General features: G+C 37.3%; 12 protein-coding genes and 1 long non-coding RNA gene across 68 annotated transcripts in view; 10 read left to right on the top strand and 3 right to left on the bottom strand.

Moving 5' to 3' along the window:
• Window positions 1-51671, top strand: part of LOC125782176 (uncharacterized) — a 63814-nt gene extending 12143 nt beyond the window's left edge. The window contains exon 3 of the long non-coding RNA XR_007424746.1: window positions 51580-51671. This is a non-coding gene — a long non-coding RNA (uncharacterized LOC125782176). The remainder of the gene's footprint in view (window positions 1-51579) is intronic.
• On the bottom strand, window positions 41352-175771 carry adgrl2a (adhesion G protein-coupled receptor L2a). Of its 46 annotated transcripts, none has more exons than XM_049465359.1 (26): window positions 174941-175771; window positions 144442-144620; window positions 119685-119898; window positions 104495-104604; window positions 97722-98522; window positions 76261-76557; window positions 75802-75905; window positions 75084-75269; window positions 74023-74061; window positions 70754-70937; window positions 69628-69750; window positions 66397-66602; window positions 65549-65722; window positions 65097-65306; window positions 60632-60852; window positions 59521-59587; window positions 54948-55039; window positions 53738-53782; window positions 52383-52409; window positions 51568-51736; window positions 50551-50679; window positions 49800-49896; window positions 46911-47039; window positions 46072-46089; window positions 44256-44294; window positions 43454-43593 (listed from the first exon to the last, which is right to left on the bottom strand). In XM_049465359.1, the coding sequence occupies exons 2-25, from the start codon at window positions 144578-144580 to the stop codon at window positions 44257-44259; spliced, it is 3819 nt and encodes a 1272-aa protein (XP_049321316.1). In that variant the 5' UTR covers window positions 144581-144620; window positions 174941-175771; the 3' UTR covers window positions 43454-43593; window position 44256. The 46 variants fall into 46 exon arrangements, 45 of the variants coding, with proteins under 45 accessions (XP_007233223.3, XP_049321294.1, XP_049321295.1 ...); XM_049465358.1 differs by having other exon boundaries at window positions 43471-43593; window positions 44242-44294; XM_049465357.1 differs by having other exon boundaries at window positions 43493-43593; window positions 46038-46089.
• A 97622-nt stretch (window positions 175772-273393) lies between these two features.
• Window positions 273394-295710, top strand: adgrl4 (adhesion G protein-coupled receptor L4). Its single transcript, XM_007233157.4, has 16 exons — window positions 273394-273502; window positions 273820-273969; window positions 276086-276235; window positions 276389-276538; window positions 277678-277748; window positions 280458-280625; window positions 280888-281071; window positions 282155-282271; window positions 282371-282570; window positions 282744-282923; window positions 292213-292416; window positions 292645-292865; window positions 293077-293143; window positions 293301-293392; window positions 294244-294412; window positions 294507-295710. The coding sequence occupies exons 1-16, from the start codon at window positions 273457-273459 to the stop codon at window positions 294567-294569; spliced, it is 2232 nt and encodes a 743-aa protein (XP_007233219.3). The 5' UTR covers window positions 273394-273456; the 3' UTR covers window positions 294570-295710.
• A 1646-nt stretch (window positions 295711-297356) lies between these two features.
• Window positions 297357-319662, top strand: vtg3 (vitellogenin 3, phosvitinless). The gene is made up of 26 exons (XM_007233156.4): window positions 297357-297469; window positions 297721-297741; window positions 298827-298978; window positions 299357-299608; window positions 299732-299893; window positions 301250-301398; window positions 302454-302604; window positions 302693-302850; window positions 302962-303127; window positions 304421-304546; window positions 304634-304852; window positions 307246-307463; window positions 308755-308852; window positions 309454-309578; window positions 310346-310444; window positions 312282-312401; window positions 312547-312730; window positions 313148-313235; window positions 313383-313568; window positions 314936-315074; window positions 315178-315346; window positions 315464-315567; window positions 316960-317169; window positions 318315-318460; window positions 318698-318836; window positions 319388-319662. Exons 1-26 carry the CDS (start codon window positions 297391-297393, stop codon window positions 319460-319462), a joined length of 3735 nt encoding a protein of 1244 aa, XP_007233218.3. The 5' UTR covers window positions 297357-297390; the 3' UTR covers window positions 319463-319662.
• A 2210-nt stretch (window positions 319663-321872) lies between these two features.
• On the top strand, window positions 321873-326762 carry si:dkey-197i20.6 (IFI30 lysosomal thiol reductase). The gene is made up of 7 exons (XM_007233155.4): window positions 321873-322053; window positions 324696-324884; window positions 324982-325050; window positions 325144-325233; window positions 325328-325480; window positions 325680-325748; window positions 325832-326762. The coding sequence occupies exons 1-7, from the start codon at window positions 321916-321918 to the stop codon at window positions 325889-325891; spliced, it is 768 nt and encodes a 255-aa protein (XP_007233217.1). The 5' UTR covers window positions 321873-321915; the 3' UTR covers window positions 325892-326762.
• Window positions 326763-327422: 660 nt separating this feature from the next.
• mpv17l2 (MPV17 mitochondrial inner membrane protein like 2) lies at window positions 327423-334549 on the top strand. Its single transcript, XM_007233154.4, has 5 exons — window positions 327423-327855; window positions 329360-329521; window positions 329644-329720; window positions 330286-330414; window positions 331660-334549. Exons 1-5 carry the CDS (start codon window positions 327669-327671, stop codon window positions 331756-331758), a joined length of 654 nt encoding a protein of 217 aa, XP_007233216.1. The 5' UTR covers window positions 327423-327668; the 3' UTR covers window positions 331759-334549.
• Window positions 334550-337447: 2898 nt separating this feature from the next.
• LOC103046488 (serine-rich adhesin for platelets) lies at window positions 337448-342673 on the top strand. The gene is made up of 4 exons (XM_007233153.4): window positions 337448-337943; window positions 340191-340622; window positions 342126-342280; window positions 342406-342673. The coding sequence occupies exons 1-4, from the start codon at window positions 337883-337885 to the stop codon at window positions 342451-342453; spliced, it is 696 nt and encodes a 231-aa protein (XP_007233215.3). The 5' UTR covers window positions 337448-337882; the 3' UTR covers window positions 342454-342673.
• Window positions 342674-345823: 3150 nt separating this feature from the next.
• LOC103044346 (cAMP-specific 3',5'-cyclic phosphodiesterase 4D) lies at window positions 345824-486087 on the top strand. 9 transcript variants are annotated; one of them, XM_007233143.4, is made up of 18 exons: window positions 345824-346017; window positions 349577-349646; window positions 371379-371590; window positions 459115-459303; window positions 460775-460816; window positions 462663-462699; window positions 463792-463865; window positions 464029-464078; window positions 465854-465966; window positions 472524-472617; window positions 477732-477904; window positions 478070-478168; window positions 478269-478433; window positions 478522-478621; window positions 479328-479482; window positions 480112-480234; window positions 480338-480520; window positions 481369-486087. In XM_007233143.4, exons 2-18 carry the CDS (start codon window positions 349626-349628, stop codon window positions 481798-481800), a joined length of 2262 nt encoding a protein of 753 aa, XP_007233205.3. In that variant the 5' UTR covers window positions 345824-346017; window positions 349577-349625; the 3' UTR covers window positions 481801-486087. The 9 variants fall into 9 exon arrangements, with proteins under 9 accessions (XP_007233205.3, XP_007233209.3, XP_007233207.3 ...); XM_007233147.4 differs by lacking the exon at window positions 460775-460816; XM_007233145.4 differs by lacking the exons at window positions 345824-346017; window positions 349577-349646; window positions 371379-371590 and adding an exon at window positions 379030-379687.
• Window positions 486088-488431: 2344 nt separating this feature from the next.
• Window positions 488432-536107, top strand: rab3ab (RAB3A, member RAS oncogene family, b). The gene is made up of 5 exons (XM_007233142.4): window positions 488432-488538; window positions 500098-500325; window positions 504146-504264; window positions 533158-533282; window positions 533488-536107. Exons 2-5 carry the CDS (start codon window positions 500098-500100, stop codon window positions 533676-533678), a joined length of 663 nt encoding a protein of 220 aa, XP_007233204.1. The 5' UTR covers window positions 488432-488538; the 3' UTR covers window positions 533679-536107.
• A 1321-nt stretch (window positions 536108-537428) lies between these two features.
• Window positions 537429-540057, bottom strand: lsm4 (LSM4 homolog, U6 small nuclear RNA and mRNA degradation associated). Its single transcript, XM_007233141.4, has 5 exons — window positions 539894-540057; window positions 538744-538785; window positions 538412-538510; window positions 538134-538317; window positions 537429-538015 (listed from the first exon to the last, which is right to left on the bottom strand). Exons 1-5 carry the CDS (start codon window positions 539894-539896, stop codon window positions 537915-537917), a joined length of 429 nt encoding a protein of 142 aa, XP_007233203.1. The 5' UTR covers window positions 539897-540057; the 3' UTR covers window positions 537429-537914.
• A 602-nt stretch (window positions 540058-540659) lies between these two features.
• On the bottom strand, window positions 540660-545557 carry ddx49 (DEAD (Asp-Glu-Ala-Asp) box polypeptide 49). The gene is made up of 13 exons (XM_007233140.4): window positions 545168-545557; window positions 544338-544461; window positions 544100-544185; window positions 543808-543929; window positions 543499-543686; window positions 542423-542563; window positions 542243-542318; window positions 542053-542129; window positions 541848-541945; window positions 541687-541761; window positions 541301-541389; window positions 541134-541205; window positions 540660-540978 (listed from the first exon to the last, which is right to left on the bottom strand). Exons 1-13 carry the CDS (start codon window positions 545280-545282, stop codon window positions 540814-540816), a joined length of 1428 nt encoding a protein of 475 aa, XP_007233202.2. The 5' UTR covers window positions 545283-545557; the 3' UTR covers window positions 540660-540813.
• Window positions 545558-547319: 1762 nt separating this feature from the next.
• Window positions 547320-557495, top strand: klhl26 (kelch-like family member 26). Its single transcript, XM_007233139.4, has 3 exons — window positions 547320-547762; window positions 550527-550712; window positions 551086-557495. The coding sequence occupies exons 1-3, from the start codon at window positions 547713-547715 to the stop codon at window positions 552665-552667; spliced, it is 1818 nt and encodes a 605-aa protein (XP_007233201.3). The 5' UTR covers window positions 547320-547712; the 3' UTR covers window positions 552668-557495.
• A 2216-nt stretch (window positions 557496-559711) lies between these two features.
• Window positions 559712-575887, top strand: crtc1b (CREB regulated transcription coactivator 1b). 3 transcript variants are annotated; one of them, XM_049465803.1, is made up of 12 exons: window positions 559712-559897; window positions 560761-560877; window positions 561689-561816; window positions 563102-563161; window positions 563264-563358; window positions 563456-563561; window positions 564126-564501; window positions 565294-565506; window positions 565792-565878; window positions 568173-568259; window positions 569079-569265; window positions 570464-575887. In XM_049465803.1, the coding sequence occupies exons 1-12, from the start codon at window positions 559772-559774 to the stop codon at window positions 570673-570675; spliced, it is 1794 nt and encodes a 597-aa protein (XP_049321760.1). In that variant the 5' UTR covers window positions 559712-559771; the 3' UTR covers window positions 570676-575887. The 3 variants fall into 3 exon arrangements, with proteins under 3 accessions (XP_049321760.1, XP_049321759.1, XP_049321762.1); XM_049465802.1 differs by having other exon boundaries at window positions 565789-565878; XM_049465805.1 differs by lacking the exon at window positions 565792-565878.
• The last annotated feature ends 829 nt before the right edge of the window (window positions 575888-576716 follow it).

Genomic DNA, 576716 nt, shown 5'->3' with positions numbered 1-576716 from the left:
AGAGAACGATTTATTAAAACTGAGGGAATTATTTATTAAATCAACAGAACAATTTTTTAAACTAAGGTAATTATTTATTAAATTAACAGAACGATTTATTGGAATTATTTATTAAATAAAGAGAACGATTTATTAAAACTGAGGGAATTATTTATTAAATCAACAGAATGATTTTTTAAACAAAGGTAATTATTTATTAAATTAACAGAACGATTTATTGGAATTATTTATTAAATAAAGAGAACGATTTATTAAAACAGAGGGAATTATTTATTAAAGTAACAGAGTAATTTATTAAAACTGATGGACTTATTTATTAAAATAACAATCATTTATTAAAACTGAGGGAATTATGTATTAAAGTAACATAATAATTTATTAAAACTCAGGGAATTATTTATTAAAATAACAGAAAAAATTATTAAAACTGAGGGAATTATTTATTAAAATAACAGAATAATTTTTTAAAACTGTATGTTGCTGCACACTGCGGAGGGTCCCGGCCGCGGAGAGCGTTCGGCGCGGCAGCGGAGGGTCCCGGCTGCGGAGAGCGCTCGGCGCGGCAGCGGAGGGTCCCGGCCGCGGAGAGCGCTCGGCGCGGCAGCGGAGGGTCCCGGCCGCGGAGAACGCGCGGCCGTGGCAGCGGAGGGTCCCGGCCGCGGAGAACGCGCGGCCGCGGCAGCGGAGGGGCTCGACAGCGGTGAGCCGATACTTTCCAAAATAATTCCCTTAATTTAAAAATATATATATCCATAATTTGAAAATCTCTCGCACTCGCCACCATCTTGTTTTTTTCTGAAACGAGCTGGAGGAGCCAGCCGCAATGCATTTTGGGATGCAGTACACCACGAAGACAGCTCTCCATGTACACTGCGGAATCGGAGCGGAGTAGTACACCATCCGGGTACCTGTAGTGCACTACAGATTCTCAGTTTGGTCGCATACTGCGTACTGCATACTAGCTTTAGGCAGATTTAGTACGCGAGTAGTATGTAGTATGCCATTTCGAATACAGCCACTGTGTACATTCCATAGTGTAGGTAAATCTCAGAGCGCAGCCATCTTAGATTTAAGTTACAATAAGTCAACTGTCAGCTACAAACGAATCGGTAGGATAGTTGACTAGATAGCAAAATTGTTTTCTTGGAAATGCATCAATTCCAGCTGTTGCTGAAAATATCTGGTTCCTGCCGATATTAGAATGCAAAGAACCAATAACATATCACATAAACATTGCTCAAAATGTTTTACTTTTTACATTTATTGTGATTTAAATTTAAGATGGCGGCCCCCAGAGGTTTATCTATGCTATGGGATGTAAAACATTGGCTTTTAATAAACTACTTCTGCAGTTTTAAAGTTCTAAATGCCTCATTTTAAATATTAGGGCTCTCTATGAAGTGTGGAGCTGCTTTGAGCCTGGATAACAGTGAAAAAAGTGATTTATATGCAGGGGCAAAATATGCCCCATCTCACTCATTCTAAAAGCCTGTTTTGGCAAAGTGCACAAAATACTAGATCTCAGAAGACTCTGGGAGAACAGAGGTGGACTATTCAACAAAGGTAAGTACTTATTATCATATTTAATTACACCCTAAGTCCATTTCACACCGGAGTTCTCCTTTAAATGCTATGCATGAAGGTAGTTTGTGGTACAGATTTCATTCTGTACTTATCAAATGCAACAGCAGCACTGAGAAATCTCAATATTGATGAAAAAGAGCATGCTTATTTTATATCAGTTAAAAGGTTGAAATGAATCAAGTTGTTTCATATTAGAGATGTTTTTATGAACATTTTATTAACTGTACAACTATCCGTCCAAGCCAAGAACCATTTAACAACCTTTAATGTCAAGAGAGTGGTTCACCTTATCTTCAAGTTCACATCTATGCGTCCATAAACCACATTCATTTTCGCATTCATGCTCTGTTAAAAGTTAAACCACAGACTGCTGAGGAAAACACATAAGCCGTGAACTCAGCGCACATCTGCTTTACAGAAGCAGCAAAGTCAGGGGAGCGAGAATGGGCCGCTTTGTTCATCTCTGATGCACAGTTTTCCTACATGCCTACAGTTGAAAGTCAGAGACTTAAAGAAAAGATTGTGGCCTATTTAACGCTGAGCCGGATTTACTCATCATATTTGATCAAAGATTTTCAGTCAAAGCACAGAATATAAACCATCTGCAACAAATAAAACACATGCATATTCAAACACACACACACAAATCTAGTGGCCTTCTGAGTGTGTGCGCTGATCATAGCCAACAGTTTTTATTCATTACAGCAGCATATTTATCTCCCCCCTGAGTAAAATGTAACTTACATGTGAAGTATAATTAAAAATCCAGTTCTTTCTGTTTACCCTCGCAGTTTCTAAATACAGCATTTATGCTTTGGCAAAAGCATGTGGAGGCAGTGCGTTTTAAAACCTTATCTAACGACAATACAGCAGAAATGATTTGTGATGTCCTTATATGATCCAGTGTATATGATATATATAGTCTAAAGTCAGTGCAGTGTTTTTCCGGAAAATCTTACTGCACTTCATGCTTTCCTCTGCTGACAACTTTTATGGAGGTTCGGATTTCACTTTCCAGCAGGTACTTGATAGTATCTACTGCTCACCATATATTATCTGCTGTGCACCTGCTTATTAGTATTAAATGCTTACAATTTTTCCCCCAACAAAAATACACTGCTTTATATGCAGCAATGAGTAGCATTTTCAGATAATAAAAAAGAGAACAAGACACATTTCTCCAATTTTATTTGTTTGTTTGAAGCCAACTCATGTTTCTTCCGTAATATGTAAAGCTCTTACCTCAATGCTTTCTAGTTTTCACTAGCAAAGACTTGAAATATTAATATTGCTACATCCAAGTGTGGGTTTAATAGCAGAAATTCATATTTCCTTTTTGTCAATGACCTTATAACCTCATCCAAGAAAGAATGTTCAAAAAATGTACTGTACAGTTTCTGAATATTTATCTTTAATACAGGGGCAATGAAAAAGGCCATTTTAAAATGCATTTACATTCACTATTAATAAATCAATCTTGGATCTAATTAGAAAACTCACTATGCTTAATAAAACCACTAGCTGCCAACTCTACAGTCAAAATACAGTCAGGTCAATAAGTGTTTAGACCCTGATTCAATTTTCTAAAATGTTACTCTTTACAGCAGCAGAAAGGTTTGGAAGTGAAGTTCAGCTTTATTATTAAGAGCTTAACAAAAAAATGCATCAATTCTAATAAATCTAATAAATGTGGACAAACTAACAAAGAAAAGCAGTATTTTACAAACTTTAATGCAAACCCTTTGTATTCCGTGACTAAACCGTATTCGGTGTAATCTTTGGACAAAAATGCACAAACGTTTTGTTCCTTGGCATTTTTTTCTCCTATATTTGTCCTGCTATCAGTATACCAACAATATACACATTTGACTCTGTACCATTGTTAGCCATGAATGCCTTTGTCATAACACTGCTTCCACCATGTTTAACAGATGTGGCCTGCTTTCATGTGCTTTCTGTTCTTTCTTATACTTATATTTGCTCCTCTCATCCAAAAATATTGTTATATAATTGATATTTTGTCTACTTATGTGTTTAAGCCTCTGAAAATTGTGTAACTGGGTTACATTTTTTTAATGCGGAACAGTTGAATGCAAAAGAGTTTTTTTTATTCATTTGATGCAATTTGATGCAAAATTGGAAGCCAGTCTGGAACTCATAAACATCACCAAATGCTGAGTTTTCTCTTTTGAGATGCATTGCCTGACCTTTTAATTAATTTATCCTGATACCTCAGTAGCAGTTCCATTGGTAGCCATAAGACCCATGTCATAATGCTACCTTCACCATGTTTAAAAGATTATCATCACTTCTATCAACCTCTATCAAACTTCCAGACATGTTATCTTCCTAATTTGTTCTGAAATAATAAAAAAAGAAACCTGCAGCTGGTCATAAAACAGCTCGGTAGTTAGTTAGTTATTTTTGAGCCTGTAAAACTGGGGGACTAAATTGATGGTAGTAAAAAAAAATGTTAAATGCAGTATTTTTTGTTTTTTTCACTTGAACATCATTGCCTTCTTGATTGCTTCACATTAAATCGATGTGTGGTGGTGCACAGTCACATAAATTACAGCAATTACAAAGTTACACAATGCTTCACGTCCAAATAGCAATGGACCTAATGGTAAATTCTAGACGCATAGTAGGGTACTTTAATCACAGTGCAAAAACTGAATTTAGACATCGCTACACACAAAGAAAAAGGCAAATTATTTGAACAAAATACACAAAGCAGAAAATAAAATGTCATTATGATAATGCTACTCCACAGAAATAAAACTTACTTAATAGCAGGCTTCCTTTAATGAGTGCCGGGTGTAATATATTCATGAAACTCTTCCTTCCAGAAGGTATTACGCACCGCAGTGTTTACCTTCAGGGACGCGGATGAAATGGATTAATAAACTGACCTTAATGTGCTGTTGCGCTATTTCTTCAGGGGATTCTTCTCAAACATGGAGGCAAGTAGGGAGACAAATCCAACAGCAAAAACGTGTTGTTTGGCAAAACGAATACAGTGGATTTAGGCAGGCTCAGTCATGGCTGTTTTATGTGGGGTAATTAGGCGTCAAAGTGACTACTAAGCTGCAAGTATCTCTCTTGAAAACATACTACCACTAGAAGAAGAAAACACAAAGTTTATCCAATAAAGCAACAACATATACCTAGATACATAGGAGCAGGGTGAAGTCCCACCTGCGCTAGGTGCTGCCTCCTGTAGCCAGGTATGCTGGAGGCATGAGTGACCTCCAGGTATGTCCAGGGAGGTACGAGAAGCAGGAATCCCTTTATTCTTCTCTTCTGTAATGTGATAGCCAAGTTAATTAGGAATCTGCAGAGTTACCACTGGGTTCCCAACCTATATTTGCATCTTTTTGGTATGCATTACAAGTTGAGTGCACTAGTTTAATCTTTGTCCTTCTCCAAAGTTATTGCAGTTTGTTGGCAGTTAGAACACTTACAAGTTTATTTAAATAGTTTCTTAAACTTAGCTCACTGCATCAGGCACAGAAATGACTGTTCACATTCTTCATCATTTTAACAAAAAACATAAGGAAAGAATTGGATATTTTGAAACTTTTGGAACGTTCTTTCCCAGCCAACATGAGGGTGGAACGTGGGGAAGTTTTCTCGCCACTCCAACAACTGCTTCGTTTTCAGAATTGTCCCACCAGGTGCTTGTTCTTCCAGGCCTGGTCCAGAATCTTCGTTCACAGTTTGTATTTTTGTGCCTCCGCTGTGTTGGGTAATGTGAGAGTAACATTAAATTAAGCTGTAAACATGTTATTAATCTGCAAATCGCAGAGAGAACAGAACCAATCCAGGTACTGTCCATGTTTCAGGCTCATTCTGAACAAGCTAAGCTAATATAAACAAAAAGCAGACTTTGTCAGACTTGCTGTGTGACATCTGCGTTTTCAGAAAGCTTTGTTTTCCCCGTTCACACGGCTCCACTGGTAGCAGAGTTTTTACAAATCTCCACTTTAAAAGTTTTCAAAAAGCTCTGTTTTCGGTGACCGCTGTTTTTGTGTGGACGGAAGGTCAAAGCGGAGACAAAAATGTCCTGATTCGTGTGGATGGGGCTTTATTCATGAAAAAAAGCTCCAATCACTCTAGGAGCTCTAAGCAGTGTGAGGTGGTCATTAAGGTCAGTGTAAGAACTATACTGTGCTAATACCCACTTTAATTGTCTGACAATGCAAATTACAGAACTAATTACATTAACAGTGCTTGACAGATTTTCTTATCTTGAGAAACTTAGTTTAATTATATCAGAGGCTGGCAAAACCTGTGAAAAGGTCATGCTCCTTCAAATGCTTTGGGTCGTTGGAGGCCTCCCACACCATGAACAGCACATTATACAAGGAATAATACATCAAAGCAATTACTCTTATCCTTTATAGACATTACACACACACACACACACACACACACACACACATATATACATATATATGAATTAGGGATGTCCCAATCACTTTTTTGCCTCAGTCATTTGATTTTGAGTATCTGATTTCCAGTCTAATATATGGCCACATATACAGTCATACAGGATCTTTGACTTGAACAATTAATAATAGATCTTATAGCAAGTGTAGTCTATTGCCACTGACCACTTCTTCTCTGCTGAATTTGGCGCAACCTATATCATTCATTTCTGAAAATCACCGTCAGTCTGTTGTTACCCCCTGGCTGCATTAGGAAAATGTGTAGATCATATATTTAGATTAACTGCTTGACCTCTTTGTTTTAGGCTGTAAGAGCAAGCAGCATTTTCTGATTCTCTGTTGTCTGCATGCTAAACTATATATATATATATATATATATATATATATATATATATATATATATATATATATATATATATATATACATTTCAGTATTACACAGATTGGAAATTAGCTAAAAATAAATAAATTTATTTATTTATTTTTTTATTTTTTAGCTAATTTCCAGTCTGTTGCTGAAATGAAACTAAACACAAGTCTATATTATTCACCTTACCATACAATTCAAAGTAGAATTATAGTGCGAAGCAGTTGCTGTAACATCAATTTAGGTTTTCAATATACATGCCTTAAAAAATAGGTTAGGTTACCCTAAATTATTTTAATAACTTCAAATTATCCAAGCATACAGTGGACTTGGAACTGCATATTGTACATATAGAATGTTTGGGATAGTATTGATGGTTGTGTCTGTATTTTCTGCTTTTTGATTCGTTTAATTTGGTCAGAAAACCTTTACTGAACAACGATGAACAGCAAGGTTAAAAATCCAAGTGCAATATCAAAAGAGTAGAGTGTATATAGAGACTTCTCTGCTGATGTGCACTTAAGCACTTACAATACCTTGTTAATATCCCAGTTACAAAGCTACCAAATCAAATTTAATGCCATGCACAGTGTGAGTTTGTTTGTATTAGGTAACCTTTTAGTTCCTCAGTTGGACTGGAACTGAATTGGTGGCCAAAGCTTGTCCTTTGTTTTTCCCTCTCGATGCCATAAGGCTTCCCGTCTTAAGCTCCTGGACTTATTAGAACAGCTTTGACCTCATTATCCAATCTGAGCCCAGCTGTATTTTGGTTTTTAATATCAGCAAGAAGCAAGAGAGAGAGAAAGAGTGAGAGAGAGAGAGAGAGAGAGAGAGAGAGAGAGAGAGAGAGAGATGAGAGAAAGAGGGGAGGATCTCTCCACTGGAGAACTGGAGAATATCTCTAGTACTGAAGATGTACAGCTGTGAGGGTCTACAGGAGCCTGTGAGGAACTCGCTGGTCCTCCAGGTGTTCTGTTCTGTTCCTTTCAGCAGGTGTGTCGAGTATTCTCTCCTGCTTCAGCTCAGCATTCTCCTCATCACTTCCAACACAAAACCTAGAATTTACTGACCACCTCCAATGATGAACTCATTAGTGTTATGAAGAAAAGGGGAAGGAGAAGAAAAAGCAGCACCTGCGTTTTTCAGGAAGATTTTGCTGATCTGCTCTCTGTAGGGTAGAATCACGGCAGGTGGCTTGGATTCGAATGTGCTGGAACGCAAACGTCCTTAACATGAGAAAAGATTAGTCACAAAGACTAGTTATTACGAGTCATTTGTTTCATAAACCAGAGGAATTTGCACTAGAGCAAGACTGTAGATCTCTGTGTAGTTTAAAGCTCTACTATTACAAAATAACACTGTAAAATCAAATTAGTTGACCCTACTTTGAAAAATAAGTCAAGTGCAATGGGTGTTGTATGTTGTATAAACAAATTATTTCTACTAACCTTTAACTAAATGTCTATTAAATGCAACTGAACTCCAAGGTATAAGTAAATTATTCTGTATTAAATCTTAGCCAGCATCCATCTCTATCCCAAACTCTAATCGTAACATTTTTAGGGTTAAAGTTTAGGTTCAGATTTGGGTCATGGTTAGGTTTTAGGGTTGATTTCATGATTGAGGTTAGGCTTAGGCCGTTTCTCAATACGGAGTACACAAGTTCAGAACAGATTTGGTAAGTTCGGCTCGAGAGTGCATACTCCCAAGGATGGGAGGATGCGGGACTTTTATTCTGTAATTGAAAAAGCTGCGTTCTTGATGACGTCACCCTCTTGGGGGAGAGGAAAGCGTTGTTACGAAAACATAGGAGCACATTTTCAGATAGCCACATATGTGAAGTTTAAACCCCTACATTCTCGTCTAAAAATAACTTTTATCACACAGCTGTGCTATTTTCAAAACGTGTACCTTAGAGGTATGTACTTTCTCCTCCGCTGGTACTGCTGCATGGTGCATTGTGGGTTATCGGACTGTAAGAAGTTCACACAAGTCACTATGTTACATTCAGCTTAGGATTCATCTAATGGAAAGATGCGACTCAGGTTTACTGAATGCCAGCAGTTGGTGGAGCAATGGAGACTTCAGAAGGGGAAACTCAGACCTTGAGATGTTCATAAACTCATAGTAAAAACAAAGAAACGCAGAAGTGAGGTTTCAGAGACTGAGTATGCTGTCTCTCTCTGACTGAACATAACATAACTGCATCACACCCGCCCAGTTTAAATGATGCTTTCGCATGCTCTGCAATTACCCATTCTTACCAGAGAGGGCCCTATATCCCAAAACTTACGGACATCAGCTTTAAGATTTTATTCTTTTAACCTGAAAGTAGTAGCAATTTGAAAGGAGCATGAAATGATATGGTGCCAGGAGATTTTATTCATTAATGTTGCAGTATTCAAACATAAGGCATGCCCGGAGTCTACACATTGAACTGAACATTCAACAGCTCAATTCACAATATTATACTACTATTTGAAACACAGTACAAGCACAAGCTTCCACAATATGGTAGCCAGTCTTGTACTAATGATTTGTTTTAGATTATCTGAATTCAAAATAAGAATAAGAATTAATTGATTCTAGATGTTAGAAATAACTAAACCTGAAACATCAGTTCAGTTATCAGTTATGAGAGACCGATTTTACAGTGCATATACATGTCTCTTACTTTCTCAAACACAGGAGCTACAGGAGCTGTAGGAGATTTCACTAAAGCTTAAGAGTATCAGTGCAGAAATGGATTTTTGGTGAAACTTGAATCTAGTTGTGTCGTGCAGGTCCACATCCATAAGCCCATTGTAAACTACAGTAATAGGCCTTTGATTGAGGATTAGCTAATCCTGTTCTTCTTAAAGCTTATCCTGTCCTGGACCCCCGAGGAGTACAATAAAATGTAGGCGAGTCTGTCATTGTATTCCTACGTTGATCACTGTTCGGATCTAAGCTAAGTGGTATTAGCCAACCAGTTGTCATCTCATCCCGGATAATCCAAGTTTGGGATGGATTTCTCCTCGCTGCAACGGCTGACTCGTCCTCGCCAGTTATGAACTCCGCGATCTGTTCCGTAACTCCGCTCTGCTCTGTTTAGCCCACCGAACGCCGTGCTGTAAATATACGCCCGTGTCATGAAGGATTATAATATTAGCAGTACAAATTGCGCTGTTCAGAAATAACTGCCACGTTTTAATGAATAAGCCCAAAATTGCTTTCATGCCTTTGTATAAATAATGTATAAAATCAGATGTTAGTGGCACCAGTAGTTTACTAAAGATTTATTGATTTAATCTGTTCACGTAATTGGTGTTAACCATTGCTAATTAGCAATGGTTCCTGGTGTGATGGGGTCAATCAATCAATAGTTTAGCCTTAAATGAGGATGTTTGGTAGGTTCAGTGTGTTGCTTGCTGTGCTTTGTGGGAACAAAATCAGCTCGGAAGTGAAGAATCACAGTCGGTCAGTCATAAAGCTGTTTATTTGAGTGTAGTGTTTTTTAAAAATTTAACCATGATTACAATTCAAGAGTATGTGTACTTCAAAATTGTGCATACATAATGTTTAAGAAGAACTGTACCTGACATATTAAAATATTTTCATTACATTTCAATTGTATGATGTAGGGGTGTGCCATATCGCATCGTATACAATAATATCGCCAAGATTTTTGAATATCGTGAACGATATTACACCCTGGAATATCGTGCCATTGCCCACCCTTAATTATCACATCTGCGACTACTTTTTTGTGTTTTTTGCAAAAGAAAAATTCACACTGTCCAGTATCATTTATTTTACTTTAATCTTGGATATATGGAGATATTTGGAGTGCATTGTTATTAGTATCATGACATTCTGGATCATTGACTTTAACTGTTACAAATCTGAAAAAAAATATTGTATTTTTTTTTTTTTTTTTTTTTTTTATATATCTCGGGTTAGGGGTGTGCCATATCATATCGTATGCAAGAATAAAATGTAATGTTAATTTTTTTGAAGTAGTGTATTCTTGAAATATTTTTTTAATTCAGTGTATTGTCATATCGCCAACAGTATCGTTATCGCAAAAATACCATGAAATATCATATTATTTTAGGGCCATATCACCCACCCCTAGTATGATGCTTAAGTTAAATGCTTAATGAAATGAAAACTTAACATTTTTATCACTGTTAGAACATTAAAAATGATGACTTATTAATAGTGCTTTTCACTTTTTCACTCTTTTCACTACTTTCTGCAGCATCAGCATGAATAATTATTCTTTTTGTGAAGTGTGAAGTTGGAGACTGGACTGTGATGTAAAATAGGCTTAAGTATAATGTGCTTCCCACCACTCCCACATTCTTTAAAATGAAGGAGAAAAAAGAAGCTCTTCCTGTTAATCTTGTATTCATAATGAATTGGATGCATTTATAATACCTAATAAAGCATTCATACAGTATATGGCATGATAAGCTTATATGATTACTCGGGTACTTACGGAACACATTATAAACTAGAAGAAACTAAAAGATGACTTTATAAAGACAGATTTCTAAATGCCTTATATTAGGATGTTTAGTTTTTCTGTAAATAGATATTAAGAAACATTCTTTTAAAGCTTCGTACTTGTACTTATGGGTTATTTACTATACAACCATATCACGGTGCATTATACAGTATTCTGTATGCTATATAATGCATTATAAATGCATTCATAGTGCATTATGTTTGAAGGATTAATAAGATCTGCTAAGCTAAGTCTGTTTAAAATGAACACATTTTGTTATATGGAAGCATTACTGAAAGTCCTACCAGGAGTAGTTTCTTTAGCCCGACTCAATGTCCAACGTGAACTGGTTAAGCCGAGATTTCCCACCAATTTACTTGGGCTCTGTCGTGTCCAGCTCCCAAACATGGTCTGCGTTGTAGGTCTGTTATTTAATGCTATTTTTTGGCTATAATAATCACAGTATTGCAGACTAACAAATCACACTGATTTAAAGGTCTCACACCATCGTTTTTTTCTTCATTTTAAAATGTCTAGTTGTGGTCTCTAGTATGAATTTCTTTCTGAAGAAAAACAGGATTTCGGCTCATGCTCATTAATATTCATACATGCGAACATCACTGCAGCAGAGAACACTATCTGCTCCTCCACAGTCAATTTTACAGCTCTAAAAGTCAGGACAAAATGTTTTTAGAGATACAGTCTTAGTTGTAAAGATATAGCACTGAGTGCTAGATAGAGTTAACCCCTTAAACTCTCCCAACGGCCGAGTGGCTCTACCCCCAACCCTCTGAATTGCATTTAAAAAAGGTCAGTTTTTATGCTCTGCCCTCCAAAAAAAAAATCTTGTTTAAATCGGGCTCGGGCTCATAATGACAGTTTATAGGACAGGTGTCCACCTGCCTTTAAAATAACATGACTAACACACTTACTTTGCTGCTTTTGTATTATTTTGGCTTTTTTATTCCTTCTAACCTCACCACCACCTACAGATATGCCCCTGACAAATAAAGCAGGATCTATGAGGGTTCAGACTGGGCTAAATCATATTTAGATTATTATGTTTCTTCTTGCATTCTTGTTTTAGAAGTGTCTGATGTTATATCTTTATATTTAATGTGTAGCCATTTCGACAGAAATTCAAAATGTAGTAAAGTAATAATATCGTAATGTTAATGAAACAAATCAGACAGTGGAATATGAAATATTGCTTTGGGTTAATTTATAAAAATAGGATTGACATTATTCAAACCCAGTCAATAACCAGAGTACTAAAGCAGTAGTGTATAAAACATACACTAGACATTAACAAATCCAGACAAGAACCCAAAATGGGAGCCAAGGGTAAGAAACCTGTAGGAGAACAAAGGGATGTGTGAAGACATGACTGAGGCAGAGGGAGAACCTGAGAAGACAATAATATAATCATTACTGTACATAAAATAACTCTCAGAGAATGCATCAAGCAACATGAACAAAAATACCTGCATTTTAATAAATATCATTCATACCATTCAAAAATGCTCTATTTATTTTTGACCACAAAGAACAAATATCAGTGCAATAAAAGTGAAATCTCTTGTATTTGTGATATAGTCTGGTTATGATGAAGCTATACGGGAGGATATGGATGTCTTTTTATTGTTTCTATGGGAGGCTTAGTTGTAACACTGTGCTGAAACTAATTCCACTGTGAGGAGACTGTACTTTAAGACTGAGTGTGAGTTATTAATATGCTTCAATGCTTTATTACAGCCACCAAGAGGGAAATTTAAAATAATAAGTAAGTTATGTGAATTAAATGCACAACTCAGTAAACAAACCACCTTGAGTCAGAAAAAGTGCATCGTTTCTTACATTTACTTGTTTTTTAATTGTAGAAAGTATGAACCCAGTATATTTCATGTTTTATCTGGTCAGTTTAAGTTCATTTGTGTATGTCATTTTATGTAATTTATGTTATTATGGGCTGCAGCTTTTAAGGCAGAACGGAAAAATGAAATAAAAGCTAATCAAAGATAATTTCAGCTCCCCTTCACAGAGAGATTAAGAAATGAACAATAATAATTCATTTCTGCACCGTGTTCCCTCTTTCTGAAGACAGACAATGCTCTAAAGTTAACTAGTTAACCAGCAGCTAGTTGTCCAAGTTCTTAGGGTGAAGGATTTTCCCCTTTCCCCTTATAACTCTGTTCCAAGGGGAAGAGATACACTTGAAAAGAATGGATAGGGGTAAGCGGTAGGGCCAAGGGGTGAAATGGGATTGGGTCTTACCCTTTGCATAGATGCAGACCCTACAGTGTAGCCTATGCCATAGCTTAATGTGCACCTCTCTAGAAATGAGACTGTTTCATCATAAAATTTTAATGGTCTTTGTGACTGCACTTGAGGATACTTTTAAAGTTTTTTTTTGTTTTTTTTTTTCAGATTTACTGTCCTTCATTTCTTAGTTTTTTTTTCTTTACTTGAGTAGTTATTTGCCATACTATGAATTAAAACATTCCTCTGTACATTCCTATTCACTTTATACCTGTAACTCTGCCTCTTCATGACTTTACAACTGATGCTCTCAAACACATTTAAAAGGACAAGAAATTCAAGCAATTAACTCTTAACAAGTTCAGAACAGCTGTTAATTGAAAGCTATTCTAGGCGACTACCTTGAATCTTAAAACATGTCTGCATTAATATGGACAGAATTTAAAGCATTACTATAATAATGTAATGGGAGAACAGGGCAGGAGCACATTATAAAAAAAAAAAAAAGGAATCAACTCCAGTAAATGTCCATGTTACATTTTACCCTGTGTTAGTAGACTCAGCTCTATCCTGCATTTCACTAAACGTAAAGTGTAAGAGACATAAGAATCTATATTTGCCTTTATGTTCTATATTTTATAATCTTTCGCTTAGGTCCAGGATTTGTGTACTTTGCCATTACAAGAGCTTCATGTATTGCTTACGTTTTTTTGTGGAAATAGAGAACTAGAACCGAAGTACTGAAGCTGGACTCCCTTTAAAAGGAGCTACGCTGTTTTCATCTTAAGCAGTTCTGGTATCTCTGGTTCTCTGAGTAAGCCAGTAGAGAGCGAAATAAGATCAACTCCAACCTCCACACAATCAATTCATCCCAGCTATCCCAGGACAAACATCAAACACATTGATTGAACACACTGCTCCAGCGAACGTGATGTGATCAACACTCACTATTGTATATGGTGTCATCGATTCCTCAAATCACTACAAGCTCAAGAGAAGACACCAATCCCTCCAACAGCAAAGTCTTTAGAGGCGATGCTGAATGCCGTTTGACATTAACTATCAGCGGCTTACCGTGCTGAAGTATTTACAGGCAGGCAGGCAGTGGGAAAAGCAGAAGAAAGAAAGTGAATTTCTGTGTGTTTTGAATGCAGGGAATTCTACTGAGCTTGACATCTAGCATTGTGTTTTTCAGATATGCAGTTTACTTAAGAGGAATTCTACTGCTCAGAACTTCTCCATGTAAAAAAAAACAAGGCCTTTATAGTGATTTGATGTAAATTGGTTCATAATGACTAGGCCTTCATTACAGTAGCGCTGATTAGAACCAGAGATTGCCATGTCTACAAAGCAAATGCAGTTAATTTATCTACTGTTTTAAAACAACCTGTAAATCTACACAGATCAAGTATAACATTATGACCACCTACATTTTATCAGATGCACAGACACTTTGCATTTCTAGAATTACAGACTGTAGTCTGTTTATCGGCATACCTTATACCTTATACAGCGCACCTTATGTATGAATGTATCAGACAGGTTGTAAGGAGCAGTAAAGCCACTCCACTTAAGTACAGCGCTATACAGGAGTTTCAGTTTAGTTCTTCAGTACGAGGCTCAAGACTGGAGCAGTATTAACATAAGCTTCTAACCGCGCTAAGCGCTAGCTCTTTTGACGTTCAGAGGGGAGTATTATTGGCCTGTAGCCTCCTAACCCTGACTAGCACTGCTGAAACAGCATACTCATTAGTTAGCTCTTTCACCACCTAGGGGCGAGCCAGGGTTAACTTGCTGCTAACCCTGGCTAGCACTGCTTAACATTACCTGCTAACCATGCTAAGCGCTAGTTAGCTCTTTCGCTGTTCAGCGGTATGCCAGACCGTTCACAGGTGAGTGTATCAGACTGTACCTTTCCTGTATACAGTGTTAAAACAAGCTATGTGGGACGAACCAATAGCTAATATCGCCCTGTGTTACCGGAAATCTGGAAATATAAGCTAACTTTAGATGAACGAAAGCATTTTGCTCACCCAAATAAACAGTTTACATGATAAAAATCCGTGTAGATTAACATCCAGTGCTCCTTTAACTTTAAAAATAATGCAGTTTATAATCTGGTGCCACTTGTGCATGAAAATAGACTAGAAAATAGATAAATAGATGTTTATTGATAGTGCGCCTTATAATATGGTGCACCTTATAGTGCAAAAAATACGAAACTTTATCATCACACTTATATTTCATCCTGTGCTTTAATGATCAGGACCACAATAGAGCAGCACAGTATTATTTTTGTGGTTGATAATTTTTAATACTGCAATGACACTTACATGGTGGAACAAGTACAAGTGTATCAGATGCAGCAGTGCTGCTGGAGTTTTTAAACCCTGTGTTCACATACTGTCTTCTCTATTAGACACTCCTGCTTTATAGCTGACAGAAGCTCTGAATCTGTTGCTGCAATGTTCGGGCTTGTCATCCGCTAGTCCTTCATCAGTGGTCACTGGACACTGCTGGATGGATATTCCTGGTTGGAGGACTATAAGCAATGTCTCGGGCATTAGAAGCCTATTATCTAGATCTTTGTGTTATGTCATAGTTTGGAGTGATTTTATTTATTTTTTTATACCTGATTTTACATTACCCTCAAGGAGCACTTTATTAGGATCACCTTGCTATTAATGGATAGGGCCTACAGTACCTTTACTCTCAAAACACCGTCAATTCTTAATGAACTGGATTCCACAAGATGTTGGAAGCATTTTTGTTTGTTTTGATATTCTGGTACATGGTCCACAATAGCATCACGTATTTCTGGCATGTCTTTTAGTAGCACTGAATGGCACAATTTTTTCTTTGATTCATGTCCCAAAGATTGTTCTATTGAGACACCTTTGGCTTTGTGACATTAATGTGGACCTAGCTGATAAAAGAAGGGTAAACCATGACCATGAAGGGATGGGCAGGGTCAGCAACAACATTCAGGCTCTGCTAACAATCAATCAGTGATTTGGCTTGTATTAATGGACCCAAAGTGTGCCAATAAAACAATACCCACACCTTTAGACAATCTTCACCAGCCTGGACTGTTGACTGTTGGCAGGTTAAGTCCATGGATTTATGCTGATGGGGCCAAATTCTGACCTTGTTGTCTGTTTATCTCAGTGGAATTTGAGAATAATGAGAGCAGGAATGGTTAAAGAAATGTGAAAAGTGTTTAGAACATTGATGTATGGATTCACAGTGTGTGCCATGCAAATGGCACATCCATTTCTTGCAGTGAAGCCAAGGCGCAGCAGAACAGATTCAAATCCCATCCTGTCCTATTTTTTTCTTTAATAACTGGTACTAAATTGAACAATTTGTGCCACTAATGGGCCACTGTGTTCTGACACCTGACTCCTGGCTAAAGAAAAGGTGGAAAATCTGTGCTAGCTGGCTCTCCAGTCTGTCAATTGAGTATCCCTGCGGTGAAGATTTGCAGCAGAGAGTCATCATTCTGAAGGAGGAGAATGGGGGGGAGGCATGAGGTGAATGCAGTTATTGGAGCTGTTACACACATTATTGGGGCAATCTCTGAGCCGATTGGCAACAAGACAGTCTGACAACATAAACATAGCCGTATGAACCGCTATGGCAGGATGTATATTTCTGTATGTCACAGGAAGGATCTGCTACAAACTTGTTTTTTTTGTTCTGAACAATTAGATACAAAAATTGTCTTCTGTGTGAGCATTCATAGTGGTTAAAAACAATAGAGAAAGTTATACCTCATATACTTGATGGAGAATTAGTAGCTAAAGCCCCATTCATGCCTGGCATTAACATGCATCTGAGAAGATCTGATCACAAATAATGGCCAAAATGCAGAGCAGTTCACATCTGGCATTTTAAACCTGTGACTGCTCATGATTTCTACTGGGGGAGGCACCAGCTACTAGTACCGTCTTTGTCCATTAGGTTAAAGTAAAATGTGAAATACTAAGCCAACCGCTGCAGACAGGGGACAGTGTGGTCTTGTGGTTATTACACACAGTATGTTCTGGCAGGGCCAGTGATGCGATTTGATTCGTTTGGCATTCAGGCTACAATTCAGACCTGTCACGATAAGCTTTTTTTGTGGACGATATATTGTCCCAGAAATTGTTGCGATACACTATATGTTTGTAATTTTAAGACTATTAAATATCACTGACATAATGATAACAGAATAGCACAAAAAACATAATTATACACTTTTTAAAGACAAAAATTCAAATAATCATTTATTATAATTAGTTTGGGAATTATATACTTATTTCTTCACCTACATTAGTTCACACTGTGTGTATGGAGTCACAGTTATCGAAGCTTGATTGGCTAAAATACTGTTTACTGTTATATGTGTGAACAAACATACAAATAAACACAATAGATAATATTACAATTATTAAAAATTATTGAGGTCATGTTCATTTATTTTACTATAAATCGATATTGCAATTATTGTGACAGGCCTAGCTACAATAATAATGAGGTTCTACACATCTCTACCCAGCTCCAAACATAGTTTGAGGGATCAGATTACAATCCATTCTCGAGAGATGCACTGTACCCCATTCACTTCTGTACATTTGATCACCCAGGATACATGTTTATTCCAGGTGTGAACAGGGTCTAAAGGTATACAGTGTACACTAGGGTTGCAGCGGTAACCGGTTTCACGGTATACCATGGTATTAAAATGCACGGTTATCATACCGTGTGTGTTTGCTTATTACCGGTAAAACGCAAGCCAGCGGAGAAACTCACCCGCGCATGCGCAACTCTGCTCCGCTTCAGCTACTCAGCACACAGCGGTGAGAACAGCAGAAAGTGCATCAGACTAAACAAATCTCCGTCCGCCTAAAAAAAGGCTAAACTAAAATCAGCAGTGTGGGACTATTTCAGAGACCCGCCGAACGCACCCGAGGATGGGTATCCGATTTATAATCAATGTGGCCGTAAAGTCACAGCTAAAGGTGGACATACGTCAAACCTGTTCCCCCATCTCCAAGAACACCACCCCGCTGTGCAGCGCAAAGTATGTGTTTAGTTTATAATTTTAATCTGAACATAAATAAAATCTCTTTGTAGTCGTGCACAACCCATGCGGTAAGCGCCCGCAAAAGCGCTGAGTTATCCGAAATTTGGGCACGCAGGTACAGGCGTGAAGTGCGTGCTACGACGGATTCACGTGTCTGTGTAAAGGTGCTCGCCGGACTGGATGTGAAAGACGCCATTCATTTACATGCGTTCATTTTCTAATTCTGACGTGCCTGTTTTTCATATGTTAAAACCAGACTCGGTGTGAAAGCCTTAAAATAGAAATCTCTATTGTGAGGATCATGTCAGAAATAAATCCCCTCTTTCTGCAGTATCTGCTTATATACCAACGCAGTAAAACGGACGTTTACAACAGTTGTTGATCAGACACTGACCCAGGCTCAGTTTATCAGATATTAAATAATTTAAACTTAAATAATTGTACTGAGTAGTTTAAACACAGGATCTTTACTTCTTAGAGGACATGTAATGTGTGACACGTGTGTGTGTGTGTGTGTGTGTGTGTGTGTGTGTGTGTGTGTGTGTGTGTGTGTGTGTGTGTGTATATATATATATATATATATATATTTTTTTTTTTTTATATATACACCCTTAATGACCTTAAGAGTAGTGGAAAAACCTGGTTTCCTTCACCTAATGGTGTACAGTTTATTTTTTTTAAGGAGACATTATCTATATAGTTGTTCCAGGTTTCTACAATAAATAGTTAATTGAACAAAAAACCTTTGTTGTAATTTCTTTAAGGGTCAGTTTAATAATATATGTAACAAACTGTGATACCGTGATAACCGTGATACCGCGGTATTTTCTGAGACGGTTATCATACCGTGAAAATCTCATACCGTTGCAACCCTAGTGTACACCAGTGTGGACTTTTGGTGAAGTAAAACATGATAAAAAGTACTTAGCTTTGATGAATTGCACACCTCCGTTCACCCACAACGTTCTGAGATCCTGGAATTTTAACAGTTTGTCCAAACACCCTACATAGACTCCGCATAATGTAGCAGCAACATCTGGAGTAATGGTGGCGCTCAAAGCTGAAGCTCGTGATATAGGACGTAGACAGTGTTGTTTAATAAGCTTCTTGTGCACTTTTTAAGTTATTAATGCCTTGTTTAAATGTCGGGGCTCTTCGAGGATCACGGAACGCTCTGGAGGTGTGCTATTCATCAAAGGTAAGTACTTTTTATCATGTTTTACTACACCAGTGGTCCATTTTAGTTCGCCTTTAACCCTACCATAACCATAGTACATTGTGGAACTTGTTTCAGCAATAACCCCCCCCCCCCCCCCCCCCTTTAATTCTGTTTTGAGTATCACCATAATGTGAAAAGCAGCAGCATGAATGTAGCAACACAGTTTTCTCACTTCTTTTTCAGATGTATGGCAGTCAGGTTATCTGTATTTCATAAAACAGCACCAGTTTACTGGATCTGTAGTCTGATTAAAAAAAAAACTAATCTTTTTGCAAATTTTTGGGGGTACTTTTAGTTCTATATGTACAAATTAAGAGATTATCAGATGCCCCTCCCCCTAGAAAATTATATATGAAGAACTTTTACATAATACTGTTTGACTGTAAATATAGTAAAAGCCTGGTCTCTGACTTTTGCACTACATAATAAATCGACTTTTGTTTGACCAAAAGTTTAAATTCGTTTAAGAAGTTTAAGATCTTCCTAATTGCCTGTTCAATGTAGTCAAACATGGTTCAAAACGTGTGGTGTCTAAAGTTTCCTCTTCCTATTTTTTAGTTTTCCACTGAAGTTACAAAGCCTATGTAGCTTATATGCAATGAAAGATTATCATAGATAAAGCTTCATCAATTATCATCCTTTTGCCTTAAACCACACATCATCAAGTTCTCAAATAATCCCAAATACATGTGTTTATATGATCATCGATCAAGTGACATAGCAAACTAAACTGTGTGGGAGGGCGTTCGTCACTTTTCCCACTGCAGATTTTATTTTATTTTCCCAAGTGTGCTGAAGCTGAGTGTTCCACGCTGGATTAAACGGACTGACGGGCCACAACATTCATTTTCAGGTTTAATATTTGCCATACAATCGCATTTTATGCAACTGAGAGATGCCTACATCTGTTTTCATACACAAGACGCTACGTCATACAACTGCGAGCAGAGCAGGACCATCTGTTGTGAATGTTCTCCTAATCTACATGTCATATTGGGGTACGAGAAACGAGCGTGCTTAGCTAGAGCCATCGTTACAGCACGCATCCGTAACTTCCTGACGGAGTAGCTACAGGCCATTATCTCTGCTTTAATTCTTTCCATTGCTGGTATTTTCAGTGCAAGGGGGAGTTTTAAATAAACACACCATCTTCCTCAGAGCAGAGAGAGCCAAATCTCTGAAGGAGGCCTGAAGACATTTATTTCCTAAATTCTGTACATACGCATTTTTTTTTGTAGCTCGCCTTTGTGAGACGAGTGTTTTTGCGGTTTACTGTACAGATGCTGAAACAATACCATCCACCATCTGGAAATGTGCAGTTTAGGATTTTGCACTTCATTTGAGGTAATAATGGGCAGGCCTCCAAATGCACTCGAAAGGAAGTAATATTCATGTTATTTCTTCCATGAACCCAACAATTTTAGTCTGTTCCAAACCAGCATTGTGTAGAAGAGCAGAGCGAGGCAGTACCTAACTCTGCTATTATTTCGGGTTTGTTTAAGCGAATGAGCTGCAATGCCGTTCAGAGCAATTTTGCGACCTGTTAATTCCAAGCACGACGAGACTTGATTGGCACATGAATCATTAATACGACCTCCGCCGACCTCTTTAGCGCTCACCAAATCTTGTAGGCTGGTTTGTGTGTTAAAGCAGGAGGAGCAGCACTGTTTATAACTTGGAAGAGAAGTGCTTACTCGTCTTTGTGGGTTTGTGGTCAACAGCCATTTGGCAGAGGTAAAAGTCCCCTAGAGACTAATAACTCCCAGTTCAGGACTCAGAGGCAGACTCACCGTCCCAGTCCTCCATTATATTAAGCTCACTGTATTTGTGAGGGAAGAATCCTCCTTTTCCCCAGTTCCATTTCACTCCCTCATATTTAGCTCTGGATTTCTGTTTTGGGGGTTCATTCATTATGTTTAGCTGGTTCAGTTCCAGATCTGGGCTTTTCTGCGACTCACACCTCTCAGTTTTGAGCTTGGTACTTTTCTTTAGACCAAAATTAGCCAAATAACAGGAGAACCTGAGAGACTAGCTGTTAGACATACTCTGCAGGTTAGAAGTCATACTGTAGCTTTTTGACCTGATTCTAATGTTGTTGTGGTCAGTTCAAGATCTGGACAGGGTTTCACAGCTGTACAATACAGTTTGAGGGCAGAACAAACTGGCCGAAACAAGTGTATTGTTCCGAAATTCCATGTTATTTTTGGGTGATTTTCACCCACACAATTTTTTCTTGTGATTTTTATTGTGTTGCTGCTGTCATTGAGTTGCATGGGACTTTGGGTAGCTTCAGGGTGCTCATTGATGTCATTAATGTTATGGTTGATTCCCTCCTCCCATCTTTAGTTTTTTTTCAAGAGGCATGCATTTGGGTGATTTTCATCCGTTAGTGATGGAGAGTAACATATCTTATGGGTGTAATTTACCTGATGTTAGTGTTTGTGTGTTTAAATCAGACGCTCACATGTTCCAGGAATGGGTGGACCAAAGACCAAGTTCCCAGCAGCATTATTTATTTTTGATTACCTGATTTTCCAATATTTTTTCAGATTTGTATAGGGTCATGCATGGTACCTTTTTATTCTATGTGATGTATGTTGTAAAATTAAAGAAGGGTTCCAAAACTTGTCATACAGTGTGGCCCCAACAATAGTGATTGTGCTACTAATTTTAACGTTAATGTTCTTGGGTTAAAGAGGAAATCTCAGTATTTTTTAAAGATAATTAATGTTTTCTAGTGGCACACAGGAAGTGATGTATAAACTGTAGTTTTCTACAAAGTTGGGGCTGACCCTGCAACATTGAGTTTTAAAAAGTGCAGTGGTCATTTTATGGACGATATGGTGATATTTTTGAGCTTTCTTTCTCTTTATTCTACAGAGCTATTAGTTTTTTTTTATTATTATTTTCATATACATGCAAGACCTATAAATACCTACAATAAAATGAATATAATACTATAACACAACCACTACATTTATTTCTGCCTCACAGGAAGGTGTATTTTACATTTTATAGAGAACTTATAGAGAAGAAAAGAGATATATTGTATTTTGTTGCTGTTGCACAAACGTTTATATACAGCTCAGGCAAAAAAATTAGTTTATTTAATTTTACCAAATTAAAAACCTCTAAAAGAAAATCAAGAGGAAGATGTATGATCACAAGCCATCAAACCAAGCTGAACTGCTTGAATTTTTGCACCATGAGTGGAATAAAGCTATCCAAAAGCAGTGTGTAAGACTGGTGGAGGAGAACATGCCAAGATGCATGAAAACTGTGATTAAAAAACAGGGTTATTCCACCAAATATTGATTTCTGAACTCTTAAAACTTTATGAATATGAACTTGTTTTCTTTGCATTATTTGAGGTCTGAAAGCTCTGTATCTTTTTTGTTATTTCAGACATTTCTCATTTTTTGTTAATAAATGCTCTAAAATATTGTTATTTGGAATTTGGGAGAAGTGTTTGTAGTTTATAGAATAAAACAACGATGTTCATTTTACTCAAACATAAACCTATAAATAGCAAAATCATAGAAACTGATTCAGAAACTGAAGTGGTCTCTTATTTTTTCCTGAGCTGTATTTGTTTATTTAATTTTAAAAAGCTTTACTTTGTATAGTATAAACAATTCAGATGAATAGACCAATAAAATATATAACCATTAGATGTGAAGGAAAATTCCTTCAGTTTTCAAAGTCGTTTTGGAGAAGGTTGTTTACAGAAATATTCAGGCTGAAGTACATCCAGGCCACAGTCAGCTTTTATTCTTACTTCTACCTGAGTCATTATTTCATTGAATAAAAAAAAAAAAACATTTATTTATAGAATTTTAGATTTGAGTCTGATCTACCCTCCTCTGATAAAGCATTTACCTTCTTCTTTAATCATCAAGCATCTGCATCCTGTTCATTTTCCCCAGAGTCCATCACACTGCATAGGAAGGCAGACGAATAAATGAAAGTGATTATAAATAGAAGCGTGTTACATGAGGACAGGTCTACCTTTACACTACCGTACGTCTGTATAAAGAGACAAGCTTCTCCCTGATAGTCACAAAGCACTAAAAGCCTCAGAGATATGTAAACTGATACAACATGAATCAGATTTGATGAATTAGATGAATATGTAGACTCTCAAGTCTAGATCCTTCGCTAATGGCGAGCTTTAAATGACTAGAAAGAGACAGACTGGTATAGTGTTCCCTTATCACAGCATAGCACAGTCATACTATACACATACACACATTGTGAAACACAGTGAAAAAGTGTTTATCTGAGTTCAATCAAATTGAAAAAAACTTGTTACAGTGTAGTCATTTTTAATTGTTTGTTTTGACATCAATTTTCTCATTTTGCATTCTTCTTTGTGGATAACGGTAATTTATGTAAACTAATAAAACTACATATATATATATATATACGTATATATATATATATATATATATATATATATATATACGTATATATATATATATATATATATATATATATATATATATATTAGGGGTGTCACGATCTCGATATTTTATCGAAATCGAATCGAAATGAGGTCACGATCTCGAGTATCGAAGTCAAAAAGAGGATCGACGATCCCTTCCCCGCGCGCGCTACGCAAATGGCGCGGCACCAACACAGCACATCCTATTCATTTAAATAGAGATAGCCACTGCATGAGCGCAGTCGGCGGGAGTGTGATCCCTGTTTTTTATCTGTCCAACGGGGGAGGGGGGGCGGGGGTTGGGCGCGCAGGTTTTGTATCTGTATCTAACGGAGGGGTGGGTGCGCGCAGGTGAGAGCGTGTGAACTCGCTGAAATGCGTGTGTCAGTGTGACTTGAGAACACTGACTATAGATCACAGTGAGGTGGATTAAAAATCTTAAACTTATAATTGACTACACCTGTTGCTTTCCATTGAATTAAAAAAACATCTTTCTCGCAGATAAAGTAAACACAAGCGTGTTTCTGACTAAAATAAAAGCTTTTCAGGAGAGATATAAGTTATGTGTAAATATTTATAAGACAATACCCACATCACTTATCTAACCAGCCTGTACTGATTTCTGCCCCCCAATAATGCTTTCAATAACCTCTTGTAACCCCTGGGAGCCAGGGGTTACACTCTAATAGCCTTTAATAGTCTTCAGTAGCCTTTAAAATACTTACCTGGCGGCCGTGGTGTGTCCACTAAACTCCGTAGTTATAAACATCCTGAGGTTAGCAGCGCGCTAACTGACCTGTTTATAATGTAATCCGAGCAGTGCCTCCGTGTCGGCTGTTCTAACCTGCTGCTGTTAGCTGCTTGGGCTGAAAGATGAACTGTAGTGAGCTGTATTATCCGGTTAGTGGGGTTAAAACCTTTATTTGTTTACAGAAACAGTAAAAACGGACTGGCTGAGCTCTGTAGCCCGTGGCTGGGCTGTACTGAAGTAGTGACTGAGTGAAGAGAGCGGGGCTTGTGCTGCTGCTGCTAGTGGTTGGATGAAGAACTGCAGCTTCATGTAATGAGCAGTTTCACCAGCCATCCACACACAGCTCTGATAAACTGCTTGTTTTAATAGTGCACACTGTTGCTACCAAAAAAAGTCACTAGATGGCATTACCATATATATCTTAATAAATAATAATAATAATATTTATAATATTTATAATAATAATAATAATAAATATATTATTTAAATTTTATGAGGCATAAAATAATAACAAGAAAAAAAAACAAGAAAATCGAGAATCGAATCAAATCGTGACCCTCAAATCGAAAATGAAATCGAATCGAGGATTTAGAGAATCGTGACACCCCTAATATATATATATATATATATGTGTATATGTATATGTATGTATATGTAATCAAGAGCACTTTAAATAATTCAAATAACTCGTTATTACCCTGCACTTAGACAATTACACCACCCAGGAACATATGTAAATAATTAATAGATGTTAAAAAACATTATGTAATCTAATATTTTTCAGGAAAACACATTATTTTAATTAATGTTTAACATATAGCAAATACTATAAATATACTATAAATATATTTTATACTACTGCTAAAACATACAGAAGTTATTAAAATTGTTCTATTGTTCTTACAAAATAAGTTTAAGTTTCTTCAGTGTTTCCGTAAAAGTGCTTAAATGGTTTAGAAAACATTGTGTATTTCCACTATAACTTAAGAACCATCTAAATCTGAATTAAAGTAATTTTCTCTATGAACTATTTTAGTTGTTTACCTATTTCTTTTTTTTATGGTTCTTTGTAGAAAAACAACAAAAGTCTAGCTACTCTTAATTAGTTTAGCTAAATATTTAATGCAGTAACAAAGATTGTACTGGAATAAGATGCACATTTTAACCATTTAAATGAATAATAAAAAAAAGGAAACACTATAGTTAAATTAGATTCCGATATGCAGGTTTGTTTGCCGTTTTTTTTTTTTTTTTTACCGTCCACTCATTTACCATTAAAGCTAAGTCGTTTTAACGTTCGACCCATTGCATCACATTAGCATTCAATTTTCCTATTGAAGATTGTCAGATCTTTATGTTGCTTCATTAATGCTAAATCTCTCCATTTAACTTTTACTCAGCAGATTCTGATATATAAAATAATTAAAACTATAAACTACATTTTTTAAACAAGATTTTAAATAAAATGTATTAATTGACTAATACAATACTGAAATTTTTAAAACCATTGACACCACTAATATAAATATCATTTTATACATTTCAGTCTTACATTTGTTCTTTTCTGTACATTTAAATATCCAGTCTTTAAAAGAATGTACAATGTAAATATTCCCATTAGATCCAGAATTCAGCAGTTTTAATGAGCCCCATCTCCACAGTGACACACATTCTTCCTTTTCCTTTGTTCTGGGGTCATTTGGTTCCCCCCCCCCACGAAGAGCAAAAAAAAAAAAAAAAAAACACGGCCACAAATTTCACATCCACACATTTGTAAGTGCGAACACGAAGGCGGCGCACCCTTCACACGCCCGCGCTGATCCAAAATATCTGCTGGAGAAGCCGCAAGGCTGCAGGAAAAGCCGGAGAGTAATCTCCTCAGGAGAGGCCACTGCGGTGCCGCTATCGTCCCTGTTTCATAAATTCATGTTGTCACCTTCTCTTCTTTCATGGTTCAGCAGGTTCTCTCCCTCCATTCTTGCCCATAAATCCAAAGCGAGTTGCTCTGCTGCTCATTGCGCTCCTCCCCAGAGAGTGGACAGCCTGGCAGAGGCCCAGCGCTCACCCACACTGCGAGCGAGCGAATCGGGGAGCCACCAGCCAGATGGCCCCTCTCGCTTTGATGGGCAAACTTCTTAGCATAGCTGTTAGCTTTCATCAACAGCACTGCGGCTGATTAAAACTCAGACTGTCGGAGTTTGTTATGGTGGGAAAACTGATTAAAATCTTCTAAAAAGTACAATTCTGCCCTACAGCTTTTGTTTCCGATAAAGAACTATAGCCGCGCACGAGGAAAGGTCTCATTAAATTTCCTCCCCCTTTAGCGCCACCGTTTTTGTGTGTGTGTGTGTGTTGCACCGCTGTTTTAACATGCATTAGCTCCCATATATTACAATTACACTGTGTGGTTTTTTATGGTCATTGCTGTGGCGTCTACAAAGGAATATTGCTGCATAAGTATTTTGCTTTTTGTTTTATTCATTTTTTGAGCTGCACACCAGGGGACTGCGCATTCAATTTGTTAGTCAAATTTGATTAATTTTCGCCATATAATGAAACAGCTCGCTATTATAGTGGGATGTTTAAGGCAATTGAGGCACTAGACCTGAGCTGCGTTGGCTCATTGCATCCACTAAGTGTGTGTATTGTATCTCGCTTGAATTTTTTTCTCTCTCTCTTTTTTTTTTTCCTCTTTCCCGAGCAGCGCTGCACATTGGCTAATGCACAGGGACAAAGCAGCAGCAGTGCTCAGACATTCAAAGCAAATGTTTAAACTGATCTTTTGTTGTGGACGGGGGGATGCAGACCGAGGCCAGTTTGATTGTTTTTATCCATGCAAAGCAGCTTAAATGGCAGCCGAAATGATGAAGGTTTGCCCTGCAGATATTCAAACTAATCAGTGGAAATCCTGGATGAAAACAACAAAGAACTGTGTACAGCATTCAGGGTCTCCCAACTGCTCTACATTCAGTAGCAAATAATAATAACAACAATGATAATATCAAAAATAATAATATTATCCACCATCCATCCTCCCAGGGTACCAATATCTGATGATGAAGGAGAGTACACAACCTATAAACCCATAAATAAGATGTGGAAACAAGTTGTTACCTCTATAAATAAGTACAATACCAATGCAAACATAATTAATTCAATACTTTTCCATAATGTTTAAACAAGGCAAGCTTTCTAACCCAAATCCATATAAAATATATGCACCACAATAAATTTTAATTATGAAAACAGACTGAATGACAAAAATATCCTTACAATAGAATTGAAATACACTTCATTTACTTGGATACAGTAAAGACTACAGTAAAAATCTGAATTTGAAAACCTTAATTTTATTTTCTGAATGTATGTGGGAGGAATACACTGCACTGTTTCTGTAACACTGTGTTTTAACCCACAGTGGCTGTACTTTTAACCTGGCTTTCTCTTACTGCATATTATTTATGAGATTTAAAATATGCAACTTTATTACATTAAAAGTAATAGTGGGCAGAATTCCATTCACAAAAATTATATAAGTAGTAATAAAAAAATAAAACTTTCACAGCACAACAAATCTAAAACGATGACAGACAGTAAAAAAAAGGTAAATCCAGAGAAATACAAACTGTATCTATGTAATTAGTATTCATGGGGTGTAAAAATGAAAAAAAAAAAAAAATTGCGTCAACAAAAGAATACACTCCAAATTCATTCAGAATTTTGGAGACTTTGGAGGGTATCTAAAAATACTCGCAAAACTGGAGGCTAAAAAGGTAAATTATAATTGAATAAAAAAAAATTTACTTCCCAAGTTAAGATTAAGCAATATCCAGAAATACACTTTGCTTCATGCTAAAATTTGATGTCGATGCCAATGACGATGGAATTTCTATATCATGCATCCATGCACGCTATTAAATAAATATCATCTAGGTGGTACAAATAGTTCCTTGAGTAATGTGCAGCATGTTTTGGTTCACTAAAGAATTACATGTAATAAGTATCTATGAGTGTGAAGAACCTATTAAAAGTACTACTTATGGTAGTAATATTAGTAACTACCAAAAATAATGATAAACAAGAAATTATAGACATTCTCTCTTTTTATAGAACTTGAAACTGCAAATGAAAACTTTTGTTTAAAAAAAAAAACAGATTTTCTTTGTAAAGAAAAAAAAGCCATGCTTTCCAGGCTTTGTGTGAGCGTGGGACACTGTAAGAGCTATGTGTAGGAGTTCCCGCAAGCCTTCCACTCACCCCATCCACCCTGTTAGGAGATGGAAGTGCTTTTTTATGTTGAGAGGTTAACATTTGCCAAATAATCAATCAGACACGGTGATTCCAGTGCTTCAACCTGAACCAGCTTCATAGCAGCGTTTCACCCCAAACCTCCCCAGTGAGAGAAAGCAGATGTGAAGCGTCTTTTCCAGTTTGCAGTGCTCTTCCTCCGAGTCGACTTCGATTTACTCGCTTCCACTATTTATAGTGCGCTGTTTTCCCCATCACTGTCTGGCCTGCATTTTTCTCTGGGTGGATCATCATCAGAGAGCTATAATCACACAATCATGCTTTTATTTTTCAAGTTCAGAAAAAAAAGTCTCTTCTAATTACACACACACACACACACACACACACACACACACATCCTGCGGGATTTCCTCCAGAGAACATAATCAGATAATGGCTTCAGAAGACGCTGTATGTTTATACACCACTGATTAATCAGGGATCTTTAATTGCTGGATCTGCTCTGCGGCTCCAGCTCAGTTAGCGTCCAGCTCGGTAGGCCTGGAGTGGAAATGAAACACAGAGACAGAGCAGATGATGACCCACGGACAGAACAGAACAGAACCACGGGTACAGACCGTAACATGCCCCAGCTTTTAGAGAACTGCAAACCAGAGAACAGTGCCTCAAAACACATCGTTAGGTCTTTACTGTGGGTACAAGCAGCATACTGGAATATGAAGAGATCTTCAGGGGTTTGATAGTAAACGTATTGGTTATATGTCAAAGAATAAGAGTAACACTTAATTTAAAGAGCACATACAGTATATTGGTGCTTCATAACACTGATAAAAATATTTGATATTTATGAATAGTTCTCTAAATTCTCAAATAATGAGAAAAAAAAAACGTATAGACTGTCATTTTAAATAGAATCCTTTTTTGCTAACATTGATGAATTATAAGACACCTGTCAACTGTCGTCACTTTCTGCTCTATATCATCTTTATCTAATAAAAGAATTTTTTTCTTACATTTTTATTTATTTTATTTTTTATCCCATTTTCTCCAGTTTACCCACTCATTAGGACCCTATCACTAGTAATTCCCTAATAAAAGGAGGGCAATACATGTGAAGTCAGACACCGCCTATTTTCGAACTGATGCAGCATTACTGAGTGGCATTACACCACACTCATGCTTCTGATACATCAGCTCACAGATGCCTTGTGCTGAGCGACATCACCCTTCAGAGTGATGAGAGGAAAGAGCGCCATCTACCCACCCGGATAGAGCAAGGCCAATTGTGCTCTCTCAGGGCTCTGGTAGCTGATGGCAAGCTACATGAATGGGATTTGAACTGGCGATCTCCTGATCATAGTGGGAGATAACTCAGGATATTTATTTTCATATTAGTAATAGTACATGTCATTTTACAAAATAAGTAAAAACATTTTACATTTCTAAGGAAGTTGAGATAAAAGATTTTATTCTAAGTCATTTTGGAACAGTTCCATTGGTCCATTCATCATTAAATTATGACACAATGTGAAGGACAGCTGACCTTTAAATACTGACAAAATGCTGTTTTTCTTTGAACAGTGAATAATGTCTAATTATAAATTAAATGTTACAAATCACAAACTATCAAATCATTATCACTACTCATCACCACATGATGGAAAAACTGAAGCAGTCTTAGAGCAATAGAAGTAGTAGTGTTGTCCAGAGAGCTCTCTTTTCTACTTTACACCACATAAATTGCGAGTGTTTTTGCACAGTTTACCTGTGGGATGTGCTGGAACAAGTCTGGTTCGCAGAGGCTAGAGCTTGCAATTTACAGCACTTTTAAAAGATTTTAAAGGATCTGCTGTTTTTGTCTGTGTGCCAGATTCCACAGACCACCTTTAGAGGTTGGGTGGTGTGACATTTTGCACATTTTTGCTCCCCAGTGTGTAGAATATTACCATATATATAATTTATTATTAATTTAATAGTATACATTCTTTGTTATTGTGAGAAAAGAAGTAGAAAAGTAGAAACCTATGATATACATTTTAAACTCCTCAAATTTAGCAGCCATGGGCTCCTCTAAGTGGTTGTCCAGCACTCTGGACATTCAAATAACTGATATCCAGAAAAACAGATGTAGCAGGAGAAATGAATAATAAGACACCTCAAAAGCCTCAACAGAAACAAAAGCTGAAGGTTCCAGTCCCCTCCAATCAACACAGTACTGGAACTTCTCAAGAACTGATATGCACTTACACACCACATACCTGCAATACTGCTTATACCCACACTATTATGCCCACTTTAACTCCCCCTACAACTGTGACCTTTAACAAAACCTGTATGCACTTGTTCACTTTTAACAGTCTTAAGCTTTTAAATCTTGAAATGTTTATACAGGTTATGTTTATACTGGTACTGTCACTCCCTCTTTAATCCCCTCTAACTCTCACTCTTATACTGCATTATTGTCTTGTCTCTTGTATATCTATATCTCTGACCTTGTTTAGTATCTATTTCTTTCTTAAACAGCTCTGCAAAAAAATAAGAAACCACTTAAAAATGATGAGTGTGTTTGATTTTACCAAATTAAAAACCTCTGAAATATAATCAAAAGGAAGATGGATGATCACAAGCCATCAAACCAAGCTGTACTGCTTGAATAAAGCTATCCAAAAGCAGTGTGTAAGACTGGTGGAGGAGAACATGCCAAGACGCATAAAAACTGTGATTAAAATTCAGGGATATTCCACCAAATATTAATTTCTGAACTCTTAAAACTTTATGAATATGAACTTGTTTTCATTATTCGCATTGTTTGAGGTCTGAAAGCTCTGCATTTTCTGCATATAAATGCTCTAAATGACAATGTTTTTGTTTGGAATTTGGAAGAAATGTCTGTAGTTTATAGAATAAAACAACCATGTCTGTTTTACTCAAACATATACCTATAAATAGCAAAATCAGAGAAACTGATTAATAAATTGTATTATTTATTTCATTTAGTTGTACTTTAGTCAACTATTGTTTTTTTTTTTTATTTCTGTAATTTTGGGGAGGAGAGTAACACAGTTTCAATTCTCTGTATGTCCTGTACATATGCAGTATTGACGATAAAACTACTTGACTTGATGTATTTAATAGTGCCAAGGACTGTTTACAAAAAAAAAATGTTTACAAGCCCTGATGCTTGTCAAGGAGGGGGTTAATAAGTGCGGAATATGCAAGGTGTTTAAACTTTTGCTTTGGTAAACATTAATAAACAACCATGATTTTCTCAAAAAACTCAGCAAAATAAAAATCTGTAAGTGTTACTTTTTTTTAGAAACTAAACTATGAACTTCAAATACAAAACAAAAAAAAAAGAGAAAATTGATTTTGATCCTTAATGATGCCAAATTCAAGACTAGATTCACCTAAAAAAGGATGGATAACAAACTTAGGACTAATACTCGTCTCTTTAACACCATGTCACATAGAGGCTAATTTTTTGTAAACACAAAAATATTAATGGTGTCTGATTAATAAACTGGGATGTTGCATCATTTTTTTTTATTGGACCCTGTTCCAATTTCTGTGTTGTACAGATGCATTAAAATCAGGCTGACAGCAAATGAAAAATCAGGCTGAAAACAAATGAACATGAATATGGTGGTTGAACAGCTCCTTTTGCAGATCACAAAAATGTGACTGGTAAAGGAAATATGTGGTGGAGTAAAGCTGAGAGGCTAAAGAAAGACCTACTTTTCAGTTACTTTGTCGTTTCTTTTAAAAATGGTGTAGGTCCAACGAACTAAACTGTGGAAAAAACTTTAGCTTCCCTTATTAATGAGCACTATTGCAGGAGAGGCAAAAAAGAGCAAAAACAGACAGGGAGAAAAGGGAAGAGTGAAAATGTATTTATAGAGATATATGAAGTGTGTTGCCTGTTTACAGAGCACAAAAGGCAAATAAAGCCATGTTTAAAAAATGCATCAATCTACCAAGCAAATCTTGAACTTGGTGTTTGAGTTATATTGTGTGCATACAGTATGAATACTCGTTAGTTTACAAGCAGTTTTTAAGTTTTTAAGGATCCTGCACTACCACAGGGTAGTCCCCATTTAACAAACATTACCCTTCCTGTGCTGAAAGCAGCTCATATGTATTCTGACCTGACGATACATGGCATGTGTTACAAATTGCAATAGTGAGACGTTTGGCGAATTTAAACGTAATAATGAATGAGAAATTAGAGTGGGCCATCTTAAATTGAGTGAAATGGTCTGTAACAGGTTAAGGTACGCTTTTGTGCCTTGCTGAACCCAATGAAACATTCCTCAAATGAAAAAGAAACCATTAACCATTGTGCCACACATTTGGCACCGTAAATGGCTTCCATTAGAGGAAATTAGTCAGTCGTACTCCTGTCCTGTTTTAATTTTGGACTTATGCAGCTGCAGTATTTACAAGAGCCAGTCCGGCTCACGTTCTGTCACACGCTTATTAAAAACCTGACGAGGGTCTTAACGTAAACCCTAAGAAAATGAAGATGGTATTTTTGATGGCACATGAGGAGTGTTGAGAAGGATTTGACTTTAGATTCTAAACTTACTTATAAGTGAATTTCTTGATCCAACCAGGGCTGCTTTCCACTCTGTTTATTCTGAAACAGATTTTAGGACACACAAATCTTCAAATCTTTCAGTGAATGGTTGCAGGAGTGGCATACTTTATTTATTTATTTATTTATTTTTTTATTCAAGCAGTTCAACTTGGTTTGATGGCTTGTGATCATACCCCATACCATACATATATATATATACATTTTATTAACTGTTAATTTCAACTATGTTAAAAAGGCTTTTATATGGTATGAGATCTCTTTTTGATGGAGAGCATTTTTTAAATGAATGTTAGGATGTAACGTTAGGAGGTTTTGATAAATGTATTATGTAAATTCATACAACATGCCATTTTTGTGGTTTGTGGTTTGATTTTACCTCAAAATGTCATCTCAATTTTTTTGTACTATAGTGATTTTATATTTTCAGAACTGGAGACTTTAAAAGAAAAATAACAATATTTTTTTTACCAACCCCAAAAAGAAATCCTAATGGTTTTAAAAATCACAAAAAATTTAATCTAATCTAATCAAAGATTTTTTTCAGCATTATAATGAAATCCACACATTTGATTATAACTGCGCTTTCGTATCCTGCATACGTCCTTAAAAAACTCAATAACCAAAGCGCACTGTATTGAGTATTGAGGAACATCTGTGTGGTAAAATTCACAATAATCAGTATCTGTATAATTTCTTATAATTTGCCCTTACCGTCTCTATTGAAGCCTCCAGTACTACATTTAGCACATTGTCATGTACAGTATCAGTCAATTCTCATTTAATGACCCTTCTTTCTGTTTGTGTTATTTTACATTGTACACTTAATATTAAAGGCATTAAAGCTATACGGAAGCACATGAAGAATTATTCTCTAAACAAAAAGTATGAACAAACCAAAATATGTTTTATGCTTTAGATTCTTCTAAGTACCACCTGGAATATTTTTCTCAGCATCTTGAAGGAGTTCCTGGAAGTGCTGAACAAAAGTTGCTGCTTTTCCTTCATGCTGTGAAGCTCCAGCTTTTTTGTTTGTTTGTGTCCATTAATTGTTTTCATCCATTTTAATATTAATCTACAACGTAGAAAATAAATTAAAGACATGAATAGAAACAGAATATGAAGATGCGTCCAAACTATTGACTGGTACTGTATGTAAATAGTAACATGTATAGTGCAGCTGATTATCTACACAAACACATCCCCAAACAGCAAGAACATCTCTATACAGTGTGTTTGTTAAAATGTAGATATTTAGCAGAACAAATAAAATCTGCTGAAATGAAAGTGTATTTTGCAGAAGTTACCACAATAATAATCAGAATTACTGTATAAAACTGTTCATCACAGTAGATAAAAAAGAACATCTTCAGCACTGACACAATCACCACAGTCCTTTCACTGCATTAACATTCAGTGCAGCTTCACAACAGGCCACAATGTGCAGGAAATAAAGTCAAACACGTCATCACTCGGGGCCACTTTGTCAACATCCTTCACTACAGTCTTTATTGAATATATTTGAATTTACAGCTTAAACCCTGAGGGCCGGAATATGGAGCCGCGCTTCAATTGTTTACTCTCATAACTACTCAATACACATTGATGCTGATGAATAATAACATATCAGTGCTGTCCAAAGAAAATCATGCATCTCCAAACCAGCATCTTTTTTTTTTTTTTTACCTTTTTATTGAAGTTTTGGAGCATTTCTATCAGTATGTTCTTCATGGTATTTTGATGCAGTGTGAAAGACACCTGCTGTGTTCTAATGGTGTAGTACACTAAAAATCATTCACTTTAATGGAGATGCATGGTTTTCATTTGACAGCAGTGATGCACTTTAAAAAATGAAGGTGCTACTAATGGTTCTTTAAGGGATAATACCAAAGAACAACTTTGGTTCCATGATGAACCATGAGGATGAAGTGTGAAGAACCTTTACCGTACCAGCCAAAGTTTGAACACCTTAAATTCAGTGTTTTTTCATCATTAAAAATGTTCTGCATTGTAGATTAATACTAAATTGATCCAAAGTATAAAAGAAGAGTTAATTACCTAATTTCTTGCCTCTTAATGTGTTTGTGAGCATCAGTTGTAAAGTTGTGAAGAGGTAGAGTTGGTATACAGTGAATAGCTCTATTTAAGTAATGTTCTAATCCGTATTATGGCAAGAACTCCCCCAACTAAATAAAGAAAATAATTACTTTAAGAAATGAAGGTCAGTCAATTTGGAAAAAAAAAAAAAAAATCAAGAACTTTGAGTGTATCCATGAGCATATACTATCAAAAACGTTATGATGAAACTGGCTCTCATCAGGACCGCCCCAGGAAAGTAAGAGCTTGAGAGTAAGAGTAAGAGTTTCCTCTGTTGCACAGGATCAGGTGGTAATCAGGTTTACCAGATTCAGAAACTGCAAGTTAACAGAACCCAAGATAAATAAACTAAACTCCTTTTGTGAAGCATCCTTTTGTGAGATCTTAACACTTAAGTTTACTACATGATTCCTTATGTGTTCCTTTATAGTCTGAATGACTTTGTTCATTTAAAAAATCCCTTTTACCAGAAAGCTCCTTTATGGAAGCAAATGTAGTTAGTATGTCAAAAACAGCCACTGTACAGTAATATATTATTATTTCACTGGATTTTTCCAGTCATTTTGGAGCATTTTTATTGGTCAAATCAAAGAACATCACACAATGTATAGGAGCAGGGGCTTCTGGAAGGTGTGTAAGGAAAGACCCCGCAGTTCTCTTTTAAGTGTGTGAACGTGTTGGTAGATGCTCCATGTGCAGCAGTTGAAACAGCTGCAGTGTCAGGCTGCATATTCTGTACATCAGTAGATCACGTGCTTCTGTCAGAGTACAGGAACAAAGCTGATCATTCACCAGCAGCTCCATACCTCTCCTAACCTTCACAATAACACCCACATCCTTTACTCTACGCTGTACGTCAGTTTTAAATCTTATGTGTGTCTCTCTGTACCTTAGCCATCGTGAAGTATGATGTGATTATGTTTTCTATAGGGTTAATTACTTCTAGTAAAGGGCTGCTATGTTAAGGTGTTTAAAGACAAATTAGATTTTAATAAGTTATCACATTTCAAATGCACACCTTACATTTTACTCTTACAGTAGTGACAATAATTAATATGAAATGTTTTTTAGCAGAACTGGTCTTAGTACTGTAATTTAGGCTCCCATGATTATAACTACTGCTGTGTAAGTTGTATAATGGATTGATGGCTCGATGATGTATAGATGGATGGATGATAAGTGATTAATCGATGATTATTGGTGGTGGGTGATTGATAGTGGATGAATGATCGGTGTTGGATGATTGATGGTGGATATGATTAATGTACGAGGATTGGTGATTATTGGTGATTTATTAGGGATAGATGCTTGATGGTGGATGGTGGTGATTGGTGAGAGATGCTTGATGGTGATTATTGGACGATGATTGATGATGGATGATTGGTGATGGATGGATGGATGATTAAAGGATCATAGCTGCAAGATTAATGATGGATGGGTGGATGGATTGGTGATGGATGGTGATTGATGGGCCATTAGTGATAAATGGATTTAATGAATGATGGCTGGATGATTTAATGAATGGTGGCTGGATGATTGATGCAGAAATGGTTGGATGGATACATTTTTGAGTTGGTGATTGATTGATTGATGTTACTACGACTAATCCTGCCTAATTATAACAGTACAAAATAACATGCCAACATGTTATTATAACTATCAATTATGAAATACATTAATAAATAATTTAATTTACGAAAAAAAAAAAAATATTTGATGGCAATATTAGTTTTTAAAATTTATCTTTCAAATTTACCATTGAAAAATGGTAATGACATTTTTATCATTTATCTTACTGCACTGTTTGGTCACTATTACAATTATTAATATTATTATTTTATTTAGTGATTCTGTCTCAATCACTGTTGATCTACTCTACATATTATTACTGCATGTACTGAAGCTGTGAAGCTGAGCTTCTGCAGCAGCATTATGTGCTTGAGTTAAGAGCATGTGGATTTCTGCTTCTCTGTATTACAGTCAGTGTAAATACAGTAACACTCTGCGTGCACTGTATGCTCATAAATCATATGGCTGTTTAATTTACTGAAGCAATAAGAATACAACAGGAGAAATCAAAGCAACAATAAAGAGATAATCAGTCTTTCAAAGCAGAAGAAAAGGAGAAACGGACACACTGACCACTGAGATAAAGCACGAGAGCGAGAACTGTACACGCAGTAGACCTGCTAGACTTTCTCTATTCAGCTTATGACGCTCTGCTCTAATGAGGCCATTTCATCCAGCTGGATGGACGACAGTGTTCTCGGGCTGAAACGCCATAGACTAATTATAAATCTCTACCAAAACAACAGTAGTCTCAGCCAGCACACGCTGAAATAGCGCTAGTGAAATGATGACTCACTGCATATAGTGCAGTTGGTAATATTGAGATAACAGAATGGTAAGTATAGGCCAGAGCACTGAGCTATTTGTGGAGTTAAGAGCTTCTTTCAACCTTAACCGGTCTACAGCATGGAGATACAGTGCTGTGAGTAACTGTACACAAGCGTTCATAATAGTGTATAGTCGTATATTACAGAAATACAACACAACACACACACACACACACACACACACACAAAAATATGGGTCAATATCAATATAGCATGCTATGTGTCGCAGCATAATGTTAAATTTATATTTGATGCAAACACTGTAACTATGCATTTTTTTTCTCCCGGGTCCGAGTCATTTGATTTTGAGTATCTGCCGATACAGAGTCTCAATTCGACAATTTGGAAATGCAAAAAAAAAAAAAAAAAAAAAAAAAAACATCCAAACTGTCCTTTGTCCTTTATCAAAGCTTACCAATTTTATAACAAAATAAAAAGTACTAAATAGCCATATAACCGTTTTCCATTTAAATATGCATCTTTTCTGAAATAAACAATAAACTAAAAAGGCACAGAACAACAATTATGTGATTAATCATAATTAAGATCATGTTTTATTTATTTTGTCTTCTTTAAACGCTGGCATCTTTGTATTTTTGGGAGGGAGACAGTAATTATAGTGTGGTGTGGTTTGGGCCGGGCAGATTAGATTTAGACTAGACCTTTTTTTTTTTTTTTTTTTTTTTTTTTGGAAAACCATGAACAATTCAAAATGTTTGCAACCCTAGATCAACTACGTTTTTAATCAAAAGCCAATTTCCACCCTGTCATTGTCCTATCCATTTGAAGCTTTATAAACTTGGACCCATGCATGACAGGAAATTATAAAAATATTAAGCTTGGAAAACATGATTTTTTGTGTAATCTGAAGTCTTCTAAATATGAGTACCGGTAGTCAAAATCATTTCAATTCAATTTCAATTTCAGTGACAGTTAGGCCTGTCACAATAAGATTTTTTTGTGGAAGATATATCATCCCAGAAATTATTGCGATAAACTGTATTATTCACTATAATAATAGAATTCCATAACAAAGCATTCGTACCCTTTTAAACCTTTCAACAACTGTGTAATTTGGGAAATATATATATTTTTTTCTTCTTCGCCTACTGCAGTCACTGCACACACAGTTATTGGAGCATTGGTCTTTTTATGACTGGCTTAAAATAATCCTCGCTGTTATATATGCGTATATACAAGTCCCCCTCTTTGTATCTACACTCATTATCCATTTATTATTATTAGTGTGTGTGTGTGTAATAGTGTGTATTGCACTGGTAGTAGTGGATCAGATGCAGCAGTGCTGCTGGAGTTTTTAAATACTGTTCATTCACTCTACACTATCACACACTCCTACCTACCTGCCACTATATAAGTATATAGTCACTCATGTACATATACAGTAAACGCATCTGTTTCTGAATAGTTTCAGAATAGAATAGATGTTGAAAAACTGTATTAACCAGTAAAAAAAAAAATAAACAAGTCACGCAGAGGCAACCAATTAATTTCCCACAATGCACCCTCATTTCAGCCACGGAGACGAGGTGTAGGACAGCTTTATTAAAGCTGATCCCGGGTTCAGAAGATATTAAATTTTAAAGCAGATCTATAGTGTGGAAGCAGCTTGATGGGGTTAAAGCTTACGCCGCTGTGAGGAGAAATAATACGGAAGACACCTTTGAATATTAAATCCACATCACAAGGTGACCTGTCACGAGTCAGGATGCAGTGGAGTTATTGCCTATGTAAGATAAAGCACTTGTTATTTCTAGTTATCAGCACAGCACCAACAGCTCAAACCCAACAGCAGCCTTTATCAGACAGGAATCAGTCCGTCACACAGCCGTTTAAACAGCAGAACAAGAGCCTCCGCATCGCTTCAAATCTGCATTCTCTCCTCCAGCAATTAAACTTTAGGAAAAACACAGCGGAAAAGTTTTCACACGGAAATTCCAGTGCAGGAACTCCAGGGTCATTACTGACCAATGCTGTATGACAATTTCTCAGCCAAAGCTCCTCCGGAATGTTAACGAGAAACAACAATACTTCAGAGACGTTTATTATATTTATCGCCGGCTCTCGCCGTCACCCCGCACTCTTGCTATCAGCAAGGCGATGCACAATCAATATTCAGCTGCAAAAGTAGACCTGCATTCAAGGTTATACCCTGCTCTCCATCCTTATCAATTAAAGACGCCGGCCCACGTCCCTCTTCACTCCACAAATGGAGATTTTCAGCTCTCAGGGTTTGTTTTTTGTTTATTTACAAAATATGATCAGCAGATACATAAAAAAGGGTAAAACAGAAGTGTAGAAATACAGCACAATATTAATCATTCATTTCCTGTCCGTTTAGGAATAATCAAGGAATAATTATAAATGAATGGAATATTAATTAGCCGTGTACACATTTGTTTTGATCAAAACTGTGTGTGTGTGTGTGTGTGTGTGTGTGTGATTGTGTGTCTTGAGCCCCACCCATTAAATCAGTTGCCATGTAGGTCTTCTGGTTGAGAACCTCAGACAGTACACTGCAGGAAGTCAGGGCTGGCATTTCTGAATTAAAATCTGGAGCACTACAAAAATTATATATTTGCAAGTGAACTCAATGTTGCTCTAATTTTTGCATAATTTTAAATTTAGTAGGTGTATGAGTTTTTTTATCTATATTGTTACATATAGTAATTTGCATTCATGCAAAAAAAAAAAAAAATCCATGGTTGGCAATGTCCTCTTATTATTTGGTTTGTTTTTATATTTTTTACTGTCTAGTAAGGGTATGTAGGTTTTATTTGCCAATGTAAACACAATTGCATTACTACAGAGTTCAGAAGGTAGAATTATGCTGAAATATGGATTCACAGTTTTTCACACAATGACGGATCACAGTAAGTGATGGATGGATTTGGTGGAACGCAGTAGATGAATCTGAGCTGGAATGTTTTGGGTCACCGGGCAGTTGACATGGCCGGCATTGCGAAGCGGTTACTTTTATTTTATTTACTTATTCCTAAACAAGCTGCACAAAGTGGGTTTTTAGCAAAGAACACCAATAAAAGCAATTATTAGTGATCAAAAGCTTGACAGCTCTCTAAGCAGCCACCTAAGACGATTCGGCAAAACAAATTGGCTTTTAATTGTTTACCATCTCCATTTATGATCAGATTACAATAAAGGCCATACAGCGCCTTTCGATGGGCTTCTGGATGTGCTGAGAACCTCCTTAAAGACTTCACCAATTGAGATAAACACACTGTGATAGCGTTGTCAAAATAATAGGCCACTTAATTAGTCTGAATTAACTCACTTCTCGCTCTATACACCCACACACAGAGACACACACACATCGATTGTGACAAGTTGTGCAAATAAAAACTCTTTGTGATAGCCAAAAATTCACATTTATTTATTGTTAAACAAGTGTTGAACTTTACATTATTTTTATGGGCTCCTTAATAACATGGTAATGCGAAGAAGAATGAACCAGTGCAGTAATGTATTCACAAAAAGAGTTCCAAAGTATCACTGCTGTTGAGTTTTTATTTATTTTTTTGCTCTTTTTTTTCCTTTTTCTGAGAATAATTTAATAAATAAATATCTGAACCTAGCTGGAAGAACGTGTCCGGGAAAACAAAAAATAAGGAAAAGCCTTGTACAATGTTTGGCTGTGGTCTTGAGTGACTTTCATGCCTGTATAGCGATTCACTAGGAATCTTTTTTAAACACGGCCAGAAAATCCTAATTTCATACTAAAGCCCGACGCTTTGGTGCAGCAAACTCATTTTCATGAACAAGACAGAATTTGATGTCAGCAACCTTCAATCTTAACTCTTCCAACACACACCACAATGAATGAAGTGTAAGAATAAACACAACTGTTCTGTTATATATGTGCAGTTTCCACACAATAGTCTCTCTCCAAAAGGTCTTAATTAAAGTCTTAATTAAAATGTATCCTTTTTATACTTATGGTTGCGTTTTGTACACCAGAAATACAACAAAATATATATTTTTATGCCATTACCTTTGATGGTTTTTCATTTTTTCTTTTTACTGTACATCTGAGAAAAGATAAGGCCTGGGGTTTGATTGCTAATGGTTATACAGCACAATCCAATCAATCTTCATTGTAAAGAAGGGGCCTTAAATCCAGGGCAGGCGATTCCTAAAGCAACGAGTCCCGTTAGGAATTGCTCCGTACAATCTTAGTACACATATGTGTCCTTAGGTCCTGGAGACTCCACTTTGTATATAATACAAAATTGGATTTTAAATATCGTGAACATATGTACAAATTCTGACACAAACATTTGTATGCTCTGAAATGAGAAATACTTTTTTTTTTTTGGTACATTTTTCCATTTTTTTTTATGTGAAATCATTCCATTGTTACGAGTCGAGTCGTTTAACAGCAGCAGCACTATTGGATGATGAAGACTTGTCAAACCCCGCCTCCGATCGACATTATATTTACAGTCGGGTCGGCAACAATTCAAATCGAGCGGAATCGCGCTGCGATCCAGACGAGCTCTTCCTGCCTTGTTCATCATCTTTGGGGGTGCAGGTGGGCACCAGATAGAGGGACCTACTTAATTTTTTTGGGAGGGGGAATAAAGTGAAAGGAAGAGTGTGACATGAAACATTCATTCTTCTACTACAAATACCCACATTCACTCCACCCCTCCAGTACATGTCCTCCTGTTGAGTGGCGCTGATTGTTTTTTTGGAAGAAAAAAAAAAAATCTGTTGATTTGTTTTAAAATGAAAAGTTTTTTTTTGTATTTTTAAAGGCTTGTGACTAGTTGCATTTGTCCTTCTCGTACATCTCCCTCAGGGATGCTGTCCTCTTTAGTAATGGGGGGGATTATGTAACCGTCACTGCTCCCCCTGCTTATCTGATAGTAGGCGTGGAGCTGCTGGCTGCTAGCCCCTAAGTTGGGCATGCTCTTGTAGTAAACGTCCTCGCTTTCGCTTTGTTTGGAAGGCGAGAGGTCCTCGGGCATGTCCGGAACATTCTCGACCGACGGCGAGTCTGTCAGGTTGGGAAGGCTGGCGTACAGCGAGTCTCTGGGCGACTGCAGGCTGTCCTCGGCCTGGAGCTGGGCGGGGAGCTGGGTGGCGTAGCTGTGGGGTGGCAGCAGGGCAGCGGGCTCGGGCCTCCCTCTCTCCTGCGTGTGGTACAGGAGCGAGTGAGTCCGCTGGGGGATCAGGGGGGCCTCCAGTTCGCGGGGGTGGTGGGGGTTGTGGGTGTGGTGATGAAACTGGGGCTGCAAGCTCAAACCCCCTACTATATGATTGCTCTCAGTGCCCAAATGCACGAGAGAGGACGTTTCGGCTACGATGACGTTGTCCTGGCCACTGCCATCAGCTCCCGTCGCCTTTTTGGTGTTGATGCGCGACTCGGAGCGGTGGCTTTTGCCACAGGCCCTGAGGTTGTTGTGCACCAGCTCCGAGATGATCATCTTCTCAAAGGCAGCGTCGTCTAAACCAAGGCCACAGTCCACCACCTGCACGCTGTCGCCGTAGTCGCCGTTCCGAAGCGAGTAGCTGTTGTTGAAGTTACCATTTAGCGGTAGTGTATCCATTGCACTTGTATCCCTGGCATTGGTCATTGAGTGTCCTACAACAAGAGAACATGTGAGGAGGAGTACATTAGTTACTACTGGCCCTGCTGAGACAGATATGGTAAAGAACAAAGAAATAAAAGTAATAAGTTTAATGTTGTTTAGGATCTATAGGGTGAGATATACTATGTGTATATGGTGTATAGTAAATACAATGGCAGAAAGAGATTAAATTATTTATTAATTAATGGATCCAGTGGTTTGGCAAACTGTTCTAAATGGATGTTAGATGTACGTATAATCTAATCAACATAAAATCAAGTGGGCACAAGTTCATATTAAATATTTTCTAGATATCCTAAACAACATCAAAAGAATTAGTCAGAAAATCACAAACAGAACATCACAAACATCACAGATGTGGAGCCACAGGTGGGCAAAGCTACAATGTTAACATAATTCATCAGTCTTCCAGCTCATTTTAGAAGGAAGAGGAGGAGGAGGGAGGTAGGGTGAAAGTAGACTTGGTAAGAGTGAGGGAGCGAAGGAGGAGGTGAGAGGAGAGAGGCAGGAGAGTACGATGTGCAAAAAGAGAACAAAACACGAATAAAGAAATGAAACACAGCCAACTCTCACTACGAGGAAGCCAACAAGCAACCATCCGACAGAACAGCACAACAGACAGGCAAGTGGAAATGACTCACTTTAGACAACTCACATCATGTCTGTCTGTTCAGGCTATCTGGCCTAAGAGTAGCTGATGTACCAAAGAAAACAGAAAAAAAGAAAAGAAAAAAACAAAAAAAACAAAAGCACAAATGATTTTAGTGTAAAAACACGATGAGTCATTACCGACAGAAAGAAAAGAAGAAAGAAAGGTAACGGAAAGGAAAGTAAAAACTTTTTACAAACTCAGAGTAAGCAAGGGTTCAGCAAATGAAATCAGACTGACTGCTTTTACCTGTTTCTCTCCTCATTAAAAGTCACTGTTTTGGTTGTTTTTTTTGCAGCTGGGATTTTAAGGCTCTTGTAAATTTAGTTTGCATATGTGTGTACGCTGGTGCTTTGGAAGCAGATAGAGGTTAAACTTAAGCCTACAGGTTTTTTTTTAACTGTTCTCTAAACAGCAGAAGCAGCCTAGAAGAACACAGTTGGGATGGGTCAGATAAAGTGATTCTTGGAATCTCTTCAAATGGATGGGGGTCATGGAAATGACGAACAAAGAAGTGAAATGGTATTTGTAGGGCCCAGCAGGGGGCTGGAAAACATTCTAAAGAAATATTTCTGGAAAAAGGTAAGAGATGATTAAGCTGACTGACGTGGAATGGGTGATGGTTTGGGGATGAAATGTGAAAGCAATAGATTTTATGTATTCTACAGTAACATGCAAACAAATACTGACATGCAGACAAATGAAGAAAAGGTTAAAAAAGAACAGTTAGGGAAAATGGTTGAAATGGAATGGATTGTTAAACTAAAGAAACAAAAGAAAAACAAAGATTCTAAGCAGCTGCTAGAGTGATATTCAGAGCCTTACTATTATCAGTGTTATCAGAAATCATCGCTCTATTTAGGCTAACAGCTGAGAGGCTGCAGAGGATAAGAATTATGGCTGAGTAATAAAATGGATTATTAGTTTAGATTTACTGAGGTAATGGATATAATGACAAGTGACTATTATAACTAGAAAAATAGAAATGTACTGTATTTACTGCAACACATCCATCCATTTTATTTACTGATAGCAGTGAAACAGTAGCAGTGTTTGGAAAATCTTTTTATGCTTTTAAAAATCAATTTAATTTTAATAAGGAGAGAAGATTGAAAAGATTAAGGCAACAGCATATTTGACTTTGTTGTTAACACTGTGAATGCTCTGTAACCTGCTCTAAGTCTTTCTTCACACAGCAGGTAATAGTGGCCAAAATGTGATATTTGTGGAGCAGTGTGAACAGAACAAAACGTATTGAATCTAACATTCAGATCGGAGCAATTTCAATTTGTGGTATTGAAAACCGATCCAATTGTATTCGGTAATGCGACTCTGTCTAAACAGCCTGATTAGAATTAATGCCACTTTTGCATTAAGGAGAAAGAAAAAAAGGCTGTGAGTTGACTGAAAAGTGGACAACAGCAGCCTGAACTGCTTCATAGCTCCTGTATTCTGTCAATGATGAACTGAAACTTCACATGAAGTACTGCTTTTTTTCATATTGTACACTTTTCAGACAAATGAGAGAAAAAAAAGATACTGTGTAACAGCCTAAAATAAACATCAGATTTGATGAGAAGATTGTATTTGGGCCACTTTTACCTGCTGTATAAATGTAGCCTAAATGAACCGTTCTGTTTATTGTTTTTGAACCACTTGCTCACTAAATATTGATGGCCTTAGATTATGTTGGCAGTTAGGTTTGGTTCCTTTTTTCTTTCTTTCTTTTTTTCTTTCTTTCGTTCTTTGTCTTTTGTTGCTGAGAAAATCATGCTGAAAAAAATTTACATTTGATAGGCAAAGTTAAGTTTTACTCCCATACTTGTCTCTCTGTAGGTCACTAGAGGGATGCAGCAAGAAGGGAAAAAGCAGAGCAAATAGATAGTAAGGTTTCATATCAATTTCCAAAATGTCACAATATTTGAATGTCATACCCTGTGGCATGATTAGGATTATTAACATCATTAAATTATATCAAGTATGTCACATACATCGAATTTTAATTGTGTTTTAGGATGAATCTGAGTGGAAGAAGTAAAAGTGGCTTCATTCCAACAGAATGAATTTGTGTCTATTGAGTCCTTCCAATGAATAATCACATACTGTATCAACATTTCCCCTTCTGAGAGAAATCAGTTATCCTTAATTTGGCCGATGGTTTTACTACAAAAACTGTGCTTTATTCAGACATTTGATAGATTTCTCCAGCAAAAAGGGGACATGGTTGATATATGGTTATTTATTGGAATAACTATGAAAAATAATACATTTTAAATTTGATATTAGCATCATAAGGTTTCAAAATAACTAATACGTTTACTTGCTAACATCCACTTACTATCCAGTGAGATACAACATACATACATAAATATCAAAAGCATGGACAATAAAGCAGAGGAATTAACTAATATTAAATACAACAATAAAACAAGTACATGTAGTATCACTCTCTCAGCCGAAACACATATATATATTTATATATATATATAAATAAATAATATCTCAAGATCTGTGAGTTGTGTATGCTGAGACTGAGAGAGTAATACTAGACTGCACTCAGCTCTCAATCAGCACAGAATAAACACATGAGTGAGAAATCTAAGAACAGAGTGGAGAAAAGTGTGTAGTTGTTGTTGGACTGCAGTGGTTTAGTAAGCGCACCTGGAGAGTTAAAGACAGGAGCCGTAGGAGTGTTACATACGACCGTTTCGGCCAGTAAGGTATTGTAAGGGTTGTTAGTGCCTTGGGGCCGTAGAAGAGGGTTTGTTAGTAGATAATTGCCCGTCATTCCTGGATCAGCAAGACAGAAGAGGAGAGATGAGTTCACAGAATGTGTACAATGATATATATATATATATAAGCTCAAATCCTAATTTAATAATGATGCAAATGCTGGACTTTCCTCCTTTCCCAGGAAGTGTTAGGAATTTTAGTTTTTTCCTACATTAAATTTAACATTTGGAGATGTTAAATAGTCTTGCTGTAACACACACAAAAAAAAAACAAACAAAGGAAAAAATTCAATTAATGTCAGTGTAAAAAGAATATCCTCCAATCATTTTGAAACATTTCTATTGGCTCATTCAAAATAAATGTAAGGAAACAGTTGTCTAGAATGTCAAAATAAAATGAAAGCTATGTTTTGGGGTGATTTTACTCTTATTATAATTTTTGTTATTGTTACAGGTTAATCTATTTGCGTCTACAAACGTACCAGCACATCAAATTATTATTTTTTTTTATACTTCTACTGTAATGTTATTTTGCGACTGTGCAAATGAAAACTGCCTGTGGCCATTTTTAATTTGTGGTTTGTTTTCTAAAAAGCTATTGTTACAGACCGACTGATCTGCAACAAGCAACTTTTTTTTTTACAAACAAAAATCCAGCAATTAAAAATTAAGTATGTTTGTCTGTCTGTATAACTTTGTATCTCTAAACTGGCAATCTTGAGAAAAAAAATGTTTTACTGGGGGGCAGTTTGAATGGAAATTATTGCTCATTATTTTGAAGCATTTCTATGGGTTAATTTATTACAAAAGTAAAGAACAAATGGCCAGATTTACTGTATTTCTAAATAAATTAAGAAACATTAAAAACAGAAGTGGTTTTGTGTGCGCGTCTAGATTTTATATGAAACTGAACAATGTACTCTCATGATTAGAAATTCACTGCTAGTTAAACCTGCCTCTGGAGTGTGACCTGAAGTCTCATCTCATTCTACATTTATAGCTCCATAACTGTATGCAAGTCTGTAAGATGACAAACTATTTTTTTAAACCACATTTATACACATTATATTATATATATATATATATATATATATATATATATATATATATATTTACAAAGATACTAACAAACAATGAGAAACACATCAAATCAAATCTAATGCACCAACACATTCATTGACCCCAGAGGATTAATAACAACTGTGCTACTAGGATGCATTTTTTACAGATTAATCAATATCAATTTGCCAATTAAGCTGTTAGGGACCTACAATCTGCATATAAAACATTATAAAGTACAATTTTTTTTTTTTTTTTTTAAGTATGCTTATCTGGACAAAAGACAACATTGAGTAAACATATATTATTTTGAGTATTCCAGACTGTATATTCAGTATTTAAAATGTAGTCAATTTTACTCATACCACTGACGCGTTAGGTATAAATAGTAAAATAAAAGTATAAATAAAGCCGGTCTATAATAAAGACAGATCCCTCCTAAAGTGTGTGTTGTCTCAGTCAGTACAGAGGGAACAGAAGCATGAAGAAGAGAGGAAAAGAATGTCAGCTCTCCTGACTTATGCATGCATGAAGTGCCGCTTTAGCATTTTAGAGCAAGCCAAAGCAATGACTCTGAATAACACAACCTTACCACTGGGGTCAGCTAGAGTTGAACATCATCTTCTCATCATCATACATTTGTGCCCGGGCTAAATAATAAATGACATTTTTTTCTAAATCCTTCAAATAGCATCCACTAGGTCACCTTACATCCTGACTAATTGATGTGCCTGTGTATGTCAGGCGCACAAGAACATCTTAGCTTAAAAATGTGCTGCTCTACTGCTGTACCTGGTTTTAGTGCAGACACAAAGACAGACTCACACATATACATACAGTCACAGACACTTGTATATATGTTTGTGTGTATGATATATGGAAAAATAATTGCAATGGCATTCTATGCTGCTATTAAAAACAGTTTATACTGCTTTTGTTGAAGCAACTGTCTCTAAACTTTCCAGGAAAGGACAGCATTGGTGTGATTGTGTTTTTAGTGTTACTGAGGTCAGGATGTACTGGATGGAGGATGTTCCATAACTCCAGGAACTACGGTTCTACTGCTCCACAGCTTATTATGCATGACAATAGATAACAGGTTCATGTTTGTTTAGCTTGTCCAGACAGTCCTTTTGTGTTAGAAATACTTTAATTCATTGATCCCAGAGGGAAATTACAGTTAGCAACACTTCTCTACATAAATTAGTGTCCACAAATATTTGGCCAACATTTTGAGCATTTTTTTAAATTTTCAATATTGTGGAGCAGTGGAACAGTGTTCTCTGGAATGATAGCGCTCCACCATCCAGTATTTTTGGGATGTGTAGAGGACGGGGGTTGCGGACGATGAGGTGGGGTGACGATGCTCCAAATCTAGAAGAAAGCTTTCCCTGGCAGTAGACAGTTACTCCACCAAAAGCAGGATAAAATATTAAATTCCATGGATAGATATATATGACAGAAATAAACCACATTTTCATAAAAAAAATAAAATAATAATAATACAATTGTATTAACATGAGTGACCAAGGGCATAACCTATAATGCATTGGAGGCGGAAAAAAGGAAGAAAAAAATGAAGCAAAGGCTCTGAATGAATAAGGGCCATATAACCATAAAATGATTTAATTTGGCCCAGAGTTAGTGATTTTTTTATACTCATGAAATGTATGCCTCATTATGTGTTTAATAAAAAAAAATGAAAAGAGCTTAAAAGGCTGAAATTCTTCTCATGTAGCATCAGTAGTTTCTGACTGACCTTGGTTGAGGGTTGATGTGCTGTTGATGTCCCCTGAGATAAAGGAGGATTCAGATTGCTTTCTTACAGTGTCGTTCCACATCCTCCTGATTCGGCTCTGTTAGATTCACAAAGGGCAGCAATTAAGGGCCGATTCACGCCGTTAACAGTGGGAGAAAATCCTCTGTAACTACACTGTGTTCAATTATTTATCATAAACCTGACACGTGGCCCTGTGTTTACTTTATTTTATTATTTATTCTTTTTCTTCTATTTCTATTTAAATTCTTATTATTTTTTACGTATAACATTTCCCAATGTATGTATAAAATTTGATGACTTGATCGACTGGACCCTAATTCAGTTCCTTTAATTCATTTCTGGGAGATTTTGCTACCATACTGCCATTACTGGGACATTAATATGAACAGTATGAATGCATAATGTGAGCAGATAAAAGCCAACAACAACCTGTGCAAATCACCAGTAATCACCAACAGAAAACAACAGAGTGGCAATAAAGTCCCAAGCAGTGAAACATTCAGGAAACATCAGGAGGAAGGACTGTAAACGTGAGAAGTGGAGCAGATCTCGGAGCTGCCATGCTGAAGAACTGGGCATGCCACAGTGAAAGAGCAGTAACTTGCATATACATACACAAAACATTTTCTATTAGGATTCAGACAGAGTGATTTACAGTAGATCATCATAAAAGCACAGAGGAGGAAGCTGGGTCAGCTCTCTTCCTCCAGGTGCAGAGCAGCGAGTGTACCTGAGTGCCGGAGGAGTAGCGTGCGCTCGTCCTTGTTGTTGCAGTCTTTGTAGCGCTGTGGGAGCTCTCGGTTGGCAAGCCGCCGCAGCAGTATGTGTGGCGGAAACATTTGCTGTACTCTCTGCGAACCTGCGATTCAAAGCATGTTTTGGCTTCTTTGAGTTCCGGTGCACGTCTTGCTTTTAAATTAAATCTACAGTATATATTTCTAAACAGCGTTCCAAACAAGGGGAAAAATAAATATTATATATTACACTTTACACATAAATAGATACACAATAAGAACAATGGGAAAGGAATAGAAGAATATTGTGGACTTTGGTTTAGAGGTGAGCAATATGACATTAATTGTATTGATATGTTTCCTGTTTGGAATCAAATATGTCATTAATTTGTTCTAATTTTGAATGTGGTACGATTTTAGATTTAGCCATTATAAACAAAAGCAAAATATGTTTAGAGGTTTTGCTCCAATTTTAATTCAGATAAGTATTTTAAGAATAACAAACTGATTAACAAATGTTATTTCTTAGCATATATCTTTATATGTATTTTTAAAATCTTAAAATGTAAATACAACTTAAAAAAAAACATTATAAAGAAGCCTTAATTATTACTGATATTGTCCAGATTTGGCAGCTATTTTCTAATCATTTAAAAAAAAATTTTTTTTTTTTTTTTAGTGTCCAAGATTTCTCGGAAAATATTTAGCAGGAAAAATATTCAGTTGTAAAATACTAAAACAATTTTATATGCGACCAAAATGGATTCATGTTTGTTTAATTGAAAACAAAGGGTTTTTAATGTTACTGTAAATCCGCAAAGATAAATTAAATAATTAAAATTATTCTTAATTTCAGAACAAATTCACTGCTCTCACACAAAAAAAGGATCTCAAAATGCCAACGTCACAGAAAAATAGAAAATTTAAATTACATTTTTTTGGCATGAGGAACAGAAAATCTGGTGTAAATTTGTGATGTTCAAGTTTTCATTTGCACAAAGCGTAAATCTGACCTTTTTCTGCAGCAGGCAGTAGAAGATGAAGATGAACATTCCCTGGAAGGTGTTGAAGATGGTGAAGAGATAAGCTAGCACCACTGAGGTCTCACTGATGAAGAACAAACCGAAGGACCAGGTCAGGCTCACGAGACACAGCAGGGCGAACGCTCCAAGAGTCCAGGACCTTTAAAAGCAGACACACAACAGCAACACTGAGCCGGGGGGGGCTCTTTATAATAAAGAGCAGGTCCTTGTCATTTGGAAGCTGAGGCTGGGAGAGATGATTTAAAGTATTGAATACGAGTTTGGAATAAAAAGATAAGAAAATTAATCTGCAAAGATCATGTCTATTAGGCTTTTTGGAGAAATTGTGGAGCATAATTTGAATGTTTCAGGGGGGGTTGCTGCATGCCACAGTACTAAGTGGAGAAATGCTTGTGTAAATGCTTGATTTTGGGCTGCATTCAGAAGAGAAGGTGAAAAGAAGGAGTATTGGAGAATTGGAATCTGTTCAAATAGGTCCAGTACACTTGAGGAGGCGCAGACAACACGTCTCAGCTAGCTAAGGAACCAAAGAGATAGAGTTAGAGGAAAGAAAAAAGGAGAAAAAGAGAGGAGGTGGTGTGTGAAGGTCCGGGGGAGCCTTCGGACACCAGCGCTGACGGATAGAACAGCACGGAGATAACAAACAAACATGGAGAATGGGCACTCTAAACACAGGAATGTGGGAGCTGGAGGGTCAGAGGGACGACTGACGAGAGCGGTAAGAATGATGGAAGGGAAAACTACGAGGCCGAGAGAGGAACGGGCGTCTAATCTAACGGTCTTACTTGATAAATGGTTTATTATCTTCATAGCTAGAGAGCGCGGTAAGCAGGGGAGAGAGACAAAATCAGGTCAGACAGATCACAGCTTTGATTAGCATGCAGTCCAGTTAAAAGAATGAACGAATGAAAGAAACAGAAAGAAAGAAGGAAGGAAAGAAAGAAATACTCTGAGGCTGAAATTAAGATGTTCAGATTTATCTGGATGAAGCTGGCAGGATCAGGAGAAAAGTTTCTCATTATTATAACAGTATTTTCTATTCTGTACTCTGCATACATCATACTGTACACAAATATGAAACATATGCCATGTCAAAGCCCAGAGCAGTGTATTTGTGTATTGTGATAAAGCTGATAATGGCCATACTTGGCTCTGTAGCTCCTACTTCCTTTTTTCAACAGGAACAGCAAATCAGAAACACATTTAGTTTATACAGTAAATACAGTCCTCTGACAAAAAGGGTAAATAAAAAGTCATTTGAACATAAACTGCTTTTTTTTTTCCTTTCACTTTTTCCACCACATTAAATTATCTGGATATACAGGGGCATTATGGCTGGGCAATACGGCAAAACAGCAACCTTACAATATATTCTAGATTTTTAGTTGCTTAAAGATAATTCTGATATTTATTTAAACAACATAAAAGCCACAAATAAGCTTCCAAGAATGCCCACAATAGATGTCTGCACCTACAAACTTCTGCAAAATCAGTGAGAGACACTATAATAATGCATTCTGAAATGAGGGCTGTATAATATATTGAAAATATCAACTAACTGATACAAGATTTATCTGTGTGCAACTCAATAAAAATATGTACATAGATCACATTCATATAAAAATGGATCAGTTTCCAAAGTTGGAGTTTTGTCTTTAGTAAATTGTCATAATAACATTGGAATTAAAGGAAAAGCATAAGAACTCAAACAATTCAATACTCTGTAGTTTGCCAACTAAAATGGTCTTAAACATAAGAAAATTGCACTCTTTTTGTTATCATTTAAAAATATACAGTACATAATTATAAGCTACATACACACAGACACTATTTCAATATACAGCAAACAAATAATGACATTTTAACACTAAAATCATAACTTTATTAAGGATTTATCATGTTAAATTGTATATGGCAATTTCTATTAAGCATGTTAAGATATGAGTATTTCAGCCCTGAAATATACTAAAATATTGAAAATGTGTTTGAAAATCAGATCCCCGTTAGGGATTTTTTTTTTTTTTTTTTAAATCCATCGTAATACATTTTAACATCAAATAAAATTTAAAATGCTGCAGTGGTAAAGTTTTATGACTGACCCCTCCCCCTACAGATTGTGATATATGGTGAGAGAGCTTACCCAGGCAAATCGGTATTATAGTAGCCATCACAAACGCGATAATTACTGGTTTGGGTAAAAGAAGAGAGTGAGAGGAGAAGAGAAGAAGGAGATAAAGAGAGAAAAGAGGGAGAAACATGGAAAACAGGAAGAGAAGAAACGAGATGCCACAGATTAGCTCTATCCACATGCAACATGCAAACACTGAATCAATCCAGTCAGTGCAGACGGTGGTGGGCTGCCGTCCCCCAGCCTGTAATGTCAAGTAGAAAACAATGGGACACCCAACAGCACACACACACACACACACACTCACTCACACACACACACTCACACTTAAATGATAAAAAGGGCTTTAGTTTAGAGTTTTATTCATTTTAAATGTGAATGTTAAAGATAAATTGTACTGTTTTTCCTAGTTTTATTATAGTAGAATAATAACTCAATATTTAGTTTTATTCTTGCTCTGGTAATGTGTGTACCTCTTGTCAAAATTAAATAATAACTACAATCAAATTTTTGGAATTATAGTACTGTAAAAAAATAAACAAATCTGTCTAGTCATGAGCGATAATTACTAAACAGACACAGGGAGGGGGAATTCTTTTAAAACATAATGCGTTCCTATTCAGAAGGCCAGGAGGCAAGCAGAGCTCGCTAGACACATATGTTCTCTTTTCTGCTATTAAAAGAGGCTCTGTTTTTTTCTGTCTCCAAACGAAACACATGGAAATGCTTTCTCTCCTAAGCTGCTCTGCCTACACACACACATCCACAGCTCTTCCAACCAGCCAGAGCCTTATTCTATGCTGTAGGGAGACTCTGAATACGTGGAGCCGTGCCAAGAGGAATTCTGTGGTCACTGTAACAGTAGAGGCTAAAAAGGAACTGTCACAAAGTGGATGCTGTCATCATTATGTGATGTTTTGGCCATATAATTGCTATTTTCACAAAAGGACACAAAAAGAAGGAATAAATAAATACATCTTGACCATTATAATCTGCAGCCCATTTGCATTCCTTTGCTAAGTGAACCTTTTGGCAAATAAAATAAATTTCAGATCTGTCTTTTCTACAATAAAACAAAGCAAAAAAACAGCCAGTTTTTCTATTTTAAAGCCATTTTAAAATGTTTTAATGATACTAAATTGAACTAGAACTGCATAGAAAACAGTGCCCACATATGAGCAGGTGAGCGGATATTCAAAAGACTCGTAACGACTTCACTTACTTTATGTTTTCCAACCTGCTGGAGTCAGGTTTCAATGAAGTGGAGTGCTTCACCATTTTGTACATTGTGATGACCAGGAAGATGAGATTAAGCTGTCGAAAAAGGATAATGCCTTTGTTAATAAATGAAGATATATGGCAAAAAATATACAAAACAAATTAAAATGAAAACAAATGAACAGATTAGTGAGAGTGAGAAGAGAGAAAAAGAAGTTATTATATTAGTTATATTCTTGAAAGAGAGAACTCTAAACTTTTCAGACAGAGCCAAATACAAAAGCTTCTACATTGCGATGGGCAAAGCCAAGCAGACCGGAGCCAACGCTGGTATCATTCTATATTGATAAGGAGCATGAAAAATGGATCAAACTCCAGCACAGATAAACACAGGGCTGTTAAGAGAAAAGACAAAACAGTCTATCGAATGATGGGTCAAATAAAATGAAATAATGATGCATGTACATATTCTGGGCTCTAGTTGAGAAAAGGGCACAGCAAGCACCAGCATGTAAAAGAAAGCTTTTAATGCAAAATGCAGGACTAACACACTCTCCACTCTTTCTCCACTTATACACACACAACTGTAGGGATGGCTCGGTTATTGGTTTAAATGCTGTTTGCAATATAAAATTTTAAATTCAAAATCTAATTATAATAATTTTTATATGAAGTCATAGGGACAGTAAATGGTCAACTCCAAGCGTCTCCCTGTAAAGCATGCACAAGGACAACTTGTTAGAACTTAAGTCTTTGAAACTCATTGTTGAGGAAGCGGACTGTTGATTTTTTGACATTATACTCAATGACTATAGAATTCTAGCACAGGTCTAGTGCCTCTGCTGGCTGGTTGCAGTATTGGCTCCACCAATCCCCATGTTTCAATTACAAAACGGACAATTTCTCATTGATCTACCAAATTTTAAGGGTTGGGAATATTAATGCTACGTTTATGCAATTTATGCTTTTCTTCTGTATATTGAAACAACACTAAAGTTTATACCAAAAAACTTCAATTTTTGAACTCTTCATGCCCTCCTATCTTCACACACACACTTCAGAATAGTTCACTTTTTCTGGGCAAGTATGCCAGTGTGAAAATGCTGAGGCTGCAGGATCTTTTTATAATAATTTGGTGCGATGAACCCTCTTTCAGACACGGCAGCATATTCATAATCTAGTCTGCCAGTGTAAAAGAACTTCAGCTCGCTCCTGTTTGTAGGACGGTCAACCTGACTTTTGTTCCTGTCATCTGGTCATGCGTCTTAGTTGTTTTCTAGCCTGCCATCAAAAAGCACAGCTAATCAATACACCCCCATACATGCACAGCATCAGCTGCTGGGGCTGCGTGTTTAGGGGAAATGATGAAAGAATGAAAGGGAGGGATGAGACGATAACGACAAAAAGATTGCCATGATGTTGCGTTTTGTTTGGCGGGGCCCGGCGGACTCTGCGGCTCTGGCGTGACTCGGGCGCTTTCAAACGCCTCTCACACAGCCTGGAGTGGTGACACGGATCTGATGAGACAGGGGAGGAGGGGAGTGTGTGTGTGTGTGTGTGTGTGATGTTGGCAAAAGAAACCCAGCCAAGCACACTGCTACCCCACCCCCGCTCCTCACAGCCACCAACTCACTTTCCCTGGTAGGCTCCCTGGGGCCTCTGCTACCTTTGTGAGAGCTGTTCCTGACTTAGCCCCCCCATACACTCTTTCTCTCACTCTCTCTCTCTCCCTACATCCTTCTTTCTCTCTCCCTTTCTCTCTCTCCCTACATCCTTCTTTCTCTCTCCCTTTCTCTCTCTCTTTCCACAGCTATCCATGCAGAAGGCCCTGGGCTCTTACTCTGTGGACTGTGCAGAAAGCTTTTTACCACACTGTGGGAGTCGGGGGTGCGCGCTCGCATGCTGAACTCCGGATGAACCGGATGAAATATTAAAGGTGCAGATGGAGCTGTCCTGGATGATGCAAACTGCTCGTGACGTGTCATGATCCGAGCTTGCAAGGCATACTAATGTCTTGAGACCACTCATTACTTCCATGTCCTTCTTTTTCATGGAGCTAATGCCCTGCTGTGCCCCGGAGAAGGGCAACCTCTGGCTTGCCTGCGAGCCTCCGAGAGCTACCAGACTTTTTTTATTTGTTTGTTTTTCCTAAAAGTGCCAAAAGGGATTCTTCTTGGTCTTTTAAGAATTTTGTTTACAAACTCAATGGAAAGCACTAAAATAAAAGGGTCTTTGGGGAACAAAAAGTGTTTTTTCTATAGTATGCACCTCAGAATCCTATAGGGTACCTTTATTTTTTGAATCGTGGCAAAACTGCATTAAGGAGAAGAAAGGGTGCCAATAGGTATGTGATGATCTGCTTCAAAGGGTCCTATTTTAAAGGCAATACACCTCTACAGGGACTAGAAAAGCTAGATAAGGGTGTGCATTTCTTCTTAGCCCTAATTATACCCAGTGGCTCATAGGACAAGGACCCACGATCTCCACTCATCTTTACTGTTGGGCTTCTTCTCAATGGTGTTCCAGTTCATTCCATTTCACCTTCTATAGTTCAGCTTTTGCGTTTACTTTTTACTATTTTATACATTTACTCAAGATACCATTTGAATCTTTTTTTTTTGCTAAATGATATACCCTAAAATTTGGGTATATTTAGAAACCCTTAGTGAACTTTTTGTGGCAATTTTCTTGCAATAGAATACAATAATTTAAGAAAAGTGTAAAGAAAATAAGAGAGATGGTGAGAGAGATACATTGCTCTTCACAGGAAAAAGACCACCCTAGGCCTTTGCGTGAGTTTCGCTAGGCTAGTTCACTTTATTTCCCCCTTTCTTCTGTTAAAATTAGGCTGCTGCGACTGTAACACTTTGAATAATGAGATCTCTTTCTGCGTCCCCCTCCTCTACCTCCGTTCCTCACTGACAAGGACAAAGCCAATTTGCTGAGAAACCAGGGTCATGGGTTTAGGGGGAAAACCTTGGTCCCGCTGGTTCCCCCGAGAGCATGCAGCCATTGTGCTTCATCTCGCATTGTCAATTGTGGAAACGGGGCTGGAGAGCGGCGAGCCCTGCTCGCTGTCCAGCCGGAGCCTTCAACAATAAATCAGCTTCATAAAGGGGCATGCTCCTTATGTTGCAGATGACTAGAACATGGATTCTGATTATCAGAGCCACCGCAAACACATACATCAAACGAGCCGGAGACTTCAGGGCTACGGAGCTGCGCGCGTCCTCCCGTACACCTCCACGAAGAGACACTGCGCTGACCTTTCTGCTGAGGGTGACTTCTAATGTGCGGCTGCTTACTGGAGCCTATATCTTTGTGGTTGCCACCGCTTGCCACTTTTTTTTTCCTCCTCTTTTTTTCGTTCTCTCCTTCCTTCCCTGCCTCTTGTTGAACATTCGATAATTCTCAGTGCATGCGGCCCAAGGTCTCGCTCGCCACTGTAAGACAAACAGCACTTTCCATTACCGTAATCTCAACGTTTGACAAACGTTCCAGGAGGTCATGTCGTCTGCGGATAATAAACTCGGCCCTGGCCAAACATTTCTCCACCTTCTTCTCCTCTCCTCTTCATTTTCAGGAGGACGGGCTTCGACCGCTTTCTCATCCGCCAGGAATGGAGATTAGAGGGCAAACCAATAGATAGCGGAGAGCCGTCTCCAAAGGCACCGGGCTCCTGTGAATGCCACCTGCTAGATTCTCGTCTCCCTTCTTCTTCTTCTCTCTTTTTTTCCCCTCTCTCTTTCTATCTATCTTCCTTTACTTCTTTCTCTCTCTCTGCTGGTCTTCTCCAACTCCCTCCAGGCCTCTTCCTTCTGTGCCTCACCAATCTACTTGGAGGCAGTGAGGTCATAACCAGTAAATAATTGCATGGTCCAACGGCAGCTGTGTCAATATGATACGCCATATGTCCTTCACCTGTACGCTCCTCAAAACCAGCTCCTCCACCGCTGCCGGATGCACCACAGAGGAGACGGTTATCAGCTATTTTCTTAAAAAGTCACGTTTCCAGGAAGAAAAAAATAGCAAAAAAAAAAAAAAAAAAAATCACTGCCAACTGCTTATACTGAATACTGGTGGCCTAAAGTAACCCGGGCCTGTCCTTCACTACAACACATGGATCATTATTTGAGGACACGTTGCGGTTTAATCCTCGGCTGAACGTCACAGAACAATTATTTCTTATTTCTTACAAAACAAACATGAACAAAAAGAAAAATTATTCAGAGCCAACGCTTCTCCTCTCCTCTACAAGCTGCATTGACTGGGTTTGCTGAGTCTGAACTGATCTGAGCAGAAATCGAAGGGCTACAATCTGTTGAATCAAGCTGGGGAAATAACAAAGGCGGCCTGGCTTGATGTTTTCACACTGCGGCGCTTCTTGTCGCAGCATCTGTCCTTGGCTTGGAGAAGTCAATTACAGCTTAAACTATAAGGCATATCACTTTGGCCAGTTCTGGAGGCAAATATCTCTCTCTTTGTGCCTTTTCCCTCTCTTTTCTTCCCACTCGCAGAGAAAATGCGGCAGCAGATTGCACGTGAGAGCACGGAGCCAAGAGCTGAAGTGAACATACCATAATGATGAAGGTAACAGGTCCAATGAAGCTCCAAATGAAGTGGTTGTCCACTCTCAGCCAGCATCTGTAGAGGAGACGGAAACAAAGTCATTAAAAACAGAAGCGCCCAACTTGTTATAAATGGGAGTATTTAGCCAACAAAGTTCTGTCTTGATAAGGATAACACACACAGAGCAGCAGAGACAGAATGCTACCCCTGACTGAAGCAGCAGCATAGCGTCTGGTGTGGATCACGTTACGATGTTGTAGGCCGGCCCAGCCAGTATATACATTACTGTTAAATGCAGCTCAGAGATGGTAATTGTCTGTAAAAGTATCCAGGTGCTCTTGTCTGTGACCTCCGGCAGGAAATATTGATTATCTAAATTAGTGCAAACTTACACCGTGCTAATAGAAACCACAGAAGACATTACACACACACACTATAACAGCAGTGTAACAATGACGACAAAGCCCATTTTTTTCTACATCTGCCTATACATTTACATTACTGTTTTTTTTTCAGTCAGTCATATTGTCAGATAAAGCAAAAGCTTGGAGATTGTAGGAAGTTAGTCTGACCTGTTTAACCCTGTGTTAAATGTGCTCTACCAAACGGCTGAGCAGAAGTTAGTCACTGTATTCTATTAAAGAAGACACTAAAGATGTCTACTGATACTAAATAATTTTTCTGCTTCTTTTTTTAGTGAGGACGTTAAAGAGTAAAGGCACACATTAACACGCAATGTAAAGACAATCCCACCTTCAGAGTCCAGCCTGAGCTAAAACACCATCATTAATCTGCGTAAAAGCCTTTTTTCCAGCCTGGCCCTCGTCTTTGTTAGAGCGCATTCTACAAACAAGAGGTCGCCAGAGGCTCTTTCAACCCAACACACTAACAGAGTGATGAAAACCACAGTCACTTCAGGTGTTCTCTGAAGACCTACAGAGTACATGTGACTGCACATGTGAGTGTGTGTGTGTTTAAGGCACTCTGCTCACTAGAGAGTCATTTTAAAGCTTTAAAGCTTCCAGTGTGCAGGAGACCGATTTTAAACAATAGCAACCCAACCTAAAATGCAGCACCTACAAAAAAAAAAAAAAAAAGAAGAAGAAAATGTTCACTTACGCCTTTGTAGTCCCGTAGCTCTTGTAGTCTACGACCGCAGAGACACCCACAACAATGGCAGGGACCAGATAGCCGGAGATGTAGTAATATTTCTTCCGCGAGTATTCACTCTCAAACACCTCCACCAGCATGAGATAGAGCTGAACTCCTTCCAAGCACATCCAAGCGAAAGAAGCCAGGAAGAAATAATGCAAGATCCCAGCGATGATCGAACAGCCGATCTGTTAAACAGACAGACAACAAACTCAGTATGATGGATGTGGACTTTTACAGGAAAATAAAATAGAAACATGCCTTAAATATGAATAAAATCATCTAGGCAAATTTTAAAATGGTAAAAAATAAGAGCATTTTTGCAATTATTGAAACATTAAGGATGTTATGTACACACAAATTGGTTGTGGACAAAACTGTCAGGTGGAGTTCTCAGAAGTGTAACGTTTAATATCTTCTTCTACAATGTCACAGTCACCCTATTAACTGTAACCAACATATATTTATTAATATAATATGTGTAGTTATTTCTTTGTGTGTAGCTATTGCAATATTTAGATGCACACTCTTTGAAAGCTTAAAGATACAAAAGGAACAGAGCAGCACCACTAAAAATTATCATATGGGCCACTGTAGTGAATAACTTAAATAAAACTAAATATGGGCATGATGAATAAGAGACTTATGGCTGACTTTTTAACACAATTTTATATACATTATAACGTGTTGTTTTAATAAATTGCTTAACCTCCATGCCAACGTTATAAGAAAAATAAAAATATACAACTTTTAAAACGGTCAAATGTATTTTCTTATGTAAAGGTATTCAAATGAGTCTTAAAAGTACATAATCAGATTTCATACTGGTTAAATTGTTCAGTATATAAGTATATTGTGTTACACATTTGGTTTTTATTAACAGGAGATTCAGGCAAACTACTACACATTGCTTTAAAATTTTGCTTTAAAATATTCTCTAAAAACACAGTTATAATGTTTTTAAACATATTTTAGCTCGGAAAAGGTTCCACAAAAATGTATTCACAAGACCTGGTTGTGTTTCATTTATTAAAACAAATAAATGCTAAGCAAAATAGGAGTGAAGGAGTTACATTATCTCAGCATTCATGTTGTTAATGCAGACTAAATTATACAGCATTCATCATTCATGCTTTATTATGGCTATACTATAATTATCTAATAATATGTGTGAGCTTATTGCCAGACTTTATCCGTAGCAGATCGCTATGTGCTGGCTCATTTAGTTCAATTTACTATTGACCACAACTGTAAGAGAACCTAGCCACATAAGGCGGGGGTAAAAGGGGGGTGCGTGCTTTTTAATTGCTCAGCGTCTTCTATGTATAATATTAAATTAGTCTATCAATAATCAGTAGAAAAGCTTATTTGAACTGTATCCGTGGAGCCAGGAAGTGATCTAGATGATGTGTTGTGGTTATATATGAGCACAAACAACAAATCGTAAAACAAAACCACTGCTGGCTACTGGAAACAGAAGTTCTGCTGGGGTTTACTGCAGATAGAGTTTTGGAATCAGAGCTTCGCTGTAGAAAAAAAAAAAAAAAAAAACTTCAGATGTGGAGTCTGTTTTACGCACTTGATTTGACGTGCATGTTTAAAAGAAATAGAAAAATCAAGCCTATAAAGGATATTGAATTTATTGTTTAGCCTACACTGTACCAGTGTAGTTTTACACAATTTAATACATATAACCAAGAATGGCAATCACTGGGGCCCAATCACTACACCAAGAGAGACCAAGGTTCATTTTAAAGCATCAGTCTGTAAGTTTTGGTGATATAGGAAATAGAAATATATGGAAATGGAGGAGCTACTGAACGTGATGTCATGTGACCAAGAAAGCCTAAAACCTCATTGTTCCTTCTGTTTTTTAATTGCAGTCCAGATGCAAGAGTTTTATCACTTAGTAAAAGTGTGAAATATTTTTCCACAGACGTCCCCCTGAGAAACTAGTCCTGTCCAGATACTTTATTAACTATATTAGATGTTAATCTGATAATTGAGGCAGAACACTCATAAATTACAACATGTTGTCCTTACTTTACTCAGGAATATGACTGCCTTCAATTTAATATAAAAATAAGGGACTGCTGCTTTGACAAATAAATGTGGCGAATTAAAAAAAAATAATAAAATAAAATAACTAAATCTCTTCAGAGGACTTCTTGAACTGCAAAGATGTATTCTACATTTGGACTGAGCTGACCTTATGACTTACGATTTTCAATAAGTCTTTTACAAAAAAAAAAAAAAATCATAACTTGTAACAAAAGGCAAATGTGTAAGTTCTTTGATATAAAAATAAATAACTGTTCAGCTATTCATTCACTGCCTATACATGCCACAGTTTTAATCTATAATAATAAATGATTTTGAATCCTCCTTCCACACACTGGCCTTTTTCCCCTTGAGGCCTTGTACTGTAGGTACAAGGACAATGTTTAACAGATGTGTGTAAAGAAAAAAAGTTCTTTTTTTTGTTGCAAAAAGTATTATTTTTCTAGACCCAGAGATGTCAAAAGAAAATGGGTCTGCTATCAGAATTTGGGCATGTAGTAGTAGGAATACTCTTCAGCATTTCCTCCCAAGTCATATAGAAACCGTAAACATATGTTGTTGATTTTGTTGTTGAACACATCAGAGGCGCTCCCAGTGGTCGGCTGATTAGAAATTACATTACTCAGACTGCAAGACAGTGGAGAGCCAGACGTGTCTGTCCAGTGATTGACCACTACTAAGTCTATCAAAAAATCTGCTTAAAACTGTTTGGGTGTTTGCTATGCTTGTCCCATCAAGTTGTTCCATCACCCTCAGGCATGTGTCTGCAGGCCAACACAAAGAGGCAGTATGAAAAATGTAACTATACTTGAATGCAATGTTGGAAGGTTGTTCAATTTTTAATCAGTTCAGCTGAGCCAATGAAGCCTCACACTTACTAGGACTCCATAATGATCCTGACACTCAGAGAGAGACAGGACAGACACATGCCGCCTCCTCCTCCTCTGATACACATGAGGTCAGGAAATCAGCTACCACTTTCTTTTAAACTTAAACACCAGCCCAACCTGCTCAGAGAAAAGTGCCATATCTCCAGTTCTGATACAACAGCTTTTAAAACCAGCATCACAATGGAAACGATAAAGCACTTAGAAAGTTGTGCTCTCTCGGACTCCGGCTGCTGATGGAAAAGCAACATGCCCTCGGACTCGAACTTGTTATCCTCGGGTCAAAGTGTCTGTGTCTTTTTCTTATTCTGCAGAGGTACTTGCATTCCAAGACAATCAGCCAGTGCTCATGTTCAACTATAATAAAATGTTTTTTAATTATCATACTATTAGTCTAGCAAATATTTTGAGACCAATTTCAAGAGTGGTGAAAACACCAATAACTAGTTTACAAAAGGATCTGCAGATTAGTCAAATTAGTTTTAAAAAATCCATTACACAAAGGTACAGTATATTGTCCTGAAAAAATTAGTGTAACTGTTATCCCCATGTTTGTTTTTTAGTCTTTTTTTCCCTCCTTTTACCTATTTCTTTCTATCTGATTGTTTTCAGGTGGACACTGTGTCATGGTTAACATCTTTTTCTACGTGTGATTGGTTGTCTGAGTTGGTGTGGGCTATAAGAGGTTTTGGAGTCCTTGTCATGAAGTGGTTTTTGACTCAGCCCTACTCTGCTTTGCTCTGCTGGCTGCCTTCCAAGTGTTAGACCAGGGATTTTTTTGTATTATATATATATATATATATATATATATATATATTATATATATATATATATATATATATATATATATATATATATATATATATATTGGGATGTTTAATAGTTTCTTTGTTCTTTGGAAAATAAGGATTTTTTTATGGGTTATCTGCTATTATGGTTTGATTCTTTGGGTTTAGTTTATGGATTAGATTAGGCAAGTTATTTCTTGTGGGTCTTTATTGTGGGTTACTCTTAAGATATATTTCTTTTCTTCGTTTGTGTTCTCAACCTATTCACTGGTGGAATAACTTGAATCTGTTTACAAGTGTAGAGCATCAAACAAATGTTTAAATTGGTAAATGATCTTTCTTTTTTACGTTATGTTACGACTTAGAGGTTTTTCTTTGCTCGGCTGTGTCTTACTTTTAAGAGATGTGTAAAAGTAATACGTCTGCCTATTTACTACATCATCAGTGCAAAGAAAAAAATCTATTACACATAAATATTTTTTTTTTTTATATGAGGGCTAAATCCTGCAAACCCTGCAACTCTACAACTGTACTATACAAATGAAGTATGACTAAGCATCTGATTAAACTGCTGCTTGCTGCTTTCTACATTATGCACGACTTTCCCTCAGATACAAAGCAAGGTTTAATTTTCTTGGGGATTGGGAAATTGCAGTAACCCAATCACAAAATCAATAGCTCTATCGCTATGCTTACCCTGGGTTCTGTCATATCGATGCCAATTAGGAAGATGAGTTCAGCGATGAAGAGGTTTATGCAGAAGTTCTTGTGGATCGTGTTCCTGTCGCTTTGCAGTCCTCGGAAGAAGCAGAAAGTGAATATGCACATGCCAAGGCAGATGAGCGAGACCACGATGCCCACTCGCGTGATGACCGTGAGCAGCAACTTGTGCACTCCGTCTGGACCCTGGTGAACGAGACGGTGGAGCGAGAAAAGAAAAAAAATAAAACATTAATTTATCAGTAGAAGTAGAAGATAAATGGCTTTCCAAGCCAATGATAGATCATGTCTGTCACAACCATCTGTTGTAGCTGTTTGTTGCTAAGGGCTACAAAACACAGTCTGCTTTCGTTTACGTTCAACAAATAAAGACGGAATGGATTAGAGGGACCGTATTACGAATCTGATGTGCATTCTGCGTTTCTTACCAGTACTTCTTGATGAGCCATGAGAACGGCAAAGTTGGTGAGATGGCTGCAGGAGCAGGTTGTGTGGGTTTTGTTGGAATCAATGAGCCTGCAACCTTGCGTGGACCAGTATCCCATCATGCTTCTCTCAGAGTAATTCCAAAAGGAGCAGTTTGAGTTGAAGTAGTGTTGCATCTGTGCGAGAACAAAAAGAGAAGACAAATTCATAATCCACACCTAAATTGCACGGCATTCATTCTTCCCCTCGACAAGCTAATGATGCAGCACCCCTAGTAGGAAACACTAAACACTCAGTGTGCAGTCCCATTGCTAAACAACTGCGAAATCTAGCATGGGACCATTGATTATATGAGGTGCTAATAAGGAGTATAATGGTTTGAAGGCATGTCTGTGAAAATCACACAATTACTTTGATAGAGAGCAAAAATCAAGCTGCGGCTCTTCTGGGAGCACTTCTGACAACTTTAAAAGACAGAAGATAATTGGTCCTCCGGTAATTTCATCCCACATTGTACGGCTAATCTGGGAGTTAATTTTCCAATGGAAAAAAGGGAGGAAATTGCATCATTTACATCCTAATGTCGACGAACGAATTAGTATTCATTAAGAATTCCGTCTAGACCCCCTAATAATCACCAGTTCATTCTTAGTTAATTTCATGTTCGATGGCTTAAACAAACTCCTCTATGACCTTGCAGGCTATTGTGGAAAGAGAGAAAGTTTACGCTCCCCTTATCTTTTCAGACTAGCTCCCGTCTCCCACTGTGCTTATAGCTTGTGTGCTTGTGTGTGTGTGTGTGTGTGTGTGTGTGTGTGTGTGTGTGTGTGTGTTTATCAGCAGGACTCACGTCAATGTGCTCCAGTGTAAAAATCACTGGCTCCGTTATGAAGACTCGACTGGACTCCTTGTTGATTGAGGCGGCGATGACGTCTGAGTTCACCGCCACAGAGAGGTTACGGCCGTTCCCCTCGTTGGCCAGTTTGATTGTTGCGTTCTCTGTGCTCAGGAATTGGCCCAAATTTTTGTACAGAGCAAAAACCAACTTTGCCACACCTGTAAAAACAAAAGAAACCAAAATGTATTAGTCTTGTAACTACATTACTGTCATAAATAATAATATAGAACCTTGTGCGATGCCACAACATAGACAACAAACAGGTTTACAGCAGTTTCTACATTAGGATTAATAACTAATTCACTATAAATATCTAGAGTGTAAGGTAAGGTATAAATACGCTCTATTAATGGATTTTATGACTTAAATAATTGAATATCTTTCAAATATAATCTTCTTTTAATTGCAGTTGATTACTGAATGAATAGAGCTCCATGCTCTGATAGCAAGCAAGCAATGAGTCTGCTCACTGAAGCCAATCAAAAAAACGTCTAAGAGACTAAAGACCTGGTATTCATTAATTAATTAATTATCTATCTGTATAACAGTGAGCTGAATGTAGGATGGTGTTCTCTGCTGCTGTAGCAGAATGCCAATCAGGAGCTCCTACAGTGGAATTAGAATAAGTCTGCAAAACTGGAGCGCAAAATTATCCCAGATAATTAAGAGAATTTAAGATAACACAAGAGGGAAGCTGTGAGACGAATGAATGCCCGTGGCATCACAAATGGATGCAGCGCTTAAGCAAAATCTGCTGATAGCCAGGAGCACCCGCCAAACCCCCCCGCCATTATGCAGAGTCATTTTCACTATTGCTGCATTAGTATTATGTATTATGACTAAGGGGTCTTTAGCCAGTCTCGCCTGAAACCCTTCTTTAGAGACGGCGTCAGGCTCATGTATATGTCTGAAATCAATACAATGGTGTGTACTGTTCCCGCCGGACAAAAATAAATGGACTGTCCAGCACTTTGCTCAAATAGAAACATTTCATATCTGCCTGGTCATTCAGATAAAGCTTAAAGAATGTCTACCATTAACCATGAAAAACCTAGGGGTGGGCGATAATGCTCCAAAATAATATCACAATATTTCAGATCATTTTTTTAAAGCAATAAGTTATATTTTTGGCAATATAACAAAAAAATTAACAATGTTTATTCGCTTTAAGAATGTACTACTGTAACAAAATAAAATGCTAAGTTTTATTTAGTATACTTTCCAAAAAGTAGCAACAAAAACAAATCTATAGACAGTAACTTACTAAAACTCAAGACTTGCAAAGAAAGTTTGGATCCCCCGCCAGGACCAATACACCGAGCTACACCAGTAATAGTTAAACTCGCTCTGGGTAAGAGCTTCTACCAAATGCATGAGCCGTAAATGTGAATGTAAATGGCTGCCTCCTAAATTGAAATTGCGTTGTGGCAAAGCTTAAGGTTTACACCCACAGGGCTTACTTGGCATCTGTGAAACAAATCTGCATCACTTAATCTGTCTTTTATTATTAAACCTCTTTTTCCCCCACTCTAAACCTCTCTGTGTACAGATCAGAGTGGCAAAAATAATCTGAAGTGGTTATAAAGATAGTTGGGAGGATTAATATTATTAATGTCATTACTGTTCATGTCCTTATTATATCATAAAAAATATTTGTTGCCATGTGTATGTGTATTTTGGTGCTATGTTGCTGTGTTTTTGATATGTGGTTGCTATAGTATGTCAGGTGGCTTCTACTGGGATGCTAGGCCATTGCTAGGTGTTTTTAATGGTTTGCTAAGTGGTTTCTATGGTATCCCATGATGTTGCTGTGCTACAGTTTTGCTATGTTGTTTTTAGGTAGTTCGTATGGTGTTGCAAGGTGGTTGCTAGCTTATAGCCAAGAGGATGCTGTCGTGCCTCATGTATCTGTAGCTGTTTTTTTTTAGGTGTTTTCTGTAGTTGGTTTCTTTGGTCTGTATCAGTTGATGAGTTTGTTTACCTGGAGCGTTTTCTTCCTCGTTTGGTTTGTTTACACACAGGCACAAACCTAGATGCACCAAAATGCACCCTAATAAATCAAGCGAGAACACTGTCTCCTCTGACTATGTTCCAGACCAGCACATATATATGTGCAGTTTAAAGCTGCTTTAACATTGTAGGCTGACAATTAGCTGCTGTCCTTTCAAACAGTGTTTTCAATGGGATGTCCATGCAGTAAATTGCATGAATGTGAGCAGTGAACACTGCACATACACAGCATTCAGTGAAAACACAGCTTAGCATGGAGCAGCAGGAGAGCCTGCGTTAGTTCATAGCTGTAGTAATTATCTGGGTAATAGATCAGTTAAACTGAACCTGAACAGCCATCTATCTCTAACCTGAGGAGGATATTTGATATTCGGGTTGCATCTAGGTCGGACCTCTTTCGCAACACAAAAGTCTGTTTTAACCAGACAAAATAGTGCTGGTGTAAAAACGCCCTCAGTATAATTTGTACCATTGTAACATAAGAAGGTTTCACAAATGTTTGAATGAAAAAGAAAGAGCAAAAGTAGTGTTTGGAGATGTTCTGCGTTTCAGTTAGATTTCATTGAGACTTTGTTCCAACACATTTATTGAATTGATTATTTTTGGTAGTGTTAACAAAATTGTGTTATTGACAGTGTGAATAAAAATGATCTATTAACATTCTTTTTAAAGTCTCACAGCCGGAAGGTCAGTCCTGTAGGCAACACACACCAACATTCACTGCAATTTGAGTGTTGTTTCCACAGTGCAGAGCAGTCTGTGTGTGTTTCTCTTCATGACCATTTACGATAGCTCATTCATCTGCTCTGCCAATGCCAGAAAAGCTTCATGGAGGTATTACTAGGACATGGTGATCCAGCACCCTTCAGGTAATGTTTAAACGCTGTGTTTTTGCAGCATGAAATAATCATCTGAAAAGCAGGAACCTGAACCGGCTCACACGTTATGCACTGAAAGCTACATATGTCAAAGCTGCAGGTTCAGATTCATGGACCACAGGCTATAGTGAAAGAGCAATTTGACAGTTGCCACCTTCGCCATGGTTACAGCAGGAGAACAAAGCAGTGGCAGTTAACACTCCTCACGCTCTATAAACACTTCTACTTCTACTTCTGACTGAGAAGTGTGTGTGAGTGTGTGTGTGTGTGTGCGCATGTGAGCGCTGGGGCTTACCGTTCCGACTGTTCAGCTTAACAGTATTGGCGGACAGCTGGATAGATATGCCGCTCTTGCTGCTCTGTGGAAACTTGAAATCCTGCACCTGGCCATCTGTGCTCAGCACGTACACATCAAGGACTGGATGAAGAGAAAGAGAAACAGAGAGATAGAGAGAGAGCGAGAGAAAGAATGAATTAAAGGTGGCCTACAGTGTCAAACTGCATGTGGCGTAACTAAATAATAAGAGTGAGGTACATAGAACTGATGAGCCATGAATTTCAAAAATGAACATTGAGCCAAACCAAAATTTACTGAAGAACAACAGTGCAATTTCAAAACCCTAAAACTGTTGCATAACAATCTCAACAACAGTTTTTATGCACCCAAAATGTACATAATTACATTAACTGAAGAGCTGGCTGAACAGTAAAACATTACAACAATTTGTCAGAAAATACAAAAATGGTGTTGCTGATACTGGAGAGCAGCAAATCACCTTCAGAATCTTATAAATAGGGTTATACAGATTTTTTTTATTTATTATGAGCCAGTGACCTCCACAGAAGGGGGGGGGGGGGGGGGGGTGGGGTTAGAACTCTGTAGAAATGGGAGAGAGCAGGAATCTGTGAAAGACTAAAAGCTGAAGTTAAATGATTGACTCTTATCGTCTTATCTCTTTTTTCCATCCTTCACTGCCTTAAAAACAAACTGGACTGCCTTAACTAATCCAAACTGGAGCTAAACACATATTAAAAGGGAAATCTGACTTGTTTTTAATACTATGAATCAAAACAGCCAGGAAATATTCTGTTTTCCCCTACGAGCTTTCTCGTGGGAAAGAAAAAAAAACAGTGTGTTGTTTAATTCTGAGTAAAAATAGCATAGTGGTAAATTGGCTTGTAAAGCAGCATCTGAGCATTTTTCACCCCCAGCAAAAAAAGTCACATGCTTACTATTATACACTTCAAACAACCATTTAACATGCTTATTAGATGCCTTAATTGGAATCTAGAATGATGGTATACTGAACTGACATTTTTTTTTAGGCTGTTTGCATTCATTGTATACTGTATATGCTGAGGTACTGTGTTTAAACACTACCCTCTCACCCACCCCTGCATCCTTTATTAGCCTTACTCACTTATATTGCTAGCTGGCACTTTCACAATGGCCGGTTCCATAAGATTGTCAGCAAGGACGAAAGCTCCTTCTTCCAGAGTATCCAGTAACATGGTTGCAGCGTGCGTCTGCTCTGTGCTGTTCATGTCTCGCCAGGACTTCAGAGCCTCAGGACGGAGGAGGTTGTCGACCGTATCCACGATAGCCTGCAGCCGGAAGGAACAGCAGTGTCAGCACTTATGACAATCACACGGTCAGAGGTCAAACCTCTCAGTTTATGTCTGCAGCGGTCAGCTTACGACCATGAAAACAAACAAACACACCTCCACAATGTGAGCTTTGTGTTTTTCTGCTTTCTTTCAATCAATCAAATCATTTTGGAGTGATTGTCATAACAGCACATTTCATTCAGGCGCAAGCAAAGACGTATACAGTGCAGTCCATAAGTACACAGTTAAATACACAGTGACACAGTGAGTGTTGTTCTTCTGGCTCTGCACTCCAACACACTGGATCTGAAATCAAACTGTGATGTGATGAGGTTAAATTCAAGGATATTTATGCACCAAGCTATTTATGCATGACCCTTCCCCCTAAATTAAGGGACCATAAGTAATTAGACAAAGTATCTGAGTCTGAATAATACCTGAATAATAAGTTTGGTAAAGAGATGCAAATGTTGCTTGAATTCTGTGAGCCACACACATCATTAAATGCTTCCAGGATGATGCTCTGCCAAGCCTGCAATCCATATATATATTTAGCTTCTGCTTACTTTGTGGTCTTTTTTGCCATCCGTTGACTTTAGTAAGTAAAATGAATACTCAATAGGGTTCTAGTCATATGATTGACATTGATAGTTAAATAGCTTTCAGTCTATGATCCTCAAACAACAAAAATCTTTGTTGTATTGATACTAAAGAGGGACAGACCAATCAGTGTTTTGGGGGCTAATTTAATCTCCGAACATCTTTTAGCTCAACTAGACGAGGGTGTGTCTGGATGGCACACTACCCTTTCCTAGAAAACTGGTAATGTGTGTGTCGACAAACAGGGCTTATTTGATTCGCCTCTCAAGAAAATAAAATGTACCATCTAGTGATAAATCATTAGGATTTTACTGCCCTCTCTGCAGAGCATCTACCACCAGAGTCTGCAGGAGAGCTGCCTCCACCCTTAAAGACTCTACCCACGCACAGCGTGGACTCCTTCCTGTGAGCTCTTTGAATTCAAAACACAATTTTGGACACAGTTCCTTTCTTTACAATTCCAATTAAATTCTGCTGTACTTTTTATTGTGCTTACATGCACTCTCAAGAGGGTTATCCAGTTAGTGGTCTTAAAAGCCTTAATTTTTTTTCCACCAGGAAACAAGTTAGTTTTATATGTTCTACTAATACATGAGCTTGAATGAAGTGCCATTCAGTAGCTTTTGAACCAACAATAAAATTGTATCAGTAAATCTTTTGAATTTCTGCACTGATTACTATTAAAATGTGGTCTGATCACTATCGTAAGTTACAATATAGACAAATGCAGTGTAATTAGACAGATTGTTGTACTTTTAAATGTACTGCACTGAACACATTCATTATACATTCAAAGTGCTGGTTTCTTTAACCATGCATAGTGAAAAAGAGGCCTTGCTACCTCTCATTCAGGACTTCCTTTTGTTTTCTTAATTTGTAGACAATTTGTCTAACTGTGGACTAAAGTACACATATGACTTTAACAATGTTTGCATGTTACCTATACCTTATACTATGTTAGACTATAGTTCTAACTTAACAATAAGAAAAGATAATGATCAGACAACATTGTATAAGTGACATGTAATCAACACAGAAAGCTAAATAATTCTAAAGGGTTCAGGATCAGAGTTGTTAAAGGCGTTTCTGTGTAGACTTCACTATTCATCCTGCTTCTGCAATCAATTAAGACAAATGGAGCAGGTCCACTGGCAGCCATACATACTGGTGCTTTATGTTTCACAGATGAGGTGCTTTGCTTTGGGTCATGGGCAGCTCATTTCTCTTTCTACACTTCCATCCTTCCATCATTTGAGAAGAGGTTTATCTTCATCTTATCCATCCACAGAAGTTTGTCCAATAACTCTACAGGCTTTTATGGATCTTTTATAGAACAGTTTGAGGCTTTCAGTTCTTTTTATGGTAGTTGAATGTCTTCTTTTCTTATTGAAATGGTTCACAATCTGTGGTATAGTCACATCACATTTGAAGCATAGCACACTACTATAATTCACTACTGTGGTCATCTGTGGATGGTGAGGTTGTTTGTTGCTAACCCTACAATGAATTTTGTGGCAGTGGTGGCTCAGGGGTAAGAACATCAGGCTGCTATCAATGATCAGTTTGTGGGTTTGAAGCAGAGATTGGACAAGCTTTTCTTATTCCTAATTACTTATGGTCACCATAATGAACAACAAAAGTGTGTCATTGTCCAACTACTTACAGACTGCACTGTCATTTAATAAGTATGTCTTTTATTTAATTAAGTTCTCTCCTGACCCCACAGTCCAAGCCAAACCATACTGGACAAATCTACATGCACACAGTCTTACATTCCAGAATTAGCCCCCCCCCCTCACCGATTACATGGACTGTATCCTTTAAGATCCATCTATAATGCTCTACTGATTTAGACAGCTCTGATGTCTACTGTAGTCGAAGACGTTCCACAAGCACAGCCCACAGCTTAAAAAGAAAGTAACGCTTTTATGATCTTGCTTCAGCACTGAAAGAGATCTTGCGTCACACTTATTGCAGCCATTCACATTCAGCCTCCAGAAAGAACGAAAGGCCAACATTACAACAAGCTGCAAACCAGGAAAATCAGGAACATCAAACGCCGGCACGGACATTAGCGTGGGACAAAATGTTATAACTATTAACAAAAAGAAAAAAGAAAAAAAAGACGACGAAATAAATTAACTGAAATAAAAAGAAGAATCAAATAGAGAAAGGGGGGTAAAAACTGGATCAGGCTGCAATAAGATTAGTAACAGCAAACAAATCCAAGCCACCCAATACAGCATACTGTACGTGGCAAGAGCATGGAGGGCACTGGCAGATAGATCAAAATGCAGGGAGTGATGGAGAGAATGAGAGGCTATATAAAATGGGAGGAGCACAGGAGCATGCCGCTGAGCAGAGGCAAGGAAAGAGGTTGGAAAAAAATATATATAAATATATATATGTATAAATAAATATAAAAGGTGGGGAGGGAGTGTGTAGAGAACACAGTGATAACGGTAGCATGGCTCAAGTATACCTTCATATACGCCCTGCATGTCCTTTCTCGCTTTTGAAGCTTTGTCATTAGAAAGAAGACAAAAAAGAGAGATGAAGAACAGAAAGAGACAATTAGAAAAAAATGTCGAGGCTCTGGCACTGCACATGGGCTTTCAGCAGCGAAGCCGTCGGGTCTTCTTTATTTAAACACAAATTAAAGCTGATGTCCGAACTGTGGTGTCTGGACAGAACAACCAGATTCAATCGATACAATGCAGACTCATAATAACAGCAGCAGCCAAATTTCTGCAGCTTACTTTAGATTAAAACCCCTGGCAAAGGGTGCAGCTGCTGAATCAGCTCCATGTGTTTAATCCTGATCTCGAAAAAGAATAAAGCCGAGGGGTGTAAAAATGCATTAATCTGAATGCGGCGATTCAACGGCATACATTTCAGATGTGGGATGGAATGTTAAAGCTTGATTATAACCAATTATATACACTCATTTCTTTTTTTTTTCTTCAGAGCATAATCTTTTAGATGTAAGTGTGTCAATCAAGCAGTATTGTTGTACGTCAAGCAGTTCATGTATACATTATATAGCCAAATGTTTGTGGACACCTGCTCATACAATACTCAATCAATATTTTATGTGTTTGTGTCTCCAGTGTAAGGAGTAGGCTTTAGACTTGCTTTACGGCATTTATAACATGTTAGGTACTAATGATGGTAGATTTAGATTTAGTTTTAGAACAGAAATGCAACTCCAGCTCATCCCAACATTTTTGGATGGAGCTCCATCACTCCATCACAGAGAATGAGGATCCACTGCTCCACAGCCCAATTTCTACCTCACATGCTCATACTTGGTTTTGTTTTGGGCCTGATGTGCATCTTAAAGTAGCTGAACATATTCACTATAATGGATATCCACAAACTTTTGGACAGTGTATTTGAGTGTGACAAGAGTTTTTAAGAATTTTACCAAAATGAATAACTCAAATAAAGACAATCATTTACTAAAGAACATTCTGATGAAATGCCAGACGAAACACAAAGCCTTAACCCTTATAAAGGCAGAGCAATAATTGAGATTTATACCTTGTTAAAGCTCCGTCCAGTGGAGTCCTTCTCGCTAGGCCTCAGCTCCTGCAGCTGAGCATCCAGAATGTCCACCAGCTGCTCCATGAGCCTCATGGTGGAGCTAATGTCACCGGGGAAGATGGGCCCTTTGGTGTGCTTGGCCAGCTCGTTGGCCAGGTTGGCTGCGTTCTCCCCGCTCCGGATCTGAAAGATCGAGCAAATTAGCCTCTCAGCAGGCGTCCGAAAAATATCATTCTGCGTCCATGGGCCTCTCGCCCCTAATTATGACATCTTCATGCTGTGAGGAAATATGCTTCGGTAACAGCACCCACGAGCAGCCGCTTAGTAATTAAAAACTGATAACGCTTCCTGAGCGCATTAGACAAGCCGTTTTCCCCCCCTCCCGCTTCGAATAAAAGTTAATTTTGCGGGTGCACAAGGTGAGGGTGGTCCATTGTGTCTAATGGCGGCCAATTCTAACCTCAACCACGAGCACGCGTTAGCCCTTTAAAGAGCACACATTCAGAACAGCATTATCAGATCAAGCAGCGGGGCGCCCTATTGGATAGCTCAGGGCTACATTTCTCAATCTCAGCCAATGATGGCGGCAAGCATGGACCTCAAAATTCGACACTGGGGACTGTTTTATATTCATGGCAGTGAGCTCAGCAAACTGTCTGCTGAGCTATTAGGCACATTTGTATTGCTGGTAATGTGAAGTCGGGCCGACACAAACCTTCTGAGCTACTTGATTGACCCAGTGGGAGGTGCAGTTGCTTAGATCAGGGCCTTTCGGGTGCCAAGCCCCAGTGGAGAGCACACACAGGTAGGAGGCAGTGCCTGAGAGGAAGAAAAAAAAAAAAAAAAGATTCAGACTAATTTTATGCATTTTACACATCACTGATGATCTATATGGAACATTTTATACAAACTTTATATCAAACTTGTTTTTTTTTATGTTCTTTATGTAATTGACTGTCTTTCTTTTAATGACGATACAACAACATTCCCCAACACATGACACATTAATTCCTCGAAAACTATCCCGTTTAACATTCCCAAACGAATAGCAAAGATCACCTCCAGGGATTTAGCAGGCTGCTACCACACGCAGCGCCGCAGCTACAGCAGGTTCAGAGCCCTAAGGACACACATCCAAGATAGTGTCTGTATCTGGTGAGGTAAACATGCTTACCTCTGGTTCCTTTGGGGCAAGGCCGCTCCACGAGCATGCCCCTTTGGGTCTGCGGCCAGAGGATGTCCCTGCGCTCCACACTGTCGCAGAAGCGCTCAGGAGGAGGGAAGGAGTCCAGGGACGGAGGAGTAGTGGTCCGAGGTGGAGCTGCCGGGAGTTTTGGGGGTTTGTTACCAACTCTGGTCCCTGTAGTGGTTATGGTTGTCACCAGGCCTTTCTGTTGGGTTGTTGTCGTCGTCGTCGTAGTCGTCGTGTGAGGCTGCACTGGTGCCGAGGTGGCTTCTGAGATGGGCGGTGCTAACAAGAAAGGAAGGTAAATTTAGCTCACGCTGGCCTGTTTCTTTTTTTCCCCCCCACTCAAGCTAATGCTATTCCCATTGCCAACAAATCACAAATCTGTTTTGATTTAAAATTAAATTGTGGAATATATATATATATAGAGAGAGAGAGACAGCAATAGGCAGACAGTGTTTTTCGTGACCTACATATTATTATAGGCACTGTGGAAGTGGCATAAAAAAGAAAGAAAGAATGAGTAAACAGTGCTTGTCTGCTATATTCAGGCACGATCAATTAGCTTTTGACAAAACCTGAGCACCTGAGCTGAATGTTGTTTTGCTGAACATGTTAAACAACAGATATGCTGATACTAACATCCTCCTCTTTCCTGTTTTAAAAACGACATATAACTAATGTGATGCCGTGGGCACAAACAAGCACATGACATACACATACACACACACACGCTTTCATATGTTGTTCCGGGAAATTAACAGAGCAGTGACCAAGGTTTTTTATGTAGTATGTATATTACGTTTAAACCAGAGTAGGAATGAAACAAATATTTGGCAACTAAAGATTTTTGTATGAAAATGGTAAAAAAAAAATCACTTTCTGTAAAAAGACTAAATATACCAAACATTAATCGGAAAAAAAAGTCATGCCAATGTGTTTTTTTTCATGTATGTTTTTTTTTTCAGTAGCAGTGGCAGGCCCACCCTTCAAACCCTGCCCTCACCCCCACCCATCACCCTGCTGGTATTGTATGTATTGTGCACTGCTGTATATAGTATAGCTACAGTGCCAGGAGGGGCAACAGGGTACATACAGCCAACAAACTGCGGGTTTAAGTTCATTTTTACGATACACTTAGATAAAGAAAACAAAAGCATTTAGGATCATCTATCACTAAATAAAATAAAAAAAATAAAATAAAGAATTCAGGATCACAGACTGCTCCCCAGCTTAAAGATACAAGCTGTAGAGGGCTTGTAACTGTAGGTTCAAACTGAATAAATGAAAACCTTCAGTCTTCAGTACTTTGCCTTTGAGCAAACTTTCAGTTCAGTTTTTGGTGCATCTCCAATCCTCACTGCCAGACATGCTTTCAAGCTTTAATTCAAGTGGTTTCACAAAAATGCTGCATTATCATTAAGAAATTACAGTCATTTTTATAATCCATTATACACAGTACTTCTATTTTCACAGGGTCAGACTTAATTGGGCCCACACTAGCATAATTACAAATAAAAGCATTATTTTAACACTTTGATGCAACTCATGGACACCACTGAATGCTGAGTCTCCTCCCATGAGATGCTAAGCAAGACCTTTACTGCAGCCTTTACTGCTTGTTTGTTGGTCTTTGTGATCTTAGTTTTGTCTTCAGTAGGTATAAGGCATGCTTAATTGGGTTCAGGTCAGGTGACAGACTCAGCTGTTTAAGATCATTTCATTTATTTGCTGTAGGATCCTCTTGGGTTGCTTTTGCTGGATGTTTTCGATCTGTACACACTGGTGGTGACCCAGATTAATTCTGCATTGGCAGTCATACTCAACTGTGTCATAACACCGCCTTCACCATGTTTGACAAATGATGCTTCGGATCATGAATCCTTCCCTCCCGTACTATATCCATATCTTCTGTTCTCATCATGCTGGTGCAAGTCAATTCTCAGAATCTCTCTAAAGAATCTTGTTCCAGTGCTGGACCGGGCTTTTGTTTTTGTAGATGTTTTCCAGCTAAATCTTGTCTGTTCTTGAACGTTATCAATGAGTTATCTTGCAGAAAACACTCAGTACCTACATTCATGCGTACTGTCTACTGATTTTAGATGCTGACAACGATACACCAACCTCCTTCCTTATCTACAGTGTTTTACATGATAAAATTGTAACTGTAAACATCAACTTTATTTGTCTTTTATGGTTGTTTTTTTTTGGGCGGGCTTTCAGTGTTGCTGAGATGAAAAGGTAACAAATTGTTGATTGGCCTCTCTGATGAGGGCCTTCTTCGTTTGCAAGGTCTTTGGACATAAAGATGGAGGAACTATATCAAAACAGCTGCAATTTATAAACTATGAATGCATTATTTTTGTAAACTAGTGGGTTTTAACCTGTGAGTAATTTGGCTACTAGCCAAAATTAGGAATTTATTTTTGGTTTTATCTGTTTTACAATGTAAAATACCTTTCAATATATATGGTAGGGCTGTGTATTGGCAAGAACCACACAATTCAATATGTATCGAAAAATAGATATTGTGATTACAATTAGCAAGCTTGACATTTAGCAATGCCATAGTTAATATTAGTGATTAGCATTAATTCTGAGTGAACGTTTTCTGTCTTATTCTAAGAGTTGTACCAATCACAGATAAATGAATAAAAAGAGAGTCTTTCGCAACAAAACACCTTTAGGCAATTTAAGCCTATTAATTAATTTGATGGGCTACACTGATTGTTGTGCTGCATTTGTTTAGATATAAAACAGTCGATTAAATTTCATGTGGGCTGTGGAACGTTTAGTAGTGGGATAAGTGGGCTGCGAGTTGCAAAAGGTTGCAAACCTTCTTGAAGTACAGCTGAAACTACATTTCCACTAATGGAGGTCCACTTAAATTCTGAAAATTCTGTCTAAACAGAGGCTAAAACATAATGAAAGCAACATCAAGCAGTGATTTGTAAAATATTACTTACGATTATTATTATTATTATTATTATATTTATTTATTTATTATTACATGTAGAATATAAGATAGATCAATAGATAGATATATAGATAGATAGTGCTAGTGGCAAAACCAGCAAAAACAGGTGGCAATATTAACCTCACTCAAGCACAAAGCAGTATGGATGGCTCTGTCCCAGTTGTATGCCAGCTTCTTTGCACAGAACTGGGCAGAGGAAAAGATGTGATGGCACATCACTTGTCTCAGATCTCAGAGGAAGCCAGACTGTGTATGCCAGACTGACTGGTGCCTTACAATAGGGGTGAGGACTTGAGAAAGCTGGTGGAAACTGGTGGAATGAAGACTCCAACTAAAGTATATATATATATATATATATATATATATATATATTTATATAATGAGGACAAAAACTATTTAATACAATAGTAAAATAAATATAAACAAATCAAAACCAAAATATCCCACATCCTGAAAACAAAGCCTAACCAAACAGCCTAAATTACACAAATAGCACTGAATAAAAACGTTAAGCTGTAGAATCGCAGCATGCCGGCGAGCGGAGGAACACATCTGAACTGTGTCTGCTGCTTTCAACTGGAAAACAAGACTCTGATGGAAACAGCTTGGTCTGGCAGCCTGCTGATAATAGCCCCATGGAGTGTGTGCGAGATTCCAGCGCAGTGTGCGTGCGAGAGAGCTTTCTCTTTGAGGTTGGTCATGACCTACTGTGAATTAGTCTCAACTGACCGGTGGAGAGCTCCGCTGCTGCCCAGCGTGGATCTGGGCCGGGACCCGCGGAAAGCGGCTCCGGAGACTCCACCATCAAACGCTGATGTTTCACCTGATCGGATGTTTAGACACTCTGTCTGCCATGCTCAACTGTTCTCTCCTGATAATCCATTTCTTTTCCTCGCGCTCGACATGTGTAGATTCTCTGCTTGTCATGCTGGGTGAAATAGCGCAGGGCTCTTGGTTGGAGCAGCAATTGAAAAACCTCTGCCATACATCACGCTGCACAATAAGCTATGAGTGCATGTAATGCATGTTGAAAGGCACTGGCTGAAACACAGTGGAAGTGGAGCGGTGGAGCAGTGGGTAAAGGTGGCCAAGTAAAACAGAAAATGTAAATATCTACAGTACTGGTGTGAATAACAGAGCGACACTGTTCCACTTATATACCATTATAAACGTATCTTAAACGACTATGACTATAATTCCCTTCACGTAAAAGATATTACATATTACAGTCATTAACAGCGAGTCTGTTTCAGTTCACTTCTGAATCAGACTGTAAACTGAGTCTGCAGCTATCTGACCATTTAAGTATTATGTTAGATTAGAATAAGAATGATACAGAAATCAGTACATTAATAAATCTAACAAAAAGAAGTGGATTTTAGCTTATTGATTACATTTTTCAAAACCGGTGTTCTTAGGTTGCTTCATCTGAGTATGAGTGAAAACATCATGCTAGACCACGGTACTAGAAATAAGCGAGCAGCATTTGACACAGCACCCTTGAGATGATTATAAAACACTGCATTGTAGTGAGCAAAAATCCAATTATTTAAATAATATGACCTTAATGGTCATATATTACTGTGTGAAATTCTGTTTTTGAGCACTTTGTTTTGTTCTTTTTTTTATTATTTACTAAATACTTTCAAAATTAAGAGCAATTATATTCAACAAACCTGAACTTAATATTTTTCCCCTTGTTAAATTCTATTTGATTACCCAAAGTTACCCAAACTCAGATTGTGTTTTGCAGTAATCAAATTATAAACTCACTCACAGTTTCAGCAAAAACCCTGAAAGAAATGAAGTAAAATCAAATCAAATAAACGTTTGTGTGCCCTGGTGCTAAAATTAAGCTCTTTTCAAGAACAGGATCAACAAATGTCTCTTTCAGGTGCATTCGGAAAGCCCGAGGCAATTGAACAAAATTACAACCTACTTTGTACCACAATATAATAGACATGAAAACTGCAATTTTGTGAGGCGCGCTTTGCAGGGCAAATCATAAGTGTGTTGACCTTCAAGGTGTAGCGCCGCCTGACTCCGGGGAGAGTCCAGCCCCTGGGATTCTGATTCAGACCCAGTTGTGCCATGCGCTCGCTGTTCAGTGCTGCTGTGTTCAAGAACGCAACCGGCACCATTATTTCTCGGGAGAAAAAGTAAGTACTGTTGCCAAGTAACTTGCTTGCCAATGGAATGGCTGCAGAGCCTCGTGGTACAGTCAAGTGCTTAGCATTCTCCTTCAACAATGTTGTGGGAAGTAGCTGGTAGACTTAAATTCACTAGTAAAGATAGGAGTTTACACAGGAGGCCTACTCCTCTCATAGAAAGCACTAAATAAAAATATAAATAATAAAATAATCAATGTATGGTACACTTCTTTCCTTAGTAGTCTTATTTTTAAGAGGGTTAGCATGCAACTCCACATCTTGTACAACTTGTCTCAAATAAAAGTTACAGTTCCCTGAAAATATTCAGTGCATCCCCAACTGAGGCATGTAACCTTGGTGTAGCTGTAACTAGTTATCTTTCTCTTCTTCTTCTTGGCTCATAATCCATCATTTCCCTTCATCCGTGGAGGCCACCCAGGCACTCGTTGAGTCTCGTCATCTCCAGAGACTCATCTACTACTAAGTTGCTACTGGCTGGTCTTCCTACGCATGTCATCAGGCTTCTGCAACTCATCAAGAATGAAGCAGCAGGACTCTCTCTCTCTTTCAAATCTTTAACTATCTAAAAGTTTAGATATGCAACTCTAGTAGCTTTAGACAACAGATATAAAACCATGACTCTGGCTTGCAAAGCCTTCTTACTGGATGGCAAGGGTCAAACCCTGATCTGTACCAAGAGCCATTTGTGCTCTGTGCTACAAGTACACCTTAGAGTTGAGCAGTTTCCCAGATTACTGTTGCCACTTTTGAAGCTCCCCAGTTGACTAACATAGTGATCCACCAGCCACAATTATTTCCTTTGGGGGCTTTCCCCACTAGAGCCTCCTCCTCTTGTGGCTTTACCAGTAAGCTGATTGGCTCTCCCTTGAAATTCAGGACTTTATGCTAAACAGACTATATACCCAGCCATAGAAAAGCTCCCAGTTATACTTCAACCAGCTGGTGGTTGCCTCAAAATTTTAAAAAGTTTATAATCGGTTTTAAAGCACTCAAATTATTAATATTGAAAGCACCCCAACGGGCTTTATCCCCATTCTGGATGCCAATTTTTATTTTTATTTTTTTTTCCAGACCTGGAACACTGGTCAAAAAAGTGTTAGACAGGAGCCCTGTATCAAAAGCACGTAATAAAGCGCTAATACCTATTAAAGCTTCTAAGTTCTGTCTTCTTCTTCTCCACAGGTTTTTGCATAGTTGCTAATCTCTGTGTTGCTAGCAATATAGTCTATGTATGGCTCAATTCTGGCAGTGTCAAAGCTCATACATTTTCTAAAATTTATAGTTCATAAATAATAGCTTAGAATGTTCTAAATAAAAGACTAAGCTTAAACATTTGCTTCAGGTAAATGCCATAAATGTGAATCTGATTACATCGACAGCAGCATTCAAAAGACCCACTCCAACCATCGCAAATGACATTCAATTCCTAGACATCCATTTAACTGCCTTTCTGGAAGATCTATCAAGTATTTTGCAAATGTTTAAAGGTGTAGGTCCAAAGACAAAGATCTGGAAGGCCTCTGAATGTGTCAACCAAAGAGACGGAAAGACAGTGGAGACGCATTGCTACAGTGTTAATAGAAATACCACCCCAAAAACCTGAGGCGAGCCTCAGGAAGGAATGTAGAGCACAAAGTGTTAGCCAAAGTAAGCAACACTTACTTAGAACTCTCCTTTAACTACGATTCAAAAGCCTACAGGAATGTAGAGCAAAGTGAACTTGAAACTGAAGCCCCCTCGAAACAGTCGGCTTCTCCAGATTTCCAACTGGCTTAAAGTTGCTTATGTGGAGTTAGTCGCAACAATCACAGCTATTATGAGTTCCGCGATGATGTCTGGATTCATTCCATTCCATTCCATTATGCCCTGGTGGAACTGAGAGGGACGTGTGGAACTGGAGGGGGCGTAAAGGAGGGAGGCAGTAGGCTGAATATTGCCTTGTCACGTCCGTGCTTCTTTGATTCGCAAGTCGAAAATGACTGTGTTTGAAAAACACCCCCTTCCCCACATCGCAGGCCTGATTTCACCGCAGTGGTAGTACTTACCCAGGTGCCACTGCCGCCTAGAAATCGAGGCTATTGTGGGGGAGGCATATCATAATCTTTCAAATGTCTACTTCGCATTTGTGAGTCATGGCTAATTTGCTATGCTGTATGAGCAATGTATGAATAAGAGCACTTTTATATTTCTGTCTCCCACCTGTTTAAAAAACATCTGCTAAGAATTTCCATCTGCAGACAATGCCTCTGTCTGGGAACCGGGCGATAGCCTCTGGAATTGCGAAATATTGCCTATTTTCTGTCACTGAGAAAAAAGCATGTATGACTTTGGTGGTTTTGTCCGCCCACATGTCTGCTTGCTGTGTGGTCGCTCCTCATCTGTACGAGCATCAGAAACCATCTTGCACGTTTTGCACTGGGAATCTGGAGCAACGGAGAGTCTGCCATATGCTGTTGTCAAGGGAATTCTGTGTTCTGCATTGTTAACAAGCGATTCCAGTTAAATTGCTTCAGATTGGTTTGAGGCGTTAATAAAATTATGTATGAAAAAAGTATGAATACATATTTAATACAATGATGTATTTGAAGCACAGTAGTTATGCAATAAAAGGCATTTGTGCACACTGGGATACATTATTATACTACAGCATTAACATTCCCAGTCTCCAGTGCTCAATGTAGGCTTGTGTGACTTCTTAGACAAATGATATACATGCTACAGCAGGTATACGAAGCTGATAATGGGGGTAATATTGTGTTCATATAGTACAGCAACAAACTGACCCAGGTCCCAGTTCAATTATTATTTATAGCTGCAATATAAGATCAATTTGAGGCTGGAATTTCATTGATTTCCTGCTTTGACACTGTCTTATATTAAAATATTAGCTGCATCCCAAAGCTGCAGCTGAGGTGGGTTGTATTTCTAGGTCACAGAAGGCTGCTGAAATGAGAAAAATGAGAAAAAAATTCATTGATATACAGTCGAGAAATGCAGCCACCGATTTTTGCTAAAAGCAACTGATGTATTGTTCACTGTTTTCAGTTACCCACAATTTAGAAACATATTTTGCAAATATAAAACATAGGAAACAAAGCTTGCAAAGCTCCACAGATTATTTTAAAATAAAGTTCTTATAATTATATTTCATTTCCATGACAAAATGAAAAAGCTCTGATATTGCAGGCCGCTGTCACAAGAGGTGGGACCTTTCTAGTGACATCACCACTAAGGATGTAAAAAATAAATTGATAAAATTTTGTTTTGCAATACTGTATACATTTTCGAAAACACAGTACGAATTTACATGTAAAAATTGGTGTCAGAAGTGGTTCACGGCATGTTGTGTTCAAATTCTAGGGAGTGTTTTATTCTGTTGTTAGATCCCACTGTTCTTACTGCATAAAAGGTACATTTTCTTTTACTCAAGACTTTATAAATACGAAAGTCTGTTTTTATATTAAGACAGGTTTAATAAAATATGATTTAATCAATCGCAACATATTTCCCTGCTTACAGTATTACAATATATTGCGAGCGCGGTATCATGATAGATTTTGTATCTAACCCTATTTACCACAAAGTCTTGTTTGATTGCTGTTCCATATGTGTTGCAAGTAGACTTCTGTATGTCTTCTTCATAGGATAGAATCACCCTACCTCAACTGTAGCCTAGGTTTTGGAACGCAGCTATATATATATATATATATATATATATATATATATATATATATATATATATATATATATATATATATATATATAAATAAAAAGGTATAGACATTTTGCTATCCCTCTTAAGTACAGGCTGGGTGTTGCAAACCACTTAAGGGATCCACTGGGTGTTGAATATTATTGTAAACACTATTCATACATCACTAACGTATTCTCCGGTATTAATTTACCCACTCTTACAGAACATAAACATTGTTCTTATGCTCGGCAGACCCGGAACGCAGAAATTAATATGTCTCCAGAACGGGGGAGCCCAAAGGGAACCTTCAATTAGCTGTCAAGAAGGAAGAGACGGGAAAAGAAATCTTGCGCGGGAAGAGTTATAACAGATATATTCATAAGCAGCCGCAGTGACAGACACTCGCGCAGCACCCTCCAAAACCCCCTAAAGTTACTTTAATAAGCCGAGAATCACCACGGGGTATAGGAGGCTTTGATTCATTGGGAACATAAAGGCAATAATCTACGACGTGAAAAAGGGGAGGCTGTTGTGTGTTGTCAGCACAGAAGGAGAGAGGGATTGGGCTTGAGTGCTGCAGTCTTTCGCGCTCTCCCTCTCTCTCTCCCTCTCTCGTCTCTCTCACTTTCCCTCCTTCTCTCTCTCTCCCTCTCTCAGTGTGAAAAATGAAAAGTGACAGCCAGTGTATATTCTACATTACGCTTAATGGTCGCACTTATGATGTGCAGAGCTCGCTTGTTCACATGAGTAATGCGCGGCCCGTTAGCTGCTCCTTGTTGTGTTGAGAAACTGCAGCCAAAGGCATGCCGGCTAGGCTAGGGTGGGGTGGAGGAGGGGGGGAGACGGTGGGAGGCTGGAAAAGGTGCACGGCAAGATCAATGCCGGGGGTAATTTGCGAAGGAGACGTTTGCATCTGTAGGAGTGACACAGGGTCCTTCAGCTGCCGCTGAGTAGATTATCAAGCTCCGCGCTGCCGCTAAGGACGTCTTCTCTGATTAGCGCCTCTTCTACACTACAATGAGGCAGCGTTTTACACACTGATCTTCATCAGGGCTGAAATATAGCTCCCATGTGGTAATCAGCCGCTAATGGAAAGTGCAACAGAAGTGGAAACAAAGGGAGTAAAACAGAACACAGCTCTAACAATATACCAGACTCTTTTTTCTTTTGAGGGAGGGCGTCAAAAAGAAAAAGCTCAACCTCTGTACAATTACTTAAAAATCACAGCGTGACATGCAAAACATGCACAATCCTTCCACAGCATAATGATGGCAGTGAATATATACAACAACTTCCTTGCAGTAAAGTAATGACTCTTTAGAACAAGTTAAAACTTAAATTTAAACAGCTCCTAGTGAGTCTTTCAGGGGAATTTCACTTTAAAGTCAAGAAACACATTTTGTCTGGAAAGCACTGTAGCAAATTATGGCATCCTGGTATCCCAGAGTGATGCTATATATGCTACAAGGCCTGCAGAGAGCTTAAAAACGGCAGGTTCACATTAATCTACTGTCAGTTCAGTGTCAGTTATGTCTGTTTAGTTAGCAGCTACCTCTTCACAAACTGTTGAAGCTTTTTTCTTTCCAGTTGAAAGATACATGCTGTACAGTGCTAGGATAGTAGCAATGTTAGCTTGGTAACATTAACATTCTGGCTTTAGTCTCTTTTCTAGCTTTTATGTTTTTTTTTAATGTAGCACTGCAATTTAGTGAGCACACTAACTAACTAACTTTCCAACTGCATGTCCTGTCACCATCAAATACTAGGGGTGTAACAAAGCATTGGGGGTGAGAGGGCTCATCGTGGTTGCTGCACAAATTTTTTTTTTTACTTTTGTTGGCCGGGAGAGACGACAAACCCTCTGTCCAGCTAAAAAGGAGTGACAGATTTCCAATAGTAGCAGAGTGAAAAGTAAGATGTTTAAAATTTTTAATGCAGTCAAATTAAAGTAAACAGTCACCAAAAACTGATTAAGTGAGAAATAAAACGGCACCATATTTTGTCTACATTTAGAACAGTAATGGGAGCACTTACACACATTGTTTAAACACTTTGAAGTCTCCTTATTTTTGTGTAAAATTTGTGAGAAAATTGGATTGTGAATCCAGAATCATAATTTTATTATTGCACCCCTAAAAAAAATCATTATGTGAATTATGTCTCCACGTATTTCACACTGATTGGTTTGTAGAAGAGCAAGTGTAAATCAGCTGCCAAAACTGACCAAACTGAAAAGTAAAAAAAAAAAACGGGCCCAAATAAGATGGGCGCGAAATAATCCTATTGTGGATAACCGAATAATTCATACTAAGATAGTATATATAAAATATATATAAATATATTAAGTATATGAATTGTTTTGCAGGAAAGAAGCACTGTTGGTTAAATAAGACAAATAAAAGACTAAATAATTGTTACAGAACAATGACTAAAATCAATTCAAATACATTTAGGTGCTTTCAATTAAAGCAATAGTGGGAAAAAAAAGCGCCAAAATCAATAAAACCTGTACAAAACTGTGCTAAATACTTGGCCTTCATATTTAAATGTTTAATGTTTGCTTGGATTAGGCCAAAACATATTTAATTTCAGTGTATTTATATTTTTAACACATCTGCACTGCGAGAAGTGTTGACTAAAAGTGCTCCACTTTCTGGGTGTCACTTTGGAAGGCTTCATTTACAGTGGGAGAATTTAATAAGACGCCTTGCATCAGGGTCCCTCAACACGTTAAGTGTTACCAATTAAGCTTCTGAGGGCCAACCGCAGGGGGGGAAAAAAAAGTATGGAAATCTGTATTCATTAGAGGCTGCACGTTAAAGACAGCAACGGTAGGAGGAGAAGGAACGGCAACGAGCTCAGGCTCCACAGCTTTGACCTGCACAACTGGGGCTTTTTCTAAACATGAGTAAAAGCACTGCAATATCATTGGGCTAAATTGCCAATTATCATGATTAGTGCCAGACTAATTTCAATAATGAGGGAGAAAAATGAGATTAAGCAACAAGCTGTGCATCGCGCATGTATGTGTGTGTGTGTGTGCTTTTGCTGCCCTGATTCCAGAGATTAGATGGCATCGTTACAAGGCCTTGCGTTGAAGACCTTCATCTAGATGACACCAATGATAGCAGTGATATTATTGTCACCAGATACTGAGCTGTAAGCAGAGCAGTAGGTGTTTAAATGAAGATGCTTTGAGCAATTATCTTATTAATAATCTAAAATTAATTCATTTTAGAATTTGGGTGCTAGAATTAGTGCTATGTTCAGGGTGGGATTTGAGGTCATTTATTAGCAGTTTAACAAATCCTGAATGTTCACAGATTAGAGCTGGTGCTACAAGAGGCATCTCAAGAGGGTACTCCAGAAAGCCTCTGCGAATGTAGTGCATGCACAAAAATACTGAATATTAATTATAATATTAAATATAAATTATAGCTTAAAAAACTTCATACATAACATTACATTAAGCTGATAGACCCTGCGTGCAAGCTCACGCCTGATATAGTACAATATAGTACTAGCACTCTCAAGACTACAGTATCATACTTTTCAATTTCACAGGCCCTACCATAGAACCCTGTGGAACTCCACAATTCTCAGAAGCTCCTCCATTAGGATTAATAATAAGATGTAGTTCACTATCCAGCTTTGCACTTCTGTTATTTCCCTATGTTATTACTCTTAGTAGGTCTACTGTACGGACCACAACATTTATTCAGTTGCCCACACAGTAGCTCCAGTAGATAGTATTTAAAAATCTTAGTTTGATCTTGGTGGTTCATGGGCTGCATCCAGAAAACCCAAAAGTTGCTCAGTTTTCCTAATAATCCTTGTCCTCTCGCTCTGCCACGCCCACAGAGCACACATTTTTTCATTAATAATTTGGTAATATATTATTTTTTTGAATTGTGCATGTGTAAACACAATACAACTTGTATTTATTATAATATTAAACACTTACACTTACTTGAGAACCACTGACTTGGATCATAAGGACAGGAATCATTAGCATTAGCATAACCACTGGATTTGCGTATTCTGTATTTTAAGAGGGAGAAGCCAGAACTGAGCCTGTAAGCAGCTCAGCGGCTCAATATCTCAATATAACATCGAGGCAATTATTATTATTATTATGATTACATTATTATCCTATCATGATTTAGTAATATGCTCTGTTGTGGTGATATCAGCCAGCGCGTCCGGGTCAGCCTCAGCAGCATTAATCAGGTCAACTGGACAGAATGAGGCGGAGTGTAAAATCCACAAAAAAAGCCTGACAGTGCCGACAGCAGGCCAGCTGACTGAGCGGCGTATTTTCGCTGTCTGCGCTCTCTGCGTGTCTCACATCCCAAACAGAATAGCCAAGTGAGCTCAGTCTTCGTTTGAATGGGTTTTGCACAGGCGCCGCTCGCTTGCTCGCCCGTGCGGGTAAGTCAGCAAATTTTCCCACACCTTCAGGCTATATCTAGCTCACGCTGAGAGAGGAGGAAAAAAACCTGTTCCCAGACATCAGAGAGATTCCGTCCAAACGTTTGGAGTCCATTGGCGATGCTCCGTCAGTACTCTGAAGCTGGATGAAGCGGTACGTTTCGCAACGTTTCGAAGATGAGCCTCGGAAAGAAACGCTCCATCCAGTCCAGAGAACCAACCGAGCAACTAAGCAAGCAGTGGATATAGGGTCATAAAGTGAAGCTCTGCAGAAACGCTGGATTTCACCCAAGCAAGCACAGCTTGACTCCAAACATATCAATAAGCAATGTATACTGAATGAAAGCTCAGCGTTTGATAAAACATTCAGCGCTCGTCTCAGCTCCACCTGCCTGGTAGTTAAATGGTGCAGCAGTTCTACTCTTTAACAACCCAACACAACAACATATGACAAGCTATTGCCACTGGTCTCACAGCAAACGATGCATAATGCAGCATGCTGTTTCCTTAACAGTTGAGTCATTCATACATTTATGAATGACAAGCGTAGTGGAACAGCAGATTCAGGAAGAATTTGTTCCACCTGTGAGATACAGTATATTCTATTCTGTGGGTGGAACCTACAGCATGCAGTATAATACTAAGCAGAAGCAGCAGAAAGCAGGCCTCTTAGCATTTTCACAGTTAGCTGATTGCCAAGACTGAGCTAACTGCAGAGGAGGTAATAAATAAAAACGTACTGTACAAGAAGGGCCATAAAAATCATCGCACATTAGATACAAGCGCATTAAACTTTATTTATTATGTTTAATCCATTATAAAATGGATGATCTTGATCTCACAGTTCATAAGCACTGATTGTACTGTGAAGAGGAGATGAATAAAAACAAATTGGACTGTAGCGACTAGTGCCTAGTGCTCATTACAGCTGTTTGTCAAGTCCTTACCAAAATAACGTGTTGATTATTGTTGTCTTTTATGATTTATTTATTCATTTCACCTGCTAATCCTGACTCCCCTGGAAAGGCCAAATCACATACAGTGCTAACAAAATAGAAGTGATTGTTCTTCTCCATGAAGACGTATATACATGCGATCTGTCCTTACATCTAGATTTTAATGACGAAATGAGGACCTTATTTGACAATCTAATTTTCATGAGAACAAAATAAAAATGAATAATTGAAAACCAGATCTACGGCAAAATTAATTACACTGTCAATTAATAAAAAAAAATCCGAAATTGTCGATGACTGATGATTGAGAAATTATTAGTAATATATTTTATTTTTTACCTGTGATCGGAATATATAACCCTAACTAGGGGTGGGAATCGTTTACTATCTCACGATTCGATTCGATTCCGATTTTGGGGGCCACGATTCGATTCAAAATCGATTTTTGATTCAAAACGATTTGAATTATAAAAATTTCTGCTTCTGGCTTATGAATCTTATTGAAAAAAAACCCTCCATAATATACACTGGTCCTGGAGCAGGTAATGTGTTACAAAAACAATAAAATGTGCAGGAATGTGGGTCCTCAGTGACAGAGGAATCACTGGGATATCACAATGACGTTAATGAACAATAAATAAATAATAAATAACACTGCTTTATTACCAGGCTACTAGCGGTGGTGTGTAGGTGACGCTGCTGGGCTGATGTGATGATAGCAGTGGAGCGCTAAAGTTCAGGAGCAGCTGCTGATTAACTAGTTAATTTAAGGTCGTTGTATTTCTTCAGAAAGGGGGCAGGAGGTGGAGAAATTAATTCATATGGTCCATTCCTTAATTCCTCTGTGATGAGGAGCTGAAATTAGCTCTGATTAGCTTATTGTATTTTTCCGTTCCGCCTTAAATGCTGCAGCCCGCTGCCACCTGTAGCGTTATTTAAGGTGGAACTGGAAAGTTAGCTAGTTAGCTAGCTAACAGTTACTGAAACTAACTACTAGCGATCTTTTTTATGCTTGTTATGAAGCATTCTGCCATAAAACATTGAAACTACACGTTAATCTAATGTAATATAGTGCTTGTTCTGCCATCTTACCGGTGATTCTCAAACACCTACGCTCTGTGTGTGTCTGGAAGATCTCCGTTTGAAAGGACAAGCGCTATCCCCAGGGTTGCCAGGTCCAACAAAAATACCCAGCCCAAAATCAGTCTAAAACCCGCCCCTCAGAATCGATTTTGGGACATTTTAAATCGATTCTGAATCGTAGTAAATGAGAATCAAGATTCTTATGTGAATCGATTTTTTGGCACACCTCTAACCCTAACGTTTCAAATAGGCTGCACCACACAGCATCCTTATGACCGGAAAGGTGCACACGCTCCCTCTTACTGGAAGAAAAATGATTTATGGCTTATGGAACAAGTTTAGCTATGCTAAATATCTTTATATTTTACACCTTAACTGCTAATAAAAAAACTGCTAATATTAGTGGTGTCAGTTGATAAAAAAAAAGGATCATATTAATGTCAATAGAATTGTGTGATAAATCATAATTTATCACAGCTTTTCTATTTTAAGACTAAGCTTTTGATAATGGGTACTTCAATTTGAATAAAGGAATCAGTGGTAGAAACACTTAGATTTGTATTATTGGTGCCAATCCCTTCATAAAAATCATTTATATATTAATCACAATATTCTGTGACTGAATCATGTACAAAATCATGATTATCATGCTGGGACTGTATGTTTGGGAGGGGGGCAGTGATAATGATGTAGTGTGATATACACCTGGCAGTATATATCCTTTTTTTAACTATAATATCTCAGGGTAATTTTAATGTTTTTAAGCTAGCTATTATGCAATGTGCTACTTAAGAGTTACTGAGTTTAAATGTGAGATTTACTGGAGAATATAACCGCGAGTGTAGCTCCATATTCCACACATTTAACAGTTTAAAAAGAGGAAACGTTCTATTAGCTGTGTGTGTGTGTGTTTGTGTGTGCATGACCATGCTAGTGAGAGAGCAAAAGAGATGGAGAGAGTATAAACTTCACTATAAATAGATGGTAACAGTGAGCATTGCTGTGTTATATCACTAAATAAAAATGCTAATACGTCACCAAGCTCTGTCAATTTTGTCAAGTGATTAATTTGCGTTGAAAAAATATGCATTTAAAGTTTCCAGCTCCAGAGACTGCACTTGGATTAAAGGTAGCAGTGTAATTTTTTTTCTAAGCCTTAAAACAGAACCAGAATCAGCTTTGTGTAGTTGACTCTGGTCCCTCATATCAGATGGGAGCATGACCAGCCCGTAACAAAACAAAAGCATAGAAACACAAGTGCAATTGTTTGTGTTTTATCTGCCTGATCCCACATTTGCACTATGCTCATTCTCTCTTGTGTGACGCTGGTTTCATCAAAAAGGAGTCTGCCTGAACAGGACTATAGTGCAGCGCTGATTAAATCAGTGCCACGCCGGCCACCAAGCTCCAGCAGCCTGGACTCTGACTGTCGCGGGGGCCCAGACGTGAATCTCAAAGCTGCTCGGCGCTGTTTGTCTCCTGGCATGTGCGGGAGAGGGGGAAGTGTTTACAGGGGAGCTGAGGTGCACTATCAGCCGCTGCAGAAACGCTCACCCACATGCATAGGTACACACTGCTTGCCGGGAGAAACAACACTGATAATTTTCCACACCGTTACATCCCTGGCCTTCTTCTGGACGCTGCGCCTTACGGGATGTTCCCGAATGTGTGTGTGTATATGTGTGTGTGTGCAGCCGAGACAAACACAGCTATCTTTGCTGTTAGTTTCTTTTTTTTCACACCTTGATCTCTTATCCCACATTACCAGGGCCCTCCTGTATTAGGATGTTCCCCCAATTACAATGCACAGGAGCACGGATGGCTACAGCCTGATCCTCCCTCTCCAATGCCTGCCTGCATTTCAGTTCCCCCAGTCCTGCGTCTCTCTCTTCCTCTGCCCCTCTTCATCATTTACCAACCGCTACCTCTAGTATAGTCGTCTATACTGCTGGGATCACACTTACAAAAGGTAGAGGGTAAAGCTAGTAATCCAAGCAGCTGTCTCAAAGCACAGACGTGTAAATGCACAGCTTCCAGAAGATAATCTAACAATTCACCGCCACATGACAACAATGGCTACAAATTAAGGTGAAGGCAACTGAACACCACTGTCTATAATTCTTAAACAAATCTTAAAGGCACCACAGAATGCGTTTATTTAATAATACTATATAATAGTATGTGGGTGACGATGGTTAAAAATGCCTAGATGCTGTTTTACGAGTCTATTTACAACCCTTTCATTTTACAAAGCTCCAGCTTCATTGGCTGGTTTACAGCACTGTTAAAACAGACTGTGCTGTGGTCCTTTTATAAGATACATTTATATGCAGCCTGATAATCCATTAACATTTCAACAAATAGCTCAATAGACCTCCATGTATACGCCATTCTGAATACTTCTAAGTTCTAAGTTAGCTTATGTTGAGCAATTCTGAAGTCTATCAGCAATCGAAATCTGATCAAACCAATTTGAGCAAAGAGTGCACGTAGTTGTGTAGGTGATGGAGGCCATAGTCCTAATACTTAGACCTAATACTTTGACCTGCCAGGCTCTGATCTCTATGATGGGGAGAGAGTACAATACTCCAACGGGAAGGTTAAACCTCTTCAAAATCACTGATAAAATTTGATAAAACTACAAGTAGATTGGGAGGGTCATCAGAGTAGGCCTAAGGTTGGTTTGATGTGCTAAGTTAATTGTATCTAGCTTTTTTTTTATCTGTAAACAGATGCCATGTTGAGAATTGTGAGCACTTATATTCATTCATTTTAAAAAGCAGGCAGGCTCCTCGGAAGCAACGTTCATAAATGTATCAATGTGCACAAGCGTACGGTTCAAGTTTCAGGGGCAGATTCCTTCACGTTACAAACGATACAGGTGATACAGAAAGAAAAATTGATTCAAGAAGAAAGCCAATATCTGATCTAAGCAAGAAGAAATATAGAAAAAAACCAAATGATTAATGAGGCTTGAAACGTGAATACAGCCTCTAATAATACCAGGGAGAATTATGTTATTCATTGTGCGATTATGTTACACAATGAAATTTTTTAGGCTGGTTCTTATGTTCTTATGATTTCAAACCATTTGTAAGTGCTGTGCCAAAGGCTTATAAATACCAAACGTCTGCATTTTTGTCTCTGCATTGTAATCCGAGAAATAGAAATAAATATTTCCCTGGAACTTTCTGCACTGGCAAAGAAGCAACTTCAAACAATTTGCTCATGGGTGAGGAGAGGTGAAAAGCTGGAGCGAGTACACGCATACTCCACTGTGTGCATACTGATCCGTCAATTCCTATGGGGAGAGAGTGAAAGCCAGCAGTGTCTGGGAGTTAGTTACAGTAAAGCCCAGCTATATAGCGGGGAATGACCCTGCATTAGACCCCGATTAAAAACACCCCAGTCTGTCAGTACTGCATACAGACAATACATAAAAAAAAAGAAGAAAAAGTCTTGAGTCTTGATAATCTGTGTAAGGCTGCCTGACTTCCATGCCTTGGAGAAGCCTTACTGAAGTATTACCAGCGCCTGAGCGCTGAGGGTGAGTCAGGATTATGGTAATTACAGCTATTATATTTTCAATGTAAAGAATATCTGACACATAGTCCAGTTCAGGGCCCTCATCTCAGCTCTTGACAGTTAAATTAAAAACATACTCTGCCGCTCTGACCTTCCCGATTGACCGCTCTCTCTTCTACGTCCTCTTCGCACAGGCGCAGCAATAGCAGGGGCGCAAGGGTAGCGAGGACTGTTTGTTTAAGGGCTGATAGTCGACGGGGACTCAACTCCGTACCGTCGGGAAGGACCTATTGTTGCTCTGAGGAAGCCTGTGTACCTGTCCAGACAGGCATGTCTCCACCGATGGCTCCACAGAGGACACGTCCTCCTTTCTCGGAGGGAGCGAAGTTGGTTACACCGGCCCCCTCGAGCCCGAGCGCAGGGGAGGCTGGGAGCGTCTAAAGAAAATCCCCAGACGCAGATCTCTTATGATATGCTAACTGAGCCTGTGATGTTGTTTACCGCCGAGCCCGGCAGCTTCCCGCCGAGCAGCGAGCGAGCTTCCGGGACACATCAAACACATATTAAAATCGAAAATTAAAAATCACTCACCCGTGACATTTGACACACAGAACACGGATAATACTGGAGGAATGCCATCGCGCTGCGCCATTGTTCACACAGCGCGCCTGCCATTCCAAACAACAATTCAGGCTTTCGGAATCTCAGTGCTTACCAGGGATGTGAAATTCGGAATCGGAATCGACAATCGATTGGGACACACATTTCAGAAAAGAAAAACGCCTAGGATTTTTTTTTGACTTCTGCTTTTCTTTACTTCTCCTTTGTCAGGTGAAATAATGTAGTTTTACTGCCAGCAGGGATAAAATACTGCCTTTGCTACTGCTCCACAAACAGAGGTTAAAAAAGAGAAAGAAAGATGGAGAAAGAAAGAGAGGTAGGGAAGAAAAAAAAAAGGAGAAAAAAGGAGACGCACACTGAATTCTGAATGCCCCTTTCTAATCACATGATCCCACTGTAACTCCCTCTTTCTCAAACTGCCAAAAATAGTACAAAGTCTAATCTACCGAGGCGAGGTAAAAGTGAAAATACAAATGTAGATTAAGCCTGCAAAAAGGCCCAAAAATGATTCAATAAAAATAAAGCAGACCTCCACTCAGGGAAGGACTGGACTGGATTGGAGAAACTGGAGGCAGTGGTGGCTCAGTGGGTTTAGAGTACCAGGTTATTGACTGATGACTAGGTTGTGGGTTCAATACCCAGGTTCGACAAGCTGCCTTGAGCAAGGCTCTTAACCCTCACTACCCCCTACTAATGGGAGCCATAGTGATGGATGGCTGCCCACCGCTCCGGGTCAGTGTGCTCCCTCCCTGTACTACTGGTGTGTGAGTGCGTGTGTGTTCACTGCACAGATGGGTTGAAGGTGGATTAAGAACAACGGTTCTTGTTGCATTGTGTAAAGGAGCTGTGAGAAAGAATCTTTATGTGTAACCTTTATATGTTACCTTTATTACACGGACATCGCTTTTAGATGTTTGCTTGTATGATTCTTCTATTGCAATGCTCAATTAACCTTTTGAAAAACCTTTATTCTCAAGAGTGTAGACGTGGTAGATGGGTCTGGTGACACACACAGCCCATGATTCACAATTCCGTATTTTTATGTACGACTCATTTGACCAAGGTGTGAAGTGTGGGGCTGCTGTCTCTGCTGAAAAAAAAAATCTGCAATATAAACTATGCAGCACTTGTCATGCAAATATTCGGTGCATCTCTACTATCCATGTCTCTGCATAAACTACTATTGAGACTTGAGTTGAAAGGAGGAAGCAGTGTAGTGTGTGACTGAAGTAAGTTGCTGGCTGGTACTGGTGGATTTGCAGACTTTGGCGTTACGCAATGAAACTAAATTAAATATCAATCATTTTTTCAATAACCTTTTAATGCTATCTTAATGAAAAATATTACTAGCAGCAGAACGTGTACCAAAAAATTTACCGAAGTAATAGTGCCTCTACTGTACGAATTACAAAATCACAAAACTGTTCAAAACCAAGGTCCTCCATAACCAAAGGTCTCCCACACCCAGTTTGTTTGCCAAGTTCCTCACAAAAATCCCATTTTGAAATTTTATGACACTATCTTTTTCATTAAGTTCAATGTTTTGAAGCAAAAGTTCATACTGGTCTAAAAGATCCTCAGTCCACAATTCATCATTAGCACAGATATGTGCCCGAACAGCAGTGGGTTTTGGGATGGGTGCTGCATTGCATTGCAATGCTTTGATTAGAGTTTCAGCTCAGAACTGAATGTTTTACATTTATTTCATCATGCTTTCCTCGAAAAGGTTTATAAGCTGAAATGCCTTTTTAAAAATTCTGCAGCAGCCATTAAAAATTAAAAGACAAAATAAATAAAAACTTCCAGTAAAAAAAAAAGTTTGAAGCTCTGCATATTACTTGGCTCTATAACTGTATATCATTATACTGCTTAATAGAACAAGACTACTTACAAGCTGATGAGCTGATTTTGTTCAGTCTAACTAAATGTTGAGTGTATAATAAAAATAATAGAGAACTCAAAATCAAAAGGCATACAGAAATCATTCTTACCGTGAGCCGGATCGGGCGGTCCGAAGGCCAGGTTGTAGCGTAGGATGTAAAAGTTATTCCACACATAGAGCTGGTTGTCTCTAGGGTTGTACTCCACGGCTGCGATGTACTGGTACTGGTTTGGGAAGTTAATATCCACGAACTCACCGTGGCTCTGCTTGGTGTTGTATATGTAGTCAATGACGCCTTTACTGACTTCGTTTTCGTTGTCCTCGTAAGAGGACCTCACCACGTACAGGACGCCACAGATCATGAAGGCATTTGAGGCCGAGCGTTTGTCGTAGGCCGTCTCCCACGTGGCCTCGAAGCGGAGAGTATAGGGGTTCAGCTGACTCAGCACCATCATGCCATTGTTCTGCTCAGTGGCGTAGATCACCCACAGGCCGTTCTCATCCACCGCCAGGTCAATGTCCGTCTTCCCGCCCCACTTGTAAGGCGAGGTGTCGTGGTAGTTGGCGTTGTTGATGATGGCCTCGCCGCTCTTGATTCGAGTCCGGAGGTCAAATTTGACTATGTTGCGCGTTCTCTCCTTGTTAAAAAACACAGCTCCGTCATACACCACAAACCCGGTCCCGTCCACTCGATGTGGCAGTTTATACGTGGTGGTTTGCCGCGAGTTCTGGAAGTCGTCGAGCGAGGAGTACTCGATGAGCGTGTCAGTTCGGTACGGAGTCCACGGCATAAAGTAAACTTTGTCGCCGGCCTGAAGGGGGTCTTTGCACCAGGCCCCGGCTTGCTGCTCCGCCTCAAAGAGAAAGGAAGGATCTCCAACAGCTTTCAGAGTTCCAGGACAAACAAAAACTAGTGACAGGGAAGAGTAGAACAGAGAACAGTCAAAAGTAAGCAAACGCAGAGCGGACGTATTGTAATTAGAAGGCCAAGCGGCCGGTCTTGTGTGTCAGACTAGGGTCGGCTCGATAATTGGGCAGTCTGAGAGGACAGGGGACAAAAAAACAAAAAAACAAACACACAGTAGTGGCTAAGAAACTACAGCTATTCAGCATTCACAAGCAATAAAAGGGAGGTTTATTGTTTTAGTGCGAAGAATCTGGATCTGAAAGTAATTAAAGCTAAAACACAACATAAAAAAAGTAGTAGTAGTTTTTTCGTGTCTGAAACCAAAGGCTCCCTGCCGACCGGACATACTGTATGCCGAAGGGGAACGAGGGGGGTATTAACCATTAAACAGCAACGAAAAATCGAAGAAAGAAAATAAAGGAAAAAAGAAAACAACCAATCTGTCCTGCAAATAAAAGAAGCCAACTAAAACAGATTTGGTACAAAAAAAAACAAGGAGACAGGGAGAATTCCAATAGCAGCATACAACCAGCTTTGCAAAAACGTGAATACGGAGACATTTGGCATTTACACGGCCTTTATGCTATACCTGAGAGAGGCTTTCTTTGTGACTAAACTGTGCAAATGTCACAACCATTAAGATTTAAAGCAACATTAAGTTGTAGAGGTGTTATGTTGTTCTTTTTATGCTTTTTCTTTTCTTCCCTGAACACAGACACAATAATCAAACGTGAACAGTAAGAGCAGTAAGTGGCAGGGTCGGGAAAGGGCAGAGAAAGAAAGAGCAAGAGAGAGAGATAGATAGAGAAAGAATGAAAGAGAGCGTAAAAAAGACAGAGCGTAAAGAAGAGAGGAGAAGAGAAGAGAAAAGGGGGAGAGAAAACGTCAGTGAATTTTATAGGCCAAAGAGAAAACCTGTTACCATGGCATGCTATGGAAAGGGGGATTGGAAAGCCAGGCAATAAGAGACCAGAGTGCCAAACAGAAGAGCACCCAAGGGTACGGGGGAAGAGGGCAGAGAAGGGAGAGGGGATATGGGAGAGAGAAGGGGAGGGGGAGGTGGGGAGAAGCCCCTACAGACTCCAGCCTCAACATCACAGCTAACATTTAAGTTGCAAGTGTCTTATCATGTCTTTATAATGAGTCCTTCTCCCATTGCTGCAGTTTTACTGACCTTTACTGATTCAAGAGGACTTTTTCCTACAGCCTGCTAAGATCAGAAAGGCAAGAGTGGGGATAGGAAGGTTTTTACGACCATATGCCACAAAAGGAAAGAAAAACGAAAAGAATAGAAAGGAAAAGAAAAGAAATAAAAAACAAACTAAAAAAAACAAAACAAGAAAAAGAGCTACGGGGAGTTTAGATTGTGTCAGTTATTTACCTTTTTGCTCCACTTCTATTTTAAGCGTTGGAAGAGAGAATGAAAGGGGTGCAAGGGGGAAAAAGAGATTAACATGAATTAACTATCATGTCCATGAACACATGCAGTTAACATGTCATGAGATAAAGGATAATATATCCCTAGTTAGAAAAAGATAAAGATAATTAGGTTAGAAGCAGAGGCAACTCTTTGAGCTGAGAAGAGAAGCAGGTTAGAGGTTGAATTAAAAAAGAAAATTAAATTGATTCTGGTGTAAACAGGGCTTGAGCAGCTTAGCATTCAACAGGTAGGTACATTTTTCCATAGAGAACTCCAGGGAATATACACACACGAATGGTTTAAGGTTAGCAATAGCAGTGTTGCTGATATGGGGGGGGAGAGAGAGAGAGAGACACTGTTTCTACTGCAACCTCTTTCCATAGGCCCACAGGTGGCTGATGTTTGTTTATAGTCTACCACTCTATAAATAATGTTGACACATTTACTGTAAAGGTAAATACAGAACAGAATTTAGAATTTTTTAAATAAATAAAAACATAAAAAGCCAGACATTCTTCATGTTTGATCATTACTTTAATTCAAAAGTGCATAATGATCGAAACTGCACTCTGAAAAAACATAGTGCATCCAACAAGAACAAATCATTTCATACTTTTATACGTAACTGACTGGTCTAATGTCTTATCCCACAACTTCTGCTATGTCACAAAGATGCCAAATCCTTTTCTGTTTGCTTGAACAATTAGAGTCAGACTGGTCATGACCATTATCACCCACTGTGCTGTCCACCATGTGTGGTAATGCCTTCTATTATGCATTCCTGGTACATGTGACAAAGTCCTTTACAAAAAGTAATGGCTCATTCATCAGGCACTGTCTACAATCAGGCTTTGATTCACTTTAATTCCAATTTGACAATAACGTTTACTTGAATGAGCAAGTTGGCCAGTGCTCAGCCCCACTCACAAGATAACACCTCAATTTATTCAGGTGTGGACATTCCCAAGCTTTCCCCTGAGATAACAATTTACATACTGCTATACATAGTGTATTCTACTATGTGCAGTGGCTCAGAAACTTCTTTGCCAGCTGATATGAATCTAGTGGGTCTATGGGAAGAGGATTTGAACAAAAGCTCTAAAATATAAAGTATTTATTTCAATTGAAAATTCTTGGGTTCATAGGACATTTAACTGCTCTATGCATAACTGGACCTACACAAGATTAAACAAAATAATTTAATAAATCAATGAATAATCAATTTAAATTAAATAGCAAATGCAAGCAAAATTAGGCTATAGGACAATAGCTGAAAAATACCAGACAATTTCAAAATAAATCAATTTGTTTGGGTACAATGCTGATGTAGCACTGAGAGCCAGCAAGCAAATGGCCGATAAATAGCACTAGATAAGCTTTAACATATAATCATTGTGTTTAGGATATAGTTACACAATTTAAAATTGCATACACACAATCAGTGCTGCTCAACATTTCCCACACTTTCAATTACTGACCTCATTGACTGTGTATGTGGTAAGCACACAAAAAGACCCAATCAGGAATTTTCCCTGCTTAGTTTGTTAGTTTAAGGAATCAGGAACATTTTAAATAGAGTCAATACATGTTACATTAATGGTATTTGAAGGCTTATTTTGCTTTAAGCATTAAGACTGGCATGTAGTCATTCCTGATTTGATCTTTAATGCAATTTATTATGAAACAATTTACATTTAAATGATGTTCAAACTTTCATTTTAACTGAATGTGATTTGAAAGTATAAACCAGTGTGTGCCAACATAAGAGTATAAGGAAATCATTATACAGCATTGCATTTCTGGGACAGCAGAACTCCAGTTTCCTAAAAAGTCAAACACAATGTGGTCAAGCAGAATAAATGGACAGCGTTGTGGACATCCAGAAATTGAGAAATAATCTGGAAAGGATCAATATCCTAATATTAAAGCAGGTGTTAAAAAGGAGAAAAACGTTAGCAGTGACCTACAAGTTAAACAAGAGAGTTATTAAAAGAAAAAAGTCAGTGAATCAGATTCTGGATGATGGAGGTTTCTGAGGACACGGAAACATAATTAAAAAACATCATGGCAACAGCAAATAAATCATCCTAACAAATCCATTTCAAACTGATGAGTTTCACTTGAAGGTTGAGGTAAAGGCATACATTCAATACAAAGGTAGAATGATTGCACAACATACATCTTTAAAATGATTTCTGAAAATCTACACTGTGGTCAAATAAGACATACATTAACTTAATTAGAATATTAAGTTAGTGGTCCTTAAAATCCCAAATGTCTTTAAACATGCTTTAGACTTCCTGCTGGTGGGTGATCATGACTGACTACAGCTGGTAACTGTGCTCTCCATACACTTTACTGTGAAGAGTAGATTAAAAGCAGTTAAAGAGAATCTTTATGTCAGTTTGCATCTGATCACATGGACAAAAAAATTAACTGGACGTAATTTATATGGCTGGAAAAATGAGGCAAAGATTGAATAATTTAGCTAAAATAATCAGAGTTATATTTAGATATTTAGAGAAGGTACAGGGAGACAGTCAACTCTAATGGTAAGAACAATTTACTAACTGTTAAACATGGTGGTGGTAGCACTATGCTCTGGAGAATCAGGGTGTTCTAAGAATACAGTGATCCTAAACACTTATTCAACGTAGTTGTACACTGAATCAACACCTTGACCTGAGCAGCATATGTGTACTTTTCTTAGAAGTCAGGTTTTAATTGTGGTCTTATAATTCACCCATGAGAGATGTCTAATATTTAACTTGAATTCAGTTTGTTGATGGTTTTCAAAAGCATCTGGATGAGGTGGTAACTCGGTTAAGGACATTAATACAAATATTAAGTGATTAAGTGTGCTGTATGTCTATACTTGACTATTACTTGTGCTGATTTCAGGAAAAAAAATCTTGTGAATCAATTTTTCTTTGTTTTATTAAAGATTTATGTTGCACTCATTCTCCCCTAGAAGAAGAACATACATCCCAATATTAAGGTTCATGTAACATCCATGTCCATAATTAATGCATGTAAAGGTCTGGCCACAGCTGTACGCTCACTACTGTACTCTCCTCTCTTTTGTCTAAGTTTATTAGGACAAAGTTGTGAAAGCAGCAAGGAAAAAATTACAGCTCGGAGCTATGGGGTTTACTGTCAAACACTGATGTATTTTTTAGATGGGTTTTGTGCTCCTCACTAGGGTTCTGTAGGTGGGTAATATCTTTAACGGACAGTAATGCCTCCAACAGAACAGAGATATTCTCCTGGTAGATGAGAGAAGTCAGCTGGAGAATAATACAACTATCTAATTGCCTAATGGAGCAAAACAATCTATACTGGTAATGTAATGAAAAATCCTAAAATAGAATGAAATTGTTTGGGCGACTTTGTTCATCTTGTACTTGTGCGCCATTTGTCTTTTTCCAGATACCCAGATTACAGTGCTATGGTTAAGGCACTACAGGGAGGTAACACTGTCTGGTTATAAGTAATACATTAGATTTGCGCTGCCTGTCAGGCTGCATTTTTTCACTGGGCCTCTTAATATGTTTTTTAGAGGTCATCAGCAGCCGCAGATGCTTGCGCTCAGCCTGCGCTTTGCTATGCAAAGAATGGGTCTAATGAGAACATTCCTTGGCTTTCATGTGCGGTGTGTATTAAGGTAATTAATTCTTCAATTCACAAGCCTGCTAGATGCTAAACTACTAGTAAATAATGCTCATCTGGCTAATGAGGAGCACTTCTGACACCAGCCAAATGAAAGAGGCTACAAAAAAAAAAAGAAAGCAGTAGGCAATGTCTAATATACACCTCAATCAAGCATAACATTATGATCATCTCCTTGTTTCTACAGCGATTATAATTTTTTCTTTTGCTAGCCCACTGATCATCATATAGGAGCACTTTGCAGATCTGAAATTACAAAATCTAATTCTGTATCTGTTTCTCTGCATATGTTCGTCAATGAGTGATAATTTCTACTACGGAATCAGACACAGCAGTGCTACTGTTTTCACCTACTGTCCACTCTATTGGACACGCCTACCTAGCTGGTCATTCTCAAGCCCACAGATTGATGTCCAGCAGTAAGAGTTGAGGTGTTTAAAAACTCCAGCAGCACTGCTGTGTCTGATCCACTTATACAGCACCATAAAGCACAACACATGAATGAAACTGTTTTGAGGAATAGAGTGTAAGGAAGATAATAAAGTATACAGATAAATAAAGAACTACAATGTGTTTCTATATATGATATGATTGGTAGAGTTGTGAGGAAACAAGAATCATGACGTTATGCTTGATTGGTGTACGTGTGATGTATTTCTTTAGCAAGGCTGGTAAAAAATAATGTGGCAATAATTAAATAAATATACTGAAGTACTAAAGTGTTTCCTTATAACCAGTAAACACATTCGCCAGACACACTTTATAAAATGTAATTTTTTTATAGTGGATCCTTCAGTGGAAAAAGACTAAATGAACAGAACAAGTCAACCAAAGCACGATGGATGAATCTGTACATCAATAATATGATAATATGGCTCATACTTACTATAGGGGACACACTCATACTGGACCTCAAGGTATTTGTAAGTTCCCGGGCAAGGGTCAGGGAAGACATCTGATCCAGTAATGACAATGCACTGGGTTCGATTATTGCACCTGAAAGGGGAAGAAATGGAGAAGAGAGAAAGAAAGAAAGAAATAAAGAACGTGAGTGAATTAGAAAGAAAAAAAAAGAGGGAAAAAAATAAAATTACACACACAAGATTATTTTGAGCAGAGAGAGAGAGAGAGAGAGAGAGAGAGAGAGTTCACAGTGTGCACCTTTGCAGAGCACCAACTGTCAGCTGTCAATAATGCAATTGTGCTTGTTGTAGCGAGGATCAATATGAAACACACAGTGGCGTTGGAGTAAAAGGCCGGCTGATTTCTTATTTTAAAAGAAAAGGAAAAAGAAAAAAAAAAAAAAACACACGCTTTTTCCTGCTGCTGTTCAGGAGCAGATGAAAGAGGCTGAAAATTAGCGGAGTGCACAGATGCCACGCCGGCCCTTTTCAGCGACTCTAAGACAGAGATAAACAACCTAATCTATGAGTGTTCATACCCGCCAGCGCATGAGTTATAAGCATCTTATGTATACATCCTTGGGGCTATGCTGATTGGGCCTATGATGGATTCAGTCGCCTTATATGCCATTTCACTCTGCTGAATTTTTCACCCTTTGTCATGGCCTGTGTAATGGATTGTGTGCTTGCCCAGGGTCGATCAGTTTTCTTTTGGCTCTGAACAGGAACAAAATTTACTGGGGGGAAATAAAAAAAAATAAAAATATACAAAACAAACAAAAACAAAAACAAGAAAAATACAATTATGCATTCTAATTACAGATATTCATAAGTTTCAGAGCTGCTTACTTGCTTACAACGTAAATAAAGCTGCTGATTGATTAATCACAGCACTGTGTGCACTGTTAAATGTAGATCCCTTCCTTGAATATTAATCTGATATGAAAAGAACCACGCTGGGTGCTCAGTGTGTCTGGCTTCCTGTGTATATGTCTGTCTCTTTATTTTCTTTCTTTTTTTGTTCTTTTCTTTCCGCCACCATGGTGAAAACTTTTTTTTTTTTTTCCCCTCATGCACTTTCTGTGCTTTGACTCTTTCTTTGACTTTTTTTTTCCTCCCTCTCCTCTATTTGCTGTCGTGCAGGCTCAGCCAATATGCTCCAGACAGTGAATAAATCTTAACCCCCCTCCTTCTTCTCCTCCCCCACCTGACTCCGCCCTACCCTTGACATCCTCTCACTTCTTCGGCCTTCCTGATGTCACAGATGGTTATCGTGGCCGCAAACCAACGGCGGCCATATTTACGCCACCACACTGGGGCAGTTCATCCCCCTGATGAGACTTAGCATTTTTATCTGTCGTCTGTTGCCTTTAATCAATAGCTCTGTCCGTGGGCAAGTGCCTACTCTTTCAATTGATCGCTGAAAATCTATCTGCAGTACATTGGAGCATTTCTTCCCCCTGCTTTCTACGCTCTGTGTGTGTGTGTGTGTGTGTGTGTGTGTGTGTGTGTGTGTGTGTGTGTGTGTTCACAGGAACAGTTCAGAAAGCAAGTGGACTACACTAAAAACTATAGTTTTAGCACATTTTCTATTAAATAAATAGATTTTTCTCCAAATCACACATTACCTCTAAAATAATATCACAATATTAAAGTACTTTTTCGTTAACACTATTCTAGGCGATATGACAAACAACTGAAAAATACTGAAATAAATCAGCAACGGATACTTCTATATGTTGAACACCAGATACTATGTGGTGAGCACCAGGTACTATATAATGAGCACAGTGAACCATGCTTTTTCCTAGTATTAAGTGATCTACTAGGTACTATGTAGTGAGCACCAGATACTATGTAGTGAGCACCAGAGTCTATGTAGTGAGCCCCATATTCTTCCTAGTGAGCACCAGATTCTATGTAGTAAGCACCAGCTTTTAAGGGGTGACCACTAATACTATGTGGTAAGCACCAGATACTAAATGGTGTGCACCAGATACTATGTGGTGAGCACCAGATACTACGTAGCGAGCACTAGATACTTTGTAGCGAGCACAAGATTCCATGGGGGCCAGTAAACTTATATATTAATAAATATATAATAAGTATAAATTAATAAAGTAACATATTTAAGCAATATAAAAGAAAAATAATGTAATTTAACAAACAAAATACACCACAACACTAAGGTGCAGAATAATTAGTAAATGTATATAAACATACTTTATATATATATATATATATATATATATATATATATATATATATATATATATATATATATAAAATACAAATATTTATAGACAAAAATACTCCTATATAAATGACTATAAGGCAGGCTGCTTTCAATACAGAATTTTACCACAGTCATAAGATACTTTTTTATTGGTTCAAAATAATAACGATAATATAATGTATGATACAGTATGGCGAACCCAAAGAACACACGCATTGCCTACTAAAACAAAATCCACAGAAACTGATAGAAACAAAAAGGACACTCTTGCAAGAAGCAGCAGCAGCGGGTGGCTGAATTAGCCTACCAGGATCTTTTTCTCTTTTTTTTTTTTGACCTGGCCTGAGGGCAACATTTTTCTCCACGGTTCTTTCTCTTTACCTCAGCAACTAGCTGTGACAATTAATTTGTCTTATTTCCAGTATTTTAATATATATATTTACAGTGGGAGGGAGGGAGATGTTTTCCCAGGCAGGAGAATGTGAGGTGGCTGGCCTTCCCCTCCCGTGCTTCATACAACTACACAGCCACAGCTGTGCATTCCTGACCATCACACGATGGGGGACGATGGCGGTGCGCGCGCCGCACACTCGCACACTCGCACACACCATCTTGGGAAAATTCCCTAAGTCCCTTATATGGAGTTGTGCCTTTATTAACAGTCCTCACATGTGATAACAGATGAAAATATCAGCATATTCCCCTCATATAACTGAAATATCGTGCTTAAATTACAGCACACAGCGCTAGAGCTTGAAATAATGTGCCAACTGGCTCTTTTTTCGTTTAATTTGTAGCTCTATTAAAAGGGACTCGTGGTGCATTGTATGTCCTACATTTCATTCAGTCCCACTGTCTATGCATTTGCATAATTGAATATGCGAATAAAATATAGGTAGCTGTGCTGGTGGGCAAAAATTGACTCAGATAGGGGACGGATAGTGAATTGCTTGTAGTTATAATGTTGCAAAGGACTGTTAGTTAGGTTTACAGGGTTTTGCTGGCTGTAATGCTTTTATAATGTAATATAGAGGAAAAATAATAATTCTACCACAAATGTTTAACCGTCTGAATGTATAACGGATACACTCTTATGAATAAAGGTCATAAAAAGGATTCTTTGAGACATCTCATTGACAAAATACCTATTAACATGTCCCATGGCTTTTGCCATTCCCCATGGAAGATCAACAATGCTTCCTTAACCGTGTGGGGTCTCGTGCACCGAAAGCGGATATGATTTCTGCTAGAAACGCTCATCTTTTTGAATGGACAATTCGAGCCGGATGCCGCTGTTCACAATCATTACTTAAATACTCATTCCTGCCCACTGTGGGTGCTAATGCCTATGACATACCCCCATTATACGTGCAACACTGCGAAGGTCTGTAAAACTAAATGTCCTCACTTGAACTTTGTTAAATTATGTCGTCTTGCCATGGCCCTGTGGGCAAGTTTTCAGCCTCACTCACAAGAAAATACCTCACAATTTATGTGCTTAATAAAAGTGTGGGCATTCCCACGCTGTCCCCTGGGGTAAGATGGCCACATGATTTTTTTTTTCTACTTTTCCCATCTTTGTAGATTCCGACAAAGAGATTATGACAAATGTGCACATTATGTTGTGTTTATATTGTGGATTTAATAATTAGCAGTTTTAAAAATCCAAATGATTTCATTTGGTGCTTTACCAATAGTTTCATTCATGACATTATCATACCGGTCACAACTTTAAAAATCCTTTAAAGAAAACACATGTAACTGCTAATAGTAACTTGATAGCCCTTTCCTTCTGAGGCCTTCTTTTATTCTTCTTTTATTTCGAGAATCAGCGTAAGATATTCAGAAGCTAATCCTCCCATATTTGACCTTTAAGGAGAGCTAAGCACGGGGCTCTGCCCGAGCAGCTTGAGAGCGCAGCAGAGAGTTGATGAAAATCTTCCTCCAAAATAGAGCCTTGGCTGGCAGGTGTTTACAGAGAAGATGAGACCGTCTTACAGATGACAGTGTATGTCTAACACACACCTCCTCTTGTCACCAGGGCTGCTCTGATGTTCTCAGAGTTAAGCATTTAGGAATTGAGGAATGTGCACTGAATGTTGAGTTCAGTTTGTGGAAAAACAAAAGAAAAAGGGCCATTTTGATGGTGTATGATTTTTTTATGTAAGGATTCAGTTGGTGTAATGATTCTCTTCAATAGGATTTTTCACATTTTAATCATTTTCTGACTTTACCACAACAACTTTAAAGCTGATTGGTTGGATTATCTGTGTTAAAAGTAAGAAAAAAAAAACTCAAAAAGTGCAGGACAGTGGGCCTTCAGGGTTAAGAAACATTGCTCTACACATACTACACCTATAATGTTAGACCATAGTGAAAACCAAGGTTCATTATTTTCTTCATTGATTTGATTTGGTCCATGTAGTTTAGATTTCACACTGCTCAAATCGGCAAGCTTCCCTTCTAGGTGTTGTGCCATATTCTGCCTCCCTGCAACTCCCTGCGACTCCCTTTAAGTCAATCTCTAAATCAATAAATCCCCAAACCCTACAGACTTTTGCTTTAATGGGTGACTACAAACAACTGCCTCAGAATTATTGTTTTTACACTGCAAACAAAACAGACAGTGATTGATTTGATCCAGACTGAGACTACCTCTTTTGGGTTAGACCAAGCAAGGTAGGTGTGAAAGCATCCTGTGACTTTCTTCAGGGGAACAGCTGGAAAAACGAAAAAAAAGTGCACCTCCCTGAATGTAGAACAAGGTCACAGGAAGCATGAATTTTTCAAATTGCAGTAGTAGAATGTAATATTAATAAAACACTGCTGCAAATTCTACTAACAGGAAAAATCCATTAATTATTGCATTAATTTGATCTAATTAGTACCATTTTCACCACAGGTAGTGCTCTGCGCAGCTTCAGGGGCCTGGGGTTAGGGGTTCAATCCTCGCTCTTGCCACTGCCTAGACTGGAGTTCATGTGGGTTTCCTCCGGGTACTCCATTTTCCTCACACCTTCCAAAAACACATGTTAGGTGAACTGGCTGTGTTAAATTGGACCAAGGCGTGAGTGTGCGAGTGTATAAGTGTGTGTGGTGCCCTGTGATAGACAACCCTGACCGGGGGTATGCCTTGCACCAGTGATTGCATGAGGGCTCTAGAGTAGACCCACCACAACCCTGACCATGGGGTCTTCCTGGATTGCACCCAGTGATTGCTGGTGGGCTCATGAGTAGACCCACCACAATCCTCACCAGGAGGTCTTCTAGCTTTGCGCCCAGTGATTGCCAAAGGGCTCCAGAGTAGACCCACTATGACCCTTATCAGGGGGTCTTTCTGCCTAGCGCTAGGGCTGTCCCTAACGATTATTTTTTAAACGATTATTCTAACGATTATTTTTTTCGATTAGTCGACTAATCTATTCATTGAGAAACATATTTAAATAATTATTTTACGTTTTAAAGCAAACGATAAATTACTATATTTATATATAACAACAACAACAACAACAACAACAACAACAACAACAACAACACAAGCCTACTAAACCAAACCCCACACTTATAATCACTTACATGTACAGCACGTTGTTTAGATCTATAACGCTAAAAATGGATAAGCTCCCATACACCACAACCGTGTGTTGCACTGTTTTCTGTGACCGCTAGATTTTGTGACCACTGGCAAGTAGTTCTCAGCAGACCGGTGCACTGGCCGATTCGAAACGTGTTCGTTTCTAATGTTTACCCCGACTGGCCAAAACGGTTCAGTTTAGGGCTGAGGGTAAGGTGTAGGTATAGAAAGCTTCCGTTTTGCCAATGAACGCTCATAACCGTGAGCACTGGTCACAAAATTCCGACGGTGACAGAAAACGGTGTGACACCGCAGCGCCGACGGCGCTAGCTAAAATAACTTAAGGCAGCTAGCTTAGCTAAACACCTGAACTTATGAATAATGCTACTGTTTCTGGAAACTGCGAAATGCCATGCACAAATATAAACCAAAAATGTATAATTTCTGCCTGTGGCAGGTTTAAAACCTTTGGTAGACAGCCTTAAGTCTTTTTAAGGACACCCGCGGAGACCCTGATGTAAACGGTAACTTACTGTGTGACCCTGTTGACATAGTGCTCCTGGATGTTTGCGCTTCAAGTGCTCCTTTTGCACGTATGGCAGAGGACCACATTGTTGCCCTTTTGCGTGAAATGCTCCCAAACTTTAGATGCCCGCTGGCGTTTTTTTGTAGCTGGAGATTGCTCTCCGGAGTCCAAGCTCTCTAGAGCTTAGATTCTCTGCCCGAACCCGACATGACCCGAGGCCCGCCCGTAAATCCGACCCGGGCTCCAGAAAATAGTCCGAGATGTAGGCGTCTGTTTTTTAATTATATTTTTATTTTTTAAAAAAAATAACGAAAACTGAAAGTGAAACTAAACTAATTTATTTATAAGCTCTGTTTTCACTACCGCAGTTCTACAGCGGGGGTGTTGTGCCGATTCTGTCCGCGAAGCGGGAGTCAGATTCAGCAGAGAGTCGGATTCGGCACAAACGCGGCGGCACCTCGCGGTCCGCGGTGTCAGTTGTAAGCGCTCGCGCTAGCCGCAAAATACGGCAGAAAACACTGAGGGAGCTGCAGAATTATGAATGGGACTAGAATATGAGCACGAGGAGATCAAAGAGAACCTTCACCTGTGAGTAGCTCTCACCAGAACACGCAAATCTCTCTCTCTCTCTCTCTCTCTCTCTCTCTCTCTCTCTCTCTGTCTCTCGCACGTGAACTCCTCCGCGTTTGACTTGCAGAACTGTGTTTAGCTGTTCTTAAAAATCATTTTAATTAAATAATAGTTCTATGCTTCTATGTTACCGTGTTAATTAACATAATTCTGATCATATTTCGCTCATTAAAACAGCCCGAAAACAGCCAGTTGGAATTTTTGGGCCCGATCTAACCTCTAATGCTCTCCACAGGCGCCGCCGTGTTTACGACGCGCCGACGCACGTTATGCAAATCGATGTATTTTTGTAATCGATGACGTCGATTATGTCGACGCGTCGCCCCAGCCCTACCTAGCGCACAATGATTGCATGAGGGTTCTAGAGCAAACCCACCGTGACCCTGAATGGGGCATCCCTGCCTTGCATCCAGTGATTGCTGGTGGACTCAAAAGAAGACCAACCACAATCATGACCAAGGGGTCTTCCTGTAACTGCAGTAGAGCTCTATAGCAGACGCAACACGACCTAGACTAGGCAGTATTCCTGCCTTGCATCCAGTGGAAACTGCTGTTTTGATTGGTTAAAACTCTTCTAGTCAGAGCCAGAAGAAAATCATGGCGGTGGAGGCAAATAGGTCAATTTTCAAAAAGTATGCTAGACCCAACGGAGTCATTGAACTGATCCATATGCTTTTACATCTAATAGAATATTCTTAAGTTTTTTCACATAAATGCACATGCTGTCCTGCTCTTGTCAGAGGTGACCTTTCTTTTCTCATAACCCCAAAGCCTACTGGGAAAAAGCATATCGTACTCTGTCAACACAAGTGCAGAAGCGAGGATGCCTTCTTAACCTTCTTTTTTATTATATTAGGTCAACATACAGCCTATAAAAGTGCCACAAGGCCATTTAAGATCATTCCATTTTTTTATTTTAAAAAGCACTTGGGTTGCTTTCACTGTGTATCGATGGTCATTATCCACCCGTACACTGAGGCACCATCCTATCAAAATGGAGCATTTGACAGAATATGAGAGAAAAGTATAGATCTATACACTTTAGAATACTTCAAAAATCGCATCAACAACAAACACTACTGATCCAGGTTCATTGGCAGACATAACTTTTTATGCTGCAACACTGCCTCCATGTTTGACAGATGATGTGAACAAAGAAATAATACATTTCTTCTCCATATTTAAATTAATTTTGGTTTTAATTTTATTTTGGCCATAATTGTAAGTGAAAATGCACTTAGGACATATTTAAAACACACACAAATACAAAGTCTAAGATGTATTTGAGCCATAATAGAGAAATGTAAAAACAAAGTCAACCAACCGAAGACGCAATTTACCTCTGTGTAAATGGATTAAAATCTATTGTGGACACAAAATGAGAAAGTGTGCCGCTGTCCAAATACTTATAAACCTGCCTATATAAAAAAAACATGCATAAAATATGCTATGTCACAAACCTGTGAGCTGAGCTAATGCTCAATTAGATATACAAAAAAAGAACACTGTCAAAATGCACTCAAGCATAGGCTTGCCTTGGAGGCTGCATTTGGGTGCCCAGTGAAGTGCTGTAAACAGGCAGCACGACAACGCAATGCTCAGATTTTACTTCAATTCTTTAATGTGGGTAGAATATACAGGCTACGTGTGATATTTTAAGATCTTGTATCTTGAGGAAAGAGGAAAGGAAAGAAAGGACGGCGGAAATGTCCCGGCAATTTTTTCTCTCCACAGTAATTTAAAGAATGTTATGAGATGCTCTCAGAAAGGATTTGTTGATGAAAATAACTGTTTGTTGGGTAGAACCATCTAGTAATGTGGAAAGAAATAAAAGTTTCATTAAACCTACAATTTCTAATTACTATAATATGCCTGGGGTAACTGCTCTGAACCAAGGCTTAAATAATCTAACAGTGGCAACTTTCCACTGCAAGGCCAAACAATTTTGAGTATGGAGGTCTTTGCAGGTCTTTGCATTATTTAGGGCTTACAAGCCGGACTGAGTCAGGTTTTCTTACCACAGTTAACTAACTGCACAACACTGTTTCAGTGTTATTTCCCACCACAAAAACTTTATTACACTACCCATTGAGCACAGTGAGGCCTGCAGACAGCATGCGCTAATGCCACAGCAGTGATTCTGGACAAGGGCGTTAGCGAAGTGGGACAAGGCCGGTAGCCAGTATTCTAATACCATGGTAGCCATGTTGGATAAAGCTGATGGCCAGAATGAAAATTCACAGTCATTTATTTTGCGTTTACTTACTTACAATTCTCTGTTTCCCAATCTAGCATACTAACTTAGCATGCTAATTTGCTAACTGTAAGAAATCAGGGCAGGAATTCTATTTTTCCTAGAATTGGGACAAATCTTCATACACCCCATTCAGCTTTAAATCAGTCTTCAAAAAGAGGGCAGTTGATGTAGCATCTAATTATTATTGTCCATTCCTTAAATCCTATATGATAGAAAGCTGGAATTATATTTTACTAGGTTTCCTTTTATTTGATTTTCCTGTTACACCTTAAATCCTGGAGCCCCTGCTTTCTGTTGCACTATTTAAGGTGGAATGGAAAGTTAGCTAGCTAGTGATTCGCAGTTTTGTATGTGCCTAAGTCTCAGTTTGAAGGATGTTGTACCCCTAACACTTTCCTCTACCCCTCAAACCTAACCAGAATCAGAACACCCCTACCCTTAGACATGCTCACAAGGAGTAGGGCTAAGTGGTTAGGCCACAGGGTGAACAGGGATTGGGCCTTGATGACAGCAACTGTGGCATAATTACCGGTATTATAATACCCTGTCTTATATGATATCTTTATATATCTTTATGATCCTGATCTAGCAACACAGCAAATGGAAAAAGGAACCATAACCAGGAATGTCTATTGGTTCCACACAGGTCCAGAACAATACAGCGTGGCCTTAGTAACCACTGTGTGGATACTTTGAAGCTCTTTCTCTGCAGCGATGCATCATGTACTGATTAGAAATCAAGGAAGCACCTGGGAAGAGCCTCTTGATTTCACAAACAAGTGCGGTTCTTGCTTCTGGAAGAATCTTAACCTGGAAGAGCTTAAATAAGTACTATAATAGCCCATGTGCCCAGAAGCAGCGAGGCCAGACTGGGTGCCATCATGCGCATTTTAAATGCAGGGGTCTCCTGAGAGACGTTCAAGTATTTATGTTACTAATACAAATAGAGCTGCATTCTTCTCACATGCCATAGCAGGAAGACACCCCTGCCATTGATGAGCATGTTTCTCTAAACAGCATAATTAACAGAGCATTTCATGAGGGACAAGAATGAGGATGTAATGTGGGGAATCCAAGGACAGTTGCGCTCCCTTCAATTAACATCATTTTCAATGCAATGTAGCAAGCTAAAATCTTTAAAACTAAATATTACCAAATTTCCATATCCACTCAGAGCCCATTTGCGCTCTGTATTTAGAAAATATGATGTTTTTTTCTATTCCTTTTTTCAGGGACTCAAGTTGACTATATATTTTATTGCCCTCAAATCAGGGAAGTGAGATATATAAGATCTAAAACCTTGCTTTTGCTTTATGATTTTAGATTTTTTATATTTATCAATCAGAATTATCAGTCTCTTTATTTACTTTATTTAACATGACTCTGTCCAATTGAAATCTAAAGCAATCTCCAATAAGAGTTCAAACCCCTCCGCAAGTACTCCCACGCTGATCCCGAGCCTGAGGTTTATCCACACAGAATCGAAGAGCCAGGCACTAAAAATTAGCCTGCATCTATTATTAATGCACACTAATCAAGCGTCATGATGAATGATTATGATGTTGGTGGTGATTCATTACTCGGCCCACAGAAATAACAACATGAAAAGTGCAAAACAATGCAGTTTCACATCTGGGCTTGCGCAAACCTAAGGAGGCATATCCCTTTGAAAAGTTTCCCGTGTAGATTAGCACCCACTTGAGACGGCTAATTGCCTGCAGCTGAAGGGCCTAATTGAGCCGCTGCAGTTTTCGGGCCTATTTTCATACAAATCATGGCACACGTATAATAAGCTGAGCGGAAATACAAACAACCCGCGCTGCCGAGACCTACAAAACACATCAAAGGCCGTCTCGTGCAGAACTTCCTGTTTGCCAGCGCCACGCAAGAAAAGAGGAATTGCAAGGCTCCAGATGTATCCCAGTCACTCAACCGGCAAAGCGGATACATGAAAAAGCAGAATTCTGAGCAGTGTTTAAGGGCACGGGTGAAATTAACATGCAGATATCAAGCGGCGGAGGGGGGATGCTCGCTCTGTGTTTTTGGGACTGAGGGCGTTCCAGTCAATAACCTGATAGCTTGATTAGAAATGAAGCAAAAGAGAGAGAAAGTGAGAAAAGACATAGCTTTTAGATTACAGAAGAATGAGTGCTGCTGTATCACTGTATGAATGCCGAAATGACATCAGTGTTGTTAGGTTTAGGTCTATTCACACACACAAGGTTTCAAATGTCAGGTTTTAAACCTGAATGGCTGAGATGCTGCATTCTTTATTTATTTGTGTGACTAAATTTTTATCTAAATTGTATACAGGCATTAAAAACCAGACCGACCAATCAGAGACCCAGCCCAAGCAAATGAGCAACAAGATGACTGCAGACCAGCAAAGAGCAAAAAGCCTTTGCAACAAGCAACAGACTATAAAAATGTGTCAGCAGTAGGGCTTCATTTCTGATTTATACAAGTAAATTCTGATACTGATATAAATATAAAAAAACATTAAAAACCTGTCTAGAAGCCTATATAGGCCTGTCACAATAATTACATTATATACATATTGACAATAAATAGACATAACCTCCATAACATTTGATAATTGTTTTATTATTTATTGTGTTTATTTGTACGTTATTCACATGTATAAAAGTGAATAGTATTTTTGCCAGTCATGCACACAGTGTGCAGTGATTGCAAAGTAAATTATAATTAATTACAATTGTGTTGTTTTTAAAAGGGTATAATTGCTTTGCTATGCTGTTCTACTATCATTATTTTAGGTGCATTTAAATTATTTTAAAATTACAATAACGTCATTTATCACAATAATTTCTAGGACAATATATCGTCCACAAAAAAAAAAAAAATGTTATCCTGAACTTCTTAAGCTTCATATAATGCATGACAGATGCTCTAAGTGTGTATAGAAATATTATAGATTGTGTTTAAAAATCATATCACCCTTATTAAAACCTTTTTTATTGCGATACAGATCTTGATATCCAGCTCTAGTCAGAAGATAAAGATAATATATGGCAGCCTATAGCTGAAAGACTGGAAAATGGCATTGAGGACAGTGTACAGAGACTGTGTACAGCTGTTTATCTTTAATTTATTTAGGTGTATTCTAGTCTGAACATAAAGATCCAGAAATCACAGCTTCTCTCGCTAATTAATGCTCTTGTCCTTGCGTTCTTTTCTTTTGTAGTTGATGATGTTTGAAAGACATGCTGAAATTTCTGTGACATGTTTATTAGCAAGAGAAGGGCACATTATGGGAACAATGAAGTAGAAAGAAACACACATCTGGTGTGAAGGTCCCACTATGTTAAAAAGGGCACCTGTGGCATGAATAGACCTTTACAGGTAAACCTCCAATTTTGTTGTATGTGCTGTGATGTTTTTCACCCAGCTTAGAGCTTAAAGAGTTATTATTAAATAAATAAGTTTGCAACCTTCACAGATCAAGCCTTGTGGACTTCAGGAGGACTCACACACTGCACACCCCTCTGTTCATCAACGGAACTGCTGTGGAGAGGGTGAGCAGCACCAAGTTCCTGGGTGTGCACGTCACAGAGGACCTCTCCTGGAGCACCAACTCAGCGTCACTGGCCAGGAAGGCAAATCAGCGTCTCTACTTTCTCCACAAGCTGAGAAGAGCTGGAGCCCCCACCCCCATCATGACCACCTTCTACAGAGGGGCCATCGAGAGCATACTGACCAGCTGTTTCACCGTGTGGTACAGGGCCTGCACAGCATCCTGCCGCAGGACCCTCCAGCGCATCGTGAGAGCAGCTGAGAAGATTGTTGGCACCTCTCTCCCCTCCCTTCAGGACTTGTACAGCTCCCCCCTCACACGGAAAGCCCTCCGTCTGGCAGGAGATCCCTCTCACCCACTACACAGCTTCTTCAGCCTGCTGCCATCAGGGAGGAGACTGCGGAGTCTCGGGGCGAGGACCAGCAGACTGTGAGACAGCCCCATCCATCAGGCTGTGAGGATGCTGAACTCTCTTCCTGCTCTACCCCCCATCCCAATCCTGCCCCCAGCACACACTCACTCAGCATCCTGACCCCCCCACTAATAAAGTACTGAAACTCTGCACTACAATGCACAAAGTACTGGTCCCTTCCAAACGGACTTGCACTACACAACACCTGCACTACTGATATACTTGCACTGTCAATACGCACTTTAATTCCACTTAATTAAACTGTGAACTTTAAGGACTTACGCACCCATTCACTTTACCAGCCTTAAGCTATATACCATATACCGTATTTGCACTACTGTTATTTACTATTTTTACTGTCATTCCATCTCGATCACCATCAATATTGCACTATTGTCTTACGTATGTTTATTGTGTCTTGCTGTATTGAACATATAGTGTCTCCCACTCTTTTATGTTATAATTATATATCTATTTTTACTTATTTACTTATATTTATATATCTATTCCTCCCCCACACCACTGCACCTTGTTTTTGTCTCATGTATGTCTATTTGTGTCCCTGCTGTATTGTACACATAGTGTCTCCCATTCTCCTTTATTATATCTATTATCTGTACTTGCTGTAAAATTGGGAAGGAGAGTAACGTAATTTCAATTCTCTGTATGTCCTGTACATATTAGAGGTGTGCCAAAAAATCGATTCACATAAGAATCTTGATTCTCATTTACTACGATTCAGAATCGATTTAAAATGTCCCAAAATCGATTCTGAGGGGCGGGTTTTAGACTGATTTTGGGCTGGGTATTTTTGTTGGACCTGGCAACCCTGGGGATAGCGCTTGTCCTTTCAAACGGAGATCTTCCAGACACACACAGAGCGTAGGTGTTTGAGAATCACCGGTAAGATGGCAGAACAAGCACTATATTACATTAGATTAACATGTAGTTTCAATGTTTTATGGCAGAATGCTTCATAACAAGCATAAAAAAGATCGCTAGTAGTTAGTTTCAGTAACTGTTAGCTAGCTAACTAGCTAACTTTCCAGTTCCACCTTAAATAACGCTACAGGTGGCAGCGGGCTGCAGCATTTAAGGCGGAACGGAAAAATACAATAAGCTAATCAGAGCTAATTTCAGCTCCTCATCACAGAGGAATTAAGGAATGGACCATATGAATTAATTTCTCCACCTCCTGCCCCCTTTCTGAAGAAATACAACGACCTTAAATTAACTAGTTAATCAGCAGCTGCTCCTGAACTTTAGCGCTCCACTGCTATCATCACATCAGCCCAGCAGCGTCACCTACACACCACCGCTAGTAGCCTGGTAATAAAGCAGTGTTATTTATTATTTATTTATTGTTCATTAACGTCATTGTGATATCCCAGTGATTCCTCTGTCACTGAGGACCCACATTCCTGCACATTTTATTGTTTTTGTAACACATTACCTGCTCCAGGACCAGTGTATATTATGGAGGGTTTTTTTTCAATAAGATTCATAAGCCAGAAGCAGAAATTTTTATAATTCAAATCGTTTTGAATCAAAAATCGATTTTGAATCGAATCGTGGCCCCCAAAATCGGAATCGAATCGAATCGTGAGATAGTAAACGATTCCCACCCCTAGTACATATGCAGTATTGACAATAAAACTACTTGACTTGACTTGACTTGAATTCTCCTTGATCTTGAGGGAGACTGGTTACCAGGATTAATAGGTGGGATCGTAAGCAGTATTCTGTTTGTGTTTGTGTTAGGCTTTTTAAACTCTATAACATACTGTACCTACCCTCTACCAACAAGTTTTTTTTCCCCGATGAGCTTACTGACATTTGTATTTCCTATAAATTCAGTAGCATGACACAATCCAGCCCTCCTCCACCACCTATACACAGTAAATGGTGCAAGTGGTGCACAGTGCAAGCCTGTGATGACACAGCACTGCGAGTGAGCTTGTAGCTGCTGTTCACTTCAGTGAAGGGTGTCTGCACTCAACCCACCTTTGGGACATTATCTTGTATGCATCAGGGAGGTAGCAGTTGATGTTTTCCATCTGGAAGGGGTCAGCGTCACAGATCTTGTCATCCGTCCGCCCATAATTAGCACTCTCGATCATGATGACATCACTTCCCGGACAGCGCAGGTCAATGGGGTAACCCTCGCAAGACAGCTCCCGTCTGACCAGACCAAACGGCAGGGCTGCCCGAGAGAACCCTGTGGGAGATTAAAAGAGAAAAAGAAGAGAGGGAGAGAATGAGTGAGTGAGTGTGTAAGGGAGAAAGAAAGAGAGAGAGAGAAGACATCAAAGACAGAAATATAACTACTCTGACAAGAAGTAGCACTGGGAAATTGGGAGGGGGAGACAAACTGGACATTATTTCAAAGGCTGCCAAACTGACACTGAGAAAAACGAGACGTGTGGAGATGTGAGGCACGGGAGTGTTTGTTTAGGACTCTAGAAGATTCTACAGAAGAATGGAAAAATATAAACCTTTCGGGAAGTTAAAGAAAGCTAAATCAATATTTAATAAATCTATCTGTGGCAGTTAATAAGCGTGTTTTCTAAAATGCTTTATACACAAGAGAACTGAATCAGGCTATCACGTAAATCGTAAATGCGCTATGATTATCAGAATGATGTATTTTGCATTATCTTGCATTATGACTGTGCCAGAAATATGAAATCAGTCTTCGGAGGAAACCTTATGTATTAGAATGTTGCAGTATTTTGTAGGTTTGATAAAAAAAATAAAATAAATAAAAACATGCATACATAAAAGCATCAAAGCAGCAATGGGTAATTCTATCCATTTTACAGCTCTGCCAATGCGAGAGTAGTCAAGTGCACGGCTGGAGTGAAAGGGGGGGTGGGGGGAGAGGAGAAAAAAAAGAAAAACAGGAGGAAGGGAGGGAGGTGGTTGAGCATGGGGAAAAGAAAAAAAAAATCAATACTTTTGCTTTGTGTTCTGCAAATGTGAGCAGTGCCAAATAGCTGTGCTTAGGGGGTGAAGCAAACTACTCTCAACAAATGATTTGGAGGGCATTTTTCTTCCAGCGCTGTTAATGTCAAACACGAAGGGGCCAATTTTAGATAAACAGAGATCTTTATCCTGAAAATTTTCTCTATATGCGGAATTTCTCTCGCTAATTACACGCCACCAGGAAAAGTATGCCCATTAAGAACACGCAGGTATTAACTGTATGCTGGTTCCAGCTACACAACTGATGTTTCTGGTTTGTTTTCTTAAAATCAAAGAAAAATATGAGAAATAAGGTTGTCGGAGTCCTGGTGTGCTGAGGCTCGGATCATAACTTTAGCTTTCTATGGATTGATAGACTATAAAGAATAAGAGAAAAAAAAAAGAACACCACACACAATAGAACAAATAAATGACTGCAAATGAATGACAATGACAATGGCAAATACCAGGCTAATTATCACAAAATATGTCTGCTGCTGGCCATGTCAGCTCGATCACGTTTAAATCGCAGCATGTTGCTACTGAAGTGGATGACAGGTGATGGGTTTCATCACCAAAGGGAGCCTCTGCCTGATAGTTTTGAGGAGAGAAAAGAAAACCCAGCATGAACTGGTTTCATGAAACAATGAACCGTCTGCAGTCTGCAGCCAGCAACAAGTTTTGATTTCCTATTTTTAAATCCATTCGGTCCATCCATATTTAGTAGCTGTCCCTCGGTATGCCTCTCTTTTAACAAAAAAGGCAGCATTTTTATTGGGGTTATATAGGGATATTCATGATGGTGGGAAAAAGTTGTGTGTTTTAACATGAGAGTTATGCAAAATAATATGTTGCAATCCATTTATATATTATTCAAATTAAAGAAATAATATTTTATTTCTCTAAATGCCAGAGTATAATAGAGTACAGAGTATAATTCTGCCCAACTCTACTCAAACCTACAGGTATCCAAAGAATCCGTGTACCTCATCAAAAGACAAAGGGGTAATTTTACTGCCATTGTGTCAGATAACACTAAATATGACCTGTTTAGTAGCTTGAATGTGATTGCAGATTGACTATTCTCTCTGGTTAATTTACATGTTAATTTACATGGGTTTACATGTCATAATTCAGTCCATATTTGGCTTGCTCTGAGCAGGTAACATGGTACATGGTCCTAGCTACTAAATTTAAACTGATTAGAACGGTTCACAGATTATCCATAATTCATTACATCACTACAGAGTATATACACATTATAAAGTATGTGGAGTATGGTTAGAAAAAAAACATTCACAAATGTACAGAAGAACAGACAAATGATTTTATCTCAGCAATTAAGAGTGTTTTGCATGAAAAAAAACTCCAGATCACATTGAAATGAATACAGGAAAAAAAATAAAAAATACAATAATAATACATTTCTCATTTTAAGGACAGTAGCTGATATCTTGAGATGAGATACTTTGGACAACAAAACTCAGGCTTTAGATTTCTACTGCTTTAATTTTATTCAATTCAAATCACCAACTGACTTACCAAAAAAAAACTTAAGTAATAGATTCACATGAAGAGTTCATCTATCTAAATATATCTCATATGTATCCATGCGTGTATGAGTCCCTGCATCTATCATCCCTGCTTCTATATAAATTCATGTCACACTAAACTAAAGGAAACTAAAGGCAAAAATTCAGTCAAAATCTGTTGCAGCAGATTTGCCAGATGGCTTGATATTCAAATAAGCTGCATGTACAGTACCTATTAGCTTGGAATATTTCCTTTAATTCACCCCTTCAAACAAACAGGCAAATGGTTGTGACACTCACTTTGCCTATTCAGAGAGGCACCGCTGTGACGTTCTTTAATTATACAGCCAAAAAGGCGGCCGAGGCTGCGAGCAGAGCGCTTTTTATCCAGCCATTTCCTGCGTAGATTTTCTGACACGCCGGGATGTTTTCAGCTGTATCAAAGTATACTGACAGCAAAATGGGTTCAAATGACTTTAAAAAGTCCGCTCAATCGAAATGAGTTTCTGGATGACTGAGTCAACAATCAGGCGAGGGTGGGGGGTGGCGGGGGGAGGAGAATTTGTACTGCTTGCTGCTGTTGTTGTCTTCTTCTCTTTCTTTTTATTTTTTTATTCCTTTCTGACTTTTTTTTTTCTGCATTTCTCATGCGACCGCTCTGCACTAAGACACGGGGGAAAAGAGTTGAGGATTGATGGGCATTCTTCACCTCGTCTTGAAGCCGTCAAAAAGTGTTAGCTAAAATAAATAAATAAATAAATAAATAAGTTCTGTGGGACCTTTATGGGGAGCCTAAATTCATTAGAGATTTCTACGGGCTTGCCAAAACAAACCCTGAGTATGAAAACACTACTATCTACTGTAGGAAGAGACCTGACATTCTATACAGTGTTAGTGTTGGTCTGTTTCCAGTTCAGGCCTAAATTCAGTTCAGAGTCAGCAGTTCTCCTGGGGAGGGCATGCGCGCACACACACAAAACACACGACTACCCAAACAATCAATGCTATCTTTAAATTTCAATGCAGCGTGCAGTAGGATTCACAGCAGAGCAGTTCTCTATTTCTCTCTCTCTCTCTCTTTTTTCCTGCTCAGGTAGAGTAGCAATCCCCTCGGCTGATTGCTTTAGCACTTGAAATCATTACACATTTGCTGTTTCTTCCTGGCCTGTATGTGACCGAACTCTTGTTGAACTCAATAGAGAGGTCGGGCGGACCATCATCCGAGAATCAATGCGACTGCAGTGCTGGTGGTGGTGTCCGTTTGACTGGACCACATTAGCTTTCGCTGCCCTACTTTTTTTTTTTTTTTTTTTTTTTTGCTGGTAGAACTGTACGCAGCCTTTCGGACAGGAAAGGCATCAGCAGCACGATCCGCTTCCCTCCTGCCAAAACCACCCATATACTTCATCTGGAGAACCCTGCTAAAGCACTTACGTTTCAGAGCAGTTTGCGGTTCTGCCATATGGCACGGGGCTTTATCGTCCCACACTTCTATTCTTTCATTTCGGCCCTTTAAAGGCAACCAGAACATGTCGAGGGCGTGGGACGGAGGGGAGCAGCCACTTTTTTACAGCTTGAAATTAATGAGTAACTGCGCCATTCCTCTGCGGTCTATGATGACAGGGTTTTAACGCACGATGCCCTTCCTGTTCATGTGCCTGGAAATGAAATGGAAATAAGTGCTCGTTGTCTGGGCCTCAACATGGCCACCAAAGCAGTTCATAGATCATGCTGTCGGGGCCTGTTTCATAAACAACTTTCCAAAAGCCCGACCATTGATTAGGCCCGGGGATGAACTACTTTCTCAGCCTGACATAGGCTGATCTTTCAGGACAGAGGACATGGTCACGCAAAAATCGATACGGGATATCCCAAGTATACCTGCTCTAAATAAACAGAACATGAAATATAACAATTGGTATTTACTGATTAGCAGTTTTTGGTCAAGTTAATTAATTTTATCTTTAGTGGATTGGGTTGGTGTGCGCATCATTTTTAGTTTAAATTGGTTTAACATCAGTAGAGCTTGAACTGTACTTTATGTCAAACTAAAAAAATAATCATCACCAAACTATCAACTTTACAAGAAAAGGAAACAAACTTTAGTTTTTTTCAATTGAAGTCAATCTAAAAATATTTAATTGCAAATAATTTAGAAGCATTAATTTATAAGCTATTGACATAATGTAAAGAACAACCTTCAGATTTATAATATTTAAAAAAGACCATGAAGTTTAAATTTCCTCTAAATGCAGTGTATAGAGGCACAATAATCGTGACCGGCAGTGTCTGGCTAAAATTGTCTCTCTGTCAGAAATTACATCTTAATTCAATGCAGGGTAGTGCAGCCTTCATCTTCCACAGAACATAACAAAAGTCAATAAAATGCAACTCTATACACTACTTAAGTTTTCTCTATCGGACTTTGCTTTAGTGACAGAGGGAGGACTTTCTGCCCTCCGAGATCGGTCCTTCAGTTTTCTGCTTTTATAATACAATTCATCACGTTCTGACACTGAGATATACCTCCACAATCATCTCTTTTCTCAAACTGTAACTTCAAAAAACTTTTTCCCATCACCCCCAGCCTTTACAGCATGCCTAAAGGGGTTAACAAAAGACCTTTCTAACAAAGTTTGAGAAGAAAACAAGCAGGTTTAGACCACTGCCCATCAATCTGACCACATTGAATAATCTAGGGTTTTGGCTGAATAAGGCAGGAGCTTGAACAAGGACGTTAAATGTGAATTCAACAAGAAGCAGAGCTCTTGGATTGTTCAATGGTTTTATTTGTGCTTTTATTTGTTTGGTAAACAAATTTGCCACTATCTTCCAATTCAAATTTGAACATCTGCTGCCGCTAAAGAAAAAAAATGAATACTAGCATCCATACACGTGTGACCTTCTTTTATTTTCTTAATATAATTGACTTCTTCTTCATTATTACTATTATTATGTTTTTCATCAAGTCAGGCATGGTCATGGGGGGTGTGAAAAGAGCCTTGTGAACTGCATTAACACCTCAATGACATGACGCAAATGTGCTCGCCACAAAAATGCACAGTTTTAATGAAGGACCTCTGGACCCAATCTGGACCCAAAGAGAGACTCGGCCTTCACTAAGGCGCGACATGAAAAGAGAGCACCAAGGAATAAATTGCTCTTTGTGCCGCTGTGAGTTGACGCACTGCACAATATGAATGTACCTGGGTCAAACTGTTTGTGAAACTCAGTGTTCGTCTGTTTGAATCCGGGTTTTGATCAAAACACGTTTCGTGCTGACACCTCACTTACATTGTCTCATTCTTGCAGTCCTTGAGAAGAAGGAACATCCTTTATGCTGTCTGGAATAGTTTGTCCGTTTCATCTGGTTTCCTGATGAGTTACAGCACTCTTTGATTTTTAAATCAGCTACTCTTACGTCAACCATAACATTATGACATCCTTCTTGTTTCTATACCCACTGCCTATTTTCTTTTTAGCTCAACTGAGCAAACAGGAGCACTCTATAGTCCTTCTGTTTCTCATTATACGTTATTATGCTCATTTCACCCTATTTTTCAATGGTCAGGACCCCACAGCAACAAGACCACCACAGGACATGTACCGTATCAATTGGGTGGTGGTTCATTCTCAGCACTGGAGTGACACGGTGGCATGGCGGTGTATCAGAGTGGACACAGTGTTTAAAAACTACAGCAGCACTGCTGTGTCTGATCCACTCGTGCCAGAGCAACACACACTATTTGACACTGTTGGACACTATTTGAATCTATTGCTGCACAGTTTATGTTGATAATCCTCTAGCCCTACATCAGTGCTCACAGGATGCAGCACACGGGACACTGGCCATAGGACACAACACTGGGATGTTTACAAACTCCAGCAGCAATGCTGTGTCTGATCCACACATGATGTTATGGTTTACTGATCAGTGTATGAGTGATACTCGATTACACAACAGTTCAGATAACTTTTTTTTTTTTTTAATTGTTCTTTAAGAAAGTCACAATTTGTCTAAAACCAATAAAAAAAATTAAGTTTTTGTTTTTAGCTATGTTTTTTATGACTATAAAGCTGGAAGTGCAAAATATGAAAAACACTTCCACAAAGAGTTCTTCTCAGAATTCTTTGACTGAAACAAAACTATCTACTGTTTCAGGCTGAGAAAACCTATGTCAGACTCTATATTTAAATACGTACTTTCGTAATTTCAATTTCCTTATTTCAAGAACTGTGATTAAAACAGTAACTTGATTAACCAAAATAATTTGATTAACCTCCCAGATCTAACTTAAAACCTTTGATTTTAAATCAGTGAAACTCTCTCTCACACTCTAGTTTTTAAGAACTCTCTCCAGTGACTCTAAAACCCACTAAAACGTAGCAGGGAAGCAAGCCAGGCTTGCCAAAAGTTAATCAAGCCTTTAGAAAGCGAGCAGCCCCCCGACTCTTTCCTCTCCTTCTAAGTAAATAACGGCAGTTCGGATCATAGGCGGTAAATAATATATTACAGAGAATGCTGGATTCCATCACCATAGCAACCTGTCTGGCCAACGCCATAATCGCCGTGATCTCCCCCGCACCCCCGCCTCCTCCTGCCCCATCCTGGCCTTGTTGACACCAAGCCTTATCAGGCATTCTGGTCAGTCACCACGAGGGTCACTTTTCAATTCCTTTCAGGCAGATAGGTAGCCAACTCTGAACTCCAGCGAGCAGGCCCCACGCCGGCACACAATGGAAGCCTTTCAGAGGCGGCCTTTATCAGTCGCCCCACTGTACACGACTCCGCAAATCTGCTCAATGCAACTCCGAGAGGGGGAGACCCTTTTAATCACGGTTCAAATGCACAAATGACTTCTTGGTCCCACTTTACTCCACAGTGCTCTGTTCCCCGTGTAAATATTTGTGTAAATACAGGCTGCTATTGTGCCACTGCAACTCGGCACTGTAAAACGAGAACTGTGATACTTGTGTTTTTAATTACGCAGGATTAGGGTAAGGGGCAAAATAATGTCTCAGCTTCGTCTGGAGCAACGTTGGAACGGATAGTTTCAGAAGCAGCGAGCTCTGAACTTCTTCAAACTGGAAATGCTGTTTTGCTAGTGCTGTCAATGTGAATGCATTAATGCAGACGCTTAATCTGGAAACTTGTATTTGCTTACAAACAGATGATAATCATGTTACCAAGTTTACAGTACTTGGTGACGTATTCGCGATTTTAGGTAGCCACGTAAACACTGCGTCACTATTGTCGAGTTACTACACCTCCCTTTCTTGCTTGCTCTCTCCCTCTTTCTCCATCACTCTCTCTCACACACATCTACACACACATTCTGCTCCTGTTAATTTGGAAGGTTTCCTCTCCTAAAGCTTTCCGTTAAATTTTCACTCAGCATGGTAAAACATTCTAATTTCAAAAAGAATCAAAACGAAAAAAAAAACTTAAATTAAAAAAAAAAAAAAATCATGATTTAAATAACGATTTAATCACAGAATATTGTTGAGATTAAACAACTGACACCACTAATTCAAATACAATTACATTTTGCCAATCACGCATTAATTTTTTATTTAATCTTTTACACATCCATTACTAAACACTTAAGTGTTTAGAAGTCCTAAGAACAGCAACAAGTGAGAATACACACAATTAAATACTCTCCTGTGTTGTGATTTATCAGATATATTCTTTCGTTTCTCCACACTGAGAATGTATATTTATTTGTACTAAAGCTGCTTCTGAATATGGTACAGAGTGGCACAATAAGTAGGGGTTGTAGCGCGAGTTCCAGCTCAGTGGCTGCTGCAGTCCCATGATTCTACTCTAATTCACTTTTCACCTTTGGGGTGACATTGGCCCATTCGGAAAGCAGTAGCCGGGCAAAAATGCTAATTTGACGAGGACGGAGCCCGGGTCTCTGCGGCGCAATAATATTTTAATCTCCTCAACGAGGCAAATCAATTGGAAAGTGACCATCTGCCAGGATATGACTATCACTGAAGTGGAGGTAATGAACATACAGGGAGTGATTAAGATCATCATCATCGGTAGCAGCATCCTGTTGTAATCTGCCTCACACACACACACACACACACACACACACACACACACGCATACACACATGAGAAGAAAAAAGAAAAAAAAAGAAAGAAAAACTGCTGAGGTGCTAGATGACAAACAAACATATGACCTGAAAGGAATATGCACTTTTGGAGAAAGTAGCCTGGTCGTGCAAAAAAAAAAAATCCTGCTCAATGGATTTTTTTTCTCTTAGAACTATGCATTTTTTCATTGCTCAGCAAGTGCTTTTTAGTATATGAGGACTTAAAATAAAAAAATAAACACAGAATAAAAACAGAATAAAACAGAATAAAAGGTATTAGTTCTGGAGAAAAAAAATGTAGAAAATGTATTAAAGTTTCTAAGCTCTGGTGTGAAACTGCTTTGACTGATCTGGGAATAGCCCAATGTATGGAGGTTTTTTACTAGATTATCTAAGCCTGACACTGCATTCTCTCCCCATTGAAGCTCCGGAAAGCATCCAGGACACTCATGACGATTGTCAAGCCCAGTTAACGCAGCTCGGATTGGGCTTTGTCCTGACAGTGGCATACAGCTGCTTGTAAATGAGCTAGCACTGCTAGCGCTGACTGCTATTGTTCTGCTCCCGCGGCTGACAAGGTTGCTTGCTGAGGGGATTTCGGAGCGGGAATAGGGAAGCGTGGCATACCGAATCGGGAATCAGCGCAAAGCAACAGGGAAAACGCAGCTTGAGTCCTCCAGGTTTTTTTTTTTTCTTTTTGAGCTCCTTCAGTCTTTTTATGTTGGCCACCGGCGCTAAAATGGAAGGAATTCTATTCTATGGAAGTCTATGGAGGCAAAGAGACCCTAAGTTTCTGTTCCCCCCACTGAGCTGATTCCATAATCCTGCAATATCCTTTACAATAGCATGTTGTCTTAAGAAGTCAGAGAGAATTTCACAAGAGAGGGAAGAAGAAAGAGGAGAAAATATTGGGAGTATCAACGCAAATATTCGCTACTGGAGAGAAGGCTGGAAGGTTTGAGGCTATTTCGAGTTCTTTGGTGGGATGTTCCCTCGAAGCTTACTGAACTAACACGAGGACACGACCCTCAGCTTGGGTCGGTGCAAACATCTGAGGCATCCGTGTCCCAAATCTTTATTAGCCAGGGGGTCAACAGCAATATAACCTGCCTTTTTGTGTTCACAGGATAGTTATTTCAGTTTCATACAAATTCTGAATGCGGTACTCTAAATGAACATAATACAAATATAGAAGAATGTTAACCTTCATTTTGAAGCACTTTTTGTACAGTTTACACAGTTTTCTCTGATATGAAGGGTTAATCCATGTCCATTACCCACAGTCCTGCTTGGTTCTTTTAAATGTAAAAAACAATTTTAAATATGTAATTTACACATTTCAATTACCCATTTAGCTATTTTCATTACAATATCAAGCCATTTAAATATGTTCAATAATTCCCTGTACACTCCTTGACATCACAACATTCATACTGTTTTCTCTACAAAGGGCTGAAAGCACATGATGCATGTTTAGCAACAAAAGTAATAATGTTAAATTGTACTTAATATGTATCATAGTGCTGGCAATATATTGATATTTTATCATAATCAATTTTCTTACTGTATTAACAATATGTTTTTAATCTTTTTTAAAGCTTTAATAGGAGTATGGAGGATGTCATCGGTGAGAATTGTAGTTAAATAGATGATATATATGATGATTGTCTGTTTATTGTCTTTAAATATCGTAAAATAATATTTCTACCATATCCCCCAGCTCTATCAGCATGTTTTGGTACACAGTCACAATGCATCAGCAGTGGCAAATTCTTAAAAGCTGGTACTCAAAAACTCTTACACGCATAAAACAGGGATTTTTGATGCAAATCATCCAATTAAAGTGAAATTTTAAAAACGGTCAGTAATGAAAAGTACTGTTGGCTCAGTGTTTTTTATAATAACCAAAATATCATCATATTGTCCAGCTCCACGAAAAGTCAAGAGTCTAAAACAGAATTTAAAAAGTTATGAGATGCCAAAAGGCACAGAACTTCACTAACGACCCCAAAGACATGTTGCAACCTCCATTAAATAAATGCTAAACAAGCTTGGCTTTCTTCCACATGTTCCTCGACTTCTGTAAACAAGAAAGACTGTCTGAAGCTTGTCTGGAAGGATCACGATAATCACACAGTGTTTTATGAACTGGCCAACGCAGCACAGTGCCTGTCCTTTGGCCCTTCGACTGACTTCGATGGACACTATAAAACAGGAGATAGGAGCATAAGCAGCGTCTAGCTGATGTCTGATGTTCGGTAGACAGGAGGAGGCATGTGCTGTCTGATACTCAGACAGAGCCTGGTGTGGTTGCTGGCTCCAAAATTCATTGGTATTCATGACCACGGTCTGCCCCAGTTCATTTACATCTTTCTCCTCCATAGCAACAGCGGGTGGGCTATCAGGAGCATCTTTGATACAGGTGCGTGCCGGTAAAAAGAAAAAAAAAAAAGACATTGTGTAATTTAGCTCCAGATAGATATTATAAAAATCTACCCCACTGTTTCTGCCTTTTCACTGCTGAGGTGGGTTCTTTTAAAGCCTAGCTTTAGCCCGTCAAAGAATGTTTAGATAGTACCTGTGAGCCACGGCACCCCCCGTATCCAACCCACCACCACCACAACCCTCACCCCCCCTCCCATACAACCCCCTCACCCACCTCCTCCACCACTTCCACTCCCTCCTGCAAAAGCACACAAAGACAAATTACTGTGTACATTACTGGCATAATGGGAACACTGTCTATCTACACTGGTATCAAAAGAACCTTATCACATTGAGGGCAAGACATTCCAAACCACTGCTGTGGGCCGGAACTGTCGGCATAACGATGATAAACCACCACACAATGCGCTGTGTAAACCAAACGCAAGCAAGCAAACAAACAAATAAACAAACAAACAAAAAAACCCTTAATACATAAAATATGTACCACACTACACAATCCACTCAAAGTCAACCGACAGCGGCCTGCGAGTCCCGTGACCTCTCCTGATAGCAGACACGTCCGCATGTGTGTGTAACCTTTAAGCCTAATTAAACACAATACACCACAGCAAGGTCATACAGTGTGTTTTAATGACGCGCTACTGAAGGAGAATCACCGCCACAGACAGCTGACTGCTTTCCCACACTGCATCCAACTCTACAGCCCAAAGGGCTCTTTTGGAGAGATGTTAATAGCCAGGCATAAACAATATTATATACCGATACACTATATTGCCAAAAGTATTCACTCACCTATCCATATAAAATTATTAAAAGAATGATTTCCTCCCAGAAACTCAGTGAATTCCAGCATGGTACTAAATATTCCACAGTCACCCGTCAGTGGTTTCATAATAGAAAACAGAAGCAACTGGGAACAAAAGCAAATGAGCAACAAAGTGGTGGGTCATTCAAAATCAGATCAAATCAAATCCGAAGCACTTATTGCTAAGAGGTCGCCAAATTCAATCACTACAAACTTCACGTGGCCTTTAGCATAGCTCAAAAAGAATATGTATTAGAGCTTCATTGAATGGGTTTCCGTTACAGAGCAGCTGAATCCAAGCCTTAAATGACCAAATGGAAGCAGGCAAGCTGACACTTTTGGCAGTGTACAGTGTACTCTATGTACATATGTTTGTGAACACCCTTTCTAATTAATGCATGCAATGCCACTTCTGGGACTGAGTTGGATATGGAGTCAAGACTGGTCTGGAAGAGGTGGTGATTCATCATTCAACATCCTGACCTCTGACCAGTGCTTTTGTGGCTAACTGCAATCAAATCCACACAGCAAATCTTCACAATCTCGTCAGAAGAATTCACTGGACAGTAGAGACTCTCTATTCACTCTCGAACAAAACGCAGGATCAGCTATTTTTAAATAGTTTTTTTGGCTTAATCTGGAACAATCTGATGGAATTCTTGTATTTTTTTATATCTCAGTACGGGGTATGCCATATCATATTGTATGCAATAATAAATTTTTATTTTCATTGTGTTGCAGTAGTATACTCTTGAAATAATCGTTTTAATTCAGTGTAATTCAGTGTGTTTTGTCATATCATCAAGAGCACAATTATCGCAAAAATACCATGAAATATCATATTATTTTAGGGCCATATCGCCCACTCCAAATGCACATACAGAAATCCCAATGTAGAAAGTCCAAAGGACATTAAAGCATGATAATAAATAGTCATAAACTCTTACTATAGACTTGACAGAGAGGGAAACTGACGAGTTACAACATCACCATAAATCACTGTAATCATAAATCACTACAGTTCCCACAATACAACTCTAACAACTTACAGCTTAAGGTCTCTAGTGAGAACAGTGAGAGAGGTGAAGAATAAACAGAGATATAAATGAGTGTATGAGCAGAGTCACTCTCTCTACACGTGGCAGAGAGAGAAACAGGGACTTAAGCTACCATAACAGTCTTAAACCACAACAGTTTCTACAATACTATGCAAATCAAAAAATTAATGCTCAATGTCTCAAGTGAGAAAATTGAGAGTCGGATTTGAGATAAAGAATAAACAGAGATATAAACGAGAGTGAGCAGAGCCACACACACTATGTTGCAGCAAGAAAAAGAGATAAGGGTCATCATAAAGAGTCTTAAACTATTACACTTCCCACAATACAATGAAAGTCTAAGGACTTAAAAATGTCTAGTGAGAGCAGTGAGAGGGAAAGATAAGAGAAATATAAATGTGTACAAGCAGAACGAGTCCCTCTCTCTAAACACAGCAGCAAGAGACAAATAAACATTAGTTAATATTATTATAGCTGTATTTTGTCCCCCACAGTGTGTATATCCTCTTTTCTCAAATACAGAAAATAGAGCTACGTTCTGTTAACTTTATTTTTCATTCTGGTCAATTAAAAAAAAAAAAAATTTTAAAAGCTTCTCAGAAATTCATTAAGAAAAAAAAAATCTAGTTTTACAGTTAATTTACATTTACACTGCAGAGTGATTATTTTCGCCAGCAACTATTACGTTTATAGAGTCATTATTTTGCTGATGAACAGTATATCAGTCACTGACAGAATGAGGTCATCCGACTAAAACAAAGACGATGTTAATGATTAGGGATCTGCAGCAGTCCAATAAACCAATAAACCACTCCATGCTCCACTAATCAATAGGGAAGTATTCCACATATATCATTATCGATAAGCACAAAGGCTTACTGGGTTTTCTCTTTCTTTCTCTCATTCTCTCTCTTCATGTGCGCATGTGTGTGTGTGTGTGTGTGTGTGTGTGTGTGTGTGTGTGTGTGTGCGCGTAAGAGCAACGCGCCCTTTCATGTCAATACCTCGATGACACATTACTCAGACACTGCTTTGCCTGACCTCCACCTGGCATTTAAACTCCCTGACCAGTGCGCTGTTTGCTCTGGCCGACACAGTCGAACGAGCTCAATCATTTAAGCAACAGAAGCCGCGCTGAGCTTTTGGCCCCTCTGGAAAGGGCTTCATGTAGAAATTAAGTTTCATTTAAAGTATTAAAGAGATACTTCACCCAAAAATGACCTTAACGGTGCTCTATTCTCCTCTTATTAGGCTAGTCATTTGTCTGCATTTGAAAGTGTGTGTTAGAGAGATGCATTAAGCACGAGTAAAGTAGAACATTTAAGCTAATGTTCAGTGCTAAAGCAGCAGTATAATTGTAATTTGGTTTTTAGATTTCTAAGGCAGACTGTGCCATTATATGCGCAAAAAGTAATCATATTGGATGTGTGTTATGATTTTTTTTTTATACTAGTGCATCTCAAAAAAATAAAATATAAAAAAAGGTTCATATTCAGTCAGTAATTTAGTTCAAAATGTGAAACATATATTATATAGATGTATTACACACAGAGTGACCTACTTTAATCATATATTTATTTTATTGTTGATGATTATGGCTTACAGCCAAGGAAAACCCGAAAAATAGTTTCTAAGAAAATTCTAATATTATATAAGACACACAAGTACTTTTGGCAGTGTGGGCAGTGTGCCAAATCCTGCTGGAAATTGAAATCCGCATTTCCATTAAAGTTGTCAGCAGAGGGAAGCATGAAGTGCTGTAAGATTTTGCACTCACTGCACTGACTTTAGACTTGATAGAACACAGTACACCAACACCAACAGATGACAACATGACTCCCCAAACCATTTCTGATCATCAGTAAATTTAATATTTCATTTGGAAATCAAGGGACCAAAGTCTGGAGGAAGAGTGGAGAGACACAGTCCAAGCTGCTTGAGGTCTAGTGTGAAGTTTCCACAATCAGTGATGGTTTGGAGAGCCAAGTCATCTCTCAATTTATCATGATGTATTCCAACACTATAAGCAATATCAAACATTGAGATTGTTTAAATTAAATAATAATAAAAAAAAATTAAAAAACTGCTACCCAATTCTGAATTATAATTATTTTAGTCTCACTCATAAAATTGGAAATGTTACTGTACATTACTGAAATCTTACAAAACTGAATTTAAGAATCTAATTTTGAGAACAATTAATTCTTAGCAACAGAAACAAAATACCTGCAAGGGAAACGACTTGACCTACTTGTTGCCATAAAAAGTGAAAGCTGCGATGGCACTTTAAAAAATAAGTCTCTGTGCTTTGTTGGCCACTTCCCGACGACTAAGTACATCAGGATTCAAGAGATTGAGATCTCAGGAGAATACAGTAAAGATGTGGGCAACACTGTAGCACATTTACTGTAGATATATATAGGTATATGCCATCAAATATGACAAATTAACATGAAAACGTAAGGAAAAAAAAAAGTGTGTGAAGTGTCTGTGACGCAAAAGACTAAATCTCAAATCTACAAACCATATACAAATGCAAGCATAAATGTGAAATTGCATGTTTTCGCTTGTTTTATTCTCTTTTTTCTTTGTTGCTTTTTCGCCGTCAGACTTCCTGATACCAATCGGATATGCTAATGAAATGGATCTTCTGGGTTGCGTGTGTGAAAATTGCCTTTGTGAAACTTGTATTGGTTCTACATTTGCATGTTTTCTATATTTGGCTATAGCATAGAGGCTGCTTTTTTTTTCTTTTCAATCAAGTACTAAATCTGCAAACCCAATCTCAAAGGATTTAGCTAGCGAGAGCCTTGCCCATTTCTAGTTACCTCCATTTCATCTGTCGAGGATGCGCAGGGTCTGTTGCAAGGTGCTGTCAGATTGAAATGAGCAAAGGTGCTTTCTGCGAGGCCGTTCCGGAATTGTATTTGACATAAAAAAAAGTCTAAAGAAGCTATAAAAAATGCAGAACAATCAAAAACTTGAAGGAAAACTTTGCCTGGTAATAACAGAGCTACAGGGATTGTGGGCGAGCGGAGGTGTTTGGCCAGATTTTAGGGCGCTCTGCTTTGGCTCTAAAAATGAGTTCTTTTCATTAATGATTGACATTCTGTTATCATGGCGGATATTGAGTGTGCGCCACCCCATAGGGTGTACACTTCAACCTCATTCATGTTCCAATGCAGCCCTACGGTCTTGCTGCGTCGGACTCGGACAATCGGCGGCTCACAGAGGTGAAATGACTCACTGGGTCAGCCACTGACTCGCAGCGTGAGGTCATTGTGATCCGCCGCTTGTGTTCAGGGACACACTCGGCCAATTCCGATCCGAAGAAAAATAAACCCCTTCTCGCTTCCCCTGCTTCCTTCCACTCTGAGAACTCCAGCACGCAGGGACGCCTGAACGCTAGCTCTGCAAGGCAATAGCGCTTAATGCTGCTGTTATTGTTTCTTCCGTGAGACACAAGCAAAGAATTCAGGATAAATATTTACCTGGAATTAAGCAAAGCTGCATCGTCTCAACGAAAGCTACGCATCCCGAACAACACGGATTATCCTGACTGCACGCAGCCAGGGTCAGCTTCGGTTTCCTGATCTGGAATGGCGCCACTGCATCTGTCCCAGACAGAGTAAGCATGCTACCAATGCCACTGACCTGACAACTACAATAATATACGAGCTCAACCTGAGCTAAATCATGTCAAAATAATATTGTGTAAACAAAACAGTACAAGCTGGCCTGAGGTTAGATGAAAAAACACAAATAAATCCTACAAACTCATTTGAAATTCAATTATAGTTGAAGTTTTAAAGCTGTAGAAGTGCTAAAAAAAAGTTTGACAAATAGATATTAGGCCTTTTATTTATATATATATATTATATATTATATATATATATATATATATATATATATATATATATATAAAAGAATTGATAAAACAGTGCTGGGAGATACTGTTGAGAATCATGCTGTTTATGAACAGCAGCACTGTTTATTGAGCCAGATACTTAACTCACAAACACAAGCTTTCTTTTATTTACTTGAAAAAGAATTGATAAAACAGTGCTGGAAGATACAGTTGGAAATCCTGCTGTTTATGAACAAATTATGAAACAGTACAAATTCCTCATTTCACTATGGTAAAGGTCAGGTTTAGAATAAAGGTTAAGAATAGGTTTAGACATAGGTTAACATAGATTAAGTGTGTAGATTCAAGTAATCAGATTACATTTTGCATTGGTAATTTTTGCTTTGTTAACATTAGGTTTAACAAGTTAAATTCCAAATATGCCAATTCTTAGAGAAGTTGCCTGTAGAGTAATCTCTGACACAAAATTTCGCACTTCCTCTGGAGTCCTTAAACAAAACAATAAAAAAAAAAAATTAAAAATGGAAACATTTTACTGTAAGATCATGTTAAATTGAATATAGTGCTGCACGTTCTGAATAGAAATGACTGTATTAAACATTTCTGAGTTTCGTAAATCTGGCATTACTACCAATTCTGTGAGTGAGTTGTGTACATGTTTTAGTGCTAACATATTTTTGCCACATGGCCCACCCTCAGCGTTTACAGGAAACTTGGTTTCAAGCCGTTTTACTGACAAGACACTTTGAATCCAACACATCTAATTAAAATTGGCCTAACGTGATGTTTCACGCAGAGCAACAATACAACAACATACATCTTCAGTGATCTGATAGTATATCAGAAGATCTACCAGTTAGCAAGCTTGCTTTCCTGCTGAGTGCAGACAATCATGATGCTAATTAATTAACACTAGCTTCCTATATTTAAACCTCAAGCCTCAACATCTGCCAGGCTCAGCTTGATATGTTACTTTAACACACTCCAGTTTATAAGTAATGGATGTACAGTATATATATGACGTGAGCCTCTCAGGATCTGCACAGCAGCTGCGTTACACAAACAGATCCTGATGAGTCTGCTGCGTTTGGAGCATTTTAACTACATGCCACTTTATTCAGAATTGCTACTTCCTGTCGGTGTGGAGCATTAGCTAATTAAGATACAATTTTGCTGACAGAAAAAGCAAAAAGCTTGAGTTGCAACTCGCACAGTAGCATGCAAAAGTTTGAGGAGCTATGGTAAAATATCTGTTTCTGTAAATAGCTAAGCGAGTGAAACATGATCGTCAGTTCTTAATGTTTAAAAGTACTTTGTTACCTCGAACCTCAAAAGAATGAGGAAGATTTTAAAATTACAAGTAGAACGACACTTTCAAAAACCATTCGTAACTAGCGTAGTATTAGAAGTAGCGTTTAACATGTGTCAAGCAACATTCCAGACGTCTTGGTGTGTATTTGTAGAGGTTCCTAATGGCGTCAAGTGATAATCTGCTCAAATAATTATGCAGTTTTTGCAGATCTTATGGTAAAGTATTAATATCTCGCCCAATAACATCCCAAATATTTCAATCAGGGATGGTTCTGGAGATGCAGTTGAACAAGGCCTAGCATCTGCGTGTTCAAGTCAAGCTCTTAAGATGTGTACGAGCATGGTCCTTCTGAAATAGTGCACCATAGTGTGCACTCAGAAAAGGTATAACTACGGGTTGCAGGACCTCGTTTCTGCACCCTTGGACTGTCAAAGTTACTGCAATAAAGGCAAAAGTAGATTTAGCATCATACAAAATTTAACGTCACCCCATAACACCAGGCCACAAGTCCTTTGGAATCTGGACTCACACCACTTGCTCTCTGATTATGTTTGAAAATGGGATTTGTTAAACGTTATATGCATTGTTACCATTACAAACCTCGCTCTGTCTGCTTGTTGGCAGCAAGTAATCCCTAAACAAAGACTGACTGCGAAAAATGACAAACTGCCAAAGCATGTGAACTCCTGCCGAGCTGTATAATGAAATTTGGACAATTTCAGTTTTTGAAATTACCGTTTCGTCGCGAAAAGCCACGCTTGAAGTTCTCGGCCAAATGCGTTGTTTCCTGATCATTACGATTGAAAGAAACTTTTGTCTCTAATTTATCTGAGTAATCACAAATCCATCAATAGTCCTTTTTTCTGAATACTTCAAAGAGCAAATAAATGCACAGGCTTCCCAGAATCACATGCAAATGACGCTGAGGCCGATGTGACCCTAATACGGCAAGTCCTAATCACCTTAAAATTCCACAATATTAAAGCAGCAAACAGGAAACTGCTTCTGGTTACCCTCTGACCTTCTAATACATGGTCTCTTTCTCTCTGCGTTCTCGCCAACCTCCCCCACAGCCCAAAAGTCAATACCTTCAATACTATTTCTGGCTTTTGCTTAGCCGTGGAACACAACTGTGGCTCTCAGTTCTACACAAAGCCAAGCCCCCCTAAAGGCCTCAGTCTTCAGACTGGGGGAACTGATCAGATCTGTTAGGTTTCCTTCAAAGTTACACAGAAAACACACAGCTACTGCACGGTGTAGCTGCCTGACTGCCTGCCTGCATTCAGACTAGTCGAGTCTATCTTTGTAAGACTGAAAAAATAAACAAAACAAAGGTCTAAACAAAGGAGGAACGAAGATTCTTATCATGGTGGAAATTCATCTTTGAGATGAAATTCTCTCACAGAGCACACATTCTGCCAACCGGGCCTTTTATGGCCACATTACAGTTAGCCTGCATGGTATGTGAAAAGCAAAACAAAACAATAAAGGTTTCATGGCTCACTTCTGTTGGGATGTCGTCTGTGGCGAAATGGGAGGCAGATAAGACAAATCTTCTTGTTCTCCATAGACTTACTGATGGTGTGGTCTGCTGCTATCCTACACTGTTGTGCTGATCACTTGGGATACGCTTGTTAGATGGCCACGAACCGGCCCGAGCAGGAACAAGACAAGACAAAGCATAAAAGACAGAAGATAGATACAAAAAAAAAAAAACACAAAAGAGGCCAGGGTAGGAAGGAGACATATGGGTAGATGACTAAAACATCAAAATCACTTCAGTTCAGTTTCCATCCAGGAAATGAGAGAGTGTCCTCATTCTAACCCTGCTGTGAGTCATTAAACTCTTTATCCAATTAATTACACTGGGTATTTTTTTTTTATAAATAGACACATTTTCGGAGTTCTTATACCTAAACCGTAGTCATGATAATTTTGTTATGTTTTTAACAGACAATATATATATATATATATATGACCTTGATTATTTTTGTTGACCTTGATACTACTCAATATGTTTGCTTGCATATATATTTCAGCAGGGAGGTACTAGGTCTATGTGAGAATTTATGATGTAATAAGATGCTACAATGCAGTGACCAACAGTTTTGCCATTGTTTTTTTTTTGTTTTTTTTTTACTGCTGCTGTTGTCTTTCACACTGTTTGTTTAAACCATATATAGTCTACATTGGTAGCTTGTATTCCAATGCAAGACAAATACACTTTTTTAAACCGATTTTACCATGAAACACGTGTCCCCTGTGAACCAATAAAGTAAAAGGTTCCAGAAGGGTTCTGGCTTGTCAAATGCCCAAAAGAAAACTTAAAATGTGTTAAATAAGTATACACAGTGAAAGTCTATCACTTAGCTCAGTGCAGTGAGTATCAAAACACAACAGAACTAGCAAACACTACTGAGAGCACAAAATCCAAAGAAGTCACAACGTGATTCATAAACCCCAATACGAGAGGAGCGTGATCGAGCCAGTATGCCAAATAAGTTATATAAAAAAAATGGGTTTATTTCTTTATATTTTACTTCTGGAGGGTATTGTTTTGTTTTCTAATTCCAATGTTTAAATATTCTTATTTCTTATCTTATTATATTGTTAACATATCAGTGGTTAAAAAAGAAAAAGGCAAAGGCAACTAGAATCATTTAGCACAATATTTACGGAAACAAAAATAGTTATCATGATTGGCCTAGTCACTTAACCTCTCCAGACCACACTGACTAGTAAACACTACAAAATGAACACAACAGCGAAACTAAAATCTTTCTTAAAAAAAAAAAAAAAAACTGTTAATTCTACCCTTAATCCACCCCATACTCAGCATCAACCACTGCTGGAGCAGCTGCCAAGAAACCATAAAATGCAAATTAGTCTTGGCTAGGTTACAGTAGTTTCCGCCAGTTTCCACTGATACCCATTTGTTTCTATATCCATAAACCTGTTTGGCCGAGGCCTCCCAGCGCCGACTTCCAAGTCCCTACTCAGCACGTTCTGAAAATAGACAAATCATTAATACAGACCAAATCGATAGGCAGTATCATCGTAGTCTCACGAGGGATACGGTCTCAGACAAACATCCCTAAGTTATAAGTAGCAGTGATGGGCCTCGTTTGATTTTTTTTTTTTCCTCCCATCTCTTTTTATTTTTTTGCATGACAAACACAAACCAAGAGCCAGCTGTGATGGACCTTAATCCATTAAATCCCCCCCACACTAAACGGCAAATCCTAATGAGGATTTGAAGCGCTCTGCTGGGTGGGGGCTTGTGGCCACGGTCGCACCTTTGCCAGAGGCCTGCTCTGCTCCGCTGTGCTCTGCTCTTCGTCCCATTGTCCTCTTATCAGCCTTATCAAGGAGGAGTGACTGTTGATGAAAGACCTGAGCTGCATCGAGGACCGATGGCGTATTGACCCAGCGGCAGCTTAGCACTATGGGAAGTCAGATCCTTCGGCCCGATACAAAATCCCTGTGTGACACGGGGTGGAAAACAAAAAGAAAAGCTAAAGGAAAGGAGGAGGAAAAAAAAAAGCAAAGGAGCCCACAGAGGCTGTTTACTGTGAAGGACAGAACAAAAGGAGTGTGCTGTGTCTGTGTGTTTAATAAAGGCGTGCTGCCTTAGCTCTTAAGTCTGGCTGAAAGGCAGACAGGACAGGACTCCAGACTATTCACTTAACTTCATTACGGACTTTAAGTCACCGGGTTTACGTTACGTTTATGCTGATTGGTCTCGGAGAGAAGATTTCCCAGAAACGACAGGAACGTGGGGCACTTCATTAACGAGCATTACCACACAGACCAGATTTTACAGTATGTCAGAGGAAGATGAGGCTTTTAAGTTGTAGGCTTGCCCACACACGTTTAACTTCACACAACGATCTGTTTACACAGTAGAGCCCAAATTGCAACTTGACCAACCCCCGCCCACACAGGAAAAAAAACAAACAAAAGAAAACATTGCAATATTCCATTGTCCTGCTATATATACAAAGATTAGAGATTCACAAGATCAAAAAAAAGTTGCTTTGTGATATATACTGCAACTTGGGCTGTACAATATAAAAAAAATAATAATAAAATAAATAAAAAAACTGACACTGCGATTATTGTTTGTTCCACAATATATATACACCGCAATTTGAACTGCATGATACTGGCAAAAACTGACATTGTGATATTTTGCTGCTATGGAAATATAGTGATTCGCTCTGCATGATATTGAAATAAACAAATATTGCAATGTGTGTTTTTGTTGTTCTGTGGGATATATTGTCATTACAACTGCACAACATTGGAATATAAACGGACATTGGGATATTTTGTTGTTCTGTGGGATATATTGTGATCCAAGCTGCACAATACTGGGAATAAATTGACACTGCAATATTTTTTTTTATTTTCTCTGAGATACACTGCAAGTAGAGCTGCACAATACTGGAAAAAAACTGACACTGCAATATCCTATTGTTCAGTGACATATATTGCAAAAGCACTTCATTAACGAGCATTACCACGCAAACACGATTTTACGGCATGTCAGAGGAAGACAGGGCTTTTAAGTTAAGTTGTAGGCTTGCCCACACACGTTTAACTTCACACGCCGATTTGTTTTCACAGTAGGCCCCAAATTGCAACTTGACTCCCCCGAGCAATGCGGCGCAATCTGTAATGACTGTACTAAATATGCATTCAGAAGGAGTGATGGGTAGAGGACGGGGGGAAAAAAACCCAGCCAGAGCCTGATTTTATCATTTTGTTTTGCCTCCCCAGCAGGAATATTCCCATGTTCCAGACTAAACCCAAGGGGAGGACAAAATGCACACGATGAGGCGACGCAGGATTTGAAAGCATGATTTTCCTCGCCTCGTCCTTTCATAAAATATATACCCGACACCTGAGCAGATATAGGCGTGACTGTCAATCCAACCCAGAGCAGGAAGTTACTCTCTAATTCTGTATGAGCAGAGTTTCATTTATAAGTATAGGAGAATCCAACGTATAAAGAGACTGAAAGAGAGAGGGAGAGAGAAAGAGAGAGAGAGAGTTGGGATTTGCTACTGTACTCCCTCTGACATGTTCAACCGTTAATCACCACGTATTCAGCAGGACCTTCTTTCAAGAGGCAGCGAGATAGACACCTAATTTCAATCGAAATCTTCAAGTAAAGAGGAAAAGAACCTGTCAGAATCAGAGCTCCCATTTAAAGGACCCTTCTAAGGCTCTGGAGGTTCTTTTCAGAAATCCTAGCTTGCAATTAGAGACTTCACGTCATTTTACAAAAGGTGACATTTTTCAACAGCAGGGCGAGGAGAAATCATGAACTGGAATTTATATTCAAATGACTCAGGCGATCGTTCCTTATTAAATTATTTAATAAAACAGTAAGTCTGTCACTTTAAAACACTCATCAGATATACTGTTGGAATGCTGTATGATTTTTGTTCAAGATTCAAGATTAGCCCTCAGCTGTAGCCTGCAAGATACTGGAATGTCAGTATGCACATTATATATAGGGCTGCACAATACTGGGAAAAAATTGGTTGGTAATATTCAATATTCCTCCTGCCATTCACAATATTCAAAACTTTCAAGACATTGCGATGCTCTATTGTTCTGCGATACATATTGTGATAAAAGGTGCACAATATAAAAAAAAACAGATATTATATATTGTAACATTTAAAAATGCAGGGATTTTAAACAGATTTCTCCAGACGTTAATAGTCTTAATAATGAACTCTTAAGATAAAATCTGCTTCTGTTGGATATGACATGGAAATGGCTTTAATTACCTTGCCCAACCTTACTATTGCACATACTAAAACAATATACTGTGCAGCCCCAATATAAAGCAATTCATGAAAGCTAAACATGCTTAACTGACCTTAACTTAACAAAATGCTATTAATCTGCAGCCTTTTTTCAGACACTGAAAGGAGTCAGACTCATTGCTTTCACAAGGTGAAAAATCTTAGCCTGAAAGGAAAGCCATGAATGCAAATAAATTACATTCAAGTGTACAGACAGCAGTCAGCCTGGCAAAAATTAAATAAGAAAGATGATATGCAACGTTTCTAGGGATCCATTGGGGAGGGGGGATAACCCTGAAGCAATTAATCTTTCCAAGCTTCCGCAGAAGCACAAAACTTCCAGCCATTTATGGCTATAGCAGTAACCCATTTAATTCAATTATAAAATGCATTAAAAAGATATTACAGCCAGGGCGGAGTGTAATGAAGCATGTTTACTTGGGGATATTGTTTATAATGAACAGTTGTTGGTCTTAGCCTTATAGTTAGGAGAGGACATCTGAGCAAATATAGGAACATGAGATAACTCAAACAAGTAGATGAGTCAGATATTCGATCGTACTTTGAATTTAATTGAGAAATTGAAAAGCAGTGCACGTTCAATGCTAATGAAGCCACATTTCAGAACAGGTAGAGTTCTGAACTTTCCAAAAAGTTTTTGTTCGTTCAAGATTTCAAGAGTTAAGCTAAATCTATATCTGCAATTGTCCATTTTACCCTTAAATATAGCAAGGGTCATTGCTTTGCCCTGACAAAAACAACCCTTCCGCCTTCACTGCAGGAATTCTCTGCCTTGTTTACCTATGTCCAAATGAGGGATTCAATATGATTGAGTAGGTTCTTACCTTCAGTGCATTGTATAGCAGCCAAAGCAAACATCAGGCAGCAGAGGGTTGGGAGGCTCCATGCTGAGCAGGCCATTGTGCTTGGCTTGGACACTCTCCTCATGTTTGTCCGGAAGTCACTGCAGTCACAACAGTCCATGAGATCCGCTCTCAAAGATGCTCATCATTGGGATATGCACCTGAAATAGCAAGAGCAGTGAAACGTCAGTGCTGGGGATACACCTTTAGGGCCTTAAAAAATCTATATTTTACAAAGGGTATGAGAAAATTATTTAATTTTGAGTTTACATGTAAACATTCTGTTTGTCATTTCCAATACCATACATACATTTTCTGCATCATCCGATCCCCATTAATGAGAATTAATATTCCATATACCTCACCATTTGGGAAATACTTAAAGCAACAGGACTGACTTAAATATAGCATTACTAACATTGTAAAAAAAAAAATTACCCAATCCAGCAAATCTTTTAATATCAGGACTGATGTCCAATCAGATCAACGCATTCCAACTGATGTACATCAGATCCTACTGTTCTGATTGGATACAAAGTAACAATTATATGTGTATTATTGTGTGCTTTTATTCTACGAAAACCGCTCTGGATAAAAAAAAATAGAGGCCATTTAAAAATGATGAGTTTCTTTGATTTTACCAAATTAAAAACCTCTGGACTATAATCAAGAGGAAGATGGATGATCACAACCATTGAACCAAGCTGAACTGCTTAAATCTTTGGCATTATTGGCATAAAGTTATCCAAAAGCAGTATGTAAGACTAGTGGAGGAGAACATGCCAAGATGATGCATGAAAACTGTGATTAAAAACCAGGGTTATTTCACCAAATACTGACTCTTAAAAATGTATGAATATGAACTTGTTTTCTTTGCATTATTTGAGGTCTGAATGCTCTGCATCTCTTTTTGCTATTTCTGCCATTTCTCATTTTGTGCATTTAAATGCTCTAAATGACGTTTATTTGGATTTTGGGAGAAATGTTGTCTGTGGTTTATAGAATAAAACAACAATGTTCATTTTAGTCAAACATATATCTATAAATAGCAAAATCAGAGAAACTAAATCAGAAACTGAAGTGGTCTCAAATGTATCCAGAGCCATATATAGTAATATGCCAAACTGTTTGCAATATTTTATCTTTTTTTAACTAAAATTTGCTGCAAAATCCACACACCCTACAAACAACTAAGCATAATTCTGAAGATGAAAAGTCCAGCAGGGTAAACTCACATGGCTAAAAGCTCAGAGGTTTCACCCCTCTGTGTGAACAGCTGACTGGCCTGACAAATTTAACACATCTCCAATGTGCAACAAGAAAGCAACTAAGCCAATGGCTAATGTAACTCAACGTAAACAGTAGCCATCCTTCATGCTCTGTTCATCCATACCTCTTCACACCTCTCCTGCCCGCCGCCGTCCTCCTGCCATTCACCAAAACAGACGGCCCTACATCCATCAAGCAGAGCGGCCGCTAAGCGGCAAGGCCCCCGACTGAAGCTACTCAGGCATGTATCTCTCTCTTCTTAACTGTTTTCCTCCGTCCGCATGTTTACACCTCCCGCCTGCTCCGTTGCTCCCCGCTCATAAACCGTTCTCACACCCCTCACTGGGGAGCCCAGTCACTCCAGTAACAAGTCACTTAGGAGCCCATTAAAAGACTGCACACATGCACACACCCCTTTGTGCTTTCTGTTTAAGACACACTGAAGCATGTCCATCCTATTCATCATGTATGATTCAGATATAAATATTAACTATACACACGTCTGTGGGAGGAAAACAAAAAGAAACAAAATTTACTTAATTAAAGAAACCTTTCGCATTTAACCATATAAGCTTTAATACACACTGAACTGAGCGCAAACAATGCAATTTTTATGTAAATCAAATGAACTGGACTTACTGTATTTAAAAAGTTGACATTACTCAAACAGTGTCCTTGAATCTGAACTTTAACTCATTTTTCTTTTTAAAACCTGGCTTTAAAATCTTTTCTTTTTTTTTTAACCAGCTCTGGGGGAAAAAAGAGGCCATTTAAAAATGATGGTTTCTTTGATTTTACCAAATTTAAAACCTCAGGAATATAATCAAGCAGAAGATGGATGATCCCAAGCCATCAAACCAAGCTGAACTGCTTGAATTTTTACACCAGAAGAGCAGGCATAAAGTTATCCAAAACAGATGCAAACAGATGGTCCCAGGAGCAAATGGGAAAGATGTTTTCACTAGTCAAGAGTGAACTACCCAAATATAAGGCACACCACAAAACAATATAACAGAGTCTGAAGTTTTGTTTATTAAAAGGTTTAAAGTTTTATGATAGCTTTATAACTTTAAACACATTCATTTCATAAGCAGGGCAGTGAGCCTGTACAGTGTTGGTTTCATTTTGTTAATTTCCTGCTATTGAAAATATGCAGGAGTTGTTGAGATTCTTCAGAAATGCTGGAAGAAAATGAGCTCAGTACCAATAGCATATTAATCAAGGTAACATTGCTTTTAGCTAAGAAATGCTGCAAATTCTTTAAGTTGAGAAGAATCCAGGAAGGTATGAGCAGATACTGTGCGCTGTTGCACTGTCATTAGTGCTTCAGCTGCTTGAATGCATCATGAAAAGCACAAAACCTCTCAGACCTTGACTGTACATGTCAAGAGCGGCAAGGGTGCCTTGAAACTCCAGGGTTCTGTTAAAGATGTTCTCAAGGTTTCTGGCAGCAAGAAACTTTTTCTTACCTTGAACCCACAAACTCTAAGAACCTATAAGGAGGTTCATACTTCCGCTTTCGTTTACGCCATTTACAGGATGTACAGTTGGCTGATGCTCTTATCTACAGCTTCTTATATTGGAAACGTGTAACGCAAGGAGGTGGAATGTGGTGTTAGGAGTTGTGGAGCATGATGAGCTTGCCTGAGCAGGGAATCAAACCTGAGCAGGTTGTTAAAGAGAAAGAGATGCCATTATCTGTTACGCTACAATTAGAGATATACTAATCAATCATCTTTCAGCTTCACAAGCTGATTGCAGATATCAAACAGGTACAGAGCTGAAGGCCACATTAACCTTTTTAAGCAAAGATAGTAATGCATCATTGATCAGAGCTTCTGTAATGTTCTGTATTGTCTTAAGACATTTTTCTTTTAAGAAATCAACCACATTTAAAATGCTTAAATTCCTAATCAGAACTGGACTGCAGAGCTCAGAGTCTTCTTAGTGGTGTTTGAAAGGTCTGCTGTGTCCTATAACTACTGCAATGGGCTGAGTTATATAACTACTAACCAGATACACCTTTTGAGAGTATAAGGCTTTACCCCTGCTTGCAGTCAAATATGGGAAAAGAAAAAAAAAAAGTACATATTTCTACTCCGGCTTTAATGGGGTTCTGCAGCCATGAGTGAGGTCCATACTGCCTTCTAGCAGTTGATTGAGAAACTAAAGCATCTATGTGTCCTCTTGCGAAGCTGCCACAACTTGCAAAATATGTATCATATAATATGACCAGATTTTAAGATTGGTTAAATTATCAGCTGAGCAACAATCACACACTTAAAAACTTCAATAGCTAATTAATCAATATTTATTTTACTGTTTCTGGATAGAAAAGAAAGGGCTCCTCATTGTCCTTTAGTTTTTTTGTCCTTACTCCTTTATTTTTTGTATTTTTTTTCCTATTCTGGTGTGCTTGTACACATAACCACTTGACTGATTGATTGTAAGAGTCCTTGGGTATTAAATAAGCTTTATATAAATTAAATGTTTTATTACTTACGATCCATACTCAGAAAAGCATACTGTGACTTGTTAGACATAAAAAAAGAAATTATAAAATATTTAACTGTAAATGTAATCAATCATATAATCAAATTATTTTCAAATCATTTGTTTTTATCACTTGCATGCCTTTCTTTTAAAAAAAAAAAGCTACAGAAACTATTGATTTAGATGCATTAAGGTTTAGGTCTGGATGCATAAAATGTGGGGTTGGTTCAAATATCATTTCCTATATTTCACCCCTTCTGTTATATCAGTCCTGCCAATAGAACAGTTAACAAATTACACACTGTGATGTTCCACTGAAAAATTAGCAATAAACCTACATCTTAAAAGGGTTAATAAAACCCCTCCTCAGACTGGCCTTCATGCTGGCGGGATAATTTGCAGAGGGAAAATAAATATATTAAGGGTGAGGGCTGATCCCCTGTGCAGGCAGATGGGTGTTGGGCTAAATCAACGACAACAGCTCGCTACCTTCATATCTTTGTGTCACGCTGTGAGCGGTTAACATGCTGATCAGTCTGAGGCACCGAAGGCGCAGACGAAGGCGGTCTGCCTGACTCCCACTCTCCTCATTAAACGCACCAAGGTCTCTCTTCTCAGCTGGAGACCTTATCTTCCTAAGCTGCGGCGAAGACCCGCCGATCAACACCTGTTAAGTGCTTCAAACGAAACGGCGCCGATCGAACCCCCAGCCCGAGCGCAGCGGGGAGGCTTGCTATTGCGTTTGTGTACGTTTTGTCGAATCACGCTAAATTATAACGGCTAACTTGCGCGTACAAAAGGACCGGGGCCTTTGAAGTCTGGTGTTAGCATATCCTCGTACAAGAGTGCTCCGACGTGTGGAGAGATTTTAATTCGCATGTTGCGATATGACAGTTGTGTCGGCTTCGTATATATAAAAGCGGCACAAGCAGATGTTTAAGTACTATGAAAGATAGAAAGCCAGAGGGGCACGGGAGCCAGAGGCTGCCAAACAGCTGTGCACATCCATGCAGCTGCTCTTTAAAAGCCAGAAGAAGAAGAAGAAGAAGAAAAAATGAAAAAGACGAAGCAGCAGCATCCGCAGCAGAAGAAGCTAAAGAAGAAGCAGAAGAAGAAGGCTGCAGACAGGTTTATCATCATCAAACACGTGAAAATGACAAATGAGGGGATCCGCTAAAGATCATTTGTTACTCCTGTACAAAAGCAGGGGTTGCTGGGAAAGAAAGGAGGCATTAAAATCACAGTTGAAAGGACAGTTTGAAATGTTAATGCCACAATGGGGAAACAAGGCCCAGATGTGAAAGAATGTGGCATTCTTTTGAGCGACTCACTCTCTCACTCGGGCGAGGGTGGGCCACCAGAGGATAAAGGAAGAGGCAGGCCATTCAGGGCAACGAGGCATTGAATAATAGGCTGGGGGACAACAGGAGTGGGGGGCACAGATGGGAGGTTGAAGAGTTTACAATGCAAGATTGACAGCTTGCAAGTCTTGCTTGACCTCTGAATTAACCCCCAAGCTTTCAATGAACTAAAAGAATGAGCTGTGTTATTGATTGGTCGAGAATATGACAAGTGTATAAAACAGAAGAAGTTAAGAAAAGATGCACGCTGAACTGTAAAAAAAAAAAAAAAAACCCACTCAAACGTAAAGAGAAGGAGGAGTTTGGGGCACACACTCAAAGATTATCAGAGTGACGCTTGCCTTCGATCACTCTGAGAACCAAGAACATCATACCTTGCTGACATCCTCAGTTGCTCTGTTCCAAGCTAAATAATCTTTCGGATTCACAGCTACATTACCCGAGGAAAAACCTTCTCCACACAGGAGACAGCATAAATCAGGCTGGTTTTTACCTCCAGTGGTTGGATTATTGGGTCAGTGATCAGATGACATTAGTGTCCCACTGAGCCAGATATCGGAGAGGAAAATCAATCAATGACCTCGCATGGGCCAGCTGATGTAGCTCAACACATGGTGGTATGACTAACCCTCAGTGCTGCATCTGAGTGCTGCTGAACTGGGGGGGCGGTCAATTAGAGAGGTCCCTGTGCCATTACCAATGCCCTATGATGCGGAGAACATGGACGAAATTGAGAATTACGGAACTAAGAGTTCAAATGGATTTTAGATATAAAGACAAAAATATGGGAAAAATATAATGAAAACAGAAATAAAAGAAAACAAAAAAGGGAATTCACAGCCAAATAAGATGGAATTCATAAGGCCCTACATGACAGACTGCTTTATACTGAAGTAGGACATGCTTTTTTTTTTGGGTTAGGTGAACTCATATCAGACTAATTAACTTAAGTAATGCATCATTCAAATGGAAAGACAAAATGTGACAAAACAAAAAGTTATGAATGGGGAAAGAAGATCCAAAAAAGAAGGAAAAAAAAAATCATGGCTTAATGTTCACGACTAATGAACTTATGCATTTCTCATCATTTAAGAAAATCAGAAAAAAAAATTAATTTGATTTCCAAAGGGCTCAAAATTAGTCTTTTTTGTGTATTTTGGGGGACTGGTGGAGGTTAACATATAGAAGAAAAATATTCAAGAAATATATTCAATTCGATTATCTTTCAGATATTACAACAAATGTGCTAGGAAAACCAAACAATGAGGGTAAAAAAAAATAGAAAGCATATAAAATGTGAAACCGATATCATGAGATCCTGTATTGTGTAATACAGGATCTCATTAGATCTGTTTTACATTTTCTATGCTGGAAAATAAAATAAAAAAGCTTTTCTGGTTGGTAGGGAGAGGAGTTGGGGGTGGGGTTAGCACATATCAGAGCATTACTGTTAACCATTACTGCTAATGTTACCACTCAAAAGCCCATGAGCTTAAATCCCTGAACACTTCACACAAACAAACTACGGCTTAATTTTCAGGACTACTTAGTAGGGAAATGTATCATTCAGATATAAACACAAACATGCGGCCAAAAATAAATAAATATATAAATAATCAACTGCAACTTGTGAAAACAATAAAGCAGGTTAAATAGGACCCTACATGTTGGATTAAGGTGTGCATTTTTTTATTAGTGGGGAGGGGAGGTAGGGTGGGATTAACACATCAGATCAGAGTTCAACAACATTTATAAATGTTTTAACCCAAAACCCAATGAGAAAACGCTCCACACAAACAAACTATGGCTTAATTTTTAAGAGTAATTAACTTAATGTATCATTCTAATGTCACACTTGCACAATTAAGCTTCCCTTTGATGTAAGATGTTTTACTAATGGCCCAAGCTAAAAATCTATCAATTTTACTGCCCCCTCCATTCATCAACTTCGTCAGCAGTCCCTGCTGGTCTGAACATAATGGCACAGAACAAAGCCATGACTCTGGGATCCAGCTTCGCAAAAATAAAGTAATCTGCAGGACGTTACTGAAATACACACTTTAATTTCAGTGTTAACACAGTTAAAGAGCGGAGAGAGACACAAAGCACAAGAGTGCATCCTACACCCATATCATAGAATGTTTATCCACTTGTCCCTCATTTGCTATGATCTATAATCGACATGCATGAAGAGCTCTAAACTCAAACAGACTTGAAAATGTAGACTGCGCTTCAGAGGTTACAGAGGAAGGTAATCATTTCTCTTCACTGAGTTTCTCTTTTCGCATTCTATTTGTCACCCTTCTCTACCTCCTTCTACTCCTCCCTCGTTTCTATAAATAGACATGCAGTTTTACACATCAATTAGAATAATCAATAATCAAGCCTCTTTATTGTGAATGATAAACCCGATGATAACATTTGTATTAAGCTGCAATCATCATCATCATCCTCCTCCTCCTCCTCTCTGCCACTGGGGCTAAAATACAAATTTAAGAAGTGGAAGACGAGAAGTATTTCCTAATAAATCCAGCATGAAGTAATTTTCATATTTCTTCTAATATTTTCACTGCACAATATGTTTAAAATGCATATTAAATGCATTTAATACACACTCTAGAAATATCCCAGCTCTCTAAGGCCCGGAATCGGCATTACCACTTTCACTTTGGTTCAAGATTCCGAAAATATGACGCGATACACTACTTACTATATATATCTATATACGGCTTTCAGAAATGCTGAAATATTTAAGACTCCTCATTTCCCCTTATTTTGATATACACCTTTCTATTTTCACAGATAAAGGACATGCACAGCCCAGTAATCACCAGAGTAACACCAGGAAAATCCTATTAAAACGGCAAGGTGGCTATACCTGTCTCTCAGTGGGGATTATAATGGGCCCGATTTGCGAGGGTAACTAAGTTTTAATACAGCCTTCACATATTGTTAACAGTAATTTTGATGTTTTAGTGGACGAGAAGTGGATTATCTCCAAATGAAATTTGGAAATGTCATTTCCATTAACTGATAGCGTCAAATTCCTCCTTTCAGGTTGCAGACGATAAGGAGGATCCCGCCACAGCCATTTAATGGTGGCTTTGCCGAGCACTCCTCAGCTCTGGCGTTAATGGGTTGACATTAATACAGCTAGATAAATAAGAAGGGCAGAGGAAAAAAAACTCTAAGGACCACCATTATATAGGTATCTCACGCAGATAGTACCTGTCAATCAGCGTAAAAGGAGTCCTTGACACTCTACGGTTCTCCTTCAATTTGTGCCGATAGATAGGCGGAACGTTCTACTTCCACCACTGCGCGAAGAGATGTTACTTTACCCTTCCTTTGCATCTCTGTATCTCTGCATCTCTGCATTCTGCACGATTCTGGAGCGCTTTTGTAACGTGATAAGAGCGAACCCCAAGTGAAGGGTCAGGAGATGTCAGGACCAAAAAGAGAAGAAATCTGCAGCAGCAGTGCTGAGGGGGTGGGGTGGGTTGGTGCTCTCTCTCCGAAGCCTCATCATCTCAATTTCAACAAAATGCATCAATTTTTAATTCACTCTAAAGCAATGAAAGCGCTGTTGCTGTCAAAGTGGAGCAAAAGCACGACTGGAAATGAGTGTGTGTCTGTCTGTGTGTATATGCATGAGGGTGTGTGCGTGTGTGTGCGTGTCCTCAGACACGGTCTCATCTGTCATTTGGAGTTCATCTGTCCTGATGCATTTGCATTTAACTCTCCACTCTTGCACTCCGCTCCCTCTCCACTTTACACACTTATTTCTCTCTAGTCTCCATAATAACAAGAGTCGTAGACCTCTGCGTCCTCTTTTCAAACATGCAGTACGTCAAGTGTGTCAAAGTACCTGTATGAAACTTAAATATCTGATGTATTAAAATATTTATTTTTTGGAATTTAAGAACAGTTGAGTTGCAATGGTCAAAAAAGATTCAGTGCTGCAGCTTTAAAAATACAGTAAAAAAAGTAAAAGCACTAAATCCAGTGAAATACCTTCTTCATAATGAAACATGCAGTTAGAGAAAGTTCTACAAGTACGCAAGTGCTGACAATAGGCCCAGAATACCTCACATAATGCAAGATAAATTAGTGTAATTTGTCTCTATAAAGCACAGTATTATAATTTTGCCCAGATCTACCTTTAAGGAATCGTTCGGTGAAAAATGAGAAACATGATCTATCACTTCACCTAGATCAGCCAAGAGGTGTTCGGTAGCTGAAGTTAGCTTTTTAAAGTTCAAAGCAGGAGATACTTTTGTAATACTGCTATATTTTCCCTTGAACTTTATGAATTTAACGCCTCAAAAGTGGGACTAAGCAATATCATGATCATCACATTAGGTCATGTTAGGATGTTCTTAGATGTTTGGAATACTGTCCATCTACATGCTTAATTAGTCCTGAAAAACTGGATTCAGTTCTGTGCTGTGTGTGAACTGTTTTATTACCAGAAATGGGCGATTTAAATTAGATTTTTTTTCCCTTAATGTGATGCAGATAAGATTTTTTTTTTTCAGATTTATCAGACACTTTTATATGTGGTTTTGGATAGGTAGACTGTATAGGTATCTGATTTGTGCAATATTTGAGTGTGAACACTCTTTAATCTATACACATTAGTCAATGCATTCAAATATAGGCATGTGTGCTGTTTCAGGGACTGCTTTGATCACAGTGCAGAGAGCTACAGTTCACTTACATTTATAAATGTAAACAGTCAAAATGGCCAAATGTTGTGGTTGGTTGTTCAACTGAATTAGGATTTTAAAAAAATGTGCTATCCATTTAACATTAATGACTGAAAAACTGTTTAATAATAAAGTAAATTAATAATAAAGAAAAATGAAATGCACAGCTCTTCTAGGTTTCTGTTTTTTTTCTGCAAAGTCACGACTTTTCCGTCCTAAAATAACACAAAAAACAAACACCTGGCTGTGTGGGTTTGTATGTGTGCATGCATGTTACACACACACAGTACACACATTAAGCAAGTGAGCAAACTATGGATGCTCGAAAATTAATTGCTCCAGTGGGCAGACACGTAATGCCTCTCAGAATGCCACAGACAAGAATGAGCAGCTGTGCCGGAGAAAAGCCTCTGTCCCTCTATTAAGCATCCGATCATCAATTATTCAGCATCATCGTGAGGCATTATTCAACAGGACGATTAATTTTTTAAGACAGAAGGAGGCAACACAAAACATAAAAAAGGGAATATGCTTTATGAAAAGAAAGAGGCGACATTCGGGACGGAGGTGGTGCGAGCAATAAATAGAAGGTTGATGGGTGTTTAGGGAAATGTTGCTGCTGCTGCTGCTGCTGCTGTTTGTTAGCTCTGTGCAATCCCCACCTAGGGCTTTTAAAGGAACAAGATCATGTGAACAATGATCACAAGGGTTCTGGCTTAAGTCACTAAATTCAAAATTAACAGCCTGCAGATTAATTGCAGGTTAAAGTAGGAAGTCCCAGATTTATTCTCAAGTGTTTTTCTGCCGCATGCATACAACAAACCAACAGATTTTGATTTCTTTCCTTGATTTTTTTTTGGCCATCTTTAATGAGTTTTTTCAGACGTGAACAAAAGAAGCTGTGATGTCTCGGTGTGAGATGGAGAGCATGCACTCGACAGCAAATCATTTGAAAATCTGGAGACAAAGGGAAAGGGTGTAGTCTGCTCCCGGAGAGAAATCAGTTGTCAGGTCTAAATCTCTCCTGACAACACAACCAGCAGTTAATGCCGCTTGCTAAATCAGACGATACCATATTGACCTTTTTCAAAGGCGCCGACCAAACTCGGAGGCCGTTAGCTCCCGGCTTCAAAACTCTTGCATGCACAAACTTTCACGATGCTAATAAACAACAACAGAAGCCGTCAGAAAGCTCTGTCTATCCATCTTCTCTATATTCTCCTAATCACTGCTGGATGTAGATGCTGTCTGCGCAGGACTTCAGGTTTATTTGCTCAATGTCTAAATGATTACGGTGTAACCGCTTGAGAGCTTTATGTAAGAGGTCTTTAGATGTTCTGTGTTTTGATGTGATTGAGAGCACACAGTCCTTACGGCTTGTTTTAGTCTATAAAACCTGAAAGAAACTTTTCTATCATTATGCAGTTCAATATTTAAAGGTTTCAATGCTTAAAAAAGCTGTTTGGATGTCTGGTCACTTTATTCCTATTAAAGCAAAAGTCCTTAAGATTTTTTCTTTTAAATCGAAAGTAGTACTGTTCCTGTCTGGTAGGTCCCAGGACCTTTTTCTGGCTATAGCTAATGGTGCTGATACAAGATCTACTGCAACCATGGCAGAACAGAAAACTTAAGTCTTAATCTGAATATTCACACAAGTTTAAACCATCTAAATCCAGAATTATAACTGAAGAAAGCTGACAAGACAAACCAGAGCGCAACAATTATCGCTAAAATTGCCCAATTCATCTGCTGTGAAAGAACAGGGCACCACAGTGCACGTTTAAAAAATACTTTTAGGATGTTTAGTGCAATAACCCATTCTTACCAAAAACGTACATACTGTCACTTTAAGCATCAGGATTATATCTGAATCAGGCCAAGCCACACACAAACATAAGCATAAACACACCAAGAACTCATTTAAAAGCCACAAACATCATTCAGCAACCTAAACTTCACTGTACAACCAAAACACCTAAAATTATTCCCACACAACAAGCTAATCTACATATTCCTGTAATCTGTGATGCAGCTGACTACCACTGACAACCCAAAAGTAAGGGAAAAAGTCAGGGTATTGCAAAATGTTAGCTAGCTGGCTTGGGAGACGTTGTATGCTAAAATTGTAGGCTACTTAACAGGCAAGCAACTCTGCCAGTTAAAATCTTATCTTGATACAATCCAAATACTAGTCACTTGAAGTACCTGTCTTTAAATTGGGTGTAAATTATAGTTTCTACTTAAATTTATGTTCAAGTAGCTTTTTAATAAAATAAATAAAAAAGCTAAATCATATTTGGCATACAAAATAAGTATACTGTATGTAAGCAGTGTTGGCCTAGTACCAAGACCATGCTCTAATTCATCAGTGCATCTGGGTTTAGGACAATTCTAAGTATTGCATATAACTGCCCCTTCAAAGCAGCACTAAACCAAATGGTAATACCATATTTATTGTACCATTCTTTTATCAAAATATGTTTTTTGGGCATTTTGTCATCTTAGAAAATAATTTAAGAATATTAACCATTGACTTTTTCCTTCTGACCAATGACTGAAATGATTAAGAAATGCCAAAGTTTTATGTTCTTTCAGATGTTAACTGAGGAATGAAATCACAGAAATACAAAAGGGGGGTCAGCTCAATTCAATGTGGGGGTGGGAGAGAGGGAGGCTGTTAGCAGGGTAGCTTTTCTCACATGCAGCACATCCTGTACTGTTTATCATGACAATGATGTCTAAGGTGAAGTGTCTTTTTGACTCAGGTTTAGCCTGTAGTTTCTATAGCTTTTCTATGGGAAAACATATCCAATTGTAAGTAAGGCAAGCCTGGCAATGGAGTTTCTTCCTGTTCTAAGTTTTACAGTTTGATATACTTCTCCTGTGTCTGGTGTGTTTCAGCATTTGTGCAGCTTTTGGTATAGTTTACAATCCAATTTAACTTGATGGGATTAGTTTGTATCTTCCACATACTTTTTAATTCAGGCTGCGTCACTTTTATCACGCTACAATTGCACCATGCCACCTTCTTTCTCCTCAATGCTCATAATCTGCTGCAAGAATTTCACAGAGAATAATTTCAAGTGAATTAGCGCCCAGATGTGATTGTTTAGCCAAGTGGATCAGAGATTAAATCCATTGGTGCAAAAATTTGATTCATAATTCCCGTATTAACTCTGACTCATTCGCCTCTGAGAAAAAGTCTCATAAGTCCCTGCAGCTGAGACTTGACCAAGTTTGAACCGCCGCATCCCTCACAAGCATGAAAAGTGAGTCTGCAGACACTAATTTTCTTAATGCTCGTCTAAACAATGCAAATCAAAGAGCGTTAAATGGGAGTTCAGTATAGTAAAAGAAACTGGGTTACAGGAGCAGACACTAAAGGCCCACTTTAGTCTTTCAGGGAGATCCAGTTTCATTGTGTGTGGTGATCTCTTTCTCTGAGGTCTTTAGGCTCAAGACGGAGGGGGGTGGAGGAGGAAGCCGGCACAGTGTTTCTGCCTGGATCGTTAGCTTCATTAACATGTGTTAACCAATGCTGCCATCAGTGTAATTGAGATGCAAACGGTCCCGCATTGGATTACTGCATGGGGCAACCAAGACTGGGCCTGCTGGCCTAGTTCTGGGAGCAATTGTTGGAGGGAGAACTGCTGGAGAGAAGGCCATTCATTGCCACACCGCCGATTGCCTTCCAGAATATGCGAAGCATTAGCAATTTAGAGGAGATTCTATAGAGAAATCTATTCTTCTCTATTCATCCCTTAGTAGGCTTCTTTTAATACCATAGCCTTACATTTCAATATACAATCAACACACTGCCATTCCTTTTGGGAATGGGAACTCCTGGAACTACCCACAGACAGCTGTTAAAGCTTCCAGGCCCAGGCCACAGCTGTAAAGCTGAACTAGATACAGATATGTCTGGTGTGCTGAATAGATTGACCACTACAGATATCAGCTGGCACATTCTGCGGCGTTTCGCATGTACTACAGTACTATACATGCAATACGGATTAGGCTGGGGCTCCGGAACGCTTTTTAAACAGTGTAGTCACGTAAGTGACCTCCATTCAGGGGAAACGACCTCCCTTCAATGGACCATGAATCTATCCAAGAATCAAAGTGTGAGCATTGCAGAGGAATCATTCCAAATGTAAATGGATTACCGGTAACACTGTCGTCTTCTGCCACCCACCACAACTGAGCCACAAACCCAAGAATCTCTCCCCTTCTCTCCTTCTTCCCTTTCTCCCAGTTCCTCCTGCTCCTGCTACCGCTGTTCCTACCCCTCCTCTCTCTCCTCAGCTCGGATCTGGAGTCGTGCTTGCTTATTTGTGATAGCCCCCCGCCATTCAGCGCAATTCACCACAATCTGACTCAAGTCTGGGTATCACAGGCAGATACAGGGGATGACAGCGTGCCTGACTGAAAATAGGAATCAATTCAGACAGGGTTTTAAAGCCAACCCAAAATCGGAAAGCAAGAAATGTTCAGAAATAAAAAGAATTCTCTTAAAAAAATAAAATTAGATGAGCGTATATAAAATAAATGATCAATATAGACGGTACCAGGGCTGTGCAATGGTTTAAGAACTTACAGGATACAATACAAAACACAAATCACATGGATACAGATGTAACAATTCAATACAATCGCAAAATATTGCGATACTGTAAGCAAATCAATATCTTGTGATACTGTTTAAATCAAATTTTAGGGAAAGTGGCATACTATAGAAACACTATTCTTAAAAAAAATCGGAACAAAAAAATGTTCAGTGAACATAACTGAATTAAATCACTCCTGACACCAATGTCTACATTTAAACTAATAATTAATATTATAATTATTATAATAATAATATAATAATAATATAAATATAATAATTATAATAATCAATATACTGCTAGATATTAATATTTATTACCACCCCAGTTTTAATTTTCACACCTTTCATCCAAGCTATCTTTGTTTATTTGTCTGCACAAAAAAAGATAACGCAATGATGTAACATAAAGGAGAGCCGTAATGCTTCCACAATGCCTCAGTGTACACGACCGTAAGCTTGCTCCTTCCAACCAAGACATCATCTCATCTGTGCTGTAGCTTCTTATATGTTATTGAGGACAAGAAAGCATTTGGAGAAACAGAATGCATTAAGCTCAAGCCATACAAGATTATCCAATTGTAAGACTAATATGGGTTTAGCTAAGGTAATTGCTTAGATGGGGCCTAGGATTCTTCCCATGCTGGGAAAACATGCAGGCCGCCTGGTAGCATGTCCAATTGGAAAAAAACAAACGTGTAACATCATCCCACAAAACACGAAGAGACAGGAAATCCAGGTTCCCTATGCATTCGGTGACATAATCTATGAATTTTATTATGTCTCGCCAACAATTACAGTGTGTGCGTTGGACACACACACACACACACACACACACACACACACACACACACACACACACACACGTGTAGACACTAGTACACATACACACTATTTTGCAACAAAGCAGTGTTTCTATCAGATGCTATCGAGCGTGTTTCCATCTCTCCCTTAATTGCACTAAAGTAACCAGACACACAACTGGGGGACCTTGGGAGCTGGGAGAAACATTCCGGAGAGATCTTATCAGGACACACACACACACACACAAAAACAGAAAGGCGGAAATGCAGCTAAAAGCAGCCGGCCTGGAGGTTGAGGGCCGGACCAAGCTTGCCGGCCAGCCCAGGGCCCTGCCGAGCTCATGCACGATGGCAGTGAGTTCTGGAGCTGTCTGCTGCCAGTTCAGGCCAGACTCCCTGCTAATCAGCTCCGGGTGATGACTGATGAAAACGCCATCAGCAACAAGCACAAAGAGACGACAAGCAAAAATACGTCTGACACACTGACATCAGAATGACTTATGGACAGTACGAGCTGTGTGAGGAAATTACTGGTGTGACAAATAAATCCTCTCTGATAAATGCACCCAAAAGAGCCATCTGGATCAAACTATTGATTCTTTATAAATTTAATATATATGTTACTTTTGTAGGAATCGCATTTTGGCAAGGACGCCGAACAACAAGTCTCCGAGACACGTCTAATTTTAGGTTCTGCTGTTTACTTCAATACAGCCCACAATAATGGGTGCATAAAAAATATAGGAATCAATAGAATCAATTAATGACATAGATTCAGAAAAGATGGCTACATCAGTTGAAAACATTCACAAAATAGCATGTTTTAAAAAAAGGGCACCACCATTAGAAGCACATTTAATGTAGTAAGTGATAGAGTATAGAAGTGTGTGATTTGGGACTCTGGCATGGATTTGTCCAATGAGCACATTGCCCTACACTATATCTTATTTATATTTTTCTCTGCACAACACTGATACAAAAAATAAATATTTGCCACTGAGTAAATTAATACATTTTACATACAGTGATAAACTCATTTTAAATTATAACCATAATTATAAATAGTTAAGTAAAAAATAATATTTATTTTCAGGTAAAGAGTTGCTCTGACAAAAAAGGAGGTTACCTGTTAGACATTTTTGGTTCCAGAATAATATATTATAATAATATTAAAAGAAAAATTTTGTTTGATTATTATGGTTAAATAGAAAACCGACTATTTAAAATATTGTATATATTTTTAAAAAGGGTACAATAGACATTTCAATAAGAGCTTTCTGAAAATACAGTACAGATGAGCCCAATACTACAAGCCATTACTGTCTGTGTACTAATGATGGGAAAGTCTCTTGTGTGATCTTTCTGGAAATTAACCTAAATTACGATGTTTAAGCGCAACACTTATTTCTGACATTCTGACAGAATTAATTCTCAAGATGCAAAAAGGACCAGAGAAAAAAAAAAAACAACTAAAATATGACTGACAGCATCCTCCTTGTTTTTGGCACTGATAAAAAAAAGACGTGTCTACATGAAAAGTTGAGGAAAATTCATTGCATAGTAATATTAAAATGTACTAGTAAGATTAAAAATAGATTTATGGTATTTAATTAATAGAAATGCATTACCAGATATGCTATATTTAAAATTTTACTGTAATACTTTAAATAAGTTCTTATATATTCACTTCTCCCTTTTTTTTCTTAATTATGTTTGTTCAAACAAATGTGACCATAGCTATGGTCTACGATTATAAGAACTATCTACTGCAGGGCTTTTGGCTTGCAGCAAAGCAGTTTGAAAAAATAGCTCCCAGCACTCCAAAACCTCTAAAGGGAGGAGTGTGAAGTTTCAGTCACCCGGTGGTGAAAAGAACAGCAGCAGCAGTAGCAAGAATCAGCTGACTTGGTTGCACTTCCATCACAACAATGCAGTATTGGCAACAAGCTAAAGGAATGGACCATTTAAAGGCTTTAGACTGTCGTTGTGAATGTTTAATATTTTTTTCTTCCTGTAGCATCTCCACCGTGCGTGTCTGCTATATAAAGCGCCAATTAACAAGCCTTCCCAGAGGGCCTGCGATAAGAAATGCACTATGAATCCTATAGTCATCCTTCAAAAGCTGCGAATCAGCCGGGCTGTTGAGATGGATTTTTATCTCCCAGTCTGTAAAGTTAATGGTGCCCCTCTCATATCGTGCCTCTTATATTATAACCAGAGGGGCCTGCTTGAGTCCTGGTGGCTGACGATGGTCACGTATGCCTACAAGAGGTCTACTACTCTGGCCGGGCTCGGGAGCAAGCGGGCTTGTCAGTTCATGATTAATCCTGTACTCTGCATGAGGAGACATTATAGTGGAACTCAAATGGGACTACGCTTCACCTCAGGGCTGGCAGGGGCTGATTTAAACAGCTCTATCTAGAATGACATTTGTCCTCTGCTTCCCGGCACTTTCGTCCTAGAAATTCCTCCGAGTCGAGTGCGTGGCCGGCGCCCCGTCAGCCCCCCCGGCCTGCTTCTGCCACGAGGATGGTGTCTCTCTCTCTCTCTTTTTCTCCTGGAGAACGACAGCAGGTGCAGGAATGCCAGTTGTCCAGTCCGTGCTCACTCAGGCTACTACGGTCAAGATGAGAATCACAGAGGTAGCCATTCACTGGAACCCATTTACAGCCTTGCCCCCCAGACAATGCATCTTTGTCGGCAGCAGCTTTTTCTCAGGCCTTGCGTTTATGAGTCAGCCGCAGGATACAAGATACGAAAAATAAGAGAGAGGAAAAAAAAGGAAAAAAAAAAAAAAAAAGACAACCTAGCGTTTAGATAAATCTAATGCTCATCTGGTTTGTTGGAGAAAGAGCAATAAATATAAGAGCTGTCACTTTTTTATTTATTTATTTCTGCACTGGCTGTATGACCAATCTCGTTGAACGAGCAGACGAGCAAGATGACGCGCAAGACGAGAAGATGAGAAGACGACGCTAGGAAAGCATTAGCGCTGACAAGCGCCCTTCCAGCCAAATGAACAGGTTAGCCGTGACAGCATGTGCAACACATGGAACAGTTCCCTATCGAGAAGATCAGCACTAGGCTGAGGAGTAATGACTGCTCCTCTCGCGTAATTAACTTCGAGCTGCAACCTCGTTGTTGGCCGGAATTAAATTCCTCAGACTTATGTAAAGCGGCAGTGCACCAGCGAGGCTGATCAATGGAGACGTCTCTGTGGGCCAGATTTCAGCCTACCCTCAGGTGTTTGCAGCAGACTACTTATTATCTAATCAGGAGAAGAAGAAAAAACACTGCATTACTGTGTCCTGAGAGTAAATACTAGTTTGCCTGGGCCATGCCAAACAGTGAAGAAGGCATGCTATACTGTCTAAAATTCAGAAAACGCCTTTAAGATCAGGGTCTGATGATATTGACGCAGAGTAAAAATGGCATTCACTGACAATCTAATGAAGCCTCCTGACAACACCGCCTATGCCCTGTTATGCTGTTGAGGTCACCACCAGTTGCTGTTGCTGCTATTGTAGAGAGAACGTTTGAGTTTGGAAACCTGACCTTATTTATAATAAAGCTGCACAAACATATAAACAAAACAACCACACGGGTCCAGATTTAAGAGTGCTGGCTACTGAGTTGAGTACATTTACAAACACCTGCCCAGGTCCATGAGGAGTAAATCAAACCAACCAAACAACAGAGGTCATTGTTGTCTCTTCCCTATAGTGTGAAATGTATATCCATGTGTTGGAAATAAAAATCATCAAAATGCAAAAATGAGGACTTTTTGTTAGTGTGGGAATTATCCACATCAACAGGTTCCATAATGCATTATTTAAAAATACATAAAAAAAAAACACAGATTTGCTTATAGAGTAACCCCCATTTCACTATAACCGTCTGTTTCACATTATTGGCATATTGTATTGCATTTTAATGCAGGCAATATGTTTAGTTTAAACGTTCCAGTGAAAGCTTGTCATCTGTGGAATAAGTGCAAGGGCTATAAGGTTAATTCACGCTCCCTTGCGGTGTAAAGAAACCTCCCCCAGCAGCTGCACCGTCACAGGGTTGACGCCAGCTCACACAGAAAGATGTGCAAAGCTTGAAAGAAAGCGCCAGCTAACGCTAGTTCTGTAGTGCATTATGTATAACGCTAAGCAGCGCCCTTTCCTTACACACCATACGCACCAGCTGCACGTCGTTCACATTGGGCTATTCAGACATTGCAGCCATGAAAGTCTAAATTTCTGAAATGCATAAAGGTGTTGTTTCACAGGAAGCAAGGTCCATGCTTGATGAGCAGCTCAAGCCCTTTCCCACAGCTTGGATTACTCATTTGCTGCCGTCTTATCTATAGAGAGGATGAGCCTTCAGATAAATCGAGCCTCTGGAGTGCTGAGAAAACAAAGCTTCTGATTACAGCAGAAAGATCAGCCACATCTGCCCTAATAAACATTAGCAGGAACTCAAAAAAAAAAAAAAAAAAAGCTGAAAATTCAGCGCGTGACCTGAGGGAAAGTAGGCTATGGCATCGTTGGTGGCAGCTGCATAAGTACCAAAATTATTAAGTGTAGAGTATAAAGAGAAAAGGAAAATAAAACATAACTTAGTAAATTTAGTTTACTTTAAAGTTGTGAGATGATAAAATAAGTGTTAATCTTAAATATACTGTTCTATACACGTCTGCACTCTTCATTTCTCTAAATTCCTTTAATGCAAACTATATACCACTCACCTCATTTAAGGACAAATGTACAGACTTACAACTCCAGATTCACAACAAAGCTAAAAAAAAAAAAAAAAAAAAAAAAAGTGTGCATGTACATTTTCCTTCACTTTTACTCACATCTGTCAAGGACAGCATTGCGGGGGGAAAATTACACTGCAGACCATCTCCCCCTCACCATCCCAAAATAACAGGTCTGTCTTGTTGAAAATGGGGCTTTTAAGTGTGGATGTGATGCGCCGTGGTGTAATCCGGCAGAGACACAACCTCTTCTCCCTGGCAGCCGTCTGCAAATTCTCACTGCCACCCTGGCCTCCCTCTCTCCTTCTCTCGCTTGCTCTCTCTCCCTGCCTCGCTTGCTCACTCATTCTCTCCCTTCTTCGCTCGCTCTCTCCTCTCCCTGAGCTGCCATAGCCTGGCCGCGCTCTCTGTTTACTTTGAGCCTCGGCTCCTTGCTTCTCCTCTGTGATAGAGAAATTGAATTTTTTTTTCTTCCCCCTCCCTGAATCCTGAATGATGTAGCTTCGGAAAGATAAGACATGTCCTGTTCGTATACACAAAGTTGTGTGTTCACGGAAATTTTGGAAGGAAAATGTGTCAATGTGCTTCATTTACATTTAAATCAAATCAGCACCTGGGTCTGAAAATTAATGTTTTTTATCTGATTTGATTTCAGCAAAATGAACACGCACTAAATTATAATTTGATAGCTAAAATTTGTTATATAAAATACTACTTCTATATATACATGTTTTTTAATCTAGAAATCATATTACTTAGTTTAAAGTTTCTCCTATTGTTGTTAATATATATGTTTTAATCAATGTAATACAAAAATATTATATTAACAAAACGTTTTTTAATTAGGTAAATAAGACACACCACCTACTTCTACATCAGCCAAATAAAAACACATGTAGTAGCAGATTTGTAAACACTTTCCTTTTGCAAACACACTTCTCTCCCTTTCAAATCCATCCTACGCTGCTCTACTCCAGCAGCTAATTAAAGTGGCAGCCCGTGCCCCTCTCTCTCTCTTTCTGCATCATTTGTGAAAGGTAAGGCATCTATCTCACTGCCACAGAAGCTTTAGAGAAGTGGAAACAAATGTTTGGCAAACTGGCAGAAAGGGCACTGCCAGGACCTGAGTGTTCCGCTGATTAGCAATCGTAAAATAAAACTAGTCATAAAAAAGCAGGTATTCAGCCCACCAAAGGCCACAGCCTTAAGCATGTCGCATAAAACACGTCTGCAGCCTTCACAGAGCAGAGAGGGAAAAAAAAGACGTCTTGTTTATTTCCTTTAAAATGGTGAGTAGTTATCGGCACAGCATGGGTTCAAAACACTGTGTAAACACACGGCTGCATAAAACCGGGCTAAAAAGAAATGGTCTGATTTGAGATTATTGCTTTGCACTGCGCATGGCTGAGCTGTGAGCAAGGGACATTGATTCTGTTTAATCCCCTTTTCCCCCACTTTCGCGTCTAGGCCGTTCCCTTTCCTGCTCCATCATTGCGCCTTCGCTTTACTTCAGCACTGAATGAGCGATGGCACATTAGAATCAGGTGAAGAACCCCTTCTCAAACAATGTGCCACATGACTACTGACTGGTACAAGTTTTTGTACAATACATTTATGAAGGAACCATAGAGCAAAGCATACATTAAACAGGATGGCGCCTGAATGAGCAATGTGCGTCAGAGTAGGCTTACTGGCACTGAGTCATTACTATTGAGGTTGATGCACTGGGTATTACTGAGTGAAGTAAAAGTCTCTATGCTTTCTTCGTAAATCTCATGTAAAAAAAAAAATCCACAAAAAAATAAGTGCAGTGAGCTTTCACGTCACTCTGTCCTGGGTTCACTTCTTAGTCAATGTGTGATGTGGAATATTTCACCAAAAGCTTTGGATCCCCAGTGTATTTATTCACTTGATTTACAGCAGACCGCCTCAATGCTCATATGAGCTTGCGGAGAACATAAAACGCCAAGCTACATTTTTTTTTTATTTGGAACATATGCTATATGATATGATTATCTTTACATGTTAAATACAGAAACATAGTCAGAAACAAAAAGCTTTATGACAAAAATTGCAAATTTTAAAAACAAAGCAAACAAAACATACAATACAATAAAAAGTGGCATATTGTTAACCTAAAAAAAATTATACAGCTTTGACTTAAAGCCCAATAATTTCAGTCCCAGTCTCAGCAATACTGTTATACTGGTATACTCAAATTAGGATAATTGTATCCACGTACAAATCTTGTTGCTACAACCAGAAAACTACACTCACAAAACCACTCAAAAGTTTCACAGTAGATCATTTACATTTAATTTTTTTGGATAATGTAAGATTAGGACATAAAGCATGTCACCACTCTAGACCCAACAAAGGCCTTTAGGATTTTAGCGGTTAAAGTGAAACACGCCTGGACAATCTCTACAATACAAACAAACAACTCCTCCCATCGATTTCTTATTTTTTGCTTCTACCAAACTTACAAACAGACCAGCTTTTATTTTTGTGTTTTTCTCTCTTTTTTTCCTCTTTCTTTAAGAAAAGCATCAAAAGAAGAAGAGAGCCAAGGAAAAAAATCCCTTTGAACCAAATGGGATGGGATAGTGTTTTCACACACCAACACAAAGAAGCAGAGAGACGGACGACATGCACCCCCTCCTCCCTTTCCGCCCCCTCCCACTCCATAGGCCCCAGCTAAAACTAATGGGCGCAGGGCTGAAGGTTCTCCTATTGAAATGGTTTCTCAGGCCACTTTGAAATGCTAATAGTGCAGCTTCAAACAGGGGCCATTCACACATACATGAACTCAAAATATTTTTTGGGCCTAAGCGTGTCTGCAAAAAAAGCCAAGCGCTGTGAAATATGAGCAGGCCCAAAATTTCACTTTATGACAAAAATGCTATAGATACCATGTGGTACCACTTAGAAGGTGCCCAAGTGAAAACTTTTGTAGATGGTTGGGAATTTAAATTTTGTTAGGTAAGTAGGTAGTAAACTAGCGAGATGTCTGGGGGTTGGGTTAGATATTCCTTAAGCTAAAAGTATAGTTGTGTAGGGTGATGAAATTAAATATTGTAAAATAATAATAAAAAATAGAATACAGCTTTTTTTTCCCTTTAACAAGCTGGCAAAGTGAAACATGATATTACCGGTACTAGTCTGAATAATAATGAATATACTTAACAAAAAAAAAATACCACAAACCTGTATAGCAAAGTTTCTTCCTCAGATAGATGTGCTTCATCAGATCACACCGCACAGCAGCAGCACGCCTGCACACCGTCTGCCAGGGCTTAGCCTATATATCACACTAGAGTTTCGCCTTGAAGTCTCTCTCACGCCTTGTATATTGAACTCCAAAGCCCACCCTACTGCTTTTAACGTCAATATAGCTTTTATAGCCATAATCTACTGCCAGTTGTTAGCTAACTGTTTGAAATATGCTGCTTGACCCCCAGCCTCGGACACACACCGGCCTTTCAGCGAGACTCACCTCACAGGCTGTATTTAGCAGTCGGCCCGGGCACGGCGGTGCTCCTCAATAATGTAAAAGGTACGTTAACTCTAGGTTAGCTGGATAACGTATAGTTTACAGAGTTAACACCCCTTTAGTGCCCACATTTTTTTTACAGAGATTTTAACGTCTTAAACTGGCCTTATTTGTATGTTTTAACGTATCAACAACTGTTTAAACGCAGCTTAATATGTTTTAATGTGCAGTTATGCTAGTCGAGAGTTTCCAACCGTTTAAAGATTTTTTAAACCCCTTAGTTGTAATTAAGTTAGTTTAAATGTGAACCAAGGTTGACATTCCTAACTAAGCTCGCACACTTATTTCTTACTTCATGTTTTAGTGTATAGTTTAGTGCTAGTCGAGAGTTTTCAGCCGTTTAAAGGCTTTTAAAAACCACCTTAGCTTAAACTAAACTTCCCTAGGTAGGTAAGCTCACACACTTATTTCTTACTTTATTTTTTAAATAGTTTTGAACACTTTAACCAGAGTTTTGTCTGTATTTTTTATTTTTAACGTATTTTAACTGATTAAACCGAATACATTTTAGTTTAGTGATAGTCGAGATTTTTTTAACCATTTAAAAGTCGTTTAAAACCCACCCTGGCCATTGTACTTAGTTAATTAGCTTTAATGTTAACCTATAAGGTAGCTTTTCTAGCTAACCTCACACACTTATTTCTTACTTTCTCATTTTCCAAAAATATTTAAATACTTTAACCAGATACTTAATTATTTTTAACTCTTCTACTTTTTATTGCGCATTAGCTTGATAGTTAACTAGTTAGTTAGATAGCTAAGCTAGCGAATATATTTATTTTGGTTAGTGCTAACCGAGAGTTTTCGACCGTTTAGCCAGCTAAAGCGTTTAGCTGTTTTAATTAGAATGGTAACCTAGGTAATTACTTAGCGTTAGCTTTTTAGCTAACCAAAGCAGGTAACGTTAAACACAAAAGTCAAAAAACGAAAAGCCCAAACTCAACTAACTGACGCTGTTTAACGATGCTTACCCAGTTTTCACACAAAAATAAACTTGCCACAGGTCGCCACAAGTCGGGTCATTGACTAACCTAAGACCGAAAACCAACCTGTGTGAAAATAACGTTAATACATCCTAACTTGCGCTACCCTACATTTAAATGACGTTGTAGCTAAACCCTAGTTCTGTGGGTTTAAATTCAAACGCTGAATGTAACTAATAGATTCCATTAATAGTGTGTTTTGTGTGTGAACGTGTCTGAGGAGCGGGCAAAAGAGAGGAGGTGGTAGCAGACTAAAGCCAAGCCATTCACATCTGGCTGTGTTTTGATTAACCATTTCTCAATTAGCCGTGCTAGCATGGCCCTCTTCATCATTTTAGCTAGCTATAGCTAATTAACTTTACTCCAAACAGAGCGGGTTTGTTCATTTACAGTAATGTTAACTGAAACGTAGTTGAAGTCACGAGGCTGAAGTTGGTTTGATATTCGCAGCTCCAGATTCGTTTGGCTCGATATTCGCAGCCTCGTATTCTCCGGCTGAAGTTGGTTTGATATTCGCAGCTGCCGCTTCACTGAAGCACCGTGAACTAAAGGGAGCGTTCACAAACACCCGCTGTTTATATTAAACACCTCACAGATCAACACTGAAGGAGATAGACTGAAGAAAAGCAGTACAGCTGTTTATTAACAATGTAAATATACAATATCTTATTAAATGTAATTTTGTATATTGTAAAATATTTATTTTAATTACTGAATTTATAATTATATATTACAATAAATAATTAAATATATATTTAATAAAATTATATTTTAAAAGCCATTGCGCTCAAAAAATATGAGGCAGATGTTCAAGTGTGATTTTGAAGAACTTTTTCATGTTGGGCCAGAACAAATACACATGATCTGAAGAGTACTAGTCTTCTTCTTTAAGGAAAACCTGGAAGTAGCCTGGCCCGAGCTGATTTTATACTTTAAAATGAACTGGCAAATTTTGAAAGACTTTTTCATCTTGGGCCAGAACACATACACATCAGATGAAGAGAACTACTCTCCCACTTTAAGAAAAACCTGGAATTAGCCTGGCCCGAGCTGATTTTATACTTTAAAATGAACTGGCAACATAGCATACCGATCCATAATGCACAATTTTTTTTATGTAAAGCTGATGTTCTAGTGTGATTTTGAAGGACTTTTTAATCTTGGGCCAGAACAAATACACATGATCTAAAGAGTACTAGTCTTCTACTTTAAGGAAAACCTGGAATTAGCCTGGCCCAAGCTGATTTTATACTTTAAAATGAATTGGCAACATGGTATAACGAGCCATTTTGCACAAAAAAGCCACTGTTCCAGTACAATTTTGAAGAATTTTTTAATCTTGGGCCAGAACAAATACACATGATCTGAAGAGTACTAGTCTTCTACTTTAAGAAAAACCTGGAATTAGCCTGGCCCAAGCTGATTTTATACTTTAAAATTAACTGGCAACATGGAATACCGATCAATAAAGCACAATTTTTTTATGTAAAGCTGATGTTCCAGTGTGATTTTGAAGGACTTTTTCATCTTGGGCCAGAACAAATACACATGATCTGAAGAGTACTAGTCTTCTACTTTAAGGAAAACCTGGAATTAGCCTGGCCCGAGCTGATTTTATACTTTAAAATTAACTGGCAACATGGCATACCGATCCATAAGGCAGAAAAAAGTTTAATTTAAAGCTGATGTTCTAGTGTGATTTTGAAGGACTTTTTAATCTTGGGCCAGACCAAAGACACATGATCTGAAGAGTACTAGTCTTCTACTTTAAGAAAAACCTGGAATTAGCCTGGCCCAAGCTGATTTTATACTTTAAAATTAACTGGCAACATGGAATACCGATCCATAAAGCACAATTTTTTTATGTAAAGCTGATGTTCCAGTGTGATTTTGAAGGACTTTTTCATCTTGGGCCAGAACAAATACACATGATCTGAAGAGTACTAGTCTTCTACTTTAAGGAAAACCTGGAATTAGCCTGGCCCGAGCTGATTTTATACTTTAAAATTAACTGGCAACATGGAATACCGATCCATAATGCACAAAAAAATTGAATATAAAGCTGATGTTCTAGTGTGATTTTGAAGGACTTTTTAATCTTGGGCCAGACCAAATACACATGATCTGAAGAGAACTAGTCTTCTACTTTAAGAAAAACCTGGAATTAGCCTGGCCCGAGCTGATTTTATACTGCACAATTAATTGGCAACATGGCAGCACAAAAAATATATAATTTAAAGCTGATATTCCAGTATGATTTTGGACTTTTTTTTCAGACCAAATACTCATGAGATGAAGAGTTCTGGTATTCTCAAAATCAATGCTTTATATTCATTATTTCTGTGCAAAATGGCTTTCATGTCATGTTGCCAATTCATTTTAAAGGATAAAATCAGATTGGGCCAGGCTAATTCCAGGTTTTCCTTTAAGAAGAAGACTAGTACTCTTTAGATCATGTGTATTTGGTCTGGCCCAATATTAAAAAGTCCTTCAAAATCACACTAGAACATCAGCTTTAAATTAAACTTTTTTGTGCCTTATGGATCGGTATGCCATGTTGCCAGTTAATTTCAAAGTATAAAATCTGCTTGGGCCAGGCTATTTCCAGGTTTTTCTTAAAGTAGAAGGCTAGTACTCTTCAGATCATGTGTATTTGGTCTGGCCCAAGATTAAAAAGTCCTTCAAAATCACACTAGAACATCAGCTTTACATAAAAAAAACTGCATTATGGATCGGTATGCTATGTTGCCAGTTCATTTTAAAGTATAAAATCAGCTCGGGCCAGGCTATTTCCAGGCTTTCCTTAAAGTAGAAGACTAGCACTCTTTAGGTCATGTGTATTTGGTCTGGCCCAATATGAAAAAGTCTTTCAAAATCACACTGGAACATCAGCTTTACACAAAAACAAATTGTGCATTATGGCTCGTTATACCATGTTGCCAGTTCATTTTAAAGTATAAAATCAGCTCTGGCCAGGCTAATTCCAGGTTTTCCTTAAAGTAGAAGACTAGTACTCTTTGGATCATATGTATTTGGTCTGGCCCAAGATTAAAAAGTCCTTCAAAATCACACTAGAACATCAGCTTTATATTAAATTTTTTTTGTGCATTATGGATCGGTATTCCATGTTGCCAGTTCATTTTAAAGTATAAAATCAGCTTGGGCCAGGCTAATTCCAGGTTTTCCTTAATGTAGAAGACTAGTACTCTTCAGATGATGTGTTTTTGGTCTGGCCCAAGATTAAAAATTCTTTCAAAATCACACTGGAACATCAGCTTTATATTAAATTTTTTTGTGCATTATGGATCGGTAGGCCATGTTGCCAGTTAATTTTAAAGTATAAAATCAGCTCGGGCCAGGCTAATTCCAGGTTTTCCTTAAAGTAGAAGACTAGTACTCTTCAGATCTTGTGTATTTGTTCTGGCCCAAGATGAAAAAGTCTTTCAAAATCACACTGGAACATCAGCTTTACATAAAAAAAATTGTGCATTATGGATCGGTATTCCATGTTGCCAGTTAATTTTAAAGTATAAAATCAGCTCGGGCCAGGCTAATTCCAGGTTTTCCTTAAAGTAGAAGACTAATACTCTTTAGATCATGTGTATTTGGTCTGGCCCAAGATTAAAAAGTCCTTCAAAATCACACTAGAACATCAGCTTTATATTCAATTTTTTTGTGCATTATGGATCGGTATTCCATGTTGCCAGTTCATTTTAAAGTATAAAATCAGCTCGGGCCAGGCTAATTCCAGGTTTTCCTTAAAGTAGAAGACTAGTACTATTCAGATGATGTGTATTTGGTCTGGCCCAAGATTAAAAATTCTTTCAAAATCACACTGGAACATCAGCTTTATATTAAGTTTTTTTTGTGCATTATGGATCGGTATTCCATGTTGCCAGTTCATTTTAAAGTATAAAATCAGCTCGGGCCAGGCTAATTCCAGGTTTTCCTTAAAGTAGAAGACTAGTACTCTTTAGATCATGTGTATTTGTTCTGGCCCAAGATTAAAAAGTCCTTTAAAATCACACTAGAACATCAGCTTTATATTCAATTTTTTTGTGCATTATGGATCGGTATGCCATGTTGCCAGTTAATTTTAAAGTATAAAATCAGCTCGGGCCAGGCTAATTCCAGGTTTTCCTTAAAGTATAAGACTAGTACTCTTCAGATCTTGTGTATTTGTTCTGGCCCAAGATGAAAAAGTCCTTCAAAATCACACTGGAACATCAGCTTTACATAAAAAAATTGTGCTTTATGGATCGGTATTCCATGTTGCCAGTTAATTTTAAAGTATAAAATCAGCTCGGGCCAGGCTAATTCCAGGTTTTCCTTAAAGTAGAAGACTAGTACTCTTTAGATCATGTGTATTTGTTCTGGCCCAAGATTAAAAAGTCCTTCAAAATCACACTAGAACATCAGCTTTATATTCAATTTTTTTGTGCATTATGGATCGGTATGCCATGTTGCCAGTTAATTTTAAAGTATAAAATCAGCTCGGGCCAGGCTAATTCCAGGTTTTCCTTAAAGTAGAAGACTAGTACTCTTCAGATCTTGTGTATCTGTTCTGGCCCAAGATGAAAAAGTCCTTCAAAATCACACTGGAACATCAGCTTTACATAAAAAAAATTGTGCTTTATGGATCGGTATTCCATGTTGCCAGTTAATTTTAAAGTATAAAATCAGCTCCGGCCAGGCTAATTCCAGGTTTTCCTTAAAGTAGAAGACTAGTACTCTCTAGATCATGTGTATTTGGTCTGGCCCAACATTAAAAAGTCCTTCAAAATCACACTAGAACATCAGCTTTATATTCATTTTTTTTGTGCATTATGGATCGGTATTCCATGTTGCCAGTTCATTTTAAAGTATAAAATCAGCTCGGGCCAGGCTAATTCCAGGTTTTCCTTAAATTAGAAGAATAGAACTCTTCAGATCATGTGTATTTGTTCTGGCCCAACATGAAAAAGTTCTTCAAAATCACACTTGAACATCTGCCTTATATTTTTTGAGAGCAATGGCTTTTAAAATATAATTTTATTAAATATATATTTTTATTATTTATTATAATATATAATTATAAATTCAGTAATTAAATATTTTACAATATACAATTGGCTCCGGACAAGATAATGCCAGGTTTTCTTGAAAGTAGGAGGCTAAATCTCTATTTCAGATATTTTTGACTCAGGAAATGAATGAATTACACTAGAACAGCAAATTCATGTTGTAAGTAAAACTGGAGAAAATAAGTGATGGAAGGTCGTGTATATAAAATTACATTTAATAATATATTGTATATTTACATTGTTCATTAACAGCTGTACTGCTTTTCTTCATTCTATCTCCTTCAGTGTTGATCTGTGAGGTGTTTAATATAAACAGCGGGTGTTTGTGAACGCTCCCTTTAGTTCACGGTGGTTCAGTGAAGCGGCAGCTGCGAATATCAAACCAACTTCAGCCGGAGAATACGAGGCTGCGAATATCGAGCCAAACGAATCTGGAGCTGCGAATATCAAACCAACTTCAGCCTCGTGTTGAAGTCTTTATCTCGCTGACTAACGCTAGGTTAAGTTTGCACTAAGAGTTTAAGGCAGTGAGGGTGGCTGATTCGTTTTCAGGGGTGCGAAAAGTTTAATGTTAATGTTATTTAACGTGAGTTAAACGAAAAAAGTCCAGGTTTGAGATTGATATAATTAATGATCTAACAGTTAAGTTCAAGTTAGCTTAATGCCCCAGCTTTGTTAAATATAGTTAGCTAGTTACCTACTACGTTAGCTAGCTAAGGCAAGCACAGAGGAAAAGTTTCAGCGTCCTGAGTCAAACTTGGAGACACGAGGGCTCACTCCGTCGTGGTCACAGGGCTAATACTAACCAAGCCAAGTTCAACTTGCCTCGGGGAAGGACTAAAGCTAAGAAGAAAAACACGCAGAATAAAATAACTCTGAGCGAATGCTCCTTACCTCTGTGAGAGACCGGGTCAGTTTGAAGAAAATGAGAAAGGGAATGTGGAATGGGGAGGACGGTGGAGGCTAAAGGAGCTCCTCCGCGGCTCGAAGCGCGACCGGCGGCGTTGAGATGGAAGCTCCGAGGCTGTGGAAACTAACATGCTCCTCGGCTCGCCTGGGACAGAGAGCGCCTTCGCGGCTGGGGGTTTGCGGTGCTCTCGCTCTCCAATTCTTCTTCACATGTTCGGCCAGAAGCGTCCCAGCAGTCCCACAGCAGTTGACTTTGGACTTGTGAGCTTTGGTTATTAAAAAATAAAGCGCTCGCCCGCGGCTTTACTCCCTTCTTCTTCCTTTCTTGTGTTTTAGACTGGAGGAAAAAACGCAGAGAAGTAAAGCTAGCTAAAAAGCAAGCAAGAGATGAGCATGAGCGGAGGTTGGTGCAAGTGGTGGGACCCGTGAGTCAGAGTCAAGAGAGAAAAAGAGAACAAGCTCCGGCTCGTTTTTTCTCAAGGAAAAATAGATAAAAAAAAAAAAGAAAGGAACGAAGAAACAAAAAAGCCTTTTCTCTTTTCTCTTCCTTCTCAATCCAGGTTCGAGCTTCTCCGAGGCGACACGAGTCTCTGGAAGAGCCGGCGTGTTTCAAGCAGTGGGTCGTGTAAGGCAAGTCCTGCTGTCGGCGCTGAGAGAGAGGCAGCCTGAGTTAGCATAGGAGCGAGCGGCGGGCAGGCGGGCTTTCCAAAGCAAAGGTAAGATAGGATAGCTAAGAGCTAGTGCACAGAGTGGATGGATGGAGAGCGATGTCTGCTCGCAGAGGTAGCTATCGGCAAAACCCGACCTGGATCTCTGCTCCAGCTGGATCCGGACTACTTGAGGGGAGGTGTGTGTGTGTGTGTGTATGTGAGAGTGAGTATGTAAGGGGAGGGAGTGGAGAGGGGGGTTAGAGAAAACTAATCATATAAACATATTAGCATGTACAGCAAGAGCAAAGCTGTGCTTTTTAGCCGCGACTGTTGCAAAAGAAGATTACAGAGAGCAGGGTAGGAAAGGCGAAGTAGATTATCTATAAATATATGCCACTATTGGCTATTTTCCACTCCATTTGAACGGCTACATGCCCTTCTTTGGGGCATTGGAGACTCAATCCCTCTCACAGTAGGCAGTCCAGTCTATTCAGCCAATGACTGCAGACATTTTCTTGCTGTAACTCTAGCATACATCAAAAAGAAGAGGCAGAAAAAAGTGCAGATTGCTTTTTTCCCCCTCTCTCTCTTTCACTCACTCACTAACTCTCAGTAATGCTTTCTTTCTCTCTCCCTCTCTCTCTCTCTCTTTCTTTCTCTCAACTTGACCTCAATCAGAAACAGAAAGACTGAAGCCGCACCACTGCGCATGGAGCCGATGGAGCAAAACAGCGAAAAAAGGCTAACGCCACTCATCTCTTTCAAGAATGCCGTTTTCCATATTGCCATTTTTTTCAGAAAAAAACGTACCATTATTCAATTTGCCTGATGCGCCACAGACGCAAGGGCTCTCCATACAACGCAGGGCCTTAGACTGTTTTAAAAACTTCCCAGGCCATAATAAGAGGCGGCAGTAAGCTAGCAAAAGTACGCTAGCCAACTAGCTAGTTGTTGTTTAATTTCTTCATACGTTTTAAGATGCAGGCATGCAGAGAAGGGTGCTGCTGCTGCTATACACCTGGCTTCAATATACTGTGTCTTTTGAGCGCTGAGGAGAAATATAAATTTGAGTTACTCACCAGGTGAAGGTTAGAGGATGAGTGGGCACGCTTGTGTTTTTCCAAGCATAATTTTACATAATAATCAATCCATTTTCTTTTTGAGACAAAAGAGAAAACAGATGTAATAAAGGTCGCCCAATGGCAAATATTCAGGCCTTCCCCAAGAACTTGTGATGGCTATGTATTAGCGTAGCTTCAAGTAAAAACACATGTGGAGTGTTCTCAGAGCACCAACCTCTGGAGGGGTTAACTGCTGCAGCGGCGTTTAATTGGGTCTCTCAGCTATACTATGACACAAATTATTCTCCACGTAATAACATTATCACAGCACCCCACTTCTTGCCATTGCCTGACATTTGTGTGAGTGTGTGCATGTGCAATTGTGTGTTTGCCAATAAAAATAGTCAATGCATTCACTGGATTTAATCAGTGTAATCAATCAACTGATTTTCCAGATTAGCCCTCATGGGAATTAAATCAGTCATTAATTAATTTGTTAATTCTCTTATTAATTAACTAATTAATTAGCTAAATATCAGTTACTTTTAAGGCGATTTTATAAGAAAATTCTGTGGAAAACCTTCACCCTGCTACTCCAGACATTATGTGAAATCTTAAAAAAAAACATAATTTTTATATTTATAGAAGTAAAAGGAATTGAATTTGTTTTTTTGTTTTTTTAATTACAGTTCTGATTAAAGTATAATACCAGAGAGATCTGGAACAGATTTTGGTAAACGCCTTGATCAACCTTGTAAAATAATCAAAGGAAGTTGAATTTTTGTTTCTCTTTGTTTGGAGTGTTTTTCGTTTCTGTGCTGTTTTCCTGGATTTATGTAGGATTTAGAGCAACTTGATTGAATTCAGGCCTAAATCCTTCAGTGAAAATGGAGACCGGCCAGAGTGCTGGAAACAGACAATGGAAGACGATGACTACTTTAAACATTTTTGCAGACATTTACTGGCAACATTGCGGGCCTGTTGGAGAGAAGCCCAACATTTTCATCAAAAGTTCATATTGTTCATTCATGTTCAGTTCATTCATTTAAACATGGAGTGAAAAACCATGCAGCTGCCAGGCACATGCAAGCTTCCAGTACACACACAACACACACACACACACACACACACACGTGTGCAAGTATTTTCTACAGAACACAGCAGAAACAATAGTAACTCACTTGACTGTTTTTTTTTACGTTTTCCATTTCTACACTATTTTCTTTTCTGCTTTCACTCAAGCAATAGTGTGTTTAAAACCACTGCCAAAAATACATTTATTTTGTAATAAAAAAAGGCTTTTGGTCATAATTTATCTACATATGTTTTTGGAATATGATTTAATATATGGCTTTATTTCCAACAGTGCATTTTTCTGCAACTTAACTGACCTTTTGTGAAAGCGAAAAAAAAATCGCTCATGGCAACAGATAAGCTCAAATCCTCAGCTAACAGTATTTTAATATCTACTAACAGAAAAATCAATAAACAGCGGTAAGTGCTACTAACATATTACCTACACAGCACCGATACAGGCATAGTAGACAATCTTTAAGTAATATACCTTTATAAATTAATTCATTTTAATTTTCACTTTTTCACAGAATTTTCTATTCTTTACATTGTGTCAAATTGTTTTTTTTTTTGCCTTATTTTGCATACTTGTAATGAGCACTTTGGGGAAATTGGGGGTAAACATAGATGATTAATGTTATGGAGAAATATAGAGTTTCAAATACAGTAAATTTAATAAAATACAGAGATTTTAGCGCCGTAGGATTATCTAAACCTTCTGTTCATACAAAAATACATCAACTGTCAGTTTGAAATATCAAATAAATATTTAAAAATATTTTGTACATAACTAATATATATAACTAATATTATTGTACGCCCGTTTTTTTATATCCAAAATTCAGGGCATACCTTTTATAGGAAGGCATAAGTTAAACACATATCTACATGCCAGCCTATGACCTCTTTTGAATTCTTATGCTCTTTTAGATTCCTTACAGACGTTCACCAAATATTTTGACCTTTTCATAAAAACAATAAATATATTCAAAAATACGAATTTGAAATTAAGGAAATATTAAATCATTTTGGGTATTTTTTAAAAAGAAATTTTCACAGACACCAGTACAAATTGGATATTAACGTGCATTCCTAATTTTTGAATAATAAAATAAAAAAATACTTATTCTACAGAAGAAAAAAAATAAAATAGTGTCTAAGCAGATCTTAAAGAAATGGATATTCTTCCTCTTACACTCCAAAAAAGTAAGTACAAAAACAAACCTAATATACGACCTTTATTTTTATGTTATAATTCTCCTATTCTCTGAAGCCAGCAAAAAAAAAAAAGAGCCCCAGCAGCTAATTCTGCTTTGACAGGTCCATAATTTCAAGAAGTCAAAAGCAATAATCGCACTGCTTTGATCCTTTAGTCAATCAGGTGTACACATCCCAGCCATGGCTATAGCCAGCCTTCATCTTTCTTTCAGTGCTCGCTCTTCTATAGAGGAATCTAGGAGAAAGGCAGTGCACATTTCAGTAAATTAAATTCAGTGTGACTGCGCTGATATTTCATCTCCCAGACTGCCTTCTACACTTGGGTGTGTACGCTCAGGGAGGACGTTCCATTAATTGCATTTTCAGCCACAAAAAAAAAGATGCAGCTGGAAGTCCCTTGATATGTCAAATATAATAGTGACATTTAAAAAGAGAAAGGCTGTTTAAATGAGGAAGATGCCTTTTATTATTCTGAGAGGAAAATAACGTGCTAATTTTATTTCTTTTTAATTTTCAACATAATACGTCTAGCTTATTATCGGGGAAATCACTTGTCGGTGCGCTTGTAATGGGCTGTTAAATATAGATCTGAGACAGGAATCTATATACAAGTCATAAAACAGTTATTTAGTATTGTTTTAAACTTCACATAATCATACCAGTCTTCAGATGTTTAAACCTCATATTAAATATCAGTGTTTGGCGAGCGGAGCCCGAGTCACACTCGCAGGCCTCAGAGGAACTCCTGATTCAACAGCCTTTATGACCACATTGGTTTCTGGATTACACAAACGTCAAATATCTTGACCGTTAAGAGAGCAGACTATGCAAACAAATGCCATTCCACAAAATGTCTCCCGGTGCACCTTATTTTCTTTAACAGTTTGTGTGTGTGTGTGTGTGTGTGTGTGTACGGCTTGTGCTGCATGGCTTGACATTCTCTCCTGCTCATGCTCTCTCTCTGAAATAAGATATCTGCTAAAACAAATATCTGTGAAACAAATCCAACCAGTGGTAAATGGTTTAGCAACTGTTATTAAGGTCACTGTAATTAAAACTAGATGTTAAGTCTGAATCCAGGGGCTCCATGCACTGACGGCCACAACCAAGTGGAAACAGATGTGCTGTAGTTGTATCCCATCAAGAGAAATGATATACGGTGACCCATAATACAGAGCAGCAGCGGCCAGCAACTCCACTTCACTTTGCTTTGTAGTGACGTGCTCCAGCCAAGGTAGATCTAGACGCTTAAATCAAAACAAGATTGGGGCTAGAATTAGGACCATTTCTTATTTTTTTTTTTTTGCATATACTGACTTGACTCCAAATCTGGAGCATTTAAAAGCTTTAAAGTGCCCATACGCTACATTTTTATTGTATTTTTCTCTTGATTGTTTCACTGACGTACACTCACACTGGCAAAAATACAGTTATAGTTGATTTCCAACCTTTATTCATTACATATAGTTAAATGATTTTTTTTGTTACTGTGCTGTAACACTGGTATATGCTAGACAGTTCTTGTTTGTTTAGCTTATCATTTCCATGCTTATTCAGAGAGCAGTACAGCCATAAATTATTTGTGGATGATGAGAGAAACCTAACAGCTGTAGCATGAATACTGAAACAATATGTTCGTATATTTCTGTTATATACCTCTAAAATTATGACTTTACAGAAAACTGCAAAAATGGTCGTAGCCTTGAAGGGATGTAAATGTAAAAAATGTGTGTTTAGATATTGCATATTTATTTCCAGAAATGTAAATGTAAAAAATGTATGTACCCATCATATGGGCCCTATAACTGCTCTGAAAAAAAAAAGACGTTCGTAGTTTCAGCAATATTAAAAAGCACAGACCTATATACAGCTCTGGGGGGAAAAAAAGAGACCACTTCAGTTTTGGAATCAGTTTCTCTGATTTTGCTATTTATAGGTAAATGTTTGAGTAAAATGAACATAGTTGTTTTATTCTATAAACTACAGACAACATGTCTCCCAAATTCAAAAAAATAAATAACATCATTTAGAGCATTTATTTGCAGAAAATGAAAAAATAGCTGAAATAAAATAAAAATAAAAAAACAGAGCTTTCAGACCTCCAATAATGCAAATAAAACAAGTTCATATTCATGAAGTTTTAAGAGTTCAGAAATCAATATCTGGTGGAATAAACCTTGTTTTTTATTCACAGATTTTAAGCAGTAAAAATTTAAGCAGTTCAGATTGGTTTGATGGCTTGTGATCATCTATGTTCCTCTTGATTATATTTCAGAGAATTTCAATTTGGTAAAATCAAAGAAACTGAATAGTAATTGAATTGTAAAAAAAATATATATATTCATAAAAGTGTTGTAAAAGAGAGCTGTAGAAATATTATATCACAATATTTTGACACAATAAATGACATTTTCAGAATACACAATATTTATCACAGTATTTTGACTGAGACGTACAGCAAAATGCAAAAACTGCTTTACTCAGTATAAAACAGAACTAATTATGCCATTTTAATACATTGTGGTCAGTGTTCTTAAAGCACAGATAATCAAAAATAATTATAACAGAATTTATTATAATATTATAAAATACATGTCACACTAAAATAAAAATTCATATAAAATAAATGTCACACTATGTATTTTTTTCACACTGTGTTATCCCTTAAAATAATAGTCAAGATTAGTATATGTAAATGGCCTATATTCCTATTAAGTAGCCTCTACTGTGTCTCATTTAAAAAACAGATAAAAAAAACAAGCTTTATGTAACCTCAGTGTGAATGTGCAGGGCTAGAATGCTGCATACTAAATAGGTGGATGTACATGAATGGTACTGTAGGTCTGCAATGTTTACAGGCCTCATCAAACCACTACAGGGCCTATTTTAAGGTCCTTTCAGGTAACCAAAAGTGCTTGTTTGTGCAGGGGAGTATTTAAATGCTTTTACAGACAAAAACATCACATCGCAACCAAACAAAATAAATCAGCAAGCCAACCAGCATCAATTTCTGTGTTTTATCCAGTCTGAAACATATTTGTGCAATATTAGCAAAAGCCACATCAGGGAACCCAACTTCGTATGTGTGCACCCGCCTTCTAAAACCACACTGTGAACAAACACTGTCTCAGAGCCATTACCTCATTTGAGTGTCCTAATGTTCTTGTCTAAACAACATAATGGGCCTGGTTTAAACAGCTAAGTATCTTGTGCTCAAACTCCCTGAGCTGTTTATACAAGCCGCTAAAAACCGAAAAGCACAACTTCCTTGAAAATTCATGTGTTTATAAATTCGCTTTACGAAGAACACATATCTGTAATAGCATCACGGTGGGACCTTCAGTGACATGCTAGGTGGAACTGAATATTGTAAAATCCACAGTAATTCACAATATTCACCTAGAAAAAGATGGAGGACCTAAAAAAAACAGTACCTACATGGCCTAGAGAATCATTGTGTTCTATCCATATACTGTCCATAAACATAGTACACCAGTATAAACGATATGGCTCCCAGTGCTTCTTTATAATGTACTGTCAGTGGAAAGGCTCTTGCACACAATCAGCTCAAGCAGAATAAAAGCACTTTGTAGGCCCAGAAAATGCACCATCACACTGTTCGGCTCAAGGCCATAACCTTAATGGTCAAGTGCATTTCACAGCAGCTTATGCTAACCCTTGAGTTGATTCAAATTAAGATCACTATGCAAGACCATGGCCTTGTCACCATATAGCTACAGCTTAGGTATTCATTAGATACATACTACACTGTATATCTATACCTAGAGGAGGAATCTAGCAAGCAATACAGCACATTCCAGTTCATTGACTGGTGCTTAAGGTTCTCCATTAATGTGACATCTCTCTAATACGGTATCTTTACACACCATAAAACAAACGTGAGCATTCTCTCGTACAGATTCATTAGATAAAACCTGAAGTACAGAAACGTCAGCTAATAATGGTTAACCTACCTCTTTAGTGTCTTCACCTGATTTATTTTTTTTTTTGAGTGTTTTTATCATATTTCAAAAAGATAGCGCTCATTATTATCTAACATTGAAAATGCTTCAGGAAAGGAACAAAAAACTCGAAGAGGATCTGATTAGAAATGAACATACTTTCTGTCCTTCAGCGCAAACTGCAGCCAGAAAAGGTGCGTCACCTCTGTAACGGAGGAGCGGCTAATCAATAGTTTTATATTAATTAAGGCAAATGCTATAATAAGAGGAGAGGAAAATGTGAAAAGTCCCCTCAGAGGTCAATAATCTTATGAAATGCATAATTGCCTGAATTTTTAATTGAGAGGGGGAGAGAGAAAAAAGTTCTTTCATGGTCACACATAATTGTAAGTGCGCTCTCTCCAGTCCGGCAGTGTATTCTTATTAATTCCGCTAATTTAAAAGGAACTTCTTTGGTCTGGTATAAAAGAGTGCAATTATTAAAGTTTTTAAATACATATAGCTTATTTCCATAAAACATTATTGTTCTAAATATATTCAGCGGCTGTTCAGCAAGGCATAAAGTGGACAAAATGAATGCACAGCTTTAGTTGCTCAAACTAATCTTAACTAGACGTCGTATTTGGCCTCGCGAGACAACAGAGCAAGCGAAGCGAAGAAACTCAAATCTCGTGATTGTGCCGTTACAATATTTTTGTATTTACTTTAATAGCAGTTACAGAATGAAGGCACTTTCTTATTAATCCTGGTCCAGTGCTGGGGCCTCCAAGTGATGAAGAACACGTAGGTGTACTGCATTCAAAAGGCTTTGCTCACTGGCTGTGAGAAAAAGACTGCACCTAAATATGTTTGCTTTGAAGCTTTGAATGCAACCGAGGTTGTAACACAGTGCTTTTAAGCAAACCCTCATGTGAATGGGATGAATGGGCTGTATGTGAAGCAGCAGCTATAAATATATATAATTAGGCATAATACTGTCTGAGCCTGTAATGCAATTAAGACCAGTAATACACCAAAATAATACACAAAACGGACTTGTCTTGCCCAGACGTTCAGTCACTCAGAGCTAGAAGGTGTCTAAGGCCTTGATTTTGTATAACTCATTTGTTCCAACACATTCAAGCACATCTCAGATTTTAAAAAAACTATGGCTTTGTTCATAGCATTGAGTTCTTGTTGTTATGACTTTTAAGAACAGAAATTACGATACCTGCCATTTAATCAATCCTAAACGTCTTCCTATTCCCATAGTGTCACGCCTCAGCCAGCCAGCGTCTCAGCAGCTGTCCTCTGGTGCTTTTCTGGGAACCAAGGCACTGCTTGGTTTAACACCTCCACTAAAGAGAGATAGAGACAGAGCCGCAGTGTGTGAGAAAAAGAGGGAGAAAGAGAAACATTTCCACAGCAAGACAGCTAACTGGCATTTTGATTCATTTGAAGATTTGCCCTGAAAGTACCACCTACCAGCCAGCATGTTGTAAACACAGCCAGAGGATATAACTTGAGCAAAAGGAGAGTGACCTCTGTATGGTTCAGAGCCCGAAATCATACAGACCTTCAATTTTCCCACAAAAGACATCCCTGCTGCTCGAGCTTCACAGTCGCCACACCAACTCCATTAGGGAGATTGGATTATAGGAGCTGCTCACTGTGCACTGGAGCCTTCGCCTCACCCAGTCTGATTTTAATGTTAATTCTACCATTGTACCACGACAATGGACACAATGCACAAGAGATACCCTTGTCAACAAAATCCCAAATAGCGACGTGCACTAAACAGACTCCCCTTTGGAATGGAAATAATCCTCAACTGGAATTTTGCACCCATTTCTCTGTCAAACTTTGTTAACCCATATGATGCACAGGAGAAAACTGAGCACGCTCACAATTTTTGGCTGTATTTCTGTGCCTGCGGCCTGGTTTGAACCGTACTTACTACTGTACTATGACGGGAAACCCCAAGTGTTTCAAAACAGCAGGGCTGGTGAATGTATCCCTATCATAAAAGTGGCTTACGCAGTGCTAAACCCCACGTCCGTGTCTTTTAGTACACTATCGGTCGCCCGTTCAGTGGCGGTTCCCTCAGTAAGCTGCTCTAAGGCTACAGTGTAAGTCACTTGATTGAGTTCCGCCCCTGGAGAGGGCCTGCTTGTTTAGGAGCTGATGCGTGAAACAGTGGGACTTCTACAACGGGACCTACCAGCAGGAACTCAACGCAGAACCTGAATAAACAAATCAGGCATCTGGCATTTGAAGCAATTAGTACGTGTTTTCCAAAGGTTGGGAACGTCATTTATAAATGTTGGCTTCTCAGAAGACTAACACCGCTCTAGTGTTTTCCTCAGACGGGCTGATGCGCCGGCGCTTCTTCTTTTGGCTCAAAACACAGAAGCTGGTGCAGAATGAAGCTGGTGATGTCAGTAGTCACCTGCACGTCACTCATTGGTGGAAATCCTTCCATATGTAGGGCACCAATCGCGAGGCAGAAGCAGCAAACAAAGTATCCAATTGCATCACTCTTCTCTCCTCCCTCTCAGCCTCAGAGAAATTTCTGAGCTGAAGCTTCATATTAATGCTAGTAGTCCTGAATCCCTTCCCCCCAAACCCTCCAACCCCTCGACCCCACCCCCAAATCAAGAACTGTAGACAGTTTTGAAGTGTGTCTTGCCCGGAGTATATTATTCCACTGCTTCACCAAACAGCTTTCAAAATGAAATCACTCACCGAGTTTCGCCTATAGATTTGATGGAGGGCACCATTGCTTTATAATCTGGCCAGCAAATAAAATATTTCATGTCATATCACAGAGATAACATTTCAAATGGAGTGCATGGCTATAGGCTTAATAATGGCTTAGACACTTCCATGATTTTCCTCTTTTAATTTTCACTTTTTTCCCCCCTATTGCTACGTCAGTCACGGTTATGAACATCTTCAAGGGTTCTCTACTTAAATAATTAACAAGCCCTCGGAGTTTAGCACAGTGGCTAGCTACGCATTCACTGATCTCTTACTGCAGTGAGCTTTTTTTTTTAATGCTATACATATTTTTCCTAGGTTTTTGCACTGTGCTTTCAGCCAGGAATATAAATATATTTTTTCAGGTGTTATAATGAATAATCTAGTTCATCAATATTTAGCACAATAGCTCATTTTCCCTTCCTTTCCAAAACATGTGGTTTTAATTAGCAATTTAGCAGACATTATGCTCACCACTCATTCACCTACATAATCCTGATGCAGCATTCTGGTGCTCTTTTCCAATTTACAGCTTCAGATTTTATAATTACACTATTAGCATATTCTCAATATTTAGCACAATAGCTGATTTACCCTTCTTTTGCAACATTCTTAGCTTTCTTTAGATTTCTTAAGCTTTTTAACAAAAAAAAAATCAGGCTTTCACCAGCCAGTTAAAGTGCATTGGTGCTGTATTTTTGGACCATTCCTGGTTGTTATATAAATATTAACACACTTTCAGGTGGACTAATTAGGCTAGGTGTGCTAAATATTAAAGAATTACAATTTTTATTCTTGCTTTCCAACATTTTTAGCTTCAGTTAGCAAATTTCAGCTGGCTAACTACACACTATTCACCAGCTAATTGCAGTACCTTGAGGCAGTTTTTTACTGCTGCTTTATTAATCATACATGCAAATGATTCTATAGGTGTTGTGATTAACTAGCATCAATATTTAGCATGATGGTTAATTTTTCCTTGCTTTTCCAAACTTTAATTAGCAGCAAAGCAGATATTCAATACATATACCTATCATACCTATTTTCTTGCTTTTAAATGTTTGTATATTTTGTACATCTATATTAATGTCTTTTGATTAGCAATACCTTTATATATAGCACAACAGCTCATATTTTCCTTACTCTCCAAAATGTGTGGCATTAATTAGAAAATTTTGCAGACATTAAGCTCACTACACATTCACCTACACCTATTACTGAAGCAGCACTTAAACATGCAGCTTTTTATAACAAAAGAATGCTGGTTTTCTTTGAAATTAAGGACACTTAACCATTCAGTCCCAATATATTTTGCCTTTATTTGAGTAATTTAACAGTAATATTTACCAGTTGTAGTTCTTCTTTGCTTATTGTTTGCTAATTTTATAGTTGTTTTGTGTCAATCAAAAACATGAACATGTTTTAAAGGTGTTATAATAAATGAATTAAAAATGAATATCCTCCAATATAGCTTCAGTTAGCAGTTTTTAAATGGCTACCTATAATAAACATTATTCATCTAATTGCAGTACCTTGAGGCTGTGTTTTTTCACCTTGTAGTTTTTGCTGTTGTTTTGTGAATCATAAATGCAAATTATATTGTAGGTGTCATAATTAACTAGCATCAATACTACCATAATATTTCATTTTTTCTCGCTTTTCCAAACTTGAATTAGCAGCTTGGCAGACACATTACGCTAAGAACATATACTGACATATTCAGTTTTATGCTGTAGTCGGCTTTAATGCTGTTTTTCTGTCAATATTTATCAAAAGTTTGAGAGATTACCAGTCTCTACATATGTAGCATGTTCAACAGCTTATTTCCCTATTATTTCTTAAATTCTCGTATTTAATTATTAATGTTGCAGATACTCTAACTCAACTTAACTCCAGCTGCAGTACTTTGAGGCAGTGATTTCCAATTATCCTAATGCTCATTTGAAGAAAAAAAAAAGGAACATCTTCTTCAGATGTTATAATCATCCTAAATAATGAGCAGATCCTCAATATTGAGCACAATAACTCATTTCCTTTCCAAAACTTTCCTTGACTTTAATTAGCAATTTAGCAGCCAATGAGTAGCTACACATTCACCTACATATCCCGTTGCAGTAATTACTCTGATGACATAAGCCGAGTTGCCCATTTTCTGAGAGGATATTCTCTGGTCGCTGGCCGCTGGGCAGTCTTGTTGAAAGGCTTGGTTGCACCTCTGAGTGACTGCTTGTCAGCGAAGCACTCTGGTTTCAGACAGAAGCCAAGCTCAGGTGACTGGAAGCCCATACGCTCACGAAGCCTCCACACAGATCCCTGGAGTCCAACCACTTTTCCCCGCCATCATTCAGCTGCAGAATGGATCTGCCTTCTCTCAATAGCTCCGCTCTCGTTTCTTTGGGCAGTCGCCGGGGCCCGGCATTATTCATCACGCTGTGCAATTAGATCAAGAGCCCGTGTCCCCAAATGTTTAGGCGTGAACTAACAGACTATTGTCCTGCTGTCAAGATTCACTCATCAAAAATTGGGGTTCGAACAAAGGGCTGGTGTAGCAGGCCATGTTGCACGCACTGCTGATGACACAAATAATGGCACTCGCTCATGACCGCAATCATTTTAATAACTTTCTCCTTTATTATTCACTCTTTCGAAGTAGATTACATTATACAGTAATATCGGTAAAGATAATGAGCAAACCTACCTAATCTACCTCCGTCCTCGCCACCTCGTTAAGCATTAGGCATAAATAAGACATAAATTGCATGCAACATGCTGAATTCTTTAACAATAATTGAGTGCATAAACGGTAAACACCTTGTAACTTGGAAACATCCAAAAATAGCATGGCGCGCTGTAGCAGAGGCAGTGTGGATAGATGTGGGATGAGGGTGCATGACACCATTTTAGCCCACAATTGATCAGTCACACTCTCATCCCTGAGAATGTGGAACGCTTTTCCATTCCACTTCCATCCTCCTCAGGCAAGGAAGCCTTCAAAACACAGCAGGCTTGTTTGAGGAACGTAGAAGACTTCAAGAAGATCCTGTGTATATCATACACGTGAAGCAATATTCAGTGAGTAATGGTTTAAATATCAAGCCTGGGTGAAATCCGAACAGACCTGTGATATAAGTTAGCGCAGCGCTGTGAAATAAAGCAGAGAAACAAAGCGGAGCATGATCTCACTTTGTTATTTTAGTAGCTGTGTTTCCATTGCAGTAGAAAAATGTATGATGATAAATATGGTTTAAAATGTATAGGTAGAAGTGAAGCTATCTATATTATATTATACCCTATTGCTTACTACTGATAGTACAGTAAACAAACTGGTCTTCTGAAATTCTCAGGAAATTCTTTATTTATATTCTTAAGTACATCTGTTTTTTTATATATAGGAACCTTTAGCATTTTACTGCGTGCACTACAATTAGCTAAAAGCTAACCATCATTGGCTGTGCCAGGTGGTCAAACTAAGCTCATATAAGCAAAAGTGCACCTTGTAAGCGCTACTGCATCGTCAGCATACATCATCATTTTCTCCTAATTACCTTTATTCAAGCCTCCCTTTACTGAGAATCGTACCTTCAAGGCTATTCTGCAGTTCACATGAGGCTAACAGGCTAACTCATACACCTTCATGCTTGTCTAGCCATCTCTTCTGAAACGTGCTGAAAAGCGTGTCTCGATTGTTGATGTCACGCCTAAATTCACCTGTTTTTACCCCATCGTGGCGTTTACAGAGCAAAAAGCAGAGGCTTTTTTTTCCGTTCCAGTTTTTGTTTTCTCCCTTTGTCTGCAGTCATCTTTGTTCTTGCCTATGAAAGCCTAGCAAGACTAGCAAGGCTCCCTTAGGCGGCTAAAAAAGAGCTTTAATCTCAGCGGATAATTATCATAAAGACACTCTGACTCTTAACTCTGCTTTTAAGACAAAGATAGCAGCGAAAAAAAAGCAGAACGCAGTAACAGGGAGGCAAATTTTAAACGGTGAGGCCATAGCATTTCCAGAGAGCTGCCTGTGTGTTTGTGTGTGTTTTTTTTTTTTTAAAGAGCTGAGAATCAAAGTACCTGCCAGAGCCCCACTATGCTAACCGCTAGCTTGGCTGCTCCCCTACTGCTTTTGAGCTAGATCTTTAGAGCTGCTACTTCAGATACAGCAAGAAAACCACCACAAAACATGAGTTTTTTTCTTTTTTTTTTTTTACAACAAATGCTCACACTCACACTCTACGAAAAGGTTTGAGGAAGGTAGTGCTGGTCGAATGAACATGGAATAAACAATAGCAAAACAATTTCTGTTGTCCGAATTTCTGTTCTTTTTAATACAGTCAAACAAACAAAAAAAACCTTGGTTGTTGTTTTTGCTGCTGCTGATGCTGTTGTTGTCTAGCTATTACCTCAAGCATATGGCTGATTGGATCCAAGTAAAGGCTGCACCCTGCAGATATGTTACAAACCCATAGTGGATAGTTTGATGCTTTGTTGCTTACCCCTCACTTTTACACTTGATTCCACCATCATTAGGACTGGTTCTTTTTCACAGGCCCAGTACACTACTGCTACTCTCCCCATATCTAGTTCTTGTGTACGCTTCTTCTTGGGTACTGTTAGCAGTGCACTCTTTATTAAGCCTCATCACAAACACCTCAGCTCATGTTTAACACATCTTCTTAAATAGGGAAGGAGAAAAGAACAAAGAAGAAGGGCAAATGCTCACTACAGCATATTCCCCACACACTTATCTCCTAATATATCTATCTATCTGTCTTCTAACACTGTGTGCAGATTGGCCCATGAGGCAAGACAACAGAGACCAAACAACATGAGAGCACAGGAGCAAAACAACGAGAGCTACTCTCAAGCAAAGCATGTGAAATATTTAAATGAAAAGTGTTTGAGTTTTTTTTCTAGCACATAAGCTGATAGAAAAGCCTCTCTGTTGGCACCAGACTGTCTGACACAAACTCAAATTGATTCCTAATTGAGTTTGTATGGATTTTGTATCCGGCTTTTGTTGGTTACATTAAGACCTGACTAGTCTCATTTTACTACGGCCTGCGAGGATGAAAGGCAGCCGGGATGCACGACAGTGCCTCGCATTATGAGTATTGAAACTGTTGAAATAAAAGCAAATTCCTGTGACTATTTCCCAATTGTGAGTGTATTATTATTATTGAATCAAGTGGAATTTAGAGGCATCAAACTGTGTATTATGGCTGCATGATTCTGAAGCTAACTAGTCAATAAAAGTGCACTTATTAAAAAGAATATATTACGAAACAACAGCAATTCCACATGCTGGCAGGAAGATAAAAGGAAGAGGAGTCTAAAACGCTGCATCTAAGACGCGCGTGTGAGTGCTGGCGAATGACATTTCTCATTTCTGAGCTGGGGGAAATGTGTGTGTGGGAGGTGGAAAGCAGGGGATTGGAAGAGTAAGGGCAAACACAGATGTGCTCCCATCTTGAGGGACATGGTGGAGCACAGGGGCGAACGTGAACGTGAAGGCTGGAAAGGGACCAAACTGTGTCCACGCCGGGCTGCTGCTGCAAGGGGGATTAGCCGCGGTGGCCCCATACACAGCGAAAGGAGCTCTGATGTGCAGGAAAGTGTGCCAAAGGGGGGTTAGAGTGCACAGACCACATGCACAGTCAAACGTCTGGGAAAGTCCAGTCTGCAAAAGGAGCACTGCTGTCTGGATAGAAAGTTGAGATCAGAGAATGAGGCTGACGGATAACGGAATTTAACAGACCATGTCTGATGGAGGTCACAAAGCCATACATCACTCTGCTCAGCCTATACCTTTGTGGTTGTATGTCATTCACATAGTAATAATGTATTGCAGGTTATTAGGAAGCATGATCATATCTGCTCTAGTCAAGTCGAGAGATACTTGGGGTTCAGTTCATTTTGATTTGATATAATTGTAGAATTCATATGCTCAACTGCATGCACATCCTGTATCTATTTGTGTTTAACAAACCATCGTTGGCCATCAGTCTATTTTCCATTTCATTTGGAAAATCAAGGGAATAAAAAAGGAAGGAAGAGTGGAGAAGCAAACAGTCAAAGCTGCTTGAGGTCCAGTGTGAAGTTTCCACAATCAGTGATTGTTTGGAGAGACAGGTCATCTGCTGGTGTTGATCCACTGTGGACTTTTTTAAGTTTTTTAAGTCCAAAGTCAGTACAGTGTTATCACGGAAAATCTAACTGCTGACAACTTTTAAGGAGATGCAGATTTAATTTTCCAGCAGGACTTGGCACACCGCCAAAAGTACCAATTTGCCTTATATAAAATTCTAATTGTTTGAGACACATTTAAAATAAATAAACGCTTAAAAAAGATTACACTGTGTGTAATAAATCTGTGTAATATATGAGTTTCACATTTTGAACTCAATTACTGAAATAAATTAACTTTTCAATGATATTCTAATTTGAGATGCACTAGTACAGGATTTATGGGTAAGAGGGAATGAAATAGGAAGAATCAAATAAAGGTGTGCAGTAAGACTTTAAAAAGAGACTCCTAACACCCAGTTGGGCCTCCTCTAGCCTGGACACAAGATGAGATATGGTTGGGCATGGCAGCATACAGAACATTACAGTACATTCTGCTGTATATGGAATCCTGCAAAACATTCGTCAACAGACATTGCAGCTGGGTCTGTAGAGTCTGCACACTCATAGGTTACCAAAGCTGGTATCCGACTGTCATATGCCAATGCTCCCCAGATCATTACACCAGCAAGGCCTGTATACTCGCTCTGAACTGTTGCTGGAAAATAACTTAAATTCATCGCTACAGATGATTCAGTTCGAGTTGGTAGTTCAAGTCCAAGTTTCTCATTCATGACACAAGAGCAAACAGACAACTTGAACTTTGTTGAGACCACCATTCTGCTTTTCTTAGTCCAAATAATGCACACCCTCACAAAATTCGGTAAACCAGGAATTGTAGAAGCATGTCTCTCACCAAGAGCTACACTTCTCAAAAGTAGCTTCTGCAAGACTTTTTTATAGGGCAGTGGGGGAAGCACTTTAATGCCCTCTTGTGGCAAGACCTAATGTGTAGTCAGACCACATCTGTAATTGTTTACACATCAGCCTGAGAGGTAAATGCGAGGTTTTGCAAAATATAAGTCACTCAGAAAACTTTTACCAGGGTCTCAGACCTTAATTAGCTTGTTAGGGCTCTGACTTGTTCCGGTAATACACGTTTCTCAAACCTTTCCCAACATTTAGCTCTGCCTAGCAGTCTGAAAATAAAATTAATACATGATAGCATGTTTTCGTGTATCTATTTCCTCGGTTCCTAATGTAATTAGGAAATGTCAGTTAACAGGAACAGTGGCAGCCAAGTTGAAAACCCTTTCTGAGAAAACTACTTGTAGGGCCGCTAAAAAGACATATAAAACCCCTATTTGGCTGCAAAAAAAGACCTTGAGAGAGATTTAGCAGACTCTGGAGCAGTGGTGCACTGTTCTACTCTGATGTGACACCTGCACAAATATGATCTCTGTGGGGAAGTCATCCTAAGAAAACTTTTTGCTAGATTCTCACAACAGACTACAGCATCAGAACTTTTCCAAGGAACATTTAAAATCTGGTGCATTTCGGAGCAAGAAAAGATACGTTAGACCCTCAAACTAGCAGTGCATGTGAGATGACCCAAGGATTTTATAGCACTAGAAGTCTTTTCTCTGGAAGAATGGGCACAAGTCCCATAAACAAGAATAAAAACCCCTGAGCTTGCAACAAGAAGCATTTACAAGCTGTGACACCTGCCAAAGGGAGGGTTACTGCTACTGTTTTATTGTATTGCATCAGAATGTTTTAACTGTTTAGAAATTATTTGTTTATATGTTTAAAAAAAAAAAGAATGTCCTGAGACCTGCTGAATTAGAAGGGAAATGACACTCTTGTTCCTTACTATTGTCATTTAAAATAATAAGTTCAATATTCAATAATAGTGCGATTTTTAATACGATGCACCTTATAGTTAAATCTGTTTTCCATTCATCCCTTTGGCTTATGACTGCATAAAAAACTTCAATATGAAAAGAGTCAGAGTACAGCATTTACTTTATCTTAAACTCGTTTTGGCCTGTCTTTGGCCATAAATGAAGGAATACAGTAATATATTATGCAGTACAGAAAAGGAAAATGCAATGTGTTTAAGTACGTTTTTATTAAAATATATCTTAAATCTAAACTTTGCTTGGTCACAAAAAGGCACTGGAAGTCATATCCACTTCCATTAAGATCCTTCTAATGGATTTTTTTTTTTTTTTTTGCATTTAGTGTTTCGTGCTCATGATCATTTAAATAGACATCAGTGTAATTACCTTAATTAATGATTTATTTTAACAGATTGCTGTACCTAGAGTATTTTCACCTAAACTGAGGTCTTGTTAGAAAAACTGAAAATTGGACATTAGAGCCATAGTAAATGATTGTGCTTTTACTTTCAGTATTTAAATACATTTGAAGGCAAATTATTTTGTGCTTGTGAAAAGGAAGTATACTTAAAGACATTAAAAGTATGTTTAAATTGGATAAAGAATACTAAAAGTGTTTTTTTTTTTCAATTTAATCTACTTTATGAAAATAGACATTAAATATACTTTCTCTGTGTTTCCATAAAATTTATTTTTAAGCAATTATTTTGTGTTAATAGAAAAACTATATAGTGGCATTAAATACTGGTTAAAGTGCACTTTAGTGTATTTTTGTTCCCAGTAGCATTAAGGTGTACAAAATATGTGCATCAATATGCAAAGTAGTACATTCACAATACATTTCAAGTGTACTTAAAAGGGTGTTTAAAAAAACAATCTACTTAAGTAAATAAAAAAGCACTCAAAAGTAATGTTAATGTTAATGTTTTATGTTGTTTAAATATAGCTTAATTACAGCTGAAATATACTTACGTTGCCATAGTTGCCTCCAAAATATTACTATTTTCTTTTAAAGTATGTACTTTTCCATGTTAAGTATACTTTTTAAAATATATACTTAATACACTTTTATTTTACTAGGGTTTACACAGCTCTAAAGAGAGGATTTTTTCAACTTTAACTGGAGTAACATTTAACATTTCATCTTGAGTATCATCTCTATTTTAACTCAAACAGCTACATGGTTTGTGGACTTCATCCATTAGGCTACTGCTCGCTTAGTGATTCACATCTACAGAAAATTGGACTGGCAGTAGTCCTGCTGCTTTTTTTCAGGATTTTCTAGGATTCTACAGCATGCTACAGACTAGTGAGTTTGGAGAGCGATGTGACGATGATGCAGGGATTGGTCTGAGTTGGCAATATTCCTGTGCAAATGTGGGACCTCCCTCGCTCCCAACACTACTCCCGCCTAGGGCTTAACAGCACAGAGCTGCAGCAAAGTACCCACACCAAGAAACCTCCCTGAAATAAGATGTTTAAAGTGACCAAAGAGGCCATATCTCTAAAGAAATGTTATATAACAGTGGAGAAAGTGTGTTTCGTGATTTACGCATTAGCATTTAATTATCTGTAGGTTTGTTTGTTTGTTCTGGATTTATTTATTTGAATGAAAAGGCTGCAGCAGTGATTGATGCACGCTGCATGTCTAAAGGTGCAATACTTGAAAAGCAGGGTTAGATTCTTTCCAGTAATTTATACACAGTACAATGACCATCTGTAAAGTCCAGCAGAATTAATAAAGTCTCCTTAGTTTATTAGAATGTCCAATTATTTGGATCAAAGGGAGGGAGACAGTTGTCTGTATAGCTAATTTAAATGTCTATTCAGCGGGTCAGCTCAGGAGGTGAAAGTAATTTAACACACTCTATAGAAACTTCAGCTTCATTTCTGAATAGGCCAACATATTTTGTGTTTATTGGTTTCCGCCATTTATGTGATAAAGCGCAGACCGCTTGGTGGACTTTAGTGATGAAGAGAAATAACTGAAAATTCCTGTCCTATTAATTTATTGAGGATTAATTAGTCTCCCCCTCACTTCTGGAAAATGACTTGAAAAATAAGATGGTAATTCCTGTGATAAAACGAGAGGAAGGAGTGTGGCATTTAGCAGGGGAAATACCACACGTAGAGTGGATAATTACAGTAAAGTGTCTCTGAAATAAAGAATCACGCCACACAGAGAAAACCCTCCACATTTTTCTTTCCTATCACAGAGAATCTCCCCGACACACACACACACACCCACCATACATTACACATCCATACACACAGAGACAATGCACCTAAAGGTTATTATCAGCCTGTTATTTTAACACTCATTCACTGTTAACGTTTCACTGTTTTTCTGCAGATACAGATTTACTTTAAAATCATTATTGTTTTTGCAAATCAAACAAGGTCTAAAATATATAGCCTACATGAAATGTAATATAAATGGACAAGATGTGTAATATGTGTGTGTTTAACATGTGTACACTGTGTCCTTAATGTATATTTGTAATGTATGTATATGTATTTTTTTAAAGACAATTAAAATGAAATGTTATAAAAAATTTGTAAAAAAAATTTAATAAAATATTAAAATAATTATTATGAATAGAAAATATGAAAATGTCATTGATAGAGAAAGTGTGAAAGTGTTTATTGTTTTTGAACATAAACTTTAAAACACTTTGAATCTCTAAAAACTGTTTTATTTTATATTTTGAACATATTTAAAAAAAGAAAATTGAAAAAGAATATTGTTGTGTCTTTGAAAAAAGTTTAAAAAACTGATTGTATTCAATGTGCTTATTATTTATTTAATTTATACATTTATTTCTTAATTATATTTTACATTAGATTTTGACCTTATTTAACCCCCAAATATTTGATGGAGAATTATTTAAAAATATAACAATAATTATTTTTTTTTTCGACAAAATCGCTGAAAATTAATTTTAAAACTTTTAAAATAAAAATAAATAAATAAATAAAAATAAAAGTCCTTAATCTTTAAAATATTTTAAAAGGTTTCAATGTAAAATATTTGCGAACAAACTTTGGAAAAATTACATTTAAATAAAATTTAGGAAAAATTGTTTTCTTTTTTTTAATGCAGTAAGCAAAATATCATTGTTGCCCCCAGCACCTGTCAGAGAGCATGAATTTGGGAGTGCTTTGGGAGGCAGATAAAGCAGGGTGGGTGTTACAGCTGTTGGGTAAAACAGAGATGGTTAGCGTGTCCTTATTTACAGCCCCCGGCTCCATCCTTCAGGGGCATCAGTGACAATGACAGAATGCTCACCAGCTGCAGCCATAAAAGGGCCTCTCCAGTGGCCGGCGAGCTGCAGAGACAGGAGGCCAGACTCTGCTGCTGTGGAAGAAGAGTCCTCTCCTGCTTCCTCTCTCTGATCAATTCCTCCAGCAGCACTTCTTAGCCGTTTTTGCTTCGCCAATCACAGGGCACGGCGGGGGAAGAGGATATGAGGAGAGGAAGCAATTTGAGAAGGTTTGGAGTACAGCCAGAGTCTCCGGTTAGAGCTCTGCTGGTGTGGCTGCTTTCACCGCTGCCGGGCCACCGCACATCTGAGCGCGACCAGGCACTAATTACAGCCTGATGATCAGAGACTGCCTGTGACAACTCGTCAACTGACCTCCCGTCAGCTCCTGCTGTCACTGGCTGCGTCCGCAGCACTGGAGGATAGGGAGCGCGGTCAGGTGCCAATGTGTTAATAGTGTGAATATGAATTAACAGCATGCTTCAGAACGCCAAGACACATGGTATCAAATCAACTGATGCTGGTGTTTGTTTGTGAATGAGAAGCTTAGAGTGTATTATTACTGTATTACTGTAATTAATCTGTACATTTACTCTAATTAAATATAATTAGGACCCCTGTATGATTATTTGTATTGCCATTTCATCAAATTGCTCCTTTATTATTTTATGTAAGATAAGCCCAGGTATACTATTGATGTAATCTGTACTATACATAAAGGTTGAATGGTTTGGGCTGTGTGTGTGTGTGGGGAGATATATGTATTTAATTCTTTTTGAGGACCAAATATCCAAAATATGATATGTGGAAACATTACAGTAACTAGGATATCGGACCAGTCACAGTCAGTCATTACATTACAGCTATAATATTACTCAACTAAATGGAAACATCCTATAAAGATAGTTTTACAAGACAGTCTGTTTGTCTGTTTGTGTGTGTGTCAAGACACACCATAACAAATGAACAATTTCTGGTGTTTTGTGGTAAATGAGAAGGGTTAAGTATTTTAATTCTCTATTATTGTAAATAAACTGTATATTTACTCTGATCAAATGTAATTAGTACTCATGCATGTTTATTTTATTATATTAAATTGCTATTTTATTATTATTATTATTATTATTATTATTATTATTATTATTATTATTATTATATACTTATATATATTAATGTCACTATACTGAGTTACATGGGTCAGTCTGTGTGTGTGTGTGTGTGTGTGTGTGTGTGTGTGTGTGTGTGTGTGTGTGTGTGTGTGTGTAAATTTGTAGGTGTGTGTGTGTGGGGGGGGGGGGGGGGTGTATTTAGTTCTTTTTGGGAACCGAACATCCAATATGTGATAACATGTGAAAACATAACAGTTTAACAATATGGTGACCAGGACATCGAGCCAATCACGGTCAGTCATTACATCAAAGCTTTAATTTTACAAAATTAAATGGAATCCTCCAATAAAGATAGTTTTACAAGCCTGTCTGGCAAGTGTGTGTATGTGTGTATGTATGTATGTATGAGCTGAGAATGCCAATACACACAGTAACAAATTATTGAACTGTTGTGTTTATTTGTAAATGAGAAGTGTTGAGCACATTAATACTGTATTAATGTAAACAGTGATTTTACTGTTATTAGAGACCCCTGTATTGGCATTTAAACATGTTGCTATTTCACTGTTATTGTGTATTGTGTGCAGTATGCTCAACTTTACTCAGGGCTCAACAATGTGGCCAACTAAGTATTTATATTATTATTATTTTTTTTTAATCAATACATTATAATATCAATATCACAATATGAACAAAATAAAAGCAACAGAAAAAAACATAATTAATGTTAGTAATAAAATAAGTGAAATATTAAAAAAAACATATCACTATTATAAAAAAATATAGATCACAATAAATATTGATATTGATTTATTGTCCAGTCCTAGGTCTACTTTTGATATACTTTGTACTGTTTGAACTTGAATGGGTCAGGGATTGTGTGTATGTGTGTGTATGTGTGGGGGAGTAGGTGGGTGCATCAGCATGGGTGAGGAGATACATGTATTTAGATTTTTATGAGGACCATAAAGTCATATCAAATATGTGATAATATGCGAAAACATAACAGTTTGAGCAAGTCTAAATGGAGCAATGCTGAATCACTGTGTTCATATTTTTATGAATAATTTTACTCCACTCTATTAACTGAAAATAGTTTTTGAACCAGAAAAACATCACAGCTGCACTATTACTCAATTAAACAGAAACATCCTACAAAAATAGTTTTACAAGCAGGTGTGGCATGTGTCTGCATGTGTGTGTGTATAGAGCATATAACTCTCTGGTCTGTATTTCCTTCCAGACTGCACTGCAGTGGTCAGCGCCAGCTGCCATGCCCACCCCTCCCATCCTTTTAGGCTCGCTACTCCAGGGGAAAAGATTTATCAGCGCTTGTTAAACTGAAATACAGAACTTTACTAAGGAAAACACAGCAAACAGAGTTCATACAGTTCTAGATAGTACTGAAAATATATTTTTTAACCAGCAATAGACCTGATAGTGGAATTCATTTTGATGCAAAATACATTTTCCACTTTTTGTACTTTTTGCTAAAGCTTGTCCCTTTAACCATGCAAAGAGTTTTAAAAGACTATTTAAGCACACTGGTCTCTGAGATGTCACAGTTCTATATAGAACTATCGCTGTAATGAAGAACCAGAGTGCAGAGCACTATTTCAACTTGTTTTACATACACAATGGGACCTTAAGGGTCTTGAAAAACTTTGAGAATGTCACTCTTTTCTCTAAAACAGTGTGTTGTGTGTCGAGTGACCAGAAGATTGTTGCTATGAAGAGCATAAAGGTTGCTTACATTTTTTAACATTTTAAAAAAGCTTTACAACACATTTCTTTACATAAAGAAAATCTATTAAAATATCTACAAAAAGAGAAAAAAATAAAACAAATTGTTTTAGGGGAAAAATATTTGAAACAATGACAGAAATATATATTTTTAATCTTTTAAACAAATCTACAAAAATAGATTCATACAGTTCTGGAAAAAATTAAGAGACCTGAATCAGTTTATCTGATTTTGTTATTTATAGGTATATGTTTTTGTAAAATGAACATTGTTGTTTTATTCTACAAACTACTGACAATATTTCTTACAAATTCCAAATAAAAATATTGTCATTTAGAGCATTTATTTGGAGAAAAAGAGAAATGGCTGAAATAACAAAAAAGATACAGAGCTTTTAGACGTCAAATAATGCAAAGAAAAAAATTTTATATTCATAAAGTTTTAAGAGTTCAGAAATCAATATTTGGTGGAATAACCCTGGTTTTTAATCACAGTTTTCATGCATCGTGGCATGTTCTCCTCCACCAGTCTTACACACTGTTTTGGGATAGATTTATGACACTCCTGGTGCAAAAATTCAAGCAGTTCTGTTTGGTTTGATGGCTTGTGGTTATCCATCTTTCACTTGATTATATTCCAGAGGTTTTTATTTTGGGAAAATCAAAGAAACTTGTCATGTTTAAGCGATCTCCAGGTAAACATACAGTGCACCGCATACAGGGCTTCTGTAATGTGAACTGTCTCTCAAAATTTAACCACATTAAAAAAAAGCTGTGAAACTCTGAACACTAATGAGTCTTGCACAGAAGTACTGTAATCCTTAATTTGAGAACTTAAAGGCTAAACGGCTCGTAGGATTGGCTTAAAAGTGTGTTTCTTGGTTGGAAATCGTCTGATACCGATACATGGCTGATCAATCTTTCCTTCTATACAGAGCAGATACTGCATTCTCCTATAACAGCCTCAGTGTGGATGTGTAGCCAATAGTAGTTGGTATTTTACATGAACTGGAAAAATGAGGAGGAGGAGAAAGAGGATGAAGAGCCCCCCACCAGTACCTTCCACATCAAAGGCTTATTATTCAATAACTACCTGGAAAAACAATGCAAAATAATGAGTTTATTCTTAATGGGCTTGTATCACAGGAAAACAAATCTTCCTCTCTGTTTTGATGTAGTATGCAAATATTATTACCACTCACTCTCCAGTCCATCCAGCCCTTTTACGGCCACTAAGCTGCAAAAACAGCCTGTTCAGAATTAATTTCTTTGTCTGATGTTATGATTGGCAGCATATTTACATATTGTGGCTGTCTCACAAAATCCTCTTCACAATCACAATCACAAGAAGGAAAGACCTATTTTATCTTTTAACGGAAATCAATTAAAATTTTCTATTGGTCCATTCATCATATAATTTTGATACATTTACAAATTTACATGCTGCCTGATGATCAGAGCTATAAAAGGAAAACCAAGTATACACATCAGTCAAAATAGACTGGTCTGATTGAGGTATTTCAAAAATGTTTTATTTTTATTTCTATCTGGTTATAAAATCATAAAAATTGAAAAATGACATACAGGAATGATTTTAAACAGAAATAAAATTTTAATAAATTTCTAAAACATTTTTGTGCAACATCATTGCAACTTTTTGTTATTTAAAAAGAAATAGAAAAAAATGGCAAAACTTCAATTTTTGGTCATCTCAACACCCCCAAAATGTTTGGTGCATTTCTATTGGGCTATTCATTCCATACAGTTTTGACACATTAAGCCACGTTTTACTTGTAGTCTGATAATCTGTTAATAATCTGATGATCTTCGTTAATAGCTCAATCAGAAAAGAAAACATTCAAGTATACACCTCAGTCAAAATAGACTGATTCCATTCCAAACTATCAGATGATGAATCAAAGTGTGTAATCATTTAAACAATCTGTTAATTAAAAAATTAACGGCTACTTAAACAGATTTTTTTGAAAATCCTTCACATAGAATTGAAAAAAAAAATAGTATATTTCTTAAAATTGTTAAATATATTTGCTTAAAACATATTTTTTTTGCAAAATCATTTAACATTTTTTTAAAGTTGAACACAACCAGAACGTCTTGCCCAATACTTTTCAGAAAACACTGGTAATTTGGGAGTATTTCTATTTGTGTATTCATCATATAATTTTAACACATGAGCCACATTTACATGCAGCCTGATAACAATCCATTAATTAACTATAATCTCTATTAATAGATCAATTGGAATAGAATGTGTCCAAGTATACATCTCAGTGTGACTGAGATCATTCCCAAAACAGATTGTATCAGACTGAATGAGGTGGATCATCTTTTAAATAATCCATTAATTAGAAGAATAACTGCAGTGTAAGATCTGAAGCAGATTTGTTTTGGGGAATCCTTAAAATAGCATTGGAAAAAAACAGCTTTGAAATAGAATCTGATTTGAAATTGAAACTTTTTTTGGGGGGGGGGGGGGGGGGGAATCATATAATGTTTATATCATTTTGACATATAAGCCAGATTTACAATTTGCATGCAGCCTGATTCTAATCTGTTAATAATATGATCATTATTAAGAGCTTAATCAGAATTAAATGCATCCAAGTATACAGTGATTGACTGGTCTGATTGAAGACTTTCACAATACAGTTTGTATCAGATTGAATGACGTAGATGATCCTTTAAATAACACATTAATTAAACAGAAGGCTAGAACACTACTAATAGTCTTTTATTATAAACAGTGGTGGGAGTCATTATTAGTGCTGCTGCAGGTTCTTATGGATGGAAAGTGTTTATATAGGATATTTTTATATAATAACCATGGACAAACGATATATAATAGTAGTAACCATAGCAATAATAATACCATTAGCATGTGCCTGTAATATGCAATATTGGACCATACTACATGTGTGTATTTATAAACTTATATCGAAAATGTTCCAAGGAACCCTTTATATTTTTACATTCCACAAAGACATGAACATAAAGACAGTGAAGATCCAGCACATCTTTCTTTCCTGAGAGCTTTTAATCCCAACCAATTATCCATTTATCTATTTATCCATTTCTGCCTTCACCCAGTGCTTTGTGCCCCAACTTTGATGAGATGTGACACTCTTACTTCGCTCCACTAAAAATAAATCAGGCCAATGATCAGCTGACAGAATTACAGCTTTCAGCAGCCGACCTATTAGCATAGCAGAAGCTGTGCCTACGCAGTGCTCACCCCGCGCTGCGAGACCTGCCTGGATTAGAGATTAAAGTGCCGGAGACGCCGCAGCTCTTTGTGTGATAGTGTACAATATTAGGCTGTGTGTGTTTAATATAAACAAAGGCTAAAACTGCAGGCCACGCCCCCTTATTAGCCACTGAGCCCTTGTGAGCCTATTTTAAATACCATTTATTGCCATTTGACTCAGAGAGACAGTCAGTTTGTTTCACTTGATGCTTTTATAAGGTAAAAGCCACAATCAGAATCATTCAGAATCATCACAACTGATAGGAAGTTATTTAAAATCAACAATACTATAACAAAATATACTAAAACTGGATGTATGGGTCTAAACGTACACTTATTTAAGTGTAAGTTTAAGTAGAATCTATAAATTGGTTAAAAAAGGTTTCTTTACACTCACACAGACTTTTTTTATTACAAAAGTGACTCTTCTATGACATCATTCAAGGAACCATTTGAATCACCATTATTTTTAAGAGATTGTATCCATTAGTACAGTTCCCAATGCACAACTGATGAGGTTACCAAGCTACATTTTTTTTTATTTTCTTTCTTCATTCTTAAAGAAAATGTCCTATACTGCATAGTTTCTGGATAAAACATTTAATTGGTATTTTATTTTGAAAAACTACATTACTTAAAGCAGCCACGCTTAATATATTGTCTTTTAAACTGAAAGAAGTAGTGTTTCTGAGTGGTGGAAAGAAAAAAAATAATATAATAAATATAAATAAAAGTCTTTCCTGCAAAGCCACATATATTCATTCTAGGTCCCTGATACAAGAGCTACTGTGAACATGATATCAGAGATATCAAACACAGTCTTTATCTGCTCATTTATACATCACTAAACAAAACAAACACAGAATTAGAACTGAAAAGAGCTGATGAGATGAAACAGAGCACAATGGAGTCCTTGCTAAAATCACCTGATTCAAGTGCTCTGAAAGAAGACCTCACCACAATGCAGGTTTTAAAAGTACTTTTTAGCATGCTCTGTGCAGTTTTACATTTATACATACAGTTGCTTACTTAAAAATATATATTGTTTCAAAAAGATTGTTTGATATAGTATGCAAAAAATATTCTTCACTCTCTAGTCCATAGACACAGAAACTCGGCTTCAAAAACAGTTATTAAATTTGTCTTGTGTGTGAAATTATAGAAATCTCTACAAATGTAAATATCTGCAAATTCATACTACAGAGTAAAACCCTGCCTATTTGTTTCAACTGAGGTGTGCTCAGTTCTAGTTTGTGTCCCAAATGCATACTAATTGGCAATTCTGGCAAGAGTACATGATGTGGCATACAAAATACTGGCATAGAAGTTCTATCGCTTCCTGCCAGTACAAAATAGGTTAGTATGTTATAACTGTATTTTCACATACTAACCTGTAAACCCTGCACTATTAAAAATAATATAAAGTGTATACATTATAGTATTAGTGTGTAGTCTGCAATTGGGACACAGCCCAGGCTCCTGAGATCAAGGAACCTGGCTATTTCAGGCCCAATACACACACACACACCTGCCTCGAATATTGAGATGCTGCTGCTGAAGGCCTGGATAGTACCTGGATCAAGTGTTTTAGATTAGGGTTGGCCTTAAACTTTGAAGGACTATAAACAACCAGGACCAGGACTGGGAACAATGTTACATGGCAGTTTTGGTAAATAAACATATATAAGTTTGTCAGGCATGTTCAAGAAGAAAACATGTCCTTAAAAAGCAGCAGTGAGAAGAATTTTCTCCTTCAAATACCAGCTTCAATATTACTGTGATGCTCCACTGACTGTGATAATAGCAATTCAATCGCTGCAAATTCAGGTTCAGCACTATGTATTTGGGCTACAGTACTATGTAACTCTGGTGAAGCAGGCATAAAAAAACACTTGTAAGGACAGTTTAATGATGTGTAACTCAAGTCATGTGTGTGTACAATTATGTAGTTATATTACCACCGCAGTCAACATGAGGTATCTCTCAACTTGTCCAGAAATGCATGTGTACAGCGTGTCCTTGCTGTGGCTCCAAACAGAAACTACCTACCCTAAGCCAAACCCATCAAAGAATGACAGAACAAACATATTTTACATACCGTATTTTTTGCACTACAAGGCACGCTGTATTATAAGGTGAATGTCTATTTTCTTATATTTGCACTGAATTATAAGGCAGATTTTAAGAGAGACTATAAGGCACTTTTAATTCAACAGGTCTCGCCACTGGATGGTGGTGGAGGGGAGCTAACTTAGTTAAGTAAAGCTAGGCTAAGTAAACAAAACTGTAATAAAAAAAAACGTTCTTTTAAAGTCAAATGAGCGCTGGACGTTGGGAGGTAAATAGCGAGCACATTTAACAAGTAATGCTTATGCCACTCCAGCAGTGTTAGTCGAGGGTTAGAGGATAGCGGCTAATGCTAATGCTACTTGAGACCTGGTGCTGGATAACTAAACTGAAACTCCTAAATAACACTGCAATTTGGCTTCTTTAGGATTTTTGGTGCACCTTATAGTGAAAAAATACAGACCATTTCTTAAATTGTTTTAAGGGGGCACCCTCTGCTTAAATTTGAAAAAGGCTACAAAATGGGAGGGGTAGTTTAGGAGGGGCACTGGGTGATGTATGAATTTAGGGGGAGAGCTGATTGGATGAGCTGTAGCAGCAGCAGTGTGCCTCTGACTCAGATGGTTGGACATCAGCAGGGGGGCCGTATTATTATGATTTTTGTATGATCTGCAAAGTACACAGACACATCCATGCCTACAGCACAGTTAAACCTGAGAGGGTGCTACAGAGGCAGAAATGACCAAAATAAAAGCCTTTTTTAAAGGTTAGGAAATGTTTTTTTTTTTTTTTTCAGCAGGACTAAAAAAGGTTTTATTACTTCAAAGGAACACATTTAATGGTTTAGAGGCTTTTTAAAATAACATTTTTAACATTTTATGAAAAGAAACTATATAGTAGTACTAGTATAAAATTACTTTTTAATGCTGCCTATTTTGTTACTCATTGTTTTGCCTATTTGGCCATAAGTCAATCAAAACCTATGCTTTTTGGCCCTGACATGACTAAAGTCTAGCCACCTGTTCAATGGCATTGTTATAATAAAGTCCCATTTTCCTAATGTAAGAGTGTGCAGTGAAAGAACGCTTTCAGCTCTATGTTGTTTGGGAAGTTTGTTTGTGCATATTAATCATTAACTGATGGTAAAGACAAGAAGAGCAGAGAACAAAAGGCGAGGCCTGCGAGCGAGCTGAAGGGTGATGGAGAAGCCAGCTCTTCTTGCTTGTTTGGTATTCAAAGTGGATAAAACGTGTCCACTCATCAAGACAGAATTATCGGGTCATTAAGCTTCTTTCCACTTTCAATATTATTTCCTGTTTTCATATTTGCCGAGCGCAGTGATGACACCATTGAACACACTCATTAGCCGGCGAGTCTTGAAGACGTGTCCCTGTAATTATTAGGTGTGCAGATGATTGCGTTGGAATTGAAATGTTTATTCCAGCTGACTAGTCCAACAACAGGCAAACTTGTGCTGTTTTTCCATTAGACCTTACGCCCCTCCACATGGAAATGAGAGCACGCCGGCCAAATTACCAGTTCCGTCCGCTTGATTTTTGTGTGGACAAAGTGCCCCGTTCTGGAGCCATCATTCCAGACAGTTCATTCTGTACCGTTCCTCTTTTTTTTAGGGAGGGGCAGTCAGTCAGAGGCGGGAACAAAGCCGATAGTGAAGCTCTGAAAGGCAGATACTGTATCCTGCAATACAGTGACAATGGGTGTCAGCATGACTTAGCTAAGGGAGGATATTCAGCCCATTCAGTACGAGACCGAGTTCTCTCCCTAGCAACTGAGGGTACCAAGAGAGAGTGAGAGAGAGAGAGAAATAAAAAAAGAGTGAGAGAGGGGCAGGGAGAGAGTCAGCAATAAGGATTGGCCTTGGATTAGAAAAAAAAAAAAGAAAAAGAAATAAAAGCTTAAAACCAAAATCACATATTTGATAATAAAACCCAATTGATTTTAGCTTGGTTATAGTTAAAAGCTTTATCCGCCGCCCACGTGTGCCTGCAATGACGAGAAAATAATAATAATAACAATTAATCCCATAGAAAAGCAAGAAATAATGGGATATATGTATTAATCTGTACTTTTCGTACCTAACCTATCTTTATTACAAAAAACCCATTTGCTACAGTGTTAGTGAATTCTAAAGACATTTCTGACATGAAAGCAAAATACTGCTGAAAGCTAAACAGATCTTTCTCATTGCTTGTAGGAATGTAACAAGGGCTTTAACTATTAAGCTATTTTTTATTTATTTTATTCATATATTGTTTGATATAGAAAGAGCAGACATGGTAAATAATGCAACAAACCAAATATAGCCTGAATTTCACTTGTAAAATGTAAGTTTGGAAGGTTTCTTTTCAGAAATAACCATGTATATCAATATATTTCCATATATAAATAATATGCAAAGAAAAAAAAATGTACACATGCATTCATAGTAAATTAAACTATAAATTTTACAGCATGTTAGCCCCGCCCGTTCACACTGGAGCTACAGTACAGGATTTTTTTTTTAAGACAGGGCACCAGGAGAAAATCAGAGCCTATTTACATATGACTGCTTTATAGCAAATATCTCTGCTTATATCTCCAAATTAAATATAGAACAGAGAAGAAAAATCAATAGAAGTCAATGGAAAAATATTATTGTATTATTGTATTGCTAAGGCAATTGGAGTCTTTATTATGAAATTGTGGCAGAATGTTACAACCAAATATAAGATTCGAAGTCGAATACAGACAAATTTATTGGAGATCAAGTTTTGTCTGTAAATAAACTGTTTGTTTATTTATTTCAAGGGATTCTTTTTATGGTTCAAAAACCCACACATATATTAAATTAAATTGAATTAAGTTGTGTGTAACCCCTCTTCCCCACCCCAGTCAAGTTAATAGCATTGTTGATTTTTTAATAATTAATGTGAAACTTAAAATTAAATATACAGTAAATGGAGCGAAAATAGCATAAACATGTCAAATATAAAACCTTGTTTACATCTGGTCTCTCTATTACATCTGAATAAGACAAAGCCATATTGTAAGAAGTAGCATTCATAATGGTACCATTGTCCTATTATATATTCACTCTAAAATATTTTACAGAATGGTAAAGGTTTGTTGGAAGTAATTGCTTTCAACGTGAACCAAATTTTATAAATGAACAAAATAATATACTTAGTTCCACCCAGCTATTTCATATTAATCTGCATTAAAATACTCTGTGCAATTACACCATTTTACCAGAGATTAGTCTGAGATGGTCTGAGATTTTTCGACACCCAACAATAACAGACTTATTGTTCAAATATTGACTGCAAAGGCCAAAAACAGTTAATATAATTGCATCAGGAGTAGATGTTTACTCAATTTTGCAAAAAAATAAAATAAAATAATAATAACTGTATTTTAGGAAGGTGAAAATTTGTTACCTGTAGAGTACATGTTTTTTCCTCTTATTTTTGGCAACTTAAAATAAATATGAAACCTGTGCATTAAAAAAAAACTACTAAAAATGTACTAGCCTTCAAATATCCCACAGAACACCCTATTAAGATTACACAATATGGCTCTTTTTAACCTTAAATGTCTTTATCGTAACTCAGCTTTCAGTTTATAGCACATGACTTTGTAAGACTGATACCATATTTAAATATAAAGACAAGCTGTCAAATGAAAGCGTGCCAGACATCCAACGGCTCCACGTTCAGGATGTGCAGCAGGTTTAAAGTTTTACAGCCCATGACAAAGCTGCCATGAATCATGTCCCCAAAAGCTCAATGACCTTGTTTCATCCTCAAATGTGAGCAATGAATCTAACTGGCCCTCTCTAAATCTATATTTCTTCACAAAGGCCCCTGGAAGGGAGGTAAAGGATAAACCTCAAGACATGGCAAATTATACCTTTCAGCTTAATTCGACATGCCAGGAGATACATCAGCTGGCCTGTGCTCACACTGCTAGTTCTCGCTCAGAATATATATTTTTTCTTTTTTTGAACGACGACAAGAAACAGCAAAATTACTGCATGTTTTCTGTGAACTATGAAATTCCATCTCTCATGCTGGTGATCACGAGGACATATCAGTGGCATGTAGCAGGTCTCACTGGATTTCACTGTTAAAACAATGTTCTGGTACTTCTGGAATATTATTCGTATTCTGTATTATTGTATTATTTTTTTTTAGATATTTCTGATACTCAAAAACTGATGTAATTTGGCACAGAAATCAAACGCCGCAAAAATGAAAAAGTTCATTAGAACATGGTCTTGGGCGTGGTCCCCCAAACGTCTGCAATGGCCAGGATAAACTTTGTTCAATGTACACCAACTTTGGCACGCTCATTGACCTCCTCATAAAGAACAAGGATCACTTGGATTTATCTGACTCTGCCCATCAGGAAGTCAGACATTTTGGCAGGAATTTGCAAAAAAAAAAAAAAAGGGGGGTTATGACACATGAAACTTAACAGACTAACTTGTCTAAAGCCGCCATTTGAAATTAAATTGGAATTTAGTATATTTGTATTTTATCAGCTCTCTAGCGCCACCCATTTTATATGACAATAATGGAATGCTTGTATCCTCTTGAAAATTATTGGCACATTCAAGAAGTCCTCAAAACGGTTTATTTTATTTTTTTTTTTTACTTTTTTTTTCATGTGTAGCTAGAAAACTCTATAGCATCCCTATTTGGTTCGGCTAATAAATTAGCTGTGGTCATCTCAGAATTTCTCTAAAATTCTGGAATTTTGGTAGGAACATAGATATTACAATGCAGCACATATTAGCCATGGGTTTGATTAACTGTACTGTAGGAAGAATGTATTGGGAGCTCTGTAGCTCTGAGGACAGATCTGCACACTCTTGATATTTTATTCTTAGTGTCTTCATGAGGAAGAGTCAACTAGAATAGTTTTCTCAGCACTCTGAAGAAGTTTCTGGAGGTGCTGAACAGTAGTTGCTGCTTTTCCTTCACTCTAAAGCTTCAGCTCATCCCATATAACCTCAAATCACTCATCTCAGTTAGGTTTTATTCAGGAAGCAACTTCAGTAATTCAAATTGGAGGGCTTAGTAGTTTTAAAGAGTTTAGAGCGCCAACGTTTCAATATAAATATTGATGTGCGACACAAAACAAAAATAATACAATATATCAATGTTTTCTCTCACTCTTACCAGCCAGCATCACAATGAGAGTGATGAAATGAGAAAGTGCCCCCTAGACCCCCCGACCCACCCCCGATACAGCGTGGCCAGTTCTGCTCTCTCGGCTCTGGCTGCTGATGGCAAAGCAGCACGGAAACCAGGATTCAAATCTGCGATCCTCAAGCCATACAAATTATAATACTGAGTAAAAGCATCTGTAATAACCAACTGTTGGGAAAGCAGCTCTCCAACTGGGTTTTGTTATTCCCAGCTCAAGAAACTGGATAGGATGGTTATGTTATGTTATGTTTTAGAGACGTTTTAAGGTTACTTGTATTGACACTTTTTGTCGTCACATTCCTGACGCCTTTCCACACTCGAAGCTGAAAAATGCTCAAAAATCTTCCCACACCAGAGCTGTGGAATGCAGCCTTGAAACCAAGTCCATTGGTCTTAATCTTCCACACTTTCTGGTTGAAAATCTTTCAGGCAGTCTTAAGCAATAACACTTCTACAGCATTAGCCTTGAGTAACATGTCTTCACCTGTCACAGTGATCACTGTGAGCACTGCACGTTTCCCACATGATAGAGGTGTTGCTGCTGCTCACAGACTTGAGTGTACCTCTTGGTGAGAGATCGATACCTGCTAGAACTGCTTCTACAACGGATTTGAAGGTTACAGCTTAGGAAAAAAAAGAGACCACTTAAAAATTATGAGTTTCTTTGATTTTACCAAATTGGAAACCTCTGCAATAACCAAGCTAAACTGCTTGAAGTTTTGCACCAGGAGTGGCATAAAGTTATTCAAAAGCAGTGTGTAAGACTGGTGGAGTTAAACATGCCAAGCTGCATGAAAACTGTGATTAAAAACCAGGGTTACTCCACCAAATATTGATTTCTGAACTCCTAAATTTTTTACTACTCTAAATGACAATATTTTTACTTGGAATTTGGGAGAAATGTTGTCCGTAGTTTACAGAATAAAATAATGTTCATTTTACTGATTCAGAAAATGAAGCGACTCTTCCAGGTTCTGTTTGGGATCAGTTGACAGTCCAGTTCAAGTATAGAGGATTCAGGGTGAGTGTTTCAGTAATGTCTTTACTGTGGAGCAACACATGGCCCCAACTGCTGGTGTGAAATAATTAAATAAAGATCTTGGGATTCATTATATATGACAGTTGATCACCCCTAGTAAAGATAAAAGCAACACTAACAATTTCACCAGGATAATGCTCGCCCACACACGAGAAAGCATTTCTCAGGAATGTCTCCACCAGATTGCAACACTTCCTTGGCCTGCCTGGTCCCCAGATTTCTGCCAATTTAATTTTTTTTGGACCAGCTTGAAAGTCAGCTTCAGCTACCTTTGAGTATAAAACAGGATCTACAGGCCGAGCTGCAACATTTATGGGCAAATGTGCCACAGGATGCCATACAGGACCTGTGTGCCTAGAGGTGGGCCAACAGGATATCAGTGCCTCCTTATAATTGTACTGTTTTTAATTTCAACATTCCAACATCAAAGTCATCAAGTGATGCTTTTGTTTTGGTTACACAATAATGGCACTGAATTCCTCTGAAAAGACGAAAAACATAAGAAACAGAAGACGAGTGTTTTGTTTGCAGACTTGTATGAATTTTAACATTCTCTCAGAAAAAAAACACCAGCAAGGTCACTGCTTTCCTCAGATATAACATACAAAAAAGAACATTTGCTTCTTTGTGAAATTATTTATTTGCCTCAATAAAACATTACTTTTTAATGTCCACGTTGATTGTATTGCAAAATATCAAAAGTGGACATGCTCTAATAATGTTTCCGTTTGTATCCACAACATTGAATTTTTTATTTCTGCAGAATAGTACCTTAAGAAGTTAGATTTATGATCTGTTTTAAACTATTGATCTCGAGCGCCCGTCAACTTTTTACCCAGCTTTCCTCAACCTCAGCCTTCCAGACGTTCTCCTGAGACCTCACTGTTTCGTTCAGTAATGAGCCTCTTCAAATGCAGCCAAATAAATAACCAATCGAGCTGTTGGAGAACAGTTTCTGACAGGCGTGCTTCTGCTTTGCTGTGCAGTAACAGTGAGCGGGTGAACACAGCCGCTCGCAGAGCGAGTCGGAGAGAGCGTGGCTTGAGAACGGGGCAAAAGCGCAGCTACAGGAGCCTGCGAAGCGGACTGGCCTTTTGGTTCTCTGGAATAAATTGGTACCATATGGTGCGATGACAGGTTCGCTCAATCTTCTGTGTACCTGAACAGCACATTAATCATTTTGGGGGGTGGATATTCTTTCCCCTTTCATCGCGCAGGAATTTCCAAATAGGCCCGGCTTAATTCCTTCACACATGGACGAAATTTGTATACAGGCAGAGTGTACCTTCAGCCGGGCCGGCTATAGCTCAGACTTCAGCCCGAGTCATTTTTCATATTTCAATCCAATCTACATCTACATGAAACAGTTTTACATTTGCTGGATTACAGGCTGATATTTATTTTTATAAGATTTTTTTTTTAACACAAGCTCTTTTCTAAATTAAAAATACAGAGAATTTTCAGAGAGAGAGAAAGAGAGAGAGAGAGAGAGAATAAGAGAGAGAGAGCAAGAGAGAAAGAGTTAGAGAGAGAGAAAAAGAGAGAGAAAGAAAGAGATTTCACCTACCCAACACCCAGCCACGCACAAGTTCTTTCCTCTCCTCTGCTGCCACTTAACCCAGCCCACCACACAAAGCCCTCCGAGCAGTGGATGATGAATTAGTCGTATCTTATTTCTTGAGCGTCCTGATAGTGATTTGCCTTGATTATTTTTTCTTCACCGGCCACATTAAAATGTTTGTGTCCCCACTGGATGAAGGGAATGTTCAGCAGGGCCACATATGGAGTCAGATGGCTGGGAGCGTTAGGGAAAACGAGGAGTAGCAGCACCCCCTTCATGCCAAAGGTAAAACGTCCCGGCTTTACACTCTGCGCTCTTAAAAATACATGCTTCCTAAATGGCTCTTGGCTTGAGTGTATGGTTTTAAAAGGTTGCCACACTTACACAGCTCATTTACAACGGTGTAAATATATAAAAATAGCCTTTAGGGAAAAAGTGCCGGCAGAAAGTGGTTCCTTTTGAGCAGTAAAAGTAATAAGTAAACCAAATAATAAAAAAAAAAACACGGGTTCTCTAATAAAACCAATGTTTCTATATAAAACACAAGTAAAGAAAGAATTTTAGGCACTTATATGCTTTAATTGGATGTTGTTATGCAGGAAAATATATATTTTTAAGTTCTATAAAACAGGTTCAACTATTGCTCTGGGTTAAAGACAAATATTTTTATATTTTAAAATCACATATAGAATTATAATCGCTGAACCCGATTTAAATGCCCTGATAAAAAGGTTCTTTATAGCATCAAAAAATGGTTTAGCAATTATAATCTGTCGAAGAAATGTTTTGCAATTTTTGAAATGGAATAGTATTTGGTATTATTTGTAGACAAATAATGGAGACAAACAATTGTGGAAATTGAGTCAAAGGTCCAAAACTCCAAATGCATCTTCTAGCACCAAAATAAAGATTTCTGTAAGTAATTTGGATAAAAAAAATAGATTATCAGATTATATAGACTCACAAATATAGAATTAAATTAAATGTTCGAAGCATCACTTGAACCTCAATAAAAAAGGTCTATATAGCACCAAAACAGGTTCAACTATTGCCACGGGTCCAAATGTTTTTTTCCATTTTTTCAACACACCACTAAAGAAAATATTCTTTATAGCACCAAAAAGGTTCAACTTTTGCCACAAGTCAAATAAGCATTTTAGATTTTTTTCTGAGTTTGTACAGTATATAAACTTACAATTCTGAAATTATTTTTGCTGCAGTATGAAACCAAAGCCAAAGGTCTAAATCTCCACTTGTATCTCGCAACACCAAAATAATTAACCCATTGATACGGTCCAAAGAACCATTCCTGCTAAGAAGCCAAACTATATATGAACTTAAAATTGTTAAACTATTTTTGGTTCTATATAGAACCAAAGCCAAGGGTCAACATATTCCCTGTTAAAAAAGGTTCTATAGCACCAAAAATGCGATTGGCATGTGTCAAACATTTTTTTTTTTACAGTACACAAAAAATACAGTATATAGACTTTTGCAGACAATTTATAGACAATTGTTAAACTCTTTTGGTGTTATATAGACCTAAAGCCAACAGTCCAAAATTTCACTTCTTCTAGCACCAAAACTAAGAACTCTATATATTATATCTATATAATCTATATATTATATCTATATAATATAATCTATATAATCTTTAAGAGTGTAAAGATTATATAGACTTATACATGTGGAACTATTTCCACATCAGGGCTACACAAAACCTATACAGAAGCCAATGATCAAAGCATCACTTGTACTTTATATTTTTAACTTTAAAGGGTTCTTCATAGCATTAAACATTATTGCCACAGGTCCAAGAACTATTTTTACCACTTACAAGGTGCTCTGTAGAACCAAGGCCAAACGTTCAACACACCATTGGACCTTCTGTTCAAAGAAAAAAATATTCTATATAGCACTAAAAAGGTTCAACTACTGCCACAAGTTAAATAAGAATTTTTGACATTTTTTGAGTTCACACGGTATATAGACGTACAGTTCCAAAACCAAAGCCAAAGGTCCAAAATGTTAACCCACTGCTAAACATTGGGTTCAAATAAACATTTTAGCCAAGAGGTACAAACTATATGTACTTAAATTGTGGAACTATTTTGGTTTTATATAGAACCAAATCAAAGGGTCAAAAACTCCACTTGTATCCCCTGTTTTTAAACAAATAGCTGCCATACAGAATTAATAAAGGATCCACTACTGCTATAGGTCAAATAACCATTGTTGTGGTTCAAAGGTACTTTTATTTAGACTTAAAATTGTGAGACAATTTTAAGTGGATTGGATTTATTTTTGGTGCTATATACAACCACAGCCAAAGACACAAATCTCCACTTGTTCCCCTTGTTGAAGATTTGGTGTATATAGCTATTTGCATGCGTCAAAAAACTATTTAGCCATTTTTTTAATTTAAATTATACAATATGTACCCCAACATTGGTGGAATAGGACCAAAGCAAGACATTCAAACACTACTTACTGTATTTGTCCTATATAACACCAAATATGGTTACTTTTCATGGCAGGGCTTTCATCCAAGCAGGGCCGGGCAATTGTTAAAAAAATATATAAAAAAAAAAATGTGCTTGATATTCATTTGACAAACATTTGAGCGATTCTCGATTATGAATTCATAACAACTTCAGTTTTTTTCCCCATGTATATATACAGCTCTGGAAAAAAATAAGAGAAGTTGTTTTATTCTATAAACTACGGACAACATTTCTCCTACATTCCATATAAAAATATTGTCATTTAAAGCATTTATTGGCAGATGCAGATGCAGAGCTTTCAGACCTCAAATAATGCAAAGAAAACAAGTTAATATTCAGAAAGTAACATTTAACATTTCAGAAATCAAAATTTGGTGGAATAACCCTGGTTTTTAATCACAGTTTTCATGCATCTTGGCATGTTCTCCTCCACCAGTCTTACCCACTGCTTTCGGATAACCTTATGCCACTCCTGGTGCAAAAATTCAAGCAGTTCAGCTTGGTTTGATGGCTTGTGATCATCCATCTTCCTGTTGATTAAATTTCAGAGGTTTATAATTTGGTAAAATCAAAGAAATTCTTCATTTTCAAGTGGTCTCTTATTTTTTTCCCCGAGCTCTTTGTATATACACACACACAAGCTGCATTTGCTTTATATAAATAAATAAAAACCTATAATAGCCTTCAGAAATATATGAAGGAATTTGTTCTGTCCCTCCCAAAATCAAGCTATGATTTTTCAGGTATTTCCCGGAGAGATTGCACGAAAGCGAGCGTGCACAAGCGTAAATATATTCCCCTCTCAGATGGTATGTTATCAGAGAAGTAAAGCAGGAGTCACAGAGACGGCGGGCGGCTAAATACAAGATCCTTAAATATTTCTGCCTCAGCCCAGCGTCTGAATGGCAGCTGTAACAATCCGATGCATGCATTAGATTCTCCAGCCTCCCTTGCGCTCACTATAATAATCCTCTCAAGAGACGCCGAGACAACTTTAACCTTGCCTTTCCTTCCCCACCACCACCAAGACATACTGCACGCCTGTAGTTTTTTAAAGATTGACAGCTAGCCCTTCTCAAGAGGAAAAACTCACACTCTTACACACACACGCGTGCATACACATACACACACACGTGCATACACATACACACAGTGTACGAGTGTACGGTTGTAAGCGAACACCCCGCTGCTGAAATATGTTCTCATTATTGCAATCAGGTTACACAGCCAGCTGAGCACATAAGTGAGCTGCTTAGCCTCATTCTGAAGAGGACGATCACGCACGTTAATTGACGTGCAGCAGCAGCAGCAGCGTCGCTTTGTGTCACCGCTCAGATATGTGATGCTCTTTTATTTTTCTTTTTTTTGCTGTTGGGGATTGGCCAGCGCTCTCATTCTCCAACCAATAACCTGACTGGTTTCTTAAGGTTAAAGTTGTTACTTAAGTGATCTCCATTGTTGCTATAGTGATTTACAGATGGACTGATGACTTTAAAATAGGAGAAAGTTAACTTTGTACTGTAAAAGTACCAGAAACCTTTGCAAGAACACTTTATTTGGACAGACCCAAAGGTGTCAAAAGTACTTACATTCATTTCTCAGGTTTAAAATACATCAACTTCTCAAGCTTTTTACTCAAGTAAAAGTGTAATGGTACTTGTTTCAAAACTACTTGAAGTATAAAAGTAAAAGTAAAGTAATGTAAGGTGAAAAAAATAGACATTAAGGACAAACGCTTAGGCTGTGCCACATTAGCCTTTAGTGCACTACCCAAACACATTTTTTATAAGCCGTAATGAATATAATGTTATATTTAAATGTTAAAGTTGATACATTCTGGATGCACTTTTATAATTACTTGTGAAAATTCACACACATTATGCCACTTGTGAAAGTACACTCACCACCCTATAACACACAAGTCAGAATGGACGTTGACACGTGTGTAATCACATAACCTTTAAAACTGTAATAATTCAATATTCATGTTAATATGTTATTATCCGTTAATCCAAAAATTAACATTTTTGTGTAGAAATAAAGCATCAATTTAACCAGTGTTTCTATTTCTATATTAGAATGCAACTAATCTTCAAAATTCACAGAATTTCACAAATGTATTCCTTGTTCCGCAACTCTGACATGATGTTTGACGTCCCTTACATGTTCGCTGAAATCTGCCTCTTTGTGAGGAGCTCCTGATAGAGCAGGTGAAAGCAGAAGAAAGCAGAGATAAGCCCCTCCTTCCTCTCGGCCCTGTAAAGACAGTGAGGGCAGAGACAGCGAGAGGGACGAGGAGCCCACACTACAAATGGAATGACTCCATGTGCTACGAAAGTCCTGGTTTTACTCTCTCTTTTTCTCCTCCTCTGCCGCAAACGTACGGGAGATTCATGGGCGCCCGGCTCGGGCTCTGAATAAAACATAACTCTTGATAATTGGCTGGGGCAATGTTTTCTTTTCCCCCCTCTCGCCCTCATTGATAATTTTCTCCTGGAGCCTCGGCCCCCTTTTTCCTCCGCCAGATCAAAGTCACTGTCACACGCCTCCAGTTGAGAGATGTGCAGCCATGTCTACCCCGCAATATTTTATTCCTCAATGCACGATTAAAGAACACAGACTGGGTGGTGTGGAGGATGCGGGGGAGGGAGGGTGGGATGATATCTCATTTGAATGTTTTATTTATTTATTTTTTAACTGTTTTTTAGTTGAATGTTGTATGTGCTGAGCAAGCTTCTCAGTTGGCCGACCAGTAGGACCAATGAGAGCAGGGTCTAGGGCTAGCTGAAAAGAAGCCAGCTCCAAAAAACTAATTACTGGAGAATTTTACTGGAGAAAAAAAAAAAAGTTATATTTTAGTTAAAGTCCTCGTAAAAAAAAAAGAAAAAAAAAATTGTAATCTTTTGATACAAGTTGATACTGATTCACATTATTCACACACGCCAATATGTCAAAGGTAAAAAAAAAAGGCATATTTACATTTTAAATCATGATACTGACAATTTTTATATTATTTATGTAAGAATATATTATATTCCACTTTCTATTAGCAAGGGGGAAAAAACAACATTTATTTTATGTATGTATTTATATTTATTTATTTTATTCATTTATTATTGATTTAACAAATCAATAATAGATATAAAAAATATAAAATATTCAAAAAGCAACAAGAAAACAAAAAAGAGTAATACTAACATGTTTCAATGAATGTAAATGTAACTTGTACATATAGTTATTAAATATTATGTTTGGGCAATATGGCCTTAAAATAATATGATACTTCAGGTTATTTTTGTTATAATTATATTCTTGCAAGTACTATTTTGTATTCGTTTTTAACATTTTTAAACTTTCAGTAGAAACAGAAAAAAATTCAACTTTTGTCTATTTCCTAAATAATGGTAACATATCAAGACTGTGGACATTAATTTTTTGTTTTTTTTTTTACAAATAAAAACAATGTAACATTTTCCACTTTTATCTTGTGGAAAGACGCATCTTTTCTTTTCAGGGAAAATAAAAATAAAAGCATTTCTCTCTCTATAGGGAAGTCCTGCGACCGGCAGGTTTTTTCAATTTGTACGCGGTGTGTTCTGAAGCAGACGGCACATCTTATGGGCTCACTAAAGTGTACACTCCTGCGGTCCCCGGGGCCCGGCGGCACTGGTGCAGAAGAAGTGAACTGCAGAGGAACCCACTGTTTAGCAAACATTCCTACTGTGAAGAGGAATTAATAATTCAGAGCCATGGACCAAGGCAACCTCATTTCACTGCTCCACAAAAGCCTGGTCATCAGCCCGACACCGCCGTACACGCGCCTACCCCGTCTCCGTCCTCGCTCTGCAGTCAAATCTGTTAATTTTACATTGATTACACGAGTCCAGCTTGCCAGGAGGCTGTGTCGCGTGTTGAGAGTTAGCCGTGTATGTCCTAAAGCAGATGGTTCACCTGTGCCACTGCCGGAGCGCCGTTCTCTATAATGCTTTCAGACAGAGAGGTGCCTTTTAGCTCATATTACACCAAACAACTGGGACCTTGTGGAAGACGGGGAGAGAGAAAAACTAAAGACATATGCCCTTATTACTGAATTTTATTTATTATTTCAGTAGCTCAGTAGCTGTTTATAAGTATATAGATATAAAAGAAAATCACTGCTTTTTCCCAACTGCGCAGTAAACTAAACGGGGGGTGTTCTGTCTATTATAACTGTATATGTTTTTTGTTTTTTTTTTGTCCTTAGACAAATAACACTTTTTTTTATTTGGCAAGTAGTAAAAAGAGTAGCTAAAGAGCAGCTAAACATATAAAAGCACAATGGTACTCTTTGTTTCATAACGTAAAAAAAAAATAATTGTGTGTTTCACTTTAAGTGACTGCCATTTCTTTTCTTTTTTTTGCTCAAATGAGCAGATCAGCATGTAGCTAACTGTTATTAGGAATCGCCAAATAAATTAAATGTAAAAAATAAAATCAAAATAAAATAATAAGATCTCCAAAGATATTAAACCTTGCACTAACATATTGACAAAGCAATTGTCTAAAGGTGAAAATAAAAAAAATTAATCATTGCTGTCTCTACTAAGCAGAGTGCTACTAAAAAATGTCAGTTCAGGGGAACTGTGGAGGCCAAAATCAGATCTGTAGGACCAATAAAGAAAACTGCTCATATGCTGCTGTAAGGCTGATTAATCAAACCCCCCTTATGACTGTCAGAAACCTGCATGATATTTTAGCTGAATCAAGAGGGTGGTGCACTGTTGCACTGTTGTGCAGAGCTGCTTATGCAAACATAGTCTTTATCACAGGTTGAAAAGAAGAAACCTCGACTGTGATTTGTTACGATCCCTCTAGATACACCTAGATATGCCACAATTACAGTAATATAGTTAAAATATACATTTTTGAAATAAACAAACAAAATAGCTATATTTTTTAAAATTAATACTTTTTATTTTAGGAATAGTGCAGTACAACACATACGAAACACAACAGCATCCCTAACAGTATGCACAAGCATGTGCAAATATAACAATAGCATATAACAGTTACCCCTGATTCCCATTTCCCTTCACCCTTGCCTCCCACACCTACCCCACCCCAATTCCCCCCAATTTCCCCATTCCACTCATCCCTTCCTAATTGTCATCATAGGGAGAATGAAATTAATAATAATCAAAATAGCTATATTTTATAAAAACAACACCTGATACTGTGTATATATTTTTATACAGCTCTGAAGAAAAATTGAGACCACTTCAGTTTCTAAATCAGTTTCTCTGATTTTGCTAATTATAGCTATATGTTTGAGTGAACATATTGTCATTTAGAGAATTTATTTACAGAAAATGGGAAATAACTGAAAACAGAGCTTTCAGACCTCAAATAATGCAAAGAAAACATTTATAAAGTTTAAAGAGTCCTCCACCAGTCTTTATAACTGCTTTTGAATAACTTTATGCCACTCCTGGTGCAAAAAAATCAAGCAGTTCAGTTTGTTTTGATGGATGTGATCATCCATCTTCCTCTTGATTATATTCCAGAGGTTTTCAATTTGGTAAAATTAGAAAACCTAAAGTGGTCTCTTATTTTTTTCCAGAGCTGTTTATGTAATACGTGTACTGTATCAGCTGCATATCATCTGTATAACAAATCTACTACTATTACTACTGAACCTGTATATTACTGTGTTCAATCCACTATATCTAATCTATGGTATGATTATAAGTATGTGTCTAATGCACTGTGCGCTCTCTCCCTCTTTCTTTCTTGTTTCTGTGCTCTCACTCATTTGAAAAATTCCAACTGCCCTTTATATTATTTTATGCACAGTTAATGATGAACGAAGCACCAAAAATGGTACAAAATAATTAGGAAAATACACTTAGTTGAGAGCCCCTTTTCCGTCTATGAAGATATATGTTTTTTTGCTAGTGCCCCCACAGTACACTATATTTTTTTCTACACAGATTAGTAATAATACACAAAATCATATCAGTATCTTACATAACCCAGTGTTTTTAATATGAAAGTGAGCTGATGAAGAAATTATGCAGCGGGTAGCAGTCCCATCAGGTGTGGAATAATGCAGTGCACCTCAGCGTGCCCGGTGACAGAGAACAGACAGGACTAGTGGCCCATTTTCCTCATGTCAGACAGCGCCATATGGCAGCCGCTCACTTGTGCTTCTTAGTTGCATTTGAAACTGGATTTGTATGCAGGCATAATGGTGATCAGCGTTAATTAAAAACACTGGGGGAGAAGAGGAGGGTAGTAAGTTCATAGAGTGAACACTACAAAAACATAGTCCCAAAGGCCTTGATGCTTAATGTAAGGCAAGTCCTTGAAGGCAAAGCGAGTATCAAGGACAGCAAACTTTCTGACTTGCTGTCACGACGGACTTTAAATAGCACAAAAGCGGAGCTTTATCGCTTGGGTATAACTTTAGTTGGGCTCTTGATAGCAATGTGCACCAAATCCACTTAGGTGGGAACAGAATATGCTAATTTTGCATGCAAAACCACCAAAGTGATCAATGATTGCTTGAGTTTGCAGAATCTTTACTTCCGCAACAACTTAACAAGGTCATAGTGGTTTTAAGAAAAAAATTTTTCATGTTTAGTTTAGTGTGTAAACAATTAATGCAATAATTTCAAGTAACATTCAAACATCAATTCATGCATCGTAAATTAAGTTATTTTGTTATGTCACGTGAAACAAATCTGTATTTTGTCACTGTCCGATGAAAAACATGTATCCCCAAAACAGCAACTTGACAGAAGAGAGAAAAGTCTTTTTAACTCTGTAAAAAGAGTTTATGTCAGGTCAGAGTTTCTATTTTGACACAGTTTTATTTTGAACAGTCTTTGTGTACAAATTATGTAATAAAGTACAAATCAGCAAAATGAGATACTTGTTTTTTATTGAACAGCGAAGTTATTCAGCATATCATCACTATCCAATGAAAAACAAGTATCTCTGAAACAGCAAATTTAAAGAAGAGAGAAAAAACCTTCCAAACTTTCAACGTTGGAAGTCAATGTAAAAAAATAATTAATTTCAAATAATTTTGAAGTCTTTCTATTGGTCCACTCATCAGGACATTTTGGCATGGTGTAAGGGACAGATTCTGTGTTCGAATTATGTAGTAAAAAAATGGAGCTGCTTGTTTTTTATTGGACAGCAGCCATATCCAAGTATATATAAAGGATGTTTTAGTCTGGAGAGCTTTTTGCAAAGACACAAGCCATTCAGAACAGAAGTCATTAACAGGGGCACTCTAAAACTATTTTTAGAGATTAAGACAAGTCAGAGTTAAAGCAGCATTCATTGTGCGCTGAGAGTAGAGTGTGAAAAACGTGACTCTAGAGCTCACCAAGCTCACAGATGCCTCACAGATCCCTAACAAACATTGAACAAACATCCAATAGGTTTCATTTCCAAACCTATTTGTGGGTCCAGTAGGGTGCTGAATGTACAATGACTAGCTCACATCCATATTCTTCTTTTCTATGAAAAACATGACTTGTTATTGCATGTGTTTTCATGATGATACGTATTTACAGTGAACAACAGACTTACTTCATGTTCCTCCTGGTTAAAGATTTTGTAATGACCTTATTCAGTTGTGTAAAACCACAATCACTAACATTTCCCAAGTAAAAGACAACAACTTGCCTAAAAAAGAGGTTCCTGAGGACATTGGGGGATGAGACATTAAATCTCACCAGTATGGAAGAGATTACAAAACAACTTCTAAAGAGTTTGGCCTCCATCATTCCACTGTGAGGCAGATGATCTACTAATGGAGAAAATTTAACCCCACTGAAACACACACAATGCATTTAAACACAATAACCTTATCTCAACTGTAAAACATGGGGGTGGTAGTATCACGATATGGGACTGCTTTGCTGCCTTGAATCCAGGACAGGTGCCATTTTTGATGGACCTATGCATGGGTGGAACATGGGCTAGGTGGGTTACAAGTGAGGACAGGCTCTAAGTGGGTTGTTGACAGTTTTACAGTTTTATAGCAAAATTTACAGAAGCATTTATGGGTATCTGATATGAACTGAAGCTTGATAACCTTGATAATGCAGCAAGACCCTAGCATTACCCTAGCAAACAAATAAGTGTACAAAAAGAGGTTAAAGCAGTATAAATTCTATATTTTGGTATAGACAAGTCCAAATCCAAACTTTAACCTAGTATAAACATTGTGGAAAGACCTAAAGAGAAAGTTCCACAGTTTGCTATGATGATGCAAGGTGGTTGCCATGGTTTGCCAGCTGGATGCTATGGTGTTACTAGGTAGTTTGGTACTTAGGTGTTTGCTGTGTTTTTAAGGTTGCCATGGTGTCCGAAGTGGTTACTGTGGTGACCCAAATTAACTGTTAGCAGCTTGATATGGTATCCCAGGTGGTTGATATTGTGTGTCAAGTGGTTACTCAGGTATTGCTATATGGTAGCTGTGGTACTTATTTTAATGGTTGGGTGTTACAAGTGCATTTGTATAATCAGTTCATTTAAAGTGTACAAAAAAAATCAGAAGAAAAAAACTTAATCTGCACATATTTACAGAACAATAAGACCAAAGAAGTGAGAATGATGTCTATATCTTGAAAATTGCAGGATAATGTGTGCAGCGAAAAACTGGCAGAAAAATAAGAATTCTGATTCTAAATCAGATAATGTAACTATACAATGCAATTATACCCTGGTGTTGTTATCATACCAAAATACAGTAATTAATCCTGGCGCTAAGAAGTAGAAGTACTGTTTCAGTTCCATAAAGAGACAAAAATATATATTTTATTGTGAAGAACTTTTAAACTGACCCAGAACCTTTTTACTTCCACATGCTGAAATGTGCACTCAGTCTGTGGAATAGTTTGAGGGTGCACCCTGACAAGCCAAAATTTCGCACTGTGAGATGTGACACTGTGGGTGGAGGAATGATGGAGAAATGCCCGCTCAAATTTTGGGAAATGGAATGTCCCATCCATCTGGCACCCCCATTAGACCTCATTCAAAATCTGATCATTCACATTGTAATCCACCGCATTCTGAACAGCGTTTAACTTAACTCACTTACAAGATAATACCTCATGACCTACGGGATCTCAAGCTGCATGCTGAGGTAACACTTAATGATCAATTTATATCCCATGACTTTTGGGATTTGAGTGTACATATTAAAATGCATACAGTACCAGTCGAAAGTCTGAACACAAGTTAAATTTACGGTGAAACTGGCTCTCATCAGGACCCGTTTTAGAAACCGCAAGTTAACAGCTTATCAGATAAGAGCCCACCTAAATGTTTCACAAGGTTTTTGGTTTGTTTAACACTTTTAATTCTACTAGTTGATTCCTTACGTGTTCCTTCATAATCTGGATGACTTCAGTATTCATTTACATTGTAAATCAGATCATCAGATGCACTTCACCATGAATCAGTAGTGGATAATACAGTATGAAGCTCTACAACCTGTCATATTCACTGTAATTTGTTGTAAATGGTCATGTTTTAAAAAGTGTGACAGAGATAAATGGAATGGGTTTACCCGTCACAGCTTACCTTACCATTTAATTCATATTAGATCCACTCCTTATAATCTCCTTATGCTTCCTACACATTCTACTCTATGTATGTAGACTGCCATGACTGTATTTACATACATAAAAACAACAAATATACAACACCCATTTAATGTTATAGTATCATTAGTACGTGCAGCTTCTCTACCAGTAAGACTGATCTTTAGGATTCCAAGCATATTAGAATGATCTAATATAGAAAAAATATATACAGCTCTGTAAAAAATTAAGAGACCCCTTCAGTTTCGGAATTATTTTCTCTGATTTTGCTATTTATAGGTATATGTAAAATGTATGTTAAGTAAAATGAACATGTTTTATTCTATAAACTACGGTCAACATTTTTCCCAATTGATGAATAAAAATATTGTCATTTAGACCATTTATTTGCAGAAAATTAAAAATCGATGACATTTTAAAAAAGATGCAGAGCTTTCAGACCTCAAATAATGCAAAGAAAACAAGTTCAATATTCATGAACTTCAAAAATCAATAGTTGGTGTAATAACCCTGTTTTTTATCACAGTTTTGTCATGCATCTTGGCATGTTCTACTCCACCAGTTTTACACACTGCTTTTGGATAACTTTATGCCACTCCTGGTGCAAAAATTCAAGGAGTTCAGCTTGATTTGATGGATTGTGATCATACATCTTTCTCTTGATTATATTATAGAGGTTTTTAGTTTGGTAAAATCAAAGAAACTTATCATTTTTAGGTGGGCTCTTATTTTTTCCAGATCTGTATAAAATAACATAAAACAAAAAATAGATAAAAGCTTTATATTTCTGGTAGCAGTATTTGTCTATACTCACAGACTTAGTCCGATACATCTATTAAGAGCAGTCACTCTTCTGAGTTCTTTCTTGGTGTCTGAATGCCAGGGGCAGCCAAGAGGCACCTAAATTTTTAACCGAACCCTTTTGTACTCAAACAAGTTAAATATTAACCAGCTCTTCATATGAGAAAGTTTTCTCCTTTCTCTTTTTTTGCCTCTTTTTTTCCTCTATTAATTGCGGATTCACCATTGCTCAAGCAGCGTGAAATCCTTTTTGACTTCTTTCCATTTGCCTGGAGGTTAGATCAGTTTTTAAAACATCTCGGCACAAGGAGACCATGGCTAACAGGTAATCTGTCTAATTACAGCGTCGGAGGGGTCGCCCGGTTAAATATTTAAGAACCTCCATAACCTCTATTTCACCCTCCCTGTGTAGGGCTGCTCCAGAGCCCCAGCGCTCACTCTGCCTCCATTAGCTCATGCCTTCATGCCCAGAGGAACTTGACCGTGGTGACAGGCAGCGTGGGGATTGCTGCTGCTGCCGCCGAGCTGAACGCCTGCACTCTCTCCAGCCTTGCTCTGCAGCGGCAAACAAACACCACACACACACAAACACGCACACACGCGCGCACACTGTCTCCACCAGTAGTATGGCAAAAACCAAGCCTTATGTTCTGCTAGATAAGTCATTAAGTAAACAGCTATTTAATTCACCTCGGGTGTGAATGCAACACATTTTTCAAATTTTTTGCTTTGTTTAAACATTATTTACTGATAGAATATATCGGTACATCTACACACAGCTTCAAACAAGTCACTTTAGAATTAGGTATAAAATGCATGTGAATCAACTGTAGAAATAGAGCTGGACAATATGGCCAAAAATGTAAATCATATTGTTTATTATGTATCGATATAATATAATTCTAATATTGATTTAAACAAACAAAAAAAAAACAGAAAAACGTGCAGAACAATGGATGCATGTACTTATTCACGAATAAAATTGCCAATTCGTGCAATGCGCTCTGTAATTAATCTCAATTAGTGATAAATGTTGTAAAAAATTATACTAAAATATTATAAGAATCATATAATTATTATTAAAACATTATATATATATAGTATTGTATAAATATTGTCACACCGAACAAAAACATTTTACTATTTTTTTAAATTACATTAATAATTACTAAATTTTACACATAATTTATTACCAAAAAACTATAACTAAATGACAGCATGTGACCTGCACACAGTGATGTAATTTCCTCTGGCAAGAAACAAAAAGAACACAGCAGGATATGTCAAACTTCTGAGCTCATTAATTTGTATATAATATTAATATATATTGCAAAAGTATATTAATTATTTGTCAGATTTATTATTGCGATATGTTGTAAATCCCTCATTGATTTTTTGATAAATGATAATGTGGCGACAATGCAAAAAATTCTGTATTTAGACATGATAGAAAATATCAATTCTGTAAATGGTTCAAATGGTTTAACAATAATATATAATAATGATGAAATAAGGAAAATGAAGCTGTATACCCCTCCACCATGAATGGATTAAAGATATGTTTTAGGCCCCAAACCTACTGTTTCTCCAAACTATAGTACACCAAAATCTCAGGCACAATATCCCTAATTATTTCTTGTAATAACTTAATAAATCAGTAAGATTTAATAAGACATTAAATGCTTCAGATTCAGAGTCTGCTTCCATTCACCACCAGTGAGAACAATTCTAATGGAGCGTTTCAGATTACACCGCTGTGTGTAATCCTACATTTACATTTATGGCATTTGGCTGAGGCTCTTATATTCAGAGCGACTAACATTTAAATCATGTTACACAGGTAGGTGTATCATTTAGCATTAGTAGTGTTGCATAATGTAGCACACAGCATGGTGCGTTCACCTAGACAGCTGTGTTACCCAGAATGCTAAACCAACCTCACTACGTGATCTACCTAATCAAAACCTAGAACCACTCACTTCACAGACCTTAGTCCTAGCTCTCATATACAGGACTTTCCTCTTTATTAAAAAAAAAAAAAGACACCCTGCTGTCAGGCATAGTAAACATCATGCCAGAGAATGCTCTTTATGGTGCTCTTTCAATGACAATCGTGATTTCTTTGACAAATAGGAAAACCTCTGTTCTTCAACATAGTGTATGAGTACCATATTTTTTATGGACTATAAGGCATAATGGATTATAAGGCACACTATCAATAAGAGTCTATTTTCTGGTCTATTTTAATACATAAGGCACACTGGATAATAAGTCAGATTTAGCAAAAATACTAAGAATGCCTACATTAAAGTGAGCAAGGGTGTCGCAATGTTTCTCTTCTAATGGGGAAGCTGGGGGAAGCGCCTAAGCAAACAAAACTGTAATTCTTAAAAGAAAATAAGTCAAACGAGTGCTGGATGTTAATGTACATAGATTTCTCTCCTAAAAACGTTTTATGTGGGTGATTAATGTGCTTTTGTTTGTTCACAGTAAGCTTAGACATTAAAAAGTTTGTGTATGGGTGAGTTTTCAGTGAAGTTTCTTTAGCACTAACGGGGTTGAGCAGCATTAGCATTAGCTGCTAACCACAGTGATAGCAGGACGCAAATGCTGCCTGATAGCGGTACACTGAGGAACCCTGAGTGTTCCGGTAACCCAGGGTGTTATCAGCTAGCAGGTTTGTCTCTTGTAACTTGTTTAAGTTGGCAAACACATAGACTACAATATACTAACCTCTGAATGGGGAAAGTGCTACTGTTGCAGCTGGTAGCTAATGCTAATACTGCTGCACACAGCTTTAGTGCAGGAGAAACTTCACTGAAAACTCACCCTAATAACTCTCTACTTCAGCAGAGTGGCTTAATACCTAACTGATAGAATTCATACATAAAGAGCGCCGGATTATAAGGCACACTGTCAAGTTTTGGAAAAATGAAATGATTTTAAGCGCGCCTTATAGTCCAAAAAATACAGTAACTGTATATTTATGTGTAAATATGTAAGACATATTGTTGCCAATATTAAAACAAGTACATTTGTGCTTACATACAACACTGCACAAAATTGCCTTGTGTAAACAAAAGAGATAACGCCACACACTTGAAGATTACAAGCTAGAAACTTGTATAAAAACACTGAAAAATCACTATATACTTCAAATACATAAGTGATTATCGATTAGGATTTTTAGTGCTTACATTTTTTGTTTGTTTTTAAAAATAATAAGCAGCCCCCTTCAACCTTACATGCAGCGTTTATATATAAAACACTGTGTAACATGACCTCCATGTATTTCAGGTAAGGAAAAGTGTAAAATATGAAAATCACTGCCACATAAAAGAATTCTTTACAGGTTTCTGATTGAAGCAAATGTCTATCTAAAGTTGTTCACAAATAATTGTTACAATCCCAGACCTCTGTTTTACCTGTATACAGGAGAAAACAGTAAACTGTGTTTCTTAATATCTTTACCCTAGAAGCTGTTTTGAAAAAGGTCTACTTTTATGAACCCATAAAGCAGTATGTATGTGTGTGTGGTCAAAAGGCCAAAACACATAAATAGATACATTTTCCAATCTGTCCATCTACCAAACCTTGCCCTTATGGTCCTAACCATAACCTTACAGGCTGTAGAAAACTGAACACGCTGCATAATGAAGCATCGAAATTAGTGCAACATAACAGATGGTCTGTTTACACTGATAACGTTAAGGTAAAGAGAACTGACAACATTTCTTGGAGTCTAGATTATTTATTATCTAATATGTTCAGTTTGTTGATCAGCCTCTCCTCATCCATCACCCGGGAGGGAGTTCCTTGCAAGCAAGACGTGATGTCAATAAGCTGTACAGAGCAAGCCTGCTCAACATAGACAGTTTCTTTTAAAATATAGGAATTCTTGCACCTTATGTGAAGTACAAGTCACAGGTCATATATTACTGATTTTCATTGTTTAGTTTTTAATGTAATTTAATGTGATCATGAAAAAATATATATGTGTAATGTGCCATGATGCCTGCTTTAAACCACCATTAAAAACAATGGTTTAAATATTTAAGAGTTGAAAGCAAACTGAGTTTTATCAAACAGTTGAGGCTGTGTGAACAGAAATGATGTTCTGGTTGTAAAATTTCAATCAACATCTCACATGTTTGATAGAAAAAGAAGATATGTTAATATTACAGGTATCTGAAAGCAAGCAGTGAAAAGGTTAATTTCATGTAAATTATTATGTAACTTACAATTTAAATAATGATGTAACTAATAACTACATATAAAATACTTATGTAATATCAATCAAATTCAGTGCAACCTTCAGACGTCTAAGGGTTAACTTTATATGCAACTACAGGTTAACCTCAAGACATATTATTTTATAACTGCTACTGTATAAATGACACTAATACATGCTGGTTCCACATATATGGGCTAAACAGCCACATATATTCCTGTTTAATTCTTAAGGTTATAAATCATAATCGATTGAATATTACATTCTGAATCAAGATACACCCCACCAGACAGTGAGTAATAAACTCAAAATGAGACACGGCCCCTTTTCTCCTTTTTTCATTTTTTCTTAATAGCAATATGATATAAGCGCTTCAATCAGCACGGCCAGAACACTGAATATGGAGTTTGAAATACAGACGCTTTAATTTATGAGGTGGCGAGCTGTCCTCAGACAAGCTTTTTATGTTTCATCCAAGAGAAATTTGCCACTGCTAGGGATTATTCCATTTGCTGAGATACAGACAGGTTACAGAAATATTCATGCTTTAAATACCATCGAGTCTGCCATATCCCAAACTTTATCTCGGCGGGTTTGAAATGAGAGATGACCCCCTGAACGTGCGGAAATCAATCATCCTGACAGACACACCACTTATTCTTTATTACCCCCATATCAAAACCACTGAATTATTGCGCAGGGCCTTTTTTCCTTTTCTTTTAATGTTGACTTGAGAAATATTTTCATTATGATCCGTCTAATCATATTTTTCATCACTGAGGGAAGGAAAATTAGTCGTTGTGTCTTCACAGCTTACCCTTACTTACAGCTCCGCCAGGGAAACAAAGAAATGTGCAAAGAATTCGTAACAGCCTTGATGATGTTGTGAATACAAAGCCTTTAAAACAAAAGGTTCTGGCTGTCTGAGCTCGGTTTAAACCACAGCCCGAGCTCATTCACTCATCAATAGAATATTATACTCTTTTCCAAACAATACCAGCGCTATGTCTTTTTACATGAAACATAAATATTCTTTAATGGTTCTTGGTTTGTAACTGCAGTTCTTGCAGAAACCTTTGATTAATGCGTACCACTCTAACAAATCTTTTTTTCATTTGTTATATATACTGTACATCCATTCCTGCATTTCAGGCCTGCAACAAACTTCAAACACTTTTGGGACAGAGACGATTTAAGGCAAGTAATCAAGCATTTTTTTTTAATTGACGTGATTTCAAACAGGGGTTGCAATCACTATTTGATTAACAACAGTTTCTACGAAAAGTCTACAGAGACTTTATGGAGCAAAGATGGAAGATCCACAGTGTGTAAGAAATAAATGAGAAATTTAAACAATGTGCTGAAATATTTCTGTTTTTCAGTCATTCAACAGCAATTGATAGAAAAATGAAAAGTGAAAATCATTCAATCATTCAATGGAAGCCTTAACCATGTTCAGAATAAGGGGTGGGACAAAACTTGTCATTAGGCCTGTCAAGATAGCATTTTTTTGTGGACGATATATCATCTCAGAAATTATTGCGATAAACGATATTATTGTCATTTTAAGACAATTTAAATTTAAATGTCACCGACTTAATGATAATAGTTTAGCATAGCAAAGCATTTATACACTTCTAAATACAACAACATTTTAAGTAATTATAGTTTTCTTTACCTAGTGCAGTCCACACTTTTTTAACAGCATGACTGGCCAAAATACTGTTTTCTGTTATATATGTCAACAAACATTCAAATAAAGACAATAGACGATATCACGGATATCAAATTTTATTGAGGTAGTGTCCATTTACTGTTTGATAATTCGATAATGTAATTATTGTGAAAGGCCTACTTGTCATCCCAACATATCGGATAAAGTTTTGGTTTGCAATTCATTATTAATACTGAAACTGTATTATTGAAACTACCTAAGACTCGCCCCAAATTTGACTAATAATAAAGTTACTGCTTTACTACTAAAGGTACTGTTTTTTTACTCCACAATACCTCAGTGAAAATATTATTTGTCAAATTCTGTGAAACTGACACCAATAAGTACACTTCTAGTATTTGCTTCTTTAGGAGAATTGTATCCTCTTCAGTTACACAGATATATTGTGAAGTATTGTGATAATATTGTACCCTGTGCTTTCCAGTTATTCAAAAGTGATATCTACTACTCCAGACTTAAAAGCATCAGAAATGTATTTTCTCCAATGGAAACATTTTCTGTTGTCAGACGAATCAGTATTCCAGATCTTGGAAGAAATGGATGCTGTGTGCTCCAGACTAATAAACAGCAAAAGTCCAAAAGCTATGGTCTGTCATGGTATGTCGTTGACACTATGACACTTTTATGATGGCAGCATGAATGTAGAAATGTAGAACGTAGAAAAGAACCTTAGAGGAACATAATATACATTGCCTTGAAAATATGACATTTTGAATGACCAGGATCATTTATGCATTTTTTGACAAGACATTGCAAACACACAAGCTGCACACATTACAAAATCATGCAGACAAAGCTGCAGACAAAGAGGGTACAAGTACTGGACTGACCTGCCTGCAGTGCTTACCTGTCCCCAACAGACATTGTGTTAAGTTTTAAGAAAGGCAGCATTAACAAGTGGAAAATGCTTTACCGTCCCAACTTTTTTTTTTGTAATGTGTTGCAGGCCTGAAATCCAGAAATGGATGTATTATAACAAATACATGTTTTTTTCCCTAAGAATAAGTGTGACAGCATCCGAGCCAACTAAATCCATAATGTGTGAAGTTATGAACATCTTAAATAGCCTTAAAATAATGATTCCTAAATGGTTCTTGGTTTGAATGTACAGTATTGCAGGGAAAGAAAAAAAACTGACATTATGTTCAGGGTCACCACGATTGTTCACTTGTCGTCGCTGTCCAATGAAATACAAGTATCTCATTTATACAATTTGAGGTTTACTACATAACTTAAACTCACAACTGTCATTTACACTTTCTTAATAAATAAACCAATAGAAAATGTCAAAAATGACCTGAAATAAACTTTTTTTACATAGACCTCCTGAAATGGTTCTTTTATAGAATCGCTGCAAGAAACCTTGCTTTGACAGCATTATTTGTAAGTGTGTGTGTAAAAGCAGCATAGTAAAGTAGAGTAGAGCTTAATAGTAGACCTATACGTCCAGAATACATGGGATTTCAATAGAGTACAACAGTAAAGCAGTGACGACTGCGGTTCTCCAAGGCTTTTTGGCTCTGTGAGCAGGAGAACTAAAAAAGAGGACAAAAATGTTTTTTGGGCTGCTGGTGAAAGCCTGTCAGGCAAAATTCCCTCCAAGAGCATATCACCTCCCAAATCCGCTTAGACAAGGGTGCAACAAGCCGTCTGAGGACGCTGTCAATCAAACTCGGGACGTTACCTCTTCAGGGGAGTTCCATTTCACTGTCACACTCGGGATCCTTTACAAAACACACTGTTTACTGAGGGGAGACTTTCACTGTCCTCCATAGTCGAACGGAGAGATATTTGCGTTTCAAAGCCTTATTCTCTCCCCATCTCTCTCTCTCTCTCTTTCTCTCTTTGCACTGACCATATTCTCCCCAGTGTTAGAAGAAAAAGAATGAATGAAATACAAAAATATGAAGATTGGAAACTGCTGAAGAATAAATATGGTTTGCAGAGGGTTTCGAGGCTGTGACGGATTTCTATTACTGCGGGTAAATAAATTGAAATCTGCAAACGTGAAGAACTTTGGAATGGACGCTCATAAAACTAGAGTTATCGCCACGTTCTTTGCCCAAGGTGTGTTATTTTTAATGGTTTCCTCAATTATTTAGAATCCCAATAATATTGGAGATTAAAGTCTTAATAAGACATTAGATTAATAATAGATTGCTGGAGAGAGTGTATAACAGAATTTCCACAAGAGAAATCCTTCCAATCTCGCAGATCTCTGTCAGTAAAACAGAAAAGGAGCAGAACTGTGTGAAAAAGTCTTAATTTCAATGCCCTATTGCCATTTGGAGATTATGAGCCAAACCTCTACGAAGGTATTTGGGACACAGTATTAGATTCAGCTCATGAAAGAACTCAACATGTTTGAGTGTAGAGAATCCGAGCCGTTCGAGTGCCAGATGCCAACGGAAGCAGGGCCTGGCTCCGAATCAATGCAACCGACTCTCAGTCCACTATTTCTAACCAGAAATAATGATTTTTACATGAACCTATAATGTGCGGAGGGCACGGAGCAGATGGTCAGATGAAAATTGATGATAGGTTTAGGAGTCATTAGTAATATTCTCTCCAGCAAGAGAACTGCTGAGCAGTACAAAGACGAAGGCAATTTGCTTCGCTTGCGATCCGCTGGCTTAAGGTGAGTTTCTCCCGGCGTCTCGCTGTTCTGGACACCTCAGTTATGCGATCGGAATAAGCGAGTTTTACTGGACTTGCTGTGGATAACATCTGTAGTTTGATCAGCAACATTAACCCCCTACAAATCACTGCTTGCCATCCATTACCAGCAGACAGGGCTCGGGGTGGAGAGTCCACTAAAGCTGGGCTGAGCTCGCCACCTCAGGGTTCGAGCTTCAAAGCAGATCCGAGCAGAAGACTCGCAGCCAGTTCTCTCGAGATTAGCAAGGGGGGAGGGGGAGGGCTAACAGCATGCAGAGAATTCTGGGTATTCTGGGGAAGGTGGAATCCCAAAGTTGAGTTAAAATTACAGTAGGGCAGTTTTCTCAAGGATTTCAAACAAAGACCAGAAACAATCTGAGGGAATCTGAGAGAATCTGAGACATTCGGAAACATTCTGTTGCCAGTGCAGATTCTACTGTACTGCATTCACATTCATACGAAAAAAAGCAGGATTTGGATTAGAATTGTATTCAAATTTGATTCAGACATTACTGTTGGGCATTTATTCTGACACAGGCTCTGAAACAGACTCAAACCTGTCTATACATCTATACAGGTACATTGGTCAAATATTATGAAAACGTTCAGCACATGCTAACAGCTGATATTTTAAATAATTGTAAATATAATGTTAAAGTATAAAATGGAAAAATATGCTATTATGTGTAACTGGTTGTGTTAATAGAGAGCTGCAACACTTATTTCTATTAAATCTGATCTGAACTAAAATGCAGATTACAGTATTGCATTTATATGTAATCAAATGTCAGTTGAGATTTTGCCTCTCAATGTTTTTTCTGTCAAAAATAATATATACATAATTATGTAATTGCAGATGAATAGTATGGCAAAAATATAAAATGCAATTGGTTGTACTGTTTAGCATTAGAAATGTTTATTTTCTAATTGTATTTGTTAATAATATTATTATACATTTAATGATTTTTTTACATTGTGAATTTAATATTGAATAAATTAAATCTATACAGGAACACATGAGGAATTATTTTGTAAACAAAATGTGTTAAAAAACAGAATATGTTTTATACTTTAGATTCTTCTAAGTACCACATTTAGCTTTGAGGACAGAGCTGCACACTCTTGGTATTTTTTTTCTCTTTGAAAGATGCTTCCAAAGCATCTTCAAGGAGTTTCTGGAGGTGCTGAACAATAGTTGCTACTTTTTCTTCAGGCTGTGAAGCTCCAGCCCATCCCAAAATCACCTCAAAATCACCCATCTCAGATGAACAGGTTTAGGACAGGGAAACACACTTTTTGGTGTACTATGTAATTTCATATGTATCCCTTAATTGTGTTCATGTCTTTAATATTATTAATCTACATCTAGAAAACACATCAAGTAAAGGACTAATGAGAACGTGTGTAAAAACATTTGACTGGTACTGTGTGTCCATTAGTTCAATTGTATTTCAAAACTATAAACAGATATACAAAAAGATACAACTTTAAAAGCAAATGTACTAAAGGAAGGGTGCTGTGGTGGTAATATTAGAGGTATGCTTTCAATATTATTAATTACAGAACATACAGTAACTATTTATCATTCATTCCCTGTTCTGCTAATGCCAAACTTTTAAGTGGGTGGGTGGGGGCGATATGACCTTAAATCAGTAACACGGTTATTTGCTTCAATAATTTTACCTCGTTTACGATTAATGAGCGCTTATTTTAATAAATGGAAATGCTGCATTTTCTCTAGCTGCTCTAGTTGACTCTAGTTGGCTCTGTGTTTAAATTCTCCTCCATGCGGTTTTCTCTCTTGTCTCAGACTGACAACACAAGCGGCTGTATGTTTTTAACAGGACAGTACATGAACACCCAGCGCAGAAAAAAAAAAAAAAAAAAAAAATCAATAATCCACACGAACATAATTACATCAGGTAAAATTTCTATTTTCTATTTTAATTAATTTTTGATTATTTGTGCCGCTTTATGCCAATTTCTATGCCTTCTTTTGATTCCAAGCTTTTTATTTGATTGTTAAAGTAAATAATCAAATACTTCCCTATGCCCTAAGTAAGTGCATTTAAAATTTATTTAAGGTATATTCTCGACCAGGCTGTCTTTTAATGCCATATACAAGCTTATACCTTTAATATATTAATATACTTTAAAACTCATTTAAAAGAGAAATATTACACATCTTTTTACACAAGTTAGAATGGGTCTGGGCTATACAAAACATGGTCATGAGGTACTTTGCACAAAATTTCTCACACATAAAGATATCTCACTAGCTCTATATCAGGCTGTTTTTGTCTCTTTCAGAATGAGCCATTTAAAGGCTTTGTCACTTTTATGCAAATAAGTTTTTACCACTTGTGCTAAATGGCAAAACACGAACAAGCTAGTTAATGCTTAACTACAATAAACATACAAAACACTTTTTATGATTTAAAAGTACTTACATCTCTCTTATCTGCTGATTTTCCACAGACAATATGTACAGATCCCTCAGTCAGACAAAGTCTGCTGTCTAATCCTGCTGTGTGCTGTCCAAGGTTCTCTTCAACTGATTTAGCGGGTGGGGCTATGGTGGGGGGGGGGGGGGGGGGGGTTTACAGGTGAGAGGTGGTGCCAGGTGGTTCTATGCACTCTTTTACAATAAGATTCACAGAAAACGGATGGATGGATTTTATACAGAGAGTGTTTAGGGTGGCAGCTGAGACGCAAGTGGAAATACAAATGCACGCAAAAAGAGAGCTTTGCATAAGATGTCCCCTTTAAGGTACACAACTGGACCTTCTTGAAAATCTTCATTGTTTGAGACATTGATTAAAAAAGTACCAGTATAATACCTTTATTTTATATTATTTTCTTAAAAGACTGTTCACATTAAAATGCATTATATAATGCGCTATAAAAACATTTGTTTTGTTTCTACATGCTGGGCCACCTATAAACTTATTAAAATTATACAGTAAAGTGTTTATGTGAATGTTTTAAAGTGATATTTGAACATTATGTGAACAGACTCACTAGCATAGATTGACTGGTTGGATGCTGGTTGATTATTATTTTGCCACATTGGTGAAAGAGCATTTCAAAAGTGCCACACTTGCCTATATATGATTAATGTGTTGGGGAGCAGTGTTTAATGGCAGATTAGGCATGGTTCTGCGTGGGCTCATCTATTTTCTACATCTCATTATTTCCTCAATGACGGCTGAACAAGATGTGAGTTTATTTGTGTGATCTAAATGGGTTATTGATTCATTTTGCGATGGGCGAGTGTCCTCGCAACTCTCTGCTGCATACTGAGGGGAGAGAAAGTGATCACGATCTCACTGATAGAGAGATGTTCACTTACAGGAGCATCTGAAGAATGCAGACTCTGTGCAGAATTATTTCACATTGAGTCACGAATTGTGGAGGAAATTCTTCAGTAGTGTATTCAGCAGCTCTGTAGTTTTATTAAGTAGTTAACACACAGGTACGTCCCGGGAGTGCTTTGTCCCCGTAGTGCTAAACACAGAGTTTCTTCTGCCTGTAACCCACTTCTCTCTACAAGAATACTAAAAGTTCCAACAGAATAAGAACCTGGTCTATGATAGTCTAGTGCCATCTACTGTTACTGTGTACATTACCATTCTGATCCACTTGTTCAATGGGAGGGACACTGTACCTCAGCGTATTGCAGTATAATTGAAACCTAATACACGTAACTGCTGAACTCATTTGTAATTATTATTACTGAAATCACCAGCGAGGCCTTTCGCAAGGTTTATACAGGAGATAACATTGAGCTAAGAATATGCCCACTAGCTGAGATTTATGGGACAAAAAGTTCATCAACATTGTAAATTAAAAGCCATTATCTCTATAGCTGTTTGCTCCTTTTAAACAGATGTTTAAGCTTATGTCATTTTGGGAAGATTTTTTTTTTTGAGACTTTTTTTAACCCACTTTTTTCCCCTCATTATCCCTTCATCCTCCATTCTGTGCTCTGTGGCTCTTTTTTCTAAATCTAAGACAAATGTTTATACACTAAGTTTTAGGACACACACATATTTTCCCTTTACTTTTTTCCATTTAAGCTCTTCAGGGCCAGTCAATAACCGGAAATGGAACAAAATCCAGTGTACAAAATTTTGCAGTTAACTGCCAGTGCCTTTAAGCAAAACAAAAGGAACTAAAACTGAAAAAATATATATAATTTTAGTGTTGTGAAAAAAACATATATATAAAATATATGAGTATATTGTAAAAAAAAATCTGACAAAGGAGAGGGGTAATTTTTAGTAAACAAGTAATTGTTTAACTGCTTAAAAATGTCAATTTTCAAAGCCTTTGACTGTCATAAATCAGTGCTTGAGCAGACTGTGTTATTGAACTCTATACTGCAGCATTTGCGCACTTAGACTTTAAAAATAACAACTAGAAACAGACACAGCAACACACAACTCTAATTATTAAAATATAAGTATTTTCTTTAGAGAAATTGCAGATAAAGCCAGAGAGAAGTGAGTACTGTTTAATACATATTCAAAAGACTATTGGAAACTAGAGAAACTGGCACAGGAAGTGGTCTGGCTGACCCACATGGCAACACCTTAAGCTCAGTTTACCATTAGACTAAGTCTCTCTAAGTTTCTCTGGACTACTTAAAAATAGGGGTGTTCTAAATCTATTCTAAGTCTATATGTTTAAGTATTCTGAAGTAAGGATGGCCAATAGGTATAATGCTACTGTATGTTATTATTATTATTATTATTATTATTATTATTATTATTAAACCATAAATAATTTCACAGAATAAATTAAGCATCATCAGTAGGGTGAGCGACATGGATCAAAATAATACCACAATGGTTTAGGATATTGTACTGTTGCAATACAATAACACTGAAAAATACTGTATTAATTTCAAAATATACTACTGCAATTAAATAAATAATGAAGTGCACAAACCATACAGCAAACTTTAATTGATTACGACATCATCCTAGACCTAGGTTATGCAGCAAAATAAAACAGATTTAATATAGAGTCCCTATAAACGAGTACAATCAGCTATAACCAGCATAAAATGCATAGTAACAAATTTATGATTGGATGTCAGCCCATTATGAACGACATCATCATAGAGCTGTGCAATACATCAACAGGTTTCGTAATCAGATATCAAAAGATGTCAGAATATATATATTTTTTTCTTGTGTGTGTTTTTACTACTCCTACGCCACTGAACAACTGCAGGTACCTCAAAAATATGGATTTAGGTCAATTATAAAGTGCCTGCAAAGAACAGCAGCCAGTTATAGTAACTGCACAAACCACATAGTTAAAAACGACCTGACTGGATGTCAGCCTGGTATGACACCGTTCTAATGCTGACAATACATCTAACACGAAGAGTCTGTGAACATCTATAATCAGGATTAATCAAAAACGAACAGTAGAAAAATTGATCTGCTATATATATATATATGAGTGCTGGCTTATGTTTAATCAAAATATTAAACTGACATCTACTTAATGTATATATTTTTATAGATATATTTCTATATTCTTTAACAGCTAACCACTCAAAACAAGCAAAAAGTAAATGATCTAGACCACATTCAATCAAAACCAGAAGTACAGCAGCAACAGTTGGAAAGCTAAAGGCATCACATTCTAAATATTTCACTTTTTAATTCTGAGCTCCACAGTTGAGTTCTGCACAGCTGGTGTTCAGAGTGCTACAGCTTAATTGCTAAAAGCTGTGAATATTTAAAATTTATAGAAGCTCTGCACGACGATGCATTTCCACGTTAGCCTTGGGAAGGTTAATGTGGCATCCAGCCCCGCCCTCAATCGTTACCAGCGATCTGCTGCTCAATATCAGCAATTGGTATAGTCCTCAAAAAAAACATCTCTATCAGTAACTATATAAAACGCACATTAACAAGTTGCTAATTGGATATCAGCCCGTTATTTCATCATCCAAGGGCTAAGGAATGCTGCAATGTGTGTGAAACATAAATATACATTATATCAGAATATTAAAATTGTGTATATAAAAGCTTCTAGCACACCAGTGAAAAACTGCATGTACAGTAACGAGTTGCTGATTTAATGTCAGCCCATTATTAAGTCATCCTAGGGCTGGGCAGTACACCAACTTGCATCGTAAGTAAGTTAAATTATGTAAAAATATTAATACATAATGCAGAAATTGTACAGTAATAAATATCCTGAATAAATAAAAAAAAGTTGCAAAAAAGTCTGCATACCAACTTATTCACATTAATAGACACATGCAAAAAAGTACATAAAACACAAATAAAAAAATAATTATGAGCAACAAAATTTCTAATTTATCTATTTTTTATTCATGCCCATTTATTGTACAGTAAATCAATAATGTAATTAATGTCACAGACCAATTTTATCAATTTAAAAACATTTATAAAATATAAACTGAAACTGAGCTAGTATTATTATTAGCTTTTAAAAGAGGTAAACGTCTCTTTAAGAGAATAAACAGCTAGCTAATGGCCTGAAACGGCTTTCACCGGCGTGGGCAGCGTTGCCTGTAATCAGCCGCAGGCTACATGGCAACCAAAGGTCAATGTACTGTAGCTTTTACTGGTCATGGAATATTCTTAAACGTATGGAGCTTTCCTTTACTGACCACAAGCAGCCAGCTGCTGCAGCAGCAGCACAAAAGCCACACTGTTATCCAACCTCTCACATAACTGAACATGCTCAAATTCACGCATAAGAAAATTTACACTTGACAAGTCTCCAAAGGCAAAGGTGTAAAAAGTACCTCAAGCACAAAATAATCAATAAAGTCAGCCCCGTACACATACAAGGGAATTCCAGCATAGCAATAGCCATCAGTCATACGTTGTATTGTAGATTCAGGTACAAATTTGCATGTCATTATCACAGATTAACATACATTAACATACATTTCACTTTCACTCCATTTGGCAAGGGGCAGAGCTTGGAAAGCCTTACAAATTCCAGCATTCTTATGCCCTCAGTGAATCCTGCAGTCGGGACTCCTGCTCTTTGTGCACTTCAAACGTCGTCAGGTGTTTTTTTATATTCCAAATTTTGTTGCTGACAAGGCGGTGATTCTGAATTTAGATCAGCTGTTAAACTTATTACAGAAACATGTTATCGAGGGCAGCGGTATCAGTGGGTGTGTTTGAATTATAAAAAAAAAAACAAAAAAAAACAGAAGAACTTTACCTGGATAATACGTTCCCATGTGGTAATGGTAATTTTGCTCTATTTTCCGCAATGTTTCTCCAGTGTCTCATTCAATAGATAAACTGTATAAAGAAACAAAAAACTCAAGCCATAAATCATACTAACATCCTCTGCTTTTACATATTTAATGTGGTTGTTGCAGATTCATTTCAAGAATCATATATTTATTTTTAAAGCAACTCTACTACTTTTTCCTTATTAAACTAGTATATTGCATACTTTAACTTGCAAATATAATACAGAAATGATTACCCTTTTCTTATTCTTGATGTTTCAAATTTGAAAAGAATAAAGTAAATGAGGTGTTGAATTGAGGTATTATTCTTCTACACTATTCAGGTTAAGAATCTGTGGTTTCTAAGCAATTATTATTGAGTTATAGTTGATAACTACTTGAGAACTAATTAGCTACGAGATCAAACTACAACAAAAGTATATTTCTTTTTAGAGGAGCTAAAAATATATATAAAAATAATTATGGGTGTGTTTCCCAAAATGCTCAGAATACTTTAAGTACTTAAAAAACCTAATACTAAAGATCATTCTTAAAATAACAAGAATTTCAAAAAACTCCACGTAAATAATGTAGTACTAAGCTAAGTATGCCATTAATAAAAATAATATATGTATTTTTTTGCTTATATACACAATACTTTGCTATATTACTGTACTAAGCCAATGCTAGTTAAAGAGATATGGGAGTGAGAGCTTTTCTGGTTCTTCTCTGGATTGGGAAACTCTTTGGTCCAATTTAAGCCATACTTAAAAAAAAATAAATTCATTATAAAAGTATACATAGGGCTTACACACCGCAGTACAGGAGATATCAAATGAAACTTATTTCTAGTTATTTCTGTAATATCTGTAATCAGCACCTGGGACATTCATTCACACATTTTGGGTATGTACCAAAGTAGCAGATATATGGATTTCTACAGTAGACACACTATCTAAACTACTCAATCTAATAATACCACTCATGCTACATTTACTCTATGCCCTCTAAATTATTTTTCAGAACTTCAATTCTCTTTAATAAAATTAAGAACATTAATGGCAGGTTTTACAGCAACCAAGAAAACTGTTTTTTTTTTTACTTTAGATTTCCCTAAACTTTCAGTTATGCTAATTGCTGTCTTACACCCAGCCAACAGTCCATTTTCATGTGCATGTATCGTTTAAATAGCAAAGCGCTTGTGATTATATCTACACCGATTGGTGTACAGATCACGTACATTTCGGGTTGATTTCTAGCTTGGCAATGGAACACACAAGTGTCTCACTGTCTGAAAACAACCTAGACAACAGTCAACAGTCAGATGTTCATTGCTATCTTGGCAGTGAATTGTCAACACAGGTGCGTGCCCAGCATGCGTACACCCCTGCTTGTTATGCACACATTCAACAATCAACAATAAACAGAATACCAAATAAAATTACATTATTCTACATCAACACAAAATATAGGTAATTGTCTTTTTTTTTTGTTATGGCTTTTATTAGTGTTTGCTAATTCATGAGTGAAATTCATTAATCATATTTGCTAATTGGTTGACCAATTGCTTTAATACCTCCCACGCCTGCTTTACCTCAGAGATATTTGGTGAATTCTTGCTGTTCTGATGAGAAGGATACGCCACTGAAATAGCAATGTGCCAAAGTCCAAGAGCACCTGGTTCTTAAAGGGAATAGCAAGTGGCTCGTTGATTGGTTTATTTTATGTTACACCCAAACACACCCATCATTATTAATTAAGATACTTAGTACATGCCTTTTGCGTGTTTTAAGCCGCACAAGGTGTATTTTCTTCTTGTTGTAACGATAGTAAAGACACACTAAGATGTCCTTAATCAAGCTGCACGGCTGACGGGTCACCTAAAGCTTGCTAAATTAGGGACCTTGTGGTTAAAATGCCATTCTGTCTCAGATACAATAGTTATGTTCTCAGACAGATGTCTCACATCATCTGTGCGACTGGTACAACACAAGACTTTGTCACTTTGCTTTGGTGGTCTGCTATCTCTTTAGAACATTCAGCAGATCTATCTTCTCACTGCAAGACTCTGCCCAAGGCAATATATATATATATATATATATATATATATATATATATATATATATATATATATATATATATATATATATATATAAAAAGAGTGTGTGTATTGTACAGTGTATGGAATCAGATATAGGCCTTCAGATGAAGAGAGCTGATACTTTCAACCACTTTAAACAGTCCTCAGTCCTGCTGAGCTTTCCCAGATATAACCACTATCTGCAACCAAGGCTATTGGAGTTAAATTCTTTAAAGAACAGGTAAGTTTATCTATGAACGAAGATGTTCCGCTCACATTTCTGTTCCCATTACAGCCTGTATCCTGCAGTAAATGTGTCCAGCTTGCTGGAAGTGACAAAAACATCTTTATAATGAATCAGAATTTGTCATAGGGCAGTGAGATGCAGTTTAAAACAAGCACTGCCACCGGCTACAATTTACTGAGTTTCAGTGCAGGAATACAGTAGAGACTCAGACTGAATGAATGATAGTTACAGTAAGTCATCAGGATGCTTCTGGGTTTTGGTTGGCAGCTGTTGACACCTGAATCTCAGAGCCGGCCTCTGGTGCACTGTGTCTAAAGCTGTCTGACCCCTAGTTTGACTCCACTCTTCACCTAATACCGCATGAACGCTATGAAGGTCCTCAGTGCTTCTGACAGCTGCTTACATTGCTAGAAGAACCATTTTGCTTTTCTGAAGAACCTTTCATAGTAGAATATTAAAGAACAGCACTTGTGAATGGTAGGCCTGTGATTATAATTACATTATCGGCACACAAAATAATACAATATACAGCTCTGGAAAAAATAAGAGACCACTTAAAAATTATGAGTTTCTTTGATTTTACCAACTTGAAACCTCTGAAATATAATCAAGAGGAAGATGGATGATCACAAGCCATCAAACCAAGCTGAACTGATTGTATTTTTGTACCAAGAGTAAAAGCAAAAAGTTATCCAAAAGCATTGTGTAAGACTGGTGGAAGAGAGCATGCCAAAATGCATGAAAACTGTGATTAAAAACAAGGTTATTCCACCCAATATTGATTTCTGAACTCTTAAAACTTTATGAATATGAACTTTTCTTTGCATTATTTGAGGTCTGAAAGCTCTGCATCTTTATTTGTTATTTCAGCCATTTCTCATTTTCTGCAAATAAATGCTCTAAATGACTTTTTTTATTGGAATTTGGGAGAAATGTTGTCCGTAGTTTACAGAATAAAATAACGTTCATTTTACTCAAACTTATACCTGTAAATAGCAAAATCAGAGAAAGAGATTCAGAAACTGAAGTGGTCTGAAGCTGTATTTACATAAACTTAATTATGTACACATTGTGTACATTTTTTTTTTTATATTCGGATGACTTAATAATCTTCTACTTAAAAAACAGTGTAATTTCATTATTATGCTTAATAGTAATTAGTAATAGTAATTCATTTGTATTGTCCTAAAACAGCAAAATATTCATATTGAGTATGATATGATAAATTTAAAGAAATTAAGAAATTAAGTTTTTAAAATGATGCCTTTCACTACAGTCACTGCAAGACAGTTCATGAAAATACTGAACATTTAGCTGCAAAATCAGCTGAATTTAAATTAATATTTTTGGGATGTCACAAAAATCAATAGATTTCCATATGGCAGCTTACTGCAACTGATCCCTACCCATTTACATTAAAGTAATAATAATTGTTTTAATCATTACTGCTTTTTAAATGAGGCAGAATATACCCTTTTCACACCTTTTCTGATTTTTACAGCAGGAAATTCGTCACAGTAGAGAAAATACTGCTGCGACAGAGGCGCGTACGAATGCCATCATTGAGGTAATCATCAGTGTTTACGATGTAATGTGAGTAGTGGAAAGCTTAGAGAAACAAATTAATTAATGCAGTTAAATTTAAGACAATAAAAAAATATTGAGATCTACAAAACAAAGAGCACAAACCTGGAAAACAGGCTGCAAACGAACAACAATACACAGCAGAGAACAAAGGCAAACACTGACAAGTATAGCAAAGAACATGCAGTAGAAATACGGTATGATATTTTGCTTTCTTTTTCTTATGTCAACAATTAAAGTATCTGAAAAGTCAACTTTCAACTTTTCAACAATTACATCCTTCTACAACACTTCCACTCAGTGAATACAAACAGCAAACACTTTATTCAATGAGGGGAATAAGATCAAAAAGCAGAAAAATGGTTTTGCAGAGTTTTTAATCACAACAAACTCTACTGTGATGTCTCAATGCCTATTAGGTGCAAGGTGTAACAATATGCAAGTCTTTTATATTCTAATTTTGCAAATATTTTATGTTTTCTCTATGTTTCTCAATTTACAACATATTCCTCCACAAAAAAGAGAAAGTGTTGAATGAGGGAGATTCAGCACGAAGTCCAACAGATTGATTAGAAGCCATTTAGATATGTGATGTAAAAAAAAACTAATTTAATACATAAATGCAGTAAATGAGTTTTCATACCTAGACTTCCACATTGAGGCCAAGAACCGTTTTCTCTTTAAGACTGTTTTGTTTTAAAAAACTTCAAAATCATGTGAATTTCAATATCACCGTCCATCATACAGGCTGAGTGAAACATAAAAAGATCCATTCTGTCATTCTTACTACGATGAGTCAAACACAAGTCAAGCAAAGAACCAATTCTGTCTAGTGAGCAAAACATAGCTGATGAAATCGCTTGACATAGCTGAGTACGATAAGAAAGCAACACTGAGATGTTTGCAGAGATAATGTCTTCTATGTGAATGAATTAATAAGACAAAATGCTGCAACAAAACATACAAATATCAGTGTCTAGAAAACAAAGAAAAGCAGCGGGATAATGGCTTGGTCTGTTTGTGTTATTGTCTTTGTCAATTCAAAGCTACAAAGTCTATATTAAATAAAAGAACCTGATCCAGTTTTCTTAAAGTTAGCGGCTTCTACTACAAAGAACACTTAATATCAACTGAATGTACTGTTATAGTCAAGTCCACTTTTGGTTTTGAGACTGGTCTTAAGACCATTAATGAATTGTCTCAGCCTTGTCTTAAATGCAAATGAATGTACAATGGTTTAAAAACTATTGCTTTTGATTGGAAAACTATTGATTTTTTCCTCCTTTTATTTTAATATGATGAAAAAAATCTTAATTTCTGCCACTCTTGGTCTTGGGAACGAATCAACAGTTGTTATTTTTTAAACCATCCATTGTAGGTTTTTACAGAAATCAATAGAGGCTATATAAAGCATTTACCAAGAGATATTTTAGAGACCCAAACATGATTTTCCTACAAGGAATTACCCTATAAAATTGTATTTGGGGAGCCAAAATAGGTTTCTATTTCTATAGGGCTCTAAAAGTTATTATATATGTGAAGTTTATTTGGAGATTCAAAAATAGGTATTCAACAAAAAAATAATCTATTGTTCCAAACTCTTTATGGAAACCAAAAGTGATTTTTTTCTACAAAGAAACATCAATTGAAAGTAATTTGCCTTTTCAATTATTTATTTTATGATCAACTTTTTATTTACATTTTATACTTTTAACAACAGTGATAGGGGAGGGTGTAGCAAATGGTGCATACAGTAAAATGGACACAGACAATATTTAAATTACATATAAAAGGATTACAAAGGGAACAATAAAATAACAGACAAAGACAAATCAGAAAAGAGCATAATAGATTCATGTAAATTCTTCCAATTCTTGACTGTTGAAAATTTAGCTTTGTTATTTTTGGCTGTTAATAATTCCATTCAAACTATATACTTGAAAACTAGAGACTATGTAAATAAAAGATCAGGAGAATCCAAAGTTGCTAAATGGTTTTCCTGGTGGCTGTAAAACCTGCCATTAACATTCTGTGTTTTATTAAAGAGAATTGAAGATTAAATAGTTATCATATAGAATACATACAGTAAATGTGGCATGAGTGGCTTGCTTAGCTCAAGTAATTTAGATAGTAAGGCTAGTGTAGAAATTCATATATCTGCTAATTTTGGACATTCCCAATATTTTTAAATGGACATTTCAGGTGCTAAATATCAGATAATACAGAAATTACTTGAAATAAGTTTAATTTAATATCTCCTATACTGCATAGCGTAAGCCGTATGTATAATTTTGTGATTTTGTGATTTAAGAAGTTTGGCTTAAGTTGGATTAAACAGTTTCCCAATTCAGAGAAGAGCCAGTATTGGAAAGCTCTCAGTCCCAGAGTTGTTCAACTATGAATGGCTTATTACAGTAATCTACCAAAGCATTGTATGTAAACAATAATCTGCCCTGAAGATTACCCACAAGCCTCCACACAATATTTTAAGAGTACTGCCCAATTGTTTGTCATAGACTAGAAGTGCAGACTGAAGTTATTTTGGTTTTACTGCACACCTTTATTTTTAGGAATCTTCCCTGAACTTCCTTCCTCATTAACATTTGGAAAAGAACGCCCTCATGCACGGAAAGCCTATATCAGTGAGGTGGAGCCAAACCTCTGCATGCAACATTAACCTGTGCAGACTGTTTCACCAGATCAACGCGTGTGATTAATGTTATGTGTGCGCTTGTTTCATTAATGATGGACGGCGACGATGAAATGGCGTTTTAATGTGATTTATACATCATTTCATTAGCTATGAGTTATGTCCTAATAACTCTCCCTGGACAAATCCTTCAACGTTATTTTAGCAAATAAACAGCATAAGCACAGAGCCGTGAGCAGAGCAGAAGCACTGAACTGTCAGCGAATGGGACGCCAGCATTACGGCCCCCTCAGGGCTGTTTAAAGGCTTGAAGGTGATTTTATTTAGGGACTCTTAAGGTCAAATCCTGAATCGAGGGGTTAAGTCAATTAAAAAGAGCTTTTTTGTGCAGTGTCAGGGAAAATGCGCTGGTTCCTTAGCTGTGAAAGGTGGGTAACAGGACTGGTGACAGGTGCACATTTGTGGCTTTGGCCTGGACAAGATATATGCATAAAAATGATTGGAATTAGACTGCTTATAATTATTCCTATTTTCACTAGTGTCCTTCAGAAAGGGCACATCCTCACACCCCTCTCTCTCTCTTCACCAGCTCCATTTGGTCAGTCTCTTGTTTCTTGGACGAATTATGCCTTTCGGGAAAAGGGGTCATGGAATAAAAGGGTCCTGAAAACTCATTTAAAAACTTCCTTTTTGAATGGCAAGACAAAATTCACTAAAAGCATAGTTGTAACTTGAGTCAGCACAATGTCATGGTGTAAGCAAAAACAATAGCGGAGTGTCCCGACTATAAACGGCCTGCTCCCGTGAGGCAATTGCGGATCATCTGCGTTTGAGGTTTCACCTTATCACTCTGGTATCAGATGTAGTGGTTTCTGGGAGTGCAGTAGGGACCTTATTGAGGTGACTTGTGGCGGTTGTATGTGGCAGCAGAGCCAAGGGACACTGGCCTTCGGCAGATTTTGATTTACATTCCATCATGCTGGATATTCCTGCGCCTTTCCCCAAATAGTCCTCTTTCCAAAATATATTTAAACATATTCACATTTTCAAATATCCATATGCAGTATACTCCTTATTCCAAAACATATTCCAAAATATTCCCCATCCCAGATAGATATTCTAAAAAATACACTCTGTTACAAATACATATTTCCACCTACATTCCTAAACATTTGCTATCCACTAAACACACTTCAGATTACTCCCCAACTAAACTGGCATTCCCAAAAAAATAAATAAATAAATAAAAAATAAAAAAATAAAATAAAAAAAATCCAGCTACAGCTGCATCTTAACCTCTGTTTTTGGAACAATATGATGAGTTCATTTGCAAAAACTGGTGCTGTTCTTTAAACATACCTTTGTCTGCTTTTTTTTGTCTGCAAATTACATTTTCTTATATTGTCCCATAAATAATTGCGATAAACAATATTATTGTCATTTTATGACAATAAGCATATCATACCACTTTTTGCTTATATAATAGCAAAAAAAGAATTACATTCTTTAAAGTACAATAACGTTTTATTATTAAGCATATTAAGATAAGTTTTAAGAATATAAAGACATGAGAATTAGAATATGAACATTATAAGTATCTATATAAAAATATAAATAAACAGTCATTAAATCAGTCTCTTTATGTTAATGAACTCACCTTGTGAGCAATATCTAGATCCACAAAAATGATTGAGGCCATATCCATATACCATTAGGTAACTTAACTCTGTAAATATTAGGACAGGCCTACTTATACCTACAAATTTCGAAATATTCCTCATCCAAAATATAATATAAATATATTGCCGAATGTTTCCTTTTTAATATCCCTAAATGTATCATCAAATTACCCTTTTTCTCTAATTTCAAATATATATTCTTGAATATTTCTTATTCCAACATACACACAGCACATTCATAAATATTTCCAATTAAACCCTGTTACAAATAAATACTCCTAGATATTTTCATACCTAGACATTTTCAAACGTTCCTGTTTACAAGAGACATTCCAAAATACCCCCAAAATATTCCCATCATGATATTTTCAAAGAATTCATATCGAAAAATCAATATTCCCAAAGATTCCTTACTCAAAAAGGATATTCCCCAAGATTCCTTAGGATATTGCCAAATGTTTTCTCATTTAACACTCACTAAATAAAAGAAACCCTAATACCAAATATATATTGCTAACTTATATATCTCCAAACATATATATCCATAAATATACCTTATTCTAAAACACTTTCCTAAATATTCCCCATCGCAGATACATATTCTAAAAATACACCCTGTTATGATTAAATATTCCCACACAGGCATTCCCAAACGTTTCCTATGGACATCAGACATTCTTTTGTTTCTTCTTTGTTTAATAAATAGCGATTGTAGTAAAATAACAAAATGGTCAGCAGTCCATTTGTAGTGGTGTGTGTCTTTTGTTTTCACATTCACGACCACAAAGTATTCATGAGAGAGCCCATTTAATCCCTCTCAGGTTACAATTACATAAGGCACAAGACATCCATTATGGCCACTATCCTGTCTCCACCGCAAATGATCTCCATACAAGCAGTCTCTAATGGCAAGCTGTCAGAAGTATGTTTCAAACCATTTAGCGATTTAGGGGGAATCTGAGCAAACAGAAATAAATCACGTTCGCCCCCTCAGCTGGCCAGTCTGCCGGAGAAGCCGGGGTAAGTAACAGTCTCTCATTTGAAAATAGCAAATGTCTTTGCCTAGAGGAAAAGAAAGAAGAATGAAAAGGAAAACAAGCTAAGAAACGTTATGTGATCATTTTAGCTTTTTTACAGGCGGACAAACATAGATTAAAAGCCGTGGCTTTGCAGACAGACATTTACTGCAATGTTTTGAATGTAGACCTATGTTAGACAAGACTATTTGTTTATTTGTTTATTTATTTTAAATTGTGTGTTTCCTGTCTTTGTTTTGTCTTAATAGGCCTTTATAAATCGTTAAAATACAGATTTAGACAGACAAAGCCAGACAGAATCAGTTTAAATGTTTCTGAACATGAAAGAGATAAAGTATTTTTACTTTTAACAACTACAATAAATTATTTGACTTTTTTTTATGAAATCTCTATTTTAAATGTGGTGTAGGCCAAGACTGTGCTCCATATATCTCCATATATCCAGGAAAGCAAAATGAATAAATCTGTCTCTAGTAGATAAATATGGGATGTCAGAACAGTGTAAATATTTATTTAGCTAAAATCAGTTAAAAAATAGTATCCTGATGTGATAATTAGGGGTGGGTAATATCATTCATGATATTCAAAAATGTTGGTGATATTATTGCATACGATACAATATTGCACATCCCTAGTTGTTGTATAATTAATATTAAGATATATTAAGAAATTATATTTTATTGTCCTTTAAATGGGTTGTTTGTACTATTATGCTATTATTGTGTCAATATATTAGTAGCTTTAAAAATAATAGCAAGATGGAAATAATATAATAATAATAATTACAACTACATATCATCCGAAAAAAGCTATGGTTACAGCAACATATTGTGAAGATATCTTGCATGAATCACACTTCAGTTGTACTTTTTTAATAAATTCCTAAATGTTCCAGTAATTAATTCTTATGTTTTTTGCACCTAAATACCAGTATTGTCAGTATTATCACATACTATATGTAAATTTAACTATTCAATACCAATCCCAAGCCCAATTAAAGTCCATTTGCATTTTACACACGATAAACCTGAACTCTATCTAATTCCAGATCGAGTTTCCTTCCCCCTGAAGGCGAACATCAGCACAGGCCTTCTCTAACATACAGTGTTGGAGCACGTCGAGCGCATATACGTATACCGCTGATTAGCTAAATGCTAATGTTCTCCACAAAACATGCACTGAAATAGAAGTCAATCAGAGTTAATGGTGCCTGTGCTGCACTGTTTGAAGCCCCGGCGAGGCTACTGGAGCGCTGAGCTGAGCTCTGAGCTGAGCGCTGAGCTGAGCGCTGGCTGTGGTTGGAGTGAATGAAAGAGGGAGAGCGGTTTTGCTGTTGCAGGCCGAACGGCAGATTCAGGCAGGATTTGGGGGAGAAGTGGAGCTAAAAGAATTTGTCCACTCCCCACCAGGCTGGATCTGTTCAATCACTCACGCAAAGTGGATTAGCTTGTGTTCGGCTAAGACACAGTTTAAAAGTTCCACAGATAATTTGCTGTAATAAGCATTAACTCGGCGGTTGCTAACAGAAGACGGGAGAGAAAGGAGGTAAAGGCAGTGGTAGGACGGAGAGGAGCGCATCGCTCGGGAGGATAATGAATAAATTAGACACGCAGCAGGCTCACGCTTTGCCAGAAAATTCACACACCACTCGGGGAACTGCAGGGGCACCGAATCACTTTTCTCTCACTAGCGCGGAGGCTAATCAGAAGCGGCATGCTTGCTACAGTGTCGCTGCCACCCTGCTCGCATATGGATTCGCTTGCAAACTGGATAGATAGGCCTCGGATCACATCAGCGTTCCCTTTCTCACATCCCCATTAAGTTTTTTTTTTTTTTTTCGTATGACATCACACAGTCATTGAATACTAGATCCATTAATCAATGCTAATATTCCAATTCCCCAAAGTGATAAATGGCCAATAGTAGAGCAGTTAAAGTCTGGACTAATGACCTGCCTTGACTGTCAATGGACTAATTCATTATTACAAAGGAGCATGGCAGACAAATGATCGCTTCACCTGACTCACGGACATGGTGAAGGCCCCCTTCTCCCGCCACAGCCCGTCAGGGCCTGCTCCAATTGCTAGCACTTTCCGTATAGTACAAAGTATAAAGAAATAAGAGAATAATCGCCCGAGTGGAGCCTTACCTGCACCGAAGTCTTGCACTTTTTCTAAACTGCTCTCGCTTTTCTACTGACTGCGTCTGCGGCCAAAGCACTCATTGGTTAGCATGTTTGTCTGCGGGGTATTTTGCTATGTGGCCAGAACTGACACACTCTTAAGGGTCCATTGTGAATAGAGAGGGGCAGCATAATAGACACTCCAACATAACAAAGACTGATAATCCTGTCTGCCCCAACTGCTCCCATGCTGCTGGCAGACATTTTAAGGGCAGTTAAGTTGCTGTGAGGCGACACTGAATGAACTGCGGGCGGAGAGAGACACCCAAAAAGCCATTATCTATGGCAAGCGGCGTCAATTCGCATCAATTAGGGCCCGTCCGAAGTGTCAGCGGTGAGGCTTCAAATTAATAATTAAATAAATAAGGCCGACCACAAGTGGCTACTATATAGCCTTTTAGTCATCCGAGTCCCCCCTCAGTGTATTGGCACAAAAAGCCTTAAAGCCTTCAGCAAAACAATAGAGGGCCATCTGCAAACCTCACACCGCCAACTCAGGATAACCGCACCACCTTAGCAGCCTCTAATTCAGAATTTAGCCGGAAAAGGAAGATTTATTACACTCTTTCAGCTTTTTTTTCTTCCACTGAAGAAGCGCAGAGCTTGCTAGAAATCTGATCTTATTCTCTTACACAAGGATCAAAGAGCTTGTTCGTGGATTGTTGTTAAAGGAAAAGCACACTGGAGTCACGGTTAATAGTCACTAGGGCATGACGACAGCTTTTGCAAATGATTAGAAGGTCTAAACACTAATACAGACTTCTAAATAAGGATTGTGAGAGGATTGTGCATTAAACACTACATTTTTATGCAATTTACAGTATATTTTACAGTAGCTTCTTATTTTTATTATTTCGCTGCATAGCCCATCCCACAGTTTTCAAGATGAATATGAATACCATTCTAATTCCAGATCGTTTGGTCTAATTTTATCATTTAGGACTGTACACAGCTTTTAAATACTCACACCTGTTCTGTTCACCTGCTACACTCGGTTTCATTCCCTTTTTATCACCCTACAGAATGTCTTTTTGCTCGCATGATAAACGTTTTGGGCATACAGTACTATCTTATGGCAGGTCCATAAGATCCTCATGCATTTACTTAGGTACTATTCACTACCTGTCACTATTGCACATGGCCAAGCAAGTCAGAGTTTCTGTGCCCTGACAGTCACTAAACTTATTTCTATTTTACATATTCCTCCGGTTCAAGTAAATGAGCTTTAATCCACAGTCCTATGGGCTCTATACACTCTTCTACTTGTATTTGTTTCAACCCTCTATCCTCACTGCTATTCAGGCTCTTTTATTTTTGCACAGGCCAAACACAAAGAGGAGAAACACATGAAAAATAAATGATTCTTTACAGTGGTGTAAAGGAGAGGTTACAAAGACTTTGTTAATTGTAATTTGTAATTTTTGGTTATCTATATATATTTTTCCTGGAGTAAATATTATTCAGATTACTTTTGACTTGTAATATTTACATTTTTATACAATTATCTGTACTTTCTTTTTTATATTTTAATATAAATAATATAATATAATAATATATTATATTTAATTTAAATATTTAATATAATATATGTTGGTCCTATTTAATTTATCCTTTTTTTTAATTATGGCTTCTCATAATTTAAAAAAAAAAAAAGAAAAAAAATTCAGACACTCTATTGGTTTAAATACAATCACGTCACACTAGTCTGGACTGAGACCAGAGTTTAAAAATGTTACACAAGTAGCTCTGGTAAAATAAAATACTGTACACTTTTAATATTGGTAATGGTTAAGTAGAACTAAATCTTCTTAGGTCAAAAGGTACAATATGTTGCATCATGTAGCAAATCCAGGTCCATAACCTGTGGTGATCAGTTTCTGTGATGTTTTCTCTGGTTTTCAGAGGTACTAACCACATCACCACCACTGTGACTAACTCTACGTTTTTTAGAATGAAGCATATCACATCAAAATACTTTGACTTTGTTTACGCCTTGACAATGAAACTGTTTTCTACTTTAATGTGGACCTTGCTCACAGACTTTGAGGAAACCTCACTTGGCTAGCTACTTGCTCATAAAGTCCAGCTTTCTGCCACAAGCCAATTCAATTAGTACGTTGCCTGCCAGGCCACAATCTCACAATTGCCCACAACTGACGTGGCACAGCCACAGCAAAATCTGGCCCTTCGTGTACAAACCTCCTGTTCAGACTGCCATACTAGATTACTTTATTGCCAGTTTAAAGCAGTGGTATGCCAGTAATTCAATTTCTGCTCTCATTCTAAATGTAGCTGATCAGCCAAGACATGTCTGGACATGTCTGAAGTTGCTGGCTAATGTGGTCAGAGCAATCTTCGTGTTATGGAAATTTGCTAAACAACCAGAAGTGGATTTCCCAAAATGTTCTTAGAGCTTATTCTTAAATTTACAAGCATTTCTCAAAACCCTTTATATCTGACATAGACTACTTTTAATTTTAAATATAAGTACTGACATATATGTACGTTCTTGTTAACTTGAAGTTCACCTGCAGCTCTGTCAAAATTTATTATAATAAAAAGGACTGACACACTGGTTCTTTGCATGGAAACAGCACCTCGTTATATCGTTGCAGTCCATTGAAAAACTTATTAGATTAGATTTAAACTTATTGATCCCACATCAGGGAAATTCATTCGTTTCACTTGTATCTCTTTATAAAAAAGCAACTTTACATGAGAGAGTTAAAACCTTCTGAACTTTTAATGGAAGTCAATGTAAAAGAGTTTATTTCAGGTCATTATAAAGAATTTCTATTTAACCCATTCATTGACCGAAACCTTTTATAACTGACATAGTACTAACATATAAATTTATAAGTAGTCTGATATAATTGTATGTTCTTGTTTACTACAAGTTCTTCTGCAGTTCTGTCTAAATTTACGACACACTGGTTCTGTGTATGACAACAGCACCTCATGATATTGTTGCAGTCCAATGAAAAACATGCATTAGATTAGATTAGATCCCACATCAGAAAAAATTACTTGTTTCACTTGTATCTCTTTATAAAAAAATAAAAATTACAGGAGAGAGTCAAAACCGTATTAACTTTAAATGGAAGTCAATGTAAAAGAGTTAATTTCAGGTCATAGAGAATTTCTATTGACCCATTCTTTAAAAAAACTTTTCAGAGTATAAAGGAGAGTGTGTTTTTTCCATATATGCAGTTCAATAAAAATCAAGATACTTTTTCTTTGGATGTCGACAATATATACAAAAACAATAATTCATAAAAATTAATAATCATTCTTAAAAAAAAAATTGCATTGTGTAGATAGATAGATAGATAGATAGATAGATAGATAGATAGATAGATAGATAGATAGATAGATAGATAGATAGATAGATAGATAGATAGATAGATAGATAGATAGATAGATAGATAGATAGATAGATAGATAGATAGATAGATAGATAGATACTTTATTGATCCCCGGGGGGAAATTCTTGGCATCCAGCAGCAGGTTACACAATACACAAGGTTAAAAAAGATAAAATATAAAATATAAAGATACATATAAATACAATCAAATAAGAAATAGAATATACAGTGTAAATGTACAGTCTTCGTGTGTGTGTGTGTAATGGAGATGGAGAATGGAGGTAGTGCAGTTGAACACAATAGACAGTGAACACCAGTTGATGTGCATAATGTGAGGATAACATAACGTGTACCCTACGTCCAATACCAACACAAATCAAACAAATGTACTGGCCTAAATTAGCGAGTGTAGTTAGTGAGTTCCTAGTATTACATGGACTTCAGCTGTATGTATCATGGCGCAGTGGTTCATGTTACAGCCTCCCAACATAAAGATGTCTTTCTGAGCATAAATATATATAGTGTTTTGTTTTATTCGGTGGTTTATATCATCTGACTCATGTGAAACAAATACTTTAACTTTATTGATTTTCATAGAAGATGTACATAATATATACATGTACTTAATTAAATTAAATGCTGTCAGTTTAAAAGAAGTAGTTCATTTTGTAGCACTACAGGCACTTATGTTTCTTTTTTTCACTTCTTTTTTTTCTTTATTTGTTGAACTTCCTTGATCTTTAAAAATACATTTATTTTTTATTTTTACATTTGAGTTTGTTTTGGGAAAAATTCCTTTTGCACTGCCAGTATGCACTGCCACTGAACAGATGGAGGTTTAGGCTTATTAATATACAATATGCAGGAAACACAACTGTAATTATTTTCATGTTTATAAAAAAAAAAAAACGGAAAACAGTGGTTCAGATTTTACCTGGCAGAAATAAAGAACAGATGCATAGTCACAACATTAAGGAACATTTTAATTATAGAGATCTGTTTATACTAGGGGCACCGAGGCTGGAGTAGCATTAGCATTAGCCACTAAGTGCTAGCTCTTTTGAGGTTCAGAGGTGAGTATTTTCGGCCTGTAGCCTGCTGCTAACACCAGCTAGCCCTGCTGGAGCAGCATTAGCATTAGCCATTATGCTAGCCACTCACTGCGCTAAGCACTACCTCTTTTGCTGGTCAGAGGTGAGTATACTGGACTGTAGCCTGCGCGCTTATGTTAAAACAAGCTACATGGGACGAACTGCTAGTGGTAGCAGTTAGCCTTAGTGGAACTCCTTAGTGAAAATCTGGAAATTTAGCTTACTGTGTATAATAAATAGATGCACTTTACTCACCCAAATAAACAGTTTTCAGGAGAAACTTGCCCAAGACCTGCTGAATTAGAAGGAAAACATGGCGGCACCCTTGTTCCTTAATAGTGTTGCTTAATATGTCTTATAATCCGATGTGCCTTAGAGTGCGACAAATATGGTATGCTGATTTTTAGGGAAGTTTTTGTTAACCATCACAGTTGAATCTTCCACTCTTTTTCTTAGCTTCTCAAACACTATGCATTATTCTGTCCCCATGTGTTTCTGTTTGATCCTGGACACAGTTCTTCCATCTGCCCCCACCCCTCACCCGCCAACAATGCAGGTGCCATGTGGGGTATCCCAGTGAGTCAGTGTTTTTTGGACCCAGTCTCCTGGCTCATGGCCTTGCAGGTCGTGCTCTCTGCTGCCGTCTGGCAGTTACCGGCCCTCAGTGGGACGAGTGTGTCCAATGCTGGGTTGTTGTGCTGTAAGATCTGGCCACATGCTGCCCTTTATGAACAAAGCAGTGGCCAACTGACTTTTACACTAATCCCAGGTGCAGCCAATCAGCCAGGATGAAGTTTGACTTCTTTAGATCTGCACTGTAGATACATGTGGAGTCAGTGTAGTGAGCAGAACACACTGTCCTACAATTATTTAATAACAGTGACTTATATAACATCTTTAAAAACATTTACAGTACACTGTGGTAAGACAGTGCTGTTAATTCCGTTGTTGTATTAGGTCAACGCTGATGTTAAGAGAACAGGGTGACCAATGGTCTATTTACAGTGCAGCAGCGCCTGTAGGTATTTTTTTTTATTACTGGCTTTGTAAATGTAGGCATCAACCAATGCAGATTATCTTAATACAGCATTAATTAATCAGTCTATCATTATATAACTATCAGCATGAATGCAATCACAATGCTTTTATAAGCAAAATCCAACAGCACCTTAACACTGTAGCACTTTAACTACAGTTTGGCTTATAACTTTAATAAGTTACAATCCACATTACATCTGAATTCCATTAAAGTGTTAAGTCATCTAAAACAGAGTTACATGTGATTGTTTTGTTTTTGTTTATGTTTTTTTTAAGAAAATTCAGGCTTCAAATGAGTAAAATTACTACTTAACTAAGCTTTCTGTCGTTTTTATAGATCTCACACTGAGTCAGAAACTACCAAAAAGCTTTGTGTAAGAACTGATGGGGCAATCAAAATAGAAGCAACATTATTATTTAATATTAAAGACTAAGTGCAAAACTAAAGAAGTGAACCTCTTTGATGATCTGCAACATATAAGAAAACTGAAAGTAACATTTTTTGTTCTCAGTTTTAAAAGAATCATTTAAGGTTTTCTCATTCCTGTACGGTCGGAGTACAGTGGAGGAGCTCCTCTTACTGAGTTTGTTCATGGCTACACCTGTCTTATCTCTGTCTTTCCCCACCACTGATCTGGGAAGAGTGCTGAAAGAATAACTGACAGCATGTTTGAAGCAGGTTAAGAAAGATGAATGTTTCTGTGTGTACTTTGTAACTGTATAACTACAGAGCCATTACCACTCAGCCATGCTGACTTATGCTGCTATACGCTGACAACTACATGCACACATATATGTGTGTGTGTGTGTGTTTCTGTTTTCATAAATTTAGACATAGTCATGGGAGAATCGTTGATGGGTTTTTTGAAGAAGATACAAGTGCTTTTATATTTGTACATTTATCCAAATAGTACCTATAGACAAGTACTACCAACGGAATAAGATTCTCTGAAGCAAACAAACATGAACCTACATACACGAGAGAATGAAAAGGCAAAAGGTGTATAAAGGTGTTCTCTAAAACAAATGTGCTCCATCCAGTACTTTCGGGAATTTGTTGGGAAGCTTGGGATGAGTTAGGGTGGTGATCATTCAATCATCTTGGCCTTGTGTCACTGAATGCAATCAAATATTCACAGCAATGTTTCAAAATCTGGTTAAATGTATTCCTTGAACAGTAGAGACAGTTACTCCAACATTTCTGATTTGTACACCTTTTCTATCGCTAAATAAAGCTTTAATGTGACCATGATGCTATAGACAAAAACATTTTTTTAGCTTAGCCATGCACCAACAAAATACAGCACAAGCAAATCCTGAACTAAACTGAAGTTTAAGCTTGAAACCCTACGAATGTCACTGAGCTGAAACAGATCTGCTGAGAGGAGTGGGCCAAAACTGATCCAAGGCATTGTAAAACACTAATTAGTTTGGTTGCAGTTATTACTGCTCAGGAGGGGGTAACCAGCTATTGAACTGAAGGGGGCAATTACTTTTTCACACAGGTGGAGAGGGGGTACTGTACATTAGAGTAATATTGTTTATTGTTTAGAATAATTTATACATACATTAACTGTCAAAAGTTTAGACACATCATAAATTCAGTGTTTTTTTAGTCATTTGTAAAAAATGTTCTGTAGATTAATATTAAAGTCAACATGTTTTATATTTTAGATTTTTCAAACCTGAATCTCTTTCTTAGATGACAGCTTTGCACATCTTGGCTGGATTTTTTAGTCAGCTTTATGAGGTAGAGTCACCTGGAGTTGATTTCTTGCCTCTTAATGTGTGTGAGAGCAAAAGTTTGGAAACACCTTCTTATTCAATGTTTTTATTTTTATTTTAATCCTGGCTATGAAGAAATACATAAGGAATCATGTAGGAACTTAAAATTGCTAAACAAACCTGGGGTGCTGTTAAACTTGCAGTTTCTGAGGCTGGGAACTCTGAAACTCTTATTCTGTACAACAGAGGGAACTCTTGATATTCCTTTCCTTGGGCGGGCTTGATGAGAGCCAGTTTCATAATTAAAAAAAAAAAAATCAGATTAACTGACCTTCATATCTTAAAGTATTTTTTTTCTTTACTTAGTTGAGTAATTCTTTTCATAATATGGATTACTCAAATAGAGCAATTCACCTTATTTTAACTCTTCATAACTTTACAACTTATGCTCTCAAACACAAAGAGGACAAGCAATTCAAGTAATTAACTATTGACAGAAAGCCTGAATTCCAGGTAACTCTACCTCATAAAGCTGACTGAGAAAATCCAGCCATGGCGTGCAAAGCTGTCATTTTATGTCAATTATTTATTTTTAAATAACTTTATATGTTTTCCTTCGTAGGTTGGATGACTTTATTAAGAATCTACAATGCAGAACATTTTAAGCTAATAAAAATACCCTTAATTTAAGATGTGTCCAAACTTTTGACTCACACTGTGTTCACTTATATTAAAACAAATGTTTCCATTCTATTATAAACTTGACTTTTGGATGTAAGAGGCTTTTGTGTGACAAACGCTCTTCATATGACAGCACATTTATACTGCATAAAAACATGTATTTTTGTGCATCTACATAAAACAGTGCACATATTAACACTTCTAAATAAATCAATACTGAGTCAGTAATGACAAAATGGACGCAGTATAAATGTTTCCACTTTCCACTTTCTCTCATGCCATTAAACTCAGGAAGTGGACATTAGTGGACACCTCCAATTAATGCACGCTTTTACCAGTTTTTAAAAACATCCTGCTAATTACATTGTGTCACTTTTGTCAGAAATATGTCCAGACTGACAATTTGCATGATTCTCCTGCTTGTTTCTGCTTCAAAATACACAACCTGCTTTTTTCAGCATTTACGCACCGCTGGTCAGAGTGCATTAGGTCAGTGTGCTTTCTCTAAGTAGCGTTCTCTGTGCAGGCTATTAAATGTTGGATCTTTTTTTTTTTGCAGACAGATTCCTCAACAGAACAACACTGACATTTTCCCTCACCTGTAATTTGTTTAACTCATTAAATAAAGGCACAGGCAGTAATGAAGGGGAAAAACACATGCAAATGGAAACTATATTAGCGCCTGATTACAAAACTCATTTAAAAAAAAAAAAAAACATAAAACAAAGAGAATTGTCACAATATAAGAAAACCAATTACCACTCATATTTACATTTACATCTGTGCATGGCATTTAACAGAGGCTCTTATCCAAAGTGACTAAAAAGTGCTTAGTATTTCACACAGAACATTAAAAGCCCATTTCTTTGGAGGTACGTAGATGAAGATAAACTCTAAAAAATAATTTTATATTTAAGTCAGATGAACTAATATTATTGTTACGTGAACTTACCAGCCAACACAATAATATGTACAATTAAAAGAACTTAACCTGTAAACATTTAAATAAAAAGAAAATGTTTCTAGAAGTGTTTTAATTAAGCCACATTGAAGGTTTTCAGGCATAAATGTGCTGTCAAGGCATCTCATTCAGACTTTGACTAGGCCACTTCTAAAACCTTATTTTTTTCCTTTTAACCCATTCCGACGTGGACTTGTTTGTGAGCTTGAGGTCACAAACAAATGGCCGGACATGGTCCTTTAGGATTGTCTGGTTAACAACAGAATTCCTGGTTCCATCTATTATAGCAAGTTGTCCAGGCTCTGAAACAAGAAAGCAGCCCCTTACTATCACACTACCACCACTTTTGGTTCTACTTTTGTCAGGTCAGTTCACAGAATATTTACTGAAAGTCCTGGGAATCATGAAGATGTTTCTGGCAAATGTGACATGGGCCATTGTGTTTTTTTTGGGGTCAGCAGTTTTTTTGCTATGGAACTCTCCCATAGATACCATTTTCGATCAGTCTCTTTCTTATTATTGAATCATTAACACTGAGACCTACAGTTCTTTAAATGTTGTTCTGGGTTCTTTTGGGACCTCCAGGATGAGCTGTCCATGCCCTTTTGGAATAATTTCGGTCAGCCGGCCACTCCTGGAAAGGTTCACCAGTGTTCCATGTTTTCTCTCTTTGGGAATAATAGCTCTCTGGTGTCCCAACGCCTTAGAAACGACTTTGTAACCTTTTCCAGACTGATAGACAATTGATGACTTTTAATGTTTTCTCATCTGTTTCTTTAGATTTGGGCATAATGTGTTGCTTTTTGAGACCTTTTAGATGCTTCATGTTGCCAGTAATCAGGCCTGGTTGTGACCAGTAGTGAAATTGAACTCAGCTTTCCAAAAAGTATGATTTATTACTGTTAATTTATGGGGGCAACTTTTTCACAAAGGGCTTAGATTGGTTTGAATACTTAAGTATCATTTAAAAAGTGATTTTTATATTTACTGTTTATGTTTGTCTGATATTAAAGTTTGTTTGATAATCGGAAAATTGTAAGTATGAAAAAATAAAAAAACAAAAGAAATCTGTTAGGGGGCAAATACTTTTTCACACCACTGTATGCTGTAACCCCAGTAACAACACAGTAATAGTAACTAATGCACTTGAGCACTCTGGGAGCACTTGAGTGCTGTAGTGCATATGAATCAGTCTTTGATCAGAAAGCAGGGCAGTGTGGGCAGTGCGGATCGAGAAAGAAAGAAATAGAGAGAGATAGACAGAAAAAAAGAAAGAGTAGACGATAATTTGTCCAACGAGGTGCCATCCGATATAATGAATTCTGTCTGTATTTGAGCGCTGGCCAGTCAAGAGCACTTTTTAGCCTTGTCAGAGGACGGACCCCTCGCGTTAAATGTTTAAATACAAGCCGAGCATGTTCAGAGTCGACCCACCGTGGATGGAGATGTAGATGAATGATTTAAAGGGTGGAAAAAGAAAGCCAGGAGGGCCAGGCGAGCTGCCCAGAGAAAGTCCTCCTTTAGCCACAGGTTTCACAGCTTCACACACTGTCAATACCGTTCACACTCATACTCAGACAGGATATCGCACTATAAACTGCATACAGACACAAATATGAGAAGAAAAGAGAAAGTGTCGAAAAGTGTTGTACAGGTTTCTACTGAAGGTATAGAGGAAGCAACCTGTTGAAGCTGTCAGTATAAAAATAAAATAAAAAAAATTACAAAAATAAATTTAAAAAATTATATAATACTACATGTATAGGCCCATCACTATAATTGAGTTATTGAGTTTTATTGTGTTTGTTAGCCGGGAGAGCCCACTTTGGTATGAATATGTTTCATTTAATTTTATTTTACTTAAACAGCAATGTTACATTATTTTTTAAGGACACTTACACATCTTTAGATTCCAATTTTAGATTCTGGTTAAACTTAATTATTATAAAAAAAACATGGGCTATATTATCATTATGTGCAGTATTTTAATGAAAGAAAAACATTGTTTATCGCAACAATTTCTTGGACAATATTTCATACAAACCTATAAATATCTATATAATACTACTTCTACCACTACTACTACCACTAATAATATTAATAATAATAATAATAATAATAATAATAATAATAATAAGCAACCATAATACAGATAGTAGTTTATTTTGTTGGTGTATTTCATATTATTTTTAGGAAAAATTAAAAATGATAATTTGTAAAACTATTATGTGCTCACTAGTGTGTGTGTGTGTGTGTGTGTGTGTGTGTGTGTGTGTGTGTGTCTACACTGGATGGATTAAAGCCAGGGGTTACATTTCATCTTTGGCTAAAAACAAGTATTGTAAAAATGGTTGCTATGTCTTTTTTATTATACTCATTATTATTACTATTATTTTTATTCCTAAGTGTTGAGAAGTTGATAACTATTAATAAATGTACAATTACAGCATACAACCACCTACTGTATATGTTAAATCTTAACATTTATAATTAAAATGATAAAATGATAAAAGTAAAACATTTTATTTTTGCATGATTAATTACTTTCATTATTTTTTTGTTATTTAAAAACATACTAGTATAATAATACTAGTACAGTAGTAACAATAATTATAATAATAATAATAATATTATTATTATTAGAGAGTTATTAAATGCTTATTGGTGCGGTGGCACTAGTAGTGGATGAAGAGAGAATAAAGAAGCACAGGAGGCAGATGCTGAGTGATTGTGGGTCAGGGTATTTACATAAACATGCTCTGTTTTATTAAATGAAGATAAAAACAGGAAAGAGCCTGGGGAGCCTATTATCTAGTCGTCCCCAGCGAGAGCTGCACTCGGCGGGCACCACAATCACTGCAGAATGCTAATGCTGCTGAAGGACTACAGCAGCCTCTACTGGATGCAATAGGTCTATAAAGGTCCCACAAGCTGGGGAGTACTGTAGTCCAGCTCAAGATTTACCATCATATATCCCATCTGTCTGCAAGCCTGTGCCCTACTTACACTATACAACACAGTCCTACAGTAAAAGTCCCTGATGCCTTATTAATATACCTGCGAAGTAAATATTATAAATATACATGTGCAGAAAATTCGGGTGAAGTGAAATCGTGCCATCAGTGGTCCCTGTTCTGCATTATTCTAATTTTTCTCTCCTTTTTTTCACGGAAGGAAGTTAATTGAGTTCCACTGTACACATTCATTACAGCTGACTAAAAACAAATGAGGCGTTTTATGAGGGAAGACACTGTGGCAAATGTTTTCATAGGCAGGCAGGGGGAAAAAAAGTCCAAGAATCTGTTTTCTATTACACAAATTGATCTAATTTTCAGCGCTGGCATCTGCAAGCTGTTGACCTGACCTATAAAAGGTCAGCAGAAAATGGAATTACAGAAGCGCCTCCAAATTCAAAGATTGTGAATTGTGCATGTAGGTGGATGCGATGCGGGGGCTAATGGTTTCACCTTTAGAGCACAGAAACGAATCACACTAAAGGTCAAATGATATCATGTTGGTGTGCGTTTTTTACTCAGTTCAGGCAGTAAGCAGCACAGGGCTAGCCTCTGCTTAGCACGTCTGTCTGATCCGGCCATCCTATAGACGGTGAATGCACGAGTGCTGCTGTGAAATCAGTTTGTCAAGCACGGAAATTGTTGGTTTAGCTGTTAGTGGAGTGGTTGGAGAGCCAGTATAATACACGCGGAGAGAAATAGAAACAGGTTGGTTCTTATGAGTATAAGATAACTGCCTAACTGCCAATGATAGGATGATAAGTGTTTCTTAGTGGAAGTAGACACTTCTTGGATTACAGTGCCCCATCCAAGAGCATGAGGTCACAGAATGTTCTGATGAGTATGAAAATGATAATGATAATAAACCAATTGAAATTTTACTAAATATTTATTTATTTATTTATACAAATGTCTCCACCATCACCACTTCAAAAACAACTAATTAAAGGCATGTATTATGGAAGAGTTCTGTGTATACACTTCATTAAAACACATTATATTGGGTTTATAAATAATATGTAATCAGTTACGTCTTGTTAGAACAAAACCGAATGCAGTCATTTTTCAGGATAAGGAAATATTTATCTTAAACATAACAGGACTAAAAAAAACTACAAAACTATTTACATGCCTGTTTCTTAACAGTGACTGCATACATTATTTCATATTCAGTAAAATTACACAGTTGTATATGAAGTCAGTTTACATGAATCATAAACCAAAATTAAGATAATTAAATATCAGATAATAAATGGATTTTTTTAATGAATTAATAATGCTTTTTAATCCACTTCTAGTTAGTTTTATTATGCATGCAGACACACACTGGCATGCCAAAAATCATGAGATAGCAGTACTTAAATTAATAAATAAGTATTGCTTCAGGAGACAGTGAGAGAAGTTATTATATTAGAATATATATATATATATATATATATATATATATATATATATATATATATATATATATATATATATATAAGAAAGTGAAACATTTGTCATGGACGCCCAGGGTTTACTGATGCACGCAGAGAGTAAAAACTATAGCCCAACTGGGCCAATTCTATACAAGAACTCTTGAAGCACAAACCGCTCAAAAAGTTCATGTTGTTACGTCTTGTTGAGTCCATACACACTAAGAAAAGTAAGTACAGATTTGTACCTAAAAGGGTAGAAAGCTTGTCGCTGGGGCTGTACCTTTTATTGAGGTACAAAAAAGTACCTTTCAGTGAAAGTCCTTTTTTGTACCCATGGTTCATCAACTAATTATGGCTCAAAAACTTGATGATCCAAAATTGTCTGGCTTTCAAATAAAAATGTGCAAATAATATAGATATTGTTTATTAGTTCAGTGATACAGAATACTGAATGTACCCTTTGGCTGGTTAAATGGTACAAATCTGTACTTATTGCTGTTAGAAATTACTTTGTACTTCAGAGGGAACAAATCTGACCCTGTAAAGACCAATATTGTACCTTTGAGGGTACAATTGTGAAGAGTGTACCTCTGAGTACAAAAAAGTACTCATATCGTACCTCTGTTTTTTAGAGTGTACCATTACTGGTCGGAACTGTTTAGATGGCATCTACCAAAATATTACGCAGGAAGTTTTAATGTAATTTCTGATTAGTGTATGTGTATAGCATCCCTGAATGAAGTGTGTGTGTGTGTGTGTGTGTGTGTGTGTGTGGTCATAAAAGTACCCCAGGCGAGCAAATGATGCATTTGTCCCAACTTGCTGCACCTGAGGTATGTGCAAATTTAGGAGGAAAGTGGTTCACAAAATGGAAATACTGCACTTAAACGGCGCAGGGAATATGGATTAGATCAGTCAAGTGTGCTGAAGTTCAGTCAAGACAAATATATTTATGAGGCACTGAGGCAGGATGGCTTCTCATTTGTAAATCACAGACTGGTCTTTGGGCATTGACTATTCTTTCAACTTTACAGTTTACTTTTGAGATTTATTTTAATGCCAGTGTGCTATAAAGAATCCCCTGACTTTATACTGAAACGACTCCAGTGTACACTGTGCATCGTAAAACTGCACCATGTCAATTGTTTCTCTTATAAAACATTTGTTATTAGGTAATACTTGTCTAAAGAAAGTGTTTGATAAGCTTGGAATAGCAAACATTTAATTTCATATCATATTATCTCTGAAATTTTAGGGACAAAAGTTAGATTTATTCATATTTCAGTTAAAATTGTGAGCTGTGTTAGAAAATCGGTTTGATGCAAAAGCTCTTAGTTTTAGGGATTTTCTAAACAAGAAAAAAAGAGCATAAGATAATAAACAACTAAACTAAAAATAACTAAAATAAAGCAAAATACTGAAAGACAGGTGTAAGTGGCAATTGCGGGGCCCAATCACATATGACTTTATATTCTGATGCGTTATCACTCTCAGCCTTCCATTTCATTTCTCAAATATTTCCCCCCTGTTGACTATTCTAGGTCCTTTACATTATATTGAATTTTATGGACATTTCAAATTCAAATTCATATTGGAAAAATGTGACATCACGTTGTTGTTTTTTTTCTACGATATATATCGCAATATTAAACAATGAACTCTCTCACGACAGAGATCCAGACCGACCGAGAGCTGAGTCAACGCTGAGTCAACGCTGAGTCAGCCAAGCACTCAAAACCCGAGGAAAACAACAATAATCAAGCATTTAAATTGCCTTTTAAAAGGTAAAAATAAGCATTTTTCTGGGATTAAAAGCGTGATTCTGGCTGTAACTGGAAATATCTGCACAAAACTGTGCAGAACTGAGGTGCACAGCTTTAAACAGGCTTGTCTGCACTGCGTTTACATCTGCTATTAGCCTCACGGGGGTCTTTCTACATTGACCATTTAGAAGATACCAGGTTTGTACATGCCGCAAACATTAAATTAAGTGTAAACATTATTTTGACATAAAATATAATACAAACACTACATATACTACAATTGTCAAGAGTGAGTAAGTTTTAAACACACTATTAAGATTTTTATAAACAAAAATGTGTAGAATTGACTTTTTTTTGCACACTCCAACATGCCTTAATTAACACCATCTGCATTAAAGACAATGCACACAGCCACAGGCCCACATGTGTAAATACGCAAACAATATGTCTCACAATTTACAACCACAAGGTGGCAGACAGATAACTTCTAAAGGAAATCGTTAAACTAAGTTTTTATGCCACATTCTTCTTCACACTGCAGTTTTTGTTTGCTGGAATGATTTTCCGCATCTTCAGGTGTTTTTCAGTGCAGCCTGCAGTAAAAGAGGAAAAGAAGCCCTTTAATGTGTCCTGTCTTTACTGCCATCACCCCTGAGACTCTTTAGCTTCGGCTCTTAAGGGAAGAGGGTGTAATTACTGCGAGAGCACAGCGTGATACACTCTCAGGCCAGATAGGAAATCTGCCGGTCAAGTGTTCCCCTCTTATTGTTCTAAAGCCCAAGGAAGCAGGCCACTCCCAGACTTTAGCCTGCTTTCAGAAACTTTCAGAGGGAGAAGAAACTACACTTAACTTTCAGTTCAGTCCAGAGCCTACCAAGCACTGAAGGAGCTTTTACATGGTATTGATTAAAATATGTGTACCATATTAATTCTACATAATTATTGGATAAATGCAGTTGGTCTGTTGCTGTTTTGTAGTCTATTTATTATGTACAGCACCAGTCAAAAGTTGGGACACAACTTCTCATTTAATATTTTCATCCAGACTATGTAGAAACACAGTAGGAATCATGTAGTAACTTAAAAGTGTTCAACAAACCAAAATACCGTGAACTCTGATGAACTTATCCTATGCAATAGAGATAACTCTTGGTCTTCCTTTCCTGGGGTGATCCTGATGAAAGCCAGTTACTTTAAAACTTTATTGATGGTCTTTAACCTGTGCTGGAGGATACATTTAAAGTTCTTAAAATGTTTCGGATTTACAGACCTTTACTTATTTTTTTCTTTACTTTACTTGCCATAATATTGATTAAAACATTACACTAATAGGGCTATTTACTGAATACCTTTTCACAACACAACTGATGCTCTCAAACACATTAAAAGGGCAAGAAATTGAATTAATTAATTCTTCTACTTTGAAGAATCTAATATATAAAACATATACTGGTTTGTTTAGCACTTTTTTTGTTCATTAAATAATGCTTTTCTTCATAGTTTGGATGACTTGTATTAATCTACAGAACATTTTTAAATAATAATGAGACACTGATTTTAATATGTGTCCAAACTTTTGACTGGTATTGTACATGTAGAATTTATATACTTTGATTTAGTACATTTATTTCCTTGATTTAATTCATTGGGCAGGATTTGGACCTGGCAACCTTTCTGCAGCTTGTGGTAACTCACTGTCTGCTTTCTCTCCATCAATCACCTGGAATAGTTTTCTATTGCTGCATACAGAGCAGTGCTGTATGTGGGATTTAAACATGAGGAATATGTGTAAATGTATAATGAGCTGATGTACAGTGAGCATGGCTGTTGTCTTGTCCCTTATCTGAGGTGTTTACATTTTTGGAGACAAGGAGAGCGAGCCACATTTCCCCTCCCACAGGGTGTAGTCTGTTCCATCACACATCAATATGTTTTACAATCGATGTTGTCGATTATCTTGACTAAACAAAGCAGCCCTACTTAGAAATGGTTCATATTTTTAGATGCATATTCTACACTGCAAATAAAGATTAACAAACAGTTGTTCAGCTTAAATGTAAGGTTCATCTGAATCACTGAAATCAGGCAGGGGTTCTTTAACCTTTTAAAAACCCTGGTGTTTCCCGTTTTTTTTTTTCCTCACTAGTATACCTTAGGAACAGCTCAGGTACCTTGTGTTGCTTTCCATGTAGTTACTGAACAGCAATCCTTATGGGTTTTCTTAAAAATTTTCTTCTTTCATATCTCTTTAAAGAACTATCCATTAAACATTCCTTTAGGGAGCAAAATGTTCTGCTGCTGCATCGCTCCAATGAACCCTTTTTTTTGGCAACAGCGCACATGAGCTATCTAGACTCCGTCAAAACGATTGACTAAACAGCACATAATACCCCTCCTTCACTTCACAATGAAAGATAAACTATTTAGATTAAATAATTTGTTATTGCTATGCATGGGGGGTTATTTTCCAAATGAAGAATATATTAAGGAAACTACATTAAAACAATTTAAGGAACCTCAGTTTGAGAAACAATCACCACGTCAGTCGCCGCATAAAAAAAAATCCTCTGTGAATATACTGTTGGCCTGACGCTTTCAAAGTTATCCAGAGCTTTCATCTCTTTTTTCTTGGCTTGTCAGAAGCGGAGGTTTTCCCCTGGTGGAGGGTATGGAGTCATGGTTTCTTTATTGAAAGTGTGGTGGGCGGCTGGGCCAGTCCTGCTCTGTTGCTTATCTGCTCAGGCACATTTCTTAGAGAAACACTGAGCGCACACACACGCAGTTAAAAATATAGCCCTGCTCCGTACCCCACTAACACCAACACAGCGCTGATAGACACGTCCAGTAATTCTGGACCTTTTGCTTGGCACGAGTCCGGGCCTCTTTTACACAAAGAATAATATATCAACAGCTTGTAGACATCAGCACTGGCTTCAAAATACTGCAGATACTGCAAACAAGCTGGCACAAGTGACAGAATGTAGATTTCTTTGGAACTTTCAAAAGAAAATAATATTTGACTACATTTCATGTCATAACAGAGGTGCATAAATGTTTCTATGCTAACTTTCCATCTATTTTTTAGAAAGACACGAAAGTCAAACAATTTTTCACAGCTTTTTGTGCCTTTTTAAACTGAAGCAGTGTGTACAAATGCATAGCAGCACACTCTGGGTAAAGCTATCAGAGTAGCCCAGCTTTACCCATGCTTTAACTTAAAGTAACCAGTGGCTAATTGGCAAACGGTGCGGCCAACAACAAATCATAAAGTACCCTCATTATTACAAGTCAGTTTTCTTCAATAAAGACAGAGCCACATTTTAAGAAAAGTGCCAATTGTATAATTCATAACTATTTGAGAATAATTAATTAAATGAGCTATTCTAGCTACCCTCTGAGTCCTGCATCAAAGCTGCCCAGCTGAGTTTTGTCCAGTAGCTACAGCATGACTCAAACATTTTCTTCAAAAGGCCACCGTGCTGAAGGCAGGACGCGAGGGCTTTTCTCAGGCTAGTGTGCTTTCTGGTGATAGCATTTTCCCCACAAGTGTATAATTTTCAGAGCCACTTAGCACCGCCCTGAAACTCTGCAGCTTTCACTCCGGCTCTTATTCAGTCTGCTCCTGATCTGTCCTAAACCGTTTGGTCATATGGGTGTTGTTAATGGATGTTAAGCAAACCTCTCTATAAGAGCCTGGATCCGTCACTGGTGGTTGTTGTGATTTGTCACACATATCATTGATTCACTTGGTTGTTGTTATTTGCCAAAAAACTCTTCTGAGCATATGAACTGCTCTGTACGCAGCAATAAAAAACCCTTGAAAAAAAAGCCATTGAGAAACTACCAAGAGTAACTGCTTACAAAAATCTAAAGTTCAAAACATATTCTGGTTTGTTTAATACATTTAGTTTACAAAATAACTTCATGTTCACCTGTGGAGCTTTAATGTCTTCAATACTAAATGCGAAATAACACTAAAATAATACAAAAAAACAAATTGAATGTAAAAACATGTACAAACTTTTCATTCGTACTGTACATATTTTCAAATTACCGCACCTGTCCACTTTCGCTGACTGTACAACACCTGTCTGCCATGTACTTGAAGAAGAACTAACAAAACAAACCAGTATTTGACTTTGTAGTGTAGACAAAAACCTCAACTCAAAGTTGAGTATACTCAAGTATCCATGATACATGCTTATAAGATGCAACTTATGTCTGAAACAATAATATAAAAAAGATGTATTAGAAAACCATGCAAGTCCAGCAATTGCTGTGGCTGGAAAAGATGCAAGAATGTATGTAGACACCGCAACGCTTCATCACTTCTTGTTAGTACAAAATGATTGATTTAGACTGAGATGTACATTAAGTTTAGATTTAGGCTAAGGTTTGGGTTACGTTTAAGTTTAGGTTAAGGTATTGGTTAAATTTGGATTTAGGTTTAGGTTTGGGTTACATTTAGGTTTTGGTTTATTTGAGGTGTTGAGTATTTAGTGAAAGTCTAGGTCTAGGTTGAGTTGTAGGTTATGTTTAGGCTAAGGTCAACGTTATGCTTAGGTTAAGTTTAAGCTTAGGTAGAAACTTTGCAACTAAACCAGCCCAACAACATCACACATCCACCACCATTCTTCACTATTAAGGAAATAATCTTTTTTCATCACCTAATAGATACTGGAACCAACTGCAAATGTTCCAATGTTCTTGAATGGCATTTCCTGTTGGGGTGTGTTGAAAACACACACTTTCTTCTGGCAAGTCATCCACAGAGTTACCAATACTTTCATTGTTCAACAGTGGTTTATGAAGAAAGTGTATGTTCTTGAATATTCTTCACTGTCCTCAAAGGCAAAAGACATGCATCATCTTATTGGCAGATTCATCAGGCACTAAATGTTTTCATTTCTTATTAAATCCTTTAAAATTTTAACGTTTCTAATAGCATATTAGATGTTACTGATTCTTATAGCTAAATTATTTAAGAATAATTCAGTCAAGCTGCATCATTTTCTATGTAACTACTACATTACCATATTATTTAGCATCACATTTTTATTGTCAACTACAAGTAAATATTTTAATGGTAGCATTAAATAACAGCGTCTCTGTTTGGGTGTGCTGTTGGGATCTTGCCCTTGGTGTGTCCCTTCACCATGTTTGTGAGAGCTGATTGAGGACTCCAACAGGAAGGGTCAGGTTTGGAGAAACAGGAAACTGATGAAAGGAAGCGATGTACGTCACACAGGCACAGCGCTGCTGGTAAAAGTGATCCAGTTTCTCCGCGCAAATGGAGTTCTTCCTCAACTCACCGATGAAACTCATACTTTTTGCAGGTAGGATACCTTTTACATGGACTCCGACAGTCCTTTATACCTTACAGAAGACCTGTGGGCGATGGTCAATGTTTTCCAATTGTCAGTAGAATAATGTAATTCCCCTACAGTTAAACAGGCTCTTCTAAATTTTATTTTCTTTTTTTCTTATCATTTCTTTTTGCTTTTTTTTGTATTTTGGACTCGGTCCAACTTTTTAAAAATCGCATTTCATTTTCGCAATGTCATTTTCAGCCATATATAAATATTTATATTTCTTTAAAATGTAAATGTATAAAAATCACAACAACACATCATCCATACTCTTTCTTTTTAAGTGTGGCTTTCAACTGTGCTGGATCCATGCAAATTATCTGACATTTGCAAGTCCTGTCACCAGCACGCAAGCTGTCGGTCAATGAATGGCTCCAGTAAAGCATGTTACTGCAACCATGGGTATTCTGGTGATGGGCGCAATGACTGCAGAGGTACGTGTGCCTTGAGCATTATTTTAAAAAAAAGGTCCTCAATCTATTGCAGCAAATAATTTAACAATATTTAAAAGTGTACTAAAAAGCAGTGTTTTTTGTAAAAATAGGTTGTCAGTACAGCCTCTGTATTCCTGGAAGCTAAATTCCTCTGTTTCACTATGATTGATTATTTAATTGTTTAGTGACACCCGCCCTCTTCCCTCCACTTTCAACCATGTGTTTTACTCATTAAAAGTTAAACACAAGTACATTAGCGTCTATGAAATCTGAAATCAAATCAATGGTAAGAAAACTTATTCTAAAATATGTGATTGTTTTTTTCTAAAATAAACAAATCAATCAGTGAATATGATTAGTGTTACCAAAATAAAATTACATATTTGCTTATTATTGGTTAAAATTAGACTGTCCAAAATAATGCTACAGAGCAGTATCAGAATGACAGGCTCTCATCTAAAGTATTCTTTACTTCTCACTATACAAAAAGGAATGTGTGATTGGTCTGAAAACTTTATTTAAAATGTGTACTATATACAATATGTATGTACATGTATACAGTAAGGATGTGCCATATCATATTGTACACTATATGTTACTATAATTTTGAAACGATCATTTGTTTATTACTGTTTTCAAAATACATTTATTTATAAATGTAAATAACATTATATAAAATAAATCTATACATTTTGTAGTATTTTGTTGCAGCAGTTTTTTCTTATTATTAAAATATTTTATCATATTGTATAGAATATTGTATGTCAAATATACCATTAAAAACTGATATTATTGTAGGGTCATATCACCCAACACTAATATATATTGTACATGTCCATATCGTCGCTGTCCAATGAAAAACAAGTATCTCCAAAACAGCAACAGGAGAGAGAAAAAAGCTAAACTTTCAAGGGAATTTTAGTTTATTTCAGGTAATTTTGAAGTTTTTTTATTGGTCTGTTCATCAAAATAAATTTTGGCACAATGTAAGAAGAAAGTTTGCCTGTTTAAATTATGTAGTAAACTAAAAATTGACAAAATGGGCAAAACAAAATGGAGATACTTGTTTTTTCACTGGACAGCAATGATATAAAATATGTATATGTTTATAAATAAACTAATACAATTCAACATAAAATCAATGTCATCCACTCTGATTACTAAAGATTACTCAGCATCCATGATTTTTATTTTCTTCTGTAAGATGAAACATCATGTGTTGTAAATTGCACTGAGAAAACTAGCTTTCTCCAGCAGATTAGATTGTAAGAGGAGCTTTTCAGACACATTTCCTGAGTGGCTGATAACCCCGGCGTGTCTGGGAATACAGCAGCTCGACTAAGAATACCCCTTTTCCTCAGTGAGAGAGAGGACAGTGCGGCAACTTCACACAGCAGCACATGAAAGAGCTGACAACTACAGCCATCTACAGCAGAGTAATCAGACAGGGCTTATTTTACTCTGATCATTTCACCTGGACTGCCATGGATATCTACTGATTATAGTATTGTGTCAAGTAGTTATAGCTAAAAATATAGATCAAATTTTATAATTATTAAAGTAATATTATAAGATCCATTACCTTTTTTGTAAATTTCTTGTTTAATTGAATTTACTGATTGTCTTCTATGTATATTCTATAGGCAGATCATTTTGCTTTTGTCAGTAACTAATGCTTGAAACAAGCCAATCTATAACTTGAAATAAAACACTTTAAGCAGCTTTAATTACTTAAAACAAGGAAAATACATTTAATAATCTGATAATATATTTACATATACATATAAAATGAGAAATTTCAGATATTTACAGTACACTTAAGAGGATTTTACTTGATAATCTATAATGTTTTGCAGTTCAATTAAAAAAAGATAATTTAAGTAATTATTAGATTAAGGTGAATTGTTAAGTATTTTATGAGCAAAAAAAAAGGATTTTTTAATTAATCAATTTCTCTTCTGGCTTAAGTTTCTGTACTGTACTACAATAGTATCAAATTTGATATGTATTTGATATGTGCTAATTGGTGCCTCAACTAATTACACCACACAAACGAGCCCCTGCAGATTAACACAAAGGTTCTGTTGTCTCACATACATTTCTTCACACCTTACAGACGACAACGAGTGTGCAAACGTTACGAACATCTGTGGTGAGAACGCCGTGTGCAACAACACAGAGGGAAGCTACGACTGTACCTGCAATACTGGCTATAAATCAACCGGAAAAGTGAATTTTCAAACTAACGATGGAACCCACTGCACTGGTGAGGCGTCCCATTCATTTTGCAGGACTGCTATTTTTTTTAGACATCACATATTTCAGATATTCAGTGCGAGCTGGTTTGTACACCATTCGCATTTAGATAAGCTCCAGCGGGGTTTCCGTGTCATTAACACTGCTCTCATGTGTACCGCAGATATTGATGAGTGTGAGGACGGTCAGATATGCGGCTTGTACTCCAAATGCCACAATACAAATGGAGCTTTCTACTGCTCGTGCCTGAGAGATTACACAGCGTCATCAGGAGCCGGCAGGTTTCTGCCGACGAGTGGTATAGAGTGCAAAGGTGAATACAGCTGACACATATACACACACACACACACATACACACACAAGGTAATACAATCTCCAATAAAACTGGGTCTTTACAGTAGTACATGAAAGCCTACTTAAGGAAATGTAAAGTTTTATCCTCAACCTAATTTGTCCTACAATATGTCACTGACAGCACATTTACATACATAATACTACGTATATACTGTATGGCCTCTGTCACGAAAATCTTGTATCTCATTGTAATCAAAATTACATTGTGACTAACAGAAAGATATAAAAGATACCATTTATGTAATGTCTCTGTATAAATAGTATGGAATACACACTTATACAATACACACTTATACAATACACAAATATGGCTAATATGGTTACATTTTGCACTAAGGGCAGTATAACAGTATTTGCAACAGTAATCTTAATACTTGTAAATAATAATGAATTGAGACATTTGTTTAAAAACTTTGTAGTGAGGGGGGGCGCCAAGTGGTCCAGCCGTCTAAGGCGCTGCCACTATGATCAAGGCATCTGTAAGCTGATATATCGGAACTGTGCATTGGCTGGAACGCTGGCTACTTGAAAATGTATAATGTAATCGATTAATGTTCGAAAAGAACATTATTGTTGTAATTTTGACACAACATCAGGAATGAACAGTATAATATATAATATATAATGACATACTGTAAGACAAAAGATAAAAGAAAAAAATACATATTTCCGGCACACTTTTATAAGTGTGTGCAAAAAATAATAGATATTTTTAAAATGCCTGAGAGAGTAACAGAACATCTAGAATTAAGGTATGGCAAATATATCTAAAATAGTAATAAAATTTTTCAGTTATAGGTGTTATCTGATTGAAGAAAATAACTCTATGTATGACACCACTCAATTAATTCTTAATTTTACCAAGATGCTCAAAACATTGAATACAACCTATATGAATACCAAGTGGTGTGAAATTTACAATAGTCTACTTAAATCTACACTGAAGTTCTTGTTGTGTATAAAGACAAAAATAGCTTAACACAATGAGTGATTCTACCATTTTGAACAATGCGATCTAATTTACAGTATAAAACAGATTTAAAAAATGTATTTGGTAAATACAAAATATTTCAAATGTTTCAATATGATCTTTTTCAGAGGACCCAAAAAAGGACTGTCATCTTAACAGGGACTGTATTTCACAGGCTGTTAATACAACAGTAAAAAATGTAAGTATTGCTATACTATTCTACATACATCATGCTAACCAATCAATAGGACTGTTGAATGAAAAGTACTAAAATAAACATTTTAACTGGTACAGGTTCTATAAATTATGTGGAGATTCTTCAAACTTAAAACTGCTTATTCACAGTTGTACATCTCGGGTACTACATTAGATACAAAGGTTCTGTAAATTCTCATAATGTTAATGCACTTTAGTACAGGGTAACAAATTAATCATCATTACATTAAGGCCAGACACTGATTCTATAATAGGTACACAATGTGTGTGTGTGTGCGCATATTTTGTTTGTACAGTATCCTCTCATATGGGCATGTGATGTCCAGCTCAGTCGGATGTTTTTAAGCTCACCTTACTCAGAGTGGACCTTTAACATATTTGCCTTGGACCCTGGGTGGTCACACTGTACTCAGGAAACAGCTGTAAATGAAATTGTACAGTAAGAGCTTCCATGGTGACCATGTGATCTCTGGGAAGTAGAACCTATTTACCCGGGCAGGTGTGAGGTATGAAGGTAACACAGGGTCAGGAAAGAAGCAGGAGCAGAATGGAAAATGCTATTTAAGGAATTTATAAGGGAAATGCTGTATAAGGAACCTCTATTTTTTATACAGAACATGATAATTGTTGATTATCACGATAACATAATTTGGTTGGCCATTTTAAACTCTTACATTCAAGTTAATAATTTTGTAAAGATATAATAATATTCTCAGCTCACAATTTAATATATTAAGAATAGTGGAATTAGATATTTATTAATATTCCCAATATTTTGAACAAGTTTTTATTGAAGTGAAATGATGTGTCTGTGTATATCTGGAATTAACCTGTGTTTTTGTTTGGAGCTTAAAAGTTGAATCTGCATTTGACTATTTGAGAATTTGAATTTATTTTACCTGACTTCCAATAAACTAGACATATTTAAAGGTGTACTTCATTTATGGGATTTGAATGTATGTGTCTGAAAATGTATGAATCCGGTTTTTAGTATATAAATTAAGATCAACACAAATACAGAACTGTTAAAATCAAATGTATGAATTAAACACCAACAAATATTAAGTTCATTATCTAACATATTTAAATACACAAAATGAAGATTCAAACATATATGTCAGCTTTTAAGTGGTATATTTTTAATGACTGGGTCATGTTCAGATTTGTTTTGCATGAAATGGCAGACATAAACATCCACAAGATGGTTTTTGAATTTATTATGATCGGATAGTTATATGATCACATTCAGAGGTGGATTCTGTAAATAGAATGTGTTTTATAAAACACATGTTAGTACCAGAAGTAAACAGGTCCTAGTTGATGCATAATCTACTAATGAGACAAGAGCTGGACGCACTATAATATAATATAATCAGTATATTTTGAAGCGATGAATGGTTGTGGTACTGTACATGAAGTACTGCTACCTCTGTGTCACTGTATGATTCAGAATGCAGTGTTATTCTGCGCTGGGGATTGTACTCTGGATTTGTAAAGTGTAGAAGAGAGAATGGTGCTCTCTGCTGGTGCATTCATGAAATCAGGCGTTTTCTTTTATCTATGTTCTCTTCTTTCCCTTGTTCTTACTGATTTATTGACACATATCTTTTGCTAAACAGTGATTTGTTGTGTTGGGATTTGGTTTATACTGCTTTGTCTGTAAAGTAGTTAGTTAAGCTGGTTACGCTTTGAGTTGGACATGTGACTTATGTTGGACAGAATGTTTTGGTTATACTGCATGTTTGTATGTTGGTGTATATATTGTGATTTTGTAAAGTTTTGATTAGGCAGTAATTTTTGGTCAGTCATTTTTGATACAATAATTTGGCTATGCCGTGGATTAATATAGTATTTTAATGTTTGTTATAAATATGACAATTAGTTAATTAGTTGGCTTGGTTATGTTGTGTTCTGGTTCATATAATTATTTTTCTTCTTATTATTATTATTATCTATTAATCTTGTTCAATTTTTTATGAATTATTTAATTGTCTGAAGAAGTGCTTGATTTGACATATATTATGTATATAAGGTAACTTATACCTATAAATACACTGGTGCCTGTCGTTTTTGCTATTGTGCCTTTGAAATTTGTAGATTACTATAGCAGAAAGTAAGTCAGCTACTCAGGACATGCGTTTGTCCACGTACATACAGATCTTGCATAATGGAATGACCTTGAGGTCAGAAGGAAATGCTGCGTCATCCATACTGTCCCCTTGTGCTATTGTGCTCCAGGTCATTCAGGACAAAAGCGTCTTTAAGTGCTGCAGTTTTATAAAGATGTGGTTTATTTTATGATCTTGGAATATACTGTAGTATTGTTTTAGCTGAAACCAAAACCAGAACAAACTACAAAAACATTTAACTGAATACCAAACACGTTTTTCAATTAAAAAATATTTACTGACCACTAAATATATTTGATCACTTGTAAATCAGTGTAAATTCTGAGGGTTTGTTTTCCATTTATTTGGCCAAACACCATCAGGTCTTTTCCATTTTATGACAAAAAATTTGGTTGCTAAATATTTGTTGCATCCCTAACAAAATATAATACAACCAAACATTTAGAATTTTGTTCAGCTTAGTTGTAAAAATGATACACACATTTAATCAATTGCTGTTATTAATATTTAATCCCAGGTCAGAATAGTATCTAAAGCCCTTTCAATCTGTTTTATCCCTGTAGATAATTAACCTGCCAGATCCACAACAACAAATGGAGGAGATAAGGAAGCAAACATTAGGTGAACTCGCCCCAGTTGCTGTCATCTCTTACATCGAAGCCATGGCCATCTCCACCTCACTTTTCTCAAATCAGACTCAGAAAGAAAGTGCCATAAACACAACTATCAGGGTAACTGCTCAATATTCTTATTTATCAACACACACTACATTTTTTTACTTGGCTGTATTATCAATATGTTTGGATACATTTATTTAACCATTTATTTATTTTTAGAGAGGGAAAAAAAACTGCAAGATTTTAATGCATATTATGTAACAGTATCTTATTCCAAGAGAGTTTAGAGCATTGCTAATGGTTCAATTTATTCTGGAAACACACTAACCAGTCACATAGTTACTGCTGGTTACATGACTTAAATGTTCTTGTGCAGAGTTTGGTGGAGAGTGTGAATAACCTCGCTGAGAAGGACGAAAAGGTGGCATGGGACAGAATGAGTGAGGATGTAAAGGACTATTGCATCACTAAGCTCCTGCACACGGCTGAGCAGGGGGCACTGACTCTGTCTAAAGCCTACAAACAGGCAGTCGAGGTGGAGGTCAGCACCACAGATGTAGGTAAGACAAATGGCAAGGGGTCTGCGGTTTAATATCTCTAACATCTCTTAAACTCTGAGATCTGGTGTGTAGGTCCACGCGTCCTGAACTCCTCACTCTTATAACTACAGAAGTTTGCAAATGGCTGGAAACAAATCAGAACTCGGCACTTACTTGAAAAAATAACTGAATATTCTGAACTCTTTCTCTTAAACCCCCTTAGAAGAAAATAAATCAGTGCCAGCATATAATTACACAAAGTACTGGAGAGAAATGAGAACAGCATGAGGTTCCAATCTAATAAGAAAGGTTTCTGCACTAAAATGATTCTGAGATAAGAGAGAGAACTATGACATCTTATTTCTTTCATATACAAGTAGAATTCTGATAAAAACAGGATCAAAAATACTGCATCTCCCATTTATTTTCAGTGAGAGGCAATTGGACAGACAGGCATTAAGACTTTCACTGTAATGAAGTAAAATATAATAATATGTAATACTTTTATGCAATACAGTTTCTTAACAAGAAAGCAGTGTTGTCAATTTTCTGCATATTATATGTCTAAATCTTAAAAAATTCTAATCAAGCACTACATAAAAAGGATTCGTGTTTGATAAGAAACTTATGACACTGATACTGAAAATCCTAATTGTAATTGTGATAGAAAATATTTAAGCAAATCTGCAACTTTTTCTGCTTTTTCATTTTAAAATCAATATTTTCCTGAATACAAATCAAACAGTTCATGTCCCACAAACCCTTTGTTTTATCACGGTTGTCTAGTTTTTATGTATATGTAGAAGTATCTACATGCAGAATTTGGGTTGATTCCTCTTACTGATCTATTAAAATTATTACGGACAGGCAGCTTCTCAAAGTGTCCTGTAGTAGTTTTCAAAGCTCTCAAAGTTTTAAGAATGTAAATAACTTGTGTATGACCTACACTTGTAGCCCGGATACGAGCCAAGGACTGTTAAGGGGTTCAAAAATAACACTAGTAATTACTTCATTTTCTAAATAATGTACACTGCATCTTCATTCGAAAAAGTAAAGCTTGGAAAGGTTTTCATTTATTCTTTTCCTGTATTTTTCTTTTAAAAGATCTCAAACTCTTTAAATTCGACCCTCGCAAACAACGTAAGCCCAGAGTCTCAGTTTCCATCGGAGGAGATTCCATTTCATTGAAGGCCAGATACAGCAGAGAGCAAAGTAAAAATGGTAAGAATACAGAGCTCCTGATTACGTCTCTGCTTGATCTCTCATATGACCCACAAGCCCAAGAGATGTTAGAACATGCATTTATGTTTTATGCATTAGGGAGCGTCTCTGTGATATTCCTCCACTACGACAGCATTGGGCCTCTGCTAAAACCCACTTCTGACCCTGGCGTGACAGACTACAGTCGCTATGCAGCAGCTGGGGAGATCACGGTAAACTCTCCTGTAATAGCTGCTGCTGTAACTCCACCCAGTGCTTTCCCCTTGGAGCGTGTGACCTTCACACTGAAACACAGTGAGGTATGTTCAGACCTGACCTTTCACAACCTCTGTGTTTAAACTTATGCTTACAATGGATGCAATTAGGAAATATAGGACCTGTGAAGGCCTCTGCATTAGTGATTAACTGAGTCTCTTAAAGAATATGCACAATATTCAAAGCTTACATTAATTTTCACCTTTTTTCCATTAAGCCCATAGACCCGGAAAACGATGAAACTAAATGTGCATTCTGGGACTACTCACCCACCAAAATGAGGGGTCACTGGTCCCTGGAAGGTTGTGAGCGTACTTCCGCCAACAGGAGCCACACCACGTGCTCCTGCAATCATCTGACACACTTCGCCATACTCATGTCCTCTGGCCGGGCCAATGTGAGTTTGCACAACACCTGTCAACAAATAATGACAAAGTTTGATTGACCGATATGAAATGTCTCCAACAGTAATTATTTATTTCTTTATATGAGCCGTATATCATCGCTGCCTAATAAAAAACAAGCTGTCCCTTACATTATCAAATTTTCTTAATGAAAGGACAAATAGAAAATCTCCAAAATTACCTGTTTTTGCGGTGTGCAAATATTTATGTATTTTCATATGTAGATTTACTGTATTTGTGTATCAGTGTAATGAGTACTTTTATTTGTGACAAAAAGTGTAATGTTAATTTAGCATTGGAGCTGTAATACATTTATAGGTAGGCAATGTTTTATTTTAAATAATGTTTTAGGATATCTAATCAAACACTTTCCCAATAAACAACATTTAATGCAATATTTTGAGAAGCAGCCAATATGCAAATTCTACCCCATGCAGAATACTAAGACTGTTAGCCAAAACATTGCTAAACACTATCCAAATAAACATGACTACATACAGTATAGTAATTGTAATAAGGTCTGCAGCTGCTCAGTGTATTAACTGAAAAAGTATATTAGGCATCACAAAAGTATCACAAAATGATAAAATATTACCATATTACCAATTTTTGGGACACTCTTACAGATATGTTACTCATATCAGTTCCAAAAGGAACCAATTAGTAAGCTAACGCACTTGATTATTATGCTTTGAGAGGAACTTACAAACGAGCACACATACACCACAAAAATAATGGACATATCAAAGTCTTTTTAAAGGCTTATTTAATCTTAAACTTCCACGTGAAAAGCAAAACAAAAACCAGATATGCTACACACACACACAACATCTGCTTTCAGTTTTATTGCAGTATTTTTACTGTGACAGAAAGCTTTTTTGCCTGTTGTTTATAAACAAAATCCTTCAGATAGCATTTGTGGGGGGGTTGGTCTCGGGGTCTTCCCCCATAAAACGTTTAATGAATTCATACCTGTCAAGTCTCCCGTTTTGGCCGGGAAACTACCGTATTTTACTCCTCGTTCCCGCCGTCCTCCCGTATTAGTACTTTCCCGTAAATTTCCCGTATTATATTGAAATTTAAAAAACTTTATTATTAAGGATACGGGGCACTGACCGCGGTGTGCCTCTAAACCAATCGTGGTGCCGGTTCAAGGAGAAAGTCCCGCCTTTCAGAAGAAACAGCCAATCAGCGGAGCGCAGAGGAGGGTCAGTGTGGGAAAGACCCAAACTGAACTGATCAGGGGTGGAGTGATCAAAAGAAAGAAGTATCAATTAAAGATTAGTAATTGTGTAGGCCCCTTAGGACTAATTTTTGCTGTCCTTTTAGTAAAACCTCATAATACTATTTTTAGGTCACCAACAGTCATTTTGCAGAATTTCTGCATCCTTTGTTCAATTTAAAGGGTTTTTAATTTGGCTGTATTAAAAGAATGACATATGTAGGAATGTCCACAACATTTCGGTGTCAACAGAGGTAGACCTATCAGATTCTGATAATCTAATTGTAGTCTGTAAGTGGTTCACATGTGGTTATTTTAGATTTTTTGTAAACCTGTCTTAAAATGTAAGGTATACTGAACCTCGGTTGGGCTGGTGGGACGCCTTTAAGCGGACGGATGAAAATATCCCTTATTTTTAAATCCAAAACTTGACAGGTATGTGAATTAGATGCCATTTCCTGCATTGTGGTGTTTGTAACAGGTTGTTAAACACATTACTTACCTACAAAGGTGACTTAGCGTTAATTTAGTGACTATTTTAGATTCATTTACAGCTTTCTTATCAGCAGCTCCAGCTCTGTGCAGCTCACCCTGTCTGTGTATTTATACAGCTAAGCTCAGCTAAGCAACGTTTTAAAAACACATTTTAACACACAAGCAGCTACACGTGATACTTTAGCTTTTACAAAGCGTACATGTATGTGTATTTGTGTGTGTCCACAGCAACACGGTTTACCTCATTAAAGAAGCTTCAAGTGTTATACAGGTGGTTTAAATGTCCGTTCCGACACATTTTGGACAGGTTTAAACATGTTTTGGGCACGTGCCAGGCTGCGTGACGACGTGATTTAATCTGCCTCTCTCTGTTGCTCCCAACGCAGCTCCTGGCCCCGCCCACTATTCAGGCTTTTGATTTAGAGGCAACTGAACCAATTAATCACCTTGCACTAATTAAAAAGATATTGCAAAAAGAAAAAGTGGATAAATATTTTAAGCATATGCTCTTCGTATATATATTGCTCTATATTTTTAACAGGTTGTTAAACACCTCATTTATCTACAAAAGTGACTTAGTATTGATTTAGTATTAGTAACTATTTTAGAGTCATTCACGGCTCTCTTATCAGCACAGAGTTGCCAGGTTCGCGTTTTTCCCGCCAAATTGGGTTTGTTTGAAAATCCAGTTGCGGGTGAAAATTTAGGGGTGGCGGTGTGCGTTTTTTTGGACTACTTTAAAGTGGGTTTTGCCTCGGACCTTGCATGAACACGGCGGGCAAACGTTAATTTAATTAATTAGAACAAAACAGAAGAGCATAACCATGTATGGAAGGACATCATGAAAAGGAGGGAGGGAGGAAGGAGAGAGAGAGAGAGATCACAATGTAACCGAACATCACAAGGAGCTGAAAAAAATGTTAAAGAGGAGAGAAGAGAGGTCAGAAGGGGCAAGAACAGAAAAGAGTAAATAGAAGAGTAATTTTTTTTGCTAATTATGTTGTTGTTTTTGACTGGGATATAAGACATATTTTGAGCTAGTTTAAGCTTCTGAAGGGCGAGTTTTAGACTGACTTTGGGTTGGATATTTTTGTTGGACCTGGCAACCCTGTATCAGCAGCTCTAGCTCTGTGCGGCTTACTGGGCTCTTCTGAAACACTGTTAGTGTATTTAGTTACACTACCAAGCTTAGCTAAGAAACGTTTAAAACACATTTTAACACACAAGCAGCTACACATCATAATTTTGACCTACTGAGCTAGAATTCATATTGTGGCGAACTGGCCTAATGGACGACACTCTGGAGACTCTTGCATCTTTTTCTCTATAGATTTATTCCTCTCCATCCACACAAAAAAGTAAATTCATACAGCACAACCTCGAACGACCAGAGGAAAAAGAACACTCTCCAGATTTCTCCCGCTCTCTCCCTCTCCCCCAGTTCCGAACCCCGCCCCTCCCCATTCACTCTCTATCCTGGTTGGCTGGCACCTGTTCTCTACATGGCGCCCCCCTTAACCCTGAAGATCCCAGTGGCGACGCCACACAGCCCCCCCCCCAAGAGTCGAACGCCCCCGTCGACTACCAATAATAACACAGTACAAAACCCCCACACATTAGTACAGAACAAACGCAAAACATCATAAACAGGGATTAACACACAAAATCCCTCAAACGCCCAGGTGGCCTCCTGGTTCGTTGGGGTCGGCCATTCTCAGTCCCAGCCGTGGCACAGTCCTCGGTAGCAGGTGTTTGTGTTGTCAGTGACGGCGGCGGCGGCGGCGACGGCCGCGGTGAAGGTGACCGGCTCCCGTTCAGTCCACTGTTACTCAGCTTAGGGCGGTACGGCGCTAGGCGGTCGCGGTGCACAATCATCCTCCGCCTACCCCGGCGGATCCTGTACACTACGTCTCCCAACCGGCCCAAAACCCTGCACGGTCCCACCCACGCTGATTGTAGCTTTGGGCATAGTCCCTTCCTTCTCTGTGGGTTGTAAAACCACACGTCGGCGCCCACTACCAGCGGCCCACCCACGCAACGCGTGTCATACGCCCGTTTTTGCTTCGCCCCTGCTGCCCCCTGGTTCGCCCTGGCCAAGTTGTGCACTCTGTGCAGTTTAATGCGCAAGTCGGCCACAAATTCGGGCCCTGGTTCGCAGGCGCCTTCCCCCTCAGGTGGCGCCCCAAACGCCAGATCAACCGGCGTGCGCAGCTCTCGCCCAAACATCAACATCGCGGGGGTAAACCCTGTTGTTTCCTGTACGGCAGAACGGCAGGCTAACAGGACTGTGGGCAGATGCGCATCCCAATCACGCTGGTGTTTACTAGTGACCATAGCTAGTTGGGTGGCCAGAGTCTTATTAAAGCGCTCCACCAACCCATCGCCCTGCGGGTGTAGTGGAGTGGTACGCGTTTTCTCTATCCCCAGTAGCCTACATGTCTCTTTCATCACCTCTGATTCAAAATTTCGCCCCTGGTCGCTGTGCAATGTTTCCGGAACCCCAAAACGACAAAAAAATTCATCCACCAGTTTGGTTGCCGTGGTAACAGCACTCTGGTCCTGTACTGCGTACGCCTCCGGCCATTTAGTGAAATAATCGATAGCTACCAATACGAACCGATTACCCGCCTCAGACAACGGGAATGGACCCATTACGTCGACCGCCACCCTGTCCATCGGACACCCGGATTGCATCGGCACTAACGGAGCTCTCGGTGCTCGCGCGGGCCCCTTTTTCGCAGCGCAAACATCGCAGCAGTGCACGAAGAGTTCTACATCATTACGGCACCCTGGCCAGTAAAAGCGTTGGCATAAGCGTTTAAGTGTTTTCGTCACCCCAAAGTGCCCCACGCCGGTCGCACCATGAACCGCGCGCAGTACTTCATCTCTCAGGTCCCTTGGGACCACGTACTGGGTGACGTCACCCCTGTCAGTGGGATCCTCCCACTCCCGGCATAGCACGCCGCGAACAAGCCGCAAACTACCCCAATTAGAACGTAGCGCTTTAGCCACGGGACCTTTAATCGCTACATCAGCCCAATCCGGCGTCGAGGACGCCTCCAGAGCTCGGACCGCCCACTCCATCTCCGGATCCCCTCTCTGCGCTGCCACGAACCGCTCTAATGGCACGTAGGTCTCCTCGCCTTGTTCCCCGGTTTGGAACACCGCCGCGCAATGCCCCTGCTCCACACAAATAGCCTCCACGCGCGAGCAATGTTTACACCCCACGCTCTCGCATGGCCTACGTGATAGCGCGTCCGCGTTGCCATGGCTCCGCCCCGGCCGGTGCGCAATTTGAAAGTCAAACTCCTGTAACCTCTCAATCCATCTCGCCAACTGTCCCTCTGGCTCGCGAAAGCTCATGAGCCACTGTAACGAGGCGTGGTCTGAACGCAGCAGGAATGGGACGCCATACACATACGGTCGGAAGTGTTCTAGACCGGCCACAACCGCTAACAACTCTCTGCGTGTTACGCAGTAGTTCCGCTCCGCTTTATCCAAACACCTGCTAAAATACGAGATAACGCGTTCAGCCCCGTCGTGAATTTGTGACAGGACTGCCCCAATGCCGTGATCGCTCGCATCCGCATCGACCACAAACTGCTCGTTCAGTTTAGGGTACGCCAGAATTGGCGTATCACACAAGCGCTTCTTTAGCAGCCCAAAAGCATGATCAGCTTCGCTCGACCACTTGAATTTAGTGCCGCCCTTCGTCAGCTGATGCAGCGGCACAGCAATCTCGGCGAATCCCCTCACAAATCTTCTATAATATGACGCTAGCCCCAAAAAGCTACGTAACTGTTTCAAATTACACGGCGTTGGCCAATCTCTTACGGCTTTAGTTTTCTCCGGGTCTGTCGCAATCCCCGCCTCGCTCACTACGTGCCCTAAGTAGTTCACTTTGTTTTGCAGTAAATTACACTTAGCCGGGTTCAGCTTCAAATTAGCCGCAGTAATCAGACTCAATACTAGCTCCAAATTTGCCAGAGCCGAGTCAAAGGTCGGTGCGTGGACCAACAAATCATCCAGGTACACTACGCAGGTGTACTTGGGGATACCCTCTAACACGCGCTCCATCAAGCGTTCGAATGTCGCCGCAGCGTTGCACAGCCCGAACGGCAGAACTCGAAACTGCCACAGTTCAGTCCCGATCGTGAAAGCAGTTTTTTCCTTGTCCGACTCGGCTAAGGGAATTTGCCAATATCCGCTACGCAAATCGAGTGTACTAAACCATGCTGACCCAGACATTTGTTCCAAAGAGTCGTCAATACGCGGCAGTGGGTATGAATCTAGTTTAGTGACCGCGTTTAGTTTCCTGTAATCCACGCAAAAACGCCATGACCCATCTTTCTTCTTCGTTAGCACGACCGGGGAAGCCCACGGACTTTTGGACGGCTCGATTACACCCGCTTCAGCCATTTCGCGAATTTTCTCCCGCGCCTCAGTGCGTTTAGCGAATGCGAACCGGTACGGACGCTGGCGTACGGGTGTGGCTTCACCCGTCACTATTTTGTGCTCTGCTAGGTTTGTAACCGTGCAGTCGCGCTCAGACGCCGCGAACGCTCCCCTGAATTTGTCCAACAGAGCCCATAATTGCGCGCCCTGCTCCCCCGACAGATGCTTAACGCTCCTGTCCCACAGCTCGCGCAGCGGGTCGTATTCAGAAATCGCCCGCTGATTAACCCCCGGATTGCTATCGGCCAGGACCTCCCTTACGTTCACCACTTCCCCATTAAATGACACTGTGCCCCGGCTACAGTCGATTAGCGCACCGTTCTGCTTCAAGAAGTCCAAACCCAATATGCACTCGTCCCCGATCTCAGCTATAAGAAACTCGTGTGTGAAGGAACTATGCCCGAGTCTAAACTCAGTAAATACCCGCCCCTTCAGCCGTATAGCCTCACCCGTAACTGTGACCACGGACGTGTCCCCATTCCCCTCGATAGCGCACTCGCATCCCACGCTAGGAGCCACATCTGGTCTAAGTAGTGACACCGATGACCCCGTATCAAGTAAAGCGCTTACCGTGATCTCGCCAAATGAACAGTCAATGAATTGTCCTGCATGGTTCTTGACACGAGCAGAAGACAACGAGGAAAAAACATTTCTGTCCTGGGCCGCGCCGCTCCTCACCGGCCGGCCCCGCATCCGTTTCCCGGGGCTTGACAAACAGCAGCCCTGTGTCCCCTCAGACCACAGTTCCAGCAGACTCTTGAGCTCTCTCTCGCAATCGCGGCTCCCGTCGCTCCACCCCCAGATTGCCCCCCAGCTCTCCATGGTCCAGGGCGCCCCGACAGGATCTGCTCCGCACGTTCCGCCTCCGCTACAGCTGCCTCTATGGATACCGGATCCGCCAGCCGTACGTGCGTTTGTAGCTCCGCCGGTCTCAGCGCGTTCAAGAATTGGTCCCGAGCCAGCCTTGCCTGGACTCCCCCCGGGAAGTCTGGGTAGGCCTGCCTCACCAGCAACGAGATCTCTGATGCGAGTACTGGAAGTCGTTCACCGCTCTGCCGTCGCCGTTCCGGCAGCAGGTGTTTTGCGATGGCCTCTGGGGGTTGGCGGCTGAAGCGCGCCCTCAGTGCTGCTTTCAGGGCGCTCAGATTCAGCCTGTCCGACGGCGGCAGCTCCACCAGTACACCCAGCGCAGCGTCCTGCAAAGCTAGGCAGAGGTTGGCGGCGGTTTCGTGCTCGGACCATCCGGATAGCTCCGACACGATGTCTAATTGGGCTTCGAAGCCTGCCCAGTCGGCACCTCCGTTAAAGCTCGGTAGCCGCCAGCCTTGTGTCTTGTGTGCATTCGTGGCCAGCGCCGCTGTTGTTTGTATAGCATCGCCTCCCACATCTGTCCCGCTCCCCAGCGCATGGGTCGACCGCACCCCTATTTGGTCGGGTGGTGCAGCTGCGCAGCTTGGCGCCGTCGTCTGCTCAGCTCTCGATCTCGCGCCGGGTGGGAGCCTTGTGCCACATGGCGCCGGATCCTTCCCCGGCGCACGTGGCCCTCTTGCCTCACGCTTTGTTCTCTGCGTGCTTGTGTCCCGCGTTTCTCCTTCGTCGATCCCGTCAGCGACTGCATAACTTTGGCCCTCCGCCCTCACGCGGTGCTTCCTCCTGTATCCCAGTTCGTCCTCCAGCCGCCGAATTTCGGCTTTCACGAGTTCGGTTAGCTCCACTTCTGACACCACTGTGGCGAACTGGCCTAATGGACGACACTCTGGAGACTCTTGCATCTTTTTCTCTATAGATTTATTCCTCTCCATCCACACAAAAAAGTAAATTCATACAGCACAACCTCGAACGACCAGAGGAAAAAGAACACTCTCCAGATTTCTCCCGCTCTCTCCCTCTCCCCCAGTTCCGAACCCCGCCCCTCCCCATTCACTCTCTATCCTGGTTGGCTGGCACCTGTTCTCTACATGGCGCCCCCCTTAACCCTGAAGATCCCAGTGGCGACGCCACAATATGTTTGCTAGCTTCCAACAACAGTGCCTAAAGTTTTATTACATTTTACAAAGTGTGTGTGTGCGCGCACAGCAACACAATTTACCTTATAAAAGGAGCTTTAAAGTGTTATACAGGTGGTTTAAATGTCCGTTGGCCACATTTTGAACATGTTTTGGGCACCTGCCCGGCTGCAGGACGACGTGATTTACTCTACCTCTCCCTACAGCTTCTAGCCCCGCCCACTATTCAAACTTTTGATTGACAGGCAACTGAACCAATACAAACAAACAAATAAACTATTGTACAAATAAAAAATAACTTATATAATTCTTTCTAAAACTTTTTTTAAATAACAGGATTCAACAGGGCAACATAATATTTTATGTAAAATGTTGTGGGATCCAAATGAATAATTATGAAATGAGAAGGGGACACACCCCCCTCAGATTTAACTGTGGTAACGCAGAGCTAGTTCAAACTAGAGGCGTGTATGGTTTACATAACCGTACTTACAGCTGTATTGCTGTATTTTTAGTGCGGTTGTGGCAGTCTTGACAATATAAATTTGTCTATTTGCATAACGTGCATCAACATGTCAGAAACATGCGCGCCCGCTGAAAAGATAAAAAGGGTTGTGTCCCAAACTGCATACTAGCACACTAAATGCCATTCTGCAGCTAGGAACCTCTGACCAAAAAAGAGCCACCTGGAATCTTTTGAAGACCTTACACCAACGATTAAGCGATTTTACACTTTTTACTAATTTTACTAATTTTAGTGTCGGGATAAAATGGCGTACGTGTCGCCTACATGTACCCTATAGCGTAGCCGACACTGCAGCTCAAACACCTGAAGAGGTGTGTCCCAATAGTTTTGTCCTTGGGTACATATCATAAACTTATTAAATCAGATTTCTTTTTCTCACATTCATTGCATTAAGCCCAACAGAAAAGATTACATGCTTAAAAATAATAAAAATAAAAATTATAAAACAGTATTTATTTATTTATAATTTTATTTTTTGGCTTTTGTTTCCTAGGTTAGTGATATAATTAAGGACACATTGTGCTACACATAATGTACTGCTGTGTCTGAATTTAATCTGTGTTTCTTGCCCTCTTCAGCTTGCAGCTCACTATAACGTGCTGACCCGCATCACCCAGCTGGGCATGGTGATCTCCATCATCTGTCTCTTCATGTGCATCTTCACCTTCTGGTTCTTCAGCGAGATCCAAAGCACCAGGACCACCATCCACAAGAACCTGTGCTGCAGCCTTTTCATGGCAGAGTTTATCTTTCTGGTTGGGATAAATATGTACACACACAAAGTAAGCATGCCCAGTTCTGTCAAGATTCTGTAAAATTGTAAAAACGTTAATGTAAATTGTTTAATAGTACAAAACTAAAAAAGGTATTACAATATCACATTGACAATTGTGGGAGAAAATATTTATTTAGGATCTTCTTTTGTATGATATACTGTATTTATAATTGACATGTGCCACGTGGTTGTATAAAAGCAACAGTGAATTTTTTGTGTGTGCTCTGCATTGCAGTTGTTTTGCTCAGTGGTCGCTGGCTTGCTGCATTACTTCTTCCTGGCTGCTTTCGCCTGGATGTGTATTGAGGGTATACACCTGTACCTGATTGTTGTTGGAGTCATCTACAACAAAGGCTTTCTGCATCGCAACTTCTACGTCTTTGGCTACGGAAGTCCTGCAGTGGTTGTTGCAATTTCTGCAACTCTCGGCTACAAATACTACGGTACAAGTACAGTGTAAGTATAGCTGTAGTTCTAATCATACTGCAATCATAACCTTAAAGATGCCATTTTCAGCAACATTCAGCAAGATTTTTGTAGCAATGTTCAAATAATAAAGCAAGAAAAAGAAATTTTTATGTACATGTCACATGTCAATATTTTTTTTCTATATATTTTTAATGCTTAATACACTGCTACAATACAATTTTTGTTGTTGTTTTTAAAGGTGTTGGCTAAGCACAGAAAAAAGTTTCATCTGGAGTTTCATCGGACCTGCATGTCTGATTATTCTGGTAAGACTTAATTAAAGTAATATTAATATTTTTTATTTGTTGAATTAAAAAAAAAAAAAAAACTTTATTAACTTAGCTTGGTGCAAATATATACTTGCATTTTTGTTGCAAAATTATGGCTTCATGCTGTAATATTTTCTCTCATTGTCACATTCAGGTTAATTTGTTGGCTTTCGCAGTTATCATCTATAAAGTCTATCGTCATACAGCAGTAAAGAAACCTGAGATCAGCCACTATGAAAATATCAGGTGAGATTTCTTGCTTAGATAATTATATCCAAATTAAACATTCTTAAACAAACTTCTTTTACTAGTGGTGTCATGAAATACAATTTTTGTGAGGAGGAACATGCTTGTAGCTTCTGCTTATAATCTAACAATCTGTAAATAAAATATCTACCTTACTCAGATTGTCCATGGCAAGTCTTTAGTCTTAATTTATCTCTCCTTCCTGACTTTAATTATCAGGGAGGTGGGACTCACTTCCTCCTTCATAAGACCTCCTCACTGTCCTCAGTCTCCTCCTGAATAATCACAGGCTGATGGCATGTTTTGAGCTAGAAGATGACATTTACCTGCTCATAACATCCACTAAGCTTTTTTGGACATAATTTTGCAGGTCTTCACAAAATGAATAGACCAACAGAAATGGTCCAAAATTGTTTGAAATAAAACCTTTTTGCTTGACTTTTATTGAAAATAAATACGTTTTTTTTTCTAGCGCAAAGATGCCATTTAAGGATTAACATACAGTATTTCGTCACTGTCCAAAGAAAAACAAGTATCTTAATTTTTGTGGAGTTTTAGTATATTGCATAATCTGAACATACAAACTGTCCATTACACTGTAATGTATTGATGAATAGAACCAATAGAAATTCTCCAAAATTACCTGTAATAAACTCTTTTTACACTGACTTCCATTAAAAGTTATGTAGGTTTTATCTTTTTTCCTGGAAAGTTGTCATTTTGGAGATACTTTTTTTTCATTGGACAGTGATAATTTGCTAATATATACCATTTGAGAAGCATAGTTTAATTGGTTAATAAATTATAATTATTATATAATAATTTGATATGAATTTCATTCTTAACTCCAGGTCTTGTGCTAGAGGAGCTCTGGCCCTCTTGTTCGTTCTTGGAGCTACATGGACTTTGGGCGTGGTGCACATTCTCAATGAGACGACTCTCACAGCCTATCTCTTCACGTTTGCCAACGCCTTCCAAGGAATGTTCATCTTCATCTTCCTCTGTGTTTTGTCCAGAAAGGTAAATAGTCCTTTTGAATCACACAGTTCTTTTTATTATAGTTGTTATTATCATTTTTTTTATTAACATCACCTTTGAAATTTCTCCTGAACAGATTCAAGAAGAATACTACAGACTGTTCAAGAACGTTCCGTGCTGTTTTGAATGCCTGAGATGAAGAAAACACAATATCAGCAGCTTCCACTGCAACAGCATACTGAAAATGTTTATATGAATCAGAACGCTACACTTTGTAAATAAGAAAATCACAATTAGTTATTGTCTAAAAGACGAGATATTGGGGAATAGGTTTCTGGAAAAACAAAAGAATAGTTTGTATAGAGTAGCACATAGCATATAGAGTTGCTCCAAATATTTATTTTTAAGAATTAAAATGCAAAAACATGTTCATGTAAATGTAAAAATAACTACTTTTAGTATAGAAGAGATGCAACATAGATACGGTTTGATCAGTTCCAAGTTAAACAAGCACTAAAACATGATTTTAAAAGAATGATTCTGAGACTGACATATTGAAGAGTAGTAATTGGTTTACCTATGTCATTTATTCTAATGGCTTGGTTCATATACAATCTATGAAAATGTCTTTGCTTCAGTATAGTTTTGATGAATTCTTGATACTTTTTAAGTTACATAACTCAACTGATCATTATATGAATAATTGTTAATATTCACTGTGGGCACTTATGAAGGTTAGCTGCTGTGCACAGTACCATGATGTGCTTAAGTAAAATGTCGTTTTTCCTTTTTATACTCAAAAATAGTACTGTACCGCTATTTAAAACACAAAAAAAATCTACTTTATTTGCAGTAACTAGAGTTACATGTAATTATTTGTCTTCTGTATGTACTGTATAACTTTAGTGTTTCTCTATCCTGATCCTGGAGGCACCCTGCCCTGCACATTTTAGTGCTTTTCCTGCTTTAACACACCCACTGCAACTGAACTGATTTGGTAATTCACTGATTAGTTGAATCAGGTGTGCCTCCAACACACTGGTATATTTCATTAACTGTCATTAATTGACTTATGAGTAGTTTAGATATTCTTCATTTACACTACAAAGATTTAAAAAATGATTCATTAGTTTGGTGTCAATTGGTTGCAGACAATGTCTGATGGCTTTGCAGTAGCTAATGAAGCATTAGAAATTATTTTTTTACTTGTTAATTTGTATTTTTAAGCTCCAAATGTCTTTTTGTCTTTAATTACTCAATTCAAGTAGTTTGGCTTGTCTTTTTGTTTTGGATGTGTTTATAATTGATTCAAATAAATGCATTCAAGAACATGACTGATACACTGCTATTCAAAAGTGTGGAATTACATTTCAAATTCATTTTCTCAAATATTTACATTGTATTGTACAATATAAATGCAAAACAAAACATTTAGAAACATAAGATTATTTTCATTTCTCTGTATTCATATTTAATCAATACTTTATATGTATATAAAGATATTCATTATTCAGGACACATTCTAACACACTGTTCTCTTCAATTATTTAAGAGATGTTTATGAATGTCATGACTTTGCTTGTTAAGGCTTATCCTGTAGTAACTGTAGACGAAAACTAAGGTCTTCATACACACCCCCTTTGTTTTTTATATAATTTTATGCAAAAGACAGTAAGTATCTTATATTACTTACTCTGTAAATGCCTTTTTGCAGTGTCCACATATCTGCTATAAGAGGTCTAATGATTTTTTTAATTATTCTGAATGTACTTAATGCACAATATAATTATATATAATTATTTGTACACTGGGATCCAATCTTTGATCAGCTACAATATTGTCAGACGTTCAGGTCCTCCTTCTCTCGCTATTAAATCCTTACATTACATCTCTCATAATCCACTTTTACATTATGTCACAGTGACAAGCCCCCCCCCCCCCTTTGGGGTTTGGGGTTAATGCTGCAGTTGTTCTGCAGGTCTGGGTGAATACTGACCAGATTATTTCTTTAATGATTCAGGGAGCATGAGATCCTCATTTTCACACATGGATTGTTCACGACAGAGTCCAGATCTTAACCTCATTGAGAATCTTTGGGATGTGCTGGAGAAGACTTTGAGCAGTGGTCAGACTCTGCCATTATCAATGCTAGAAGATCTTGGTGAAAAATTAATGCAACAATGAATTGAAATAAATCTTATCGAAACAATGCCACAGCGAGTGTGTGACCTTTTTTTGGGGGGCCAGGCAGAGTATATAGATGTTTTAATACAGACTGAGCTGTAGACCTGATATACAACTACAGTGTGTGAGGAGGTAATACAGCAAGCTTTATTTTAAATTGTTTTAAAAAGATTTGGCGTAAAAAACAAATCTAATCTTAATAAAGAATGAAGAGCTTTTCACCCCTATTTTATTTGTTTGCTCCCGACCTTCAAGCAATCTGAGTGTGCCACAGTTTATTGCTAATTATCACTGTAGTTAATACAACAAATACAGCACAGAATTCAGCTATATGTTTCTATTTTTGCTCCAGAAACAAAATAAAAATGTTGTTAAAATTGTGCACATAAATCAGAATCAATATCATTTTGATTTTAGTAAAAATCTATCTAATATTAGTCTGAATGTCAAACATCCACTGATCTCTTCATATATGTGTGTGTGTGTGTTTATTTTTCATTGAGGGCGCTGTATTTGCAGGACGCACTGACATTGTCCGTGGTCACAGTGGACCCACACCTTTGTCCTCTCCTCATTTCCACAGGCTCAGCAGGAACATGGACTTGGTGTGCAGCCATCTTTTCCCTTGCTTTGGCCTCCTAATAACTGTAAATACTGCTCCAGTCACACTTCTCCAAGCAAACTGTAAACTCTCTCTGAAGCTATAAACACCCCACAGTGCCGCCGCACGCTGTAGTGTAGGGAGAGGGAGATTGCGTCAGGTCATTTCACCTCCCTGATTCTGCCCACGAGAGATAACACGGGCAGGAGAGGGAGGATTGACCTCTATATATAAGATGATGCCCAAGCATGTGATTGCACTCCAGCCGTTCATCATGCGCTGGCTCCTCTGCTCTCTCTTTGTGGCCTGGGCTGGTATGTATCTCATATAGATAAGAGTGCATCTTATTTACTTAACATAATGCATGATAAAGACTACATCACCACTAATGGAGCACAATGCATGTCAACACTATCGGAACACTACAATGCAACAGTGTGATAGTCAGTGATAGTCTTGGCGGAGAAATAAGTGCATTTAGTCACAGCAGTGTTTTTACTATGCAGTGAATTGAGCTTAGTGTTGGATAAAGCTGATTAACTATGTTTTTTATTTCTTCTTTTAGCAAGTGAGACTATAAATTATGGTAAGTGATGGTAATGCTCTAATAAATCCAAATAAAATAAAACTGTTAAATGATTTCCCTCATTCTCCTCCTCCTATTACTACTATTAATAATAATAATTTATTGTAGGGCTGTAAATTAAAATGTAACTAATTAATCATACAATTTGCTCCGATGAATCAAAATTAATTGAATTTTCCTTCTTAACATTGAATTTGATTTTTGTGTTAATAATCAAATTTTAAATGTAAAAAAATAAACTATGTAAGAACATCACAACGTGATTATACAGTATTGTAATTGAAATACGTTTGTTTAATTGTTTTTTTTTTTTATTTGAGCACAGTTTGTCCTTTGTGATCTATGTTCATGTACCAGTCTAAAAATATTGCAAAATATGAAAAAGAAAAAAGGAAAGATTCTCCTTAGGCTTCAGATTATTGAATCGTATTCTCTCTGTAGTAAGAGTTCAGCTTCCTCCTCATTCACATTCCAAAAAAGAGATGGAGGGGAAGTGAGAGTTAATTATTAGATTTAATCCATATAACCGTGTAAATAAATGCAATCTGTCTACTGAAATCAGCTGTATCAATGTCATGTTAGCATTAATGTTTAAATCATTAAAAATTGTCACCAGGCTCTGTAAAAAGAGTAAATTCTGGCAGTTGGCCATAGCTAGTAAAATTAGTAATGTGCATAAAAACACATTAACGATACAGTAGTTTATTGTATTCTAGTATTAAACTTTTTTGTATGGTCTCTTATTTCCTTATAAAAGCACAGACAATGCTAGTGTACATTAATGGCCTTTATGGTCCAGCTATGTACTTTATAAATAAGTTAAATAAGTTTTAAAGTTTTGTTAGCTTTACCTTAACTAAAAAAAGAACTTCAATTGAATATTGTACACTTCCCTTCACAAACTAAAGTGCACTCCTTAAAGTCAACTGCCACTCCATTGACTCTGTTTGTACATTAAACATGATAATACCTTTGTTTAATACCTTTTCCTTCCAAGTGTGTATATTTATTAATCTGTATCTGTGAGTTTGTATGTATTTAGATTTGTTTATAGTGCTATTATCAATGTTACTGCATCATTTTAGAGCCCACTCTGAACTTCAGGAAAACATACGAGTATAAATACGAAGGCGTGGTGAATGTTGGACGTGGTATCGCAGACCTGGCCGAGGCTGGAGTCAAACTGCAGTGCACTTTCAGAATCACTGGAGTCTCATTACAGACTTTTCTCCTTCAGGTGTGCTCAACTTTCTAAATATATACATTGTATTTATTTTTAAATGTATTATGTATAATAAATAAATAAATTTAGTGGTTTATACTTCCCATTTAGCTGGTTGTGAATTATTATATTACATTACATTATAATTGGCAGACGCTTTTATCCAAAGCAACTCACAAATAAGGATATACATTAGTAGTAGAAGGGAAGGGAAATGAGGTTAGTAGCAGATTGTTAGAGGTGTTAAGAGAGTAAGTGGTCTTTAAAGAGCTCGGTCTTCAAGAGTTTCTTAAAGGTGGCGAGATCTGCTCATGATCTGGTAGTAGTAGGTAGCTTGTTCCACCATTGAGGAATTATCCTAATTGTCTCTAAGCGATCTTATTTATTTCGCAGATCTCCGATGTGGAATTTGCAGAGCTGAATGGAATTGTGGGAGAAAGCGACTTTCAAGTCTCACCGAGTCTCTCCAAACACCTAACAGCTGAACTCAACAGACCGTTCACGTTTGAATACTCGAAAGGACAAGTCGTGGACATTAAGACAGGACCTGAAGTTTCTAACACCATTGTGAACATAGTGAGGGGCATTCTGGAATTCCTGCATGTCACAGTAAAAACCACTCAGCGAGTTTATGAGCTTAATGAGGTATCCAACCTTAAATTTCTCTTTTAATCTGGTCTTTACTCACCTGACAGTGTCAGCTTCACTGTGCCTCTGGAGTGTGCTACTCAGAGTAAGAAATGTAGTGTTTTTAATGCTTTTTCTCAGTTGGGGATTCATGGAGTGTGCCACAGTGCGTATGCTGTTGAAGAGAACACCGCAGACAAAGAGTTATATGTGACCCAAGTGGTCGACATCAGCAATTGCATCCAAAAAGCTGCAGTGTACAGTGGGATGACGTTGGCTGAGGAAAGTAAAAACAGCAAACAGGTTTGTATATCTTTTGTCAGCTTATGTGCAATAATTTACATTCTTTTGTATGTTCTTAATTCTCAGTTAAGCCCATGATTGTACACGTACAACAACCAGCCATACAATAGAATGGTTTGCGGCCTTCGCATGCCATCATAACAGCTTTGACCTTGAGGGATGGAATCTACATTAATTTGTAGCTAATTCTTTGGGTAGATTATATCACAGGAATGTGTCAATCTGTCACCAATCCATAAAGTTCAATCCAAAAATTGCAAAAAAGAGATTGGAATTTTTTCTTCCTAACAAGCGATGATGCTTTAAGCCACAAGCATGACTGGGAATACGATGTTCCTTTTGATTTAATAGGTTTATAAACTCTTAGTGCTTTTTATACTTATAATGATGAGCTGTTTGGTACCACTTTAAAATAAGACTACCTTTATCAAGGGTTAATATACAGTTTATAAAGGAGTTCATTAATGGATATTAATAAGGTTGCAAATACTTAAAAATATATTAATAAGCAGTTCATAAATATATAAGAGCACATAAATAAAAACAGATTGAATAAAATATTGATTCCACATTCATTTATACTGTCAAACCTCAGATCTTTCTAGACACATATCTTTACTTTGTGTTTATCATCAATCAGCATTAAAACTGTCATATTAATATATTTCTAATTATGTTTAGCTATTTACTATAAGTTAAATGACGGTTGAATAAGGTTGAATTAAATTAAGTAAACAACACATCACTGTTGCCTTTTTAATTGATGTGTTGTCACTGCTTATCAAAGGTTTTTAAGCCATTTACAACTTAACCAATAACAATTATTAATCTAATTTATAAACCATTTATAACCCCTAATAAGTGGTACCAACTGTTTTAACACATAAGAGTCAAGCTTGTGTGAAGCAATGACACAATGGTGCTGCTTTTCAACTCGGCAATGCTACATCAGCAGCAGTTTAAAAACTCAATTCAATTCAATTTTATTTATAAAGCGCTTTTTACAACCAAAGTTAGTAGTTATTTTTCTGGCTTTTAACACATATATTTCAAGGGCTGACTGTTCTCTTATTCTTAGCCTAAAGCTTTTGTAACATGATAATCAAGGTTATTCACTTCTGCTCTTAGTGGGTTTAATGTCAGGACTGATTGGTGTATCACAACAAAAGCTTGCATCTCCATAATGGAAACATAATAGAACAAGGCTAATTCTCTTTGTCTGTTTTCATTAGTTGTATTTAAAAAAGAAAATAAAAATAGTCATATGGTTTTGTCCTGACTGTGAAGAATAGTAGAACATCACATATCACATGTTGTTTTTTATGTTATAAATATTCTGCCTATTTGTGCTTTCAGAGAGGTGAAAATGTCATTGCCACAGTGAAGTATGCATATACAGTCAATTCTACAGACACTGGGGGTGTAATTACGAAAGCCTCTGCTGAAGAAAGGCACCACTTTTCTCCATTTAATGTAAAGGGAGGTAACACTAAAGTAAAGGCCACGTAAGTCTAATTCTTTCTAATTCATCGTGTTTTTTTTTGTGTTTTTTTTTTTTACATATTTTCAACATACTGTATATCTGAATGTAGAATAGATAAGATAAGCAACTAAGTATCTGTTTATAGCTGTACATGTTAAAGGGCGAATATCACGAAATATATGTTTTGTTGAAGTTTACATACCATTCATTCCAACCTGATCTCAGTAAGAATTAATTTATATGTAATTAAATAAACATTTCAAGATGTGTGTACAATGTTTACTAAATATAGTGCATAAGCACCAATTACTGATCCATCCCAGACACTTAAAAAAAGTTAACTTAATCCAAATCTATAACTTAATCTAAGCCTAAACTTAAACTACTTTGCTTAAACCTAATTCTAACTGTATAACCTAAAGTTAAACTTAACTTACATAATTAACCTAACCTAACATAACCTGAACTTAGTCAAAATCTTACCCAAACCCTGTTAATTGTATTTTTGGATGCTCCATAAAAAGTTGTCACTGTTTTATTAATTCTTCATCAAGTACATGGCAAACAGGTCGCGTGTATTCAGCATAAAACTATAATTCTGACTTCATTTCTTCAGTAATTGTGCAGAAATTCAGCCAACAGAATGTATTCACTTGTGGAACTTGTCCTGGACTGCTTTTTAAAGTATACATAATACGGGAAAGACAGTCAGAACCATAAAAAGACAGTTTTCAGACCATAAAAGCATTGTAACAAAAACAGCTTAATGATAAAGATAGACTGAAAAATGGTCAAATGAAAATAAATGAATATTATGACTATTTTGGTACATAAATCCACACAAATGTAATGAAACCATTTAAAATCCATGTAAAATGCAGGATATGGGCCTGTTAGCAAACATGTATTAGCATGTAATTTTTTTTATTTAAATATTTTTATTAACTTTATTCTAATAAAAAAAAACATTTTGATTTTCATTACACATAATACAGTCAAGAACTGCAAGTGTACTACTTTAAATGTATCATTAATAATTACATTCAATTATAAATTTTCTTCTATTTCTCCTCACAGACGGAACATAGTGCTACTGAAAGTGATGAACACTATTGGGAAACCTGTGACAGGCCACGTGAAAAGCCGTGGTAATTTAATGTATAAGGTGGAGAAAGGTTTAGGCCCAATGCCAGTTCTGCTGATAAATGTAACCAACCCAGTATCCAAGGTTAGTCTTGTGGATTCAGAGCTATAGTCAGACATTAGAAAAAAAAACATCAGTTATTTTCTCTAATTTTCCTTTCTGATTTCTACAGATTTCTGACCTAATCAAACATTTGGCTGAAGATAACATCTACCATGTGAACAGTGCCACAAGCTCTAATATTCTAGCTCTGATTCAACTGCTCCGAAAAACAACATATGACAACCTGGAGCTGCTGTGGGCACAACTATCAGGAAATGCTGAGCACAGGTATTCATTTACAGCTGGTCTTGGTAGCAGGAGAGACAGAATTAAAGACACAAGGTAAACAATGATTCTGGAAGCTTCATATATTACTTTTAGTCATTTGTTCTTGGCTAGGAGGTGGTTCCTGGACACAGTTGTAGAGGTGACAGATGAGAGGGTCCTCAAGTTCCTAAGGAGCAGATTCAAAGCTGAAGATATCTCTGCAAATGAAGCTGGACAGGCAATATTATTGGCATTCAACCATCTATCAGCTGAACCTGAATTAGCTGAAATGGCAAAGGTAAGGATTTCAGGGAAACGATGCAAATTAAAAATTAGATCATGATCCAGAAACCAGAATTATAATCACAATGATGTCGTGACCAATTATGGTCAGAGGTTCAATAAAACATAACTAACCACACAGAAAGAATATGGCTTTGCTTCCTCTGTTAAAAAAATAACAGAAACACATGAATGTACAAATTAGCAAATTATAAATTATGCACTGAATAATTTTTTTTTTTGTCTGAAATATAAAGCATTCGTCCAAAGGCAGATGGCTTAAAACTGATTCACTTTATCAAAACTTACTTTTTCCTGAATAATTTTGGTTACCAAATATGTGCAGATTATTGTTTAGAACAGTCGCAGAGTGAGAAACATGATTTTTTTTCGTTGTTGTTTGTTTAAATAAACATGCAGATAATTTGAGTCTAGGTAAGCGGCGTTCTTTTTTAACCTAAAAATACTTTGAGCATCCAAATGTTTTTTTTTTTTTTTTTGTGTTGTTGGAGTGCTATATCGAAACATTGGGCCCTAATTCTTCAATAGGCGCATCACAATCCTTGTTGCTATCTTACACCCCCCGCCAACAGTCTATTTCCACACTGTGTTGTTAAAATAGCAACAGAGCTTGTGTACATATCTACACTGATGGGTGTGGTGGTCTGGAAGTGAGATGTGTTCAGGTAAATTTTGTGTGTATTGCTATCTTGGCAATGTAAAACACATGTGACAGGTGCACCACTGACTGAATTCAAATGTCAGATGTTCATTGCTATCTTGGCAGTGAATTGCATTCGCAACACATGTACACCCCTTCTTGTTATGCACACATGCATAAGCAGCAGTGCACAACCCCATAGTGCATGCCATTATACAAAATAACAAAATATAGGTCATTGTCATAAAACATTTGTTAGTGTACTTAGTGTACTTTCATTTGTTGGTGTACTTTTCCTGACGTTACGATAGCAAAGACATATTGAAATGCAATAAAAAAAGGATGCAGGATGCCAAACGTTCACATCTAATGTGGCAACACACGTGTGACCTAATATTAGGACAGTGGTACTAATATTATATCTGATTGGTGTACGTGCAATTACATAAACATCACAATACTGGTAGCTTTTAAGGGTCCACCAATTGGCATGAAACGTGGTCTAGGAGAGCCACTGGGATGCAGTTATTTACATTGATGCATAACATAACATATTAGTCTAATTTCTTTTTGGATTTTTTTTTATTGTTTAGACCATTTAATCATTTAAACAGAGTTTTCAACTGATCTTATGCTTTTCCACTTCAGGAGTTCTTGACCATCCACTTCAGCAAGTCCCATTTTCTGCTGTGGAACACCGTGGTCTTATCATACGGTTCTCTGCTGTACAGAATGTGTGCTGGTGTGAACTCATGTCCAGTCTCCACAGTGCAGGTATGAAATAAATTAAATCCAAATTAAATCACGTCACTTTATGAGTCTTATTTTACCTTTCTACTCATTTTTGTTCATCTTTTGCAGCCACTGCTTGATATGGCCACTAACGGGCTAAATAAGAACAGTGAAGCAGAGATGGTGCTCGCTCTGAAGGCTCTGGGAAATGCAGGTCATTCTTTGAGCATTAAGACCATATTGAAGTTCCTCCCTGGCTTCTCTGTAAAGGCTGATAGTCTCTCCACCAGAGTGCAGAGTGAAGCTGTGCAGTCCCTCAGACACCTCGCCGTCAGAGACCCCAACAGCGTGAGAAACAGCACACGTCTTTTTGCTTCTTTTTTTATAATAATACTGAAGTCATCCAGACTATGAGGAAACACATAAAGAATCATGTAGTAAATATAAAAGTGTTAAACAAACCAAAATACTCTGCAAAGCCTTTAGTTAGCTCTTATCTGGGGAGCTGTAAACTTTTGTTTTTTGAGGCTGTTAACTTTGATAAACTTATCCTGTGCAACAGAGATAACTCTTAGTCTTCCTTTGCTACACTGTAAACCCACAATTAGTTTAAAACTGAAACAAAAGAAGTCTGTATTATGTAAAATTTCCAAACATTACTCAAATATTATATGTATGTATACATTCAAATGGAGTCCTTTGAGTTGAGTCAGTTTATAATAACTGAGTTTAGTCTTTTGGTACAAACTATTTGCATTTTAGTTGTGTCCTCCATTTTCTGACACTCACCATCCATGTGTAGTCATTCCCCCCAGAGCTACCATTGGTAAACTTGTAGATCGTATATTACAATGAACTGTCTGGCCTCTAAATTGACCTTTTCTAGACATACAGTGTGAATATTTATAAAACAAATATTTAAGTAAAATGGATTTCAAAAGAAAAGTAAGAAGAAATCAACATGTTTATTTATTTGGAACACAAGATATTTAGTAGAATTGTTGGGCAAATTAATTGGTATAGCAAAAAAAGTTAAATCAACTTCCCTTTTGCTTGTAATAACTTGATGTTTTAATACAGGCTAACTCAAGTTTTCATTGTCCATTATTTAAAAAACTGAGCAAACCGGTTGCCTACCCTTGGTCTTACAGTGTGGGGTGGTCCTGATAAGAGCCAGTTTAATCATTTTTTAAGTTTTTTGCAAATGCCCATGAGTTCTTATCATTACTTTTGTTTTATTTTACTATATTTTTCTCCCCAATTTAGCTTTTCCAACCCACCCATTTACTACGCCTCCCTTTATCACTGGTAATGCTTCTTACACTAGGAAGGCGAGGGAAAAAACATGTCTCCTCCCATACATTTGAAGCCAGCCACCGCCTCATTTCAAATTTCTACTATTTCTACTATTTATACTATTTCTATTTTGCAGAATCACTAGGCAGCCAATGTGCTTGCCATACCCACCCAGAGAGAGTATGAATATTAGTGCTATCTCAGAGTCTTGCTGCCGAGAGTGAAAAGTGAACTATGAAGTGAACTGATGAGCCACGTAAAGTCCCCTGAAAAAAATAATCTTTAATCTTGACATCACAACATGACAGCACAGAAAAATCAAATTCTGGACTTTAGTAGAGACATATGCTCAATGGGGTGCAGGTGTGCATTATTTATTTATTTATTTATTTATTTATTTATTTTTAGCAAAAAAGTCCAATGACAAATGTTCAATTTATAAGCATACTGATTAATCTAGGCTGGACAGAAGAAAGAACCCAGAAGAAAGGAGCCATTTAAGCAGGCAGGTGTGAACATATTGATGAAGCCATGGATAATTAAGTTGTGGTAATTATATAAGCCGTGGCCATAGGACCGAGATAATTAAGTCGTCCTCGCACTTTACTAAATTACAGCTACACATTAGGATCTCATTCCAACACTGTAATAAGTTGTGGGCCTATTTTATTATATTAAGACTGGATGTCATCAGCACGGCAATGTAATGTATACATTTAATTAAAGTATATATTTAATGTATTACTGATATCAGTGTGGATGTGTAAGATTAGACTCACTGATTCCCTCAGCCCAAGGCACTATTAGGGAGAGAAGGTTTATAAACATCTGGAATCTTTTAACTCTGTAGTTTAACTAGTCTTGCTGTCTTTAAATCAGATTAGCTTCTAATAGGCCTGACACTTTGATTACATTTTTTTGGATAATATATTGGCCTTGAAATTATTGAAATGAATAATATTAATGTCACTTTAAGACCACTTTTTTCACACTGATATAATGATAAAATACGTACACAGTAGTGGAGCTCCACACTATTATTATTATTATTTTTTTTACAATATTCAGATGTTGGAATTGGACTATACAATGTTTAAAACAAATTTAAAGAAAAATGACAAAGTAAATATATAGGTCAGCAGAGGTAATTTCCATATATTGTACAATAAGTCTTATTTTAATGTTATTAATCTGGCAGGCCTACTACAATACATGCACACTGATATTCAAGCATCTTTGACATATTTCTCTTTATTGCAAGGCAAAAAGGCGTCATTTAAATTCACATTTATATCATCGAATATTTCTTAAATATCAAACAAAACAGGTTGAATTGGTTAATAAATGTATTAATTACCCATGCCTGCAGAGAAAGAATGAATCCATTGCTTGACCCATGCAAACTAAAGCACAAATATAAATATATATATCTTCTCCTCTTTCAGGTGCAGGACATTGTCCTGACCATCTTCGCTGACAGGACTCTTCCTGCTGAAATCCGAATGATGGCTTCTACAATCCTGCTGGAGACAAAGCCTCCTGTAGCTCTGATCTCAGCAGTGGCAGAGCTGCTTCTGCAGGAGAAAGACCTTCAGGTGGGGAGCTTTATTTACTCTCAACTCAGAGCCATCTCACGATCCCGCACCCCCGACAATCAGTACTTGTAAGTACAGCAACATTCTTTTTACACATATACAATAATTTAATACATAAAACTAACGGTAAGGAAATTTGTGTTTGATAGATTATTTATTTGTTGGAACAATGCTTCTTCGCAATAAATCTTATACCGCTGAAAAGCCTGTTTAATTTTTGTTTTAATGGTCCCACATTTGTAAGGAACATGCATTTAAGGGATGAGCAATAGAGCTGTCCATTTTACTGCATTATATAGGGTGAGCCATGGATAGATGGATGGATGGATGGATGGATGGATGGATGCTTTATTTATCCCGAACATAGATAGATTTTTTTTTTTCCCGAAGGAAATTTAGGCATCCAGCAGCAACAACACAATACAATAAGAAACATATTCAAACATAAAATAAAAAAATAAATAAAAAACCCCAGAAGAATAGAAAATATATATATATATAAGTGTTTAACAATCGTTCTATACACGGTAAGAATCTGTCTGTAAACAGAGCAGTGCAGTAGATGTTGCTAATGGTCATTAAATAACCAGTAGCTCTAAATTAAAGGCCAAGTTCCATTTAACGGCGATGTCAGAGACAGACTGTGAGCTAAGCGTTCTATAAAGATGACACTCCAAGAACATTGTCAAACACCAAACGAGTCAATGGCAGAATAAGCTGCTCGGCATTGGCAGAGAGGATTTGGCCAATATTTCATGGGTGCAACCAACATACTGCTCTGCTACTTATCCTACAAATTCATGTTTAGATGTATTTCCAATGAGCATTGTTCCAACATGGAAATAATCTAGCAATGGAAAAAAGAGCATGGGAAAATGACTATACTTTTAATAATCATTACAGTAGCCAATGTCAGTGGTGTCTTATTACTGTAGTGATGTTTGACAATGATCAATAGTTTTTATTTACCTGTCGTCATTATTTAATGGAAGTTCTCATCCACCTTGCACCAACTATCAGGCCTCACTCAAACCCTAATAATTCATGTAGCCTCATCATGTGTATGCTGGTCAGTGTTCAGCCTCACTCATAAGATAACACCTCACATCAACTTTTACAGGTCTATACAGGAACTAAACCTAAGTTTACATACTGCTGCCCCATGACATATGGCATGTCTTTGTTAAATCTTTGCAATTTTTCTGAGGCTATTATATACTAACTGTATGTATCATTTTATTTTTACATCAACATAAACAGACCAAATATAATCTCTGTTAATATCCAGTTAAGCTTCAAGCTTCTTCACTCTTCATAACTTTATATCATATTAACTCTTTTAAAACCATCTCTCAAAAGGTCCACAGCGTGTAACATCGCAGTGAAAGTACTTGCTCAGAAATTTGGTCGCCTAAGCTATCGATACAGCAAGGCTCTACGCTTGGACTGGTTTCATGGTGAGTTAAAAGTTGTAGTTAATATAAATTCCATTACATATGTCCAAAATGTTCCTTTCTAATGAATGAATTCAGTTTATTTATGCTGCACCCATAGCTATCAAATATATAAAATTCCAGCAAGTGTAATTTTGTGTAATCTCAATAGAAAAGCACTGACAACAGAATGAGATGCTCTCCAGTTCCCAGTGTCAAGCAGGGCCTAGAGGGCTCCCACTGGGCTGTGGAGCAGACTTGGAATGGCACTTCTGATCCATAACTAAACATTCAATATAAGTACCTGACCTCACTAATGCTCTTGTGGCTGAATGCAATAAAAAGCTCACAGTAATGCTGTGTCAGTTTGTCCCACAAGAGAAAAGGCTGTTACTGCGGCAAAAACTGCAATAATCTCTTTATTATTGCTTTTGTTTTCATAAGAAACGTTGGATAAGCAAGTATCTACAAACTCATATATTGTATACTTGCCAACACTAAGGTTAAAAAGTAAAAAGTAGACTCAGGTTTTTTTCCCTACTGTCAGCATTATTTACTTATTTACATATTATATTAGTAATTGCAGTAGTTCTTGCATAAGAATGTATTGTGCTTGATCTTTCAGATGACTTCTTGACTGGCACATCAAGTGAGCTTCATTTGTTGAGAAATGGCACAGGTGCAATTCCCACACAGATCATTTCTAAAGGAAAACTTCACTTCATTGGAAGGATACTGCAACTTGTTGAGGTAACTAGACACCAGAAAGAGATTGAAATATAGTATGATTACCAATTCACACAAAAAAACACCATGTATTACTGCAATATTCAGCGCAAGGTGCTTTGCGATGCTTGTTGCTATCTTTCACCCCATCAACAGTCTATTTTCACACCTTGCACCCCCCCCCCCCCATTAAAATAGTGGCAGAGTTTAGGAATATATATCTACACTGATTGGTCATGGTGGTCTGGAAGTCAGGTGTGTTCAGGTAAATTTCTGGCATGTTTCTGTCTTGGCGGCAGGAAATACAGGTGCACCACTAACTAATTGAAACCTTGACAACAGTCAACAGTCAGTCGACCAATCATATCTTAGCCATTGATTAATAGACATGACTCTAGCACAACTGCCAACAAGACATTTTGCCCAGGTGACAGCCTTTAAAAAGGGGCACACCTTTGGACAGAAAGAAGCAGATCTAGGATATCTGTCAGCCAATCACTATTACGCCCTGCCTGGTTATACATTTTCCCCCATAAGCATATTTTTTCGCTCTTAAATTATAATCACCTAATAATAATTCACATGTACAAAACTGTATTATTTTCAGTAAGTGTATTTCATGATGAATTTTCTGAATTTTATGTATTTTCTATGTTTAATGTTTTGCCTGATTCTTTGTCCTGTGATCATGTTTCTGTAAAGCAGCTTTGTGCCAACACCAGTTGTAACAAGTGCTATGATTTGATTTGATTTGATGAGCTTATGTTGACTAAACATCACTCTTTTTGCAGGTTGGTGTTCATACTGAGGGTTTGAAAGAGCTGTTTGCTGACATACCTGGCAGTACCGGACATTTTGGAAAGGCTGATTTTACTGCAATTATGAGAAAAGTAAGTAACCGTATTGATATTTTTACATTTACTGAAAATGAATGTAACATTTTTCTTTGTTTTTAGTTTTTTTTTCTACATTACACTCATTTATAAGATATTGTATTGAATGTCAGTTACTGTATTACTCTATATACAGTATGTAGGGGCCAGGGCAAGGTCTGGCCCAGACAGCATTGTAAAGAAAAGGGGTTTTAACCTTTTTAAATGTGGTCCGACTTAAGCAACATCCCACATCCTTCTTCCTCTTACAGTGACCACTTGAATAACATGAGTAATGCCATTAACAAGCTTTAATGTACAACTATACAATGCAATTTATTGATTTTAACACATTTACTCACTTATTTATACTACAAAAAGGTAATTATTACATAACTATCTTATTCACGGCAATAGTTGAACATGCCTCTAGTCGTAAATCATCTTCCACTGGCAATAAGCAATAAGCGCATGAGCTATGCTTGCTTTTAATGTAGGTAAGTGCAGAAAATGTGGCTTTGCAAAGCCAAGTAGATGCAAAAAGCAGAAGTCCATCACTTGCTAGGTTCCCCAGTTTAGTATACTCTGCCTTGACTGGCAGCCGAATCTCTGGAAGTGGTGTTGAATCAAAAAACGGCCTTCAGTGATCGGTCACTTGATGACTGCTAGCACCCTGCACTGGTGATGAAGGGATTACGCACCCAGTCGTGCTGATCCTTTCTTTTGATGCTCAGGAAAATATTTCCTGAAGTGGTTTGGAGATGGAGATGGAGAGCGATTTGCTTTTTCGTAGCATCTCAGCTCATTTCAAGTTGATTTTCGGTTATGAATTCCTCCAAGCTACGGAACACGTCCAGGCTTCCCCCTCATCTTGGCTCCTCCATCGTGCCGGTTTCCTCAGGAACCCATCGATTTTGTCAGATGCTGTTAGCAAATAAGATTTGGGGTCCTGAAGAGGCGAATTAAAGGTATTACATCTGTTGAAAACGTCTGACAGGTTTGCAAGATCTGTGAGTCGCTTCGAGCTGCTCAAATATTCAGCATAAACAGATGCAAAATCAACAAGCCAAATCCATGATTCATCTCATGATGAAAATATCTGGTGAAGAACTTTTCCTCTAAAAGCCAACACTCTTTTCCTGTACAAATTGTTATTTGCAGCAGTAGAGATTTATGTACTGAATCAAGAGTCTCTCTTTCAGTTGACACTTTACTACTTTGTTTGTTATCTTAGTAGTATAATAGCTTGACTAAGTGTGTTATTAGAGAGTGAAATTTCCTCAGTTGCTCCATAAATACAGTACCAGTCAAAAGTTTGGACACACCTTTATATTTAATGTTTTTAGTTTTTTTTCCCTACATTGTAATTTAATACTGAAGTCAGTGTTAAACAAACCAAAATACTCTGTGAAGCGTTTAGGTGGCTCTTCTCATTTAACCATTTAAGGTGGAACTGACATTTTACTGAAGTTGAAAAGCTTAGCACTTGGAAGATGCAGACACACAGAGGCAGTATTATAAATGTGAACATAAATATAAATCTCATAATTGGGGGTCCCACAGGTTAAAATCACCTGTAAACAGATAATAACTGTGGGTTATGTTGTTTTTTTATTTACTTTATTAACATAAAAGTATTTTAAACAAAAATGCAGTGTTTTATTTAGTGTTTTATGCTTAGTGAAGTTGAGGTAGTATTAATTTGATAATTACAGTACAAATAAAGACAAATTTAAGACTGTCATTGTAATTATATTTAGAAAAATAATTAGTATTTTTTTATATATAATTTGTGTCTTTCTGCCTGACTGCTGTTGATTGTGATCCCCTGACATTTCTTTCCTCTCATTTAAAGCTCTTAGACTGGAAGTCTCTCCCCCGAAATAAACCTCTCCTGTCTGCATATTTGAGGATTTTTGGACAAGAAGTCTCCTTTCTGGATTTGAATCAAGATGTAGTTCAACTAATAATAAAGGTAAACTTATTTTACTTTTAAATTTCTTATCTCTTCAATAAGCAGTATCGTGTTTTAGGTGTGCCGTATTATTGATGTAAGGTTTGTGTGCTTCTATTTTGAGGTGAAAAATAAAATGTGTTTTTCTTTCTCTCTAAACATGAAGTCTTTGACCGCAAGCAAAGAAAACACAATCTGGAAAATTATTCAGAATCTACAAAAGGGGATATCATGGCGCTGGACAAAGCCTTATCTTTTGCTGGAAACTCGATTCATGCAGCCAACTTGCCTCGGCCTGCCAGTCGAAATGAGCAAATACTATACTGCACTGAAAGCCATTACTGCAAACGGTAAAACACGCTTATATTCCACCTTATTACTGTTTATAACGTTGCAAATGACAACTGCATATTTATATATAAACATTTTGTTGAGCCAGGCTACTAATTTTTGTAAACAAACCTCCTACTATCAATATATTCTCATAAAAAATACATATATATATATATATATATATATATATGTATTTTTTTTATATATATATTTCTATCCAATATTAGTTATTACTGCCTACTTTTACTTAATCTAAAATCAACTGGAAAGTTTACCAAGAGTTCATCTGTGTACTTCTTACTATTTTAATTACATTTATTACATTTTCACTTTTTTAAAACTCAAATGTAAATAATAACACATCTAAAGTTTTTTTATTTATTTATTTATGATGTAAAACAAATATTAAAACCTCTTACATTTGCCCCTTGTAGCAAAAGCTGTTATTAACACACCTCCAAAAGAAAACCTGCGTGAACTGCTACACGCAGATATTTCCCTGCAAACTGATGGATTTTCTGGGTAAAGTATTTTCATATGTATGTATAGTTACAGTATTAAAAGGTTTTTTTTTTGTTTGTTTGCTAAAGGCAGTGGTTGAGTCTGAGTCTAAATGAGTTCGGTATATATTAACAATGTAGGAATGAAAGCCTTGATCTCTTGTTTCAGAGCAACACAGGACTTTATTGTATTTAACGGGATAAACACAGACCTGTTTCAGTGCGGCCTCCAGCTGAACAGTAGGACCGTCACAGCTTTACCTTGGAAGATTGAGTTGAAAAAGAAAGCCAAAGAATGGAATTTTGAAGTGAACCTCGATCCGTGCAAAAACGCCACAGAGCTTTTATCAGTTAAGTATGTGATCTGATTTTATTAACTACTGTTTAGACCTTGTGCACACTTGACATTAATATAAAAGTAGCTACAAAAAAACAAAATACAGTAATTGCATTCATTTCTGCTTTGCTGACCCCATGGGGGTACATTGGGATGCTTTGGCGCATGGGTGGATGGCAAAACTGCACAATGTTTTTTGTGCTTTTCCTGCTCACACACATCTGATTTAGCTGACCTTTTGCTAAACTGTTAATTGCTAGGTTTAATAGGTGTGTTTCAGCAGGAAATTGAATTCCGACACATGTCCCTATATGCACAGTCCACTGGGCACTGGGCTCCATTAACACCTGCACTTTTTATCAAGTTGTATCAAACTGCACACACACATTGAAACACATTCCCAGCTTACAGCAGGGTTCTTCACTTTTGTTTTGGTCATGGTGGGCCAGTGCCCAGTACAGGTTTAATCCACTTGTTTAGTGCTGTGTTAATTTGGCATGTTTTATCACCAAAAGCACCAAACAGTGTTGGATTCCAGATATTCTAGTACTGGATCTGTGGAACATGTCTAAAAAAAAGTAATAACTCACACATTTCTGAAGCTAATATTTCTTTGTAACATTTATAAAACCTAATGGAATACCATTAAAAAACAAAACATCATATTCCCCTCAAAACTAAAAGATAATAGAGATATGTTACCAGCAGTGTTGAATTAATTGGAATATGTGTTATATTGTCCTTTATATTGACATAATTTAAATGCCACCCGAAGTTTTAAAGTAAGCTTCATTCAACAAATTTTCATTTGGGGATACGAGTGGTCCAGCGGGCTAAACGCTGCCACTATGATCAGGAGATCGCTGTTTCGAATCCCGTTCATGCAGCTTGCAATCTGCTGCCGGAGCCCTGAGAAACACAATTGGCTTTTCCCACATCACTACAAAGGGTGATGTCACTCAGCACAAGGCGTCTGTGAGCTGATGTATCAGAACCGAGTCGCTGCTCTTTCCTCCGAGTGCGCTGTGATGCTATTTGGCAACGATGTATCGGCAGCAGTTAAAAAAGAGGCGGTGTCTGACTTCACATGTATCAGAGGAGGTATGTGTTAGTCTTCACCCACCTGGTGTTGGGGCATCACTAGTGATAGGAGGAGTCCTAAAGAGTGGGTTGAGTAATTGGCCGTGTAAATTGGAAAGAAAATGGGATAAAATTTTGAAATAAATAAAAAAATAATAATTAGTTTTCCAATAAATCTATAGGAACATGCTTCTAAATCAAAGCTTGATTATCTACTGTGACTGAGATGCAGTATATGGAACTATGGTTGGAAAATGCTGGAATGTTCCTTTAAAACCTCTATGCCCTCTTGTTTTCCCAAACAGTTCCAACATATATGCTGTGTCAAGAAATATTGAAGAACCATCGTCAGCCAAAATGACTCCCATGATGCCAGAGAACACAAATACAAAGCAGAGTTTCCCAAAATATGAGAAAGTACCAGATCGATTCATGTTTTCTCAGGTATAACACAAACTCACCACAGCACTAAATAATGTAGAAGAAGATCTGCTGTAGCTTTCTGTAGCTTCTGAACATCAACTCATCATATGATTCTGTGGTTCAGGTTGAAGACTCAGAGATCATTCACCCAAAACTCCAGTTCTGCTCTGAATCCATTGTTTTTGGAACTGCATTCTGCACTCGAGCTGAAGCTAAACGAGCACATTACCTTCAAGAATATCCTCTGTATTACTTCTTGGGATTTACAGAGGTTTCCTTTCACCTAGAGCCAGGTATTACAATTTACATTTCAAAAAGAAATCATGTGTATCTATAAAAATGTCGAAAATTTGTTTTTTCATTAACTCAAAATTGTTGCTGTTTTATGATTAATGGATTTTTTTTTCCAGTCATGTCAATTAACGCCATTGAAAAGATTCAAGTCCAGATCAGAGTTGGCAGGAATAAACTCAAACCAAAGCAGAGTCAGATGATCACTCCTACACTAACTGAGGTAATGTAGCAGTTTTCAGTATTCAACAATTGTGTGCTTTATTATATATACTTTTCAATATACACTACATTGCCAATAGTATCCAGACAACCATCCAAATGACTGAATTCAGCTGTTCCAATTACTTTCATGGCCACAGGTTTACAAAACCAAGTATCTAGGCATGCAACAGCTTCTACTAACATTAGTGAAAGAATGGGTCATTTTCTGGAGCTCAGCACCTATGTAACAAGTCCATTTTCCTCACTACTAAAGATTCCACAGTCAACTGTCAGTGCTATTGTACCAAAGTGGAATCATCTGGGAATGAAAGCAACTCGCTTTATCAGTGTAAATGAAAGAGCATAAGAGCGTAGTGCTGAAGCGCATAGAGGAGTCAATCACTACAGACCTCTAAACATGTGATCTTTAGATTAACTCAAGAACAGTAAAATATAGAGCTTTATAGAATGGGTTTTCATGGCCGAACAGCCCCATACAAGCCAAATGCAATGCAATGAGCGAATACTTTTGGCAATATAGTGTATTAGTTAATTAAAACAGTAGTTAGATATAGTATATTTATTTAACTATTTAGAAAACAAACACATCCCACAGCTCCAGGCCTGGATCAACTCAACCTCAGGTAACCACTAGCCATGTGTAAACTCTTATGATCATGAACAACAATAATATATATTTTTTTAAAAATCAAGATTGTAAGCTATGTGGGATATGACAATCAATACAGATAGGACTGTTTAGGCAAACCATTTAGTTTTCTGGGACAAAAGCTCATAAGTTAGAAAGCATGCGGAGTTTATACAACAGGATAAGTACGAATGTTGGCTGGGTGTTTGCATTTGCAAGTATGTTTCTGGCCTAATTTTATGAAATTAAGTGCTTTTACTCCAATAGTGATTATGTCTTATTAAAAGAAATATTTGTTTTATATTTTACATTTTAATTTAACTTTTGAAGACAATAAAAAAAATACAGTGTTATCATTTTTCAGTTATTGTTCCCTTTTCAAAGAAATCAATTATTCTTAAATAGTTGTGGTTTATAATTTGGTTTATAATTATAATTAGAGTTATATTTATTAATTTAGAAATGCACTTAAAATAAAAACAACTTTGAACAGCAAAGGAAATGACTGATTTCTCAAAAAAGGGAGAAATGGTTGATACTAAGAAAACCTTTCATTTATTTATGTAAGCATTTTTTTTAAGTTTACAGTATATAGATGAAAATATCTTCCTTGTACATGTGGTTCATTGAAGTACTGTGTATTTTTAGCTCTGTACTCTTTACCACCTTTACTTCAGTAATCATACTTTTACTGAAGGACACTCTCCTGTGTACTTTTTCCACCCTGAGCCGTACCTGTATTTCTGCATCCTTATTCTAAAGGGTATGATTGCTGCTCCTGATCCTGTGATCTCTGTAAAATTACTGGCCATCAGTCCTAATGAGAAGCTGCTGGGCTATGAGGTCGCTGCCTATTACACTCTGGCCAGGCAGAGGAATGACATGGAACTGATCATTTCTGAGGTGGCTGAGGAGGGAAACTGGAAAATATGTGCTGATCTGAGTGTTGATAGGACTCAAGAGGAAGCCAAGGTACAAGTTCTCACCACTAATGACCTAAAAAAAAAACAGTTTCTATATATATTTATTCGTTTTTTATGAATTGAAAATATGTTATTATGTCAAGTTTCATTTTAGTAGTTATTTAGAGCAGTGCCATGGAAGAACCATTCGGTGAATGGACATTCAGTTTTATACTTTTAGGAGTGCATAATATGTGGGAGTGTAAGGACCTATTAAGACATGAAGAACCTCCATATAACGTAAAGCAGAGCTCACCAACTCTCATTGTTTTGATCTACCATCAGCCAACATCCATTAACTGCTGATGTAATTGTTATATTCTAATTAAACTTTTCCAGATGCTTGAGCTTGAGCTGTTAACATGGTTAAATGTATTAAATTTGACCATCCAATAACATCCACATAAAGATCCATATATTTTAGCAACACCTGACTATTGTTGCTCTGAGAAATGGTTCAGTTATGAAGGTGGGGCAGTTGTGTCGATTTTTCCTCTACAAAATCTTAAGAGCAGACATTTGGACATTTGTGTGGATGTTTCTAATTTAGCAACTTCAACCACAGATGCAGCGGCCATTATTTAGTGGAAAAGTAGTGGATATACGGTTCAGGAAAAAAATAAGAGACCATTTAAAAATAATGAGTTTCTTTGATTTTACCAAATTGAAAACCTCTGGAATATAATCAAGAGGAAGATGGATGATCACAAGCCATCGATCCAAGCTGAACTGCTTGAATTTTTGCATTAGGAGTGGCATAAAGTTATCCAAAAGCAGTGTGTAAGACTGGTGGAGGAGAACATGCCAAGACGCATGAAAACTGTGAATTAAAACCAGGGTTATTCTACCAAATATTGATTTCTGAACAGCCATTTTTCATTTTCTGCAAAAAAATGCTCTAAATGACAATATTTTTATTTGGAATTTGGGATAAATGTTGTCCGTAGTTTATAGAATAAAGCAACAACACTCAAACATATACCTATAAATAGCAAAATCAGAGAAACTGATTCAGAAACTGAAGTGGTCTCTTAATTTATTCCAGAGCTGGATAGGGTTCTTCAATGGTTACCCTATAATACTCATAATGAGAAATATGAACGTATAATTTTTCGCAGTGTACTTCATGCTAACTCTCATGCACATTTGTTTTAGGGCCACTTCAAATGGGGGGCGGAGTGTCAGTCTTATGAAATAGGACTGAATATTTCTGGAGCTGGTTTAACTGACACAAAGCCTTCTATCAACGCAGGAGTGAACTGGAGAGAGGTCCCCTCATTTATACAAGTAATTGGTAAAAGGTAATTTAGTTAGACCAAGAAATTGCTCTAAAATGAAGTAGGTCATTTAAGTTGCACCCTAACATAATACTGAAGGCAATGACAAAATATAATAGAAGACAGTAGAAGTGGGGGTAAATAGTTGCCATTTATTTCTTTATTAAGTCAGATTTTCATACATATTTGTTGGTTAATATGTGACTAAAATTATAAACTGTTTGTTTTTACATCAGATCTTTTTTATGCACTTCTCTTTAGGATGCGGGAATACTTCCCAGGTGTTTCCTATGTTATGGGCTTCTCCCAGAAGCATGAGAAAAACACTGATCATGAGGTTTCAGTCGATTTTGTGGCCTCGTCTCAGGAGGGGTTTGATGTTAAAGTAAAAACTCCAAAGGTAAGAGCAGAATGCAGAACGTATTTATATTTTAAAAACTAAACCAAACCTTTGCATATGACTGATGCACCATGTTCCTTTGGAAGGCTGACGCTTCCAGAACTGAATATGGGTGTGACTTCAGCCACTTGTCTAACCTAAAGAACTGAAATAAAAAAAACAACAAAAAACAAAGATTTTAAGTGCAACATTTGGTTGTTTTTTAACCAGACACTTCTGGTTCATAATAATTACCATCCATTGCACAGATTACTGTGGGTGGTAATGCTTTTCTGGCACACATGTGACACTGGGAATAAAAGAATGTTAAATGCCTGCACAACTTCAGACATTAAACATCCCATTCATCCGTCTATCACCCTTTATCAGGCCTCTCCCAAACACCCTGGGTTCCCTGGGTTAATATGTTTTGATCAATTTATATACTGCTATTTCATGACTTTTGGCATGTCAGTGTATCTCCATTCACCATGAGTTTTTATGCTATTTAAAATTCCTAGGAACGAGAACTGTCAAATTTTTTAACACGCTTTGTTTTTTGTCTCAAACAGCTGACTGTGTATCGGCAAGGAATCCCCTCTCCATTCGAACTGGTGGTAGATGAAAGTGACGACAGTGACGACTAAATAAAATAATTAATAAATGAATAAATATAGTCAATCTCTATTATATTAGGTTTGCAGTATAGCTTGAGCATGACACTGTAACTGAGTGACTGGTATCAGTGTTCAGTGTTCCTCTGGTGCATTTCATTTCCAATCTAGGAATGTAATGCTGCCCAAACTGTAATTAAAAAATGTTTTCAAATAAATGGTTTGTCAGTTTATTTTGTCTTTCTTTTTTAAGCCTAAACTTTCTATTTGTCAATTTGCTATTCCTTATTGTTTTCAGTTTATTTAATTTAATTTAAACTAGTTTAAATCAGATTTGTAATGTAATTCAGATTTGATTGTCTGGCCTGTGATTTAAAACCTACATGCTATAAGCTTCAGCATGGGCTCAACTGCTATTTACAAGCTTTCCCACTAGATGGAGGCAGATTTTAAGGTGGATTTTCTAACAAATTCTGGTATGTGTTAAGATTAGAGGTATTGTCACATGTGATGATGATGATTTACATTAAACATTTTATTGTGTCCTTGGCTAACAGAATAATAAAAAATGTGGATTTGGGGGATGTAATTATGTGGAAATATGGATATAATCTGTGAGAGAACCTAAAAAAATTGTGTTTCACAGACACAACAGAGAAACAAAGTAAAAAAAAAAAAGACTTTCCAAATTAATCATTTAGCAAATCAAATCAACCAGTTTGCATATCCAGTTAAGGTAATTCTAGGTATGAACTAGCAAGCATATCACATAAAAGTAACTGTAACCCAATATACAGCAACTAGAGTACATCAGGTTTACTGTGCTAAATAAAGCATGGCAAATATATATCCGTCCCTTTAAATGCAGCCTTGTGTGTACATGTATGTATGTGTTATTGTAAACTGTAACGTTTATAGCTACTTACGAATTTATATAGTTGTAGCTAAATAATGCACGATGAGTTCATTAATAAGGCTTAGCAATGTCCGCTATGGTAGAAATGGTATGTAAAGTCTAAATAGGTTCACAAATTTGCAAAACAGAAGGTAAAAAAAAAAATAATTTGGCTTTGGACTTCTTTCTAAAAGTTGGTTTGACTATGTAATACATATTTCAATTTAGTAATTCACGTTTAAAATACAGATAACATCTTAACATAACTTATATTCACTTGTTTGAGTAATTTAGTTTAACTTCGCTATTATTTAAGTTCCTGGGGGATAGATTGGGATAGATTCCTGTGAGTGAAATGTTGAGTATGAGTTTTTACACATAAGCAAAACTCATCCATGCAGCAAATGGAAACTTATTAACTTTTATAGCCATCAACACTGAGGCTGGCCAGTCAACCACTGCATAAAATATACCACAATACACAAGAGAAGGTAGTCTGGGGGCTACACACTGATGTAAATAAATAGTTACAGGAGCCAATGGGAAAGATGTAAGCTGATAACTTCTGGTCATATTTTCCTTTTGTGTGCCTGACATTGCTGTGTGTGTTGTTTACTATGAGGTGCATGACCTTGATTGGCCACCTTTTTTCATAACTTATATTTGGTGATAATTGCTAGCTAAAAAAAATTGATTTGTGGTATGAGTACCCTTTTTTTGTTCTGTTTAGATAATGTGGTTTAAGGAATAGTGCTGGACAAGATTGCTCTTGTTCCTGAGAATTCCCAGGCAGCTAAGTGTGTTGCAGCTGTGTAAAGATGGCACTAGCCACTTGAGACATGCTGTAGTACCTTGTTTTATTTATTTTTTTTTTAGCGATTACTTGTGTAAAGTTGCTGTATCACTTGTTGGTTTTTATTAGTACAGAGTTATATTCATTTTTTTTTTACTTTGCTGCACAGGACACCCCTGTATAACAAAGTACATTTGGTTTTGCTGTTGGTAGCTTTAGGGTTGTGGTGTTTTTTTTTTTTTTATCAATCCCAAACCAATGACGGGGAAAAAGTAGCAATGTGGTGTGAGTTGTAGGGTCTTCCTTTTTTAGTTCATATCAGATTTTTTTTTTCTGATTTCATCTAGTGTACCATCCTGGGATGCTTTAAGTACCAGCAGTGGTAGCTGCCCCACAGTTTGAGAACCACTGGTTGACAAACATGACCAGCAAGACTAAGCTAACAATAGCTTTTTAACTACCATGATCATCAAAGACCAACTTAAACCATCTGAAACCTGGTCTTTATCTGGATTTCTTTTAGCAGAGTTGTTATACAATCATCTGAGAAAGGAGAGCAAGCAAGAAACCCATTACAGACAGCAAACATTGCTTAGCTGACTGATTATATTTAGGCTAAATAAATAGATTTTTCTTCCAACATATGCTCACTCAGTTGAAACAGATGTTTTGATGTTCGTATGCTGTCGCAACTCTAGGTCAGAGAAGAAGTCAGTGAAAGGGAGGAGTTTAAGGCCAAGAGATGCTTCGCCCTCTGCAGTCTCTCTCAGATCTGGTGGGGATGAAACCAGCATCAGCATGATCTCTCTAAGCTGTGTGTTGCTTTTCTTATTCTTTACTTATGAGAAATGTGATGGAAAGTCTCATCCAAAGCCTTCGTGTGGTTATCCCCCTTCACAATGGTGCAGGACTCTGGAAATTGCAGTGGAGTGTGGGGTAAGTTTTAAAGCCAAGACAAGAGATTTTTTGTTATGTTTGTGTTGAGACATCTAGTTTCTTTTATAATACATATTCAAATATCACCTTGTGACAAAATGCAACACATTTACAAAGTGATTTTTATTGATCGTAACATTTAAAACCTTAAAATAATGCATTAAAATTGTGTTAAGTTACACGCTGCTTCGATATGGTGCTAAATGTATGTAGTCATGTATAGGAATAGCTTAAAACTAGATTCCGTTTATCTGGCATTAGGCCATTTTTAATGACATTTACCCTTTTTTGGTTTTGAAAATATACTTTGGAGTGGTGATCTAAAGAATCAGAGTCAGATACAGTACAACTGCACTGACCAGCTCTGAATCATCAAACATTTCAAAGACTCTTTTGTACGCTCAAATGAGTGTCATGCCTTTAAAACTGAAAACAAACTGCTCCTAATTTGACAGAGGCATGTGGTGCACAAGTATGCATGAAACAAATCAGACTCTTAGGTCAAAGCGCATGTACCTCAACTCCCTTCATTCAAATGTTGGCTCTACAAGCAAAGAACATTTAAGGGATGTTCAGCAATGTTTTTTAAATGTTCTAGAAGGGTCAACCTCTAACATTACAGAAATAATGTTCCAAGAATGTTCTTAAATTGTGGAATGTCAAGGGTTTGCATTAAAGTGTGATAATCCAAATATTTCCAGCTAAGCAAAAAAAAAAAAAAAAAAAAAAAAAAACTAAATACATAAAATCACATTAGTTGCAACATTTAGGTATTTATGCAAAATTTGAATATTTCTGAAAACAGATACAGAAGTTTTTAAAAAAGATTTTTTGATAAGATCATTCAAACTGCTTTTTAAAAATATTTAAATCTTTAGAAACTGAAGCTAACAACTTCTCAAAGACTTAAATCTACTTGAAAACTAACCTTAAATTACTAATCTAAAATGACTTGAGTTAAATCCTTCAAAACTGATTCAAACTAATTTTAAAAACATAAGATTTCACTTTTCAAGACCAGAACACTTCAATGAGGACTCAGCAAAGTACATTTTTAAACAACGAAAGCCTCTTAACAAATGAAAGTCTCATTTTACTGCAATATGTCAAAATAACTATCAAGTATGGTAGATAAGATTTTGCTTATTTGCTTATACAGACTTAGTCTTACCTAAAATTCACATTATTTTAACTCGAAACAAAGCACAAAAAAATGTAAAATTAAAAAATAAAATAAAATACCAGCCAGGTTTTCTTATGTCCATATTTAAGATAATCAGGTACTCTTACTTCAAGGATTCTATAAAACTAATTAAAACCCATAGACAATTTTTTTTTTTTTTTTGCTTATTGTTCATTTTTATATATTTTGCCTATTTTGTTCATTGAATTTTTCACAGTGTAGAGCTAAGGTCAAATTAACAGATACATTAAATGTTAATAAGGAGTTTAAATATGAAGCTGATTCAGAGCTTGCAGGAGTAAAGCTGAAAGTGAAGACACTGACAGATAAAACAATTTATTAAATAAAATAAAAGGTAAAGAAAAGCCAGAATAGAGGAACATCAGTTAGTCAGCTAGTTTTGTCTCACTTATAAACAGTCTTACCCATGAGAGAGAACAGTGATGGTTCCTAAACCCGAGGCGAAACGGCGAAAGAAAAGCTAAAGGGGAGGACAACTGATACACAAAGTGAGTAATAAAGAGGATTAAAACCACTGTACGGCAAACAAGCTTAATTAATTTACAACTAACCCGTGTCACGAAACTCACGAGCAACGCGCGAAAGAGTCAAACACTTCCCCCCACGCAGCTTTAAATCAGAGACTCCGCCCCTTTTGACACGTCTCTGCGCTTGATTGGTGAAGGTCCAATAACGTGCTTGATGGTAATTGAGCTCTTACATTCAGGAAAGATAGATGGATGGATGGATGGATAGATAGATAATTAGATTTGGCCTTTTTACTCTTTCCATTTTATGTAATGCAGTACTGTACTGCATTAATATCCCCAGCAGTGTGGTTCTAAACATACAAAAAGCATTATAACTCCCTTTTTACTCTTTCCATTTTATATAATGCAGTTTTGCACAAATTGGGGAAAAATATAGGTTGGAAGAAAGTATTGGATAGCTCAACAGGTAGCTTGCTAGCATGCTAACCGGCCACGCCAATACACACCATTGAGAACAGCCTGGAACACAACCACAAGAGACAAATGTGGGGCGACACAAGCGACTTGTCACTTGCCAGTGTGAACGCAGGGTTCGGGGTAGGCAGTAGTTCTTAGTGGTAAAAGGATAATCGGAAAACAATAATTTAGTATACACAAAAATTGAGAGCACATTAGACATCAGTAGTTTAATACAACACAGTTGCAGGCACCTTATTTACACAATTAGCTAACCCAAAACGGAAAAAAAAAAAATTTATTGTACATAAGAAGTCAGGATTTATTTTCCTGTGGGCTGTTATGCCTTAACATTATGAACAGGTGGGACATGAGGAGGAAAAGATCGAGATCCCCTGGCTTACTAGCCAAGATATGTTCTCATCTCATCATACCATCATACCATTTATATATCACAAATGTGTATTTTCAATGTGTCCCTACAATGTGCTTTGTTGTTTGTTTGTTTTTAGGTTCAGAAGCAGTGCATGGAGCTGGACGCCACCAGGCCGGACCCCTCCGTGGCTCCTGTAGAAGTGACTGTGTACTATGAAAGCCTGTGTCCAGGCTGTAGATCCTTTCTGACAGAACAGCTCTTTCCTACCTGGACAATGCTCAAAGATATCATGACAGTCCACCTAGTACCCTACGGCAATGCAGAGGTACAAATCAAATCTTTTATTATCTAAAATCAATCATATTTGAAGAATTACTTATGCTTAAACTCTTCATCTGTTCAATAACTGCTGTATTCTTTAGGAAATTCCTGGTCAGAATTCCTTCCTATGCCAGCACGGTGAGCCAGGGTGCAAAGCTAATGTTTTTGAGGTAATCTGTCTTAGTTTACATCATAGTTTTATTTGAATGATAATTGGATGTGCGTTAGTTAACATGCTCATTGTCATTATCTTATCTCGGCAGGCCTGCATCTTAAATGTGACTGGCCAAGCAGCCTTCCCAGTTATTTACTGCATGGCGTCCTCATCAGATGTGATAAACGCAGCTTTGCCTGTGAGTATCCTTTTAAAATAAATGGTCATTATTATGGCTTTTTAATAGATAAAAGTACAGAAAACCTAAAGGGGACCTAAATGGCTGTCTCTAGTGCTTGCAGCTGAATGCTCCATCTGTGGAATGGGAGGCCATACAGTCCTGTGTGATCGGAGGCCTGGGCCACAGTCTAATGCATGAGAATGGTGTAAAGACTCGGTCTCTGAAGCCGGCCCATAAATACGTTCCTTGGGTCACTTTCAATGGGGTAAGTGTCGTGATGGAGCATCATCTAATATCAGAATTTGCTGATATCAAAAATACAATCAAACTCACAGGTATATTGTGAATTTAGTGTAAAATCTTCCCAGAAGAGTGGAGACTGATACTTCAGTAAACTGTGTGCAGAAGGGGCTTCTATAGCATCTTGTAACATGCTTATATAAGAAATTAGATTTTTTTTTCAGGTGTACAAAGATGACTGGGAAGATAAGGCAATGTCTTCTCTCTTCAACCTTGTCTGCATGCTGTATGAAGTAAGATCACATTTCTGTGGAATGTATAACAAGTAAGAAAACAAAAATTGATTGCTAATCAGCTTGACTTTCTTCTCTTAAAGGGAATTAAGCCCCCCGTCTGCACTGGAGCTCTGATGAAGTTAAACCGAAGCTTCTGTTAAACCTTTGTTATAATGTATACTATAATGTACAATATACTGATTATTGTATGCACTAAAAGTAACTGTACACCTGTAGTAAGAACATAAGAATGGCTTTTACATTGACTTTTTTCTAGTTCTTATTCAATTCTTACACAAATAAAATAACTTTATATACATTAACATTTCATTTAGATTGTGTATGGTGTATTTAATATTTATACATATTTATACATGTTCTATAATGTAACTCACTTACAAATAAACTTCTTATTAAAACATTTTGTAAACATTTTTTTTCTTCAAATCACGATCACATCAAATGTTTTCATATTTGGGATTTTTTTTATTTACAATGTATAAAGAATTTAAATATGGGTTATTTTATGCCAAAAACAAACCTGAGTCTCAATTAATTACTAAACTCTAATACTAAAATAAATATAATATATACTTTATCATTAATTAACAGTGCACTATTGGCAAATAAGTACATACAGAGATTAAGCCTAGTAGTAGACTATATTGTAATTTCAATGGAAAAGTCCAAGATTTAGGTTTAATCCCTGTCTGAGAAATTGCCCCAAAATGTAAACATTAACGTATTAACCCAATATTATTCAACTTTTTACAAAAGTGTTTTTGGTTTACATTGTATTGTGTGATAATGTGTCTACTTAAAATTTAACGTTCCTTATTTTATATTTTAGTATATCTTATATGGGGAATCCTAACAAAAAGGACAATTTTTGTATTTTATTTTGGTATGTGTGTATTGTCTTGTAATCCTTCATTCTTGGTTGGTTCTTGTGTGGTTTCTCTTTTCCCCATATTTTTTGTACTGTAATTTGTGGCTATTAAAAAATGAAAAATAAAAAGAAATACAGTTGTGCATTATGGATATTTGAGTATACTCTTTTATATACTTTTTTCTGGTACATAGTACATATTAAAAAATTGTTTGTTAGTATTACGAATTGTTTTTCCCCATCTAGCTTAAAACATTGACATTTTTAATTAAAACAACACGACTTAAATACGTAAAAGAATAATATAATTAACAGAAATAATAATAAGTATAAGAATACTACAATGTAACAAATAGCTAAAATAATAAGATTATTGACAAAAAGGCTTCACCACATTAATTTACAAAAATGCTAGTTAATCTGCATCACTGGCTTACTTTAAAAAACATTTTATTGTCTTACTTTACAATCAAAAACGACATTTACCACTCCAAGGTGCAGACCAAACATAACCCATTAATTTGACATGTTTTATTAAAACAACGCGACTGAAATCAATTATAGAATAATAAGAATCAAAGAAAAAAAAGGTTTATTTAAAAAGTTATACGATCCTTTAAAAAAAAAGAAAAAAACGGAGAGGGAATTACGCTACATTTGAGAATATAAAATATGGCTAAAATAATACGATTTTTTACCACACTCATTCACAATAATAAAAGTTAACATACTTCATTGTTCTGCGTGCTGGAAAACAGTAAATCAACTTTTATTTTGAAACTGTAATAAAAGTCCCTGAAGGTTTCGGTTTCCTCTCTAGTCGGCTGTAACGTGACCATGCCTTTGCTACAGGCTGTTAGTGAAATGGCTCAGAGGTGACATTTCTTATTTTGAATGACTGCTAAAGTAAGGTTCAGAATATCGCTGATCCCCTCAGACTGCTGTATTTTCCCCGTTAGCGGTTCAGCTGATGATTAGAGTGTTGTCGCCGTTGATTCTCTACACTGTCGCTACTTCTAGCTTAGCTAACTCTAGCTAACCGGTACGCCATGATTCCTCGGAGTAAAGACTTACTGGTGCGGATCTCTTTCTACTGGAAACCTCTGTTCTCCGGTAAATATCTGATAGTGACCAACATCGTGAGCAGTGGTGGGATGCTGGCCTTGGGGGACTGTATTCAGCAGAGCAGAGAAAAGCAACGCACGCCGGAGAAAAGCTGGGAATGGCAGCGCACAGGTAACCTAGATGCTCTGATTGTAACACAACATGAGTGACAGTTGATTAGTTAGCCTAGTTAAGGGGTATCCAAACTACGGCCCGCGGGCCATTTGCGGCCAGTTTCCTTTTTTGGAGCGGCCCGCGAGGTATTTTAGAAATAGAATGAAAGTTGGCCCGCTGTTAAGCAGGTTTTTATAATGTGAGATTCAAAGTTTTAACGCTAGGTGTCAGAAACGGGCCAAAGAGTCTAAAAGCGGAGAGGGTGCGCATTTCTAGCGCAAAAAAACGGCCAAAGAGTCTAAAAGCGGAGAGAGTGCGCATTTGTAGCACAGAAAAACGGGCCAAAGAGTCTAAAAGCGGAGAGGGTGCGCATTTCTAGCTCAGAAAAACGGACCAAAGAGTCTAAAAGCGGAGAGAGTGCGCATTACTAGCGCAGAAAAACGGGCCAAAGAGTCTAAAAGTTGCCTTATTTAAGGAGTTTAATATTAAGAGACATCATGAAATTAAACATCAATTTGAAAAATCTTAGTTTACACAACATTGTCAAAGATAAAGATAGTAAGTCAAGTAAAATGGTGGTGTGTAAATGAAATAATCAGGAAAAAAGTATTATTTAAAGTGGTATATTTCATTATTTGTTTTATTACAGAGAGTGGCCCGTGACTTCAAATATATTTCTCCTTCTGGACCCCAACAAAAAAGTTTGGACACCCCTGGCCTAGTTAGTTAACTAGTTACCTCAGCAGAGACGCAACGCTAGTTTAGGCAAGCTAGTTAGCTAGTTAAGCTAGGTTAGCCATTTTAGTTAACCTAGTTAAACTTGGGTGTAGCTTAGTGTAGTTTAGTATAGTAAGGATTTGGTTGTAGCTAACGTAACAGGTAAAGAAAAAAAAGATGTCAGGTCACAAAGTTCTGTAACAGTAAAGTAACAGCACTGAACCGAGCTGTTTAGCTAGTGAACTGAAATGGACTCGTTCAGCCACCATTGAGGGTCTGCGTGATGTCACCCATTAAATTATTTTAACCTAATAGCTCAATAACAATATCAGCACAAACGGTTATTTTGCTGCACAAACCAACCTAAACTCAGCACTAACGAACAAACGAAACCACTTAGTTGCGATTTGGCCACAAAGACGAGGTGTTACATAACAGATAAGAAAATAGTTTAAATTCTCAATGAGGGTAACAGCACATATAATGGTTTATATCTAATAGTTAATATATTAATTAAGTTTATATATAATAGAGCACAAAGACTGTTTTTTGCTGCACAAACCAACACAAACCTGGCACCAACTAATGAAAATATTTATTGAATATATGAGGGGCCAGCTTCACTGATATGTTCATGAATATGAATTCATGTTCATGTTAAAAAGATCCTACAACATAAACAGGCCTTAGAAAATTAATAGAAATGTTTATAAACTTTTTTTTTCTTTGCAGAGCAAAACGCAAACATGCTTTGTAACTTAAATAACCCTCTGCTATTGTATTGGACTATTGCTGTATTCTACAGGTCGCATGGCGGCAGTGGGATGTTCTATGGGACCTTTCCTTCACTTCTGGTATGAATGGCTGGACAAGGCTTATGCTGGAAGAATGGTGAAAACTGTTGCCAAGAAAGTCCTGATAGACCAGCTTATTGCATCACCACTTCTTGGAGCATGGTACTTTATAGGTACGGCTGGGACTCTTTGCATAATACTGGTTCTAAATAATTTTTTTTTTTTTTTATCAAAATCATGAATCTAACTGTGGGCATACCCTGTTGGTTTGGGGTTTTGCACTTTGTAATTTCAGGCATGGGCATCATGGAGGGCCATGGCGCAGTCAAAGGTTGCACTGAATTTAAAGAAAAGTTCTGGGAATTCTACAAGGTAATGTGTAAAACAGTTACAATTATTTTTTAATACTTGTATATTTAGTAATTGTGCATATTCTTTACAAACTTCCCAACTAATGAAAATGTGGTCAGCATTGTTTGCTGTGTCGTGTGGTTAGCGGTGTTTGTTAATTCTTTGAGTTTCTGAAGCTCACTGTACTATGTTGACTGAAACACTCTCATAAGGGGTATTTGGTTAGTGGTTTTAAAAGTCTTTACTTTGCTTCCTCACAAGAAACGTTAGTTTTACACATTCTGCAAACGTGAGTTTAAGTTAGGTTTGGTAAAAACTACAAACCTGGCTAATACAGTTTACAAAGTGGAGTACATCATTGGCTCTAATAGGCTTCAGCTGTAGCCATATGCAAGCTCTGTAGCAGTTGAATAAGAAACTGATTTATACATAAACCATTTCTAGTTTTTGACCTTAAGAATTATTTATAAATTAATAATGTTTTTCTTTCTCTTTCTCTATTTCTCTCTCTCTTTCTCTCACTTTTTCTCTTTTTCTTTTTTTTCTCTCTTTCTCTCTTTCTCTCTTTCTCTCTTTCTTTCTTTAGGCGGACTGGTGTGTCTGGCCCACTGCACAGATGATTAATTTCTACTTCTTGCCGGCGAAGTTTCGGGTTTTGTATGTAAATACAATTACATTAGGGTGGGATACCTACCTCTCCTATCTCAAACACAGAGTAAGTCTCATGTGGTACCATTTCTTGTATCTAACTACTTTCTTTAAAGTTAAATTGTTTTAAATGATTGTTTGTTTGTTTTTAAGTAATGCTATAAAGAAACACTTTGATTCCATTAAAATGATTATTGTAATATGCCAGGAACCTTTTAACCTTTTCACTTAATGCAGGGCTTTTTTATTAACAATTTAAATGTTATTCAAACATCTGTAGACATGTTCTTTTTTTTTATCAAAACAAAGTGGTTCTTCTATGTGTCACCATTAGAGATGGGACCGATCCGATACAATATCGGTATCGGGGCCGATATTGACGTAATCCGACGAATCGGATATCGGGCGGGCGCTGCCGATCCACTTACCGATCCATATTCCAGTCCAAAGCTTGAGCTGAACGATAAACACGCCATAACGTTAACACAAAACGCATCCCTGATCAGGATTCCAGTTTAACAGTTTACCCTGAACTCCCAGCAGCTTCAGTCTGCGGCTGACTGAGTAACTTTAGCTGTTTTATCTACAAAAAAAGTCCATTATCTGGAGAGTTTTCACTTTGGAAACGCTGTACAGCAGAACGGTACACGTAAAGTCAGCGTCTGAGAGGTAAACAGATTAACACCAGCAGTCTGTTAGCCTAGCTAGCACTGAACTGACAGCAGCTGCATTCCGGTGTGTGAAGGTATGAACTACAGATTGGAGTAAACTATATTCATAATCCACATATCCTATAAAACCACAGCATCTACAAACACTAACCAGCACAAACACACCCATCTGTTATTAAAAAACAGTCATCGTTGCAAAAAATGCCCTGAATTTAATATTTAACGTATTTAATATTTTACTTTTTTTATACTTAATAAAAATTCAAACATTTTATTTGAAAGGAAACTATTGTGTAATTGCATATGCAGTGTGTCAAATAAATGACTTTTGAATGCATTTACATTAAATGCACCTGTGGATACTCTTAAAAGGGCTGTGTGGTCTGTTTCAGCCTCATTATTTAACCTTAATCATAGTACTATTAATAAACTAAAAGTATCGGTATTTGTATCGGTATCGGCAATCTTATATCAGTTCTATATCGGTATCGGATCGGAGCTGAAAAAATTGTATCGTCCCATCACTAGTCACCATGTACTTTTTTATATTTTTGAAGTTTAATGATACTTTAAATCTGTTTAAACTCAAGTCATGTCCAAACACAACTTTTAACCCCATGTAATTTTGATAAATCTTTTAGCAGACACCTCAACAAGTGGATGAATCTGAGTCAGATCCACAGGACCAGTCACCTTCAGTGCCTCTACCCTCAGTGGAACCACTAGAAGAGAAACTCTAATCACACAGTATCTTACTAAATTAAGTTATTGGGTCTGCCTGTATTACAGTACTTGACTATGTTAATTGTAAGTCTGGAAATAAGATAAATAATATAGTCAATGTATGATTTGGCCATTGATTATTTGGCATTATATATTCCTGCTGAAGGACTCCAGAATCCTGTGCTGATTCTTTTTAAGGTGCCATAGTTGATCAAAAGTATGCATTAAGTGAAGGTGAATCACGGGTCAGATTTAGTCCTAACTGTCTTGTTTCCTGTTTATAGCTGAGAATGCAATCTGGTATTGCAGTATAATACATTCCCTGTTTGGGCAGCTGTGATGAAATGGTGGAGCCATTGAGGTTACAGTCATGTAACAGGTAATTTGTTGTAATATGACATGGTGAACTTCATAGACTGCGCACTGTATCTTAGTTTATTCAGATTTAGACACAGATTTATACTTAAATATCAGCTGCCAATCTGTGAAACTAGAGCATATTTGTGACAAATGAAGTGCAATGATTTTGGCTAGATGCCATCTGTAGAGTTTACAATGACTGTAGTGTAGTTTAATTAACAAAGAAATGAATCATTTACACCTCAGATATCTTTTGAGGTAAAGATCCTTTTGTTCTCCATCTGTTAAACACAGACTGCTAAAAAACTAGGTAAAAATGATGTTACCTCATAGACAGGTTACATGGGTACAAATAAAAGCACTCCTTCCAAAAGTTGCTTAAAGTTTTGTAGACAAAAGATGAACCTGATTAACTGTGGTTTGTGTGATATCTGAGGTTTGTGACGTTAGTTTAAAAAAGAAGATGCTAGGCTAACTTTCTACTTTAATTTATGAACCTAACATGCTAAAAGTTATGGGATATCAGTAAGTAAATGGATCATTAGGTGTGAATGATGGGTACCAGATAGATGAGAACCATCATTTCTGAAGTCAACATTGCTCGAAACACAGTGTGTACCGGAAATCTGACATACAAGGTTTTACCACCCACAGTGAATACCTTCTACATTCATACTGCAGAATTATGGGCCATTGCTTAAGCCATGGCACATATTATTTCCTGTCCTATGAATATTGGCATATTGGTATGTGCCAAACATTTCAGTCCAGTTTAAAAGCAGAATAGTACAATAAAATATTTATTTTTATGTTTTTTTTTTTTTTATACATTTTGCCTGAATATTGTTGACAGTCTTATTCCACTGTCTAAGTTACAAACTTTAGCCTAGCATCATCTGTTAAGTTAAAGAGGCACATGTCAGATATCAAACCTGTTTTCACTGATGGACTTCATCTGAGTTATGTGGTAAATCAGGTTAATTAAATTTTTTTGGTTTGTTTGTTGTTTGAACTATACATGGTATGCTATGTTTAAAATACTGACGAAATATTAAAAAAGGAGTCCACTATTTAAACAGTAATAGGAAAATACTACATCAATACAATTACAGCATAAAATACAAAAGTGCACTATATTTTATTATATATCCGATGGACACATTTGAATCTGAAAAAAAAAAAAAACGTAATGGCTTACTGTTTAACCAATAGATAAGCTTGGTTACAGCAGTGTACAAGAGCTTTTTCCTTCTGTGCCTCCTCTACATAATAAATAAATAAATAAATAAATATATATATATATATATATATATATATATATATCTCCCAAAAGAGCCCAATGTGACATTTGACACTGACCCTTTAAAAGCTATCGAAAGTTACTTTCAGTACTGTCTCAATCATTTTAACTCATGCAGTCTTAAGTGACATATACTAAACATTTTAAGAGCATTACAGCAAAAGTGTGTGATTGTGTGTTTGTTCATCTGACCTTATTTACAGAATGTAGGAGTGCTGTGTTAGTGCTGGAGAAAAAAACTAGCTCCTTTTAAAAGTGTATTTTTTTTTTTTGTTGCTGCTAAAGCTCTGTTCCAACCATATAACCATTAAATGCTTTAATTAAATGTTTTACATTACACAGGAATAGGTCTGACCGATTTATATAATAAAAATTTAAAATATAAGTTACAAATGTTTTGTTATTTGTGATTTAACCTTACAATATTTAGTCATGTGCCCACAATACAAAATATATATTATTAAGCTGCTAACTGAATTTATTTGATTTAATTTTAACTTGGTAATAATATTCAAAAATGGGTATGGGCTCTTATGGGATATTGTTGAAAGTTGTATCTCCAAAATAGTTACTTTTACTTTACATTAAAAGTAAAAAAAAAAAAAAGTTAAGAACATCTGTGTCAACATATGTCAAAAAGTGAAGAATGACAAAATGGACATACAAGGTTTTTACGTAAGAGAGACAGGTTGTATTTCCAAAGATAATTGTGAAGATAAATATGAATGCTGCATTTCTGCATATGTGTGTGAAAATGTTGTCCTTCATGTCCTTTTTATTTATGAAATGTTTTTCATGATTCCCCCCATCATAAGTTTTATTAAAGACTGTTATTTTTCTCACTTTATATGGGAAATTATTTATGAGCATATTTATAAGCATATGACTGTAAAATGATCCTCCTTTTTGTCTATAGGGACAAATTGTGCCCTCTACTGGAACATGCTGTATGTGTACTATATTTAACTGCCAGAAGCCGGAAGTCTTAGTTTTAATGCATTGTGTGCATGTTTTGTTGTGGTGCATGATTTCTACTCTTTGCTAGTTTGAAGACGTTTTAACATTTTTCAAGGCCAAACTCGTCATTGAAGTATTAGTACATCTGAGTTGTTGTAAATTAATTTCAGAAATAAACATATTTGGTGTAATCTTAAGTTTTCAAGCATTTTTTTATGTTATCTTTAAGGGGGAAAATGGTTGTTCTCTATGCAACTACACAATGGATTACTACAGATGCGTTTCCATTAAAAATGAAAATGAAAACAAAAAAGGAAAACAAAAATACATTTCTTGGGTTTTTAAATATATGTTCAGTGCCTGAACAGAAGATAAAGTATATTGTCAGCAATCATTGATACATGTTACAAAGTAATGAAATCTTCATATCCTTTCAAAAAACATATCCACACTGTTCTTTTCTAGAGGTTCCTATTCGAGGACCTCTTGTTCTCAATTTGTGAAAATTTATTGCATACCCTCAAATTTCTATGGCCAGACCCATTCTGTGAAGCACTTTAAACACAATTGTTTTAGCTATTCTGAAGGCCTGAAGTTTGGAAACATGAACATGTTCCCAATCCCTTCTATTTTGTTATAATACCACTAACAGTTGATTGTGGAATATTTAGTAGTGAGGAAAATTCACGACTGGACATAGGTGGCATCCTATCATGTTAACATGCTGGAAATTCACTTATCCCCTAAGAACAACCCATTCTTATACTAATGTTAGTAAAATTAGAAAATCAGTCTATATACACATGTGGCCATGGAGGGAATTGGAACATCTGGATTCAATACTATTTGGATAGGTGAGTGATATATATATATAGTAAATATGGGTGCAATTCTGAGACAGGAGATGCATCAACTGTGTTGAATCAAACATTCTCCCCTACATATCATTGCGAGGCTCTTATGTCTTTGCTGCATATGACGTTTTTGGCTTTGTAACTGAGTACAGGTGCTGGTCAACGAATTAGAATAATTTGAAATAGTGCAATCATGAAATTCTTTGAATGCATTTTTTGTGCAGAAAGCAAATCAGGTGTTCACCACACCTGTCCTACTCGTTAGACTAATCACAGAACTCGTTACCTGGAAAAAAATTTGTTCAGCTGAGCTTTCCAAAAGGCCCATTTAGGCCATTTAACTGTGACACTGTTGTTTTATTGAATTAGAATAATGGAGAAACCGTTTCATTGAATTAGAATAAATGCTCGATTTTTTGTTTTCTGTGAAGAGTGTTCACTGTGCAGTATAAAGTCAGGGTTGAGTAGAATTTCTAAGTTGTAAAATCAATCATGGGTAAGCAGCGCGACCTCTCAACCGGAATAGTGGCTCAAATTCAAGCCCTTCGCCAACAAGGCTTGACCCAAACTAAAATTGCTGAGCAGCTCGGCATCAGCCAGTCTTCCGTCTGCAAAGCTCTCAAGAAAAACTGCAGCAAGCGCACCAACTGTTCCGGCGTCCGAAAAACTTCTGCTCGCGACAACAAGCAGCTGAGAAAGATCGCAGTCAGCAACCGGTTCAAGTCCACTTCCGAGCTCACCGACTTGTGGAACAAGCAGACCGGCGCTGACGTCTCCAGATCAACCACTTACCGTCTTCTGCGCGAACTCGGCTTCAAATCTCGCGTTCCAGCAGTAAAACCGATGCTGAACAAGAAACAAATGGAGAAACGTCTGAAGTGGGCCAAAGAACACGGCGAGTGGACTGCTGAAGACTGGCAGAAAGTGGTCTTCAGTGACTAATCACGCTTCTGCATCTCCTTCGGTGACCAAGGTCCTCGTGTCTGGCGTCGTGGTGGCGAAACCTACAACCACGAGTGCGTGAAAAGATCCGTCAAGTTTCCCCAGAGCTTTATGGTCTGGGGATGCATGTCCGCTCGAGGTGTAGGGAAACTCTGCTTCCTCAAGAAGACCGTCAATGCTGCCGTATATCAAGATGTTCTGGAAACGTTCCTGATTCCGACTGTTGAGGAACAGTTCGGCAAAGAAGACTTCATATTTCAACAGGATCTTGCACCGGCTCATGCCGCAAAGTCGACCAAAGATTGGTTCACTAAAAAACAGCTTGAAGTTTTGGCATGGCCGGCCAACTCGCCTGACCTCAATGTCATTGAAAACCTTTGGGCCATCGTCAAGCGGAAAATTCGTGACAGAAAGCCTACTACGCTGGACCAACTGAAGCAGAACATCGCCACTGCCTGGGAAGCTGTGAGTGCGGAAACTTGCGACAAGCTGGTCAAATCGATGCCGCGGAGACTTCAGGCAGTCATACAAGCCAAGGGGGCAGCCACAAAATACTGAGAAAGTGATGATTGTAATTATAATAAAAATTATTCTAATTCAATGAAACGGTTTCTCCATTATTCTAATTCAATAAAACAACAGTGTCACAGTTAAATGGCCTAAATGGGCCTTTTGGAAAGCTCAGCTGAGCAAATTTTTTTCCAGGTAACAAGTTCTGTGATTAGTCTAACGAGTAGGACAGGTGCGGTGAACACCTGATTTGCTTTCTGCACAAAAAATGCATTCAAAGAATTTCATGATTGCACTATTTCAAATTATTCTAATTCGTTGACCAGCACCTGTATATCCTCCTGCTGTTGCAGGACTTACACAGGTGCAGGTCATTTCTCATGGTCTTGAAAAACTGTGTGTTGAAAGTTGCTTTAGCAGCACTGATTGAAGCAAAAAGCTGGTTGTATTTTTAATAGTGTGCAGGCAATGCCCTTGCTGTTTAATAAAAAAAACAGTGTAGTCTTTGATAATAGTCTTTTTATGTAGTTTTTAAAGTGTGAAAAATAAAAACGTCAAATCATTTTTAAACATCTGATTCATTATGCATTTACTTCAAGTATAAACCCGTTTAAATTTATTTTTTAAGGTTTTGTGTAGGCATATTAAAAAATAAATGCAAGACAAAGTCTGTCTAATTCCATTTGTACATTTATTCTAAAAATATACTCTTCTCTTTTGTATTTTTTAAATATATTCTTAAAACTGCCCAAGGTTTAACTGCTCTATTCCTAAATTATTCCTAACATAACTCTGTTTTCATGTGTAATATCTTATGTTTAGGGTATTATGTATAATTTTCACTTGGGCCTATTTCTTCATGAATGAAACAAAACAAATCCAGGCCCAAGTCTTTCCTATTCCTATATGTATCCTGCCCATTTATATTTAAATGTTTCCCAAAATAACCCTGTTTCATTGTAATGCTTAATGTTTTATGTGTTGGGTGCTAAAAAAAACGTGTCTTTTCATGTACGCATTAGCTGCCTCTCGTAAGGTGATGTGCAAACAGTGACTAACCAGAGTCCGATATTACTGATAAGCTCTTGTAGAAGAAACCACACCTCTGCTGCATGTGGCCACATCCTGTTGAGGATGTAGGTTCTTGCCTCAGCTGCAGTGTTATCAGCTCGCTCTGCTCCTCCACAGCTGCTCTACAGGTGACTGCACGTCGACAGCATGGCTAAAGTACTGCATGCTATTCTTATTTTAATCATCGCTTCAGGCTCTTCTCTATTAGGTAAGGCAGTTTAAGTGTTTTTCATAAGTTGTTTTGCGTGCTGCTCTGCCTTTTTTACATCGCAAACTGTCGAGGGACTCGCGGCAAAATCATGCAAAGTAGCTACTTAAGGTAGGAGAGAGTGGAACCTGATCTGGTCCAACCATTTTAAATACATGTTTTTTTGTGCTGTGGCCTAGTTTGGCCTGTTGTTGTGGTTTGTGGTGTTGAAGGATGTTTATCAGACTACAGACTTTGCTAATGTTTGTCATGGTTTATGTGGATATAAAGTGCAACTAGGCTACTTTGATGGGGGGAAGCAGTTATGTCACCCTACCATACAACAACATACAGCTCTAGAAAAAAAAAAAAAATTGAGACCACTTCAGTTTCAGAATCAGTTTCTCTGATTTTGCTATTTATAGGTATATGTTTGAGTAAAATGAACGTTATTGTTTTATTCTGTAAATTACTGACATTTTAAATTGTTCAAATTCCAAATAAAAATATTGTCAATCAGAGCATTTATTTGCAGAAAATGAGAAATGGCTGAAATAACAAACAAGATGCAGAGAAAGAAAGAAACCAAGTTCATATTGATAAAGTTTAAAGAGTTCAGAAATCAATATTTGGCAGAATAACCCTGGTTTTTAATCACAATCACTTGGCATGTTCTCCTCCACCAGTCTTACACACTTCTTTTAGATAACTTCATGCCACTCGTGGTTAGGGCTGCAATGATCGCATAGTCGCTATAATCGACAATGTCGATTATTTAAATTTGTCGACTACAAATTTCATTGTCGATTATTTGTTAATTTGTTACAGTACCACATTTACACAAAGTGCTGGGGACAGAACTGCAATGGGAGATGGGAGATAAACAGCTCACTCACACAGTTTACACTCAACTTAGTTTGTGTTTCCAAAAGTGCCAGAACACAACAGATTACTTTTTAAATCACTAAATATCAGTACTTTCTATGTTTAAACAACATTCAGATATTTAAACGCCATTTAAATCTCATGTTCTGTTGTTTCTATCATTTTTTTTGAGATGGCAGAAATAATCATTGACTAATCAACTAATCGAAAAAAATAATAGTCAGATTAGTTGACTACCAAAATAATCATTAGTTGCAGCCCTACTCGTGGTGCAGTTCAGCTTGGTTTGATGGCTTGTGATCATCCATCTTCCTCTTGATTTATATTCCAGAAGTTTTCAATTTGGTAAAATCAATCTATTGCCCATTGTGTTTATTTAAAGGAGAAATCCTGTGGGAAATGGATTTGTGGTGTATTGAAACATGATTACAATTACAAACATTTTTACCCCAGCATTCCAAAATACAGCACTTTTAGCCGATGCTCCCAACAGGCTTACAGTTCTAGCGGTAGGGGCATAGAGTTGCAAAATTAGTTCTGAGGAGATGCATGAATATTTCAGAGATATTTTTAGCAGCAGCTTGAAACTCATGCATTTCCACAAAACAATTTTGCAATGCTATGCCCCTGTCTTACCTATCTGTTAGTACTCGTCAGCCGAATTATTGTGCCTTAGGGTGCTTTTCCAACAGCATGGTGTCGGTCCTGGTGCCAAGTTCCTGAACGGCTCTGTGCGGTTCTGTGTGGCCAGAAAAGTTGGTGCCATTCTGGGCCCACGATGGTGTGGAACCAGCGAATCTGTGACACCAGCGGCCAAAGGGCAAGGCATTCAATCTCACTTTGCAAAGTTGTTTACAAAACTTGCCGCCATTTTCAGCTAAGAGCAGCAACAACACACCCACATTTATGTACCTAGTGAGTGACTCCTTAAAACCGTGGAGAACTACTGACAGTACTGTATGTATAATTCTCAGTGCTTTGATTTAAATGTCAGGGCCCTTGGAATTCTACCATTGAAGTATGCAGCTACTTTGAGCTTATTAATGGTGTTTGTATGGACAGTGTGATTCCCCTATTGTCAGCATTGTAAGCAGGAAAAGACTCCAATATCACTGTAGTTCAGCTCGTTATCATGTTTCATTTCACATTGGATTTCGCCATTTATGTGGAGAACACATTAATGTAATCTATATTACTATATTATCATCCATATAACATATAAATTGTCGTAAAATTACATTACTAATTTCTGGGGTAGTATACCATGTGACAGGCCTAATTATAGTAATGGGAAAAAGTGACAGAAATCGTAACCTCTTAAGCAGGTCCACCTTTCCGCCCATCATGTTCTAACCAAACTTTAATTCTTTGCTTTATTTGCAGCCTTAGATGGGACAACAAAGCCTCCTTCAGCAGTATCTGCTGGGTCTGAGTCTTCTCCTTCAACACTGACCACAACAGCTAATACAAAAGCTGATAACAGTTTATCCTCACAAGCAACCACTCAAACCTCTGTTTCATTTCCAAAGTCGACTCATACTCCTACTGCAAGCACAGCCACCACGACTTCACCCCATCAGTCCAACAGTTCAGAAACAACCACCCATTCAAATGCGACTGGACAACATACAGCGTCAGTCACAACTTCACATGCAGGCAATGGCAGTGTATCCGAGCAGTCAACAATAAAAACAACACAAGTGTCTAGAAACGACAGCACTGGAACTACCGTGCTGAAGACAACCAATCTGCTGTCTACTAAACACAGCGAAACAACTTCAACAACAAAAAAAGTGGACACAACCACTGCCTCAGGTACATTTCATCACAATTAATCAATTACATAAATAAATAAAAATACTTGATATACATAATAATGTGTGTGCTTTAATGAATAGGATGTGGGATGTGTAATAGGAAGTGTGCGGTGTGATGCAATCTTGAAATGCATGAACTTCTGCATGGTTAGTTCCGAGTAAAATTAAAATATATTTAATAAGAAGTCTTTCAGCTCTACCTCAGAAACCAAGCAATATGTTAGGCTGTGTTAAGGATGTTAGTTTTCTGTGAGACAGCACTGTATTACTCAGCCTCATCAGTTGTATGTTCTCTTTATTGTTTAAATACCCAGCTTGCTTCAAGCAAATATGATTATTCAATCTCTGGGAATTGAATAATGACTGCTAGCCTAGCCCCAAATTCAAACAATTCTGACTGCTAACTTGTACTGATTTAGAAGGTAACAGGAACAATGAGCAATGAACAGTTTAGCTCTTACCATGGTCTGAACAATTATTAAAGACATGAATTAATTAAGAAGCATGCAGCATTTAGTTTATCTGTAATTAACATTAGCTATCTGCCTTTGATTTGCATTCACATCCTTTCACCAAAATTTGACCTTTAGAACTTTCAAGCGAATTAGTCTCTACCATTCTGCTGACACCTCTGGGTTACTCAATTAATTTGAAATAATTTCAAATACTAATATAATGAATAGTAAAGCTCATTGCGGCATCTCAATTAATCGTAACGTCATTGTTAGTATATGCAGTAACGTTATAATATTAACAGCAAAATAAACAGTTTGGGCCTCTGACAGGTCCAGTGGACTAAGGCTCTGTTATTTACCATAATCCGAAAATTGGATCCCAGGTCATGCTTTTTGCCATCAGCAGCAAGAGTCAGAAAGAGCACAATTGACCTTGTTCTCTTCGGGTGGATTGCTGGTGTTCTCTCCCCCTCTTATCATTCCTAGTGTGAAGATGTTCTGCACAGGCATCTGTTAGCTGATTTTAGCTGGATTAAAGCTGGGTTGCTGTGTTTTCTTCTGAGCATGCTCCCTACTCAGTGATGCTCCATTAGACACAGTTTAAAAATAAACGTATGCTTTATTTCTCTGGTCACTAAATTAATATTCTTAAAGTAAACAGATTAACCGATAACTGTTAACAGCATCTCTTAAATTCTCTGGTTATCTTCTTAATTGTCAAAATATTCAGTAGATTACTCTATTGTTAACTGATAGTGTCAGTTCTATTTATTCAGTTAGTCGTCAAAATAACCAGTAGATTATCCAATTATTAACTGATTGTGTCAGCTTAAGTCTGATTACACAATTAAACATTAAAATAATCAGTATATTTCTTGATTATTAATTGGAAATATCAGCTAAACCACATTCCAATTACAGGGTTAATTTATTCAGTAATCAATGGATTGCTAAGTTATTTGATACTTAATAGTTCGGCTATTTATTTTTTTTTTTTTTTCATTTTAATTAAATACTTCTGTGCTTATTATTGTCTTTTCATACAGCTTCGCAGGGAAACAGTTTGGCGATGAATCCAGGGCTCGTGGCTGTCCTGTGCATTTTCTTCATAGTTCTGGCTTTGGTGCTCGTGGTTGTGATTGCTAAGGTCATCACTGCCTTCAGGAAGCCGAAGTTTGAAAGGCTGGATGATTTACCTATGGTGAGATTCTGTTTGCTCAGCCCACACCCTTTAATACAACTTTACACGTGGCAGCGCATTGGTTTAGCACTGGAATTGGAAACCCTATTGTGTTTTTCATAATCATTTCCTTCTTCTTCCATCAGGGCAAGATAAGTGAGGATGCGCCATTTGCCCGATACCCACCAAAATAGAGGAGCTTCTGATCAAATTCACTGAAAATGGCACAAGTATACATATTTAAAGAGGTGCTGTGCTGCTTCATTGAAAAAAGAAGAGACATTGCTGTGCTGTGGAGCACAGTTAATATGTTCAACATGTTTGAAAAAGTAGAAATGACCCCTGAGTTTTTACCCAACACTTTCTTACACACGTTTTATTCAAATGTGTTTATTATTTCATAGTATGCACTGCCTTATTTGTTTTTTTTATTTTGATTTGAAAATTTGATTTTATAGGATGTTATTATAACACTTTGGGGCAGTTGTCCAGACAGGGATTAATGGTAGATTCATGTGGTGTCTGTTTTATTTGAAAAAACGAGTTTCCCACCAGAAAACCACCATGTGAACATCCTCTAATGTGGAATGCTCAAGTCAATAGTACATTAATTGTACATTAATTCTAATAGTGACATAATATTTACCCTTAGTGAAATTAAGCATAAAGTGCACTTAATTTTATTATTATATATATTTTTTTATTATTACCTCCACACAAACCAAGTCGGTGACCAACATTGACTAGCACTTGAATGCAACAGAAGCCTAATCTTGGATTTTACAGCATTTTGAATAGAGATTTTCTATTTAAAGGCAAATCAAGTCTACGACTAGGCTTAACCTTGTCCAGGAAAATGCCCCAAATGTCTGAATGTTTGTTTGTAACCTATTCTGTTGAATAACTTTAGCTACTTTGTAGCTTTAAGTTGCAACCTTTGCTAACCCCTGTAGAAATAGAATAGGACTATATAGTGCAGATAAGCATAGAAGATAAATAAGAACCTATTGTTACCATGCCTAATGCCAAGTGTGTGCTAGAGGTGTATACATCTCCCAAACAATGAACTGTGGAGCAGTGGAACTGTTTTCTACAATTATTTAGTTCCTTTAGAAATGGTTACAGAGTTGGGGTGGAAATTATTTGTCATTGCTAAATGTAATTAAATTCGTACAGCAATGGTCCAAATCTTGTGAAAAGGCTTTCCTGGGCAGGAGGAAACACAGAATGAGCAGGTGTTGCAATACTTTCGTCCGTATAGCGTAGCATATTGTTTTTGTGCTGATGTAATGTGGTCCTTGCTGCTTTCACAGTTGTAAAATGTGTGTTTTTGTGTGTGTGTGTCTGTGTAAGAGAGAGAGAGAAAGAGAGAAACAAAAAAAGGAATCTATGCCTTTAGTTTGTGTCCAAGTACTCAACAACTACACAAACTTAACTTTCTCTAGTTAAAGTAGTTATCCTAAGTAAACAGAGTCATTGTGCTGAAACAGCTATTGTTAGTAAAAACTTCAAAGCTATTTAATAATTCAAATCTAATCAGGGCACCAAGTCACACATTACATATTCATCTAAATGTGAAAGTGGAAGCATATCATGTAAGTTTTAATCAAGTTCATAATAATACTAATTCATCTCTGGTCATATTTGATTTATTTGAGTATAATGAAGCATTCTTCAATACATGTCATTCAATCATCCCATGTCATTGAATTTTTTATTGATTGTGTCAGTTTTTAAATGTTAAAAAGTATGTTGTGTGTGAAACATTGTTAACATTCTTAATATACTGTTGAATATGTTATACTGTTGACAATCTGGGAGGCAGTCACTGTAAAGTCCAAGCTGAAAACCTTTTTTGTTTAATGTGTTTAATCAAACACTTGGTAATCATTTAAAAGGTACAGGTCGGATTCAGGGACAAATACATTTTTGTTAACTAAGATTCTGCTGGGGATGTTCCTCTCTCATGTTCTTTCAGGTTTTTAAAAGTGGAGCAGAGGGCTGCTGGCTTAATTTTTAGATCATTCCAGTATAATCAAAATTAATTTTGGACTGAATTCTCCAGCTCTTAGCAACTCCCTGAAATACCTTATCAACCACATAGCAAAAACAGTTTCACCCTAGTAACCACCAGTGATGTCAGTAATGCGTTACTTAGCACAGCATGCTATCAGCCAGTATAATAAAAAAAAATTGGATTGAACTCTCCAGCTCTTAGAAACCACCTGAAATAACTTATCAACCACATAGAAAAACAGTTTCACCCTAGTAACCACCAGTGATGTCAGTAATGCGTTACTTAGCACAGCAGGTTATCAGCCAGTAAAAAAATAATAATAAATTGGATTGAATTCTCCAGCTCTTAGCAACTATTTGAAATACCTTAACAACCACGTAGCAAAAAAAAAACAGTTTTACCCTAGCAACCACAGGGCAACAGCATGGCAGCTGTTAGGATGTAAGAACCACCAAGCTGCAAGTTGCGCAACCATTCTGCATTTTCTTCAGGAAATGCACTCTTCTAATGTGCTTTGCTGTTATAATTAAAAAGCTTTTCTAGTGGAAATAGTGTTACCAGACTTGCTTTAACATACCTAATAAGATAAATAAAATAAGAACTGTTGTCTTTTTTATCATGTTTCTGCAGTTTATCTTTTATTCAGTAGGCGGCGCCTGAATGAATTCTACATAAGTAATAGGCCTAATAACACGAGCACACTTAATATACAGCTCTGGAAAAAAAATAAGAGATCACTTCTGATTTTGCTATTTGTAGGTATATGTTTGAGAAAAATGAACATTGTTGTTTTATTCTATAAACTACGGGCAACATTTTTCCCCAAATTCCAAATAAAAATATCGTCATTTAGAGCATTTATTTGCAGAAAATGAGAAATGGCTTTCAGACATCAAATAATAAAAAGAAAACAAGTTCACATTCTTAAGTTTTAAGAGTTCAGAAATCAGTATTTGGTGGTGGAACAACCCTGGATTTTAATCATGGTTTTCAAGCATCTTGTCATGTTCTCCTCCACCAGTCTTACACACTGCTTTTGGATCATTTTTTGCCTTTACTCCTGGTGCAAAAAATTCAAGCAGTTCAGCTTGGTTTGGTGGCTTGTGACCATCCATCTTTTCAATTTGTTAAAATCAAAGAAACACATATTTTTTAAGTGATATAGCCATAAATAAAATAAAATACTTAAAATACATAAACTAAAGTGAAAACTAAAGCTAATGGCTCATCCAGGTTCATTTACACTGTGTACAGTTTACACTTTTACTCCAGGGTGAATATATGAAAATAGGAAAAGTAATACATCTCATTTAAAACTGCATAAGGAGGGAAAAGCAAGGTGACGAAATGGTGAGAAATGTTTGTGTTTTATTTTTGTGTAAAAAAAGGAAGAACACACAGCTGAAGCCCCGCTGCTACTGCTACTCTTGGTTAACTAACTCCTGCTTCACTCCACGCTCCTTTGTTTACATCTCGAGTTACAACTCCTTTTTGTGCCACGTGACCAGAGAATAAAGCGTCATCCTGAGCGAGTGTGGTTCAGAGTTTGAAGTCTGAGAGAGAGACTCGACTCAAAGCGAGCGAATAAAACATGTAGCAGCTTAACTTTACCTCAGCCCGACTGACTGACTGATTACTGTCGCTCCTCTCTGCTACTCGCGTTTCTGTCCTCGGGCTTTTAGTCGCTTTTCCGCGAGTAGGAGACTGTTTTTACCAAAACAGCCGAAAATAGCCTTTTCACGTAAGTGCTGCTTTTATTTATTTATCCTGGGACAGTCCAGAGTTAGTCTGTGTGTAGTTTGTTTAGGTCGTGTTTGCCAACTTCTTCTTTTAGCGCAACTTTACCTGACTTTGACCCTGTTTTACAGTTTATCACGAAGTTCCGCGCCTCTAAAGTAAAATAAAAGAGGTGGGCTGAGTTACTCTGAGTCAGAGAACCGAATCAGCTTAAGGTTCTCAGTGCAGAACTGAGACTGAAGCCTGGGATTTAACTAACCTCCTCAAACTAACAGCAAGAGTCGCTGAGGGGAGATCACACAGGAAATCACGTATTCTCACAGTTTACCGGCCGAAGTGTGTCACTGACTCAAGCTGTATGAATTCATGCTTTAATCACTTATTGCTCAGCAGAGATGAGTAATATACGTTATTTAGAAACGGCTTCCTAAATGATACTTTTCTTAGATTTGTTCAGGAGTGGGTAAATATACCATGTCCATGTAGAGATAGCCAAAGTGAAATATTACTTCAGCACAAGTAAAAGTACAGTAAAATCATTTAAACCTTCATTTGAGTACAAAAAGTACAAAAGTATTTGCTTTTAAATGTACTCAAGTTTCAGTACTAAAAGTATATCCTAAAATCCTTTAGATCTCCACTTTAGTACTCAAGTAAAAGTACAGTAAAAGTACAAACGAATTCACCTTTAACTCAACTATTAGTACTAAAAGTATATCTTAATGTCCTTAAAGTCCTTTAGATATCCACTTTAGTACTTAAGTATCAGTACTAAAAGTATGTGCTTTTAAATGTATTCAAGTCTCAGTACATCAGTATATTTAGCTTTTTGTGAACAAGGAACATTTCACATTTTTTGCAACTACGTTTAATAATTAGTTTTAAGTAATATAAAACTTGAAACACAGGTTGATAGTTTTCTTTTACTGTACATCTGTTGTGTTTATTTTGTATGTTTGTTCACATATACAACAATTCTTCAATAACTGTGACTCTATAAACCCAGTGTGGACTGCAGTAGGTGAAGAAAAATTATATATTTCCCAAACAACTAAGATTTCATAAAAGTTTTGTTGTCTTTAAAATGGTATAATTGCTTTGTTACCGTTACATCAGTGGCATTTAAATGATCTTAAAATTACAATAATATTGTTTATCTAAAAAATGTCTGGGACAATTTATCAGCCATAAAAATTCTGATTGTGACAGGCCTAATTCTATTATATATGTAGGCCTAGGTGCTCCAAAAATGTTATACTGCACTGATGTTGAACTGTATGCTTGCACTGAGTGGCTACTGTATGTTTAACAGGCCTCAAAGTTTTTAATTCACCTGGTGGGTGAACTTGCTTGGTTTTTATTCACAAATAAACCAGGAAAAAAAACTACTTTTACTTGTTTAGGTTTTGTATAATACAGTTGAGTAAAGAGTAAGATATCTGACTTAGTGAAGTGTAGTGGTGTTAAAGTAAATCGTAACACAAAATGGAAATACTGTACTTCAGTTAAATTCAGACAGAAGGAGAAATAACTTATGTAAGGTAACTAGTTACATTTACTTTCTTACAGTCCACCATTGGTTCTGTTAACTGTTGGACCATTTAACTTCATTCTGTTCCCCTGGTCCAGCTTTGTTGTTTGCTGTAACGTTTTTATTTATTTATTTTTTTTTTTTTCCAAAGTTAGGATCTTAGAAAAGCATCTAACAAACATCAGTTATTGTGTGTTTAGATGACAGGTTTACTATAATTTTTTTAATCTTTTTTTTTGGTAAATTTAGTACTCTTAATAGTTTTTGTAGCTGCATTTACAGTTCTTTTTTTATTATTTCACTAAAGCTCCTTATTTCATTTAACCCTCCTGTTACGTTCATTTGCAGGAACAGCAATGGTGCTAATAATTCTATCAATACTTAGTGCAATGGTGTTCCTTACCTCTAACAACAATGGCTCAATTAGGATAATTTACTCCTTTTTCATAAATGTTCGAACTTTTTTAAATGTTTCACTACTTTATTACTTTTGAAAGACCAACATGTAAAACACAGTTGATTTCCATATCATTGAAACACAGCCTAGCAATTTTGTTTTAGTTTTAGTTTTTGCAGGGAGTGGTTGCTAATATTTGTATGGTTTTATACTGAAAAAATACTTTTAACTATTTTTCCTAGATATGTAAACTTCAAACTGGTCAATTTGACCCGTAACATATCAGGATGGTTAAGAAAATGTATTATACTGTACTGTACTTTGTTAATATAAAGCTAAGCAACCCACCTTTAAACTTGGAATTGTGTCTAGAAATTCACCAGGCTGTCCTCTGGGTGGTGTCTCAGCCCCACACACAGACCTAATTCCTTATTTTAATAAGGGATTTCAGCCAAGCTGCTAATCAAGTTTTGCAAACATGCATGGCATCATTGGTCAAACACACTGGTCCCGCTTCTTAACTTCATGCCCATCAACTGTGGCGTTCATTTGCTTATTAGGGCACGACAGAATTAAAGTGAAGAAAAGATTAAATGTTTCTGAATGAGTGCTGCTTCCCAAGCACAGATCAGCCCTACTTACTATAATGGAAACATAATGGCACAATGAAAGTATCTCTCCAATGGTGGACCATTAAAACCGTTCAGTCAAGGATGCAATAAAACTTGTTCCAAGTGAGTGCACTCAATTAAGACCAGATTGTAAGTTTGGAGCCAGAACCAAGTCTGATACATACTCATTTGATGTCTTAAATGAGAACTGATTCATACAGCATTGTTTATCTTTGTCATTATTTTTTTTATATTCATCATGTCAGTATTACTGGAGTGCCTGTCTGTGACCTGCTGGTTGCATCAGAAATTCCCTGCTGATGGAAAACAGCGGTAAACTTGTTGAGTTTCCCTCATGAATATTTGACAGTATATGAATTTAGACTTCCTTCACTTCACTCAGGCTTTGTGGAGGTTCAGGAGGATTTCATCGCAGGCCGACTCCCCATTTGACTTTACCAGTCAAGTTCCAAAGTAATTGAGGTGGAGGATCAGCGGTGTTATGATTCAGCCCCGCTTTATTACCCCAGACAATATTATGAGTCTGCGTCACACCGCAGGACACTTCAAAGGAGATCATGCCTGTACTTTATGATATCCCATGATAAGTGTGAAGTCAGGGAGCACAGGTTAATAGATTTCAGCCTTCAAAAGGTTAATATTTGAAGGAATGCAGTCTTGAGAACTGTTCTAAAATATATTGTATAATGTTGAAGTCATATCAGAGCCTTGTAACTCCTTGTTTTTGCTTGTTCACATGTTATATTGACATGGCTTTCCGCCTCCTCCCGTAAAACTGTCACTTTACAGATATGAGGTTTCCTTATGGCAGTGACCGTATAGACGTCATTCACTATGGGTAATCTTCTGATTAACTTTTGCTGAGTAATCTCGTTTTCTGTCAGTTTTTCTGTTTGCAGGGTGTGGTGCAATGTATATGAGTTTGAAATTTGGCCTCTGTCGTGTGACAGTCTCAAGTACATTCACTAAAGGCTAATTCTTATTCATTTCTTTTTCATTTCAGACGTCTACGCTGCTTCTTGCCAAGTATAAGGAGGGGAAATTGTGTGTCAATGTCCCATCTATCGGCAGAGGTAACACATACTCATATTCGGTTGCCACCCATAAATGAATCACTGTGAATCATCTGTTGTGCCTCGAGAAGAAGCAAACATTTTAAAATCAGACTTATGAATTCCAACAAATGAAATATATCAGCTAAGACATGTTTGGTATCTAAAATTTTTAAGCTTTTTTATGCTAACCATATAGTAGACGACTTTGAGAAGACTAGAAGACTCAGATACTTTTACTTTTAATAGACTTTTAATAAAGCCTAACACCCTCTCACATCTAAAGACAAGTCACAAACTTTTTAATCACAGTTTAAGATTTTGCAAAGACAGGGTCACTAATTGCAAGACTGCAGTTAGATTCTTTCTGAGATTATTTCCCATCATCCTTCTGGTGAAGTTTAACAGGAAGAGGAAGCTGTTTAACAATAGAGCAGAAACAGAAGCACTTGGCCAAAACTGCCTTTGTATGTCAATACTGTGATTTATCAGTGACTCACAACTTTTGTCCCCATTCAGCAGTTTCAGCAGCATTTTTCTGCCACACTGTAATTAGTTCTTGATATTTTTTAATATAATACATTTTGTGTTCAACTCTGCCTATAAGCTTCTTTCCCCCCACTTTTTCTTTTTGCTACAACCTTGTATAGCAAAAAATCACAGTTTCACTGCTATACATTTGCTTTTGTTTTAGATAGAATTAATGCAATAAAGGACAACATTCTTGCAAAATGTGTATTTAGTAAACTTGTTTGTATCAAAAACAACACTGCACAATAAGACGAAGTAGTGCACAATAACATAACTTTAAATATACTGACTTTAAAGTGCTACCTGTGTTTAAAATACTGTACATATTAAAGTAAGAACCATATAAGGCGTATTAACTGCAAAATGTTATTTTTCAAAACGCTTGTAAAATCGTTTGCAGCTTCCCGTAGCTCTCCTATTGGTTGTTGACATTGTTTACCTCACTATTTGCTTGAGAATTTCGATAATATTAAACACGACTGATTTTATCTGAACGCAGATTGAGAAAACGACTGACTTAAACCTTCAATCCTAACCACCTTACACTGAACGATCGAGATTTTGCAACCGCAGCTTGACTCTAGCAAAACTCATTTATCCTGACACTGGAAATCGCTTAAAAATCGTTTGGTGTAGAGTCGGCATTGGTATAGTTGGGCTATTGTTGCTAATAAATGCTATTATTGGACTGTCACCAGTCTCATCTCTGTATTTACACTAGCCAACATTTAAGAGAAAATCCCTAAATCTTCACAGTATCTGCAGCTCTAGTTATGTGGTTACAGTATGTACTTATGTGTTTTGCTAGTGTCCTTGTCACTACTGTTAGCATGAGGTGGTACCAGCAGCCCTAGTATCCAGTTTGTACATAGCTAGTCCAGTTACTCCATTATGGCACATCCATACCTCTTATCACAAGTCCCTGGCACAGTCTCAAGAGCATAGAGAAGATACCAGATCGTAGGTCTTTACACAAGGAGAGCAGAGCTGGGCAGGGCTGTAGAAGGACATCAACCTAGCAGCAGGATCCGTTACAGAGCCCTATAAAGTGACCTCAGTAGGACTACTGGTGTGCTTGTTTCGGAACAAAATATTCAAATTAGATTCCATGAGGATGGCAGGTTCACACTGAGCTCGTGCAACAGACGTGAAATAGTCTGGAGATGCCTTGATGAATGTTATGCTGCCAAAAACATTACCCTGCATGATCGGTTGGGTGGTGCGTCAGTGATGATCTGCTGTTGCACAAACCTCCATGTGATAGATACTGCCGACTTGCACCACAGACTTACTGTCCAGGAGCTTGCAGATGCTCTGATCTAGGTCTGGGAGGATATCCCCAAGGGCACCATCTCATCAGGAGCATTCCTAGATGTTGCTGGGAAATCATGCAGGCGCTCAGGGGCCACAAACACTGCTGAGTAACATTGTGAGCTGCTGTGATGAAATTAATGGAAATTGAATAGATTTTCGCTACAAATGCATTGTTTATTCATCATTACATACCATAATTTTTGCCCTATAAGGCTCATTTAAAATCCTCTAATTTTCCCAAAACTCGTGAGTGCACCTTATAATCCATTGTGCCTTAAGTATTAAATTTACCAGTCAGGTTTTAAGGAGCAGTAAAGCCACTCCCCTAAAGTTCAGAGTCATACAGTATTAGCATTAGCTGCTAACTGCACTAAGCACTAGCTTTTTGGCCATTCAGAGGTGAGTATAATCGGACTGCAGCTTGCTGCTAACCCAGGCTAGCACTGCTGGAGCTGCATTAGCATTAGCTGCTAACCATGCTAAGAGCTAGCTCTTTCACTGTTAAAAAGGTGATTATTATCTACAGGTTTACTGTGTTTTAACAAGCTACGTGGGACGAACCGTGAATATCGCCATGGCTTACCCGTACCCATCAGTGTAGCGGCATTACCCGCTAACCACAGCTAGCACTAGCAGTTAGCTGCAAATGCTAATGCTGCTGCACCCAGCCTTAGTGGAAATCTGGAAATCTAAGCTTACTGTAAATACACGGAAGCACTTTACTCACCCCCAAAAAAAAAGTTTTTCAGGAGAGGAGTTTGTGCAGATTAAAATCCAGTGCTCGAATTACAGTTTTGTTTGCTTAATTTAGCTTAGCTGTTGAATTAGAAGGAAAACATGGTGACACCCCTGTTCCTTACTAGTGTTGCATAATGCACATTACAATCCAGTTTCCTTATGTTTGAAAATAAAACAGCAAATAGATGTTTATTGATAGTGCACCATATAATCCAGTGTGCTTTTTAGTGCGAAAAATATTCCCACAACAGGGTTTTTTCCCTTATTTTTAATGAAAGCAGTGGTTCTACATAGAATCTGTAGAATTTGGATGCTCAAATTGGTTCTTTGCTTGGAACAGTAGTTTTTTGCATTTGATAAAAAAATATGGCACACACAAGATGCTGTGTCAAGTCAAAGAAACCTTTTTCAGTATTGTGCACAGCAGTTTTTACTCTGAGTATAGGGATTACTATGCAAAAGCAACTATAAAATGTTTTTTTTTAATATCCTTTAAATAAGTGTGTGTCTGTGAGTATTCTAATAGGCTATAAAGGCTTATCTAACAAATACGTACTTGCATGCAATTTGCCCACCCGAGCCCAGTACAGAGTACACATGCACACATCTATGAAGCCTGTGCTGGGTTACAGGATTCATTCGACCTGCAATTAACACCTCAAGAACATCTCAGCATATGTTGATGTGTCGTGAAAATCGTCACTGAATAATTCTCATCTTGAGAAGTGGCAGATGCTAAGGTGCTACATCAAATATCATTATACAGTTCTGATTCGTGAGCAGAGGAGGAGGCCTGCTTTACAACTTTTTGGTTGTGTAACATGATGTTAATGAGTTTCTGCGTCACTATAGTATCACTGTATCACTGTGCTCACTATCACTACATTTTACATAAAATATCAGCTATTTTTCTAAAATAGCCATCACCTATTTTTTTTCCATACATTTTATTTATATGAGATATAGTCTAAAGCTGACGACTTTTCATAATAATGGATGACAAATATCGTGCTGAAAAATTTGGCGAGTTGGTAACCCTGCCGTGAGAAGAAACAAATGAGGCTGCTTAATGCCCTGCACACCACAGTGAACTATAAGTGTTCCTCATATCAATGCTAGGGGTGACCAATTATCATATGCGATGGTGCCGCAGATCATGGCACCAGCAGTTGTGTGGTGTGTCAGTGTATCACTAAACAGCAAAGGCAGGAAAGAAGCTCTAACCACATAGCTGCATGTCGAGTTTGGCAGTGATCCAAGGAGCGTTATTTTATTTTGTTATTTTTGTCAGTGAGTGTAAATGCAATGTTGCAACTGGGGTCATTTTATTTTTATGGGGGTCCTTTGTGATTTTATTCCTGTTCAAAACAACCATGAATGTGTTTTTCTCAGGCGTCCTCTGAGAAAATTACAGGCTGAATTACCTGCTGTTTTTCGCTGAACTCCATGGTCCTCCAGTAATTTTAGTTTCATCACCTTGCATTTAATAAAACAGATATTTGTCCACTGCTTAATTACACTTTGAGCATTCGTTTCCACAGAGATCCATGTAAACACAACAGCAAGTGGAAATGGAGGAGCTACTGAACATGATGTCCTGTGACCGTTTTTTTTTTTCAGTTGCAGTCCAGGTGCAACAGTTTTATCACTAAGTAGAAATGTGAAATATTTTTCACAGATTTCCCCCTGAGAAACTTATTGGTAGCCACTTTAAACTATGCATCCTCAGTGAGCAGATATGCTAAGGTTTTAGCATTCTTTTTTGGCTTTTGCAAACAGTGTGATGTAATTGTAGAAGCAAAAAAGCAAAAATGAGGCCTTAGGCATGTAAACAGTTGGAATTAGGAAGTGTCAACTGAATCAAATTGCCAAGCTTTTTACATTTTCAAACTCTTGAACAAACACTCATTAATCATGAGTTACTGTAAGTAACTGTCTGAAGGCAAGAGTGAGAAATTTGGCCTTCAGGAATCAGCGAATTGCGATTTTATTCTTGTGCAGACAAAAACTCATACTCAAACTAGACCAGTTGCCTTTCTGTGTGCCTGAGACATTCAGGGTTTAGGTACATTGTGGTCAAGAGAATGATAAAAGGTGTGAGAGGAATGGAGGAGGGGAAAGGGGTGAGGGTGAGGATGAGGTGATTCATATAATGTTATCTTTAAAAACCTAAAGGAAGCACCGTTTGTTGTAGACAGAATCTCTCACAAGGTTAAGCTTTAGTTTAGTTTAGTTTAGTTTAGTCATGTTTATTTCGGTTGAAAACACATATACATACACATAAACAGAAAAGTTTTCTGTTAATAAGCATATCAACAACACAAATATGAACCGAAAAGGTATAGGCTGAAGCTTTGGCTTATTTTTGCCTATCCTTTTTACATTATCTCACATTCTAAATTCCATTATTTTGCAAATCAAAAACACAAAATGAGTCAAAAAAAAAAAAAATGCCACACATTCCATATTTAATCACTGTTCATGTTTATATGAGTTTACTACTTTTCTCTTGTAAGTTTTTTTAAATTTGCTGAGTGAACTACACATTTTCAATTCATTGTTAAAACCATTCCACAAAGTGACCCCCCTGACTGATACACATCTATTTTTTATATTTGTTCTTGCTCTTATTTTTTTAAACATACTTGTTGCTCTCAGCTCATACTTATTCTCTCTCAATTCAAATAGCTTCTGAATACAGTCAGGAAGCGAATTGTTTTGCACTCAAAACTTGTTTATACATTATCTGTGCAATGTGTAAGTCAACTAGATCAGTGAATTTTAGAGCCCATAAATTAATAAATAATTGGTTTGTTGATTCATAGAAGTCTGCTTGGTTAATAATTCGTATTGCTTTTTTCTGTAGCATGAAAATTTGATGCGTGTTAGTTTTATATACGTTTCCCCATACTTCCACACAATAGGTCATGTATGGAACTATGAAAGAACAGTACAGTATAAATAATGATTTTTGATTCAAAATATGTTTGGTTTTGTACAGTATTGCAATGGTTTTAGAGATTTTAGTTTTTACATTATTAATATGTGGTTTCCAACATAATTTATGATCAATTATCACACCCAGAAATTTATTTTCATATACTCTTTCAATTTCAACATCATCTATCCTAAGTTTAGCTTCATTTCTGATTTTTCTGTTACCAAATATTATAAACTTTGTTTTACCTAAATTCAATGATAGCTTATTGATATCAAACCATCTCTTTAAAGTACTCAATTCTCTTTCGACTGTGTTCAGAAGCCATTCCAATTTCTCCCCAGAACAAAATAATACAATTTTTAATAGTTTTGATACTTTACAAATGTCATTTACATACAATGTGAACAATTTGGGTCCTAACACTGAACCTTGAGGAATCCCACAAGTGACCTTCAATAAATCCGATTTACTATTGCCTATTTGCACATATTGGTATCTATTTCCTAGATAACTTTTAAGCCATGAATATGCTACACCTCTCACTCCATATCTTTCCAGTTTCTTTAACAATATTTCATGATCAATAGTGTCAAATGCCTTTTTTAGGTCTATAAATACTCCAACAGTATATTCCTTCTTATCTATTGCTGTAGCTATTTCTTCTACTAATTGCATCACTGCCATCGAGGTGGACCTATGTTCTCTAAAACCATATTGATGATCACTCAATAGATTATGCTTTTCTATAAAGTGTTCAAGCCTGTGGACAAATAGTTTTTCTAAATTTTTTGAAAACTGGGATAGAAGAGAAATTGGTCTATAATTAGAGAATTTATGTCTGTCTCCACATTTATAGATAGGAATAACTTTAGCTGTTTTCATTTTGTTAGGAAATATGCCTGTTTGAAGGGACTGATTGCAAATATGTGTAAAAGGTTTCACTATGCATTCTATTATATTTTTCACCAGTGACATATCAATGTTATTGTAGTCAGCAGATGTTTTATTTTTACATTTGTTTACAATTTCAAGTATTTCTTTTTCATCAGTGCCCCTAAAAAAAATGGAGTGAGGGTTTTTAGTAATAATATCATATTCTATCCCATCCTTGTTTCTAGGCTCCACAATCTCTTTTGCTAAGTTATATCCTATGTTAACAAAATAATCATTAAATCCATTAGCGATATCTTCTGCTTTATTTATAATTGTATGGTTTCCTTTTACAAAGTAATTAGGGTTGCTTCTTTTCCCAGAACCTTTTCTAATTATGCTATTAAGAACTTTCCATATTCCTTGCATGTTGCTCCTACACTGCTCTAATACTTTCTGATAGTAATCCTTCTTACTAAATCTCATAATACTTATTAATTTGTTTTTGTACCTCTTATATTTGTATTCTGCTTCATTTGTTCTTTGTTTTATAAATCTTTTATATAATATATTTTTCTTTTTACATGCATTTGCAATCCCCTTTGTTATCCATGGCTTGCCCTCATATTTGTTTCTTATTTTGTGTTTTCTTAAAGGACAATTTTTTTCGTATAACCCTGTTAGTATGGACAGAAAAACCCCATATGCCTTATTTGGATCATTATTTTTATATATGTCTGTCCAGGCTTGTTTCATTAAGTCCACCCTGAGAGCTGCTAAAGTTTCTGGTGTTCTATGTCTTACTAATTTAAATGTATTTGACCTATTTTCTTTTTTAACCATAAACATGTTTTGAAATACTGCAAAGACTGGAAGGTGATCACTGATGTCTATTATGAGCAGTCCACCAATTATTCTAGCTTCTATTTTGTTTGTCCATATGTTGTCAATCAGTGTTGCAGTGTCTGTAGTTATTCTGGATGGTTTTATGATTACAGGGAATAGATTGTTGCTATACAATGAATTCATAAAGTCTGTTGTCTTTTTATGCCCATTTGGATTTAATAAATCAATGTTAAAATCCCCACATATAATTTGAACTTTATTTAACTGGTCCAGCTAAAGCTAAAGAAGGATAGCCATGCATTTTTAGCTTGTGGTTTTTGCAGGCAGACGGTTATTAAGACATGGCAGTTCAGAGGAAACTGTGGAGATAAGATAAAATCTGTGAGACCAAGACAGCTCTAGAAGAAACCTGTTTGTATGTTGTTTGAATCAGCATTTTAAAACCCCTGTATGTAGGGCCCTATTAAATTTGTTTTATTTGGATTTTTATCATGACATTTAAATTTTTAGGTTTTTTTTAAATTGCTGTTAAAAGGTAATTAAACAGTGTATCTAATTGACTTCACATGCTGTTAATTTTATATCTTATACAACCCTAGACTTTTTAAATAATTTTTATAGCTGCACTATATAGGGCTCTAATTCTGTAACTTAACTGTTTTATGACCGTTCTGCCTCAGCCAGGCAAGGGTTTTTATGCTCAATCAGTCCAATGCAGGCCAGCTGGAACAAACAGGGGCCATGCTTCATGGCCAGGGATGGACCCACAGTTCCCCACACTTCAGCGTCGTCACAACATTAATAGCTGAAATATGTTGCACTGCCATAATAAAATATACCAGCCCTTCTTCAAATGCTTAAAATTAAAAGGTAGATATTTTGCCATTTGCCATCAAAGGTTTAGCCACAATCTTAAATGGTCTTCATTTGTAGATTGTTTGCCTTACTTTGTAACCCTTTCCAGCTTCACTGAAAAATCTAATTTTGACCGTAGATCCTCTGAAAGCTCTTTTTGGCACAGCGTGGCTCACATATGCGTATCTTTCTTAGTAGCAAGGAAAGATACAAAGTAGCAAATCCTTTTTGCTCTAGTCAAAACCTCCAAACTAGCAAGACCCAAGGCATGCACTTGATTTTAATTAGTTTTTTGTGTTTTTTATGAATGCACTCAATGAAGACATAAATGAACATAATGTTTAGTGTTATTATTTTATGCACATTTATATTTGTCACTACTCTTTACTTGGATGGAGATCAGATCACATTTTATGACATTTATGCAGAAAACCAGGAAATTGCATACCTTTTCGTGCCACTATACACATAAAACTGACATTTATAATAGTGTTTTAAAATGTAATAATGTATCACATGTACAGTGGAAACTAAATGATGGACAGCTTGAAAACATTAAAGTGTCAGTCAGTAATCAAGGGCCTGAAAAACGTAACCGCTCTCATAATGACGAGCCTAATCTCAAATGCCGGCCTGCACTCGAACGTCAGAGGAACAAACAAAACAAGCAGATTAATGTGGCTTAATGAAGTGTTGTGTTTCATGTCCTTGAATAGTTTTGTTAATAATGATTATCACTCATCGAACATTGATGAACCCAGCTCTTGATGCATGCTGATTTCCTTTGTGATGTTCTTCACATGGATCTTAATTGAATCTGTTTCGACTTTGACATTTAATGAAGAGATTCCCTGCTGGTGCTCCCTGCGGCTGAACCTCGGGGACGCGAGCATTAGTGAGAGGGACACTCAGAGAGAGAGTAGGAGAGAGGATAGAATCTTGACTGTAGTTTTGTTATTGTCTTGGTAAATTGATTGAAAGTGGGGAAGGTAATAACTATCCATTAATATTGGATCACTGTGGGAGAACTGATTGACGCTAATCACAATTATAGGTGGCACCAGAGTAAAAGACGGTATTGGTGTCAGTCCAATACTGGCAGAAAAAAAACAACAAGAGTAAATATATCATTGCTATTGTGTTAACTCTAGAAATGATGCACAATTACTTGAAAGAAACTTTTTTTGGCATTGACTTCCATTAAAATTTAAGAACATTTTTGAATAGATAAGGTTTTTATGTGACAGCGGGGTTATCCTGCACATCACAGAATTGTGTGGAATAAAACACAATGTAAAAACGTCTAAATAACAATATTAAGCACATAAAATCTAACATTAATGCCTTGCTATTTTTTAATTGATTGTTTTGTGAGGTTGACTTATGATTTTTATAGTTTTGTTTGCCAAATTTGACCATAATTAATTTTATGTTACTATTTTTGAGCTTGTGATAGCATCATTTCAGGTATTACAGACAAGCAAGCTTTTCTTGTTACTGTTTTTGACCTGTGTTTTGATTGGCTGCCCTGTACAGTACCTTATCCTGCCTGTGAGGCTGAATAGGTGAATATACAGTGTATACATACAGCTAATAAATACAAAAATAATGAGTTTCTTTAATTTGACCAAATTGAAAACCTCTTGAATATAATCAAGAGGAAGAGGGATGATCACAATCCATCAAACCAAGCTGACCTTCTTTAACTTTTGCACCAGGAGTGCCATAAAGTTATCCAAAAGCAGTGTGTAAAACTGGTGGAGGAGAACATGCCAAGATACATGAAAACCAGGGTTATTCCACCAAATATTGATTTCTGAACTCTTAAAACTTTATGAATATGAACTTGTTTTCTTTGCATTGTATAAGATCTGAAATCTCTGCATCTTTTTTTATTTCATCCATTTCTAATTTTCTTCAAATAAATGCACTAAATTAAAATGTTTTTGTTTGAAATTTTGTTTAGTCTGTGGTTTATAGAATAAAAGAACAATGCTCATTTTACTCAAACATAAACCTATAAATAGCAAAATCAGAGAAACTGATTCAGAAACTGAGAGGTCTCTTGTTTTTTTCAGAGCTGTATGCTGGTGGATTGTGATTTTCCATTTCCAAAGTTTTGTGAGCATTTAACCACCTACAGTGGACAGTGCAGATAATTCTCACTGATAATTCACAGTCAGTTTAAATACTGCCTTCCCATGATTTTGCATGTTAGTGAATGATAAAACCTTGTCTGTTTGAGTTTAATATGCATTCTGCACATGAAACTGTTTCTCAACCTTCATTGTCTGCAGCAGCTAGTAAAATAAAAAACGAGAAAACGAGTGGATCAGGAAAAGCACTGTGTCTACGTCAGCTCGTGAATTAGTATTAATAGCTTCGCCCACCTTAACTCAAGACCGCCCTCAGACAGTGCTGAAGCTGGCACGTCTTGTCAGATAGGAGCTAATAGCATAAAGAACAGCGGTTTGTTCCTATGTTATTTGTGCAAATAACACATTAGTGTTATATGCTTTGCCCAGTAATACAGAGCTACTGGAACAAATGGTTAGAATTTGTCTATGGAACACCACAAGTGAAATAAAATTAAGATGGGTAGGTGTGTATTTTTAAAACAGTTCTGTTTACACTAGTTAAAAGTAAAAAAAAAAAAAAAACACCAGGGGAGGATCTTTACTTTCTGGACCTGGACTACCCACCTCTGTGTGTAACTATAGGTTTACATAGGATCTCCAGTGGATTTCATGTTTTACACAGATTCTTTAAAACTTGGTCAGTGGCTGAACTGCACTTACCATTGCATTACACATGTTGTAAAGTAACATATGACATTGCAAAGACTGTTATTAGTGTTATTAGGTATTTTTATGCTACTAACTGTTGTTCGTTTTACTGCCTCTCAGTGCTGTTAGCCAATCAGAGGCGATATGTTTAAATGTATTTTTTGTTTCACAAAAAAACAGCTCCCATGGCTTTCATTCATACTAGAGACCTCAACTAGACATTTTAAAATGAATGTAAAAACGATGGAATGACACCTTTTATCAAAGTGTTTTGTGTTTTTTTTTATATGTGCCTTTAAATCTTATCAGAGTAGGAAAAAGTGCTGTCATACAAATTCTACTCCAAATGCCCAACAGATCAGCAGAGATTTATCTTGGCATATCAAGTGTGTGACATGTGCCTGCACTGTCAATGCCAGCACTCATTATTCATGAGCCTGGATGCAATTATGTGAGCTCATGTTCCAGCCCAGCCCACCTCAGCCCTCTCAATCATTTTCAGATTATGCAAATCAGCCCTCTGCTATTGGATGGCACTTTTCTCATGAAAACCGCTCTGATTGATTTAATAGATGTTCTTAATGGTTACTGCCCCGAAAAATAGGTTTGTAATTTCTTACATCGGTGACACGGGCCCCAGGTGGAACTCTCCTCCTCACCCACCGCTTCAGCCATGTTGGCCATGGGTACTATTATGGATCTCTGTGACATTTGCCTGCGCCTTATTGTTGAGCAGATGGAGGCACAGTCAGACCGTAGTCACTTTCTGCTGGTGACTCTGACACAGCAGGCTTGTTTGATGGGGTTGTGTTGTTTTAAGCCTTTGAGCAGGGCTGTAAAATAGGTTGAGAGCACAATCTCTGCCGTGTGTTGAGTTTTTTTATTTGCAGATACAATTTGCAATTCAGTGCGAATGGTTTGAATAATCAGCCTATTGTTCTAGTGCACTCAAGGCTGTGCTGGTAATTGTAAAATTGGCAGCACTGGTTTGCCTAGACAGTAAATACAGTGTCAGGCTTAGTTACTTTGCTGGGTATGTTAAGCCACACAAATGTACAAAAATCAAGCACAACATTATGACCACCTCTTTGTTTCTACACCCATTTTTCACTGATTATATTGGAGAACTTTGTAGTTCTGTAATTCTTCTGTTTCTTTTTATACTTTATTATCCTCCTTCCACGCTGTTCATTATTGACTAGGACAACCACAGGGCAGCACAGTGACACTCGCATGGTGGTGGTGTGTTAGCAGACTGTATTTCCTTTTGTGTCTCTGTAGACTTTATCTTATGTTCACCCTGTTCTTTAATGCACAGGAACCCATAGGACCACAAGAGAGGAGATATTATTATTTGTGTGGTAGGGTAGGTCATTCTTAGTAACACTGAGTGGTGATTAAGTGGTGGTTGTCTTTTAGTGTCTGTGTTGTGCTGGCATGAGTGGATTGGACACAGCAGTGCTGCTGGAGTTTTTAAACCCCTCAGTGTCACTGCTGGACTGTGAATAGTCCACTAAAGGCGTCCTGTGGGCAGCACACAAACTGTGCAGCAAGAGATTGAGAGCTTTTTTCTCTGACTTTACATCTACACAGTGAACCAGCTAGATTGACAAGTCAAGCCAAGAGGCTTTTATTGTCATTGTCGCAGTGTTTAAAAAATCCAGCAACACTCCCGTGTCTGACCACAAAATACAGTGCCAGCAAAATACACACATACTCAAATACACAACCACCACTCTCTGTGAGTGTCACTAAGAATGACTTTCCACACAAATAATATTTCCTCTCTTGTAGTCATACGGGGTCCTGTGCATTGAAGAACAGGGTGAACATAAGATAATGAAGTATAAAGAGAAACAGAAGGAGTACTGTCTGTAATTATGTAATTAAAGAAATACTAAGTGCTACTACATGCTCAGTGGAGCTGGAAAATGGATAAATAACCACATTTTAAATGCAAAGAAAATGCTTATTTACATGCATACATCGCCAGAAAGAATGTAAATAAGGCTGAGTACAGTCAGTGAACTTTTTTTTTTTTAATTCCCAGATCGTCTTTGCACAGTATTGCACTTTAAGATCATTTCCTGCAGCGCAGCGCAGCTGCTGTGAATATTTTCAGTTAGGGTCTATCAGTTTTATGGTTTGGATGAATGAGCTGTAGGCCATTCTGCATAAGCAATTTGCGTAAGATTGCTGACCTTACCAGTGCGTTGCTTACAGACTGTAATTTTCAAGTCGCTTGACAGATTCTCAGTGCTGTGAGGTCAGCATGATGACTTGGCCTCATAGTGGCGGTGCCTTTTTAATATGCAAAACCCCCGAAACGAAGCTTTGGCCCTTTTCCTGGGGTCACTGATGGGCTGAAAGGTAAATGTTCCTTCTTTGTGTTTTATTTTTTTTTATTGTTTTTTGCCCATAATTTATTCTTTCCATTTTAGCTTTTAAAGGTACCATAGAATGCATGCATTGAGTATTTTGTTCTTTTTTTGCAATAGAAATTGTAAGTATGTGAATTGACTGTGATTGGGTCAAATGTACTCAGAATTAAAGTTTCTTCAGAATGAAACAGGCACCTAAATATAAAAACACATTTTAATTTTATAGTAAGATTGTGGAAAACAGTGTGGAGCTATGGATGGATTTATGTAACCACCTGGGATAGCATGGCAACCAATTAGCATCCACCAACAACACCATAATAATGACCTATTTATTTTTAACAACACTATAGCAACCACCTAATAACCATTTAGCAACCATCTAACAACACTATATCAACCAACTATCAGACATTTAAAAACACCATAGTAGCCACCTGAGATACCATGGTAACCATCTAATAACCATTTTGCAACACCAAAGCAACCAACTTGGATATCATAGCAACTGTCTAATAACTATTTAGCAACCACCTAGCAACACCATAATAACCACATAATAACCATTTCAAAACACCATAATAACCAACTGGGATAGCATGGCAACCACCAAACAACATCATAATAACCACATAATAACCATTTAGCAACACCATAGCTAACTGGGATACCATAGCAATCACCTTACACAACCATAGCACCCACCTATCAGCCATTAAAAAAATGTACCACCTAACTGCCTATTAACCACTTAAAACCTAGCAACACCTAGCAACACAATAGCCATTTTAAAACACCATAGCAACCACCAATCAGCCATTTAAAAACACCATACTAGCCAACTGGGATACCATGGCAACCACCTAATTACCACTTAGAAACCACCTAACAACAAAATAGCAACCATCAATCAGGCATTTAAAAACACCATGCTAGCCAACTGGGATAGTATGGCGACCACTTAGCAACCACCAAACAACACCAGCAAACACCTAAGTGCGTCATAACAAAAGCCACATTGTTTTCTAGTTTATTTTGATAATTAATCATTGATTGTATGTAATTAGCTTGCTGAAGCTAGTGCTAATATTTAGCGTAGCACCTTTTTGCTTTATCCAGTTTGGATTCCTTGTTTGGTGCTTTTAAGTTCCCCTTCTGATGTGTGGTTGGCTTTAGTCTGAGGTTGTTTTTCAGGGAGTATGTGTGAAAGAGAAAATATTGTTATTGTTATGTAACAGTTTTGGGGAGTAGTAATTGGCCTATTTTATAGCCCTGTTTTGGTTAAGATAGATTTTCTTTTTAGCGATGAGACACCAGTGTTTGAGGTTAATGGTTTGTTATTTTAGTGGACTGAACTCCTATTATCCAGCTATGCCAAGATGAATTCAGTGATCTGTTCCAGAGTGCATTTAATAATAGAGTGGAGTCTTCGATTCACCTAGTGCTTCAGCCACCACTTAGTGGTCTATGTGGATAGTACTAGCAAGCACTGGCTGACAATATAAAGCAGTCTTCCACCAACTGGGTAAGTGAGGCACAGACTGTTTCCTAGGCAAGTTGAAGCACAGCAGTGGAATCAGCCCATCTATTTGGAGAAGGGATGAGCATTCCAAATATGAGCCAGTTATTTTGGCTGATGGAATAACCACAGAAATGTGAAGAGGCATGATTTTACTGCCTCCTGCTGTGTCCTGAATTGCACAGAAAACAGAGCGAAACCAGACATCGTTGCAAAACTACAGACAGCTGAGACTTATCAAGACTACATCTGAAACGGAAGCTCAAAGTGGTCTTTGTTTCAAGACCTTTCATATTACACAGTAGTTTTAAATGGAAATTTAAATGTTTTCACTTTAGCCTCCTGTTAAAGTGTTTCTTTTGAGATCTTATTTAGGCATATAAATAAATTACAACTCTGGAAAAAATTAAGAGACCACTTCAGTTTCTGAATCCGTTTCTCTGATTTTGCTATTTATAGGTATATGTTTAAGTAAGATGAACATTGTTGTTTTATTCTATAAACTACAAACAACATTTCTTCCAAATTCCAAATAAAATATTGTCATTTAGAGCATTTATTAGCAGAAAATGAAAAATGGCTGAAATGACAAAATAGATGCAGAGCTTTTAGACCTCAAATAATGCAAAGAAAACAAGTTCATATTCATAAAGTTTTAAGATTTCAGAAATCAATATTTGGTGCAAAAATTCAAGCAGTTCAGCTTGGTTTGATGGCTTGATCATCCATCTCCCTCTTGATTATATTCTGGAGATTTTTAATTTGGTAAAATCAAAGAAACTAATCATTTTTAAGTGGTCTCTTATTTTTTTTCAGAGCTGTAAATGAACTATGTGTAATGTTAAGCTTCAGTTTAAATAGAGCAGTATTATTAAAATGACCATGTTACATTGATACAGTTGATACAATCGTTATGTGAAATAAAGGGCGAGGGTGTGGGCTTAAGCTCAACACCCATGATCCTCAATCCCTTTGACAGCAATCTTTTTGACACTTTCACATTCACATATGGCAAATAAAGACCTCATTCCATTGTTTTTTTCATTCATTTTAAAATGTCTAGTTGTGGTCTCTAGTATGAAGCTGTAAAAGTTTGATCTCTTGCTCTGTAAGTGTAAGTTCCACCAGCTCCACTTACATCCACCCGGATGTACTGTGAAGTAATTTAGCCATTTAATGTCATAACATTAAAATACCCAGTAAATTCGGTCCATCTACAACAAACATTCCATTTTCTTTCCGATTCAGTTCCCCCTGACGTCATTCCAAACTGATGAATGAACAGATTGTCTGCTTATGATGCCACCTTTTTTCTCAGTAAGGGAAGTGTTAGGCAGCAATGTGAGAAGCGCTTCCAAGACAGGTTCTAACAGTTCCTCGTAAAACTGAAACTAACTTTAGCTTGTGGTTTCCGTAAAACAGCCACAACCTGTTACACCAAATTACGCCTGTCAGCATAATTCAAAATTGCGTAATCCTTTACCTCAAGGCTTATGTGTCAACACAACATCTGCGCCCAAAACATTTCCATATAGAAAGCTTTTGTACGTGTATCTAATACTGAATAAAAACATCTGCATTAATTTCCATCAAGTTCAGTTCAGTTCAGCTTTATCATCCTGAATAAAGGAGCATCTTGCTTCGTCAATATTTGCACTTTCTGAAACACACTGTTTACCTTGCTCCACTTTTGTCTATAAGCTTTATTTGTACAGTTCTCTACAACTTTGCTTCTATTTGCACATAATAGTAACTCACTGTTTACAGTGACTTTGTATAGTGATTTAGCACATTGTATTATATCGTATATATATTGTGTTGCATGCTTGGGACATTATATATAGTATATATAGAACATTTTTTTGCTAGTTTTGGTTTATTGCATGCAGCGATTGCATAGTTTCTTTAAGAAAAAAATCGAACTATGTTACTTTATGGATAACTTGATTTTAAAAGTAAATAAGTTACTTTCAAGTTACTTTATTAGTTACTTTCAGCAGCTGCTGGCAAGAAAGTGGCTGTGCAAAAACCACAAAAAATTTGAGAGAGTGAAGTTAAGATGCTGCTACAGCACCTAGGCGACTACACACCCACACTACAATTCCCAGAATACATTACTTTTCTTAGATTTAACCCCTTACTTTTTCATCAACTGTAAATGTCTCGTTCATCCTTTCAATGCGTCAGCCGGACGCTACAATATCTTTTTAGTAAAGTGACAAGTGAAAAAGTAAAATGACAATAAAGTAATGCACTGTGCCTTGGATAAGTAATTTTAATCTGATTACTGGATTGGAAACAGTAACTACTAATTACTGACATCTCTGGTTGCATGTATTTTAAATTGTACAGTATTGTGCAAAAGGTACGTAAGCAAATAGTTTAAAACCAAATGAGTAATATCTTAGAGGTTCCTTCCAGACATCCGCTGAATTTATGCAGGTTTCTCTTCGATGCCCCCAGACATTGTTGCAAGAATGTTGCAAGTACTTGTGCAGTACTACAACCTGACTGGCTGATCCATGTTTAAGTCTCTTATAAAAATTACATGAATTATATATATGCGACTGAGGCCTGGTAGTGGATGCCCGTTGGATGGGACTCACTTTTATAAGTTTTAGCCAGCACCCCAAAATACACAGACACACAAGGTTTCTGCATAGATCTCCATTAATTTGTGTAGAACCAGATAAGGTAATGAATTCTCTGATTCGCTGAAAGCACTGTTGCTATGGTAGATCATTCCATTGGTCAAGCTAATGTTATGATAATCAGACTTGGTGTTCAAAGTGCACAAGTCTATGTATGTAAAGCTTCACCTAAAAAAATGTCAGAAAGACCTTTACCTGTAGGTGTGGGTGTTCCTTTGATTTCACACCTTCCAAAAACACATATTCTCACATACTGTCCTAAAACTTGCTTTCAGTGTTAATGCTCAGAATTTGTTTAAGCAGATATATCTAAAGAAAAGAAAAATAATAACAGACTCTCACATTAATCTCACATTAACTCACCTCAACATGCCTTCTACAACCATTTAGTCCTTCGTGGGCAATGCTGAAATCACTGTTACAAACTGTACAGTGTTTTTACTTTTACCAGACATGGATATACTTTAGAGTAGTGAGAGGTGAAAAAAGTTTTGATGGGAGCCATGATGCTATTGAACGCATCCTGTCCAGAAAGGGAAATAAAAAAACATTGCCCACCCACAATAAAAACTGATTGGCTGACTCACAGACTCTTTGTAGAGAACAGGCCAATCAGAACCCTCTCTGTTTTGCATGTGCTTCATGAATATGCATGTGGGAGGAGCGCCTTTCTCTCCCTCTCCCACTCTTTCACACATGTGATTGGGTAAAAAAGTCTGTGACGCCTGCGTGCGCATTTGTGTTCACTCTTGGGCCACTCGTTCTAGTTTCCGGAAGATTTTATCTGACTTGCGGGCATCAGGGAGCCTTTATAGATATGCGATAGACTCCCACAACCTCTGGAATACTCAGGAAGTCTTTGATAAACCTGATCGAGAAAATAATAGAAAATCATTGACTTGACCTGTCACGATATTATTGTCATTTTAAGATCACATCATATATAATATATAATAATTTCATAGCATAATATCATAATTGCAGTTTTTAACAATAATTAACTTTTTATTCTTTTAGAAGCAATGAAACATTTAAACTAACATGAAACATTTATTCTATAAATATTTAAATAAAACAATCCTAAATTAAAGAAATTAATTGAATCAGGTTTTTTGTCCGTTCAAGCCAATTGCAAACAGACACATCATTGTATCCACATTAAATGCAGGAGGCTCCACACAAATATCACACATGTTTCATGACATTTGGAATGTGAAGGTACGTATATTGTGTCCATAATGGTAAAGTTTGTCTAGTTCTGGACATTATTGTGTCACAGGCACCGTAAGGTATGGTAGATGTAGGTTGCAGAACAGATTTTTTTTCCCAGCTCTGATTTCACATAAGCCGTTCTGACATTATGTTTGCAGAATCTGATTTCCAGACATAAAACGCAAGGCAGCCTGTGAGCTAATGGAGTAAAAAATAGTGAGTAAGCGAGAGAAGGGGAAAGAAAGAAAGGTCCAGTACTGAGGGATTTCTAATCTCTTGCTATAAGACCGCGGATCGATCACATAAGCCTCTTGCTGATAGGAAAAAGCAGTGTGAAGTGTCCTCTCATCACTTCTTAGAAAGGAACTCGGGATGTTGTTGAGTGAGGACTGTTCGTGTGTGTGTGTGTGTGTGTGTGTGTGTGTGTGTGATATAGTTACTTTCACACTTTTCTAATGGTTTGACACCTCCCAGCCCCACTGTGACAATATATATTGTAAACATGGATGAGAAAGTGAGAGTGTGAACACTTGTACCACGTATGTGTGTGTGTGTGTCAGCCGGATCTGGGTTATTTACAGCGCCGTCCAGACGATACGTGTGAGTTTTTATTATTTGCCTTATTATTATTATGTTTAAACTGCAGCTAAGGCTACAGACTGTGAAATAGTCCTTATGTCCTCTGCTAGCAGTGATTACACTGTGTGGATGTAGTGAGCAGGCCTTGATTTAAGTGGATGCTGGATTGAACTGTTTATTTTAAGGTTTGAGCAATCCGGAGGCACGACTTGAGTCTTCTTGAAGAGGTTGTGGATTCTGCATTCCTTCAGGTTTTTTTCACTAAGCAACTCTGTTTATTTCTAAGCATACTCGGTTTGGAGTCTACAAACTAGCTTTGGATAACTTAAGTAACTTTGAAGCACTGTTGTAAGTCGCTCTGGATAAGGGCATCTGCTAAATACCGAAAATGTAAATGTAAATGTAAACTTGAAGAGACACATGATTATTTATGCCAGCAATATGTTGGGCTTGCCTGGTGATAAGGCTCCACCCTGTAATTATGTTCATTGGAAGCATTATTAAATAGGCTTGGCCTTTTCTGTATATACTAATATATATATAATATAATGATACTTAGACACATGAATTGACCAGGTGTGAACAGGGTCCTAATGCATCTTGAATGTTAGGATTAACTCAGGGCAAGGCCAAGTAATATTAAGGGGACCTGAAAACTCCTGAAAGTCAGAACCAGAATCTTAACCAAGATTTGTCTGTGTGTTACATTTACATTTACAGTTTTTTAGTACACTTCACTTTAGTTAGTACTCTATATGAGCTGTGTCTTCCTATACTTTACAATAATTAACTTGAAGAATGTTGTCAGATCAATGAATTGCTTTTACAGTATGGCTCACTGGTATATCAATTAGCATTGATATCGCAATGTGATAATAATAATAATAATAATAATAATAATAATGCATTTAACAATAATAATAATAATAGTAATAATGTATGTATTAAAAAAAAAATAATAATAATAATACATTTTATTTGTAATGCAATTTACATTTCAAAGAAATCTCAAAGTGCTTCAGCATAAAAGGCAATAAAATCAGAAGCAAACATATAGAAACAAACAAAAATTACACACATCAGAGATTTAAATAAAAATGCATGTGTACACATTTTTTACTGCTCAATGCAAAGACATTTGACATTGTTTTCATTTTAAATTACACTATATACCAAAGTATTAATGGCATCTTCCAAATACCATTTATTTTACTCCAATCATTGATGAACAGATTGCATTATAAATAACATGTTGAGTCATTGACCTCATTATTATATTTTATAATATAGCAATATATAACTCAGAACAAGAAAATATCACAATGTATTTTTCCCCCAATATCGTTCAGTCTCACTCTCCAGGTGGTATTCAAATTTCAATTAGTTTGCAAGCCTGAGTATAAAAGATCGCCATTGGATTACAGTAGATACAGGGATCACAAGGGCAAGTGTAACAGGCATGCACGCACATTGGATTTGGATTTTTGCTAACACGCACATAATTTTATTCCTCTGTTGTTCAATGGAAGACAATAGCCTGCCCTTCTTCCTGTAATTAGTCTGCATGTCCGAACTTTCTACAAGACAGTTTTTACTTTGCAGATAAACCGGGCCATGGTTCAGTTGATCCAAATTTGGTCATATTTGGTCACATTTTGTCATAAGGTCCAGACCCAACAAGGAAAGTGTGAAAGCAGCCTTAAAAGTCTAAATGTGAACGCACCCACACACACATATAAAACTGATACAAATCTGATCTTTCAAACCAGAGATATTAACCACGCTACACTGCCTAGTGGAACTATAAACCTTTGTAATATTTTAGTTGTGTCAATCAATTTAGAAATTTTAATCAGCTTAATCACAACACTATTCTGTGATTTATTTATTTAATTATCAGAATAAAAAAAAAATAATCTACCTTTTGCAAAATAAAAGTTAATACATCACTAGGCTCTGTGAAATAAATTAATTATAGGAGGAAGCTTGGGCCAAAATTTCAATGGGCACAGGATGCATGGGTGCTGCATCATGTTTTTTCACTTGAAAGGGCATCTAAGGGGGTCAGAAAAGTTTCTACAGGGAATGCCAAATGTATCCTATTATGTGGGCACCTATAGGGCACTGTATCACACAAATACACCTTTATTATGTCCACTGGAGGGGCACTTTTCCACTGGAGTAGAACCTAAACATACTTAATAATGCATCCTTTTCTATTGGAAGTACTGGAAGGACAACCATATAAGGGCACTTATTAAGACACAATCAATGTTCTTTCTCCAAAGGGAACAGGACATTTATTGAAAGACAAGGCCCCCTAAAAGGGCTCACATGTGAAGGTCAACCAATAGGTCACTTTTTCTCATTTGCCACTCTAGAGGGCACTTTATCATCCTTTTTTAACCTTTTTATATAGTCCTGAATATTGTTGTTCCTAAGGCTTCTCTACACAGTATAGTTGGTTATGGGCATCTATTTTGTGGCATCGTTCCTATGACTGATCTTTCACTATTGCTCGCATCCACAGAGGCGGCCTGGCCTCTCTGACTCCATGCCCCGGCCCAGCTATGCCGTCCGCAGAAGGTTCTCGGGGCCTCTCCTCCTGCCTCCTCTTGCCCGTCGCCACTCCACCCTCGACACCAAGAAACTACTGGACCTGGAGGCCATCTACAAATCAGCCATAGCCAACATCGAGGCCAACAGCCTGGACACAATTAACGATGCACAGTCTGAGCATGGGTAAGTGATCATCCTCTCTTCCCCAACACAGCTTAATACCACTGGACCCTATCTCAGTAACATTAAGATCAGACGTGGAAAGTAGAAATGTACTGCTGGCATTTACATCAGTGAATTTCATGTGATTAGCATCACCCTTTAGCAGAAGCGTCCAATCTAATCTGCAGGGAACCTGCGCACCTGCATATTTTCATTGCAACTATTGGAAACTATATTTGACTTCAGTTCAGTAGTGCAAACTTTCTGGAACATTTGCAATAATGCCATTTTACATAAAATGCCATATAGGCTTTATTAGTGAAATTCCCACAGAACAGATTTCTGCAATTATTTGTCAAAAATCTTGTTCATTAAAATGTTCATATTTTAAAAATGTTAAGAAAATTTACATCTTTTCCTGACTGTGTGCAAAGCATAGTGCGTCCAAGACTTAAGTATTTAAAGAAATAATCATAAAAATACTTAAAAATCTGATTAGATCAAATTATACTTAAGCAAACAAAACTAATATATTTATGAATTTAATTAAAAGACAGTTTTAATAAAAGATTACAAAATGGATAAAAGCTTTATATAGTGAAAAATTAAGGCATTAAAGTAAACCTTAAACTCTTGCTTTACAAAATGAATAAATAAATTCTGTAGATTATTATTAATAATCAAATGTACAATAGCCCATTCTTTATGAAATAAAATATGTGAAACAGAAGGTTGTCAGTTCAATTCCCTCTACCTACAAGGAACTCCCCTCAACAATTCACTCAACCACCAGAGGTGTTTAAAGTATTTATTCATTCATTACTCAGGTTGAAGTATAGATACCAGGGTTTAAAATACTTCTGTGGAAGTCGAAGTATCAACTCAAGCTTTTTTTAAAGTGTAAACGGACTCTTTTCAAAGCTACTTAAAGTATAAAAAAGCCATTAAGAACAAAAGCTTAGGCCGCACCACTGGAGCCTATAGTGCACTACACCTCCTCCCCAAAACACATTTTATAAAAGCGATAATGACTATAAAGTTATATTAAAATTTGAATGTTGAAACATTTGGGATGCACTAGGCTTCCTTAGTTGGGACATTTCACTCAACTTCTGTTGAGTCTCTGCCACAGATCATCTTCATTCTAGGCTACATATGACTGCTATGTTCTTGCTGGAGTGTGGGCGTGACGTGTATATATACTTCTCATCCAAGCACAATCAAATTCACTTTATCCAGATGGAGATATTTATTCAGATTGTTTTTTGAACGATGAAAATCCGGAATGAAAACAAGTAAGTAAAAGGTTGGTTAAAAAAAAGACACCACTGACAACCACAAATGCTCATCGGGTGCTGATGAGACTACCTGCTGTTCAGGATGTGTGTCCTGTTTCCCTCGTGTGTGAGTGTTTGTTTGTTCACTGTGCAGGATGGGATTGAATCCCAGTAACAACAAACAAGTATTCTGTCTGTGTTACCCACATTTAGATGGCATTTTCACTCTCCTTTTCAATAATGAAACGATGTGATGTAGGTACGAGTCATATACGTGATTCCTGACTAATTTTTAGTGTATTGAACATCCCCTGCATCTAGACTGGTGACAGAACGTTTTCATACCAACTTCTAGACAGAATAAACCTTCCTCTAGGTGCAGTCCAGCTAAAAATAGAGTCATGTATTTTACAGCAGATTAAAGGAAAGTCTGTGGCTGTGTGGCTGGCGTTAGTGTTTAAGCAGTGCTCACCCTCAGAGAGCCAACCGGAGGTCATGTTCGCATCCCTCAGCTGCTCTCATCTCTCCCACTGCCGGAGGTTACAAGAGATCAGCTCCTTTATTGCACTTTTGCGTGTGTATCCACATATTTCATTATGCCGTGCGGCTGGGCTCCGCTGACGCAGGGCAGTTACAGCGAAGTCGAAGACTAGTCACCGCCTCATCAGATACAGACGACAGATCAGGACACACAACAGGACAAATTGGTTGTTTTGCAGCTGCGCTCAGATCTTTCCTCTCCGCTCTCAAATGAATGTTAATTGCTTGTGGGATCAAATGGCAGGGAGATTAAGTGGGAGAAAGGTCAGAGAGGGGAGCGGAGGGCAGTGGCTTCTCTCTCAGGTGGCTTTTATTCACATCGGCACGATTTGGCACTTTAACTTTGACAAAGTGCACAAAGGGCAGGGCGACAGAAGAATGAATACACAGTGAGATATGATGGGATAGAAAGTGAGGGAAGGGTTTGATGCACTTATTATTGGAAAGTAAGGCTGCAACTAATGACTATTTTAATAGTTGACTAATCTGCCGATTATTTGTTAGATTAGTTGTGATTATTTTTGTCATGCCCTCCATTTTTATTTTACATATATTTTTATTTCAATTTTAAACTTGGATGGATGTGCTTTTTTATTGGAAAGTAAGACTGCAACTAATGACTATTTTAGAAGTCGACTAATCTGCTGGTTATTTGTTCGATTAGTCGATTAGTTGTGATTATTTTTTGTCATGCCCTCCATTTTTATTTTACATATTATATTTTTATTTCAATTTTAAACTTACATAAACAAATAAACTGGCAACAAACATGCTCACTTATAAAAATTCCAGTAAAATGAGAGTAAAAAAAAGTTGACTAATCAAAATATGTAGAAGAATCTCGTAGCAGACTTATCTGCATATTATCCTAATTATTGACAAATTGCAAGTAGGGTGCCCATATTCGGTTAAATAAATCTGTTATTAAGTCAGAAACTTTTGACAGAGAGAGCCTTATCACTTATCCAAGACCGTAAGATATCCTTCCTTCAGAATAAGTAAAAATATTATATAATCTTTTATCATTTCTATTTTTCAGTGTTTTACTTGGAATGTTATGAAAATTTATGAAAAATTAACGAAAAAATTATGAAAGCGGGTCAAGGTCTAGATCAACTCCAAAATTTTTTTTTTCCCATAATACCCACAACTGATACCCAATACTATTGTATTTTAAAACATGACTGTTTGTATAATTGTATAATTGTGAGTAATTGTGAAATTACTTTAAATGCATTCTTCTTCATGCACTTGTTTTTTTCTGTAAGGCAAAGAATCAGACATCTAGAACAATCTAGAAATCTCAACCCTTGTTTATAACCTTGTAACTCCAGATATGAGTCACACATCATCTCGTGATGAGATGCAATTGAAAGGGCAGACTTTGCAGATCCATCAGATGTTTGAAGAGTCAGATTGGCTAGACAGCTGGTTCAGAAAGTCTCCAAAACCTCAGGGAGGTTCAGGGTGGTTGCCAGCTGAGGGACAGCTGGTTAAACTATTACATGGTCATGAGCACATAAGGCTTATTTATCTGCTTAATGAGAGAAGCTAGCATGACTGGACTGATACCACTGAAGAGCTGCTGTAGAACAAAAGTTAATGCTGGCCTTTATACAAAGGAGTCCATGTCCATGGCTTTAATATATTATTTCATGGTTGATTGGCTGATATAAAGTCATGGTTGATTGGCTGATTGGATGCTGTTGACATTAGTAATCTTGAGTGTGTGTGTGTGTGTGTGTATGTGTGGATACACATTGAACATGCTGGCGTTTACACTTTATTGCTTAATTAACACCCTGCATGCTATATTAAGTACCTTAGGGGAACTATATGACACCATAATTCCTCTGTGTGTCTGTGTGTGTCTGTGTATGTATGGATACGCATTAAACATCCTAGCCTTTAAACATTACTGCTTAATTAACACACTACAGGCTGAATTAACTATGACATGTTATGATATTATATCCCAATTAAAAAAAAAACTTGCATAGTGTAAACTGTGGTTTGATTATCTGCTTTAAATATTCTACTGATTTTAGGAGGACATTTTTGTTGTAGACATTAAGATTCTCAGTTTCAAGCAAAAGCAGACATATACTTTTTGACAGGATAAGGTCTAAGGGATTCATACATCCAAGGCTTTAAACTTGTTCAGTGGATGTTAATGAGCCAGAAACTTAATAATATTTTTCTAGGAACAAAAGTATAACCAAAAATGCAATTAGACTTTCCCAGAACAGAAATACTAATTTAAACCTGTTTTTTTTTTGTAGTGGTAATGTTTTCTGATTCTTTTGTAAAGAAACAGTTTTCTGTCTCTACAGACTAGATATAGAGTAAGGTTTGCTCATTAGTCTTTTGTTCATTTGGTGTTTTTTTTTTTTATTTGCTTCATAGTAATTTGTTTTGTTCAGTTGCTCATTTTTACTAATTTAAATCCATAGTTATTTGTGTATTTTTTCAGAAAGTATGTATATAGAGATTTACTCATTTTTTTCTGAATAGAAAAATTAACAATAAATTCTTAGAAATTAACAATGAATGTGTGTGTGGAGGCCCTGTGGGCAGCACCAATGCAGGAATACTCGAGCTGCATGGGATGGATTATTGGAGGACACCATTAGGAACCTCTACAACTCCATGATGAGACATCTGGCATCTGCTGCATATTAATTGTGAATGTGTAGCTCAATAAATATTGCCCATATTTATTTGATTTTTTTTAATAAATATTAAAATACATTTACATTTACAGTAATACATTAATATACATCCAGTATATGTTTGAATAAACTTAACATTGTGGGTTTATTCTACAAACTGCGGAAAACAATTCTACCAAACTCCAAATAAAAATATTGCCAATTATTTTCAGAAAATGAGAAAAGGCTGAAATAACAAAAAAAAAAGATGCAGAGCTTTCAGACCTTAAATAATGCAAAGAAAACAAGTTCATATTCATAAAGATTAAAGGGTTCAAGAATCAATATTTATTGGAATAACCCTGTTTTTTTACATAACTACACTGAGAACATACTAAATACATAATAAATTCAGATAAATTAGTAAATGAGTGAAAGGCCACTGAATAACAGTGGCCTTTCACTCATTTACTAATTTATCTGAATTTATTATGTATTTAGTATGTTCTCAGTGTAGTTATGTATTAATGTTGTATTTTTCTGAATTAATCTAGTACTCATTTACTCATTTTTCTACATTCACTTAGTAGTCATTTACTGTTTTTGGTATTTACTCTCTACTGTTTTGAAACAATATATTGAGATTATAATGCAAGAACAGAAATGTTCCTATAATATCTAATATGCTTAATGAAGCAAACCAATTAATCATTTTATTTCAGGTTTAAACCTTGATATAACATCAGCTTTGTATTTCTGACATTTAAACTAAAGCCATTTGTGTAAATTGTGTCTAGAAAAAGATGTATTTCATGAGCTATATAATACAACTGATATAAATTATATATATTATCCTCTTTTATTATAATGTGTCATTTGAAGGATGTTAGTAATGAGCTCACATCTCTGATTACATAAAACATAGCCAACTCAACATTTTGATGGCTGCATAATCTGTGGAGTTATTAATGAAACTATTAACACTCTTGATACACAGCTTCATGGTGGTACTAGTAATCAAATAAATGCATAGCAACAGGACTAAAGCACTAATTGCAAAAGTGTGTCTACAAACTAATAGGATAGATATATTATTTTTATAAAATGAATTGGGTTAGAGAATGGAAGGTCTGTATTCTTTTAATTTAAAGATGTGAATGAGATTCTTTGTTTATGTTGGGTAACACTGTTTTGGCTTGTTAATAATGTGACTCACTAAAGCATAATGAAACAACAGCAATACATATTATGGTTATTAACACTGTTAAGTGAAATGTAGCAGCAGTGGAATTGTGGACATTAATAGACGTAAATGGTCAGCAAAAATACTTAAATAGGCTGATACATTCAGGCAACGATTGACTGATAATAATGTGTTCAAGAAAACATTCCCCCACATTACAGCACCTCCACCAGCCTGGACTATTGGTTGGGATTTCATGGATTTATTCTGTTGGCACCAAATTTGGAGCCTACTATATGTAAACCTTAGAAAAAAAAATCAGATTTAGACCAAATAGTATTTTTCCAGTCTGTGCCTTCATGCATCCTCAGCTTTCTGTTCTTGACTCTGCTTTCTTAAAGGTCAATCTGTAGAGATGCTTTGCTGTTCACTACAATTGGCACAACATGGTTTTGTCTGTTACTGGAGCTGTAGATGTTCTTAATGGTGCCCTGTGGTAATCCATCCCATGCAGCTCTAATATTTCTGTGGATGTTGTGTTAGGAGTGGAGTGTTAAAAGCACATCGTATGTATTTATTATGGCATCTCACACATTTTCTGGCAATGTGGCTTGACATGACATCATCATGCAGATGAACATTGTCCTGCTGGAATAGTGAACCAAAGTGCTTTCAGAAAAGGTGGAGCCACGGGTTGCAGGACCTCATTAATGTAATGAAGCCCAAAGGTGATCTGCCACTGTATGAATAGTAACCCTACACCGTGACAACCGTGACAACTGTGACACCGTGGCTGTGTAATGCTCAACAAGAAATCTTCGATCTTGTCACTGATAGCGATGCCTTTTGTCTTCTTAGAAATTAACAATGAATGTGTGTGTGGAGGCCCTGTGGGCAGCACCAATGCAGGAATACTCGAGCTGCATGGGATGGATTATTGGAGGACACCATTAGGAACCTCTACAACTCCATGATGAGACATCTGGCATCTGCTGCATATTAATTGTGAATGTGTAGCTCAATAAATATTGCCCATATTTATTTGATTTTTTTAAATAAATATTAAAATACATTTACATTTACAGTAATACATTAATATACATCCAGTATATGTTTGAATAAACTTAACATTGTGGGTTTATTCTACAAACTGCGGAAAACAATTCTACCAAACTCCAAATAAAAATATTGCCAATTATTTTCAGAAAATGAGAAAAGGCTGAAATAACAAAAAAAAAGATGCAGAGCTTTCAGACCTTAAATAATGCAAAGAAAACAAGTTCATATTCATAAAGATTAAAGGGTTCAAGAATCAATATTTATTGGAATAACCCTGGTTTTTAATCACAGGTTTTGTTTTTCATGCATCTTTGCATGTTCTTCTCCACCAGTCTTGCACACTACTGTTGGATTTTCTGGTGCACAAATTCAAGCAGATTAGCTTGGTTTTGTGGCTTGTGATCATCCACCTTTCATTTGATTATATTCCAGAGGTTTTCAATGTGGTAAAACTCATAATTTTTAAGTAGTCTCTTATTTTCTTTTTTTATATACAGTTTAAATAGATCATCAGATTGGACATTGTCGAATAGTAATGTAGGTACAGATTGTGCTCTCTCTCTCTCTGTTGTTTGGGCTGAATGTGTAATTATGTTTATAGCGTGGTTAAATGAGTTTGGGTGGAGAGGAGAAGGAGGAGTGTGTGTGTGTTAAACTGGTGTGTGTTAGCTGAGCTGAGCTGGGTTGAAGGCTTGTGTGCGTGCTGGTGATGTAACTGGAGCTGGGCGTCTCTTGTCTGGGTGTTTGTAACTCGCTGCTGCTGCTGGTCGTCAGTCCTCTTCTGCTGTTCCTCCGGAAGAGCAGCTACTGAAGTTCTTCAGCTTTATATATAGATATATAACAGGACTGAGGAACTATGAGCAGCAGCAGTGTAGCGGGTGAGTTTTTAGTCAGCTGAGAGGAATAAAGGAAGGCGGGTTAGTTCTGTGATAAGGAGAGAGTCTGAAAGCGAGTCTACATGCTGTGGTTTCGCTGAAGAATCGACTCGACGTTTGTTTTGGGAACTTTTTCCTGGTTTCAGCACCGCGCGCTCCTGGACAGCTCCGCGCGCCGGCGGTCAGCGATGATCTGAAAGTTGCGCTAGAAGAAGAAGCAGCTCCTCCTCCACCTCCAGACCCCTCAGAGCTCCGTAACCCGCTCCTCTCTCTCCTCTCCGCGCTCAGTAGGCAACAAGAGAAGCTGTTTTGAGGTTCTGAGGAGAGATGGAGTGCGCGGCTCTCACCCGGGAAGGAGCCGGCTTCGCCAAGCCGCCCAAACACCTGTGGAGACAACCGAGGACCCACATCCGCATCAAGCAGCGCTACCACTCCGACACCGAGCGCTACCTGTGCTGCAACCGCAACGCCGAGAACCACCGGCCCGGCCTCAAAAAGCCCCGCATGTCCTGGCCATCATCCTTCCACAAACGGTAACCAACAGAGTATATACACAATAAAACTGCCTGAAACGATTCCTTAGCGTTCACACATACAGTAGAAGTATCAAACAGAGTTTCATAAAGAATCAATATATGTTTTTTTTGTTGATAAATTAAGTAACCCTTGCTATGCTAATAAATCTTAACCCTTAAACTTCGGGTCGTAGAAGCTTTACCGATGTCAAAATTCATAAATGTAAGTTCTTAAAAAAATAAAACAAATGGTGTGTTCTCTAAAGAATCAATTGAAGAGTGTTTTTTGTGCACGAAATCTAGCCTTGACTTGAAAAAACCCTTTAAACTGCTACAGAGCCTTTAGCCTACATGATGCAATTTAAAGCCTACATGATGCAAAATTTAACATAAAAAAATGAACCATTTTTAGTTAGTGTAGCTAGGCTCCTGAAAGAACCTGTGACCTTAAACTGCTGCTGAGTATCATAAAGCGTTTTTTTATGTAAATTAAATGTATCTTAAACAAGAAGATTATCTATATAGTTCACACTCCTACGTTTCCAGAAAAAAATCTTAACCTTTGAACTTTAATAAAAAAAAAAAGGAAAAACAGGTGCGTTCCTTAAAGAATCAATTGAAGAGTGTTTTTTGTGCATAAATTGTAGCCTTTACTTTAACTAAAGGTTCCAGAAAGAACCCTTAAAACTGCTATAGAACCTCTATAGCCTACATGTTTTTTTTTGTACTTCTTTAATTTTAAAGAAGTAATGGAACCTATTTAGTTGGTAAATGAAATATATTGTAGCTTGAATGTAAACAGTGTTCAGATAATGCAAAGGTTCCTAAAAGAACCTGTGACTCTTAAACTGCTATTGCACGATTACATGATGCAATATTCCTCACACTCTGACCTTGTTCTTTAGGAAGCCCAACATGTTTTTTTTTTAATTGTCTTTCTTTATTTCTTTTTTTTGTAAACGAAATGTAGCTAAAACTCAAAGAAACTCCACCTAAAGCTGAGTATTCAGAATAAACCCTTCAATTAACTGTAGAACCTTTAGTCCAGGTGATGTGAGCCTTTAGCAAACCCAATATGTTTTATATTTTGGTCAATTAAATGTAGCTTAATCTTAAACAACATAATCTAGAGGGATTGAGAAGAATCCCAAAACTGCTGTAGATGTAACTTTACACGATGTGACTCCCTTCATATTCCCTTGCATGGTCCCAGTTTAATTTATTATTATATTTTGTAAAAACAAATGTAGCTTAAGAACCTTTTAGCTTTAGTGATAGCTTTCTTCGTGCAGTTTAAGAGTGCAGCTGCAGTAGCTAGTCTTTACAGTGTCTCCATAAATCTATAAAAGCATTAAATGTCAGCTGCCATAAACATGCATAAACATTTAAATAAGCTTATTGCATCAAGTATCGCTAGTCTCAAAGGTGCTTTTTCATGTTTGTTGTGCATAGTAAAAAAAACTGAACTTGTTATGTGAATTAAGCTTTGATAAATATTTATAGGCTTATATCAGTTGCCATGAATGAGTCGTGCTCTTCAGTGTCTCAAGTGTCATCCATCATTTTACACCAACAGCAAATACATACTTGAGACTCCCCATCACCAATACTTGATGTCCTTTGGGAGTGCATTGGCTTTAAGACTTTAAGACTAAACACAAGTCTTATCAACCAATTTTGTACACGATGATTGGTTTAAAATTGATATATTAAACAGTGAATCAGTTTATAGATTTATAATGAATCTATAATGACCAAAAGGTGTGAACCAGTGTGAAGCAATTTGTCTTAAATCTAAGGGTGTCAGATATTCATTTTCATAAGTAACCTTTCAGTGAAGGGTTCTTTAAAATACATCTTGATACTCCAGTAGAAACCCCTCAAGTGAAGGGTTCATCTCGAAATCAGGAGCAGTCCTTTAATGCTTATCATTTTGATCAATGGCCAGTGCTAGACTGAAAGGATCGCACACCTCTATAAAAACAGTGTATACATATACAGTAATTGCTGTTTGATTGATCTGCGCTCAACAGGCATTACTGTGAACATTAGAAATCCATGCTTTCCTTACGAGTTGTGTTCTCCTGAGAATACCCTTTGTAGTGCTGCCATTAATTCAGTGTAATCTCACAAAAATCACAAGTGCCTTTTCTCATTTATCTCCTCTGGAGTACCTAACACTTTCCCACACTCGTCAGTGGAAGGTGCAGCTTTTCAAAGGCAAAAAACCAAGACAAACCGTACATAACACCAACATGAAGTCCTGTTTTGTCGACTAAAAAAAATAAAAAATAAAAAAAATTGGTAAAGCGATTTTGTTTTTTTTTCCCTGTTTTTCTTTTTTTCTTTTTTTTTTGCAAGTAAAGCACAAAAAGCTGCCAGTGATGGTTTGTTGGCATTGAGTTTTGAATAGCATTGAATCACAGAGAGAGAGCCAGAGGTAGGTGTATCAACGTGACTCATAGAGCTCTCCATTTATTTATTTATTTACTTTCTCATATTTTTTTCATGTATTACTGCTGAGTTTCTAGTCCCATGACATTTATATCCCCCACATTAGATGACTCAATTCATATAGAAATGGCAGAGAAATGAATGTGAGGTCATTCAGCATAGGTATGAGGCGCTCTCCGCTACGCTGCCATTAGTTTACCTCATCCTAAGGACTAAGGGAAGACAGTGCTGGTTACTTGTGCATTCCACTATGGCTGTAAAGATTAGTGACAACGAGAGCCACTATAGTTTTTCTATATAAAGAAAATGTCTGTAAATGGTAAAAGCTAGACCACACTGAACAAACAAACTTGAACAAATAATTTGCGGCTTTGTATGGTTGTTGTCTGTGTTTGACTGTTGGAGGGTATGCTTATATATCTAGAAAGAACAGTGAACAAACAGGGGCCAGAGTCCAGTACGGTTTGCTGTTTTTTCTTTGCTCTTACAAACCTTCTAAACCTGGTGAAACCGTATTTTTCGCACCAATAGTGCGCAATGGATCATAAGGCGCATTTTTATGCAACTCTACTGAGGAACATGTTTTCCTTCTAATTCAGCAGGTCTCACAGCTTGGTGGTGAGAGCTGTAAAGCTAAGCAAAAAAAAAAAAAAAACATTTCAGGCGAGTCTGATAAGTCAAATGAGCCCTGGATGTTAATCTACACAGATTTCTCTCCAAAAACTGTTTATTTGGATGAGTGAAGCTTTTTATTTTATTAACAGTAAGCTTAGATTTTCAAATTTCCACTGAAGCTGGAGCATTAGGATAAGCATCTAACCGCTAGTGGGTAGTGCTAATGCTGCTCCAGCAGTGCTAGCCGGGGTTAGCAGAAGGCTACAGGCTGATAATACTCACCTCTGAATGGCCAAAGAGCAAGCACTTAGCACGGTTAGCGACAAATGCTAATACTGCTAAAGAACTAAACTGAAACTCCTGTATAAGTGGCTTTACTGCTCCATACAACCTGACTAGTAGAATTTATACATAAGGCACACCGGATTATTAGACGCACAGATGATTTTTGGGAAATTAACGGATTTTAAGTGCGCCTTATGAGTTGAAGGGGTGCCTGAGCAGAAAAAAAGCAAACCTCTGTGCAGGAATCTGGCCATCCAGGACCTTTGAAATTGCCGATTCATGATGTATGATGTTCTTTGCTATCCCAAAAGTAATTTTTTTTTGTCTTGATTCATGTATTTTTTACCAGTTTGCTTTCAAAACATTAATGGGACTGCAAATGCAGTCTTGGTTGCAGAATGTTTGGTCCTTCAACACCAGGACTCTTCTAATATTAGCTTGCATTAGCCAGGTTACAATTACTTAAAATTGAAGAGGATCGGACAGCACTCGTATAATATCCAATGTATTTATTAGACTCACAGATAAAACACAAACGTTTCGGCCCTTAGGCCTTCCCAGGTTACAATTACAACATTTCAGAAAAAAAACTAAATTAGTTATGTAAAGAAATGTTGATGACATATTGGCTACTGGCAAATGGACATTTATAAAACTGTTTGGCAATGTCAGGCAAGACAAACAGTGGTCCACCTATTGAGGACAGAAATCTCTGTTAGCCCTTTTCGATTGAAATAGCTGGAACTGGTTCTGAAACACCTGTTCAGGCTTATAAGAACCTTAGTTGTTTCTCAGCATACCAACTCGCATTTGCACCGGTTTTAGTGAAACCAAGGATACATAACAGAATATGTCATAAACTGAGGGAGTTGCACAACAGCTCTTGGTTTGTGATAAAGAACTCTTATTTGGTTCCAGCTGAAATGGAATATGTTTTTTTGTTGGTGGAAATGCACGTAACGATTCAAAAAAATAGGTGTGCAAACTAAAACAGAGCCCATTCCCAGACATCCAAAGTTCCAAAAATGTAATTCATAGAGGTGCCCCCAGATCTGGATTTACATATAGGCATGTTTGCATGTTGAGGTAAGTATATAATATTAACTTACCTTAACATGCCACTTGCAATCATTCAGTCCCCCGTGGGCTATGTTAAATTGACTATTACAAACTGTACTGCAGGCAAGACTTTCATTGTTTTTTACTTTTAACAGACATGGATATACTTTAGAGTAGTCAGAGGTGAAATAAGTTCTATATTTCCTCATTTTGGAAGGCTCAGTCTCCGCATTTCCTGCCACGTTTTGGGACGTCTGCATTCCATATTGGTGGAAAAGGGCTTTGTGTTATCTGAACGACTTGTTTTTTCAACTAAACTTTGGGTTTGGCATTTCAGAATATTGAAAGCAATATTTGAACCTGTGTGTCATGATTGGACCTGATTGGCTTGAAATGAAAGAACTTATTTAAAATCTGTTTTCCATGAGTTATTTGTGCATTTCTGTTTTAGCAATATTCTCATTTATCTACTTAGTAAATCGCTGTGATATTTATTCCCCAAAGGCTCAGATTTGAATGCCTAAAGAAACTCCATTTAGTAGCCTTGGTTTTACAGCTTTTTTAAGAGTTTTGGAGATTTACAGCTGTTATATTAATGTATATTACAACATACATATTGTGACATTTTTTTTTTATTTTCCTGTTTTTAATTTTTGCCAAAAGCATGTTCCTTTAAGCAATCATGCATCTAGAGATTTAGGGACCACTGCCTTAACCTGATCCATATTCATTGAGGTTATTTTGAGTCAGTTTTCCATTAGAGTTGCCAAGCGATGTCTTCTTTTCCCCTCTCCCTGCTTACTTGGACGTTAAGCACACACATATCTTTAATCATCTCCACAGTGGAAGCAAGAGCCTCCTAACCTCACCCCCTCCCCACCACCACCCCCAATCAGCCCTATTGCTTATTGAGCTCCAACTCTGTGAGAGATCCTTGATTGCTTGTCCAAGCTGAGGGTCCTGCTGGCCTCCTGCAACGCAAACACATGCTGTGTGACTTCTATCATTTGCCCACTTTACTAAACTCTTGCTGCAAAGGATATTGAAGATTGGCTAAGGGTGATGTTGCTGTGGAACCCATCTGCTTTCTGGGAATGGACATGAATAATACACAAACACACAAACACACACACACACACACACACACCGGCAAGAAGCATTACTAATTAGTTGCTGTAATCTGACCTTGACTCTTTGAGCAGAGTTGTATGATCATGCTTTGGGTAAAAACATTTTACGTTTAAACAGAATTACACAGCCTTTACTTGATCCACCTTATTCCTCATAATGACAAGGAGGAGGCTACGTTGAGTAGTTTGATGTGCTTAGTTAGAGTGTCAGTAATTGCAAGAGGAGGAGCATTTTGATTAAACAGCAGAAAAATAGTTTCATTTGATCATTAGTAACTGTACGACAAATATTGAATTTGGACATATAAAGTTAATAATAGTCTTTTACAGACATTTACAATATTTTGATGATATCACGATGGGTTATTTGATTAACTAATATATATATAAAATATATAAATAATATATAAAACACAACACTAGTGATAAAAATTGTTGCAATCTTTTTTTTGTGCCTTTTTTGGCATAATACCAATTCATTAGCTGTTGTTCACACTGTCTCATAATTGTTCATGATAAATACACCAAAAGAAACTATTTAAAAATTATTTGGAATTCAATCTTTTCACTTTTACCTATACCAAAAAATATTTTTTGTGTTTATCTCATAAAGTTGTTTTGGAAATTCTTCTGTTAGCATTCATACTGCTAATAAAAATGTAGTATTTGCACAACATTCATATTTGTACAGGATCACAAGTTTTGCTTCTGTTTGAGTATACAGTGCTGGAAAAAATTAAGAGACCACTTCAGTTTCTGAATCAGTTTCTCGTATTTTGCTATTTATAGGTATATATTTGAGTAAAATGAACATTGTTTTTTAATTCTATAAACTACGGACAATGTTTCTCTTTCAAATTCCAAATAATTTATTTGCAGAAAATGAGTATGAGACCTCAAATAATGCAAAGAAAAATGTAATATTTATAAAGTTTTATGAGTTCAGAAATCAATATTTAGTGGAATAACCCTGTTTTTCCTGCATCTTGGCATATTCTCCTCCACCAGTCTTACACACTGCTTTTGGATAACTTTAAGCCACTCCTGGTGCAAAAAATTCAAGCAGTTCAGCTTGGTTTGATTGCTTGTGATCATCCGTCTTCCTTCCTTCCAGAGGTTTTCAATTTAATAAAATCAAAGAAACTCATCATTTTTTTCCAGGGCTGTATGTCCAACCCTATTGCCTAATAATTAAAGATCTTTTATATGCTTTCTCTCTTCTCATTTTATGCAATCAGATGTAATGAGGCAGATTAAGTTAACATTATGGTTATAGTTTATACAGATGCAAGGTTCATTTTGTAGAAACCTTTTTGCCAGGCGTGTAATTCAGCAACTTTCAAAAGATTTTTGCCTTTATTCTTCTCTGCAGCAAGTGAAAATCTACAGGTTGGAACAATCCACTTTTTTGCCTCATACTGAAACACCTGTAGTTATTTTTAATGATGTTGTCTCACTGCACAGTGTAGCACTGTCTACTGTGTTTTTGACACATTTGGGTTAATTTGAACAATTGAAAAGCTGCACTTTCTGTTTATAATATGATCTATGACATTATAGACCAGCCTGTATTAGGAGATTACTGACTTGTTTCACCCTCTGCTCTCTTTGTGGGCCTTTCGTTATCGCTTTTTAATGAGGTGATAAGCAATGGCTGCTTATTTGCTCTAGCTCCGGAGAGAGGGTGAAGGCTGAGAGGGTGCTCACTCTGAATCACAGAAACCTAGCCAACCACATCTTTTTAAATTGCTGTCAAGGATGGCACCTGACAATTTTCTGCTTCTGCTTCTCAGCACGGGGTTTTGGGATTTTTAGAATTAAAAACTTAATTATTTGCCCTCTTTACACCTACCTGGCATTTATGCCAATTTCCACACTTATTCAGAAGCTGGTGGGTGTGTAGGTGGTTAAACACTGAACATAGCTGTAGCCATGATGTTTAAAGAGAGTAAAAGTGTAGCTTGATGATATTAACAATGATTGTGTGTCAGTTACAGTAATATATAAAATGTGTCAAAAGGAATCATAGTAATTTTCCAAATAAATAGTCTTGTTCGGGTAACATAATCCTCTTAATCATGATGAACCATGTGGAAACAGCCTGGTCCCAAGAGGAATTATCATGTCAGGATCTGTACAGTGAGTAATTTGTGATTTGGACTATATTTAGTACACACACAGCCCAGACAAGCAAAAATCAAACCATTTGAACAGAGAATGTTACTGAGCATCCAGTGTCCTTAACCTAAACCTAAATTTACCCTACATCTCAACCTAAAGGTTTTTCTAACTTTCCCAACCTAAACCTAACCAAACATTACCCTATTTATCAACCTAAACATAGTACAATGTTAAATTATTACTGTGTACTTTATTACTACAGGGGTTTTGGTTGTTTTTTGTTTTTTTTTTAAACCAAAAGAGCAGCATGGATATCTATAGCGCCACTATTTTCTCAGTTCTTCTTCAAGTACATGGCAGGTATTTGTTATTTGTAAGGGTTTTTGTACATTGATTTATTTTTTGGAAGTTCCTTAATGGAAAGAGCAGCATAATTGTATCTATAGTGGCACTATTTTCTCAGTTCTTCTTCAAGTACATGGCAGACATTTGTTATTTGTAGGGTTTTTTTGTCCATGAATTCCTTTTTTGGAAGTTTTTTAATGAAAAGAGCATCATACATGTCTATAGCGGCACTATTTTCTTAGTTCTTCTTCAAGTACATGGGAGGCATTTGTTATTAGTATTTGAGTAAACCGTGCCTACAGTGGAAAGGAGCTGTAGTGTAAAATGTATTGGAAAATGTGTAATCATATCTTTTAATACAAATGCTACAAATGTCTTAGACTTGATTATACTTCCAGAAACCACAATATCCACCATAATAAGAAGTAGCAGTGCAAAAAAAAACAAAAAACACCAATATTAAAGCAGTTGATCATCTGTTTTAAATTAATTGTTTGTTGCACGACCATGTAGCACAGTCTGTGGTCAATGTGTAGTGGTTGAACCAGTGTGATTTGCTGAGCACTCAAAACCCAAGGAAAACAGCAAAACAACAGTAATTAGCCCTTTAATCAGGCATTTAAATGGCTTTTTAAAAGGTAAATAAGAGCGTTTTTCTGGGATTAAAAGCACGAATTCAGCTGTAACTGGAAATATTTGCACAAAATCACCCTCCCTCTCTCATTGTGCTTCTCAGGCAGCAGCAGCCTGTCACTTACACAGATACAGAGACAATGCTGTGTATCTGCTTCTTGTGTCAAGAATCAAAACATTGCAAAATTAATTTGAACGCTAAGTGAAATCGAAAAATCCTGCGATGTGACTATTGCACATGCTCACATCGATATATCGTGCAGCCCTAGACTAGAGTACAAGTTGCAATGCATCAAGTATAAATCTAGCTTTAATAACCTTTTAAAATATCAAGAGAAAAAGCCAGTTCAGCATGTCTAACTGTGCACCTATTAAATATGAAGTGGATTCACATTGCTATTCTAAAGTAATTGGCCAAACTGCACTGCTGAGACATGATTCTGACATGACTATAAGCATGATATCTGTCTACAGTGCTGAGTTTGTTCAACTAGAGCAGCCGAACAGCTGTATTCCTACAACACTTCAGTGTATTCTAGCTTCAGTAAACTAGCCAACACATTTTAAAGATGAATTATGTTCATGTCTGAGAATGTTTGTGTCTGGCTGGGGTGTGGATGAAGTAATTCAATCATTTTTTTTTTACTTGTGTTGCAGTAAGTGAGTTTTAGGGCTGTTACCGTGGTAACTATGTTAACTGTCACCTGGAATCTGCTCTCGAAGCTGCAAGTCCTTCCTCGGCGGCTGTGTCACTGGTGTCTGATGCTTTTTCACACATTTAGACCACAGTTCAAATTAACAGCTTATTTTATGTGAAAACACCTTACTTAGAGCTCAATAAGAGGAGTGAATTAGATGTAATCAGCCATTAGTTAGAGTTGATGGTAAGGATATTAAGCATGTGGTGTCCTCCACTGCATCTTTTCTAGCATGGGCTTTTCTGCGAGACAGTCGGAGGCTCTCCTCCCATTATGTGCCAGACTGTGTGAGCCGCCACTGCGATGTGACAGAAGGGGATCTAGCTGGAAAAGCAAAGTGCTTTCTTTCACAAAGCATACTTTACCCTAGATCAGACCACACATATTTCATTTCCCCTCTTCAGAAAGCTTTTATATCACAAAATTGCATATTTTCTGGTCCTGTACTGAAAAGGCAAGTCTAAACGTAGCAACCACTGTTAAAGTGCCTGGGCTTTTTGCTGTGTTCACATTGCCTGAATTGATTCAAATCAGATTTTTTACCCTGATATGACATATATATTTTTTTTTATTTCAGGGCTGTGTGGACATTCAGTCTTTTTAAATCAGATCTGAGTCAGTTTCTTATGTGGTCCTAGATTTTGTGAGCATGTGACATAAATGTGAACAGTCAGATTTGTCTGTATGCATGCTGTCATAATTAGATTCATACACACTTCAGTGTAGCTTAGTCTAAACAGCCAGATCTGATTTCCTGATACTTTTAATGAAAGGGAAAAAAACAGCATTACTACATTAGGACTCCCACTAGTGATGCTCCAACACCAGGAGGGTGTGGAGCACGTGCCTCCTCCAATACATGTGAAGTCAGCCACCGCCTCTTTTCCAACTGCTTCTGATGCAGCATTGCTGAGTAGCATCACAGCGCGCTCAGAGGAAAGCACAGCGTCTCGGTTCCGATACATCAGCTCACAGACGCCTTGTTCTGTGGACATCACTGTTTAGAGTGATGTGGGGAGAGAGCACCATCTACCCATCCAGAGATAGCAAAGCCAATTGTGCTCTCTCAGGGCTCCGGTAGCCAATGTCAAGCTACATGAACAGGTTTCGAACCGGCAATCTCCTAATCATAGTGGCAGCGCTTAGCCTGCTAGAACATTTAAAACCCTTGAATTGTGAGATTGTTTAGGATTCGTATTGCAAATAATGTTATCTTTTAGCTAATGCTACAGCTCACTGAACTGATGTCACAGCACAATGGCTCAGAAGGCGAGCGGACTTAATTTGGCGTGACACTGGCTAACTTCGGTCATATTTTTACAGTATATTACAGCCTAGCTGATCCAACTAATGAACCAACTGCCTTCAAACCCCAAATATGGGCATAAACTGCAGTGGTCTATAGAGTGTAAGGTGTTAGTTGTTTTTGTTTATATGAGGGACAGGACATTTTTAATTCGTTCAATTTTATCCATTACAGTATCACAGTATTTAGTATGGGATCATTGAGTTGTAGTTTTTAGGGGTTTCCCACTGTACTGCTTCATATTGACTGTGACCATGTTTATCTAGATAAATGTTGTGTATCGTGGGAATGTCTTGCTGATGCCCTGTATTATATTTTTTATTTTATGTTAACTCAGTCTGAGCATTGCTGTGTGCAGCAGGGTAAAGACAGAAGACCCTCATTGTCTGAGAAAAAGGAGAGGAAAAAAGGAGATAACTGTCGTGAGGTGAGAAGGCTGAACGTCTGACCGGGTGATTAAGGCAAGAGTGACTCACGCTCACTGCAGAAGGCTGTTCAGTTCATGAGGTGGAGGCTCAGTCACCCCTCTGAGCTGGCATTCGTGTTTTATAGAAGCTGCTTGCAGTAGGGTGAACATGTCCAGGTGGCCTTATTATGCAAACCAAATGGTTAGGGCCATCTGAAATGTGAGTGCTGAGCCTTACAGGCCTGAATCAAGCACTTCAGACCAGGTCTTAGAGGACTTTTGTCCAGATAAAGAGAAATACTTTGTGTATGGGAACAGATGCAATGAAGATGCAGAAAAAGGGAGGCTTAAACATTTGTTAAAGCAATTACAACAAGAAGACAGTATCAGAAAATAAAGCTTCCTGGTTTGCCTGGGGAGAGAGTTCAGAATCGAAGTCCCACGTTCTTTCTCCCGTTGCCTGAGAAATTACTCGTATTTATTCAGATCCAGGCCAGGGGCCACTGCCTGGAAGATTAACTTTCTTTACCAAATATAAATATATACCTAAACATTATCTAAACATTACCTTAGAGGAGTATGTGACATCCCACCTCAGTGGAGCTGACAAAGGGACTTTCCTCAAGCAATTTACGACCCAGTGTGAACACATGCTTACACATATACATGAAAGTCAAGTCAAGTCAAGTAGTTTTATTGTCAATACTGCATATGTACAGGACGTACAAAGGATTAAAATTACATTACTCTCCTTCCCAAAGTTACATCAAGTACAGCACAATAAAAATATAAATATATAAAAGAATAAAAGACAATAAATGTACAATAAAACAAGGTCACAGATATAGACATACATAAGACAAGAGACACAAGACAATAGTGCAATAGTGATAGGTGGATTAAAGAAGAAATGACAGTACCATTATAAACAATATAGTGGTATAAAAGCTTTAAGGCTTGTAAAGTGAATGAGTGTATTTTTTTTAAGGTCACAGTTGTAGAGGGAATTAAAGTGAGTATGATAGTGCAGGTATAAGCAGTAGTGCAGGAATGGGGTGTTTGAGTTCATATCACTTTTTGAAAATTTCCAGTACTGTATTGATAGGAAAGAAGGGGGGGGGAGAAGGGCAGGTGTGGTAGAGCAGGGAAAGAGTTGAGCATCTCCACAGCCTGGTGGATGGAGCTGTTCCTCAGTCTGCTGGTCCTAGCCTTAGAAACCACCTAGGAACCAATACCAATAATAAGCATATATAATCCAGGGTCTTACACTGCAATTAAATATGAGGTACATTTACATGTAGGGTTGGACGATAAGTTCCTAAACTAGTATCACAATATTTCAGCATATAAACTACAAAAATGGCATTATAACTGTTATATACTTTTGTATAACAGCAAATAATAGACTGTTTATGAACATATTGTGTATGATACGATATGGCACATCCCTAATTTAGAGCATTTAGCTGATAATTTTAACCAGAATAACTTGAGTACATCATTAAATCTTGATACACAGGTAGGCGAATGTCAGGGGAAGTCTTGCCCAAGGATTCGGTGTAGTGTGGGTGTGCTTGCATCACCACAGAATTTAACCCCAAGGGCAATGTTGTTACACCACTCATATTTGCATATAACACAGCAGAGCTTTCAGACTTCAAATAATGCAAAGAAAACAAGTTCATATTTATAAAGTTTTAACAGATTAGGAATCAATATTTGGTGGAATGACCCTGGTTTTTAATCACAGTTTTCATGCATCTTGGCATGTTCTCCTCCACCAGTCTTGCACACTGCTTTTGGATTAATTTAATTCAAGCAGTTCAGCTTGATTTGATATACATACATGTATTTTCTGTATCTTCATTTCCTTTATATTGTGTAGAAACACACCAAAATGACTTGCATTAAATATTAAGAGGTTTTTCCACCTTCTGAAAAGATGGTCCTGTTAAATATCTATTTACACCAATCAAGCATAATATTATGAGCAACGTCTTGGTTCAACAACCATTATCCATTTTTTTTTCAAATTTTAGTTCTGTATCTGTTTCTTGGCATACTTTATTATACAATAATATATTATCCTCCTTTCGCTTTGTTCCTCAATGGTCAGGACCTCACAGGACCACCACAGAGATTATATTTGGGTAATATTAGGGTGATGTGGTCATTCTCTCAGTCAGCAGTGCTGCTGGAGTTTTTAAACACAGAGTCCACTCACTGTTCACTCTATTAGAGACGAATAGGTGTCTATAACATCTGCACAGTACTGTGTACAGTATATTCAAATGTTTACCCCATTCACATTATTATTTTTTTTTTCCAGAGGGAACAACTTCTGTTTATTGTACCAGATCCTTTACACATGATACACACATACACATGTGCACATACATACACGGGTGAGTTGTCTTGTTGATTTAAGATACAGCTTTTCATTTAATAGCTGCTACTTGTGCAGCATGTGTCTCCTGTTGTATGGTGTGTATGTTTTGTAGTTGTGTAGATGTTGCACTGAATTGGCTGAAAACAGTCTGGAGGCGAAATGAAGTGAATAGCTCAGCGGAAACCATTTGGCCAAGTATTTGGGAGTTGTTCTGTGTTCCAAGACAAAAGCACAATAAAAGCACAGTCTGTTCTGAGTGCAGTGTTATTCAGCATGAGGTAAATATTATTTGTTTTAATGCAAAGCAGGTATGGCAGCATATGTCTTCATTTTTTCATTTATTTAGACTGTTCATATGAAAGCTCAACTGTTGTTTTGTTAATAAGTTTCTTCCAGATGTTATTCAGCTATTTTGATTTAATTTTTATCTACTAATACTAATACTTACCTGAGCATTTCAATCCACTGAACATTAGTGAGCAATTGTTATACGACAGCTGAACGAACGGGATTGATTCAGCAGACTTTCACCTATAAGCATTGTGTGATTTGTCTTTTCTAAAGGAAGACAGTAGCAACATTGATTTTTCTTCTGGTTGCTTATTCGACCAGAAACCAGTTCTCTCTGTGTGAGTTTCATTGATTTTAGAATCAAGACTCTTGGGAATTCTTGACAGTATTGAAGAGACCTTCTTCATTTAAGCCTTAGATACACAACACAACTTTTAAAGTTGGAGCAGATTATAAACACACTGGACATTTTACACTACATGACTCTCAACCGATCTCTCAGCATGATCTCTAGAAATTACATAAAGAGCTAGAGGATTTTTGTGGTCAATAGATCGTCCCAGAAATGATTGAGATTAATTATATTATTGTCATTTTAAGAATATTCAAATGGCACTTGCATAATGATAATATAATAGCATTCAATAGAAAGCACTCATACACTTAAAAAAAAAAAAAAAAAACACATTTATAATTAATCATAGTTTGGGAAATATATGCTTTTTTATTCACCTACCGCAGTCCACACTGTGTGTATGGAAACACAGTTATTGAAGCATTAGTCACTGCATCGCTGGCTAAAATGCTGTTCACTGTTATACATGTAAAAAACATATAAATTAACACAATAGACAATATCACAAATAACTGAGATTATGTCCATTTATTGTACAATAAGTCAATAATGTAATTATCGTGACTGGCCTAGATTTAGGTAAGCAAAACACATGGTGGCTACAAATGGTGCAGCAGCAGTTTAATCATCTTATCAGCCACAATGTTATAAAAATGCACATAAATATAAGCTAAAGATTTACTATGTATAGCCAGACATAGACAACAGCAGTTTAGCTCCAGCTCTGGAAAAAGTTGAGACCACTTCAGTTTCTAAATCAGTTTATCTGATTTTGCTATTTATATGTATATGTTTGAGTACAATTAACATTATTGTTTTGTTCTCTAAACTATGGACAACATTTCTCCCAAATTCCAAATAAAAATATTGTCATTTAGAGCATTTATTTGCAGAAAATGAGAAATGCCTGAAATAACAAAAAAGATGCACAGCTTTCAGACCTCAAATAATACAAAGAAAACAAGTTTTAAGAGTTTAAGAGTTTAGAATTCAATATTTGGTGGACTAACCCTGGTTTTTAATCACAGTTTTCATGCATCTTGGCATGTTCTCCTCCACTGGTCTTACACACTGCTTTTGGATAACTTTATGCCACTCCTGGTGCCAAAATTCAAGCAGTTCAGCTTGGTTTGATGGCTTGTGATCATATATCTTCCTCTTGATTATATTCCAGAGGTTTTCAATTTGGTAAAATCAAAGAAACTCTTTCCAGAGCTGTATATGTTTAGTTTATATGCACATATGCTATCTAACTCTTAGCTCTAGTTTGACCTGTTAAAACACTTTAGTCTCAATATGCAGAGAAATAGAGTACAGCATGTCCCATTAGCTTTCCAGAATAAATAGTAACTACTGCTGTTTATAACAGGTTTTGTCCAAAAAAGAAAAGCTGGAAACAAATATGTGGATAAACTACATTCTGTGAATGTTTGTTTGTATACAGCCTGTTATGTAACCAGTGTCGCAGCCTTGTTCAAAGCTCAGTGGTAAGCTCACACATCGCCTAGACGAAGTTTCATTTCCTGGCCAAAATACTGTGTTTACCAGCCAGCAGGAGCGTTCATTGTGCACACACACAGATTGTTTTGGTTCCATTTGTCTTTCATTCAACTTGATTAGCTTGCCTTTGCCTTGCTTTGCTCTGCTCCAGACGTTTCTATGATTGTGTCTGAAAAGTCTTCAAACGTGGTTTGAAACAGTGGTAGGCGAATAAAAACAGCAAGGGTTGAAGTTAATTATGGAAATTATAATTACAGAGAGATGGAAAATGGGTATGCCTGATGATAGTCAAAAAATTTATACTTTTAACACCAAGGGGGTAACTCCGCTTTTGATACTGTACAGGAAGCTGTCTATTAACTAATTGTAGGCCTCCTGTCATTAACTAAAACAAACATGAGAATCAGAAGTAAAGGTCTACAAATATACAAAAAAATACAAATACAAATTAACTCTGCTTATGAATCCTATATTGATAATGCATCATCAATGCACTATATTAAATAGTGTACATAATACCTTCATAAGCTTTAATAATAACTCATAAGTACTCATAGCAACATACATAACATATAGCTGCCAAAAACAGCAAAAAGGTAAAGAGAAACTGATTCAGAAACTGAAGTGGTCTCCTAATTTTTTTTCAGAGCTGTATGTAATGTATAATAAATGCATTAATAAAGCAGTATGATCACAGGATTCATAGGAAGTGCTACAAAATACACTTTATACCCATTGCTATACCTATTGCATTTAACCCATTAAAGTCTATGTGGGTCCCAACTGTTGTGTAAGACAAGCAAAAATAGTGTTATTAATCTGTCATTGTTTAAAAGAGCATATGTCTAAACTTTCCCCCAGTATAAATTGAATGCACATTTCAGGGAAATGAAACATGTCACATCCTATAATATCATGGCCCAATTTTCAAGTGATTACTCTTGCTATTTCTGTTCTGGGCTTTATGTCTGAGCAATCACAATCAGCTGTGTAATGGGACTAGCAATCAAAGTCATGATGAGAAAAAAGTAGTAAGTCAAAAGTTAAGTTTTATAAAGTTATATATGTTTCATTTACATTTTTCTCCCAAAAAAGCAACAGAAAAAAAACTGCTACTGAATATATCAATTATTATTATGATATATTATTATTATAGAGTTAGTTGGATCTTGGATTCAGTAGCATTTATTTTTTTATTCTGGGAACAATTCAGTCCAATTCAACTACAGAAAGATAATATAATACAAATTGTGCACATCTTTAAATCTTCTTTAAATCATCAATTTACTCTCAACACTGAGTGGAAATTTGATTATTGGGATATGAGTCTATAAACTCTGTACGCCAAACATTTTTGTGCACCTTTAATCAAATTACACATTTGTCATTTTTTTACATAATTATCAGGATGAAATACATTTAAAACAGACTAAACAAACTGTTTAAACCTGTTCACTTACATCCAGTGGATCAGGAATTGGTGTGGAAGAGACCACATTAAAATAGGTTGTCCGTCTCGCTGCTTCGCAGTGCTGTTAGCCAATCAGAGGCGGTATGTTTGCATGTTTGAATATTCATGAGCAAGATCCGAAATCCTATCATTTCGCCCCCTCCACTCCTCCAGACTGAAGCAGCGTTATACCGGATCACCTAAGAACTTTTTTTTTTTCAAACAACAGCCCACATGGTATTCATTCATACCAGAGACCAGAACTAAACTTTTTAAATGAATGAAAAAAGATGGAATGACACCTTTAATGCAATTTTTAACCAAAAAACAAAACAAAACACTACCAGTGCAATAGAAAAAACACAGTAGTAAGTGCCATTCAACAAACACTCCCACACAGCAATTGTACTTCAGACTGACTAACCAGGGATGCATTTGATGACTAGGTGTAAATGCATGTATCTAAAATCTAATCAAAATTCAATTCACATAAAGTGACCAGTTGTGAACAGGATTATAGAGTCAGAACTTTGTAAATACCCCACGTCTTGCAAATGTTTTTGTAGCCACCCTAAAAAAAATCTTTTAATAGTTTAAGGAGTTTTTCCCACTCCTTTTAGCAGATGGCCTCTAGTTCTGAGATACTCTTGGGTCATTCTGCTGCAAAGCTTGATTACAGTCTGTTCACATGTTTGATTTTTTATATTGAGGGCAAATGACTGAGAGGGCCATTCCAGAAACTTCATCATTATCCTGGTGTAGATGTGGACAGATGGTTTGACATTTGCATCCAGGATTGGCTGATATTTTGAGGCTTGTTTCTTCTCAAATAGTGTTCCTTGAGTTCCTGAGTTTTGGCCAAAACGAAACATTTGGCTGAAGGCAAAATACCAAACATGTTTTCTCACAGGTTTTCATTAAATTTGACTTTTTTCACCATTGCATAATTTAAATAGACTTAATGTGTTCTGGTCTTGCTTTACGAAAAAAAAAAAACTTTAAAAAAAAAGCTTTTACAAAACTATACTTTATAAATATTTAATGAGCACCAAACTTGTAAACATGTAAACATCCCAGCAGACATAGAAGCAAAGCGCAGTATAGTGTTTATACTGCATACACTTGTAGTAGTGGCCCATGTAATTACAAGAATCTATGCTCTTATTTTGAAATGAGGGACGCAGACACGGCTTCCAGTCTTTTCTTGGCTGGAATATTTTAGCTGTAAATGTTAACAGTTGGCTAAATGTATATAATGCTGTAAATCTTTGTTGATTTTCTGAGCTGAACTACTCATTAAGTTGATGACAGACTGAATAAAGTGCATGTGTGAGTTGAGTCTTCACGCTGCCCTGTCTGTTTTATTAGCTAGCACATAGTCATAGACATCTTTTTGGCTTTATGTTCTTGGAATCCTATACTTAAACTATAGTTAGAGAAAACACTGCAGTATGACCTTGTATAAACCGATTTACATGTCATGAACTCCATATATATTTACAGTTGTCAATTATTTAGTTAACCCTACATTGTAAACCACAATAAGTTCACTAAACTCCACTAAACTTTTGTTGTAACCGATTACCTAAGACACGTTATGGTTATGTCATACAATTTAAACTTGTATTAAAAAGTATGTATACATATATATTTTAAATTAAGATTTTCCTGAACTTCTATATTTTATTTCAATTATTTTTTTTCTCAAGTACTATATCCTTCATTGGGTTTAGTAAGAATTACATAGTTAATATAATTTCTGCCAACTTAACCAGAACAAAACATATATGATAGAATATTATTTTTTTGTTTTATCAGTTGCTTTGCATAATAATTATACTTTGAGTGTGATGGACAGGGGAACAAAAATTGTAGATTTATATTTATGTAATTATGTTTTTTTTAATACTTAGAAAAGTAGATGAAAAAAGAAAATGTTATAGATTGAAGAGTTAGTGAAGGTGAGTGTCAGAAAATTAGAAAATGGTAGACACACCCAGTATGTCATTAGAATGAGCCAGAAGCCAATATCAAAGAAGCTGTTAATAGCAACAGAATAAACTCACTATTTCTAGGTTGATTCAACTCAAAGATCTCTGTTTGAATGTGTATGTTCACTTAACTCAAAATAGTTGAGAAATGTTTGGAAAAATTCAATTTGTACATAAAACAGGCTTAGTTATTTGATTTCAGACAAATAGTGGGTTTACAGTGTTCTCTTAAGATTTATTTATCCATTGAGGTTTAAGATTTTTTTCTTTTCTTTTTTTGCCACTGTAGCCACTTTGAATTGAAGCTCTAAATTGAAATGAAATGATGCTGTGGTCAGTTAAGATGATATAGTATGGAAGGTGTTCATAGCAGTGGTGTTCACATCATGAATCATGTGCATCTTTCCAAGCTTGAAAGGACTTAGCAGACCCGCTGAGAGGAACTGCAAAGAAGCCACTTTGTTGTAAATTAGGAGGACACAATGTTCTGTTTGGCTCTAGATAGCCCTCCAGCAGCACACACACTTCCTTCTCCTCCACCCCTCCCTGCCTGCCTGCTGGTGTCCCATTTTTTGAAATGAAACTCATTTCTCGTCTCCGTGCCGAGAGCTCGTCACAGGACCGGGTGTTGAGCGGCGGGAGGCAGAAAGGGGTCATGCCACCCTTCTTTTCCTGCTTGGCACGATGTCCGCTAATAGACAACTCGTGTTATAACCGAGGTCTGTCGGCCTGTAATACTTTTAATGACTGTACCCTGGTCAGGTGAATCTACTCAGCCAGCTGCAGACTGCCATCACAAGGTCATTTGGCTGGCCTCTGCTTCCCTATTACTGTGTACATCATCCAGTTTTTCACCCGTCGCAATATCGCCGCTCTGCCTCATCAAGTGTGACCCGCACATGAAACAGTAACATCATTTGGCATGATATCATATCTTCAGCCTCAGGGTATTCTCACTGCTTTGATCTTGATTTGGATTATCTTGCACCTGTATGAGTGACCTCCAAAAGTCACGGGATAGGAGTTTGTAAATTGATCATGAAGTTTTGCCAAACAGAGTTACCCAGAGTTTGAGGGAGCCGTGATAACGAGTACAGGTTGGTGTGTGATTGTGTACACATCATACATTGTGTGGACCAGGAATACAGTACCAGTCAAATGTTTGGACGCACCTTTTATCATTCAGTGTTTTTTTTTCCTTTCTTTCTTTTTTTTGAATTTATTGTCTACATTATAATCAAAACAATTAAGACACATGTAATTACGCAGTAAACAAAAAAAAGGGCTTGTCCTCCACAATCTCCTGACTTCAACCCAACTGAGATGGTTGATTTGTGGTAGGACCTCATTCAAAACGCTATGAAAACTATTCCAGGTGACTTTACCTCATGAGGCCACTGAAAAAAATACCAAGAGTATGCAAATCATCATCATCAGCCATACTTAATAGAATTAAGCAATAACACATGAGAGGGAGTGCTATAATGTGTAATAAAATGTGCTGTCCTGAGCAGTGCCAATATTATATGTTATAGCAGAAACCTTGAGCTTATTATTGGGATTACAATTCCATTATGGCTGTTTATTAAAAGATTTTGAGTTAAAGGGGATGAAAAAATACAATCTGTTTGGTTATAATCACTCCACAAGCTAAAATAGTGACATTGCTGCTATGTGTGTAGCTGCACTGTTTGGCTTGTAAGTGCTGCAACATTGCTTGCTTACCTGCATGTGGTGGAGTAATACACGGAGAGCTTCGGTTACAATACGACTCTCACCCAATCATATTGCAGACTCGGAACTAACTGTTATAAAATATAAAGTATAAAACATATTCTGGTTTGTTTAACACTTTTTGTTTTAAAAATCGTTTAAATGTTCCTCACCGGTTCAATTCGGAAGCCCTGTGAGAGCACAATTGGCCTTGCTCTCTCTTGGTGGATAGATGGCGCTCTCTCCCCACATCACTACAAAGGGTGATGTTACTCAGCACAAGGCATCTGTGAGCTGATGTATCAGAACTGAGTCGCTGCTCTTTTCTCCAAAAGGAGGAGGAGGCATGTGCTAGTCTTCACCCTCCTGGTGTTGGGGCATCACTAGTGATAGAGGGAGTCCTTATGAATGGGTTGGGAAATTGACCTTGTAAATTGGGGAGAAAATATATTTAAAAAAATAATAATAAATAAATAAAAATAATATTCATGTATAGCTTTAATCTCTTCAAATTAAGTTAAGTAACAAAGTAAAAAAAAAAAAAACTCATTGTGTCCAAACTTTTGACTGGTACTGTACACCATAAAAGACATTAACACCCACAGTGGACAGCGCAGTGGGTGGTAATGATCATGCAAACGGACAACCGACTCGCATCCAAAAATCACAACCCATAATCAATGTAAGAAGCTCCAAACGCAACTTGTGCAAGTCAGCATTCTGTAGCTGCCACTGAACATGCCAAAAGTCATGGTACATATTACTAATCCATCTTCCATGACTTCTGGCATGTCAATGTGCACTTTTCTAAAGGTCTCCCATTTACCTTGTTTTTTTATCTGGTTAGTTTGTTATTTTAAGCACACATCCTAATATATAATTTAAAGGACTACATTCTTCCATCAAAATGTAATGACTTTTGTCCATCTCCAAAATCTCAATGCACCGGCTGCTTTGAAAAATGAGTCATATCTTATTAAATCACATTAAAATAAGAGGATATTATAATGTTTCCTCTTCCATTCCAACCATCCTCACTTATCAGAGACCCTTCCTGATACTGTGGAAATGTCACGGTGCAGATAAAAATGTCTTGTGAGTCACATTTGACTGTGAACTTAAAATCTGTCCTTCACACTTCCACATTCAGTTAGAAAAATAAAGTTCTTATCACAGGGCTTGAGATGAAAAAAAGTGTTTATAACTCTTACTCTCTTTTCTGTTAAAAAATGTGATACCTTTAAATTATTTACACATTTATTTTAAACATCAATAGAATTGTATTTTTGTTATCTTTAATGTAAAAATGAAATATGATAGTCCTTTATTAAGTCCTTTATTTTATATAATTAAGAGAAAGATGGATGGTCACCAGCCATCAAACCAAGCTGAACTGCTTGAATTTTTGCACCAGGAGTGGCATAAAGTTATCCAAAAGCAGTGTGTAAGACTGGTGGAGAAGAACATGCCAAGATGCATGAAACTGTGATTAATAACCAGGGTTATTTCACCAAATATTAATTTCTTAACTCATTTCTCATTTTCTGTAAATAAATGCTTTGAATGACAATATTTTTATTTGGAATTTGGGAGAAATGTTGTCTGTAGTTTATAGAATAAACCAACAATGTTCTTTTTACCTACAAATAGCAAAATCAGAGAAACTGATTCATAAACCGAAGTGTTTAGTCAATGGCTAGGATTAATCTCTGTCCAGGAAACTGCCTAAAAATAATAAATATTTAACAAAATCGGCAAATAATATTTACACCAATTGCACATGAAAACCTGTGTTTTGCATATTGATGTTGCGTATTGTTATAGTGTTCTGTGTTACTTTGATGAAAAAAGTTTCTCACTTGTGTTCTGAATGTGTGTGCAGTGGCAGAAAAATTGAACAGATTATCTTGATGTATTACCAATGAGATGATAAAAGTTAATGGAGCATGCATTGAAAGGATCATTAGAGAACCAGAGAAGTAGTTCTCCTGTGGGTGGGTTCCTAACGTTCCTAACCTTTTCAGATGACCATAAAAGCTTCCAGAGCCTGCAAAAAGATCTGTTAACCGTTTAGTGTAGATTGTACATTTTAGATTCATTACATATACTTTTACTTAACTTTTAAATTATATACTTTACAGCTTTACACTAATCCTTTTTTATCCAAACACCAAAAAGGTCAGAATTGTACTAGATTGTTAGTAATTTCAACATTGATGTAAAATCTATATGGGAATAAAATATTGTATCTACAGTGGTATGAAAAAGTTTGGGCACCCCTTTTATTTACTTCGATGGCAATTACACTGATCATTTTCATGATTTTCCTTCATAAATCATTGGTTGTTCAGATCAGCAATCTCAGTTAAATATATCATATAGCAGATGAACACAGGGATAGTGAAATGAAGTTTATAGAATTTATAGAATGTGTTCAGTAATTCTTTAAACTAAATTAGGCAGGTGCCTAAATGTGGGTACCCTTGTGGTTTTATTGATTAGAATACCTTTAGCACTAATTTGTTTGGTAAGTTTATTAACCTTTGACCTACATACACAGGTGAATCCAGGTTAAGATAAAGGGTTAAGGAGCCAATTGTAAGTTTTTCTCCTCTTTGCGTTTTCTCTGAAGCGTGGCAACATAGGAGCCTTAAAACACAACTCTAAAATGACCTGAAAACAAAGAATGTTTAACATCATGGTTTAGGGAAAAGATACAAAAAGCTCTCTCAGAGATTTCAGCTGTCAGTTTCTACTGTGAGGAATATAGTGAGATTTCATTGGAAGAGATGTATGATATATTTAACTGAAATTGCTGATCCAAACAACCAATGACGTATAAAGAAAAATCATGAAGATTATCAGGGGTGCCCAAACCTTTTCATACCACTGTGGACTTCTGATCTGACAGCAGTGCTAATGACTGCCAAGAGTCTTGGGGTATAGAGTGGGTTGTCAAGTCTCCTTAAAAGTAGTATTAGAATGAGCCAAATTACAATCGAAATACTGGATTCTGTAATGGTTCATTGGGGGACTGTGGCCGACAGATTAAACACCACTGGCAAAACAACTGCACATTTATTTTCAGGCAACCGTTGGTGAGTTTTGGGGATTTGGGGATTTAGAGACCTCGTTGATGAGAATGTATAATTGCACAGAGCATAAGGAAGAGTTTTAATGTAAACAAATTGCTGTGTAAAAAAGTAAAATTATGTTTTTGAGTATAGTGTTTTGTTAAGTTTGGTCAGTTCTGAAATACTGTCAATTAAATTTAAAAAACCAACCAGACCACTGCTTTTAGAATGACTTAAGCACTATCTGGACAGAATTAGTTTCTCAGGGGGACGTCTGTGAAAAATATTTCACACTTCTACTCAGTGATAAAACTCCTGCATCTGGACTGAAGATGAAAAACTGAAGGCCCAGTGAGGTATTTATTTTTTTTGGCTTACTAGGTCACATGACATTGCGTTCAGTAGCTCCTCCATTTCCACTCGCTGGTTCTCTGTGAAAACGCATGCTCAAAGTGTAACTATGGTGCGTGGCAGTGGACAAATAGCTATTTTATTAAACATGCGAAAAGCAGTAGGTAATACAGCCTGTTATTTTTTCAGAGGAGATCTGAGAAAAACACAAACATGGCCGTTCCAGACAGGAATTAAATCACAGAGGACCCCTGTAAAAGAGAAAATTACCCCAGGACCCCCTGACATACTAATCCTGTCCAGATAGGGCTTTAAAATGAGAATAATGCTATTAATTAGAATATTGTATCCTCTCCCAACTCAGAAATACTACTACTTTCAATGTAATTAAAAACAATTTAGGGACGGCTGCTTTAAACAGTGTAGTTTAAGAGGCCCTATGGATTGCTTAGTAACATGGACTCAACAGGCCATGAAAATTAAGTCAAATATGCTTTATTGACATAATAAACATAAAAAAATGACCAAATTAAACCAAAGTGGTTTAATATTAGCAGGTGTGGAAAAGAGAAATGGTGGGAAAAACTTACACCAGTCTGTAACAAGGCAACAGTTCTTCAGTGCAGTAGGAGAGGTGACACCAGAGTTACAAGCTGTAATATAACAGGCACAGGTCTCAAGGTCAAGAAAAAGATCAAATCCAATGTGAAAAAATAAATTCTAGTCTAGTAGTATTATGCCTGTGGAATGGGGAAGCCCATTATAAGCAGTAGTCATAGACACTTCTGAGGGAGCATAAAGCCTTTTGGCTCCAAAGGAAGCCAGTGTAAATAACCCTCCCCCAGCTTCCTCCACTTTCTAATCCATCTAGATTGGCAGTTAACACTGCTGTGGTACAGGCCTGGCCACATGGTGCAGGCAGGAATTCTGGAGTTGTGCGAGTCAGAGCCGCTGGGAATGTGCTGTAATCATGGATCAGCAGCGTGCCAGACATCCTGCTGGAGAATGAGCCCAGGCAGCTGGTAGCAAACACTGCTTAGTGGCAGTGTGATGTGAAATTAGCTTTATTTTTATCTCTAAAAAAAAAAAAGTAAATTCCAACCGGTGTCAGATCTTCTGAAAATGCAGTGACACAGATTTAGCTCTATCTTTGAAAATGCTGCTGATAAAGAATGTACATTTTTGTTTGTGATTGTAGAGAATGCTCCAATGTCAGGTAACATTTAAATACAGCTCTGGAAAAAACAAAGAGACCACCTAAAAATTATAAGTTTTTTAGATTTTACCAAATTAAAAACCTCTGGAATATAATCAAGAGGAAGATGGATGATCACAACCCATCAAACTAAGCTAAACCGCTTGATATTTATACCAGGAGTGGCATAAATTTATTCAAAAGCAGTGTGTAAGACTGGTGGAGGAGAACATGCCAAGATGCATGAAAACTGTGATTAAAAACCAGGGTTATTCCACCAAATATTGATTTGTGAACTCTTACAGTTTTATAAACTTGTTTTCTTTACATTATTTAAAGCCTGAAAGCTCTGCGTCTTTTTGTTATTTCAGCATTTCTCATTTTCTGCAAATAAATGCTCTAAATGATAATTTACAGAATAAAACAACAGTGTTCATTTTTCTCAAACATGTGCCTCTAAATAGCTAAATCAGAGAAACGGATTCAGAAACTGTAGTGGTCTCTTAAATTTTTCAAGAGCTATATATGAACTTAATTGTATAAAATATTTTTTATAAAACATGGAATAGACTGGGACTACCTGGAAAAAAGATGGTTTCTACAGTGCAAAATGTTGTTTTTAGGAATCAAGCCAGCTGAATCAAAATAATTCCTTACTATCTATGAAGCATGGGGTAGGTGGCTCTCTCATGCCCTGTGGCATTGTCAGTATGGTATGTATAGGGGAAGGGAACAGTGAATTCCAAAAGAAACTAGAAAAAAAACTATTGACTATAAATCTGAAGCTGAATATAGGATCTTTTTTACAACAGAATAAAGATATAAACCATCAGGATACATAGCAAGAAATATATATATATATATATATATATATATATATATATATATATATATATATATATATATAAGACATGGTTTGATGTGTTTTTGTGTGAATATGCTCCAATTATTTGGTTTAATATTAAAGACTCTAAGCATGACTAACCCTCAGTTGCTTGTTTGCTGGTGTTCTGGGTTGTTTTTCTGGTCTTTTTTATACTGCAATTGTTGTGTGGATTAAGTAAACCTCTGCAGTTTCACCCAGTCTTCAGTCCTTAGTGTAGTGTTGGATATGACCAATTACCCAACCCACTCATTAGGACTCCCCTATCACTAGTGACGCCCCAACACCAGAAGGGTGAAGACTAGAACATGCCTCCTCCGATACATGTGAAGTCAGACACCGCCTCTTTTTAAACTGCTGCTGATGCAGTATATCCAAGTAGCATCATAGTGCGCTCGGAGGAAAACACAGTGACTCGGTTCCTATACATCAGCTCACAGACGCCTCGTGCTGAGTGCCATCACCCTTTAAAGTGATGTGGGGAGAGAGTGCCATCTACCCACCCAGAGAGAGCAAGGCCAGTGGCAGTGCTTAGCCCACCCCTATCACAGTATATTTCTTAATCTATCTATCTACACTTTGTTTTTTTGTGTGGCTTGGTGTTCTCTATATATAGCTCTAATACTCAAGACGCATTGCACCAGGTGAATAAGGTTGAAGAGCCTGTTTACACCTGCCATTAAAGTAGTTTTTTTTGTAAAGGGATCTTGTATAGACTGCATAAAAAGCCCCCTCATTCTTTTTTCGCTTTCTTGTGTAATTACCTGTGGGTGATGGCAGTACTACACAGTGTGTTCTTTTGCAGTTTAAATAGTCCTTCACATTTTGTGAAAGCACTGTAATAGGAATGACTGTGCCATCTATTGTTCCACCACTCCTCCAAACTGTTCAGGGTCTTCTAAAACCTCACCACCCTGATGAGAAACTATTGTTTACAGTTCTTTTTTATGCAGAAAAGTAAAAACTAATAGAATCAAATTGGGGATACATCTTAGTGACAAGTGGAGACATATTGTAGTCAAACCATATCAGATAATAGATGAGTACAGGCTCATTTATTTAAAAAACGATTTAAAAAATCTTGAATTTTTTAAACAAGTGCAATCAATGATCAATGAACAAAAATGCATGTGCCAGAGATTTCTGTAAGTCTTCAGCTGACACTCTAGGATTCTTCCTCACCTCATTGATCATTCTGTGCTGTGCTCTTGCTGTCATCTTTACAGGACGACCACGCCTAGGGAGAGTAGCAACAGTGCTGATCTTTCTCCATTTGCAGATTGTCTGTCTTACCGTGTACTCATGAACATCAAGGCTTTTAGAGATACTTTTGTTAGCCTTCCCAGCTTCATGCAAGTCAACATTTCTTGAATGTAGGTCTTCTGAGAGCTCTTTTGTGCGAGGCATGATTCACATCAAGCAATGCTTCTTAAGAACAGCAAACTCAGAACTGGTGTGTGTTTTTTATAGGGCAGAGCAGCTTTAACCAACACATCCAATCTCATCAGATCCTGGCTCCAATTAGCTCTTAGAAAAGTCATTAGCCTGGGGTTTCTCATACTTTCCCCCCCCTCACTGTAAAAGTTTACATGTTGTGTTCAATTAAACTATGCTAACATATACATTTTCTGTGTGGTTTTAGTTTAAGCAGACTGTGTTTGTCTATTGTTGTGACGTAGATGAAGATCAGAACACAATTAATGACCAATTTATGCAGAAATTCAACTGTATACTAGGAAATTTAGCCTATGGTGACATATAAGCGATTTAATTTAGCTATAAATACAGCGTCACTACTAATTAGTACAGAAAGTAGGCACATCTAAGTTAGCAGTTTTCTCTCCTAAAGCTCTCCATTAAACTTTTACTCAGCGCATTTCAATTAAATTAAGAAGCTTCAGAGATTTTGGATGTGGGGTTTTTGTTTTGGGCAAAAATGTGAAAAGGTTTTGATCAGGTCTGTGGTGAATTGCTACAGAAGAGCCACTTCTACCTGCTTTGCTTTCTGGACACGTACTCAGTTGTAGTTGTGTTTGCTGTTCTTTCAGTGTAGCACAACACGTCGGCATGGTACTGTAGAACTGCACTCAGCCAAGTGAATTTCACCGTAAAGCTTCAGCAGCTTTATCATAGGGATTTACAGGCGCATGACGTAGGTGTTGCGTAGTCTTTAGATAAAGGAAAATATTTAACATTCTTACTTCCAGTTTAGCCACTGCGGGATATGAACTATAAAGGTACTGGCTTTTCTCAGCTTTTCATGAACTGTAAATGAGTTGGAAGCTCCTGTGGTGATGGGCCTCACACCCTCCTCTATACTCAGTGAAGGTACCCTGGTGTGATGGTGATTATTAGGCTCTTTCTCACTCTCTGTAGTTGCAGCTGACATTCTGTATTGTTAGATTTTCTAAAATAAGCATGTGAAGAATAATAAAACGTAAAATTCATAATAAGAATTACACCTGGATTGTACATTACACTGTTTTAAATGCTTACATTTTCTCAGCTTTTTCTGTCTTCTTATTACTCAGCATTATTTGCACAATTGAGTGCAGTTGAACCATAATATGCATGTGTGATGACCATATGATCAAACCTGGTATGTGTAACTAAAGTCGATTGGCTTCATTATATGATTGGCTCGATCTTTTATGAAAATAAAACAGTATTGTACGATTGAAAAAATTCTGTACAATTGAAAGAAGGCTCTAGAACAGCCTTTAGCCCAGATATGAAATGAGATACAGTTGGGCATTTAGGCATAAAGGTTCTATATGGCATCCTGCGGCACATTTGCTCGTTGATGTTGCAGTTGGGCCTCTAGATCCTGCACACTTGTATAGGTTACCAAAGCCAACATTTCAGCTGGTCTCATAAATGCTTGACTAGCAATAAATAAAGTGACCAAAGAAGTGTTATAATCTGTCAGAGACATTTTTGGGGGGGTGAGCATTATCTTGCTGAAAAATGCCAGTTGGAAGCCTTGCCCTGAGAGGAAACACACTGCAAAAATGAGAAAGTTAAGAAATGTCAAGGCAATCTACTGCACTCGATATTTGAAAAACAAACGTTTTGAAAAAAACAAAAAACAAAAAAAACAGTTGTGCCAACTAGAAATCTTTAGTTCAGATAATTCATTTTTCATATGCATAAAAACTTTAGAGTTAAGTCTCACCAACTTAATCAAATTAATGAGTTGTTAGTTGGCCTCATTTAGGTTCTGGGAAATGTGTTTTGTCTTTCAGATCAACTAAAACAATTAACTTGTGTCAGTGAGATTTTACACAAATCAAACTCAGATAATGAGCACAACACTATATTTTGTGTTAAATTAAGTTATCAATTGAGAATTTATTACTATTACATATACAACTCTAGAAAAAAATAAGAGACTTAAAAATAGTTTCTTAAATTTTACCAAATTGAAAGCTGAATTATAATCAAGGGGAAGATGGATGACCACAAGCCTGAACTGCTTGAATTTTTGCACCAGGAGTGGCATAAAGTTATCTAAAACAGTGTGAAAGACTGGTGGAGGAGAACATGCCACAGTGCATGAATACTGTGATTAAATATTTTTTGCATTATTTGAGGTCTGAAAGCTCTGCATCTTTTTTGTTATTTCAGCCATTTCTTATTTTCTGCAAATAAATGCTCTAAATGGCAATATTTTTATTTGGAATTTGGAGACATTTTGTCAGTAGTTTATAGAATAAAACAACAATGTTCATGTTACTTAAACATATACCTATAAATAGCAAAATCAGAGAAACTGAATCAGAAACTGAAGTGCTCTTAATTTTTTCCAGAGCTGTATTTAAACCATCCTTAGTATGGTATACACTATATTTTGAAGTAAAGTATGTGAGCACTAGTGTTTATTATTAATCAGTTCATTAGCAGCCATTCATGCCCATGTTATGCCATGAACATACCATCAATTCAACAACTGTCCAGTTTGAATTTTGAGCACTTTATTAAATGCAGTTTTACTCCTAAATGGTAAATTCTGCATTTTGATCGCATTTTGACTGCTTTATTTTGAATCCATTGTGGTATTGTATGAACACAAAATTACAGCAATTATGTGACTGTTTAAATATTTTGAACCAGATTAGAAGTTCTCTGTCATTTTAGTATCGTCTTCAGCTCTGCTCATCCTTTCTGAGCATGTCTAGCATTCCTTTTTTTGTGTTTTGCTGCTTTCAGGTTTTAGAAGGGTAGTGCGTATGAAGGACAGAATGTCATCTTTTTTATTTTTGAGGTAATTTATCTTCTGTGCTCTGTAACACCTTTATTCTTGTAGGTGTGATTAGGTATTGACTGTGCTGCTTTTTTTATCTTTCTTTGGGATTTTTCGGTTGTCTTGATAGTGAGCTTTATGTTTTTGACAGGTTAAAAATGAGACTGTATCACGACACTGCTTTGACATTTTCAGTCTTTTTTTTTTCCCTATGGAACCAGACCAGTCCTGTTTGAGTGCCTTTGGAGATATAGCATCTGTCTCAGCACAGATTTCTATGAAAGCAGTGCTTTTTTCTTACCAGTGTTGGTCGACAGTGTCTGATAGACACATCAAAAGGCTTAGCTTTCTTCTTTAGATGAACTGACCCACCATTACTAATAGCAGATTTTTTTCCCCCTCTTATCTGTTGTAGTACTCTTCTTATCCATTACATGCTTTTTTGCAATTTGCTTGCTTCAATATTGCCAGACAACAAAATGTGCTGATTAAAACAAAATGAATGTGTTGTCATAGTTTAACATAACATTAACAACTGATGCCATATTAATTGTAAAATGCAGATAGTTAATAGAGAAAGTTATAAAATCACGATCTGTAGTCTAAATGGTCCAATCCACATGTATAGTCAAGATTTCGTAATTGTAGTTTAGTGAGAGTCGGGTGTTAAAGGAGAAATCTGGTGTGAAATGGACTTGGGTTGTAGTGAAACATCAAAATACTGTGCCTTTATCCGATGCCCCCAATAGGCTTACAATGCTAACAATAGGGGCATAGAGTTGACCATGCAAAGAATCGCTGTTTTTTATTTTTTATTTTTATTTTATTTTATTTTTTTCATTAACAATCTCAAATTAGCTCCACACTTCACTAGTCGAATTCCGAGGGCTGACATTTAAACCGAGTCACTGAGAACTTTGAAAATGCACAGGTAGTTTATTTAAAAAACACTGTTTACACACACAGTATTAAAAAAAACAAGTTTGTATTTGTTACCATCTTTTACTACACCCCAAGTCTATTTTACACCGGATTTCTCATTTAAACCAGGTGTATCAACAAGAATTTCAGCTCAGCTGGCAACTAATTTAACGGTATTTTGTTTATTGTAATGCTGCAGTGTATCATTTCAGCAGTATCAATGCAGTGTGTGCAAATGCAACAGTCATATCACGGAATGTCATATGAAGCAAATTTAACCATATATGTCATGCTATAACTCTCTACAAAGAAAAAGTCTCACTGTTCTCATTTTATTTTTTTTATTTTTTATTTCTAGATTGTATCTGCCCAATATATATTTTTCTACAATCTCCAACACTATAACAGCATTATAAATATTTCATATTATATTTCAAATTTCAGATTACTGACTTAAAAGTTAGTAAATAATTCCTGTATTATTTAATATTGAAATGCTCAGCACATCACATACCATTTAACATAAAAAACAACACCCAATAAATCTACTTAATAAGCAATTATAATCCAATAAAAGTTATCAGTGATTTGTCCAGAGGATCCAGCTGAACTGAGTCAAGATAGGAAAGACTTGTAGAGATTATCTTTAAAATTCTCAGAAAGGGTCCTGAATGGGAAGCTTCTTAGCATGGAGTCATTGATTACTGTTCAATCTAGTAAGATGGGTTTGATCGACAGTGAGGTTCTCCACTTAGGACATTTCAGTGCTTTGTCTCCTTTGAAAAGAAACAACTGGGTGAACCTCAAGTTGCTTACCTGGCATCATTTCTCTAAATGTAATATTTAATCTATTTAGAACCGTATCAGAACAAAATGCAGACATTTAATTTTTCCAGTATTTTTTTCCCAGTATTCCACAATTAGTACAAATTGATAATAAAAGTGGTGTCGTTATTTGTAACCTGGCACGTAGTAACATTAATGCTTCTCAGATGTTCAGTTTAAACGGCAGCAAGATTACCTTAAATCAGATTCCACATGGTTGTCCTGATCAATTTGTTATCTTGTGCAATTTCAGTTGTGTGTCGGCTCAATTCTTTCAGTTGCCATCAAATCAATTGGTGGTGACAAGTAATTAACTAGATGCTAATATTACCATATGACCTGGTTGATCTTTCTTAACGTTTCCATTTATCTGTGCCGCCTTGTAAAGGGTTTCCAAGGCATTCTTGTTTGTCTGCTGTTGTAAGAGTGGTCATGCATAATTTGTCCCCTAGCGGACACATAGTCTTGTTCTGTTAACATGATGTTCTTTAAAGATGGTGGCAGGTTATTTGTCAGATGCGTGGCTTGAGAGATATTGATTGCAAGGCAAGCTTTTAGAAATGAGCCCAAGCACAGGTTTGGTCTGCTTTAATTATTTTGCTTCTACCAAAGGGGTTCTTTATCGGTAATCTTCGGTGGGCCTGCTTAAACACGTAGCTTCTGATTTGCCTTTTTACCATCAAACACAGGAAACAACTAGAGGTGGTATATTAAATCTTGCAGCAAAGTGGCACCTCATTAGCTTTGCAGTTGTTTTTGCTTTTGTGTGCTTGCACTGGTTTTGTCAGTCAGTAGAGGGCAGTGTTTTTCAACCATTGTTTAAAAACCTTTTGTTAAGAAAACCTTAATGGCCAATAACTTGGACTGTTGATTATTAGCTTTGATTAATCATGATAAAGTGCACATTAAAACCTTTAATAATAGATAATAGAAGTGTAAAATCAAATGTAAAATCAGCAAAATGGACACAGACTACCATTTGTGGATGATGTGCAAGTATCAGTAGAATTAAAAAAAAAAAAACATAAATGAAAACTGTCAAAAAAGGAAAAAGAACAGATGTTCCTAATGGTTTAGATAGTTGATTCTTGCTCTATCTCTGCCTGTAGTAATGATTCAGCTTTAATGGGGAACTGCAAGAGTTTTATGTTCTAAGAGTTCTAAGCAGGTAGGGGAGGAAACATGGAAAGTATGTGCTTCACAGAACCGGCAATGTGTGTGTGTGTGTGTGTGTGTGTGTGTGGGAGAGTGGGAGAGAAAACGAGTGTAAGATTTAGAATTAGTTATGAGATTTAATCCATTTTTCAATATAAATAAGAAGTAATCTAATAGTGACTATGCCTAAATAAAACTGCCAACTCATCACCAAGCTCTGTATTTTAGTGAATTATGGGTGGACATTGGGGCTAAACATATTTAGATTTATTTGCTTGTGTCTGTTAACCTTGGCAGCACTTAAATGACCCAATTTTGTCACACCTGAAAACAATCTGAGGTGCATTGGCTCTATTTGACCTTACTCTTTACAGGATTATACCACTACATCCCTCCTTCACCCTTGATCTCAGGTCTTAGAGGGTCGAGGTTCTGGAGTAAAGTTCAGAAAGATTGGAATCATACAGGTCTCCACTGTGTTTGTCTATATACTCAAACGTGTGTGTGTGTGTGTGTTGGTTCCCTTGTTGTTTTCAAACACACTTCTCCAGAGCCTTTTCTCTTCCAGCTGAACCGTCATACAGACCCTTTAAAAGCCCATTGAGCCGCCACAGATTCAGGTGCACTAAAGGTCACTGGCACATCTTCAGCGGCTGTGCTTTTTTGTAGCCTTAAATACAAATATCTCTGCTTTTCAACAACCCTGGTTGCCTAGGTGATTTTATAGGCCATGTCAGGCCGACAGGCAGCACTGAGGCTTGATTTCACGGCGGCGAGGGAAGCCATATCACTAGTAACATGTTGCAGTTCAGCAGATGACTCAATACAGCAGTAAGGCATGGACTAGAAATTAGACATGCATCGAGCTGGGAATTGTGGGCCAGTGCTGATAAATAAACATTTGTGAAACGGAGAAGCCTGGAGCATATCTACCTGAATTACTTTTACAGAGAAATATAACATTTGTTTAGGTTACAAAAGCAATATAATTAGTAGAATATGTTCATGTTGTTTAATTACTGGTTAAAAGACACAGTGCTGTCCTTATTGTTGGATGCAATGGGAGAGTTTTTAATATTTGACCACAAAAATTGGATGAAAAAATAATACAATAAATTAAAATACCTAAACATAAAATCAAATACATTTTAAATGTAGCTTTGTTTAGATTAGGGATTTACAATACATCCCTGTGTTTCCCAATTACGTTTATTTATGTCAGTCACTTACACACCCTGACTAAAACAGTGAAACATTCAGTTTCTATCTATCTGACTATCTACTGCTGCTTAATCGTCCATCAGTTCAGTTTACTATCTTCAGCAGAGGAGATGTTGGAGCGTTAATGACGGAATCACTAGCACACATTCTCAGTGTACGGCTTGGTGAATACGAGGCTGTGCACAGATAAGAGTGTGTTTCTACAGCAATGGCCTTGAGACTCCCAGTCAGGTGGGCTTACAAACTCAAGCTCTTGGAACAGCTGTCCAATCGGCTCACACCGTTTCTGTGTGACTCTAATGCAGATTTCTCTACAGCTTCATTTGGACCCCTGACTGTTGCCCCTATTAAGCAGTCTTGAGCTTTTTAGACAGATGCATGTTTTATTCAGATGTGTGGCTGCATCGTCACAGAGAGTGAATGGGTTTCATTTACTGAGATCAGTGTTTCTTTAGATACATTGAAAACCCTTAGACTTAGACTAATGTTTTGCTGCAGTGTTTAAATGTAATAACATATTTGTGTGCAGAGTATTTTGTCCATTTATTTAACATACATGCACTTTTTAATTTATGCTTCTGCTTTTTCCATTCATTCCCATATCAAGCAAATATAAAATGCTAATATTACTTTCTCAAAACAAGACCATCCAGATCCTAATTATGATTGTAACTACTTACATATATAAATATTTAGTTATCTGATTAATCATATCCTTGTTATTCATCCATTTACTTTGTTTCAGCTGAAATTTTGGTTCTACAGTTTCAGCAGAGCAACTGGGGGTTTCTTTTCAGTATGAATGACCCATAAGTGTGAAGCACTTTATTTGCGTAATATTTATAAGTATTTTTTTCCAGAAATGCACTTTTATATTTAAATATCTCTTATATAATTACAAACGCAAATGTAGTGTACTTTGAATGATTCTCTAATACCCTATTTTTCACACTATATTATTTATAATTAGTGCGCCGGTGCGCCTTATGTATGAATTTTACCAGTCAAGTTGTAAGGAGCACTCTGCTGAAGTGCAGCATTATGAGTTTTATTGAAGTTTTTCCAGCTGGATCAATATTAGCATTAGTTGTAGTCTGCGTGTTTATCATGTTAAAACAAGCTACATGAGATGAACAGCTAACTGATAGCACCCTGTCTTACCAGAACACTCAGGGTTCCTCAGTGTAGCGCTGTCGGGCAGCAGTTACTAGTGCTAAGCACTGCTAACTGCGGATAGCGCTGCTGCTAAAAATATTAGAAATCTAAGCTTACTGTAAATAAATGGAAGCACTTTACTCACCCAAATACATTACATACACTGTGTACATTAACATCCAGCGCTTGTTTTTATTTTATTTTTTTAAGAATTACAGTTTTGTTTACTTAGGCACCTCTAGTGGAGGGATCTGCTGAATCAGAAGGGAAACTTGGCAACACCTTTGTTCCTTAATATTGTTGCTTAAAATGCACCTTATAATCTGGTGCGCCTTATGTACGTAAACAGACCAGAAAATAGATGTTCACTGATGTCAGCAGTCAGCAATCTCTCACCTAGAGATACGCTACCTAAAAGTAGACTCTGGGAGCTTTTATATTAAGTATCTGGCGTAAGAACATTTATGCACCATTTAAGCACAACGTTCTTCTGCTTTATACAACAAATATTGCTGAAAATCGAAAGGAACAGTAATTTAATCAACAGGTAATCACAAATCATGTCCCCACAATGCATACGTTACCTTCTTTGTGTCTTCCTTGTGAGAAATTTCTGCAGCTGTAGTAAGAAAATAATGTTTATGATGATGTCAAATTCTTTATGTTGTCCCCATATTACACTAAATACAGAATACTTGTTTGTGTGTTTAGCCATGTGGAGCCCCATGAATTAGGTACAGTATGAATGTTGATAATAAGTTTAACACATACACTAATGTCAGAGTGGACTTTTCAATTCTAGTTTCCTTTGATAGCAGCATGAGACATTAGCTGTGGTGACTGATAACAAATTCATCACTACATTACTTTGCTCCAAAGAAAAGTCTCAGTGAACCATGTAATTAAATACACAGCTTTACTTATCTCTTCAGAAAGGCGGAGCAAATGTGTTAATATCTTATTTTTAATATCTTAAAAATGGGCTATACTGTACATTCAGAGGTTGTAAAAATGGCAGTGTTTTAATTCCCAATATATTAAATGAGAAAAATGATGAGCAGAAAGAAATTAAATAGGTTTTACTAATATGGACTAGAGAATGATTTCACTTGAGAGTTTGTTGTTGGTTTTATTTATTCATTATTTGTCAGTGTACAGGCTGGTCCTAGAAGAGCTTGATGCGAGGCTGGGAATATACTCTGGGAGCCCCATCTGCTGGTTGGATTTGGCAAGTATTCAAACGACAGCTGTGTTTGAATGGGTAGAAAGATCAGACAGATTTCTGATCCCCAGATCACTGAGCACTTTGTGCCCATCAGGATTGTTTGACTTTCCTTTACTGTGAACTGCTCTACAGTGGCCACACTCCACTTTTACTGCACACAAGCTGGTAATTATTTATCAGTAGTTTTCACTTTGTATTTTGTCCTATCACACGTTTCCCTTATTTGTGTGGGCTGTAGTATATTTATGAAAAAAATCCACCCGAATAATTCTGAACGTAAATATCCTGGTAAGAAGCCGATGTTAATTTGATTATCTGTTCTATGATGTTTTTTAAATATGTTTAGACACACAGGTATGTCCCAAAGCCTGTTTACACACATTCAGCTGATGAATTAACATTGGTAATAAATGAACATGAATCACATATATGTCTGGCTTCTACAGTACCAGTTAAAGGTTTGGACAACATTAAATTCTGACTGGTAATTGACTGGTAGTCTATACTGTCACTTTTATAATGATTTTTTGATGTTCCAATAAAGATTCCTAGTTAATGCTGACCAACTACCATTCAACTGTGTATCTGTTAAATTCACAAGAATTCCTGCACTGACATGCTAGGCATAATATAGCAGTTGATCAGAAGTTGATCAGAAAGTGTTATCTCAAGGGATGGCTTGAGAACACCCACACCTGTGTAAATGTTAAGGGGATATCTCGTGAGGCTGAACACTGACCAGCATGCCCATACCAGCCAGTTTTTAGGAGGGAAATCTGTGTAGATTAACATCCAGCACTCGTTTGACTCGTTTGAAATAAATATGGTTTATTATGTAAGGATAATATATTGACAGACTGTTACTTTAAATAATAAAATAGTGATGAGTTAATCTTATCTGCTTGGCTCATTATGGTTTCGCATTTGACTGAGATGACCTGACTGATATATTAGTCTCAAAGTGCAAAGTGCAGGGATGGGGCAATGTAAGGCTTAGCATGTTGATTGGAAACAATAGCAGTTAATGACCCAATAAAACGAGAATGGATGCACTTGAAAGATATATTACGTGGGAGTTTGATGCAGAGCTATTTAAAAACAGCAAACATTGTGATGCTTCTCATTTTTTTCGAAGAAAGAAAAACGAATCGAGAGAGGCATGACACTATTCCATTGTGTCTCAGCTGAGGAGGCTCTCATATGACCGAGTCTTGTAAACCTTAAGATGTGGTGAGGCTGAAGTCAAGGAGAAAAGTGTGTGCTCTGGCCTGAGACAGACCAGCAACAGACTATGCTTTGGCAAGCGTTGCCAGAGGCCCAGAAGAGAAGGAGAGGGGGGGGGGGGGGGTAGAGATGGGGTGGTTAATGTTTATACACAGATGGGAGAAAGGAAATGATTAGAGAGCGAACTTTTTTCCTTCCTTTTCCTCAGACCAATCGGTCCTCTGTGGGCTTTTAAGTTCAAGCACTGCCCCTTTCCCTATTCTGTCTTCCATTTCTTTTCTCCTCTCCAGCCACTTCCAACCCCTAGCCTCCCTTACTCCTGCTGCCTGCTAACCCCCAGTAATTCATCCAGCCATATTTAGGCAGGGGGAGGGAGGGAACTCTGGTAATGTAAACAGAACTGGAGCTGGAAGGGGAGGCGATGAGCTACACTTGTGTCTGTGTCTGTCAAAATTGCTCAGCAGCTCCCCTGAGTGAGGTGAAACCGTTCTGAGCCCAGAAATGAGCAGGCCTCTGGAGCATTCCCAAACTCCTGTTTGACCCTTCTGCTCATGGATCTCCTCAGAAACAAATGACATTTCGGCAGTTCCTGCTGCTGCTCTAGAGTCTGTTGGCCATCAGATTAACTCGGGACACTGGACACCCAATAACTCGAGCACACTTCCACATCAGGTACATCAGGGTACCTCGGGACCATGAGTGAGACATCTGAGGAGGAGAGCTCTTTGAGCTCTGGGACACAGCCAATCAGGCTGAAGCCTAGATCTTGTGCAAATTCTCCATGCGGATCTCCAAACTCAAGACAGTCTCCTCGCAACTCTCCCCGAAACTCTCCACTGCTCTTCAGGAAGCTCCTGATGAACCGCAGCATCGTTCTTCAAAGGCGCTTCACCTTGGCCCACACACCCAGGTAAGGCCTTTGCCTTCACCTTCCTTTGGCTTCTGTCTTTTAGTCTTGGTAGATTCTGCAGCAAGTGCATGGATTGGGGATACCCATATCTGTATAAGATATGAGGTGATATCTGGTTAATGGGGCTTCTGAAGACTGACCAGCATTGAATGGCAAGATGATGTGAGCTATTTGAGTTGGAGATGATCATGACCGGCGGCATCTGGCTGTAAATTTCCCTGCAACTTTTGCTGAAGTCACATGCTCATTCAGTGCTGGAGGCTGTACATGCATGCAAAAGTCATGGGACTGCATGTAACCCTAACCCTTACCTTAGCCTTAACCTTGAATCAACCCTAAAACCTAATTCTAACATTGTTTTCTACAATAACCAGTGTCTTTACTTGCTGGTCACTCCTTCTCATTTGATGCTTCATCCATGAGGTCAGTAACACAAGCTTGGACTTCCATTGGTGATTTCTTTTGATCAGTGTCACATTGGTGGTTGGCTTTTGCATCTCATGCACCTCTGAGCATCACGAGGAGGCTTACAGTCAGCAGGGCCTACAGTGTTGTTAAGGTATTCCAAAGTTGAAATCACTGGTGGAGGCAGAAGAAGCGTTTCTGAAGTAAGCGCTTGCGTGGAGGTCTTGAAAGGAGGCTTTTGTTCTGTTTTAGGTCCTGGCCTTCTCTTCTGCCTTAGGTGTCGACGCCTGGCGTTGTTCACCAGGAATAGGCTATCAGCAGGCCCTGTTTTGCTCCTGTCTTTTTGCACTTGAATAAAGCCTCAACTGGTCTCAAAACTCAATTGTGAGGACAAATATTGTAGTTGTTTCAAGGGTTGGTTCACGTATTTGTAACTATTAGAGTGAATAGAGTGAATAGAGCTTCCATTTGTCAAAGGAAATAGTTTTGGCACCGACCCAGAATAAAATATTGCAGAAGATTTAATGCACTAAAGTAGAATCATGTGTTTTTAAAACTATGAACGGTTGGACAAAGGCACCTTTTTCAGCAAGGCTCGGGCAAATCAGGCAATATACTGTATGTAATAGTCATTCATGCAGACTTTGGACAGAGTGTAGAGTAACTACCCTAGGACTAAGTGAATGGAGTGAGTGTACAGATGTCTCTCTGATCTTCATATAAACATTTCCATTGCCCAGATGTTATTAAACTGTTTCCGTGGAGGCTGACGTCAGAGATGAATTCTTCACTCGGAGGTCATGACCGCCTTATTGTAGACCTTATGGAAAACCTTTAGGACGGCTTTCTTCACACTGATGAGACACAAAATAACTTTCTCAACAAATTCTCAACCAAATTCTCTTGAAATACCAACATTTTTTTGCGGATAAAGATTTGAGTATGAGGAGACCTACTGGATCAGTTCTATTTGTCCAAACTGCAAGGTATTGTCAGTAAAGCTTAAAAGATAATAAGAGATTAAAATGAATTGTGTCAGTGGATGCTGTTTTTTTAATATTCAGTGCACCCTTAAGCAAGCAAATATAGTAACTGCAGATACTCCCGTCTAGTGCACCATGTTTTTGTATAACCTGGTTAAAGTGACAGTGCGTACGTTTATATGATTTAGAGATCACTGAGGTGAAAATGTATAGTTACTACTAGTAAGTACTTTTAAAACATATATACTGTGGTACACTGTCCTTTTAGGACAGATTAAACTGGTGAGTCCAGCAAAGACTCTGAAGTGCTCTTTTAAACTTTCCAACTGCCTTCAGTTTTAATTCTGTGTTTCTTAAATTTAACATTGTGTGAATAAACAGGTTAAGACTTAGTTTGCCATCCTTACCTCTCCATGTGCACAGTTTGAAAAGAGGCAGTGGCTGACTTCACATGTATCAGAGAATGCATGTGCTAGTCTTCACCCTCCTGGAGGTGGAGCATTACAATTATTGCCAAGGTTGTCGTGTGGCAGTAAAAGACTCAACTATATGTTTGAAAAGATGTCAGATCAGGTATTAAAATAATAATTGCCAGAGTGATTCATCTCTTCCAGATCTAATTTTTGGGTTGGACACATCTGATACTTTAAAGAAAAAGAAAATAAACACCTAAGTAAATGTAGATCTATGTCAACCTGCCTGTCAACATTCATTATTTTTACTAATCTGCTATAGCAAGTTTTTCCAGTTTTCTTCGTTAGGGTTTACGTCAAAATCTGCTGTTTGCTCCAGACTTAATCTGAATCTAAAGAGCATGATGTGTATTTTGGCAGAGTTACTAGTGGATGCCCATGCGGTAGTTCCGTCTGCTGAGCCTGCTGTGGCTGTAGATAAGATGTGCTCCTCCTTCAAACTGAAGAATTATGAAGTGTCCAATTTTTAAAAAATTCTCACACAAATCATGTCTGGAGTGTTTACTTCACTTTACTTTATTTTGTTCTAACAGTCAAAAATGAGTGTAAAACAGAAACTGAAAATATTTTTAAATGCTCACATTTTATATACTGTATATTTTATTATTCTGAACTTAAGAAAGTATGGAAAAGGCAAGTGCAGTGTTTATTACATTTACTTTGACTTTTATTCACTTAAAGACCGAATTAAAACAAAACTTATTTTGTGCTTTGTCTGCTCAACTTTAATTTGTTAATATACATCCATTCCCGCATTTAAGTCCTGCTACACATTACAGAAAAGCTGGGATGTTTGCCGTGTATTAGTATTCCAGATCTTTTTTTTTTCAGTGTGTTTTAATACAAAGATGGAAAAAGCCCATCCAGACTGTTAACAGCGACAAATCGGAAAGCCAGGGTCTGACCTAGTCTTAGAGTCTCTGTAAAACACAAAATCCACTGGAGGTCCTCTGTGAACATATAGTTACACACAGAGGTGGGTAGTCCAGATCCAGAAAAAAAAATTCTCCCCGGGGTTTTGTTTGCTGAGCTGCAGCAGAGTCGCCCAGGCAGTTTTACTTTGAACTAGTGTAAATAGAACTGTTTTAAACATACACCTACCTATCTCAATTGTACTTTGCTGGTGGTGTTCCATAGACAAATTCTAACCATTACTGTGCAAAGCATATAACACTGATGTGTTATTTGCACAAATAACACAGGAATGAACTGCCATGAAAACTACTTCACGAGTTGATGTAGACACGGTGCCTTTCCTGATCAACTCGTTTATCTGAATAGTTTCTTTAACTAGCTACTACAGACAATGGAGGATTGGAAAAGGCTCTGCCATGTGGTTTTTTGGATGTTGGATGTGGGTGAAAGGATTTATATTAGCAAATGAAACATAATTTACCCGACCAAACATAAGATATGCTGAGTACGTACTGTAAAACTAAGAAATGCAGTTTTAATATATTATTGCATTTTCCATACTCTCCCACATCCTTGTATTTTATACTGTATGTAATAAAACTGTGATCCTCTGACTCCTCTGTCACAGTATTGATCTAGGGACCACAAGAGCCCTAAATCCATGTGCTGAATGGTAGTGGTGGCTTGACCTAGTTTCAGTGGATCATTAACATGACCAGTCGAACGCACAAGGTGAGAGAGAAGGGGCCGCAGGAGTTATTTTTGCAGGCAGTTTGTTTTTTTCTCTCAGTCATGTGCACGAAGAATGTCTGGATTCGACGTCAAAAGGAGCAGAAAGAAGATCAGATAGCTAATCTGTGCTGAGATTCTCCTCTCAGGCACAGATGAAGCAGCATCAACTGCAGAGTTTATTAAAAAGTGAGGTCAGTTTATGAGAACTTTTCAAAAGACGACTGAATCAGTGGATTTGGCTCTTTTTCCCCTGAGTGGTGATGGCAGTCTGAATGCAGCATCTTGGTATGCAGTAAATAAACAAGTTTTAATAAACATTTTACGTAGTTCTTGCTCATGTTGATTGCAGATTGGGCGGTGCTGTCCATTTCAATTTTAAGAAGAAGTTCTTATGAAATCACATTTGGTTACTGTGTACATGCAATGTTGTTTTGCAATGTTGACCAAATGCTTTAGGCACGTCAGAGTATATTGACATTTACAGTCATGGGATAGCAATATTTAGGTTCAAGATCATGTGATTCAGGTGTTACCTCAGGGGACAGCTTGGGAACATCCACAACTGACACAACTGAGTTGTGAGGTGTTATCTTGTGTCATTCTGTCATAAGCACACTGGCCAAAGTTATCAGTTTCAGCCAGGCCTGGTAGTGTGAGCCAGATGGATGGAAAATTCAGTTTCTGAAACTTCTGGTTAACAGAATGCAGGATGGTAATGGCACCAAAGTCTGACACTTTTAAACTGAACCATCATTTCAAAATACAAAGATTCTACTGCTCAGCAGCCTAATTCTGGGGGTGATTGTACCTCTCTAGCTAACGTCTGACATGGTACCATGTGGAGGTTATGTGCAGATCAGTGTAAACAACAATGGGTTTAACCTAAAGTAGCCGAAGTGAGTAATTTCATTAGGAGGGATGACCAAAAACATTCGGACATCTAGTGTGCAGCTGTACAGCTCTGAAAACATTGTTGTTTTATTCTTTAAACTACGTACAATATTTCTCCCAAATTCCAAATAAAAATATTGTCATTTAGAGCATTTATTTGCAGAAAATGAGAAACGGCTGAAATAACAAAAAAAAGATGCAGATCTTTCAAACCGCAAATAATGCAAAGAAAACAAGTTCATAATCATAAAGTTTTAAGAGTTCAGAAATCATTATTTGGTGGAATAACCCTGGTTTTAATCACAGTTTTCATGCATCTTGGCATGTTTTCCTCCACCAGTCTTACACACTGCTTTTGGATAACTATATGGCACTACTGGTGCACAAATTCAAGCAGTTCAGCTTGGTTTGATGGGTTGTGATCATCCATCTTCCTCTTGATTATATTCCAGAGGATTTTGATTTGGTAAAATCAAATAAACTCATCATTTTTAAGTGGTCTCTTATTTATTTTTTTAGAGCTGTATATTTGTATGTATATTGTAACACTGTTTGTTTCAGCAAACACATGGCAAATGTTTCTGTTTCTCTCGGTCTTATGTCATGTGTGGTATTGCGACGCTTTGGTTTTACGCCCCCGTAAGTAAACTGTTATTTAATTTCTCCTCCCACTCTCTATGAGGTCCACATGCACTGCAGTTACCACATGGTGCATGACAATCTGTCACTGCTGGCTCAGACGAAGATGCTGAGAAGCTTTCTGCTTCTTCAGCTTCTGCCTCTCGAGTCACTGTGTGTTTTGCAGCACTTGCAGTTTCATCTGTGACCGTAACAGATGGTACGCGTGGACGGCTGCTGGTTTAAGTGTAGGCCTGATCCTAATGCTGGATTGATGGAGTATTTTTAAGACCGGTAGCCTTCGTCTCCAGAAAGGACTTGGCTCTCTGGAGGTGGCTTGGGGTTTCTTTAAGGACCGAAATGGACTCACGGACACAGCCCACGCATAGCACAAATCACAGCACACACCAGGCACAAAAGCATTTTAGTGCATAATACTCGCCAAATCAGATAAACAGGACGACCCAAGAGAAACACTCAAACAGCATGTTTACTTTAAGTAGAGCACGGCCTCCATTATCAATGATTAGCTCTGGTGTCATAAAAGATAAACGGAGCATTTTCCTCTTAAGGAGAGTGCACAAACGGAGCTAGCCGTAGATAAACACGGGTGAAGCGAGGCTATATAGGTATGTGTTGGCAGCTGGCTTCTGTCAGGCAGGAAGGCCTGCAGATAAGAAGATTCACCTTCCATGTTCAGAGCCCTCGCCTGGAAGGCGCTTTCTCTGCTGATAGCCGAGCAGTGCTGCGCAACCAAAAGCGCATTTACATAGAGGGTTCATACGTGCTGTGTTGTCACACAGCTCTCTGCCTCAGGCTTCATCACATGGTGTTATGTAATCGGTATGAATAAATAGTTGTACGCTGGCAGCCAAGGATTGCTCAAAAAATTGCCATTTTTGTAGTGATTACCAATACCCCAAAGCAAGTAAAACTGACCTTTAAAAAAGGAAATAGTACATAATCAGTATTTTGTAGGCCCTGCTCTGGTCTTGAAGGTTGCTGAACTGTGAATTTCTAAAGGGGTGTGGCCACTGTGTTGTTTTGTCTTGTCTGCAAATTTACAAAAAAATTAAGTAATTCTCCACAACAAAGAAAAAATAAAAGAAAAATAATCGATCAGTTCCATCAATTTTAATTGAGCCCATCAATTTAATCGATCCCATCAATTCTATGTTGCGTGATCATATCATTTTTAAAATTGTCCTCCAAAAAGAAGGCTTCAATCCAGTCATCTATCACAGGGGTTCTTAAATGGTCTCAGCTCAGGACCCACATTTTCTCATGGTCATTAAGTCACGACCCACCTGAATAGGGTACAAATCAAAGTAATTTTGAAAAATAGCCTTCTAAAACCCATTTAGATGCATACGCATACAAAGTGAATTTAAGAGTAAAATAAAAATATTCTGTTTACATTCTACAAAGCTATTCAAAGGGCATTCAGACACAAATAGCATTTCAGTATAACAGAATGAACAATAAGAGCATTTGTTTAAGAAACTGAGGAGGAACATGACATCTACATGTATAAAAGTTTCTATCAAAAATATCAAAAATACACAAAATAAATAAGGCCACAAAATTAGATATTTCACTTCTCTGCATATCTCTGCATTCAGAGAAAACTAGTAATAAACTCTCCCTGTCTCTTTTTTCCCAATGTAAAAGACAAGTTCAAAATAACGTTTTACTTTTTTTTTTTTTTTTTTTTTTACAAGCCCAGAAGTTGTCCATGACTCACTTTTGGGTCCAGACCCACCACTTGAGAATCGCTGATCTATCAATCAACTGTGACATCGCCTGAATTTCCACACTTCTTCATCTTTTCAGTTTTCTGACCGCCATCGTGTTCTGCATGGAGTCAGATGAAAATAAAACTTTTTATCTAAAGACCAAATAATGAACACCAAACATGGGTTTTCTCAGTTATTCATTAATCTTGTCGCTGTTGTATTTTTTCCTATTATTGAATAAATAAAAATGGCCTAAATGTATTTTTTCCTTGCTTTAAAAAAAAAGCTGACAATCCAACAAAGCACTGTCAATTTCCATCAACAGTGCAATTTGAATGATGAGTTTACTTTAGCAGTGCTTTTCTAATCATAAATATACCTCAGAAGTGCTTTTTTAATGCTAAATATAGCTCAACACTGCTAAAATGGAGGAACTCCTCTGTTCTTCCATTAGAGAACACACTGATATAGGACATAAATTAAGCTTAGCTCATAATGTCATTGTGCGTAGTAGTTATTTTGTCTTTTCACTAAGTAGGCTGAATATTTTTGTTGCCAAATATTCTGTGCATCTGTAGGATTATGTATGGCACCTTATTTCAATAACAGTCAAAATAACATGATAAATAATTTGTATAGGCCTTTTTATCTAATAAAACCTGTATCATCCCACCTTCAAAGATATAGAAATAGAAGCAATTGAGTGATTAAATTATCAGTTAATCAGTTCCATCAATGCATATCCATGACATTACCTAAATATCCTCAGCCCTCATCTTTTTCTATTCCTTACTAGATCCCTCAAAACACTTCCAAAATAAATTATATACTGTATGTGTTTTCATGTAGACTTAGATCTGTTTTTTTTTCCTTCTAGTGGGTTGCATCTCTATGTTTATAATTGTTTCTGCTGAGGTGGCTTTAGAAAAACAGCCCTCCCTTATTTCAACCATCACTAATCTAAATAAAAGCTGTAAAACTGCTCTCAAAAGCTCTTTCTCAGATCTTTCTGTGCAGGCCATAGATTAAGCCTTTCATAGGTTACACAACTCAAAGCAGTTGGACCCAAGCTTCCAATCCATGCCACGTTTGCTATCATATTGTAATTTAAATTTAGTAAACTTTTGATATAAAAAAAGAAACAGGAAATGAGATACCACTGATACGATACAAGTTATCAGTATCGAGATAAAATCAGCACGGATGAATATGTATTGAAAGTAAAAAAAGAATGCGTCTGATCCGATAATAAATCTAGCCTGAAGTGACACACTTATGCTGTGATGTGATTGAGTTAGTTGTGTGTTTTTTCCTGTGGGGTTGTAAAGTGGTTTAAGTGGTTTGAGCATGATAGCCTACTTTTAGGTGCTTGTCTTTAGAGAAGTAGTTCTATTAAAAACAGCTTATTTTGAAGCTTAGTATTTTTTAAAGAAAACCTGTAAGATCAGGAGATTTTATATTTATATTTATGGTTTAAAAATAATATAATATAATACAATAATATCACTTTTGGAAAAGTATAATTACTACAGAACAATCAAATGTCAAATTGTTATATGCTCTAAGGACATAACTTCAATTCATTCAGATATTTTACTGTTTTTACACTGTTATTTAATGTAGAAAAAAAATATTTTATTTTCTGGCTCAGTATGCCAGAAACTGCCAAATGTAACTGTGCTAAAGCAGGCACATGCTTGTTTTTTACTTTGATTGATAGATCTGTGTCTTACAGCTTGTCCGGAAAAGGTGTCTTAAATCTTTGACTGCTTGACTTGACTATAGGTGGAGCCCTGAAGCAGGGAATAAAAATCTCTATAGTACTGCTTTAAATGAGTAAAAAAAATCCAAAACCTTTTATCAGTGTATGTCCTCACTGTGAAATTATTTTCACCATGTGTTTTATGGGAGAGGTCTTACAGGGTTACCTTCTAGACTAAGTTGGTGCCTCAAGATGTATTTATACTCACTTTATGTACTAAAGTGAATGCACTTCTAACGCTAAAGATTGTGCAAAAATACAAATAAAATGATTGCTTTTTCGAATACCGTCATGTAGCTTACCATCAGCTGACGGAGCCCTGAGAGAGCACAATTGGCCTTGCTCTTTCTGGGTGGGTAGATGGTGCTCTCTCACCACATCACTCCAAAGGGTGATGTCGCTCAGCACAAGGCGTCTGTGAGCTGATGTATCAGAACCAATCGCAGCGTTTTCCTCTGAGTGCGCTGTGATGCTACTCTGCAATGCTGCATCAGCAGCAGTTCGAACAGAGGCGGTGGCTGACTTCACATGTATTGGAGTAGGCATGTGCTAATCTTCCTCCTTGTGGTGTTGGGGCATCACTAGTGATGACTAGATAGAGTCCTAATGAGTGGGTTGGGTACTTGGCTTTGTACATTGGGGAGAAAAATGGGATGTTAGTTAGAAATAAATGTATACAAATACAGATTAAATACTTACAGAGTATAGACAGTATTTAAAGCAACAGCCTGGTCATTTTTGGTGAGAATGTGTGAAAGACAGAAGAAATTAGTTTCTCAGGGGGATGTCTGTGAAAAATATTTCACACTTTTACTCAGTGATAAAACTCTTGCATCTGAACTGCAATTGAAAAAATATGGCTTTCTCGGTCACATGACATCTCGTCCAGTAGCTCCTGCCTTTCCACTCGCTGTTGTGTTTACTTTGATCTCCATGGAAACGCGCACCCAAAGTGTAATTACGGTGCATGGCAGTGGACAAATAGCTATTTTATTAAACGTAAGTTGACGAAACTCAGAGATGTGCTTCTGGACGGGACTAAAATTAGCGGAGGACCATGGAGTTCAGTAAAAAACAGTAGATCATTCAGCCTGTAATTTTCTCAGAGGACATCTGAGAAAAACACATACATAGTCGTTCTGGATCCCCCCATAAAAAAAATTCCCTAGGACCCCCTGAGGATCTAATCATGTCTGGATAGGGTGACAATCTGATATCCCCATGTTTAATGTTAAGCATGAATCATTTTATTCTCTCACTGGTTATGTACACGTCAGGTTTACTGTCTTAGTCATCTATTCTGATTCACAAAATAAAAAGAGCTTCTTTCGGGAACTCAGGTCTACTTCAGGTGAGTGAGCATGCTCAGTGCGGACAGTGCAGACAGCCCTGTTGGTGGCTGAGTAAGCTGTGGTAGAGCTGAAGACAAAACACAAGGCCTCCCTCCTCTCTAGAGCGGGATGACGCAGGAGAGGGTTGAGAAATGGAGCTTGTCAAGGTTTTCCATGTAACTCAGTGAATGAGTAAGATGGAGGTGTAGGAGGAGAGCAGCTGTAGACTTGCACTCTGAGTGTGTGTGTATGTGTGTGTGTGTGTGTGAGTGTTTATGTGTGTATGCATGTCACAGCAATGCTCCGAGTGTATGTTTTGTGTGTGGAAGATTCAGGGGTTGTTATCGGGTTACACTGAGCTTCTTTAGCTTTCTCTACTCCCCCTTTCTTTTTTACTCTTTATTCAGCCCACCATGTTCCCCCTCATCCCTTATCAGGGCTAACAATGCACAATGTGGTTTGTGTGTGTGTGTGTGTGTGTGTGTGTGTGTTGCTAGCGCCTCATGGGGATGCAGTGTGCTTCCACGTGTTAGGCTGGGCCAGTGCAGGCAGGCAGAGAGGAGACACCCAGTGCTAGCTCCAACAAGTCAGGATGCACACACACTCGCTCACACACACACATTCACTCACACACACACACACACCGTCACAGCGTGTGACTCTGGACCACGCTTCAGGCTGACTGTGTTTCTTCTGGCAGCTTCACTCCTTCTCTTTTGTACGCTACTGGTCCCGGGCAGCACAGGAATCTTTGCCTTCTTTCTCATGTTCCCACTCTGGTCCTCCTAGGCCTTTCACTCTCCTCTTTTCCAACTTTGGACACGCAGCCAAAGCAAAACAAATATGGAAACTTAGCGGGACCTCATTCCCCTAATGCACGTCTCCTGGGACCCCACAAGAAAGGTCGACGCTCCGGCAACTCTTGTTTTCCCTTTCGCTCGCTCTCCCAAACTTCTCTCATCGACTCACGCAAGAAGGAAAAGGTCCATTTCCTCGCCGGGATTGGGAAGAGCAAGTTCTCAAAAAAGTGCTGAGCAGCTTCTTGGAGTTCATGGCAACCAACATGTGAAGATCAAATGATCTTCAACCGAAGCTTGGGTAGCAAATGGCTGAGACTTGTTCAGGAAGTTCTCCTCACTGCAATTGTTGACTGCAATCAGCGTGACCTCTCTGTGGAGCTGGAAGCTGGAGTGTAACTCTCCGCAGTGAAGCCTTGAGAATACAAGAAGTTCTCACCCGTGTTTTCTGGATTACGAGGTTGAAGATCAGGATACAGGACTTGGAGAACCGGAGGCCTTGCTAAGATTTATTTATTGATCAATTCATTCAGCCGAAGAACTGAACTTTCTCTCTGCTGCTGAGCAGGTCGTCTGACTGACTGCGGACTGCATACCTGACCAAAGCTTCTCAGCCAAGTTTCTTCTTGGCCACCCTTTCAAGCTCTTGAGTTACTGATGATTTTTACTTCCTGCAAAATGTGCCTTTATCACTCGAAACTTGTAAGGCGAGTGCTGCTCCAGGCTTTGCGATAAAACGGCTGTGGTCTTCTCCACTGCGATCTCCACTGAAATCATGCACAAAGATCACCGCTTGCCCCGGAAGAGTTCGTTGTTCAACTTTGGTTCAGGTCGGAGAAGGCACTCCTGCATTGGGTATAGTATATGTTTAGTATGTAATTTGTATATTTGCCTGCTGAATTGTGTTAATTAAGTTCATACTCCTCTACATATCTATTAATTCTTAATATTGCTAAAGTCTCAGGTAGTTTTATTTACGTGATCTCGGAACTTGCCCTATTTTACTAAGTGTCTTCTTCTTCCTTGTTGGTAAATAGAACCTGTGGAACCTCATGACCACTTTTTAGCAGTTTTGTCACTGTTGCCCGAGTCAAGGGATCTGTGAATGTGTTCTAAAAGGCTGTTATGCAGCCACTTAGCAGTCAGTCACATCATTCCTGTGCTGAGGGAGCGAAGGGCAAATTGAGTCTTGTTGCAAATCACAGCCCTGTGGCAACGTTTTCTCAGTTTGCTTCATCAAAGTCAGGCAAGCTGTGATGTCACAGTAGCTGCTGGTGTAATTCTAGGTTTCTGCTCTGATTGATTGACGGATATTGAAAATTGCAGTGCTTTTGAACATGCTCGTGGGTTGTGAAGGGGAATATCTGGGTTTGAATTATCATGCTTCACTGTGACACAATAGAGATTTGCTATATATATATATATATATATATATATATATATATATATATATATATATATATATATATATATATATATATATATATATATCCTGTAAGGTTGCTGATAATGTTTTTATGTTTATCATTGGACATCAACAATTTACTCTGTACAGACTCATAATAGAATAAATACAAATAAGGTTCATTCCAGAAAGTTGTGATTTTATGTCACTGTGTTCATAAAAACACATTAATATCTCTCCTTAAGGGAATCTGGTATAAATCACTTTATCATTATTTTATTTATTTATCATTTGTCAACTGGTTTGGTTAATTAGTAATTTATCAGGTGAGCTAATGAAGAATTTGATAAATCCTTACTTTCTTCAAAATTTGATGACTTTCATTACTTATCACTGCTGTATCTATATGCATTGTTCTATTGCATTTAGAAAAAAACAACTTAAAATATAGTCTTGTTTGATAGTTTTTTATTCTATTTTTACAGTTTTCACATCTTGATATATTGTACATCTGACAGCCTTTACCTTATATTTTGTTAATTATATTGTTAACACAGAAATGTTTTTAGCTTGACTTCTTTTGAGAGTTTAGAAGGTTTTATATGTCTTCTGTAAAGTTGGCATTTTGGATATACAAGGTGGTTGTCTGACAGTTTGTCTGTTTTTATAAGTGTATGAAACGTGTATAATGTCTGACCTGACATTGCATAAAATGTGTGTGTGTGTATACACTGTGAGATGTGTGGGCTAATGGGGAGATGTGGGATCAATGTTAGGCAGCTTTCAGCACCAATTGTGTGTGTATATGTGTGTATATGTGTGTGTGTGTGTGTGTGTGTGTTTGTGTAAGTGAGTGAGTGAGTGAATGTGTGTGTGTTGTGGCTGTGTGTGTGTGTGTTGGGGGAAGGGTTTGGTTTGGATGAAGACACGCACCATGGTCCCACTGTCAGCCTGGCACAGCAGAAAAGCAGTGATGTCAGAGTATGACAGAATATCCAGTGCACTGGTGTTCACATTATTATAGGACACAAAGCGCAGTGTGTCCCGTTGTCTTGGCTTAGCTGGGGTTCGTTTTGTGGAATAAACAGTCTTTGTAAAACGTGTGTAAATTAAGCTTTAAAAACACATAAAATATCTTTTAGTATACATTAGCCTGAGGAAAAATTAGATTAATTCATATTTTGTGTGTATTTGTGTGTATATTATCGTATCTAATGAAATGTGTATCTCCAAAACAGCAGCTTTACTGGAGAGAGATAGAACCTTTTTAACTTTCAGTGAAAGTAAATGTAAAAAGAGTTTTTTTCAGATAATTTTTGAGAATTTCTACTTTTTTTTATTTTGACACAGCGTACGGGACAGTTTACATGTATATATATAGTAAACTACAAATTGACCAAAATGATTGAAGCTTTTCATTGGACCGGGACGATATGTAGGTTTGTGTATTATACAGTAATAGTACATTATATTATAATTACAGTGAGTAATCACTACTATTACTTATTGTAGTAAATTTACTCTATCATTTACCTTGTATTCTCAAAATTCAACCTAAAGACATATGAACATGTTTTTCAACTTTGAAAGCAGGTCTTTCTGTCATAGCTACATAATAAGATAAAATACTAAAAAATATAGAATTGATTTATTTTATTCAAATGGCATTATTACTGTATCACATGAATGCAGAATTTAAATAAAAGGTAGGAAATAGATTTACAATACAGAGTAAACCATGGTAGCACAAAAGAACTTGTATGAAACCAATATAAAAACAAAAGTTTACTTTAGCAAGCAGATCCCCTACATTTTTATTAAACAATGTGCAAAAATAATTAATATGTTTCAGTCAATTCAAATGCAAAATATGAAATTTACTGCTGTATCATAGAGTTCTTTACAGGATTCCTGACAGAAGCAAAACAGTTCAATATCGATATAAAAAGGATAAACATGCAGTGAAGATTATTGGTTGTCAAGTTCTATTTTCAGAGTATTTTATCCTTTTTAGTATCACAGATGCTGTGAAGTGTCATAGATGCTTTAATTTTTGCACTAGAAGTGGCATAAAGGTATCCAAAAGCAGTGTGTAAGACTGGTGGAGGAGAACATGCCAAGATGCATGAAAACTGTGATCAAAAAACTGTATTATTCCACCAAATACTGATTTTCCTAAACCCTTAAAACTTTATGAATATGAATGTGTTTTCTTTGCATTATTTGAGGTCTGAAAGCTCTGCACCCTTTTTGTTATTTCAGTATTTCACTAGACAATAAAATATTGCTATGATTGGCAGCTGCAGTCAAACAGGGCTAATCAAATGAATTAGACACAACACCAATCTCCCTCTGTTATTCCTAAAGTAAAACAGACAGATGTAATAATAAAACTGGACACGGCCAGCTGGGTTATTATTAGACGCAGCCTTTTTTAGAGTAAGGCGGGCCTGCTCTCCCCAATGGACCCGGTTTCCATCTCTAATCTCTTCCAGATGTGCTGATGTCACAGGCACATGGAACCATCAAAGCTGGAGCCCTTCAAAGTCCATGAGCCTGAGCATGAGGGGGCTGTGATTTGATTATCCACCCCACAAGAGTCCAGCAATTCCTTCAGAGGCCAGGCGGCAGCCTTCAACATCCGCCCATCCACCCACCCCCCATCCCCTTCAAAAAAATCCATAACGCCCCCCATACAGCCAAGGAGTTAACAACTACAAAGAGGTCCAGCAGCTGATGGGATTTGGAGATGCCGTGTGAACTTGGGGAAAGGCTGCTTATGGATCAGACCCCACGCTCCACTGACGTCAGCGAGGCATACGCACATGTCAAGAGCACGCAATGGTTCAAATATATTAGCATTTAAATTGCTCACCCTCTGACTGGAAGCTTTTTACCAAACTTTATTGTAGGCCTGAACATGTCTTTACTGTCTTAAAAAAGACCCGTAATTCCGTTCCAAAACCTAGACTACAGTCGACGTGAGGCAGGTCCTTGTTAGGACTAAGGGTGTTTTCACATCAGCATTATTTGGTCCAGTTAAAACAGACTCTGGTGTGAACCAAAACCACCAAACTGAGACCTGTGAGAGGACATGTTCTCAGGTCTAGTCACAAATCCAACTCTCAGATATATTTCTTATATTTGAGCTGAATAGCTGTTCAGGTGCAGTTTATCCTGATTTATTACGCAAATAATCAGTGCAACTATGATCAAACACTGTCCGTACTGCTGCTCCAAGCTCAGTTGTTTTCACATTGAACATGATATAAGTAGCACTGCCAGCTCATGCTCGATTTGTTTATTTACTAACTCCCACACTAGACAGCTTTGACCAATCAGCGGAGACAACGTTTGTACCTCGTTTGTTGCGACACATTTTGTTCCACTTGTGATGTTCCTTGTCTGAAGCAAAACCAAAAAAAGGTGTGAACAAACTTGTCAACTAATTCGGAGCAGAGAAAAAAACTACAGGTTTGCATTTTCAAACTTCTTAAATTATTTACTGATATTAAAATACAAATAAAGTATCGTTAAGTGAAATGTACGCTAGCTTGGTTAGCATTTGCTATGTAAAATGGCTCATATTCCAAAAAAGTACCACTTAGTACAGTTAAAAGTCTTTCCCCCGCAGTCACTCCTAAATGTTTTAGATTATAAACATTTTAATATTAGTAAATTAGTATTTAATATTAATAAAGACAACACACATAAATACAAAATGCAGTTTTTTAATGAAGGTTTTTATTAGTAAGGGAGAAAAAAATCCTTACCTTCACAGTCCTGTGTGTAAGTGTTTGCCCCCAGTTAAAACATAACTTAACTGTGGTTTATCACACATGATGAGTTTAATTCCTCTAGCCACATCAGGCCTGATTACTATAATTTATTTAGCTACAACTGATATTAATCAAGATATCACTTAAATAAGACCTGCCCGACAAAATGAAGTAGACATGAAGTAGACAAAACATATATCCAAAGCAATTCAGGAACAAATAAGAAAGCAATTGAGATCCATCAGTCTGGAAAAGATTATAAAGACATTTCTAAAGTTTTGGGACTACAACGTACCACAGTGAGATCCATTAACCACAAATGGCGAGAACGTAAAACAGTGGTCAACCTTCCCAGGAGTGGCTGCCCAACCAAAATTACCCCAAGAGTGCAGCGATGATTCATCCAAAAGGTCACAAAAGACCCCACAACAACATCCAAAGAACTTCAGGCCTTATTTGCTTTAGTTAAGGTCAGTGTTCATGACTTCGGCACTAAGAAAAAGCAAAATAACGGGCAAATGGCCTGTATGGCAGAGTGCCGAGATAAAATCCACTACTGAGCAAAAAGAACATTAAGACTCGTCTTAAATTTGCCAGAAAACTTCTTGATGATCCCTAAGGCTTCTGGGAAAATACTCTGTGGGCTGAAGAGTATCATACTTACAGTAAAACATGGTGGTGGTAGTGTGATGGTTAGTTTTGCTGCTTCAGGACCTGAAAGACTTGCTGTGATAAACGGAACCATGAATTCTACTCTGTCTACCAAAAAATCCTGAAGGAGAATGTCTGGCCATCTGTTTGTGACCTCAAGCTGAAACGAACTTGGTTTGTACACAGAGTACAATATATAGATAAAACAGTAGAAAATAGTATATAGAATAGAACAGATAATAAAATATACTCTTACCTTATTGCACAGTCAAGGCATCTAAGGTGTATCTTTGGTTTTCACCATTAGTAGGACAATGAAATGGCGTACAGTGGCAGTGTATGACGCATCTATAATACATGTAATTCCAAAAATGCACTCCATGTACAAAACACATGACTGTACACACATAACACACAGGATTGATAATGCAAATGGATGCAAATGACAATATGCAGTGACATAAAAACAAATGAGTACAGCACCGTAAATAAATAAATAAATACACACATACATACAACCAGACTCCAAGAATAACAGTGGTAAATACAGATTGAGGTTAGTGAAGGTAAATATTAAAAAATATACAAATGTGTGTAATGCAAAAGAGTAAGGGCCTAAATAGACAAACTTTGCAAATCTTATGTAAACCAAAAAATACATAGTACAGGTCATTTGAGGCCCTCAAAAAAGGCCTGAAAGCTTACTGGAAAATAATGCATTTATCCAAACCTGTCCTAGTGGTTGGGATGTGTTAAGCAGAAATTAAGTTAGAAAGTGAGGTTGATTAATCAACCAACCATAATTTAATTTTCCGATTTTTTTTGCCTAAATTTGACAGATCAGATAAGGACAGGTCAGATTTGTTCAATGCTGTGTGGACATGTCACTTTTAAATGTAGTTCTACATCAGGTTTAATGCATATTTATGATAAAGTCTGTTCATTCGGTAGCCATGTAAATACGTTCTGCATCTAATGCCACTGGACAGTATTTTTTAGCCATATTCTACACTGATGAAATCTAATAAAAATCTCATGAACAGTTTGTGAACTTGTGTGTAAACAAACCAAACAAAAGGGGGGAAACACTCCCAAGTGAAGAAACTCATTAACAAATCGTTCACAGATGAACTACATCTGTAAAAAAAATACACTTCATATATAAATCACATCACTGTATACACATAACAAACAGGGAGGGTAATGCAAATGAATGCAAGTGACATAATGTTACAATATGTAGTGAAATTAAAACAAATGATTAAAGTACAATACCAGAAAATGGAAATAAATAAATAAATAAATAAAACCAAATTCCAAGAATAATAGTAGTAAGAGTGAGGTCAGTGAGGATAAATATTTAAATATACCGCTCTGGAAAAAAATAAAAGATCACTTAAAAACTATTTATTTTCTTTGATTTCACCAAATTAAAAACCACTGCTTGAAATTTTGCACCAGGTGTGGCAAAAAGTTATATAAATCAGTGTGTAAATCTGGTGGAGGAGAACATGCCAAGATGCATAAAACGGTGATTAAAAAACAGGGTTATACAACCAAATATTTATTTCTGAACATAATGAATATGAACTTGTTTTCTTTGCATTATTTGAGGTCTGAAAGCTTTGCATATTTTTTTGTTATTTCAGCCATTTCTCATTTTTGCAAATAAATGCTCTAAATGACAACATTTTTATTTGGAATTTGGGAAAAATGTTGTCTGTTGGTTGTAGAATAAAACAACAATGTTCATTTTACTCAAACATATACCTATAAATAGCAAAATCAGAGAAACTGATTCAGAAACTGAAGACATTTTTTCTTGTTTCTATAAATGTATTTAATGCAAAAGTGTAGGGCACAAAAAGTTTTTTTTTTTCAGCTTAAAAACTGACTACTGTTCTGATGCTTGCATTAGATCTCATCATCAAGGGGGGCTTTTCCCCTAGCATGTTGACCCTGTGTAACCAGCAAGCTGAAGCTTTATTTATAAACAGATGCCATGTTGAGCATCACAAACACTCCCATTCATATCTCATCTGGTGACTGGTGTCCCCTGTGGGGGTGACATGCATTAACAATCAATGTGTGTGTATGAGTGTGTGTGCTGTTTTAGGGTCAGATTCATTCACTTTATAGACATATACACGTCCGTAACATTTATGATTGTGAACCATCAAGATCCGATCAGAGCAAAAAAAATGAAATTGAATAATAAGGCTTGTAATGTGAACACAGCCTATCAATATTATTCAGATTTGTTTGATTGTGATATTAATAGCTTTAAGTGATGGCCTAGGACTTACAGGCATGGTTCAGTTAAATACTTTATTGAAAAGTCTTAATTAACACCCCTGTAGTTTCTAATGGCCTTTTAACGCCAATTTCACTGCTAATCTGTAAAACACGTTCAAGGTCACCGTTCAGATTCACACAGGGAGAAAAAGACATGCCTATGGTCCTTAGTGAGAGACAGCAGCCTCTGTTGTGGGACTCTCAGTGCTTAGCTCTCTCCTTATAAAGATCTATGCTGCTGGGTACCCTTCCATCAGATAAAAATGATTCAGAACATGAGGTCTGGCGTTATTTGGATAGTCCCTGGTGGATGGTCTGCAGATGCTTGGACTGTTAATAAACTATCTGATGAAACGTACTGTGCTTGACTGATACAAATATATTACCATAAAGGTTAGGGTCGTGATCAGAGGCAGGAATTAGATCAGGATCAGGTTTGGGAGGAAGGTTTCTACTGCTTTTTACTGTTGCATTAAAAAAGGTTAGTGTCTCCTGCTGTACTTTACAAAAAACAGTCAGAAAAACAGCTGCAATAAAAGCAATTTGCAACTAAATCACGTGACTGGGTATAAAACAGCATTTTATAGAGGTAGAGTCGCTAATAAGCATAACCAATGATGGGCAGAGATTCATTAGTCTGTGAAAAAAAAAAAATTAATAAATCAAGATAAATTTGCAAAGTTTTAGGATATCGCATCATCTGCAGTCTTTAGAAAACTTAGAGAAATGTCTGTGTATCACTGTGTATCATTAAAAACAGGCTGTACTGATTCTGGGCTGGAAATAACAAACTGCATGGGCTCAGAAACACTTCCAGAAATCATTATCTTCGAACACAGTGTGCCGTGCAATCTCCAAATGCAAGGTAAAGCTGTAATCAGGCAAAGAAGAAACCATATGTCAACACCGTCCAAAAACACTGCCATCTTCTGTGTGCCAAAGCTTTTGGATGCAGTTTGTCGCATTTGTTGAACCTCTGCCCATTTTTACTTCGGAAACACTCTGCCTCCATAAAACGCTCATTTTATACCCAGTTGTTGTGTGAGTTAGTTGCAAATTGCTCTTTTTTATTAGCACCACTTACTTTTTCAGCCTTTTGTTCCTTGTCCCAACTTGTTTTATGATGCGTTGCTGCAAAATAAGTTCAAAAATGAGTTAATGCTTTTAATGAAAGCTGATCTGATCATCCGATACGTGTTCTGTGTTCTATTGTAAACAAAATAAGGGTCCATGAGATTGGAATTGGAATATAAACATAAAATATACTTACTGTACCAGTCAAAATGCAGACACACTATTATTTTCTTCATTACACAACAAAACTATGAGAGTTGAAAGTGTTAAATAAGCCAAAATATGTTTCATATTTTACATTCTTCAAAGTAGCACCTTTTGCTTTGATGCAAACTTTACCCATTCTTGGCATTTATTCTCTCAGTCAGCTTCATGAGGTAGAACCTGGAATGGTCTTAAAGGAGTTGTAGAGGTGCTGAGCTGGTGTTGACTGCTTTTCCTTCACTCTGAGCTTCAACTCATTTCAAACCACCTGGACTGGGTTTTTATATCAGATGTTTGTGAAGAAAAAACACTTTTTGTCTTCCTTTATAGTTTTTAAGTCTTTACTATTAATATACAATGTAGTAAGTAATACAAGTAAAGAACAATTATTAATAAGAATGTGTAGATGCATTCAATCCTTGTATCTATTAGAGAGCAAAATCAAAATACTAGTTCACTAATGGATAATAGTTCAACATTTGTTTTCATACTTTAAAATAAAGGGTCTACAGAAGGTTCTTTGGTTGGTGTCATAGAAGAACCACCTTTGTTTTCTATACATCCATTTTTGGTTTAAAGAAAATCATGAATGTGTACAGCCTCTGAACTGGGAAAGAACCTTTACATCTAGTGAAATGTTCTTTGAATAAGCCATTAAATTAAAGTTTATAGACAGAGTTGTTAATGGAGCAAAAGGTGGTCCTTCTAAGGCAGAACTCAATGAACCTCTTTGTTCAAAGCACCTTTATTTTCAAGAGTGATGAAATCTGTATTTATCTTGTCTATTTGTCATTTTATGTAACAGGTTTATTGCTTTTTTTCCACTGGTTTGCAGACTCATTAAAATTCCAGGTGAATATTCTTTCTCCAAAAGTCTGTTGATAAAATGCATTCCACAATAGTGTCACTTGTATAGACACTTGTAATAGTAATGGAATCGTATGCAAGTCGTGCTCTATTTGTCTTTCAGTCAACACAAACACACACACACACTCTCTCACCAAATGCATGCTTCACTGGTGTTAGCATGTACTGGAAAAAAGGAGTGAGACAATTAATAAAACGATAACAGACTGTGTGAGAGGTCCCAAAATAACATCCAGAGTCTGGAGCGGATCCCAGAGTGCGCGCAGCAGTCTGATTACGGCATCTGCCTGCGTCAGTGCCCCATCCCACCACAGCACGCCTGACCTTCCAATCAATCCCCTAATGAACAAATCCAATTCAAACTATATCATCCTGTTCCCGCTGTCTCGTATGGCCACGTCTGTGTAGGCCTGCATTTATAAAGCGTGGTGCAGCGTAGACTGTCTCCGCTCTAACTGCTGTTTAAAATCCCTGAGAAAGCACAGTGTGTTCCTGTAGACTGTGTGCTAATAAACACAGACAGCATAAGTGCTGCATCTGCAAGCGCTGACGTCAAGGGAAAGCGCTCTTTTCGGGAAAGAGAAAGTGTTCTAAAACGGCGGAACCTTTGAAGCCTGATTTAAGTTAACTTTCTTGGTTTGGAGTTGCAGTTTACTCGGTGAGGAATTTGTACTTTGTAATAGTGACCCCTTCTGGTTGAATTGAGAATTCTTCAGTGATTCAACAGTGATGGACAAGCAACCAAGGCAAGGTGTTTATCAGCTGTATGAGTAATATGTTGAAGGTCTGAGTCAGAGTTGACGCAGTTGATGAATGTACAGATATACCAACTCATACAACCCATATACCAACTCATACTTTTTTGTTTTACTGCATGGATTGACTTTACTTGGTTCAGAGATTGACATCATGTTCAAATGTGTCAAAATTAGGTAGAATTTCAGATACTGACTAGGGTTTAAAATACTTCTGTAGAAGTTCCGTAGATGTATAAACTCAAGCTTTTTACTCAAGTAAAGAAGTGCTTCTTTCAAAACTACTTAAAGTATAAAAGTAAAAGTAATGTAATTAAAGAAAAAATGGCATTAAGCACAAAAGCTTAGGCTGCACCACACATTTTTTTCTAAAAGCCATAAGGACTTTAATGTTCTATTAAAATGTTAAAAGTTAAAAAATTTGGGATGCAAAAGAATAAATGGATGAATGGATTTTAGTACAATGCAAATATATTAAGGAAGCTTAGTTGGGACATTTCCCTCGAGTTCTCTTGAGTCTCTGCTCGGATATAACATCTTCATACTAGACTACATACTACATACATCTGCTATGTTCTTGCTATGTGAGTGTGACATAGCGTGATGTGCAGGTGTGATGGATCAGTATAAACCAGTAGGGTGTCAGAATGGTATATGTTTATACTTGATGAGTGATATTGCCCTAAAATAATAATAATAATAACTTTTGTGACACCAGAATTCTTGGCGATATGATAAGAATCGAAGTTTTTCTTTAATACAACAGTTACAAACATTTGGTAGAAACAAAAATCTGTAAACTTAAATAATAAGGTAACAAAATAAAGCACTTTAAAATCTTTCGCACTTTAAGGCGCACTTAAAACCAAAACTCGTCAGTGCACCTTATTATCCTGTGTGCCTTATGTATGAATTTTACCAGTCAGGTTGTAAGGAGTAGTAAAGCCACTCCGCTGAAGTGCACTACACTGTTGAAAATTTTGTAATCTATCTACAATCTATCTAAGCTTACTGTAAATAATTAGTATTCTTATTATGTTTTTCTGAATTTCAGAAATTATAGCACAATTACTGGTATTGTGAACATTACAATATGTTCATATCCCTAAAAGAAAAAGTTTAATGTATTACTGCCTGTTAAATCTAACCCCAAACGTAACTCTAACCTTAATATCAACTCAAAATCTAAACCTAATTTACAACGTTTTCAGTTTGCACATGATTCAATTATATATTTTTTTAAAGCATTTGTAGATTATCTATAGGGAAAATCAAAACCAAGCATAACTATATTCTAAATGAATTTTTATTTATTTTTCAGCATGATATTGTAATGTAAAGTAGTTGCTGGGTTGAGTGTATGAGCTGTGAGTGTGGGCTGATGCCTGGGCAGCTTGCTGGTTAACAGAAGTAGGTTAAGTGTGGGTTAGTATATGAGTATACTGATGAATGATGGGAGGAATATGTTTTCATTTTAATAAAGAGCCTTTCACATGGCTCCGAAGTGTTACACGTTGGGTGAATTCATTATTTTGAATTGGGTCAGGCACATGAGAGTGTTTCTCAGAGCAGTGGGTTGATCCCATGAATCACTGAGACACAGGGAAACAGCTGATGTATGTAGCACACACTGGGGGGCACTGTTCCCTTAGCCAGGGGAGATCTGTACTGTAACTCCTGCCTTTTACCTTTCAGCACTATGCACTTCAGTACTGTAGATTCTACAGCTTGCGTTGGGACATAAGATTGTGTACACAGGTTACATCTGTACATGTACTATAGCAGCAGCACATGAATAGGGTGTAGAAACAGATTTAAACTATCTGTTTCTACACTCTTTAAAAAAAATAAGAGACCACTTCAGTTTCTGAATTTTGCTATTTATAGCTATATGTTTAAGTAAAATGAACAAATAAAAATATTGTCATTTAAAGCATTTATTTGCAAAAAATGAGAAATGACTGAAATAACAAAAAACATGCAGAGCTTTCAGGCTTCAATAGTGCAAAGAAAACAAGTTCATAATCATTTATTTATCAAGTTTTAAGAGTTCAGAAATCAGTATTTGGTGGAATAACCCTGTTTTTTAATCACAGTTTTCATGCATCTTGGCATGTTCTCCTCCACCAGTCTTACATACTGCTTTTGGATAACTTTATGCCACTCCTGGTACACAAATTCAAGCAATTTAGCTTGTGATCATCCATGTTCTTGATTATATTACAGAGTTTTTCAGTTTGGTAAAAACAAAGAAACTCATAATTTTTAAGTGGTGTCTTATTTATTTATTTTTTTAGCTGCAGCCAAACCAGAACCTTGTTTTACACTGTGTGACCCATTTATTCTGTTTGGATCAACAGAAATGACCCAAAATGGCATATGGACATTAAGTGTGAATGAATGAATGTTTTCACTTCTCCTCTATCATTATCATTTCATAGATGATTTTATAGTTTTGTGACATAATATTTCTTTATAGTTTTGTAGTGTCTGGCACTGAACTATATCATTCCATACATTCAGCTCACTGAACTGTTAAAGCTACAGTAGTTATGAGGTATACTGATTAACTCTGAGAGAACGTAATTGCAACACTGCAAAAAATAAAGGTGAAATCTTCCTGAATCCAGGCTAAATTTCCAAATTTAAAAACAGTAAAAAAAAATTATAATTTTACTTATTTCGGTTAAGACATAATTACATTACATTACATTACATTACATTACATTACATTTGGCAGACACTTTTGTCCAAAGCGACTTACAATAATGAAGTACAAAAGTAATATGAATTAAGATAACCCATTTTTAGATAGGGCTTAAAGGAGGTCGAAGGGAAATAAAGGGATAGAGAAGTGAAGGAGGGGAAGAAGGAAATGGGGTTAGAAGTAGTTAGTGTGTTAGAGGTGTTAGGAGAGTAAGTGCTCTTTGAAGAGCTCTGTCTTCAGGAGTTTCTTAAAGATAGCGAGAGATTCTCCTGATCTGGTAGTGGAAGGTAGTTTGTTCCACCATTGGGGAACTCTGTATGAGAACAGTCTGGATTGCTTTGTGTGAATGTTTGGCAAAGCGAGGCGACGTTCATTGGAGGAGCGCAGCGGCCGGGAGGTAGCGTAAGCCTTCAGGAGTGAGTGCAGGTAGGAAGGAGCCTGTTCTGTCATCACCTTGTAGGCGATTGTAAGAGTTTTACATAATACATACCGGTACATAATAAATACATGTACCATTTTCAAGTTTTTTTCAAGAAAAAAATACAGATACACATAATCTTTAAGCCTTTTTTCATTCAATTGAACAGATAATGCTGCTCTTTCTTATGCAGAAATGCAGATAATTTTGCTTTTCTAAAAAGTAGTGTAAATATTTTAGCTTTTCACGTGTAATAGTGCTTTAGTTTTCCCCATGAATTTATGCAGATGTTTTATTATTTTCTTTCAAGAGAAAGTGCCAATAAGTTTGCTTTGACCATGATTTAAAAATTCAAAAGTTAATGTGTGTAAGTTATTTTATAATTATAGTATAATGTACAGGAAAAATAAAAATATAAATATCTTTTTTTTTTGTGAATAATGCAAGCAAAGTTGTGGAAAACATCTTCACTACATGTTGTACATGTCTAGAATGTTTAGAACGAAGTTAAATAATCTTGTAATATTCTGCGTTTAAGTTGTTTTTTATTATTTAGTTGTTTTTTGAAAATGATTGTTGATATTAAAATTATGTTTTTCAATACCTTTTTTATACTTTAGCTAGATTTACAGGATTTATATGATTTCTCTAACCAGGATATAACTTCTACAGTGTAAATCTTCTAAATCCAATTGTAACAGTTACAAATAGGATTAGAAATGCGCAGTAAACTCTGAATTGGAGTTCTTTGGATATGGAAAATGTTAGCTACTGCCACTCGGCCCCCTTTTCTCTGAATCTTTCTGAAATGGAAACCTAGTAATAGTAGTCTGTGTGAAGTAAATGACCTGTGACGGTATAACCCGTGTGTGTGTGTGTGTGTGTGTGTGTGTGTGTGAGTGTGTGCAGTATGCGAGAATATTTTTACATGCATGTATGAGTGTATGTGTATGTTGTTCATATTAATGTGAGCTCTTCTTAGGGGGTCTGTCCCCCTCTGCAGTGTGTGGTTGAGCGTGAGCCGGACGGGGAGAAAGGCACCCCTTCAAGCCCCCACTAACACTTCTGCCTAAGCAAATATTTATCCTCATTTCAGCAGCGCTCCGTTTCAGCCCTGGGGGAACTGGCAGCTAAAGTCCAGTGGTGTAATTAAAGCGGCCGGCGGAGTCCAGCGCCTGCTCTCGCCACTCATCGATTTCACATGTATCTCAACCCAGGATGAAGGTGACCTGCACTGAGGTTGATGATTTTGGTTTTTATATTAACCAAATTAACATATCGATTGATGATTGATCAGAGTTAATCTCTGGGGGAGGCATGTTGTTTGTCTGTCACTTAGAGCGTGTGTATTGAAACAAAAAAAAATACTTGTGTAAAAACATGTATACAATATTGTTACCTGAATGAAATAGAATATAAGTATAAAAATATACAGTAATATAAACAAAACAAATGATAGGTAATCCACTTGCAAATTACAAGAAAATTCAAAGACAAAATAAGCTTTTACAAAGCTTCCGTTCAAAAATTGGTTTAAAAGATCAAGTACTGGCTACTGACACTGTAACTTCAATTACCATTCATTTAGGCCTAGTTCATGATGCTTCAAGAAGCTTCACTATAGTAGACACAAAACAACATTTAAAGTAATATTTTATGTTTCTTGTTATTCCTTGTTCACGGTTCTTTTAAAGGTTTTAAAGTTTTGGGATTTTGGGGATTTAGGGCCCTTTCTGGTGAAAATAGGTAATTGCCCCGAGCATGCAGAAGAATCATTTTAAACTGGGCGGGTGTGATGCTGTCTCCTTTCAGAGCGGATGAATCTGATTCCAGCTTATGTTCAATCAAAGACAGAGAGCACGCTCAGTCAGAAACTTCAACTACACACTTTGCTTTTATTATGAGTGAATAAGCTACTGAGGTCTGGGTTTGCCCTTCTGAAGTCTCCATTGCTCCACCAGCTGCTCACGTTCAATAAAACTGAGCCGGATCCTCTTTCAGAACTGTACTTGTGACCTAAGTACATAAAGACATGTGACGTGGCCAGAAGAACTCCTGTGAAAAGCGACCGACACCCCAGTTTTTAGAATAAACACAATATTTCCTCCCTTCTGCCTTCAGTTTAGAAACAAAATAATATGGACTGCAACTTAGTTTATGTTTGGTTACTTCTTGTGACTTGTATCTGACTTGTAAATAAGATTTTTACCCCATGCCTTTTTAGCCATGGTTGTCAAATGTTTCTCCTGTTACTCAAACTAAAATCCGATTGTGGGATGAACTATGCAAATTGATGCACTTTTGATTCTTAATTGATTCTTAGTGTTTTGTTTGTATAAGGAGGGGTCTAGGAGAGACAGATGTCTTGGCAAAATACCGACTTTTAACTCAACAATGAACAGAATAAAGAATAAAATAACATTGCTGCTCCTGTAAATGAGCTACTGGTGTTCCCTCACATCAGTTTACTTTGCTGAGGCTCACAAAGAGTCACAGATAAATGCGTCAAAGTCAGAGCACACCTGCATCTTAAAGGGAATGGCAACTGGCACACTGATTATTTTACGTAACACCCAAACCACATCCATAATTTATTAAGAAAATCATGCATTTTCTTCGTTTTGAGCCATGCATGGCGTATTTTTGGCGCCCTCACGATTCCGAAGACACGCAACATTAAATTCAGCTGTGCGATCCTCAACTATAAATCGTTACAATAGGGCCCATAGTTTGTTTGTTATTTATGTGGCTTGGCCTTATCCTGATATAATCTGCCATCTTTTTAGATGAATCAAGAAGCACTTACTATAAAATAAAGCCAAATTGATAAAACTGCTAGTATACTCAGAAAAGTGGATTATCCAGACCTCAACATTGTTGAATGTGTTTGAAAAATTCTTGCAGCCTCTATGTAAATTTCTGTTAAATATGTTTTGCATTTAAACATTAAATAGACATACATTTGCACAATGGTGTACATTAAAAATATATACTAAATGAGAAATGCCAAATGTTATGGGTCTAATATCATGTCCATTAGACTCACTAAAGCTAAAGAACGGGGCACTGACCTGCAGGAAATACGCGTGGGGCCTCCTTCATTGAGTGTGGATGTGATTTCTAGATTGTGAAGATTCTTGCCAGACTGCTCTGTCCACTGAGGATGGAAATGTAATGTCCTCTGTATTTTCAGAATACTCATGAGGAATGTTAAATACCTGTTAAATACCTGCAGAACTGGAATTTCAGCCTCACTTGCAAAATAACACCTCACAGTGTAAGCAGGTGTGGGTGTTTCCAAACCATCCCCTGAGGTTACACTTCTTTATGATAAGTTTATGTACTGTTATCCCGTGACTTTTGGGCTGTCTGTGTGTTTTGTTCACTTTAAGTTAGTTTAACTACACATGATGTCTTGACGAGGCAAAATCATCTTAACTTATTTATTTCACAGTTTTCTTTGCATGCATCTTTGCGTGTTCTCCTCCACCAGTCTTACACACTGCTTTTGGATAACTTTATGCCACACCTGGTGCAAAAATTCAAGCAGTTCAGCTTGGTTTGATGGCTTGTGATCATCCATCTTCCTCTTTAGTATATTCCAGAGGTTTTCAATTTTAAATTTTTATCTCATCATTTTAAAGTGGTCTCTTGTATGTGTGCACACTAGTATAGGGTAAAAGTCTATACATATGACCACATTCAGAGACTTGTGTCTGTTTATGTGTCTGTTCTATATATCTGTGTGTGTGTTGTTTATGCTGTCCCTAAATGCATTGAGTATGTGCGTCTGGATTCTCGTGTGTGTGTGTGTGATTGTTTTGTGGCCGGGGTGGGGATTTCTCTTTTTCTTTAACAAAAGACTAAAGAGTTAATATGCTGGAGACATTCCAGGAAGACTGGAGCCATTCATCCTGTGGGGGTCCACCCCCTTCACCCCCCCTAGGGCTCACTGACCTCACTGTGTTCAGTTGGCAGTTGTTCAGGAACACATGAACACACGTGCACGCAGCCGCAAACAGACACACACACCCACATACACACACACACACACACGCCCGCTCTTGCGAGCACACGCATGCATACACTCCATATCGGGTGAGCGTGCTGGCAGGAGAGGCTTCATTCGCTTATGAGTTCAGCTGTCAGAGGCAGCCGGAGCTGCGAGAGGGAGCGGAGAAGGGGGCGGGGGGGGCCATTCAGGGTAAGACAGACGGGTAAGACGTAGAGAAAGAAGAGGGGGAAAGAGAGAGAGAGAGAGGGAAAGAAGAGTGTGAAGCAGCTCTATAGACTAGCACTATTAGAAACACTATGGACGACCGGCAAGACAACACAGGAAGAGAAGTGACCAAGAGGGAAGGCAATGCGGCTTTCGTTTTCTTTCCACTTGTGTCTGGATGGTGTTAGTTCGCTTGCCCTTTCGCGCTCGTCAGAGGCATGCGTCTCGCCCTGCACTCGTGAAGCCCATTGTGCCAGCTTGTGCTTGTTTTGCAGTAGCTTGTGCCACAGGAATCAAAGGGAAATCCAAGCATCTTTTCAGGAAGAGGAGAAAAAAATACAATAGAGTAAAAAGGACATGTGACACGACGACACAGCACTAAAGCAACAAACAAGAGTCTTAGACAACCTGCTTTCCTCTGAGGATGAGCGCCAAGACTGAGACAAACTTCTTCTACTTCAAGGTTCCTGGGCTGACTCAAAGTGGACTGACTTACTCATGCCACTGTGGCTCGCCTCCTTCGTTCTTGTTTCGTGACTTGGGAACCGAAATGGGAACCACATGTGGCTTGGATCGGGCACGGGCACATGAAAGGAAAAGGTGAAGAGCCGTGCCGCGAAAAGGAAAAGGCTGGAGAACAAAAGAGAAAGGAGATAAGGACATCATAGTCCGTGGAGACAACCATGAGCTTGCCAACTAACTGTGCCTTTCTCCCTCCTGCCGACCGCTCGTTCAAAGTGCGGAACGGCAGCATCTGCGGGTCCCCGTACGCCGTCAACCGCCCCATAGACATTGTGCAGAAACGCAGGCGGTAATTCCATTCATTCCTTCTTTAATTCTTTCTTTTTTCCTTCATGTCTTGAAGAGAGTCATGTTTCTGAAAAGAGAAGCAGGAAAAAAAGGAAAGGATATGTGTCAGGTTTAAGGCCAGCAGATGGTGTTCCTAGAGGTACGTCAGAAGGTGGCTTCAGTGGTGTCGCCTCACAGTGTATCGGCTGTTCTTGAATGCCGCTTCTGTGGTTACTTCAAATTCCAAGTAGTACAGGTGTTGTATTTCTGTCTAGAAAGCTTCGTTCTTCCTCTTCATGCATGTGAACATACACAAATTGGCTCTATAGCACAGGTGGATGCATAAACAATTCACTATTCCAAGAAGAATGCTTTGCATCTCCTGTTTTTTTGCATTGCTACAGGTGCACAGTTAGTAAAGTGCATACTATTGGAGTTACAGTGGGAAAAAAACTAACAAAAACTGGCTGAAAAAGTAATTCCTAAACTGCAACACTTGAGATAAATTAGATTTTATTGCCTGCTATGAGCTTGTTCAAATGTGCTAACATACCAATAGAATGCCATAGTAAGTTAATTCATCTAAAAGATAGAGCATACATTTTGAACAGAAGTTGTTGTTGGTGTTATTATTATTTAAAGAACAAAAGAAATTCATTTTAATGATGAAAAAAAAAACAATGGCTCTTCACAGTGTGCGTCTAGGTTGTATAGGTGCCGTTTCGCTTGATTGTTTTCCTTGTCCGCAGGCTAATTTTCAGATCCTGCTACTAATTTGTATATTTACATTAGCCAACACTGTATCTCAGTGCACACTGCTCTCTACTCTCTACACTGTTCTGTCCCAGTAAAAGTGGAGTATGTCCTAAGGCAGATCTAAAGCAAGCTATAGCTTGTTGATCTGAGAAGATACTAATTTTAAGACCTCAGGGACAAGCAGGAAGTGAGACTTATCCTGCCATTTCTAAAGCACATTTTACAACCCCCTCTCTTCCTGTCTAATGAGTGAGGGTCCATCTGGTGTAATGTTCTTTGGATTAGGGACAGTTATTTTGTCTTTCTAAGTGATTTATCTGAATTTCTGAGGGTGTTGACAGATAAAGTCAAGCCTAGAAACTGTAAGACCTGTAGGATAATAGATACGGTTATGGGGACTGACATGAAAGCAGGAATTAGCATTTATTAAATGTAAGCAAGTATTAAATGACTAACTATGCATTTTGTGGAATTATCTTTTGAAGCTTAATTAAGATCCAGATCAATTCCAGGCTTTATTGATTTCAGGTTTCTAAAACTACGATACTGAACTAATCAATGGAAAATCCTTGCAGTCTTCTTAGAAGGCCTGATTCATTTTAGTTCATTTTTATTTAATATAATCATTCTTCTTTTGAAACTGTGAGATCACAGTAAAAAAGACAAATGCAGTGACATGCAAAAAGTTAGCAACATGTAAATCCACCATCGACCAAGTTTTATCTGAGAGGATGGCTTAGAAACACCCGCTAATGTAAGTTTAATTAGGATTAATAGTGGGTGCAAGACGGATAGGACATTCCAAGTTTTACAGGCATTTAGCATTCTCCAATCCATAGTGTGTATTAGGAATATGTCATAAAAGGTATTACTAGCCATAGTGGCAGTGCAGTGAGTGGTAATGATCATGACCGATGGCATCTGGCTAGAGTTGTTCATGCAACAGGATAAGTGTCAGGAATCACTTTCAGATTCAATGCAGGAGACCCCATACATTTATGTTGCAGTTCAGTTCTGCGTTCTTTAGTTTCTTGTTCTTATGCTTTTTGACAGGTCAGTATATGTCATTGTTAACTTAAGATTGTAAATAAAATGATTAATTGGGAAGTAATTGATTAATCTGATTTTCCAAGTAATTGATTGATCTTTTTTTTATTTCAAATAATTTTTATCCCAATTTTTTCCCCAATTTACACAGCCAATTACCCAACCCACTCATTAGGACTCCTTCTATCACTAATGATGCCTCAAAACCAGGAGGGTGAAGACTAGCACATGCCTCCTTCAATACATGTGAATTCAGCCACCTCCTCTTTTCGAACTTTGCCTCTTTTCGAACAAAGCCAAGTAGCATTACAGCACACTCGGAGGAAAGCGCGGCGACTTGGTTCCGATACGTCAGCTCACAGATGCCTTGTGCTGAGCGACATTACCCTTTGGAGTGATGAGGGGAGAGAGTGCCATCTACCCACCCAGAGAGAGCAAGACCAATTGTGCTCTTTTAGGGCTCAGGTAGCCGATGGCAAGTTGCATGAACAGGATTCGAACCGGCGATCTCCTGATCATTGTGGCAGCGCCTTAGTCAGCTGGATCACTCAGAGTCCGTAATTGATTGGTCTTAGTTGAATCAACTGTACAAGCTCTCTTAGTGTTTAAGACTTCACTTGTAAAACTGAAGGTGAGAAATAACAGAGAAATCAATCGATAGTGTTTCTATTTCCAGTTGATAGAACCTGTTTCAAATGAAAAACGTCATTCCTGACCTTCTGGATGACTTATATATACATCATGAACATTGTGAATATGAGTAGTAGCTTAATCATTTTCTGATAAAAAACAGAACAGAAGTGGCAGCCAATTGTTAAAACTGAAAAAAGTAATTCCTAAACTGCAAAACATAGTTAATTTTGTGCTATCGTACGAATAGAATCTTATAGAAGGTCTATCACATGCTTGCCTCATTATGCTGGTATTTTATTCCTCTTTTTATATTATGTCTGACTTCTTAACAGAGAGCCTCTAATAGTTGCTCTAATAGTCATGGTTCACCACAGTAACAGAGTGTATGTTCCGCAAAAGGCAATATGATTAATATCACGACTTCTTAATTAAGACAGTGACGGCTTATAATGTGGATTGACATATTTGAGAAGTCATTTCCACCAGAGGAAGCTTTTTAGATCAGACTCTGACGAGACTTACCGAGCGTGCCATCTCTCAAACTCAAGAGCCTCTTTAAGAAATGCAGTTATATCATTTCCTGTTGTTGAAGAAGCCTTTACCCATGCTATATGAGAGAGAGGCACCGTAGGGAGCCATTTGGGCATGGGATTCCTTAGCAAATACAAAGTGATTGTATTTTTTCAATGGCAGGAAACTAGCGGAATAAACACCAGGATTTGTCTGTGCGTTTGCTCTTTGCGTAGACATCAGTTTGCACCCCTGATGGAATGCCTCAAAACCGCAGGTGCGCAAGTTTTCGTCGGCTTGTTGAAACAAGGCCGTGACTATGTGCAAAAACCCAGTTCTCACTGAAAACTGCTGTGTGAAACGAATGTGAAAAGAGAGCAGCACCCTGGAAAATACTGCTGATTGCACCTCAAGAAGAGTTATGGTCTCAGTATCAGCTCAAATATTCCACCCCTGATAGACAGATGGGCTGTTTGCTTTGGGAATCGAGTGTGTTTTTTAAGTCAGAGTTAATGCGAGATGAAATAAAATATTGTCTTGGGCGTCGAGACCTCAGAATCTTATCTATATACATCAAACACCGCTATGCTCATTTATCTCTAACGAGAGTGCAAACTGAGCCGCAACTGACGTCAACCCCAGAGCTGTGCATGGTGACACAGGCGTCTGTGGTCGGCAGCTTCTGTTAGAGGACTTAGAAGAAGTGTGTGCGTAGCGCGTGTGTGTGCGTGTGCATTTTTATGAATCTAGCATTTTGGGCAAGCCGCAGTTCAAAGACTGTGTTGCCCAGAGTTTTACAACCTAGCTAGCTGAAGCTATTAAGAGGCCAGGCTTGTAGAAGAAAGAAGAAGAGTAGAATTCTTACTGTTTCTCCCCTTTTGCTCGTAATGGCTTAATTCAGAAAGGAAGTGATAGAACCTGCTTCACCCCAGGCCCTAATCACTTGTTTATTGAAATGTCCCTATTAAACCCACATCTGCAGCACAAAATCAAAGGCCTACCCTATCTGCTCCTGACACTTACCCCAGCATGTGCATCGAGCCTCCATGGCTGGGCACTTTGCTGCTTAATTGCTTTTGCTTGGCAAGTGATGCGCGCTGTCCTGTCATGATCGATTGGGCGCTCCAAATAAAGCCTCGATCTGCTGAGGGCTTAATCAGGCCCAGCAGTCGACAGAGTGGATCCGGGAAAGAGGCCGAGCTTTGGAAAACGGCTCGTATGGAGACACAGAAGAGGACGAGTCCTTGTGCGCTTCTCGTTTTGAGGAGCGCTGCCCTCAATTATGCCACGCTCCACACAGCGGTACATTCAGACCACCGCTGGAGGGCCTATTGATTGAACCATCTCATCACTACTTTCCTTGGCCAAGCACCTGGTGCACGGAGGCTATTTGTGACCAGTATCTAAGGACTGCGAGGGTTTCTACCATCCTTCAGAACCACTTTCTACTGTAAGCCACCGGCCAAATGGCTCCTTCTTAAGCCGTCGCAACCAAGCCAGGAAGCGTTGAAACGTCTTGACTAGCTTTTAAGGTAGCATTTGTTTGCTTTGATTTGTCCTTCTCTCTCTATTTCATAGATGATTTGATTTGATTTGATTTGATTTGAAGCAAATGTTTTAATTCTGACCTCATTCCTCATTCCCGTCTCATTGCCGTCATCCGTGTATAAAATTGTAGCCGACACGTTTTCAGCCCTGAACATAGCAAGGGTCGCCCACCTGCCGTAGATCACCGTGTCAGATTGAAGTAGGAGACTCCAGGCCATGCTCTAAAGATAATAAGGAAACATGGCATGAAGTAAGAGTCAAATACCACAGCAGACACGGGAGTGATCCCCTGACAGATTTGTGAGGAAGACTTGCAGGCCGTGTGGGAAAAGCGAGAGCGAGCACCGTCTGAGGCCTGTTCCAGGACACACACCTGGTCGCAGTCCATCATGAACAGGAGAGGTCTGCTTGCGTTAGCCGCAAGCTAGCTTAGCGTTTTCATTTTAACCCTCTGTTGCTTAATCCCCTACAGTCTTGCTTTCTTACAGTCTTTCCTAGTTAAAATGCGTTTGAGGAAAAATCTATTGCTACAAGCTGCAATATTGTGCTAAACTTACTGTACTAACTTAGATGAATCTAATGCTGCGTTTAAAGTGTAAAAAAACACTGTTTTTCAGGAATGTTTTTCAGCTGTAAAGCAACATGCTCAACAAATAAAAAACACAGATGGCAAAATTCTTAAGAATGTCCAGCAGTGCTACTGCACGTCTCTCTGTTCATGTAAAGCATGTTCAAGCTTGCATTTCTGAGAAGTTTAGCAGTTGTTGATGAGGTAAGGGAAAGGGAAACTTTGCAAATTTTCCACTTCAAGTATATTTGTACTATTTGTTCAAGTATATTTGTTCTACATTTCTTCTACATTTTTTTACTAATTAAAAGTGAGAGTTGATATTGTATTGTATCAACCAGTAAGCATTTTATTACCCTGGTTCAGAAATTAACATCTGCATTGTGATGTTCAGAATAAAACATCGATTTAAAATCTGTTGCAAAAAAAATCTAACTGAGGCTCATAATGTGTTTGTTGTGGCTTTTTGTATGGGTGTTTCCACTCTATCCTTTATTATATATATAAAAAAATATATAATTCAGAATGTATTGGACATTTCCCCGTTTTATAATTCTTCAGCTCTGGTAAAAATTAAGAGACCACTTTAGTTTCTGAATAGGTTTCTGTGATTTTATATAGGTTTATGTTTGAGTAAAATAAACATTGTTGTTTTATTCTATAAACTACTGACAATGTTTCTCTCAAAGTCCAAATAAAAATATTGTCATTGAGTAATGTATTTGCAAAAAATGAGAAATGGCTGAAATAACAAAACAAAACATGCAGAGCGTTTTAGACCTCAAATAATGCAAAGAAAACAAGTTCATATTCATGAAGTTTTGAGTGCAATAACCCTGTTTTTTTAATCACAGTTTTCATGCATCTTGGCATGTTCTCCTCCGCCAGTCTTACACACTGCTTTTGGATAACTTTATGCCACTAGTGGTGCAAAAATTCAAGCAGTTCAGCTTGGTTTTGTGGCTTGTAATCATCCATCTTCCTCTTGATTATATTCCAGAGGTTTTCAACTTGGTAAAATCAAAGAAACTCATCATTTTTGAGAGCTGTATAATTAGACAATAACACATGACATTCTGATTCTGTACATTCAATAGTCACATTATATAATCGCTGTACGTACATCTATTTATATATCTATAAATGTTTGCGGACACCCGTTCTAATGAATGCAATGAGCTAATTTAAGTTGAACCCATTGCTAACACAGGTGTGCAAATGTACACGCACAGCTAGTCGCAGGAGAGAAGAGAAGCATTGCCAATAAAATAGATTGCAGCAATGGGTAGAGTGGAACTGGATTCCACCTTTTAATACCTTGTTTTTGAAACCTGGTTTTGAAAGAAACAAGTAAATTATTGAATAGTTTGTTCATATAGATTAAATATGTTTTATATATTATCCGACACCAAGCTAAAGTAATTATAAATAGATTCTGAACATTTTTCTACACAGTAGGATATGCAGACCATTGACCTAAAAACCCAGTTGCCTCATCTTTTAATATATACAACACTTCCAGTCAGTGGTGAGCCTGGTTCTAATTCGCTCACTGTTGTATTTCTTACGACAGCTGATTTTATTCTTTGCTCTACAGCACATTTAAAGCCTTGAAACCCATAGTTAAAGAGTAAGTAAACTTTATTTACCGCACTTCGTTTAGCTGATAGTGTTTTTTTAGGCATACAAAAAGAGGCCACATATTTTTCTCTGATACGGTTTGGGGTTATCCCCTGGAAGTTGTTCAAGTTGTTTTTTCTTGATAACAATCTGTGTCTCAGACCGAGACACAAACACCCGTCTGTCACCCCATCCTCTGCACCATGCACTTGTATTACTCAGCTGCTGGCAATCGCCTTGGAACCAGTGAGATTTCAGAAGTCTCACTGCTACTGATTAGCAGTGAGGAATTCCTGAAAAGCCACTGGATGAAGTTGGACATGCACTTGAAGTTACAGTACCAGTCAAAGTGTGAACACATGCTTGTCACGCTGGCCAAAGGACAGACACTCGCAGACGCCAAACACACAGGGTCAGAAACAGTAAGGCAGCAAACTGGGTCATACACAGGTAATCCAGCAGAAAGAAGGGCAAGGCAAAAAAATAGTCAAACATACAATAATAAGGTCGGCAACAGAAAACAGGAATTCCTAGAGCTGCTGAGCTCTTGTTAACTGCTTTTCCTTCATTCTGTGCTCCAGCTCTCAAACTTTGTCAGGTGTTTGTGATTATCAAACGCTTTTTTGTCTACTACCTAACTGAATAAATATTAATTAGGATGTGTTGATTAGAAGAACTTTTGACTGGTACTACACATGTGCTTTTGTTTTATGTTATTGGTTCGATTTCCTCTGTTTGTGCTAGAGGTAGAGAATGCTTAACATTTAGCACAGGAACTATGGGAAAGAGAAGTGTGACTTCCTCTGATGTCAAAGAAGATTTAGACCCTACATAACACTGCTTCAGAGCTCTCACAAATATAAACAAATACATAAATAAAACCAAATCAGACTCTTGCAAAAAAATTAGTTTATTCTGTGTTTGTTAGAGTAGCAGTCTCTATTGTCCAGGGAAAGCTTTTTCCTATATATTATGTAGTATTGCTAATGTTTGAAAATTTAATTGCATTCAGTCACAAGAGCGTTAGTGAGGTCAGAATGTTGGGTAATCACCTCTTACCTCATCTCCAGCTCCCCAACTCATGTCAAAAGTCCCATAATTCTTAAGAACGCAGTTCCACTGCCCTTTATACATTATACTTATTCTAGCTCTACTTACCTACAGGGACTAGACATGCTCTGTCTGTGACACTGAATGCTTTCATTAGAATGGGAGTCTCCAAACCTGTGGAGATGTAGTGTATATATATCTTGTGGATGCTAGTTTTAAGGTTATGAAAATAATGTTTTTTACTCATATTTATCGCTGTAAAGTTTGTAAGAGGGTTTACAGAAAAAAAGCTTAATTTTACATTATTCTACAACATACAACATACTGTGATCACAGTACATCTTCCAGTATATTAAATCACACTGGTAAATTCTTGACCTTGGCCTTTGCAAATAGACAATTGGTCATATTTGACATACTTATGCAAATTGACATCCACATAATACAAACAATTGCTGATAGAAATAAATTGACAAAATTCATTAAAACACTGTAACTGCATGTTTTGTCAAATTATTAATTCTTCTAAAGCCTAATTTTTTCAATTAAAAATAGAACACCAATAGCTGAAGCACTAAAAAGTTCATACAAATGATTTGGTTAGTTTTAATTATTAAATTGATTTAATATAATTTATTTTTAATAGGATAATCAAGGTGGGCAATTCCATCTTTATATATAAAGAACCTAAAAAAGGTATATAGTTTCAATTGTAAATTGAGATTTTTTTTTTACAATATTGCCCAGCCATTTAAAAAAAAGGATCATTTTTAATCTTGTTATACCTCATTCAGTTGTCAGGAATTCAAGCCATAATTTATCCAAACATTAATGATACATTTATTACGTACTTCTTCACATTTACAATAATTAATCTCATTGGCTGTCTCTGTAGTTAGATTTGTATGCCCTCATGCTTGTTAATATTAGCAACAGTGGCCATATGGATCAGTACATGTATTCTGAGCTTTTTGTGCAACATTTAATGTTAAATGCACATATTTTTAGATCACCAAATCATTATTAATAATTTTCTCTAAGAGCTGACTGAATTGTTTGGTACTTTTTTTTCTTCCTCAGGATATAAACACATTTTCATTCCTGCACATGAAGCTCATCATGCCTCTACAGTGCATGATTAATTCAGTATACAATGTAGCTAAATATAGAAGGGTAGGGTAAATATAGAAGCGCAGGATAAATATAGAAGCAGTTCAGTTCAATGCATCTGTAAATGTGAATGGGGAAGACACTGCATTGCCAGTAGGGCTGGAAGATTGCTTCACCTGAGCTATTTATAGCCCAGGCTGCTGTGAGTGCTATTTATAGCCCTCCTCTGTCTAACCATGTGACTTCTACTGTAGCGCTGTACTGCACTCCACCATCGTCATCGTCGTGCTCACATCCCCTTCATCAGAATTCCCTTTCAACAGCAAACGAGCTCCCCTCAGGAGGCTGAGGAGAAACGGGACTCGTTTGATTAAAGCCCGTCCCCGTTTCGGAGAACCCCGGCGCAGTCCCGGCATACGCCTACGCACGTCACAGAGGCGACACCGTCCTCCCCACCACCTTCTCATTGGCTCATCACCCAGCCACTCGCTTTTCTCATGAATCAAGTTGCCTCATTCAGCATTGATTATGTAACATCCACATTTCATTTAACAGCGGGTGCCACTGCTGGACCTCCAGCTCTAAAGATAGATCGTGTTGCGTGATATGGTTGATGCTAATGCAGGACGGGCTTGAAAAGACAGCTAGGAGCATTACATTCCATTCTAAAAACTACAAAAAAAAATGTAACGCAGTGTTTTTTTACAATGACTTTGACTGTTATGCTTAATAAAAAAAGCCTCTGCTTATTTTAAATGCATTTGGTCTAGAGAAGAAGGTGGCGTTTCTGGATAGTGTTGACATATGGCTTCTATACAGTACAGTTTAAACTTGCATCTGTGGATTGAACTGTGAAGCGTGTTCTGGAAGTGTTCCTGATCCCATTCAGTGATTTCCAGTAAAGAATCAGTACAGACTCTATTTAATGCAGTGCCACCTGAGGGCCCGAAGATCACCAGCATTCAATACTGACCACCTGCCAGGGATTTCTGTGGATTCTACGTTTTTTTGATTGATATTGAGTACTACAGATTTCAGATGATGGGTATCCAATATTTTTGCAATTTTACATTGATGAACATTTTGTGTGAATTTTATTTCATATTTTTCTGGTGCAACTTTTCTCAGATTTTCCATATTTGCTTCCACTTACTTTTTGTGCCTTTTGTTGTACCATCTCAATTGTTTTGTAATTTGTTCCAGGGCTGAAATATAGAAATGGCTGTTTATTGATAAATTAAATTAAGTTGAATAGACACAACAATAAATATCTCAGATTTATACTGTCTGCAAAGCAATAAAAGCTAAAGTGAACGATAGAAACACTGTATTTTAATTTATTTGCTTTTTCCATACCATCCCACCCTTTTCTGCTTTGGGGTTGTACATGGTAGTACTGAGTGCAGTATGTTGGCGTACAAACACAGCATTTTCCAACCCTCCTATTAAGGAGAAAAATGCAGCATGAAAGTTTATGGAAAGAATAAAATCAGCAAACGGAATCAAAATTAACCCCTTAAAGGCCTGATGGGAATCCACACAAATGTACAGTATGTTCATATCCAGTTCTTTTCAGTGTAACAAATCTTTGTGAAGGGTCATGATCTTATTTATCTTTCTCTCTCTGTTTCTTTCTTTCCATCTCTCGTTCTTTCTGCCTCTGTTCTTATGCAGTTTCGATGTGGAGAATGGCCTGTCAGCAGGACGTGCGCTGGACCCTCAGGTCAGTCCCAGCTCTGGCCTGGTCCTGCAGGCTACTTTTCCTCACAGCCAGCGGCGCGAGTCCTTCTTGTACCGCTCCGACTCGGACTTCGACCTTTCGCCCAAGGCGATGTCCAGAAATTCCTCCACTGCCAGCGAGCTGTGAGTACCACACCTTCACCTCCACCTGCTGGTCTTTTCTACTGATTCCTTATGCAGTATGAACCCAGTTATGAGCACTATACAGTATGATGAAGAATATTTGAAAGTCCTAAGCAGTTACATTGGGACAATTAAGATTTTTACCATTGTTATTATATATATATATATATTATATATATTATGACCTGTATATGAGAATATTAAACTGATTATTATATTGAATTAATTAATGCTTTTATACTGACAAACAATACCACTCAAAGATTTGGACACGCCCCTACTCATTCAATATTTTTTGTATTTTTTGTAATGTGTACATTGCAGATTACTAGACACCACAATGAACGAACATATGGATTTATGTAGTACCGTATTTTTCGCACTATAAGGTTTACAATCAATAAATGTCTATTTTCTGGTCCATTTTTATACACAAGGTGCACAGAATTATAAGGTGCATTTTATGCGACTCTAGTAAGGCACAGGAGTGTTGCAATGTTTTCCTTCTAATTCAGCAGGTCTCACCACTGGTAGGCAAGACCTGTAAAGCTAAGCTAAGCTAAGTTAAGTAAGACAGGTCAAACGAGTGCTGGACCTTAATTTACACATATTTCTTTCCTTAAAACTTGGGTGAGTTAAGCGCTTCAGTTTATTTACAGTAAGCTTAGATTTCCAGATTTCCACTAAGGCTGGAGCATTAGCATTAGCGACTTACTGCTAACGGTATTGCCAATGCTAATGCTGCTTCAGCAGTGCTAGCCGAAGTTAGAAGCAGGGTACAGGCTGATAATACTTACTTCTGAACGGTGAAAGAGCTAGCACTTAGCGTGGTTAGTGGCTAATGCTAATACTGCTAAAAAAACTAAAATGAAACTCCAATATAAAGCTGTACTTCAGTGTAGTGGCTTTACTACTCTTTACAACCTGACTGGTAAAATTTATACATAAGATGCACCGGATTATAAGGCGCACTGATGATTTTTGGGATAATTAAAGAATTTAAATGCACCTTATAGTGCCAAAAATACGGTAAACAAAATATTTCTAAACAAACCAGAAAATGTTTTATACTTTAGATTCTTCAAAGTAGCCAACTATTGCTTTGATGCCAGGTTTGCACACACTTGAATTGCATTTCCTTAGTCAGCTTTATCAGTTAGTGTAAGTTTAAATGCTTTTCCAGCTTTCCTGAAGGAGTTCTCAGATGTGCTTGTTGGCTGCTTTTCCTTCCAACTGTGATTGTAGATTAAAAATGAACACATGTAATTATGCTGTAAACAAAGTAGGGACTATTTAAACTAAAGAAAAACGTTGAATGAGAAGGTGTGTCCAAACTCTAAAGAGTGCCTTTATGATTGTTCTGTTTTCTTATCCTCTTCATCTTTGGCATCACGCTGACGTCAATGTCGGTTTGCCCAGTCGCCCCAGTTAGGTCATCAGACTCTTTCCTTTGTTTTTTTTTTTTCTGAAGGGAAGAGGGCTTGAAACAGTGGGAAGTCAGTTGCCTGCCTCGGTGAGATAAGCGTGTGGCAACTATAACTTTACTTTAACAAGCCGCTCCAAACGTGTGTGTCCCCATCCCCACTGTCCCCACCATCCTCAACTTCCCCCAGACCCACTCACACACCCCTGTTTTTTAAACACATGTACCTCACCAAAGCTCAAATGATGACATCCTAATTCAGGAGGATCTCATATGATGCATGGACCCTGGATTTTCTCCTTATTCTTAAGGAAAGCTTCCATGTGCATGATCCACAGTTTAAACAGTATGAGCCAAAAGCTTCAGTTTACAAGGCAGATAGATTTATGCATATAAGAAAGCATTTCAGACAAGATTATTAAAAATAAATAATAATGCCCAACTGCTGTATACATATCTGTATCAGTCCAGCCAATAAGAAAAGATAAATAAGAAAAGCTATATATTGAGTTTGTGTGTGTCAATGCTTTTTACACGTTTTCTTACACATTTTATTTGAACTATTTTAATAGAAAGTTCAACATGCTTGAAGGAGATCACTAACTGTCAGTTCTATGACCTGTTGACCTGTTGGAACATATCACAATTAAAATAACAAAAACATCTGAGCACTGTGATTCTTATTGGCTTTTATTTAAAATCATGGGTTCAATTCCATGTGATTCTAAAGCCATGCGTATCCTGGAATCAAAGAGAGAGTAATTCATTGGTTTTGGTCTGTCTGAGTGAGTAGGATGGCCCTTCCTCTCCCCCATAACACTGTGATGCTAGCCAGTGCTTAAAGTAAAAAAAATCTTTTCCAAGCATCTGACTGTCCTTGCTAGTGCAAATAAAATGTGTAAGATAAGAAAATGTGTAACAAAAACAATCAGATCTAACTTAGACCCCGTTTACCCCTGATCATAGAGCTGTTTCAAGGCACTTGGTGACCCCAAACTAAATTCATCCCCCAATATCAAGCATAAGTTAAGGTTTTGGTGTGTTGTTTCCATGATTTAAAAGTTAAACTAATGTCAGTTAGTCAGTAGCTTTGTCCGTTTTAGTGTTAAAGACAGTGATTGTTAAAGCGGATGTGCATGGATACTGCTGAACATGTTCCAGTCTGGTTATGTTCTACTGTCAGTAACTACTGTGAGTTTTGGTTGTCAGATGTGTCTTGGAGGGACAGATGCATTTCCATTGTTATGTCGCTCAAATGCTTCTTAGACCTCCACCTGAATTGTATTCAGATTTGTATTTGTTTTAAATGCGTCTTCATTTAATTATCCAGATATAATCCTGACACGGATTAAATGATCAGGTGTGAATGGGGTTTTAGACATTAAGATATAACATCAACAAACATTTTTAAGTTTAAAAATATAAATTACAATTTACATCTAAAATGATATACAGTACTTTTGACTATTGGACCCTTAAAATGAGTCAGTTACACCACATTCATATTAGTTCAGAATATGTAGAGTAAAACTCTACAAATACATTGTTATGCTTAACTTGAGGGTGTGTTTGTGTATCATGAAGGAGGAATGTAATGTCTATGACTTATGTCTTGTAAACTGAAGCAGTCCATATGTTTGCCCCTCACCACTCCCCCCTGAACTTTGCAGTTTGCACAGGGAGTCCAGCCGTGCTGCAGTGCTATTGGATTAGTCATATTCTGAGCCTGTGGGAAAGATATTGTGTTGTGGTTTAGAGTATAAACTCAGCCTCGGTACATGAGGTCGAGCTTTTCTCCATAATTCCCTGCTCAAAACAGTATTTAGAACTGCTGGCCCTGTGAAGCTGAAAAACACCAAAACATCCTCAAACTACTAAGAAACAGAGCGTCATGCTCCTGAATGTTCTTAGTCACCTTTTCTCTCTCTTGTTTCAGACATGGAGAAGACATGATTGTAACACCATTTGCACAGGTTAGTAAGGTTTTAGGACATCAGTTGTTTTCAGTTGTTTGCTATGGTTCAGTTATACACCACATAGTCCACACAGTGACAAAACACACAAAAAAAGGCTGTTGTATTTACATGAAAAAAATATATTTACATTGGTTGCACATAATGAAGGCGATGTTTAATACAAATTAACATTTTTATGCTAAACACTTATTGTATTTTTCGCACAATAAGGTGCACTGGATTATAAGGTGTATTATACAACACTAGTAAGGCACAGGGGAGTCAACATCATTTCGATCCAATTCAGCAGGTAAAGCTGTAAAGCTAAGTTAATTAAACAAAACTGTAATTCTTAAAAAAAAAAACATTTTCTTTTAAACTCAAATAAGCGCTGGATGTTAAACTACACAGATTTCTTTCCTGAACATTTTTTATTTGGGTGATTAAAGCACTTCCGTTTATTTACAGTAAGCTTAGACTTCCAGATTTCCACTAAGGCTGAAGCATTTGTATTAGCAGCTAACTGCTAGTGGCTAATGCCATCCGACAGCGCTACACTGAGGAACGCGAAGTGTTCTGGTAAGTCAGATACTCACCTCTGAGCAGTGATTGAGCTAGTTTTGGGGTTAGCGGGTAATGCTAATGCTGCTACAGTGCTAGCTGGGGTTAGTACTTACCTCTGAACAGCAAAAGAGCTAGTGCTTAGTGTGTTAGTGGCTAGTGCCAATAATGGAGAACTGAACTGAAACTCCTGTGTAACGCTGTACCTCAGCGGAGTGGCTTTACTTCTCCTTATAAACTGACTGGTAAAATTCATACATAAATTACACTGATTTTTTGGAAAATTAAAGGATTTTAAGTGCGCTTGTTAAATCAACTTGCTTTTTATACAAATTTTAAGCTATTATGAGCTATAGTATGAAGATCATTTATTAGGGTTGAAAAAAACACTATTGTACTAATGTACTTGATCTGTGTCACACCAGCATATTTTCTTTATATAAAACCAACAGCCACTCAACAACATTATTTTCAGTGCATTATTTTTAGTGTTGTGCTGGCTGAACTAAAACACAAACTGTGTTTTTTTTTTTGTTGTTGTTTTTTTAGGTTCTTGCCAGTCTGCGGACAGTACGGAGCAACTTTGCAGCTTTAACTCATCTGCAGGATCGGGGCGGCTGCAAGTAAGAAATTTGTCAGCCTGGGGTGTCCAAGCTCTCTTAGCCTCTGACAGAATGGAAGGAATTCTGGAGATTATTGTGCCAGCAGTGGCACTAGACCACCTTCATTATGGAACTCACTGCCTCTTTTTTCCTCTTTTTTTTTTTCTCTTTTTTTCCCTGTTAGGCGGCCGACGGGCAGCAATCCTCCCTCCATGTGCAAGCCAAGCTTACCAGGTCAGTGCTAAGAGATTTGGCACCATTACTAGATAATAAGACTGGAAGGCTGGACCTGTTTAGTAAACAGTGCTGGTAGGTTTGGGTCAAAATACCACACCCCTGCAGTCAGGCAGAAAGTGCACTGGAGTAGTAAACCCTATAATCATATAATTGGCTCACATGAATCAAAAGTAGCGCTTATTCACGCTTATTCATTCTTTTATGGGCCCTCTTATTCTTCCCGTATTGCGTCGTGTGAGGTTGAGGCCGGTCACAAACGTAAACAGGGATTGCGGTTGCCATGGCAACTCAGGACCGGTCCGGTGTTAGGATACCCACATGTTTTCTGAGGCAGTCAAAAATGAAGGAAAGACTGACTGAAAAAAAAATTATATGCTAAAATTAATGTATTAAAAAAAAAAATAGGCCTGTCACAAAAAAAATATGGTATCAATTTATTGAACAGTGTCACAATATGTATTTTTTTACTGAATGATACATTGTCCCAGAAATGAGTGATATTAAAAATGTTTTTTTAATTTTAATGCCAGTTTGTTCCAGCAATACAGAAATAAATTAACAATACAATTACTAGGCCTGTCATGATGAATTGTTTTCATTGGATGATATATTGTACAAAATATAATTGAGATTAATTGTATTGTAATTCGCCTACGACTTCTTTCCATTGATATAATAATACAAATAAAAAAATATAAAAAGTATATATAAAATCATAATAATGCAGTTATGTCCTTACACAAAAGCAATGTACATTTAATCATAAAGACTATTCAGTCTACTTTTTTCTAAATAAATAAAACATATTAAACCAAATAAAGCCACTTTTTTTTTAAATGAAGTTTACGTACCGACTCTTTATTGTTAATGAGCTCTCCTCACTGACAACAACATAATGGGCAATATTGAGGTCATATTCAAATACTGTATACTGTAAGTTGATAATGTAATTATGGTTACAGGCCTAAACTATCTAAATTATTGTCGCTGACCTTAGTATTTTCAGTTGTGCTCCCTAGCATGTTTCTTTGGATAATAATGAAAGAACATCACTAATATATTAATATTGTAGCCAGTCACATAATGACCAATGCATTAATAATAACACCTCCATAAACACAGAGTGCATTGCAGAAGGTTAGACAAGTTACTCCATGCTGGTAGGTGATTTTCTTTTTAAATCAGCATTTACATATTTGTTGCAAACTTATGGGACGTATAGTAGTGTGAATTTCCCCCCAAAAAAGTATACGCCAAAAAAAAAAAAACAATTTTTAAAAGGGTGTAATTGGAGAATAAAGCTACTGTATCATCACTATATAACTGGCATAACATAGTCTTAAAATGTCAATAACATTGTTTATCACAATTATTTCTGGGACAATATATTGTTTACAATATTTCCATAATGTGTCACACATAAACCCCTGCAAATATCATATTATTTCATATATAACTGTTCAACAAAACATTGCATCTCCCACAATAATATAGAGAACTATAGACAAGGCAAGGAAAAAAAGCCTTCTTAACTTCAGATCAAGTCAGTCATTAAATTTTGACACAATGTAAAGAACAGCTGTTATATTCACATTGTGTCAAATATTAAAAAAAAACAGCAAAAACGTAGAGCAACAATATATTGAATTAAGCATGAAAGGCACTTATTTCAATGATGCTGCTTTGATAAAGTGCATCTTCATTGGAACAAGGTGAACCTTTAGGATTCTGCTGTCTAACTGTTGTTCAGATCAGTATCTGTCCTTTTGCAGATGACACATATCCGAAATTGGCCATTGAGACACTGGAGGAGCTGGACTGGTGTCTGGACCAGCTGGAGACCCTGCAGACGCGTCACTCAGTCAGTGAGATGGCCTCTAACAAGGTAGATTTGCATTTAATTATATGTTCAGTAAACACAACTAAGTCTAAGCTAAGGTGCCTTACAAAATGTGTAAAACACAGGTAAGAAGTGATAAAATACATTTTTGTTAACTTGGTTTAAATGTGTGCTTAAATAATGAATAACGCTGTGGGCACTATCTTAGCAAGCCATCAACTGCAGACCATGCAGCTTGATTTTGGGCATGTCAGGGTGTCTTTACTATCATAATGACGGGAACAGTACATCTTGTGCGGCTCAAGACGCCCAAAAGGCATGTGCTAATTCTCTCAATTTATCATGGCTGTGTTTTGGGCATAACATAAACTAAGCAAATGAATGTGTGATTTGCCATTCCCTTTAAGAGTACGTTCTGGCTTTGTTGGATTGCTATTTCAATGGCACAGCTACCTGGACGCATCCAGCGTTCTCAGCAGAAATAATATTTACAGAAACAGTGGCCAACAAATGGCACACACTATGGGTTTGTGCACTGCTCATGTCCGTGTGTGCAAGGGACATGCTATCCACCAAGATAGCAATGAACGTCTGACTGTTGCTGTACGCCTAGGTTGTTTTCAGTCAGTGGCGCACCTGTGTTTTCCATTGCGGAGATAGCAATATTCCATAAATGTACCTAAACACTCCTCATTTCGAGACCACCACGCCCATCAGTGAAGATATATTCAAAAGCATTGTTGCTATTTAAATTACCCCAACAGAAGGCATGAAAATAGACTGTTGGTAGGGTGTAAGATAGCAATTAGCATTGCAACGTGCCTTTGAGAGTGCCAGTTGAATTGCTCAAAAATTTAATAATTTAGAACTGGAACAAAATCTTTTAGGCTATGTACTTTTGACAGATAATTAGTTTAATAAGTGTAAGTCTGGCGATCTAAATCAACACTGCACCAGTTAATCTGCAGTGTTTAAACACTGACGAAATTCAGTGAAATCCATATATTGAGATTTTTGGATATTTAAAATGTAGACATGGACTTGGACATGCATGCAGCTATTTTTATCTCTGGTAACATGGTATCTATTTTTGGATCAACCCCATTTGCATTGGCTGGTCTCCTCTCATGCCCATCCCCCTCCACGCTTCCTTGCACATGCAAATGCTAACACACTACATACACACACATGATTTCCCAGTCGTGTGCTGGGGAATGTGAATGAGCACAGCAGTGTGGATCTGATGTCATGAGGGACCACCACAAACGCTCTGATTGGCTGTCTCAAAGACTGCATGGCTCCTTGACTGGACGAGCGTGAGTCTGAGGAACTCCTTGAATCGGAGGCACACACTTTCCACACATGCATGCATGTAGTGACGTGGGAGGGCTGAAATGGAATCACTGAAAACGATTTGGTGCTATAAATAGAAACCATCACAACAGTCTCATTCACATGCACCCTGAATCGCATACAAACTGTGTCAAGCACCTTGAACACATCTCAAGCCAACACAGTGGAAATGCTAAATAGGTTCTAGGTTGTTCTTCATGCATCAGCTTATTGTGCTGGGTTCCCAGTATTTCTATTGCAGTAATTTGGTAATCTAGTTAAGGTAGCATAAAATTGATAAATACCATATTGGACCCTGGTTTTTACACACTGCTTTTGGATAACTTTATGTAACTTCTGGTGCAAATATTCAAACAGTTCAGCTTGGTTTGATGGGATGTGATCATCCATCTTCCTCTTGATTATATTCCAGAGGGTTTTAATTGGGTAAAATCAAAGAAACTCATTATTTTTAAGTGGTATCTTATTTTTTACAGAGCTATATGTCAAATAGACAGAGAGTTATTTGACTACTTGTCAGTGATTGACAAGTAAAGTAATTCAATGATGCTTCAAAGCTGAGTATTATTTTATATTATTAATACTCAAGAACATATTTTTTAATTTTTAGATCATGATGTTTATTAACTTTAAGCTTATTCTTACAGCAGTCTGTATGAGGATACATAGATGTATTAGATGCATTGTATTAAAACGTAGATTATACTAATTTACACTCATTTATAAGCATAAAACATCTGCAGGAATATTTGCCTACCCACACTTCTGCAGTCTCAGTGTTGTGAAGGCTGATTTCATGAAAAGATTACGTGATATGGTGCATACCTTTCCACCGTATTCATCTTTTCTTTATTCTTATTCAGATCATGGAAGCTGTTGTGCGGCTTTTGCTTCTTCATCACTTCATCAAAACCTCCTCTAACATTCATTCTTATTCCTTTTTCCACTCTCTCTGAATGGAGCTGCGCTTCTGCTTCACTCTGCCCATTTTACACACATGTATGCGAGGCACGCACATACACACATGCACACACACAGACACACACACACCAAGCCCCACGTGCGTATACTCACCTACCTCCACGCTCAGCGACCAATCAGATGCCGACTTCAGGCTCAGCCTCTGTTGTCAGGAGCGGCTGATTGGAAGCTGTCCAGCATGCGGTGTAAAGCTGGGGAGGAGGGGATGGGGGTCTTCATAGTACTCCCTCACTCTGTATTTACACACACTGCAGGGAGGCACGCGCTGTTCAGCATCATCGTATCTCCTCACACTGCCTCACTGTTTGCGCTTTTGATGCTTGCGTCCATTCATTACCATTATTCATCACACGGCTGCAGGAGCACGTGCCATTCAGCTGGAACTGCCTTTACGTTGGTCTTGGATTACATGCTCCGTCAGACTGCAGTGGAATTCCAGTGATCAGACTCTATAGACTGTTCCTTATGTGTCCAGCATGGCTTCACACGTGCCTGAGTACCACAGGCTTACCTTTTGTTCTCTGCCAGTCAGACTTTCACTCTGGTAAGTGCAACAGCAGCATCCATTCGTGCAGCCTTTTTGTAATAAAGTAAAGTAAAAGTCAGGTTAGAAAAATAATCATTAAGCTCCTTTTTTAATATGAGTTGTTTTTCAGACCAGAGATTGATTTGCATATCTTCTGTAAGCTTTCACATTGTTGGATAGCCAAACATCACAGGACTGGATTGGATGCCGCACCCTTGAAGCAGACCCAAGGGTTGCTCAACAAGTCGAGCATCACAGCATGCAGAGCTTTAACTCACAGAAAGACGTCTTGCAGTATTATTGTTCTGCTTATTTGCTAATTACTACTTATACTACTTCGTGTTAGTTTACAACAAATACTATGTGCAACACATTTTTAATATACAGCTCTGGAAAGAAAAAAATAAGAGACCACTTAATGATGATGTTTTTCCTGGATTTTACCAAATTGAAAACCTCTGGAATATAATCAAGAGGAAGATGGATGATCACAAGCCATCAAACCAAGCTGAACTGCTTGAATGTTTGCACCAGGAGTGGCATAAAGTTATCCAAAAGCAGTGTGTGAGACTGGTGGAGGAGAACATTCAGAGGAATGCTTGAAAACTGTGATTAAAAACAGTGTTATTCCAAGTATTGATTTCTGAACTCTTAAAACTTTATGAATATGAAATTGTTTTCTTTTCATTATTTAAGGTCTGAAAGCTCTGAATATTCTTGTTATTTATGCCATTTCGCATTTTCTGCAAATAAATGCACTAAATGACAATATTTTTGGGGGGATTTTGCTATAAATAGCAAAATCAGAGAAACTGATTCAGAAAATAAAGTGGTCAAATTTTCCAGAGCTGTATTTGTATGTACAGTCGTATTTGCACTATATAGACTAAAGTAGTAGGATGCATGCTAATTGATTGTTTATTCTGAACAAACAAATAGTCATAGATTTTTATCCTGCTTCTGTTGAGTAGAGTAACTGTCTCTACTGTGTAGGAAAGACTTTCTACTCCATCTTGGAGCATTGCTTTGAGAATTTGATTGCATTCAGTGACTAGGTCTGCAATAGTCAGGTCAGCACACCTCCCACCACGTCATCACCAACTCCCCAACTGATCCCAAAAGTATTGCATGGAACACAGTTAATGCTGGGGCTGTTTGTTTGTTTGTTTGTTTGTTTGTCTATTGGCAGTACAGGGGTTGGAGAAGCTGCATGTGTGTGTTTGTGCATTTGCACATCTGTATCAACAATGGTTGTCACCTAAAATAATTGAGTGCATTTATTAGAAGGATTGTCAACAATCATTTGGACATATAGTGTGTTTGTAGATGCATGTTTTCAGCTCTTTATAGTAACCAAGCTTCCTTGGTCCCTATAAAGCGGGGAATGCTACAAAATCCAGACTTTGACAAAGTCTTATACAGCTAATGTAACTAACAACTAATGTTAGATGTATTCAATGGTAATACAGCACAGAGGATGAGCTTCAAACTTGTGTGTGTGTGTGTGTGTGTGCGTGCGTGCTCGCGCTCCTAGTTGTAAGACTTCCCCTCTCATAGCCACATGCCTGATTACATAACAGCCTCTGCATAGATGCAGAAGGTTCATTCATTGAACAGGCATTCCTCTCAGACGCCTGTGGAGTCTTAATCAAGGGTCCTGCCTCCTCACACAGCATCCACTGTGTACATGCGGACAGCAAGAGCTCTGCTGCTTTTTCTTATAGCTTTACATGTAAATGTAAGCCTATATTCACTGTTCAGGTCACAATTCTCCTGAACGCACTTATAGTAGAAGCCAGTTGACAGATTGGCATGTGTCCATTTGCTGATATATATATGTGTTTTCAGTCAACACAAGTATCTGTACAAGGATCTAAGTACAGGGAAATTATCTATAGGATACAGATACAGTAAATAGAGATCAGGTTACAAACTGCAAGGACATTCCTTTAATGGTAATAGTAGGAGGTTTTAGATGGCCTAAAGCTGTTCCATATAAAAACACTGACCAAATGATTGCGTCAGTGTTGAGTGTTGGAGAGTAAAAAAAAAACTCATACTGAACACAACATTTTGTATTCTTTGTGTTTTTATCCATTAATGTATGCTCACTACAATACCCAGCATTCTTTAGGTGCTTTATGTGATTTATGTACATCAGACAAAATTGGGAATCCCCTACACAGGGATGAAGATATACTTACTGCTAGAATAGCACAGCTTTTCATCAAATGTTTGCTTCACGGTGCTTATAGTTTTTCAGAAGCTCCTCCTACCTTCAAGCTGCATCATTAGTATGGGGTTTCCTGTTCTTAAACCTAGAAAACCATGCACTAGAGATATTATTGCACCACTATAGACAGTGAATGTCATGTTTACCACATATGTAGCATTAGTTTAAGGTCTCATCTGAGCCAGTGTCTATTTTAATATGTGTATTTTATGTCCTGTGTATTTTATGAATTTTAAAAACTGTGTACACATTGGAGTTAATAAGATAAGATTAATACATATGTTTTGTTTTGTAACTGTTGTGAAGTTTAAAGATTGTTTTTGAGATCTGTAATAGAGCATAATACAGTATAGCAACTAAAATGTCCTCTGATTTTGTATTATTCTATTTTCTTGTTCTTTTTGTCAGCTTTTTACTGCAAAACTGCCCACATTTTTTATATATTAACGCAGCTCCATCAATAGTTTGTTTGGTCTGACTGTTATTAAGCTGTTATTTTGCTAACGTTTTTCCCACATGATTGATTGTGCATCCTCAAGTTGTCATTATGACATTAGTAAAGTTTGACTAACCACTTGAAGTACCACAGCAACCACTTGGCAACACCTAATCAACCATTTGAGTCACAAAAAACAACCATCTTGCATACCATAGCAACATTCTTGCAACCAGTTAGAAAAATCACAGTAACCATGTGGGATGATATAGCAACCATTTGTTAACACCATTTCAGACACCTAGCAACACTACTGCGTCTACCTAAAAGCACCATAGCAACCAAATCTGTTACAGAAACAACCACCTAGCAACACCACGTTAGAAACAACTACTAACTAACCACATGAAGTACCACAGCCACCACTTGGCAACACCTAATTAACCATTTGAGTCACAAAAACAACCATCTGGGATACTATAGCAACATTCTAGCAACCACCAAGCAACCAGTTAGAAAAAATCCCAGCAACCACCTGGGTTAGCAACCTAGCAATACTACTGCATCTACCTAGCAGCACCAAAGCAACTAAATTTGATACAGAAGCAACCACCTTGAAACACCAGATTAGTATTGGTTGTCTACTCACATGAAGTACCACAGCAACCACTTGGCTACACCTAATCAACCATTTGAGTCACAACAACAACCATCTGTGATCCTATAGTAACATTCTAGCAACCACCAAGCAACCAGTTAGAAGAACCCCAGCAACCACCTGGGTTGACATTTATAGCATCCACTTAGTAACACCCTTTCAGCCACCTAGCAACACTACTGCTTCTACCTAGCAGCACCATAGCAACCACCTTTGATACAGAAGCAAGCAACACATAGCCAAGCAACCCCACAGCAACAGCCCAGCAACTACCTACAAAGTGGGGACTGAGATTCCTACAGGAAATGCCATTTTTTTGCTTACAGCTAATTGGAATATTGTTATCACTTTTTACTACCTCACTGTCGTAACTGAACTGTAACTAATCCACTGTTGTGTTGTGTCTTGTGTGCAGTTTAAAAGGATGCTGAACCGAGAGCTGACGCAGCTGTCAGAGACGAGCCGCTCAGGAAACCAAGTGTCAGAGTTTATAGCAAGCACATTTTTAGGTGAGTCTCAATTTGACTTTGACTGTAATGATCATTTTAAATGCTCATTTAAAAGTCGTTCTGTATTAGTATAAATATTGACAAACTAAAAGGAATCGTCCAATCATAAAACAGTAAATAAAAACAAATCTTTACTAAGTTACTAAGACTACTGTTCCCATTCACAGTTTACTATTTGTTTATTTGAAATATTATATGACCACATACATTACTATAGCTTTAGTAAGCATACCCTAGTATCACTTTATATATAGTGTCTCAATAACCATGTAATTACACAATAACAGTCAGGTAATTACAGTGTAACTACTATTAGTGTGTTTACTGTTACAGCTGCTTTACAGTAGTAAAGCCTGTGTGATTACACACACAAAGTGTATTTTAATAGTTGTGACAAAAGAAGCAGCAGGTTATATAAGGGACAGTATTATTACATTATGCCTATTTGTATTTGCAGAATGGTTGTTTAACCTTATATAAACACTATGTAATAATACTTATATATACAGTTCTGGAAACAATTAAGAGACCACTTCAGTTTCTCTGATTTTGCTATTTATAGGTACAGTGCCCTCCATAATTATTGGCACCCCTGGTTAAGATGTGTTCTTTAGCTTCTCATAAATTGAGTTTTGTTCAAAATAATATAGGACCACGATGGAAAAAAAAGAGTAAAATACAACCTTTAACTCAAGTGAATTTATTCAGTAGGAAAAAAATCCCACATTAAGAAATAATTATTTAACATCAAATCATGTGTGCCACAATTATTAGCACCCCTGATGTTAATACTTTGTACAACCCCCTTTTGCCAACAAAACAGCACCTAATCTTCTCCTGTAATGTTTCACAAGATGGGAGAATACAGAAAGAGGGATCTTTGACCATTCCTCTTTGCACATTCTCTCTAAATCATCCAACGACCTGGGTCCTCTCCTCTGCACTCTCCTCTTCAGCTCACCCCACAGGTTTTCAATGGGGTTGAGGTCTGGGGACTGAGATGGCCATGGGAGGAGCTTGATTCTGTGTGCGGTGAACCATTTCTGTGTAGATTTGGCCACATGTTTAGGGTCATTATCTTGCTGAAAGACCCAGTGACGCCCCATCTTCAGCTTTCGGGCAGAAGCCACCAGATTTTGTTTTAAAATGTCCTGGTATTTTAGAGCATTCATGATGCCATGCACCCTAACAAGGTTCCCAGGGCCTTTAGAAGAGAAACAGGCCCACAGCATCACTGATCCCCCGCCGTATTTCACAGTGGGCATGAGGTGCTTTTCTGCATACTCAGCTCTTGTGTTACGCCAGACCCACTTAGAGCATTTGTTGCCAAAAAGCTCTATCTTTGTTTCATCTGACCAAAGCACACGGTCCCAGTTGAAGTCATAGTACCGCTTAGCAAACTCCAAATGTTTGCGTTTATGATTGTGAGAGAGAAATGGTTTCTTCCGTGCATGCCTCCCAAACAGCTTGTTGGCATGTAGATAGCGCCTGATGGTTGTTTTGGAGACTTTGTGACCCCAAGAAGCTACCATTTGTTGCAATTCTGTAACAGTGAGCTTTGGATAACTTTTTATTTCTCTTATCATCCTCCTCACTGTGCGTGGTGGCAAAATAAACTTGCGTCCTCGTCCAGGCTTGTTTACCACTGTTCCAGTTGTTTTAAACTTCTTAATAATTCCTCTGACAGTAGATATGGACAGGTGTAGGCGAGTAGCGATTTTCTTGTAGCCATTGCCTGACTTGTGAAGGTCAACACACATCTGCCTCACTTGAATGGTATGTTCCTTTGTCTTTCCCATGTTGAAGATAAATGGCCTCTGTGTCACGTCATATTTATACCCCAGGGAAACAGGAAGTTGTGAATTACTAATTAAATGTTCCTACATACTCTGATCAACTTCGTAAACTACTGTAGAAGTGACAGAAATACTTTTATTAAATTTATTTCCTAAGAATTGTTAGGGGTGCCAATAATTGTGGTACAGGTGATTTTATGAAGAATAATTATTTCTTAGTCAGGGATTTTATTTCCCCCTTAAAATTTACTTGAGTTAAAGGTTGGACTTTACTTTTTTTCCCATCGTGGTCCTATATTATTTTGAACAAAACTCAATTTATGAGAAGCTAAAGAACACATCTTAACCAGGGGTGCCAATAATTATGGAGGGCACTGTATATGTTTGAGTAAAATGAATATTTTTGTTTTATTTTATAAACTATGGACAACATTTCTCGACATTTCTAATCTTTAAGTGGTCTCTTTTTACAAAAATTGAGGAATGTTTACTTTCTCTTCTTTTTGATGTCAAAGTTTAATTTCTTTAAGACATCACAGCTGTTTTATTTTCTATGGACAAAATACACAAGCTGCATGTTCAGCTAATAGTATTAATTTAGACATTAACAATGCATGTAATAACAGTGTAACTACTGGTAAAGTGTGCATTGTTACAGATAGCAGATTTTGTGTATAGCGGATCTGCAGAATATGTTATTCATCTTCCCATAATGAAATCTAAATAGTGATTTTAAGTAATCAAAAACAATCACAGCCAAAATTACACAACACACAAAAGCTGTTGGGAGAAATACACACTTTATAAACTTATTCTACACACACTGTCCATGTAAAAATTCACACACACTATGCCATAGTAAACGCAAGTCAAAATTGATGCTGACACATCAATTGTAATAAATATGTAACAATGCATAATTATACTTTAACTATATGGATTGTTAATGTGTTACTACACAGTTGCTAGAGACACTTATTAAAATATGGGCCCAATATCACAGTAATCAAATAATTTTAGAAAATCAAAATATATATGTAATGTCCAATCAAAAAACAAATTTTTTCATCAATTGCCAATTAAGATTCAAATTTTCCAACCTGTCATTTTCCACCCTATTGTCAAAATAATTAAATATCAGTCTTTAAAGTTCAAAGATATAAGACACTGACAGACACAGTATCCTGGCAATGACCCATGAATACCAACAGTTCCACAACATTTACACGTTATAGTAATAATCTGATAACTACTTTGTGTTTGTTCTGTTAGGTGTTCAGTGAATGTGTGTGTGTGTGTGTGTGTGTGTGTGTGTGTGTGTGTGTGTGTGTGTGTGTATTGAACAGTGCTTTCTTAAATTACTTGACAATAAAATTTCTTTACACAATCTGAATGATCTTGCTAGAAGTGTTATCAGCACATATCATGAAGCACGTAGGTGTGAGTAAACAGAGGAGCGCTCTGGTAACATTCCTCGACACATTGTCTGTCGTTGCCATGGGGACTGTAATATTGCCTTCAGGCTGCGTGTGCGTCAGTGCGTGTTTAAGTAATATTGTGACAGAGGCGAGCCGTGCTGGACAGAGAGCATCCGTACATGATTTTACCATTACCTGGATACCAAAATCCGTCGCACTGGTTTATACAAAGAGGAAAATATACAGCTCTGGTGAGAGGAATGAATATATGCTGCTAAATCTATGGCTTTTTACATATTTGCTACTGCTTTGTGACTGCCAGCATTCTGTGAATGTTTCTAATGTTATTTTAACAGGGTATTTGCAGATCCTTAAAATGTTAGAAATTCTCAGGTAAATTCATGACTTGCTTTAATCTGGCAGAGACAATTCTGTAGGCAGAGGAGCTGTAGTAATGGGGGTTAGATAACCCCAGTTTTACACTGGACCCTATTTCCAGTGTTCAAATATGAAAAAAAAAAAACTTAATAATGGTGCTGTGTGCTTTGTACCATTTTGTTACTTGTTATTTCATTTTGTGTGGGGGGCAATCTTATTTTTTTTTAAACAATTAAGTGTGTTTTTCCCCAAAGGTCTTACTGCAGACAGTAAATATAAATGTAGTATTATGTTTGCACCAGTTTGTTATTGCATAAATCTACTCATAACTAGTAATACAAAATGTCTTACATTTAATTTCTACATACCTGCAGATACCCTGCAAATATTTCAGTTTTATTGTTTCACCTTTGGATAATGGCAGCTGCTTTTAACTTTGCATGATCATTATACCACAAACAGAAATGGTTTAGACTGACCTACAACTCTGGGAAAAAAATAAGAGACCACTACAAAATTATGAGTTTCTTTGATTTTACCAAATTGAAAACCTCTGGAATATATTCAAGAGGAAGTTGGATGATCACAAGCCATCAAACCAAGCTGAACTGCTTGAATCTTGGCACCAGAAGTGGCATAAAGTTATCCAAAATCAGTGTGTAAGACTGGTGGAGGAAAACATGCCAAGATGCATGAAAACAGTGATTAAAAAACAGGATATTCCACCAAATATTGATTTCTGAACTCTTTATTTCTGAAACTTTATAAATATGAACTTGATTTCTTTGCATTATTTGAGGTCTAATAGCTCTGCATCTTTTTTGTTATTTCTCATTTTCTGCAAATAAATGCTCTAAATGACAATATTTTTATTTGGAATGTGAAGGAATTGTTGTCTGTAGTTTATAGAATAAAACAACAATGTTCATTTTACTCAAACATATACCTATAAATAGCAAAATCAGAGAAACTGATTCAGAAACTGAAGTGGTCTGAAATGTATAATGTATAAATTGTATAATTAAAAAAAATTATAATGTTAATTTGGCAGTACTTAAAAAAATAATTAAATGCTCCAAAGTAACTTTTAACTGAATTCTATCTCTCTTTTACATTAGCAACTAGGATTTTTTTAAATACATGTTAGAGGGACGACTATAAGCATGTGGGGGCAAGTCTTAATGAAAAGCACACTCCAGTTCAATTGTACTTGTTTTGGGGGTCCCTACCCACTACTGCTTAATATATAGGGTAAAAATAATTTTACAGATGCAGCTGAACTCAGAATTTCACCTCTTGGGGGCGCACTCCCTCATGGTTGAGCCAGCAAATGTATAGCAGGAGTGTGTGTGTGTGTGTGTGTGTGTGTGTGTGTGACCAATGTGTTAAACTATACAGAGTTTACTCTGATTACTAGGGTTGCATATGCAAATTAATAATGTATTTTTTCTCCTTTTTCTTAGTAAGATATGGAGAGTGATCTCTGATCATTGCTGTGTGCTTGTGTTTGAATGTGTTTTAGAGAAACAGCACGATGTGGAGATCCTGTCTCCACCACCGAAGGAGAAGGAGAAGAAGCGGCGGCCCATGTCTCAGATCAGTGGTGTGAAGAAACTGACTCATAGTCCCAGTCTGGCCCCCACCTGCATCCCTCGCTTCGGGGTCAGCACTGAGCACGAGAGCCTGCTGGCCAAGGTCAGTCACTCATTCTCCAGATACTACACAGATTCAAAACAGATTCAAAACATTCCTCTTCCTCTGCCAAAACCTGTTTGTAGTCCGCCGTTTTAATGATTAGTTAGGCAGATGTGGGAAAATTTGAACACAAAAGATGTTTGACCACAGGCTTTCTGATTTTAGGAGGTTGAAGACATTAATCGATGGGGCTTAGATATCTTCAAAATAGCACAGCATTCAGGGAATCGCCCACTGACGGTGATTATGTACAGCATTTTTCAGGTATGGAGTTTTCAAGTTTCAGCACTATTGTACTATGTTTGTTTTATTTATATTTGCTTATTGTAGTCTTATTATATGCCTTATCTCATCTACTCTCAAGGAACGAGACCTGCTGAAGTCCTTCAAGATCCCAACAGACACTTTCATCACCTTCATGATGACTCTAGAGGACCACTACCATGCTGATGTTGCCTACCACAATAACATCCATGCTGCTGATGTAGTGCAGTCCACGCATGTGCTGCTCTCCTCACCTGCTCTAGAGGTTCCTTACGTTCTTTACTGTTTAATCACATAACGTTACGTGTTACTGCGACCACATAATGTTTACCGTTTACTGCTCTTCATTTCAGGCCGTCTTCACTGACCTCGAAATTATGGCTGCTCTGTTTGCTAGTGCCATTCATGATGTTGATCACCCTGGAGTGTCCAACCAGTTCCTCATAAACACCAGTACGTTTTTTTATACGTTTTGTTGTTGTCTTGTGGTCATTTTTTAGCACTGGCAAGAAGTTTTTGTTCAATAGTGATTAAGCAAAACACTGCCTGGCCAAAAAGATAAATATATATATTAATATTTTTTGGACCGCCTTCAGCTTTGATTGAGGCGCACATTCGCTGTGGCATTGTTTCAATAAGCTTCACAAGATTTATTTTAATCCAGTGTTGCATTAATTTTTCAATAAGATCTTCTAGCTTTGATGATGGTAGAGTCTGACCACTGCACAAAGCCTTCTCCAGCACATCCCAAAGATTCTCAATGAGGTTAAGATCTGGACTCTGTGGTGAACTCTCTCAATCCATGTGTGAAAATTATGATCTCATGCTTTTTGAATCACTCTTTCACAGTTCAGGCCCAATGAATCCTGATGTTGCTATCTTGTAATATGGCCGTGCCATCAGAGAGGAAAAAATCCATTGATGGAACCTGGTCTACCTGGTCTATATTCAGTATATTCAGGTAGTCAGCTGACCGCATTCTTTCAGCACATACTGTTGCTGAACCTAGACCTGACCAACTGCAGCATTAACCACATAACATCACATCATTTGCTTAGTTAAATCCAGGTGGCCAGGCAGTGTTTAATCAGATTTATGTGACCTACATGTGACAGTTTACTTCAAGTAGCTTAACGTCCTCTGTTCTTTGTCCCTTCAGACTCTGAGTTGGCGCTGATGTACAACGATGCATCTGTGTTGGAGAACCATCACCTGGCTGTGGGTTTCAAATTACTACAGGAGGAGAACTGTGACATCTTCCAGAACCTGAGCAAGAAGCAGCGACAGTCGTTGCGCAAGATGGTTATCGACATGGTGAGACACTGACCGAGACCTGATTGAGGCCCTGTCCACATCAATCTGAGTATTGTTTATTTTGTGTGTATATTTACTTCTTATCCACATGTAAATAAATGTATATATATTTTTTGGTCTCTGAACACAGGGCTCACCGGGAGATTTTTGAAACCTCTGATTTCAGTGTTGTCATGTGAATGGTTAAAAAAATGGAGAAAAAAACATGTTAAAATGCATGCATATTTCTGGCTGAAACAAGCATATCTCTCTACACCCTATAAACGTAATGAACTAGATAAAATGACAATGTCTACATGCAGATAGCTCTAGATTTTAGATTTCAACCTGTAAATACTGTTATATTACAAATATATAATGCTCTGTTAGATCAAGAATCCATAATTTCCCAAATGTCCTAAATTTGAACATTTCTTAATTATATTTTTATGTCTCTACCATAGTTATGAGGTACCAACACACAGATGATTTTATTTATTTATTTTTTTATTATTAGAAAAGCTTTGAAAAAAAATTATCTGTATATATGTAGACAGGGCTAAACCTGCTCAGAGCCACTAAATCTTTCATTATTCTTACCATACGGCTGTGATGTATTTTCGAAAATCTGACATTTGACTTCATTGCAGGTGTTGGCCACAGATATGTCCAAGCACATGAATTTCCTGGCAGACCTCAAGACCATGGTGGAGACCAAGAAAGTGACCAGTCTTGGGGTGTTGTTGCTGGACAACTACTCAGATAGAATACAGGTCAGATGTGTGGCTCAGATTGGTGACTTTACATACTCTGATGTAGCTTTTGTTTTTTGGCCACTATTGTCATCATTGTCTCTCCACCATTCTGTGGCTACAGGTTCTCCAGAACATGGTCCACTGCGCTGACCTGAGCAACCCCACCAAGCCTCTGGAGATCTACCGGCAGTGGACTGACCGAATCATGGTGGAATATTTCACGCAGGGTGACCGAGAGCGAGACAGAGGCATGGAGATCAGTCCAATGTGTGACAAGCACACTGCCTCAGTGGAGAAATCTCAGGTACAGAACAACATGACTGCTAACGGTCCATCTCTTCTGTTTTCTTCACTGTTTTATAAGCGCCATTCACTTTATGAACCCAGAAAGAAACAACCAACACTTTAATTGTCCAGTATTACTTTGATAAGATCCTGCAGCTAGTGGACATACATTCCTCTGTGCTATTCTTGCTTTCAGAATGTGTAGCTCAAGAAATATGACTATAAGATTGCGAGCGTTAGCATAACAAGCTAAAACTGTAGCAGCTCAGCGGAGCCTCATGCTGTCCTGCTTGGAAAAACATAAGAACAGAACTTCTGGAGCTTCTGCTGCTGCTGCTTACAATATAAGTAACTATAGCCCTGTTTAAATATATTAATACTGTAACTTGAAGGATAGTTTTAATGCACACTGAATTGCACTGTCTAACATTTGAGAAATATCTCTTTTGAATACCTAAACATTGAGTCTAAGGTCTAATAAGGTCTATTGTTTTCATTCTTTAGCTGTATTTCTGCTAATGAAGTCTGATTTCTTCATATATTGTGTAATTTTGTGGGACAAAGTAAACCCAATAGTAATCAAAGCCTTAATTTAAACTCAAAAACCTATATTTAAGCCCTGTCATACAAAAAAAATGATAATAAATAATAATAATAATAATAAATACTGTGGTATACCTTGAAACTGTCAGAATCTTGAATAATACTGTGATATGCATTTTTGGTCTTATAGCACAGCACTAATTTGAAATAAATTACCACTACAAGAAAATGCTAGATTCATGTATTTTATGAACATGAATGAATCTTTATTAACTACAGTACAGTCTTTTCTCTGCAAATTTATCACTGTGCCTCTGCCTGTAGGTGGGCTTCATTGACTACATTGTGCATCCTCTGTGGGAGACGTGGGCTGACCTGGTCCACCCCGATGCTCAGGACATTCTGGACACACTGGAGGACAACAGAGAATGGTACCAGAGCATGATCCCCCACAGCCCCTCCCCCACGCCTGAGGAGCAGGACTCGCAGGGCGGCGGCAGTGGCTCTCTGGGAGCTGGAGGAGCCGGAGGAGAAAAGTTCCAGTTCGAGCTGACGCTGGAGGAGGAAGGCGAGTCGGATGCTGAAAGCCCTCCAGCAGCGGAAAGCTCCAGGAACCCAACGGACAGCCTTAATCGAGCCCCATCGCCTCACCCCAGCCAAACTCTCGGCCTAGCCGCCATGTCTGTGCGGAGCCCGAGCCATAGGACGTTATCTCCCGACACAGCGGACAGGGACAGCAGCAGAGAACGCGATTAAGAGACTCCAACCAGGCACGTAGCATGGCCTGAAACCAGCACTGCTGTCCTCCTAATTACGTGTCTCCAGAAAAATGACACGCTCTGAATCTGTGACGGCCCGAATGTGGCTGTAGCCACCTCCTCCTAGTGAACAACTCACACAATACAACACCAGAGACAACTCCTCGTTTCACTTTCTCCTCGTCAACTAGTTAGACGCTTTCTTTTCAAGCCAAAAAAGCCTTTTTAGTCCTGGTTTCTTATGACGCATTCATGTCTAGACTAGGGCGTCCTGTAAAAAAAACCCGACTTGACCATGCTGTGACTGAGAGACTGCTGACCGATGTTAAGATGAACCAGCCTCTTTGTGGTCTACTGACAAAAGCAAGGAGTCCCTCTGAGAAAGAGTCTTCCTTCAAACGATGCACACAGCGTCTGTAGAGGAAAGTGCTTGTGGTATTTGTGGTAACCTTACAGGGTCTAGGATCTTTTGCACCGTACGGTTAGTTTAGGAATATAAGATATTCATTTACCTTGTGAATAATTCATTTAGCACTCATTTGTATTTTTTCGATACTTTTTAGCCGCTTGGAAGTGATCCGATGAATGAGCAGTGACAGTCATACCAAATAAGAAATTGAGAAGAGACAAAATTATGACACTAATAACCTCAGGATATATGAATAATGATTTCATTTTTAATGTAGCAGGGTACCCCTGTATGTTACCCAATGTGATTTTACTGTCGTAAAAACGTTTTTAAAAAAATTACACGTAGGACTTTGCATAGTAAATTGGACACATTTTTATGTATGAGCGCTTAAATGTCTTTGGCTTTGTTAAGTGAATGGGGATGGTAAATAGAGCCACTGCATTAGATGGTACAAAAATCATGCCAGGAGAGCTGCTTGAGCTATTTAATTTTATTTATTTATTTATTTATTTTAAGGCGAAAATGTTCATGGCATGTAAAGCAGATCGCATTTTTTTTTTACATTTTATTTGACTCAGATTTTTAGAATTGTGAGTAGTAGTAATAGTTTAGTTAATAATTGAGTTATAGTAATGTAATTCCTGGGTGGCCTGGTGGTGTAACAGAGTTGGGGGTTCTGGGTGTTCCTGCCTTTCACCCAGTGGTTCCGGTAAGGCTACTGAACCCACAACTACCATGACCACGAGCAAAACAGATTAAATAGAACATTCATAAATGAATAAACAGCGTAACAGCATATTAGTTTCACTTATGTTTCACTATGTCACTGATTAACACGGATATGGATATCACTATCGTTTGAAATGGCTAATCCCATTAAAACAACGGTTCTTTTGTTTCTTTTTTGCATCAAGAGCAGATTTGCCAGTGGACCACTATATCTAAAGCCTGTGAAAATATGATCTACTGTCTAACAGAACAGAGCAGAGTTCTGTGGACTAATGAAATGGCCAGTACTGGTGCACAGACGTACATTTATGATTTATGTTTGCATACAATGAATATTTTCACCACAGTTTCCTCTGATATGATTTTGGTGCTCTCTGATGCAGTGACTCATACAGGACTGTGAGTGGGGTTAGAAACTCCATTGAGTTCTCTATGGAGATCTCTCCGTGACCCATTTTACACCTAAAGAATCTGCCAGTGATAATTGTTTGTGTATAGCTGGGGTGAATATCCAGGGGTACCAGTTTGTGTCATTTTCTCAACTTAAAACACCACTTACACTCATGTTTGTACGGTTTGTTTTATTGTTTTACCTAATGTCCAGTTTTGCAGTTCTAATCAGATCGGATGATTTAGATAAAGGTGCGTCAAAGGGTTCTTTCAAAAAACAAAGAATCATATTTGGTTGCAAAGGAGTTTTAAGAGTGTTGAGGACCTTTGTTTGCTCAATAATCACTGTTCTTTTCTGAATTGTTCACTTTTTATAAAATCAAAAGTGGTTTATTGGGGGCTTCACGTGGCTTAGCGGACCATCAGAAGCCTGAAGTCTGAGACAGCACAAATGGCTATGCTATCTTTTTGTGGGTGGATAGTGTTCTCTTTCCACATCACCAACATTGTGATGCTGGTCAGCACAGGCATCTGTTGGCTGTTGTATCAGAGCTAGGAATCTGATGCTTTCCTTAGAGTGCGTTGGCTACCAATTAAAATTTGGTTCATACTAAGTGGGTGGGTTAATTGGCTCAGCTAAAATGGAAAGAAATTGGGTTTAAAACAGTTTTTTTTTCTATGGCATCACCCAAAGAACCCTTTGTAGCACCCTTATGTATTTTATTATCAGGAGTGTGCACTGAATCTGATTCAGATGTGTCCATCCAGACGCATGCCATCACACACTGTCTGTTGTGTTTTTGTTAGTAGTACTGTTATTTTTGTAACAGTAGCTGTTTCAAGGTAATATATTTTATTCCTGTGGAAATGACAGTACATTCAACGCATCACTTACACTGCCTCGACTGAGTGTTGGCCTCGGTTAAGTGTTGTCAGATAGTGGCTTATGATTTGATCTCACCAGTTTGTTTGTTTTGCTTTGTTTTTTATATGTAATCTAGGACTACTCTAGGCATCTGAACCACAGATTATTACAGTGCTTTTAAAGGGCTAGAGACAAACCAGGATGTAAGAAACAGGACTGAATGACTCTCTCCCTGCTGTCTGGTAATATCTATACTTTTACACCAGGTTACCAGGTTAGTTATTTTTTCAGCACACACACATGTAAGAATTTTGTCTTTTAACATATTTAAATAGAATAGAAAGATTTGGTCTTCCCTTGAGCAATATTGAGAGATTAGGTAAAGACTAAGGTTTCGTGGAAAGCACCTAGACAGAAAACAAGAACTCCTGAAACAATGTGCTTTGACCTTAATTGACGTTAAGTCAAATACAAAAATGCATATAAAGATATTTTAATATTTTTAGAGACTTCTTCACCGATCTTGTGGTCTGCTCTTTGACATTTTGATTAGTATTAAACTATTTACCAATCAGATTGGAAAATCTGCTCTTTTAACAAATAACATTATATTATCCATCTCTTTTTTATTCTTATTTTTTTTTATTAAAATACCTAAAATTGCTTTATTTTATCTGATTTTTATTTCTTCATTCATGAAAAGCCCTTTAAAAAAACAGGGCTCCAACAGGGTCCAGCAGACTAAGGTGCTGCCACTATGGTTCGAATCCCTTGACATGCTGCTTGACATCAGCAGCCAGAGTCTGAGAGAGCACAATTGGCCTTGCTCTTTCTCTCCCCACATCCACATAACTTCCAAGGTAATGTTTGTCAGCACAAGGCGTCTGTTAGCAGATGTATCAGAGCTGGGGATCTGGTGCTTTCCTCTAAATGCACTAGATACTAGTTACAATACTAAAGAAAATAACTGATTATCACAATAGGAAGAAATGGTTGGTAAATGGATATTTGTTAGAAGATTGTTCAGTTGTATGTCCTTCATCTCTCAGTATTGTTCAAATGAATGTCAAAAAATGGGGGGAAAAGACATAATTAATTGGGGTGTCCTAATTTTTTCACATGACTGTGTCACATGGGAATTTCTGGCAAATTGTGCATAGATGTGAGTAAATAACTGTGTGTGGCTTCCTGCTCAGTGATTCTGGATCTACCACAACTCTGACCAGTAGATAGAGACAAGAAGCTAAATTAATTAATTAATTAATAAATACATACATAAATACGACACACAAAATCTACACATAACAGCATAAAAATCATACTTTTTTTGTTAATAACTAACACATGGTTATTACTGTTATTTAAAATGGTTACCACTTTTCTTTTCATCAATAAGAGCAGGAAGCCCTTTTGACTTTAAATACAGGAAACACTAAACTCACTGTTTAATCCAGAGCCTTTGCAAACTCAGCACACTACTGTCTTCACTCAGCTAAGACCTCCTTCAGCCTTAAAGCAGCACAGTGGGAGAGAGCTTCAGAGCCAGGGTTCAGAGGGCACATAGGCTGCGCCGTTTCTCTAGTATTTATTTTTTTTTTTTTGCAATGTCGCCTTTCTGTCTTTTTCATCTTTACTGATGTGCCAAGCGTGCTATTTATTCCCTGTGCTGATAACGTCCAAACCAAGGCCTGTTCCTGTTCCATTCATTTGTCGAGGAAATTGTGTCTTTTGATCCGGGGAGCCCGAGTGCTCTCTTAGATAAAGGTGTTTTTGCCACTCCTGTGCGTGTCCACGTGTACCTCTTCATTTGCCACTTTTTAAAGCCAAAACCTCCAGATTAATTCAGGTTGCTCTCTAGAAACCAATGTCAATAAAAAAGGTTACTCTGACGGCTGTGTGTGTGTGGTTTCATTAAGATGTAAAAAACCCAGATTTTAACCAAAATATTCTGATATCAGGACTTTATTAAAACTGTTTGATACTGAAAAAAGAAAAAACAAATGTTAAAAATGTATGTATCAACATAACAAAATGGATGTTTAATTTTCTAATAAGCATTAAGAATACAATTTTTATATGAACTGCTAAATCGTGTTTTTGGATCATCATTACAAAGTTTTTTTTTTCTTTTTTTTAAAGAAGACCTATTTAGGAAGTAGGCATAGAACTAGAGTGTAGTATTATGGGCCAATTCATTTTGATGGGACAAAACAGTTACAAATACATAATAACATGAGCTCCTTTAATTTGCACAACAATCAAATCACATCTTGAAATTGGAATTAGCACATGTTTAAACAATGAAAACAGCTTGTTATAAGATTTGTATTATTTGATTCTATTTATTTGTTCACTAGTACATCTATTTCCACTTTCATGAATTTTCTATTAAACGTTGGATTTAAAACTATAATGTCTTGCTATAATTGAGACATCCAGATACAAAGCCGGCCTTTACAAGGCTTATATTGTACTTTTTGCTGTCCACTTACAGTCTTAGTCTCTTCGGGTTAAATTATTTTGATTTTCTTAGGTAAAAATAAGTCAACAAATCTAAAGTATATTTTGAATTGGAAACGTATCGGAATACAAAACAACATTTACCTACAGTTTAATGCAGTTCATATTTGAGCACTACTGCTTACATGTTTTTTATTATAATCAGACCTGCCAATATATACTCATTTTGCGTAAGGGGTATGCATTTTGACCCCCTCTCTCCCTCTCTTTGAGCTGAGGGTAGAGTCAGCAAAAATCAGGGGGTTTAGTGTCGGGGTTTAGTTGTTTGTTTTAAGTAAATAATAAATGCCTTGAATATAAAGGTTCCATTAGTATATTAAGTAAACAAACTTTATCCTTTAAGAAGCGCAGGCTAATACAAAATAAGACATTTTAGAATAATAGAAAATCGCTTATTTGTGTCAAAATAGTTGTTTGTTGTGGACTGGACTGTATAGTTGTTGTGGTTGGGGTGTGTGATGATTTGTACTCAAAAAATTATTTCAGTGTTGGCAGATCTGTATAACTAGAGTGTATTTACATTCCTTATATCTTAGACAAATAAAGAAAGTGTTGCATTAGCCTACATGGGAAGGCCGATTTAAACACTGGGTGGCGCCAAATGCTCACACATTATTTTAGATTCGGTTTTGTGTGTCAATTGGAAATGGTTTCCAACTTTCAGCCTCTCAAATATTTTTTTTGCCCAGAATTATAGAAAGGGCATAAGAGAAAGAGGAGATAATGAGCCTGCACGATTCCAAAACGGTCAGTGTAACGTTTATCAGTTTAATTTTCTGACCGTGTCAAGCTAAATTCGAGAATAGAAAATTGGATATAAAACATAATCATTATATATATATATATATAAATATATATATATATATATATATATTGTTATTCAGTAGAGTGAAGAAGAAACGTGTTTTATCCTTTTTTTTTCAATTATCAAGTTTTTCATATCGGTCTTTAACAAACAGAATTTTAAGAAAAATGAAAAGTCTTCTCTCGATTTTCAGATTTGTCTATTTTTGTATCTTGCAACACGAATCTGGTGGTAAAATCCAACTTGCAAAATGCAAAAACTGAAAAATCAGAAAATAAAGACTTTTATTTTTATTTTTCATGAAATTCCGATTGTGAGGGACTGAGATGAAAAAAATGGATGAAAACTATTTCTTGTACACTGCACTACATTAAAAAAAATTAAATAATGAGTTTTTACATCAAATTTTCTCTTTTTGCATTTAGCTTAAAAGATTCAGGAAATGTAATTTTTAATAATCGTTACACTGACCCCAAAACACACACGCATACAAACATCTCAAAATACCCTGTACTAAACGTGTGCCTACACTAAAACACACACACACACCATTCATAAAAGCACTCAGAACTTTTTTTTTCCCATATGTTTCCTTGTTGTATTTCCACGTGACTCCTGCTTAAACATGATCTTTCTGTTCACCTGGGCTCACTGTTCACCTTCGCAGCCTCACAACACGCGACTGACTACACACGAGTCAACAGATGATTTTCTACGACTGTTCAACTGAACTGATGATCAATAATACAGTGGCTCCAGCCAGGCTCCACTACATAATGCATGACGAGCCTGCGGCGCTACCGCTGTCCGAATAGCTCCTCACATCAAGAGGATCGCTTTAGAGAGCCGTGCCGAGACGCGATTGGCTCGCCGGCGCTCCGAGCCACGCCCCCCGCGCTGCCTGCGGCTCCGCCCGTTCGGTGCGTCACACGCCCGTCAAGTGACGTCGAGGGTTCTGCAGGTGCTGGAAGAGGCGCAGCGTTGGCGTAATTCACACGTTAAAACATCTCCAGCGGTAAGGAAACGCTGTAATATCTCGATATTATTCGGTGTGTTCGGTCTGTGGGGGGGTCTGCATGCGGCGAGGGGGTGGTTTGGGATGGTGGTCGAGCTAATTTTCGATTTAGAGGGAAGAATAACCTTCATTTGACATGGAGAGAGGAGCATCCTATCGGGCTGTGTTGGGCTGTATCCACATCTGCTCCATCCGTATAAGCGCACTGTGTGCTGTCATTGGATAGGAGCGCTAGCTGTAGGTGTAGCTATAGCGTATTTATGCTTTTTCTAATAGTTCTCGTCGTTTTTTATTGGTTTATTTAGCAGTGCTTATGTGTGTGCGTGTTTTGTAACCTGCCTGGTCGATTATTCGAGGTCCTGAATGGGATTGGGAGCAGAACCAGGCAGAATATTGCATTTTGCCATATGTTCACTTGCTTGCTGTTATATAAGAAACACCAGCAGGGTTTTTGTGTTGCTGCTACCGCTGCTCTTATCGTTATTTGTTGAATTAGCTAAATGGGAATGCAGTGATGTGTGTGTGTGCGTGTGTGTGCCGTAAGGTGCCCGGCCCAGATGAAGATTACGTGGAGCGACCCCCACCGCCATCATCCGCCCTATAACAGCTCCATTTTCAAACGCACAGCAAACGCAGCTCCTCTCCCTGACAGCCTGCCTTTCTCTATTTTTCTATCATCCCCCTCTCTCTTCTTTCCTCTTTCTCTCTCTCTCTCTTTCCCTCTTTTCCATTTACCCTGTATTAAACTGCATTTCCTGTCTTTATAACTGCTGCAGTAGCTCTTTTTCTCTATTGCTCTGCTTTAGCTATAAGGCCTCTCAGTAATAATCCTAATAATATTAATATTAAAAAGCACTAAAGCTGTAGATATATATCCCCATGTAGCAGCTGCTTATTGCACATCAACGTCCTTCCAAGGTAGCTCATCAAATTGGTTGGATGGATTGGTTATATTAACCTGATTCCGTCTAGCTAGCTGCTATTATTAAGGGTTATGTGCTAGAAAACTGTATGCTGTTAGGGGGAGTGGATGTATAAAGATTTATAGATTTATGGTGCACTATGTAGTAATAATGACACTGAGAGAAAAAAGGCTTTAAACATATTCGCACTTCAAATTATCTGTGTATTTATGTTCATTAATGTTTCGTTTCCCTTTCTTGAATTGTCTGCTGTCTGCAGTCCTTTTTTTAGGCCTTTACCTTTAAAAAGGGTTGCACTATACATTGTTTCAGCATCGTAATCGCTGAAGGTGCAGTCACTGTTCTCACTGTTGTCTATTTTTCCATTCATATCTGATAGCGAAGATAGATTATACCTGGACAGAATTAAAAATGCATTATTAATTAACATGGCATGGATTATTTCAGATTTTTCTAAATATCACAGATATTTATTTTAGGGTATATTCTTGGTGATATGACAAAAGATTAATATTAAATTTTATTAACATTTATGATACGACACCTCTAATTGAGATTTTAACCAGATTGTAATAGAAGAAAATCCAACATATCATGATACTAATATTGCACTCCTTTTATCCAGAATTGAAGTAAAATAAATTATACTGGACATATATAATCTGTCTTTAGTAGATATTTAATGGAAAATGAGAGCAGTGTGAATTTCCCTTGTGCTACAAAAAATATACTACTACAAAAAATATTCTGCTACAAAAAAAATTCTACAATGATATCACAATATTTCAGGGTATTTTTGCGATAATGATATTTTAAAATGTTGGTGATAATATTGCATTTAATATTATATGGCACACCCTTAATCACAGTGTATATTGCAGAAAACAAAATATTAAAATGTCAGTTATTTCCAATATTGTGCAGCCATACTAATATCCATTTGCTACTTACACAGTAATTATTTTTCTCCTGAGTGTAAAAACAACCAAAAGACCATTGACTCACAGTGTGAGAATTTGTGCGGATGGAGGCCAGTCAACAGACACACGCTTCAACATACAGTGGTGTATATTCTAATTAGGCTAAGAGCAAAAAGATTTAAAAGGAATATCCTAGATCGTTGCATGCTAGTAGCAGTCATCTACTTTGGCTTGACTGCATTGGTCAACAATTGTAGTAAATTTCCCTGTATGTAAAAAGAACCAAAAACCCACTGACTCAAAATACGTTTATGAAGAAAGCCAATTGGCACGTTTTCCAGTATCTGGTTCATGTGTAATTATGCTGTGTTCTATTTATCTCGGGTGTCGGAACTGGGAATGACGACACAAATTAGTTGACCATTTTATTGGCAAGGTACTTTTGTTAATGTGCAGGGTTTGCTTGTAGGGACATTCCAACTGAAATTTCCTTGTTGGAACTCAGAAGTGCCAACATCTGAGTTTTTTAAAAGAAATAATCCTGCATCTTTTATTTTATCTTTACCTGACATCATATAGCCAGTTACTAAGAATAATTTTACCACACTACCCTGTGCAGAAAAGGAACATTCAGTGTAATCCAATGCGCTGGTGCTTCATCATCTGCCCACTGGCATCTATTCTTAGAGTATTAAGAGGCTAGTCAAGTTTTTTTCCCAAAGGAATACGCTAGAGATTTTCAACTATGTATCTGTCTGCTATGGCTGTATTATAAATGCAGTTACTGCAGTCAATAATTTAGATATGCCTCTATGTATGTTAATAACTCCAACCTCCAACTCACAGAATGCTTACAATGCAATGGAAGCAAATAGTGAGGTGCTTTATCTGCACACTGGCTGCTATTTTTAGAGTATTTTAAGGTTTTCAAGGTTTCCAAAGATTTTCTAGTTTCAAATCTCTGTCTCTAACCAGTTACTTTAATCAAAACATTTAGATCTGTTTCTACTTATGTCAGAACCAGCTGACATCTGAGCTAGACCTGGGCGATATGACACCAAACAATGTCACGATTAATTGAACAGTTCTCCAACATGTTCTTTCCATGTCTCAGACTGGATAGGGCGGAGTCACGTGACTACAGACGTGTTGAGAAATGCTGCTGACACATTGATCAAATTGAAGGCCACAACTGATGTATCATTTGCGGCACTCTGTTAACCACAGTTCTCTGCACACAAAAAAGAAAAACAGTAAAACTGTAAAAATGAGTTTAAATTTAAATAAATTCATTGCCTAGCCCTAGTAGTCTATGCACTCTAAAACAAACGGAACAGACAGTCGAACTTTTGCATCATCACTCTCCACTCTGCATTATCCAAAACCTAGGGGGTTCATTGCTTTCCCCATCTCCTCACAAAATATAAAGAACCTTATCCTTTCATAGTACAAAACTTTACTTCACTTAGCTTCTTCTTAGTGCTGAAAGGCTTTTGGTAAAATGCACTACGACACTAAAGCTCCTCATTTCTCTCATCCCTGAAGGAACAGTGCTTCTCTGCAGCAGCGTTTTGTCTCACTGATAAAGTCGCTGGCTCCACATTGTGTGCGCCTCAAAGTGAGCTTCTATTTTTAGGGTGCTCCAGCCCTCTGTTATCTAGAGAAACGCAGAAATCTGAAGCACTTTGATGTTGTGCCGAGCTTTTCAACATACCAGCTCATAGTTAACTTGTTTTCTGATTTCTTTTTGTATAATCAACCATTGTGGAGGTTCTGTGGGTTTGCAATGTCAATTAGACATTACATATCAGTATAGTTGGGTGTCAGTATCAAGCGGATATCAGCAGAAAATGCTCAGATCGGATATCAGAGAGAAGAAAAGAATGAATCTGATCCTGTAACAGATCTAGACTCAAATTGCACGCAGAAACACTGTGTCATTACATGTTGTTAGCTGTGTGTTTTGTGAGGTAGTGGAGTACTTGTGTAGTTTGAGCATGATAGCCTACTTATAAAGGCTCATCTCTGAAGAGTATTCCTCTTCAAAATGTGCTGTTGAGTCCAAACGCACAATGATATCAGAATTATATTGTTATTGGCCAACAATTGATTTTTTTTATAATCATCTGCATCAGGCCGGCGCCTAAATTTGCCATATTTATTATATGTTGGAAACGTATCAAGCAAAACTGGCTGCACTAATACAATTGCTACAACTACTACTACTTTAAAATCCATTGTTTTAAGCTCATTTCATTAAATCTACTCTTTTATTAACCTGAGAGCAATCTATGTAGGACAAGTTAGCTAAATGGGAAACCAAAAAAGTTTCTCAGGAGAAACATTTTATTAAACTTTTTGCATTTAGTATGATTTGTAAGGAAAAATAAATGTTACATTGGTTTTTAAAGTTACCAGGGTGGCTAGTCTTTCTGAAAGTTATAATTATGTATATTGGCAGTGGTAGATATATAAATGTGTAACATGCAATATTGTCATCGGCCCAGAATCACCACATCATTGCATACTTACTGAAAACCAATGCATTTATATTAGAGGTAAGTAAACCTAGACATATTGAACTAATGCAGTATTTTTGATTCCCACAATACTGTATCAATTAGGGATGCACTGAATATTTTACAACCGAAATTATGCACAAAAAAGGCAAAAAAAATACATTTGGTGATGAGATAATATGCAAAAATGCCAGACTTATGTATTTGTATAAGAAACACATAGTACATCTCACTGGAGAAGATGATTTGGGACTGTTCCTGAGACCTGAGACCTAAGTCACATGCGAAACATCTGACAGCATTCTACAGAACAGTTAATGTGACATAAAAGGAGACACAGCCAGTGTAGGTTATAATGTCAGGACATAAGCATCTTCTTTATTCCACTCAGTAAAGTGCAGTGTAAATCCAAAATAACCAGACAGAATATATACTGTGCTACACACACACACACACACACAAACCTTGGTCTGGACTATGGTCCAGACCTTTAGCAGTGAAAGCACCCTGAGTGAGAATCATTTAAAAATTATTTTTTATTTACTGTGGATTTTCTGTTCAACTTACTTTACCACTCAGTCACTACCTTTACATTAGGATACATGGTTAGTAAAATGACCAATTGCTATAATTAATAGTAGCAGAAGTAGTGGTAATATCTCTGTAAGGACCTCTGCTGTTGCTTCTTGGCACATCATCAGTTGTGTTCTTTCAAGCGCCAGATAAGGTTGTTTAAGAGATAATAGTAATAGCAGCACTTATTCTTTCTATTTATTTTCACACAATTCATAGCCCTTTAATTCAAGAGACTATAAATGTAAAATTTAATGCAGAGGAACTGTAAACCTTTGACTTTTTTGGTTTTAACACTGAGTTATATAAGAAGAGGATTTTCTCTCTTAGTAAGAAAAACAATAATTCCTTAATTGTAAATAAAGATATTACAATACAACAAAAAAACAACGTAATTAAACATTACTTGTTCATTCAGGATTTAATTAAAAAATATTGCATTAACACTCCATTACAATCCATTAAAAGATCAAATTTATCAGGAGCAAATTAGTTTGCCATCTTAACCGAGCAATAGCACTGCATTACATGGGTGCAGGTATGTCCTACTTAACCTGTATTCACCTGCCCAACTCTGAGTAAGCAAAGTGTGTTGTTCCACTTTGCTTTGACGCAACCTGGTGATCACGTTTCTTTGAAACCCAACACTAATTTACTTAGCTGACCCACAGCATCTCTGTCCAGCAGTTATAATAAGCTTCCAAAGGTCCACAAAAAGTTGTTTTGTTTAGAGTGTATTTCTAGATATCAGTACAAGAATTACAAAATGACTACAAGCACAACTAGACAAGACTGTTTTGCACTATATGCAGTACTCTACAGTAGGTTTAATGTCTAGTTTTACCCATATGTCAGCCCAAAAAGATTAGATTAAGTCATGTTAAGCACTTTTTATTAGAAATTCGTATTGGAATGGCAATGACATTTGCCCTACAACTTCCTCCAATTTTGGATTGCTTCAGCATGAACCATGAAAATATCATGTTTCAACACCTCCTTCTTCCACACCTACCTGTCATTGAGTGAAATGACTTAATTTAGCTGGTTTCCCTCAGAATTATGTGACGGTAAAAAGAAAAATGCTTCATGATTTCAGGTTTACAATAATCATCACAATATTTCATTAGTATAACTATATCAATTGATAAATGCATTAAGTCATCTATCACAAGGAACATTATACCACACATTTCACTATACATGTATCAAGTGACAGTTTTTACTCTGAAATGAATTAGAGAAAATAGCCTATAGTATAAATATATAAATACAACAGTTGCTACTAACTTAATTATCTGTAAGCAATATGGCCAGACATTCATTGCCAAAATCATTTCTAATTAAGGAAAAAAAAATGAAAAAGTTTGGGTACCCCTGATAATTTTCATGATTTTCCTTTATAAATCATTGGCTGTTCTGATCAGCAGTTTCAGTTAAATATATCATATAGCAGACAAACACAGTGATATTTCAGAAAGAAAAGAAGTTTATAGGATTTACAGAAAGTGTGCAATAATTATTTAAACAACATTAGGGAGGTGCATAAAATTGGGCCCTGAATTGCAATTTTTTCTCCTCTTTGCATCTTCTTTGAAGAGTGGCAACATGGGAGCCTCAAAACACAACTCTCAAATGACCTGAAAACAAAGAATGTTCAACATCATGGATTAAGGAAAAGATACAAAAAGCTATCTCAGAGACTTTAACAAGACAACAACCCTAAACACTGCTCAAAATATACTAAGGCATTCATGCAGAGGAACAACTACAACATTCAGGAATGATCATCTCAGTCCCCAGACCTGAATATTATTAAAAATCTGTGATGTGATTTAAAGCGAGCTGTTCATGCTCAAAAACCATCTTTTTGTAAAGAAGAATGGTGCAAAATACCTCCAACCAGAAGCCAGACTCTCATTGGAAGCTATAGGAAGCTTTTAAAGGATTTGCTAAATATTGATGTTTTTTGGGGGGGTGCCTAAATTTATGCGCCTGCCTAATTTAGTTTAAAGAATTATTGCATATTTCTGTCAATCCTATAAACTTAATTTCACCTCTTACAAAAAACTGTGTTCGTCTGCTATAGGATATATTTAACTTAAATTGCTGATTTGAACAACCAATGATTTATAAAAAAAAAAAAATAATAAATAAATAAATAAAATTATCAGGGATGCCCAAACCTCTAGACAAGAGTGAAAGCTTTCCCAAACATACATTGATAAAAATCAATATAGCTACATTATCTGTATGTATATTGCCACAAGCACGTATGTGATATTATGGCATATCAATATTTTGAACACTGTTGTAACACCGAGGAACGCTACCTTCTAGGACAGTTCCCTGAAGCCATGTGCATTAATATAGATATTTTATTATATTTTATACATTATAATGTATACATTTTTATATATACCCCTCCATCCAATCTAACAACCTTTAAGAGTTCATTTCTCCTTTCTATATTGCGCCCTACCATCACCCCAATTTCTTTCTTTTTTTTTTTTTAAACTGTGGCCTATTTCTCAGCTCTGCCTCTGTTCATCAAGGGATGGCCAGGCCTTCTAAGTCAAAAAGTCAAAGCAAGACTGACTTAGAGTTTTTACCACTTCGACTGCCATACATTCTCCTCTCATCTTCTCAGACTACAACCATAAGTTAGAGGCTTTGTCTGATCCCATATCGTATTGTATTAGAATCAGTTGTATGACATCAATGCACATTTTCATTGATAGTAAAAACTAGTGTTTCTCAACCCAGTTCCCAACATTAGGCCCATGTGTTTAATTTAATCTTGTGGTCTGTGGACAATATCTACAATACAATTGAAATAGGATGTATTTATATATATATATATACACAACAGATCTTCTGGAACATCAGCGGAATTTAATATTCTTCCTACAAAGCCTGTTATTCATCAAGGCCATGGAGGTTAAGGCTGAGTCAGAGGTCCCTGCAAACGTCTGCTGGTGCAGGAAGCCTTACAACCATCTGAATCATCCTGATTATGATCAAGCATCCCTCCCTGTGGTGGCTTTTACTATTGCCGCCTCATCTCTACGTGTTTTGAGCAACTTTTTTGCAATGTAGAAGATAGTATTGATATTTAGGGGGAAAACACATATTTTCAGTATTTTCAGTAACTCATTCTACTGCTAATACAGTGCAGCTTCATCTCTTCCATCCAAAACTCATAGCATGGTGCTCATGCAGTCCTATCCTGTTGTACCACATGCCTTTACTTTACTCGTAACTCGTGTGTTGTATATCCTGTTTCTGATTCAGTTGTGTTAGAATTGCTAACTTCTCCAAAAAAGGCAAAAAAAAGTCATTTCATATATTCACCTATTGACTGCAACAGACCTGGTCAAGGCTTTGTCAGTGTTTTACACCGGTCCAGTGTCAGGCATCATTTTTAGCACAGTCAAGCAGAGGTCAAAGAAACACTATCACAGGGTCTGTTTTTAGATTTCCGCTGGTGAGACAGATTGGGACGGAGCCAATGGCGCTGTATCAAATATTGATCCTGCACGGCAGAGCTAGCTTTGATTGATGCCAAGCCCGGGCATCTGCGATCTCTTTTACTCAACCCTGGAAGAGTAATGTTTCCATCTTGCTCCGCTAATTTTTGTTGGTACTTGACCTGGTGGCATGTTGTCGTTACTCCAGCATGTACCATGTAACATGTACCCTGCTGCTCTCTAGTTATTAGAGCTGAGGTGTAAGTTAGCATAGCTCCTAAGGATTTGTTTCAGTTTTAAGTTGTCCCCTTTGATTAACATTAATATACATGTGATTCAAGGGTGATATGTATGTTCTGTATATTTTAAAAATAACTTAAAAACCTGAACCATGCCTTTTCTGCATGTTGGGGCATTTTACAAATTACAGGTGCAAAAATAATGATATTTCATTAGATTTTCAGTGTGTTATGTGTTAAAATTGTTAAGTGTTTTTTTATTGTTTGAGATCAGGTTTTTTTTTTAAGTGTAGCCATTTCCAGCAATCATCCCAAGGAAGACCAGTATATTCAGTATATAAACATTATCTAATCAGTCCTTTATGCAAGAAAATGAGATGAGCTGCTGGTGTCTAGAGTTCACAGAGAAGTTAGCAACCAAGCCTGTGTTCTCCTCTGTTCTTCTGACCAAATTGTGACCACTGTATTTATTAAAATGTTATATAGTGTTTTAATGGCATACCTACTGCTGAGATCAATGTGTTCAGGACATAAGATGTCATGTTATTTAGGTTTAAACATATAATACACACACCAAAGAATCCCTAAATTTATAAGCATATCAGCATTTTTAATGAAAAAAACCCTTATATCTTTTTTCGTTCTTTACATTGTGTTAAAATTCCATGATAATGGAACCAACAGAAAATGGTTCTGTAATGTTTGATATTCAAGCCGGATGCTTGCAAATACAAAAATATACTTTAAGTTTAGTAAGACAAAGTGGCTGAACAAGATCAAGGTCATAAACAAACCAGAGTGCAAGAATGATAGTGACAGTACCTGAAATAGACACAATCGAAGAGAAAGCATAGAAAAATCTAAACCATAGTTCAAAACCAAAAATCTTCCACAACGAGCAATCCAAAACACTGGGGTAATGTAAAAAGACAAAAACAGGATCAGGTAGCAGAGAAATGAACAACGGAATAAAGATCAGTGTGCAACGGCTAAAATTTGGCAATACTTTGCAAAGTCAGTAAGGTACAAACATGTTTAAATAGACAGAGGTCATTGAAAAACAGGTGACAAAGATCAGTACTTAGAAGATAATGAGCTGGTGAAAAGTGGTGACCGTGTTGTACCCATAATTTTGACAGGACTTGATCAATATTTAATTTTTCAGTGCTGTATTAATATTGTCACATCCTTTTTATGACAGGTTAATAATTGTTTGTTTGCTTTTTTGATAAACAAAATAGGTTACTTTGCAATCAAATCTGTTAGATGGAACAACCATAAAAGCTTTTCTTTTAAAATGTTCTGCTGATTCATTCATTATGAAAAACATAAAACATTTCACGTAAAATAGTGGACACAAAAATATATATATATATTTTACGCTAGAATTACATTAGTTATTAGTATTTTTAGAACCGTAGAGAAAATCAATGCTTATGTATGAAAATGGCAAATGTAAGTGATGGACTTTCTTATTCCATGGCGCTTGGTGATAATTGATTATACAGAGTGTTGCATCAATTTATTGCTCTCAGCTACGGTAAAGCCTGATTAATAGCCCTAAAGATTGATGGAGGTGCTTTTAGATTTAATAGTTCACAGCAGGCAGTTTTACTCCAGCTTTATTCAGCCTCTCAGGCTGCTAAATCACAATCTGTGGCCTGACAACTGCGGCTGCACTGTACATGCTGAAAATGTCCATTCGAGAAAAAGTGTTATCCTCTTGGATTGGGCATTATGATGCTATGACATTGTTATTATTATAGCTTTTCTGATCCCAGGAAGCATGAGCACCTGTAGATATCTGAAGTGCAGATATGCATTCTGACTCATTTTAATATTTGAGTATGCATAATACTAAAGATAATAAAAGGATGTTCAGTTGACCTCTTTACAGCCACATTACCTATGGCTTCTTTATTATGTCTTTAAACACCACATCCTTCTCTCTCACATTGACATTTATGCTTTGTAGAAGCAGGGTACACTATGCGTACAAAATGATTAACATAAGCAAAATTATTGTTTTCTGCACTCCGGTTTAAACTGTTGGATTGTATATTTTTTCCTGACTTTCTCTGGTGCAGCATAATAAACACATGAATCATTGGCTGGTGCAGAATGCAAATTGTTGAATGTTAAAAAATAAATCTCTGTACTTGTGTTTTCGAATATAATTTTTTAACGTGGCCCTTTTGATGAGTTACATTTGTTCCAACAAACTTGTTATATCTTCTATCTGGAATCAGCATTTACCCACACTATTTTAGACATAAAATGAAGAAGCTTGTAACATTAATGTTTTTTTTAAAACAAAACAAAATATATAAGTATAATATACCTAACAAACAAGTTCAAACCACAAAGATTGATTTAACACTGCCAAATATACAGTATTTTATTCACTACTATGCTTGAAAAACCTGTAATGTTTTTTGAATCAATATCATTATACATATTCTAAAAAGCAAATAACAAACGGACATAATTTGATTGAGTTGATTAAGCTGAAGATTGTATACCGTAATATATATAATCAACCACTGAAATAATAAACCTCTAGGGCTAAACTTATGAAGAGTTCACTTAAAGAAGTACTTTTAAAACACTCGGGTCAGGTTATTCGTTAATTTGCAATCTTTAATTAATGATCAATCTTAAGTATGAGTTAACAAAGTTCTTAGCATTAAGAAGCTTTTGGGAAACGCATCCCATGATGGTTTCTTAAAAAGTTATTACTAATTTGTCCTGCCACTTTTTTTTCTGTATGTTCTATTTGTTTTTGGGTTTTGATTATTTTTTTAATCGCCTCCAGTTTAGCGCTTCCTGTTGCATGAACATTTTGTAATAATATAATAATAATAATAATAAATAAATATAATAATGTGTTTTGCTATTGTTTTATCATTTCTTCTCAGATGGCTTCAGCTACAGATAACCGCTATGGCCAAAAGGAGTCTTCTGACCAGAACTTTGATTACATGTTCAAAATCCTGATCATTGGCAACAGCAGTGTGGGAAAGACCAGCTTTCTGTTTCGTTACGCTGACGACTCCTTCACTCCAGCTTTCGTTAGCACAGTAGGCATCGACTTCAAGGTGAAGACCATCTACAGGAATGACAAGAGGATCAAGCTGCAGATCTGGGTGAGATTTCCTGTCCTAGTACGAGATATTTAATAAAACTGCTACTTATGACCTGCTTTAGAATTGCTATTATTACCATTTATTTCTATTTAAAGCACATAGAATACATTACACTCTCAAGATCAACAGAAAGCAATATATACCTGTTAGTAACATTAGGTGTGCAAATGATGGTCTGTATGATATTAGAGGGTCAGTAACGTAGCAGTCGTGAGAGATTGGTGTGATCTATAAGGACAGTGCAGAGTGTAGCACGACGCACCCCAGGGTCCTTGGCAATGGCCCCTCCTCCCTGGCATTTCAGCACAATGTAGTGTAGAAAGAGCTCAGCAAAGCTACAGAGCTGTAGAGCAGTTCTTTAAGAGCTTTATTGAATGTTTATCACTGTATATGGTTTTAAACCAACATGATGTGGTACATACAAATACAGCTGTTTATTAACCTTCCTGTGTCCCCCAGTGGTGTATGCACATTAACACATATTTTCTACAATTTAATCCAGTTATTTCTCACTTCAAAAATGAATACATCCCTTAAAAACCTTAGTCTTTTTGAATACATTCAAATATTTGGTCATTTGAACAATATTGTGAGATGGCGCTTATATAACTAAACAAATAGAGTTTAAAATGTAATGAATAATAATTGTTATAAAAGAGACGTGTATGTTCTAACCTATCTTACTTCAACTTATTATCAGATAACTAATGTGATAAGTAATAGGGATGCACAATGATATTGGCATTATATCTGATAATAGCTAATCATTGCTTTTTTCCCAATTTTGATATTTCTAAATGGTTTTTGCTGCTCTATTTATTGTATGCCAAAAAATAACCAAATGATCCTGGCAGCAATACTTAACCCTTTCAGACCCTGCATCCATTACAATGGACATCATGTATGTTTATCAGAATAGATCACGAACAAGCCAATAAAACAAGTTTATAAACCAGTTAAACAGTAGCTTGGCCCCACCCACTGCACTGGAAAAAACAGTAGTAGTAGAAGAGCCCTTGAGGCAAAGCAACAGCTATTTTTTTTACATTTACTGTGATGTAGTAATCATGTCTTTTACTGTTTAGAGATAATTTATGAAAAAAGATCAATTTAAAAAATAAAATATTGTACACAGGCTTCCAATGCAATGGAAAATATTTTAGTTAATGGGATTTATTTGCTATATAGATTTTCTAGTATAATATTAGTCTTCTTTTCTTTGCATTACAGACAGAAAACAAATTCTTCCATTTTCTTTTTCAACACAGGAGATAATTCAGGTCTGAAAGTGTTAAAAAGTGATTGATGTAAGGTTAGACATTGGCAGACATATACATGTGTAATATCGGATATCTGCATCGGTCCATAACTCCCACATCAGTGCATCCCTACAATGTAATGTGATCATTACAGTATATTTGGAGATTTTGTAGAAAGCAGTGAGTGTTTGCCAATTTTTAATCCACCTCCTACTTTTATCTCCTTTGTAATGGCTCTCCCCTAAAACACAAACATGTATATATGTCTGACTATCACGACAATATGGACTAACATCAGATAAATACCATTAAATAATACTCATTCAAAACTGCAATGTAGAGATTGTTCTACTTATATATTAGCTATCATTACCTTTGGAATTATAGAAAACACATTCCATATATTACTTTGCTGGCTTATTACCTATTTCACCTTTCTTTCAAATAAGTATGTAACGTAAGGAATATAAACCATAACACTTATAGACTTCCAAGGGTTAATAATACAGCTGTATGGACGTGTATGGCAGAGACAGATGGGAAATGTATTCTTTTATCGCAGGGCTTGTTTATGAGGTACTGAATTGCAGTACAGGGCTCAGTATCATGGAGACAGGAAACAGTCCTGCTCTTGTTCATTACAGCTCTTGTGGTAACTTAATAGGTCCCCTTAGCATTAGTTGCTTACCAGCATGGGATCTGTAACCTTGGACGGCACAACAGACTGAAAGAGTTGCTGTGTTGATAGCTTAGAGTTAACAGCTGCATGCTTAATCGACACTCGGTTAACCGATCCATGTATTAGTGTTTGACCTGATAATCATACGTATAAGTAGTTAAGATAATTAGGTGGAGACAATATTCCCAGATGTCAACTCACATTATTTTTATGATGCAAAATGTAATGATGAGATGACTTACTGTACTGTAGGCTACTCATTGAATATGGTGCTTCCGCGTTGTTTAATGTTTTTCGGTCTGCATCATCTACTATTTTTTGATTATTTTGATTGGCTACATTTCTTGGTTTATTGACTAGTGTGTGTTAAGCTTCTTCGGAGCTGCTTCCTGCTCTTCGACCACAGTTAAAAAATAGAGGTGCACCTTGGTTGTCATTGTCCTAGAAATTCCTGTGTGTGAGAGATTCAAGGTGTGGTGTGTATGTGTGTGTGTGAACTGCTTGAAATGTGTGTGTCTTATGTGAAAATATGGCCTCTACCGTTATTACCTCCTAGCTTATCAGTTAGCTAAAGTTAGCAGGGTAAGGTTAGCATAATGCCCTGTTTTTACTACAGACATACTATTATTTTAAGTCTTGAGTCTGTTTTTTTGCTGTTTTAGTGTTAAGTAAGTCTAATCAATAATAGCTGCAGGTATACAAAATTAGGTCTTACTGAAAACATGTTGGGTCTGGTACAGCTTCAGCTAAGTAGCTTTGTCTGTGAAAGCTCAGGACCTTTTGAACACAGGCTGTGGCCTGTGGCTATGAGATACTTTCTATTTTATTGTGCCTTGTGGACAATAAGAGACTAATGAATTCATTCTTTATTTATTCATGATTTTAAAAAACGTTTACACGGTAAAATATATAAAGTTAGAATCAAACAAAAAAGTGAATTTTGCAAATAATTGCAGAAAATAATATAAAATATATATTTTTAAATATGCTTGGTTACCTTATTATTCTTTGCAGTTATTAAAAAAATATTTACGTATGGATTTTGCTCGTCTTTGCTTTAATTTTTGTGTTTTTGTGGATTCTTTTTTTATCGATTTTGCTGCTACAGCCTTTTAATTTTGGAATCTGTTGTTTGCTTCTGCGCATTTCATTATATATTTTTGCTTCTATGTGAATATAATTTTATTTTAGATCCATTAAACTGCAGTACATGGTACCAGTGATTAAATCACTTTCTTACTTTAACAAAAAATGTATTTCCTACCTTTGCTAAAAGTGGCTGGTATATTGTAAAAGCTCTACATTAGAGACATAAGGCATATTCTTTTACATGTAGCCTGTAACAGGGTTTTTATTTACATTTTTAGAACATTTCAGTTCACTATATCTCTATGTTACTTTTGTCGAACCTATAACAGGATAAAGCTGTAATTACAGAAAATTCTATTGTTCTCCATTTTGTTTTTTGTTCTTTTCTGTAGTTGATATTTATTAGTTCTTACAGATTTTTATAGGAGTCATTTAGAACCCTGTTGATTGATTTAATCCAGTCTTGTTGATTGTATAAATTCATCAGCATTGTTATTTTAATTGAATACATTCATAATAAATTAAATCAGATTAAATGAGCACTTTTCTTGGCCATGTGAGGCGAGTACAAGTGCATAGAACAAGAAGTTTGGTGCAGAGTTTATTTAATTGGTTCCCTGCATGGTGCTTTTTAGAGCCATTCAAATCAAATTAAACAGCCTGAGGTGCAGCACATTAAATTAATGTCTGTTTTAATGACATGACCATAGTTCCACACTGAGATCAGTCTTTTGATTTAATCACACTTTTTTTAATGAATGCCTCTTATGTGTTGTGTTGTTTGGCTGATTAGGACACGGCAGGGCAGGAACGCTACAGGACCATCACTACAGCCTACTACAGGGGAGCCATGGGCTTCATCCTCATGTATGACATCACCAATGAAGAATCTTTTGCTGCTGTTCAGGACTGGTGAGTGATATGTTTCCAATCATTGGCATTTCAAAAACAAATAAAACGAGTTGTCCCCCTGTCACAGGGGGACGTAGGGCCCTCGCACAACAGCGTAAATCGTACCGGGCCAAACCGAGAAACCGGTAAAAGTAATTTTGAGGTCTTAATTGAGTGTGCCAATTTTCAAGAGTTTTCTATCCAAATAAACATGTGAAATATCCAATTAAAATACAGGTGGCGCTATACCGCTGTTAAAACACATGTATTTAAAATTCTAATTCTAGATCAAACAACAGCCTCAGATAAGCAGGCCAGTCAAATTTTGTGAGCTTTTATCTCTTATAACTTCCTCAAAACACCTAGCATTACCTAGGTGTCAACCTCCTGTTTTCATGTGGGATTTCAAAAATTCAACCATCTGCCATTTCCTCCTCGTTTGAGATATCGACTATTCCTTCACAATTTATCATCAGATATGTTCAATGTTTATTTTTACCAAATACCAAGAGAATTCATCAAATTTGCTAGGAGTAGTTTGACAATGTACACAAAAAATGTGTGTAAAATGCAGATATTTCAAAATGGCCGACTTCCTGTTGGGCGGAGTCAGTCCTACCAATGCTGAAAATGTGTGTAATGATGTCTTTTGTGTTTTTGCCAAGTTTCATGAATTTTCAATAATCTGTTTTCTGACCATGTCATGGTTTCACTTTGGTTTAGTGTTGCATCTCTAGTGACTCAATTGCTCGCCATTGGGTCACCGTTTTACCGATCAACTAATCCTTTGGCAATTATCATCAAATATGTCTGTTGTTCATTTACAGCGAAATAAGAGGTAATCTGACAAAGACTTTAGGAGCAGTTTAAATGAGTTTGTGAAAAATGTGCAAAAATATTACAAATTCCAATATGGCCGACTTCCTGTTGGGCGGAGCTAATACAAGCCAATTGCAAATATGTGCAGGGTCATACTATCTACGATCCTACCAAAATTTGAGAAGATTAGACAAATTTTGACACATCCACAGCTAATTTATTAAATGAACAAATTAGGGGGCGCTGTAGAGTCCGCTAGCTATACATGAAAAAATTGTCAAAATATTTGTAAAGTGTTATGAGGTCTTATGCAATCTGTCAATTTTCAAGAGGTTTTGAGCATTCCCGTAATGTCAAATATGCATTGAAACCTAAGTGGCGCTATAGAGCCAATGAAATACGTATATATGAAATTTTAATTTCAGATCAAACTACTGCTTAAATCAAGCAGGCCTGTAAATTTTCAAGAGTTTTCAACCTTTTTAACCTCCTCAAACACCTACTAACACCAGAATGTATTCACTTCCTGTTTTAACGGGGCATCTCAAGCAATTCAACTGTCCGCTATTTCGTCCTCGTTTAAGATATCGACTATTCCTTTGCAATTTACAATCAAGTATGTTAGTAGTTTATTACAGACAAATATCAAGAGTATTCAACAAATTCCCTAGGAGGAGTTCGACAAAGTATGCAAAAAATGTGTGTAAAATGCACTTTTTTCAAAATGGCCGACTTCCTGTTGGGCGGAGTCAGTCTTACCAATGATAAAAACGTGTCTTATGATGTCTCTTGTGTTTTTGCCAAGTTTCATGAATTTTCAATCATCTGTGTTATGACCGTGTCATGGTTTCACTTTTGTTTAGTGTTGCTTCTCCATTAAATTAATTGCCTGCCATTACGTCATCGTTTCAGCTATCGACTATTCCTTCGCAATTTATCACCACGTATGTCTGGAGCCTACCCACGCCCAATTTAGAGATAATCTGACAAAGACTCTAGGAGGAGTTTGAATGAGTTCGTGAAAAATGTGTAAAAATTCCACAAATTTCAAAATGGCCGACTTCCTGTTGGGCGGAGCTAATACCAGCCAATGGGTAATATGTGCGGGATGATACTCTCTATGTTGTTGCCAAAAATCTAGAATATTGGAGAAATTTTGAGACAGCTACAGCTAATTTAATGGCCTAAATAAAATAGGGGGCGCTGTAGAGTCCTCTAGCTACACATGAGAAAAACGACAAAATATTTCTAAATCATTTCAAAGACTTATTGAATCTGCCAATTATCAAGAGGCTGAGAGCTTTTTATAAATGTGATATAAAATAGGTGGCGCTAGAGAGCTGATGAAACACGAATTTACGAAATTCCAACTGAAGGTCAAAGTTTGGCCTAAGCTAAATAGCTCTGTAAAATTTTAGGAGTTTTCAAACATCTTAACCCCTCCGAAACCCAGCGGGAAACTTTTTATTTTGCAACTTCCTGTCAAAATGGCCGACTTCCTGTTGGGCAGAGTCAAATAAATCAAATTGATCCTTGTTCTTTATGAGGAGGTCAATGAGCGTACCAAAGTTGGTGTACATTGGACAAACTTCATCCCAGACACTGCTTACGTTTGGGGGCGCTATAGAGCTCCTGAACCACGCCTAAGTCCAGCCTCTATGGAACTTTAAAATTTTCACCGAGCTTGAGGCCTGTGCCAAAATGCGTGAGTTTTCGAGTATCGGAAATGCCTCAAAAATGGACGCAAAGAGGCAGAATAATAATAATAACGAGTTGTCCCCCTGTCACAGGGGGACGTAGGGCCCTCGCACAACAGCGCAAATCGTACCGGGCCAAACCGAGAAACCGGTGAAAGTAATTTTGAGGTCTTATTAAGTGTGGTAATTTTCAAGAGTTTTCTATCGTGCCAAAAATGTGAAATACCCATTTAAAATACAGGTGGCGCTATAGAGCTGTTAAAACACTTATATTTGAAATTCTAATTCTACATCAAACAACAGCCTCAGATAAGCAGGCCAGTCAAAGTTTGTGAGCTTTTCTCTCTTATAACGTCCTCAAAACACCTAGCATTACCTATGTGTCAACCTCCAGTTTTGATGTGGCATCTCAAACATTCAACTGTCCGCCATTCCCTCCTCGTTTAAGATATCGACTATTCCTTCACAATTTATCATCAGATATGTTCAATGTTTATTTTTACCAAATATCAAGAGAATTCAACAAAATTTGCTAGGAGTAGTTTGACAACATACGCAAAAAAATGTATGTAAAATGCAGATATTTCAAAATGGCCGACTTCCTGTTGGGCGGAGTCAGTCCTACAAATGCTGAAAATGTGTGTAATGATGTCTTTTGTGTTTTTGCCAAGTTTCATGAATTTTCAATAATCTGTTTTCTGACCGTGTCATGGTTTCACATTGGTTTAGTGTTGCGTCTCTAGTGAATCAATTGCTCGCCATTGGGTCACCGTTTTACCGATCAACTAATCCTTTGGCAGTTATCATCAAATATGTCTGTTGTTCATTTACAGCGAAATAAGAGGTAATCTGACAAAGACTTTAGGAGCAGTTTAAATGAGTTTGTGGAAAATGTGAAAATATTACAAATTCCAATATGGCCGACTTCCTGTGGGACGGAGCTAATACAAGCCAATTGCAAATATGTGCAGGGTCATACTATCTACGATCCTACCAAAATTTGAGAAGATTAGACAAATTTTGACACATCCACAGCTAATTTATTAAACGAACCAATTAGGGGGCGCTGTAGAGTCCGCTAGCTATACATGAAAAAATTGTCAAAATATTTGTAAAGTGTTTTTAGGTCTTATGCAATCTGTCAATTTTCAAGAGGTTTTGAGCATTCCCGTAATGTCAAATATGCATTGAAACCTAGGTGGCGCTATAGAGCCAATGAAATACGTATACAAGAAATTTTAATTTCAGATGAAAGTACTGCTTAATTCAAGCAGGCCTGTAAATTTTCGAGAGTTTTCAACCTTTTTAACCTCCTCAAACACCTACTAACACCAGAATGTATTCACTTCCTGTTTTAATGTGGTATCTCAAGCAGTTCAACTGTCCGCCATTTCGTCCTCGTTTAAGATATCGACTATTCCTTCGCAATTTATCATCAGGTGTGTTAGTAGTTTATTACTGACAAATATCAAGAGTATTCAACAAATTCCCTAGGAGGAGTTCGACAAAGTATGCAAAAAATGTGTGTAAAATGCACATATTTCAAAATGGCCGACTTCCTGTTGGGCGGAGTCAATCAATCCAATACTAAAAACGTGTCTTATGATGTCTCTTGTGTTTTTACCAAGTTTCATGATTTTTCAATAATCTGTTTTATGACTGTGTCATGGTTTCACTTTGGTCTAGTGTTGCGTCTCCATTAAATTAATTGTCCGCCATTACGTCATCGTTTCAGCTATCGACTATTCCTTCGCAATTTATCACCATGTATGTCTGGAGCCTATCCATACCAAATTTAGAGGTAATATGACAAAGACTCTAGGAGGAGTTTGAATGAGTTCGTGAAAAATGTGTAAAAATTCCACAAATTTCAAAATGGCCGACTTCCTGTTGGGCGGAGCTAGTACAAGCCAATGGGTAATATGTGCGGGATGATAGTTTCTATGTTGTTGCCAAAAATCGAGAATATTGGAGAAATTTTGAGACAGCTACAGCTAATTTAATGGCCTAAACAAAATAGGGGGCGCTGTAGAGTCCTCTAGCTACACATGAGAAAAACGACAAAATATTCCTAAATCATTTCAAAGACTTATTGAATCTGCCAATTATCAAGAGGCTGAGAGCTTTTCATAAATATGATATAAAATAGGTGGCGCTAGAGAGCTGATGAAAGACGAATTTACGAAATTCCAACTTACGGTCAAAGTATGGCCTAAGCCAAATAGCTCTGTAAAATTTTAGGAGTTTTCAAACATCCTAACCACTCCGAAACCCAGCGGGAAACTTTTTATTTTGCAACTTCCTGTCAAAATGGCCGACTTCCTGTTGGGCGGAGTCAAATCAAACCTAGTGATTCTTGTTGTTTATGAGGAGGTCAATGAGCGTACCAAAGTTGGTGCACGTTGGACAAACTTCATCCCGGCCACTGCCGACATTTGGGGGCGCTATAGAGCTCCTGAACAACGCCAAAGTCCAGCCTCTATGGAACTTTAAAATTTTCGCCGAGCTTGAGGTCTGTGCCAAAATGCGTGAGTTTTCGAGTATCGGAAATGCCTCAAAAATGGACGCAAAGAGGCAGAATAATAATAACGAGTTGTCCCCCTGTCACAGGGGGACGTAGGGCCCTCGCACAACAGCGCAAATCGTACCGGGCCAAACCGAGAAACCGGTAAAAGTAATTTTAAGGTCTTATTGAGTGTGCCAATTTTCAAGAGTTTTCTATCCTGTTAAACATGTGAAATATCCATTTAAAATACAGGTGGCGCTATAGCGCTGTTAAAATACATGTATTTGAAATTCTAATTCTACATCAAACAACAGCCTTAGATAAGCAGGCCAGTCAAATGTTGTGAGTTTTTCTTCGTTATAACCTCCTCAAAACACCTAGCATTACCTAGGTTTTCACCTCCTGTTTTGATGTGGCATCTCACAAATTCAACCATCTGCCATTTCGTCCTCGTTTGAGATATCGACTATTCCTTCAGAATTTATCATCAGATATGTTCAATGTTTATTTTTACAAAATATCAAGAGAATTCAACAAATTTGCTAGGAGTAGTTTGACAACATACGCAAAAAAATGTGTGTAAAATGCAGATATTTCAAAATGGCCGACTTCCTGTTGGGCGGAGTCAGTCCTACCAATGCTGAAAATGTGTGTAATGATGTCTTTTGTGTTTTTGCCAAGTTTCATGAATTTTCAATAATCTGTTTTCTGACCGTGTCATGGTTTCACATTGGTTTAGTGTTGCGTCTCTAGTGAATCAATTGCTCGCTATTGGGTCACCGTTTTACCGATCAACTAATCCTTTGGCAGTTATCATCAAATATGTCTGTTGTTCATTTACAGCGAAATAAGAGGTAATCTGACAAAGACTTTATGAGCAGTTTAAATGAGTTTGTGAAAAATGTGTAAAAATATTACAAATTCCAATATGGCCGACTTCCTGTGGGGCGGAGCTAGAACAAGCCAATTGCAAATATGTGCAGGGTCATACTATCTACGATCCTACCAAAATTTGAGAAGATTAGACAAATTTTGAAACATCCACAGCTAATTTATTAAACGAACCAATTAGGGGGCGCTGTAGAGTCCGCTAGCTATACATGAAAAAATTGTCAAAATATTTGTAAAGTGTTTTTAGGTCTTATGCAATCAGTCAATTTTCAAGAGGTTTTGAGCATTCCCGTAATGTCAAATATGCATTGAAACCTAGGTGGCGCTATAGAGCCAATGAAATACGTATATATGAAATTTTAATTTCAGATCAAAGTACTGCTTAAATCAAGCAGGCCTGTAAATTTTTGAGAGTTTTTAACCTTTTTAACCTCCTCAAACACCTACTAACACCAGAATGTATTCACTTCCTGTTTTAACGGGGCATCTCAAGCAATTCAACTGTCCGCCATTTCGTCCTCGTTTACGATATCGACTATTCCTTCGCAATTTATCATCAGGTGTGTTAGTAGTTTATTACTGACAAATATCAAGAGTATTCAACAAATTCCCTAGGAGGAGTTCGACAAAGTATGCAAAAAATGTGTGTAAAATGCACATATTTCAAAATGGCCGACTTCCTGTTGGGCGGAGTCAATCAATCCAATACTAAAAACGTGTCTTATGATGTCTCTTGTGTTTTTACCAAGTTTCATGATTTTTCAATAATCTGTTTTATGACTGTGTCATGGTTTCACTTTGGTCTAGTGTTGCGTCTCCATTAAATTAATTGTCCGCCATTACGTCATCGTTTCAGCTATCGACTATTCCTTCGCAATTTATCACCATGTATGTCTGGAGCCTATCCATACCAAATTTAGAGCTAATATGACAAAGACTCTAGGAGGAGTTTGAATGAGTTCGTGAAAAATGTGTAAAAATTCCACAAATTTCAAAATGGCCGACTTCCTGTTGGGCGGAGCTAGTACAAGCCAAAGGGTAATATGTGCGGGATGATAGTTTCTATGTTGTTGCCAAAAATCGAGAATATTGGAGAAATTTTGAGACAGCTACAGCTAATTTAATGGCCTAAACAAAATAGGGGGCGCTGTAGAGTCCTCTAGCTACACATGAGAAAAACGACAAAATATTCCTAAATCATTTCAAAGACTTATTGAATCTACCAATCATCAAGAGGCTGAGAGCTTTTCATAAATATGATATAAAATAGGTGGCGCTAGAGAGCTGATGAAAGACGAATTTACGAAATTCCATTTTACGGTCAAAGTATGGCCAAGGCCAAATAGCTCTGTAAAATTTTAGGAGTTTTCAAACATCCTAACCACTCCGAAACCCAGCGGGAAACTTTTTATTTTGCAACTTCCTGTCAAAATGGCCGACTTCCTGTTGGGCGGAGTCAAATAAAACCTAGTGATTCTTGTTGTTTATGAGGAGGTCAATGAGCGTACCAAAGTTGGTGCACGTTGGACAAACTTCATCCAGGCCACTGCCAACGTTTGGGGGCGCTATAGAGCTCCTGAACAACGCCAAAGTCCAGCCTCTATGGAACTTTAAAATTTTCGCAGAGCTTGAGGCCTGTGCCAAAATGCGTGAGTTTTCGAGTATCGGAAAGGCCTCGAAAATGGACGCAAAGAGGCAGAATAATAATAATAATAACGAGTTGTCCCCCTGTCACAGGGGGACGTAGGGCCCTCGCACAACAGCGCAAATCGTACCGGGCCAAACCGAGAAACCGGTGAAAGTAATTTTGAGGTCTTGTTATTATTAGTGTGGTAATTTTCAAGAGTTTTCTATCCTGCCAAAAATGTGAAATACCCATTTAAAATACAGGTGGCACTATAGAGCTGTTAAAACACATATATTTGAAATTCTAATTCTAGATCAAACAACAGCCTCAGATAAGCAGGCCGGTCAAAGTTTGTGAGCTTTTCTCTCTTATAACGTCCTCAAAACTCCTAGCATTACCTATGTGTCAACCTCCAGTTTTGATGTGGCATCTCAAACATTCAACCGTCCGCCATTCCCTCCTCGTTTAAGATATCGACTATTTCTTCACAATTTATCATCAGATATGTTCAATGTTTATTTTTACCAAATACCAAGAGAATTCAACAAAATTTCTAGGAGTAGTTTGACAACATACGCAAAAAATGTATGCAAAATTCAGATATTTCAAAATGGCCGACTTCCTGTTGGGCGGAGTCAGTCCTACCAATACTGAAAACGTGTCTAATGATGTCTCTTGTGTTTTTGCCAAGTTTCATGAATTTTTAATCATCTGTGTTCTGACTGTGTCATGGTTTCACTTTGGTTTAGTGTTGCGTCTCTATTCAATCAATTGCTCGCCATTACGTCACCGTTTTAGCGATCAACTATTCCTTTGGCAATTTTCATCAACTGTGTCTGATGTTCATTCTCAGCTAATTTAGAGGTAATCTGACAAAGACTTTAGGAACAGTTTAAATGAGTTTGTGAAAAAAAGTGTAAAAAAATTACAAAATCCAATATGGCCGACTTCCTGTTGGGCGGAGCTAATACAAACCAATTGCAAATATGTGCAGAGTCATAGTATCTAAGCTCCTACCAAAATTTGAGAAGATTAGACAAATTGTGACACATCCACAGCTAATTTATTAAACGAATGAATTAGGGGGCGCTATAGAGTCCGCTAGCTACACATGAAAAAATTATCACAATATTTGTAAAGTGTTTTTAGATATTATGGAATCTGACAATTTTCAAGAGTTTTTGAGCATTTCCGTAATGTCAAATATGCATTGAAACCTAGGTGGCGCTATAGAGCCAATGAAATATGTATATATGAAATTTCAATTTTTAATCAAAGGACCGCTTAAATCAAGCAGGCCTGTAAAGTTTCGTGAGTGTTCAACCTGTTTAACCTCCTCAAACACCTACCAACACCAGAATGTATTTACTTCCTATTTTAATGGGGTATCTCCAGCAATTCAACTGTCCGCCATTTCGTCCCCGTATAAGATATCGACTATTCCTTCGCAATTTATCATCACGGATGGTAGTAGTTTATTGCTGACAAATATCAAGAGTATTCAACAAATTCCCTAGGAGGAGTTCGACAAAGTATGCAAAAAATGTGTGTAAAATGCATGTTTTTCAAAATGGCCGACTTCCTGTTGGGCGGAGTCAATCATATCAACACTGAAAATGTGTGTAATGATGTCTTTTATGTTTTTGCCAAGTTTCATGAATTTCCAAGCAGCAGTATTCTGACCATGCTAATGTTTCTATTTGGTTTAGTGTTGTGTCTCCATTAAATCAATTGCCTGCCATTACGTCATCGTTTCAGCTATCGACTATTCCTTCGCAATTTAGCACCATGTATGTCTGGAGACTATCCACAGACCATTTAGTTGTAATCTGACAAAGACTCTAGGAGGAGTTCGAATGAGTATGTGAAAAATGTTTAAAAAATTAACATTTTTCAAAATGGCCGACTTCCTGTTGGGCGGAGCTAATACATGCCAATGGGTATTATGTGTGGCATCGTAATATCTATGTTTCTACCAAAAATTTTGAACATTGGGGAAAATTTGAGACAGCTACCGCTAATTTATTAGCCTAAACCAAATAGGGGGCGCTGTAGAGTCATTTAGCACCACATTAGAAAAATGATTACATTTCTCGAAATCATTTAAAGGCATTATTGGGTCTGCTAATTTAGAAGAGGCTAAGAGCTTTCTATAAATGTCATATAAAATAGGTGGCGCTAGAGAGCTGATAAATTATGAATATGAAAAATTCCAATTTTACATCAAAGTACATCCTATGCCCAATAGGCCTGTGAAATTTTATGAGTTTTCGAACATCGTAACCCACCCAAAACACCACGGGAAACTTTTTATTTTGCGACTTCCTGCCAAAATGGCTGACTTCCTGTTAGGCGGAGTCAAATAAATCCAAGTGATTCTTGATCGGTATAATGAGGTCAATGAGCGTACCAAAGTTGGTGCACATTGGACAAACTTTATCCCGGCCACTGGCAACGTTTGGGGGCGCTATAGAGCTCCTGATCCACGCCCAAACCTGTGAACAATGTAATTTAAATTTTTTCACCGGCTTTGACGTCTGTGCCAAAATGCAAGAGTTTTCGAGTATCGGAAAGGCCTCAAAAATGGGCGCGAAGTTTGTAAATAAAAATAATAATAAACGGACCAAAAACAATAGGGCTTTGCACCTCCGGTGCAGGCTTCGCCTGCGCCTTCGGTGCTCGGGCCCTAATAAACGGACCAAAAACAATAGGGCTTTGCACCTCCGGTGCAGGCTTCGCCTGCGCCTTCGGTGCTCGGGCCCTAATAATAATAAACGGACCAAAAACAATAGGGCTTTGCACCTCCAGTGCAGGCTTCGCCTGCGCCTTCGGTGCTCGGGCCCTAATAATAATAATAACGAGTTGTCCCCCTGTCACAGGGGGACGTAGGGCCCTCGCACAACATCGCAAATCGTACCGGGCCAAACCGAGAAACCGGTAAAAGTAATTTTAAGGTCTTATTGAGTGTGCCAATTTTCAAGAGTTTTTTATCCTGTTAAACATGTGAAATATCCATTTAAAATACAGGTGGCGCTATAGCACTGTTAAAATACATGTATTTTAAATTCTAATTCTACATCAAACAACAGCCTCAGATAAGCAGGCCGGTCAAATTTTGTGAGTTTTTCTCCGTTATAACCTCCTCAAAACACCTGGCATTACCTAGGTTTTGACCTCCTGTTTTGATGTGGCATCTCACAAATTCAACCATCTGCCATTTCGTCCTCGTTTGAGATATCGACTATTCCTTCACAATTTATCATCAGATATATTCATTGTTTATTTTTACCAAATACCAAGAGAATTCAAAAAATTTGCTAGGAGTAGTTTGACAATATACACAAAAAATGTGTGTAAAATGCAGATATTTCAAAATGGCCGACTTCCTGTTGGGCGGAGTCAGTCCTACCAATACTGAAAATGTGTGTAATGATGTCTTTTGTGTTTTTGCCAAGTTTCATGAATTTTCAATAATCTGTTTTCTGACCGTGTCATGGTTTCACTTTGGTTGAGTGTTGCGTCTCTAGTGAATCAATTGCTCGCCATTGGGTCACCGTTTTACCGATCAACTAATCCTTTGGCAGTTATCATCAAATATGTCTGTTGTTCATTTACAGCGAAATAAGAGGTAATCTGACAAAGACTTTAGGAGCAGTTTAAATGAGTTTGTGAAAAATGTGTAAAAATATTACAAATTCCAATATGGCCGACTTCCTGTTGGGCGGGGCTAATACAAGCCAATTGCAAATATGTGCAGGGTCATACTATCTACGATTCTACCAAAATTTGAGAAGATTAGACAAATTTTGACACATCCACAGCTAATTTATTAAACGAACGAATTAGGGGGCGCTGTAGAGTCCGCTAGCTATACATGAAAAAATTGTCAAAATATTTGTAAAGTGTTTTTAGGTCTTATGCAATCTGTCAATTTTCAAGAGGTTTTGAGCATTCCCGTAATGTCAAATATGCATTGTAACCTAGGTGGCGCTATAGAGCCAATGAAATGCGTATATATGAAATTTTAATTTCAGATCAAATTACTGCTTAAATCAAGCAGGCCTGTAAAGTTTTGTGAGTTTTCAACCTTTTTAACCTCCTCAAACACCTACTATCACCAGAATGTATTCACTTCCTGTTTTAATGGGGCATCTCAAGCAGTTCAACTGTCTGCCGTTTTGTCCTCTTTTAAGATATCGACTATTCCTTCGCAATTTATCATCAGGGATGGTAGTAGTTTATTGATGACAAATATCAAGAGTATTCAACAAATTTCCTAGGAGGAGTTCGACAAAGTATGCAAAAAATGTGTGTAAAATGCACATATTTCAAAATGGCCGACTTCCTGTTGGGCGGAGTCAATTATTCCAATACTAAAAACGTGTCTTATGATGTCTCTTGTGTTTTTACCAAGTTTCATGATTTTTCAATCATCCGTGTTCTGACCGTGTCATGGTTTCACTTTGGTCTAGTGTTGCGTCTCCATTAAATTAATTGCCTGCCATTTCGTCATCGTTTAAGCTATCGACTATTCCTTCGCAATTTATCACCATGTATGTCTGGAGCCTACCCACGCCCAATTTAGAGATAATCTGACAAAGACTCTAGGAGGAGTTTGAATGAGTTCGTGAAAAATGTGTAAAAATTCCACAAATTTCAAAATGGCCGACTTCCTGTTGGGCGGACCTAGTACAAGCCAAAGGGTAATATGTGCGGGATGATAGTTTCTATGTTGTTGCCAAAAATCGAGAATATTGGAGAAATTTTGAGACAGCTACAGCTAATTTAATGGCCTAAACAAAATAGGGGGCGCTGTAGAGTCCTCTAGCTACACATGAGAAAAACGACAAAATGTTCCTAAATCATTTCAAAGACTTATTGAATCTGCCAATTATCAAGAGGCTGAGAGCTTTTCATAAATATGATATAAAATAGGTGGCGCTAGAGAGCTGATGAAAGACGAATTTGCGAAATTCCAACTTACGGTCAAAGTATGGCCAAGGCCAAATAGCTCTGTAAAATTTTAGGAGTTTTCAAACATCCTAACCACTCCGAAACCCAGCGGGAATCTTTTTATTTTACAACTTCCTGTCAAAATGGCCGACTTCCTGTTGGGCGGAGTCAAATAAAACCTAGTGATTCTTGTTGTTTATGAGGAGGTCAATGAGCGTACCAAAGTTGGTGCACGTTGGACAAACTTCATCCCGGCCACTGCCGACGTTTGGGGGCGCTATAGAGCTCCTGAACAACGCCAAAGTCCAGCCTCTATGGAACTTTAAAATTTTCGCCGAGCTTGAGGCCTGTGACAAAATGCGTGAGTTTTCGAGTATCGGAAATGCCTCAAAAATGGACGCAAAGAGGCAGAATAATAATAATAATAATAATAATAAACGGACCAAAAACAATAGGGCTTTGCACCTCCGGTGCAGGCTTCGCCTGCGCCTTCGGTGCTCGGGCCCTAATAACGAGTTGTCCCCCTGTCACAGGGGGACGTAGGGCCCTCGCATAACAGCGCAAATCGTACCGGGCCAGACCGAGAAACCGGTGCAAGTAATTTTAGGGGCTTATTAAGTGTGGCAGTTTTCAACAGTTTTCTATCCTGTCAAATATTCATTTAAAATATAGGTGGCGGTATAGAGCTGTGAAAGCACATGTATTTCAAATTTTAATCCTACATCAAAGAACAGCCTCAGATAAGCAGGCCGGTCAAATTTTGTGAGCTTTTCTCTGTTATAACTTCCTCAAAACACCTAGCATTACCTAGGTGTCAACCACCTGTTTTGATGTGTCATCTCAAAAATTCAACCGTCCGCCATTTCCTCCTCGTTTGAGATATCGATTATTCCTTCACAATTTATCATCAGATATGTTCAATGTTTATTTTTACCAAATACCAAGAGAATTCATTAAATTTTCTAGGAGTAGTTTGACAACATACGCAAAAAATGTATGTAAAATTCAGATATTTCAAAATGGCCGACTTCCTGTTGGGCGGAGTCAGTCCTACCAATAATGAAAACGTGTCTAATGATGTCTCTTGTGTTTTTGCCAAGTTTCATGAATTTTTAATCATCTGTGTTCTGACTGTGTCATGGTTTCACTTTGGTTTAGTGTTGCGTCTCTAGTCAATCAATTGCTCGCCATTACGTCACCGTTTTAGCGATCAACTATTCCTTTGCCAATTTTCATCAACTGTGTCTGATGTTCATTCTCAGCTAATTTAGAGGTAATCTGACAAAGACTTTAGGAGCAGTTTAAATGAGTTTGTGAAAAAAAGTGTAAAAAAATGACAAAATCCAATATGGCCGACTTCCTGTTGGGCGGAGCTAATACAAACCTATTGCAAATATTTGCAGAGTCATAGTATCTACGCTCCTACCAAAATTTGAGAAGATTAGACAAATTGTGACACATCCACAGCTAATTTATTAAACGAATGAATTAGGGGGCGCTATAGAGTCCGCTAGCTACACATGAAAAAATTATCACAATATTTGTAAAGTGTTTTTACATCTTATGGAATCTGACAGTTTTCAAGAGTTTTTGAGCATTTCCGTAATGTCAAATATGCATTGAAACCTAGGTGGCGCTATAGAGCCAATGAAATATGTATATATGAAATTTCAATTTTTAATCAAAGGACCGCTTAAATCAAGCAGGCCTGTAAAGTTTCGTGAGTGTTCAACCTGTTTAACCTCCTCAAACACCTACCAACACCAGAATGTATTTACTTCCTATTTTAATGGGGTATCTCCAGCAATTCAACTGTCTGCCATTTCGTCCTCGTTTAAGATATCGACTATTCCTTCGCAATTTATCATCACGGATGGTAGTAGTTTATTGCTGACAAATATCAAGAGTATTCAACAAATTCCCTAGGAGGAGTTCGACAAAGTATGCAAAAAATGTGTGTAAAATGCACGTTTTTCAAAATGGCCGACTTCCTGTTGGGGGGAGTCAATGATACCCATGGTGACAATGTGTGTAATGATGTCTATTATGTTTCTGTAAAGTTTCATGATTTTTCAAACACCTGTGTTCTGACCATGCTAATGTTTCTATTTGGGCTAGTGTTGCGTCTCCATTAAATCAATTGCCCGCCATTTTGTAATTGTTTAAGCTATCGACTATTCCTTCGCAATTTAGCACCAAGTATGTCTGGAGACTATACAAACCCAATTTTGAGGTAATCTGACGAAAACTCTAGGAGGAGTTTGAATGAGTATGTGAAAAATGTGTAAAAATTTCACAAATTCCAAAATGGCCGACTTCCTGTTGGGCGTGGCTAATGCATGCCAATTGGTAATATGTGCGGAATCATATTTTGTATGTTTCTACCAAATATCAAGAATATCAGAGAATTTTTGAGAAGGCCACGGCTAATTTATTAGTCGAACCAAATAGGGGGCGCTGTAGAGTCATCTAGCTACACACGACAAAAATGACAATATATATCTCAATCATTTCGAGGCCTTATTGAATCTGCTAATTATCAAGAGGCTGAGGGCTTTCTAAAAATGTCATATGAAATAGGTGGCGCTAGAGAGCTAATTAAAACTGAATGTACAAAATTCGAGTTGATTATCAAAGTACGGCCTGAGTCAAATAGGCATGTCAAAATGTATGAGTTTTCGAACATCATAACCCCCCCAAAACACCACGGGAAACATTTTATTTTGCGAATTCATGTCAAAATGGCCGACTTCCTGTTGGGCGGAGTCAAATAAAACCAAGTGATCCTTGTTCTTTATGAGGAGGTCAATGAGCATACCAAAGTTGGTGCACATTGGACAAACTTCATCCCGGCCAATGCCGACGTTTGGGGGCGCTATGGAGCTCCTGAACCACGCCCATGCCAATGCTCTATGGAACTTTAACATTTTCGCCAAGTTTGAGGCCTGTGCCAAAATGAGTGAGTTTTCCAGTATCAGAAATGCCTCAAAAATGAGCGAAAGGGTCAAGAAGCGTAATAATAATAATAATAACGAGTTGTCCCCCTGTCACAGGGGGACGTAGGGCCCTCGCACAACAGCGCAAATCGTACCGGGCCAAACCGAGAAACCGGTGAAAGTAATTTTGAGGTCTTATTAAGTGGGGTCATTTTCAAGAGTTTTCTATCGTGCCAAAAAAGTGAAATACCCATTTAAAATACAGGTGGCGCTATAGAGCTGTTAAAACACATATATTTGAAATTCTAATTCTACATCAAACAACAGCCTTAGATAAGCAGGCCGGTCAAAGTTTGTGAGCTTTTCTCTCTTATAACGTCCTCAAAACTCCTAGCATTACCTATGTGTCAACCTCCAGTTTTGATGTGGCATCTCAAACATTCAATCGTCCGCCATTCCCTCCTCGTTTAAGATATCGACTATTTCTTCACAATTTATCATCAGATATGTTCAATGTTTATATTTACCAAATACCAAGAGAGTTCAACAAAATTTCTAGGAGTAGTTTGACAACATACGCAAAAAATGTATGCAAAATTCAGATATTTCAAAATGGCCGACTTCCTGTTGGGCGGAGTCAGTCCTACCAATACTGAAAACGTGTCTAATGATGTCTCTTGTGTTTTTGCCAAGTTTCATGAATTTTTAATCATCTGTGTTCTGACTGTGTCATGGTTTCACTTTGGTTTAGTGTTGCGTCTCTATTCAATCAATTGCTCGCCATTACGTCACCGTTTTAGCGATCAACTATTCCTTTGGCAATTTTCATCAACTGTGTCTGATGTTCATTCTCAGCTAATTTAGAGGTAATCTGACAAAGACTTTAGGAGCAGTTTAAATGAGTTTGTGAAAAAAAGTGTAAAAAAATTACAAAATCCAATATGGCCGACTTCCTGTTGGGCGGAGCTAATACAAACCAATTGCAAATATGTGCAGAGTCATAGTATCTACGCTCCTACCAAAATTTGAGAAGATTAGACAAATTGTGACACATCCACAGCTAATTTATTAAACGAATGAATTAGGGGGCGCTATAGAGTCCGCTAGCTACACATGAAAAAATTATCACAATATTTGTAAAGTGTTTTTAGACCTTATGGAATCTGACAATTTTCAAGAGTTTTTGAGCATTTCCGTAATGTCAAATATGCATTGAAACCTAGGTGGCGCTATAGAGCCAATGAAATATGTATATATGAAATTTCAATTTTTAATCAAAGGACCGCTTAAATAAAGCAAGCTTGTAAAGTTTCGAGAGTTTTCAACCTGTTTAACCTCCTCAAACACCTACCAACACCAGAATGTATTTACTTCCTATTTTAATGGGGTATCTCCAGCAATTTAACTGTCCGCCATTTCGTCCTCGTTTTAGATATCGACTATTCCTTCGCAATTTATCATCACGGATGGTAGTAGTTTATTGCTGACAAATATCAAGAGTATTCAACAAATTCCCTAGGAGGAGTTCGACAAAGTATGCAAAAAATGTGTGTAAAATGCACGTTTTTCAAAATGGCCGACTTCCTGTTGGACGGAGTCAATCATATCAACACTGAAAATGTGTGTAATGATGTCTTTTATGTTTTTGCCAAGTTTCATGAATTTCCAAGCAGCTGTATTCTGACCATGCTAATGTTTCTATTTGGTTTAGTGTTGTGTCTCCATTAAATCAATTGCCCGCCATTACGTCATCGTTTCAGCTATCGACTATTCCTTCGCAATTTAGCACCACGTATGTCTGGAGACTATCCACATACAATTTAGTTGTAATCTGACAAAGACTCTAGGAGGAGTTCGAATGAGTATGTGAAAAATGTTAAAAAATTTAACATTTTTCAAAATGGCCGACTTCCTGTTGGGCGGAGCTAATACATGCCAATGGGTATTATGTGTGGCATCGTAATATCTATGTTTCTACCAAAAATTTTGAACATTGGGGAAAATTTGAGACAGCTACCGCTAATTATTAGCCTAAACCAAATAGGGGGCGCTGTAGGGTCATTTAGCACCACATTAGAAAAATTATTACATTTCTCGAAATCATTTAAAGGCATTATTGGGTCTGCTAATTTAGAAGAGGCTAAGAGCTTTCTATAAATGTCATATAAAATAGGTGGCGCTAGAGAGCTGATAAATTATGAATATGAAAAATTCCAATTTTACATCAAAGTACAGCCTATGCCCAATAGGCCTGTGAAATTTTATGAGTTTTCGAACATCGTAACCCACCCAAAACACCACGGGAAACTTTTTATTTTGCGACTTCCTGCCAAAATGGCCGACTTCCTGTTAGGCGGAGTCAAATAAATCCAAGTGATTCTTGATCGGTATAATGAGGTCAACGAGCGTACCAAAGTTGGTGCACATTGGACAAACTTTATCCCGGCCACTGGCAACGTTTGGGGGCGCTATAGAGCTCCTGATCCACGCCCAAACCTGTGAACAATGTAATTTTAAATTTTTCACGGGCTTTGACGTCTGTGCCAAAATGCAAGAGTTTTCGAGTATCGGAAAGGCCTCAAAAATGGGCGCGAAGTTTGTAAATAAAAATAATAATAAACGGACCAAAAACAATAGGGCTTTGCACCTCCGGTGCAGGCTTCGCCTGCGCCTTCGGTGCTCGGGCCCTAATAATAAACGCACCAAAAACAATAGGGCTTTGCACCTCCGGTGCAGGCTTCGCCTGCGCCTTCGGTGCTCGGGCCCTAATAACGAGTTGTCCCCCTGTCACAGGGGGACGTAGGGCCCTCGCACACCAGCGCAAATCGTACCGGGCCAAACCGAGAAACCGGTGAAAGTAATTTTGAGGTCTCATTGAGTGTGCCAATTTTCAAGAGTTTTCTATTCTGCCAAAAATGTCAAATATTCATTTAAAATATAGGTGGCGCTATAGAGCTGTGAAAACACATGTATTTGAATTTTTAATTCTAGATCAAAGAACCGCCTCAGATAAGCAGGCCGGTCAAATTTTGTGAGTTTTCCTCAGTTATAAAATCCTCAAAACACCTTGCATTACCTAGGTGTCAACTTCCTGTTTTGAGGTGGCATCTCAAAAATTCAACCGTCCGTCATTTCGTCCTCGTTTAAGATATCGACTATTCCTTCACAATTTGTCATCAGATATGTTCAGTGTTTATTTTTACCAAATACCAAGAGAATTCAACAAAATTTCTAGGAGTAGTTTGACAACATACGCAAAAAATGTATGTAAAATGCAGATATTTCAAAATGGCAGACTTCCTGTTGGGCGGAGTCAGTCCTACCAATACTGAAAACATGTCTAATGATGTCTCTTGTGTTTTTGCCAAGTTTCATGAATTTTCAATCATCTGTGTTCTGACCGTGTCATGGTTTCACTTTGGTTTAGTGTTGCGTCTCTAGTCAATCAATTGCTCGCCATTCAGTCACCGTTTTACCGATCAACTAATCCTTTGGCAGTTTTCATCAAATATGTCTGTTGTTCATTTACAGTGAAATAAGAGGTAATCTGACAAAGACTTTAGGAGCAGTTTAAATGAGTTTGTGAAAAAAGTGTAAAAATCTTACAAATTCCAATATGGCCGACTTCCTGTTGGGCGGAGCTAATACAAGCCAATTGCAAATATGTGCAGGGTCACGGTATCTACATTCCTACCAAAATTGGAGAACATTAGACCAATTTTGACACATCCAGAGCTAATTTTTTAACTGAACAAATTAGGGGGCGCTGTAGAGTCAGCTAGCTACACATGAAAAAATTATCACAATATTTGTAATGTGTTTTTAGGTCCTATGCAATCTGACAATTTTCAAGCGTTTTTGATTATTCCCGTAATGTCAAATATTAATTGAAACCTAGGTGGCGCTATAGAGCCAATGAAATGCGTATATATGAAATTTCAATTTCAGACCAAAGGACCACGTAAAACAAGCAGGCCTGTAAAGTTTTGTGAGTTTTCATCCATTTTAACCTCCTCAAACACCTACCAACACAAGAATGTATTCACTTCCTGTTTTAATGGGGTATCTCAAGCAATTCAACTGTCTGCCATTTCGTCCCCGTTTAAGATATCAACTATTCCTTCGCAATTTATCATCAGGTGTGTTAGTAGTTTATTGTTGACAAATATCAAGAGTATTCAACAAATTCCCTAGGAGGAGTTCGACAAAGTATGCAAAAAATGTGTGTAAAATGCACATATTTCAAAATGGCCGACTTCCTGTTGGGTGGAGTCAGTCCTACCAATACGGCAAACATGTCTAATGATGTCTCTTGTGTTTACGACAAATTTCAGGAATTTCCAATTATCTGTGTTCTGACCGTGTCATGGTTTCACTTTGGTTTAGTGTTGCGTCTCTAGTTAATCAATTGCCCGCCATTACGACACCGTTTCAGCTATTGACTATTCCTTCGCAATTTATCTCCATTTATGTCTGGAGCCTATTCACGCCCAATTTTGAGGTAATCTGACAAAGACTCTAGGAGGAGTTCGAATGAGTATGTGAAAAATGTGTAAAAATGTCACAAATTCCAATATGGCCGACTTCCTGTTGGGCGGAGCAAATGCATGCCTATTGGTAATATGTGCGGGATCATATTGTCTATGTTTCTGTCAAAAATCGAGAATATCTGAGAATTTTTGAGAAGGCCACGGCTAATTTATTAGCCGAACCAAATAGGGGGCGCTGTAGAGTCATCTAGCTACACACGACAAAAATGACAATTTATATCTAAGTCACTTCGAGGCCTTATTGAATCTGCCAATTATCAAGAGGCTGAGCGCTTTCCAAAAATGTCATATGAAATAGGTGGCGCTAGAGAGCTGATGAAACATGAATATACAAAATTTTAATTTACGGTGAAAGTTTGGCCTAAGCCAAATAGCTCTGTAAAATTTTAGTAGTTTTCAAACATCCTAACCACTCCGAAACCCAGCGGGAAACTTTTTATTTTGCAACTTCCTGTCAAAATGGCCGACTTCCTGTTGGGCGGAGTCAAATAAAACCTAGTGATTCTTGTTGTTTATGAAGAGGTCAATGAGTGTACCAAAGTTGGTGCACATTGGACAAACTTCATCCCGGCCAATGCCGACGTTTGGGGGCGCTATGGAGCTCCTGAACCACGCCCATGTCAATGCTCTATGGAACTTTTACATTTTCACCAAGTTTGAGGCCTGTGCCAAAAGGCGTGAGTTTTCCCATATCAGAAATGCCTCAAAAATGAGCGAAACGGTCAAGAAGCGTAATAATAATAATAATAACGAGTTGTCCCCCTGTCACAGGGGGACGTAGGGCCCTCGCACACCAGCGCAAATCGTACCGGGCCAAACCGAGAAACCGGTAAAAGTAATTTTGAGGTCTCATTGAGTGTGCCAATTTTCAAGAGTTTTCTATTCTGCCAAAAATGTCAAATATTCATTTAAAATATAGGTGGCGCTATAGAGCTGTGAAAACACATGTATTTGAATTTTTAATTCTAGATCAAAGAACCGCCTCAGATAAGCAGGCCGGTCAAATTTTGTGAGTTTTCCTCAGTTATAACCTCCTCAAAACACCTTGCATTACCTAGGTGTCAACTTCCTGTTTTGAGGTGGCATCTCAAAAATTCAACCGTCCGTCATTTCGTCCTCGTTTAAGATATCGACTATTCCTTCACAATTTATCATCAGATATGTTCAGTGTTTATTTTTACCAAATACCAAGAGAATTCAACAAAATTTCTAGGAGTAGTTTGACAACATACGCAAAAAATGTATGTAAAATGCAGATATTTCAAAATGGCAGACTTCCTGTTGGGCGGAGTCAGTCCTACCAATACTGAAAACGTGTGTAATGATGTCTCTTGTGTTTTTGCCAAGTTTCATGAATTTTCAATCATCTGTGTTCTGACCGTGTCATGGTTTCACTTTGGTTTAGTGTTGCGTCTCTAGTCAATCAATTGCCCGCCATTACGTCACTGTTTCAGCGATCAACTAATCCTTTGGCAATTTTCATCAACTGTGTCTGTTGTTCATTTACAGTGAAATAAGAGGTAATCTACCTAAGACTTTAGGAGCAGTTTAAATGAGTTTGTGAAAAAAGTGTAAAAATCTTACAAATTCCAATATGGCCGACTTCCTGTTGGGCGGAGCTAATACAAGCCAATTGCAAATTTGTGCAGGGTCACAGTATCTACATTCCTACCAAAATTGGAGAACATTAGACCAATTTTGACACATCCAGAGCTAATTTATTAACTGAACAAATTAGGGGGCGCTGTAGAGTCAGCTAGCTACACATGAAAAAATTATCACAATATTTGTAATGTGTTTTTAGGTCCTATGCAATCTGACAATTTTCAAGAGTTTTTGATTATTCCCGTAATGTCAAATATTCATTGAAACCTAGGTGGCGCTATAGAGCCAATGAAATGCGTATATATGAAATTTCAATTTCAGACCAAAGGACCACGTAAAACAAGCAGGCCTGTAAAGTTTTGTGAGTTTTCATCCATTTTAACCTCCTCAAACACCTACCAACACAAGAATGTATTCACTTCCTGTTTTAATGGGGTATCTCAAGCAATTCAACTGTCTGCCATTTCGTCCCCGTTTAAGATATCGACTATTCCTTCGCAATTTATCATCAGGTGTGTTAGTAGTTTATTGTGGACAAATATCAAGAGTATTCAACAAATTCCCTAGGAGGAGTTTGACAAAGTATGCAAAAAATGTGTGTAAAATGCACTTTTTTCAAAATGGCCGACTTCCTGTTGGGCGGAGTCAGTCTTACCAATACTAAAAACGTGTCTTATGATGTCTCTTGTGTTTTTGCCAAGTTTCATGAATTTTCAATCATGTGTGTTCTGACCGTGTCATGGTTTCACTTTGGTCTAGTGTTGCGTCTCCATTAAATTAATTGCCTGCCATTACGTCATCGTTTCAGCTATCGACTATTCCTTCGCAATTTATCACCATGTATGTCTGGGGACTATCCACTGACAATTTAGAGGTAATCTGACAAAGACTCTAGGAGGAGTTCGAATGAGTTTGTGAAAAATATGTAAAAATTCCACAAATTCCAAAATGGCCGACTTCCTGTTGGGCGGAGCTAATGCATTCTGATTGCTAATATGTGCAGAATCATATTGTCTATGTTTCTGTCAAAAATCGAGAATATCTGAGAATTTTTGAGAAGGCCACGGCTAATTTATTAGCCGAACCAAATAGGGGGCGCTGTAGAGTCATCTAGCTACACACGACAAAAATGACAATATATATCTAAGTCACTTCGAGGCCTTATTGAATCTGCCAATTATCAAGAGGCTGAGCGCTTTCCAAAAATGTCATATGAAATAGGTGGCGCTAGAGAGCTGATGAAACACGAATATACAAAATTTTAATTTAAGGTGAAAGTTTGGCCTAAGCCAAATAGCTCTGTAAAATTTTAGGAGTTTTCAAACATCCTAACCACTCCGAAACCCAGCGGGAAACTTTTTATTTTGCAACTTCCTGTCAAAATGGCCGACTTCCTGTTGGGCGGAGTCAAATAAAACCTAGTGATTCTTGTTGTTTATGAAGAGGTCAATGAGTGTACCAAAGTTGGTGCACATTGGATAAACTTCATCCCGGCCAATGCCGACGTTTGGGGGCGCTATGGAGCTCCTGAACCACGCCCATGCCAGTGCTCTATGGAACTTTAAAATTTTCACCAACTTTGAGGCCTGTGCCAAAATGTGTGAGTTTTCCAGTATCAGAAATGCCTCAAAAATGAGCGAAAGGGACAAGAAGCGTAATAATAATAATAATAATAATAATAATAATAATAATAATAATAATAATAATAAACGGACCAAAAACAATAGGGCTTTGCACCTCCGGTGCAGGCTTTGCCTGCGCCTTCGGTGCTCGGGCCCTAATAATAATAAACGGACCAAAAACAATAGGGCTTTGCACCTCCGGTGCAGGCTTCGCCTGCGCCTTCGGTGCTCGGGCCCTAATAAACGGACCAAAAACAATAGGGCTTTGCACCTCCGGTGCAGGCTTCGCCTGCGCCTTTGGTGCTCGGGCCCTAATGACTGGTCAGATTTGACTGACAGATGATCCCAGACATGCTCACATCTCCAAAACACTGGTAGTTTTTTGTTTTTTTTCCAACAAGCTGACTGACTTATTGTATTTAAACACAGGCCTTCATATTATGCTGTATCAATTTTACCATTTATTTTAACAGTATCAACTTTCTTATTAATGTAATTCATAAGCTAATTATGTTCTGAAGAAGAAGAAGCTGCATTGTACTGAAAAGACATGTACTGACAATTTGCATGTTGGTAGTTGTTTTAAACTATGTCCTTAAACTAAGCAGCACAAACAGCATGCTTTGGATTTATTTATGGTTAAAATGTCAGACCCATGAAAGTAATATTGAAGCTGAATAGAATTCTGAATACAGCCTTTAAGATAAAACTAACTCATTTAAAGTGATTCACTGTTAAATGGTTAAATGTTCACAGGCTCTGACTACTTTACAGTGGTTTAATGAGAACAAGGGTTGGGAATATGTACCCAACACAGTTTTGGCCATTTAGTTTGTAATCACAAATAACCAGTAAACCTACATATATCTAATGCAGGGGTGTCAAACTCATTTTGGCCGAGGGCCACATTGGCATATTGGCTGTCCTCCGAGGGCCAGATGTAACTTATAAATATAAGAAAATGTAACCAAATGTAATATATGTAAATGAATGTAATTACTCCTCTTACTGCAGAAGCGCCCTCTAGCGGGCCCGCCGGCGGGCCCGTTCTGACTATGTAAATTAGAACGCTTAAAAGCGTCAAATATTCTAAACATACCGACCAAATAACCGACTCATATTCTTTAGTACTACTTTAACTACCTGCATGCAAATTTACAGCCATCTACATGAAACCAGTCGCCAGAAATCGCCAACTGAAAACAGCCTGTTTTTTCACATTGTTTACACGAGAAACACGCCTCCCCAACAAAATAGCCTTATAAAATAATATTAGTGTATAAAATAACATCATATTATATTATTGAAAATTCACTTACTATCACAGCATCCACAATACAGCACTGAACCGCAGGTAAAATATCCATAAAGTCCTTTATTTGCCTGCTCACGGCTCCTCAAAAACATGCGTTTAGTTTCAGCGCAGCCGTAACGTCGTATTCTCAAGCTCCCAGCGACTACACAATGGAATATTTTCCGTAAAGTTGTACGTGAATACAAAGCTAAGGGTGTCCTCTTCTAGATTCAGTGGTTTTTATTGGTCTACAATCCACTACTTTTCTTGAGTGATCGTCTTTTGAACCAATGGCGTGAGCGCTGGATCGCGCTGGTGTTCAGGGCTGTCCAATCAAATCAGATCATAGGCTTTTTCCAGCGTCACAAAAGTGATTGACACCTATTTCAACCAATAGTCCACCCTTAGACGAAAACACTGAAACGTAATATGCCCTGATTGGTCTCCGAATGGCTGGGGGAGGGGCATGCCAAACCGTCACCAAGTCACAAAAAAAACACCCCTCTCCAAACGCTAAAACACACAGCGCACACAGCGCGCAAACATGTGATTTTATGTGTCATTTCATCAAAAAAATATTAATATTACCCTGAGATGGACTCACATTAATTTATTTTATCACAAAGAAACAAAAAAATATTAAAATGTTGTTTTATAGAGACAGATTCACCTCTGTATCAGACTGGGGCGCTCTGGAGAGGTTTTTAAGCCTTTGGTGACGCCTGGTGGACACCTTATATATAATGCAGTATAAATTCCCATGCTGTTAAAATAATGTTTTCAAATTTTGTACTTTGTTTGACAAGACCCTAATAAACCAGGAAATGTAGAGAATGATTAGCTAATCATCACCAACATCCATACACACACTATAAACTCAAAATATAATAGGCGCTTTTTGTTTTTTTTACATTTTCCTCTGCATTTAATGTTCTCAAATAGATCCTAAATAATGAAAATTACCTCTTGAAAGTGAATTACTGTTTTGTCCCAAGTGTCTACTTCAGTTTAAGCCCTGACTGGTCATTGTGCTATATGTAAAACTTAAGATATCCAGTGTGATAGCATAGTAGTGCAAATCGCATGAAAATGAGCAAAAACATGGATCAGCAGTAAGGGGTTAATGTTAAATAACTCTCAATATATTATTTATTCAATCAAATATTACAGTTGCATGGAAAAAATGTTTGCTTGTTGCTCTATTAACATAAATCCTGTTATGAAATCCAAAAACTCCATCAATCAAGAACGAAACTATACAAGTGAATAGAAATGACATAAAATACAAGTTATATTAACTTTGATCAAAACGTTTGATACTGAAAAGAGGCTTAATAAATATAAAATCAAAAATTGTGAGCTGTGACAGATTTAGCATTTCCTCATCCAACCACTAGTGGGAGCTGCAGCAGCACAAGCCCACAGTCTTTACTGAGTCGGAGCTACAGCCCAGCCACGGGCTACAGGATTTTAAGTTCTTCTGTGTATGAAATAAAATAACCCCACTAACCGGATAATACAGCTCTCTACAGTTCATATTTCAGCCCAAGCAGCTAACAGCAGCAGTTTAGAGCAGCCATCCCGGAGTCACTGCTCGGATTACATTATAAACAGGTCAGTTAGCGCGCTGCTAACCTCAGGATGTTTATAACTACGGAGTTTAGAACACACCACGGCTGCAAGGTTACTGTACGTTCACACCGAACGCGATAAAATCGCTCTGTGTCGCCTGTGCAACAGGCGATGAGTCGCTTGTGGGCGTGTCTCACTCAGAACGAGCTGTCGCTGGTGGGCGTTTTCCTAATACGGCACGTACAGAAACAAGGGTTCAGCCTATCTACACAATTCCTAAACCATAAACAGTCGTACAGACGTTTCACAAACAATAAATCTTTATATATTTTATAACTATTATTAAGTACAATTATTTAACATAATTATTTCATATTACAATAAATGGGTTTACTTAAATATAATACATTATTTTCCTTAATGTAGTAAATCATTCTCTTACAATATATTATATAATATAAATATATTTGTCCATAATTTAAAATAGTGTTGTTAGTAGTATTGTTGTATAGTATTGTTAACTTAATGTAATAAATTATTCCTTGGATGTAATTAATATGTTTACTTAAATATATTAAATAATCCTCTTGATTTAATAAACAGTCTTTCTCTTAATTTAATAAATAATTCCCTCAGTTTTAATAAATCTTTCTGTAAAATGTAATAAATAATTCTCTCAGATTTAACTAAATCGTTCCAAATTCCATACCTCAGTTTGAATAAATCGTTACGTTAAATGTATTAAATACTTTCTTCAGTTGTAATAAATCGTTATGTTAACTTTAATAAATAATTCCCTTTGTTTCAATAAAAGGTTCTGTTAATTTAAAAAAATATTCTTTAGTTGTCATAAATCTGTTAATTTAATAAATAATTTCCTCAGTTTTAATATATAGTTTTCTATTAAATAAGGTAATTCTGTAAGGATAGTAGTATAGTGGGGTAGCTGCTGGTGTAGTGGAGTATTTTACCTCAGATCAGCTCAGTTCAGTTCAGTTCTGTTCTCTCCGTTTTGCTGGCGGAATAAATCTTCAGTAGGAACCGACAATCAGAGCAGCGATTTCAGGCCGAACATATGAGAATCTGTTTCTGATTGGTAGTCGCCGCCGCGCGTCGCTGCTCATTTGCATAAAGTTAAGTTCTGGTCAACTCTCTCGCGTCGCTCAAACCGCCCGCTTCGCATCGCGTCGCGCCGCGTCGCTGCCTGTCGCCCAGTGTCGCTCGCTCTCATTGAAAATGAATGACTTCCGGCTGCTTTGTCGCTCGCGTCGCGTTCGGTGTGGACGCACGGTTAGACTGTTGAAGGCTACTGGAGACTATTAAAGGCTATTGGAGGTTATTGAAAGGGTTATTGGGGGCAGAAATCAGTAAAGGCTGGTTAGATAAGTGATTCACCTCCTCGTCCTTTGCTGAGGTGAAACTGCGACTAGCGATGTCACAGTGATGTTTATTAACCTCATTAAAACAGATTTTATCAGCTATTGTCTTATAAATATTTACACATAATTTATATCTCTTCTAAAAAGCGTTTATTTTGGTCAGTAACACAAAATGCATACCGGTCTTTCGCCTTGAAGCACAGCCGTCCGTCTGCATCAACTTTTCTTTTTCTGGATATTATGGGATAAACATGTCTCAATTCCACCCGCGAAGTTACACCTTCCCTCCGGCAGGGTTTCCACATCAATGACTACACTGCCGTGTAGTGGCAGTAAGCCGTAACTTTGCGGGTAATACAATCGACAAGCATTGTGGGAAATGTATTTTTTGGTCAAAGAACGCTTCTGACCTATTTATTATAGACACTAAGATTTTACAAGCTCTCGCGGGCCACATAAAAAGACGTGGCGGGCCACATTTGGCCCGCGGGCCTTGTGTTTGACACATGTGATCTAATGCATTATACGTGTTGTTAAATCTTCCTGCCTGTTGTGACAGTCTTTGGAAGCTTGATTGTACATCTCCACCATAAAGTGTTAAAAATAATACACTTCTGTCAGGGATGCTGATATCCGATATTACACATACAGAGCGAATAGACCACTTAAAAATGATACGTTTCTTTGATTTTACCAAATTGTAAATATAATCAAGAGGAAGATGGATGATCACAAGCCATCAAACCAAGCTGAAGTGCTTGAATTTTTGCACCAGAAGTGACATAAAGTTACCCAAAAGCAGTGTGTAAGACTGGTGGAGGAAAAAAAATGTGAAAAACATGGGTTAAAAACAGGATTATTCCACCAAATATTGATTTCTGAACTCTTAAAACTTTATAAATATGAACTTGTTTTTAAAGTAAGACCAGGCATCCTGGCATAACTTTAACTTTGAAACGAACCACTGAATTTTAAATTAACACAGCAGATACATTGTAGTAGTTGCTTATCCTTTTCTGGCATACAAAAAAAAACATGCCGGCTTGAAATAATAGACAAATCTGCCGATGCTGCTGTTTCTAAAAAATCTGTTATCAGCCAATTCTGGTATCCGATACTGATTCTGATATCATTGTGAATGGCTAGTTTCAGAGCAATATATTATTATAAAACTGTCTGTAAACTGTATTATAAAAAGGTCTGTAAATATATAATTATTTTCTTTCTCAATTTCAGTTGTTTCAAAGGAAGCATTTAATGGCATTAAACTCTTAAACCCTGCTCTTATGCATTTATTACTAAACCATTCTAATTAATTAGATGTCCACAAAAATATACAAGTAAAACAGTAACAAAAATAGAAGTTTCATTATATATATAATTTATATAATGAATTATGTATATAAAATCACCTAAATGTGTTATAGTTTATGAGTTAAATATCATTGTGTTTTATTGAACAGGTCTACACAGATAAAGACATACTCATGGGATAATGCCCAGGTTCTTCTGGTGGGCAACAAGTGTGATATGGAGGACGAGCGGGTGGTCGCCGCTGAGAGGGGCAGGCAACTCTCTGAACACCTTGGTGAGTTTTTTAGAATTCAAGGCATTTGATTAACCATTTAATTCTACATCAGATACATCATTCTATTAAAATCGATTGCCTGTGGTTTTCTTGAATGTGATGTAAATTCCATTGAAAGTCTAGTAATTGCTCCTTTTTGAAACCGGTCAGATATTCACGTGTTTTATTGTAGTTTTTAACCCTTTTTTTTGTTTGTTTTTTAAAGGCTTCGAGTTTTTTGAGGCCAGCGCCAAGGACAACATCAACGTAAAGCAGACGTTCGAGCGGCTGGTGGACATCATCTGCGAGAAGATGTCCGAAAGCCTGGATGCCGCTGACCCCGCCGTCACAGGGGCCAAACAGGGGCCGCAGCTGACCGAGCAGCCTGCCGCTCCACACCAGGACTGTGCGTGCTAAAAGCTAAAATACCCCCTCCCCCAACCTTTCCAAATACACTGCCCTGCGCTACCACATCCAGGAAAAAAAGAGTTTAAAAAACATATAAAGGGTTAGAGAAAAAAATATAAACGTCTAAGCTCCTCCCACAATACACATTCCTCAACTGTGTTTTTGTTTGAGATTGTTGTTTGAGTTTGTGAGATCATTTCGTCCCCGTGACACTATTTTTATCAGTACGTCCACTTTGCTACCCACCGCTGTCTCAGACGTGGTGAGGGAAAGCCATATTACACTTTAAGATTCACTTTACGATACGGTTTTAAGATTATGACCTAAGTTTTGCGAAGCACAAATCATGACTTTGTGTGTTAGCTTCTTTGCTGAACCCTCTGTTTCTTCTGGCCTTTATGTGCCATTTTTTCACCTGTTCTTTTTTTGTTTTGTTTTTTTAACCTTTCTTCCATTTCAAAACATTTGTATACTTTTTTGTCTTTTTATTTGTGCTCATGCCCTCTCCTTTTGTTAAATGAAATATGAACAAAGAATAGAGGAGAAATTTCTGTATATTTATTCCAAATGTGTATATAGACAATGTGCAGTATTTAATTGATACAGATATAGTAACATATTCAGAAAAAAATGTTTTTGAAAATGACATCATTCAGAAAATTATGAAGAGAACAACATAAGTCATGTTAATGTTTTTGTGGTAATCCTTTGCATCGCTCCTTACAAACCTCCCCTGTAGCCGAATTGAAACCGAATTGTAGGTGTACCTTTAGTCACTGGACTGCCTCATCTTACCTCCTTCATGAGACTTGTGAAATTCAGATGTCATCCACAGATATTCCTCAGTGTAAAAAATGCATGGAAGGAAATGAAGCCATTTCGGCGAATAGTTTTAAGATTGCACTGTTGATTTAGATACAAACACTTCAGTCTGTGTTCTTGCAGTCACACTGTAGTAGCAGCAGGACTTCTCTTCTGACACTTTTACATGAATAGTTCAGCGTTTTCAGTCCAGTAGTATTTTCCCTGTATTTAAAGAAGAGAAACTATTCGAAATGCATTTGTGGTAGAATCCAAGAATAACAATTTTAAATATGTTTTGAATCAATGTCTTTTGCGAAATACAGGGCAACATGCAAAAACATATGTCTGCATTAATTAATAAGTGATAGATAAAGATTAAAAAGCTGGAATATTTTTTAAAATATTCCAAACCCCAAAACCACACTGCGTTTTATGATCCTTTTAATAAGGTCCAACCCAGTGCAGGACGTTCTTTTTTCCTCTGTAATGTAAAAGCCAAGTTGAGAGCATTTTCTCATGTTGTAAATGTGTATTTGTAATGTTAAAAGGCTGATAGTCAGGACTGTTAAGAAACTTACGTAATCTAGGCATTATTATTTAAAAAAAAAAAAAAAAAAGGCGATGATGGCAAACGAGAACCCAGTGCGCCTGAATTAACACTTTTGTGACTTCAGTGAACTTCCCCTGTACTACCAACCAGACAATTCCCAGCTTTTTTTTCCTTTGCTATGCTGTCTTCCTGAAAACTACTGTAAATACGTTGGAGTCTTTAGTTTTCTGTGTGGACTGTGCTGTATTGACTCTGGGTAAAACAAGAAGAGATAAGAAAAAAATATTTAAAAATTATTTATTAAGTATGTGCTTTATCTGCTATTGTGTATGCCTGCTTGTGAATGAATGTGTCACTTTATTACAAAGCAATATTGAAAATATGTTTTAAAAGTATTATTCATTTTATTGTTTTGTTACATCCTTCGTAGAATGAGAAGAATATCTAGGAAATGCAAAAAATAAAAAGTACATGGAATTCTCACAAATTTGCAGGAACGCTTCTTAAATGTGTGTGTTGGTACGTCATTCAGAATGTCTGATCCTTCTGTCCCAGTAACACAAGGATAATTGAACAGAAGAGATAATGAAGCCACCAGTTTGACACCAAAAAGCAGACCAGATTTCCAGACAGACCCTTTGTGTTCTTGGCCTGTTTCCACTTCTGTACTTTGCTAGAATCACAGCAAAGCTAGTGAGCGTCATGTGAAATTGATCTACAACATCAACACATCAACAGGAACCCTGCTGGTAGTTTCTGTAGCAGAACTCCTGCTCGTTGCTTTAGCGTCTTACTTTTGTTGGTTTATTTTACATGGTTTTTCTGCACTCTCTGATTTCTATGCTTCATTGTGATGCTTTCTTTTCTACTTTCTTTTCTAATTTTCTTTTTCTAATATGGAACTTCAGTGTATGTCAAGAAAATGATCAACTATTATGCAGTAGTAAATTTACTCGAAATACAATAAGGGGTATTGGTGTCAAATGTTCAATGGTGAAATTTACCAAACCAACTGTCTATGTTGTGAAATTTACTGAAATGAAAAAAAAAAAAACAATAAATAAAGGTTTGTGCTGTAAAATGATCTTGCATTTTCTGTTATTTCACACTTCTGGATTATAGATATAAATATACATATGAACAGAGCTGCACTAGAGGGCACCAGAGGACAAGCTTTTCTTGGCGGTGATCTAAAAATAGCTTATTCCCTTTGGGGGAAATATGACGTAAAAACTAGGCCTGTATCAGCTGTTGCCATGGGAACAGGAAGACAGGGTGACTAATGAAGGAGGATGAGTCTTGGCTGGGAAAGAAGAAAAAAGGAATGGACTGTGTTGTTTGTCTCAGAGCACAAGAAACATCCAGCTGATTCTTAGAAACTCAGTGAAAAACATTTTTACTAAAGGATCGCTGTATATTTCCTGTTTATTGTGTTGTGGGCCGGTTCTTTTTGTGCATCTGTAAATAGTGGCATATTTCTTTTATTTACCTTTTTTCAAATGATTTATACCAGAAATGCAGGGCATGATGACTGGGAGGATAAAATATAGGTTAATATCTGGGTTAATATTTGGGTCACTGCAGCCAAAATCCAGCATTTAATGTTAATTGTTGTGTTAGGGACTAGATAATAAAAATAAATATAAGGTATGTATTGCATCATCTACCTCTGGTAGTTATGTGGAATTGTGCGCTCTCTTTCTTTTGTATTAATTTAAGCAGAAAAAAACTCCAACATTCAATTATATTTGCCTAATAGCTCTCATATAAGCATACAAGCAATTAAAAGCTGTAAACTCATGATAAACAACATATAGTTTCAGCATCTGCATCACGATGGGCTCATGTATAAGTCACATCACAGGATATGCATCACAACACATTAAATTATATTACAACTTTTTTTGCAAAAGGAAACTGCACTGTTCACCTTTTTCATGACATAGCTACTTGAACAGAATTATATTTAAGTTCATTTTACTTCAATATTCAATACAAAGAGGACATTATTCATATATTTCAATACAAATAAAGTAAACTATAAACTAGTATTTACTTAAACTTAAATAGTTTAAATTCATCTAAAGCCTATGATATGAACTACATGAACATATGAACTACAGGCAGCCATTGGTCAAAACCCAAAATAAACCATAAATAATACCTATATGTAGCTACAGAAAACATTTGCCAACACTTGAACACAATTGAAAAGGTGGGAATGTCTAGATCGTTTTTACAATTTCTGACTAGACAGTTTCTTAGAATGCTGCATTTCACATCAAACTGCTCTAAATACCTTTGTTTGCATCATAGTGCTTTGCATCATGCTTTCAGGATCCTAATATGTATACGCGGCATTAAAAATTTCATTCTTTCAGCCAATAAAGTATCATAAACAAAACTTAACAAAAAATGTTTATTGACATCTTAAGTCCACTGCATATCATATGAAAACAGACAAATCAGGTGGTAAAACCGGAAACCAAAACACTTAAACCAAGACTAGTTACTGTGACAAAAAGGATGCCATTTTGTGTATGAAGTGATGAACTTAAAATCTGAAACATCTACGGCATCCCAAACTCAAATTCAATTTAAACAAAATTATTTTCTATAATGAATGCCTGTGAAAGGCGTTGAAACCTGAAAATCTTCTTGTTTGCATATCACATGAACTACGAAGAAACTAACATTTTTATTGTCTAAAGAAAACCCCCATGATACATGTGATGCAAAAGTATCTTTTATACGGATCTGTACCAAAAAGAAAACTGCTGCATTAAAATCAGACTGTGGGTTCTGCAATGCGATGAGAAGTTAGACGGAAGTCGTCGGGTAAGAGCAACAAACTACAGCGAAAGACAAAAAAAGAAAATGATACTGTGTGTTCAGTGCTGGTTTTTGACTCCCTGTGGTTTACCAGGCTTTTTGTCTTGCTGCTGTCCACGGCCAGTGCCTGGCATCCCTCTTCCACGGCCCCCGAACACACCTGAGAAAACAAATTACACTTACATCCACTGTACAAATGCTAAATTATTTTGTACTCAATTGTTGACCAACAGCAATTCTTCTAACATTTTTTGGGCCATATAGCCATTTCTGTTTACCTCGGCCAGCACCGCCTCCTCTGCCCTTTCCCTGCTGTTTGTTCTGCTGCATGCCACCCCTGCCACGGCCTTTAGAGAGAACCTCCTCTTTAACCATGTCAATGATTTCATCAGGGATTCGCAAGTATTTGATCGTGCTTCCTCGGATGTAGCATTCAGGCATCCTCCAGAACTTATCTCCATCCTGCATAAAACAAATGTACAAACACTAATAAAAAAACTGTACATAACCTGACCCATGAGTTTGGTATACCTAATTAACTGTTGACTCTACTTACCCTTGAGGTACAGATGACTTCTCGTAAATTAATGTTCATCCAATTGTCACAGCTGACCAGATGACCGTTGTACGTCTCCCCATTCTTCAGCTCCACTAGCTAGAAATAAAAAACACATTACACATATAGCCAACAATACTATACAAACAATACTTTTCTAAATAACATTTAGAACATTTAGTAATCTCATGCAACCCAGAAAAACAATTTTTCCTTTCCTTGTTTAAAAGTGCTTAGCATTTCAAGTACATGCAGTCAGGCTAAACAAAGGCTAGACACATGTTTTTAGGTTATAACAGACTATTACATATAAAAATCTATTTGGTACATACCATTGGGTGGTTTTGTGCTGTTTTCAGTAAAGATAGCGGAAGCTGTAAGAAAAAAAACAATTTACTCTTTGCTAACAGTAAGATAAACATTTTTGTAAAAACAAAAAAAATTCTAGTCAAAATATGTTGAAAAACATTACATTTTTCAATATTCTGCACTGCAATAAATTAAAATCAATAGGACTAATAGTGAGACCTTCAGATGGTTATGGTACTGAAACAGCTATGTGCAACATATTACAACAGCTAGAATGCAATGCTGCCTCAAACTCAAATTATATTACAGTACTTGCAAATAAAAAATCCTTACCACATAATTTACAAAAATGAAAACTGTGAACCACTTAATACACCCCACTAATGCACTTATGCTGCGTTCTAGTCCTGTCGGAAATATTGCATTTGATGTTGAAACTGGGGTTTTCATCAAAGGGGCCCCCTGATTTTTGCTGACTCAACCCTCAGCTAAAGCTGGGGGTAGTTAAGGGGCATTGGGTGATGTATGGGTTTAGAAACAGGGCAGGAGAGAGAGCTGATTGGCTGAGCAGCAGTGTGCCCTGCAGACGTCAGCAGGGATGGTGTGGTATTGACTGATTTGCATATTGCCAGGTGTCTGAGAACCAAAGTACACTTTGGAAAGGTTAATTAAGCAGGAGTGGTAGTTTTCATTAAAAGGAAAACATTTAAGCTATTAATATAATATAATATTATATTATATTATAATATATTATTCATATAATATAATATAATATAATATAATATAATATAATATAATATATATATATATATATTCAGTATCCACAACATTGACGAATCTTTACCTCCACTCCAGCGCTCACAGAGAGTTTATTTTAGCCTGCAGTTTACAGCTGGTAGCTAACCTATGTAGCTTAGCTAAATACAGTGGCATTCGCATTATATGTAAACATTAACATCTGCAGAACCTGTTTCTCGATTATCATGGTTAATTTAAGAAGCTGGTTTGAATCCTGTAAAAACGGAGAGCTCAGTACGCTTTAGCTCATGTTACTGAACGGCGACTCGCTAAGTTAACTATGCTAAGCTAACCTAGCTAAGCTACTGGAGCAGCGGTGCAGTGCCGGCGGATGGTGTAAATTAACTGTGCAGCTAAATGAGAGTATGTACTTACCATGTCGGCAGGCTGAACGAACTATATAGTTATATAAATTATAAATTAAACCGCAGTAACTAAAGGAAAATAATCTGTTATAAGTTTCAGTTCAACAAAAAGCGGCTCAAGCATCATACTCTGCCAGCGCCACTAGGCTTCATCCGGGTTATTAATGCGCTTTCCGGCAAACTTCAAAATAAAAGCTCAATAAAGTCGGTCAGGATAAATATGCAGCTCTGGAAAAATTAGCAGACCACTTCAGTTTCAGAATCAGTTTCTCTGATTTTGCAATTTATAGGGATATGTTAGAGCAAAATGAACATGATTGTTTTTCATATAAACTACGGACAACATTTCTCCCAAATTCGAAATAAAAATGTCAATTTTCGGTGAAATAACCCTGGTTTTAATCAGTTGTCTGGCATCTTGGCATGTTCTCCTCCACCAGTCATACACACAGCTTTTGGATAACTTTATTACCACTTCTGGTGCAAAAATTCAAGCAGTTCAGCTCGGCTTGTGATCATCTATTTTCCTCTGTTATATTCCAGCTATGTTCAATTAGGTAAAATCAAAGAACCTCGTAATGTACACTTTGTTTTGTATAAAAATCTACTCTTTTGTCATTATGCACCCATACATATATTTTTACCTCCCCTTTACATCACCCTTATCAGCTCTACCTACAATATCCAGGTAATTTAGGCAATGGCTGTGCTTTCTTGCAGAATCTCGTCAAGGTGTGGAAAGGAAACTAAAATAATTTCTAATTCACACTACATCCTTTTAATTAATGGCAATTTATTGTGTCAACAAGTAAACATTTACAAAATGTTAATTAAAAAATACATTTAATACAAATTAAACCTTTGCAAAAAATGATCCATTTATTCACATATGCACAAAAATGTACAGCGGTCAATGCTAAACATGCAGATTTATGACTGTCTGGGAAGTGTGGCTTTGGTTTTCTTTCCTTTCTTTTTAACAAGCTTTCCTTTCTTCTTCTGATGAATAATTTCCTGAATTCTCCCCTTTCCTTCTGCTTTTCCCTTTTTTCTTTTAGCAAGTTCATTTTTTCTCTTCTCTTCAAAGTCAGGATCCTGCGGAAAAAAACCCACAAAAACAGCATTAAAAACGAAAGCATTTGCTGACAACCTGTTTTCACATTATTATACCATATAGTGTGGAAATATCAGCTCTTTGTTCACAAAACGGTATCCTTCCATTTCACTAACAGTAGTTAGAGCCTACTTACTTTCCCTTCTAGGATCATTTTCTTCTTTTTGTTTATTTCCTTTTTCTCCCCAAAGTCTGTTGACTCCAATTTCTGCAAACAACAAATAAATACAGCTTTAACATTTATTCATCATTGATTTGACTCACATGTGTAAAAAAAGAAAAAAGAAAAGAAAAATAACATACAATTTCACACTGTCGTCGCGTCACATTCACTTGGGTAAGGATCTTTAGCACCTCCTTCTCTTCCACTGGGTACTCCTTTAGCTTGGTCTCTAAAAAAAAGAAAAGCAGATATCCACATGCAGGTGTCAAAAATATATAGAGCATCTGCACTTTGTAGTCCCTATTTCAAAACATTTAAATAACTAAAACTCTATGCAAAGGCTGTGCATAAATGCTTTTCTGTAATAGCTTAAAAAAAGGATCGCTACTATGTGTCCAAATTTGCTAAATACTTTACTTTTAAATACTCAGCAGAGATTGGCTTTACTTAGTATGTCTATGTAATACTGATTCATATGAAAATAATTGAACAGACAAAAAACGTATTGCTTTAACTGTGCACTTACGGATCTGCTCCTCAATAGCATTGACCAGATGAATGTCATACTGTGTGACCAGTGTAATTGAAACACCATTTCTTCCTGAAATCCAAAATACATCAATTAAGGACTGCTTTTTAATGCAAAACCAAACATTGGACTAATCCTGGAGGAAAAAACATACACACCGGCACGGGCAGTCCTGCCCACTCTATGAATGTAGATTTTAGGCAGTCCTGGAGTATTATGATTAATGACAACCTGCACTGTAGGAATATCCAGACCCCTGAAAAAAATAATTAAACAAACACAGTTTTATTGACATTTTAGATATATTATCGATAAGTTAATTAAAAACAGACAAATTTAATAGCACTCAGGGTCAAAAAGTACCTGGCAGCAACATCTGTGGCTATCAGGATCTTGAAAACATTGGACTTGAACTTGGCAAGGTTTGCAAATCGTTGTCTCTAAATAATACAAAAGTACCAATGACTTAAATACATTCATATAAAAACATTAATATTAAACATACTATAAATATCCTTATTAGTGTATAATACAATGCATATATCTGCTATACCTGTTTCATCATGGAATGCAGGGAGATTGCGGGAAATTTAAATTCACGAAGCATCATTGTAAGAATTTGGCAATTTCTAAAAAGGAAAAAAATCAATAAAATCTCAAATTAAATTAAATACTTGCAGTTTGCAAAACCTTCAGTTTTAAATACCCATACATATTAAATAGGAGAACTTACTTGCATGTGTTGGTGAAAATCATGACTGACCAGTCATCATGTTCATCTTGGATTTTCTGAATAAGATGCACCAAGTAAGCATCTTTGACTTTCTCAGGTGTAAGGATGTATCTTTGATCAAGCTCATCCACTGTTCGGACCCTAGAGAGAGAAATGCATAAATAATATTTGTATCAATTTATGCTCGTTGGAAATGTAACTACTGACAGAAGTTAAAGTAGCAATAAACGAGAATTTGTATTTCTTGTTTCTGGAATCCACCTAAAGTCAGAAAGTGTATTCTGCACTTTAAGCTGCCTCTCATGCCATATTTCCTTATTTGTTCTTTGAAAACATATGGAACAGAGCAATACCACTTATTACATAGGTACTGCAGCATTACACAACTGTCACAAATATTGTCCTGCCCACTGCACCATAATTACATAATGCAGAAACCACTGTGGCAAGCCCAGGGTGGCAGTGAGGCAGACACTATTCTCACTACTACAGGCATTAGTATTACAGCTTATTTTCAGGTAACAAATGATACATAACACTACCTAAACTGTGTTTTCTAGACAAATATTTGGTTGAACATGAGGGATATTATAGAAAACAATTTGAAATGATACAGTATGTTTATATTATATACAATCAAGTAAAATTATATATGTTAGATATTTCCACTACCAGATCAGGAGAATCTCTCGCTATCTTTAAGAGACTCCTGAAGACAGAGCTCTTCAAAGAGCACTTACTCTCCTAACACCTCTAACAAACTAACTACTTCTAACCCCATTTCCTTCTTCCCCTCCTTCACTTCTCTATCCCTTTATTTCCCTTCGACCTCCTTTAAGCCCTATCTAAAAATGGGTTATCTAAATTCCTATTACTTTTGTACTTCATTATTGTAAGTCGCTTTGGACAAAAGCGTCTGCCAAATGAAATGTAATGTAATGTAATGTAATATTTAAATATCTAAGCATTAATTACAGAAATCTTTGAATTTAGGTTTATATTTCCTTTGGCAGGAAGCATTCTAACAACATTAGAAGAAAATTCTCCTGATTAACTTTGTGAATGTGATTCCTTACTCTGACTTGTTCTCCCAGAAGAAAGGCTCATTCATAGCAATGGTTTTTAGCTCCTGCAGTGTGTCCGTTAGTGTGGCGCTGAACAACAGCGTTTGCCGTTTTGCTGGCACAACACTGATAATAACTTCCAGGTCCTTGGTGAAGTCTGTGCATCCCTGCTCAAGCAAACGATCTGCTTCATCCAAGATCTTAAGAAAGATGTTTTAACAACAAATCAATAAACACATATTTTCATTTACATGGAACAATTGCCACATTCCATTTTTAATAGAAAAACTGCACAAATGCATTCATGAGTGTGGATCTTACCAAAAATTTGATTCTCTTCATGTTGAATGTGTCAGAACTCCGAATGTGATCTGCTAATCTCCCCGGAGTGGCAACAACAATGTGTGGCTTTTTAGACAGCTCCAGACCCTGGGCCACCATGTCTTTTGGGGGGGGAAAAAAAAGTCTTTCTTACAAACTCTTTCAAAATTATTACAAAATACATTAATAAGGACAATAAATAGATACAACAGGGCTTTAATTTTATTTCCCAGCTAACTGTGGTAGCTTTATTATTTTCAATGTCATGCATTATTTCAATATGCAGTCATACCCATTCCCCCAACTATGATGCAGTCTCTCAAACCCAGTGGTTTCCCTAGTGCCCGGAACTGTTCAGCTATCTGGTAGGCCAGTTCCCTAAAGAGAAGAGAAGAAGAGAAGAAAGAGAAGAAAAACACATATAGCATAAGCACATATAATCAATATGCAATAATTATAGTCATGTAATATTCCTGTTTTTCCATTCTTATTAAAAACTCTCTCTAAAAGCTTGTATAGCGGCAGCCAACCTTGTGGGTGTCAACACCAAGCAGAAGATTCCATAGGGATCCTCCGCCAGTTTCTGAAGCACTGGTAAAACAAAAGCTGCCGTTTTGCCGCTTCCAGTTTTCGCACAGCCCATACAATCCCGACCTGCAGAAAACAGAAACAAAGTTACTATGGCCCTTTAATAATATTGTGGTCCTTTAAAAACAGTGGCAATTAAGCAACTCTGATTACTCAGTAACTGTATATATGATTTACAAAGTAGTGGCCATAAAACGTTTTCAGTTTGTCAGTGAATCAGGGCATTTCAGCCAAATATTGACCACATAAAGGGTTTTGATCAGAGCTATTTAAACCCTGCTTGCACCTTGCGAAGTGAATGACCGCATCAAGTATTTAAAAGAAAAGGCCAGTAAAGCATGTTAACATAAAGATATTGCAAAGGTTTTGATAAACAGGATAGTCAAGATTGTCTAGTAGTACAGTTAAATGTATTGTCATTTGTATGGAGTCACGGTCACATAAAAACCTTCTACAAATTAGCTACTTTACAAGAAAAAGGGAACTTTAATCCCAAAAAGACGTCAGCCCGAGTTTATCGTCACACACCAAACAAACCAATGGCAGTATAAGCAGTTTTGCATTGGCAAAGAGAATGTGGACATTTTTTGTGGACAAATTCCTCCCCATACTCAGCTTACAAATGTGGCACATTTAAAGAAAAATTAACAGGCTTTCCAACGGTCTAATATTTATTGTCAAGGAGCATTGTTACAAGTAAATAATCTACCAAACACAGATTTCCTGACTTTGTGTGGAGTATTTATTTAGTTGAATCGTTGACTGGTCCTACCTGCTAGAATGGCCGGTACGCAGCTCTGCTGGACGGGAGTCGGCCGGGTGATGCCCATTTGTTTACACTGCTGGATCAGCCAGTCGGACAGGCCGAGCGCCGCGAAAGCCTCCATTACTGATTTAACTTTAATCGAATCGGATTATAACCCCACCCTACACACGCAGTCCGAATCCGACTTGCTTTCAACCGCGCTGTTTTTCTGTATTTACAGCGCGAGACAGGAGAAACCGAGACCCGCGTGCAGCCTTCAGCCGGGCGCGTGGACAGACTACGTCATCGAACTGCGTCTCGAGACGGGGCTCGGTGGGCGGCTCACGCTAAAGGGGCTGCGCAGGTTAAAATAACCAGGGGTTTCCAGACTGAACGCAGCCTGGAATGACCTGTGATTATACTGTACACTTTAGACACATTTAACATGTTAGTGCACGTCCCTCTAGACTGCGTTTTAATCTTATATTTAAAACGTTCTTAGGCTATATCTGACCAGCGTCCACGCAACGCGAACGCCCCCAACGCTTTACGACATTACGTAACTTAGCGTAATGTGAGAATCTCTAATAAAGAGGAGAGAATACCCACTTTATAATAATTTCCTGATTTTTTACCACTATGGGGCGCTCTCGGGTGAGTCCAAAATGAATGGGTTCTTATGGAGCAAAATCAGTGTTTTTATATGTTTGCTTATTTTAATACAAAAACAAATCTAATGTCTTCAACACAGAACAATATCAGATGTTTCAGCAATAAATACATCACTTTAAAAGCTTTTAAACTCCAGTTATAAACCTTTTAAACTCAGTGCACTGGTTGTTACTTTCATCCAGCATGCATTAAGCTATAAAGTGCTAGAGACACAGATTTAAGTAAAAGTAAAAGTGCGTAGAAGTTGAAGAATTCTTTTTAAGTAAAAACTTAAGTGGAAGTTCAAGATCGCTTGATTCGTTCTATGATGAGGAGCTTCATCAAACCCGGTGACAGTGCCATCATCTACCGCTCTGGCTGTGATAATGTGGCTTTCAAAACATTTTTGCACTTTTTGCAGCACATAAAAAATGTATCGGAGTATGTACTGAAATATGTAGTGAAGTAAAAATTGAAGAAGGAGAAAGCAATACTCCAGTAGAATCGAGATACAGCATTTTAGTACCTAAGGACAGTAATGAAGATGTTCTCACTCAGAACTTTGGTGAAAAACAAAATCATAAAGGTGCGTTTTCTTTGATTGTTTAGCAAAATACTGTTTAATGGTTTGTAAAATTAAAAGAATATGCAGAATAAGTGGTTCATTTATCATTTTAATTTGTTTAGCTCCATTACCCTTATTCATTGTGGACTCACTTTTGGGCTCCCTCTAGAGGTTGTGCAGTCATTGTTTGTTTTTTATATTACTGTGGAGATAAGGGAGTGTTCAGGCTCTCCATAACCCGGTGTTCTATCGAGTTGTGCCACCTATCGATATGTGCTACTTAGCGGCTCTGTGCATGCGCAAAACTTACCTTTTTACTGTGTGTGTGTTTTTTACAGCGGTGGGTAACCCAGGTGCAGAAAGTAAAAATCCAACACAGGGTTTTGTACCAACAGGCTGGGCGGCTCTGCAGTTAGTACAATAACCCTGGGTTTGGATTTTTACTTCCTGGACTTGGGTTACCCACCTATAGTTTTTCCTGATAATTTTTTTCCCGGGTGCATTGAACAATCTGGACTCTCAGTCATCGTTTGCTTGAGTGTTACAACCGTGTAAAAATAATAAAAAAAATATATATAGTGTTTTTTTAATTACATATATTGCCTTAACGTTGTCCTGATGTAGCGGTCTAGGCTATTTAAATATCATGCCGACACTTCTACTGTATGCGGCATGTTCTAATAAATTGTATTTTTACAGTAACATACACTAGGGTGGCACGGTTTAACAGGGTGTGTAAATCTGTGGAGAGCATAAATCGCTGTTTAATTGTACAATTGTAATTAAAAAACTATTTTGTAAAATTATCATTATTGTATTTATTATTATAATTATAATTATAATTCATTTGCACTGTTTGCAATGGCATATTTTTTTAATGCAAAAAAATGTATTACAAAAAAATCACGACAAATAATTAATAACTGAAGGTCAGCGCATGCGCAGTGCCTTTAGGAAGCACGTATCGCTGGGTAGCGTTACTCGACGAAACACCTGGCGCTGGTATAGTTCAGTTTAGACTGAGGGAGGATAAATGGCAGGTGAGGTGTTTGCTGGAGGAGGAAGAGGAGAAGCTGTTTAACTTCTATTCTAGTGTGTTGTGTAGCGTTAGGTGGATGAGTAGCTACATTTCGTGCTGTGTTTTTAATTATGAGCGGGCTCGTGTCTGACTGTCAGTCAGCCCAGCAGTCGGAATGTGAGCGTCTGTCTCCCCGGTCGTTTGTGAAGAGCTGCGGGAGGACTGTGGGGTACGGCCGCTGCTGCTGCTGCTGTAATATGAGGACTGACTGGCCCTGTGTAATCAGGGGACAGTCAGCCCACGCATGATGCCCCTCATCCTGAGTGCCGTGACCGAAGATGGCGGAGTTGGATGGTGGGGAATTCTCTGCGAGTCGTTCACAGAGCAGGTGAGATCAGGAGCCCCTCAGGCGGACTGGAACCGCTGGCTGTGTCCAGTTAAGGTCACTGCTCTTCAGCTATAGCTGAATTGGTTATCTGCTCTGGAGTTCAGATTTTCATACTCTGTTTTGGTGTTCGAAAGTTGTTAGGTTAACTAGGTTAAGTAAGCTGACAGCTAAAAACAAACATAAATAACAGTAAGAGTAGCAGTAACAGTGAAATATTGCATTAACATTAGCTACATGTGAGGATGACTATGAAAGAGCAGTTCTGCACTGTAACCAAATGGACAAAGTTACATAGTTACATAGCTAAGCTAGTTAACTAGGTTTGATGCTCTGTTAGTTATCTAGCAACAATTTCCCAACCCAGGATAAATCATTGGTTAACTAAAACACTTAACCTTAACTAATATGCTAGCAAGCAAGTTTTCTTATTAAATCAGTTAATCAATCAGTTAACCTTTATTTAAACTGAGGTTAAACTCATGTGCAATGTAGGCGAGTCAATACATAGAGTAGGGGTCGCCAGAGAACAAAAACAAAACACCCTGTTTTTTTTTTTTTTTTAATATATTTTGTTTAATACATTTTATAAAATATTATAAAACAAGAAACAACATAAAATAAAAATAAAAGTTTAAGAGTAGAAATGATAAAAAACTAAAAATGATACACCACAAGGCAACAACAGATAAATAAATAGCACTAACTTAACACAAATACAGTAAAATATACAACTCTGAAAAAAATTGAGACCACTTCAGTTTCTGAATATTTTTTTTCTGATTTTGCTAATTATAGGTATATGTTTGAGTAAAATATACACTGTTGTTTTATTCTATAATTTACGGACAACATTTTTCCCAAATTCCAAATAAAATATTGTCATTTAGAGCATTTATTTGCAGAAAATTAGAAATGGCTGAAATACACAAAAAGATGCAAAAGTTCATGTTCATAAAGTTTTAAGAGAAATCAATATTTGGTTAAATAACCCTGGTTTTCAATTTGGTAAAATCAAAGAAACTCTTCATTTTTAAGTGGCTCTTATTTTTTTCAGAGCTGTATATATAAACAACTAAAAACAAAAGAAAAAAACAAAAAGAACCATAAAGGAAAGGTAGGACTGGAAGGTTAATCAAATTAATTTAATTAATTTAATTATTTTCAATTTGAATGTCATTTTCAAAACAGGATAATTGAGATATGAGTTATTTCTGTCAGAAACCCTGTTTAATATAAAAGCTAAAAAATAATAATATTAATGAAATGTAAAGGCAGCAATAGCTTGTGCATCACTTTGAAGGGTGCTGTCTGTTTGCAAAACAAAACTGAAGTTATGTAAGAACTAAACATTTAGTTCTTATTAAACATTAGTATTCATGCGTCGCTCATATATTTGAAAAATATTGAGGTTTTTAATTGTTTATTTTTTTACAATTTCGCCCAGACCTAAAAAAAAAAAAAAAAAGTAAAAAGGAACAGCTGATTTATACCAAAATAACAAAAGTTAACTAAAAATTAAATTAGGCCAAAAACAAAGATGACAAAAATATATAAAAATAACAAATACAACTAAATTCAGCTAAAATAGTGGCAGGCTATTCGAAGGTGGATAAATAGTAGGAGTTTAAAATGCAGATATACCCAGTTCATTAAAAGCTCTTGGTACCTAGAAGGTACCAAGATCCAGTCACTGAAGCGAGGCTGGCAAGTTGTGTTTCAGTATAATGCAGTATAATTTAGACAAGATATGTATAAAAGTTTACTTCTTAATACAGAGCTCTGTTATATAGGTCGATGATAGTTGGATTGGGCTAAGCAGTATACAATTATTAGATGTGGCAGTATGGCAAAATAAATATTGCCGTAACTTCGGTTTTTACAAGCATTAAAAAACTGTCACAGAGATTTTTATCCAGTATTTGACTTGGACATTGTTGCAATTAAACAGAACAAATTGTTGCCTTTTTATAATTAAAAACACACAGTAGATCAGTGTTTATAATATCCATGATAAATTCACTAAGCGTATTGTATTGTATTGTGATGATATTGTATATTTTTCTGACCCCCACCAATCAATACAGTACTGGACCTTTTCAAGAACTGATATGCACTCACACACCCAGTACCTGAACTACTCCGTATACTTGCACTGTAATACCCACTTTAAATCCCCCATCACAGTGACCTTTAAAGAACTGTATGCACTCGTTCACTTTTAACAGTCTTAAGCTTTTATACCTCTATATTTGCACTAATATTTATACTGGTACTGTCATTCTCTGTTTAATCCCTACTCATACCTAACTAGTACACTCTTTTGCACATCTTGTGTCTCTTGTCTCAGGTATGCTGGGGCGGAATTTACCACCCCTCAAACCATCTGCTCCATAGAGTCTTTTTCTGTTGAGAGTAGTACTTTCCTTCAGGAAATTTGATGATATTGTATCTGTATCAGCAATAAGTGCAATTTAAAGTAGCAAGAGTCTTCATTAGAAGGGGTGTCCTCAAACATTTGGACATGTAGTGTAGCTTATTTCTTTGATAAATTATTGACTGTGGATGAATAATTAAAAGCAGAAGTGCAGTTACCAGTATCACGCTGGCTAGCGCTTAGAAACTGAGAACTGTTGCTGGGGAATTGTAGTACACCAGACCACTGAGATGGATTTCTGAAGTTTCATGGATTACATAACCAGAGATTATTATGAGTCGGGAGTGGTAAGAGATAAAATACTCATGTAAACTGATTCCTTTTTTTCAGCATGGCTAACAATAAGAACAGCTCCCTCCGCTGCACATTCTCAGCCCCTAGTCACAGTAGCACTCTTCTGAAGGGGTTATCTGCTTTAAGAGAGCAAGGCCAGTTGCTGGACGTGGTGCTCGCTATTAACGAAGAACGCTTCCAGGTTCATAAAGCCGTTCTGGCCTCCTGCAGTGACTACTTTAGGTAAGATGATACTTTAAAATGCTTCTGGTGAAATAATACTTTTTATTAGAGCATATGAATATGAGTATTGCCAGAGACGACTTAATGCTTGTTTGGAGTGTATGAAGGTAGGCATTTGTTCCTGAAACCTAATATACCTCAATCAATAATTCAAGCAATTATCGCTCTAGTGCTTCCTTTCCAGTTAATAGGTTGTTTAGCATTGCTGCATTTAATGGTTTGAGTTGTTGATTCAAGTGGAAACAGAATCTCAGCTCTAAACATATTTGGTCTAATTGGTGAGCGCAATGTTTTCCACTGCTCTAGTACAATTATAGTGACATACACTTTTATGTTTTCCTGAGTGCTTATGTTAATCATCCATCTCTTACAGAGCTATGTTCACTGGCGGCATGAAGGAATCAAACCAGGACACTATTGAGCTAAAGGGCTTGTCAGCTCGTGGACTGAAGCACATCATCGATTTTGCCTACAGCTCCGAAGTCACTTTAGACTTGGACTGCATTCAGGATGTTCTTGGTGCAGCTGTCTTCCTCCAAATGGTGCCAGTGGTGGAGCTTTGTGAGGAATTCCTCAAGTCCGCCATGAGTGTGGAGACATGCCTCAACATTGGCCAGATGGCCACTACCTTCAGCCTGTCCTCCTTGAAGGAATCTGTGGATGCCTTCACTTTTCGCCACTTCCTGCAGATCGCTGAAGAGGAGGACTTCCTTCACATACCCATGGAACGCTTGGTGTTCTTCCTGCAGAGCAATAAGCTGAAGAACTGCAGCGAAATTGACTTGTTCCGCGCAGCCATCCGTTGGCTGCAGTATGACGAGTCTCGCCGGGCCGGGGCCAGCCAGGTGCTCCGTCACATCCGCTTTCCTCTCATGCGTTCCTCAGAACTCGTAGACAGTGTCCAGACGGTGGACATAATGGTAGAAGATGTACTGTGCAGGCAGTACCTTCTTGAAGCTTTCAACTATCAAATCCTTCCCTTCCGACAACACGAGATGCAGTCTCCTCGCACCATCATCCGCTCAGACGTCATCTCACTTATCACTTTTGGTGGGACACCTTACACTGACAATGATCGTACTGTGAGCAGTAAAGTATATTATCTCCCTGACTGCGCAGCACGGCAGTTCAAGGAGCTTACCGAGATGGAATCTGGCTGCAGCCATGCTTGTGTGTCAGTTCTGGACAATTTTGTTTATGTGGTGGGCGGTCAGCACCTGCAGTACCGTAGTGGCGAAGGTGCGGTGGACATTTGCTTCCGATATGATCCCCACTTGAACCAGTGGTTGCGCATCCAACCCATGCAGGAGAGCCGCATCCAGTTCCAGCTCAACGTTCTGCAGGGTCGACTGTACGCCACAGGGGGGCGCAACAGATCCGGTAGCTTATCTTCTGTAGAATGCTACTGTCCCAAAAAAAATGAATGGACTTATGTTGATTCGCTAAAGAGAAGGATATGGGGTCACGCAGGGACACCCTGTGGAGAGAAACTCTACGTCTCTGGTGGATACGGAGTTTCTGTGGAGGACAAAAAGACCCTTCACTGCTACGACCCGGTCACAGACCAGTGGGACTTTAAGTGCCCCATGAATGAACCACGGGTGCTGCATGCTATGATCAGTGTAAATGAACGTGTGTACGCTTTGGGAGGCAGGATGGACCATGTGGACCGCTGCTTCGATGTGTTGGCGGTAGAGTATTACATTCCAGAGACAGATCAATGGACGACAGTCAGTCCAATGCGTGCAGGCCAGTCTGAGGCTGGCTGTTGCTTATTGGACCGAAAGATCTATGTTGTTGGAGGGTACAACTGGCATCTAAATAATGTCACAAGCATTGTCCAGGTCTATAACACTGAGACAGACGAATGGGAGAGGGATCTACACTTTCCAGAGTCCTTCGCAGGCATCGCTAGTACTCCCATCATACTGCCACAAACTGTCACTCAGCGATGAGTGTCTTGGTTTTAACATTTGCCCCCTTGCCCCATTTGTGTTTGTTTGATCTTCCTTAAAGGAATGGTCAGATTTTTTTTGTGGCACTTCTGTATCACATGGTAGTTGATCACCACAGACTTTACATCACAAAAAAAATGATTTAATTTTTTTGTCCCAACAAATAGGTATTCAGGGAATGTCTTACCTAATTAGTTTTTAGAATGTCTTATTAAGGTTATAAAACACTGGAACAACATGATAAAAAGCATGGTCAGTTACGTTCATGCTCTGTAAAGGGAACTTTAAAACTGTTAAAATGTAAGCAAAATCATTCAGATTGATTTGATGTTAAATTACATTTGTATACGTGTTTAAGAATCATTGAATCTGTAGTCATTGTAACTAAAAATCTGCCACAAATGCTGCAGAAAGAAGAGTTAGGGTAAATGCTGCTCATCTTTATTTATTTAAGTTGTTTAAGACGACCTTTGGTCATCTTGTCTTGGTTAGAGATATACTTGCTGTTAACTATGCATTGTCATACAGTATGCTTGATGGCTGCCTCATGTATCTTGCGTTCATTTACTGAGTCAGTTGTGCACACCATTAAAAATGAACACGACACATCCGTAAGGTGCAGTGCACGCACTCAGCAACATCAAAGGGGAGGAACATTTTGAAGAAAGTCTGCCTGCAACTGTGTGATGTATCCATGCAGCTGTGGCAGGTGGAAGATGAGTATGTGAACAGCAAGTATATCTAGCCTTATTCCTGCGTATTGTGAGTGTCTATTACACAGTGTTGTAATTATTCATATTTTCACATGTTTGTCTCAAGTGTAAAAAGATGAAACTTCCATGAATGACTCATCCAAAAATCCCATAATGCAGGATTTAATGTATGACAGTGCAGATAAAGGCAGGACACCTGTGAGTTGCATTATGACCCCCTAAAAGACATGCAACTATGCACCTCTTCCTAAAAAAACTTAAATGAGTAATGTATTGGATCAGACATGCTGGAATCTGAACTCTGTAGCAACTAGAGTCCTGTTTGCTGCATTGATGTCTCTAGTCTATTCCTAGGAACCCAACACTCTGCACATTTTACTTTTTCCCTTGCCTACTGGACTTGATTTTGCTCATCAGCTAATTAATCTAATTAATAAGCCCTTCACAAGCAGGGTCCGGTGCATCAGGCCAGTGAAATTACAAAATGTGCAGAACATGAGGTCACCAAGACTTCACAAGCCTCATTACCTCATTAGCGCTCCAGGGGTTGCTTATGTCTTCTATTCTTACATGTGCATTGAAGGGGAAGTTCAAATGTTCACAAGTTCTCCTCACCTTTTCCTAAAATTGACCCAACATACTGTACCTAATCAAGACATTTGCCTGCTTTACATACTTTTGTCGATTTTTGTCCATCATACATAAAACAGTAGCTGTACAATGTCAAGATAAACTACACAACTTCAGTTTAAGGCAAATGATGATTAATACTAATTAAGGGGTTGAAGATAAAAAGGAATAAAAAAATCTTTTTATTCACCAATGTTTTCTAATCCTTCAAATTTGGGTTCACTTTATTTATCTGCTGAACAGCAGATGTTTTTACTGAAGCACAATTTAGAGCTTGATCAAAATTTTATTGTGTATGTATATGTGTGTAATCACACACACACACAGTGGCACGTAAAAGTCAAAATATCTGTTACTGTGAATAAGCAAGTGCAATATGGCCTACATACTTTATATAGTCCATCAAGATATTTGCCGCCATTCCTCTGTCATCTTGAGATTTTTACAGATGGCATGATGTTTGCTTCCAATATTTGCTGGTACTTATAACTTTTACCTCTAGCAGTAAAGTTTTCCGTGTGCCAGTGGCTGCAACATGATCCATCCACCCTTATGCTTAACAGTTGTATAGGTGTTCTTTAACACCTCACTTTTAACTTTACAAGTTCACAGGATCCAGAATAGATCAGACATGTCTAGTTGTTCTTTAGAAAAGGTCTGATACAATTTTTGTGGTAAGGACAAAGGAGAGTTTTTTTTCTTGCTGATGACTCTTTCATCAAGGTCATTATTGTGCAGGCATCGTGGCACAACATTGTACCACGACTCCAGAGTCTGCTAGACCTTTTTAAAGAGTAATTAGAGTCTTCCTTATCTCTAATGTTTCTTTTAACTGTCGTAACTTTATTACATTGCAAACTACATTAAAATACTTCCTACAATTTTTATAATGCACTGCTCAGCTTATTTGGAGGACCATCTATATGGTGATTGTTGTGATTGAAGGTTTAAGGAGTCAAATAATTAATAATATTTGTTCAACAAAGTTTGCATTTCATAGCCTTTCCTAACTATGATTGTGATAACACCATGGTCGAAACAAGCTAATTAGGGTCTGACACAAAATTGTCTTTGTGGGCTCAAACGTTCGCATTGTGATCCATTCCCTGTTTCGCTATAAAGTGGTACCAAGCAAAAATAATGCACAACTTTTGTTTAGAATTTTTTAAATAATGTTTCATATGTCTTTATTAGATCAGTTTATTTTCTGAACTATTCTCAGTAACAGAAAGTTTGACCAGGGGTGCCCAAATCATTGCATTCCATTGATGCACAATAATGTATTGCATATAAAGAAGTTTGACAAATTAATATTTCGAGAATTTAGCTGGGTTAAAGTACTTAATTATATCTCTTTTACAAAGTCAGCAAGCACATTACTCTTGATCCAAAATGCACTTTAACCGAATACAACGTAGCAAGATCCAAATATGGACTAAAGTGAGTGTGTTCACTGTGATTGCTTAGTGGAAAAGTACACTGGATTGACTGAAAGTCTGATATGATTTATATAGTATTACTGCAGAGTGACCTGGAAGAAAAAAAAAAAGACGTGGTCTTATATAAGTGTGCTGCCGTTCCCACAATGTAATTGTAAGACTGCATTGGCATGCTTTTCTCCCTATATATGAATGTATAAAGATCACCACAGTCTTAAACACAGCAGCATTCAGTCTTTACATTACATCACTGAATGCTGCTGGAGTGATGTGTGTGTTTTTTCTAGTTTTGGTTTGTGTTTTGTATAATTTTAGTTGTATAGTGTGATTCTGTGTGTAATGAACAAGCACATTATATGGTATGATATGTGTATTAAAATTAGCTGTGATAAAAAAAAATATATATATATATAATTTGTGTCCATGAAATGTAAACTATTGGTACTGTCAGCTCAGGACTTTTCTAGGACAGCAACATATTAACTCGCCTGCCTTTTTGTCATGCAACACAAAGGCAATCTCCGAATCCTCTAAATCTGGGTAGATTAAAACAAAGTAAACTTGACTAGCTTTTTGTATATATATATAATGCTAGTAACAATTGTTTTAGTCATCTTTTTACATTTATTTTCTGCCTCACACTAATATTAATTTAGCATCAGTAGATACATTTTAATCCAAAGATTTGTACAAAGGATTTAGCTCATGTTAGCTTTCAAAACAGAAATTATCTGTAGTATTAAGTGAATGTTATCCGTTTTAGGACGCAGAAAACAAACACATCTGGGGCAGAGGAGAAATGTGTGAAAGTGTATTGAGAAAGGGGTTTAGAACTACAGAACACTGCCACTTTCAAGCTCTTACACTGAGAGGTCCAAAAAAGTCTGCAGCCACTCTAGATGGAAAGTTCTCAAACAGTTTAGACAGCATCTCTCAACAATCAGCATTGTTGTAAAGAAAATAAACTTTTAAGGCAAAAAATGGAAACAAACGGAATTTCAAATAAATTAAAATATAGCTATTGATCTATCTTATGAAACAATATTTAATTTTAAAGGTCAGCCACTAGAATCCAATCTATATTATTTAAGAATTGATATTATTTTCAGCATATACCAATAAACCTTTTAGGTACAGAAATAAAAGCCAAGGTTTCATCTATGAACAATTTAATTAGCACTTAATGGAGGCTTAACTGAATATCTAAACATATAATAATTATTTATTCTGTGCGAAATCAAGAACCAATAAATTAGTTGGCTTATAATTTTGACTGAAGGCTGTTATGTGTGACCTATATTTTTATCTGTGTCCAAATGTACTCATCATAATGCAGAATGGCCCCACCCCAGTACTACAATAATTAATTTAGGAATAGGAAATAATTCTTTCAGTTTAGCAAATAAACATTTATTTCATGATTAGATGATTTATTGTACTTTTTTACAGCTGAAGTCTGGCTAACAGTTATGAGCATGTTAAAGAATAACATTTTTTGTTGTTGAAGATTGCGAGAAGAGCACTGATCTCCAAAAAAATGCTGTTAAATCTCAGGCATTGGTGCAAACAATTCTCAGTCATATTTTTTTTTTACCTCACATTAATTTACCTCACCTCAGACTTTTTCATTTTAAATTCTTCTTCAGAATTCCCTGCATACTATGAGATGTATTGTTGCAAATGCTTAAGCAAAAGGAATGTACTTAAAATCCACGTTAACAAGTGATTTTCATTTTTGTCAGTGTATAAATGCAATGTTATTGTGTTCATTATTAAAATAAATCATGTGTGTCAGGAGTCAGCATGTTATGTAACATCACATTTCTGCTTTGCTTTGATGTGTATCATGTTAAAAGCTGTAAAAGAGATCTACTATGCTTGTTAATTGTTCTATGATTCTGAATGTAATTGCCCTTGGTAGCACTTTTATGGCTCTTACCCATTTGTTATTGCTCACTTTCCATATGTGTGGTCCTTTTTACTCCTTTTCCACCCAGCTGACATATTGTACTAATACATAGTGTTGTGAATAAAAAAATAAATGGATATGTCTTTAGTCTCACCTCTGTGTAACACAAAGAATCACCTGCAGGCAGGCTATAAAATCCTGACAGGCAATCTTTTCTTTAGTCATCAATGGCTGGATGAGAAATGCATGTTTTTCTGCTGTTTCGAAAGAAATTAATATAGCCAGTAAAATTATTTGATTTAAGAGGTTCAAATGTAATTATTAATTTTAAATCAATTTCTTGCTAATGACAACAGATTGATCCATGGAAATATCAAACAGTATATTCTTAAATGTTGGAATATATTATAATAATAATAATAATAATAATAAATACAGACAATATATAAATATTTAATGTAAGTAAAGTTACAAGTCAGCATTTTTTTGTGTTTTAAAGCCTCTTTACTTTAAAACTACTTATACTTTAAATGGTTTTGAAACCAGTACTTTTACACTTTCACTTGAGTAGCCAAAAACCATGAGTTGATACACTCTAAAAAACAGAGGTACGATATGAGTACTTTTTTGTACTCGAAGGTACATTCTTTATAATTGTACCCTCAAAGGTACAATATTGGTCTTTACAGGGTCAGATTTGTTCCCTCTGAAGTACAAAGTCATTTCTAACAGCATTAAGTACAGATTTGTACCATTTAACCAGCCAAAAGGTACATTCAGAATTCTGCATCACTGTACTAATGAACAGTATATATTTAAATTGCACATTTTTTATTTGAAAGCCAGACAATTTTGTATCATCAAGTTTTTGAGCCATTTTTAGTTGATGACAATGTTTATAATCTTTATAATCTATACTGGCACAAAAACCATGGGTACAAAAAAGGACTTTCACTGAAAGGTACTTTTTTGAACCTTAATATAAGGTACAGCCCCAGCGACAAGCTTTGTACTCTTTTAAGTACAAATCTGTACTTATATTTCTTAGAGTGTACTTTAACTTCTACAGAAGTATATTTAAAGGCCAAAAAATGTTACATAATTCCATATGCGTCCCTTAATTGGTTTATGCATTTGATATTAATCTACAATGTAAATTAAATAGTGAAAAATGAAAAACATTAAATGAGGTGTGCCCAAGTTTTTAAATGGTAATGTATAATGTACAAAGGTTAGCTGTTTAGCTAGCATTTATTGTAAGTTATCTTAGCTAGTTAGCTTACATTTGCTGCCTTTAAGTCCTCCTCGGAAATTCCAACTTACAAGATTTGAGGTCGTAATTACAAGCTTTCGAGTGTTTTTTGGTCGGGTGGAAATGCATGCCATTAGGAAAAATATTTTGTTTATACTTTTGGTCTATTATCATAAAAACAGGAGGTTTTTTTGCCCTTTACCAAGAGAATGAATCGAATAAAGCCCTATCCCGACGGGATTAGTTTCTTTGGGGGACGTCTGTGAAAAATATTTCACACTTCTACTCAGTTCTAAAATTCTTGCTTTTTTAAAACCCTTAATGTTTTTTGGCTTTCTCGGTCACATAACATCAGGTTCAGTAGCTCCTCCATTTCCACTCACTGTTGTGTTTACTTGGATCTCCATGTAAAAACATGCACAAAGTGTAATTATGCTGTGTGGCAGTGGACAAATAGCTATTTTATTAAACGCAAGGTGATGACACTCAGAGATGTGCATCCGGACAAAACTAAAATTACAGAAAAGGCGAAAAACAGTAGGTAATTCAGCCTTTTTTTTTTTTCAGAGGACGTCTAAGAAAAACACATACATGGTTGTTCCTGATGGGAATTAGGCCCCTAATAAAAGAGAAAATGACCCCATAATCCCATCCGGATAGGGCTAAAGACACACATTATTTAAGTGATGTTTTCATCCCATTAGAACCGTCAATCATACTAGACTAGAAGTTTTTTCACGTATTGTTAGTGATTTTATTAGTTAGCTAATAACAACCTGCAAGTGTTTAAGTGTTAAGCATTTTACAATACGAGCTGTCTGCATCAATTTATTGAATTTAGTTATCAATTTAAATAAACGTAATTAATTTATTGACTTCTTGTTACTAACACGCCCCCAACTGTGAAACTAGGGGCTTATCTAAAAATCCGTGTTTCACACTGGTAAATACGAGTTTGTGGTGGCGTTTTTGTGCTCTCATCTCGTAAATACGATATTTCTAACAGGACTTGACGGCAGCAATTGTTTTGGTTCGGTGAAACCATAGCTACGCTCACCGACGGACTCCAACCCCCATAGTCCTCCGCGCGGCGGCGGCGACGCAGCGGCGCCACGTACGTCTGGCGCAAAAAAAGAGGTCTGTTTTGGAGAAGAACGGAAGATGGCGACCTCAAACAATCCGCGAAAATTCAGCGAGAAGATCGCCCTGCACAACCAGAAGCAGGCGGAGGAGACCGCGGCGTTTGAAGAAGTCATGAAAGACCTGAGCATTACCCGGGCGGCGCGGGTACGTGTGGGTTTATCCTTTTCTTCATGGTGTTTTCAGGGAGGAGGAGGAGTGGTGGTGGTGTTGAGGTGGGAGAGGAGGAGGGGGGTCTTTAGCCGAGTGGCTAAAGCTGCTTTAAGCGGAACACACACACACACGACTCAACGACCTTCCCGTTGCTCACTGACAATCCCGATAAAAACATGTCGAGGCGGGAAGCGCGCGAGGGGCGCATCGTTCCGGTGCATTGGCGCGCGAGCAGCGGCGCGAGCGAGCCCGAGAAACGATGCGGATGCGGAGAGAAACGCGAGGCTGCTCGACAAAAAAACGGGCAGCCTGCCTACAGATGTGCTGCACATCTGCTCCCAGATCCCGCTGTCTCCCTTTTACTCTTAGTGTTACTTTTAATTTCATACGTGTGTTCAGAACAGTCACGTGCAGTGTTTTTAATCCACTCGTGCTCGTGTAGAAATTCTTCCAGCTGATAGGTCTGAAGTGGTTTTCAGGTTGTAGTTATAGCTAGATTAGGTTCTAGCTAAGTGATCGAGACTGCCATATCTCCTTCGTGCCTGGCAAGGCCAGGATATTACTCTGCCCACTCTCTTCCTCAACTTTGCCAAAAATCCTGACATGCTTTCCCTCTGAGTTGATTCGTGCTCACCATAGCGAGGGAGCTGTAACACAGCCAAAGCCTCCACAGGAGTCTTGATTGGTCCTTCAAATATAAGCAATCCTCCACTGATCTGCTTTTTCTCGTTGAGCATCAGATTCTTTTGTTTTGAAATGTTTTCCCCCTTTATGATACTTCAGTTAAGTTTCACCCACTCATGCCTTCATGCTGTCATTCACTCTGTCACTCATCCATGCACTTTTATTTTGCACAGCTGCAGTTGCAGAAGACCCAGTATTTGCAACTAGGCCAGAATCGTGGTCAGTGCTATGGAGGTTCACTGCCCAATGTCAATCAGATTGGAAATAGCAACATTGACCTGCCTTTTCAGGTGAGCCCTTAGAAACTATATCGGTTAAAAACGTCTTTTTGTTTGTCACTGTTTTGGTGGATTTGCCCCATTTAGTTTTCCTCACTATTATCTGGAGTTGTTACAAATGCAATTTTATTACACTTGTTTTACACTTAATGTTTTACTGTAATATCTGTATTATTACAAATACCTGTCAATTCTGCATCAGTTTGAGTTTTTTTTCTGTGATTTAATGTTATTTTGTTTATACAACTTACAAAATGCTTTTTAATCCAAATCACACATCCAGATAAAACTATTAAAGACAATTCTCAATACTTTAAACATGTTCCCCCTTGTGTTGCTCCTGCCAAACATGATATTTATCGTCGTGTGCGTCTTTCATGTCTTACTTCTTTTGGCAGCAATCCATTTAAAAAAATGCATTTTAACAGTTGCACACCATATAGTTCACCTCAAAACACCCCCGCAGATAATACCGTGCAGCAGGGTGTGAGAAATTTAATTGCTTCCCACCTTACTTCTTAGCAGACAAAGGATCCGTGCATCATTATTGTTGAGAAGAAGTGGGGGTGCCATCACTGCCTTTGTCATTGCTTTTCATTTATGAGACATTAGCAAAACTAAATTGAGAACAATCTGATGGTTTCATTGCTTTTATGCTTCCATATTGCCAGTCCATCTTTGATTAAAAGGCTGCACTATATTTTTATTTCCTTAGCAGTGCCTCAACATTAAAGTGGAAATAGAAATAATGGGTGTTTGTTTTAAGTTCTAATAGTTTCAGGGTTGGGACATGTCTGAAACTTGTGAGATTTCTTTTTTTTAGACCACAGTTTTGGATACCAGTCGAACGACCCGGCACCATGGCTTGGTGGACCGCGTGTACCGGGACAGGAACCGGATAACATCTCCACATCGCAGGCCTCTGTCTGTGGACAAACATGGGCGTCAGATATCCTTTTCTTTATAGTGGTGTTTTTGGAATAATTGATTTAACAACTTTAAAAACTTTTTTCACATCTGCACTTTTTAGTCTGGTTATGGCAGGTGTGATTACAATAATGAGTCTGCAGGTGTATTTTGACCGGGTATTATGGCTAGATAATTGGTGTTGCTCCATGTAAAATAGGACCTTTTTCCTTATTTTTTCTTGCTCCTGCCCCAGAAAGGTCCAACCAATAAGCAGAAAGAGTTTTAGTGTGGTCTATTGTGGTGCATTTTGGTGCATTTTTTTTTCCTTTGTGAAAACAAATTAAGGGGAAAGCTTTCAAACCCAGAGGCAGAGGTGTTTCCATTGGCACTTTTGTAAAATACTAAAAGAAGGGGAATGTTCTGTTTCTAAACTTAAGAATCAGCATTTCAGACAGTAATCATATTTAGATGTTAGAAGATATTGTAATATCGGAGTCAAATGTAATGAGGGGGAAATCGTTACAATGCCCTGGTGATCAACATATTTCAAATGGCCACAAATATCTTAAGGAATGTTGTAAATGACTGTGAATGTAATGATTATACTTACTTTAGACCTATGGGTCTTTAACTGCCAGCATTTACCTCATTAACTGTATATTTAAAGCCCAGTGAAGGCAAAATTGGCCCTTAAATTATTATTTCCTTCCCTACTCTATAAAAGCTATTCTGTTTTGTTGGCACATTTGATGTTGCAGTTTCAGGTCCTCGGGTGGCTTATTTTCGTTTTGAAGCAATAAGTTGAATGCAGCAGTAAAAAACGAAATGAACAGTAGTATTACACTGTGTGATTACAACACGCAAGCAATAACAGTGCATCATCACAAAAGTGCTACCTAGAGAGACTAGGGCTGGTTATTGTGCATATAAATATAGGGAACAATGATGATTACAGCATGTAATAGCAAATGAAATTGCTTAATTGTAAGACAGATTGTTTCACAGTAAATGAAGCTTTTAATCAGCACTGCTGACAGTGAGCTGACCCAGCTAAACACTATATCAAGGATGCCCCCTCCTGGAGTCATTTGTTAAAGGCTCAAATACATCCAATTCCATGTTGCTATTCTAAGTGTTATTAAATTGTAGATCATTAGGGGGCTTCTTTTACTACTTCTACTGGTAATAATGAATGGAAAACTGTCCTGCACATATTGTTAATGAAGAAATATCACTGTGTACTTGTGCCCATATATAAACGACATACGCCAGACCAGACTTTTAGATGTTTGAAACAAATGAGGCATTGTCTTTAACAGCGTTACATTGACAGCTGCCCTTATGGTTCAGTGTATCTGTCACCTCCCCCCGACACCAGCTGGAGGAGGTAAGGCAATGTTTGCTGTTGGGAATTGAAAACTTTGTTCCAAGTTGACGTGTGCAGATTTCCCTGCAGCACCCTTTCACCGACCTCATGCGTCTGTTCCAGGACTAATTCTGACTCAGCCTTACATCAGAGTGCCATGAATCCTGCTCCACCAGACACATTTGTTGGAGGTTCCCAAGAGCTGCAGCCAAAACGAGGTAACGTGATTAAAGTTTTTTCTTTTTTCCCTTTCCTGCATTGGCCAGTTCGAATAAAAGAAACAAGGTTATGACATTTTTTTCTTTCTTTTTCTAGTCTTATTGCTCACACCCCCAGATACAGAGGAGCCTGAAACAGAAATGGAGAATGACGACCAGAAGGCATCAATGCATCCTAAATCACACGATGTTCCAGGGATTAAGTGAGTATGGTTTTGATGTAACACTAGAAGCTTGGAAATCACAGGCCTTCTACAAGGCAGCTCAGTTAACCCCTTAAACCCTTAAAACGATTAAGTGTTCACTATGAGTCTTCTGAAAACCAATTATTGTCTTTTAGGAATTATTTAGTATCTGTTATGGGTTATTCAGAATCCACTGTGAATGATTCAAAATCGAGTTATTTAATATCTACTATGAATTGCTTTTTTCCACTAGGGGTTATTCAGTATCTGTTATGAATTACTCATTTATCTAATATCTATTAATCAGTAACTACTATGAATGCTTACTAATACTTATACTATGGATTATTTAAAATCTGCTAAGAATTGTTTAGTATCCACCATGGATAATTCAGTATCCACTGTGTATTATTTACTATCTAGTGTGAATTATTCAGTACCCACTATAAATTCTTCAGCATCTACTATGAATTCAGAGCCTGACCACAAATTCTGATCAAGCAATTTGACCTCACTTTGAGCTTCTCAGAGAGTTACATATAGTTTGATTCTTGGTACTTAGCACCGTTTTCATTTTCACAGCATCTTCCCCTCACCTGATCAAGAAGTGAACACCTCATTGATGCCAGCCACACACAACACGGGTGGCTCCCTGCCGGACCTCACCAACATCCAGTTCCCTCCTCCGCTGCCAACACCCCTCGATCCGGACGACCCCGTATCCTTCCCCACCACCAGCACTTCCAGCAGCACCGGCAACCTCACCACCAACCTCACCCACCTAGGCATCAGCGCCGCCAGCCACGTCCCCCCATCTCCACCTGCCCTGAGCCAGACCCAGCCCGCTCCTGCACTCACGCTCAACATCGATGTTCAGCAACAGCAGCAGCAGCCGTGTCCCCAGCAGCTCTCCCCCACACTCTCTCCCACTCTCTCACCTCAGATGTCCATTTCTCAGGTAAGATCAAAGTAAAGCCCGCTTCACACATTGACATCAATTCCTGCTTATGCAAATAATACAATTTCTACATTAATGAGAATCTGTTTTTGGATACTGAGTTTGATATGCTATTGTGCCTTCTTCGGTTCCTCCCTGCTTTCCAACTTAACCATCAAACACAAATCACCTAAGAGCTACCTAGTGTGTTAAAAAGAATGAACTCATTTGGAATAACTACATGATCCATAAAGCACTACAGTGTTTACAGCTGTCACAGAAGTTCAGGGAGTCTCCTGCATTTTATTAGGGGCTCCAAGATGCCCACAAATTACATACAATATCCCCAAATTCAGGAGGAGTGAAGGAGAAGGAGAAGGCTTATTATTATTATTATTATTATTTTTCTTATAAGCAATACATCATTAAAGATAAACAGTCAATGTCATGTCTTTTTCAACTAACACAAACTTTCATGCTGAACTTTGTTGACCAGTTATTTTTTGGAATGCACTGAAATGCATTTTTTTCCTTCAAAATTTGACTGAGTACTGTATTCCAAGCATGTTTTTCACAGGTTTTCATAACTGTTGCCATTTTTTAACCATTGCATAAGTTAAATAGCCTAAATGTATTTTTGTCTTGCTTTTCAGAGGTAAATTACTTATTTTTTTCACTCAGTCTTTTTTTTAATTAATATTTCCAGCTGCCCAAATTTCGAAGGCACCAATTGTATTTCTTTATTTCTTAACCTTTCACTGAATGTAGAAGCAAAGTTCAAATGCTTACTATTTCATGTTCTGTGATTCACAGCCAATTACAATGGACAGCATGTCGCTGGAGCAGCAACTGTCTCAGTACTCGCTTCTCAGTTTGCTGAGTGACCTGCAGAAACAGCAGCATACCCTGCCCCAGAACATCCGCCTCATTCAGCTGCCACCCCTCACTGTTAGCTCTTCCTCCAGCACGCCACAGACCTCCCTCTCCACCCAGTCACCAACGGCCACCAGTGCACCAATCAGCTCGGTGAGTGCAACCTTCGTCCTTTTTGACCATATAACAACCGTAGCTAAGTGGCACAAAGGCTGCTGCTGTAATTAAATAGAAATGTGAAGAATTATGCTTTCAAGTTCAGATTTCTGTGCTCTAGTAGAGCTAAGAGCACTACTAGACCACTAGGGTCAGGTTTGATCAACACAGTGCTTTACGGCACGTCAGTCTGGAGCAGTCTTATTTTAGAAGTGCTCTCACTTGGACTGGTGTCGTAGTGGACCTGTGCTGTCATTCTGAAAGGCCTCTTCCTTCCAGCAGTATCGCAATCAGACTGGGTCTCCTGCCAACCAGTCTCCAACCTCTCCAGTCTCCAACCAAGGCTTCTCGCCTGGAGGCTCGCCTCAAGTAAGGGCGGACCCACCCCGCTGCTTGTTTTGCTTTGGCCGCTCATTTGCTGTCCCAGTTCTCTGTTCTCCTTCCTCCACTTCTCTTTGTCTGCATTTCAACCCCTCTTTCATTGCTCAGATGACACTGAGATTTTTCTAGGTACCATTTATTGTGTTATCTGGTCCCATTGTATTGGTCTGAATGAATAGTTGGGTGACAGCTTAAAGTGTCTCCCACATATTTTGGAAATGTACATTACATATCAGGGTGTTGGTTTTTTTATCTGGTAGAAAGAAAGTAGCAACAAGCTTGTCAGCTGTCTGCATATGATCAGGGATATGTTTAGGGGGTGTATTATGTATACATATAGCTCCATTGCTGAGTTATCAGCATCATTATTCAACTCAGAGCAATGCAGAAGTTGCTTTGTTTTCCCTGTGTAATGCTGACAAGGTGGAAGTGCATCGAAGGCTGTTTAGTCTGTGGTGTTTTCATTCAACAGCTAAATATAATAGAGCTTCAACCTATAGCTGTAAGTAATGTATGTCACAAGTGTTACTTGCATGGTTGTAAGTTGTTATAGCACATCAGTTAAAAAAAATCATGCTGTGTTAAGGATTATTCAGGATTTGGCCATACCTATTTCAAATAGTATATAAATTTAAGTTTACAGATCTACACTTGCTGGCTTGGAGTAATGTAATGTAATGTAGTCTTAGCGTGATAATCTCAGTAATACATACGCATTTGGAACGCAAGTGTAATCTTGCTAAAATGGGCACGAGCAGATTATTGGTGATGAGCCTGCAATAATAGAAGTGTCCTTGTAGCTGCCTGCTTAATAATTTCTTTAGTCAACTATTGCAGCGTTTATGAAAACTAGGGTGAACCTGCTCAATAGAAACTAGGGATGTCACGATTATAGAAATTTGGTAGTCATTACCAATACCACCGAAATTCTTTAAATCTTGATATAAGTTTCTATACCACAACAGAAAATTTAAACAATGAAATCAGTCAATCTTGACATACACGCTTACTTTCCTTTAAAGAGTTCTGCTTGGTTGCTGGGTTGAAATCTTCAACCTTTTGTTTGAGTGCACACACACAAATTCAGCACCTTGTGAGTTGTGATATTTTCTGTGAAAAATTGTCTTATCTCATTCTGATTTCGATTTACAATTCAGTATGGATACCAGCAAGTCCTTTAACAGATTAACCCTAGATAACAGATACTGAGTAGAATTATTTAATAATTTAATGTACTCAGAGATCACCAAAATATTCCAAAGAAAACCACAGAGTTGCTACACACACAGAATGCTAATAGCCTACTAATGCAGTAAACAGGGATGTGGTGGAGAGCAAAAGTCATTTCAGGATGTGAATATATCTATGCCATATTAATTTATATTAAACTAACTTACAGAATCTTACAATGAGGTGGGAAGTCCATAATAACATACATCATAAGCACCTTCAGCACACTTGTCTTGGCGTCACCCATATAAAGATATAATGGCTATACAGATAATGCTGCTGATTTAAAATGTATCCATTCTGTTTGTTTTAATGCCACTTCTAATCCTGGTAGCCTACACAATCTAAAAAAATTGTGAATGAAAACACAACTTATTTAGCATTTTTTTGTCAAAATTTTCAAATTGCACATATTATTTGACAAACGTTTGAATAGAATCATGGCTATTAACATTATTTGCGTACTGGCTTTTGGTTAAATATCTTGTTCTAATAATTAGACTAAAACACTAAATATCGCAAAACACGACTTTTGCAACAACAAAAAAAAATCCCCACAAGTTGGTGCTACAAACCTGTTGCCTCAGGTGCCGTTCTACATGTTGTAATGGTTCTCTCACTAGTTCTAATTCCCAGTACGGTTGTAGGATTATTATTCTGCCCCCAAAGTATCATGCTATCAGTTCTCGTGACATCCCTAGTAGACGCCGTTTCGCAGTTAAAATGATAATTAGATAATGATTTTAGATAAGATTTGTATTGCCCACAAATAAAGAAAAGGCCTCTACATTGATATTTAACTGTTGATTTCATTTCCCAAGTGTGTCAGTAAAGAGCTGTTTGTTTTATTACTGTTAAGCTTTGTCACTTTGAGATATGTCGCTGCTTCTTAACAGACGTCCCCAGATGTTTTTTTTGCGTGGATGTCTTATGCTAGACATTCCCGCATATGTCAGTGTCTTGCACATTTGTCCTGCTATTTACACAAACATTCACACACTGACGCTGCAGCCTGATAGAAATAATGGAGGTGTCTCTTGCTGTATTTGTAGCACATTCCGGTGGTGGGCAGCATTTTCGGAGATTCGTTCTATGAACACCAACTCGCATCCAGACAGACGAATGCCCTGTCCCATCAGGTTAGTGCTTGTTTGTGATTCTGAAAGCTGTCCAAAACCTTTGGTCCTCCTAGTGAATCTGCTAGTTGGTCATTATCTGAATACTGTGCCTTGTGGCTCTACAAACTTTCAACAAAATTACTTTGTTGGGTATGGCTGGGTATTTTTTTGCGAGAACGGTAGACAAGAATATCCTACTGCAACAAAAAGTGTTAGTTTTATTAGTTTTATGTAAGTATCAAGTTTCAGTTTCATACATTTATTTAGCAGAAGCAACCCTTGTAAATTTTGTAAACAACAGTATGACAAAATAATGAAAAATAATGTGACACAAAAATAATGTAATGTGGCAAAATCTACCAAAATACTAAAGTGCAGAATATTTAGTACATACATATAAACTGCAAACATAAACATTCATACCAGAATTCCCTTAAAGCTTCACAGTAAATATCAAAACAAATAAAAAATAAACTGCTTACAGATGGTCAATGCAAACTTTTTAACTTTTTCTTTTACGTTTTTTTTTTCATGGTGACTTTATTTTATTCTTTTTGGATTTTAGTTTTCTGAAATTATTTTAATTGATATTCTACCATGACAGGGTGAACAGCTTAAACTTTACCTCAGCTAATTATGGAGACTATTGTAAATATTAAGTTTAATTAATATTATCAATGATGATTAGTGATGTCACTAATGTCAAAGGTTACTTTCTTAAAGGGGTGGGGTTATCCCAAGGTGACTGGGTGGACAAGTAATTCTTGGAGAGTGACAGGTCAATACAGGTGACAGATCGTATTAATGTATTGATGACATTCTCCTTTTGTTATCTTCTAGCTTGAGCAGTTCAACATGAACATGATCGAGAACCCGAGCAGTTCTAACAGCCTTTACAATCAGTGCTCCACCCTCAACTACACACAGGCAGCAATGATGGGTCTAACCGGGAGCCACGGCAACTTGCAGGACACACAGCAACTAGGCTACAGTAACCATGGCAACATTCCCAACATTATTCTCACAGGTATATGTTTTTCTCTGATTCTTATGATGTAAGTCCTTCCAGGAATCTGAATGTGTCAGTGGCGCACAACAGTACAGTTTACCCATTAATAACTACAGGGGATCTGCACACCCTTTAAAATTTGTTCATCTAAAAAAATATTTTTCTCCCAAAAGTCCTTAAAAGACAGTAAAAACATTATGTGTGACTGAGAGGAGCGCTATTTTTAGGTACATTCTGTAATTGATTTTAGCTACTACAGACAGTAGGCCAGGGGAAAACCGGACATTTTAAAGAGGACATATTATGTAAAACTAAACCTTTGCATGCTTTTGCATACATTTCAAATTGGGTCTCAACTGCCCTATAAACACTCCAAGAGTGAGAAAAAAATCCATACATCCGTTTTCTGTAAATCAGTTGAGGTCACAATAAGGAAACTTGCATAGAACAACCCTTCACCCATCAACCCCCAGAGAAGATCCGCCAATTCGGTTATTTTGTTTGAGAACCTCAGGCCTGCAAGAGCTTGTTTGCATGAAATTGACAGAGCCTTTAAACGGCTCATTCTGAAAGCGACTGAAACTGGCAAAAAGGTGGCTCCAACTGGTCCAGCGGGCTAAACGCTGCCACTATGATCAGAAGATCGCTGGTTCGAATCCTGTTCATGTAGCTTTCCATCGGCTAACGGAGCCCTGAGAGAGAACAGTTGGCCTTGCTCTCTTTGGGTGGGTAGATTGTGTTCTCTCCCCACATCACTCCTAAGGAGGATGTCCGCAGCACAAGGGGCCTGTTGCTGCGCTTTCCTCCGAGCATGCTGTGATGCTACTCAGCAATGCTACATCAACGGCAGTTCAAAAAGAGGTGGTGTGGCATGTGCTAGTCTTCACCCTGTTGGGGTATTACTATGGGGGACAAATTTGGGCAGAAAAAGGATAGAGCTGGTGAGGTCCCTGTATGTGAGAGTGATTTTCTGCAAAGAAATTCATGAATATGCTGTATAGCCCATAAACCTATTCTAATTAGTTGTAAAAAGAGGTATAAACATCCGAGGGGTGGGACTTTTGGTAGACTTAAAAAATCTTACATTTAATTTCCCCATACCTGCAGATACCCTGTGCCTATATCTCATGAATCTGCTTGGCAACATGTAATTCCTGTGGTTTGTGGTTGTGGTTTTTAATTTTCTTACTCTACATTTTAATCACCATATTCTTAGTGACCGGGGAGTCCCCTCCTAGCTTATCCAAGGAGCTGACCAGCTCACTGGCTGGTGTGGGTGACGTCAGCTTTGACGCAGACTCTCAGTTCCCGCTTGACGAGCTGAAGATCGACCCTCTGACCCTGGATGGACTGCACATGCTCAATGACCCGGACATTGTCCTCGCCGACCCGGCCACCGAGGACACGTTCCGCATGGATCGACTGTGAAGGGAGCAGCAGCTGGAACTCAACAGAAGCTCTCTTGAGAGGAAGAGGCTGGAGACTACTTATTGTGCAGCTGCATGGCCACCCAGTTTATCATCCAGTCCACGGCCCTCCCTGCCTCCCCCACATGGCATCTACAATAGCATGCTGCGAAAGCCTTTTGGGGAAGGGAGGTGCTTGAGCACAGAGTTGGAAGTGGCATTGCTGCATCCACGCTGGCTTAGTTGTTTGCGAGGTGGCTACTTTTTCTCGTCCATTGTACAAGTGTGTGCGCTATGCCCCTCTTTAGGCTTACGTGTTGAGTTGCTGTTTTGTTGTGTTTTTACTCGTTCATTTGTTCGTTTGTTTGATTTGTTTTTTGTTCTCATGTTCGTTCTCATGTCTTTCCAATCTGAAGTGGTGTTTGTCTTTTTCATGTCCTCATTTTTGTTTTTCAAGTATTTGTTGTTTTCTGTGGAAAGCGTGTGTGTGTGTGAGAGAGAGAGAGAGAAAGTTTGTGTGAGAATGTGAATGTATGTTTATACAAGTTAAATTTTGAACCACCTGATTATAACCCCCAATCCCTCTCCCCTAACGACACAGCTTTATTTTTTACCATTCTGTTTCTTTAGTATGTTGCATTAGTTTATGTCTGTATTTATTTGTATATGGTTTTTATGTTTTCATACTCTTATATTTGGCATGATGTGTGAATTGCCAAATCTGTCAGTTGTTTTTAATGTTTACGTAATGATACCATGTGTCTTTTTTTCTTTTAAAGTTCTTCATTTTAGTCTTTGTGTTTTGTATGTTTGTGTTAAATTATCTATATATTTAAAAAAAATCACCTATTTATTAAACCCCTTTTATTTAAAACTAAGGAGTACTACTCCCCCCCAAAGCATCGCTTGCTACTGTATGTACTTTATTATTGCTAAAAGGTCTAATGATAAAAACAGGCTTTCTCTAAAGAACCTTTTTTGTTTTTTTGTTTTGTTTTTTGTTTTTTTTTTACTTTTGTTTTATTTGTTTGAATTTTTGCTCCATAAACTTTAAACACTTTACAGTGGAGATCTATGTGCTGGCATTGTTGTTTTTACATGTTTGCCGGCAGACTCTCAGATTTAATTGTGTCAAAATGGCAGCGTTGCCTCTATTTTTGGTATTGTTATTGTAAAGTGTCTCTAAAATCTTTAAAAAAAAGAAGAACTGGACGTTTTTCCCTTGTTGACTGTGTTGCTTGTTCAGTTGCAAATTGAATAATGTTAGTGCTGTCATTGACTTCTGATTTGCATCAAGTGGCTGTCATCACGCAGGGCCAAAACCGTTAAAGGGAAGCTTCAGAAAGCTACTGAACTCATCACTGTGAGCTGACCTGATTTTGCCTTATGAACAAAAAAATGCTGTTTTTAAGCTGTCAGTGTGACAAGTTTTCTAATCGTCCTGTTAATGTTTATTCCCGTATCTGAGAAGATTTCTGATCATGCACAATCAGTGGCAGTATTGTGTTTTTATAAATGCAGTTTTTTCAATTAAGTACTGTATGGCATGTAGGTTTAAGTGTCCAGCTTAAGTGGTGGTTCCGTCCTGAAACCAGATGTCCGTCCGTCTGAGCTGCTAAAGTGAAAGTAAGGGGAGGGTACTGCTCCTTATTCTCAGTGCTGTTTACCAGAATGTTGTTCTTGTCTGTGTTCATTTATATTTGTATATTTGTTTCAGTCTCGTCTTCTTTTCATGTGATGTCTCATACGTCTTGTTCCATGTTAAGGAATCACATCTTTATATTTATGTACACTATGAAATACAGTAAATCTACTGTTATTTGCTGTTTTAATGCTACTTGGAATGAATGGCCTAATTCAGATAACCCGGTATAATCCTGATTTAGGCGGCCTGGAAATGAAGGCACTTGGTCACTGCACAAAAGTATGTTTGGTGCCAAATCCAGTAGTGGCAAATGATGGGCATGATGCCATTTATTATTGATTATATTTCTTTTTTTTTTTTTTTTTTTTTTTTTTTTTTTACATATATGTTTTATTTTAGTTTTTTTTAACCAACAGTATGGTTATATCAGTTTTAATAGAATTCAGCCAAGAGTCTTGATTTTGGTATATAGAGAGCAGTCTGTATGTGTTTGGACAGTGACTTTTGTTTTGCCTCTGCTTTTCTCACATTGGGTTTGAAATGAAAAGTAGCTGATTTAAAACTTAGCTTTTGAAATTCTGAAGAATGTCAGCTTTTTGAATGTCGGTCATATAGAAGTCACAGCCAGTTTATACATATCCTCCTCCCTCCCCATTGTAGGGACTATAAGTCAATGGACAAAGTTACGTCAAAAGTTTTGGTACTTGGTTTAAGACCTTGTTGTCTTTTTGCATATGGTCTGGTCTTCAATCAGTAAAATTTGTGCTCAGTCATGTGGATCAGTTTGTTGATGATTTGTCCATTAGGAGCATTCTGCTTTTTTTTTCTGTTGATAACTTTTAGTTCTTTTTGTTGACTCTAGACACTAACACCACATTGTCGTCTTTAGGTGGTCCTTTGGGGCAATGCCACGTTAAACAATATTTAGTTCCCTGGCTCTTACAAAACTAACTTTCTACACTATATGTAGTTTCCTAGAGTGTATGTTTTCCAATTTAAAGCTGACATTGATATTTTATTGATATTTCATTCTTTATTTCAAATCCAGTGGTCATGGATTACAGTGTAAAACAAAAACACTGTCAATGTCCAGTTACTTACAGACTGTGCTGTATGTGGTCTTGGATATAAAGCCGGATAGGTTAAACCTTTGTAAGGGATATGACTTATAAAAAAAATTGTAAACTGTACAGATTGTGTGATTCCTATGCAAACCAGAGAAATCTGTCAAGTCTACAAATTGAAATATATCTTGTTGAATTAAGTGAAATAGTTTATATGGTGTAGCTGTAAAGCTTTTGAAATAGATACGCACAGATAGCGTAGATGATTTATTATTAGGCATTTATACCAGGTCAAACAAATAAACAAAAAACAAAACAGTACTCACATCCAGCAACAGTTTACAGTGTGCAGTGTTGACAAGGCCACAATTGCAATTCTATAGTGTCCGAGCCCCCTAGCCTCCTCCTCAAACCTTTTGCCATTCACAATCACTTTGTTTAAAGAAATGTGTTGTTTTGTTTTTGGATGTTTTTTGATGATTTCCTCTCCAACACTTGTATGGTAAATACTGTACATAGAGCTTCTCACTAGACTACGATATGTGCATGGCTGATTTCATTATAAGATGTACTGCACATGATACACTATGGACTTTTTTAGTGAGATGCAATGCATGCATTGATCAAAAAAAAAAGAAAAGAGAAGAAAACAACAACAAAAAAAAACAAACAAATGTGGTTTCATTTGACTGAACATCACTCATGTTTGTGTATATTTTGGTAGATCACCTCTAAAAGTATAGTGTATGGGGCTCCAGTGTATGAGATGTTGTGCGTCACACCAAATTACCTATTGCTTGACCAAAGCAGTTTTGTTCTTGTGTTATTTTTCCCCCATATTGTGATTGCTAGCTTCTTGTGAGGATTTTTTTAACCTTTGATTGACTGACTTTTTATTTTTGTTTGTTTGGATACTCATTTGTTTTCTTTGGCATGGGGTGGTTATTTTATCATATTTTTTGATGATTGTAGCAAGCTGGACCTTTGTATGTTTGTTTTGTTTGTTTTTCAGTTAAAACACTTGTCAGAGCTGTTGCTTACCTTTCCCTCATGCATCTCGACATTACAGTCCCTTTTCACAATCACTGATATATATCACAACACAAGTCACTGATATATATGGCAGCTTTTGTGCTATGTGTGTATGTATGCGTATGTGTGTGTGAGTCTGTGTGTGTGTGCATCTTCCTCTTTTAGTATCTTTTTTTAAGTGTGTTGCTTCGCACTTTAACAGTGGCTTTATGGCATTAGATTTGGACTGTTTTACCCTCTGAGAACACTGACTGTTTAGCTCTGTAGATTTTATTTTATTTATTTTTTTGTTTGTTGTTTATTTTTTTCTTACTAATGGCTACTGGTCCCTGTAATCAAGATTATATATTTTTTTCCCTGATGTGAAATTTTTCTGGGTGAATTCTCCATTGTATTGCACTGATAATGTTAAGGGATAACACTTTTGGGAGCAAATATGTAACTTCTCAATGCAAACTTAAAAAAAAAACAAGGGCTCGGTCTTTGTGCTTAAAGTTGTGTAAAAAAAATGGGAGATGCAGCCAGAATGTATGTTTTATTTTTTTTTCTGTCCTTAAATCTACAGTAGTGGTAGTTTTCCACATGCATGGTGATAGCAGTTTAAACAGGTTGTCCTTGGCTTTTTATTGAATCGTTTCAGATCTCAGCATAGTTTATTTTGGACGTATTTCTTTCCGAATGCAGAGCCCCTTTAAAGGAGCCTCCTTCAAACTCCCCTATAAGCCTTAAGAGGACTGCTGGGCAGTTGCTGTGGTTCTCAGAAAGAGTTCTCCACCAATTTTCCACCGTTCTACTAAACTACCGAGGAAGTGGTTCTCTTATACCAGAAATATTTGTTGAGAAAAACCTTTAGAATAATAGAGTGTGACCTATATGAAATAGATTATATATATATATAAATATATATAGATAGTATATACACAATCCGCCAAACATAAGTGCCATCTGTATTAAGTTCCTCTATCAAGATCATTTTTAGTTCATCAAAAAATAATAAAACAGTGTTTGTGCAGACGTACGACTTAAAAAAAAAAAAACTATGATTGTCAAACTAAAAGCTGCTCATGAGAACGTTAGACTAAAGAAAACACTTCAACTCTGCAGTCACTCAGATCAGAAACAATGCTGTTTATAAGCATTTTAACTACATATACTAAGATGAAAAACCATCATCAGGCTGGAGCTTTTCACCAGCTGTGTTTCGACAAATTTCCATTACTCACAGATGTAGAACTCCCATGTAACTGTATAGATCTTTCTGGTGTGGTCCATATTTTGACTCATGTTTGTGGAAATTGGTTGTAGAAGGCCACTTTCTCTCTGTACATAGTCTCAGTGATCGTTTCATGGATGTTTTTTCCGTTCTCAAAGTATGCTAAATATGGATGTGCATGATGTCTCAGCTACATATATCAGATCGTTCTTATTACATCATTTATATTTTGTAATCTGTATTTCTGTACGTGTTTTTAAAATATATACATTTAAACTGCTGTTTGGTGATTTCAGTGCTGACATGTTCTCATCAACAAGTTTTAACACTACAAGCAACGCACTTAAAAGGCACATACTTTTTAGGTTTGTTGCATTTAATTAATACTCCTGCAGATTTTAACTATACATGGGTTATAGATCAACAACATTGTGGTTGAGGGGTGTGTAGGTGTTAACGACTATACAGTTTCCTGAAGATACTGTTGCATTTTAACAAGTTACAGATTTTCTTTTTATAGGTTTTTGGACCGGTGGTATGTAAATGAATGGGCATAAATAAAATGGGCCATTACTATTATGTAATAGATTTAGGATGATTGAATTGGCTCACATTACACCTCAGATTTAGTTACTCTCAATGCTTTAGTTATCTCCTCAGTGTAGAGTAGGACTGCAGCTAATAACTATTTTAATACTTAAATATCTGTTGATTATTTTTTCGATTATTGAAATAAAAAGGAGATTTATTTATTTAATTAATATAACATAATTTATGTAATATATTTGATAAGATATTGGAGAACTAATATAATTGAATAAAAACACACACAACCTACCATTGTTTAAAATTTTAGTGTTAAGATTAAGAATTAACCAGACAGATACATTCATTTTATTAGTATAATTATTTAACAACCCAATAACAGTGTATGTAATGTAATTATACACTTTGCTGTGATTCACAAACACTCCCACGCAATGTCAGTCAAAAAACTAACATGAGTGTAAGGTAAGGTAATGTACTGCCATACTTTTATATACTGGCTCTGTTATTGTGACCTTCCTTAGACCCAACAAGTTAATTATTTATTTAAAAACTAGCTATTT

The sequence above is a fragment of the Astyanax mexicanus genome, chromosome 16 (assembly GCF_023375975.1).
Source record: "Astyanax mexicanus isolate ESR-SI-001 chromosome 16, AstMex3_surface, whole genome shotgun sequence".
NCBI lineage: Eukaryota > Metazoa > Chordata > Actinopteri > Characiformes > Acestrorhamphidae > Astyanax > Astyanax mexicanus.
The sequence above is the reverse complement of the archived record's forward strand: the minus strand, read 5'-3'. Positions and strand labels throughout refer to the sequence as shown.

Bases quoted from the DNA above. Each gene is read 5' to 3' on its own strand.
- adgrl2a (XM_007233161.4), bottom strand. From the start codon at position 144,580: ATGGACTGTTGTGACTGCAGTGACTTCCGGACAAACATGAGGAGAGTG. The intron at 65,723-66,396 runs GTGAGTCCTGCT...GTTCTCGCACAG, and splicing joins TTACACTGGAGCACATTGAC to ATGCAACACTACTTCAACTC. The intron at 65,307-65,548 runs GTAAGAAACGCA...CTCGTTCACCAG, and splicing joins TGGCTCATCAAGAAGTACTG to GGTCCAGACGGAGTGCACAA.
- adgrl4 (XM_007233157.4), top strand. From the start codon at position 273,457: ATGGAGTTCTTCCTCAACTCACCGATGAAACTCATACTTTTTGCAG. The intron at 276,236-276,388 runs GTGAGGCGTCCC...TGTGTACCGCAG, and splicing joins CGATGGAACCCACTGCACTG to ATATTGATGAGTGTGAGGAC. The intron at 276,539-277,677 runs GTGAATACAGCT...GATCTTTTTCAG, and splicing joins GAGTGGTATAGAGTGCAAAG to AGGACCCAAAAAAGGACTGT.
- vtg3 (XM_007233156.4), top strand. From the start codon at position 297,391: ATGATGCCCAAGCATGTGATTGCACTCCAGCCGTTCATCATGCGCTGG. The intron at 297,742-298,826 runs GTAAGTGATGGT...GCATCATTTTAG, and splicing joins AAGTGAGACTATAAATTATG to AGCCCACTCTGAACTTCAGG. The intron at 301,399-302,453 runs GTAAGTCTAATT...TTCTCCTCACAG, and splicing joins AACACTAAAGTAAAGGCCAC to ACGGAACATAGTGCTACTGA.
- si:dkey-197i20.6 (XM_007233155.4), top strand. From the start codon at position 321,916: ATGATCTCTCTAAGCTGTGTGTTGCTTTTCTTATTCTTTACTTATGAG. The intron at 322,054-324,695 runs GTAAGTTTTAAA...GTTTGTTTTTAG, and splicing joins AAATTGCAGTGGAGTGTGGG to GTTCAGAAGCAGTGCATGGA. The intron at 325,234-325,327 runs GTGAGTATCCTT...GGCTGTCTCTAG, and splicing joins TGATAAACGCAGCTTTGCCT to TGCTTGCAGCTGAATGCTCC.
- mpv17l2 (XM_007233154.4), top strand. From the start codon at position 327,669: ATGATTCCTCGGAGTAAAGACTTACTGGTGCGGATCTCTTTCTACTGG. The intron at 329,522-329,643 runs GTACGGCTGGGA...TTGTAATTTCAG, and splicing joins TGGAGCATGGTACTTTATAG to GCATGGGCATCATGGAGGGC. The intron at 329,721-330,285 runs GTAATGTGTAAA...TTCTTTCTTTAG, and splicing joins AGTTCTGGGAATTCTACAAG to GCGGACTGGTGTGTCTGGCC.
- LOC103046488 (XM_007233153.4), top strand. From the start codon at position 337,883: ATGGCTAAAGTACTGCATGCTATTCTTATTTTAATCATCGCTTCAGGC. The intron at 337,944-340,190 runs GTAAGGCAGTTT...CTTTATTTGCAG, and splicing joins TTCAGGCTCTTCTCTATTAG to CCTTAGATGGGACAACAAAG. The intron at 340,623-342,125 runs GTACATTTCATC...CTTTTCATACAG, and splicing joins GGACACAACCACTGCCTCAG to CTTCGCAGGGAAACAGTTTG.
- LOC103044346 (XM_007233143.4), top strand. From the start codon at position 349,626: ATGTCCCATCTATCGGCAGAG. The intron at 371,591-459,114 runs GTAAGTGATCAT...GTTCTTATGCAG, and splicing joins GATGCACAGTCTGAGCATGG to TTTCGATGTGGAGAATGGCC. The intron at 478,434-478,521 runs GTTCCTTACGTT...TCTTCATTTCAG, and splicing joins TCTCCTCACCTGCTCTAGAG to GCCGTCTTCACTGACCTCGA.
- rab3ab (XM_007233142.4), top strand. From the start codon at position 500,098: ATGGCTTCAGCTACAGATAACCGCTATGGCCAAAAGGAGTCTTCTGAC. The intron at 504,265-533,157 runs GTGAGTGATATG...TTTATTGAACAG, and splicing joins TTTGCTGCTGTTCAGGACTG to GTCTACACAGATAAAGACAT. The intron at 533,283-533,487 runs GTGAGTTTTTTA...TGTTTTTTAAAG, and splicing joins GCAACTCTCTGAACACCTTG to GCTTCGAGTTTTTTGAGGCC.
- lsm4 (XM_007233141.4), bottom strand. The intron at 538,511-538,743 runs GTATGTACCAAA...TTTTATTTCTAG, and splicing joins CAGCACAAAACCACCCAATG to CTAGTGGAGCTGAAGAATGG. The intron at 538,318-538,411 runs GTAAGTAGAGTC...TGTTTTATGCAG, and splicing joins AAGTCATCTGTACCTCAAGG to GATGGAGATAAGTTCTGGAG.
- ddx49 (XM_007233140.4), bottom strand. From the start codon at position 545,282: ATGGAGGCTTTCGCGGCGCTCGGCCTGTCCGACTGGCTGATCCAGCAG. The intron at 544,462-545,167 runs GTAGGACCAGTC...TGTTTTCTGCAG, and splicing joins CGTACCGGCCATTCTAGCAG to GTCGGGATTGTATGGGCTGT. The intron at 541,762-541,847 runs GTGTGTATGTTT...TTTGGATTTCAG, and splicing joins GGGCAGGACTGCCCGTGCCG to GAAGAAATGGTGTTTCAATT.
- klhl26 (XM_007233139.4), top strand. From the start codon at position 547,713: ATGGCGGAGTTGGATGGTGGGGAATTCTCTGCGAGTCGTTCACAGAGC. The intron at 547,763-550,526 runs GTGAGATCAGGA...CCTTTTTTTCAG, and splicing joins GCGAGTCGTTCACAGAGCAG to CATGGCTAACAATAAGAACA. The intron at 550,713-551,085 runs GTAAGATGATAC...CATCTCTTACAG, and splicing joins TCCTGCAGTGACTACTTTAG to AGCTATGTTCACTGGCGGCA.
- crtc1b (XM_049465802.1), top strand. From the start codon at position 559,772: ATGGCGACCTCAAACAATCCGCGAAAATTCAGCGAGAAGATCGCCCTG. The intron at 560,878-561,688 runs GTGAGCCCTTAG...TCTTTTTTTTAG, and splicing joins ACATTGACCTGCCTTTTCAG to ACCACAGTTTTGGATACCAG. The intron at 563,359-563,455 runs GTAACGTGATTA...TTCTTTTTCTAG, and splicing joins AGAGCTGCAGCCAAAACGAG to TCTTATTGCTCACACCCCCA.